A 570,995-nucleotide genomic window follows, 5' to 3' on the forward strand; every position below is an offset into this window, starting at 1 on the left:
TGGGTCCTCACAGGACACTTGGCACGGACAGCTTTGGGAATCACACACGTCCTCTCCTGGACCAGCTTGGACCCTGGGGAAGTCACCCCGTCTTTGTGAGACCCTGTGAGGAAGCCCCAGTGAGCTTTTTTTTAAGGTTTGTTTGTTATATTTATTTGAAAGGCAGAGTTAGAGAGGAGACACAGAGAGAGAGAGAGAGATCTTCCATCCACTAATTCACTCTCCAAAGGGCTGAGCCAGACTGAAGCCAGGAGCCAGGAGCTTCATATGGGTCTCCCACGTGGGTACAGGGGCCCAAGGACTTGGGCCGTCCTCTGTTGCCTTCCCAGGTGCATTAGCAGGGAGCTAGATCGGAAGTGGAACAGCCGGGACTTGAACCAGTGTCCAGATGGGATGCCGGCATTGCAGGTGGCAACTTTACGTGTTACACCACAACGCGGCCCCTGAGTTTATCTTTAAAAAGGGACAGTAACTGTCTCAAGATTCAGTGAGAGCCCAGCACCCATGGCTTCTTGGCTGCACCAGTCCCCTGAGCCTGCACCACCTGTGACACCCCCAGAAGGACTTGTCACCCCTAGTTCACCGGGGACCAGGCTGGGGTGTGCAAACTTGCATGCACGCCCATCTCAGGGCTGGGGGCTGGGAGGGAAGGGCTAGGAAGGTTATTTTTGTCCAGGGTGAGGTTGTGCTCTATGGGGGAGGGGGACAGGGCCTCACCCTCCCTCCCACTCCCAGGGAGCTTTGTCTTCCACAAACACAAAACCTGGAAATGGTTGAGGAAGATGGAGCCTCGGGACAGTCATTGTTTGGGGCGGGAGTGGGTGTCCCGGAAGCATACTGCAGGGGTGGCGGGGGACTTGCAGCTGCAGCCCGCCCGCTGGGCATCTGTTTGGCCGTGGGAGGGAGCAGCCGCTCATAGGTGGGAGGCAGGGAAGCTTGCTTGTGTGCATTCGTTCTGCAGGTCCTGTCTGAGCTCCTACTATGTGCTGGGCTCTGGGCTGGGCATGGGCTCCAAGGAGATGAAGTTCCAGTCCAGAGAATGGGGCCAGCACAAGTGGGAGATGAGCAAGCCTGGACCCTTGGAGGCATTCGGGTGTCTGGCTAACTTCTGCTTTAGCCCTGGTCTGCACGAGGGTTATGTCCTGTTATCTTGACCCTTCCTCCAGCATCCCAAGGTGATAAGGGTTATCACTGTATATATGAGGAAGCCAGCGCATAGTGCCTTGGCCACGGTTGCACACTGGCTGGCGTCACCCTACATCAAGTTTGGGACCCACCCCGCTAGGAAGTGGGCTTCACAGTAGCAGCACATGTGGAGACTGGCAGGGGTCCGGCTGCCCCTTCCCTCCACCTCCTGCCAGTGCCCAGAGGTGAACACCTGTTCCGGAAACTGCAGCCATTGTTCACGCCATCCTTCCTCTCCTCGGGCTCTTCCTGTTTGTATCCCGCGCCTGTAGCCCCCAGCCCCACCCATGCCAGATGTTTCCCTCGGGGAGCCGTGACCGTTAGTGGGAAGGAGAGTGGGCAAAGTCCCTGGTCCACTGAGTTCCCTCCCCACCGCACACAGAAGGCGGGGAGCCTGGCGGTGGGACAGTGAGCAGGTCGGGGCCGGACAGAGCTGGAGTCTGGCCTCCTTTGCTGTCTGCTGGGAGGAAGGACCCATCTGCCCCTGCAGGGCCTCCCTGCTTTGCCTCCGTATTACTTGCTGGCCCTCAGCTGGCCCCCTGGGTCCTCCACTGGAGCACTACTCCCTTTTCCTTGGATTCATAGTTAGATGGGCAGGTGGCTTGGGGGGTGGCGCCTCACCCCCTTCTCTTACCAGTCCGGCATTCCTGTCCTGGGATTCCCTCTAGGACCCACTTCTGCCTTGCCAGGACCTGGGCCTGGGCCAGGTGGGGTCGCTGACACAGACGGAAAATCTCCTGGGTTCAGGGCATCTGGGGAGTTGGGCAGTGCATGCCCACCTGTGCCTATGACGGAGCCTCTTGATTTCCAGAAGCGGCTGCGTGTGCCCTGTTGAAATTTGATGGCCACAGCCCCAGGCCCTGCTGGCATTGCCATGGGCAGCGTGGGCAGCCTGCTGGAGCGGCAGGACTTCTCCCCCGAGGAGCTACGGGCCGCGCTGGCGGGGTCGCGGGGCTCCCGCCAGCCCGATGGACTCCTGCGGAAAGGCTTGGGGCAGCGTGAGCTCTTCAGCTACCTGCACCTGCCCAAGAAGGATGGCAAGACCAGCAAGCGAGCCCCTCGGAATGAGCCTGCCGACTACGCCACCCTGTACTACCGGGAACACCCTCGGGCCAGTGACTTCAGCAAGACCTCACTGCCGGAGCGGGGACGCTTTGACAAGGTGTGCCTCTGCCCACACCCCCTTATGTGGCCTGAGGTCAGGCCTTGGAGACCCTCATGCTGGGGTGGGGTGGGGACGGGGCAGCTGAGATGCGGGAGTCCTGCTCCGGGCTGTCCTGAGGCCAGGTCTCTGCTGGTGGCGTGCACCCCATGATCTCAAAGAGCATCCCCCAGAGGCTGCAGGAGCATCGGGAAGGTGGGCAGAGTGGTCTGTGGGGCTCACACCCACTCTCTCTTCCCGGCAGTGCCGCATTCGTCCATCGGTGTTCAAGCCTGTGTCGGGCACCGGAAAAGGCTTCCTGTCCATGCAGAGCCTGGCGGCCCACAAGGGCCAGAAGCTGTGGCGCAGCAACGGCAGCCTACACACATTGGCCTGCCACCCGCCCCTGAGCCCGGGGCCCCGGGCCAGCCAGGCCAGAGCGCAGCTGCTGCACGCCCTGAGCCTGGATGAGGCCGGCCCCGAGCCTGAGCCCAGTCTGTCCGACTCCTCCAGCGGCGGCAGTTTTGGCCGCAGTCCTGGCACTGGCCCCAGCCCCTTCAGCTCCTCACTGGGCCACATCAACCACCTTGGGGGATCCCTGGACCGGGCCTCGAGGAGCCCCAAGGAGGCCGGGCCACTCTCTGTGCTGAGCTGCCTACCTGACCCGCCGCCCCCCTATGAGTTCTCCTGCTCCAGCGCTGATGAGGTGGTGGCTGTGCTGCCAGACAGCTGTGAGCAGCTGAAGCGGGACCTCGGTGAGCAGGATGGCTCCAGCCCCTTCACTCAGGTGAGGGAACCCCTGTCCTTGGGTCCTATTCTGTCCTTTGGCAACTGGGGTATGAACCAGACACAGGATCCCCGGCTGCCAGCTCACCCACATGGCTCTGGGGACAAGGCAGTAAGAAAGGGACAAACGTCTGGCTTCTGTCCCCATGTGGCAGGGACATCAGGTCACTGCATAGGAATTGGGTGGAAAGGATGGGGAGAGGCTCCCAGGAGAGCCGTGTGCTGGGGACGTCTCACCTCTGGAAGGCATCTCTGATGCAGGTGTATTGGTGGGCAGAGCCCTGGACCCCAGGGCATAGGAGGATGTCAGGGCAGGCTGGAATGTTGGGGTGGGGAGCAGTGGGAGCACAGACTTACAGGACACAAGTGCTTATGTCTGGGGGTGGAGGGTGGCAATCTGTTCATGGCTTTGCCAGCCCTGTCAGATGCTTGTCTCCTGGCAGGTGCTAGAGGAGCGACAGCGGCTGTGGCTGGCTGAGCTGAAGCGCCTGTATGTGGAACGGCTGCACGAGGTAGCCCAGAAGGCTGAGCGCAGCGAGCGCAACCTCCAGCTGCAGCTGTTCATGGCCCAGCAGGAACAGCGGCGTCTGCGCAAGGAGCTCCGGGCTCAGCAGGGCCTGGGCCCTGAGCCTCGGCCCCCCGGCACACACACAGAGGCCGACCTCAGCGCCCGGCCGGAGGAGGAAGCCCGATGGGAGGTGAGTGACAACCTGGGGCTCAGACACTCTCGCCACTGTTGCTGTGGCCCCAATCTCTGCCTGTCCCCCTCAGTGGCGCCCCACCCTCTGTTCTGCTGGGCTTCTGTTCACCCAGATCCCACCTCCCGCCCAGGTATGCCAGAAGACGGCAGAGATAAGCCTCTTGAAACAGCAGCTACGGGAAGCCCAGGCCGAGCTGGCGCAGAAACTGGCAGAGATCTTCAATCTGAAGACACAACTTCGGGGCAGTCGGGCACAAGCCCAGGCTCAGGACGCAGAGCTGGCCCGGCTGCGGGAGGCCGTGCGCAGCCTCCAGGAGCAGGCCCCCCGGGAGGAGGCCCCGGGCAGCTGTGAGACCGACGACTGCAAGAGCAGGGGGCTTCTGGGGGAGGCGGGAGGCAGTGAGGCTGGAGATGGTGCCGAGCAGCTGCGGGCGGAGCTGCTGCAGGAGCGGCTGCGGGGCCAGGAGCAGGCGCTGCGCTTTGAGCAGGAGCGGCAGACTTGGCAGGAGGAGAAGGAGCGGGTGCTGCGCTATCAGAGGGAGATCCAGGGCGGCTACATGGACATGTACCGTCGCAACCAGGCTCTGGAGCAGGAGCTGCGGGCGCTGCGGGAGCCCCCCGCGCCCTGGAGTCCTCGGCTGGAGTCCTCCAAGATCTGAGGCCGGCAATGGGCCGCCAGCAGGGGGCTGCTGTCAGAAGACGCCGCCGGAGAGGGCCGGCTCCTCCCTTACGCAGGTCTGGAGCAGAAGCTGCAGGGGCCGGCCCAGGGCTGGGGAGGCCCGCTGAGAGGAGGGGGACCCAGGGCGGCTGTGGGCTGATGCTAGGGTGCTAGCAGCAGGAGCCAGGACAAGGCCCTCCTGGCAGAGGAGCACCGGGGCAGGGCCTAGCCCTGCTCCCTGGAGTGGGGGTGCCCCAGGGGAGGAGGCTGGGGAACCGGAGCCCTGTGGTGCCCAAAGGCAGGCGAGAGGGAGGCTGGAGACCCAGGCTGAGGTCTTTCCGGAGGGGAGGAAACTGGAATGGGAACATTGGCCTCCCACAGAATAAAACCACATTTTCTACAAGGAGGTGCCGGGTGATACCTAAGGCCTGGCCCTGGCCCCACTGCAGAGGGTTCTGGACCCGGGGCTTGAGGCCAGGTGTGCCCCCATGCCCGTCTGCACAGAGGCAGAATCTTTCTTAGCTGCTGTGTGGGCTGAAATGCCTTTTTGTTTCAGCACCAGTGCATTTTTCAGAAGGAACAGTACTGGGGAACTCTGGGAAGACAGAGCGAGGCCACCAGGGCATCCCAGAACATGAAACGCTGTCTTGGTTTGAAGTCTGGGACCCGGGTGTCCATGCCCTGCTGGGCTTGGGGCCAGCCCAAGACAGCTGCTGCTGGGGCACACGATGCTGCAGCGGGGTCCTCCCGTGCTGCGTCTGGCTGAAGTGCATCCTCCTCTCCACAGCAGTGGGCCCTGGGAAGGGCAGGGCGAGAGCTTTTGGGTCACTTGGTGAAGGGTCTGGAGCCAGCAAGAATAGACATGCTTCCCTGGGAGCAAGGCACAGCCAGTCATGTTCTGGACAGCTCTCGCCCTGAAGGAAGCAGTCCCCAACCCACACCCTCGTCCCTTGCTGGACATCGGGCCTGCCAGTCTTCCTGGACCCCGGCTCTCAGCCAAGACTGGCCCCTGGTCCTCTAAAACACATAGCCACCCCAGCCTTGGAGCCTTTGCTCCTCTCCTGAGTGGAAGTGGGTGGAGCACAGCCCCAGCCTGGCTGTGCAGGTGGCGTCTTCCCACGCCCCTGGGGACGCGCAACTTCCTTGTGGGTTCATGGAACGCTTAACTTCTGCCTGGTGGTGTGTCGGGTCCTTGTGGGTATCAGGGCATGGAGGGATTTAGCTGTGCCCCCCCTCCCGAAGGGAGGCAGCACACAGACACCTGCCTTCTAGTGCCTGCCCTGATGGGGCAGCTCTGGAGGGCCCCAGGTTGCCCCCTTTGCCTGTCCTCCAGGCTTCCCAGGCGCCTGGGGCCATGCAGGTGGGTCCTGGTGGCAGAGTGGAGCCAGTGGGTGGGGACGTGGGGGTGTGAGCTGTGGAGAGCTACCCAGCCTTTTTAGGGTGGAGAGGGGTGTGTGAGCTGTCTGCGTGGGGATGCTGTGTTTACAGCCCTATGAGTGATAGGTGTGTGCAGAGATGTGCTTGTGGGTGGTGGGTGTGACCAGGGAGGTGTGTTTGGGGCACCCGGCCTCCAGAAGCCGGCTTCTGGGTTGCATGCAGGCCTGGAGGCCGCTTCCTGTTTCTCCTTCTGCCCTTTGCTTCCCACCAGCCGCAGCCCATTGTAGTGCTAGCCAGGCTTGGGTAGAGCCTGTGTCCTGGACAGACCTGTGGGCCTAGATGAGACCCATCTGGACTCATACTTGAGCTGGAGTCCTATGCCTGCGGAGGGAAAGGGAGAGTCCTCAGGACCTTGATTCCCATTCCACAGCCCCTGGAAGCCCAGGTCTCTGAACAAGTGGTTCCTCCAGGTGCTGGCTTGGTGCCCGAATCACTTCCTCCCGGCCAGAAGCTGGCCAGGCTAGGTGCCCACCTCTCAGGGCCCCAGCTCTGCAGAGCAGCTCCCCACCCAGTTATTAGGGAGCTGGGCTGGCCAGTGCAGCCAGTGGGGAGTGGGTGGGCGGTACCAAAACTTGGCAGCTGTGCCAGAAACTAAGGCCAGGCCCAGGGGGAGGGTGCAGAGAGCTGAAGCTGGGTGTCTCGGAGGGAACCAGATCCTTGTTAGCTCATCCGTGCCAGGCAAACCTGTTCCCAGTCCCCAAGCCGGCTGGGTGGCTCTGAGACCAGCTGATCACAGGTGTCCCTGTTGCAGCTGCTGCCTCAGGGCAGCCTCCCCTCCCCCGGGGGCCCCTCGACTCCCCAGCTGTCCTGGGCACAGCATACTAAGCCCAGGCAGCCAGCTGGGTCTGGAAATGTGGCCAGCTTTCCCTATAGGGCTCCCTGCCTCTGGGCCTCCTGTGCTGCCTCCAGAGTCACACCCTCCAGCAGCTCTCTTGGGCCCTTCTACCTGGCGCCTGCGGTCTCTGGCAGTCCTCCAGGGTCACTGCTAGTAGTGCCCAGTGCCCTTTCAAACCTCAGCAGCCCCCTGCAGTCCTGCAGGCAGAGCCCCCTCTCCAGAGCTCAGATCCTGCCTCAGAGAGGCCTGTCCTGGTTCTGCCTGCCCTGGACAGTCCCTGTGCCCACAGCCCCAGTGCACCACTGCAGCCATCTTTTCTGGGCTGTGGTCATTTGGTCATTGTTGGTTTGTCTCTGTTTCCACTGAGCTGTGAGCTTTTATTTATTTATTTTTTTAATTTTTATTTTTTGAGAAACAAGGGAGAGGTCTTCCATTTGCTGGTCCACTTCCCAAATGGCCACAACAGCCAGGGCTGGGCCAGGCTGAAGCCAGGAGCTTCATCTAGGTCTCCCACATGGGTGTAGAGGCTCAAGCACTTGGGCCATCTTCCACACTGCCTTCCCAGGTGCATTGGCAGGAAGCTGGATCAGAAACAGAGGAGCCTGAACTCAATCAGTGCTGTGACACAGAATGCCTGCATACAACCGATGGGCCACACTGGCCTGATGCCTTCTGTTTTTTACCCCAAACCCACTTCAGTTCCAGCCAGCCCATGAGGCACTAGGGAGATAGGGGGGTCAAGAGTGTCCCTCTCCTGATTAGAGTGGATTCTGGCTGGGTATGGCTGGGGAAGGCTCCAACCCGAAAGTTCATTGACCACTCCTGGGCCACTCACCATTCATCCCACACGGGTGTTCTGAGGGCCTCCCATGGGGCCAGCTGTGGTTCTCAGGAGAGGAGGACAAGGTGGCCAAAGCCCCTGCCTGCTGGGGAAGGCCATTCCTGATAGTGATTGGGGCTGGGTGGGAGGAGACAAGGACGAGAATCCAGAAGAGCTCAGAGCACCGACACAGGAACAACAGAGGGGCCTTTGGTGGACGGTGAGTCCCGCAGAGCTGGGGGAGGCAGAGGAGGGGCCGTTTGGGAGGTGAGACTGTTTCTGAGACGGAGCGGATGGTGTGGGTATTAGGGCGACTTTCTTCAAAGACAGTACAGCCTTCACTGTGGATATTCCAACCAAAAACCCGCTGCGCTCGTGGGTGGGGCTTGAGCCCTCCATATTGGATTCAGAAGCGAGGACAGATGCGGGGAGGAGGGTTAAGGTCACAGGAGGTGGAGCTGCAGGGCTATGGAAGCTGGTGCCTCAGTCCGGGCTGGGGGAGGGAGTGCAGGTAAGCACCCTACAGAGGGGAAAGCTAGCTGCTGGCTTGCTCGAGGCAGCCCCGGATGCGGGCATTCTGAGTGGGACACAGGAAAGCGAGGAGCAGGTCTCTGGGATGGGTGCTGTCTGTAAGTGGGGCTGAGGCAGAGCTTGGACAGCCCGGTAAGCGGCACGGGAGTCCTCGGTGCAGCCACGAGAAAGACTGGAACCAACCGGGATCAGCTTTGTGTGTGCACATGTGCAACCACCAGGGCCCTGCACTCAGAAAGACCCCCTGCTCCGGGTAATGCTCTGCTGTCGCCATCTTTAACTTCTCAAGGCTGTTTGAACAGCAGCTGCACGTTTTCATTGTGCTCTGCAAATTATGGAGGTGGAACCGGACGGAACTGAAGACTTACAGGGAGTGACAGGAAGAACAGACCAGGGACCTGGAGGGTGGAAGGGGAAGTTACGGCCTGAGCAAATGCTGGGTCTGGCCAGCAGGCAGGGCAGGCAGCTCTGGTTGCCCTGGGTCCGCCCCTGGCGCTCTCAGCCCCCAGCTCCTCCAGCTCTCAGAAACGGCTCAGCTTCCAGGACTTGCTCTGAGGGGCAAGGAAGGACAGCACCTGACCCTGGGGTCTTGTCCTTTGTTGAAGAATTTTTTTTTACTAAGATTTGTATAATGTGCTTTATGTGCCTGTTCCCCACCATTTGAACCATCGGGCTCCCCTCCCTCTGCCATTTTAAGGTGTAACTTACAGGAACATTCACCCTTTTAAAGTACATCTATTTTTTTTTTTTTTGAAGTTATTTATTTGGAAGGCAGAGTGACAAAGATAATCTTCCACCCACTGGTTCACTTTCCAAAAGTCTGCCACAGACAGGGCCAAGCCAAAGCCAGGAGTGGAACTCCATCCTGATCTCCCACATGGGTGGCAGGCACCTAAGTGCTTGGGCCATCATCTGCTGCCTTCCCAGGTGCACTGGCAGGAAGCTGGATCAGAAGTGGCATAGCCTGGACAAGCACTTGGATATGGAATGCAGACGTCCCAGGTAGCAGTTCAACCTGCTGTACCACAACGCCCTCCCAGGTGGTTTTTAGTATTTTGACAAATGCACATTGAACAATTTCAGCAGGGGGTGGGCATTTGGCATTTCTGCTCCACCTCCGTGCTAATGCAAACCCTGGGCGGGAGATAATGGCTCAAGTACTTGGGTCCCTACCACCCATGGAGGAGATTCAGAATGAGTTCCTAGCTCCTGGCTTCTGCCTGGCCCAGTCCCAGCTGTTGGCAGACATTTGGGGAGTGACCACTGGATGGATGATTCTGTCTCTTTCAGATCAATACATTGAAAAAAAAGTACATCAACCCCCAAATTCCCCAGTACTCTTCTATAGCCAACCCCTCTTCCCTACCCCTAGCCCCTAGCAACCATTAATCTGCCTCCTCAATAACCTTTCTAGCTTTTCTCCCCCTTTTTGTGAGAGGTGTTTAATCCCACCTCTATAATGTGTTATATTAGAATGTATTACAAAGTAGCAAGGAAAACAGTATCATGCTGGCATAAAAATTAATCTATACCTCTGAGGCCAGAAATAGATTCCATATGGTAGAAAAATAGCACACCAGAGATGGACATTGTGTTGCAGCCTGCTAAGCCACCCCCTGGGACGCCCGCACCCCCTATCTGAGTGCCTGTGATCAGTCCCACCTGAGCTCCCCACCGGCTTCCTGCTAATAACAGGAAGAAGGTAACAGTCCCGCCCAAGTGCTTGGGTCACCGCCACCTACATGGGAGACCTGAATGGAGTTCTTGGTTCCCCCTAGTCCAGTCCTAGGAAGAGCTCTCTTTTCCTCTCTGCCCTTCAAATAAAGTCTTTAAAGAAAACCACGATAGGGGGTCGGCACTGTGGCATAGCAGGTTAAGCCACCACCTGCAGCGCCAGCATCCCATTTGGGCACGGGTTCCAGTCCTGACTGCTCCACTTTTTATTTTTTTAATATTGATTAGATTGATTGATTTGAAAGTTAGTTACAGAGAGGAGAGGCCTTCCATCCAATGGCTCACTCTGCAGTGGCCCAGGCCATAACAGAGCTGGATTGGAAGTGGAGCAGCCGGGTCTCGAACCAGTGCCCATATGGGATGCCGGCGCTTTAGGCCAGGTCATTAATCCGCTGCATCACAGCGTGGGCCCCTGCTCCACTTCTTATCATCTCCCTGCTAATGGCCTGGGAAAGCAGCAGAGTGCTTGGGCCCCTGTACCCACGTGGGAGACCCAGAGGAAGCTCCCGGCTCCTGGCTTTGGCCTGGCTCAACCCTGGCTGTTGTGGCCACTGGGGAGTGAACTAGCAGATGTAAGATTTCTCTCTCTCTTTCTCTCTCTCTCTCTGCCTCCCCTCTCTGTAACTCTTTAAAATAAATTTTTTAAATCTTAAAAAAAAAGATAAAGGGCTTCAAAGGACTTCAAAGGAGAGGGTAAGGAAGGATTGTTCAACAGGAGGTGCTGGGATAACCACACAGAAGTACCCACCTCCTCCAAAATAAAATATAGACATTATTTACTGAGTGAAATTTTTAAAATCAAACTAGGAAACTGGCAAAAAAAATTTTTTTTCAACAGACACTGATTTTCGTGAACAACAGCTCCAAGAACCGACCCCATCCCAACAAAAACCACAGGACTGCCACACGCTGGGAACGTCTCGTGAGCAGCACTGGCAAAGTTCTCCAAGCAGCCAGGCCTGGAGCGGAAGTGGGGGCGCCCGGGGCGTGCGTGAAAGCCTGTGCGGTCCTGTCCAGCTGGGCAGGGCTCCGGGGCCCCTTAGCCCCGGGCCAGGCTCACTCCTCTCCGCCCTCGCGCTTCCGCGTGGGACAGGACCACCCAGGCTCGCGGCGCGCGCACCTTCCCTGCAATACAGCCTAAGGTTTCCTCTGTATAACCTACGACCTCCGCGTCTCCCCGTGGAGCATCCACTCTGCCCCAAGCACTTGGTGTGGGGGAAGCCATCCTCCCCGGCCCCCAAAAGTGGTGGAGGCAGGGCTAAGCGCCAGAAGTCAGGAACAACAAATAAACACACGAGATCATATCAAATGCTGTACAGAAAACAAAGGTGGCTTGTGCAAGTGCGAAGAAAATGAGATTGTGCAAGGGGAGGCGGACCTGGAATGAGGCTGGCCTAAAAAGGCAGCCGGAAGTCGGGAGAGTCCGGCTCCTCGAGGGCGGGGGGGGGGGGGGGGGTGCGCGCAGAGCCAATGGGCCTGGGTGGAGCTTAGACTAGGCCCAGGCCTGGGTTCGGTTCCCCCCTCCTCTGTCAGCCTTCCTTCCCCGGGGGCTGGTGTGTTCCCACCCAGGGCAGCCGCGGAATCTGATTCTGCAGATTAAGTTCAGGTTGAGGGGATCCGCAAGGCTGGGGCACCAAAAAAGGACTTTGCTTTTTTCTCCCCCTAAAAATTTATGTATTTATTTATCTGAAAGGCAGAGTTACAGAGAGACAGAGAGATCTTCCATCTGCTAGGTCACGCCGCAAAGGCCAGGACCAGGCCAGGCCGAAGCCAGGAGCCAGGAGCTTCTTCCAGGTCTCTTGAGGGTAGGAGCCCAAGGACTTGGGCCATCTTCCACCGCTTTCCCAGGCCATTAGCAAGGAGCTGGGTCGGAAGTGCAGCAGCCGGGACTCGAACCCGCGCCCATATGGGACGCGGCGTTGGGGGGATGGGAAGGATGTTTAACCCGCTACACCACAGCCGGACTCCAGGGCTTCTGTCTTCCATGACATTTCCCAAGGGCACAGACTAACCGGTGGGCCTCTAGGATGCACAGCACTGTTCGCAGCGAGCGGAGGAGGCACAGGAGCTGGGGTCTTCCGTGCGGGGCACCAGGCAGGGCGAGTCCCCGCGCCTCTGCCTGGCCCCCGGCCGGCCAGCGAATGGCTCTGTCCTACGCTGGGCCGCGAAGGGCTGGGCCGCGAAGGGCTGGGTGCGAGCGCCTGACCGCGGTCCCCCAGCTCCTGTGGGCGACCTCACTGCTGGTGCGCGGGGGGGGCGGCTTGCGGGACGGCCACCCCTCTGCGTATCCGCGAGTGGGAGCGCCCGGGGCCGCCCGGCCACCGCCGCCACTTCCGGTTCCGAAGACGGCGGCGCCGGAAGCCGGGGCCGTAGGCGGAGGTGAGCGCGGGCGGGCCTCTGGGCCAGGCGTTGCGGCCTGAGGGCGGGGCTCGCCGGCCGGCGGTGCGGAGGGCCGCGGCGCGCGGTAGCTCGGCTGGCTGCCTGGCCCAGGCTCAGCCTCCGGAAGCCCCCGCCCCAGTCTGCCGTTGGGTTTGTCCTCTTAGCAGTCGTCGGCCCGGACGGGGAGCGGGAGTCCCGCAGACCGGCCCCGGGCCGCGGACTCGGGCGTCCCTGCCTCGTGCGACCCGGCTGGGTGGCAGGTAACCAGGTGCGGGCCGGGGCCCGGCCGGGCTCGTGAGCAGGGTCTCTGGAAGGATGAGTTCGTTGGTTAATACAGGTGAAATCCCGGCGAGGCTACTGTCCGGGGGACCCGGTGGCCTCTTCCTTCCTTCCTTCCTTCCGGTTTTGGTTAAGGATAAAATAAAAATGTGCATCGTCGAAGGGGGGTGTGCAATGAAGGAAAGCACGGGGCCGTGGGATAGGGATCGGGTGACTGGAGCAGGGGTCAGCGGCAGAGACTGGTCGAGCAGAGCTGGGACCGAAGAGGGAGTGTGTTGCAGGCGGAGCGGGAGCCAGTCTTGGTTTTAGTGAGAACCATATGTCGGGCCGGGAGGGGTTAGAGGTGGGGGCTACGAAATTGCCAGAATCAGTTCCCTCGGGATTCACAGATTCTCTTACCCATTCCAGGAACCCTCCTTGTTCAGGCTGCTGAAGTGTGGGTGCGGGGTCCCCCCATACGTGCCTTGGTGGGAATTTTATTTCAGTCCTGTCTCTGCTCACCTTCCACAGATGTGAGCGCAGGCCCTCTAAGCCAAAGGTTGGGAAGTCCTGTGCCATTTAATTAGCAAACGCGTTCTGAGTACCGTGGACCAGCCCTGGTTTAGGCGCCAAAGGTAGGGACTCCAGCCCTTGGGTAGCTCATAGTCCGACAGCAGAGACCAGCATGGGGACAGTCAGTACATGGGCTCCCGGGATACGTTTATGAAGCAAAAACAGGAGACACAGATTTCATTGACTTCATGAAAAACTGGTGATTAAACTCCTGCTTAAGTTCTCCATGTGAAGAAGTGCAGAAGGCACTCTAGAAATAGGCACACGCGCAAAGGAAGTGCATGGGTATTTGCAAAGGACTTATCTGAAACCATGGCACTGTTGAGCCAAGGGGTGACAAGATCTGGTGTGTGTTTTGGAGCAGTCGTCCTGTTGGGTGATCTCTATATGTGTAAGGCCTTGGGGAGAAAGGCTTAGGGTGAATGGACATGAAATGACAATCGCCAGCACTTACCTTTATCACGAAGGTTGTCAAAGACAAGCACACAGTTCCTCATCCTTGTGCCTGGTGAAGATGGCCGACTGTGACGGGCAGAGCGGCTCGCTCTGGACACACTGAGTTAACCTGGGCTCTGGAAAACCCACAAGCAGTTTTTTTTTCTTTTTAAAGATTTATGTATTCAAAAGAGGGAGAGAGATTTTCCATCCACGAGTTCACTCCCCAAATGGCTGCAATGGCTGAGGCTAGGTCCAGCTTGAAGCCAGGAGCCCAGAACTCTATCTGGGTCTCCCACATGGGTGGCAGGGGCCTGAGCACTTGGGCCATCTTCTGCTGCCTTCCCAGACACCATAGCAGGGAGTTGGATTGGAAGTTCCGCAGCTGGGACTCGAACCAGTGCCCATGTGGGATGTTGGTGTTGCAGACAGCAGCTTAACCACAATGCCGCCCCCCTCAGGTAGTTGTTTGCCCAGCTCATTTATCTTAAAATTTTAATTACATTAATCATAATTAGTTCTTAATCATTTAATTGGTCCATGCAGGGCCTTTTCTCTTTTATATTTAATTACATATTCCTTTATTATTCCCACTTCTCCCTTCCCTCCCCACCATAAGAAAGTACTCTGCTGTGTCTGGGCTATAGGCAGGCTTCTATATCCTGGGGTTCTACATCCATGGATTCAACCAACTGTGGGTCAGAGATATTTGAGGAAAAATGTCTGTATTGGGCATGTATAGATTTTAAAAAGTCATTCCCTAAACAATATAATATAACAGCTATTGACATAGCGTTTGCATTGTATTTGAAATTGTAAGTGATCTAGAGATGATTCACCTCTCCTACCCCATCTGCCTCTCTTCAGTCTTGGCTGCCACAGTCAGACAAAGTGCAAAGACACCTTTTTCGTGCATCTGTAGTGAAAACCTTAGCAGCAGACGGTAACTGCTCCAAGCCTATCAAATAGATACATAGGAGTTGACTTAAAATGTAAGGGAGGATGTGTGTGGGTTAAATGCAGTGCTACACCATTTTATATAAGGGACTTGAACATTCACACATTTTGGTATCCCATGAAAGTCCTGGAACCAATCCCCCACGGTTATCAAGGGACAACTGTATATCCTTTTATTTGGTGTGTATCTTTTATTTGCCTTAGTCGTATGTATTTATTGATGTTATTTCAGAGGCAAAGAGATCTCCCGCCTGCTAGTTCACGCCCCAAATGCAGCCCAATGGTTAGGGACCAGGATACAATTCAGGTCTTCCATATGGGTGGCTGGAACCCAGTTACTTGAGCCATCACCATTGTCTCCCAGCATCTGCATTAACAGAAAGCTGGAATCAGAAGCCAGAGCTGAGTATCAAAGCCAATCATTCCAATAATGGGACATGGGTGTCCTAACTAGTCTTAACCATTGGCTAAACACTTGCCCCCCTGGTTATTTTTAATTACCATAAATGTATTCTGCCTGGACTTCATTTTATTTCTTTCCTTTCTCTTCAGTACTGTATTGTGGGATCCTACAGATGTTGCTGTGAGTGTATCTGAGACATGGCTTCTAAGTGCTGCATCGGTTTCCATAGATGTGTCCCCATCTTTTGCCTCCTTGGCTTACTGACCAGTGTGCGGCCTCTGGACTGTCTCCTGCCCCTCACCACAACAGTGCTAGGAAGAAACGCCTGTCCCTAGCCCCTTCCTCAGCTTTTCAGCACAGCCTCCAGATGCTGCTGGAGTTTCCTTTGGTAGTCCTGGTTATCAGAGAGTATCTGAAAGGCCCAGACTATTTCACCTTGGTGAGGCCCTGACCTTTCTCAGGCCGTGTTTATCTTTGGTAAATTGTGACTCTGGTTCCCAGACACTCTTGGCAAACATTGTTTTGTTCTGCATTTTCCCCTGCTGATCGTTCTCACAGGCTCCGTGCTTACTTTCCTGTTCTTGCCATCATTAGTGGTTGGTGCGCACTCATTCCAACCACAGGTATTTCCTAGTGCAATAGTGGCCCGTGAAGCTGCTCCCAAGATTACCTGTAATGCCAGGTACTCCAGGGAAGGGCCTGGCTTCAGTTCCCACTCCTCCGCTTCCCAGCTGCATGACCTTGGGCAACTGAATCTTTCTGTGTCTCATGTTCTCATCTACAAAGTGATTTTAATAATCATCCCTACCTCATAGTGTTTTCCTGAGAATTAGGTAAGTGAGTTAATGTGAAGTTGTTAGAAGAGTGCCGGGCACATAATAAGCCCTCGTGAGATGTTAGCTGTTAATAAGAGCAATAACTGTAATGAGTGCACACCATTTCAGTCAGGAATCCCTGTTAGATTTTGCCCCGTAATGTCTCCCATCCAGTTCCAGAGCATTTGTTTAGGGGGCACTGGGTGGCCACTCTGATGAGAAATTCTAGTGTCGTAGGATCAGCTGTCAGGACAGAGGGTGTGAACACATCCATGGCCCAGTGCTAGGCTGAGACAGAGGGTGCTGGTGGGAACGGGCAAGCGTGGTGTTGATCGGAGGACCCTGGTGGTAGTGCGGTGGTGCTGCGGACCATTGGAGAGAATGAACACCTGGCTGTCTTTCAGAGGACATATGCCAGCCTTCTCATTTCAGGCTGTAGATGGATGGGGAGGGACTTGACTCCATCACCAACACTTGGAGGCTCGTCCATGTATTCAGTGTCAAAGGCTTCTCTGAAACAGGGGAGCAGTGCCCAGGGTGGAAAGGGCTTGGGCAGGAGGCTTCAGTGGTGGGGGTAGGAGGATAAGAGAAGTCAGCTTTCTCTCAATGGTACAGTGAGGGGCAAGGGCCGTTACAGGAGGTTCTCGTCTGGTAGGACCAGAAGGGCCTCAGAGAGATCAGTACCCAGTGCTCAAAACAAGGGTGCAGACGGAGAGTTGAGGGTGCTGGATGGGGACAGTCCGGGGATAGCTGCCAGAGGAGATGACATGTGAGCTGACTCCCAGCTTCTTGAAGAGTTGCAAGGGTGAGGGGGGGTGGAGAGCGGAGCAGAGAGAGGAAGTCACGTTGCCCTGGGCACAGAGCCGTGAGCGAGCCAGGTGCCCATCCCTGCAGAAGCAGCGGGGGAGGCTGAGTTCGGAGTGGTGGGCGAGGCCTGTCAGGCCAACAGTTGGCAGCTGCTCCCTAAGCTGCCTTTCCAAATGCTGAGCCCTTCAAGGCCTACCTTCAGGGCCTGTGCCCCCACTAACTGCAAGAGAGCGTGACCACGATGAATATATGAAAGGGCAGTTGGCGGAGTGTGGTTTTCTGGTTAGATTGTGTTGCCTGCTGAGGATCCTGTGAGGGCTGCCCTCTCCTGGTTGAAAAGGAGATGAACAGATGACAGGAGAGTGGGAGATGAGTAATATTCTCACCCCTGATTCAGAAAACTTGTCTTCATACCAGCCTGCATTCTCTGCTGGGAACCCTAGCCAGGGGAGATGGGGCATGGTAGGTGGGTTTGTTAAGCAGGGCATGGCCAAGCTTTGTATCTGATAAGGGAGTGGATATGGAAGATGGTGTGGGAGCCTCCCAGAACTGTGCCATCTGGCCCAGATGGAGCCTGACCCACTTGATCTTCCCCAGACAGAGGCCACCATGGAGCAGTGTGCATGTGTGGAGCGGGAGCTGGACAAGGTCCTGCAGAAGTTCCTGACCTATGGACAGCACTGTGAACAGAGCCTGGAGGAGCTGCTGCACCACGTGGGCCAGCTGCGGGCCGAGCTGTCCAGTGCAGGTGGGTGTCTGCTCCCGCATTCCTGGGAGACCCGAGGCTACCTGGAGACAAGGTTCAAGGAGGATGATGGGTAGTGTGCGTGTCGCTAGGCCACCAGGAAGAGCATGGTGATGACACTGACTATGCCCTGTCGAAAAGCCTGGGGGAGGTCATCCCTTTACTGCAGATTACTCCCTTTTACATCATTTCTTTTCAAGATTTATTTATTTATTTATTTGAAAGGCAGAGTTAGAGAGGCAAAGGCAGAAAAAGAGAGAGAGAGGTCTTCCATCTGCTGGTTTACGTCCCAGATGGTCACAATGGCCAGATCTGTGCCGATCCAAAGCCAGCAGCCAGGAGCTTCTTTTGGGTCTCCCACGCGGATGCAGGGGCAAAGCACTTGCACCATCTTCTACTGCTCTCCCAGGCCATAGCAGAGAGCTGGATCAGAAGAGGAGCAGCTGGGATACAAACCAGCACCCATGGGGCATGCAACGCCACAGGCAGAGGCTTGGCCCACTACACCACTGCACCAGCCCCGTGTTACTGCTTTTTAAGCATTTGAGAGTGAGTTGCAGATACTGCACCCCTTATAGCTAAAGCTGCAGTGTGTGTCTCCTAGGATGCAGGGCATTCTCTTGCATAGGTACAGAATGTTACAGCCAGGAAGTAGAACACTGGTGTGATGGCACCTCACGACTACAGTGTATACTGCAGTTTAGCCATTGCCCCAGAAACTTTCACGCAATATTTTCTATTTTCCAGTCCAGGATCTAGCTCAGGGTCATGCACTGCATTGAGTTCCTCACGTCTCATGTTGAATTTTTTAAAAATCCGGCTGGCGCCGTGGCTCAATAGGCTAATCCTCCACCTTGCGGCGCCGGCACACGGGGTCCTAGTCCCGGTCGGGGCGCCGGATTCTGTCCCGGTTGCCCCTCTTCCAGGCCAGCTCTCTGCTATGGCCAGGGAGTGCAGTGGAGGATGGCCCAGGTGCTTGGGCCCTGCACCCCATGGGAGACCAGGAAAAGCACCTGGATCCTGGCTCCTGCCATCGGATCAGCGCGGTGCGCCGGCTGCAGCGGCGGCCATTGGAGGGTGAACCAACGGCAAAGGAAGACCTTTCTCTCTCACTGTCCACTCTGCCTGTCAAAAAAAAAAAAAAAAAAAAAAAAAATCCACCTTCCTTCATCTTTCATGACATTGGTATTTTTATAGAATTAAGACCAGTTGTCTTGTAGCACATCTTGGTTCGGATTTTTCTGATGTTTTGTCAGCATTCACATATTGCATTTATGCCAGGAGTGCCTGCCAAGTGATGTGCCTATCAGTGTGTCGCACCAGGAGGCACAAGATGTTGGTGCACTGCATTATTGCTGATGTTTACTTTGATCTTGTGCATAAGATGAGTCGGCCAGGTTTTTCCATTGGCGATAATAAGCAGTTCATGGGGAGCTGCTCTGGGACTAATAGATGTCCTGCTCTTTATCACATCTCAGCCCTGAGCGTCAGCACCCAGCCATTGGTGCCTGCCTCAGTTATTACTGAGCTGGTTGCAACATGGGTGATTTTTCCTGCTCTCTTACGCTCCAGGCATTTATAAGTCGGCCTTCCATTGTAAGGAAGCTGCTTTCCTTCTTTATTTACTGTCAGTTCACTCTTCAAAGATTCTTATTTTAGTCAGTGGTTCATAATCCATTGTTGCAACTTGTCTTAATGTTTACATTGTCTTAGGTTTGAATCAGGAACCTCTGGTTCCTTTGTCTCTCTCTCTCTCTTTTTTTTTTTTTTTTTTTGAGCTGTAACATTAACTTCCCCCTTTTAAAGTACAACTGGTTTGTAGCATATGCACAGAGCTGTAGTCAATACTACTGTCTCATCTCAACACATTTCATCATCATCCTTCCAGACACCCAACCCATGGACAGCTGCTGCCTTCCTGCCTCTCCCCAGCGCCTGGCAGCCACTTTCTGTCTCCAGCTCAGCCCTTCTGGACATTCCAAACAAACAGGGTCACACAGCGCACAGTGGCCTTCTGTGTCTGGCTCCTTTCATTAGCATGTCTTAAGGTTCGTCCCTGTCCCAGGACCTGTCAAAACTTTATTTCTCTTTTATGACTCAATAGTATTCCAGTGTGTGGATATACCCCATTTTGTTTAACTATGAGTTGATTGACATTTGGGTTCTTTCTACCTTCTGCTATTACAAATAATTCTGTGGGCCGACTCTGTGGCATAGTGGGTAAAGCTGCTGCCTGCAGTGCCGGCATCCCACATGGGCACCAGTTTGAGTCCTGTCTGCTCCACTTCTGACCCAGCTCTCTGCTATGGCCCAGGAAAGCAGCAGACTATAGCCCAACTCCTTGGACCCCTGCACCTGCGTGGGAGACCTAGAAGAAGCTCCTGGCTCCTGGCTCCTGGCTTCAGATTGGCCCAGCTCCTGCCATTGCAGCCAGTTGGGGGGTGAAGCAGATGGAAGACCTCTCTCTCTCTCCCTCTGCCTCTCTCTAACTCTGCCTTTCAAATAAATAAATCTGTAAAAAAATAAGAATAATTCTGTTGTGAATACTCGCAAGTTGGGCTGTTGCTGTGGCACAGTGGGTTAAAGCCCTGGCCTGCAGTGCCAGCATCCCATATGGGCGCCAGTTTGAGTCCCAGCTGCTCCACTTCTGACCCAGCTCTCTGCTATGGCCTGGGAAAGCAGAAGATGGCTCAAGTGCTTGGGCCTCACACCTGTGTGGGAGACCCAAAAGAAGTTCCTGGCCATTTAGGGAGTGAAACAGCAGATGGAAGACCTCCTTTCTCTGTCTCTACCACTCTGTGTAACTCTGTCTTTCAAATAAATCTTAAAAAAAAAAAAAACACTCAAAATTTCTGGGTACACTTAAGTTTTTATTTCTCTTGGATATGTACCTAGGATTGTAATTGCTGAGTCATTCTGTAACTGTATTAACTTGACTGTCAAATTTGAAAGAGAAAGAGAGAGATCTGCTGATTCACTCATCAAATGGACACAATGGCTGGGTTCAGGCCAGGAGCTTAATCCAGGGCTCCCACATGGGTGGCAGGGATTCAAGCACGTGGGCCATTTTCTAGTACTTTCTCAGGCACATTAGCAGGGAGCTGGATTGGAAAAAGAGCAGCTTAACACCCTGTGCCATAATGCTGGCACAGCATTTTTTTTAAAGAGTTTTATTTTATTTATTTGAAAGACAATTACAGGGAAAAGTAGAGACAGAGAAAGGTCTTCCATCTACTGGTTCACTCCCCAGATGGCTGCAATGGCCAGAACTGAGCTGATCTGAAGCCAAGAGCTAGGAGCAGCTTCTGGGTCTCCCATGTGGGTGCAGGGGCCCAAGGAGTTGGGCCATCTTCCACTGTTTTCCCAGGCCACATAGAGAGCTGGACAGGAAGTGGAGCAGCCAAGACTCGAACCAGCACCCATATGGGATGCCGGCGCTGCAGGCCAGGGCTTCAACCCACTGCACCACAGCACTAGCCCCTCTTTATTTAAAATCAGGAAACGAGGCCGGCTCCATGGCTCACTAGGCTAATCCTCTGCCTGCGGCGCCTGCACCCTGGGTTCTAGTCCCAATTGGGGCGACGGTTCTGTCCCAGTTGCTCCTCTTCCAGTCCAGCTCTCTGCTGTGGCCTGGGAAGGCAGTGGAGGATGGCTTAAGTGCTTGGCCATTTGGGGGGTGAACCAATGGAAGGAAGACCTTTCTCTCTCACTGTCTGTAACTCTACCTGTCAAATAAATAAATAAAAAATCTTAAAAAAAAAAAATAAGGAAACGAAGACTGAGATGAGTTGACTTGTCTCACTTGACCAGTTCTAAATCATATAGTTCAAAAATGGGCCGGGAGGGCCTGTGTTATGTTGCAGTAGGTTAGGTTAGGTTATGCCGCTGTCTGCAATGCCAGCATCCCATATGGGTACCAGTCCGTGTCCTGGCTGCTATACTTCTGATCCAGCTTCCTGCTAATGCACCTAGGAAAGCAGCGAAGGATGGCCCAGATGCTTGGGCCCCTGCACCCATGTGGGAGACATGGATGATGCACCTGGCTCCCGGCATTGATCTGACCCAGCCCAGGCCCTTTGCCGTTGGTTCACCCTCCAATGGCCGCTGCACCGCAGCTCAATAGGCTAATCCTACGCCTTGCGGTGCTGGCACACCAGGTTCTAGTCCCAGTCAGGGCACCGGATTCTGTCCCGGTTGCCCCTCTTCCAGGCCAGCTCCCGGCTTTGGCCCGGGAGTGCAGTGGAGGATGGCCCAAGTCCTTGGGCCCTGCACCTGCATGGGAGACCAGAAGCACCTGGCTCCTGGCTTCGGATCAGTGCGGTGCACCGGCCACAGCGGCCATTGGAGGGTGAACTCACGGCAAAGGAAGACCTTTCTCTCTGTCTCTCTCTCTTGCACTGTCCACTCTGCCTGTCAAAAAATAAAAAATAAATAATTTGAGGAATCAAACAGCAGGTAGAAGATCTCCCTGTCTCTCTCCCTCTGTCACTCTGCCTTTCAAGTAAATAACTTATTTTTTAAAGATTTATTTACTTATTTGAAAGTAAGAGAAAGAGGGAGAGACCAAGATATCTTCCATTTATTGGTTCACTCCCCAGTTGGCCACAATGGCCAGGGCTGAGCCAGGTTGAAGCCAGGAGCCAGGAACTTTGTCCAGTCTCCACATGGGTGGCAGGGACCCAAGCATGTGGGCCATCTGCTGCTGCTTTTGCTAGGTCAATAGCAGGGAGATGGATCGGAAGTGCAGCAGCTAGAACTCAAACTGGCACTCGTATGGAATACCAATATTGCGGGTGGCGGCTTTACCCACTATTCACAATGCTGGCCCAAATAAATCTTGGAAAAAAAAAGAAAGTGGGGCAGGGCTGCCTCCTGGGGCACCAGGCTGACATTTAGAACAGAAAGCAGAAACAAGGGCTGCTGCTGAAACAGGTGCTCAGGGCTGTATCCTGACTCGTTCCATCCACTGTTTTCCCTGTAGCCCTTCAAGGCACACCCCTCTCAGCCACCCTCTCCCTGGTGATGTCCCAGTGCTGCCGGAAGATCAAAGACACTGTACAGAAACTGGCCTCCGACCACAAGGACATTCATAGCAGTGTATCCCGAGTGGGCAAAGCCATCGACAGGGTGAGCGCCGGGTGGCCCCATGCCTGGGGTGGGAATATTCCAGAGCTAGTGTGGTGTGCACAGGGCTCAGCAGGGGAGTGCATGTGCATGCCCCAGTCACAGGGCCCTCTCTCCTTGTCAGAACTTTGACTCTGAGATCTGTGGTGTCGTCTCTGACGCGGTGTGGGACTCGCGGGAGCAGCAGCAGCAGATCCTGCAGATGGCCATCGTGGAGCACCTGTACCAGCAGGGCATGCTCAGTGTTGCCGAGGAGCTGTGCCAGGTGATGGTGGCGCCAGGTGCTGGCCCCCCGTGGGGAGGGCCAGTGCTGAAGGAGCCTCCCTGTTCTGCCCTTCACCTGCTAGTGTTCTTGACATTAAATCCCTGCCTCTCTTTGAACATGTTTTAGAAAGGAAACCAGCCCCCCCCACCATAAATTGAAAATTGCTTTAAAAATATATAAAATGAGGGGCCAGCACTGTGGCGCAGCAGGTTAAACTGTTGCTTGCAGCACTGGCGTCCCAAATGGGCACTGGTTTGGGTCCTAGCTGCTCCATTTCCAATCCAGCTCCCTGCTAATGCATCTGGGGAAGCAGTGGAAGATGGCCCAAGTCCTTGCGCCCCTGCACCCGTGTGGGAGACCTGGATGAAGCTTCTGGCTTTAACCTGGCCCAGCCCTGGCCGATGCAGCCATTTGGGGAGTAAACCAGTGGATGGAAGACTTCTCTTTGTCTCTCCCTCTCTCTCTCTCTTTAATGAAATAACTAAGCTTTTGTTAGGTGTTAAAGACACACTGGGGAACAGGTGTTGTAGTGCAGCAGGTTAAGCTGCAACCCATACCAGAGTGCTAGTTGAAGCCCTGGCTCCTCTGCTTCCAATAATGCACTCAGGCAGGCAGTGGAAGATGGCCCAAGTACTTGGGCTCCTGCACCCATGTGGGAGACCTGAGTTCTAGGCTCCTGGCTTTGGCCTGGTCCACCTGGGTAAAGAACCAGTGGATAGAAGATCAATCTCTTTCATACTGCCTTTGAAATAAATACATAAATATCTTAGAAAAGAAAACAGTGGCAGGAAAAATGGAGACTTTCTCTATATAATTAGGATTAAAAAGGAGTAATTTTCTCACATGCTGTCACCACGGGGTCTCCAGTTCTCTTAGTGTGCAGTCTGCTCTCAAGGTCAGCAGGTCACACTGATCTACCCAGAAGTGAAACAGCAACAAGAGAGGCCCAGGCAGCTGGCAAGAGACTATGTCTCCTGTGCCAACTCCGGCTCCCTCCAGCCTGTCTCTGACAAATGAAGTTTTATTATGTGCAGACTAGAATTTAGCAAACACTGTCTTCCAATGGGGGACTCTCTCTCCCCCGACCAGGAATCAACACTGAATGTGGACTTGGATTTCAAGCAGCCTTTCCTGGAGCTGAATCGAATCCTGGAAGCTCTGCATGAACAAGACCTGGGGCCTGCGTTGGAGTAAGGAGCCCCACGGTGGGCCAGCAGCCACTCTGCCCCCACCTGTCAGGGCACCAGGCTTGTCACCCACACGTCCCAGGGGCATCCCGCAGCCCTCCTCGCAGGTCCTGGCTTTGCCAAGGCCCCTTTCCTAGCCTCTACCAGCTCCACACTAAAACGGCCCCTTTCTTCCCAGATGGGCCGTCTCCCACAGGCAGCGCCTGCTGGAGCTCAACAGCTCCCTGGAGTTCAAGCTGCACCGACTGCACTTCATCCGCCTCCTGGCAGGCGGCCCCGAGAAGCAGCTGGAGGCCCTCAGCTACGCCCGGCACTTCCAGCCTTTTGCTCGGCTGCACCAGAGGGGTGAGTGCCCAGGGTGCTGGTGGGCCACAGCGGATGGTGTCAGTCATCCCCGCACCCATGTGGGGCTGTGTGGCACCCAGCTGCCTCTCTCCTGCTTAGCTTCTTGGAGCCCTTGTTGTCTCCAAGGTGAACTCCAGACTCAAGGCTCTCCTGTCCTCTGCATACCTTTCTAGCTTCATCTCAGACCACCTCGGGTCTCCAGTGTCTCCCTGCAGGAAGAGCCCAGCTCCCCTGAAACTCATCGGAGTGCTTTCCCTGGGGCTCCCTTCCTTCCCCCTGGATCATGAACCTGCCACTTGAGTCTCACCTGTGAGGTGCTCCCCATCAGTCACCCACACTGTACTCATTTCCTGAGCTCCACTCATATTTATTACTCTGAGCTTTATTTAAAAATAAATGTGAAAGCCAGGTAGTGTTTTTAAATTTTACCTGGATGCTGCTGCCTCCTGAAAGGCTTGAACCTGGAATCTGCTCTGTTAGAGGATATTAGCTACAGTTGGTAAATAGACACTAGTGCCAGCCTGAGACCAGCTCAGTGATACCATCAAAAGCATGGAAAGAGCTGACAGGGAACTCCCTGCCAATCTGATTCCCTGGTGGCATGCCCGTCCATAACCCACAGCAGCAGTCTGGTGACCCACCTCCGCTGGTTTTTAGAGAAAATCCGTTTTGCCCGAGGGTATTTCAATCGCTGCCCATCTGCTCTGCTCCTTAACTTAAGAGGCTGGGCCCAGAGCCTCTGCACCCGCTGAGCTGCACTGTGGTTGCCTTGCAGAGATCCAGGTGATGATGGGCAGTCTCGTGTACCTGCGGCTGGGCTTGGAGAAGTCGCCCTACTGCCACCTCCTGGACAACAGCCACTGGGCCGAGATCTGTGAGACCTTTACCCGGGACGCGTGCTCCCTGCTGGGGCTTTCTGTGGAGTCCCCACTCAGCGTCAGGTACACCTGGCCCTGGGAGGGCAGAGGGAAAGACAGCTTCGCCAGGGCCCAGCCACGTGCCAGGAACACTGCTTGGTGCTCTCAGACCTAAACTGACTGAGATAGGAACTGCCTGTTTTTACTGTTAGACAGAGATTATTGAGACTTATGGCCTGAATTTCCCACAAAGTCCATGGCAGGATCAGGGTTCCCAGCTAGTAAGATCTCTTGAATGAGGTCCCTGCCTCTCCTGCACCTCATTCCCTGTATTACAGCAAAACCTCCTCACATCCCTGCAGCCCACCTTCCTCATGGTCTCCTCTCAGACCCCACCCCCCTCAGGGAGCCTAGTCCCTGAGCACCGACTGAGAGGTCCCCTTCACTGTAACACGCCTCTCACAGCTCCCGCAGCCCAAGGAGCTAGAAGTACCTTCCTCACCTCATAGAGGACAGCAGGAGGGTCAACAGGCAGACTCACCTGCCTTGAACCTGCCACCTGAACTGACCCCAGTGCACAGTGGCCACAGGGCATTTTACTTCAACTGCTTGTGGGGCCTTACACTCCACCCCATACGGGAGACTGACATCTTTCTCATGGACTCTGGCCAGACGTCCAGCTTTAGAACGGATTGCCCAGCAAGAACACTGCCCCTTCCCTGGACAGGATCATTGCGTGACACAGGACTGCCCTGTGCGCTGTATGGTACTTAGCACCTGAGGTTCCAGCCTGTAGGTCCCTACCCCTGTACAACTGCTGCGAGAAATGAATCCCACCCCCAGTCATTATTATTAAAGATTTATTTGAAAGGCAGAGTGACGGGGGAAGACAGAGATCTTCCATGCACTGGTTCACTCTCTAAATAGTCACAATAGCCAGGAACTCCAGTTGGGTCTCCCACATAGGTAGCAGGGGCCCAAGCACTTGGGCCACCTTCTGATGCTCTCTCAGGCGTATTAGCAGGAACCTGGATCTGTAAAATAGAGCAGATAGGACTTCAACCTCTGCTCTCATAGGGATGCTTAACCTGTGTGCCAGCCCCCACCCAGTTCTTAATGTACTCTGACTTTTAGGTCCAGTCAGGCTAGAGCCAGGATCCCAGAACACCCATGTGGTTTGCAGGGACCCAAGTACTTGAGCCATCTCCTGCTGCCTCTCAGGGTGTGCATTCGCAGGAAGCTGGGGTCAGCAGCAGAGCCAGCACTTGACCCCAAGCATGGAGACAGGATGCATGCATCCTAACTGGCGTCTTAACTGCTGCACCCACTCACCTCCCCGCATTTAAGTATCCTAGTTGATTTTTCTAAAAAGATTTTATTTGCAGAATAATGCAGATATGACAGAGAATGACAGAGAAGGAGAGTGATCTTCTGTCTACTGGTTCACTCCCCAAACTCCTCCAGTAGCCAAGGGTACAACAGTCCTAAGCCACGAGCCAGGAACTCCATCTGCCAAATGAGTAGCAGAAACCCAAGTACTTGGGTTATTGTCTGCTGTCTCCAAGCACATTAGCAGGAAGCTGGACTGGAAGTGTGGAGTAGATCTGACTTGAACAAGCAGTCCAGTATGGATACGGATGTCCTAAGCAGTGCCTGACCTGCTGTGCCAAGACACTTGCCCCAGTAGCCACTGTTAGAGGTGCTTTCCAACAGTAGGACAGTGTAGTCCCACACGTGGGCTGTAACATGGTTTGGCTGAGCAGGTATCTCACTGCAGCTTCATTTTGTCTTTCCCGTATGTTCTCAAATCTTGGGGTACATCAGAGACACTCTCATGTTGGACACAGCTGGGTACACTTATGGTACTGTATGAGCAATCTGAGGACTGCTGTATCCTCAGCTGTGAGCCAGAGGGGTGTGTGCTGCTTTCTGCCTGTCCACTGTGTCCCACGGTCCAACTCACTGCGTCCCCTGCTCTTTGCAGTTTTGCCTCTGGCTGTGTGGCACTGCCAGTGCTGATGAACATCAAGGCTGTGATTGAGCAGAGACAGTGCACCGGGGTCTGGAGTCACAAGGATGAGTTGCCGGTGAGGCCTGGCGGGGGCGGTGAGGGCAGCCAGGACAGGGAGTGGGACTCACCTCTCTGCTGGCCTCCCTAGATCGAGATTGAATTGGGCATGAAGTGCTGGTACCACTCGGTATTTGCCTGCCCCATCCTCCGCCAGCAGACTTCGGATTCCAACCCGCCCATCAAGCTCATCTGTGGCCACGTCATCTCCCGAGATGCCCTCAACAAGCTCATTAATGGAGGAAAGTAAGTCCCCTGTGCCGCCCCCTGCTTGGCCTGGCTGTCCTGCTGGCCAGCCTTAAGATGTTTCTGGTTCTACCCCCTCTGCAGGCTGAAGTGTCCCTACTGTCCCATGGAGCAAAACCCAGCAGACGGGAAACGCATCATATTCTGACTCCTGCCTGGAAGAACTTTGCTGGAAGCAGCTTTTCACCCGGGAGCCTTGGGCTCTGGGTTGGGCGAGCTGGCTTTCAGTGGGCTGTGGTTCACGTCACCTGGTTGAGGAGCACTAGCAGGGTAGCTGAAGGAGGAACCCACCCACATGGAGCAAGGAAAGCAAGATGCTGGGCTCTACTCCTGCTGTTCGGATGCCTTTGACTTAGCAGCTGCTGACAGAGAAGCAAAGGACGGGGCGCTGCTGCAGACATCTTTCCACCCCTGCCCTCAGCCGTGACAAGCCAAGCCTGTGCCACTCCAGCTCCTCAGCCTAGGGGTGTCCAGCTGTGGCCAACTTCCTGCTGTCCAGCCTCAACTGTATGTATCCATTTCCCACTGTACATACTCAAGTTAGAACTTAATGTAATTGTTTTATAACTTTGACCAAATATACTCACAGCCCTCCTTCCTTCTGCCAGCCTTTAGCTTTGCCAACAAGGAATTGCTGGGTCTACTACAAACAGCTAGTGGGCGTGGTGTGGGGCGCAGCCAGAGCCCAGGCAGAAAGCACTCGACCTGCATCTTCACTGAAGGGGACTTGGATGCTCTCAGCCCCTCGGCAAGGGGCCTTTACAGACACATGTGTACCAAGTCCAGTGGAGCCTTTGACATAGAGAAGGAACTTAAGTCTAAAGTGCTAGAAGGGATTGGTTCATCAGAGCCAACATGTTCAGCAGGAGGATGGCCTCTCGCTTCTTTCTATTTTTTAGTGTGTGGGTGGGTAAATTGCTTCCATAGCTTCAGAGTGGCACTAAGAAGAGGAATGGGGGTGACCGACAGAGGCCGCAGGCTCCTGTGAGGCGGGTTCTGGGCTCTGCTACCTCAGTACACAGCCCCCATTTCCCAGGAAGTCAGTGGTGAAAGCCCTGGGTGCTGGGCGGCTCAGCGTTAGCGCTGCAGACTCTGGTGAGAAGTCCGCTTCCTCTTTTTCTTGCCCGCCAACTGCCTGGCCCCACCAGCAGCTGCTGCTTAAAACAACACCCACAGACTCACCACATTGTAGCCTTAGCATTTACTTGCTCAGCCCACACTCTTGGAACTGTCTTCATTTAAGCTCAACAGGAAACAGCTCTGATGGAGAAGGCGCCGGCTCTACTTTCATGATAAACAGCTGGTGGAGCTGCCTGGGAAGACTATGTTCCTCGGGGAACCAGGGCAGACACTGTGAACATGGGCAGAGGAGGGTAGGCTGGGCAGCTACCAGCCAGGCAGGTACCCAGGTTGCTGCCTAAGTCCTTCAGTGGGGTGAGGGCAGGGCCTGCACCTCCTCCAGGCACTCATCGTAGGCCTCCTGGTATTCCTCGTGAGGCTTAACCATAATCACACAGGTGGGGCGCTTGGAGCCCGCAGCTGCACCCAGATCCTAGAGGAGGAAAGAAAGGCTGTCTGGGGGAGAGGCCACAGAAGCTATGTGCAGGGAGTCACACGTGATGACGCAGCAGCTTGATCTGGCCCACAGTCTGTTCCACTGGGTCTGTCTATGTCACACTTAAAAGTTATTTTGAATTGGTTGCCATCATTTAAACTCCAGTAAGTATTCAAGCTGTGGTCCAGCCACACTGGGCCTACATCCCCACAAGGCCACCATGAAAGGGCTGCAGCCCAGCAGGGGCTGTTCCTGGGAGCATCCCCCTGAAACAGCCCCTCTGAGCAGGAACCCACATAACAGGACTCACACAGGTCCATGTACATCCGCATTCTTTCTCACAGTCCACAGGAGGGGCTCCTCATTTTATAAGACAGAAACTGAGTCGCCGTCTGCAGTGCCACAGCTTGGCAGCAGTGGTACCAAGAATCCGCAGTCCTGCTTCCCACTGTGTCCTGCTTGGCTCACCCCCAGCACCTCTCCCGAAGGGCTGTGCTTCTTACCGTCTTCGAGGGGATGTAGACGTAGGGCAGATTCCGGTCCTCACACATAACTGGGAGGTGGCAGTATACTTCAATGGGCAGTGTGTCTCCTGCCAGAACCATGATCCTGAAATGAGAAAATCTGCTGTGGTTTCCAGCTGTCCCTACCCCGTCAAGTTACAGGCCAAATTCTGGGCTGGGCTCTGGGGGTGCACAGAGTAAGATGTCCATCCCCCCACCTCCCCTGCTCAAGGGGTTACTATGTGAGTCTGCCAGCCTCTGGAAGGGTGCAAACTTGTATTTGGCAAATAGTATTTGTCCAGGGAGGTGATCTCCACTTCTTAACAAAATGTAAATGCCACCAAGTGTGATAAGGGGTACAGTACTGAGACAAATGAGGTTTGAGGGGCACCAAAGAATAAGCTCAGCTTTTCTCAGAGTCAGTAAAAGCTTGGGTGGACATTTGGCACAGTGTTAAGATGCTGTCTGGGGAAGCTGGTGCTATGGCGTAGTGGGCTAAGCCTCCGCCTGCAGTGCTGGCATCTCATATGGGCACCAGTTTGAGTCCCACCTGCTCCACTTCTGATCCAGCTCCCTGCTGATGGCCTGGAAAAGCAGTAGAATATGGCCCAAGTGCTTGGGCCACTGCACCCACAGTTGGAGACCTGGAAGAAGCTCTCGGCTCCTGACTTCAGATCGGCACAGCTCCAGCCTTTGCAGACATTTGGGGAGTGAACCAGCAGATGGAAGATCTCTCTCTGTCTCTCCCTCTCTCTGTAACTCTCAAATAAGTGACACACCCAAGGGCCTTGCTAAGAAACAAGCTGTGTCCCAAAAAGAACACCAGAGTCCTCAGCTAGGGTCCCCAGCTAGCAAGCTCACGGGGCTCTGGGCAAGGGCAGCTGGGAGTGCTGCTTCTCCTCTCCTGGGGCCTGTCAGCAGCCTTTAAGCTGGTGTCCCTCAGCCTGGGCCTTGGCTGCCCTCTCCCTACATCCTTCCAGATGCACCCGCAGCCACGATGACACGTGCCGCCAGTGTGCTACAGCTCCCAGACCCGTTCTCCCCAACCTGTCCCCCTCTCTTCCAAGCCCCAAACCCATATAGACATCTGCCCGACTGACAGTTCAGGAGGTCACACTTCTTCAAAGTAATCTCCCCACACAGACGTCTCAGAAAACAAGCCCTGCACCCTGGGCAGGGCATGCCAGAATCTAGAAACCATTTATACTTCTTGGTCCTTCTGAAAGTCCACTTGGATCCATCTACTTTCATATATATGTATATATGTGTATATATACATGATTGATTTCTTTGAAAGGCAGAGAGGGAGAGACAGAGATCTTGTATCTGCTGGTTCACTCCCCAGATGGCCACAATGGGGCTGGAGCCAGGCTGAAGTCAGGAGCCAGGAACTCCATCTGGGTCTCCCACATGGGTGGCAGCGGCCCAAGCTCTTGGGCCATCCTCTGCTGCTTTCCCAGGCACACTGGCAGGGAGCTAGAGCAGAAGAGAAGTAGCCAGGACTCAAACTGGCACTCCTATATGGGTTGTCCACACCGCAAGCCGTGGCTTAACCTGTTCCGAACAACGCCAGTCCCATCATCCACTTTAACTGCAATTTCACCATGACCTGTCCTAGATTATAGCCACCTCCTGCCTGCACTTCCTCAGATTGACTCTTGCCTCTCTGATCCTTTCAATTGCAAGAAAAATCTTTTACAGTTGTTTGAGACAGCTCTCATCTGGTTTACTCCCCCAGATGCCTGTAAGGCTTGGGGCAGAATGCAATCCAGGCTCCCAACCACCAGGGCTGCAGCCCACCCCCTAGCACCTCTCCCGAAGGGCCTGGCAGGAAGCTGGGGCTGGGGATCCCACCCAGGTGGGCTACGGGACGTGGATGTCAACTCTAGGCTAACACTAGGCTACACGCCTGCTCCCACATGTTAAGGTGCAACCATAACCGTGTCACTTCCTGTCTTTACCCTTCAGTGGGCTCCCAAGCTCTGAGCACAAACACTAAGCTATGGCTTACAAGGTAGCTCCCAACGTTTATCTCCAGCACCTACACAGAGCCAGGCACCTCTGGAGGTAAAGCTGTGCGGGCCGTGTTCTCGTGGCGCTGACTCCGGCGGGACTGGGAGACTTACCGCCCGTCCCCGCCCCAAGCAGCGGGGCAGTGGGGTCACTCTCCTCCACAGCTGCGGTTACCCGCGAGTGTGGTGACCCATGGAGAACACAGTGCCTGGAGAAGCGGATTCTCCTGACAGGCGTCCGGATGACCGAGGCCGGGGTCCGCCCGCCCCGAGCGCGTCTGCACCGACGGGAGCCCGACCCAGCCAGCCTCTCACGGGGCGCCCCAGGCAGCACGGCTCCCTGCAAAGTCCGGCGCAAGCGGGATTCTTACCCTTTCTCGCCCTTGTTGACAAACTTCTGAACCTCCTTCACCCCGCGCCGGATCTGCTTCTGCTTCACGGCTGCAACACCAGAAGTCAGCGGCAGCGGTGCACCCGCCCCTCCATGCCCACGCCCGCCCGGCCCCGGCCCCACCTTTCTTGATGCACTTGTAGAGCTTCCGCGTGAGGCGGCGCGAAGCCAGGGGCTGCGCGATGGGGTTCAGGTTGACCAGCAGCTCGTGATAGGTGCGCTCCCCGCCGCACGCCTCTCCCTGGGCCTCGGGCCCGTCGGGGTCAGACTTTATTTTGGTCATGGCGGCAGCAGCCGCAGCGGAGTCCCCGGGAAGCTTGTCCGCGTGGTCGGCCGCTTCCGGAACCGTTGCCGAGTCACCCCGCCCCACAGGAAGCCGCCGTACAGCGCGTCCAATTAGGACACGATGTCTCCGACCCTCGAGCCAATCGCTGACGCTCAGCGTATTACAGCCGCGCCTGAGCGGCCGGGGGCGGGGCCCCGGGAGCGAGCGGCGGGCTGAGCGCGGCAGGGGAGGCTTGCCTCCGGGTCCTGGGCCGAGAGGCGGGGCCCGGAGAGAGGGGGCGGGGCCCGGAGAGAGGGGGCGGGCCGGCCGCTGCTGCTGCTGTGGGGGCTGGGCGCCGCTGACACCCAGGCCTGGGGAACGGCGGGAGGTGGTGCCTGTGCGGGCGTGTTGGTGTCTGGGGGCGGGGTCCTGGCCTACTGGCCGGTGCGGTGCTCAGCGTGATAGAAAAGCTGGGCCTGGCTGGGCCTGGGCGGCGTGCCCAGCTGCTGCTGGAGGCGGAGGTCCAGCCCCGCGAGCTGAAGCGGCCTTGCCCTTGCCTCGCCTCCCGAGCTTTGCTTTCTCTTCCCCGGACCCCGCCTTAACAGTTCGCGAGGGGCCCCTTTCCTCCAGGCTTGCCCCCGCCCGGGGCCTGCCCGCTGCACCTGCTGACTTCATCTAAAGCTGCAGCCCCTCCCACTCCCGCCGTAGTCCCCCAACCCTCTGTCGTCCCAGTTAACCCCGCTAGCGTCGCCGTAGGGAGCCCGGCCAGGCTAGGCGTGGCTTGGGCAGAGATGGCCAGGTGGGGTGGCTAACCGGATCGGACGGGCGGCCTGGGGCCTAACAGTCCCAGATTCCGGGGCCTCTCAGCGTCTCCGACTGGGCTCCTCCGCCGTTTGGGACGGCTGCGTGGTTATTAATTTGATAATTTCTGCGAATCAATGCCTCTCGTTATGCGGTGGCAGGCCTGCCTTTTGTGGTAGAACCAGCGAATATTGGCCGTGGCTCACTTGGCTAATCCTCCGCCTGCGGCGCCGGCACCCTGGGTTCTAGTCTTGGTTGGGGCGCCAGATTCTGTCTCGGTTGCTCCTCTTCCAGTCCAGCTCTCTGCTGTGACCGGGGAAGGCAGTGGAGGATGGCCCAGGTCCTTGGGTCCTGCACCCGCATGGGAGACCAGGAGGAGGCACCTGGCTCCTGGCTTCAGATCGTCTCTGGCCATAGGGGTCATTTGGGGGGTGACCTTTCTCTCTCTCACTAACTCTGCCCGTCCAAAAAAAAAGATTTCTTTATTGATTTGAAAGGCAGAGTTTGAAAGGCAGAGTTACAGAGAGAGGGGGAAAGAGGGAATTTCTTCCATCCACTGGTTCACTTCCCGAATGGCCTAAAAGAGCTTGGAACTCCATCCAGGTCTCCATCTGGGTGGCAGCGGCCCAGGTACTTGGGCCACCATCTGCTGTCTCCCCAGGGAGCATTAGCAGAGAGCTGGATGGGAAATGGAGCAGCCAGGACTCAAACCAGTGTCCATATGGGTTGATTGCATTGCCGGCGGCAGCTTAACCCATTGTGCCACAGTGCTGGTCCCCAAGTTGATTTTTTATTTTTAAGAAAATGTGTATTTTCATTTACTTGGAAGGCAGAGTGACAGAGAAAGAGAGAGATCTTCAGTCTGCTGCTTCACTCCTCAGATGACTGCAACAGCCAGGGCCGAGCCCGGAATTCTGTTGGGTCTCCCACGTGGGCCATCACCCGCTGCATTCCCGTGTGCATGGCAGGAAGCTGGATGGGCAGTGCAGAGGAGCAGTGGCGCAAACCTCCTCCCCAGGGATCTAATTCTTTTTTAAGAATGGAGGTTTTTTTTTTTAAGACTTATTTATTTATTTGAAAGAGAGAGAGGAGAGAGAGAGAGGGAGAGAGAGAGAGGTCTTCCATCCACTGGTTCACTCCCCAGATAGCCACAATGGCTGAGCTGTGCCAACCTGAAGCCAGGAGCTTCTTCTGGATTTCCCATGCAGGTGCAGGGGCCCAAGGACTTGGGCCATCTTCTACTGCTTTCCCAGGCCATAGCAGAGAGCTGGATGGGAAGTGGAGCAGCCAGGACTTGAACAGGCACCCATTTGGGATGCAGGCGCTTCAGGCCAGGGCTTTAACCCACTGCTCCACAGTGCTGGCCCCTAAATAAATCTTAAAATAAAAATAAAGATAAATAACAACAGAAACTGTGGTCTCACAGTTAGAAGGCCAGAGGTCTGCGCCGGGGCCTTGGCAGGGCTGTGCTCTCTCTGAAGGCACCAGGTCCTTCTTGGCCTCCCGTGTTGCTGGCAGGTGATCCTGGTTCACGGGGTCTCTCCAGTGACTGTTCCTGTGGGATTTTTTCCTCTTATAAGGAGACCGGATGTACTGGATTAGGGTCCACCCTCATGACCTTGTGTTAACTGGATTACATCTGCCTGGGCCAATTTCCAGATAACACCGCATTCACCACCATCAGGGGCTAGACACTGGGGCCCAGGAGTGATGGGGCTGGGGGCTGGGCCTAGGGGGGCTGTGTCGCCAGGCAGTTCTGACCTGAGACTTCAGGACCTTGGGCTTCCTAGCCAGTGACCCAGGGCTCAGATTTCTGGAATTCAAGGGAAGGACTGGACTTTTCAAAGCAGAAGGGACACTCGGGACCCCTGAATGTAGACCTTGTGGAGATGGGAGTCTGAGGCAGTTCTGAGAGGCTTCCTCCTTGTGGAGGTGGCCTTGCGAGGTGGTCTGCTATGGCCTGGGAAAGCAGTGAGGATGCCCCAGGTCCTTGGTCCCCTGCATGCACATGGGAGAGCGGAAGAAGCTCCTGGCTCACCCCTGACTGTTGCAGCCATTTGGGGAGTGACCCAGCGGATAGAAGACCTCTCTCTCGCTGTATCTCCTTCTCTCTCTCTGTAACTCTGCCATTCAAATAAATAAATCTTTTATAATTTTTTTTATTTTTAAAATTTATCTGAAAGACAAAGAGAGAACTTCTACTCTCTGGTTTGCTCCCAAAATGCTTGGAAGAGCTGGGCTGAGCCAGGCTGAAGCCAGGAGCCAGGAACTCCATGGGGTCTCCCATGTGGGGCCCAAGTACTTGAAGCAACACCTGCTGCCTCCCAGGTTCATCAACACAAAGCTGGCATTGTAAGCAGAGCAGAGCCAGGACTTGAACCTAGGGACTCTGAAATGGGATATGATGTCCTTTTTTTTTTTTTTTTTAAGATTTGTTTTATTTGTTGGAAAGGCAAAGTTACAGAGAGAGAGAGTGAAGGATTTTCCATCTGCTGGTTCACCCCGCCACCCCCAAATGGCCACAATGGCTGCAGCACATACCAAAGCCAACAGCCTGGAACTCCATCCAGGTCTCCCCATTTTCTGTTGCTTTCCCAGGCGGCTGCATTGGCAGGGAGCTGAGTGGGAAGTGGAGCAGCTGGGACGTGAACCAGCTGGTATCTCAGGGAGCAGCTGTTGTGCCACAATGCCGGCCGGCCCCCTTGGTGACGTCTTAGCAGCTGCTCCAAACCCCAACCCTGTGTCTGTCCTGACTCTCATGCACCCCTTCCTGGTTCGGGGTGTGTGTGGGTGGAGCTGCCTCCTCTGCGGCTCTCCCCACCCTTTCATCTGTCACCCTCTTCCATCGGCTTCCCATGATCTCAAAACTCAGGGCTTTGTGTCCTCTATTGTCGACTCTCCCTCCCACTTTCCTTGCGGTTTTGGTGAATGTTGGGATGGTCTTGGTGTGTGTGTGTAGAACCCGTCCCCTCCCCCACGCCCTCACCCACACCTCTCCCCCAGACCCCACTGCCTCCCACTGCTTAAAAGCATTCCTGAGCCAGCTCTCCATGGTTTTCTCTTCTTGGGATCAGAAACTGTCCTGGTTTTTCCCAGACTCGGCAGGCACCCTGAGCTCACTCTGTCCCTTCAATAGCTGGTCCCCAGGACCCCAGCTGCCACGGCCAGGGTCAAGGGGGCCGGTGTCAGGGTTGGGTGTCAGGATTGGCCAACTGTCCATTGCTGAGGTTGGGGTCTGCACCGTCCCAGATTGGACTTCCCTGTCATTCTAAGAAATTTCCTGAGCCCCTGTCGGCTGCCTGCTGTGGTCTGACTGTGTCCCTGAAGTTTGTGTGCTGGTGACTTCACCTCTAGTGGACAACCGGGAGGCTGGCCTGATGAGAGACCCTTAGGTCAAGAAGGTTCTGCCATGGGGGTTAGCACTGTTATTGCAAGAGTGGGTTAGTTAATGCTGGAGTGGGTTAGTCAATGTGAGAGTGGGTTGGTTAACACCGCAGTGAGTCGGTTAATGCGGGGGTGGGTTGGTTAATGAAGGACTGGATCGGTTAATGTAGGAATGGGTTGGTTAACGTGGCAGCGGGTTGGTTAATGTGGGAGCGGGTTAGTCAATGCAGGATGGGTTGTTATAAAAGGGAGTGCGATCCCCTCTTGCTTCCTTGCTCGGCCCCCTTACCCTCGCGCCTTCCACCATGAGATGGTGCAGCACAGAGCCTGCACCAGATCCTGGCTGCGCTCTTGGACTTAGGCTCCAAAGCTGTGAGCCAACTGTGTCTCTGTTTGTTATAATTACCGTATCTCAGGGCGATGGTGACCAGCAGTTCCCCTCGGAGGCCGTGTTCCATGGTGGGGAAGCATCAGCGCTCTTAGAATGCAGAATGGGAGCCTGGGAAGGAAGCTGGGAAAAGCTGCTTCCCACCAAGGTGTGTATCAGACAAGGAGGGGCAGAGGAGGTGGGTGCTGGGCAGAGCTGGAGGTGAGAAGGATCAAGGGTAGGAAGGGCGAGGGCAGGCGGCCGATGGCCCAGCAGGATCAGCAGGGCTGGCTGCCTCCGTGCTTGCCAGAGCCATCCCCAGTGTAGGTACCTTCATCCCACAGCACTGAAAGCTCCCGGAGGGTGACAGTGCCCCACGGGATCTCCGTCAGAGCTCAGAAGATACTTGAACAAATGGAATTGTTGGAGATTTGTTTCTTTGCTGAGGCTGCTGGGGAGCCAGCTGCAGGATTTTAAGTGGGGCAGTGCCATACCTGGCTTGCATTTTGTAAGCTCATCTGGGGAGACAGGGGGTGCAGTGTGCCGGGGGAGGGGACAGTGATGAGGACAGTGAGAGTGGCCCTGCCCCGGTGGCGGCCATCAGGTCCAGAGCTCAGCATGAATGACATGTGGGGACGTGCCAGGACTTTGAGACATGGGATGTAGCAGTGGGAGCTAGAGGGCGGGTGGTGTAGACAGCGTTTCCCAGGGCCTGGAGTGTGGAGCGAAGCCACTCCTGGGAGCGCGTGTGGCGCAGCTGGGACACCGTGCCGGCTCCCCGGGGTAGCCTGGTGACATTGCGGGAGCCTTCGCCAGCCGAGAGCTTTTTCCACTGGTGGCAGGAACCTGACAGGCTCGGAGCACCAAAAGGATTGGACCGTGGCTGCTGGCCGCAAAGATGGAAGGAGCCAAGTTCCAGGACTGAAGGGCGGCCCCAGGAACCGAGTGGCCCCAGGGAACCGAATCCCGCCCGTGACCAGCAGGAGCTTGGAGGAGGCGCCGGACAGCAGGTCCTGACTTTCGCTTGAGCCATGCAGGGTCCTCCAGCGAAGCCAGGTACAGGACTTCTGACCTCCACGCCTGTGAGCTAATGCGCAGGCGTCCTTTTCCACCGCAGCCACCACACCAGACTGCCCGATTCACCTGCTGGACTTAGAGCAAAGGTAGGGGCAGTCAGGACCCCTCTGGCAGAGCCGAGTGGCCCAGCTGGACCTGCAATGGGTGTTTATAGTGGCCGGAGCACGGAGTGCATGTTTAGTAAGTGTTGACTGCTGTGGCTGCAACTGGAACTGAGGGGGAAAGGGAGGTTGGAGCTGCAGACAGAGACCTGGGAGTCGCTGCAGGAGGGCTTCTGTCTCCCGAGGGTGCCCCTACCTTGGAGTTGGATTCCGGGAGGGGTGATGGGGCCAAGAGAGCAGAGGGCAACTCTGATGCTCCCAGGGCTGGGTCTGTCCAGTGGGCCCAGGCAAGCCCGCCGTCGCCTCTCCCTCGCTTGTAGCCCCACCCTGTGGAGCAGTGTGGAATTGCCAGCAGTTCCTGGCGGCTGGCTGGCTTTGGCTTATATCAATGGTTCTGCTTGTATACAGCAGGGGCCTCTTAACCAGGGTTTCACTTCTGCACTGTTCAGAGTGGGCCAAAAATATTAAGTGGAAAATTCCAAAAATAAACAATTTGTAAATACCTTTTAAAATATTTATTTATTTGAAAGGCAGAATCACAGAGAGCAAGAGAGACAGAGAGTGAGCTTCCATCCGCTGGTTCACTCCTCAAATGGCCACAACGGCCAGAGCTGGGTCAGGCCGAAGCAGGAGTCAGGAGGAGCTTCTTCTGGGTCCCCCACACTGGTTCAGGGGTCCAACAAGTACTTGGACCATCTTTCACTGCTTTCCCAGGCACACTAGGGGGGGAGCTGGATTGGAAGTGGAGCAGCCGGGACTTGAATCGGTACCCATATGGGATGCCGGCACTGCAAACAGTGGCTTTACCTGCTGTGCCATAGCGCTGATCCCCTCCTTAAGTAACTTTTATTACCACATACGTTCTATCTTATTATTTCTGTTAGCCTCTTACTGGTGCCAACTGTGTAAATTAAACTTCATCTTAGATGCTGTTGTATAGGAGAAGGCAGAGTCTCTGTAGGATCCGTCCAGACCATGGTCTCGGATCTGTGATCTTAGGACAGATGCCCCAGGCATGGGGGGTCACCTGCACTCTTGTGTGCAGATGGGCTCTACTGGCAGCTGGGCCCCTGCCTCAGTTTTGGGAATGTGGGAACCGGCGCGTCCTTGGGGCCCATCCGCTGCCCTCCCGTGTCACAGAGGGCAGTGAGGAGGCTTGCTGGGGCAGGGTTTGCCCCAGAGGGCTCGGCGAATCAGGGCAGAGCTGAGAGCAGAGCCCCGGCCCCTGCCCTCCCTCTTTAATTCCTTAGCACAGCAGTGTTCACTGCCCTGGCTCCCAGCTGGAGGTGAGGGAGGAGGGACATGCAGGGAGGCATCCTCCTCCCCCTCCCCGCCCTGTGTCCTCCACAGACCCGAATCCTGCCTAGGAGGAGCAAGCTGGCGCTGCGTGGCCCCTGGCCTTCCTCCCTGCACGTGAGGGGCAGCGGGTACCTTGGTCCTCCAGAGAGAACAGGATGAAGTCCGCCTGGCCCAGATGGAGGTTTGGGACAAGGGGACTTCGTTGAGGGTGTTTGGGGCTTGATAGGGAAAAGCCTTGGGTATCGAGTTCATTTGATTTCATTAAAAAGATTTATTTGCATTTTATTTAAAAGGCAAAGAGACAGGGACCAGTGTTGTGGTATAGCCGGTAAAGCTGCCGCCTGCAGTGCTGGCATCCCATGTGGGTGCTGGTTCAAGTCCTGGCTGTTCCACTTCCGATCCAGCTCTCTGCTACAGCCTGGGAGAGCAGTGGAAGATGGCCCAAGTCCTTGGACCCCTGTGCCTGCGTGGGAGATTTGAAAGAAGCTCCTGGCTCCTGGCTTTGGATTGGCCCAGCTCCAGCAATTGCGGCCATTCGGGGAGTGAATCAGTGAACAGAAGATCTTTGTCTCTATCTGTCTCCCCTCTCTTCCTCTCTCTGTAACTCTGACTTTCAAATAAATAAATAAGTCTTAAAAAAAAAAAAAAAGACAAAGAGACAGAGACATTGGCAGAGAAACAGAGAATGATCTTCCATCTGGTGTTTCACTCCCCAAACACCTGCAAAACTTGGGGCTATACCAGGCTGAAGCCAGGAGCCAGAAACTCCCTTCTGGGTCTCACGTGGGTGGCAGGAGCCCAAGTACTTGAAGTATCCTCTGCAGCTTTCCCAGGGCGTGAATCGGAAGTGGAGCCGGGATGTTAACCAGGCGCTCCAGGACGGGATGTGGGCATCCCGAGAAGTGCCCTCACTGCTGTACCAGAGGTCCCCTGCCACCATGTTCCACTCCACCACCACCACCACCCCCCGGTCTGATTTACAGTGGGAGTCAGCAGAGGTATGTTTTCTGTTAAGGACCAGACAGTAAATATTTCAGGCTCTGTGGACCGCATAGCCTCTGTTCCAGTTCCTTAACTCTGCTGTTAAAGTAAGAACGCACGTCAACAAGTGGGGTGGCTGTGCACCAATAAGACGCTGTTTATAAAGACAGGCAGCTGGGTTTGGCCTGTGGGCCAGAGTTCCGGAGTTCACTGACCTCTGATCTGGATGGTGGTGGTGGTGGTGCCCTCAGCCCCACCTCCCCGTTGTCATCTTCACAGCTTTTTGGAGCCAAATTGTGGAAGGTCTTGGGTTTCCAAAGCCCCTCCCAGCGATACAGAGCCCCAGAGAGAAGGGGTCAAATGCTGGAAACATTTATTTGGCTTATGCCTTGTTATGCTCATGTACCTTTTATGAAAGGCAGAATTACAAGAGAGAGCGAGCGAGAGAGAGAGAGGTCTTCCATCCTCTGGTTCACTCCGGATATGGCCGCAATTGCTGGAGCTGGGCCAATCCGAAGCCAGGATCCAGGAGCTTCTGCTGGGTCTCCCATGTGGGTGCAGGGACCCATGGACTTGGCCCTCTTCCACTGCTTTTCCTAGGCCATCAGCTGGATCAGAAGTAGAGCAGCTGGACACAGACCGGCGCCCATATGGGATGCTGGCATTGCAGGTGGTAGTGTTACCTGCTATGCCACAATGCCGGCCTGTTCATGTACCTTTTAAGTGAGGGGAAACAGTATCTTTAAAGTTAGTGTCTACCAAGAGTTTAGTCAGTGAAGAAGTAAACTGCAGTGTTGGTCAGTGCTTTGTGTAAATGTATCTGGACGTTTGGTTTGAGAGGGGCCTTAAGGACAGTCCAAGTGCTGGTGTCGTAGCACGGCAGGTGAAGTCACCGCCGGCAATGCCGGCATCCCATGTGGGTTCCAATTCGAGTCCTGGCTGCTCCGCTTCCGATCCAGCATTCCCTGGGAAAGCAGTGGAAGATGGCCCAAGTGTTTGGGCCCCTGCCACTCACATGGGAGACCAGGATAGAGTTCCTGGTTCCTGGCTTTGACCTGGTCCAGTCAGTCCTGGATGTTGTAGCTTCTGTCTCTGTCTCTGTCTCTCTGTAACTCTGCCTATCAAATAAGATAAATAAATCTTCAGCAACAACAAAAAGACCCAAATGTTGTGTCTGGAGGTGGGGACTTTGTGGAGTTACTGGCCTGGCTTAGGGCTCTCGGCTGCTTTCTAAGGGGAGAGCGTAGAGAAGGTGGGCCTGCTCCCTGTGTCTCTGCTTCCTGGCTTGCCCTGGGATCTATCCTCTGCACCTGCTCCCCAGCTGCCAACCTCCCCTGGGTGCCAGCCTGCTGGCACCGCCCAATCTTGAACTGTGAACCTCCAGAATAAGCCGTCTCTTTCCCAGGAAGCTCCTCTCTGGTGTTTTAATTAAAGCAACGTAAGGCTAACTAAAGGGGTCAGCGTCGTGGGCAGAGAGGGTAAAGCTGCTGCTCTTGTGTTGCAGGTGTTTGGGGAATGAACTAGCGGAATGGAAGATATTTCTCTCTCTGTGTGTCTCTCTGCCTTTACAAAGAAAATGAAAAAAAAAAAGTAAAAAGAGTAACCTTCCTATTCCTAAAGTGTTAGACTCCTTCTTCCTTCCTGTCTTCTGATTCTGATTGGGGTGTGCAAAAGCCACCTTGCTGACTCCTCCTGTGATTAGAACAGTGTTTTGGTTTTACATTTCCTGTGTGTGCGATCATGTTGCCTGCAAAGGGCAGTTTCACCTACTCTTTTCCTGTTTTATGCCTCTAATTGCTGTCTCTTTTCCTATTGCATCGGTTGTAACTCCAGAAGAGATTACATAACAGTAATGAAAGAAAACAAGTCTGAATTATTTCTTCCTGTAGTAAAAGTACTTCTGGGTGATGATGTTTGTGTTGTGTTTATAAATGTTTACCTTATTCATTTTCATCAAGAATGTTTACTGGGGCAGGTGTTTGGCATAGAAGTTAAAATACAACTTGGAATGCCTGCATCCCGTATCAGAGTGCCAGGATTTGAGTCTAAAGCTCTACCCCTATTCCAGCTTCCTGCTAATGTAGATTCTGGGAGGCAGCAGGTGATGGCTCAAGTACTTGGGTCCCTACCATCCATGTGAGAAACGCAGATTGGGTTCAGGGCTCCCAGCTATCCTACTAGATATAAATCAGGGCTCCCAGGCCGGCGCCACGGCTCACTAGGCTAATCCTCCGCCTTGTGGTGCCGGCACACCGGGTTCTAGTCCCGGTCGGGGCGCCGGATTCTATCCCGGTTGCCCTTCTTCCAGGCCAGCTCTCTGCTGTGGCCAGGGAGTGCAGTGGAGGATGGCCCAAGTGCTTGGGCCCTGCACCCCATGGGAGACCAGGAGAAGTACCTGGCTCCTGCCATCGGATCAGCGTGGTACGCCGGCCGCGGCGGTCATTGGAGGGTGAACCCACGGCAAAAGGAAGACCTTTCTCACTGTCTCTCCCTCTCACTGTCCACTCTGCCTGTCAAAAAATAAATAAATAAATAAATAAATAAATAAATAAATCAGGGCTCCCACAAACCCCTCCCAGGGTTTGATCAGCACTTAGTGCAGTGGTTAAGTCATGGCTTGGGGTACATGCATCTCATCACAGGTCTCTGCTTTAGGTCTCTGCTTCCAGGTGATGGCCCAAGTACTTGATTCCTGCTATCCATGTGGAAGACCAGGATGGAGTTCTGGCTACCAGGCATTTAGGGAAGTGAACCAGTAGATGGGAGCACTCTCTGTCTCTGCCTCTTAAATAATAGTAATAATAATGGCCTACATGGTGGTGCAACAGGTGAAACTCATGTGATGCCAGCATCTCATATACGAGCACTGGTTCAAGTCCCAGCTGCTCCCTTTCTGATCCAGCATCCTGCTAATTTGCTTGGTGAGGCAGCAGAAGATGGTAATCAGGGCCTGCTACCATAAGGCCAGGATGGAAAAAAGAAATCTGAGGCTGGCGCCGCGGCTCACTAGGCTAATCCTCCGCCTTGCAGCACCGGCACACCGGGTTCTAGTCCCGGTCGGGGCGCCAGATTCTGTCCCGGTTGCTCCTCTACCAGGCCAGCTCTCTGCTGTGGCCTGGGAGTGCAGTGGAGGATGGCCTAAGTCCTTGGGCCCTGCACCTGCATGGGAGACCAGAAGAAGCACCTGGCTCCTGGCTTTGGGTCAGCGCAATACGGCGGCCATTGGAGGGTGAACCAACGGCAAAAGGAAGATCTTTCTCTCTCTTACTGTCCACTCTGCCTGTAAAAAAAAAAAAAAAGTGTTTGGGGAGTGAGCCAGTGAGTGGGAGATCCATCTCGGCAATTCTTCCTTTTGAGGTTGCCCACGCTCACGTCTCGAGTGTGTGCTATTATCCTGCTTTTCTGCTGACCTTAAAAAAAAAAAACCTATTACTCTTTCAAATAAATAAATAAAAAGGATATTACAGTTGTGTCTTTTTATACTTATTTAACATATTTAGCATATCTGTAGCATATTAATCACTGAGTTCAGCCTGTGGTGTGGGGTGGTCAAGCCTACAATGCCAGAGATAGCCTCCAGGTGGGGGTATGGAGGGGACCTAACTGTGTGTACTTGGCAGAGGGTAAGGGCCAGACTGGGGGAGAGATTTGGGGTGCTTGTACATAGGTGGTATTTCAGATCTGGCTACTGGGGCTGCCTGTGATGCCAGTTCAAGTCCTGGCCGCTCCACTTCCAATCCAGCTCTCTGCTAATTGCCTGGGAGAAACAGCAGATGGCCCAAATATTTGGGGCTCAGAAAAACCTCTTGGCTCCTGGCTTTGGCCTGGCCCTGTGCTGGCTGTTGTGGCCATCTGAGGAGTAGAAGAAAAAAAAATCAAGTATAACTCCAAGAGGAGACATTGGAGAAGAACCAATACCTTCTTCGCTGCTACATGAGTGCTCACCCATTCCCAGAAGAAAATTAGGTTGGGGGCTGGCACTTTGATGCAGCAAGTTCATTGCAATGCTGGCATTCCATATAGGAGTGCTGGTTCAAGTTCCGGCTGCTCTCTTCCAATCCAGTTCCTTGCTATGTGCCTGAGAAACCATAATGAAGATGGCCCAAGTATTTGGGCCCCTGCTACTCACATAAGAGACCTGGATAGACTTCCTGGCTTCTGGCTTCAGCCTGGTGCAGCCCTAGCTGTTCCTGGCATCTGGGGAGTGAACCAGGGAATGGAAGATCTCTCTCTCTCTCTCTCTCTCTTTCTCTCTTTCTCTCTGTCACTCTGTCACTCTGCCTTTCAAATAAATAAGTAAATAAATATTTTGTTTAAAAAAATGGTTTGCTTTTCATATTTAAACCTAACAGCTCTGGGTTCAGGGCACAGCTCCGGCCGTTGAGGCTATTTGGGGAGTGAATCAGCAGATGGAAGATCTCTCCCGCTCTTTCTCTGTTTGTAACTCTGCCTTAAAGAAATAAGTATTTTTTTTTTTTAAATGTTAAAAAGAGGGGGAGGGGCCGGTGTTTTGGTGCAGCTGGTTAAACCTCTGCCTGCAGCACTGGCATCCCATATGGGCGCCAGTTCAAGTCTCAGCTGTTCTGCTGCCAATCTAGCTTTCCCCTGGTGTGACTGGGAAAGCAGCAGATAATGGCTTGTGCCCCTGCACCCCATGTGGGAAACCCAGATGGAGTTCCAGGCTCCTGGTTTGACTAGGCCCAGCCCTTCCCATTGTGGCCATACAGGGAATGAACCAGCAGATCAAAGATTTCTCTCTCTCTCTCTCTCTCTCTCTTCCTGTAACTCAGGCTTTCAAATAAACCAATAAATCTTAAAAAAGTCATACAATATCCAGCTGTAACCCATAGTTTGCCCAGCTCTGGGCAATATCTGCCCTGTTCAGTAGCCGCAGGCCACGTGTGACAATGGAGGGGTTCACAGGAGGTAAGCCTGGGTCGAGATGTGGCATTAAGTATCAGATACACACTGAATTGCAAAGACAGTGCAAGGAACAAGTAAAATATCCTGCTTGTTTGTGTGTGTGTGTGTGTGTGTGTGTTTGATTATGTGTCACACTGAAAAGATTTTGGGTAGCTTGGATCAAGTGAAATACATTAGTGCGATGCATTTCACCATTTCTTTTTAACCTTCATGCTCACTGTCTAGCTGTTTTTCACTGTGGCCATTGGGAAGTGCTCCATCGTCTGTGTGTTGGCACCGGGGCTCCTGAAAAACCCCTCTCTGATGCTGCTCTGCAGGTGAGAATGGAGGGCGGGGAACCAGAGACCCGGCTGGTGCTGGCAGAGGTGGGAGGAGGCGCCAGCCAGGTGCGGGGGAGCAGGGAGCAGGCCACCTGCTGACGGTAGATGTCATTACGGCGCAGGGAGGCTTTGGGGATGCAGAGATGGTGCTGTTTTGGGGGTGGCTGGGCGAGACAGTGGATCCAGGGGGTGACTGGGAGCAAGAGGCTGCCAGGCCCCTGGGGCAGGTGAGTGAGGGTGAATGAGAGAGGACCCCCCTCTTGTTGGCCTGGGGCAGGAGACAGGTCAGCGTGTGTGTGTGTGTGTGTGCGCCCTGTGAGCCTCACCCTGCACCCTCATGGTGGCAGTGGAAGCACAGGGCTAAGACATAGTCTTCAGGCTCGGGACCCAGGAACCTTTCTTTTCCCGGCAGAGGGCTGCTTGCTGTCCCCTGTGGGGCCCGTAGGCTGCCTCTCTGCCCTCAAAAGCCCCCTTCTTGCCTCCTCCGTCCTGCCTGGGTGCCCTGCGGGGTCTGGCCCTGTGCTGGGGACAGCAGGACTCAGGGCGGGTGCTCCAGTGATCCGCTCACACCCTTCCCCTTGGCAGAGTGGGGCCCGGGTGGCGAGGGGGAGGGGCCTGCAGGGACCGTCCTGTGGCTTCCTGTCTCTGAGGCTGGGAGGGGAAAGGCTGTGTCTCAGTGGCCCGTCCTCCCCAGCTGTCACGTGGGCGGATGAAAGCCCCCGAGGGCCTCCGGTCTCTTTCTGATCGGACAGAAAGGCTGCTGCTGCCTGGAAGGAGCCGCAGAGGCCGTGCCCAGGGAGGCCTGGCCAGGGCTGCTCCTCACGATTCCCCTCCACCCACCTTTAGTTTCTTTGTTAGGGAGGGGCTTGGGCTTGATCTTGGAAATGGATCTTCTCTTGTGCTCTCCAGAGCCACTCAGGACTAACTAAGGGATTTGAAGAAATAGAGGAAGAGACCTTGTGACCAGAGGCAGGTGTAGCCTGCAGGGAGGGGATGTGACCTGGGGAGGAGTGGTCTCTCCTTGAGACACACGGTGTTTTCCCATGGCTGACCTTGCATTCCCAGCCACCACTGGTGATTCCTGGCCAGCATTCCAGCCTCATTGCCGGCCTGGCCCCTGCATGCAGTCCGGGTCATAACCACGCACACACACGGTTCTGCCTCCCCTCCTCTTCCTCCCTAATGGCTCTCGTCCATCCCTCCCCTGGGCTGTAGCCATGGCAGTCTTCACTGACTTCTGGTTTCCTCTGGGATCCACCAGGTAGGTCCCTTTGTCTTAGCACCTAGAACCCCTGCCTACTCTTTTAAGATTTGTTTTATTTTTTGAAAGGCAGAGTGATGAGAGGGAGAGAGGTCTTCCATCCACTGGTTCACTCCCCAAATGGCTGCAATGGCCGGGGCTGGGCCAGGCCAAAGCCAGGAGCCAGGAGCTTCTTCCAGGTCTCCCACGTGGGTGCAGGGGCCCAAGGACTTGTGCCGTCTTCTACTGCTTTCCCAGGCCATAGCAGAGAGCTGGATCAGAGGTAGAGCAGCTGGGACTTGAACCCAGCACCCACTGGATACTGACATTGCAGGCAACGGTTTAACGTGCTACACCATGATACTCACCCCGCCATCCACTCTCGGTGTGGAGCAGCTTCCAGTTTTCCAAACAGGCTGTGCCTTCTCCAGCTCAGGGCCCGTGCTCTGTGCGTCCCCTCTGCCTGCACCCCTCGCCTGCCCTCTGCTGCAGAACCCCAGCCTCTCCTGCCCCAGAGGGCCTTGCCCTGGGCCACCTGTGTCCCTGGCATGGTTCTGTGGCCCTCTCAAGCATTCCTGTTGTCCAGGACTTCCTTGGTACAGCAGTGGTCCTGCCACACGGCATGTGGGCTGAGCTCCTGGGGCAGAGATGGCCTCTGGGGACGTTGCACAGGTCATGCGCTCGTGGAGTTCCTGAGGGCTGGCCGCCTAGGGAGAGCTTTCCTGTGGGATCTCCCTTCCTTGTCATGAGCACTGACTGAAAGCTCGCTGTGGCGGGGCCGTGCTCCCAGTCTGTCGCTGCCCATCTGTCTTCCAGCAGCTGGGCTCATGCTCCGTGCCCCTGGCAGCCAGGCTGATGGCCTGTGAGCAGACGTGATGTGTGCTGCTTCCAGGCCTGCACCAGCAAACCGCCCACACCTGCTCCTCCGGGGCCCTCTCCCTTCTGCCAGCTGCCTGTAGAAGACAAGCCCTGAGGGAGGAGTGGAGCCACAGGACCCAACAGGCCTGGGTCCTTAAGAGGCCACGTAGAGGGAGGCCCAGAAGAAGTTCCTGGCTCCTGGCTTCGGATTGGTGCAGCTGTGGCTGTTGCGGCCATCTGGGGAGTGAACCAGCAGATGGAAGAGCCCTCTTTCTCGCTCTCTTTCTTTCTCTCTCTTTCCTCTCTCTTGCTCTGCCTCTGCCTCTCTGTAACTCTGCCTTTCATATAAATAAATGAAGCTTTAAAATCAACAACAACAGGAGACCACACGGAGGAGCTGCTTCCTGGCTGGAACGCCCACTCAGGACAGATAATCTGAAAGAAACACGCTCCTCCCTGTGCTGAGTGGTTCTGGGTGTCCTCCTGTGTTGTGCTGCGGTGTAGCCTGCCCTGGTTACATTCCTGTAGTGTGCACACCTGAGGGCAGGAGACAAATAAAGGCACCTTCAGGCCTAGTTAGCAGACACCTATGTGGGAGGTGAGGGAGAGAGGCGTGTGGAGACTGGTCCACCCACAGTCCTAGCTTGCACAGGTGGCCAAGAACCACGCCCCCTGGCCCGAGGGTCTGGATTCAGGAGGGCCTCACAGGTTCAGTTTGGGACATGCCAAGCTTGAGGGACCCTGGTGATAACTGGCAGAGACGCCGAGGGCGAGGTGTGCATGGGGCTCAGAGAACAGCTGTCCTAGGGCATGGGCATGTATGTTGGTGGCAGTTGAAGCCCTCACAATTCAAATGAGTGAATAAATGAATCATCGCATGGTTAGAGCTTGAGGCTGGAAGACAGAGTCTCCCAGGTCTGCTCTGCCAGTGCTGGTGCCAAGGCAGCAGCACAGAAGAGCCTCGGAGCCCATCTTGTCAGCGCACGCTGCCACCTCCAGGGGGAGACGGGCATCTCCCAGTTTTCCAGGCTTTGCCCCACCCACTCTGCAATAGTGAGTTCTGTGATCTGTCCCTGCCCAGCGCCTGGAGCCTCGAATGCTTTATAAACGTGAGACCCCGCCCCAGGGTTCTGGGAGTCCGAGGTTTTAAAAGCTATGCAGGGGGTTATGATAGGAAGCCAGGCAGGGAGCTGTGAGCTAGGCCTGCCATAAGCAGCCTTGTGGGCTCCCAAGGACACTGCACGGAATGGGATCTGGAACCCGAATCACAAATTCCCTTGAGGTCTCGCCTGAAGGGCGTTGCAGCATTGCTGACCGACTGCCAGTGGGCAGAGGCCGCCTCTGAGATGCAAGCAGGCTGCAGGGGGCGCTGTGGCAAGAATGTCACCTCCGGGAGGCTCCAGGCTGCCAGATTCTCTCTCCCATCTTCCACGGTGGTTTCAAGGAATCTATCTGAGAAGTGCAGCAGCCACAGGAATCTTGCCTTAGGTGCTTCTAGTGTCACCCTTGCTGTTGGTAGCAGTAGCAGCTCTCGTTAAACCTGTCCCACACGGGGCACGGTGCTAAACCCTCTGATCCCGGCAGGACTGCTGGGAAATTGGAGGTTATCTCTGTTTCCAAAGATGAGCTTCGTGGGGGTCTGGATAGGGACTGGCATCTCAGATGCTTGCTGTTGATGAAAGCGAGTTCGGGGGCCCAGGAGGAAGACATTAGGGCGTAGTGGGGGCTGAGGATAGGTGGGCAGCGTCTGCCTCACCCATGGGGAGGGCAAGCAAGCGTGCCCGAGTCAGATTCTCCCCTCAGGCCTGGTCCGTGGTCTCAGGTGGACATCTATTTATTATTCATTCTGTAAGTATTGCAGTGTCAGCACGAAGACAGACCTGGTGCAGGAGCTCACTGAGTTCACAGTGCATTTCAGTGTTGTGCAGTCCACGCTCTGCGAGGGGCCAGCAGCGGTCCATCTTTGGGATACTGTAATAAACTGCCCAAGGCAGGCTACTTAAGAAAAGAAGTCGATTTAGCTCACAGCTTTGGAAGCTGAAAGCCCAAGGCAAGGACCTGTTGACTCTCTGCTGAGGGCCTAGCAGTGGATGGCATCATGGTGGGCGTGTGGTGAGCCAGGCGATCCCATCACAGAACAGGAAGCCTGAGTGAGGGGAAGGGCCCAGGCTTGCTCCTTTCATTACGGCCCCCTCCAGAGAAGTAATCCAGGGGTCCCAGAACAACAGAGAGTGAAAGGGCCCAGAGGCAGGAGGAGTTTTCATGAATTAAAAGAAATTTGTGAAAATTTCTGTGGTGTAGCGGGCAAAGCTACTGGCTGCAGTGCCAGCATCCCATATGGGTGCCGGTTCAAGTCCCAGCTGCTTCACTTCCCATCCAGCTCTCTGCTATGGCCTAGGAAAGCCGTGGAAGATGGTCCAGGTGTTTGGGTTCCTGCACCTGCGTGGGAGACCCAGAAGAAGCTCCAGGCTCCTGGCTTCAGATCAGTGCAGCTGTAGCTGTGACAGCCATTTGGGGAGTGAACCAGTGGATGGAAGGCCTTTCTCTGTCTTTCCCTCTCTGTTTGTAACTCTGGCTTTCAAATAAATGAATAAATAAATAAATTTTAAAAAGATGTATGTGCATAGGAAACCAGTTAACAACCTCAAAAGATACTTACACCAACAAGTTATTAGGTAAAATTAAAAAAAAAAAAAAAAGCCGCTGCCTGCAGTGCTGGCATCCTATATGGGCGCAGGTTTGAGTCCCGGCTGCTCTACTTCCGATCCAGCTCTCTGCTATGGCCTGGGAAAGCAGTGGAAGATGGCCCAAGTCTTTGGGCCCCTGCACCACATGGAAGACCTAGAATATGCTCCTGGCTTGTGGCTTCAGATCAGCGCAGCTCTGGCTATTGAGGCCAACTGGGGAGTGAATCAGCGGATGGAAGACCTCTCTGTCTCTCTGTCTCTCTCTGACTCTCCTTCTCTGTGTAACTATGACATTCAAATAAATAAATAAATCTTAAAAAAGAAAGAAAGAAGTTGAGGGGCTGGCATTGTAGCACAGTAAGCCACTGCCTGCAATGCTGGCATCCCATATTGGACTGCCAGTTTGAGTCCCAGCTACTCTGGTTCTGATCTAACTTCCTGTCCAGCTCCCTGCTAATGCACCTGGGAAGGCAGCATAAGATGGCTCAGGTACTTGGGCCCCTATGACCCATGTGAGACCCAGAAGTTCCAGGATCTTGGCTTTGACCTGGACCTCAGGTCAGGCGACACCAGGCTACACCGAGGAAGAAAAACAAACAAACCAGCTCAGTGCTCATCCAAGATGGGGATGACCAGCCCCTCTCCCTAAGGTGCTTCTGCACGCAGAGCACACATGTCCGGGGGAAGAGTGATCCGCAGGCCCCGTTATTGCTGAGCCACGCTTTGATACGGCCCTTCTAATTCCACATCACACAGAAGGGAGGCAGGCAAGGGGACCTCATGCTTCCAGAACCCCCAACTGCCTCTTTCACCCATCCCCACCCAAAGTCAGGGTGAGGACTCCATCCTCAAGACTGGGCGCCCAGCCAGGGCTTTCACAAAGCAGTGACAAGACCCAACTCGTGTTTTAGAATATCATGACTTCCACCGTTCAGGAGAATGTGAGAAAAAGTCACTCATTGAATTTTTTAAAATCTACCAAAATGTATTTTGTATATGTGCTCTTCTAGACTGGAGACTGAGCACTTTTATTTTTTTAAGAGTTTATGTATTTGAAAGGCACAGTTACAGAGAGAGAGAGAGAGAGAGAGAGAGAGAGGTCTTCCATCCGTTGGTTCACTCCCCAAATGGCTGCAATGGCCAGAGCTGAGCTGATCCGAAGCTGGGAGCCAGGAGCCTCTTCTGGGTCTCTCACGCAGGTGCAGGGGCCCAAGAACTTGGGTCACCTTCCACTGCTTTCCTAGGCCATAGCAGAGAGCTGGATCGGAAGTGCAGCAGCTGGGACTCAAACTGGGGCCCATATGAGATGCTGGCACTGCAGGCAGCAGCTTTACCCACCAGGTCACAGTGCTGGCCTCTGAACATATATTTTTTTTTTGGACAGGAAGAGTGGACAGTAGAGAGAGAGACAGAGAGAAAGGCCTTCCTTTTCCGTTGGTTCACCCCCAAATGGCTGCTGCAGCCGACGCGCTGCGCTGATCTGAACATATTTTTTTAAAATAATTTTATTTATATATTTATTTATTAAATATGTATTTAATTATTTGAAAGGCCGAGTTACAGAGAAAGAGAGAGGGAGAGACAGTGAGGTGATCCCATCCACTAGTCTACTCCCCAAATGGCTGCAATGGCTAGAGCTGGGCCAAGCCAAAGCCAGGAGCCAGAAGCTTCTTCTGGGTCTCCCATATGGGTGCAGGGACCCAAGAAGTTGGGCCATCATCTGCTGCTTTCTCAGGCACATTAGTAGGGAGTTGGATTGGAAGTTGAACATCCAGGATTCAAACTGGTGCCTTACTAACACCATAACACCCACTAACACCATAGCACCAGCCCCTTAAATATTTATTTTATTTATTTGAGAGAGAGAGAGAGAGAGAGAGAGAGAGAGAGAGAGAGAGAGGTTTTCCATCTGCTGATTTACTCCCCAAATGGCTGCAACTGCCGGAGCTGAACTGATCTGGAGCCAGGAACCAGGAGCTTCTTCTGGGTCCTCCATGTGGGCACAAGTCCTCAGGCCATTGTCTGCTGCTTTCCCAAGGCACATTAGCAGAGTGGAGCAGCTAGGACTCTAGCAAGCACCCATACAGGTTGGCAGCACTGCAGGCCGGGGCTTTAACCCATTGTGCCATAGCACTGGCTCTACATTTCTTAAAAATATTTATTTATTGGGGCTGGCACTGTGGCATAGTAGGCTAAGCTTCCATCTGTGGCACCGGCATCCCATATGGATGCTGGTTTGTGTCCTGACTGCTCCTCTTCTGATCTAGCTCTCTGCTTACAGCCTGGGAAAGCAGCAGAGGACGGTTCAAGTGCTTGGGCACCTGCACCCACGTGGGAAACCTGGAGAAGCACCTGGATCCTGGCTTCGGATTGGTGCAGCTGTGGCTGTTGCGGCCATCTGGGGAGTGAACCAGCTAATGGAAGACCTCTCTCTGTCTCTCCCTCTCTCTGTCTGTAACTCTGGCTGTCAAAAAAAATCTTAAAAAAAATTATTTATTTGAAAGTCACAGTTACAGAAAGAGGGAGGGGAGAAAGAGAGAGAGAGAGAGAGAGAGAGAGGGGGGGGGGGAGAGAGAGAGAGAGAGAGAGAGAGAGAGAGAGAGAGAGGAAATTATCTCCTATCTGCCCATTCACTCTCCAGATGGCTGCAATCGCCAGGACTGAGCCAGGCCAAAGCCAGGAGCTGGGAGCTTCACCCGAGTCTCCTTTTTGGGTAGCAGGGGCCCAAGCACTTGGATTTCACTGCTTTTTCCAGGCCATGAGCAGGGAGTGGAGCAGCCAGGACTTGAATTAGCACCCTTATGGGTTGCTGGCATTGCAGGTGGCAGCTTTACCCACTTTACAATGTTGAACCCAGAGCACATTTTAAAAAAATTTACTTATTTGAAAGGCAGAATTATGGGAGTGGGGTCAGGGGAGGGGATATCTTCCACTGACTGGTTCACCCCCAGATGTCTGCAACAGCCAGGGCTTGGTCAGGCTAAAGCCAGGAGCCTTGAAGTCCATTTGGGTCTCTCAAGTGGGTAGTAAGGGCACAAGCACTAGGGCCATCTTCTGCTGCTTTCCCAAGTGAATTGGTAGGGAGCTGGATCAGAGTGGAGCAGCTGAGGACTTGAACCAGTGCTCATGTGGGAAGCCAGCACTGTAGGTGGTGGCTTAACCTGCTGTGCCCTAGGGTTCTTTTTTCTTTTCATTCTTTTTTTTTTTTTTTTTTTTTTTTTTTTTTTTTTTTAAGATTTATTTGAAAGTCAGAGTGACAGAAAGGGAACAAGAGGAGAGAGGGACAGACAGAGCGATCGTCTGCTTATTCATTCTCCAAATGATGCAACAGCCAAGGCAGGGCCAGGCTGAAGCTGGGAGCCTGGAACTCCCTCAGGGTCTCCCACGTGGGTGGCAAGGCGTCGTATATCACGTTCTCCTCCTTTGCGGGTGCTTCAGCAGGAAGCTGGGTCAGCAGCAGAGTAGCTGGGACACCGAGTTGCACTCTGCTGTGCTGTATGGGTGTTGCAGGCAGCAGCGTAAGCATGGCCCCTGTAGTTTTTTTTTTTAATTAAAAAATTTTTTTAAGATTTATTTATTTGAAAGACAGAGATACAGAAAGGCAGCTGAGCTGATCTGAAGCCAGCAGCCAGGAGCTTCTTCCTGGTGTCCCATGTGGGTACAGGGGCCCAAGGACTTTCCCAGGCCACAACAGAGAGCTGGATCGGAAGTGGAGCAGCCGGGACTCGAACCGGTTCCCATATGGGATGCCGGCACTGCAGGCAGTGGCTTTACCTGCTCTGCCACAGTGTCGGCCCCTGTAGTTCTTAGTTTATAAAATATTTCCTAAACCATTGCTTCACTTGCACCTCAGGATAACTGAATCCAATATAAGATCTAATTTAGACCAAGAACTCAGAAACTCACAGGTAGCTTGTCCCACAGGTCCCACTGGGACCCTCAGTGTGGAGTTGCAAGTGCTGCCTTTGTGGCCACAGTTTTAGCCCCATATTTTCACATGCTCATGTATGGAATATGGGTAACTGCACAGAGCTATTTGCAAGCTCTCATAAAGCAATGTTGGTAGAGCATGTTGCAAACTGAAGTACTATTGCCCTAACATTGCTACCCTCAAACTTTGCACGCGTTCAGTGTCTCTCCGAGTTGTGCTACAGGAATCCATGTGGAAAATTAAGGGAATTTATGCCCTCAGTAGTTACGGCCCAGGATTGCTCTTACCCTGCTAGTCTTTGAACTTAATTTCCTGAATTATCTTCACTCCCCAGGTTGCAGGGAGCGTGTGGCCAGCCACATCCCTGGTCCTCATTTCTATGGGCAGTCGGAGGCAGTTTGTTGACCTCCCTGAAACGCGACGGCGGGATTTCAGCAGCGCTGCCTAAGTCTCTGTGGCGCTATGTGAATTCCAGTCGTGGAATCCAACCTCCGGAGTGAAGAGGCTAATCTGGGCCTTGGGGTGGAATACAGGGTGGGCTGTACAGTGTGGCTAACTCTGCAGATCTTTCCAGAAAAGCCTCAAGTCAATATTCATAGTCTTTTCAAAATGTGGAATTGTGACATGTTTTCATCCTCGGGACAACCCCATTGGCTGGAGGAGATTCGGGAGTCCACCCACTGCAATCTCAGGCCACTGGCCTAGGCCTCGTGCCGGTGACCCTACCACCCTCCCTAGGGTTGTTGGAGCCCAGGAGGGGACACGAGGCCCAGCCCCCGGGCCCGGCCCCGGAATCCGGCGGGAAATGCAGCCTCGGTCCGCGTTCCCAGAGGCCGGCTGGGGGCCACCCCTGGATTAAAAGGAACCCCGAGACTACTCCGGCCTTTCAAGCTCCGTGCTCAAGAAGCTGCAAACGCGATCACTTTGTGTATTACGAAGAGAACTAGCCCCCGCCCGATCTCATGGGAGTGATTATTTTTCGTCGAAACGAGTACCAGCGAAGAGAGTCTAAGGGGGCACTTTTTTTTTTTTTTTTTTTAGTAAACAAAAGTGTAAACGCGGCGTTAACCAAGGCGGTGGCAGGTGACCGGGACCGAAGAAAGGCACGGCCCCTTCGTCCTCGCCCGGGGCACACAGGGCGGGAGCGCGGCGCTGAGGGCACCACGGTCGGGGCCGGCGGGCTCGGCCCAATCTCGCCAGAGCCGCGCTGAGGCGGCTTGGACGACTCGAGGCGCCCAATCGCGGAAGCCCGGATTCCGCAGCTTACACCCGAGCGACCTTGGGCTGCGAGACTTCCTCAGGCCCCATTTCCTCTTTTGGGAAACGGGGAGGCAAATGGCTGCCAGGGCTGGGGAGAGGGGCGCGAGGAAGAGGAATGCGGCCTCGCCGAGCTCAGGGTCTGGCTCGGGCCTGCCCGCCGCCCCGCTGCCGAGAACCCTCCGCAAGGCCCCGGCTCGCGCGGGTTCTAAAATGAGGACAAAGACCCGCCCGGATCTAGAGCGCGCGCGCGGCAGCGACCAATGAGCGAGTGCCGAGGGGCTGAGTGATGGGCGAGTGCACCCAATGAGCGTGCGCTTTGTTGCGAGGTGGCTCCGGCTCCGGCATTATAAAGAGCGCCACGAGTCGGCATTGTCAGGCGGCGGCACCTCGCGGGCCTGGTCCGTGGTGTGGGTCGGTGGGCTCTTTGCGGCGGCGTCCGAGGGAACGCGGTTCTTGCTGCTCCGTCGCGGACGGAGGGGAGGCCCCGGCAGCGCGAACTTGAGCGCGGCCGAGCCCGCGGCGCCTTTCCCGGCGGGTGGGGGACGAGTGGGCCTCGCGGCGTCATCGGCGGCGAGGTGAGCGGCTGGGCCGCGCGGGGCGGCGGGCGGGAGCGCGGGCAGGAGGCCGGCCGGCCTGACTCGCGGCCGCCGCCGCTCGTTGCAGGAGCCGCCGCGACCCGGTCTAACATGTCGGAAGCGGGTGAGGAGCAGCCCATGGAGACCACGGGCGCCACCGAGAACGGACACGAGGCCGCCCCCGAAGGCGAGTCGCCGGCCGGGACCGGGGCCGGCAGTGGCGGCGGCGGGGCCGCGGCGGGGGCCGGAGGCGGGACCGCGGCGCCCTCGAGTGGGAATCAGAACGGCGCGGAGGGGGACCAGATCAACGCCAGCAAGAACGAGGAGGACGCGGGGTAGGTGTGCGGGCCGCGGCGGCGGCGGCCGGGGGGCGCCGCCTTTGTTCCGGGGCCGCCTTTTGTTGGCGCCACGCGGCGGGGGGAGGGGCGGGCGGCCCCGCGGCCCGGCCCCGGCCCCACGGGCGCTCGCCCGCCGCCCCGGACTTGGCCGGAGTTTGTCCGGTCGGCTTTGGCGCCGCCCCTGGGCGGCTGGCGCGTGCGGCGCGGCCGGAAGCGGGGCGCTCGGACCCGGGCGACGCGGGGCGCAGGGCCGCGGCGCGGCTGCGTGGGCGGAGTTGGCGCGCGCCGGGCCTGCCTCCCTCCGCCTCCTGCCGGGGGCGGAGCCGCGGGCTGAACCCAGGAAGCCGCGAGTGGCGGGGCGGAGGCGGGGAGGGACGGGGGCCTTTGCTGTGCGCGCCTAGGACACCTTGGTGGCTCGTCCGGCGAGATCGAGGCCGCGTCCCGTTCGGCTTTGTGCGGGGCCGGGTTGGGTTGGGCTGGTCATGGAGCCTCGGCGCCCTTTAAAGGCGGGCAGACGCACTAGGGAGGCTCTGGTGTAGAGTGGGCACGAGCGATGGCTTTCTAAGTCCTGTGCATGAACGCTTAGCCAGGACCGGCCGTTCCTAAAATCACAGCTTTCTTATGAGATTTGCTGCTATGTGTCTCACTCTACAATTTCAGGAAAATGTTCGTTGGTGGTCTGAGCTGGGATACCAGCAAAAAAGATTTAAAGGACTATTTTACTAAGTTTGGAGAGGTCGTTGACTGCACAATAAAAATGGATCCCAACACTGGACGGTCAAGAGGATTTGGGTTTATCCTCTTCAAAGACGCAACCAGTGTGGAGAAGGTAAGCTGAGTGCTGTGGTAGCAGTCTGTGATTTGAATTCTTAAGGGCACGTGGTCGGTGCTTTGTGTGAGTGCTGTGGAAAAATCAGAGGTGAGTTAGGAACTTGATGTTTTTGAAGGGACAGAAACAGAATAAGGGGGGCATAGTGGAGGGTGTGTGCTGGAGTGGCTTGGAAAAAAGATAATGCTAGCTATTTTTTGGGTACCTATACTCGCAGTAGTGAGGAATACAAAACAGCTGACAATAGCTGTGAGGTGGGCACTTAGCTCTGTTTTGCAAGGAAAAAACGTAGGTCTTAAAAGTTTGAGCAGAAGAGATCACATAGCTAATAAGGGGTAGAGCTCTGGTTCTGATGCTAGCAACTCTTTCCGTTCCCTTAATGCTATTTTATTTCTGCAGAAGATGGGCTTTAAACTGGGACCCCAAAGGTGGGGGGCACACACAATATGGGCAGAGGTTCACAGGAGTCAGGACTGTTGAGGTCAACCAGATGCAATTGAGGCAAAAACAATGTTGGGCAATCAGCCTGGGGTCACTTTGTAGGCATGTGCTGGAGCCTTGGGGTTCAGAAAGGGCCCTGCCCAGGGTCATGCTGCTGAGTTAGAACCTGACCCTTTTCTGTTGGAACAGGTCCTAGATCAGAAGGAGCACAGGCTGGATGGCCGTGTCATTGACCCTAAAAAGGCCATGGCTATGAAGAAGGACCCAGTGAAGAAGATCTTTGTGGGGGGTCTGAATCCTGAAGCTACTGAGGAAAAGATCAGGGAGTACTTTGGCGAGTTTGGGGAGGTGAGTTGTAGACTTCAGAATGGCATTGTTTTGGAGTCCTCCACAGGGATTTCTTCACCTCTGGCAGTCACTGGGTCTTTTCTCCTAAGAATTCTCCACATGCCTTGGGGCATGGGAGGTGATGATGGTGGTCAGCCTTGCCTGTTTTCACAGATTGAGGCCATTGAGCTTCCAATGGATCCAAAGTCGAACAAAAGACGGGGTTTTGTTTTTATCACCTTTAAAGAAGAAGACCCCGTGAAGAAGGTTCTGGAGAAAAAGTTCCATACCATCAGTGGAAGCAAGGTAAATGCCCCCAGCTTGGTGAGCTGGCCTTTGCAGGTGTGAGTTAGGGGTTGGGCTTCTGCCAAGAGCTGCCAAGAGCTTAGTCAGGCCTTAACCACAGTGAACAGAGCTGTCCTGATTGGGGCAGGTAGTTGGGTCATTCAGAGTTGACAGCAGCAGGAGAGAAGGGGTGGCTCTACAGCACGCTGAGCAGCCTCTGGGTGTCTGGTTTAAAGCCGGAGGTGATAGTGTATGGTGTCTCTGCAGTTGAAATCTTCTAGGACTGACTGATTTTTCTCAAGTTTTTCCTGCTCCAGAGCTTTTCTTCCTCTTTGTGACCAAATCTTTGCTTGCCTCCTCTGTTCTGTTGGGGTGTACTGCTTTAGTTAACCTTTGCCCCAGGCAAAGATCCTTGCCAGAGCTTCCAAGGTCCTGGCCTGCTTAATTCAGGGCCAGTTTTGTTTTCCAATAAGCGGGATCCTGCAACAAGAGGTAAGTGATTCCTCCTGCACTCTGGGAGAGCAGTTGAGGCTTCAGGTGGCAGTTGGGAGTTGAGGGTGTGGCTCTGGCAGGGTGTGACAGGCTCTGTAAGCAGGAGTGGCAGCCAGATAAGGTAGAATAGGTAGGGTGGGGCTCTGGGAGTTTGGGAAGATTGGATTAGGGATTGGATGGGGCGGTAGTCACTGCTACAGTGGCTTCTGACAGAATCCTTTCTCTAATGTGAAATGGGTGGGAATATGGACAAGGGCTCTATTTTAGTGACGCTGCTGCTAGTGGGTCTTAGAAATCAGTGTGTTTAGTTGGCTTTACTCAGTAGGTTCATTTTTCACTTTGCCAAAATCTTGTTAAAATTTTTGATTAGTACATAAGCCTCACAGGTTTTTACAGAGCACCACACGCTATTTCAGTAAACGTGCTTGGTAAGCTGATCAAGTCATTCAGCCTTTCTATTTCTTTGCCAACCCTTATATTCAGTATTTTTAATTCAGTAAAACAGAATTTGATAACATTTGGTAGGGATAATTTGCCCATTAGAAGAGTATGTTGGTGTGGGGGGCACAGTGTGTAAAGTGGTTTTCTGCTGTTTTGGCTGAGGGTGTGTGTCAGGGGACTTGCCTTAAAAACTTGTGATTTACTTAAGGAGCACCTAAGCCGCCATCCTGGTAGGCAAGTTTCAGGAACACAGATCTGGTCTGTCCCAACAGAAGAGGGCGGAGGAAGGGGAGTGTCTAACTGTAGGCTCCAGCGAGCCCCACCCCCAGTCCTAGAAGCTCACTTCATCAGTGTGTTGGAGGTCGGGCTCACCATGTCTGCTCAGCAGAGTATTTGAGTGGGAGGGGTTTATTCTGCAGAGGAAAAACAAAGGAAAATGCCCTTAGTGTTTAGGCAGTCATCTAGGAGTTTGTCTGCCGGGTTGCTGAGGCAACCCCCCCACTGTCTTCTCCCGGACACCTGATGGTGGCAGCTTGCTTTCCTGTATCTGGCCAGTTGGGAAAGGTTCTCCTTGGTTTTAAGTGGTTCTGCAAGCTTCTAGGCCAGATGCAGTCTCCTGCCTCAGCCTTCTGTTTACACGGTGAACTTGATGAGCAATTGAGCATTTTGTCACAGTGAAGGCCTGTCCCCTTGATGCCTGTGCTCATGTCACTGTCCTGACCCACTGCCCTCTTGGCTCTCTAGTGTGAAATCAAGGTGGCCCAGCCCAAGGAGGTCTATCAGCAGCAGCAGTACGGCTCTGGGGGCCGCGGGAACCGCAGCCGGGGGAGCCGAGGCAGTGGTGGCGGCGGTGGAGGTGGAGGTGAGTGGAACATGGATGAAGATACGTCCCTTTCCCTGCCTGCATGGAGCGGTCTGCCCTTCTTGGGGCTCTCTGGCCTTGGGTGCGCTGTGCAGCACGGGTGGCTGTAAGAGGAATGGCTCTCTGGGACCAGGCTGTGCTTGAGGCTGTGCTGCTACCACGCCCTTGGGACAGAAGAGCCCTGTTGCACACACCGGCTTGGGCCCCAGGGCAGAGGGACCATTCGCACTGCACTATGGAGGGGGCTGGGGACATGATTGGGTGTGCTTGGCTCTGGGTGTCCTGAGTCTTGGGACACCCATGGGCAGGTGGGCAGAAGGGTAGGGCAGAGCTGTGCCAGGCGCTTCCTTTCATCCCAGGCCCCTCTGACTCCAAAGCCTGAACTGCATCTATTTAATGGCCAAACTGCCAGGGAGGGTGGGGGCAAATCAGGGTGATTTGAGTGAGTGAGCGCAGCTAGACCCCCTAATGAACTCCGCATCCAACGGCTTGGAGTTCTCAGGTACAGGGTCAGGCCCAGAGCGCCCTCTACAGAAGAGCAGCACCTTGGCTTCTGCTGAGTTGCCATAGTAACCCCGCCACCCAAAGGGCAGGATCTCCTCCATCCTAGCTCCTACGTGTGCTAAACGGTCCATGGGCCCCTGTGCCCTGCTCCCCCCACAGGTCAGAGTCAGAGTTGGAATCAGGGCTACGGCAACTACTGGAACCAGGGCTACGGCTACCAGCAGGGCTACGGGCCCGGCTTTGGCGGCTACGACTACTCGCCCTATGGCTATTACGGCTACGGCCCCGGCTACGACTACAGTAAGTAGGAGAGAGGGAGACCTATCCACTCATACCCACAGGGGAGGCAGGACAGACAGTGCAGGGGCCGCTGGCAGCAGGAACTTTGGAGTCAGACAGGCCTGGCTCGGCCGCTGGAACTCCTCTTTAATAGAGTTGGAGCTCATTGGCCTTGGAGAGGTGGGGAAGGTGATCCCTACAGTATAGGGGCAGGCGCCTGGCACAGGGTCAATGTTCAGTATGCAGTAGCTGCTACTGTTGTTCTCGTCCCTATAGGTCAGGGTAGTGCAAATTACGGGAAGAGCCAGCGACGTGGTGGCCACCAGAATAACTACAAGCCGTACTGAGGCGCGGCAGGAGCGGCCGACGCCTGCACACGCTGGGTTTGGATACGGAGTGAACGCAATTATGTACCAAATTTAACTTGGCAAACTTTCTATGGCCTGTCCCATGTGCATCTTATTTAAAATTTCCCCCTGGAAATCACTCTCCCGTTTACTATTTCCAGAGCGCTAGTTTTAGGCAGCGTGTGGTGTCTCAGGCCAGGGCGGCGTTACGGGCTGATTTTATCACCAGGTTACCCAAAACCAGATTGGAGGGTCTGCTTCCCGCTGCCGCTCTGCAGCCTGGACCTGTGGACCCTGGTTGTAAAGAGTAAACTGTATCTTAGGAAACCAGTGTCACCTTTTTTTTCACCTTTTAATTTTATATTATTTGTGTCATACATTTCCTGTAACGGAAGTGTTAATTTTACTGTACTTTTTGGTACCTTTTGGGAATCTAATGTATTGTAAGGTATTTTACACGTGTCCTGATTTTGCCACGACCTGGATATTGAAGCTATCCAAGCTTTTGAAATAAAAATTGAAAAACCCCCAAGCCTGGGTGAGTGTGGGATATGCTGTGTGCCCAGAGTTGGGGGGGGCCAGGTGCTGTGGGACTGGGGTCTCCTCCCACAGCAAGCCCCTTCAGCTGTCAAGCCCGATTTTGGGGTGCAGCTTGGAAGGGCCTGGCCACTCACTGACCTTTTTGAATTTGTTCCGAGTTGCTATCCTGATCTAATGGCATCATGTCAGGCACAACTACATACTCCACATCCTTGGCTGGTTTCCTTTGATGACTGTGCCCTGCCTCGGGCACAAGTCCCCTTTCAAGAAAGGAAATGGCTTCTAAAAGGAAGCTCTTGGAGGGGTGAAGAGTAAACGAAAATGAGAAAGACTTCGTCTCTGCGTCAGGGGCCAGCTGAAGCTGGACATGATCTGTTGTGCTCCATCTCCCCCAAATGCCCACTTGGGTGGGGGCTATTTGTGGGGAGATTGGAGTACCCCAAATCTGCCTGGCAGCTGAGATTGAAGATGAGCTGGTTGTGAGAGGCAAGTTTCATTTGCTCTCCTAGGAGTCACAGAGGGAGCAGATGGCTGTTCTGCCCTCTTGTGCTAGCCATCAGATGCATACTAAGTGCTCTGGAGATTTCCTGGTGGGAGTGGGAGGATGATGCCCAGGGTAGCTAAAACCTCCCAGCGTTGAAATCATTCTGGGACGGGGACATGACTTTAATGAAAATGCTCCTTAAAATGGTTATGCTTGCTGATGCTCTCTGCAGTGGTGAGGGAATGAATGCCTCTGGGTCTTGAGCGAGAAGCAAGGCCTACTTACCTGGAGCGCGGCTGGCTCAGAGCTAGAGCCTCAGTGACTCACAGCTTCTCACCATCTCTTCCATGTCTGGAAAAATAACAAAAGCCATCTGACCTGGTCACCTTTCTCTGCCTCTGGTATCCAGGTTGCTCACATGGTAATTTGGAGATTAGGCCCACCAGCCCAGCTGTGCCATTTCCTACCCTTTACCCACACAGGTGCAACAGCAGCTTCTTGAAAGCACAAAGCCTTCCCTCAGTTCCATCCAGGACCTCCAGACCAGGCCCGTCAGGCCCGTGGCATTAGTCTAAACTCCCTGTCGAATCCCCCATTGCTTAAATGGATCTGAGGAGGCCCTGGGCTGACCACCTACCCTAGGTGATTAGGAATCTGTTGTGCAAATTTTATTGTAGCTGTTCAGCAGCTGAGGGTAACCTTAATTTCCAGTGTGGAGTGCAGCTTCAGCCACCTCAGTCCTTGACGGTTGCTCCCCTGATGTCACACAGTTGTCTGAAACTTGATCAAGTATGCTGGGTGATGGCTTGGCTCCTGTCTACCCAGGGATCAGGAAGGAAAATGAGAGGCACAGGCCAGGAAGGCCTGTCTTTAAGTCCCTACTGCTCCTCGTCCAGCAGGGTGATACCTCTTGAAGTGGATGTTGGGAAACTAGCCACAAGCCACAGGTGGGTTCTAGAGATATGGTCAGCTGCCACTCAGGCTCCAAGCTCACCGGTCAGGATGGCATCCAGCTTTGCCACCAGGTATTGTGCGTTGTCTAGGCTGAAGCACATCGGGGGCTTAAACTTCAAGACATTCCTCCCAGGGCCATCCGTGCTCAGCAAAATGTGGTTCTCCTTCAGTCTGTAAGGATAGAACAGTCCTTATTGTGGCCTGGGCCTCCTGACCAGGGTCCTGCCATGCTGCTGTGAGATCCCTCCTGGTAACTTGTAAAGTTCAATGAGTGGCCCAGCACCAGTAGGCCTGATGTGAGGTGTGCTGCACCTGGCCCTGAGCCTGCTGCCCTCCGGAAGGGGCCTCCCCACAGCCAGGAAACATCATTAAGCCAAACCTTAGTCTATGGCACCACATTGCTGCAGGGTTTCTGTGATTCAGTGGCTGCTTTATGCTTTTCCATAACAGGCAGAAGAGTGTGGTGCATGGGCCCTGTGTATTCCCAACCTAGTCCTTGAGCCACCTGCTCCTGCCCCCAGGCTGTTTCTAGTAAGATGATTCTACTTGAGTCATTCCCACGTTCCATGCTCACTGTTGGTCACTGGGGGGAGTCGGACATCACACTGTTCTGGCTACCAACAAGAGCAGTGCCAGAAAGAACGGGGTTTGGACTTGGGAGTCAGGCCTGGGTCAAGTCTGCTACCTAGCAGCTGTAGGTCACTTTGATCTTGGCATTTCCTCACCTGGAGCAACAACCTCACAGGAAAGGTCAGAATTCAACAGTTTGGGTGCCTTCTATGCCACCTGACAGCTGAAGAGCCCCCCCCCCCCCAAGGGGGAAGTGAGCTGGTGGATGTGACTGAGAAGCCTAGTAGGCCACCAAGGACAAACAGCAGGAACATGGGTCCATGCACACTGCAGTCTGAATAAGGGCTTTCTGGGTGGGCAGGGAGGGGTGGGAGATGGAGACAAAAGGGGCTGCAGATGGCTTCAGATTCCTGCTTCCTGCTGCTGTGTGCCCTGGGAGGCAGCAGGTGGTGGCTGCTTCCCACATGAAAGACCTGGCCTTACCTGGCCCTAAGCCTGCTGCTGTGGACATCTGGGGAGTGAATTAGTAGATGGAAGATGTGTATCTGCCTTTGAAATACATTTCTAAAAAATGAGACTTTAAACTATGCAAGTCAGGGCTGGGAGATGGGCTGGCTGAGCTGCTGACTCATCTGGCACCCCCACCATGCTGGAAGCCTTTTCTGCCCTGAAGGGTGGCTGTCGATACTGCCCTGCTGGGAAAGCCAGTGTTGGGGCTGACTGGATCGGAGCCCTCAGCCACACTCCTGGCCTGGGAAAGGCCTGTGTCATCAGAAGCCTTGACTGCTGGGCCTTGGGACCCCAGCTAGGACGTGCTGGTCAGCTGCCCCTTGCCTCTCAGAGGCCCCGGTACTACACACTGCACCTCTAGTCATGTCCAGGGGCCCATGGGGCCTGGAACAGGGTGGGTGGGGGTGGTTCTTCAGTTGGCGGGGCCCTAGGTGTTGGAGACAAAACATGCTGGTTCATGGCCCAGAAGGGAACCTTGTTTGGAAAGTACCTGGATACCAAGTAGTCTGCTTCTTCAGTTGCCGGCGTCCGTGTGGCCTTATCTTTGATCAGGTCCACGCCAATGAAGAGTCCAGCGCCCCTAGAGAAGGTGACACCTGAGAAGGCCATACTGTCCTGCTAACTCACTGCATGCCTGGCTGCCTACTGGGCAGGCTGAGAGCTGGGGGTGCCCTCAGGATGGTGAAAAAGGTTCCAGGGAGGGGGTGCCCAAGGTGTGGCATAGGAAAGATGCACACTGTCAGAGCCTCCCCTTCCCTGTTATTCTGTGCCACTTCTGCAGAGTGGAAGGTACCAGGCCAGACTCCTGGTGGGTGCCTGGTTACTGGGTGGTGACTGCTGCCCCCCCCCAAGGCCTCACCTGATGTCCCCAATGATGGCATGTTTGGCTTTTTGCTGCCTGAGAAGTTCCATCAAGAAGCGGCCCACACAGGTGGCGTGGGCCTGGAGCTGCTCCTTTTCCAAGACATCCAGAACAGCCAGCCCCACAGCACAGGACACCGGACTGCCCCCAAACTGAGTTGGACAAAGGACAAGTCAGTGCTGCGGGCAGCAGAACCGCCACACATTCCCCCTGCACAGGGCCACAAACCTGGAGTAGGTGGGGTTCTCTCGGGTCTCTTGTAGGCAAACCTGCCTTCCCAGACCCAGGTCTGGGCCCAGGTCTGCATCCCCTGGGATGAGGGACTGAAGGGAGAGGGTGTGCTGGGCCCTGTCCCAGAGCCAGTGTTTACCCAGAGAAGGTTCTAGCTCACACTGGTCCCATGACCTCTCAAGGAGACTGACATGTACAAAAGCCGGTGGCCTTGGAGCCACATCAGTCTGCAGGCGGTTTAGCTTCTGTGGCACTACTACTACTAGGTGCTCTGCACACGTTTGTTTTGCTTTATGCACAGCGTGGGCAGCCTGGGTGCCCTTCTTCTACCTCTCCCACCTGGTCTTACAGGGATCTAGAATGTGGACCTGGCATTGGAGAGCTCAGGAGTAAGGGGTTCTGCAGACCTGGTTTGCCCTTCACATCTTATTGTGGTTATAATTTGCATACAATAAACTGCATATGTTTTAAGTGTAAAGTTCAATGGGATGTGTCCTTGGGGAGCTGCCCTTACATTCCACCACTCCCCACACACACTTCCCATTGCCGGCCCCCAGCACCAAGCTGGCCTGTTTTCTGTCACTGCAGTTTTGCCTTTTCCAGATCATACAAGTGGCATCACAGAACTATGTACTCTCAGGTGCCTGTTGCCTTTGGCCCCACCTCCTTTTTTGAAGTTTGCTGACACTATTGTGGGTGTCAGTAGCTCACTGCATGCCCTTGCAGTGTTCTGTTGTACAGATGCAGCACAGTTTATCTAATCTGCTGATGGACCCTTGAGTCGTTTGGATTGTGGGCCTATGAACACATAAGCCTTTTGTAAACCTACATTCATCCTTCTCTGAATACCCAGGGGTGAACTGATGGACTGTATGACAAGCGTGTGTTTACCTTTATAATAAAAGAACCTCCAAAGTCATCCATACCACATTCCCACCAGTAATCTGTACGACTCCAGTTGTCCCATGTCCCCAACAATATTTGGAATCACTTGTCTATATCGTGAACTGCTGGTTGAGGATTCCTTTTCTGAAACGCTCCAAACTCTGAAGTTTGAGTGTCACGTCAGTGTTCAAAATGTTCTCCATTTGGGACAAACGGTGTGGCACAGGGGTTAAGCCACTGCTCAGGTACCCACAGAACAGGTACAGCTGAGTGAGTGTGAACTTAAAGATCATGGTAAGAAAAAAACTCCCAGAAGACGTGACAAACATAAAAAACTAAAGCCTATGGCAAACAAGTGGAAGCGCTAACATCTGGGTAATAGTTTTCCAAAAAGAGAAAAATAGAGTGAAAAGACAACAGCAGACAGACCTGCCAGAGGTGGAAGATGATGGGAAGTCCGCAGGGAGTCAGGGGAGAGAAGAAACCACACCTGGCAAGCTAGAAATAACAATGTAGCAAAAACAAAAAATATATATATTATATATTTATATTTTATCATATATATTATATATATATATATTTTGGACAGGCAGAGTTAGGGACAGAAAGGTCTTCCTTTTCATCCCCCAAATGGCTGCTATGGCCGGCACGCTGCGCCGATCCAAAGCCAGGAGCCAGATGCTTCCTCCTGGTCTCCTATGTGGTTGCAGGGCCCAAGCGCTTGGACCATCCTCCACTGCCTTCTCGGGCAACAGCAGAGAGCTGGACTGGAAGAGTGGCAACCGGGACAGAATCCGGCGCCCCGACCGGGACTAGAACCCGGTGTGCCAGCGCTGCAGGCAGAGGATTAGCCATGTGAGCCGCAGCGCCGGCCAAGAATATTCTTAAAGCTTAGAAAAAGCAAATCTCAAGGAGACGGGAACGAGAAGGGTGGGTGGTGTGGCACAGTGGGTTTAGGCTGGTGTTTGGGGCACCGCATCCCACATGGGAGCATCAGTTTGAGCCCTGCGTCTGCTCCTGACCCGAGTTCCTTCTAATGCATCTTTTGAGCAGATGATGGCCCAAAGTGCTTGAGACCAAGATGAAGTTCCAGGCTCCTGGCCTCCTGGCTTCGGCCAGGCCCAGCCCTGCCTGTTGCAGCCATTTAGGAGTGAACCAACAGATACAGGCCATCTCTCTGTCTTGCAAGGAGATGAAATGGAATCATATTAAAAATATAAATAGGAACAAGACTGGGTGAGGCCAATGAAAGTGGCAGAAAAAGGCCTCTGCCCACCATGAAAATCTCCATGAAAGCAGAAACCCTGGCAGAAACAGTCATCAACTGTTTGCGAACTCACAGAATGAAAGGCTGGTAAGAGGCTAAGGTGGAGTTACCTGCTCACTGGCTGAGTGACATCGGGGCTAGGTATTTAAGGCTATCTCTGTATGATCACTAAGTTAAATGGGCAGACACTACACTGGCCACACAGGACAGTACCCACAACATCTTAGAATTAGGTCGGGGGCAGGTGTTTGGTGCAGTGGTTAGGATGCCACCTGGACTCCCTCATCCCTCATCAGAGTGCCTGGCTTGAGCCCTGACTCCTCCATGTCGGATCCAGCTTCCTGTGAACGCAGCACCTGCTGGGAGGCAGCAGATGATGGTTCAGCTACTCTGGTCCTGCCATCCACATGGGAGACATGGATGGAGTTCCAGACTCCTGGCTTTGGCCTGGCCCAGTCCCAGCTGTTGTGGGCATTTGGGGAGTGAATCAGCAGATGGAATAACTCTGTCTAAGCCTTTCGAATAAAAATGAAAAATATAAGAATTAGTTCAGAAAAGGCACTAAACCACCAACAACTGACACTCAGCGGGGAGAGGGGGATATGATTTCCCAGTTTGCTACATGATCCGATTTAAAATGTCCAGTTTTCAATGAACAGCTATGAAGCATGCAAAGAAAGAAGAAAGCCTGGTGCACACACAGGGTATAAAGAGCCCTTCATCCAGACTGTCCCTGAGGAAGCCTAGACATTGACCTTGTTAGGCCAAAATAGAGACTACCCGTAAAGAGACAGGAATTATAAAAAGATCCCAACAGAAAATCGGGTTGAAAAGCACAGTAGTGGAAATGAAAAACAACGAGGGAGGGGTTCAGCAGCAGATCTGGGCGAGCACAGGAAAGAATGAGCCTACCTGAAGATGTGTCAACTGAGACTGTTCGGTCAGAAGACCAGAAAGAAACGAGGAGAAACGGGGGCTGATGCTGTGGTGTAGGAGGTTAGGCCTCCACCTGCAGTGCCAGCTTCCCATACGGGCACTGGTTCAAGTCCCAGCTGCTCCACTTCCCATCCAGCTCCCTGCTAATGTGCCTGGGAAAGCAGTGGAAGATGGCCCACGTCCTTGGGTCACTGCACCCACGTGGGAGACCGGGAAGAAGCTCCTGGCTTCTGGCTTTAGCCTGGCCCACCTCTGACTTGAGGTCATCTGGGGAGTAAACCAGTGGATGGAAAATCTCTTATTCTCTCTGTCTCTGCCTCTCTGTAATTCTGCCTTTCAAAGAAATGATTAAAAAAAAAAATGATTTATTTATTTGAAAGGCAGAGTTACACAGAGAGAGGAGAGACAGATCTTCCATCCACTGATTCACTCCCCGAATGGCCACAATGGCCAACGTCAAGCCAAAGCCAGAAGGTTGGAACTCCATCTGGGTCTCCTCTGTGGGTGGTGGGGCCCAAGTATGTAAGGCATCTTTAAAAAAAAAGATTTATTATTTTATTTATTTGAAAGAGTTACAGAGAAAGGTGGAGACAGAGAGAGAGGTCTTCTATCCGCTGGTTTACTCCCCAGATGGCCGCAATGGCTGGAGCTGTGCTGATCTGAAGCCAGGAGCCAGGAGCTTCTTGCAGGTCTCCCCTGTGGGTGCAGGGGCCCAAGGACTTGGGCCATCTTCTACTGCTTTCCCAGGCCATAGCAGAGAGCTGGATTAGAAGAGAAGCAGGCGGGACTAGAACCGGCACCCATATGGGATGCTGGCGCTTCAGGCCAGGGTGTTAACCTACTGGCCACAGCACTGGGCCCACGTTAGGCATCTCTTGCTGCTTCCCCAGGTGAATTAGCAGGGAACTGGATTGAAATTGGAGCAGCAGGGACTGGAATCAGTGATCATATGGGATGCCAGCGTCGCAGGAGGCAGCTTAACCCACTGGGCCGCAACACCTGCTCCCACACAGCTCCATTGCCTTTCTCCCCATTGTGTGGGTACAGCAGAAAGTTGCCTGACTGCAACCTGAAGAGGACTCAAGTCACGCTGATGCCCTGAGCTCAGACCCAGCCTTCAGAACCGTGAGAACACCCCTGGGATAAGGGTGCTGCCTGCGCCATCTGAAGCATGGCTTAAAAAGGGCCTGAAGTAGCAATTTAGAATTTTTCCACCAAGAAAACGCAAGGCCCAGATGGCTCTACAGGTGAGTTTTCACCAGAGAGTCCAAGAAGAGCTCATCTGAATTTTATGGAAAAGGAAAAGAAATACTTCTCAGTTCATTCTACAAGGCAGGTAGAACCCAGATACCAAAACCCAAGATAAAATAATAAAAAAAAATCTCAGGCCGGCGCCGCGGCTCACTAGGCTAATCCTCCACCTAGCGGCGCCGGCACACCGGGTTCTTGTCCCGGTCGGGGCGCCGGATTCTGTCCCGGTTGCCCCTCTTCCAGGCCAGCCCTCTGCTGTGGCCAGGGAGTGCAGTGGAGGATGGCCCAGGTGCTTGGGCCCTGCACCCCATGGGAGACCAGGAAAAGCACCTGGCTCCTGGCTCCTGCCATCGGATCAGCGCGGTGCGCCGGCCGCAGCGCACCGGCCGCGGCGGCCATTGGAGGGTGAACCAACGGCAAAGGAAGACCTTTCTCTCTGTCTCTCTCTCTCACTGTCCACTCTGCCTGTCAAAAAATAAAAATAAAAAAAAAATAAAAAAAAAAATTAAAAAAAAAAAAAATCTCAGTCCCATTTTATCTCTGAAAATAGATGACAAATTCATAAAAGACAAGCAAATGTATGTAATAGTGTATAAGAATTATAATACTTCATTCCAAGTTGCATTTGTACCAGGTACATGAAAATGGCCTAATGAGAAAATCTGTAAATACAATTCACCATATTAACAGATGAAAAGAGAAAAAAATATTACTTCAACAGACACATTACAAGAGCAGGACAGGGGCTGGTGCTGGTTGCAAGCAGCCATATCAGAGCGCTGGTTCCAGCCCCAGCTGCTCCACTTCTGATCCAGCTCCCTGTCATGTGCCTGAGAGAGCAGCAGAAGACAGCCCAAGTACCTGGGCCCTTGCACCCACATGGGAAGCCAGATGGGGTTCCTGGCTCCTGGTTTTGGCCTGACTCAGCATTGGCTGCTGTGCTCTTTTAGGGGAATGAATCAGCGGACAGAAGCTCTCTCTTTCTCATTCTCTCTGTCACTGTGCCTATTACGTAAGAAAAATAAATTTTTTTTTATTTTTCGGGGAAGGGGCTGGTGGGGAAGAGGGGGAGGAAGACAGGTGAGCTGGCAAGGGAGGAAGAAAGGAAGCCGTCTCAAGGGAAATAAATCTTAAAGAGAACAGGATAGAGACTAGTGCTGTGGGGTAGAAGGTTAACCCACCACATGCAGTGCCAGCATCCTATATGGGCACCTGTTTGAGTCCCAGCTGCTGTGGTCCAGCTTTTCAAATAAATAAATAAATTTTTAAAAGAAGATATATTTGTTAATTTCAAAGAGTTACAGAGAGGCAGAGGCAGAGGGAGAAAGAGAAAGAGAGAGGTCTTCCATCAATGTTTCCCTCCCAAAATGGCTGCAATGGCCTGGGCTGGGCCAGGCTGAAGCCAGGAGTCAGAAGCTTCATCTGGGTGTCCCATGTGGGTGCAGGGGCCCAAGCACTTGAGCCATCCTCCACTGCTTTCCCAGGAACATCAGCAGGGAGCTTGATCAGAAGTACAACAGCTGGGACATGAACCAGTGCCCATATGGGAGGCTGGCACTGTAGGTGGTTACTTTACCTGCTAGGCCACACCACTGTCCCCATAAATAAATCTTAAAAAAGTGGGGGGGAGGCAGTGCTGTGACACAGGTAAAGCCACCGCCTGCAGCACCAGCATCCCATATGGATGCTGGTTTGAGTTCCAGCTGCTCCACTTCCAGTCCAGCTCTCTGCTATGGCCTGGGAAAGCAGTAGAAGATGGCCCAAGTCCTTGGGCTCCTGCACCTTGTGGGAAACCCAGAAGAAGCTCCTGGCTCTTGACTTGGATTGGCTCAGCCCCGGCCATTGCGGCCATTTGGGCAGTGAACCAGCAGACAGCAGAATTCTCTCTCTCTGTCTCTGTCTCTGTAACTCTGCCTTTCAAATAAATAAATAAATAAATCTTAAAAAAAAATAAAAAGACAATTCCTGTTCATAATAAAATCTCTTCATAAATTAGTAATAGGAAATTTTCTTAACCCGATAAAGACTATGGTCTAAACCTACAATAAACATCATCCTCAATGGATAACCATTATCAGCAGTTACACAAGCTAACAAGTCTATCCACTATACCAACCAATTAAATTCAAATATGTTTTGGAAGTCAGTCTCTCTCAGTGTAATAAGACAGCTGCCATTATTTGCAGACAAGATCATTTATGTAGAAAAATATAAACACAAGCATTCTATCAGAGATGATGGAAGAGGGCCAGCACTGTGTGCAGCGTTACGCCACGGCTTGTTGGCTTGTGATGCTGGCATCCCTTCCTGGAGTGCTCGTTTGAGTCCTGGCTGCTGTGCTTCCACTCCAGCTCCCTGCTAACGTGCCTGGGAAAGCAGCAGATCACAGAGCTTGAGCCCCTGCCACCCACCTGGGAGACCCGGATGGAGTTCTGGGCTTCTGGTTTCGGCCTGGATCAGCCCTGGCCATTGTGGCCATTTGAGGAATCAACCAATAGATGGTAGATCTTTCTCTGTCTCTGTCATTCTGCCTTTCAGGTAAGATAAATTTTTTTTTTAAAGATTTATTTTATTTATTTGAAAGAGTTACAGAGAGAGAGACAGAGAGAGAGGTCTTCCATCTGCTGGTTTACTCCCCAGATGGCTGCAAATGCTGAAGCTGCGCTGATCTGAAGCCAGAAGCTTCCTCCGGGTCTCCCATGTGGGTGCAGGGGCCTAAGGACTTGGGCCATCTTCTACTGCTACCCCAGGCTGTAGCAGAGAGCTGGATTGGAAGAGGAGCAGCTGGGACTAGAACCGGTGCCCATATGGGATGCTGGCGCTTCAGAGCAGGGCATTAACCCACTAAGCCACAGCGCCAGCCCCAAGATAAAGAAATCTTTTAAAAAAAGAAGTGATAGAGGAGTTTAGCAAGCAGCTGCATGTGAGACTAAAATATAAAAGGCCATATCTTTTTTTTTTTTTTTTTTTTTGGACAGGCAGAGTGGACAGTGAGAGAGAGAGAGACAGAGAGAAAGGTCTTCTTTTACCGTTGGTTCACCCTCCAATGGCTGCTGCGGCCGGTGCACCGGCACACCGCGCTGATCTGAAGCCAGGAGCCAGGAGCCAGGTGCTTCTCCTGGTCTCCCATGGGGTGCAGGACCCAAGGACTTGGGCTATCCTCCACTGCACTCCCTGGCCACAGCCGAGAGCTGGCCTGGAAGAGGAGCAACCGGGACAGAATCTGGCGCCCTGACCGGGACTAGAACCCGGTGTGCTGGTGCCGCAGGCGGAGGATTAGCCTATTGAGCCACGGCACAGGCCAAAAGGCTATATCTTAAACCCCAGCATCAGACAGTAAACACAGGAAGGAAGTCACTGCTTATGACAGAACAGCGATTGTCTGGGACTAAATCTCACGATGGGTAAGATCTCTGTATCAAAAACTGCACAACAGGAAGTGTTCTAGGGTCGCTGATGGGATGACAGTATTATCAACAAATCAGTTCTCACATTGATCTGCAGGTATCTGGGGACTGAACATACAGATGGGAGCTCACTCTCTCTGCCTCTCAAGTAAATAAATCTACAAATCAACCAATTATCCTATCAACATCACAAAAGGGATTTAAAAAAAATAAAATGTTTAAACAGAATTCTAAAATTTAAATGAAAGACAAAGGGCTAGATATATAACTCTTCTGAACAAGAAAAACAGGTGAAAGGGCGCTTGTCTTTCCTAGCAAATATCAGAACCTGCTATGACGTTGTAGTAATCACATATTGTTACAGGGACACACAGAAAAATGGACCAAAAGAGTGGAAGTAGACCTGAAGCAGACCCATTCATGTGAGTTCTGGTCACATAGCACATAGCACATAGTGGGGAAGAAAGGGAGCGGGTAAAAACATTACTCATATGCAGAGAGACTGGGTTTCTGATTCGCAGTCCATGAAAAAAATCGACTTCTGGAGTGTGTGCTTGGTGCCGTGGTTAAGGCATTGCCTTGGATGCCTGCATCCCGTTTTGGAGTGTCTGCATGGGAGACCTTGGCTCCCATTCCAATTCCAGCGTCCTGCTAATGTGCATCCTGGGAGGCAGATGATGGCTAAAGAACTTGGATCCCTACTGCTCACATGGGAAACCTGGATGGAATCCCAGGCTCCTGGCTTCTGCCCGGCCTAGCCCTGGCTGTTGTGGGCATTTAGGGAGTAAATTAGTGGATGGAAGGTCTCTGTTTCTGTCTCTGTCTCTCTCCCCCTCTGCTTTCCCAATAAAATGAAAATAAATTAATTTTTAAAAATTAATTTCAGATGGATTAAGGACCCATGTGTTCAAACAAAACATTAAAACACTGGAGGAAAAACACAGGGTAGTGTTATCTCAGACCTTGCAGTGTGAAGTTTCTTAAATAAACTGCAAAAAAACCACTGCTATGTTGGGGCTGGTGCTGTGGGGTAATGGGTAGAGCCACTGCCTGTGGTGCCAGCATCCCATATGGGCACTGGTTCAAGTCCTGGATACTCCACTTCTCATCCAGCTCTCTGATATACCCTGGGAAAGCAGAGGAGGATGGCCCAAGACCTTGGGCCCCTGCACTCACGTGGGAGACCCAGAAGAGGCTCCTGGCTCCTGGCATTGGATTGGCTCAGCTCTGGTCATTGTGGCCATTAGGGGAATCAACCAGTAGACTGAAGACCTCTCTCTCTGCTTCTAACTCTGCCTTTCAAATGAAAACAATAAATCTTAAAAAAAAAAACAAAAACAAAAACAAAACACTGGTATAAATGAAAAAGATTGACAGAGATGATGTTAAAATTTAGAACTCTGGGCCAGCGCTGCGGCTCACTTGGCTAATCCTCCACCTGCGGTGCCAGCACCCCAGATTCTAGTCCTGGTTGGGGCGCCAGATTTTGTCCTGGTTGGGGCGCCAGATTTTGTCCTGGTTGCTCCTCTTCCAGTCCAGCTCTCTGCTGTGGCCTGGAGTGCAGTGGAGGATGGCCCAAGTGCTTGGGCCCTGCACCCGCATGAGAGACCAGGAGGACGCACCTGGCTCTTGGCTTCGGATTGGCACAGCGCGCTGACTATGGCGGCCATTTGGGGGGTGAACCAAACGGAGGGAAGACCTTTCTCTCTGTCTCTCTCTCTAACTCTGCCTGTCAAAAAAAAAAAAAAAAATTTAGAACTCTGGTTGATCATAAATATGAAGGAGTGGAAAGATATAAACGAGATGACTATTCTGTATTAATGCACACAATCAACAAAGGGTCACTATCAAGAAAAATATACATGTGCATGTGTAGGTATGTGTGCAAGTACGCAAACACGCACGCGCACACACACACACATGCACATGGACACACCAACATCCCACAGTCAAGAAAAGCACCAGCAATACAGTTAACAAATGGGCAAAAGACACAACAGGCATTTCAAGGGAGAGGAGCCACATGGCTAAGGAACATGAGCTGCTTCTGATCATTTAAAATCAAGACAGGGCACAGCGAGACCACAGGAACTGCCACTTTATACCCCAGTGGACTGGCAAGGGGCAAAAGGTATTAGTTTGTGCATGACTTTGGAATACAGACGTCACTCTCCATTAACTTGAAGGTACACACACGCTCAACACTCAGTGACCCAGCCTTTGCACTCCCAGGTACTTCCCAGAGGAACATTCCTGCCCATGCAGTGGACATGAACACTGTTCACAGGATTATTCATTGTGGCCATGAACAGGGAACAGCCTCATTAATGTGGATGTGAATACGTGTTGTGCTTTCTTTTTTTTTTTTTTTTTTTTTTTTAAGATTTATTGTTTTTGAAAGAGTTACAGAGAGAGAGAGAGAGAGAGAGAGAGATCTTTCATCTGCTGGTTCACTCCCCCCAGATAGCTGCAATGGCCAGCGCTGGGCCAGGCTGAAACCAGGAGTCAGGAGCTTCATCTGGGTCTCCCATGAGGGTGGCAGGGACCCAAGCACTTGGGCCATCTCCTGTTGCTTTTCCCAGGCCACTAGCAGGGAGCTGGATTGGAAGTGGAGCACCTGGGACTTGAACCAGCATCCACATGGGATACCCACTGTGCCCCAATGCTGGCCCCATAAATCTTTATCCAATGCAGTACTAGGAAGCCATCAAATGACAACCTCAGTGACATGCAATACGGATGATCCCCAGTGATATGAGGTTGGGTAAAAAGTTCTCGAGGAGTATATGCGATGAGTCTTCCAAAAGTTCATGGAAATGTGGATTGTGAAAAAAACATGCAGGGAGTTCAAAATTCTTTTGTACCAACTCAACTTTTTTTTTTTTTTTTTTTTTTTTTTACAGAGTGGACAGTGAGAGAGAGAGACAGAGAAAGGTCTTCCTTTGCCGTTGGTTCACCCTCTAATGGCCGCTGCGCTGCGGTCGGCGAACCGCGCTGATCCGATGGCAGGAGCCAGGTACTTATCCTGGTCTCCCATGGGGTGCAGGACCCAAGCACTTGGGCCATCCTCCACTGCACTCCCTGGCCAGAGCAGAGAGCTGGCCTGGAAGAGGGGCAACCGGGACAGAATCCGGCGCCTCGACCGGGACTAGAACCCGGTGTGCCGGCACCACAGGGTGGAGGATAAGCCTAGTGAGCCGCGGCGCCGGCCCTCAACTTTTAAATTCATTTTCCCACCAAACTTTTTGAACCCTTGTCCAGCATGAGACTTCACACAAGGTAAAAACAGCAACTGTCATAAACAATGGACAAGGGATTTCCAAGGGGAGGGGGCTAGGAGACAGGGCTAGGGGTGAGCATGCGGGGAGACAGCTTCCCAGGTGCTCATAATCTTAGTAAAAGTCAATGCGTGGGGGCCAGCACTGTGGCATAGTGGGTAAAGCCGCTGCCTGCATATGGGCGCCGGTTCAAGTCCCGGCTTCTCCACTTCTAATCCAGCTCTATGCCACGGCCCTGGAAAGCAGTAGAAGATGGCTCAAGTCCCTGGGCCCTTGCACCCGTGTGGGGGACCCAGAAGAAGCTCCTGGCTCCTGGCCTGGGATTGGCCCAGCTCTGGCCATTGTGGCCAACTAGGGAGTGACCTCTCTCTCTGCCTCTCTGTAACTCTGCCTTTCAAATAAGTAAATAAATCTTTAAAAAATAAAGTCAGTGGGTGAGTGGTGAGACAGGAGGGGCCCTGCAGACAGGAGATGAGAGTCTCAGCATTTGAGGAGTGAACAGGCAGATGGAGGATCTCTCTCCCTGTCATTCAGCCTTTCAGATAACCAACCAAGAGCTGGCACTGTGGCTCAGCTCCCTGGGCACAACGCCAGCATCCCACATGGGCTCCTCCGGTTCAAGCTGTGGCTGCTGCATTTCCGACCCAGCTCCCTGCTACTGTGCCTGGGAAAGCAGTGACAGATGGTCCCAGTGCTTGGGCCCCTGCCACCCATGTGGGAAACCTGGATGGGTTTTTGGGCTCCTGGCTTTGGACTGGCCCAATCCCAGCCATTGTGGCCATTTGGTGAGTGAACCAGTAGATGAAAGATCTCTCTCCCTATCTCTCTGTAACTTTGCCTTTCAAACAAATACACATATCTTAAAAAAAAAAAAAAATAGCTGAGTGAGTGGTGCGACAGGAGACGGCTCTGTGGAGACAGATGAGGCAAGGATTGAATGGGTGATGGTGCACCCGAGGTTCAAGTCAGGATCAGGCTCCAGGACACCCTGTTCACATGCGGATCCCTGTGCATCCTTCCCGACTCAGGAAGCCTCCACCCCCGCCCCCCCCCAGGACCCTGCGGCCTCCGTTACCTGCCCAAGCCCCTACAAGCCCGACCCTTTCTGCAGCTCCCCTGGGCGGAGTAGCGGCTTGCTGAAGGCAGCAGGCCACCATCCCTCCCTCACTCCCAACGGCCACCTCTGCCTTTGTCCATCTTGCCAAATCCTGGCGAGTCACGCTTTACAGGGAAGACCCCGCGAGGTCTGGGTCCCTTCCTATTCCAGAGCTAGACCTGGGCCTCGGGCTCTCTCGCCTGGGCTGGTCTCTGCACTGGCCGCCGCGGATGCTCCCGAAGCAAGCTGCAGAGCTGGGCTCCTGGTGACTGTGGCCCCTGTGCCGTTTCTCACTGGCCCCCGAGCCGTCCAGACTCCTCAGGTCTCCACGAAGAGGTGCCTGCCACCTCCGTGCACCCTCGCCCACCCTGTGACTGCTGTCTCGGGGCTGCAGGGGACGTGCCTTCCTCCGAGCTGCGGGGCGATGGGAGCTGTGCGACTGCCGCCCACACAGACGAGCCCCCCGCTCCTCAGTCACAGGGCTGGGCACGCAGAGCCGGCACCATGGGAAGGGGAGGGGTCTCTGTCCTTTCTGTGCGCTCCCTGGGGACAGCACACGACATGCTAAGGCGGTAAGCTGCTGTGTGTGCTTCTCTGACCTGGCCTAGCCTTCCCTGAGGAGACAGGAGCCTGGGCAGCGTCCGCCCTGGAACCCGCCGCACTCACCGTGTTGAAGTACTCGACGCCCGTGGCTTCAAAAGCCTTCGCCACAGCTTGGGTTGTGGCCACACAGGCAATCGGGTGGCCATTGCCAATAGACTTGCCCATGGTGACGATGTCGGGCACAAAGTCCTGCCCTTGCAGCTGGAAGGCCCAGAAGTGTGTGCCCACCCGGCCGAAGCCAACCTGGATCTCGTCTGCGACGAAGAGCCCGCCGGCCCTGCGGATATGCCTGCGGCACGGGACGGAGCAGGCTCTGAATCCCGGCCCTGCCCGTGCAAAGCCTGGGGCCTCGGGCAAATGGTCGGCCTTTCCTCCGCCATTAGCTCTTTAAGGGCTTTTTCTCAAGAGCCAAGCCGAGGTTGGGAAGCCCAGTTACAGCCCTGCCCTCCCTGGGTGGACCAGCTCACCCACTCACCCTGCCACTTGGGAGAAGTAGCCAGCAGGGGGCACAATCTGGCCTCCCACGCTCGGCAGAGACTCCGCGAAGAAGGCTGCGATCTGTGGACGAGAAGCAGGTCGGGAACGCAGCACAGACACTGAGAGGCGAGTGTGGCCTGCCCTGCTGCAGCCAGCCGGCTCGGGGCTGGCCTCGTGGGGGACAGGTCCCCATCACCACCGCGCCCCAGGTGGGGCTCTGTGACTCAGTTTTCTTTCAGGCCTCAAACCAGCTCTTACTACCTGGATGGTCCCTGGCTTGCCGCAAACTGAATTCAGATTTCTGCAACATAAGCCTGTCCCTTCCCTGTCCCTGTGCCGGCAGACAACTGCCACTCCCTTCCTTCCTGCCCAGGGCAGAAGTGTTGGTGCGCATGCCCACAGCTCTCACCTCTGCCAAGTCTCTGAGCCCTCCCTCCATCTGCACAGCAGACCCCAGGGGCCGGGGCCAGCCTCGGCCTCCCACAGATGCCATCTGACTGGGCTCCCCTTCTGGCCACCTCCCACGTGGCCACCAGGTGACGCCTCAACTCCCCCCAAGCTCAGCTCCTCTCTGTCCACAGCCAGGACATCCCCACAGTGTTCTGCCTCAGAGCCGCTCAGAGGCCGCTGCAGGGGCAGGCAGGGGCCGACGAGCCGGGGCACTTTCTCCTCGGGCTTTGTAGCCATCAACCCCTGCATCCATCCTGTGCTGGGAAGACCCAGCGAGGGGAGGCCTTGCTGAGGGCCTTACTCCGGCTGCTCAGAGCCTCCTCTCTCCGGGGTGTGCACCGCGTCTCCTGTCTCTGCTCCACTGCCTGGGGATGGCCTGCCCCAGCTTCTTCCCAGTGCTTGCCCCCGGGCCGTGCCATCCAAGCCCACCGCCATAAAACCCTGCTGCAGGCCCACTGGCCTCCCTCGGAGGGGCCTCCCCTGCTCCCTGAGGCTTTAAGGGTCCAGGCTCCGGGTGCTCAGTGCAGCACTGGGGCTCCAGTGATGGGCCTGCCTCTCTAAGCTCCACTTCCCGCCTGTCCTGCAGGGTCCCATGCTTGGGGGTCCCTCCCCTCCTGGGCAGCCCCCTGTTCAGCGGCCTCTCTCTCCCTCCTGTCACGCCTGCAGCTGGGCAATGCTTCCTGCAAGGGGCCCCTCTTGCTCACCCCAGACAGCCTGGGCCATGTCCTCAGCAGTGAACTAGCCCCCGTGCCACCCACCACCCCGACTCCTCAAGGGCAGGCTCGCTCTTGCTTAGGAGGCGGCAATTACCTTCCTGCCCCTCTCTTGTGCGCTGCGGACCACACGCTCCACCTCACTGGCATAGGCTGCGGCTGGGCTGGGGTGGTCCTCCCGGTAGAGGCCCCGGTAGGTGTCTGGGAGGGGTGCCTGTAGGGAGACAGCACCGTGTCACTGCCGTGTCACTGGGGCTGGGGACTGGGTTCTGACATGGTGCCGACTTGGGCGGTACCTACCACGTGCACCCACTCCTTCTGGCCATCCAGGTCCCGGAACTTGTAGGGACTGATGTCAATCAAGGAGCTCAGGTGACCGTGGTATGCACTGTGGAGAAGAGGGGCGGGTGAGGGCCCAGGAGACGCAGACTCCCCAGCCCAGCCCTGATCACTGCCCGCCACCTCCAAAAACAAATGGGGAAGGCCCCCCACTCTGCCTCAGCCCTCCAGTCTCCTTGGCCTGGGAACAAGCCCGGGTCTCAGGGCCAGCAAGACTTCCTGCAAGGCTGCTATCATATAACTTCTGCAGGCTCGGTTTTCCCCTCTGTAAAGTGGGGTCACACTGAATCTTCAGTATTATAATCAACCTTGGATGTGCTAATGCTGTGAGCTTGGGCCTGGGTCTTGTGTACATCAGATGTTTGACACGTGGGAACCATGCCGGGGTGGAATGGACACCTGCTTTTACCCCTCACAACACTGCTCCCTGGAATCTTCCCCTCCAGTCAGTGGCTAGGGGGACAGCCCCGCCTGGTAGGTATCTCTGGGGCCTGGTCTCTGCCCGCCACGCTTCCCTCCTGGGGCCAGGCCCTCCTCCTCCCTCTCGAAGCACCCAAGGTCAAAGCCTCATTGGCTGTTGGAAAGGAAGCGCGGGCCTGGCTTCCGGAAACAGCAGAGCGGGCAGCCGCACTTACTGGTCCAGCACCACCACGTCCTGGTGTCCCGTGTACTGGCGGGCCAGCCTCAGGGCCAGGTCGTTGGCCTCTGACCTGCAGCAGAGAAGGTGGGCTCGGTTCGGACAGGTGTCCGAGGACTTGTGAAAGGGGAATGCTCACGGCCGAGGGGACCCTTCCAGCAGCTGGAAGATTCTCTGGAGTTCATTCAGCCGGGCTTTTGCTCAGCCACGTGGTAAACGTCCACTGCCTCCCAGGCGCTGGGCCCTCCTGGAGCTCATGTTCCGGGTGTGTCTCGACAGCCCCGAGAGTGAACGAGCAAGTACACGGCACTTCGGTAAGCGCTACAAGCGATCCAGGGTCCTAAAGCGGCCCGGCTTTAGAGAAGGGGTGCTAGAGGCTGCGTTTTGCCCCTTCCCCGTTTGACACGTGGAAGCCTTCGCCCCTGTGTGTGGCTGTAACTGCAGATAAGGCCTTCAGCAAGAAGATGGGGTAGAAAGGAGGCTGTGAGGGCGTGGTCCGCTCCCTTCGCACTGGCGTCCTTATCAGAGGAGGAAACCTGGATGCACACAGAGACCCCTGGGCGTCTGCGTGGAGGAGAACGCCCCGTAAGCACACGGTGGGAAGCCAAGGCACCGAGGCTTTGATCTTGGACTTCCTGCCTCCAGGACCAGGGGAAAGGAAACCGCTGTGAGGGGCTGTCCGTGGTACTGTCACGGCGCCCTTACCGGTTGGGGGAAGCCCTGGATGGAGGTGACGCCGGCAAGGCGAGCCACAGCCACAATTGTAGGTCCCATGGTAGGGAACAGGGTGCAGCGTGCTCAGGGGGCCAGGGTCCAAGGGGGAGCCTGGCAGGGGCCATGGTCACAGGGCTAGGAAGGAGCCTGGACTCTGAGTGCCCACGCAAAGCCGCAGAGGGACAGTACTCAGGGAAGGGGCACAGCCCCCAGCTCCCGTGTCAGGAGGCAGCCTCTGTGTGTGTCTGGTGGAGTAGACGCGAATCAAAGTGGGAGCGAGGGGACCTCTGGGGAGGCTGCCCAGGTGACAGTGAGGGCTGGCCCAGGGGTGGCGAGGAGCGGAGGGGTTTGGGAGGCAGGCAGGGGCGGACGGGCCAGGACCGACACATGCTGGGGTTTCGGCCTTGAGCAGAGCTGTAAGTTGTGATGCCTGAGCCGGGGTGAGGGTGGCAATGAGCGGAGATGGTCTTACTGAGAAGGCCTGGGGCAGGGGACTGGGCTCCTGCTGTGGGCCCAGACCACGTGTTGTGGAAGGTAACTTGATTACCTTTTGGACATGAGAAGTTGGAGATGCGTGTCAAATAAAGCAGGCAGTGAGAACCTTGTGTCTGGAACACCTGGGAAGCCTCTGGGCTCGTAATGTAAATTTGGGAAGCTCCAACACATGGGTGAAGGGACGGGATGAGATCACACAGGAAGGGGGTCGGTGGGCAAAAGCAGCTGAGGAAGAGCCCAGAGGGGTAGAGGACTTGGCCAGAGATGCTGGCGGCAAAGCAGCAGGCACAGTGTCCTAGAAGCACTTCCAGGGAGGTAGCTAACTCTGTTGAGCAGTTCTGAGAGCAGGTGAGGCCCGGGCAGCAACCAGAGCACGGCATGTGCACCGTGGGAGCCACTGGGACCCTCATAGATCACCGCACGTGCAGCGTGGGAGCCACTGGGACCCTCACAGATCACCGCACGTGCAGCGTGGGAGCCACTGGGACCCACAATCACCGCACGTGCAGCGTGGGAGCCACTGGGACCCTCACAGATCACCGCACGTGCAGCGTGGGAGCCACTGGGACCCACACAGATCACCGCACCTGCAGCGTGGGAGCCACTGGGACCCACACAGATCACCGCACGTGCAGCGTGGGAGCCACTGGAACCCACACAGATCACCGCACGGGCAACATGGCAGCCACTGGGACCCTCACAGATCACCGCACGTGCAGCGTGGGAGCCACTGGGACCCACACAGATCACCGCATGTGCAGCGTGGGAGCCACTGGGACCCTCACAGATCACCGCACGTGCAGCGTGAGAGCCACTGGGACCCTCACAGATCACCGCACGGGCAACATGGCAGCCACTGGGACCCTCACAGATCACCGCACGGGCAACATGGCAGCCACTGGGACCCACACAGATCACCGCACGGGCAACACGGAAGCCACTGGGACCCACAATCAGATGTGGCAACATGGGAGCCACTGGGATCCAAAGAATGTTCCTCTGCCACTGCTGAAGCAGCGCCGACTCCTGGCCCAGCTCCCCGCTCTGCCCCAACAGGGTCCAGTTCTGACTCTGCTGTCTCCCAGGTGGATGACCGTGGGCAAGCTAGTTTCTTTCCTTGAATTGCTGTTTCCTCATCTGTGAGGGGTGGATGCTAAATTCCACCTCCCTGAAGTTATCTGGTGGTGGGGAAAGGGGGCAGCTGACAAGTGTGAGGACTGCAAAACATTCATGGAAAAAGCGCAGTACAGAAACCCTTGCATGAATTTTGAAAAATTCTCTGTACTTTTAAGTTAAATGTATCTTTTCATTCCACTTTCCACGGACCTTTCAGAGTACCTTGTACTATGCAAGCAGCAATGATAATCACACAAATGCCACTGCCTGTGACTCCTGCAGGTATGCTGTGACCACCTGCCTGCTTCTGCGCTGCCTGCCATTCCAGTGTGTGCTACCATCACCATTCACCTGGCACCCCAACTGGCACCTAACCGTGCCTGTTCTTGTCTGCCGTCTGCCCTGACATCACTTCCCTATGGCTTTCCGGTGCTCCTGGGGGAAGAAGCGCTTCCTCGCCTGGTTGACTAGGCCCTGGCTCCCTCCCGGTGTTAGCTCACGCCCTCTCCTCCTTGACCTTCCCTGGGTTCCAAGGTGCCATGCCCCTTCCTGCCACTGGGCCTTTGCACAAGATGGTCCGTGCAAGACACCAACCTTGACAAAAGTACTTCTGATGGAGCAGGTGGCACGCTTCCTTCCTCCTCTCTAGTTACCACCTCGCGAGCCCTAAGCTTAACGTGGCTTCTTTTAGGAAAGTCTACCTAACCCCCCAGACAGGTGGGGCCCTCCCAAAGCTTAGAGGCCTCACTGTACTCTGTATGCCTCCTCCCGACAATAGCCCCCTCTGTCTTTTTGTTTCTTTGAAGAATCACTCCTTACGCCAAGTCTCAGAGCAGCACACTGGACGCTACCTCACCAGGCCCCAACAGGGACCCTGCACGAGAGCCTGGGCATCCTTTTCTAGGAAACCAGGAGCTGGGTCCCACCAGGGCAAGCCAAGTCCACAGCTGGGCAGCGTGGGAGCCGGAGCAGCAGGGCAGCCTCTCCCGGAGTCACATGCAGGCGGCAACACCAGGCTGTGCACCCGGAGCAACGCTGCTCTCTGCCGTCTCACCCTCCGGCTGGGGGCTGGCCACAGTCCACTTACCCAGAATTCAGGAAATAAAACACACAGAGCTCCTCCGGCAGGGTCTCTGACAGCCGCTGCGCATAATCCACGATGTTGTCGTGCAGGTATCGGCTGTTGGTGTTGAGCACCTGGTTCTGTTCGTGTGCAGCTTGGACCACGAGAGGGTGGCAGTGCCCCACTGCAAGAGGGCCATGTCCATCACACAGCCGACTCCACTCAGCCCATTCCACTGGGCCTCCCCCAGCCCGTCACACTCGTCAATCACAGAGGGAGAGGCAGGGAGAGGGGAGGAGTCACAGAGGGAGAGGCAGGGAGAGGGGAGGAGTCACAGAGGGAGAGGCAGGAAGAGGGGAGGAGTCACATGGAGAGGCAGGGAGGGGGAGGAGTCACAGGAAGGGGAAGAGACACAGAGTGAGAGGCAGGAAGCAGGGAGGTGTCACAAGGGGAGGGGAGGTAGAGGGGGAGTCACAGAGGGAGGGGCAGGAAGAGGGGGAGGAGTCACAGAGGGAGAGGGAGAGGCAGAGAGAGGGGAGGAGTCACATGGAGAGGCAGGGAGGGGGAGGAGTCACAGGTGGGGCAGGAAGGGGAGGAGTCACAGGAGGGGAGGGGTCAGAGGGAGGGGCAGGCAGAGGGGGAGGAGAGCCCCCAGTTCTGGGATCCCCGAGATCCTGGCAGAAGCTCTCTGAAAAAACCTTGTCTTTAAGGGGCTCTCTGGTGCCTTCTGCTTGAGACAGGCAGCGGGTAGGGCTGGCTGTCAGTGTTTGGCTTCACTCGTCCTGGGGCTGGAGGTGATCCGGCTCGCCGAGGCTAATAACAGGAACAAGTACTGGGAGCTCACCAGCGCCAGGCCCGTTCAGACAAGTTAGCAAAGCAACACTCAGTCCTCGTGAACACCTTGAAGCGGCTCCCTAGTAGTGTCGCGAATCCAGCAGAGGGCAAAGCAAGGCACAGAGAATGGGTTACCTCGCCCAAGCCCACCAAGTGGAGGACCAGACGTCCCACTTTTAATCTCTACTCTATTAACCTCCAAGTTGTCTGCTAAGTTTCCTGGGTCAGCCGCCTTGCCCAGCATCTGAGATGGCCCCCAGGGGCCAACACTGAGCCATGGCCAAGGCCATCTGCAGCGCTGGACCACCTGCCTCAGTTCCACGTGGAACTGGCACCACACACCTGCATCTCTGACACCTCTGGCTGGATGCCTCCTACAGCTGCACCACAAACCGGGCCTCTTCCGCGTGCGGGCGGCCCCTCAGCTTCACACCGGGGTCTCCACACCTCTCTGCAACCTTGGGGTCACCCTGGGGCCAGGTGCACAGTCTCTGCCTCCTCTCCTGCCCCACCGGCCCCAGGGACAATACTGACCGTGAGCCACATTGTTGATGCAATCCAGGTACTTTGCCCCCTGTTCATCATACAGGTACTGCCCTTGGCCTCGGACAATCTTAACAGGAGCCTCAGGATAAAAGAGTCTGCAGGCAGCGCTGTGGGAGGCAGGCGAGGGGACAGGTCCGCCACCCCTGCCTGAGCGACACCCTGTCCAGTCCCCGCCCCAAAGTAAAGCAGGAAGCAGCGGCAAGAAGTTATCAAAACTTTAAATTATTTCTTAAGTCATTTTAACCCTCTGTGGCGGCGCTCCCTCGTCTGCATGGGCGGGAGGCCCCTGAGGCTGTGCTGTGGGTGGGGGTGGGGTGGACAACCACAGCAGGTCCTGGCTTCCGGCCCTGGACGCACCAAGGGGCCCCTGCTGTCCCCTCTGCGGGCCAGTCCGGGGCTCCTGCGCGCACTCAGGGCAAGAGCGGTCTGAGGCCCCTTCCCGGGTGGTTCTGCAGCCAGGCCGTCGCCAGCGGCGAGCCCGCCCAGGGGCCAGGGCACAGGGCTCCTCCAGGGGCAAAGGCTGCCTGTCGGGCGAGACGGCGGCCTCCCCACGGCGCCGCCACCCAGGGCTCGGCGCGACCAGGGACAGGCCCCGCGGGGCCCACGCCGGAGCCCGCGTGCGTCGTGCGCCTGCGTCGCGCGGGCGCGTCCCCCCCACCCCGCGCCGGCCCGCCGCGGTACCTGAGGAGCCGCCGGCGCAGGGCCAGCGTGTCCGCCTTGGCGCGCCGCTCCGCGGCCATGACGTTGGCGTGGGCCGGCGCCGAGGCGCAGCGCGGGCTCGCTCTGTAGGCCCCGCCCCGGGCCGGCCCGGCCGGGCCCGCCTCGCTCTGCGGGGCCCGCCCCGAGCGGCCCGGCGCGCTTTGGCTCAGGGTGTCTGCCGGCACACCCGCGTGGGTGCCCCCCTCCCGCCGCAAGACCGAGGCCCTCTGGCCCCGGGAAGGAGCAGCAGGGGAGCCCGGGGCCTTCAGGGCGCCAGGATTCCCGCTGGGATCCAGGCGGGGTGAGCTTGAGGTACCTCGGAGCCAGGAGACCTGAGCCGTTTGGGCAGGAAGTTTCCTGAGCCCTGTGGTACCTCTGCAGGGAGAAGGCCCACAGGGCGAACGGCCTTTGGTCCCAGATGAAGAGCGAGCCTATTGGGGTGACGGACCCCACCTGGACCCGGAGAGTGAGGAGAACAGGCCTCCAAGAGGCTGGGAGCTGGACGAGCAGAGGCAGCCCCTCCTGGGGTGGGGCGCTGGTGGCTCTCCTTTATTTTATTTTTATTTATTTATTTTTTGACAGGCAGAGTTAGAGAGACAGAGAGAGAAGTTTTATTTTTTAAAAGATTTCTTTATTTGAAAATCAGAGTTAGAGAGAGAGAGAGAGAGAGAGAGAGAGAGAGAAAGAGGGAAAGGTCTTCCATTCGCGGATTCACTCCCGCAATGGCTGCCATGGCCAGGACTGGGCTAGGCTGAAGCCTGGAGCCAGGAGCTTCTTCCGGGTCTCCCACGTGGGTGCAGGGCCCCAAGCACTTGGGCCATCTTCCACTGCTTTCCCAGGCACATTAGCAAGGAGCCCATGTGAGATCCAGACTGATGACCCCTTGAAAGAGGGTGGGAGGGGAGGTTCCTGCTTGCCCCTCCTCTGCTCACCTCTGCAGGATTCCCAGCCTTCATTTGTAAAATGCTTAGGGCATTTACTTTAAAAATTAAAAAAAAAAAAAACAAAAACCCACAACATTTATTTATGTGAAAGGCAGAGTGACAAAAACAAAGGTCTTCCATTTGCTGGTTCACTCCCCGGATGCCTGCAACAGCCAAGGCTGAGCCAAGCTGAAGGTGGGAGCTGGGAACTCAATCCTGGTCTTCCTGGGGGTGGCAGGGACCCAGTTCTTGGGCCATCGCTGGCTGCCTGCCAGGGTGTGTGTTAGCAGGAAGCTGGAGGGGAAGGGGAGTAGCCCTGACTCTGGCCTCTCAGACGGGCCTGATGTGGGAGGCAGGCGCCCAAAGTTGGTGGCTTAATTCAGTGTGCCACAAAGCCCACCCCTGCTTAGGGCATTTATTAAAGAGCAGTTGGAGTTTCTTATTTGTTTTTATTATGGTGAAATATACAACACAGTTCATTTTACTATTTAACTGTTTTTAAGGGTACAATTCTGTGGCAGTAAATACATTCACATTTGTGTGTGACCATTACTACCATCCATCCAGCTTAAACACTTTTATTCATTTGAGAGGCAGACACAAGCTGAAACAGAGGCAGAGAGCGAGCAAGATCTCCTGTCTGTTGGTTCACTCCTCAAACGCCAGCAAAAGCCACGATTTTTGAAAAAAAAAATTTTTTTTTCCCCTAATTAACCAAGAGGTCCAGGCCCAGAGCTGGGTCTGGGTCTGGGTCTGGGTCTGGCTGTCAGGGACCTGACTGCTTCAGCCACCACCTCCCTAGGGTGTGCATTAGCAGGAAGCCAGAATGGAAGCAGAGCCAGGGCTTGAACCCAGGCCCTTGGATATAGAATGCAGCCGTCCCTGTGAGCATCTTTAAAGCACTAGGCCAAACACCCATCCTACCCACTTTCCCAAACTGAAGTTGCTTATTTTTCATTTTAAACGGAATTGAACCTTTTACACGATTCTTGGAAAAAACAGAAAATTCTAACCCAATTAACCAAGAGGCCTATCCTCGCCCATGTACGTGTAGCTTTGGGCTCTGGTTTTCTCAGGGTACCGGCTTTGCCTCTGGTGGAGGCCCCTGGGGCCTGTGTGTCTGAGAGTCCTCTTTGGGGCCGCTCTTCCTCCCCTCCCAGCCCCAGCAGCAGCCGCTCAGGGAAGCCTGCTCCATGCAGGGACTTTTCCTGCCTAGGAGAGGCAGAAGAGAAGCTGAGCTGGGCCCGGCTTGCATGGCCCATGCTCCCAGGATGTCCAGCCTCAGGAGGTGACACTGTTGCAGGTCGTAGCAGGCTTTTCCAGGAAGATCTAAGCAGGGGGTGCGACACTACCAGGAAGCCTCCCCTTCTTCCTGCCTCTGGCCTTGTGCTAAAGCAATCCTTTGTCCATCGTCTTCCGCCTGGGTTTCCAGGCAACACCAAAGGCCGAGAGGTCAGGGCATGGGAGGAAGTGACTCAGCCAAGGTTTAAGCCCAGGCATGGTGTTTCTGCACTGGGGTGGTATCAAGGGTGGTGTGGAGGGTGGCCCAGGGCGTTTGGTGGTGTCCCCTCTGCAGCTCTGCCCATAGATGCAAATCACCTGCCTGGGAAAACCTCAGGGACCGTGGAAAACTCACCCTAACTTAGGAAATACTAGATGCTTCTTGGCTGAGTCTGAGAGGCCTCTGGCTGTCCAGCCTGCTGCTCCCTTGCAAGCATGTGGCACCTGTCAGCCCCACGGCACTGCCGCTGCGGGTGTACCACTCCGATCCAGTCTGTGTTGCAGCAGGGGTCAGCCCCTACCTGACCTGCTTGCCTGTGGCTTCCCTGTGGTGCGTTTGGTAAATCCAGCTCTGCTGTCTCTGTGCTCTGGTGAATTCTCCTACTTCCTGCGACAGGCTTCAGGTGTGGCCATCATTGTGACAGCCCAAAGCACCCCATGTGTTTCCAGGGGTGTCCCTGGGATGAGGAGGGGGAGGTATGGGGAGACCTGTGTGTTGCAAGCCCTCACTCTTCACCTGTGACAGGGGCTGGGGGACCTTGTGGTGAGTTCAGCGGTGAGTTCCAGAGGGGGCTCATTGAGGCAGAGTTGCCCCCAGTCCTGTCCTTGAGACTCCGCGGGGGTGGGCGCGGGCGCTCCCACTCTCACTCTTGCACGGCCACACTGTCCTCACTGTCCTACCCCAGGCTCTGCAGTTTGAAGTTTGCAAGTCTAAGGATACAGCCTTGACACCATACCAAGGCAGCAATGGGCCGAGAAGCAGGAGAGGGACCCCCTGGGTGTTTCCCCCACCCCCCACCGAGTTCCATTTGCCAGTCATTTAGCATCCTGGGGCTGCCAGCAGCTTACAGAGGAGGGGACAGCAAGAGGCCTGATCCGAGCCACCTGCCCTGACTGAGCATCCCCGGGCAGGCGCTGAACCTCTCTGGGCCTCAATTTTGCCATCTGTACATTGGACACAGTGACACCTAGCACAGAGGTTCTGTCCTTCTCAGGGTCAGTGAGGGGGTCAAGAGAGGTTCCTGGCTGGAGGGAGGCGTGACCCACAAACAGGGGAGCACATTTTGGGGGTGATGCTGGAACCCTAAAGGAAGCCTGGACACCCAGGGGTGACTCTGCCATCAGTCCCCACCGTTTCTCTTCTACTTCTGGTTTTCTGATGTCTAAGGCAATTTGCCAAGCAGTGTGGCCAGCCACTTGTCCCTTGGCCCTGAGGGAGACAGAGGAAGGGACTTGACATATGGTGGCACTTCAAAAAATGTGTAGAAAATGGAATTAATAACATAGGTATGGCATAGGCATTTAGCCTGGCAATTAAGATACCCGTGTCCCATGCCGGAGCACTTGGATTCAGTTCCCAGCTCTGGCTCTTGACTCCAAGTTCCCTGTCATACTGATGCAGACCCTGGCTCAAGGAATTGGGTCCTGGGCTCCCAGCTTTAGCTTAGGCCAGCTCTGGTCATTGTGGACATTTGGGGAGTGGATCAGAGGACGGGAGTTGTATTCATCCATCTCTGACTGTTTCTCTGTCTCCCAAATAAATGAATAACAAAATTTTAAAAGGTGTAAGTTTATTCTGTTGCAAAAAAGATTTTGAAATGCAGGCACGATATGCATTTCCAGATATGATTTAAAAAGCTTTGTATCAAAATATCCTTATAATTCCATTTTCTGTGAATTTTTGGACGCACCCTCATTTCTTCCCTCCTTAGCCAGTGTGTGGCCAGGGCCTCTTCTTCTTTTAAAGACTTATTTTATTTATTTGAAAGAGTTACAGAGAGAGGTTTTCCATCTGCTGTTCACTCCCCAAATGGCTGCAATGGCTGGAGCTGAGCCAATCTGAAGCCAGGAGCCAGGAGCCAGGAGCTTCTTCTGGGTCTCCCACGTGGGTGCAAGGGCCCAAGCACTTGGGTCATTCTCTGCTGATTTCCCAGGTGCATTAGCAAGGAGCCGGATCAGAAGTGCAGCAGCCTGGACTTGAACCGGTGCCCTTATGGGATGCTGGTGTTGCAGGCTTGTGCTTTAACCCGCTGTGCCACAGCACCAACCCCAGCCTCTTCTGCTTAACAAGGATGTCCCATGTCAGGGTCTGGGGGAGGGCTGCCCTCCCATTTTATGGATGAGGTGGCACGTGGCATTTCTGAAATAATCGCAAGACCTGTGACCCCACATCTCCCCTTAAGGGAGGGTGTCGACGTTTTCCCAGTGGGAGGCGAGGTCTAGCTATAGCCCCTTGAGTCGGGAGGAGCCTCCAACCCTGGCAGAATGCGACCCTGTATGATGTCAGAGGCTTGGCCTGCTCGCACCGGGAAGGAAGCTAGGCCAACAGCAGGGGCCCCAGGCAGGTGTTCCAGCCATGTGAGGTCCCAAATGACAGCCAGCATTGATCACCAGATGGAGAGAACTTGAACGAGCAGCATCCCGCTGAGCCCATGAACCCCAGGGCCGTGAGCAAGAACCAGGCATGGTGATAGTTGTGTGGCAGTGGGTTTTGGGGTGACTTGTGAAGTAGCAGTCCCTGGTCACCACAATGGAGGGCCACGTGGGGGGCTTGGTGACAGAAATGACCCAGTGCCAGAGGACTTGGCTGGCCTGGTCATGTCTGTGCCTTCTGAACTTCACACTGCAACCCTTCTCTGGTTTCTGCGGCCTGTCCCCACCTCGTAATGGCCAGGCTGGTATCTCAGCCCGAGGCGCCCAGGGCAGGCTGCAAGGACAGGCACACCCAAGCACACAGTGGTAGTTTATTACACGCAGTGCTATCCGACAGCACAGACAGGGAGGAGCTGGCTGCTGGGAGCTGGGACACCTGCCAGGGGTGGTTGCAGGCCCCTGCTCGGGCCAGCTGGGAGCCGGCCCTGAGGCTCATTTGTCTGCGTAACTCATCACGATGATGGTGTCTGGCCGGGAGGCCACAGGGCTGGGCGGGACACTCGGAACCAGTGAGGCCACAGCTCTGACTGAAGGTCTGTCTCCTTGGGCCCTGCAAAAGCCCCATCTGTCCCTGCTCCGGGTGATGTGACAGGAAGTGGCAGCCAGGCCCACCCTGGGACCCTCTGTCTGCCACGCTCGAGGATCAAGGGGCTCCAGCAGCTGGTTCTGCATCAGAGTGTGGCTTCTAGGTGTGGCCAGAGGACGCGTGTCCCTGATGCAGGCCGGCTTCCTGAGCCCACCAAGCAAGGCGGCAGTGAGCCATACAGGCAACTTTCCACTCCCTCCTCCTTGGGGCCGGGGCAGCTGCTGGAGGCCACGTCCAGGAGCAGTGGCAGCTGCTGTCGAGTCCTGGGCCTTCTTGGGCAGCGTGACTTGTGGACTCCAGGGCTCCCAGCGGCCGCCCCCCGTGGCCGTGGGACAGCAATGAGCCTCCTCGCTGCTCAGGTGGCTGAAGGCCCAGGGGAGCCAGGCACAGCCACCTTCGTCTCTTCGCCAGGAAAGCCAAGTCCTGGAGGAGGGGCCCCCAAGCACACAGCTATCCTGTGCTTGCTTGTCCCCTCTCTCGCCAGCCTCCGGTGCTGACGGCTCTGGGCTGGGTCGGACACTTCTGAATGTTACAAGGCCACAGGTGGTGCATTGCATAAAAGAGCAATATATTACTGTTTTGTTTTACAAAAATTCAAAATGTCCACACGGGTCTGTACAGGTTGTGAGCTGGATCTGGGGTCACTGGAAGAGGAGGGAAAGACAGAAGGTGACTGGGGGCCCCAGTCTTGTCTGGGCCACATCCCCCGTCCAGGCCATGCCCTCTGGAACAGGTACGGCCTCTTCCTCTCCTCCCAGGCTCCCCTCAGTGGGACAGTTTGGGCAAAGTCCAAGGAACTTCTGATGGCTGTGCTGAGCACCGACCAAGGCCCAGGAGACCAAACGGAGCAGCTGCAGTCACCCCAGGCCCCAGCCCCAGCCGCAGCCTCAGCCCTGTGATAGGAGTGACAAGCCAGGCTCATGACAGGGCAGTGTGGTCCAGTCACTGTGCAGGGGGCTACAGACTCCCGGCCCACCCCTCCATGCCTCCAAGCCCACCCCAGAGGACCCTGCATTGCCAGGTACCTTATGCCAGCAGCCGGGCACGGGCAGCCCATCGGGACCCTGGAAAGGAAGAAGGTTGCAGTGACTCGGACGGGTGTGTGGTCAGTGCTCTAGGCCCTCCCATCCCTCCCCGGCCTGTGGGGATGGCAGCCCAGGTGCCTCTGCCGTCCATCTGGGTAGCAGGTTCAAGGGCACCCGATGGCTTTTCACCGCACTAGTCCTGAGTGTGCTCCCAGTGCGATCTGTGGGGACACCTGTGTAGTGGTCAGAAACAAGGGGCCCCCGGCCGGCGCCACGGCTCACTAGGCTAATCCTCCGCCTTGCGGCACCGGCACACCGGGTTCTAGTCCCAGTCGGGGCACCGGATTCTGTCCCGGTTGCCCCTCTTCCAGGCCAGCTCTCTGCTGTGGCCAGGGAGTGCAGTGGAGGATGGCCCAAGTACTTGGACCCTGCACCCCATGGGAGACCAGGATAAGTACCTGGCTCCTGGCTTCGGATCAGTGCGGTGCGCGGGCCACAGCGTGCCAGCCATGGCGGCCACTGGAGGGTGAACCAATGGCAAAAGGAAGACCTTTCTCTCTGTCTCTCTCTCTCATTGTCCACTCTGCCTGTCCAAAAAAAAAAAAAAAAAAAAAAAAAAAAAGAAAGAAAGAAAGAAAGAAAAGAAACAAGGAAGAAGCAAGGGCCCCAGTGGAGTAATGGAAGGACTGTGCGGCTTCCTGCCTGGCAGCTGTGACAGAGCCCCTGCCCCTCACCTCAGGAGCCCAGGGGCTCTCAACCTTTGGGCAGGGGTGCCTCCAAGAGTGCTTTATGGACAACCCAGAGATGGTACCCCCACCCCCTCCGGCCATTCTGGGCCCAGGGACTGGATCTGAGCCAAGGCAGGGCAGGCTCAGGTTGTCAGGATGTCCACTGAGCCATCAGAGGCAAGCAGGGTGCCCAGAGAGTGGCGGGCTGGCGGGGACAAAACACACAGCCTCCAGGGCACACAGGAGCAGCCAACACTCCACCCTGTTCCCGGGCACTGGTCCTGCACGGGCCTCAGACACACAGAGCAGCTCCTGGAACTCTCCCATGCACATGCAGGGACACAGCCCAGGGACCAAAGGAGAGGTGGGGGAAGGGCAAAATGGACAGGAAGGCACACGCGAGGGGCAGGGCACACTCGGCACACAGCAGGCCAGGCTGCCTACCACAGGGCAAGGCCCACTGCCCCTGGCCAGGGCCCTGGAGCCCGGCGCCCCATGCTTGCCTCCGCAGCGAGGATGCTCCTGTTTCGAAGACAAAGGTAAACTGCTTGCAGGGACATCTTGGTCCAGGGATTGAGCTGCCCGAGGGCACCCATGGCCCCTGGCTGCTCAAGGCCCTGTGTGTGTGTGTGTGTGTGTGTGTGTGTACACGCCATTTTGTTCACACCTTTTTCTCAGGGACTGCCCAACACCTTCTGGAGGGAGAGGTCATCACGCCCACTGCAGGGATGGGCAAACTGAGGCTGCCGTGACCCATGGCAGGCTGCGGGACTGGGCGGCCCTCGCTCGGGGCCAGGCACGGACATCTGGACTTTCAGGATGGAAATGCTGGTGATGTGTTTCTCTTTTTGGGGCTCTCCTGGAGGAGCCTGACACGGAAACCCTCACTGCTGTCGGGAAAAAGAGGCTGGGTTTTGGTTGTTTTGGGGAGTGGGGTGGCCTGTAAGGCAGTCAGGGGAGGAGCAGGAAAAGAGACAAGTGGGGAGGAGGGAAGGATGGCCCAGGGGGCTCAGGGGCACACACTGGGGCCGTGGAGAAGGTGGACACCCCAGGCCAGATGCCTCTGGGAAAGAGAGGATGGAAGGGCAGGCAGAGACACCCAGAGAGCATAGGGAGCTCCCACCCACCGCCGGCTGCCCTGTATGGTCTCCAGCGAGCCCAGAGGGGACAAACCCTGCCTGGGGCCCAGCACAGGGCCCACGGGGGCTGGGCACTTGCTGACCCTGATCCTGGCTGCAGAGCAGCTTGCCTGTGGCCTCCCGCCCCTCCCCCCACAGGGCCCAGCCCCTTCCAGGGTGCCCCGATGTCACTCACTGGTCTGGTTCCTGTCCATCCCTAGCTCAGGGTGGCCCAAGGTGGGTCCCCACTCAAGCTGGGTTGCCCTGGGGCTCAGTAAATAGGCCAAGACCTTGGCAAATGGACTCTGCCCCATGGCTGGGCCTCTACCTCCACAGAGAGCCACGTCCTGGAGGAGGGGGCAGGGCCTGAGCCACAGGGGGCTGTGATGGTGGCAACAGCAGCAGTGGTATGGGCACCCTGGTAAGGGGCTGCCATGGCCTCTTGGGCTTGCCCCTGAACTCTGAGGATAAGGAAGCTGGAGGCTGAAGAGCCGGGCGTGGGTGTGGGCGTGGGGGTGGTCCCGCGCTGCTCTGACACGTACCACAGGACACGGCTGGTCCAGGCCTGGCGGTCCGGGTTCGCCTTTCTGGCCCTTCACTCCCTTCCGGCCGGGGATCCCACGCTCCCCCTGCACAGAAGGGAGATGGTAGGATGGCGGCGTTGGCCAGGTCCGTGGCCATGATGCCCACAGCTTCGATCTTAGTGGACCCCTGCCCCTCCCCAACCCTTGCCTGCCGCCCCCTGCTTCCCCCCACTGCCCTCACCTTCTCTCCACGCTCGCTCCGGTCACCTTTTTCTCCTCGGGGTCCAGGGAAGCCCTGACAAGGGATTCAAATTCAACGTGAGCCTGAGACTCGGGGGCAGCCTGCCGCTGTGGATCCGTCTCTGCCCCTCCTCCCTCTGCTCCTGGCACAGACTGGCCAGGCCCCAGCTGCTGGGAACCGGGCACCAGGGCACCAGCCCTGCTTCCTCCAGAGCAGTCAGTGTCTCTGGGTGCAAGTCCTCAGGCGCAGCTGTCAGCAAGCGACTTTTTCTCCTGCCACCAACATGTGCAGGTGGCAGTGGCCCAGGCTTGGCTGGGGGCAGAGACCTAGGAAGCCTTGGGTGTTTATGACTGAGAAATGGTGACTTCCGTTCTCTACTCTCAGATCAATTTATTGTTTATTTGAGTGGCAGACAGACAGACAGACAGTAGGTCCTATTTGTTGATTTACTTCCCAAATGCCCGCAGTGGACAGGGTTGTGCCAGGGCTGGAGCAGGAGCTGGGACGACACTCCAGGTCTCCCGGGAGGGAGGCAGGGACTCTACACCACTGCCTCCCAGGGTCTGCATGAGCAGGATGCTGGAGCCAGGAATGGAACCCCAGTACTCTGATACAGGACACAGGTATCTTAACTGCTAGGTCAAATGCCCACTTCTCAGCTCAATTTCTTATACACCCACCTGTCCATCTGTCCGTCTGTGCAACCACTGAACCAATGCAACTCAGCATCTACTAGGAACAGGGCTGTGGGCCGGATGCCAGGGATGGAGGAATGGACTTGAGGTGCCCCCTCCCTCACGTGGAGTGGGACGGGCAGTGGAGTGCTCCGTGATGGGCAGGCGCTTCCTGGGGAAAGGGCTCTTCTATCAAGGGGGGCGGTGCAATCAAAGGAAGCCGTTGGCAGGGTCCCTGCTTCAGTTAGGCCTGGCGGAGTGGAGGGAGACCTGGGGTGTGCCAGGTGGATCAGGTGGGTGTGGCTTTGAGAAGCCACTGGGAGCCAGGTGTCTGACCGAGAAGGCAGCGGGAGTCTTCAGCTCCACCCCCAGCTGCCTCCCTGGGTCCAGGGCCTGAGCTGGGTGCAGCACTGTCTCTGCTGTTCCTTTTCACCAATAGCCCCTGAAGCCAGAAACCCTGGCTGGGTTCCTCCTCATCGCCGGTCGCTCTCCAAGGCAAACTCTCTCCCTAACGTCTAGTGGGAACAACCTGCCTCTGGCCACTGTGCCCCTCTCAGCAGCTGCCCGATCTCCCCCAGAACCACCCTCACTTCTCGCGATCCACTGACTCCAACCACAGCCCTAGGGCCAAGCACGTGATCAGCCCTGGCCAATCAGAGCACTGCATTTCTATGGCCAAGCTTCTGTGCAGGTTCAGGCTCAACTGAGGCCAATGAGACGTGCTCTGGAACAGCAGAGGGAGGCAAATACTTATCCTTCTTGATTTGTGCCTGGGCTGCTAGCTCTGCCCCAGCTCCACGTGGAGCTTAGGCATGAATCCCACACAGGGAAGCAGAGTCAGGAGAGGTCAAAGGCTGCGTTGTATTGACACAGGTGTGCCCTGGAGCTACGTGCTGAACCTGCAGACTTTTCAGGTAGAAGTAATTTTAAGCCACTTTAAACTGGCTTAAATGTTTTCTACCTAAGCTACCAAAAAAGACTTGACACAGCCAACACTGGGCTAATCATTCTGTTTCTCTCCTTCCCACAATACTGTCCTGGCGGAAGCATCATCAGCTCTTACTAGGGTATTGCAAGTGGTTCCTTGCTGCATTCCCCACCTCCCTACTACAATGATCATCCACCCATCCATCCATTGATTGCCATCCATCCATCCATCCATCCACCCATCCATCCATTCATCATCTATCCACTGCTGTCTGTCCACTGCCCGTCCGTCCATTGCCTGCCACAATGCATCATCCATCCATCCTCCATCCATAAAGCACCTGCTCTGGGCTCTGCACTCACAGGGGACTAGCCAGTTGTCGCCCCAGCCCTGGGAAAGGGGCCACCCTTGAGGCAGCCAGGCCAGGCTGCTGTTTGAGCAACACGGAGGCAGATGGTACACATGGGAGGGAGCCAGTCACTCACAGTGAATGATGAGACACTTACATCCAGTCCTGGCTCCCCGGGTCTGCCCTGAGGAGAGACACAGAGTGGGTGAGAAGGACTGGGGAAGAGGGGCTGGGAGCACAGCTGTGAGTTGGCTACAGACTTGGAGACTGGGAGACCCACCGCACAGGTCTGGTCAGAATGGTATCCATGCAGCCTGTACCCTGGCCCTGAGCGCAGGGACCCAGTGGGACATGGGGCAGGCCCCCAGGGCTGAGTGGCACCATGGGCAGGTGGTCACAATGGGTGGGGGTGTATGTATGTATCCACATAAGGTGTTACCTTCTCTCCTTTGGTTCCCGGCAGCCCAATCAGGCCTGGTGGGCCAACAGGTCCCTGGGTGGAAAAGGCATGGTCAAGATGCATGACAGTGACAGGAACCAGCACCTCTAGGGACACACAGGGCTCGTGACACTCACAGGCAGCCCGCTGGGGCCTCTCTCGCCAGATGCGCCCTTCTCTCCCTTTGCTCCATCTAATCCCTGGAAGCAGAGAGGGGAAGGGTCAGAGAGACGGCAGGGCACACTGAGCTTGGCAGAGGGGCAGTGCTTAGGCTGAGGCAGGCCTGGCCTCAGTTCACTCCACAGCAGGTAGAATAGGAGGAGCTGGGGATGTGCACTGTTACCCAGCCCTGCCCTCCAGTCATTGTGGGAGGGGGTTATGGTCACGCCCATTGCACAGACAGGCCAAGAGCCCAGCACCACAGCTGGGAAGGAGCAGGGCCGGTCTCTGAGCCCCAGCCTCGGACCCTGGACAGCAGCTGCCTCTCCCTAAACCTGCTCAGGGAGAGCCTTGGACAAAACAGAACCAGAGGCAGCACATGTGGTGGGACCACCTGATCTGCCCCACTCAGATCCAGGATTCCACCACTGCCTCCCCTGTCTGCCCCCAGAGCTGGGGAGGCAGAGCTGCGCTCTCCTCCCAGGGTAAACGGGCTGTGGGGCGTGAAAGGAGGCGGGCCAAGGGGCCCTCCCCACGGCTGCTTTAAGTTAAAGCCCAGAACACGGACATTGTGTAACGCACAACCACCTATCAGAGCCTTGGTGCTTCAGGCTGTGGGCAGTGGAGAGACGGATGCGCACAGGGAGAAGGGGGTGTACAGGGCAGGGAGGCGCAGGGCTGGGCGGAGGGGCCGGAGAAGAAGGGAAGAAGGACTGTGATCTTGGCAGAGGGACGAAGTTAAGAACAGGGCCTAGTGTGGAGGTGGGGCGCTGCCTCCCAGGATGTCAGGGGGGCCAGGCACCAGTGGATGTTCACTCTGGGAGACCGAGGGCTGGGGCCAGACCAAGCATGGGGCCCTGCCTTGTGCCCCGGCAAGGCTTTCTGAAACTGCCCAGCTGTGTCTTCAGCTAGCAAGGCAGCTTCCACCCTCTTACCTTGGGACCTTGGACTCCTTGGAGGCCCTGCAGGGGGAGAAGGCAAATCAGAAACGTGTCCCGCTGGGTGCAGGGCAGGGCCATGCCCTGGGCTCAGCCGCCCTTCCCTGCTTGCCCCACCAAGACCCCTTATCCTCCTCCCACCACCCTCTGGTTCAAGCCACACATCCTTACCATGGGACCCGGAGGGCCGGGGGGGCCGGGAGGCCCTGGCTCCACTATGATCTGGGCCTAGGAGGTCCCGAGACAGGTCAGTGACTCACTGTGCCACCATCCCTCCCGGCCTGCATGGAGTGCTCCTGGGGAGGCTACTACCTGTCCCAGGAAGGCACAGCACGGGAGGGGCCCAGCCTTTTGGTTCTCAGATGAGCTGAGTTGGCTGACACACTCCCTGGGCTCTCTCCCTCCCCCTCCCACGGCCCTGCATTGCATCAGGCCAGTGGCCTGTGTGTCGCAATCCTCGGGGCCCTCACTTGGCCTGGGCTGGTGTTGGGGGCCCTTACCAGGCTCTCCTGGAGACTGTCGGAAGCTGACTCTCCCTTCTCCCCCTTGAGGCCATCAGCGCCCTGCAGGAGAGGGGGGCCTGTGAGTCCTTCCCCCATCACCAAAACCACCACCCCGGGGCTGGGCCACTGCCCCCACGAGCTGGCCAGGTAAGCTGGCCTTTGCAACCTAGAAAGTGTCCCCTAAGTCAGCGGCAGGCCCCGCGTGGCAGGTGGACTGTTTAGGGAGCCCACTACCGGAACACAGATTGTTTTCCTGCAGTACAAAGTCCAGGGTTCAAACCCCAGTGCCCCTTCCAGCCAAGGGGTCCTCAGGGGTGAACGTGGCTGTGAGGTGAGGGGTGTCAGTGACTGCTTTTTTTTCTTTAAGATTTATTTATTTGAAAGACAGAGTTACAGAGAGAGACAGAGAGACAAAGATCTTCCATCTGCTGGTTCACTCCCTTAATGGTTTCAAGGGCCAGGGCTGGGCTGGGTGCAGGGATTGCAAGGCCGGCTGGGGCGTACCCGGCTGCTTCCCTGCTCTCCTCACAGCCCCCAGAAGCCACCCTGTGATGGGCACACCTTCACCTTGGGACCCTCAGAATAGCAGGTAAGCAGGGTGGGGTCCTGCCCAGGCACATACCGGGAGGCCAGACAAACCCATCTCTCCTGCCTCTCCCTTGGGTCCAGCTGGCCCGGGCTCTCCTGGGTCTCCTTTCGATCCTTTCGGACCCTGAAAGCCACAGAAACAAGAGGTCAGTAGGACCCAGCAGGCCTTCCCCCTTCTCCCACCCTGGAGGATCCCCAACACTTCATCCAGGCAGGGCCAGACCCCTGCTTTCTCCTTGTGGGTCTTGCCTCCAGGCCAAGGAGCTGGGCGTTTTGGCTGAATGCAGTGGGGGTGCTGGAGAGAGACAGGGAGGGAGCATCCCATCCATGCCTCACTGCACACTGGGGTGCAGGTGGCTCGGGGTGGGGGGCAGAGGAGACAGGGACAGCCCCTCAGGGCATCCATAGTGGCGACTCTTTGCCACATCTCAACCCCCAAATACCCTTCCAACCGCTGCCTTCTCTCTCTCAGCCAAGGATGCATACCCCAGTTGCCACCCTGGGGACCAGCAGTGAAAATACACCCAGAGATGCCAAGGGTGATGGTCACATAGGGGCACACATGCACACAGACACACACATGTGATGTGCACACACACGCAGTCTGACACCAGGCCCCGAGTTGCCAAGGAGCTGAAAAGCCCAGAGACCTTCTCTCCATCGATTCCAGGAGCACCGGGCAGGCCAAGCTCGCCCTGGAAGGGAACAGAGGGTGAGAGCGGTTGTGCCTCCCTGGGCCCCGCAGGGGTTCAAGACCCAAGGGGCGGCTTCCACTGGGTCTCCCTGGCTGGCAACACCCACAGCTCTGCGGCTGGGCTTCTCTGGGGGCCCAGGGCCATGACAGGCACCCACAGCCTCCTCTCCTTCATTGCCCTTCCTGGGTGGCGGGGGTGATGTGGCCCATGGCTGTCGTCCATAGCTGGAAGTTGAGGCTCAGGAAGCTCAATGATTTGCTCCAGGCCCCAGAGCTCAGGAACAACAGAGCCAGGCCCAGCTCTTTTCTGACTTCCAAGTCTGGGGCTGCTTCCCCTGGGAAAAATGGGTGCCTGAAAACAAAAGGCGCAAGCCACAGGCATAGCTCCGGGCATCTGGGTGGGGGGCACTGTGATATCACAGCTTTTAAATGTGTGAGAGAGACTTTCCAGGGATTTAGCTTGGTTAGAAAAGGGAGATCCCTTTCTCTGAATCCCCAGCAGCCAGGCCAGGACCACCATGGCAGAAGCAGAAGGTCCCATGGCGGAGAGGGGAGGGGAGGTGGGCCCTGGAGAAAGGGGTGTGGGGGACCATGCAGATGCGTCTGCACTAACCTTGGCTCCGGGCATCCCTGGTGGCCCCGGGGGCCCCTGTGGCCCGGGAGGACCCTGTGTGCGGAAGTGAGGCTGGTCAGTGGCCAGGCAGGGCCTCCTCCCCTCACTGCCACCCAGCCCCTCGCCCAGGGGCCCAGTCCCTGGAAAGCTGGGCTGCAGCAGGGTTCAGGGTCCCCAGAGCTACTTCCCACACAGTTGGGGTGGGCCTCACTACTCTTGAGGGAGTCCAGGGAGGGGCACCTGGTTTTGTCCACGGCCTGGAGGCCCAGAGTCCCTGTGCCCTCAGAACCAGCCTCCCTCAAACACAGATTCCCTCAGAACACCCTCCTGCTCAACACCCTGCCACGGCTCCCTGCTGCCTGCTGGAGCTTAGATCCCTGCTGGCACCCAAGGCCAGTCAAGAGCAGCCTTGCCAACCGTGGCTGGCACTGCCCTCCCTGTCTGTCCTGCGAGCTTTCTGCTCTTTTGGCTCCGTTGCCTGCTGCCTGCCAGTACTGGGCAGGTCCTGGCCCTCACAGGTGGGGCTGGGGTCTGCTCCCAAACTCAGGCCCCTCCCACAGGCATACCCAGCCCGGCCCCCACCCTGCTGCCCTCCTGTTGGCTTTATTTCTTTCATGCTGCCCACCCTCCTCTAGGATGGGGCCCAGCGCCCCCCTCCCTGGTGGGCTCCCGCCCCCTGGCCTCTACTGCATCCTCTGCCTTCACCTTCTACACTGTTCCTCAGTGGCTTTTGAACGTCGTCCCCTTGCTCAGGAACTGACTGCGGCTGCCCACTGCCCATCTCATCGAGTCATCATCCTTGGCTGGCATCCAAGAGCCAAGCCCCGCCTCCCTGCATGCCCTGTGGCTCTCTGCCAGCCTGCATGTGTACGCGGTCAGGGTCATCCCCGCCATGCGGCCCGGGCGTGCTGTAGTCACCAGCAGCTTGTGCGCCCCTGAGGCCCGTGCCTCAAGAGCTTCAGTGCCAAGGCCAGTCTGGAAACTGATGCGCCTCCCCGGACCCCTGAGCAGCTGGCACCTCCTTTGCTGGTGGGTCCCAAGTGCGCCGGTCACTGGGCAGGCTTAGAAGCTGCACACACTCAGGAAGAGGCCTTGCTGCTTCCTCACCCTCCCACAGCCCCCTGCTGGGGCTCCCGAGGGAGACGCTTGGCCTCCTGCCCCTGCAGGGGGAGCTCAGGGTCACATGAGCCGATTCACAGCAGCTCTCTCAGCATCACGTGGGTCTGAGCACGGACGTCCCCATCAGGTGTGTAATGCACCTGTGGTCTTTGTGTGAATCCCCTCCCGGCCCCTCATGTAGGGAAGTGCAGGTTTAGCACAGGAAGTTGTGGGGACCCCCTGCCCCCTGGGTTACACTACCTTGAGGGAATCCAGGATCCTGCCGTCATAGTCGATCACCACAGTGTCCCCCTGCTCGCCCTTGAGGCCTGGTGGACCCTGGGCAGCAGAAGGGTGAGCCTCAGGGTGGGGCTGCGAGGGAGTGGGGGCTGGCCATCCCTGCCTCCCGCCACAGGGAGAGCGCAGGCGGAGGAATGTGCTACCCGCCCCCTCCCGGGGCGGCTGTGGTTTCCCTTCACGTGGTCCCTCAATGTGGCCATTCGAGCCCACAGCCTGATCCCCGCTGTTGCAAGGGAAGACGCCAAGTCCTTCAGATTTCTAAATGTTGCCAAAGACATAACACAAACAAGCAAAACTCCCCAGACTCTTCCCAACTCTGTGAAAGACTCGGTCTCCCTGTCTCCTGACTGTGGGCGGGGCGGCACATCCCACATGCTCTCTCCCCCCACCTGCTGTGTCTGCGGTTGCAGGCAAGCACATGGCTGCTGTCTAGGCCCTCCCTTCTGAGCCTCCCTTCCTCACCAGGCTGCTCTGGCTGGGAGAACCGTACAGGTCACGCACACTTTGGCTCAGGCCCGGACCAGCCTCAGTGCAGAGGGCAGAGACCCAGGCCTGGGCCTTGGCTGCCCCCACAGTGGTGGCACACACACAACTGTCCAGGGTACACACAACTGCCGTAGCCAGGACACAGTCTGACCCCCCGCCACCTGTACGGCCAGGCAGGGGGGCTCAGGTGCATTTTTTTTGGAGGAAGAAGCCAGCTTCTGGGGGTATGGGGAGATGTGACTGCTTCAGGTGACAGAGCTGAGGACAGGACCTTGGATGTCCCTAAAGGTATACGGACAGGGGCTGGTCACACAAAACCTGGGCCTGGCTGGGGTAGCTGGCTTCCCAGTGACAGCAGAAACCAGGATGTGGGGCTGTGGCCCGCCCACCATGGGTGGAGTCATGCCACATGACCCATGGAGGATCTGTGTTTGCGTATACAAAGAAAAGTCTAGAAGGGCATCACATCTCTAGGGACAGAGAGAACGCTGGGGACTCTGTAGGGACAGGGGTTTCTGCAGCTACCAGGCCACTGGGGTCTCCTAGCAGTGGCCTGAGAGGCTGCTTACCCGGGGCCCCGTGGCTCCGTCTGCACCTCCATGGCCAGGCTCCCCCTGTGGAGACACAAGGCTGCAGATTCACCGGCAATCCCACAGTTGGAGCCCTCCTGATCTGAGGATGACTGTTGAGGACCAGCTGGCCAGGGGGAGGACCTGGGAGATCACTGACCTCCCCTTCCCCATGGAGGCCCAGCAGAGGTGGCCAGAGAGCACAGGCCCCATCATCCACCCAGGCTCACCGCCACCCATCCTCACCAGCCTCCCACTGTGAGTCCAGGAAGATCCCGGCCCAGGCAGTCCCCACCCAAAAGTGCAAATTCAAAGGGAAATGACGGCTCCCCCGCCGCCTGGGGGAGGGGCTGACTGGGCCAGGCACCCTGATGTCACCTTTGGTCCCGGGGCACCGTCCACGCCGCTTTCTCCTCGGGGCCCCATGCTCCCTGGCTCACCCTGAAATGGAAACACTCGCCGTGAGAGGCAGCGCCGGGCAGGCTGGGGCCTCCTGCTGCACGCACTTGAGCCCACCGAAGGAGGGGGGCGGGGGCGTCTGGACTCTCCCCGGCCCTGGGGCCTGAGGGCCAGGGCTCCACCTTCCGGTCTGGGTCTTGCAGTTGGGCAGATCCAGAGCTCCATGGACATCTGGGAGCAATGCTGTCCGGATCTTGTGGCTGTCACCAGGGGTGGGGGATGGGGCCAGGTGTGAGGATGACATCATGCAGTTCCTCGTTAGGGGACAGGGTGGAGAGTGGGGCCACCTGGGATTGGACTTGAGGCCTGTGGAGCCCATGCCCTCCTGCTGCTTCCCGCTGCCTGCCCCAGGCGTCAGTCCATACTTGCCCCACTACCTCCCCATGAGGGAGAAGGGCTTGAGAGGGGCTACACTGGGCAGGCAGTGAGAGTAGGGGCAGAGGGCTCTCTGGCAGAGGTGCATGTACCTACCTTGGGCCCTGGGGGTCCAGGGAGCCCAGGTTGGCTCGGTGTCCCATCATCCCCCTAAAAACAGAACAGGTGAGCTGCAGCCCTCACAGCTGGACACAGCAGGAGACCCACAGGTGGACGTGGCCCCTCCTGCCTCAGCACTCCCCAGCACACCAGGCCCCTGGCTCCACGCAGCACTGGGCACCGTGGGTCGGAGCCACCTCTGTCCCCTGCTCCCACCAGCTCAGCATCAGCCCTGAGAGCAGGCCTCAGCAGGTGTGTGCAGACAGAATGGTTGGACAGACAAAGGAGAGTTCATTCATTCAGAAGACATTGTGAGCAGCTGCTGGGGGCCAGACAGGCGAGGTTCCCTGCTCAATGGAGTCAGAGGCGGCTAAGGGACAAGAGATATTCAAATAAGCAAGGGGCAGCACGTCTCAGAAGGCAATTCGAGAGGACACGTGATGGAGAGGGACGGGCAGGGGACTTGCTGCAGCAGCTGGCCCGAGAGGGGCGGCGGGGGATGGGCAGTGTTGCTGGGTACTGCATGGGGAGCTGCCTGGCCAGGGGAGTGGTGGGGAGCCATCCATCACCAGCTTAGTGGCTGGTTCCCAAGCTTGAACACTTGCCAGTGCCCCCAGGGGCTCCTTCAGCTGGCCCCCAGGCTCCGCGTCCAGAGTCTCCGAGTCCATGGGCCCCAGGTGGGCCCTGGAACCCACATTTCTCACAAGCCCCACTGTGATGCTGTTGTCCCCAGGTCCATGCTTTGAGAGCTGTAGCCCCCGGCCCCGCAGTGGGGCCCTGTCCCCACCCTAGCCTTTTTCTCTGGTCACTTCCTGACCCTGGCTAAGAAGTAATTCCATAGGCCTCTCATTTTCCTCCTTGGGCTCACCCTGGGCGGGGGGACAGCGGGGGTGCAAGGAGAAGCCAGAGCCATTGGAACACAGACATCAGGCCCTTTGCTCCTCTGATGGAAGTGGCTTCTGTGACCCAGAGACCCCTGAACCCCTCAGAAGGTGCCCACAGTTGTGGGGAGGGTATCTGGCTGGAAATCCCTTCCTGGCAAGTCACTGGTCTTGCAAGCAGGGAGCTGAGAGGTGAAGGGTGTGAGAATGCCCTGGAAACCCCTCGCTCCCAGCAAGCCCACCAGTGCAGCTCTCTTCCCAGGAGCTCCCCTTCTCCTCCTCCTCCTGGAACCGGGGGCTCCAGCTCCTGCAGGGAGGGCCTGGTGCTGCCCAAGAGGGAGGTGAATCCGGAGCCAGGCCCGGAGAGATGCTGTAATTTGCCCACGGCATTGGTCCCCGACTCTGCTGCCCAGGTTTTACTGGCAGGGAGTACCTAGCACCCCAGGCCTGGGGGAGGGGGCAAGGAGTGGGAGGCACTCACCTTGGGCCCTGGGGGTCCTTTGGGGCCCTGGAATGAGAGAAGAGAAGGTGTCCAACTTCACACTGGAGGCTGCTGCTGGGCCTGTCTTCCTTATCAGCCTGGTTTTATAAAGGGTGATGCCCCAGAGAGGAGCAGCCGGCTGTTGCTAGAACCCGGCTGGGCTGCTGAGCTCTAGGCATAGGACAGCGGCCGCATGAGGGCTCAAGCGGTGATCAGTGGGCTGCAGGCTCCCACTCAAGGCTGTGTGGCCGTTAGCATTCAGCCCAGTGGGGGCCTTGGCCACCCATTCCCCACCGGCGGCCAGCACAGGAACACATGTGTACACACATGCATAGCACCATGTGTGGGCACGCACACACACACACACATGTGCACACATCATCCCGGGGTTGGGGTGTGTGGGGGAAGCCTGGGAGGTGCCCTGGGTACTGACCGTGTCGCCGTCCTGGCCGGGCTCTCCTTTGGGACCCTGAGGAGGCAGAGAGGACGGCCATGAGGATGCGAGGTATCACATGCTCCGAGTGCAGGAGCTTCTGCATCCCCACCAGACCCTGAGAAGTGGCTCCTGCTGTTCCTGCTGCCCAGGTGGGAGAGCTGAGGATCGAAGTTACTCATCCAGGGTGACCAGGAGTGCAGGAGCCCTCTGAGTGGCTGCCCTCAGCGGGGCCCTGGGGGGAGTGTGCTGCCTCGACAAGTTGGAGGGCCTGGATCAGGGACAGGGGCAAGGGAAGGGGGCCTGGCCTCCAGGTTTGGGTTAGGAATTTGGGGGGATGACTGAGGCTAAGTAGTTAGTGTGGGGGAAGGAGAGGAAAGCGCATGGAGAGGATCAGGGCTTGGTCAAGAGCTAAAGAGAGAGCCTGCGTGCGTGTCAGGGTCAGGATTGGGACTGAGACTGCAACGCAGGACAGGGTTGGCGTCTGAAGGTCTACTTGGGGTTAAAGTTGGGTTTTGAGTCAGGGTCACGGTTAGAGTCTGGATAAGCCTGAATTCGCAGTGTGAACTTGGAAGTCAAGGTTTTGATTTGGCTTAGGGACCTAGTTGATGTTAGATTTCAGGTTTGGTGGGGGCCAAGGTCTGTCCGTCTGGGGTTAGGGTTAGGGTTGGGTTTGGGTCTAGTGTCAGGGACAGGATCTGAATTGGGGTTGGGGCTGGGAGTTTAGGTTGGGCCCAGGTTCAGTGTCTGGGTTGGGTTAAAGTTGGTGTTGGGTCTCTAGTGGGGGACAGGGCTGGGCTTGGGGACTGGTTCTGGGATCAGAGTTTGGGGTTTGGGTCAGCACAGGAGTAGGTCTTGGGAGTCCAACTGCATGCCTTCTCTTACCGCTGGACCTTGAGCCCCCCTGGGGCCATCTTTCCCAGTGTCGCCAGGCGGGCCCCTGGCTCCAGGGGGCCCTGGGGGTCCTGGAGGCCCAGCAGCTCCGTCTTGCCCTTGGTCTCCCTGAAAGACATGAGGCTTGGCATGACCCTGAGGGTGAGGGGCAGGCATCCCAGCCTCCAGAGACACACTCCCCTAGGCCTTCTCCCTCCCCAGCCCTTGGGGCAGGCCCGGAGGGAAGGGCTTTGTGGCTGAGCCCCTGACCTCTTTTTGGTGGTCCCTACAACTTGGCAGAAGAGGCCCACCCTCCAAGGAACGCGCCTACTCTCAGTGTCTGAAGCCGACACGGTGTTTAGGTGAGAGATGGCGCAGGCCAGCCCCCTTTTTTCTGGAAAGGAGACTGGGCATCTCCTGAGAGACCTCCCCACCTGGTCAGCTCCACACTCCAGGCCCTTATCTCAGAGAAACGAAAACTTCAGTTCACACAAAAACCTGCGCTTGAACATTTACAGCTGCTTCATCCGTAACAGCCCCAGACTGGAAACCACCTGAAAGCCCTCCCAGTGGTGACTGTTAGCCAGGGACGGGGCACTCCTGGCTCGGACCACTCCCCAGCAAGAAACAGAGGAGGGAAAAGCACGGATGCACGCAGCGGCTTGCAGACGCCCCAAGGGATCACACCGGGTGAAAAAAACCCAGGCTCACAGGGTACATGCTGGAGTCACAGCACACAACCCTGAGTGGCAGAAACCAGAGAGACAGAGAACAGTGTGGCTGGGGTCAGGCACGGGAAGCGGGGAGGCGACCCCAGCTGAAATGAGAGGTCTTTGCGAGGTGCTCACACCAATGTACACACATGACACTACTGCACAGAACATACAGCATACCCTGTGTGGAAACTGGGATAATCTGAGGTTGTATCACTGTGGATTTCCTGGTTGTGAGAGTGTGTTACGGCGATGCAAGATGTCACCGTTGTGGGGCACTGGATAAAGGGCCCATGGGGTGTTGTTTATTAAAACTGCATTTCAGAAGGAGATACTTTTCTCTGAAGGGAGGCGAGAACTTCCCACTTTGCTTATGGTCTAAATACTGACGGAGGCTGTGGATTCAAACGGCTTCCATAGCCTAGGCAGCTCATGTCAAGAGCCTCGGGTGGTCACTAACATCATACATAAAGGTGTTAATTGTTAAATTAACAACAGGAGTCACTGTACAGTAACTCCCAATGCAGGACCTCTGTCTTCAAAGAGTTGTGTTATGAGAGTTAACTGTAAAACTTGTTCTCAAAGATTTATTTCATTTTAGTGTATTTAGTGGAGGATATTCTTACGTCTCATAAGTTTTAGTTATGCCTAAGTGTCCAACTCCACTGCTTGTTTTCTTAGGTGCTTCCTTAATTAATGATAAAACTTATTCTCAAGGACTTATTTTCTTTTAATGTATTAAGTGGAGGCTATTCTAAATTTCCAAAGTACAGTTTATGGAATACAATGGCTTCGCCCCCCCCCTATAATTTCCCTCCCACTCGTACCCCTCCCATCTCCCGCTCCCTCTCCCATTCCATTCACATCAAGATTCATTTTCAATTATCTTTATATACAGAAGATTGATTTAGTATATATTAAGTAAAGATTTCATCAGTTTGCACCCACACAGAACATAAAGTGTAAAATACTGTTTCAGTACTAGTTATAGCATTACTTCACATTGGACAACACATTAAGGACAGATCCCACATGAAAAGTAAGTACACAGTGACTCCTGTTGTTGATTTAACAATTTGACACTCTTGTTTATGGTGTCAGTAATCTCCCTAGGCTCTAGTCATGAGTTGCCAAGGCTATGGAAGCCTGTTGAATTCGCTGACTTCGATCTTATTCCGACAGGGTAAGTGGAGGATATTCTTATGCCTCATAAGTTATAGTTATGTCTAAGTGCTTTCAAAAGATTATCATTTTTGGGTGCTTCCTTAAAGTTAAGTAAATTTCTCAAAAAAAAAAAAAAGAAGTGAAATTAACTTTGAGATGCAATGACTTTGAACAACCCTTGTCGCAACTGTTGAGGAACAGGTTTTTTTTAATGCAAATTGTTGACTCTTTACTTAGTATAGAGTTGGTCTTCTGGGTATAAAGTTAATTGAAAATGGATCTTAGTGGAGAATGGGACTGGGAATGGGAGAGGGAAGAGGAGGAGGGTTGGGAATGTGGGTGAGAGGGTGGGTATGGTGGGAAGACTCACTATATTCCTAAAGTTGTACTTATGAAATGCATGAAGCTTGTATTCCTTAAATAAAAGGTTTCTTTGGGGGAAAAAAGCTGCACTTGAGTCTACAATGACCTCAAAACAATTATAGAAAAGCCAGGCAGGGTCACACATGCTCTCTCGTGCAACACCCAAGACTTGGACCCTGGTGTTAGTGCCAGGTTAGACCTCAGGCTGCCAGAGCCCTCACCTTGGGGCCCCACCTGCAGGGAGGGAAGGGCACCTCCCAGCTGCCCTAGCATGGGCATGTGGCGGGTTATAATGCCAGTTGCTGCCTATTTTGTAACCAAGAAAGGAGGAAGCCTTTTGTGGACCCAGCATAGAGTACGTGAGGACCCCCTAGGGATGATCTTACTCAGACCTCTGGCCAGCTGGCCGGGGCTCTGCTACTGCCCATTTTCCAGATGAAGAGGTCGGGGGCTCGGGAGTCAGAGAGGGTTATTATTCACCCAGGTTCAGGGCCAGGAAAAGCTGAGCCTCCTCCGACTGCCATGGACCCCCCTCCCGATATGAAAGAGCTCGTCTCTGACAAACTGCACTGAACACAGCAGCCAAATAAAAAAGTTAACGGAGGCTCTCAGTGCCCACCACTCGGATCTCCCCACTGGTCTGGTGTGGCCGGGGTCCTGGCTGCCAGGTTGTAGCTCCAGGCAGAAGGAAAGGCCATGGGTGGCATGGTGGGGTCTCTGGGCTGTGGGTGGTGAGCAGTCCCCACTTCACTTTGTGCTGAATCAGGAGGAATCTGAAGACCCCTCCTGGCCCTCACTGCTCCTTTCACGGCTCAGGGGCTCCGGCTCGGGAACCACGGGCCTGGACTCCACCCCGGCGCAGGGCCTGGGAGAGGTGCTTAGGCTCTTCCTGGCCTGCCTGTCCCTCCTCTCTCAGGGCCTGGCTGACTGAGGTGTGACCCTGGCGACATGGGGTGAATCAGTGGGGAACACAGCAAACCAGCAGGCCCAGACCGTCCGCCTGTCCAGTCTACCTTGAGGACACGGAGATTGTATGCATGGTGGTCTCTGTTTATAAAGCCTGGACTGAGCCATGGGAAAACCATCTGGTCAGCAAACAGGTGAAGCGGTCAGTAAGGCAGGTGGGTGATTAAAAAAACCCCAGGGCTGTTTCTGGAGGCAAAGTCACTAAACCTAGCCCCCATATAGGTGACAGGCCACTGGTTGTGCAGGCCACCTTCTCCAGGGATGGCCTCATGCTAGCTCCCCTGACCTCGCTGCCCCACCCCCAAGAGCTGGGGGCTGCTCTGCTCCTGCTCTGGCTGCAGGCTGGCCTGTGATTGATAGAGCAAAAGCATGCACAGTGATGCTGTCTCTGCATGTGCCCAGCAGCTCCACTTCCTGCCCCTTGCACTGCTGCTTTGAAAATGCCTTGAGGAACCCACCAGCCCTGCTGGGAGAAGCCCAGGCACTTGGGGAGCTGCCTGTGGGCGACCGGGGCCATGCATGAGGACCCTGTCGCCTGAGTCTCTGGGTCTGGAGCCTTGGCTTGCAACCATGCCAGAGACCCTAGCAAGCCAGGGACCATGAGCCATTATCACAAATCCCAGGACAGCCATGAAGAAGGTGAAGGGTTCTTTCACGCCCCCTGGCCTGGGGGATTCCAGTCTTTCGAGGAGCAAGCATCTGATTGGAAGAGCAGCTTCCACAGACCCCCACCGCCCCCTCCCCAAAAGCAAGCAGACCTGGAAGGACCTTTTTCAGCCCCACAGAAGTCTTACCAGTTCTGTGTGGCCCTGCCCTGCCCTCCTATCCTACGCCTAGCACGAAAGGGCTCTGTCCTTGGGGACTCAGCCTGGCCTGCTCCCAGCTCCTGCTCAGAACCACTGTGAGATGTGCGCTCCGTGAAGCTGCACAGCTGGCCCAACCCTGCCTGGGCACAAAGCCCCTTCCCAGGACCCCTGTAAGGGGAGCTGGGATGCAGAGGACCTGCGAGATACATTTCTCAGAACTGCCCAGAACACACACGGCAGGCAGGGGAGGGAGAAACACTCCATCCTTACCCGGGGGCCGAAGTCTCCTGGTACTCCCTAGGAACGAAAAACACGGAGGAGATCATTACCACGCTGTCCACCTCTCTTACACCTGCTATAGAGCACTGCTCTGTTCAGTGCTCACATACATGGCCCGACTTCATTCCAACAAAAACGACAGGAGCCTCGATTTTACCTTCATTTCCAGGAAACAGAGAGGCAAAGAGGCCAAGTGACCTGCCCAAGGCCATACTGCCCACAGATCCAGGCTTGAGACGGAGGGCCCCTTGTCCCTCGCCAGCAGGCAGCCGCGTGTGAGGCAGACAGCTGCTCCCCTTGGGTCTTGCAGCAGTGCGGAGTGACAATAACTTGTTCTAGGCCACGCCTGAAGCCACAGGCTTTGCATTTTGCAATAGATCAGGACACTAGCTTGTCCTGTCTCAAAGCCCTGGCTTGAATGGATTCTGTGACAGCCAGGATGGCAGGAAGGTAATCGGGAGAGCTTTCCTGCTGCGACCTCGTGTACTCTGCCCCCGCTCTGTGAGGTTGCTTTTAACTTACAGATGGGGAAATTGAGGCCCACAGAGCCACACCGACTTGCCCGGAACCACGTGGTGGAGCCCGAAGGCAAAGATGAGGCTCTGAGCACAAAACCCTGCACCTTCCCATCACAGCGGGGTCCCCCTCTGCAGTTCTCGTATCCCCATTTCCAAATTCCAGGTTGGGAGGAGGTGAGGGGGTGGCCCAGCCACACCCCGGAGGCCGCAGCTGGCCCTGCCATTCCGAGGTCAGCTCTGGGCCCCTGTCCCCTGACTCCACTGGGGGACACACAGGTCTCTCTGCGCCCTTGCAAAGTCCTCCAGGGGGCTGCCCACGACTTCCGGTGCCAGACGCCAGGGAAGCCTTTCTCACGAGGGGCGTCGGCCCCCAGCAGTCATCGTTCCAGTCCCCATGCTCCCTGGCACCTGCTTTCTATGACTCAGCATTTGGGAAGCAGTCATTCCCAGTACCCTGTGCCTTGGAGTCTTCTTATGCTTTGGTGCCTGGAGAACTCATTCAGACACAAGCGTGTCAGACACAAGCCTGGCCACTGGCTTAGGAAGTAGGCACTACTGAGCCTGCTTTACAGATGGGGCAACTGAGGCCCCACTCCAGGACGGGGGCTAGTGGCAGGGTTCCCCCATCAGCATCACTTACCTTTTCCCCTTTGGGGCCTGGAAGTCCCTGAAAAGGAAAGTGGAGAAAGAATAGACGTGAGCGAGGAGGGCAAAGTTGGCTTGGATGGCAGGAGCGGCGGGCGGCTGAGTGCAGAGTGACACCCAAGCCCCTCAGCCTTGACTGAGTGCTGCCCTTGCTCCTCAGTAGGAGGGGATGGGGACTTGGGACAAGTGCCCACTGGCATCCCCTCGGAGGGAAGTCACTCCTCCCACAGAGCACAGCCCCTCGCTGCTTATCTTCTCCCTGTGCCCAAGCCGGTCATCTGCAGGCAGTGCACAGAGACCCTGTCCCCAGAATTCTCTCCTTCAAGGGGAGTCTAGGTTCCACTCACACATCCTTGGATGGACGCCATCCATCCACACCAACATCCACCCATCTATGCAACTCTTTCCCTCCCTCCCTCTCTCCCTCCCTTCCACCACCCACTCACACCCATCTATTCGTCCATCCATCCACATCCAGCTATTTATTTAATTGGGTTGATGCCTCCCTGGGCATCTCGTTCATCCGTTGAGGATGCCCGTGGACCATAAGCTCCTGACTCAGGTGTTGAAAACTCCTCGGTCTGACATCTGCCACAGAAATGGAGACTGCATGGGAAAGGCTCACATGATCTGAGGGCTGACCAGACACCAGAGACTGAGCCACCCACAGCTCTCCGTGGACCCCCACCCCTGTGGTGGGGGATGTGTGTGCATTCGAGGGTCCTCCCCATGGCCACATGGTCGGCTGGTGCTGCCGCTGGATTTGAATTCAAGTTTGATAACCCACCGGCTTCTCCCTGTACCAAATCGAGTTCCCAGCGGCCTCTTCCCATGGCTCCCCAAGACCCACCCCCACCCAGGCCCACCTAGAACTGCTCTTCATCACTTACAGGCTTGCCATCCAGCCCCAGGGGTCCCTGGAATGAGAGAGAGAGAGAGAGAGAGAGAGAGAGAGAGAGAGAGAGGCAGGCAAAGGTTACATATGGAATAGCATTTCCTCTGGGGCCGGCAGAAAAACAGTCTGTCCTGGGCCCAGGAGTCTGGGTATTCTGTCTGCCTGGGGGAGGGGCTGGGGCAGTGGAGGGCACCTGTGTGTGGTCTGCTGCCCAGGATGCCTCCTCTGACGGCAGCACTCTGGTTCTTCTCTAACGATCACCCCACCTCACCCAAGGGGCCTGGGCGAGCAGCTGCGGTGGGGTCTTTTGTGCTGGGCTGAGCCTGGAGCTCCCTGGGCTGCTGCATGGTTTGGGAGAGTCGACGGAGAGGAAAGCAGAGGCAGGGCTCAGGGCCTCGCTTCGTTCGTGAGCTCATCTGTTTTCTTCCCCCCCACGCCAGCTTCACGTGCGTTACTGTCACTTGGAACTGGAAGAGTTCAGACTCTCTGCACTTCTGTGTGGCTGTGGCTGAGGAAAGCCAGGTAACTCGGGGCGGTGCTGGAATCGGGGCTTCTCAGGCCCCGAGGCCTCTGGGGTCTGTGGGGGGCCAGCGACCCCTGGGCACCCTTTGCCTGTCTGCTGGACAAAGCCTCACCAAGCTGCCCCTCTGCGTGGGCACATAGAGGAAACCCGGCCAGCCCTGCAGATCGGCTCACCCTTGCCCCAGCAACACTGCCGAGACTGCACACACTGTTCCCCTGCCTGGCAGGGAATATATACCTTTGTATATACCTTTAGCTCAGTCACTTCCTCCAGGAAGCCCTCCAGGCTTCTCTCCTTCCCATCTGTCCTGTTCGCAGTACATACACTCTGTCACACGTGGCACAGCATGTTGTTAACATGTGGCCTGCACAAATCTTCCCTAGGGCAGTCATGAAAGGGTCCCCTGGGTCCCTCGTGCTTGGATGAGCCCTGGCATGGAACATGTGCCTGAGAAGTGCTGAGTCATGCTAAGGAAACAGCAAGAAAGAAAGATGATACAGTGCAAATATTGCATGGGCTGGGTATACCTTACCCGCAATGCTTGGGACAACATGTATTTAGAATTTCAGATTGTATCTGTTTATTTGCTTGCTTATTTTATTTATTTGACACAGAAATAGAGAGAGAGAGCACCCCAATCTGCTGATTCACTCCCTAAATGCCCACAACGACTAGGGCTGGCCTAGGCCGAAGCCGGGAGCTAGGAACCCCACCTGGGGGACCCTCCTGAGAGGCAAGGACCCGAGGCTTTGGGCCGCCATCTCTGCTTCCCAGGGTGTGGGCTAGCCGGGAGCCAGGGCCAGGACCTGAACGTGGGCTTTCTGGTGTGGGGTGGGAACCTTTTTGCTGTTAGGCTGAACCCTCCCCAGATTTTGGATTTTTTTTTGAGAATTTCTAACCCGGAAGTCTGAAATCAGAAATGTTCCATTATCTGAAATTAAAAAAAAAATTTAGTTATTTATTTGAAAGATGAGTTACAGAGAGAGAGATGGAGAGACAGAGAGACCCTCTATCCATTGGTTCACTCCCCAGATGGCTGCAACAGCCAGGACTGGGCCAGGCCAAAGCCAGGTGCCAGGAGCTTCCTGGCCCGTCTCCCTGCCTCCAGCCCAGCCTTGTGTACCTCTGTTTCCATCGTCCCTGCTCCCATGACCCCCTGGATGTCAGCTGGCCTCTGGCCTCTGGCTCCCCAGCTCCGTGTGGGTGGCTCTGTGTGTGCGGCTGTGGCTCCCCCTGAACCGAGCTCAAACACAGGGCAAACTCCGCACGGATTACAAAGACCCTAATGAAAGCCCAAACTAAGAGATTAAGGTGTACCTTGGAACTAAATAAGGGTCTTTCTGCTTAATGTGCAGGAGCCAGGACCCAGCACACCCTGCAGCCATACCACCCAGCCCTCAGCCGGCCCTTCCCCGGTCTTGGTCTCCCGCGCACTGCCCTGGAGAGCGTCCTGGTCCTGGAATGTGGCTCTGACCGCACCGCTCTCCTGCCTGCGGCCTTGTGTGCAGCCTCCCTCCCGGAGGCTGACGCGCCAAAGCCCCCCAGCCCAGGCCTGGACACCCGCTGTGCCCCATGTCTCTCCACTGAACGTGGATCTTGGCTCAGCCCCCTCCCCAGGGCTGAGACCACCTCTGGTCCCTTGCTGTGGCCCCAGCGCTGCTTCCAGGGAGCACAAGGAAGCATGGTTGTCCTGCTTTTCCAGAAGTGTCCTTAGAAGGGACCCCAGGATGTCCCACAGGGGGCGCCCAGATGTCCCTGGGAGTGTCCTTGGTCTGCCCCTTCCTTGGCGGGACCGCAGGCCTCCTGTCTCTGGTGGGTCAATGATAGCACAACCTTGGCCCCCCAAGGCCTGTTTCTGATGCATGTGGGGCCCCTGAGTGCCTGTCTTTGGGACTGCAGAGCTCCTGGCTTCTACAATGTGGAGCTGAAACGTGTAGCTTCAGCATAAAGGCGGAGGGTGTGGTGTGAGCAGTGCGCTTGGGAACACGGCTGAAGGAAAGTGAAGTCTCCTGAGCAGGCACCACGACCCACAGAGCAGGGGTGCAGGGCCTGCGCCTCAGCTGCACTTGATGCTGCCGGGGCCGTGGTCTGTGCAGTGGCCCTGGGCTCCCACTGATCCACCTGGGCAGGAGAGCTGTCCACAGACCCCCGAATCCACCGTCTGTGTCAATGCTGACCTTCAGAGAGGTGGCTGGGAAAAAGGGAGTCACTGAGGAGGGGGTCTCTGAGGCAGGCAGAGAATGGAACAGCCCAGCTTGGGGCCATGATTCTGCCGTCTCCTCCCGTGCTGGGGAAGGCTAGGGGTCGCGGGCTGGGAACCTACGGAGGTTGGAGCCCACACATATTCACCCTACATCCTGCCTCTCCCAAACTGGTGCCCCACGCACACCGTCCTGTGGGTGTCCTAGGGATTCCGTGGTCAGGAAGCTTCAGAAACACTCTGGACACGTGTCTTCCCTGTAAGCCCCGTGTGAGCCACCATCCTGCTCTGTGGGTCTCCAGGAGGGCAGTGTCCCCCATCTCCATGGACCCCGCTCCTTCTTGGCACCTGGCTGAGGCAGGTGGGGTATGTGGCCGTGTGGACCACTGGTGGGCTGGAGGAAGGGCTGAGCCTGGCTCTGGGCACTAGGGAGAGGGCCTAGGGCAGGGCTGAAGAGAACCAAGAACAGACATGGGTGGGGCATGGTCAGGCTGGACCCAGGGTATGTCTGATCTGAGTGGAACAGAGGTGTTTGAGAAGCCCAGCTCTGGGGGTGGGGGCACAGGCCCTGGCAGGTGTGCAGGCATTGTACCTATCAAGGCAGCCCTGTCCAGTCCCAGACAATCGGGTGTTGACCACCAGGCCTGGCCTCTCTTGCAACTGGAGCAGGAAGCCAATGGCCTACAGCAGATGCTGGGCTGCAGTCCTGTGTCTGAGCCTCAGCATCTCTTCTCTGGGCCCCAGACCTGCAGTGCTCAATGCTGGCTAGTCCCTGCCCTGCCTGATCGAAGCCCTGGAAGTCCCCCGTCCCGGTCCTACCCCCAACAGATGTTCAGCACCTCTGCCCCGCCCCGGCTGCCTCAAGCCATCCTTTCCCAGCAGAGATCAGCAGGACGTTCGCAGGGGCGCGAGGAGCAGGCTGAGTGGCCAGCTGCCCTAGGACACCAGGCAGGCAGGGCTGCGTCTCCCCACTGTGCTGGCTCAGTCAAAGATGGGGGTGTCGCAGAGCCTCAGTTTCCTCCTACATAAAGTGGAGGCCACACTGGTCCCCTCTCAGACAAGTTCAAGTTGCGTCTCAGGTCAGTCTACTCTGCCTCCTCTTTTTCCAGACCGACCCAAAACATGAGACCCCACAGGCAGGCTGGCCCAGAAGTGGGGGGGTCTGCATTGGCTCAGGGGGCTGCGCTGGGACTCTCACGAGGCCTTCCACGTGGCTGGCAGTGGGATGTGGGCTGTGCCACCTGCCGGCATCCTGGGGGTCTCTGCCCTCCCGCCCTCCTGCCGGAGCTCTCTTTTGAGAAATGCTAACAAGTGTGGCAGAAGAGGAGAGGTTTCCTGGCTCCAGCCCTGGAGCTTCCCAGTGGCCATCAGCCACGATAGCCCGTGCTGACCCCCTGCCCCACACCGGGGACAAATGCTGGGACAAGGCCTGCTCCTTCCTCAGTGTGCCTGACCCGCCCCCATACAAACTCGAGGTCTGCTGAACCGAGTGGCTGTGTTTGGGTGCTCAAACTGGAACTGAACCCCCATCGCGGAAAAGCAGGGAGCCAGCCCAAGTTGTGTTTGCCTGCGCTTATCAAAAGGGATTCACTGACTTGAGGGAGTGATCCGGCTGGTCCTACAAGGTTCAAGGAGTCATTCATTTCTCCAGCAGATAAGAACCTTGATGGCTGCCATTGTCTTGGGGGCAATTTGTCTAGGGGAACTCCAGGTCTGGGCAGAATGCAAGCTGTCACCTGCACATAACCCCCAGACCAACTGGAGCCCACCTGGCCGCCATAAATTCCCTAAAGAGCACAGCACCACTGACCAATCAGAAGCTTGGACATGAGCTGATCACGTACCTCTCAGCCCCAGTTTCAGTCTATAAGAACCTTCACCCCTGACTCCTCCGGGAACCCGGGAATTAAGCAACAGCTGCCTGGCTCCTTGCTCTGGATTTTGCAATAAACACACGCTTTCTTCCACCATCCTGATGTCATAGATTGGCTTTCTGAGCATCAGGAGAGAGGATCCAGTTTGGGGGTTCTATAGTGATGCCTCCAATCAGTTTGGGGTGTTGTTCCATAACAAAGCTGGTCGGTGTGCTGCCCATCTTGCTCTGTGGCTGTAATGATGGCTGCTGGCTCCTGGGGTGGGGGTGGAGCCCTCAGAAGGCACCAGGATGGGGCCCTGGATGAGGTGGGCTTACCAGGATTATCAGTCTGGGGCCTAGTAATTACGCCCCAGATGTCAACAATTGGTCAAATTACAGCCCGTGAGGCCGCATTCCTGTGTGAAGGCTCCCAGCCCTCATTAGGCTGGCCAGTGGCTTCGGGTGGGCGGGAAGCCCCTCGGGGCAGGTCAGCACCATGTGGTTTTGGTTTCTCAGGCCAGGCTGGTTGCACACACGTGGGCCCCGGCAGGAGCTTAGGAAATTCCCCAAGAAAGGACTTGGCTTGAGCCGGCTGCAGCCCCATGCAGTGAGGCTGCAGACACTTTCCAGCCAGGCTCCTCCTGCCCCCAGCGCTGGCTCTCACCATCTGGGGTGCGCTGCGGAACACCCAGCTCTGTGGCCCAGCTCCCAGCGCGCTGTGAGGGCTTCGGCTGGGTGGGATCATGGGAGCCCTCGTGGAGGCTGGGGGCTGCCTCCCACTTGTTCTAGGCCTTGCCCAACTGCCTCCCACAGCACCAGTCATCTGTGAAGTGAGAGACCAGGCTTGGACGGCGTCTCTCTTGGAGCCAGTGTAGTTAAAAACATAAACAAAATCTCCCGAATTAGTTGCAACATTTAGAGACTCCCAGCCATTAGTCCACTGCCTGGGATGCTGGCATCCCAAATCGGATTGCCTGTTTGAGTCCTGGCTGCTCTGCTTCTGATCTGGCTCCCGGTTAATGCACCTGGGAGGTAGCAGAAGGTAGTCCAAGTGCTTGGGTGCCTGCACCCACTCTGGAGGGAGTTTCTGGTTCTTGGTCTCAGCCTGGTCCAACCCTTGCTGTTGTGGTCACCTGGAGAATGAACCACTGGATGGAAGCTCGCTCTCTCTCTCTCTCTCTCTGCCTTTCAAATAAATACATCTTAAAAACAAAAACTAATGTTTCATATAAACACCTGGAACTTAGACTTTGCTTGAAAGTTGGGAGATCTCACAGCTCCAGGCTCACATTCCTGGATGGCAAAACTGCCTCTCCCTGGGGCCACACCCCAGCCTGGCACCATGACGAGGAGCCAGCTCTGTAGGGGCATCTGTGTTTATAGGAAATCTCCCAGGTCCCTTCCAGCCCTCTGATTCTGTGAGGCTATGGAGCCGGCTGGCTTCTATCCTGGACAGAGGGCAAGCTAGGCGAATGCCTTGCATGTTCTGGAAGCAATTACGTCTATGCCCGTGGCTACAGGAAGTGGTGTCTACAGTGCCATGCCTTGAACCGATCTGCAAACACCTGCCTCAATTACATGTCTGCTACCTCGAGTATCAGGTATCAGGTATCAGGAAAAACTGCTCCTAGCTGGGAGTGAGGATAATAAAAGGTCTGTCTCCCAGTGGGTGGGGAGGGTGAGACCAGAGTGGGGCTGTGTCTCTCTGAGCTGCCTCTGGCCGGATGTCCCCATTTCAGGCATGTGGCCTGGTGGAAGGCACTGGAAATAGAAGGAGGCGCCCACCATCATCTCAATTTGCTGCCAGCCGAGGATGGAGGTGTTGGTCACAGTGCAGTCTGAACTCTGGGATGCAGACAGCATCCACAGGGGTGGAGGGATGGAGATGTTGCCTGCTGGGGCTGAGGGTGGCCTGTGTGCCTGGCACAGCTCAGCTCGGAAGGGGGCTGAGACTGGGAGACCTTGCAGCAGACTAGGCTGTGGGCATCCACTGGCAGGGTCCCTGTGACCCTGACCACGCCCTGCTCTGCCTTTGATCTCATGTGGCCACTCTGCCCACTCAGGTTTGAGTCTGCAACCTCCCAGACAGCCAGCTCTGGGCTTCAGGGCGGCCCTCCCTGGCTTCCCCAGGTGCCTGTCACTGCTGCGGTATGACATCACACAGCGGGATAAGAGGTGGAAACAATCTGATGGTGGTGCTTGGGCCTGGTGGGAGGGCCTCAGGTCCCTGGGGGTGTGGCCTCAAAAGGAAGTGCTCCTGAGGGGGTCGGTTATAAAGGCTGAGCTGGGCCCCGCCTTTCTGGTTGCTTCCTGCTCACCATGCAATCCTTCCTCTGCAAATGTTCCTCCTCCCCATCCTCCAGGCTGCCAGGTGGCAGGGACCACGGAGCCTGCCTGGCCGTGGGCTGTGACCTCCAATCCACGGGCCCAAGCAAACCTCTGCCCTTCCTAAGTAGCTTGTTTTATCTACTTAACTACTACCATCACCCACAGGTAGAGGATTGGCTGGGACCCTTATGAATCCAAAGAGTTTGTGTAGAATTTGGATTTCCAGATTCCACTGAAATGTCAGAAGATGCAATAATGACCAAGAAAATGGAAAGATATTCCTTGCTCCCAGATTGGAAGAATTATATCACCAAAGTGTCTATACAACCTAAAGCAATCTAAAGATTACATGCAATTTCTATCAAAACACTGATGACATTCTTTACAGAATTTGAGAAAACAATCCTAAAATTCATATGGAGTCACATAAGACCCAGAATAGCCAAAGTGACCCTGAACAAGAAAAATCGAGCTGGAGGCATCATAATACATGGCTTCAACGCATCCTACAAAGCTACAGTAATTAAAACAGGATGGTATTGGCATAAAAACCAACACACAGATCAGTGGTGCAGAATAGAGAACCCAGAATTTAATCCATCTACACACAGCCCACTGATTTTTGACAAAAATGCCAAGAACATATATTGGAGAAAGAATAGTCTTCACAATAAATGGTGCTGGCAAAACTGGCTGTATAGAAGTGGAAGAACGCTATTAGAAACCTATCTCTCTCTTTTTTTTTTTTTTTTTTGACAGGCAGAGTGGACAGTGAGAGAGAGAGACAGAGAGAAAGGTCTTCCTTTGCCATTGGTTCACCCTCCAATGGCCGCCGCGGCCAGCGCACTGCGGCCGGCGCACTGCGCTGATCCGATGGCAGGAGCCAGGAGCCAGGTGCTTTTCCTGGTCTCCCATGGGGTGCAGGGCCCAAGCACCTGGGCCATCCTCCACTGCACTCCCTGGCCACAGCAGAGAGCTGGCCTGGAAGAAGGGCAACCGGGACAGAATCCGGTGCCCCAACCGGGACTAGAACCCGGTATGCCGGCGCCGCTAGGCGGAGGATTAGCCTAGTGAGCCACGGCGCCGGCCTCTTTTTTTTTTTTTTCAAAAGAATTCAAGTCAGTTTATCTGTATTGGATATTCTAATTATGAAATACATTACAAAGACATCCTTGCAAAGGAAAAAAAAGCACAACAGTTTCTGGTTCATCTTTATAGAACATTTCCCCCACCCCTAAAAGTCGCATCTTAAAAACCTCTAACTTATCTCTTACCATATACAAAAACCGACTTGAGAGGGATCAAAGACGCAAATTTAAGACCTGAAACTGAAATTGCTAGAAGAAAATGTGGGGAAACATTTCAAAGCATTCGTGCAGGGAACAACTTCTTGGATAAGACACCCAAAGTGCAGGCAACAAAAGCAAAACTAGAGAAATGGGACTTTATCCAACTCAGAGCCTTCTGCACAGCACAGGCGACAATCAACAGAGTGAAGAGACATCTAACAGAATGGGAAAAAAAATCCCATTCTCCAGCTACTTATTCAAGGAAGGATTAATATCCAGAATATAGCAGCAATTCAAGAAACCAACAATAAAAAACAAACAACAAACAAAACCAACCACTCCAGTTAACAAACCCAGGATCTGAATGGATCTCAAAAGAAGAAATATAACTGGCCAATAAATATAAACACTCAGTATCACTAACCATCAGGGAAATGCAAATCAAAACCACCATGAGGCATCACCTCTCCCGGGTCAGCATGGTTATCACCCAAAGACAGACAGTACCTAATGCTGGCAAGGATGTGGGAAAAGGAGAACTCTTTTTTTTTTTTTTTTTTTTTTGACAGGCAGAGTTAGACAGTGAGAGAGAGAGAGACAGAGAGAAAGGTCTTCCTTTTCCGTTAGTTCACCCCCCAAATGGCCTCTATGGCCGGCGTGCTGTGCCGATCCGAAGCCAGGAGCCAGGTGCTTCCTCCTGGTCTCCCATGCGGGTGCAGGGCCCAAGCACTTGGGCCATCCTCCACTGCCTTCCTGGGCCACAGCAGAGAGCTGGCCTGGAAGAGGGGCAACCGGGACAGAATCCAGCGCCCCAACCGGGGCTAGAACCCGGTGTGCCGGCGCTGCAGGCAGAAGATTAGCCTAGTGAGCCGTGGCATCAGCCAGAATTCTTATATACCGTTGGTGGGGATGTAAATCAGTACAGCTATTGTGGAAAACAGTGTGGAGACGCCTTAAAAAACTAGGAATAGATTTGCCTCATGATCCAGCAATCCCACTACTGAGTAGATTCCCAAAAGACTTGAATACAACGTATCAAAGAAACAGCTGCATCACCATATTCATAGCACTGTTCACAACAGCCAAAATTTGCCACCAACCAAGGTGTTTCTCGTCAGATGATCGGATAAAGAAAATGTCATATACATCCACATGGTGGAGGATCGTTCCGTGACAAAAAGGAATGAAATCCTATCATTTGCAGCAAAATGGCTGTCACTGGAGGACATCATGTTGAGTGAAGTTAGCCAGACATAGAAAGACAAATGCTGCATGTTCTCCCCATATGTGGAAGTTAAAAAATAAAGGTCTGTATCAGTTTTGCTGCAAATACAGTGTTTTGTCAAACTTCACTCTACATCTTTGTCAAACAAATGGATACGAAGTATCTGCTACTATAGGATTGAGGATTTTATGGCTATTTTACAATTTATTTTATGTGAGTTTGAGTATCTTTTTTTTGGTGAAAATTTTATTTCTTTATTTGAGAGGTAGAGTTATAAACAGAGGGAGGGAGAGACAGAGAGAAAGGTCTTCTAACCGCTGGTTCACTCCCCAAATGGCCTCAACAGCCAGAGCTGAGCTGATCTGAAGCCAAGAGCCAGGAGCTTCTTCCAGGTCTCCCACGTGGGTGCAGGGCCCCAAGTGCTTGAGCCATCTTCCACTGCTTTCCCAGGCCATAGCAGAGAGCTGGATCGGAAGTGGAGCAGCCGGGACTTGAACCAGCACCCATATGGGATGCCGGCACTGCAGGTGGAGGTTTAGCCTACTGCGCCACTGTTTTATGGTCTTTTCCTTTGTGGAACTGTTTATTAGGTAGAGCTATTTAATAACATATAAAGTTGAAAACAAAGGTGTCACGTTGTAGCTCTGAGAATAGCTTCCTTCTATAACTGTTTGTCACATAGACAAGTCAATAAAATCTTCCTAAGCCGAACAATAATGCAACAATGGTCCCTCTGCCTGGGCTGGACTCCAGCCACCCCCTCCCATCCCCTGCTCCGGGTTTGCCCCCAGCCCCAGCGGCGGAGTCTCCCCCTCTGGCCAGCCCTGGTAAGGCACCCAAGCGCTGGGGAGCCTAGAATTCTGGCTGTGAGCCGGCTCTCCTGTTCTCCTTCCCGCCAGGACCAGCCTCCACCGCTCCCTTCCCCGCCCCGCCCCTTTCTGCACGATGGAGGAGACAGAGCAGCCTGGCGTGCAGTGTGTGCCGCAGGTAGGGTGTCCACGTGTGATGCACCCTTGTCCTCTTAGCTGGCCACCAGCGACCCTGACCGTGGCAGGCAGGCGCCATTGTCATTGTTCTAAAAACAGAGGGAGCTGAAGCTTGGACCCCCAGCCAGGGCCCTGAGCCCAAGTCTCCTGCTGGGGCCCCTGTGCTGCTCGCTTCAGCCTGATTCAAGGATGTGACCTGCCTGTGTGTGTGTGTGTGTGTGTGTGTTTGACAGGCAGAGTGGACAGTGAGAGAGAGAGAGACAGAGAGAAAGGTCTTCCTTTGCCGTTGGTTCACCCTCCAATGGCCGCCGCTGCTGGCACGCTGTGGCCGGCGCACCGCGCTGATCCGATGGCAGGAGCCAGGTACTTCTCCTGGTCTCCCATGGGGTGCAGGGCCCAAGCACTCGGGCCATCCTTCACTGCACTCCCTGGCCAGAGCAGAGAGCTGGCCTGGAAGAGGGGCAGCTGGGACAGAATCCGGCGCCCCGACCGAGACTAGAACCCGGCGTGCCGGCGCCGCAAGGCGGAGGATTAGCCTAGTGAGCCGCGGCGGCGGCTTGTTTTTTGTTTTTGTTTTTAGCTTCCACATCTAGGGAGAACACGTGGCAGCGCTGCCCCGAGGAAGGGGGCGCGGGCTGGGTCAGGAGGACAAGTAGCCGCCCCCACCACCTGGCTGCTCCTCCTGCGGCTCCCACTGTCGGCACCTACTTGACCTCCTGACCTCGGTCCACACCTGCCTCCTCCCTCCCCAGGCCAGGCACAGGCGCCCTGACCACAGCGCCCAGCGAGGCCGGGACTCACGCTCTTTTGATTCTCTCCCTTTCTCAATCACGGGCTCCGTGAGATGGGGACCCCTGGACGGACCTCTCATCACTGCCGCCAGGAGGCCCAAATGCGCCCTGGGCGCAGTTGGAACGCAGGACGCGCTCCGGGGCCGGGCACTAGAGGGCGCCCTGGACCTGCGGGAGGCCGGCCCGGGCTGACTCCTGTGCCGGGGCCGCAGCCGGGGGAGCTCCACCGGGATCCCGGGCAGGGCGTTGAGGCTGCAGGCTAAGAAGGGGCTCCCCTGCTGACGTCATCGACCATGGCGACAGCACGGGCTGTCGCTCACTGCACCCAGCCCGTTGAAATCTGCCCTGGGGCTTCCCAGAGGTTGAAGAGGTCCAGGCTTAGAGGGATCAGGGTTGCACTGGAGGTGACAGTGCTGCCTCTCCTAGTGCCGGACCGGGGAAGCTGGGTGGAGAGGCTCCTACCCTCATAGAGGCTTTCTCCCAAGCCTGTTTCCTTTGAAGCCCTGGGCTTGGTGCAACAGCCTTGCTCAGCTCTGTGACAATGGAGTGAGGCTGCTTTGCTGCCCTGGGCACGTGGGGCTCGGTGCCAGCCTGCAGCCCAGGCAAACCAGCAAAGAGCAGGCTTGGCCTCCTTTGCTGGGTCCCTGACGGCTGCTGCCCTTGCTAAGTGACAGCCCAGGACGAGGTGCACAGGAGGCACCGGGGCCAATGCCAGGTCTATATGAGTCATCTGGGGCCCAAAGACAGGAGCAGCAGCTGAGCCTCCCCAAGCTGGGGTGCCCCACAAGGGACACTCATGGGGAAACTGGGCATGCAGTACCCGGCCAAGACAAGGGGCAGCTGCCCAATGTGGGCCTGGGGGCTGTGGGAGAGGCCAGCATGGTGGCCCTCTCCAGCGGGCCAGGCTGTGTCTCCTTGCGGTTCCAATCTGGGGGCCATGACTGGGGACTTGGGACATCTGCTTTCATCCCGTCCCCTGCTCAGCCCGGAATCCAGGGGGCTGGGGGGCAGTCCCGCAGGGGTCAGATGAAAATGAGATGGAGGATGTTGGAATCTAAAAAAACAGATGGGTTTAGGACATTACAGATGAATCATTTAACTAATTACACTTTTACAATCAAAGCTGTTTTTGAACTACGAGAGTGCAAGAAAGCACATGTATGTGTGGTGCTCGGAGCCCCTTTCGCTCCCTTGATTAATTCCAAACAGCCGGACTGAGTCATTCATGTCAAAATTGGTCCCAGGCTGGGGCCCTGCCTCAGGGACCACGCTGCGGCCGGGAGCCTGTAAATCCCGGAGCAAGTGTGTGCCCCATCCCTCTGGTGGGGGTGGGGGGTATTTGGGCAGATGGGTCCCCTGCACTATGCTTGGGGCCCAGGAGGTGGCGCTAGTGCAACCCTCAGCAGCTGCCACCTTGCAATTCTGGATTATGGTCTCACTAGGGAAGGCACTACAGAAACCCCCTCCCACCAGGCTCCCTTCCTCGTCTTTGCCCTGCAGCCTGGGAGGCCCCTTCCTGAAATGCCTGGGGCCACATGGGTTTCAGGTTTCGCATTGTGGAAAGTCTGCCTGCAACACAAGATATTTTGGGGCAGGACCAGACTCAACCCCACATTCATTTGTCTCATAGGCCTGAGGAACAGCTTATGTGCTGGTGCATCTGTGTTTGCGCTGCGATCCATCCCGTGAGGTCAGATGTGGAATTGTCTGCTGTGGCCTCGGATTTGTGCTCAGGAGGTTTGAGTTTTGGAGCTTTCTGCCTTGGCCTCCCATGAATAAGTGTGTATCCAGTAAGCACTCAGTACTTGCCCCCGCTTCCCTGGCACAGTTGGAGGGCTGAGGGGCTGAGAGGTGACAGTCCTGTCTCATGGGTTCCCTAAAGGACTCAGTGCCCCTGGCAGCTGTCTCTGGGGAGGGTGGCTTCTAGAACCAGGGCCAAGTTCAGCCATCACCTCCCCCCAGCGGACCTTCAAAACCATGGCCTTCAAGGTTTTACCTGATGCGGCCCAGACACCCCTTGGCATTTGCCTTCTACCATCTCCCTGTCCCTCGCTCACTCATTCCTTCCACTGTGGCCTTCAGTGCTGCTGGAGACACAAAGCTCACTCCAAATTCATGACCTGGGCACCTGCTTTTTCCTCTGCTGGGAAAATTTCTCCCTCAAGATCATTGCTTTTTTTCATCATTTAACTCTCAATTCATCCACTTAAGATGATTAATTGGGCCAGCGCCACGGCTCACTAGGCTAATCCTCCACCTTGTGGCGCCGGCACACTGGGTTCTAGTCCCGGTCGGGGCGCCAGATCCTGTCCCGGTTGCCCCTCTTCCAGGCCAGCCCTCTGCTATGGCCCGGGAGTGCAGTGGAGGATGGCCCAAGTCCTTGGGCCCTGCACCCCATGGGAGACCAGGAGAAGCACTTGACTCCTGGCTTCGGATCAGCGCGAAGCGCCAGCCGCGTGGCCATTGGAGGGTGAACCAACGGCAAAAGGAAGACCTTTCTCTCTGTCTCTCTCTCTCTCACTGTCCACTCTGCCTGTCAAAAAAAGAAAAAAAAAAGATTAATTAATTCATTCATTTGAGTGGCAGAGAAAGAGCTGATGTACTCCCCAAATGCCTGCAATGGCCAAGAGTTCAGAACTGGGAGCTGGGCTGGCATGGGTGCACTTGGCTTGCAACGTTCTGAGCTCAGAATTCCCCCTGCACTGCTGATTCCTTGAGCCTTGTGGTCCCTGGACCAACCTGTATGTGAAGGCTCTCCAATGCTGCGGTCACCTTTTTAAGCTCTATGCCTGCAATTCCAATATTGACCACCAGACAGCACCAAGGACCACACAAATCTCAAATGCACTATTGAAGGTGAACCCTACATTAAAATAAGATCTGTACATACATGCATATATTTTTAAACTTACCATACTGACATACATTTAAAAGTGTGTCCAGGGCTTGGGGAAACAGCCCGTATTCATCTGCTGTTGGTGGGAATGGGAATTAGGACAGCCTCCTGCAGGGCTATTTGGCAATACACATCAAAGCCTCAAACATGTGCAAACCCTTTGGTGCAGTGACTCAACTACAGACATTAATGCTGAGGAGATAATCACAGAAATAAGCCTACACCGATTCCTAGGAAAGATCTCACCACACAGAGCCATCTGCAGTCAGCCCTGGTTGGGGGCCCTCCACAGGCCAAGGCATGGGAATTTCAGCTCAAAACTCATGGGCCCCAGGAGCCTGCAGAAGTCTGTCCCCTCTGCTCCCGCTGCGGAACTGCTCTCCCTCCTCCAGGGGAGCCCAGCAGGGTGTCCACCCCTCACAGTCCCCTCTCAGCTGTGGGTCTCATGGAAGGGTCAGCTCAGGCAGCAGTGCCAGAGCGCTGATGCTTGGAGGCAACACCCATGCCCTGGGCCCTGCAGGTGCCCACCTCTGTGCAGAAACTTGGGTCTGGTGCAGGCTGGGCCAGGCACCCTCAGGGAAAGGGCACACATGGGCTGTGGTGACAGCTTCCCGGGTCCCCTCATCCCTGGCCTGCTTGTCTGCTCAGGGCGTCTCAGCGCTATGAGGAGCGAGCTGCAGAGCTGCCTGCAGACAGGAAGTGGGGGGCCCCCACTGGGCTCTGCCCTGCTTCCTCCCCAGGAACCCCAGTTTCACCCTGGGGGCCACACACATCCCTCCATTCCCCACCCCGGCATTACAGAGCCAGGCTGGAGCCCCTCTCGCATGCACTACAACTTGTGTGGATCCCGACAGTCCTGTGGGCGCCCAGTGGCCACGCCCTCAGTTGGCCGTGAGCACCACGTCCCGCGTAGGCAGTGTGTGGGCTCTGAACCCCACCTTCGTTTTCTTCTCTTCAGGGCAGGGGGTAGAGCTCAGGGCCACTACAGGGACTGCCCAAGGTTTTCCCTGCTCTCTCATGGGAGGCAGAGGCTGGGTTCCGACCCGGGTTCTGGGCTCCACAGCTCTTGCCTGAGGCCGATGGTGCTGGTGGCCATCCCATACCCCACTGGGTCCTGGAGGAAGGCAGGAGGGTGGCCCAGGGAGAAGAGACCTCTGTGGAAGGCAGACCCCTGGCAGCTGGTCGGGAGAACCCAGGAGAAATGACCCCCATCATCAGCCGGTGGCCTCTCTGATGCTTACAGTGGGGAAAGGGGGTGCCTGGGTCCCTGAGAGCTCAGGGGGAGAAGCCGTGGGGAAGTGAGGAGTAGCTCCCCTGCACCACCCACTCCACTCTGGACCTAGGAGGGCGTCACTTGGGATTTCCCACTCCCGATGGCGTGGAAGCAACACGCACTCCGTGCACCGCATGCCTGGGGTGTGGACGCTGACTTGTCTTGGGCTAGCGCTGGTGGTCCCATCCCCCCCACCCCCACCCTGTGATGCTGGGCGGTGGCAGCAAGCGCGCTCCCAGTCAGCCCCATGGTCACAAGGGGACTGACCCAGGCTCTCCAGGGCGCGGGGCTGCTGGGCCAGGGCAGGTGGCGGGTCAGGGGCCTTCAGTACATTTTCCACCTATGACTCCTCCCACTTATGACTGATTTTTGGAGCCTTAACCCAGCGTAAGTCGAGGGGCATCTGCAAAGTAGATAGACACACCAGGTGGGTAAAAGCGATGTGGGTCACCCAGCAGTGGCTCTGTTAGAACCACTCGTTTCAGTCGTCCTGAACTGCTTAAGGCATTGCTTGAGGGTCCAGCAAGAGCCTCCAGCTGCTCAGTGCATCTCCTTGCTGACCAGGAAGAGGGCCCTGGCCCTTGTGCTCCGTGGGGTGAAGGTGGGTCATAGCCATTTCGAGCCTTCCATTCTTACGTCCTGCAGAGCCCAGTTAGAGGCCAGGCTGCCTGCTGCAGGGGAGCCATACTGCCTGTCTGGGCACAAGGTAAATGCTCCCTACTTTCCACCAAGTCCTGAAGGGCTGAGTTTGTGACACAGTTTGTGCTGCGTGTAGCGCTGTCACCTCTATAGTCTCACTTGATCCCGGGTTGGATGCTGTGAGGGGGACCCTCAGCACCCCATTCACAGAGTGGGAGGCTCAGAGAGAGTGAGCACTTTTCCAGCCAGCAGTCAGCACAGATCCATCCTGATGCCCGGGACGGATCTTTTCTCTCCAGCCTCCAGGAGGGGGCTTTCCTGCAGGAATGGGGACCACCCTCTCCATGGCTGGCCCTTCCTGACTCTGGACAGATCGGTCTCCACCACCAACACTTCTCTCCTTGCCTCTTCCTAATCTGCAGGTGCAGAGCAGGTCTTCCCCTGTGGGTCACACCCGCACTTCTACTGCCCCCTCCATGGTCCTTAACCTCCTTGCAGGTCCCCAGGGCAGCTGGGCCACCCCTCACTCGGCAGGGCTGGGGGACATCAATTCCTGGGCTAGCTCATGTTTGTCTGCTTTGAAATAGATCTGAGAAGTGATAGCACCACAAAGGCCAAGCTCTTGAGTGTGGAGTTGGCATGGTGGGCTGGGGAGAGAGCAGCAGCCAAGTGTGTCTGGGAGGGGATGCCACCGCAGCGCCGGGTGGATCTGGGGAGACACCCTGGCCCCTTCCGGAAGCCTCTCCACTTTGCCTGCAGGCACTACCTGTGTTTCCACGAGCCTCGAGAGCTTGACCCTGAGAGCAGAGGGGGAGGGGCACAGACAGTCAGCTAAGGCTCAGGGGGACAGTGGTGGCTTAAGAGAACAGAGCAGAGAGAGCAAAAAAAATAAATGACAAATTACCGGGTAGCCATCTCGTCCCGACTGGCCCTGTGGTGATTAATACGTCGTTAATAATCAGACTTTCGGCAGAACACCATTCAGAGCTCACTGGGGCCTGCACCATCCACGTCCCGCATGGCTTGCACAGAGGCTGCTGGGCGCCGACATAGGGTTCCAATGGGTCTGGGGGATGCAGTGCCCTTTTCCTGCCTCATCGGGCCAGGCTGGGGGACTGCAGGCCATGGGCTTCTTCAGGCCCACCAGGGCACACACTCATGAGGGTCACCCTCCACCCCCATGTTAGCTGGGGCAAATGGCACAGACCCCATGGGGACATGGGGAGGGCAGTGTTACAGCCACTGTGACCAGACCTGGAACTGAAAATGTTCCTGAAATGGGGCTGGCAGAAAGGCCTGGGGGGTACTCAGTCCCTGCCTGAGGCTCTGGAATGGGAGAGTGCGGGGAGTAGGGGAACATTTATCATTGCCGATGCCTGGCAGTCTCCCAGTGTAGCAGGCAGTGCGCACCCTAGCCTGGTCCCCTTCCTGGGCTTCTATCTCTCCTTTAGGCCCCTTGCAGGTTGCACGTTGGTAGTCTCTGCGTTTAATACATCGACTATTTAAATAATCAAGTTAAAAAAATAAAACACCCTCCACAGTGCTCTGTGTTCTGCGTGGGACAGCGGGGAGACCTTGCTGTGATGTGCTGCTCCTGGTCAGGGCATCCACGCCTCTTCTGTTGGCTCAGGGTGGGGCTCACGTGCCTGAAGCCCGGATCCCCAAGGATGTGATCAGGAAATGTATCACAGCAAAGGGCTCATGGGAAAGGAGATGGCTAACGTTGGCTCATGCCCTCAGGCATGTGCTTCCTGAGTGGATTCACAGGCGTTTATCAGGCTCTGAGAAGCTGCCAAGAGGAAGCCAATGCAGATGACTCCTATGCCCTGGAGAGTGAAGGGGGCTTCTGGGGCCATTGGCAGCCCCTCCCTCGCATCCAGGGCTGCCTCTGGCACCAAGGGGAGGCTGTGGGGAATCCATTGCTTCCCCTCACACCCCTTGTGAATGCAGTGGTTTTTCTGCCTGCTGTACCGCAGCCCTCTTACCTGCCAGGGAGCAAAATGTATTCTGGCCAAGAAGGAAAATGAACCCTGGGATCTAGGGATCATTCCTGCAATCCTAGCCTGATGTTAGAGCCCTTTCTGCCAAAGCCTGCGAGACAGAGCCAGTGGCTGCACAGCCCTGAAAAAGTATGGGCATGCACTTGCAATGCACCAGGCTGAGCCACGGAGTTGGTGAGGCGTGCCGGGCTTGTGCTGGTGCTTGAGGAAGGACCACAGTTTCAGGAGGCAGTCAGACCCCAGAATTCTGCACTTGTCTCCACCTGCCAATCAAAAACCAATGGGTCTCTTGTTTGGGGTGGGTTTTTTCTGTTTTTCAAGGGCCCACCTCTCTCACCAAAACTGGTTTGCAAGGACATGCTACAGGGAGAGAACCAAATGTCTTATCTTTCAGGAGCAGGGTGCACAGTCCCGGACACTTACTGGAGGACCTGCAAGACACAAGCAGAGAAGCCACAGTCAGTGTCAGAGGCAGAGGGTCCCCTCGCGCACTCCCAGCACAGCCTCCCAGGACTGTGACAACACCATGGCCAACAAACATGGCTGTGCACCACACAGGCCTCAGCCCCGAAGCCACAAGGCGGGGCCGAGAGAGCACCTCTGTCCTTGGAGGGCCTTGTGGTCCTGTGGTGGGAATGACAGTGCTCACAGGTTCACGAGTGCAGGAAGCTGGGTTCCTGCTGGAGGATCAGGGTTGGGGCTTACCAGGGGCTGGGTCACGTCTATGGGGGAGGTGAGATTCAGGGGAGAAGACAATGTGGGTGGGGGAAGATCACAGGTTAGGGGTGCCCACGGCCCCGTCAGAGTCTAGAAGCTGCTCAGTGCCCAGCTGAGGCCTGCCCCACAGCAGAGGAGGGCTTGGGGAGGATGCTGGAAAGAAATCCACAGGGGCCTTGCATCCCAGTTTGTGAGTCACTGCACGGTGAGAGGAACCATGGTCATCTCCGTGACAACATAATGCCCAGAGAGCAGCGATTTGCCCAAGGCCATACACTTGGCCCTCTGTATCTGTGGGTTCCACATCCACAGATTCAACCAACCACAAACTGAAAATACTCCAAAATATCGTGTCTTCACTATGTACATAGCACTGATGTTGCATTAGGTGTGAAAAGTTTTCTAGAGATAGGCTATATGCAAACGCTATGCTTTTCGTATAAGGAACTTCAGTATCTGTGGATTTTGGTACTCTAACGGGTCCTGAAACCAATCCCCCAAGGAAACCAAGGCTGACTGTAATTGGTGAGGGGGGGCAGTGCATCCTGGAAGGAGGTCCCCCAACTCTGCAACCCTACATGCTTTGCACACCAAACCAGTAACTGCTTTGCTTTTATCAGACCCAAACCTCCCGCTGGAGGCTGAGGCTGGCCCAGGGAGGCAGCCCCTCAGGCAGTGGCCAGCCAGGGGCCAGAAGCTGTGGGGGACGGTGACCCAGCAAGGAGAACAGGAGGCAGGGTCACTGACTCCTAGACTGTGCACTGAACAGACGGACACCGAAGGAGACAGCCATGGGGAAGCAGAGGCAGCACCAAGAACTCAGCCAGGGGCTTGACTCAGGTGTGGGGGTCTGGGCTGAGGACAGAGAGGGACAGATGAGTGACCTGGGTGGACAAGGGGAGAGGGGGGGCATTGCAGAGAAAACTTGGAACACAGCAGGATCCTGGGGCTTTTGAGGGTGCAGACAGGAGGTACAGACAGATGCAGGTTTTGACCCACGGTATAGGCTGGGGGCTGGATTTTAAGGGCTGTGGGAGGTCATGGGAGGTTCTGGCTGCAGGAGTGACAGGAGGGGTGGGGCAGGGTGAGCACAGTGAACTGGGAGACCTGCTACAGCTGCCCCCCTTGGAGGTGCTGGCAAGTGTAAGGAAACCCTTGTCAGGAAGGACAGACTGCCACCGTGGTTGATTTACTGGTGGGGGGAGGGTGCACTGGGGAGGGAGAGAGAGGACAAAGGTTTTTGGCTTGAAACACTGATGTATGAGACCCAAGAGGTAACTCAGGAGGCTGTGGCTTCCTGAAGTCTAGACTAGGAGCAGAGCTGGCACCAGGAACTCGGATGTATGTGGAGCCCACTCTTCACTTTCAGCCACCGCCCTTGCTTCTTGTCTCACAAAGAGCACAAAAGTCACTGAACTTGCCATGGCCTTTTGGAGACCAGGTGTGTCTACCTGCACCTGTTCTTGAACTTGTACTTTGCATCTATCTGGGTCTGTGCTTGTGCCTGTGCCCCAGCTTTCACTGGACACATGACCGCACCTGCAGATGCAGCTTCACCTGTCTCCCTGCCTCTTGGGTTTACTCGGAAACATCAACCCATGCATGGGCAGTGAAGGCCAGCCTTCCCATCCCCCTCCTCATGGTGTACATATTCCATAATTATCCAGGTTTCAGTTGACAGGCATTTGGGTTGCTTGGTGAGGACAGGAGGCATAGAGACTGGGAGAGACCCAGGGGTTCAAGTTGGAGGGGCTGAGGGGCGAAGTGGTGGGGTCAGGGAACAAAGAGGGGCAGCTGCAGCATGTGGGTTGAGCTTTCCTGGGTGCTGCATTTCTGGGTGACAATGAGGGCCCACCAAGACCGTGGGAGGGGGAGGCCATGGTCAGGAGCAGGCGGAGCTCACTGGAGGAGAGGAGGCCACAGCATGCAGAGGGTGGGGTGTGAGAGCTCCTCCGGGGATATGCAGGCTCAGGCAGTTCCTCAGAGGATTGCCGCAGGGCTCTGTAGTGTGCCCCTCCATAATAGTCTGTTCTGTATTCTGAGTAGCCAGAAGGAGGGATTTTGAACGTTCCCAACACACAGAATTGCTTAGTAAGATATAGATGCACTAATCACCCTGGTTGGATTACGACACATTGTAACTGTGCATCAAAGTATCACACTGAGTTCAAAAAGATGTACAGTCACCACATGTCAATTAAACAAGAGAATATGCTGAAACCCAAAAGGAAAAGAAAGGATTCCCAGGGAATTCCTGGAGAAGTGGTGTTGCAGGGCGGGCTGGGGACATAGGCTGCCACTGGTTCCCCAGCGCTGAGGTGGGTGCCCTGGGATCACAGTGGGCGGCACACAGGCTGGCCCACGACATGCCAGCCAGAGTGATGCTTTCCCCGCACAGATCTGGTCCTTGACGTCTCATTGCTCTCAGGACAAAGGTCCAAACCAGTCATGTCATCCATGTGGTGACTGCGCCGTCTAACAGTGGGGGCCGCTCACCATCCCTGGAAGCTGGCTGGTGAGCCAGCTGTTATCAGAACAAGTGAAATTGGGCCCAAACCTCAGTGTAAACCAGGATAAATGCCAAAAGGATTGGAGATTTTCACATTTGAAAGAAACATAAAACTCCTTGAGGAAAATGTGGGAAATTTCTTTCTATCCTCTGGGAGTAGCAGGCTTTTGTACCTCCAGGTAGAAATCCAGAAGCCATAAAAGACCAGTCTGACTCAACCACAGAAACCCAACCGGCTTCTGCAAGGCAGAGGTCCCGTGCACAAAAGTCACCTTGGGTCCCAAAAACACACCAACAAATCAGCTCTCAGGTCTTGACAATGTGCCAGGAAAATGGAGAGGTCACAGAACAGAAAATACCAATGGTGAATGAGGGTGAGTGTTTGTAGTAGTCAAAGAAATGACTGGAATCACAACAGTATCAGAATAGAACAAATAGGGAAAATCCTGACGGCCTACTGGGTGAAGGCAGTGGGGACACTAACCTCACATGCTGGTGAGAGAGAATGCACAGACAGTAATTTGACACTGCTTAGGATAAGAATTAGGAGTTCAAGTGCATGTGCCAAATGCCACAGCAACTGCCCCCTAGCAATTTTTTTCTGTAGATATGTTAACGTGTTTGCAAAAAGACAAGTGTATAAGACTTCTCATTGCAGAAACGATTGAGATGCCAAAAACATTAGAAGCAGCACAAATGGCATTGATTAAATGAAGCATGGTAATCAATGGAAGGAGTACTATGCAGCAGTGAAAAAGATGGAGTTCTGATAGGGAACAGTCTGCAAGGTGTATTGTCACATCTTTAAAAAGGCATAGAATGTGCAGCCATTTGTGCTAAAAAATCCGAGCTTCTGTCTATAAATCTGGAACACGTCAAGTGTCGGCACATTCCAAGGCCCAGGGGCCTGGGAGCAGAGTCCAGGGCATGGTGTGAGGAGATGAAGGAGGATCTGAGAGTAGTTGCAGCCCTCTCACCCAGCACCTGCTGTGTGCTAGGAACTGCTCTCTGCTTCCCTGGGACTATGTCACAGAACCCATGCTGCAGCCCCACTGTGTGCACTACAAAGATGTGGTGCTGAGGCTCGGAAGGGTAACCGTACCCAGACTCATGCCTTCCTCTGACCTAGGTGGGACCCAGAAAGTCTGACCCCAAGTCTGATGCGGAGGGACAGAGAGAAACTGTGTTGGCAGAAAGCCCTCTGACATGTTCTGAGCTCCCTCTGAGGTCCCTAGGAGCTGCATGGCATGTTCGAGGTCACTGGGCCAGGGAGGGGGCAGGGCAACCCAGAAGCAACTCCGTGGGACCCGGAACCACGCACCACCACGCATGATCTCTGGAGGGGGTGCCGAGTGGGGATGGCAGCGTTCCAGAGCCTGACACCATGGCTGATGGGACAGGCCCCATGTAGCCCATCTGTAAAGCTCCCACCACCCTCCTGGCACCAGACTCCCAGGAGACCATGGCTTCACCCCCCCAACACTGCTCCAGCCTCCTAACTGGGCTCTTTCTCCTGGGCACCCATCCCCACCAGCCAGAGGGGCCCTCCCAGGGCCTCCTGTGGCACAAGAAATAAGATTCAACCTTGGCACAGCTCTCCTGTGGCCCAGACCTCATCCATCCCAGCTGTCTTCACCACTGCTCTCTGGTGTCCACATCTCTCTTGTTTTCCCAAGATGCCGGCTCTTGGGGCCTTAGGACATTCACATCTGCCCTCTTCTTTTTTTTTTTTTTTTTTTTTTTTGACAGGCAGAGTGGACAGTGAGAGAGAGAGACAGAGAGAAAGGTCTTCCTTTGCTGTTGGTTCACCCTCCAATGGCCGCTGCGGCCGGCACGCTGTGGCCGGCGCACCACGCTGATCCGATGGCAGGAGCCAGGTACTTCTCCTCGTCTCCCATGGGGTGCAGGGCCCAAGCACTCGGGCCATCCTCCACTGCACTCCCTGGCCAGAGCAGAGAGCTGGCCTGGAAGAGGGGCAACCGGGACAGAATCCGGCGCCCCGACCGGGACTAGAACCCGGCGTGCCGGTGCCACAGGGCGGAGGATTAGCCTAGTGAGCCACGGCACCGGTCTCACATCTGCCCTCTTCCACTGCTTCATCATCGCCGTTCAGGACTAGTCTTCCACAGCTGTGACATCTGAAGATGTCCCCTCTCCCTTTGCTCACTGGTTTCTGTCATTCCTCACTGGTTATTTCCTGCTAAGCACTTGTCATAATCTACAGTGAGTACATCTGCCAGAGTGTTGGGGGCTGGCACTGTGGTGCAGCAGGTTAAGTCGCCACCTGCAATGCCAGCATCCCATGTCAGAATGCTGCTTCCTCCCCTCCCCTGAAAAAAACCTTTTATTTAAGGAGTACAACTTTAGGAATATAGTGATTCTTGCCACTATACCCGTGCTCTCACCCACACTCCTACCCCCCTCTTGCTCCCTCTTCCATTCCCAGTCCCATTCTCCATTAAGATTCATTTTCGATTAACTTTATACACAGAAGACCAACTCTATACTAAGATTTCAACAGTTTGTACACACAAACACACACACACACACAAACAGTCTGAGAACAAGTTTACTATTAACTCTCATAATACAACTCATTGAGGACAGAGGTCCTGCATGGGGAGTTAATGCACAGTGACTCCTGCTGTTAATTTAATAATTAACACTCTTATGTATGATATCAGTGACCATCTGAGGCTCCTGACATGAGCTGCCTAGGCTATGGAAGCCTTTTGAATCCATAATCTCCATCAGTATTTAGACAATGCCATAAGCAAAGTGGAAGTTCTCTCTTCCCTTCAGGGAAAATTACACCCTTCTTTGATTGCCACTTCTTTCCACTGGGGTCTCACCACAGAGGTCCTTCATGTAGAATACTGTTTGCCACAGTGTCTTGGCTTTCCCTGCCTGAAAGGCTCTCATGGGCTTTTCAGCCAGACCGGGGTGCCTTAAGGGCTAATTCTGAGGCCAGAGTGCTACTTAAATTGATTGTCATACTATGAATCTGCTGTGTGGACTGCTTCCCATGTTGGAACATTCTTTCCTTTTTACTTCTATCTATTATTATTAACAGACACTTGATCCTATTTATATGATCACTTCAACACTTAATCCTATCTGTATGTTCACTTTAACACTTAACATTATCAATTTAAAAGATGGCATTTTTACCACTCAGCTTAATGGGATCTGGGGTCCCATGGCAGGTTTTTAAACTGTACCCTTAGAAGTAAGTCCATATGAATGTATGCAGAACTATACAGCTTGATGGTTATAAACTCCCCCCCCCCTTATTCTATTTTCAATTGACTGAATACACATATGATTAACTCTATGTTAAGTAACGAGTTTAATAAATGGTATGAAGGAAAAAAACCTATTCCTTGACAGTCAGGACAAGGGCTGTTCAAGTCATTGCTTCTTAAAGTGCCAATTTCACTTCTACAGATTTCCTTTTATGCTCTATTAGTTCTCACAGATCAGGGAGAATATATGGTATTGTCCCTTTGGGACTGGCTTATTTCACTAAGTATGATGCTTTCCAGATTCATCCATTTTGTTGCAAATGACTAGATTTCATTTTTTTTTTACTGCTGTGTAGCATTCCATTGTGCACATATCCCATAATTTCTTTATCTAGTCTTTGTTTGACAGATATTTACGTTCCCATATCTTAGCTGTTGTGAATTGAACTGCAATAAACACGGGGATGCAGATAACCCTTTCATTTACTGATTTCATTTCCTTTGGGTAAATTCCCAGGAGTGGGATGGTTGGGTCACATGGTAGGTCCATATTCAAATTTTTTGAAGTATCTCCACACTGTCTTACACAGTGGCTTTACTAGTTCACATTCTCACCAACAGTGGATTAGGGTACCTTTTCCTCACATCATTGTCAGATTTTGTTGTTTGTTGATTTCTGCATCAAAGCCATTCTAACTGGGGTGAGGTGAAACCTCATTATGGTTTTGATTTCCCTGATGGCTAGTGATCTTGAACATTTTTCATGTGTCTGTTGGCCATTTGGATTTCCTTTTTTGAAAAATGTCCATTTAAGTCCTTTGCCCACTTCTTAACTGGGTTGGTTGTTTTGTTGTTGTAGAGTTTTTTGATCTTTATATATTCTGGTTATTAATCCTTTATCAGTTGCATAGTTTGGAAATAATTTCTTCCATTCTGTCAGTTGCCTCTTCATTTTCCTGAATGTTTCCTTTGCAGTACAGAGACTTCTCATTTTGATGTAATCCCATTTGTTAATTTTGGCTTTGATTGCCCGTGCCTCTGGGGTCTTTTCCAAGAACTCTTTCCTGGTACCAATGTCTTGCAGGGTTTCCCCAATTTCTCTAATAATTTGATAGTGTCAGGTTGCAGATTCAGGTCTTTAATCCATTTTGAGTGGATTTTTGTGTGAGGTTTAAGGTAGAGGTCCTGCTTCATACTTCTGCATGTAGAAATCCAGTTTTCTCAGCACCATTTGTTGAAGAGACTGTCCTTGCTCCAAGGATTGGTTTTAGTTCCTTGGTCGAATACAAGTTGGTTGTAGATGCTTGGATTGATTTCTGACATTTCTATTCCATTCCATTGGTCTATCAATCTGTTTTTGTACCAATAGCAGGCTATTTTGATAATAATTGCCCTGAAGTATGTCTTGAAATATGATATTGTGAAGCCTTCAGCTTTGTTTATGTTGTATAAAATTGCATTAGCTATTCAAGGTCTTCTGTGTTTCCATATGAATTTCAGCATTTTTTTCTATATCTGAGAAAAATGTCTTTGGTATTTTGATTGGTATTGCATTGAATCTTTAAACTGCTTTTGGAAGAATGGACATTTTGATGATACTGATTTTTCCAATCCATGAACATAGATGATTTTTCCATTTTTTTGTATCTTCTTCTCTTTCTTTTTTTTTTTTAATGTTTTATAATTCTCATCATAGATCTTTGACTTTCTTGGTGTAATTTATTCCAAGGTATTTGATTTTTTGGTAGCTATTGTGAATGGAATTGATCTTAGAAGTTCTTATTCAACCATGGCGTTGTCTATGTATACAAAGGCTATTGATTTTTATATCCTGCTACTTTACCAAACTCTTCTATCAGTTTCAATAGTCTCTTAGTGGAGTATTTTGGATTTCCTATATATAGAATCATGTTATCTGCAATTTGTATCCTTTTGATTTCTTTTTCTTGCCTAATTGCTCTGGCTAAAACTTTCAGGACTATGATGAATAGCAAAGGTGTACCGGATTTCAGTGGGAATGCTTCCAACTTTTCCCCACTCAATAGAATGCTGGCTGTGGGTCTGTCATAAATTGCCTTGATTGTGTTGAGGAATGTTACTTCTACACCCAATTTGCTTAGAGTTTTCATCATGAAAGGATGCTGTATTTTATCAAATGCTTTCTCTGCATCTATTGAGATAATCATATGGTTTTTGTTCTTCCATTTGTTAATGTGATGTATCACATTGATTGATTTGTGAATGTTGAACTGTCCCTGCATACCAGGGATAAAGTCCACTTAGTCTAGGTGAATGATCTTTCTGATGTGTTGTTGGATTTGACTGGCTAGAATTTTATTGAGGATTTTTACATCCACGTTCATCAGGGAAATTGGCATGTAGTTCTCTTTCTCTGCTGCATCTTTTTCAGGTTTAGGAGTTAAGGTGATGTTGGCTTCACAGAAAGAATTTGGGAGGATTCCCTCTCTTTCAATTGTTTTGAATAGCTTGAGAAGAATTGGAGTTAGTTCTTTTTTAAATGTCTGGTAGAATTCAGCAGTAAAGCTATCTGGTCCTGGGCTTTTTTTTTTTTTTTTTTGGGGGGGGGGTCTTTATTACTGACTGAATTCCGATCTTGGTTATGGGTCTGTTTAGGTTTTCTGTGTCTTCATTGCTCAATTTAGGTAGGTTGTATGTGTCCAGGAATCTATCCATTTCTTCTAGGTTTCTCAGTTTGTTGGCATACAGCTCTTTGTAGTAATTTCTTATGATTCTTCTCATTTCTGTGGTGTCTGCTGTTACATTTCCTTTTTCATCTCTAATATTATTGATTTGGGTCTTCTCCTTTTTTTGGTTAGTTGGGCCAATGGAGTGTCAATTTTGTTTATTTTTTTTTCAAAAAATCAGCTCTTTGTCTTGCTGATATTTTGTATTTTTTGTTTCAATTTTGTTGATTTCTTTTGTAATTTTAATTATTTCTTTTCTCTTGCTAGTTTAGGCTTGGTTTTCTGTTGTTTTCTAGATCCTTAAGATGCACTGATAGCTAATTTGTTTGGTGCCTTTTCAATTTCTTGATGTAGGCACCAATTGCTATAAACTTTCCTCGTAATACTGCTTTTGTTGTATTCCATAAGTTTTGATATGTTGTAGTTGTCATTTGTTTCTAGAAATTTTTTGATTGCTTATTTGATTTCCTCTTCGACACACTGTTCATTCAGGAGCATGTCGTTCAGTCTCCACGTTTTTGCATATGCTCTAGAGTTTCCTCAGTTGCTGATTTCCAGCTTCATTCCATTGTGGTCTGAGAAGATGCATGGTATGATTTTGATTCTTTTGAATTTGATGAGGTTTGCTTTATGATTTAGCATGTGGTCAATCCTAGTGAAAGTTCCATGTACCTGTGAGAAGAATGTGTATTCTGCAATTGTAGGATGGAAAGTTCTATAGATATCTGTTAGGTCTATTTGGTCTATTATGTCAATTAACTCTGCTGTTTCCTTGCTAATTTTCTGTCTGGTTGATCTGTCCATTGCTGAAAGTGGGGTATTGAAGTCCTTCATTATTGTTGTATTTGAATCTATGCCTCCCTTTAGATCCTTTAACATTTCTTTTAAATAGCCAGGTGCCCTGTAATTAGGTGCACTTATGTTTTTTTTATCTTTTATTTAATGAATATAAATTTACAAAGTACGACTCATGGGTTACAACGGCTTCCCCCCCCATACCGTCCCTCCCACCCACAACCCTCCCCTTTCCCACTCCCTCTCCCCTTCCATTCACATCAAGATTCATTTTCGATTATCTTAATATACAGAAGATCAGCTTAGTATACCTTAAGTAAGGATTTCAACAGTTTGCTCCCACACGGAAACATAAAGTGAAAAATAATAGATGATTTTTTTTATATGATGATGAAATCAGATCAGACCTATTGTCATGTTTAATCCCAGTGAGAGTCAAGTTGGGAATTGATAATTTCTTTTCTTTTCTTTTTTTTTTTTTTACAGAAGATCAGTTTAGTGTACATTAAGTAAAGATTTCAATCGTTTGCACCCCCATAGAAACACAAAGTGAAATATACTGTTTGAGTACTCGTTATAGCATTAAGCCTCAATGTACAGCACATTAAGGACAGAGATCCTACATGAGGAGTAAGTGCACAGTGACTCCTGTTGTTGACTTTACCAATTGACACTCCTGTTTATGGCATCAGTAATCTCCCTATGCACCAGTCATGAGTTTCCAAGGCTATGGAAGCCCCTTGAGTTCTCCGACTCTTATCTTGTTTAGACACGGTCATAGTCAAAGTGGAGGTTCTCTCCTCCCTTCAGAGAAAGGCACCTCCCTCTTTGAAGACCTGTTCTTTCCACTGGGATCTCACTCACAGAGATCTTTTTGCCAGAGTGTCTTGGCTTTCCATGCCTGAAATACTCTCATGGGCTTTTCAGCCAGATCCGAGTGCCTTTAGGGCTGATTCTGAGGCCAGAGTGCTATTTAGGACATCCGCCATTCTATGAGTCTGCTGAGTATCTCACTTCCCATGTTGGATCACTCTCCCCTTTATTTATTCTATCGGTTAGTGTTAGCAGATACTAGACTTGTTTATGTGCTCCCTTTGACTCTTAGTCCTTTCATTATGATCAATTGTGAACTGAAATTGGTCACTTGGAATAGTGAGATGGCATTGGCACATGCCACCTTTATGGGATTGAATTGGAATCCCCTGGTATGTTTCCAACTCTACCAATTGGGGCAAGTCAGCCCGAGCATGCCCCAAATTATACATCTCTTCCCTCTCTTATTCCCACTCTTATGTTTAACAGGGATCACATTTCAGTTAATTTTCAACACTTAAGAATAACTGTGTATTAATTACAGAATTAAACCAGTCATATTAAGTAGAACAGACAAAAAAAAATACTATGAGGGATAATGTATTAAGTTGTCCATTAGCAGTCAGGGCTATGCTGATCAAGTCACCATTTCTCATAGTGTCCATTTCACTTCAGGAGGTTTCCTTTTTGGTGTTCAGTCAGTTGTCACCGATCAGGGAGAACATATGGTATTTGTCCCTTTGGGACTGGCTTACTTCACTCAGCATGATGTGTTCCAGATTCCTCCATTTTGTTGCAAATGACTGGATTTCGTTGTTTCTTACTGCAGTATAGTATTCTAAAGAATACATATCCCATAATTTCTTTATCCAGTCTACCATTGATGGGCATTTAGGTTGGTTCCAGGTCTTGGCTATTGTGAATTGTGCTGCAATAAACATTAGGGTGCAGACCGCTTTTTTGTTTATCAATTTAAACTCCTTTGGGTAAATTCCAAGGAGTGGGATGGCTGGGTCGAATGGTAGGGTTATATTCAGGTTTCTGAGGAATCTCCAGACTGACTTCCATAGTGGCTTGACCAGTTTGCATTCCCACCAACAGTGGGTTAGTGTCCCTTTTTCCCCACATCCTCGCCAGCATCTGTTGTTGGTAGATTTCTGTATGTGAGCCATTCTAACCGGGGTGAGGTGAAACCTCATTGTGCTTTTGATTTGCATTTCCCCGATTGCTAGTGACCTTGAACATTTTTTCATGTGCCTGTTGGCCATTTGGATTTCCTCTTTTGAAAAATGTCTATTGAAGTCCTTGGCCCATCTCTTAAGTGGGTTGTTGGTTTTGTTTTTGTGGAGTTTCTTGATCTCTTTGTAGATTCTGGTTATTAACCCTTTATCTGTTGCATAGTTTGCAAATATTTTTTCCCATTCTGTCGGTTGTCTCTTCACTCTCCTGACTGTTTCTTTTGCAGTACAGAAACTTCTCAATTTGATGCAATCCCAATAGTTGATTTTGGCTTTGACTGTCTGTGCCTCCCGGGTCTTTTCCAGAAAGTCTTTGCCTGTGCCAATATCTTGAAGGGTTTCTCCAATGTTCTCTAATAACTTAATGGTGTCAGGACGTAGATTTAGGTCTTTAATCCACGTTGAGTGGATTTTTGTGTAAGGTGTAAGGTAGGGGTCTTGCTTCATGCTTCTGCACGTGGAAATCCAGTTTTCTCAGCACCATTTATTGAATAGACTGTCCTTGCTCCAGGAATTAGTTTTAGATCCTTGATCAAATATAAGTTGGCTGTAGATGTTTGGATTGATTTCTGGTGTTTCAATTCTGTTCCATTGGTCTATCCATCTGTTTCTGTACCAGTACCATGCTGTTTTGATTACAACTGCCCTGTAGTATGTCCTGAAGTCTGGTATTGTGATGCCTCCGGCTTTGTTTTTGTTGTACAAGATTGCTTTAGCTATTCGAGGTCTCTTGTGCCTCCATATGAATTTCAGCATCATTTTTTCTAGATTTGCGAAGAATGTCTTTGGTATCTTGATTGGGATTGCATTGAATCTATAAATTGCTTTTGGGAGAATGGACATTTTGATGATGTTGATTCTTCCAATCCATGAGCATGGAAGATTTTTCCATTTTTTGGTATCCTCTTCTATTTCTTTCTTTAAGGTTTTGTAATTTTCATCGTAGAGATCTTTAACGTCCTTGGTTAAGTTTATTCCAAGGTATTTGATTGTTTTTGTAGCTATTGTGAATGGGATTGATCTTAGCAGTTCTTTCTCAGTCATGGCATTGCTTGTGTATACAAAGGCTGTTGATTTTTGTGCATTGATTTTGTATCCTGCCACTTTGCCAAACTCCTCTATGAGTTCCAATAGTCTCTTAGTAGAGTTCTTTGGATCCTCTAAGTACAGAATCATATCGTCTGCAAAGAGGGATAGTTTGACTTCTTCCTTCTTGATTTGTATTCCTTTGATTTCTTTTTCTTGTCTGATGGCTCTGGCTAAAACTTCCAGAACTATGTTAAATAGCAGTGGTGAGAGTGGGCATCCCTGCCTGGTGCCAGATTTCAGTGGAAATGCTTCCAACTTTTCCCCATTCAATAGGATGCTGGCTGTGGGTTTTTTATAAATTGCTTTGATTATATTGAGGAATGTTCCTTCTATACCCAATTTGCTTAGAATTTTCATCATGAAAGGGTGTTGAATTTTATCAAATGCTTTCTCTGCATCAATTGAGATAACCATATGGTTTTTCTTCTGCAGTCTGTTAATGTGGTGAATCACATTGATTGATTTGCGAATGTTGAACCATCCCTGCATACCAGGGATGAATCCCACTTGGTCTGGGTGGATGATTTTCCTGATGTGTTGTTGTATTCTATTGGCCAGAATTTTATTGAGGATTTTTGCATCTATGTTCATCAGGGATATTGGTCTGTAATTTTCTTTCAGTGCTGCATCTTTCTCTGGCTTAGGGATTAAGGTGATGCTGGCTTCATAGAAAGAATTTGGGAGGATTCCCTCTTTTTCGATTGTTCTGAATAGTTTGAGAAGAAATGGGATTAGTTCTTCTTTAAATGTCTGGTAGAATTCAGCAGTGAATCCATCTGGTCCTGGGCTTTTCTTTGTTGGGAGGGCCTTTATTACTGTTTCAATTTCTGTTTCAGTTATGGGTCTATTTAGGTTTTCGATGTCTTCATGGTTCAATTTTGGTAGATTGCATGTGTCCAGGAATCTATCCATTTCTGATAGGTTTTCCTGTTTGCTGGCATACAGGTCCTTGTAGTAATTTCTGATGATTCTTTTTATTTCTGTGGTGTCTGTTGTTACGTTTCCTTTTTCATCTCTGATTTTATTGATTTGGGTCTTTTCTCATCTTTTTTTAGTTAGTTGGGCCAATGGGGTGTCAATTTTGTTTATTTTTTCAAAAAACCAGCTTCTCGCTTGGCTGATTTTTTGTAATGTTTTTTTGGATTCAATCCTGTTAATTTCTTCTCTGGTTTTAATTATTTCTCTTCTCCTACTAGATTTGGGTTTGGTTTGCTGCAGTTTTTCTAGGTCCTTGAGGTGCGCTGAAAGCTCATTTATTTGGTACCTTTCTAATTTCTTGATATAGGCACCTATTGCTATAAATTTGCCTCTCAATACTGCTTTTGCTGTATCCCATAAGTTTTGATATGTTGTGTTGTTGTCTTCATTTACTTCCAGAAAGTTTTTGATTTCTCTTTTGATTTCTTGAATGACCCAGTGTTCATTCAGGAGCATGTTGTTCAGTCTCCATGTGTTTGCATACTTTCTGGGGTTTCCTGAGTTGCTAATTTCCAGCTTCATCCCGCTGTGGTCTGAGAAGCTGCATGGTATGATTCTAATTCTTTTAAATTTGCTGAGACTTGCTTTATGGCCTAGTATGTGATCAATCCTAGAGAAGGTTCCATGCGCTGCTGAGAAGAATGTGAAGTCTGTAGATGTAGGGTTGAAAGTTCTGTAGATATCTGTTAGATCCATTTGGGCAATAGTGTCAATTAAATCTGCTGTTTCCTTGTTGATCTTCTGTCCGGATGATCTGTCTATTTCTGAGAGTGGAGTATTGAAGTCCCCCAGTACTATTGTATTGGAATCTAAATCTCCCTTTAAGTCCCTTAACATATCTTTTAAATAGACCAGTGCCCTGTAATTAGGTGCATATACATTTATAATAGTTACATCTTCCTGTTGAATTGAACCCTTAATCATTATATAGTGTCCCTCTTTGTCTCTCTTAACAGTTTTTGTATTAAAGTTTATTTTGTCTGATATTAATATGGCTACACCTGCTTTTTTTTGGTTTCTGTTGGCATGGAATATCTTTTTCCAACCTTTCACTTTCAGTCTGCATGCCTCTTTGTTAGAGAGATGTGTTTCTTGTAGGCAACAAATAGTTGGGTTGTGTTCTGTGAGCCAGTCAGCCAAACGGTGTCTTTTAACTGAAGAATTCAGACCATTAATGTTCAATGTGACTATTGATACGTAGTGACTTTGCCCTGCCATTTTCCCGGAAATATTTTCTAGTATATGCTTTGAGCTTCCCATGCTCTTTTACTGGTAGGTGTTCTTCCTTTCCCTTCTTTCATATTGATGGCCGTGTTTCTGTGTTTCTGAGTGTAGCACATCTTTAAGTATCTTTTGCAGGGCCGGACGAGTGGCCACAAAGTCTTTCAATTTCTGTTTGCTATGAAAGGTCTTTATTTCACCTTCATTCACAAATGAGAGCTTGGCAGGATATAATATTCTGGGCTGGCAATTTTTCTCTCTTAGCACCTGTGCTATGTCTCGCCATTCCCTCCTAGCTTGTAGGGTTTCTGATGAGAAGTCAGCTGTGAGTCTGATTGGAGATCCTCTGAGAGTAATCTGACGTTTCTCTCTTGCACATTTTAGGCTCTTTTCTTTATGTTTCACTGTGGTAAGTTTAATTACCACGTGTCGTGGTGAGGATCTCTTTTGGTCATGTTTATTGGGGGTTCTATGAGCTTCCTGTACTAGGATATCTCTGTCCTTCTCCAAACCTGGAAAGTTCTCTGCTAGTATCTCACTAAAAAGGCCTTCCAATCCTTTCTCTCTCTCCATGCCTTCAGGAACTCCTAGAACTCGAATGTTGGTTTTTTTAATAGTATCCTGTAGATTCCCAACAATATTTTTTAGATTTCTAATTTCCTCTTCTTTTCTTTGGTTTGACTGTATGTTTTCCTGTGCTCTATCTTCTAAGTCCGATATTCTCTCTTCTGCTTCACCCATTCTGTTTTTAAGGCTTTCTAATGTGTTTGTCATTTGATCTATTGAGCTCTTCATTTCATTTTGATTTCTCTTCACTATTACACTTTCCTGTTCTACTAGTTTCTGAGTTTCATTTTGACTCTTCCTTAAAATTTCATTTTCACGAGAGAGATTTTCAATCTTGTCCATTAAGGATTTCTGTAGTTCAAGGATTTGCTTTTGAAAACTTCTAAATGTTTTTATCATAAATTTTTTGAAATCCGTATCTTGCATTTCTTCTATCTCATCATCTTCATACTCTTGGCTTGGGGTGTTTTGCTTATTTGGAGGCATCATAGTGTCATCGTTGATCTTGCTCCCTCTATTTCTGTGTTTGTTACTCGGCATAGTTAATTCTTCTTGCGTCACTGTGCGTTTTTTTTTTTTTTTATACTGTGTCCGTGTTAAGTGGACTGCCTGCTGTTGGAGGAGCCTTGGAGGCTTGAGATGGGTGCGGCCTGAGAGCTCTGCCTGGTTCTTCCTGGTTAAGGGTGTGCAAAGGTGACACCCTCAGGTTATGCGTGGTAAATCTCTCTCTTTTTATTTATTTATTTATTTTATTTATTCAGGGGGTAAGTAACACTGCAGGGCAGGGCTGCGCAGAATTGATGGTATTTAGCTTCCAGTCTTTGGCTCCTCTGGACTCCCACTGGGTTGCCTAGGCTACTGAATTGTATGACTCAGTTCCTTAGCTCTCCCCCATTGATATGTAAATCCAGAGAGCAGGCCTGCTCTTTGTCTCTTGGGAATTCTTCTAGCCTCGCAGCCTTGTAACCTTTGCAAGGTTAGGGGGAAGAGAAACCCCGAAGCTTTTTTTTTTTCCTTCTTTCCGGTAGTGAGTTTGCTGCACTTTCCGGCCCCCCTCTAGATTCTGACCCCCGTTTCCCCACCAATGTCTCGGGTTATTGAGCTCACCTCCCCTTCCAGCGCCGATGTGTGGACTCGGAGCCCTGAGCGTCCCAAGTCTCCCCGCTGTTGTCTATGTGGCATGCACTCCCCTTGGAGCACTGGCGCGCAGACCCTGGGGCTTCTGCGGCTCGGTCCCGCGACTTGGCTTCCGCGCAGTGGGCGACCTTGTTCTCCCAGTAGGTCCTCCGATTCATGGCTGCTCCATCCAGAAGGGTTTCCCCTGCAATTTTTTTTTTTGGTTCTTTTTTCTGCGGCTACCGTAACTCCCCTTTTATTAAACTAAATTTTCCCGGACTATCGGTGCGTGCCCTCACTATTCCGCCATCTTGGCTCCGCCCCAGGTGCATTTATGTTTATAAGTTACATCTTCCTGTTGAATTGATTCCTTAATCATTACATAGTGCCATTCTTTGTCTCTGTTAACAGTTTTTGTGTTAAAGTCTATTTTGTTTGATATTAGGATGGCTACACCAGCTCTTTTTTGGTTTCTGTTGGCGTGGATTATCTTCTTCCATTCTTTCATTTTCAGTCTGTGTGCATCTTTGTTTGTGAGATGTCTTTCTTGTAGGCAGCAAATTTTGTTTTTTAATTAATTCAGCCAGTCTATTTCTTTTAACTGGAGAGTTGAGGCCATTTACATTCAAGATGACTATTGATAAGTCACGACTTTGCCCTGCCATTTTCCCCCAAAATTCCTATTTTTTACTTTGAATTTCCCTTGAACTTCTAATGGGAGATTTTCTTCCTTTACCTTCTTTCATAGTGATGACCATGTTTCTGTGTTTCTGTGTGCAGCACATATTTAAGCATCTTATGTAGGTCTGGATGGATGGTGACAAATTCTTACAATTTCTGTTTGTTATGGATGGTTTTTACTTCACCTTCATTTATAAATGAGAGCTTTGTAGGGTACAGTATTCTGGGTTGACAGTTCTTTTCTCTTAAGACTTAGAATGTATCTCACCATTCTCTTCTAGCCTGTAGGGTTTCTGATACGTCCACTGTGAGCCTAACTGGAGATCCTCTGAAAGTAATCTGGCATTTACCTCACGCACATTTTAGAATCTTTATATTTTACTGTGGTGAATTTGATTACAGTGTGTCACAGGGAAGATCCTTCTGGTCATGTCTATTAGGAGTTCTATGTGCTTCCTGAACTTGGATGTCCCTTTCTTTCTCCAAATTAGGGAAGTTTTCTGTTATTATTTCATTTAAAAGGTCTTCTGATCCTTTCTTTCCATGCCTTCAGGAATTCCTAAATCCCATATGTTGGGTTGTTTGATAGTATTCTATAGACTACCAACAGTGTGTTTTAGTTTTCTAATTTCTTCTTATTATTTTTGGTCTGATTGTATAATTTCCTGTGCTTTGTCTTCTAAGTCAGATATTCTTTCTTCTGCTCCACAGATTCTGTTGTTAAGGCTTTCCACTGCATTTTTTTTGTTTGTTCTATTGAATTATTAATTTCCAAGATTTCATTCTGATTTCTTTTAAGGTTGCAATTTCGTTGGAGAAATTTTCTTTCATGTCATATATGGATTTCATTGGTTTGTGCATTTGCTTCTGATTCCTCCTATGTAATTTTATGATCAATTTTTTGGATTTCATTTCTGGCATTTCTTCAATCTCAACATCTTCAGAGTCTAGTATTTAAGTACTGTGTTTCTTTGGGAGCATCATGTTGTCTTCTTTATTCTTGTTTCTTGAAATGGTGCATTTGTTATTCAGCATTTGTGGAGACACTCATTGGTTCCTTCCTTCCTTCCTTCCTTCCTTCCTTCCTTCCTTCCTTCCTTCTTCCTATTTATTTATTTATTTGAAAGTCAGAGTTACACACAGAGAGATGGTAAGCCAGAGAGAGAATTTCACTCCCCAACTGGCAGCAACGGCTGGAGCTGTGCTGATCTGAAGCCAGGAACTAGGAGCTTCTTCCAGGTCTCCCACGTGGGTGCAGGGCCCAAGGACTTGGGCCATCTTCTACTGCTTTCCAAGGCCATAGCAGAGAATTGGATTGGAAGTGGAGCAGCTGAGACATGAACCGGTGCTCATATGGGATGCCGGCACTTCAGGTGGCGGCTTTACCTGCTATACCACAGTGCTGGCCCCTCGTTGGTTTTTTCTTTTTTTCGCTGTTGTTGCTTTTGTATTTGTACTATGCCTCTGTAGATAAGTGGATTTCAGTGAGTTACTAGAAGCAAGTAATGGGTGTGGACAGTGAGCTCTGTACATTTCTCCAGGGTGAAGGGTGTGTCTAAGGTGAAACACCCAGGTAAATCCCACCCCCCCTTTTTTTATCAGAGGGGTGGTTTATTCTGCTCAGCTGAACTCCTCTCCTCAAAGAAAGAGCAGCGCCTGAGCGCTAGCCCTGTGGGTATAATATTCATCTGCTCTGCCACAAGGACCACACAAAGGATCTCTGCAATTCTCAGTGAAAGCTCAGACTCCCCAGCAATGTCCCTCACCAGGTAACCAGGGAGCCCTGATGATGTGGAGCCTTCCAGTGACTGCCCAAAGTCCTAGCTACCCTGTGAGTCCTCCCACACAGCCTCAGTGTTTTCACAGTTCTGGCACACAAGCCTCCCACAGTCACAAGCACCCAGTCCCCTGTCTGTTCTCCCCACCAGACTCAGGAGTCTCCACTTGACTACTTGCTTGGCCCAGACACAAGCTGGCAGAGCTGTTACATACGTTCAAAATGGTGCCCACTCTCTAACGGCTTGTTACAGGATGCCATTGCAAGGTGATCGAGGGGAGAGGAATGTGTCCCCCCCTTTTATGTTTTTTCTCCTCTAGTTTGGCAGGTACACTCTCCCCCAGGGCTCCAAGCTGGATTCCCTCTAGGCCTCCCTGCAGCTTTATTGCCAGTGGCTTGGGCTGCAGTTTGGTCTCACCTCACTCTCTAACACTGGTGTGTAGGCTCTCAGCTGCTGGGGTCCTGAGTTGTGCATGTCCTCGCCCTCCACATAGCTCCACTGTGTCCCTCTAATTTGTGTAGTTCCCTCTGCCATGTTCTCCCTAACGCTTCCCTGAGACTGCACTCTGTCCACTTTTTAAAACTCTCTTCTCCTAGACGAGAGCAGTGAGCTCCCTCCCTCTCCTGCCATCCTAACTCCCCCTATTCAGAGTGTCGCTTTAAATCCTGGCTGCTCTGCCTCGAGCCACCTCCCTGCTAATGCACCTGGGAAGGCGGCAGAACATGGTCTTTGGGTCCCTGCCAGCCACGAGGGAGACCTGATAGTGTTCCTGGCTTTACAGCCATTTGAGGAGTGAACGAGTAGATGGAAGATCTTTTTCTCTTTTTCTCTACCTTTCAAATAAATAAAATAATTGTTTTTTAATCTACTTGAGCATTGTCTGTCAGCCCCAGCAGCAGGGCAGCACCCTGAGCACGGGGACTATCTGCTGCCTCCTTGCTGCTTTTCAGGGCCTGGCAGGCCCAACACTTGGTGCACACCCATCGAACAGACAAGGGACAGAACAGCAGGGGCCTCCCAGCGGGCCAGGCCCTCCCGAGCCCTCTGCACTTGCCTTGCATTCCCAGGTCTGTGTTGCACTGACACATCCTTAGGGGTGCACTCCATGACCTGCAGGCAGCTGGGCACCCAGGGGTGAAAGGTGCAGCTACAGGTTGGGCTCAGGCTGTCTTGGGGTTCCTGCTCAGGAAGTTGAGGCCAGCTATGGGACCTCCAGCTGACCGCAGGCTGAGTGCCCCCATGGGCTGGCCCCACGTGTGGGTTTTGGGCCCCAGCCCTTCTGCACTCAGCTTTTAGACACATGTGTTCCCCCAGCGGCATGTGGGAGCAATTAAGGAGCCAGACGACTTGGGAAACAAACAAAATGGATTTGAGGAAGTGGAGGGCATTCTTGGCCTCCTCAACTGATGTGTATGGCCCGACAGTGTTCCCTGGGCTAGGAGCCTTGCCCATTGACACCTGGAGGCTGGGCAGAGAGCATCTGGGTGGACGAGCTATGTGTTGGGTGCTGACAGGCAAGCAGAGGTGTGGGGTGGGTCTGGAAGACCACCTGGGGCTCTGAGCCCCTCTGGGCGTGTTTGCATGTTCTGGAAAAGCAAAGGAGGAAGAAGGTTTCATGGCTGGGCAGAGGGAAGGCCGGCCTTGGTTGCTGTGCCTGCTCACAGGCCCTCACCTGCCCCTCTCTGTTGCCCCTGGGCTCCTCGCTCCTCTGTGCCTGCTGCTTGCTCTCCTGCTGCTCACTGGACCCTCTCAGCCCTCTCCTGTTCAGCCAGCTCCAGGGAGACGCCGCACCCTGGCCCCCCACTCATCCCTGCCGCAAAGACAGCCACCTGCGTAAGGCTCTGCTTCCCAGAGCCTTTTCCCCAAGGGAGCAGAGTGTGCCAAGGGCTTTTTTTTTCTTTTTAAATTATTGATTTGAGAGACAAAGAGAGCATTCCCATGCTCTGATTCACTTCCCCAATCTTCCCAAATGCCCGCTTAAGCAATAGAATTCAATCCAGATCTCCCATGGAGGGAGGAGGCAGGAACACAATCACTTGAGCCATCGCTGCTGCCTCCCCCGAGGTCTGCATTAGCAGGGAGCTGGAGTCAGAGCCAGGCATTGGACACGGGCACTCTGACACAGGACACTGTCTTCACTGGAATCTTAGCCACTAAGTGAAAACGTCTGGCCCAGCCAAAAGGCTTTTAGAATATTTTAAAACGCCATCTTTTTGAAAAGCAGAGAGACAGAGAGTACTCTTTTACTTGCTGGTTCATTCTCCAAATGCCCACAACAGTTGGAGCTGGGCCAGGTTGAAACCAGGATTCTGGAACTCAATCTGGGTCTCCCACATGGGTGGCAGGGACTCGAGTACTTGAGGGTTTAACAGGATTTTTTTTTTTTGACAGGCAGAGTGGACAGTGTGAGAGAGAGACAGAGAGAAAGGTCTTCCTTTTCCGTTGGTTCACCCTCCAATGGCCGCTGTGGCCGGCGTGCTGCGGCCTGCGCACCGCGCTGATCTGATGGCAGGAGCCAGGTACTTCTCCTGGTCTCCCATGGGGTGCAGGGCCCAAGCACTCGGGTCATCCTCCACTGCCTTCCCGGGCCACAGCAGAGAGCTGGCCTGGAAGAGGGGCAACTGGGACAGAATCTGGCGCCCTGACCGGGACTAGAACCCGGTGTGCCGGCACCGCAAGGCGGAGGATTAGCCCAGTGAGTCGCAGCGCCGGCCGGGTTTAACAGGGTTTTAAACCATGCTTTCAGGCAGAGGAAATGAGGCTCAGAGGTTGGCAAGCCCAGCGGGTGAGCAGGAAGCTGAGTCAGAAGGTGGCTTCTGTCACAGGTGGAGAACAAGCACCCCTGCCTCTCTGGATTGAGTGAAGTACTGGGTGAATTTAAAGCACCAGCACAGCACAGGTACAGAATGGGACTCAAAAACCACACGCTGGCTGGAGTCACAGCAGCTGTCTCCCTGAACACACACACACATGCACATGCACACGCACACACACATGCACACACACTCAACACGGTCGCAGGCACCCAAGTGGCATCTTAACCACTAGGCCAGATGACTTCCCTCTTTGTTTCATTTCTGAGAGGTGGTTTTGCTGAATATAAGATTCTTAGTGGACAGTTTTTCAGCCTTTGAGTATCTCACATCATCTGCCTGCTTTCTGGGCCACGTTACCTCTGATGGACAGTTAGCTGTTAATCTTACTGAGATTCCCCTGTTTGTGTGTTTTAGATTGCTTTATTTATTTGAATTACAGAGAATTAGAGAGAGAGAGAGAGAACCTTCCATCTGCTAATTCTTGCCCGAGATGGCTGCCAGGAACCAGGAGCTTCATCTGAGTCTCCCACGTGGATGGTGGGGGCCTAAACACTTGGACCACCTCTTGTTGCTTTCCCAGGCCATCAGCTGGGATCTGGATTGGAAGTGGAGCAGCCGGGATTCAAACCACAGCCCATTTGGGATGCCGGTGTTGCAGGAGGTGGCTTTACCTACTGCACCACACTTTTTTTTTCTCCAACTCTGCTTCCTCCCCATTCTTCAGATCGCACAATCTGTCATTCTCCAGTCTCTGTGTGTCCTGACAGCCCACATCTGTTTGTGAACTTTTGCAAGGAATTTCTCACCTCACAAAGGCCAACTTTTCAATGTTATCTCTTGTCAGTTGTGCTTTTGGTGTCATACCCGAGAAATCACTGCCTGACTCAAGGTCATGGAGCTTTATTCCCACGTCTTACTGTAAGGATTTTATGGTTTTTGCCTCTTCTTACATTTAGGTCCACAAAAATTGTTTTTGTGTACATGAAGGAAGCAGCCCAACTTCATTCTTTTTATGTAGTTGTCTTAGCACCACTGAATTATCCTGGCAGTCTTGTAAAAAAGAAAATTGATAAATATAAGTGATGTGGAAAGATTAGAAAGATGATTTTAAGTTCATGAGCTGGAAGCTGCACCTCCTTTGCTCTCTGTTGTCATGCTCATCTATCTGTCCATCAGGGGACCCCTCCCCAGGAAGTACCTCCTCTTACCCAGGATTTGGTGGTGGAACCACATAAACAGTTTTATTTTTCTAAGCTCATAAAAAAGCTAGGAGGTGTGGAAGCTCTCTCTTCCTCATGGACTCAGGGTGAGCAGAGCAGGGTATGATAATTCCCTTTGGCCCTTCTCTAAGTAAAAGGCCAGTGTCTGGAAAATTAATTTAGGCCCTATCCAGCTCATAACATAAGGATTCCTTTGGGGATCTCAATTCTATGCCTTCATCTAGGTGTCTGTCCATGTGCCAGCACCATATTTTCTTGATTCTTGTAGTTTTGTATTAACTTTCAAAACTGGGGAGTGTGAGTCCTTGATTGTTTTCTGCTTGGTTACTCTGCATCTCATTTATCTCCATATGCATTTTAGGATTAATTTATCAATTTCTGGAAAAAAATCCAGCTGGGATTTTGATAGTATTTCATTGAATCTGTAGCTCAGTTTATCAAGTACCACCACCTCAGTATTAAGTATTAAGTCTTCTAATATATGAACAGAGGGTCAAAACCATTATTTAGGTCTTCTTTTCTTTCAATAAGGTTTTTTGTAGTTTTCAGAGCATGGGTCTTGTACTTTTTTTGTTAGTTTAATTTCTAAGTATTTTATTCTTCATGTTTTTATAACTGTAATCATTTTCTTCATTTATTAAAAAATATTTGTTTGAAAGGCAGAGTGACAGAGAGACAGATCTTTCATCTACTGGTTCACTCCCCAAATGCTGGCAGCAGCCGGGGCTGGCCTAGGCTGAAGTCAGCCGCCCACAATTCCAACCTGGTCTCCCACGTGGGTGGCAGGGACCCAAGTACTTGGGCCATCATCTTCTGCTTCATGCTGCAGCTGGAAGGTGAATTGCAAGCAGAGGAACAGGAACTTGAACCGGCACTCTGACATAGGATGTGCACATCTCAAATGGCAGCTTAACCTGCACCACAGCACAATCAAATCTGCCAATCTCTCTCTTTGATTGGAGTGGTTTAATCCAGTTGCACTTAACATAATTCCTCATAATGCAGGATATGCTTGCCAATTTGCCTTTAATTTTTATATGTAGTATGTCTTTTTTTGCTATTCTGTTATTCCATTAATACTTCTTTTTTTTGTTAAATAGATTTTTCTAGTGTACCATTTTAATTTTCTTGCTCCTTTTACTATTTTTTAAAAGTTATTCTCTTAGCAGTTTTCCTGGGGATTATAATTAACATCTTCATTTAACATAATCAATTTGGATCAATAGCAACTTACTTTTATTTATTTTTTAAACTTTTTAAAAAAGATTTATTTATTTATTTGAAAGGCAGAGTTACAGAGATGGAGGGGAGAGAGGGAGAGAGAGAGAGAGAAAGAGAGAGAGAGAGAGAAGTCCTCTATCTGCTGGTTCACTCCCCAAATGGCCTCAATGACTGGGGCTGGGCAGATTTCAAGCCAGGAGCCAGGAGCTTCTTCCAGGTCTCCCACATGGGTGCAGGGGCCCAAAGACTTGGGCCATCTTCTACAGCAGAAAGCTGGATTGGTAGAGGAGCAGCTGAGACTAGAACCAGCGCCCATATGGGATGCTGGCACTGCTACACCACAGTGCTGGCCACGAAAGTTATTTTTATTTTAAAAGCCGTATTTATCTATCTACTTTGAAAGTTAGAGTTACAGAGAAAGAATGAGAGAGAGAGAGAGAGAGAGAGAGAGAGAGAGAGATATTTTTCATCCTTTTGTTCATTATCCAGATGGCTTTAACAGCCAGCCCTGGGCCAGGCTGAAGCCAGGAGCCAGGAACTGCATCCGGGTGTCCCATGTGGGTGCAGGAGCCCAAACACTTGGGCCATCCTCAGCTGATTTTCTCAGGCATTAGCAGGGAGCTAGATCGGACGTGCAGCAGCTGGTATGGCAGGTGGCAGCTTTGCTCACTATGCCACCACACCAGCCTGTGCAACTTACTTGTAATTGCCTAAAAATATTTTGTTCCAATATAGCTCTGATGTCTATCCCTGGTCTTTTGTACTATTGTTGCCATGAAATTACTACTTTAAACACTATACGTTCTTAAGCTCAATTTGATCGATTATTGTTTTGTGCATTTGTCATTTAAACCAGAATAGAGCAGAGTTATACATAAAAGCACATTTTTGCTGTTTTTCATATTCACCTTCACTGGGGCTTTTTCTTGGTGTGGATTGATGTTATTCTCTGGCGACCTCCTAGCTCACACTGAAGGGCCCCTTTAGTGTTTCTTGCAGGGTGGGACTGCTAATGATAGCTTTTTTCCAATTGTGTTTACTGAGATTATCTTAGTTCCTCCTTTGTCCTTTGAGGATAACTTTGCCAGGTGCAGGTCTCTTTGTGACAAGCACTGACCTCTTTCATGTTGAGGATGGCCTCCCAGTGCCTCTCGACTTCCATGGTTCCAATGGGAAATTGGCTGTCAACCTTGTTGAGTACCCTTCTGTGATAACTCATTTTCTCTTGGAGCCTTCAAGATTCTCTTCTTTTCTTTTCTTTTTTTTTGCTTCTGGCAATGTGACTTATGTGCTTAGGTGAGTGCCTCTTTATCTTAATTGAGCTTCATGGATGTGCAATGTTTTTCTTTAAACTTGGGAAAGTTTGGCCATTATTTCTTCAAAATTCTTCCTGCTTCTTTCTGCCTCCCACAGGTCTCTGAGGCTCTGTTCATGATTCATTATTTTTCTTCCTGTTCCTCAGAATGGATAGCAACGGATGACATCATCACAGCCCAGGTCTAATACTGAAGCCCTCTAAGTGGGTCTCTCATTTTAGTTACTGTATGTCACAGCTCCAGGATTTCTATTTGCTTCTTTTTAAAATGCATTCTTTTTATTGATATTCTCCATTTGGTGAGACAGAATTCTCCTCCTTTCCTTTAATTCTTTATTTATTTGAAAGGCAGAGTTACAGAGAGGCAGAGGCAGAGGCAGAGAGAAAGGTCTTCTATCCACTGGTTCAGTCCCCAAATGGCTGTAATGGCTGGAACTGAGCTGATCTGAAGCCTCCTTTCTTTTCTTTTCTTTTCTTTTCTTTTCTTTTCTTTTCTTTTCTTTTCTTTTCTTTTCTTTTCTTTTCCTTTCCTTTCTTTTCTTTTCTTTTCTTTTCTTCTTTTTCTTCTTTTCCCTCCCTCCCTCCCTTCCAGTTGAGAGGTAGAGTTACAGAAAGAAAGAGGGAGGGAGAGAGAGAGAGAGAGAGAGAGGTCTTCCTTCGGTTGGTTCACTCCCTAAATGGCCAGAGCTGAGCTGATCTGAAGCCAGGAGCCAGGAGCTTCTTCCGGGTCTCCCACGTGGGCACAGGGGCTCAAGTACTCGGGCCATCCTCCATTGCTTTCCCAGGCCATAGTAGAAAGCTGGATGAGAAGAGGAGCAGTCGGGTCTCGGACCGGCACCCATATGGGATGCCGGCACTGCAGGTGGCAGCTTTACCTGCTACACCACAGCTCCAGCCCCCACCTTTAATTCTTTAGTTTTGGTTTCTTTAGCTCTTCAAATACATAACAGCCAATGTCATTGGATACCATACAGCATCTTTGTCCAGTAAGTCCATCTGGACCTCCTCAGCAAGTCTCTACTGACTGTGTTTCCCCCTTTTTATTGTCACACTTCCAAGTATCTTTGCATTTCTTGCCCTATATTTTGTTAAAAACTGGACATTTAAAATAATCTATTGTGACTAATCTGGAAATTAGGCTCCTCTTCTCCTTTCTGGCATATAACATATGTTATTGTTGTTGCTCTTTGTGTGTTTAGGAGCTTTCCAAGAATAATTATTTTATTTTATTAAAAAATCTAAATATTTTCACTTTTATTTGCAAGAGAGAGAGGGAGAGAGAGAGAGATCTTATCCTCATGGGTTCACTCTCTAAATGCACACAATACCCAGGGCAGCCTAGGCTGAAGCAAATCCAGATTGCAATCTGGGTTTCCTACTTGGGTGGCAGAGAGTCAGGTACTTCAGCCATCACCTGCCCCCTCCCAGGGTGCAGATTCGTAGGAAGGTGGCTTCAGAAGCAGAGCTGAGGCACCCTCATCCAGGACATGGGCATCTTAACAGCTGTGCTAGGGCTGTGGGCTTTCTGTAAACTGTGCATTCTTTGTCCTATGCAGCTGCTGAATTCTCTGCTGGTTTAGCTTAGTGCTGAGCTTAGAGATTTCCTTTAATGCCTTTATTCCCTATGTTGAGGGCCTGCGTGTGTGGGACCTGACTTCAATTCTCCACCAGGTTACAATTCTGCCTTTCCCTTCACTACCTCTTTCAGAAGAGGAGAGAGACTGGTGTTCTCTCAGGTCTTTCCTGGGGCACGTACAGAGAACTGCACATGTATGTACATTCTAGGTTCTCCAGAATGTGCTGGAGCTTTTTCACAGCCCCTTTGGCTGTCTCATCCCCTAGACTTTCATTGTAAGTTTTTTTTTTTTTTTTTAGATTTATTTATTTATTTGACAGGTAGAGTTACAGACAGTGAGAGAGAGAGGCAGAGAGAAAGGTCTTTCTTCTGTTGGTTCACTTCCCAAATGGCTGCAATGGCCGTAGCTATGCCAATTCAAAGCCAGGAGCCAGGTGCCTCCTCCTGGTCTCCCATGTGGGTGCAGGAGCCCAAGCACTTGGGCAATCCTCCACTGCCTTCCCGGGCCACAGCAGAGAGCTGGACTGGAAGAGGAGCAACTGGGACTAGAACCTAGCACCCATATGGGATGCTGGCGCTGCAGGTGGAGGATTAACCTAGTGCGCCACGGTGCCGGCCCCTCATTGTAAGTTTTTGAGTCACCCACTTGCTTGCTCTAATTGCTATCACCACTTTGGGCAGGTGCAGTGTTGAGCAGTCACTGCTGATTGTTTCTGGCAAGCAGTCTGAGTTAGGGCTTTTCCTACCAAAAGGTCACACAGTGACAATTCTCTAGAAATGAACATTTAGGGAGATTCAAACCTGTTCTGCCTTCTCTGGTGGCTGCTAGTTGTCACAGGTACTGTGGCTGGCCATGATTCTGCTTGCTTTTAAGGCTCCTGTGGAACCGGGGAAATGATAAATTAAAATGCTACAAAACGAGGCCGGTGCCTCGTAGAAGGTTAAGCTTCCACCTGCAGTGCCAGTGTCCCATATCGGCGCCAGTTCCAGTTGTGGATACTGCACTTCTGCTCCAGCTCCCTGTTAATGCACATAGGAGAGCAGTGGAAGACGGCCCAAGTGCTTGGGTCCCAGCACCCATGTGGGAGACCCCAAGGGAGACCCTGGATCCTGGCTTCAGCCTGGCCCAGTCCCAGCAGCTGCGGCCATTTGGGGAGTGAATCAGCAGATGAAAAAAATCTCTCTCCTTCTCTCTGTATCTCTGCCTTTCAAATGACTAAAATGACTAAATGGCTCTTTAAAAAAAATTGTCCAAACCCATTGATCTTAGTGAGATGCGAAGTCTTTTTTTTTTTTTGGTCGTTGCAAGCCTTTTTTTTTGACAGGCAGAGTGGACAGTGAGAGAGAGAGACAGAGAGAAAGGTCTTCCTTTTCCGTTGGTTCACCCTCCAATGGCCGCCACGGCCGGCGCGCTGCGGCCAGCGCACCACGCTGATCCGATGGCAGGAGCCAGGTACTTCTCCTGGTCTCCCATGGGGTGCAGGGCCCAAGTACTTGGGCCATCCTCCACTGCCTTCCCGGGCCACAGCAGAGAGCTGGCCTGGAAGAGGGGCAACCGGGACAGAATCCGGTGCCCCAACCGGGACTAGAACCCGGTGTGCCGGCACTGCAAGGCGGAGGATTAGCCTAGTGAGCCGCAGCGCCGGCCGTTGCAAGCCTTTTGTTAATTGTCAGAGTTCTAAAAAGGTCAACTTCCCTCACGGTTCTTTTAAAATTTATTTATTGGAGAGAGAGGAGAGAAACTCCCATTCACTGGTTCACTCCAATGCCAGCCGTGACTGGGGATTCAGCCCAGGTCTCCCATGTGGGTGGCAAGGATCCAACTGCTTAAGCTACATTACCAAGAAGCTGGAATCAGGAGCAGAGCTGGGATTCAGACCCAGGTACTCTGATGTGGGATGTGCGCATCCCAAGTAGCATCTTAGTAGCTGTGCCGGTGCCTTCCTTGCCTCTGCAGGTCTAGTGCAGGCATCCGCCCAGTAGCATCTGATTGCTTCTTCCTCATCTCCTCTCCTGAACCCCTTGTTCTTCATTTGACCACTGGTCCCTTTCTCTCTCCTTCCTCCTGTCTCTCTCCTGCCAATCAGCATTCACTGAGCATGTTCTGAGTGGCTGGGCCGGGGTGGGGGAGTTGTCCATCCTAGCCCCTGCCCTGAGGAGTCCAGGCCTTGGTTGGCAAGGAAGATTCTAGAGAAGTGAAGAACGGGCCACGTTTGGGCAGGGACAGAGACGCCAGGAGAACCGTGGTGGTGTGCTGAGAGGCCTGCGGCAGAGACCGTGGGCTGGCAGTCAGGATCCACTGCGCAGAGAGCGAAGATGTGGAGAAGAGGGGGTGCTGGCCACGTGACCTCGGGGGTTCGGCAAAGGGCGTGGCTGAGGGTGGCTACAGTGGGCAGCACCTGGCAGACTTCCAAGTCTAGGCTGAGCAGTTGAGAAAACTAGGGACTTACCAGGGTCACCTCGTCTTCCAGGCTTGCCACGCCGTCCTGGGGGCCCTGGGTAGGAAAACAAGGATGGACAGGTTGAGAAGGGAGGCGAGAGGGCTCGGGCGCAGCCCGTTGGCTGCCTGCTCCTTACTACCAGAGTTGGGGGTGGGAAGTAGGGGGTGGGCTCTCCCGGCCCTCTGAGCCCCCGCCCTGGCTCTTCCCGCCCGGCCCCCTCCTGTTGGCCGCGCCCCGCACCCTCCCGCACACGTCCCATCGTTCATTCTGTTCCCTTGTCCATTCAGGAGCCCTGCCCCACCGCGCACTGACTCCCAGGGAGACTCCTGAGGCAGAGGACTTAGCCTCGGAGTGGGAGCTGTTCAGGGAAGCCCCGACAAACGCGGGTTACCAGTCCCTAAGACAAAGCCAACGCGGCAGAGCCACGACCAGACATTTCAGTTGCTCGCGTGCGTGCATGTGCGCGGCAGCTGCAGGCACCTGCCACCCATGCCCGGCCTCCAGCCGCTCGCATTCCCTCCCCGAGGCCCGGGAGCTGCGTGGGCGTTCGTTGTTTTCGTGGCTTTCTCGCGAGGCCTGTGCACACGTTGCAAGCCTTTCTGAAGCTCGGATCCAGATGGCCCGCCTCTGCCGGGTCAGTCCCCGAGACCCGCGTGTCTGCGGTGCTAAAGGCAGAGCGTTCGGGGTAAGGGGCCCACCCCGCCTTCAGGCTGCGGGCCGTGGCTGGGGCGCTCCCACCCGGCCTCTCCCGAGCTCACCCCGAACGCCCCTGGTGCCCTTTGCCCCTCTAAGCCTCTTTCCACTCCTCTTACTCTGACACTCGGTTCTCTCAGAGGGAAAGGCATGAGGAAGTGAAGGCTCCAGATTGCATTACGAGGTCCCACCTCCTAGAGGACCCCCACCTCTCACATCATCATGCTCCCAGCATATGAACCCCGGCGTGGGGGGTACACACCACTTGCACAGCACAGCAGCTGTGGTCTCCATCAGGTCTGCGTGGGACTGAGGTGACTGTCCAGTCTGGGTCAGACCCAGACTGCCTGGGGGAACCACACCCCGTGTGCTCACTGAGACTTCCTTTTTCAGAGACTGACGGGACAGGCCCCGCGTCTGGAGGGGCTGGGCCTGTGGGGGCCCAACCTCACCCGCACAGAGGGCCTAGGGTGTGGACACGCTGACCGCCACACTGGCTGCAAGAACAATCGGTGCGTTTACTGTGTGATTTTTTTAAAAGATTTATGTTATTTCTTTGAAAGAGTTACAGAGAGGTAGAGCCAGATAGAGAGGTTTTCCATCTGCTGGTTCACTCTCGATATGGCTGCAATGGCCAGAGCTGGGTTGATCTGAAGCCAGGAGCCAGGAGCTTCTTCCTGGGTCTCCCATGGTGGGGGGCGGCGGGGGCCCAAGGACTTGGGTCATCTTCTACTGCTTTCCCAGGCCATAGCAGAGAGCTGGGTTGGAAGTGGAGTAGCCGGGACTCGAACCAGCGCCCATATCAGATGCTGGCACTGCAGGTGGCGGCTTTACCTGCTACACCACAGCGCTGGCCCCATGGATGCTTAATTTATACTCAGAGCTACACTTTTACTCACATGGTTGTCCCTTGGAATCCACAGGGGGACTGGTCCTGGGACCCCTGGATACCCAAGTCTGCAGCCATTCAGATTCCTCATATAAAATGGTGCAGTATTTGCATACATACAGCCTCCTGCATACTCTATATCCTCTCTAGATAACTTACAATACCTAATGCCATATCAAGGCAGAGCACAGAGTTGTTACATTGTACTATTTAGGAATAAAGTCAAGAAGAAAAGTCTGAGGGTGGGCACTGAGGCACAGCAGGGGAAGCTGCCACATGCAATGCCTGCATCCGATTTCAGAGCACTGGTTTGAGTCCTGGATGCTTCGCTTCTGATCCAACCTGTTGCTAACGCATCCTGGGAGGCGGTGCTTGGGCACCTGCCCCCGACATGGGAGACCCAGATGGAGCTCCTGGCTCCTGGTGTGCTCCCTCGCTTTGCTCCGTTACTCTGTTCAAGCAGATGAAAAGTAAATAAATAATTGTTAAAGAAATAAATACTAAAAAAGTCTGCACCTGCTCAGTGCAACATTTTCTGTCTGCAGTGGTTTGAATGTGCAGGCGTGGAATCTGTGGCTAAGGAGGGCTGACTATTCTTCATATCACATGGCTGGGGAAGGCTGTTATTTTGTTTCCATAATCCAGATGGAGACACTGAGGTCCAGAGAGATGAGTGGGCCCTCTGATGCTGTCTAGATGGAACTTGGCCATCGCACTGGTGAGCCCATGCTTGTAAACCCTGCCTGGCCGAAGAAAGCACTAGCTTGTCCACGGTTTGTACAGCCACTTCCTGACATTTGTTGTTTGTTTATTTATTTATTTATTTTTAATAGGCCAGGAACCACACAAACTGGCATCTGCCAGGGATGGCTCTCAGACATCCATGGATTAAGTCCATAAGTCCAGTGCTGCCAGCAGCTTTGTGGTCTCCTGGGGTCTGCATCGGATGCCATCCAAAATGCCTGCTGTTTCTAGCCTGGTTCTCCACCTCCCGTCTGGAGCCAGTTTCATCAAGCATTACCCAAGATGCAAAAATAGTGGCACACCAGCTACACAGGACTCAAGAGCTGTGGCCCAAAGGGCCTTAGGGGGAGGACAGGGGCGCTGCCGGTAGCCTGGACAAGAGAGCCTGTGTAAGCCCAGGGCTCGGTGCTTTGCCATTTTGGCAATCCTTGTTGTAATTGCTCTGCAGAGACAATGGACCCCAGGGACAGAGAAGCAAACAGGGACCCAAAGGCCGAATGACCTGTCCAAGCGCCTGCACCAGCCACCGCTGCCGGCCAAGCTCCCTCTTGCCAGAGAAATGGTGGATTAGGTCCCAGAGCTAAGCCTCATCTAGAAGGTGCAGCAGGGAGGACCTGGGCAGGGGCCGGGGGTGGCTGCTGTGCACACGGGAGTGTTGGGCCTCACACACGCTTCCAGGCTGTGGGTGTGGGAGCACAGGGAGGCAGAGTAGGAACGCCAGGTGTTGAGTGGAAGCACTGCTTTTGGCCGAGACTTACAGGGAGAGGACCACTTGAGGGTGCCCCACATTGGCCGGAGACGAGTGCTATGGTTTGACTGTATCTTTCCATGCTCCATGGACTGGAAACTCATCTCCAGGGTGACAGTGTGGAGGGGGGGAGATGTGGTCATTCCGTAAGAGCGTTCAGCCCCTACCCTTGCCCTCACCCTTCCACCTTCTGCCACAGGTTGGTGCAGCAAGCAGGCCCTCGCCAGATGTGAGCCCCTCCCCTGTGGAGCTTCCAGTCCCTCGTACTGTAAGAAATAAATCTTTTTTCTTTATAAATCATCAGTCCCAGGTAGTCTGTTACAGCAGCACAAAGCAGAACAAGACACGGAGTAACAGCCCATTCCTCAGGCGTGGCAGTACCCCTCCCCACCCTGCCCAGGCTGCAGGGACCGTGCGAGCAGTGTCACAGGCAGATGAGAAGCCTCAGCCCCACTCCCAGAGGCCACTCCCCTTCCCTCCCATGGGACTCCAGGCCACGAGAACGTCTCTGAAGGGCTGAAGGCACCAGCTGGAGGCCTGAACAGGAAGGGGGGATGTGTGAGGGGGAGGGCTTCAGAGAGGGGGAAGGGCATTCTCAGCGTCTTAAAAGGCGAAGGCGGAATCAGGTTAACCTGAACAGCATCAAGAGCCCCTACCCAGGGGAAGGAAGGTATTGGCTATAAAGGAGTTGTGCCAGAGGCTGACAGCTGGCACCTGCTGTGCAGGTGGGTGGAGCTCAGGGCGAGGGCGCCCCAAGGCAGGGTCTGTGGCTTTGGGGCTTGCTCAGCTCCAGATCTTCCCAGCCCCATCATCTCCTATTGGGAAACAGGCTCCGGAGAGGCCCATGTAAACCAGCACACCCCAAACACGCCAAATTCCTCAACTCTCCATTCACCCCGAGCCCTAATCACTGACACATGGGCTGGGTATGCCTCCCGACTTAATGAAGGCCAGGATTTATGACTTTCAGAGAATGGAAAGCTTTTGCTTTTTGTTTTTTTTAAGAACCTAAGAGGCCATTGAGGCGAGCACTGCCTTTCGGGGGTGGGGGGATTCCTCACAACCTGCATGTGCGGAGCAGAGGCCCCTGTGGTGGTGGGCGTGGGCCCGGGGCACTACACGTGGGGGAAAGCTGCCTGTGGCCCCACCTTCACCAGCTCTGGGCTTGGGACAGAAGAGCTCCTTGAGGGGAGGTCTGCCAGCCCTTGGCAGGGCCGACAGCCCCTTACCACATCACATACCCCAGGGACCATGGAGGGCTTGAGAGGGCACTAGGGTAGCAGCTGCCCCAATTTGCATTCCTGGGACCCAGGAAATCAGGGAAAAGCCAGGACAGCGTTGGGCAGGCTGGGAAGGGGCTCTTGACACCACCCCCTCTCCCACCTGCAGCCTCTCCCTCCCCACTCCCCCGTCTCATGCCCCGCCTCCTGCTCCTCCAGCCTGCCAGGCTATTCCCAACTCAGGGCCTTTGCCCAAGCTGTTTCCTCTGCCTGGGACTCTCTTCTTGTGCACCTTTGTATGGCCGACTCCTCCTTGCCCTCAGATATTCCTGTTTTATTTTCTCTCAGCCATCTATCTAGTATCAAAATGACCTAGGTTATTTATTTACTTTTTTTCCTTCAACATTAAAAAGTTAAGTTGATACGTAATAATCATACATGTTTATGGAGTGCAGTATGACATTTCAACACATGCATGCAAAGTGCAATGGTCAGAGCAGGGTAACTGGCATATCTCATCTCAGATGTTGATCATTTCCAGTGTTGGGAACATGTGAAATCCCCTCTGATGGTTATGAGCACTTGGGCCATCTCCTGCTGCTTTCCCAGGTGTTATAGCAGAGAGCTGCATTGGAAGCAGAGGAGCTGGACCTGAACTGTCATTCTGATATGAGTTGCAGGTGTTGCAAGTGGTGGCTGTACCCCAAGGCACTAAACACCACCTCTATTTTTTTTTTAATTTTCATTTCCCTCCATTTATTTATATTTATTTGAAAGGCAGAGAGACAGACAAATAGAGCTTCCATCTGGTGGTTGACTCCCTAAATGCTTGCAACTGCTGGGGCTGGTCCAGGCTGAAGCCAGCAGCCAGGAGCTCAATCTGGATCTCCCACATAAGTGACAGGGGACTAAGTACTTGAGGCATCATCTGATGCTCCTAGTTTCATTAGCAAGAAACTAGAATCAGAAGCGGAGCCAAGTCTCAAACCCAGGGTCTCTAATACAGGATGTGGGACTCTTAACTTCTGCTGCAAACATCTGTCCCTACTAGCTCTTTTTTTTTTTAAAGACTTATTTACTTGAAAGAGTTACACAGAGAGAGAAGGAGAGGCAGAGAGAGAGAGAGAGAGAGAGAGAGAGAGAGAGGTCTTCCATCCGCTGATTCATTCCCCAGGTGGCCGCATCAGCCGGAGCCATGCCGATCTGAAGCCAGGAGCCAGGAGATTCTTCCGGGTCTCCCACATGGGTGCAGGGACCCAAGGGCTTGAGCCATCTTCCACTGCTTTCCCAGGCCATAGCAGAGAGCTGGATTGGAAGTGGAGCAGCTGGGTCTCGAACCAGCGCCCATATGGGATGCCAGCACAGCAGGTGGTGATTTTACCTGCTATGCCACAGCACTGCCCCCCCACCCCACTAGCTCTTTTGAAATGGACCACTGCCTAGGGTCCATTGGATGTTTTCCTCCCATTCAGCTGCACCGTCTCCATCACTGCCTCTCCCCATTATCTGCGGTTTGGTGCTCATGGTTTCTCTCCCCTTACTGGAATGTCAGGGCCACAGGTCCTTGAGGAATGCTCATTAATGTCAGTGAATGAGCTCTCTTATGGGTGCTGGGCTCTAGCCGACGACGGTCAACCTCACCAGTGCGGCAGCTGAGGCATCCCCAGTCACTCAGGCAAATCTCAGCACAGGTCCCTGAAGGGTGGCCACCAGCGTCCTCTGTTAGGGATCTGTGGCTGGAGGCGGAGTGTGGAGAAGGAGCTGTCCAGGGTCCAGTGTGGACCAGGGCTGGGAGCTTGCAGGGTCCACAGTGGCTCTGAGAGCTGAGGAAGCTGCTGCAGCTATGCAGACCATGGGCCCAGAGGGAAGGTGCTGGGGGCCCCTGCACTAGTGACTCCCACCCCCAAGGGGCCCTGAGTGGTTGACGACTTGTTTTGGTTGGCCCTGGGGCCAGGGCTGGAGCCCATGCTTCTGTTGGGTTGTCTCAGCTGTCAGGAGTAGTCTGTCCCTCTGCCCTGGCTGGGCTCTGCAGCTGCCCCGTCCTTCATCCCTGGGGGGCCCTAGCAGGAGCCTGTGAGTCACATGTGCGGGCCCATGTGGTTCAGCCTCCACACTTCTTTATCTGGCCCTGAGGTTATTCCTGTGTGTCCAGCTGTGTGCAGCAGCCTTAGTCCTTTAAAAATGTGTATATTTTTAATTTTTTAGATAACCTATTTCTTAATTTTTTTTAGTTTTTAAAGAATTAATTTTTATTTATTCGAAAGGCAGAGTTAGACAGAGAGAGAGGTCTTCCGTTCTGCTGGTTCACTCCCCAAATGACCACAATGGCCAGAGCTGGGCTGATCTGAAGCCAGAAGCTAAGGAGCTTCTTCCGGGTCTCCCACATGGGTGTAGGTGCCCAAGCACTTCGGCCATCTTCTGCTGCCTTCTCAGGTCCATTAGCAAGGAGTTGGATTGGAAGTTGAGCAGCTGGGACTTGAACTGGCTCCTATAAAGGATGCTGGCACTTCAGGCTGGGGCTTTAACCCAGTGTGCCACAGCGCTGGCCCCGAGTTAACCTATTTTTAATATATGTTATAGCCTAAGGCTTAATGGCTTTACTAAATAAAGAGTTCAATCAATAAAAAAGTAAACAGATCTTTGTTGGGGTGCAAATAGGCAAGGACTAAAAATAATACTCAAATGTAAAGGTGCTCAACCTTACACATATAAAGTAAATTTTAAAAGTCACAAAATTGGGGCAGGTGCTGCAGCATAGTGGGTAAAGCTGCCGCCTGTGGTGCCGGCATCCCATATGGGCATTGGTTTGAGTCCTGACTGCTCCACTTCTGATCCAGCTCTCTGCTATGGCCTGGGAAAGCAGTAGAAGATGGCCCAAGTGCTTGGGCCCCTGCACCTGTGTGGAAGACCCAGAAGAAGCTCCTGACTCCTGGCTTCGCATGAACGTAGCTCTGGTCATTGTAGTCAATTGGAGAGTGAACCAGTGGATGGAAGACTGACTCTCTCTCTCCCTCTCCCTCTCCTTCTCTCTCTGTGTAACTCTTTCAAATAAATAAATAAATTGTTTAAAAAAGTCACAAAATCATTACTATTACAGTAATACAGAATTCCTATCAACATGTTTGACAAGGATTTATACTGAAGTTTGCCAAAGCACTGTGTTTGGAGCAAAACTGATACACAGGGCGTTTCTTTCTTTTTTAAATTTTAACCTCCCCATATATGGGAGGGGACAGTGTTATTTTTTAAACACTGACTCCCCATTCCCTGGCAAACACCAGTCTACATGTCTCTGAATCTGCCCACTTTAGACACCTCATGGAGTATCTGCTCTGACCGGCCTGTTTCACTTAGCATATTGTCCTTAACATTCATCCACGTGGCAAGCTCCCATCTTTTTTTTAAGGCTGAAAAATGTTCCATTGTATGTACTGGGATACTTCAAAAATTCACAGAGAAATGAAACTAACATACATTTATTTGGGAACAACAAATACTTTTTGAAACACAAACATGGATTTTTTCCCCCCATGATACTCTTCATGAACTTTTGGGAGACTTCTCTTATGCAGAGATTCAAATTTTTTTTTGCATCAAAATAAACTTATTTGTATCTTTTAATTCCACTTCCCATGAACTTTTGGTGGCACCATTATACTTAATACATCCTGTTACTATGTTATTTCCTAAAACAGTGGTAAATACACACACATACAGGCACATATGCATATGTGGTATGAAATATGCCACTTTAACCATTTTCCATCACCCCCCAAAGAATCTGTTATTAATGTATTCACCAAGCAATAACTCCCCAACCCCACTTCACCCCTAGTGCCGCCTAATGCTGTATCTCCTTTCTGTCTGTGGATTTACCTATTGTGGATATCTTGGTATTTCCCATAAGTGGAATCATACGTCTTTGTTCTCTCTGATGGTCTTATTTCACTGAGCACAACATCTTAAGTGTCCACCCATGGCATAGCGTGTATCAGAATTTCATTCATTTCTCATGGCTGAATAGTATTCCACTGCATGGACATACCACATTTTGTTTATGCAATCACCTGGCGGTGGTCCCTTGGTCTGTTCCCACCTTTTGCTAATGCTGCAATGAGCACTGGTGTGCACGTCTTTGTTGCTTTCCAGTCTTTGCGGGGATATATGTGGGACTGGCATTCCTCGTTTCTCTCCCTCTCAGTGTTGCTGGGATCTCAGCTGTTCCCTCGGAGTGGCTGTGGCACAGCAAAGAGCTCCAGAGACCTTTAATCCTTTCCCTTTGTGAACCGGACAGACAGCACTCGGGCCTCTACATGAGAATCTGAATGCCCAACCCCAGGGCCTGCCAGTGAAGCAGTCATTTCAGAAACGTCCACTGGAGGGTGGACTACAGGCATTCGGGACCTCGTGATAAGTCAGTCCTGCCCTGGGGCTCCGCGGCCTGCGACACCACCATGGAGGCACTGATTGCGACTCCCTGTTGGAGGGAGGGGACAGACTGTCAGCTGGAGGCCATGCCACCAGGGGGACAAGGCCAGTCCTGAAAGCTCAGCTGTGTGCAGGACCCTGCTGTGCACTCGGTCAGCAAGGCCCTTTCTTCCTAGGGCACGGGAACTGGCCACTTCTCGGGGAAGGCTGTGCAGGGCGCGGGCTTCCTGGCTGACACGAAGGATGCTGGGTGGTCCTGTGGCACTGTGGAAGCACCAACAGGAGAGCTTCTGGCTCTGGGCAGCTAGAAGGGGTGCAGGGCCAGGGGTGTGGGCCAGCCAGCGCCAGTGGTCATCAGCACCCCTGTGTCCTGGAGGGCAGGCCCCTGGCTGGTGTGTGTCTGGAGCCTGGCAAACAGCAGGTGCTAGGGAAATGTCTGTGGTCCTGAGCTCTTCCTGTCAGTACATCTTTTTACTTATGCCCAAGGACCCTGTGCAGTGGATTCCCAGCTTCCAGGGCCTCTGCTCTGGGGCTGCTTCCCTTCTCTTCAGATGCTACAGTCTGGTTAGAGGGCCCCAGGTGGCTGCAGACCCCTCCCTTTCCTCAGGTCCTGTGCTGCCCTGGGTGTGGCAGGGGCCGTGGGGCGCTGGTGCTGAGAGTCCTCCCCAAGTGTGGCTCTCTGCAACCCTTCCTCCCTGGAGTAGGGTGCCGGAATGCCAGGCAGGTGGCTCCCACTTGTGCACCTGCCCTGGTCATGCCCCGAGGGCTGTCCCTGCACTCTGCTGGGCACCCTGGCGGGGAGGGGCAGCAGCCTGCTCTGCTCTGCCCAGGAGGCAAAGAGGCTCACAGTGGGTGGTGGGGGGACCTGTCTCCAGGCACATGGCTGGCATGTGGCAGAGCTGGGACTCAAACCCAGCTGTGTTCACTTGCAAGGCACTGGCCTCTCCATCCTGTGCTGGGGAGGCCCCATGGGGGCTGCGTTTGCTCTGGAAACTTCTGGGTGCTCGCCCCACCCCTTGCCTTGGGTGTATTTTGAGCAGCCAGGAGAGGCTCTTGCTGTTGCCCTGGGAAACACACTTGGTTCCCTTTTCTCCTCTGTTTTTAAAGACCGTTTCCTCTCTGACAGACTATTTCAGGCCTCGTGTACTTTTTGCTGTGCCACGCTGCCTTTTGTGTGCTCAGGGAGCTGGAGTCAGCCTGTGCTGACACAGCCCAGGGTCCCTGGCTCTGGGTTCATAAACCACAGGCGATGATTTCTGTGCTACTGCTACTGCTGCTGCCGCTGCGCTGGCCTCCTCCTGTACCCTCACCTGTGCCCAGTGGGACTTGCCTGCTTAATTTTCACAGCCACTCTCCCAGACAGAAGCCATCACCATCTCATTCTACCAGTGCGGAAAATGGGCCCAGAGACGTCACTGTGGCAAGGCTGGGATTTGGCCCGAGGTGGCCTGGTGCCAGAGTTCCTGCTCTGAGCCCCTGTTCAGCCTCAGGATGAGACGAGGTGGGACGGAGCCCCCGTGGTGCTGGTAGAGACTGGCTGACTGGTCCAAACCCCGGTTCTGTCCATGTCCCCTAGCCCCTCGAGTGGGTTCCCAGAACCTGTGATGGCCGCACCATGCACCCAGCAGCCCAGCGGGGTTTGTGGTGGAGCCGTTGTGTCCACAGCTCCTGGGTACCCCCTTCCAATCCACATGGTGGCAAAGCCGCGGATTCTACATTGCTGACCTTGAGGTGGCCCTGAGGCAGCATTTTGCATGCACTGAAGGATGTGTGATTGCCCGCTGTCCTTGGAACACAGCTCTCTGGCCACAGTCCCTCCTGGCTGACCCATGCTTCCCTCCCTGAGTCTCTCCTGGCTCCCTGAGCCGTGCCGCTCATGCCTCCAACATCCTTTTTCCCTTTCTGGCCAGGAAAACTCCTAACTATTCTTCAGAAGGCAGCTGGGACGTGGGCTTTGTCCTTGCCTGCTTGGCTGCTCCCCCCGGCCCAGGGCTGCTTCCTTGCTGCAGGGTGCAGTGCACACATCTCCTTGCTAGACCGTGATGAGTCCCATAGAGCTCTTCTCTGGGCCTGACCCAGGCCTAGGCAGAGTCTGACTGAGCGCAACCAAGGTGATGGTCCCAGCGGCCATGCACAGAGGCCCCAGACTCCAGGGTGTCCACTGGCAGCTGGTTCTGGGCCTGATTCTTTGCTGAGCATCAGAAAAGCAGAACACGTGATCTTTTCTCATTTTTATTGCTTAGCACCTGTGCCTGCCCCCCTGCCAGCTTATGAACCAAGGGCAAGCTGCCAGGGTTTTCTATCCGCGGCTATTGGAAACCACTTGAGTGGATCAAGCCCCAGTAAACTGCTCTTAACCACTCCCCAGGGAGAGCCCCAAGCCCCTAGATAATTAGCCGCATGTGTGTGGGAGACAGGCCTGTTTTTTTTCCTGAGGATTTATGAGCCAGGGGAATATCCTCATTGACCTCCATTTCAGGGAGGCCTCTTTCTGGAACACTTGCCGAATATTCCATCAACGACACAGCACATGTGCTCGCAGTGGGCCGGCCTGACAGCGTCATCCTGGGCACATGTTTCTCGTCTCACGCGCATTTTGGCGCTGGCTCTGGGGAATGCATGCATTTCTGACCGTCCCTAAACACAGCTCCGAATGGAGCACCATAATTTACCCTTCATGAACGCCGTCACTGCTCTCTCCAAACATACTTGGAAGTGCATTCAAAGTTTATTTAGAAAGAATCTATATATTTTAAATAGACTGAAAGAGTACTTGTGGATTCACCCTCACAGTCTTGGCTCGCTGGGACCTGGGCAACAGCCCCTTCAGCTCACAGAAATGACGCCCTTGGAAGAGACCATGAATGCATGCACATTGGGTCATCTGTCCACACAGGCATTCCTCCAACTCCCGCTGTATGCATTTATTCCTCTGTTAGGCTACCTGCTCCTCCCTCCCTCCAAGTGTGTATTTCTTCTCCCATTCACGCTCCCTCACTTCATTATCTGTCATTACTCATCTGTTCATTTATCCCACTGTAGGAAAACACTTAACACAGCTCTGTGTGAGTAAGGATGTTTCAGTCAAGTGCAGACTGCATATATGAGGGTGATTCCCACACGAGTACAGTTTGTATATGGCACTCTAGGACATTTGCACCTAATGATGCAATTCTCAGAATGTGTTCCCTATGGTTAAGTGACTCATGGCTGTGCTTATTTTTGGGTAGATGAATGAATGTTCATCCAAACAAATACCCATCTGCATATTGGTCTGTTCATCCATTCAACGATCCATCCATCCATTCATCCATCCTTCCATCCAACCACTCATCATCCATCCGTCATCCACCCATCCATCCACCCATCATCCATCCTTCCACCTATCCACCCATTATTCATCCATCCATCATCCATCTGTCCATCCATCCATCCACCCATCCATCCATCCACCCATCATCTGTCCATCCATCCTTCCATCCATCATCTGTCCATCCATCATCCATCCATTCTTCTATCCTTCCATCCATCATCCATCCATCCATCCATCCATCCAAGATGCACTAGTAACCCCCTCTGCCAGATACTGTGCCAGGCACTAGTACTTAATTGAGTTCATCCCAGCTCTTGCCTTTGAGTAGCTAACAGGGAGTGGGGACACTACATGCAAGCAGCCTGTTACAACACAGTGAGGGAACCCATGTTAGAAATGTGCCAGCACCGTGGGGCCCAGGGAGGCAGCACTACTTCTGCCTGGGGAGGAGTCTGGGTACAGAGGGGAAATGGAGCTGTTCACCAGTGGAAAACCTGCCCACCTACTCATTCCTCCCAGAGCCAATGGAACAGCAACTTGGGGTGGCACAGACTGAACGCCCACTTGGAAGTCATTTTGGACATTTTTTGTCACACACAACCCCTGGACTGCACTGGGCTGCTTGGCCTTGTCACTCTTGGTGATTCCTACGGCAATTCCCATGAAGCCTGCGTTGTTGTTTCCACATGCAGAGGCCTGGAGGTTGGTCACCCAGCTGCTGGCTAGTCCTTGTAGCCCTCTGCAGCCTTTGTCCACTGGAGGCCCCTGGGACAGCACCAGCCACTGGCCTTTTTGCTCCCCCTCTGAAGGTTCCATTCTGGGTGCTCAGGTCTGACTGGGCATCAGGGTTCTTCTTGTGCCCCACATATCTCAGAGATCCCCGGAAGACCAGCTGCCTTCCCTCTGTGGGAAGCCTAGTGCTCCAAGACCCCAAGATGCCCTGTGTGTTTCAGTGCCTCCCTGCTCCTGGCCCAGGGCAGCAGGGCTGAGAGCGAGGCCCCTGCCTACTGAGCAGGGACTGTGCGTGGCAAATCTAGGCTCCAGATCATGCAGAGACAGGTGATGGTGCAACCAGGAACCTGGCCCCTCCACTGGGTCGGCAGCCCATCTGCCCCCACTGGCCAAGCGGGTCCTCCTGTCTCAGGGAATGTTTGGGTCATCCTTCTTGCCTCCTTCTCTCACACATCCCCTCAAGTCTGTTCCCCATCTCCTTAGTTCCTGATCTCCGCTCCTGATGGGCCTCCCTTCCTCAGGCTCTGCTCATCTGACCTCTGCCCTGATCCCCATCCAAGGGACTCTTCTAGGTCTGGCCAGACCGCTCACTCCAAGACCAATGCCAAAGCCTATGCCACCTCCTCAGCACAGAAAGCAGGATGGTGAAGCCTGGCTCTCTTAAACACTATCCACGCAAACTCAGGTAAATCCTTGGTGTCTTTTTTTTGCCTCAGTTTCCCTATCTGAAAATGGGTATATTAATATCTTTCTCATGGAGCAGTTTGTTGATGTTAGCATGACGGTTGAATGCAAAATAAGACTTTCAATGCAGGTGGCTAGCTTAGCAGTTATGACAGTAGTAAAACACCTGTGTTTCAGTGCTTGCCTCTGGCTCCTGACTCAGTTTTATGCAAATGCAGACCCTGGGAGGCAGCAGGGGATGGCTCAAGTAGTTGAGTCCCTGCCACCAATGGGGGAGACCTTGACTGGGTTTCTGGCTCCCGGCTTTAGAGGACACCTTTACCATAAGACACAGGGGACAAACAAAAGGGAAAAAGTAACTGGGAGGGGACAGAGGCTTTTCAAAAAGAAAACATTTTAAAACACCTGCAGTTAATATGCTCAGGGATGGGGCTGGCGCTGTGGCGCAGTGGTTAAGCTGTTGTCTGCAGTGCCAGCATCCTATATGGGTGCGGGTTCAAGTCTTGACTGGTCCACTTCCAAACAACTGCCTGCCTGCTAATGCACCAGGGAAAGCAGCAGAAGATGGCCCAAGTATTTGGGTCCCTGTATACATCCGGGAGACTTGGAAGATGTTCCTTATTCCTGGCTTCAGATCGGCCCAGCTCTGGCCACTGGGGCCGTTGGGGAATGAACCAGCAGATGAAAGACCTCTCTCTCTGTCTCTCCATCTCTGCAACTCTGCCTTTCAAATAAGTAAATACTCAAACAAACAAACAAAAAAGGCAGAAAGAGAGAACAGAAACATTTGAGACATTTAGAGGGGAAATCACTAAAGAAATAGTTCAGGAGATTTGGTCTTCACGGAGTCCAGCTCAGTATAGGAACACAGACCCTTGGGGCCGATGCTGTGGCATAGTGGGTAAAGCCACCGCCTGCAGTGCCAGCATCCCATATGGGTGCCGGTTTGAGTCCTGGCTGCTCCACTTCTAATCCAACTCTCTGCTATGGCCTGGGAAAGCAGTGGAAGATGACCTGAGTCCTTGGGCCCCTACACTCATGTGGGAAACCCAGAAGAAGCTCCTGGCTCTGGATTGGCTCATTTCTGGCCATTGCAGCCATTTGAGGAGTGAGCCAGAGCCTCTCTCTCTCTCTCTCTCTCTCTACCTCTGCCTCTCTGTAACCCTGCCTTTCAAATAAACAAATCTTAAAGGAAAAAAAAAAAGAGCCAACAGAAGACCAGAAACACTCCACAGCCACATCTGCCCCTGGAGACCCTCCCGGGCCGTCTCAGTCCGCCCACTTTGGGCTGGGAGCAAAGGCTGAAATGAGAGGTTACTGAGAACTTGCACATGGGGCCTGTGAGGAGGGAAATGGCTGGGGGGCGCCCCCGAGAGCTGGAGCTTGGTCCCCAGGATGGTGCTACTTGGAGTAGGAGGTCTGGTGAGAGGTCCTTCAGTCAGTGCCCTAGGAGCACTCCAGTGCTCACTGGCTTGTATTTTTTTTTTTTTAATCTATTTTGTTTATTTGAAAGGCAGAGACAGAGAGAGGGAGAGATCTTCTGTCCTCTGGTTTACTCCCAAACAGCCGCAGTAGTAGAGGCTAGGCCAGGCCGAAGCCAGGAGCCGGGAGCTTCTTCTGGGTCTCCCACGCAGGTGCAGTAGCCCAAGCCCTTCAGCCATGTTCCATTGCTTTCCCAGGCCATAAGCAGAGAGCTGGAGCGGAAATGGAGCAGCCAGGACTTGAACTGGTGTCATTTGGGATGCCGGAGCTGTAGGTTTGGGCAGCTTGGGGGTGGCTCTGTGTCTCAAGAACCTTCCAGAAGGCAGACAAACTGCTTCTGGGTTTATTTGGCAGAGATGGCTGGGAGCCTGCAAACCACACAGGAAGAGGCTTTGAAGCCCTGGGCACGTCACCGAATCTCCCGGGGCTCCATGTCCCTCTCTGTAAACTGGCTACAAGATGGCACTTTCTCAGGTGCTTGGAGGCTTATGGGAGGCCTGCATGTGAACCAGAGTTCGGGGCTGCATTAGGAACCTCACCATCAAAATGAAGGTAAGCTCACGTCTGGCTTGAGCCACCTGCCCTTGGAGTTCTTTAAGTGGTCCCAGGGGCTGAGAGGCCCTCAGGGCAGGATGGATGCCCCGGTTGTGCATGGCTCTTAGCAGGTTGAGCTCAGAGGACAGAGACAGTCAGAGTCGGAGGGAGAGTGGGGCGGGCACAAATGCCGCAGGCTGCAAGGTTGAGACATAGACACTTGGCTTCTCGGTGTCAGGCCGAGCTGGGACATTTGTGTGCTTTTTCATCTTTTAATCCCAGCTGTTATCAGTGCTGGGCCCAGTCTCCAAGCTGGCAGGGGCTTCCTCTAAATTCCATGAAGAGAACAAAGAGTTCTGAAATAGTGTCACAGCTGCTCGAGCGGCAGCCTGGGCAGTCAGCCCGCAGGGCCAGGCCAGGAGGAAGGCACGCAAAAGCCACACGAAGCCACTTGGCCAGTGCGGGTGGGGGTAGCACAGCTGCCAGAAGGCTGCCCAGCTGGCCTGCCAGGGACCACCCTGGGCTGTGGGGCTGTTGCAGGCCTGGGGTCATCCTCTCTTTGGCCAGTGCCTTTCCCTGGTGAGGGGCTTGGTGCAGTCTCTGCTGGTGACCTTGCAGACATCAAAACCACTGCCTTCCCCAGAGCTTGGAGTGGTCAGTGGTCACCGTGATGGCTCTCCCCTTATCTAGACACTTTCACTGGGATAAACTCGCACTGCAAATTCCCCCTGCTTTCCTGCTGCTGGGATATAGGTGTTACTGCCATTGCACCAGCCGGGAGCATCTGAACGTATTCCGATTTGTGGCTGAGCTCGTGGGGACAGCGCTGGGGCTCAGAGCACCCCCTGTTGCTGGTGGAGGCAGTGTGATTTTGAGCGGCTTCCTGACTTGGCAGCAGAGCTGTTGGCAGGGGTCTGGAGGCATGGCCAGGGAGCAATTCACACCTGCAAGCTCTGGCCTGGAGGGCTGCGGATTCCCTCATACCCCTATCTGGCATTTTTTACTTAAATGAGCTGGAGTGGGTTCCGTTGTCTGCCATTGTGAATCCAGACCCCCTGGCCAAGCTTCAAACTCTGCTGCAGGTTCCAGGGACAAAAACAGACTCACTGAGCGAAAATCACAGAGGTGTGGTCCAGAGCAGCCTTTCTTTGCTAGGAGAAAGCAGCATGCAAGCCCATAGTAAACGGTGACTGACACTGTCTCAGGGCTGGAGAGACAGGATCCCCGGAGGGAGCCGCTTCTACCTAGATATAGCCAACTGTTTCCAGATATTTTCATTTTTTTCAGAGAAGCTAGATTTTTTTTTAAAGAATTAACCCTTATTTGAAATTGTTGACTCATGGTTTAAAACCAAGAAAACCCTGGCAAGTGTGGGTTTGGCTTGTGGCTGCCCCCTTGTGGCCAAAGCCCAAAGCAGCAAGTGCAGCTCTTCACTGTGACATGGAAAGCCCGGAGCCCACCCCTCCTCTGCCCACTGCAGCCCTGCAGTCCTTGTCCTGTCTGTGGTCCAGCTGCTTCTCTGGCTGGTCATGCCCTTTATCTCCTCCTCCTTCTGCATCCTCTGACCCTGTCCCAGAGCTTGGGCAATTGGTGGAATGTGCTGTGCCACCCCCCACCCCTGCACATACTGCCTTCTTGGTGCTTCTGCCCCTGGGCAGTAGCTGTTGGGGCTGCTGTGTCACACCCAACCCAGGTCTGGGAGCTCGTCCATCATTAGAGACACTCTGGCCCATGGGCTGGCCCTGGAGCATCCATCCAAGGGAGAAAAACACAGATGCTGTCTGCTCCGCTTATCCCATGACTGCTATACCTGGGCACACACTGCCCGAAGCCCTGGTGCATGGAAGAGACCCGGTGCATGGAAGCTATCTGAAGACCCTCACGCTAGAGCTTGGCAAGCCTTCCAGCCACACAGATGGCAGTCTTAGTGTCACTCTTTAGAGATGAAGACAGAGTTTCAGCAGAACCTGTTGTCAACACAGACGGACAACTTAAGGCAAAGGGTCTGTAACAAGTCCAGGGGACTGTGATCATTTGCAGTTATTGCACAGTGCCAGCTTCTTGCTGTGTTTGAGTGAGAACTTATCTACCACGTCTTGACAAAGAATTCCAAACGAAACACAGCATGCCAATCACCCTGCACTGTCACCAGTGTGGCTGTGTTGGGTCAGCCTGAGAGTCCTCTTGTCCAACACAACAACAAAGCAGACAAGTGGGGGGAAAGAAGGCTGCAGGGACACGCACACCAAGGGCCCAGAACGGGCAGAGTTTTGGGGCTGTGAGGGGATGAGGTGGTACAGGCTAGCACTTGCAGAGGTGTTCAATAACTTCTAACCACAGAGTTACCTTAGGATGCAGAAATTCCACTCTGACACACATGAGGGGTTTCAAAAAGTTCACAGAAAATGGAATTTTTAAGTTTATTTGGTGCAAAAAATGTTGAAATACATGTATAACAGGGGTCTTTAAAATTCATGGAAAATGAGCCGGCGCCGTGGCTCAATAGGCTAATCCTCCACCTTGCGGCGCCGGCACACCGGGTTCTAGTCCCGGTCGGGGCGCCGGATTCTGTCCCGGTTGCCCCTCTTCCAGGCCAGCTCTCTGCTATGGCCAGGGAGTGCAGTGGAGGATGGCCCAGGTGCTTGGGCCCTGCACCCCATGGGAGACCAGGAAAAGCACCTGGCTCCTGGCTCCTGCCATCGGATCAGCGCGGTGCGCCGGCTGCAGCGGCGGCCATTGGAGGGTGAACCAACGGCAAAGGAAGACCTTTCTCTCTCTGTCTCTCTCTCTCACTGTCCACTCTGCCTGTCAAAAAAAAAAAAAAAAAAAAATTCATGGAAAATGTGTACTATGAAAAAATCTGTATGTGACTCTCATCTTTTTTTAGCATCCAAAATAAACATTTTAATTCCATTTCTGAAATTTTTAAAAAGGAAAGAATACAGCATTTTGATTTCACTTTTAATTTTAGTGTTAGAGAAAGAGTTGCCATCTACAGGCTCAATCCCCAAATGCCCACAACGGCCAGGGCTGGGCCAGGCTGAAATCAGGAGCCAGGAACTTGATCTAGGTCTCTCCTACGTGGATGGTAGGAACCCAAGTACTTGAGTCATTTCTGCTGCCTCCCAGGGTCTGAATTAACAGGAACCTGGAGCTGGGAGCCAGGCTCGAACCCAGGCTCTCCAGTATGGGATGTGGGCAAATTAACTAGCATCTTAACTTTGAGGCCCAATGGCCGCCCCTCACTGAATTCTCTGAAGCACTGTTCTTCGGTTCAGCTTACTGGAAACAAGCATTCAAGCAAGCATAGGCACTCGGATGCTCACAGCACACTGCGCAAAGTAGCCCAAAGTGGAAACACTTCACAAGTCCATCAGTGAGCCAGCGGCTCAGAGTGGGGCCATGCACACAGCGCAGAGGGAATGCTGACAGATGCTACAACATGGGTGCACTCAGAACCTCGAAATGAGCCACATACTGCATGACTTCATGTCAACGACACCTGCAGGACAGACAGAGCCACGGAGACTGCTGGGGGAAGGCAGGATGAGGGGCCACTGCTGCTCTTTCTGTCTGAGGTGCTGAAAATGTCTTGGAACTACACAGGGGTGAGGGTTGCATGATCCTGTGAATGTCCACAATCCCCCGACTCGTCAGATTAAGCATATTTTATGTTATGTGAATTTCATTTCAACCACTAGGAAAGAAAGCATCTAGCTAACAGTTCATCTTGCTCTTGGCAGAGCAGTCTGTTTCATCTCTGGCTTCACGGTGCTTTACAAAATAAACAAAAGTTAAAATGGAGGGAAGCTGGAAATTCTAAGAGTAGAGGGAAAAGCAGAGCAGAATCAGGTTTCCAAGGGCTCTGGCTGACTGGGGAGTGATTTGCTCTTGTAAAGAATAAAACTGCGTCTGCTGGCTGAGCATCTATGCGGTTGTATCCATGCGGATCTATACAGATTTATACGGCAGAGATAAAACAAAAACAAGGTCAAGCTGTGACAAAACAAGGCAAAGCAAACAAACAAAAAAACCCCTCATGTCTGCAGCACAGGCAGAACAGCAGTGACAGCTCCCGCCCTCTGTCCTTGCGGTGTCTGGGATTCCGGCTCTGACTTCCCTGGGAGTGAGGCCTGGGGCTGGGGTGGGGTGGTCCGGGGAGGGAGCGCAGCACGGTGTTGGTGCGGCGCATGCGTTGGCTGGACCCCCGCCCCTTGGCCCGCGCCCAGCACGTCCCTGAAAGGAGAGGCGGGCTTGCAGCCTTCTGTACAACAGCACACCAGGGCGCTGGCAAACTACGCAGTTACCTTCCATAAACTGCGGTGCGTTCAAACAGACGATCTCTCCGCAAATTGGGCTGCAGGCCAGACGGACCGGGGTGGGGGGTGGGGGAGGAGTCGGGGAGTTGCGGGGTCGGGAGCACTCAGATCCATAAGTCCCAGCTTTGGGAGTGTGGGGGCTCTTCCCCGAGACTGGGGGAGGGGGCCGAGGCTGCCTCTTTGCCTGGACACTGGGTTTCTCTGCATTCTCCCTATCTTCATCATTCATTGTCCACAGTAATAATTTAGATAATTAATTATGTTTTATGAGCCTGTTATAAAGTATGTCTACATATGTATATATTAATACGGGTTATATATATATATATATATATAGTTACTAGTATTATTATTACAGGGGCGATTCCTGACATTTATGGAGTTTGCATGGACCACAACCCCCAGGTTTCTGACAACTGCATGAAGGGGGAACCACTGAGAGCCCCACACCATCTCTGGGAAGCTGAGGCTTGGCCAGGTAAAGTCTGATCCTCGCTTTGAGTTACTACACCAAGAACTCAGGTGCTGAAGACCAACTGCACACGGACAGTGTCCATCTCTGCACCTGATTCTGGGAGGTCTGGAGGGCACCAAACAGGGTGGCAGCCGGCAGCCCCTCCCCCTGCCCCTGGACTCACATCGAGGATCCCCTTCCCCCAACAGCACGGTGCAGCTGAGAACATCCTAGAAAGGTCCTCTGAGAAGCCCCTTAAGGCCAGGAGCACCACAGGCTGCTCCCCCAGAGCTGTGGTGACTCCTGGATCTCTGGGGACACTAGCCTTAGCCATCAGCTGGTGTTTGATGGAAACCACGTGCACCCTCGGCGTCCCTGTAGATTGCTTCCAAGACCCCCTCACTGCCACCAAAACCTGCAGCCCCTCAAGTCCCTAGTAACTTGCATAGAACTTAGGTACATGGGGGTTTCGTATGTAGCAGAGCAGCTTCCTCGCTGTGATCTACTAAAAGTCAGCCCTCCACACAAGGATTTATAAAAAAGCATTAAAAAAGAAAAGAACCTAGGTACTTTCTCCCATATATGTTCTGTCATCTCCATCATCGCTACTTAGAAACGCCTGTTAGTCTATGCAACATCCCCAGTGCATGTAAAAGCTATATCCAACAGTTGTTACACTGTATTGTTTGGGGAATGATGACAAGAAACAACGTCTCTGTGTGTTCAGTACAGACATATCCCCCTGCTCCCGCCCAGGATTATGTGAGGTCAGTTGAGTCCTCTCATGTGGAGCCACGGATACCAGAGGGCTGAGTGCACTGCAGAACCAGGTGCTTCTGTTTGGGGGCTCAGCAGATCTAGGGCACCTGCAACTGAGGGTGGCCAAGTGCTTGCACTTTGGCGGGGTCCAAGTGTGAATCTGCCTGGGTTCCAGGTGCACCTGACGTGACCGGAAGACAGGACTGTGAGGCAGCCCAGGTCTGGTTGCAGCCTGGCTCCACCAGCAACAAGCCCTGGAACCTGGAAACAGAACCTTAGGGCTGAGTGAGTCACAGCTCCTGCTTTAGGCAGCAATTCCTTTCCCACCTCCGGGACACAGCTCAGCCGACCTCTACTTGAATGCCTTCTCTGATGAGGAGCTCACTACCTCAGAGAGATGGACTCCACCTTTGGACAGCTCTGCCTGTTAGAAAAACTCTAGCTGAGCCAAAGCCCACTCCCTAAGGTGCCAGTGCTGCTGGGCTGGCCCCCATCCAGAACAAACCCAGCCCTCGCAAAGTCTCCAAAGCTCCGACACGCAGAGCCACAGGCCCTGTTCCCAGAGACCTCTCTGTGGGCTGTGTGTGCATCCTGGAAACCCTCTCTAGCCCTGCCCCATCACCTGGGTTCCTGCCCTCTGCAGCCAACAGAGGCACCCCACCCCCACGCCCACCTCTGGACCTTTGCACTGGCTAGATGAACTCCTTTTCTTTATAAAGCAGCCTGCCTCTGGCACTTCATTGGAGTAACAGAAAATGGACAAATACAAGCAATGAAGTGAGTATCCACTGTCACCCAAGTGGGAGGGCAGGACCAAAACACTCTCAAATGCAGAAGGCTGCAAGAATCTGCCGTGGAAAACCCTGAGGAACTCCAGTGAGAGAAGAGAAGTCCAGAACACACTCCAAGACACGCGCAGATCAAAGGCAACTGCATTCTGGAGCAAAGATGGTTTTCTCCTGCCCCGACTCCAAAGTAAAGAGAAAATAAACAAACAGAGGAACCAAGCCTGGAATCGCACATGGGGACATCCAGGGACATGGAGGCGCGGGGAATCCTTGTCTTGGCTAAGTGACATATGGACAGCGATCTTTACAGTAAGAAGGGGCTAACCAGAAACACAGGAAAGCAAGGGACAAGCTGGAACCATAAACATGTCAGCAAAAAAGGCAGACTGTTGATTGGACAGATCCCAAAATGCAGCTATAGGCATTTTACAAGAAAGACAACTTGGTCGTAAATCAAAGTAATGATGGGGGTGGAGCAAGGCTGAGATCTGGGAGGCTGGTGTGGGCTCCATCTGTGGGAGTTCATGATACTTTTGCAAAAGTCTGAATGCATTTTACAAAGCATGCTTTTTGACCAAGATCTCTCTCTCTCCTCCAGAAGTCAAAGATACCTGTATTTTGCTCATGTTTACACTGAGCGTATTGCTTGAACCTTAAAGAAGAAACTGGCTAAACAGAAATGAGTTTCAGACGCTGGTTTTATGAGTGGTGATGTAAGCACACCCATTGGCTCTGGAAACCTCAAAATTTCTCCTTGGAATGATCCTTGTATGCTGTCAGGGGCTAAAGGGAAGCTGTATGTTTAAATTGTTTTTTAAAAATTAAACACAAAAATACACAAACACTTAAATGCCATACACACACATACACACACACACCCTCTGTGTGTGCTCTCACACACTCCCCAAAGGCCATCCACAGAATGCTAATAATAGTCGCCCCTAGACCTGGATCACACAAGGGCCCTTTTTATTATTTTGCCCCCTCCTGAAAAGATCCTGTGTCCCAGGCTGCATTTCTGCAGGAACAGCGAGCTTGTTTTCCCATCATTATTAATCAGAGTCATATGCGGGGCCACTCGGAGTGCCTGATGGCTGCAGATAGGCAGCTGCCCTGCGCCGGGCGCACAGAACTTAGCGGAAGGGGGTCAACCCAGTGCTGGGCTGGCGGGCGGCTGGTCCCTCGGCAAGGCTGATTTCCATCAGAGTCTCTGAAACAGCAAAACCCACTGGGGGATCCCTGGGGACCTGAGAAGGCGTCCACTCCCACCTGGTGGGCAGGGCAGGGCCCAGAAGCCCTGGCCTCCTCCTCCTGCGCTCCATCCTCACTCAAAACACTGCCAACAGAACTTTCTGCGATGACAGGAGCAGTTCCCAGGCGGCCCACGTGGAAGCCGCAAGCCACACGTGGTGTTGGAGCACCTGGAATGTGATGAGTGCGACCCAAGGGCTGAGTTCTCAACTCTATTTAACTTCAATTTCAGTGTAAATAGCCAAGGGGGACCGCTGGAAGTCTGGCATGAAGTGAAGGAAGCCAGACAGAAAGGCAGCAGGCTGTGTGATTCCACTCCAGGAGACATCCAGGAGGGGCAGGCCCACGGAGACCGGAAGTCCAGGGTGGCCAGAAGTCACTGCTAGGGCTTCCTTCTTTAACAGATTTATTTATTCTATTAGTCTGAGAGGGAGGGAGTGAGGGAGAGAGCGAGCGAGCTCCCAGTGCAGGCTAAATCGAGGAGCCAGGAACTCAGTCACAGGTCTCCCACATGGGTGGCAGGGAGCCAAGCACTCAAGCCATCACCTGCTGCCTCCCAGGGTGTGCATTAGCAGGGAGCTGGAAGGGCAGAACTAGGATTTGAACCGAGGTGCTCCAATGCGAGACTCAGGTATTCCAAGCAGTGTTTTAACTGCTAGCAAAATACCTGCCCCAACCAGGGCTTCTGTCAGTCCATTTTCTGCTGCTGTTACAGAACATCACAGGGTAATTTATAAATAACAGAAGTTTATTTGGCTTATGGTGTTGGAGGGCTCTGCTGAGGGCCTCCAAGTTCCCAATGAGACGGTGGGAGGGGTGGAGTGTGAGCTGAGTAGAGCCCACCCCTGGGATAAGACCCCCCTACCCTCCCACAGTCAACCCACATTTGCAAGGTAGAGCGTTTATGCCATCATCATCTCTTAAAGGTCCCGCCTCTCAGCCCTGCTACAATCAAATTTCAACATGATGGTGGTGGAGGGTGGAGAGGAAGACATTCAAACCACTACTGCTTGCTTTTGGGGTGATGGAAATGTTCTGGAAATAGGCAGTGCTGATGGTTGTACTGCACTGGGTCTATACTAAAGACTACCGAATTGTACAATTTAAAATGATGGAGAATTTATGTTATGTGTGTCCTGTCTGATTAAAAACAAAGCAAAAATACCAACTCCACAAAATAGCCACATGGGCCAGTGGCTTCCATGTACTACAGCACAGGCCTGGAGCTTCGGAGGAGGGTCCAGGCCTTTGGTCTCCTGCACTGCCCCACTTCCATGATCTTCAGCTTCAGCGGCATCTGCCAGGGGCCTTCTTTGGCCTCTGCTGCCTCTGTGCCCCAGGCCCTGGCCCCTGTTCCCACCTGGCTGCGGCTGCACAGACACTTCCCTCCCCCATCGCACCTCTGGGCTTCTCACCTGCTGCCCTGGGCTGGGAGGCCTCTCCCACCATCTCAGTGCCATCTTCAAGGCCTACTACAGGGCATCTCTGTTCCTGCTGCAGCTCATATGCTTCTCGGGTATTGTCACCTGCTTTCCCTCCCGGTCCTCAGACCTGATGGCTGTCTTCCCCCTAGGCTTCCTGAGCTGAGGAGACCTCAGGCAGGAAGAAGCCATCCACTACTGGCCCTGGCTGGGCCAAGGCCTTTGTCCCCTGGTGGTGCTGCGTGGTGGTCGTGGGTCTTCTGCCTCCCTTGAACCGGTCAGTGCTGGCGGCATGGCCTCAACCATTCACACCAGGCTGGATTAGGTGGGCATTGGCACTCACATGCTGAGCAGACATGATGTCATCTCACAGCTGTTAAAGGATTTACGAAGCACTGTCACGTCCTTTCAACACTCAGCATGTGAGGCTGAGCCCCCTACCTGGGTGCAGGGCACTGTCTCGTGCGGGTCAGAGGACCCTGTAGAATCCTGATGCTGCCTGTCTTCCTAAGTCTGAGTTAGGGAAGGGCTTCCAGGAGGCCCTGAGGTCTGCTTGCTGCCACCTGCTACAAAGCCACCACTTTCCCAACGCTTCCCCTCTGAGACCCCAGGCCTGCACTGCTCCTGGCCCCGGGATGGGGGTGGGTGCGGGAGGAACACGGGGCAGAGGGTCAGCCTCTGAGCCTGCACAGGCCAGGCCGGCCCCCACATCCCACCTGCATCCACGGAGCAGTGGGGTAAGCACAGGGAGAAGGCGCTTTGCTGAACACACAGAAGGCACCATTGTTTGCCCGTGCCTCGCCCAGCGGGGTCTGGAAGGGGCTCACCAGGTTCTCAGCACAGCAAGCACTCTGGTGATTGATGCCGAGAAAAACATTTTCGCCAGCCCCTCATCTGGTTTGTATTAAGAGGTTTCCAGGCTTGGATTTTTTTTTTTTCTCCTAAGGTTAAAAAACGTGGCAATGAGTTGGGACTGGAGACATAAAAGGGGGCACAGGCAGCAGCTGGGTGGGGTGGGGGGCCCTGGAGGGGAAGAAGAGGCCAAGGTGGGGGAAGAGGCCCCTTGCCCTGTAGGCCAGCGGAAGCTGCCCAGGATGTGCACACGAGGGTGACAAGGGCAGCGACGCTGGGACGGCTTCCTTTCTGAAAGTCACCACGGGTCTGGCAGTGGAGAATGGTGCCTGCCAGCCTCCTGCTTCCGCCCCTCCTGCCTTGGCATTCTCCAGGGCCTGCCCACGGTTGTGGTGTGCCTTGTCTTCCTGCTGTGGAATCCAGCCCCCGCGCGAGTGCCCCCTGCCCAGCCCCACTCCTGTCTTCTCTGGCCGCACCAGCCCCAGGTTCCTCCCCACCAAGGTGGGGGTCTGTGTGGTGCAGGAGAGGCAGCCCCTGCAGAGGACCCTGATGGGAGGAACCCTGGCTACTCCCATGTTCTTTCTCCCTCCCAGACCTGGAGGGGGAGCAGGGGTTGGGAGAAGCTCCCTCTGCCCCTACCACCCCAAACAGCCAGGCAGCAAAATTCCTGTGAAAGCCATAGTCTTCGGTGTTTGCAGGGCAGCCTGGGCTGAATGGCCTGTGAGCCCCAAGCTATGCAGCCTTTCCCTTCCTCTGCACTGTCCTTGTCCTGCAGAGAAGCAAGTGGGTTTCCAAGGTCCTGGGATTTGATCAAACTTGCAGAACTAGTGGCAGAGTTGTCAAAATACCTTAAGGCTGTGAGTTTTTTCTCTGTTAACGGAAGAAAGAAATAAAATGACCACCTTTCGCTAAATTAGCAAGGTGGAAATGCTATAAACCAAGGAAACACAAAGATAGACTGCAGGGCTGGGCATTTGGCACAGCAGTTATGACTCCACCTGGGATGCCTGGTTTGAGTTCCGGCACCCCTACTTCAGATCCAGCTTCCTGCCAGTCCAGTCGGTGGAGGGGGGCAGCCCAGGAGTGAACGAGAGAGGAAGGGAGAGATGAGACCAAGTGGCCTCAGTGCTATGAGTGATTGACCTTATCAGTTTGATAAGGAGTGTTCTTTTAACCATCCATCCTCCCTACCCGAATACTTTCAGGAAGAGAGGGTGGGCATGTGCTATGGGAGCGGGTGTGGCTCTGCTCAGAGTTGCTGGGCAACACGGCATCCCTCTCTATCCACAGCACATGCTCCAGCTCTTTGATCCGGCAATTCCATGCTCAGGAATTCCTCCTCAGATACGCATCCACATGTGCACAGAAGTACCATGCACGCAGGGATTTGCGGCGGCATCATGTTTAGTGGGAAAACACTGGAAACGACCCAAGTGTCCAATAATGGGAGACTGGAGAAGTAATTATGACGTCCTCGTGCACTGAAACTCTATGCTGCCTTCAAAAAGAATGGAGCAAAATGAAGCCGTAAAAGTACTAGAAGGGCCATAAATTTCTTTTATACTCTCTGATTTGGGAAGGCTCTTTCACATCTCAGAAGCCATAAAATTGAAAGACTGATGAATGTGCCTACATGAAAATATTTTTCGCATGACTCCTCCCCAAACCCCAAAATAATAAACCCCAAAGCAGCCAAAAGACAAGTACAAAACTGTGTGGGAAAATCCTTCCAACTTATATGAAAATGTCCTTAAACTACTCCCAACACCAGTGAGGAAAAGCTGAACGAACACTTGACCGATGCATGAGCGAGGATGTCACTGGGCCAGTCCTTCCAGGGGCAGCAGGTTCCTCCTCAGTCAGGAGAGAACCCATACATGACAATGCCGGGGGATACTGTTTCTCATGCAGTCTGTCAGGTGGCTGCATCTGTGATGGGGGTCCCGGGATTGAGCAGGGGGCTGAGACACTCGTGTACTCCAAGGTTAGATATGCACAGACCCACACACACTGTTGCCTGACAGCTGCCTACAGCACAGTGACACGCTGTACTGACAGCCTAAGTGTGCAACAGGCCAGACCACCCCGGTGTGTGTAGGTGCACTCAATGGTGTCTGCACAATGACGAAAGTGCCCCATGATGCCTTTCTTGGAACTCTTCCCCTCTTTTTAAAAAAATTAATTAATTAATTAATTAATTTTACAGGTAGAGTTATAGACAGTGAGAGAGAGAGAGAGAAAGGTCTTCCTTCCGTTGGTTCACTCCCCAAATGGCTGCTACGGCTGGTGTTGCGCCGATCCAAAGCCAGGAGCCAGGTGCTTTCTCCTGGTCTCCCATGCGGGTGCAGGAGCCCAAGCACTTGGGCCATCCTCCACTGCCCTCCTGGGCCACAGCAGAGAGCTGGACTGGAAGAAGAGCAACAGGGACTAGAATGCGGCGCCCATATCGGATGCCCCTTTTTAAAGCAGTGCATGACTGTGCTTGTAAGGAAATAAGTCACAGGGGTTCACAGAGCCTGGAGAAGGTGTTTTTGCCTGCACCACCGAGAGAAGGGACGGGGCCCACCCATCTCTGTGCAGGGAAATCAGTGCATTTTCTCACAAATGCTGTGTCCCTCAAGGCTACTTCTAGGAATTACTTTCTCAGGTCGACTCATTCCAAACATCATTAAATGTAGTCCTTGAAAATAACAAGGAAATTTCACCTGAGGGAAAAAACCTCAGCCTATGATGTAGAAACAAGAGACAGTATGTGTGTGCTGTTACTGCTAAGTTAAAGAGAGGGAAAGACTTTTTATACATAAACTTGGGGCCGGTGTTGTGGCGTAGGGAGTAAAGCTACTGTCTGGGATGCTGGCATCTCATGTGGGCACTGGTTTGAGTCCCAGCTGCTCCATTTCCGGCCCACCTCCCTGCTGATGTGTCGGGGAAAGCAGCAGAGGATGGCCCAAGTGCCCGGGCCCCTGCATTACATGGGAGATCTGGGAGAAGCTCCTGGCTCCTGGCTTTGGCCCAGCTTAGCTATCTGGGGTGTGAACCAGCGGATGGAAGATCTCTCTCTCTTTCTCTGTAATTCTTTCAAAATAAAAATAAATAAAATATGAATAAATAAATTTTTTAAAAAATAGATGATCTCATTTGTATGGTTGGAAAATACCCTCTCTGGGGTGCAGGGGTCACTGGCAACATTAGTTACCCCTGGCAGGGCAACTTGGTTGCTAAAGGAGAGGGAGGAAGGAACTCTTTTCATCGTTCCCCTCTTTGTGCCAATTAAATCTTGAATTATGACTATCTTACCTATTAAAATTAATAGAGTAAGATAAAAAGAACAAGGCAGATTTATATGTCCTGATATGGGATGACATCCAAGACAACTTGACACATAAAAAGCAATGTGAAAGCACGCAACAGCAGGATGAAAGACCTAAGCCGGGGGACACCCCAGACACACACTGTCCAGGAGGGGGCGCAGAAGAGTGAAGCTGATGGGCGTGGGGCCATGGTTGTGCTCTGTGTAGGCTGTGGGTAGCTGCACCTCTCCGGGAGTATGAAGGTGCTCCTTAGTATCCGCCAGCAGCTGGTTACCAAAATCCCCAGACAGTCTACCCTCTTCTGTGAAACAGGGGAGCATTTGCATAGAACCAGCACCAGGCCTCCCCCACACTTTAAATCATCTCTCCATTGCTAGCACTTTATATCATGTAAAATCCATGTAAACAGGTATGAAACTACATTTTTTAGGACTAATAAGAAAAATCTATTTCAGTACAGAGGGATTTTTTTTTCCTGAATATTTCCCACCTGAAGGTTGTGGACTCAGAGGATGCAGAATCTGTGGATTCGGAGGCCAACTGTGTCAAAAACACTGAAGTGTGTCCTTTTGCATGTGTATGGACTATTATTGCTTTTAAATTTTTATTATTTATTTTTATTTTATGAGAGAGAGAGATCCATTTTTCCATCAGCTTGTTTATTTCCCAGATGTTCACAACCGGGGCTGCACCAGGCCAAAGCCAGGAGACTGGAACTTAATCCTGGTCTCCCACAAGGGTGGCAGGGACCCAAGCACTTGAATCATCACTCCCAGGGTGCTCATTAGCAGGGACTTGGATTGGAAGCAAAGCCAGGACTTGGACCCAGGCTCGATGGTACGCAATGCAAGTGTCTCAAGTGCTGTGCCAAGTGCCTGCCCTAGTGTGTGAAGTGTATTTCAATGAAACTGGTATTAAAAATGCAAGGTTGGGCTGGTGTTGTGGCACCATAGCAGGTAAAGCTGCTGCCTGCAACACCAGCATCCCATATGGGAGCTGGTTCGAGTCCTGGCTGCTCTATTTTCAACCCAGCTTCTTGCTAATATGCCTGGGAAAGCAGTGGAAGATGGTCCAAGTGCTTGGACCCCTGCCATCCATGTGGGAGACGTGTAAGAAACTCCTGGCTCCTGGCTGCAGCCTGGCTCAGCCCTGGCTGTTGCAGCCATCTGGGGAGTGAACCAGCAGATGGAAGATCTCTCTGTCTCTCCCTCTTTCTCTTTGTAACTCTTCCAAATAAAATAAATAAATAAATAAATAAAAACAAAATAAAAATCAAGGTGAAGAAGCATGTGTGAAGTGTCCCAGAGGGGGAGTTTGCTGAAGATCTGGGAAGGTACAGAGGGCACGGGATGACTGCCGAGGGCAGAGGACCTGGTGTCGGTGCGATGCAGACACGGGCCGTGTGCGTGCGTTCCCTCTTCACAGAAAGAGGAAGGGAGGGGACAAGAGTGAGGGAGAGAAGGGAGGGGGCAGAAACAAGAGCAAAGGAAGCAGAGGGAGCCCCTTTCAAGGCTCCACGAGCATTTCCACAAAAAGGGGCTGTTGCTGCTGCCCATGCAGAGCTGGCTGGGTCTGCCCACCAGGGCAGTGAGGGCTGAGTGAGGGCACAGGGATGCCAGGGGAAGGGGCCATCCCTCCCCCTCCCCCTCTATCAGCTTTACTGAGGAATAATTGACAAAACCTGCATACATTCTAGGTGTGCAGCATAATTTTCAAAAAAATTACGTATGTATGTATGTATGTATGTATGAGAAAGAGACAGAGAGAGAGAGGGAGAGAGGAACTAGCATACACTCCCATCTGCTGGTTCACTCCCCAAATGCTCACAATGGCTAGGGCTGAAGCCGGAAGCTGGGAACTCAATCCAGGTCTCCCAATTACTTGAGCCATTCACCTGCTGCTTCCCAGGGTGTGCATCAGCAGAAACCTGGAGTCAGGAGCTGAGCCAGATACTCTGATGCAGAACATGCCCTTATGTTTTGATATACATCGTGAAGTGATTCCTACAACCCAACTAATCGGCACACCCTTCACCGCATGGATACTCGTGTGTGTGCGTGCGTGTGCGTGTAACACTTAGGGTCTAGTCTTAGCAAGCCTCAAGTGGACAATACGGAACCACTCACTACAGTCACCATGCTGCCCCTCCGGTCCCCAGAAGTTACCCACCTTACAACCACATGTTTGCACCCCTTGACTAACATCTCCCATTTCTCCCCACACCCCCACCCCTAGTAATGACCCACTGACCCTCTACTATGACTGGGATGTTTTAGGTGAGACCATGCAGCGTTTGTCTTCCTGTGTCTGGCTTATTCCACTTGGCTTGATGTCCTCCGAGTTCATCTATGTTGCTGAAAGAGGCAGAAAGCCCTTCTTTTTCAGACTGAGTGGTGTCTGCAGCACACACACACTCACCTGCTGACAGATACTCAGGTCGTCTCCCTGTTTGGGCTTTATGAATGGTGCTGCAGGGAATAGAGCAGTGCAGGAATGTGCTTGAGACTCTGATTTTATTTCCTTTGGATATATGCCCAGCAGGGAGACTGCTCACTCACATGGCAGATCAGCTTTTAATTTCTGGAGGAGCCTGCACCCTGTTTTCATAATGGCTGTACCGATTTACATCCTCAGCTACAGTGTGTGGGGGTTTCTTTTTCTCTGCATCCTGATCAACATTTATCTTCTGGCTGTCTGATAACCGCCATCCTTAGAGGGTGGGGGATATCTCACTGCAATTATCATTGGCATTTTCCTGATATTTAGTGACACTGAGACCTTTCCATGCACCTGTCAGCCATTTGTATATCTTCTTCATGAAAATATTTATTCAAATATCTTGCCCATTTTTTGGTGGGGGGAAGCGCCAAAAATAAACATTGGGGAAAGGATAGTCTTTTTAATAAATGGCATTGGGAAAACTGGATGTACACATGGAAAAGAATGAAATAGAATCCTTGCCTTACATCAAAAACAAAAATAAACTCAAAATGTTTTGTAAGAACTGGTTTAATAAAATTCCTATAAGAAAACAAGAATAATCCTATACATTGTTCTGGGCAATGACCTTTTGGATATGGCAGCAAAAGTTAATACGTGGAACTCCATAAAGCTAAGGAATTTCTGCACAGCCGAGGAAACAGTCAACACCATGAAGAAGCAATCCACGGAATGGGAGAAAACGTTTGCTAATCACGTACACGACACGGGCCTCATGTTCAAAATGTGCAAGGAACTGGTGCAGCAAGTGCCCTGCCCCTTTCCCCACCAGGTTTCCCCCTTGGGGTGGGTGAGGGCTGCCAGCCCCACTGGGAGTGCAGCAGCCTGGGGGCTGCTGGGGAGCAGCAGGCAGAGTCCTTACGCCCAGAGCCAGAGCTGCCTGGTCTCCAGTCTGTCTTGCTGGCGCCTCCTGGCACGACCCTTGGCAAGCTCCCAGCCCCTTCCCTGCCCTGTGATGTGACTCAGACCCTAGGGGCTGATGGGGCTTCCTCTCCTGGTGCATGGTCTGGGGCCAAGGGTTGGCTCCATGTCCTCTTGACTCATCCACATGCCTCAGGGCCTAGAACCATGCACATTCTCAATGTGTGCAGGGGACTGCAGGCCTAGATTGCTGGGGGAGGAAGCCACGGCAGATGGAGACTTCAGACAGGATGATAGTGTCTTCTGGGGGATAACCCCCCACCCCAGCCCACACAGCCTGCTAGCACTGACTAGCACTCAGGGACTGGTGGATCTCCTTTCCTGATCCCTAAATCTAAACATGAGCGAATGATGCCCGAGTTCCTGCATCCACATGGGAGACCTGGATGAAGTTCCTGGCTCCTGGCTTTGTCCCCTGTGGTGCTGGCATCTGGGGAGTGAACCAGCTTCCCTCCCCATCAGCACCATTATCCATTTTGCTGCCTCCTCCTCCTGTTTCGACAGCAACAGCAGCCAACAGTTCCCAGCTCCTTACGAAGTGCCGGGCACTTGGCATCCACTTCCTCCTTTAGTCTTCAAGCCTTTACAACAGGCACTGGGAACACCCCCCACAGAACTCAACAGTTCCAATCAAAGCTCCACGGACTTTGACATGTGAGAAGCTGTATGAGTCAGGACTTCTGGGATAGCAGCAAGGAAGTCAGGGATGACCTTCGTAGTCACTTAGCACAACCTCAACCCAGGCCTGGAGGTATGTTCATCCTCTTATCCATCTGTCTGCTCATGCACTCCCCCATCCAGCCCCACCAATCCATCCATCCATCCATCCATCCATCCATCCATCATCTTCTGTGTGTTTATCCACCTACCCACTCATTCACACACTCACCCATCCACTTATCCACTCACCCACCTCCCCACCCATTCGTCCATCCATCCAGGCAACATTTCCTCAGCATCTCCCATGTTGTCAGATGGCGGACCCTGTGTTAGCAGTGCAGCTTCAGACCTGGAACTGCTCATGAGACACTCGCATTCTAGTGGACTCCAATTCAGCATTTTTTTTCTTTTCCATAATGATCTTCCAATTAATTTCTGCTTTCTCCTCATGCTGGGGAATGCACCATCTGCCAAGGAATCTCATTCTCTCTCATGAACACTTGCACCATGAACCCTCTTCATTTTCTAGTAGAGGCCCATAGTGGCAGAGGGAGACTCCCATTTCAGGGCTGCTTCCTCCAGCACAGGGAACTCTGGGCTGCAGCATGCTACCTGCAGGTACTGTCAAGAGACTAAAGAATGAAGAATTCATGAGAAGTTTACACTTCTCATGCACGGTGTACTGATGGTGGACCATGTAAGTAGAAAGGTAAAACCAGCCTCTTCTTTTTGTTTGCTTCTACTCCCCACCACCACCAGGTTGCTTCTTTTCCCTTGGGGAATAGAACTGTAACAGACCATGAACTTAACATATCAGGTGCACCTGGAGGTCCCAGCCTCCAGCATGGGCCTGGTGTGGGGATTGGCTATGGAGCAGGAGAAGGAGCCTGGGCTTCAGGCCTCAGACACAAGGGTGCTGGTCCCGCTGCAGCCCGGCGGATCTGTCCTGTTAGTCTCTTTGACGCCTCGCCAGATAATTCAAGATACTGTGTGTAACAACTGTGCAAGGCGCTGACATTTTTGCATAGCAATGCAGGCATCCCATGTGGGCACTGGCTCAAGTCCTGGCTGCTCAGCTTCTGATCCAGCTCCCTACTAATGTGCCTGGAAAAGCAGCAGCAGATGGCCCAAGTCCTTGGGACCCTGCACCCACATGTGAGACCTGGATGAAGTTTCAGGTTCCTGACTTTGGCCTGGCTGAGCCCTAGCTATTGTGGCCATTTGGAGGAGTGAACCAGCAGATGGAAGATTCTCTCTCTCTCTCTCTGTCTCTTCCTCTCGCTCTTTGTAACTCTGCCTTTGCAATAAATGCAAAAGAAAAAAACCACAAACCCTAAAAACTGTGTAACAGAGCCTGACACTAATAAGTGCTCAACAAGTTAGTTTGGATTTTTCAAAAAGTTCTTAGAATCAGATGAAAATAGTGTTTGAATTCTGCAGGAGAATGGAACAATGGACAGAGCTAAAGCTTTTTAGTTCCCCTACATGATGCAGACTGTTTTCCTGTTTCCCTCTGCTTTCAGTCCTTAATTGCATTAAGCATGAGTTCCCTCCCTGGAGGGCCCAGGCTGCCCAGCAGGAAGTGCCCTTGAGGCCTGCCTGCCCAGTGACCTGCTCTCTGAAGTCTCAACGATGATCCCCTCTGATGGTGACCTCCCCCTCTGGAGAATGTTCTGTCCGAGCGTTTGGGGTGGGCAGGACCTGGCCAGCTTGGCTGCGGGACTGGGCTGGGCGGTCTCAGTCCTCAGGGCCTTTATGGAGAAATGAGGTTAGGCAGGGTCTTGCTGGGAGCTTGTGAGGATTGTGAGCCTCTGAGGGTTTTAACAATCTGCAGGGGAAGCGATTTAGTGAGTTCCTTAAAGGAAAACATATTTTGGAATTTGATCTGAGCGACACCACAAGGGCAGGGGATCTGCAAGAGGAGGGCCTCTGTCAGTTAAAGTTCTGCCTCATAATGAAATATCTACCTCAATTTCAAAATGCTTGCCCCTATTAAATACAAAGGAATTTACCTGTCAGCTCAATTGTCCAGTTTTCCTTTTTGCTTAATGTCACACCAATTTTAAAATAGATACATATGCACGTGTATGTGTACATAGGATGCACTAGGATGCACCCAGGTCTCATTTCATAGATGTGTGTATAAACTCACACAAACATAAAATATTTATATAGTCGTCACTGAAATATCAAATGCATATCAGCTTTTTTATAAAAGTTTCAGTAAAAATATTTTGCTTTGAAGATTTATTTGAAAGAGTTACAGAAAGAAAGAGACAGAGAGGTCCTCTATTTGCTGGTTCAACTACTCAAGTGGTTGCAACAGCCAGAGCTGGGCCAGGCTGAAGCCAGGAGCCAGGAGCTACATCCAGGTCTCCCACTTGGATGGCAGGGGTCCAAACACTTGGGCCATCTTCTGCCACTTTCCCAGGCCATGAGCAGGCAGCAGGACTAAAACTGGAGCAGCTGGGACACAAACCGGGCATACCAGTGTCACAGGTAGTGGCTTAACTTGCTGCCCCACAATGCCAGCCCCAGTAAAAATGTTTTTAAATAAACAGAAAATGATCTATGGTTCTGTTACCTTGACTATATTAAGAGAAAAAAAACAAAACAAAACAAAACAAAACAAAAACCAAACTCATGCCTTTTGTTCCAGGTCAGATGTCCCTTCCTCGTGTATCATAAACGACCTCTGACTGGGCTTGAAAGGGGGCAGTAAGAAATGTAGAGAGGAGCACAGAGGCTGCAGGGGGCAGCGTGTGCAGAGTGGCAAGTGCTTGGGTCTTACAGGAGGGCGGACTTGGCTTTGACTGCAGGGCTGCAACAGTCTTTGTGTGATCTCAGGCAGTGACCTTGGGCAAGTCATCTAACCTCCCCAGGCGCCCCCCCCCCCCCGTTGCTGCCTAGATGAAACCAGATCACGAAGTCTGGCTCCTGTCAGAGTGTGGGGCCCTAGGGAACGCTCGTTTTCCTTGTTTGGTTTTAATAAAAAGGCTTCTGGAAGATGAGAAGGAGAGGTTAAGGGGGTTGGCGGGTGACAGCCTGTCTACATTTCCCTCTGGCTGCACACTGGCTCTGCAGGGACAGTAAATCTTCATTTACCCAAGCAGGTGAGGAGCCCAGAGCCCAAGCCGCAAGGGCAGCCCCGAGGGATGGCTCTGTCTGACGCTCAGGGACCCAGCTGCTTTCTAGGGGGCAGACAGGGCAGGGTTGTGATGGTTCCCAGAAGCCAAGCTTCCTCCTCAAGGGACAGAGGGAGGGGGAGGGAGAACAAGGGAGCCAGAGGGAGGGGAGGCTGTGCATGGGGAGAGGTGTGGGGCGGGGTTGAAGATGAATGCTTCCTGAGGTCAGGGCAGGGGTTAAGGGTGAGCACTCCCTGAGGTCACGCAGCCAGCCCCAGCCACCTCCAGGTTTCCGGGGACAGTTCTCTTCTGGGGTCCCCATAAACGGCCCAAATGCCCTGGGACTCCAGACCTCTGCCGTGCAAACCCCGTCTCACAAACTCAGCCCTTCCAGGCCAGGACGGTACTGCCTTCTTTGTCAGACCTAGCATGGGGGTTTCTGCTTGGGAAACTGTAGTCCCTGAACATCATGGAAGGTAGAGGAAGAGTAGATCTTTTCAAGGGAAGTAATTTTCTTTATCAGATTGCAAAATCTCTACCCAGTGGGGCCTGGTTAGGTTAAAGTGGCAGCAGCTACTGAGGGAGTAACACAGATATCTAAGGGAAGCTGCACCCTGCCCCCCACCCTGTACCCCACCTGCTCCTGGTGGGGAGGCTTGGGGGGGGCAGGATCGCAGGGGCACCTGCACAGGAGTTGCCACCGGCTGCACACAGCTCTGCGTTCAAATCCCTCCACAGCTACGGGACTGGTGGCAGGCACTTGTAGGAGCCTCAGTGCCCCACCTTGAAAACAAGCACGGGTTCTGAGAGCTGCACGTGAGTGCATTGCCCTGTGGGAACATCCAGTGAGCACTCACGCTGGACAGCGCCGGCCAGTGGCTGGACTGAGGCCTCTTGACAGTGCGGGAAGATGAGGAAGGCATGTGATGGATGGAGTTGCCGTCATCACACAGCCCACTGGGGACAGCAAACCCATCATTTATGTTTTGCAGTTTATTAATGTTTTTAAAAGCCCAAGTGAGAAAGAGAGGGAGAGAGTCAAAGAAGCAGAGGAAGCGAGAGATCCCTTTTATCTACTGGTTTACTCACTCCCCGAATGATTAGGACAGCCCGGGCTGGGCCACGCTGTAATCAGAGGAGCTCCACCGGTGTTGCCCTTGTGGACGGCAAGAATTCAGGTACTTGAGCCATTCTCCACTGCCCCCCCCCCCCCCCCCCCCGGGCATAAGCAGGGAGCTGGATCGGAAGTGGAGAAGTTGGGGCATCCCAAACAACAGCTTAATCTGCGGTGCCACAAAACCTCCCATTTTTTTAATAAGTAGAAGGAGTGCACTCTAAAGTAATACTAAAATAGTAAATACACACACCAGTGGCAGAGTGGTTTGTTCCCGTTACCCAGAGACATATTTCTACTTTGATGCAGCCGACAGTGTCGTCGGTGTGATTCCAGCTGTTGTGGGCATTTGGGGAGTGAAGCAGCAGATGGACGATCTCTCTCTCTCTCTCTCTCTCTCTCTCTCTCTCTAACCCTGCCTTTCAAATAAACAAATAAATAAAACTTTTGTGGATGGAGTGAGACTAGAGCTTTGAAGATGCCACTTCCCACAAATGAAACCAGCACGAAACAAAGCAGACCCTGGCACTGGGAGAAAGAGGCCCCATGGCCCCCAGACCCATCCTGCAGAAGCCAAATTGCTCCACACCGCACCCGGATCTTTCACTTTTTCTGTCTCAACCAGTTTAAGTTGGTCTTCCTCGTGACATAAAGCATCCTAAATCCTAACAGTGCAATGAGCATTTCAGGGGGATCCAATGACACACCTGCCTCCTCTCAGTCTCGCCCTATCCGCAGTGATCATTGAATTTAAATCTGCTCTCTGATAGTCAGGACTCCCTCTTGTCTATTTGACCATGGCACACACTTTATGTCTTCAAGATGGCTTGAGTACAGAGCCTACAGCCAGGACATGAGCTTCCAGCTGACAGCGGCCCACTCACTCACTCACTCACTCACTCACTCAGCGTTTACTGAGTCACTGTTCTGATCAGACCAACCAGCTACATCCCAGGTAGACTGCAGTCCAAATGTCTCCTCCTCGGACAAAAAAATGGAAGGTTGTTTTTGTCAGCACCTGTCTGAAGCCGGAATGCACGGGGATAAAATACTTCCAGGACCAGCCGTCAGGCAGGAGACAGATCAGCGACGGCTTGTGCCTCAGGGCCTTGGTGCTCACCGTGGCCCGGTTCCTGAACTTCCAACACTTTGCTCCCCACTCACCCCTGCCGACCCCTGGCAGCCCATCCCCCAGCCGACAGAAGTCCTCTCCCTTCAAACATCCCGACATCTGTTCTCCTAATCCCAGGATATGAACCTGTCGGCAGTGCACGGGACAGCAGCTCCAGGCTCTCAGGAGGTTGAGCTGAGAGTGAGCAGGCCCAAGGGTGGGGCCCAGCTGTGGAGAGGCCTCAGCCTTGGTCCCCTGAAATTCAGGGCCTTGTTTACCCGGTGGATCTGGGGGCCGGGGTGGGGGCAGTCATGTCAGTCTCTCACAGGTCCCTCTCTCCCTGATCCCGCCCCTCCCGTCTCCAACGTCAATGAGCAGAATCACCAGAGCAAGTTGTAGCTGACTCCAACCAGAGTTAGGAGGTTTGGGGGTGATTTCAGACACTTTGAGCTGCAAAAAGTGCCCCCACCCCCTATAACTGCTGATGTCTCTACTATGGGCCACTCCTTACAGGGACACTGGCACTGTGCAGGGTTCCTGCCTAGGATCTGCCAGTGATGCCTGGGCCCCGGGCTGTGTATTTTCATAGCCCCACTAAATACAGCCTGGGCTCATTAAACAAGAGGGCCCTCTTGTCATCCGGGCCAATAAATGGATGCACAAGCAGATACATCAATGGGGACGCCAACGGTCACAGCACTAACGCTCTCCACACAATTGCTCTTTGGGGGTGGGCTTGACAATGCTGCTTTGTGTGTGTGTTTTTAAATAAGCACAGTTGTTTTCTTGGGACTTCATCCAAGAACATTAGATAAATAACTGTGCTGCAGCCCCAGCTGCTCACAGGAGGGCGTGGGGGAGGGGCTGGCTCTGATGCACAGGGTGTGGGCACCGAGGCCTCTGGGAATGTCTCAGCTCTGCCATCCCTGAATACAGCCGGGGGCCGGGCAGGGTGCGGCTTCTGGCCTCGTCATCCACGGGGGTGTGCAATGCCCCCTTTTTCCTCTCTGATGCTGTGGGCCCTGTTTGCAATTTGTGCTTCTCTGCCTGGAAAGCCGAGCCTCACTCTTGAAGCCCAGCTCCAAGTAATTGACCCCCACCCAGGAGCTCCTCCTAACGTTGGTGGGATCCACTTCCCTTCTCTTGGTGCCATGTCCTGGTGGCGATGGTCTCCCTCCCATGTGGGTGAGGGGGGGAGGGAAGGGGTAGAGGTCAAGGGCACCCAAGGCTTTCTTTGGAGACGCACTTGGGGCCTGAACCCTGCTGCAACCCTGCACAGCTGAGCTACCATGTATGGTCTGGGAGTGCCCCCCCACGAAGTCCTGTCCTCCATCTCCTCTAGGAGACAGTGAGTCCCCGAGGGCGGGGCTGAGTCTGATCCTTCTCTTCCTCCCCGGAGCCCAGGGTGAGTCCAGGGAACTCACTGTGGGCTGCAAAGGTTGCCCCCTGCCCTGCTTGGCTGTGTGGTGTGGAGGGAAGGCCCCACCAGCACCCAGTTTCCCTTGCATGCCTCCTTCAGGGCTTTGAATCTCCTCTCGCTCAGCTTTGTGTAGTTGTACCTTCCCAACCCTCCCCCACCCGCCCCTGCCCCCCACCGCTCCCATTTGGGCCCATCAGTCCCTCCATCTGGCCTGCCCCCTGGACAGTGCTTTCAGATCACCCCTTCCTCAAAAACCCCACTCCTGCTACTGGAACAAGTCCCCATGTCCCCACCTGTACAGCCCTGAGCCACTTCCCAGCTTCCTTTAGCACCAAAATGCATCATCTCCTGATCCCGTAAGTGCGTCTCACTGGTGACCCAAGCACTGCTGGAGTCACATGCTCCCCTCCTCGCCTGTTCTCGTGCTTGTCACCGTCTCATCTGTCATTTGGGTCTCCCTCAAAAGTCCTTTCACCCAGAGAGCGGGGCCTCCTGCACAACCCCCATGCCTCCGTGGCTGGCTAGGCTTCCTGCACCTCTGCCCTGCAGGTGTCGGGGACGGCCTGGAATGTGGTGGGCATTCAGTGAGTGTTTGTTGAAACTGAGTGTTGCATGGCCTGTGTGAGAGACCCTTCTCTGAAGGGGCTGGGGTCTGATGCAGTTCTGCTGTGGTCGGGTCAGGCGGTTCCCAGTGGCCGAGGAGGCTATTGCTGGAGTGTAAACCAGCAGCCAGAGTGATGGCGTCTGTTCCCGGGTGTCTGGTGATGTCCAGATGTGGACGCCCGCGCCAGCGTGCATTCCCCATAACCGAGCTGCCAGTCTGATGGGGCTGATTGGCCTTGGGTGGGTCAGCCCTCTCTGCCAGCCCCTCTTCCTCCTCTGGAGCAGGGAAGGAGCACCGCAGGCCTGTGCTCAAGTTCAGGCAGAATGAGCCCCAGGCTCCTGACACAGAGGATCCCCAGACACCAGGTATTTGGCACACTCAAGCCCAGTGTGGACTGGGAGTGTCCTCTTGAGGGCTGCAGCAACTGGCCTCGCCAAGCGTTCAAGAAGACCTCCAGGGGGTCTCTGGGTCCTGCTGCATGAGCCAGGTGTTTGGGTGGCTGGGGACCGATCCAAAGCCGAGCAGGCTGCCGTCCCCTAACTTCAGGCTCTCTTCTTGGAGCTCAGCGTCGACAGGGTACAGCTACCACTGTAGTATCTACTATCAGTAGTAGTTCCACCGCCCTCAAAATCCCTGAGCTCTAGAGCTCCACCTGCTCATCCTTCCCTCCTCATTCCACCTCATCCTTGTTTGAAGCAACTCTGAACGCAAGCTGCACAACCAGCTAGCCACGTCCCTCCAGGAAGACTTGGTGTATCTGGTGCCACTCCAAGCCAGGCATGGCTGTTTAGTTGGACGTTGAGCACTTTGGATTGTTCCTGGGTTGTAAGGGCACAAACATGCTTTTCCTCTGACGTGGCTGTGCCTGATACCTGACTGTCACTGGCTCTGTGGCAGACACACGCACCCCCAGCATCCTTGGGGGCTACCCCTCACAGCAGCGGAACTGGCCAGTGCAATCTGAGAGAGGAGGGGTAAAAACACTGGGAGCTGAGGAGGAGTGGCAGAGATGAATTCTGCTCACTGCCTGTGCCTCTTTGGGGTTTAAAAAGCTCCCTCCAGGTTTCCCTTCTTGTCCATGTGGGGTGGGGACTGCAGGCTGCATCCACGGAACTCCTTCTGCCCCTGGGGGCTGGCGGGGTGTGGGATAGCATCTCACATCAGTCACGTGAATGCAAGCAGGCAGGGCCTGGAGCAACTGGCAGGTGAGTCTCTTGTCCTCTCCAGGGGATGGAAGCAGGCCTGGGGGCCCTCAACACCTCGATCCCTGGGGAGATGCAGTTCTCCTCACACACCACCCTCCTGCCCTGTGTAGACCCCTGCTCCGCAATCCCAGCTCCCAGGAAACTTGTCTGCAGGACAGGAAGTGCCCTGGGTGAGAGGCGTTCACACTCTGTGGCAGATCTGAAGAGAAGCTTCACCCTAATTTTTTTTTTCTGGCCAAAAAGAATTCCAGACAAACCACAAAATCACATTGAGTTCAACAGGGCAGAATGAAAATCTGGAAGAAAAAAAGGGGCCAAAACGCAAGGGACCATGACAGAGGCAAGATGCATGCCAGATGCAAGCTTCCATGCCGTGTGTACGTGGGCCCACGGGACTGAGTCAGGCCAGCCTGGGACGCTCACCAGCAAAACCACTGGCACACACAGGCTGCAAGCCAGTCAGTGCCTCGGCTCGCCCAGATCCCGGACCTGAGCCGAAATTCTGCCAAGTGTGCCCACGGAAGTGTCTCTCATCTGTGTCCCTACCAAGGCTTTTGTGCAAAGTAAAGCACTGACTTAGGGAGGGTGGACAGGGACGTCCACGAAGGAGAGCAGGCAGGCGGGGGAGTGGAGCCAGGCCGCAGCCCTGTGGGCCTGTGCATGGCTTCCTACCCTGTGCTTAAAGAGTGACAGAAATGCAGTGCGCACTTGGCCCCTTACACCCATGGCTTTTGCACCCTTGGATTCCAGCAACCTTAGATAGAAAATATTTGGAAAAAAATTGTCTATACTGAATGTGCATGTGTCATTGTCCTTAAACAACACAGCATAACAACTATGTACACAGTATTTGCACCACTTTGGGTATTAAGTTGCCCAGAGGGCCCGGTGCTGTGCTGTAGTGGGTAAAGCTGCCTCCTGCAGTGCTGGAATCCCAGTTCCGGTCCCTTAATCCTGATGGGTCAGCAGGCGGCACACCAGGACCAAAACAGGTGCCTGCATCCCGCTGACAGCCAGCAGGAGTGAAACAGTGAGCTCATGAACAGCCTCTGATCCACTGCTCTCTAAAATCTTTACAGTCAGGGGTGTCAGACCAGGGTCTCTCGGAGGCCTCCATTCCAGCTGAGACCCCACCAACCCCGCCACAACCCCCACTCCCCTTGGCTGGGTGAGCTGACCTTGGGCTCAACCCTGGATGCTTGGAGCTTGGGACTGGAAGTTCCCTCTGAGTACTGTCCCCGACCCCCTGGGAGGGGAGCCTGCACCTACAGTCCCACCCCGGGGGGTGGGCTTCCTTCCAGCTTAGAGGTACCTCTCTTCTCAACTCTGAGCCCAGCACCCCCAGCCTCCCGGCTGAGCCTCCACTGTCCCGTCCACAGGATGCCAGCCCCACTGCCCCAGGGGGTTCCATGAAGTCCGACTGAATCTGAAAACGTTCCCAAGCATTAACCTCACAGCTGTGAGCATTACTACTGGGGTTAAACTTTCACCGCTTAACTTGGACTCCACACTACAGCTCTAAAGTTCTAATATGTGGGTGAAGGTTCTTAGGAAAAAAAGAAAAAAAATCAAATCGGCCACAGTCGTCGATGGGAAATCCAGGGTGGCTTTTCAGACTGGAAGTTGTGCAAGACCAGCAGTGGGCCAGCGCTGCCCACGGGTCTTGTCCGGCCCAAAGAGCGTTTAGTGTTCAGTGCGAAGGCGTTGCCCTGGCAAAAAACCAGGCGATTTCACTCACGGCTCTGCCCTCCTGTGTCCTTTTGAAGAAGTGAGGTGATTGGGCAGCTGGGCTCGCCCTCTGGAAATGGGAATGACCCAGGGAACCTGAGATTTGGGGCGAGCGTGGCCCTGGGTGGAGGTACGGGGCCGCATGCGCAGAACCACGCCCGGCGGGGAGCAACGGCGGCTCCCACTCTTGGAGCTTCTGCCTCCAGGTTCTCTGTTTCTCATTAAAACTTTTAGGCAGAGGCTCAGTGGCCAATTCTGGTGCTGGAGTTGGCCCTGGCCGTAGTAAACAGAAATCTGCAGCCAAGAGGAAGACAAGACGGAAGGGCAAATGATGCCAAAAAGGGACTGAAAAACCACAAGAGGAAATCCGGGGGTGGGGGTGGGGGCAGCGGGGGCTGCAGGGGTGGGGAGAGAGGAGGGCGAAGCGGCTTCAAGCTCTTGGGGGAGGCTGAAGCTGCTGACCCCCAGCATCCACCGACTCCACCAACTGCAGATTAAAAATGCCTTTTTAACAAGTTGCATCTGGGGCCGGCACTGTGGTGTAGTGGATAATGCCGCTGCCTGCAATGCTGGCATCCCCTATGGGTGCCGGTTTGTATCCCGGCTGGTCAACTTCCAACCCAGCTCTCTGCTAACGGCCTGGGAAATCAGTGGAAGATGGCCCAAGTGCTTGGGTCCCTGCACCCACATGGGAGACCCAGATGAAGCTCCTGGTTCCTGGTTTCAGCCATCTGGGGAGTGACCCAGTGGATGGAAGGTCTCCCTCTGTCCCTCTCTCTAACTCTTTCAAAATAAATAAATATATCTTTAAAAATGTGCATCTGTCTTGAATACATACAGATGTTTTCCTGGTAACGATCCAGTAACAACTACTTTCACAGCTTGTACACTGTATTGGATATTTTAAGGTACCTAGGGATGATGTGAACTCTAAGGGAGCACATGTTGGGAGTAGGAGATCAGCCTCCTTTTCCAAAAAACAAAGGCATGAAAAGACACCAAAGCCTCTGACGTGGGAGTGAGTGCTGGGGCAGCCATCGCCAAGCTGGCTCTGTGCCTTTGGGTGGCCAGAGACGTTGGCACCCTCATAGTCATGATTTTCTCAGCTATAAAATGGGCACAGCAATAAGATGGGGATGAGATGAATGCATGATGTAGCAATATCACCAGCCCCTGCTGGGGGTGGGACCCTCACTCCCAGATACACAGAATTGAACCTGCTCCACCCACTGCCACCCTCCAGGCATCCCCCAAGGGGCTTAATCCTGAGACCGTTCACCTGCCCGCTCCTCCTGCAAACACCTCTCACCCTGTTCCTTCTCATCCTTGTCCTGGTGGGCGTCCCCCTGCCCAAGGAGGGGCAGGTGCTGACATTACCATGTGGCACATGTGACAAAGTAGGCATTCGGGGTTACCTTTCAACACACCTGTTCGGAACCCTCACCTGAGCAGGACCCTCCATCAAAAGAGTGCTGTGGGGCAGGTGGAATGCTAGTACCAGGTAACGGCATATTTTCTGTCACTTGCAGGTTCGTGGGTCCTCAAAGGACACACACATGCGGGATTTCTGTGGTTCTCTTCCATCCATCTCCCTCCACCTGACAAACTCCTACCCAACCTTCTAGGCCCAGGGTTGCTTGCTGCCAGGGCCTGCTCCTGTGTGCTGAGTGGGTGGGTGCCCCAGTCAGGGCCAGGTTACCACAGCGACACTGAGTGCTTTTCTGCATCACCTGTAATCCTCAACCAGCCTTTCACTTCCATTTAGCACCAAGGAAACAGGAACAACTCAGTAAAGGTTGGAGGATCCCGGTGTGTGTGGGGGCACACAGCTAGGCAGAGCCTAGGGCTTATCTGAATAAAGGGGTTGCAACCTGGATCCTGCCCCCAGCCCCCAGTGCTGGAGTCACATCCTGTTTACTTCCAGGAGACAAGGAGGAAGCTACACAGAGTCCCAGCAGGATGGAGAATGGAGGGGGCTCCAAGCCAGTCTCTCCTAACATCATCAAAGCAAAGTCCAGCCACTGTAGTCTCCCCTGAAAAGGCCACTGCATGAGGAGGCCCTCTCTGGGCGGCGGCGGGGGTGGGGTGGGGGCCCTCAGGAAGTGCCTGTATCTTAACCATCTGATCTTCCCCGGAGGACTACCTAAGGACAAATGCGTTTGTGGGGGTGGGGGGAGCAGGGTCGTCTGGCGGGAAGCTGGTGGCACAAGATTGAGGTAATACAGGGGCTGGGCTCAGGGGATTGCCTGAGTCAGCCTCAGGAGGTGGTAATGACCCCTATCAGCTGAGGAGAGCTATTGTTAACATAATTAGAACAAACAGTATCCCCTAGTGGGTTGATGTTTCACATCTGCCAGACACAGAACCGCTTCCCCAGCCCACACTGCCTGGACCACCAGAGGGAGCACAGTGCTCCACCTCTGTGGTGGTGGTGGGGGGTGCTGCATGGAGCTTTCTTTAAACATTCTTTTTTTTTTTTTTTTGACAGGCAGAGTGGACAGTGAGAGAGAGAGACAGAGAGAAAGGTCTTCCTTTGCCGTTGGTTCACCCTCCAATGGCCGCTGTGGCTGGTGCCCCACGCTGATCCAAAGGCAGGAGCCAGGTGCTTCTCCTGGTCTCCCATGGGGTGCAGGGCCCAAGTACTTGGGCCATCCTCCACTGCACTCCCGGGCCACAGCAGAGAGCTGGCCTGGAAGAGGGGCAACCGGGACAGAATCCGGCGCCCCGAGCGGGACTAGAACCCAGTGTGCCGGCGCCGCAAGGTGGAGGATTAGCCTAGTGAGCCACGGCGCCGGCCTTTAAACATTCTTATTCATTTATTTTTCATCTTATTTGAAAGGCAGAGAGACACAGAGAGACAGAGAGAAAGAGATTTTCCATTTGTTGATTCACTCCCCAAATGTCTGCAAGAGCCAGGCTGGACTAGGTTGAAGCCTGGAGCCCAACATTCAATCTGGTCTCCCATGAGGGTGGCAGGGACCCAACTACTTGAGATATCACATGCTGCTTCCTCGAATCAGAGGCAGGACTGGAGGCAGGCAGTCTGATATGGAATAAGAGCATCTACAGTGCCATCTTAATCACTACTCCCAACTTCCACCCCTGTGCAATGTTTGAGAAGTGAAATTCTGGCCCTCACCTCCGGGGCGCTGAGTTACTCCACAGACTGGAGACGGAGCCCCCACGTTTTCAGCAGTCAGTTCTGACACTGGTTTATCCAAAGGTGCCTGCAGAGTTGCAACAAAGGGGCAAGTGTTTGGCCTAGCAGCTAAGACTCCCCTAGGGACATTTGCATCCCATATTCAAGTGTCTGGATTTAAGTCCTGGTTCTACTTCCAGTTCCAGCTTCCTGCTTGTGTGCACTGTGGGAGGCAGCAGGTGATGGTGTGTCCCTGACACCCACATGGAGACTGGAATTGAGTCTGGACTCCTGGTTTCAGCCTGCCCAGCCCTGGCTAGTGTGGGCATTTGGGGCGTGAACTGGTGGATGGAAGTGCTGTCTCTCTCTCTGAGTTTGGGGACCATGACATGGGACAGACACAGTGCTGAGGGACGAGCAGAGGTAAGACAGGGAAGGGCTTCATAAGAGCCACAATGTTACCCTCCAAGGGATTAACAAACTCCTAGAGGCCCTCAGAAAGCACCCATGGTCTCCAACACCTATTCTGCCCCAATTTCAGGGCACCCACCCAGCCTGAGCCCCACTGGCCTCCTGAGGCAGGAACACACCAGTCATCTGAAATGCTTGGGACTGAGTCTCTCAGATTTCAGATTTTTATTTATTTTTATTTTTTCCGATTTCACCAGGGGAGCATTCCTAATCCAAAAATCCGAAACCTGCAATCTCCAGAATCTGACACCTTGATGCTCAGCCAATGCCACACAAGGACCTGGACTTCCGAAGGGTGGGAGGGGCTGGGAAACATAAGTGGTGGTAACGCAAGGGTTTCAGGCAAATCCAGTGAGAGGGTGAGAGCTTGGGGTGGTAACATCACCCAGAGGGGACAGGCAGTGAGGAGACGAGGCCTGTGTGTCCCGGGGAAGGCTCCCCATCTGCAAGGAGATGTCTTCCGGGCCGATCTCAGGAGAGCAGAGACCCTGGGCCGGTGGCAGTGGTGGGGAGACCCAGATCTGGCCAGGTCTGCCCAGAGGTCTGAGTGCTTCATACATGGGTCCATGCCCTCGTCCTATGCCAATCCAAAAGCCACAAGCACCAGCGTGTGTGTCAAACTGAGCAGTTCTCGGCAGAAAGCAAAGCAGTCCTGACCGGGCTGCTCCCATTCCGGGGCCTCCTTACACATTTCACTGCAGAAATAGGCGCCTGTCTGTTTACAGGGGCTGCCTCCCAACAGCTTCCTGCTCTGCACATATCAAGCTCAACGGGAAACAGACCGTGAATCTGCACTGGAGAAGTTTGATTAAATTACTGTTTATCTGAGGGACCGTTAAAAAGAGAAAGAGCTCCAAGACACAGTGTTCAAAGTGTTCAGCTAAAAAATGCTTACTCAAAAATGTGCAAAGTTGCTGAGTCAGGCACCATTCCAGGCAGGGGGATTAAAAATGTGAAACAAATGTAGAAATACTAAACACGGCGCTGTGCACACAGCACCTCCATGAGAAAGTAAACACAAAGGAAAAAAGCCTGCAGCAGCACAGGAACCTGGGAACAGTGGGGCCCTCCGGGGGGTAGGGACCCCGGGAGGATGGTGGAGTTTGGTGTTTTATTCCTTACACTGTGTTGTTTTCCTTAAAATACGTAAGAATTTATATGTGCATACCACTCCTGTAATTGGTAGGGAAAAGGCAAAAACAATGAAAGATGAAACAAGGAAGTAGAAACCACATATCCAATTCAACAGGTTTGCGTCATACATGAGGACATGGAAGGCCAGGGGATGCCCTACACACGTGTGCCATGCTCGGTGACACAGAATTCTACATTTGTCATTTTAAAAAAGTTTTGAGAGGCAGTGAAGGGGAGAGGGGAAGCGAGAGAGAGAGAGAGAAGAGAGAGAGAGAGAGAGATCTTCCGTCTGATGGTTCACTCCCCAAATGCCCGCAATGGCTGGGGCTGGGTCAGGAGCCTGGAACTCCATCCAGGTCTCCCAGGTGGGTGGCAGGGACCCAACCACTTGAGCCATTGCTGCAGCCTCCCTGGGTCTGCACTAGCAGGAAGATCTAAGGTTCTGTGATGTAGGATGTGGGCATCTCAACTGCTGTCTTAGCTGCTAGGGTGAATGCCCACCCCTACATTTGTCTTTTTTTGTTTTTGGCCAAGATCTTTTTACCACTGAGGAATCATCTGTTTGCTGTGTAGAAGTCGCAGGAAAAGGCTTCTGACAGCAGGGTGCAGATGGTCAGCAAAAGTTGGAACAAGGTCAGGACTGTAACCTGCTGGCAGGCTTGTAACCTGGGTTGCAGGGACCTGCAGCAGGGATGTGGAGACTTGAGTGCAGCTATACAGGACCTCACATACTTGGGTTTCCAGGATGCGTGCTGTGTTGGTTCCTTCTGTCTGTTTCTGTATTTCTCTTGTATTTTTTTTCTTTTCTTGACTAACGAGGAAAAATCACTGCCACCTACAGCACCTGAGCCTACATGCCATGGTGTGTCTCTGCACCTGCAGATGTCCTTATCATTAACGTCACATCATATTAACTTCCACATGGGAATATTTCACGATAATTTGAAAATCAGATCAAATGAACGCTAAATGAGCTTTGAGCCAGCCTTGGAGGAAGTACTGGGATGGAGGTGGTGGACGGCTGGTCAGAGGCCAGGGGACCAGCCACGGTGGGACGGTGGCCACATGAGTGCAGGGCCTGAGGCATGGACTCCACTGGAATGTCCTGCTGAACAACATCCCAGTGGGGTGTTCTGTCTAAAGTAGACTAGGTGGGGCAGAGGGTGGGAAGACCAGGAGAGGCAGTGGGCAGTGGGCGGGGAGACCAGGAGAGGCAGTGGGCAGAGGGCGGGGAAACCAGGTGAGGCAGAGGGTGGGGAGACCAGGAGAGGCAGTGGGCGGGGACACCAGGAGGGGCAGTGGGCAGTGGGCAGGGAAACCAGGTGAGGCAGAGGGTGGGGAGATCAGGAGAGGCAGTGGGCAGAGGGCGGGGAGACCAGGAGAGGCAGAGGGTGGGGACACCAGGAGAGGCAGTGGGCAGTGGGAGGGGAGACCAGGAGAGGCAGTGGGCAGGGACACCAGGAGGGGCAGTGGGCAGTGGGCAGGGAAACCAGGTGAGGCAGAGGGTGGGGAGATCAGGAGAGGCAGTGGGCAGAGGGCGGGGAGACCAGGAGAGGCAGAGGGTGGGGACACCAGGAGAGGCAGTGGGCAGTGGGAGGGGAGACCAGGAGAGGCAGTGGGCAGGGACACCAGGAGGGGCAGTGGGCAGTGGGCAGGGAAAGCAGGTGAGGCAGAGGGTGGGGAGATCAGGAGGGGGAGTGGGCAGTGGGCAGGGAGACCAGGTGAGGCAGTGGGCAGTGGGTGGGGAGACCAGGTGAGGCAGTGGGCAGCGGGCAGTGGGTGGGGAGACCAGGTGAAACAGAGGCTGGGTCGCAGTGAGGGCAGAGTAGAGGCAGAGGTGAATGAAGGAGCCAGGGGCTCAGATGCCCACATGTGCCAGTGGGAGGAGGCGGCTGCATGACAGGGGCAGATGCTTCAGACACAGCCCAGCTGTCATGAAAGTCCTCCATGGGATTCCTGTCTGTCAGCGGGGGCCACAAGGTCAGCAAGGCCGAGAGCCTAGGATTTCACACCTGGCCATCACCTGGTCCTTGGGAACAGTCTCTTTCCACAAGTCCTGCAAGAGCCCAGCGGCCTGGCCCCAGCTGGCGGTGACTGTGGTGTCCTGAGGGCTCTCTGTGTGGCCTCCTCTCAGCCCAATCTTCCTTCGCCTCTCTTCAGGGCAGGAGACAGATGGGATTCAGACTCAGGCTCTGAACTCCATACCCAGACCCCTGCCTGAGGCTGGCAGCAGCGGCCACCCTTTCCTGCCTGCTGGGGTCCTGGAGGAAGGCCAGGGATGGGAGCCCACTCCCCTCTGGACAAATGACAACAGTATACGACTGTCCCCAACCCCAAGGGCATCATTTGGGATTTCCCATTCACTACGGCACAGAAGCAGCATGCTGGGCGGCGGCAGCAAGCTCACTCTCACTCAACCCTGCAGTCACAAGGGACCAACCCAGGCTCTCCAGGGTGTGGTGCTGCCGGGCCAGGAGTGCCCGGTGCATTTCTCACCTGTGTGACCTAACGCCATGGTTGTATATTGGAGCAACAGGCTCTGATCCATGAAGCCACATCTTTGCACTAGCCAAAAGGTGTTCTGTCTGGATTTGTGGGATCCCAATCAGATCGGCACATTTCCTTGTCCATGTAGGAACCCAGAGACTTGCTGAGGGTGGCAGTCTTGACCTTGAGTCTCTCTGTGACCTGCCCTGACCCGACAGCAGGACGCTAGAGCCCTCCCAGGGCACGTGCATCCTGGCACTGTCCCTGGGGGTATGGCTTTCTCATTGAGAGGACACAGCCTAGAGAGGATGGGCCATGTGCCTGGGGTCACACATCTGCCTGAGAGCTGTGGGCACAGCCACAGGTGCCACTGGTTGTAGACAGCAAACACTTAGATCCTGACCAGAGATACCCACACTGCCAGGAGGGATAGTCAGGTTGTTGAGGGTAAGGAAGAAAAAACCAACAGAGGGCAACTTCCAGGATTTCTATTTTTGCTTGTTTCTCAACTAGTTCTTTGCTGTCATCAAAAGGCTACCTGGTACTTGTCTCTAGTAGCAGAAAGAAAGCAAATACAGTTGGGGGCCCTGCCTCTTCCCTCCTCATGTGCAGACTACTAGAACATAGGGAGCAGCACTGAGGACCATGGATATGAGACCGCCTTGGTGGCTGGAGTTGGGGACCCAGCCCAGCCCCGAAGCCCAGCTGGGAGGTCATTCCCTGGGGCCATCCCCCAGGGAAGTGGGAAACTGGGGCCTGACCCCTGGAGGGCTGTTACCTGGACCCGGGTGGGGCTGGCACAGCACAGCCCAGCCCCCTACCACAGGGCGAACTGCTCTGCCCTCCCCACAGGCTTCCCTGAGGACGCAATGAGGTAATCTGTGTAAATCCATGTAGTGCTCAATAAACGCAATAAATCCTTTTATTGTAAAAATAAGCCAAGAGGAAAAGCTCGCACGTAATGAGCACATTCACAACAGCCAAAAGTCAGAAACCCAGACATGCACGTGGCAATGCAAGGATAAACAGCACGCGATCTGGCCACAGTGGGGAAGAGCATTCAGCCATAAAAAGCCGAGAGATGCAGTCACACTCCGACCCTGGTGCTCAGAGGCTGCGGCTGAGTCCCTGTGTGAGAAACGCCCAGTTTCTACTTCACTGTAGCAACGCAGAATTGACGAACACCCAAACAGGCAAACCCAGAGTCAGATGCATTAGAGGGGTGAGTGGGGGACAGGGAGTGCCTGCCTGCTCCTGGGTGGGGGTGTGTGTGTGTGATGGAAACGTTCTGGAACCAGATAGAGGTATAGGTTGTGGGCACTGTGAGTGTCCCAGATGTCATGGCTGGGTACACTTGAAAGTGGCTAATTTTATGATACGCGTGTTTTACCACAGCAAAATACCCGCAGGTTTCCATATAAACAATTGCTATCCTGAGGGGCCTCCTGGGCTGAGGGTGGGTGGGGGTGTGTGTGAGGTGTCCTTAAACAGCCTCGGAGAGCCCCTGGGAAAGACAAGGGCTGGCTTCCAGCACCACACACTCCTGCCTGAGGTCACCTCCCCCAGGACTTCACATAGAACCAAGAGAAAAAAAAGAGCAAAGGCAGAAAGAACATCAGAGAAAGACAGCATGAGTGGACAGAGGTTAAGAAAGCTAAAGACCTGTCACCCGTCCCGTTAGCAGAGGCCACGCGTGAGCCACAGCAGCCAGGCTGTCATCACACGGCTTCTGCGTGTGCTGTGGGCGTGGCTGGAACACCTCACTTCTCCACAGAGACCCCTGCTCGCTAACCAGGGCTGGGGGTAAGCCGAGGTAGTGGGGCTGCCCGGTAGTGCAATGGGTTAAGCTGCTGCTTGCAACACGATCCTATATCGCAGCACGGGTTCAAGTCCCGGCTGTTCCGCTTCTGATCCAGCTCCCTGCTAATGCACCTGGAAAGGCAGTGGATGATGTCTCAAGTACTGGGGCCCCTGCTACCCACATGGGAGTCCCAGATGAGGTTCCTGGCTCCCACTTGGCCTAGTCCCAAGCTGTTATGGCCATTTGGGGAGAGAACCAGTGGATGGAAGATCTCTATCTATGTCTCTTCTTCTCCCTCCATCACTCTGTCTTTCAAATAAATAAAATGAAATAAAAAGATGAGGCTGACCAGTGGGAGACCCAGAGGTGGGCAGGGAAAGACAGCAGTTGCTACTGATGACAACAACATTGTCCACTGGGACACAAGCACCCTGAGCCGGCAGCCACACACGGACAGAGAGCCTTCCTCAATACCAGATCCCACCACAGGAACCCAGGCTCCACCCGCACCAGCTGTTTTCTCATAAACTCATTTCATGAGGTGTCGGCTGTGCAGTCTTGACAGGAGATGAAGCCCCAGGAAATCCAGGCGATGTTCATCCGGATCGTAAACGAGGCCACAGCTTTCCAAAGGCAGATTCTCCTGCCTGCTCCCAAGCCCTCAGGGTTATGGAGATCATGTGGATGAGTCTGAGTGAAGTCCTCCCCAGGGCCTGAGTGGCCCTTCCGCTGGGCAACACGCAGGGCTAGCAGCCTGCACCTCCCTCTGCTCTCCAGAGCAGGTTCTGCACCTGCCTCTGAGGTCAGGGTTTGCAAGCTTTGCAGATGGGAGACCAAGGCTCAGAGGAAGCAGAGCCAGGAGCATCTTAGGGGTGTGACCCATGGAGTCCCAAGGGGATACTCGGAGGGGTGCACACGGAAGCCCACTCTGTGTCCTCTGGACAGCCACTCAGACCCAGGCAGCGCTGTAGGAGTGTCCCAGACAGACTGTGGCTTGGAGTTCTCCTGTAGAGGAGCACCTGTGCCTTGTCTTACAGCATTAAAAGATCGCTCAGAGAAAACCCCGTAAAAATCTAGTAGGAGGAAGAGACTGGCTAGATGGTTATGGCGCGTAAGTGAGTTTTTGCATTATTTTAATGAAATGCCTGAGGCCAGCCAGTTTATAAAGAAAAGAAGTTATTTTTGGCTCCTACTTCTGGATGGCATGGCACTGGCTCTGTCCAGGGCGGCGCTGCCTGCCTAGGGGTGGATGGTATCATGGCAGGGAGAGGGAGAGGCCGGGGGTGAGATGGGAAGCCAGAGAGAGCTACAGGAATCCCTTCCAAGGACAAACGCCCAGAGGCTGAATCACCCCCCTTCAGCTCTTAACATCTTAACATCTTAACATCCCCACACTGGGGACCAAGCCTCCTACCCATGACCCTTAGGAGGACAAGCTCACACCACACCCAAGCCACCACAGGTGGGCACAGAGGCTTCTGTTCCTCTGTGGTGTCTAATCCAGATAGGCTGGGCTGCTGACCCCACCCCCCACCAGGGGTTCTGGCAGTGGGAGAGCTCCATCACAGTGCAGTGACAAGGACTATGGGAGCATCCCGGGGTGATGTCGCACCAGGGGGTCCTGTTTTACCCCAGCTGGGAGGCATGGAGACTCTTGGGGCTGTCCCTAACCCTGGAGCCCATAGTGTCCTGATAGATTCTTCTCCTGACTCAGCAGGGTAGGAGGTGGGGGACCCCTGTGTGCTGCTGTGCCCGGGTTTCCATGAGCCATGTCTGTGGAGAGCTTAGGGAGGGAGACAGACATCCGGTTAACACACTGCCCCTTCTATGCAGGCCAAGTGTCATCATGCCACCAGAGTGGAAGCAAATGTCCCAAACTAGATACATTTGTGCTAGGTCCTGCCTCAGTTTCCCTGCCTCTAACTCTTCCCAGGACATTAATGCAGCCTTGCCCACCTCCTCTCTGCCACCCTGGTAATGGACACATTAGGAGATTTTTTTTGTGCCCTTTCCACAGATGGAGGATTTGCCATCTGTGGATGCCAACCAACTAATCAACCTCAGCATCTTGGTTTGATGTTGACTCACAGCTGGAGACACTAAGCCCAGCAGGGCCAGCTCCCTGGAACCAGAGCTGGGCTCACTCAGGCCCACCTTCAAAAGCATCAACCGGGACCCCTGGAATAAGAACGCTCCTGACCCGGCTGCCAGGATTTTCCAGAGACAGATTCAACCCACGTGAGAGTGGATGTGTCCACTCACAGCAAACCTGACATTTCTTGGGAAATGAAAGTCCCTGTTTTCCTGACCCTCTAATATCCAAGCAGAAGGGAGCAAGGTGCACGGAACTTGCGAGTTCATAGCTGTGCTCATTGGCAGCTGGAAAAAGGGAAGCTCGCGTTGCAGGCTGACAGCCGCTTGTACTCAGCGGGGGCTCTGTGTGTGCGCCTGGGTGTGCTTTTTTTCAGTGTTATTATTAAAGAGGCAATTTACTCTTCCAGGAAACTTCAGGGATCAGACCCACCCACAGTCCCACCGGCCTAGCACACACATTTCCATTTTTGGACATTTGCTGCCAGCCTGGTGACCTGACAACGCATGGGCCTGTGCCTGGATATCGGGGGTGTCTATCTCCCTCCCTAAGCTTCCCAGAAGCAAAGAGGAGTCCCCTACCAGGCACTCCACGGAGACAGGACACCGTGGCTCCAGGGAAGAAAGGACCGCAGGCAGTCCACTTGCAAAGCCCTTTCCTGAGCTACAGCGGGAGAAGCACAGACAGGAATCACCACAATCATGCGGAGACAATGGTGAGGGGGAGGAGCATGCGCAGCCGCTCCTGCCTCCTCGGCCATCCACCCTCACCAATACCTTTGCTCTGCTCACTGCCACCAAACTCTCATCTTCATGGTTTAATTCTCTGCTAGGCTTGCCTGCAGAGTCCTTGCATTTTGGTCTCAAAGGCTAGGAGTAGGGTTAGGGTTATTATTGAAGAGGCAATTTAGGGTTAGGGTTAGGGATAGTGCTATCCCTAGGGTTATGACTATGGCTAGGGTTAGGGTTATGCCTAGGTCTAGGGCAAAGCTAGGGCTAGAGTTAATTTAGCCCTAGCTTATCATACACAGCATACATGCACTGAATTATCACACAGTCCTTGATGAATAGTTGTATGATGCAATCATTATGTGCAAATTAAACATTTAAAAATGGCTGAGATAGCAAATTTTATTATTTTTTTCCTACACTTAAAAAAAATCAGGCTTCCAAGGACACCCCTCCCCCACAAAGACATACAAATGTTTCCCATGCTAGTTCTGATAATGTGATAAGGGAGGCCAGTTCTCCCTCTGCTTAGGGAGTGGGGGTGGGCGTTTGGCACAGCAAGCTGCTGCTTGGGATACTGAATCCCAGATTGAAGGCCTGGGTTTAAGTCATGATTCCACTTTAAAAAATAAACATATTTATTTATTTGGAAGGCAGAGTGACAGAGACAAGGGGACAGAGAAAGAGAGATCTTCCATCCACTGATTCACTCCCTAGACAGCTGCAACACCAGGGCCATGCCAGGTCGCAACCAGGAGCCAGGAGCTTCATCCAAGTCTCCCACATGGTTGGCAGGGGCCCAAGCACTTGAACCATCTTCTTCTGTCTTTCCAGGTGCTGGATCAGAAGTGGAGGAGCTGGGACTCAAACCAGAGCCTGAACACTTGGGCCCTCTTCCTCTGTTTTTCCCAGGCCATTAGCTGGATCTAAAGTGGAGCAGCTGGGACACAAATCAGAGCCCATATGGGATGCCGGCATCACCGGTGACAGATTTACCTGCTAAGCCACAATGTTGACCTCATAAAATAAATCCCCCCCCCCTTTTTTTAAAGAAAGTAAAAAGATAAGCTATAGAATGGAAGAAAGTATTTGCAAGTAATAGGCATGATAAGAGACATGTATCTAAAATATTTGAAGAACTCTTTTTTTTTTTTAAAGATTTATTTATTTATTTGAAAGTCAGAGTTACACAGAGAGAGGAGAGGCAGAGAGAGAGAGGACTTCCATCTGTTGGTTCACTCCCCAACTAGCCTCAATGGCCGGAACTATGCCCATTCAAAGCCAGGAACCAGGAGGTTCTTCTGGATCTCCCACGTGGGTGCAGGGGCCCAAGATTTGGGCCATCTTCTACTGCTTTCCCAGGTTATAGCAGAGAGGTGGATCAGAAGAGGAGCAGCCGGGACTCAAACCGATGCCCATATGGGATGCCGGCACTGCAGGCAGTGGCTTTACCTGCTATACCACAGCGCCGGCCCCTTGATGAACTCTTACAACTCAAGAATGAAACCACAAATAACTCCATTTAAAAACAAGCAGAAGTTTTGAATAGACATTTCTCCAAAGCAAATAAACAAATCACCAATAAGCACATGAGAAGATATTTAACATCGTTACATATGGGAGAAATGGAAACCAAAGCCATAAAAATTACCACTTCACATCTACGAGGACAGCTAGAATCAAAAAGACAGGTCATGGGGTAGGTGTGTGGCGCAGCAGTTAAGACGGCGCTTGGAGCACCTGCACCCCATGTTGGAGAGCCTAGGTTTCAGTTGCAGTTCTGCTCCCTTCTCTAGCCTCCTACTAACGTGGGCCCTGGGTGGTAGTGAAGATGGCTCAAGTCGCTGGGTCCCTGCTACCCATGCAGGAGACTCACATTGAATTCCCGGATCCTGGCTTTGGCCTGGTCCTGCACTGACTGTTGTGGACATTTGGAGAGCAAGCCAGCAAACTGCAGGATTCTGTCTGTCTGTCTGTCTCTGCCTTTGGAATCAATCAATCAATCAATCAGTAATTTAAAAAAGCTAATAACAAGTGCTAGAGAGGTGGGGAGAAACTGGTGTGAATGTGGTGATGCAGCAGCTTTAGAAGCTGACCTGGCAGTTCCTGAAATGGTTGAACAGACTCACTACAGGGTCTGGCCATTCCACTCCTGGGTATTTACTCAAGAGAAATGAAACACATGTTCACACAAAATCATTCATACAAACATTATTCATAACAGCCAAAAAGTGGAAATAGCCCCCAAACCCATCATCAGTTGATAAAGGGATAAATAAAACATGATCCATCCATACAGTGGAATATAGTTTGCCACTAAAAAGGCATGAAGTACTGATTTGTATAAGCCTTAGAAACATTATGTTAAGTGAAAGCAGCCAGACATGCAAGGGCACAAATTGCAGATCCCATTTCTGTGAACTGTAGGGAAGAGCGAGGTCTACAGGGACAGAAAGTTGCCTTAGTTCCCCCTCAGACTCAAATGAGGGTGACTCCTGTTAGGTGTGGGGCTTTTTTGGGGGTTTAGGAATTATTCTGGCATTGGCTGGGATGTCTATACCCCCTCGCGCTGCACCCTTTGAGGGAATTCTATCTACCTTAGCAAGGCTGCCACACTCAGCAGCAATGTCAACAGCACACCTGTCCCCTGTCCCCACAGCCACACGCTCACTGCACTTGTTTCCTCCAAACATTACAGAGACCGCATGCACGGGATGTATTGTCAAAAAAGAAAGTCCACAGCAAGTAGGACAGCGAACGAGCCCAGACCACCAGTGAGTGTCAGGATGTGTGCAAATGGACAGATGCTGCCACTCTGGCTTCTCACTGTGCTACATGACGACAGGATGTCAGCACACAAGCCAGAGAGCTCAGCTGAGGCTGGCAGGGAGGGCAGCTCAGGCTTCCGGAAACATGTGAGGAGCAGCAAGTCTCGGGACCGCTGTGCTGATCCCCAAGCACCTGCTGGGCCCATCACCTCACTCCTGCACCTGTCCTTGGAACCAGATCACTCGTGCAGTCAGAGGACACTGGCAGGACGTGGTGCTGGGCGGGACTCTGGAGCCAGTGTCTCCAGGAAGGGTAGGGGTGAGTCTGCAGGATCTGCCTGTCCTCATGCCCATGGGCGCTGGGTCCCAGGCTTGCTTGTTTGGCTTCTCATTTCTCCAGGAAGGCCAGCCTGACCCTTAACCATTTTTAGAAAGTTTCTTGCCGCATACAAGTTAAGCTTTGAGTAAATGTGTAGGAGAGTTTCCATCTTAAAGAACTAACGCAGTACAGATTGAATCTCCCTGATGACAGAAAACTGAAATCCAAATTGCTTCAAAATTGGACACTTTTTGGGTGCCGCCATGATGTCTCAGGTAGAAAATTCTCTACCTAATCTCGTTATCAATCAGATGCACAGTGTTAGCATGCCCATACTCCACGCTGGAGTGCTGGGTTCAGTGCCTGCTTTTGGTTTCCAATTCCAACTTCCTGCCAACGTAGGCCCTGAGAGGCAGCAGTGATAGCTCGTGTCATTGGGTTTCTACTTGGCTCCTAGCTTCAGCCTTGGCCTGGGGCTGTTGTGGGCATATGGGGAGTGAATGGGAGCTCTTTCTCTGTCTCTCAAATAAAACACAAGCAAAAATAAAAACTCAGATGCACTAAAATATTGCAGAAAATTACCTTCAGACTACGTATATAAAGTGTTTATGAAAAAATGAATTTTTTTTCGGACCTGGATGCCATCTCTAAGATATCTCATATACCAAAATGTGAAAAAGTCCCAAAACCAAACAGGTGGAGACCCTGAAGGCCAGGATCCAGGCTCTGACATTATCTGCTCCTGTGTGGCTGTGCTGACACCGGGGTCTTGCGAGGGCAGGCTCTGTGCAGGGGTCATCCCGTACCTCCAGACACAGCCCTGGAGCTGTCATGGGATGGTGCCTGTCACAAGCTTGGTGAATGCACCCAGAGCCCTCAGCTTGGAGCCACTCACACCTGGAGGAAACTTCCCAAGCCCAGGCCGCTCCCTGTCCCCCACGTTCATCCTGACATGGAGAGGGGATTGGTGGCGGTCTCACCCCCTGCTGCCGTAAATGGGGAGACCGAGGCCTGGCAAGAGGAAGGGACTCCCCAGGGTTGCATGCTGCGCGTGGAAGGGCTGGAGTGAGATCCTGCTTCTCGGGCGAGGGCTCAGGGAATCAGCTGAGCTGAAGTCACATGGACTGCACTTGGCTGTCAGCTCCAATCCTCCTGGCTGGACTGCACTCCCGAGACTTCCTGCCCTTGCCAGCCAGCACCCTGCGTTCCAGCCCAGGACTGTTTGGCGTGGGCTTCAAAGGAGAACAGCTGAGCATCCGGGACTTCCCTGGTGTCCACTGGGTGGACATCGAGCCACCTGTCCCACGGGTGGAGGCTTGCTGGGCCCTGGCAGGCCCTGGAGCTCCTTGTCAGCTGTGCTGCCCTGCCTCATGCCAGACTGGGAACATGTCTCCAGGAATTAGTGCACAGAGCTTCAGGCTGGCAGGAATGTCAGGGGTCCAGCCCTGAGTTCAAGACCTGGCTTGGCTGCTTTTTTTTTTTTTATTAAAGATTTTTATTTATTTATTTGACAGGTAGAGTTGCAGACAGTGAGAGGGAGAGACAGAGAAAAAGGTCTTCCTTCCATTGGTTCACTCCCCAAATGGCTGCCACGGCCGGAGCTATGCCGATCTGAAGCCAGGAGCCAGGAGCTTCCTTCCTGGTCTCCCACGTGGGTGCAGGTGCCCAAGCACCTGGGCCATCCTCCACTGCCTTCCCAGGCCACAGCAGAGAGCTGGACTGGAAGAGGAGCAAGCGGGACTAGAATCCGGTGCCCATATGGTATGCTGGCGCTGCAGGCAGAGGATTAATTGAGTGAATCACTGCACCGGCCCTGCCTTTTTTTTTTTTTTTATAAAGATTTTATTTATTTATTTGAAAGGCAGAGTTACGAAGAGGGAGAGGCAGAAGCAGAGAGAAATCTTCCATCCCTGGTTCACTCCCCAAATGGCTGCAACGGCCAGAGCTGGGCCAGACCGAAGCCAGGAGCTTCCTTTGGGTCTTCCATGGGAGTGCTGGTGCCCAAGCTCTTGGGCCATCTTCTGCTGCTTTCTCAGGTGCATCATCAGGGAGCTGGACCAGAAGTAGAGAAGCCTGGACTTGAACTGGTGCGCATATGGGGTGCTGGCACTGCAGGCGGCAGCTTTACCCACTACACCATGGCCCTGGCCTCGTGGCTTCTTCTAAGACAGGGACATTGGGCAGGGTAGTGACAAACAGTCAAAACATCATATATGATGATGCAAAATTTTTCTGATACATGCGGTAACAGGGAACCAAAAGCTGCAGGTCCACATCCTTCGTGACAAATAAACAGCCAAAGGTGAGCCCAACATCTCACAGTGAATCCCCCTCAGCATCTTGTATTTTGCTTTACATTTATTCACATAGGCTGCAGTGTTTTGGGTTCTGCACCCCAAGAAGTGGCACAAAATGGAAGCTGGTGCTGTCTGAGCAGGCAAGGAGGGGTGAATGTTAACCACAGGCAGCCTGCGAATTGCAGTGATGGGCAGAACCAGGCTGAACTGCATTGCAAGAGGCTGCTTGGGGCCAGCTCTATGGCTCAATAGGCTAATCCTCTGCCTGCGGTGCCAGCACACGGGGTTCTAGTCCTGGTCGGGGCGCCAGATTCTGTTTCTGTCCCAGTTGTTCCTCTTCCAGTCCAGCTCTCTGCTGTGGCCCAAGTGCTTGGGCTCTGCACCCGCATGAGAGACCAGGAGAAGCACCTGGCTCCTGGCTTCGGATCAGCGCGGTGCGCCGGCCGCAGCGGCTATTGTGGGGTGAACCAACGGAAAAGGAAGACCTTTCTCTCTCTCTCACTGTCCATTTTGCCTGTCAAAAAAAAAAAAAAAAAAAAAAAAAAAAAAAGAGGCTGCTTGGGCCCCTGCTACCTCCGTGAAGTACTGATGATTACAGGCTGCAATGTACTTGATCTAAATGTCTATTCATGGGGAGAGGGGAAATGAAGTTTTGAAAGTGAAACCACTAAAAAAATGCATTTGGAGGCTGTGCATGTTGCCCAGTGGTTTAGACGCCAGCGTTCCACATGGGAATACACAGATTCAGTGCTGGGCTCTGGCTCCTGACTCCAGCTTTCTGTTAATGCAGAACTTGGGAGTAGTGGTGGTGGCTCAAGCGACTGGCTTTCTGCCACCCACGTGGGGGACCTGGAATGAGCTCCTCTCTCGGTTTTTTGACCTTGGCTGAGCCCTAGATGTCACAGGCATTTTGGAGAGTGAACCAGCAGATGGGAGTTTTCTCTGTCTCAATGAATGAATGAAAATGAACAGATAGGTAAATGAATAAGAAGTGAATGATGGGGCCGGCGCTGTGGCACAGCTGGTTAATGTCCTGGCTTGAAGCGCCAGCATCCCATATGGGCGCCAGTTTGAGACCTGGCTGCTCCACTTTCCATCCAGCTCTCTCCTATGGCCTGGGAAAGCAGTAGAAGATGGCCCAAGTCCTTGGGCCCCTGCACCCATGTGGGAGACCTGGAAGAAGCTCCTGGCTCCTGGCTTTGGATTGGCGCAGTTCCAGCTGTTGTGGCCAATTGGGAGTCAACCAGCAGATGGAAGATCTCTCTCTCTCTCTCTGCCTCTCCTCTCTCTGTGTAACTCTGACTTTCAAATAAATAAATCTTAAAAAAAAAAAAAAAAGGAAGTGAATGAGTGCATACATAAGTTTTTGACCTAAAGAGGCTGATTGACAGGGACAAACTGTTCAACTGCAGGGCGACCCCTGGTGGAGGGAGGGAGTCTGGAAGGAGCAGGTGACTGTCAGGAAGTAGAGGGTGAAGGGTGTTTTGGGAGGAGGGAAGGAATGGTCAAAGCTGTGGATGTGAACTAGCAGGGACCATGTGGGGATCACAGATTAGACACAGAGCTGGCCACAGCCTCAGCTCCTGGAGGCCTCAAGGGGCACGAGAGGAGCCTGGCCTTCATCTGGGGGCCATCACCGAGGGAGTCACAAAGGGTTGAGGTTGGGCAGAGGTTTAAGGCGGTAGTGATTGAGTATCTGAGACTCCACAGAGCAGCTCATCAGAGTACAGAAACAGAGAGCACTAAACCCATCCTTTACAAAACCAGTCCTCCATTTCATACGTGTGTCTCCCCCATTCATCACCCACATTGTCGTAAATGCACCTGCTGTCTGGGAAGGTTATTTGTGACCACAAGTAATCCAGTGCAAGCCCACTGCACATGGCCTTGCAAACAGATGTGGATTTCATGGAAATGATGTTGGAGTGATGCTTGGGTCAGATGCCCAAACACCCACAAATGGGGCTAGGGCTGGCAGGGTTAGCCCAGTGAAGAATGAAGAAGAGGAGGAAGGGAAGGGCAAGCACACGATGGCTGCTGGGAGAGGTAAGGGCTTGAGTAAGAAAACCAAGAAATCCGAAGGGAAAGTGGATGGAGCCCGTGTGTTCTGGGAATGGCTCCCTGCACTGACACGCTGCACGATCACACATGAATGAGCTTACAGTGCTCTCCCTGCTTGCTGACAATCCCATCAAAATAAAAACTGTTCTTTTTTCATTTAAAAAATTCTCCCGGGGCCGGTGCTGTGGTACAGCGGGTTAATGCTCTGGTCTGAAGCGCCTGTATCCCATATGGGCGCCAGTTCCAGTCCTGGCTGCTCCACTTCCGATCCAGCTCTCTGCTATGGCCTGGGAAAGCAGTAGAAGATGGCCCAAGTTCTTGGGCCCCTGCACCTGCGTGGGAGACCTGGAAGAAGCTCCTGGCTCCTGGTTTCAGATTGGCTCAGCTCCGGCTGTTGTGGCCAACTGGGGAGTGAACCAGCAGATGGAAGACCTCTCTCTCTCTGTTTTTCTCTCTCTCTCCTTCTCCTTCTCTCTGTATAATTCTGACTTTCAAATAAATAAATAAATAAATAAATCTTAAAAAATTCTCCCAGATCTGTCATATAACATTTATATAACATAATTTTTGTTTTTTATTTTCAAGATTTAGTCACAGTGAAATATTTTTATTCATTATTATTATTTTAAGTATTTTTTTCATCTACTTGAAGGCAGAGCGGCAGAGAGAGATTCTTCTATCTGCAGTTAATTGCCTAAATGCCTATAATGGTCTGAGCTGGACCAGGCCTAAGCTAGAAGCCCAGAATTCCATCTGGGTCTCCCTTGTGGGTAGCAGGGGCCCAAGCACTTGAGTCATCATTGTCTGCCTCTTGGGCTGCATTAGCAGGAAGCTGGATCTGAAGCAGCACAGCTGAGACTCAAACCACTGTGGTGATGTAAGATGCAGGTGTCCCTATTAGGAGATTAACCTGCTGGGCCACAAGGCCTGCTCCATTTTATTGTTATCAAAGATTTATTTATTTATTTGAAAGGCAGAGAGAGAGAGAGAGAGAGAGAGAGAGAGAGAGAGTTCCATCCCTGATTCACTCCCTAAATGGCCACAACAGCTGCAGCTGGTTCGAGCTGAAGCCAGGAGCCAGGAGATTCCTCTGGGTCTCCCATGTGGGTGCAGAGTCTCAGTCATTTGGGCCACCCTCCACTGCTTTCCCAGGCACATTTGTAGGGAGCTGGACCTTAAGTGGAGCAGCGGAATTAGCACCTATATGGGATGCCAGCATCACAGGCTGCAGCTTAACCCGCTATGCCACGATGCTGTGCCCCCATTATTATTATTTTTAAGCTTTATTCATGTGTTTATTTATATTTACTCGAAAAGCAGAGGGACAGAGACAGGAGAGCTTTTTCATCTGCTGGTTTACTCCTCAAATCCCTGCAACAGTTGCCGCTGGGTCAGGCAGAAGCCAGAGACTGGGAACTCAACCCGGGTTTCCCCTGAACTTGAGCCATCAGCTGCTGCCTCCCAGGGTGCACTTTATCAGAAAGCTAGAGCTGGAAGCAGAGCCAGGACCAGAACCCAAGCACTCTGATAGGAGAGGTGGCATCTTAACCAGTGTGCCAACTGCCTGCCCCTCCCCCCAGAAACCTCTGTTTCTATATTACTATGAAATTAAAATTAGGATTCTATTGGTTTGATGTAAAACAGACTTCCAAGCACATCTTCTGTGAATCTGTCTCTCTTTAGAACCAGGGCTGGGGAACCTTTTTCCTGCCGAGGGCCATGCAAAATTACCAACTTAAACATTAGCCTGTTACAGATTTATGGAGTTTCCAGTTCCACCTGCGGTTGCTTCGTCAGGAAGAAGCCAAATAATTTCACGGGCCTGATATGGCCGTGGGCCTGACGTTCCCCACCCTTGCATGGGGGGCTCTCAGAGGGAGGAGCTACTGTTCTCATGTCTGTGTCCCTAGCACCCAGGCAGGCAGCCTGGCGTCGTGGACCCTCTCCTGGTGTCTGTCACACAGATGAAGGCAGAAAGACTCGCATTCCGAGGCACTCACTGGGATACTTGCTTGGCTTAGTCACGGTCAGAGGCAGTGGACTGAGGATTCCTACACAGAGGCGGGGGCTGGCTGGGCTTGTGGACTTCGGCGCTGCTGGAGCTGAAAGGGGCCTGGTCCTAAGTCATGTGTGTGGATGCTGGCATCTGTTCAGTAAAAGCTGTCCGCTTGCTTCTCACAAGGAAAATAATGAAAAGAAAGTGGCTGATGTGGAGTGCTGTTTTTAAGCAAGAGGTCAGCTTTGCTGGGTCTTGTCTCTGCTGCCCCATGCTTCACTCACTCACATCCTGAGGAGCTCTGGCTGTGAGCAGCCAGCCCGGGGGAAAGAAGGGCAGGATTCCAAGGCATAGCCAGGACCCTGGGAGGGAGAGGAGAAACAAGCTAGAGGCAGAGGAGACTGCCGACGCGAATTCGCCACAGGATCCCGCCATGCCCAAGACCGAGTGTTTTGCTGAAGCCAGTGTCTCTCACTTGTAAAACTAAAGATTTTTTCTTTTTTTTTAATATTTATTTATTCATTTGAGAGAGAGAGAGAGAGAGAGAGAGAGAGAGAAGAGAGATTGAGAGATTCCATCCACTGGTTCAGTCCCCAAATGATTGCAACAGCCAGGGCTGAGTGAGGCTGAAGCCTCAAGCCAAGAGCTTCATCCGGATCTCCTATGTGGGTGCAGAGGCCCAAGCGCTTAGGCCAGCCTCTGCTGCTTTCTCAGATGTATTAGCAGGGAGCTGGATGGCAAGTGGAGTACCAGCGCCTGCCCACGTGAGATACCGGCACTGCAGGCGGCAGCTTAACCTGTTCCGCCACAGCGCCAGCCTCTCCAGATGGTTTTTAAGAGAGGTGCATCCCAGGGAGGCAGCTGGAGGAGGCAGGGGCGGAGGCTGCTGCAGAGCTGTCACGGGCGCATCCTTGGGAAGGGACCGCAGCCCCCAGAGCCACCACATGGCAGAGCTGGTCTCCAAGGGAAGGCTCATTGACATGGTTTTTATCTCAGTTATAGCCATGCCACACGGTTCTCATTTCCTCCCAGGCAGCTGTGCTGGGATCCACCCCACGTCCACCCTGAGGGGTGCTGGGACTGGGGTTCCTGGCGCTGTGCCTGGTGCACAGGTGGAATTAATGAATAGTTGAGGTGGCTAAATGAAGGAACCATCGAGACCAGCCAGAGCCCAGCTGGAGTGCCTCTGTCCTCTTACAGACTTATTTTAATACCTGCATGGAGTAAAGTTTATTCTTTGAGGTGTACAGTTCTCTGTGTTTTGACGATTACTCGTCTGATCACTGTGACGACCAAGGTATAGGAGAGCCTCATGACCCCCAAAAATGCCCTCACCCTATCCTACTCCTCTCATACTTAATCCCTTGGCAATCACCAGTCTCTGTCTGGACCTATAATTTTGAAAAAAAAAAATCATAGCAAAATACACACAATAGAACAGTTACCATTTTATCTGCATTTCAGTGTGCAATTCAATGGCATCAGGCACACGGCCAGCACTGCACAACCATCATGGCTCTCCGCGTCCCACACACCAAGTCTGTACCCATTAAACAAGTGCCCATCCTTCCTACCCCCTCCCTGGCAGCCTTGCTCCTACTTTGTGCTTCCATGAATTTGCCTGTTCTACGTAGCTCACATAAGTGGAACCATCCACTAGCTGACCTTCTGTGTCTGGTTTATTTCACCTGGCAGATGGTTTTCCAAGTTCATCCGTGCTGTAAGCACGTGTCAGAGTCTCATTCCTTTTTAAGGCTGAGTAACAGCCCAGGGGATGCACACGCCACCCTGGGTTTACCCACCCCTCTGTGCATGGACATTGGAGTTGCCTGCACCTCTGGCTGCTGTGGACAACGCTGCTATGACCTTGGGTGTGTGTACCTGGAGTTCCTGCTCTCAGCGGCTGTCCTGGTTGTTTTGCCTTTCACAGAATGCAGCAGAAATGGAAGCTTTCAGGGTTTCTCAGTCTGACTTTCTTATCTGTTCACAGCGCCCCTGAGACGCCCTCATGCTGTGTAGACCAGCGGTCTGTCGTTTTTCACAGCTGAATGGGCCTCCACTGCACGCATGTAGCATGCTTTGTTTGTCCAGGCTCCATGGGAGGCATATTTGAGCTATTTCCAAGTTTTGGCAATTATGAATAAAGCTGCTGCAGACATTTGCACAGAGGTTTTTGTGTGAATGCAAGCTTTCAGTTCTCCCTAAGAGTGGGACCTCCACACACACTGTTCTGCATCTGCAGAGTCAACCAACCATGGATCAAAACATTTGAAAAAACTTGGCTCCTTTTCTGACCATCTTTTAAAACAATGTTTGCTTATTTATTTATTTGAAAGGAGAGTGACAGAGAGAAGGTGAGAGATAGATCTTCCATCTGTTGGTTCATTCCCCAAACACCCACGACAGCCAGGGCTGAGCTATACCAAAGCCAGTAGCCCAGAATTTCATCCTGGTCTCCCACATGGGTAGCATGGACCCAAGTTCTTGGGTCATCATCAACTGACTCCCAGGAAGCTGGATCTGAAGTGGAGTAGTGGGGACTCAAAGCAGCATTCTGTTATGGGATATGGGATATGGGTATCTCAAGCAGTGGCTTAGCCTGCTGTTCCTCAATGTCCACCTCTCTTTCTTCTAGTCATTTCTCCCTGAACAACATAGTGTAACAACCATTTACATTGTGTGAGAGTACTTCAAAGAGTCTGTGGAGGGGCTGGCACTATGGCGCATTGGGTTAAAGCCCTGGCCTGCTGCATCAGCATCTCATATGGCTGCAGGTTTGAGTCCTGGCTGCTCCACTTCTGATCCAGCTCTCTGCTAATGTGCCTGGGAAAGCAGTAGAAGATGGCTCAAGTCCTTGGGCCCTTGCACCCATGTGGAAGACCTGGAAGAAGCACCAGGTTCCTGGCTTCAGGCTGGAACAGTTCTAGCCATTGCAGCTATCTGGGAGTGAACCAGTGGATGGAAAACATCTCTCTCTCTCTGTAACTGCCTTTTAAATAAAATAAATAAATCTTAAAAAAAAAAAAAAGATAAGTTGGGGTGAGTGTTTACCCTGGTGGTTAAGATGTCAGTTGACACCTGCATTCTACATTGGAGTACCTGGATTCATTTCCTGGTCTGACTGCTGACTCTAATAATTGGGTTCCTCTTCCCTACCCAAGCTGAGTTTCTAGCTCCTGGCTTTGCCAGGCCCAGCTTCAGCTGTTGCAGGTGTTTGGATAGTGAACCAGAAGATGGAAGATCCCTCTGGGTTTGCTGTTGGTGTTGTTGAAAAAAAAAAAAAAAAAAAAAGAGTGTATGAACTTATTGAAGTCCTCTTCTTAGGTAGTATTTATCTAGAGATGACTTTAAAAAATACAAGAGTGGGGGCCATTGTTGTGGCATAGTGAGTAAAGCCACTGCCTGTGATTCCAGGATCCCATATGGGTTCCATTTCAAGTCCTGGCTACTCCACTTCTGATCCAGCTCTCTGCTATGATCTGGGAAAGCAGTGGAAGATGACCCAAGTGCCCCTACCGTTCGACCCAGCCATCCCACTCCTTGGAATTTACCCAAAGGAATTTAAATTAGCAAACAAAAAAGCAGTCTGCACCCTAATGTTTATTGCAGCACAATTCACAATAGCCAAGACCTGGAACCAACCTAAATGCCCATCAACGGTAGACTGGATAAAGAAATTATGGGATATGTACTCTTTAGAATACTATACCGCAGTAAGAAACAATGAAATCCAGTCATTTGCAACAAAATGGAGGAATCTGGAACACATCATGCTGAGTGAAATAAGCCAGTCCCAAAGGGACAAATACCATATGTTCTCCCTGATCAGTGACAACTGACTGAACACCAAAAAGGAAACCTGTTGAAGTGAAATGGACACTATGAGAAACGGTGACTTGATCAGCATAGCCCTGTTAATGAACAACTTAATACATTATCCATCTTAGTAGTTTTTTTTGTGTGTTCTACTTAATATGACTGGTTTAATTCTGTAATTAATACACAGTTATTCTTAAGTGTTGAAAATTAACTGAAATGTGATCCCTGTTAAACATAAGAGTGGGAATAAGAGAGGGAAGAGATGTACAATTTGGGACATACTCAGGCTGACTTGCCCCAAATGGTAGAGTTAGAAACATACCAGGGGACTCCAATTCAATCCCATCAAGGTGGCATGTACCAATGCCATCTCACTAGTCCAAGTGATCAATTTCAGCTCACAATTGATCATAATGAAAGGACTAAGAGTCAAAGGGATCACATAAACAAGACTAGTGTCTGCTAATACTAACCGATAGAATAAATAAAGGGGAGAGTGATCCAACATGGGAAGTGAGATACTCAGCAGACTCACAGAATGGCAGATGTCCTAAACAGCACTCTGGCTTCAGAATCAGCCCTAAAGGCATTCGGATCTGGCTGAAAAGCCCATGAGAGTATTTCAGGCATGGAAAGCCAAGACACTCTGGCAAAACAAAACAAAACAAAACAAAAACAAAAACAAAAACACAAAAAACAAACACCTAAATGAAAGATCTCTGTGAGTGAGATCCCAGTGGAAAGAACAGGTCGTCAAAGAAGGAGGTACCTTTCTCTGAAAGGAGGAGAGAACTTCCACTTTGACTACGACCTTGTCTAAACAAGATAAGAGTCGGAGAACTCAAAAAGCTTCCATAGCCATGGAAACTCATGACTGGAGCATAGGGAGATTACTGATGCCATAAACAGGAGTGTCAATTTGTAAAGTCAACAACAGGAGTCACTGTGCACTTACTCCTCATGTAGGATCTCTGTCCTTAATGTGCTGTACATTGAGATTTAATGCTATAATGAGTACTCAAACAGTATATTTCACTTTGTGTTTCTATGGGGGTGCAAACTGTTGAAATCTTTACTTAATGTATACTAAACTGATCTTCTGTAAAAAAAAAAAAAAGAAATTATCAATTCCCAACTTGACTCTCACTGGGATTAAACATGACAATAGGTCTGATCTGATTTCATCATCATTTAAAAAATCATCTATTATTTTTCACTTTATGTTTCTGTGTGGGAGCAAACTGTTGAAATCTTTACTTAATGTATGCTAAACTGATCTTCTGTATATAAAGAGAATCAAAAATGAATCTTGATGTGAATGGAAGGGGAGAGGGAGTGGGAAAGGGGAGGGTTGCGGGTGGGAGGGACGTTATGGGGGGAAGCCATTGTAATCCATAAGCCGTACTTTGGAAATTTATATTCATTATATAAAAGTTAAAAAAAAAAAGATGGCCCAAGTGCTTGAGCCCCTGTACCCACATTGGGAGACCTGGAAGAAGCTCCTGGCTCCTGGCTTCAGATCAGCTCAGCTCCAATTGTTGTGGCCATTTGGAGAATTAACCAGTGCATGGAAGATCTCTATCTGTTCCCTCCGCCCCAACTCCCCATAACTCTGCCTTTCAAATAAATAAATTAACCTTTAAAAAACATACAGGAGGATGTATACACAGATAGCATGCAATTTTATATAAGGGATTTGAGCATTGGGGGCTTTCAGAGTCTGTGGGGGTCCTGGAAGCAATTCCTGTGGATTCCCAAGGAGACTCAATGCTGCCTTTCCCTCCCCATTGGAGGATTTCAATGCATTATCTCAACAGCTACATCACCTGCCTAGAGCTGGGGTTATTTCTTCCTTTCACAGGTGATGCTCGATGGGGTGCAGAAGTTACCTGCTCCCCGGCACCCAGGCCTCCACACACTCCAGGGGTCACCATGCAGGGCTATGGCTTTCCCACAAAAGACCTTAGCCCTGCATCTGTTCTTGGCAACAGAGGCCCAGGCCTTCGGGTGCCTGGAGGCTCCGAGCCCCAGGAGGTCATTTCAGTTGCTAGCCAGGACGCCTCCCAGTGGGCAGCCATGGTTTGAAGCTGCTTCCCCGTGCACTGCTGGAGCCCAACATCTGCGATGCCTTCCAGGAAAGACCATGGGAGGCCAAGGGAGAGAAAAGAACAAATGCTTGTGTGGAGAAAGCCGTAGATCCGCAGGCGCCTTTGGGCCTTCTGGGGCCGCCCCGAAGCGGGCAGACGTGGGAGGTACCAGCCAGGCTTCGAAACCACAGGCCTTTCCATGAAAAGCTTCCAAACAACAGGGGATTTTTCCAACGGAAGTTCAAAGCCTCCTCCCTCGCCTTTGGTGAGGTTTCTGGGGCAGACGGAGACAGAGGCTCTACCTGGGGTGCCCTGCACCCGGCGTCTCAGGAGTGGAGCCAGGACATCAACTGAGGCACTCCAATATGTTATCTGGGTGTCTCAATAGATGTCTTAACCATTAAGCCAAATGCCCACCATGATTTTTGTGTGTTTAAACGCTTTTATTTATTTATTTATTTACTTACTTACTTATTTGACAGGTAGAGTTATAGACAGTGAGAGAGAGAGACAGAGAGAAAGGTCTTCCTTCCGTTGGTTCACTCCCCAAATGGCCACCACAGCCGGCACTGTGCCAATCCGAAGCCAGGAGCCAGGTGCTTCTTCCTGGTCTCCCACGCGGGTGCAGGGGCCCAAGGACCTGGGCCATCCTCCACTGCCCTCCTGGGCCACAGCAGAGAGCTGGACTGGAAGAAGAGCAACTGGGACTAGAACTCGGCACCCATATGGGATGCTGGCGCTGCAGGCAGAGGATTAACCAAGTGAGCCATGGCGCCGGCCCCTAAACACTTTTATTTTTAATACCTCTCCCCACTTGGAGTGAACAGTCAGACCCCGGGAGCACAGAGGCAATTCCCGGAGAGCACGCTGCGTTCAGGTGGGGTCTGCCTCCTATCCCGGGGCTCCCTCCTCGGGTCCCCCACCGGGTACCAAGCCCTTCAGCAGTAGTGGTCTACTGCTGGCCATTAGCATCTTAGCAGTGCACTCAGTCACAGTAATCACCCCTGCCATCCATTCATCCAGCAGTGAAGGAGCACAGTCCAGTAGGGGACCCAGAGGGGCATGTGGTGTGGCCAGCAGGTAGAGGCAGGCGCCAGGCTTGTGGTGACACCGGGAGAAGCAGCCAGCTGTATTGGGGCAGGTCTGCTCCATGGAAGAGACTCCTGAGCAATGTCCTCAAAGTTTTCCAGGAAAAGAAGGGCAGTCCAGGCAGAAAGAATAACACACGCAAAAGCACTTGGGCTGGCGCTGTTGGGTAATAGGCTAAGCCTCCAACTGCAGCACCGGAATCCCACATGGGTGCTGGTTTGAGTCCCGCTGCTCCTCTTCCGACCCAGCTCTCTCCTATGGCCTGGGAAAGCAGTAGAGGATGCCCCAAGTCCTTGGGCCCTTGCACCCACATGAGAAACCGGGAAGAAGCTCCTGACTCCTGGCTTTGGATTGGTTCAGCTCTGGCCGTTGCAGCCATCAAGGGAGTGAACCAATGGATGGAAGACCTCTCTCTCTGTCTCTCCCTCTGTCTGTAATTCTACCTCTCAAATAAATAAATAAAATCTTAAAAAACAAAACAAAACAAACAAACCAAAACCTCTGGGGAAATTCATATAATTCCTTGTAGTGAAAGTACTCCAGGGTGAGGGGACAGGTGTGAGACTGGCCCCTCCATTGCTTCCTGGGACCCTGGTGCCCCACTGCACACATTAGACACTCAATAATACACTGCTGGGTGGAAGCCAGTAGTTCTGCAAGGGAGACCAAGACCCTCAGCAACACAACACTTGTGTGATGCTGAGGATGAGGAGGCCCTGGGGGGTGACATGGAGACCTGGGTCCACCTCTCAGCACCGGGGTGGGGGTGGTGGGGGTGGGGGCTCTTGCTGTGTCTCTCCCTTCCCTTGGAAAGCCCACCAGGACACCAGTGTGGAAACAAGGTCACTATGATGTTAATCTTGATTTTGCTTTGCCTTAGAAAAGGAGGCCATCCACAACCCATGATCCTTTTGTTATTACTGAAAGCACGTTCCCAAGGATGGCCCTTGTACCAGGTGCTCCAGATGCAGGGTCCCTCCCTGAGCTCAGCCAGGCGGCCACTGAGTATCTCCAAGAACCTGATATAACAGTTGTTTAGGACAGTGGTTTGTAAATCTTCAAATGGCAAGGGTGTGTGTGTGTGTTTGTGTGTGTGTGTGTGTGTGTGTGTGGTGTGTGTGTGTGTGTGTGTGAGAGAGAGAGAGAGAGAGAGAGAGAGAGAGAGTTTTCCATCCACTGGTTCACTTCCTGAATGCCTGCAATGGCTGGGGCTGGGCCAGGTTGGAGCTGGGATCTGAGAGCTCCATCCAGGTCTCCTATGTGGGTGGCAGGGACCCAACTACTTGAGCCATCACCTGCATTAGCAGAAAGCTGGAATCAGGACACCAACCGAGGCACTAGGCCAAATGCCCACCATGATTTTTGTATGTTTAAACATTTTTGTTTTGAATACCTCATTCACTACACTGTGATAAGAGGAAGAACAGAAAACGGTGAGCCTTTGCCCCTGCATTATTAAGTGTCACAAGCTGAAATCTGATATGTGATCATACCTGCTGGTGAATCACTGGAATCACCCCTATGAAAGTCGGGACGGGAGGAAGAAGTACCGTCTGTCACTTACTATCTAACAGTTCTCTACAGGGCCACGAAGTAGGGAGGGAAGGAGGATAAAAAACATTTATTTACATATCTGATACCCCAGATCTATGCAAGCTAAAAGCCACTAGAAGTAGTGAAAGAACACAGTAAAAAGAACTCATGAAAATTTAACATGCAAATACTAATGCCATTCCCATATACAAATAAAAATTAGAAAATACAATGAAAAAGTGTCCCCTTTAAAACAGCTACAAGAACAGGATGGCAAAAGAGCACATTGAATAAAAAACATCAAAGAATTTATGCAAAGAAAACTTAAAACAGTTATACTGAGGCCTATTGCAAAAGCAAACACTGTGGGAAAGATCCTGGTTCTTGGGGAGGTGGGGAGCTAGGTGCTCAGCATTGAAAAGATGCCTGCTTTCCTTTAATTAATCCACAAAGTTGATGAGATACCAATAATCTTACCTAGATTCTCTATTCTGAAATCCAAAATAGTGTTGGAGTTTACCCAGAGAAAACACATAACATAGCTTTGATCATTCTGAGAAAGAAGTCTAAGGATATAATAATTACAACAACTTGGTGGGAGATGGAGTTTATTCTACTCCTCCTGCTAAGTACAACTAAAACCCTGAGTTATGTGTATACACACACACACACACACACACTCACAGGATGATGCCTAAAGGCAGAGAGAAGACAGACTAGCTAGGAACCCTGGGACTTGTCTTTCTTTTTTCTCATAGATCCCAAATCAGGTGGAGGAGCTGGTGATATCAGTGGAAGCCACACTGTAATGTGGTGAGGGTGGGGGCTGCAGCTCTCCATGCCCTCCTAGTAGTAACAAGGAGCTCCTTCTCATCTGGGATGTCACAGCAGGCTGAGTCGAACACCTGCACGTCCAGTCTCTACCTGGAAGTGATGAATTAATATCCCCTTCCCCTCAATGGTCAGTGTGGTGTCCGAGGAAGCCAGTGGAAACACAAGATTTAAACAAGATCCAGAATGTGGTACTGGATACACAGAATTGAGAGTTAAAAATAAGCTCAACTATCAACTTCTAGAAGAAGTTGCCAAGACAGTTCCACAAGCAGAGAAACGTCCCTTGTATCGCATATTCAGCTACACTGCTACTGCTACATTCTTTCCTGCTTATTTATTGTCACACAAGGGCTGGAGCTGCACTCCACTTGTACAGGCACCAAGGATTCAGGACTAAGTGAGACAGCATCTCTGCTCTCACTGAGTTTTAATCTAAGGGGAAAGACAGCAACAGAGCAAGGAGATCTAATGAAGAGTGACAGCGGTTACAAAAGGGACGTTCTAGAAGAGGCAGACCACAGGCAGGGGGACTTCTGTGAGCCAGGAAGGTCTCAGCCTGTGCCGGCTGGTGTGGGCAAGGGCATAAGGTTAGCACAGCGCTAGGCAGAGGAAACGGTACTTATGCTGAATTAACTCTGTTACTCATTCGTGGAGGTGGGCCCAGGAGGTGTTACTTTCCTTGCTACTGTTTCCATTTGCAGGTAGAGTGGGGGAGTTCCTTGGATCCCATCACAACCCACTGGCATTTCCAACAGCTTCACTGTGTTTGCCTGGAGTGTGAAGTTCAAGCTGATGAACCCAGCCTCAAGCTGGGGCTGAAACAGCAGGAGGATAACCTGGGCCTGGGTCCTGTAGTGGAAAGACCCTGGTATACAGAGGGAGCTGCCTGAGAGGGAGCCCTGAGCCTCCTGCAGGGGTCATACCTGCTGTCCTGCTGCTCTTCCTCTGCTGACCTCGGGTGGGGAATCACCCTGGCCCTGTGCTGGGTGGGCAGCAGGTGACTTCCTCATTCCCACAGCAGCAGCTGACCTAGCAAAGGGGCATCTGCTGTGTGCTGGTACCTGCTTCCCCACTGGAAGGGTAAGCTCTCTGAGGGCAGGCACTGCATGTGCCCTGTGTCACCACCACCACCTAGTGGCCTGGACTCTTGCATTAACTCTGAAAGAAAACAACTTGTTTTCTCTCCCACTTCTCACCTCCCCCAAAGGCAGGTAAACATGTGTATAGAGGAGAACCAAGAGAGCAAGCACTTCCTGTCTGCTTCGCAGAAAGCCCCACCCAGCTAAGGCACTCCTCTTCCCTGTCTCTTCTGGTCATGCACATACAACAGACGTGAAGGCACACGTGTCACACGTGAACATCCAACCATGTATATACACATGCACCTGTAAAACACAAGAATGCAGGCGTACATACACACATGCACCCACAGAGCCACACACAAACTGAACCCCGGAGGCTGGATCCTGCTGGTTGCTGCCTTCAGACTCCAGCCAGAGAACCCTCTGCCCTCCTTGCCATATGTAACTTACCAGGGTTTTCACAGGTGAAGAATCTGAGCTCTTTCCAGTAGCACAACTGAGCTTCTAATCTTTGCCAACAGGCAGGCAGCATCCTGGATCTCCATGTGGGAGGAAACCACTGCTGTCCCATTCCCCCAGCAAGATATCATCGTCCATCCTCGGACTAGGGGGCTGTAGCTGAGGGAGAGCCATGTAGGTGGTGAACGTGAGTTTGGACAGGGAGCTATGTCCTGTGCCCTTCTGCCCTCTCCTGCAGGCCAATGAGACGGGTTCCAGTACAGAACAGATGTGGCCTGTCTCTGCTGTTACGATAAGGACCGCAGAGCGCCCACAGAGGCGAGGACGTCCTGAACCTGGGCTGCAGCAACAACATCTGATTCAGCCTCAAACAAAATAGCATTTTCCCCCTCAAGTTAAATGAACAAACATTCATTCAGGGACTCTTATTTATCCAGCTTCATGTGTCAGTCCTAGGCATCTTGGTCAAGGGTGTCCCCAATCCCAGCAGGGGCCCTGAGGAAGCAGCCTTAGGCTACTAGGCGAGGCTGCAGGGAGTGAAGTCCCTGTGAATGACCCAGCATGTGGAGGTCCTCGCACCCATGTCTCATGGGCGTACAAATCCAAGCTCTGGCTCTTAGGAGCTGTGTGACTCCGGTTCAAGTCCTGGCTGCTCCACTTCCAATCCAGCTCCCTCCTAATGTGCCTGGGAAAGCAGCAGAAGATGGCCCAAGTCCTTGGGTCCCTGCACCCACGTGGGAGACCTGGATGATGTTCTTGGCTTTGGCCTGGCCCAGCCCTGGTCACTGCAGACATTTGGGGAGTGAACCAGCAGATGGAAGATCTGTGTGTGTGTGTGTGTCTCTCCCTCTTTCTCTGTCACTCTGCTTTTCAAATAAATAAACAAACAAATAAATCTTTTAAAAATCACTCAATCTCTCTTGTGTCTTGATTTCATAATTAGTAAAATGTGTACAATTCAATTCAGGGTAGTGATGACTGAATGAGATAATACACACAAAGAATGAGACTTTGATGTATTCCTAAGGCTTGGTTATTATTATTACTAACATCATGATAATTACTATCAGGTTAGCTCAGTTCTCCCGCCTGGGCTGCAGCCTCAGCTTGCTCTGCTAGGGTTAGACCTAAAATTTATGCAGGCCTCATCCCGCCTGCTCCGTGCCCACTTCCGTCCAGACCTCCACAATCATTTTCAAGGCTTGGGACATAACTCTTATGTTCATCCAGCTTGGCTGTGGCCATACCAATGGTCAGTGGTTCAGGACAGGGTGAGAGCAGCAAAGCCAGGACAGGGCTGAAGTCACTGATGTGACCCTAGACACAGGGTGAGAATCTTCTGTGCCGGGCACTGGGGTGTGCACGAGCCTGAATGGTCTCCCTGAATCTACACAGCACCTCTCATGGGGTGGTTTCAGTTCCCCACGGCCAGCCTTGGTCTGACAATATTCATGTCTGTCTTGACTCAGAACGCCTCATTTATAAATTAAACTTTACCATATACATGTATGTATTATAGGAAAAAACTGCATATATGGGGTTCAGAGCTATCCAAGGTTTTGGGGACCCAGTGGGGGCCTTGGATAAGGGGGCAGCTGTGTTACTCTCCTCACCCATTAGGCAGATGACGGAGATGGAAGTGTGAGGAGTCAGGTGCACGAATAAGCAGTTAGGTTGGTCCTGGTCAGAATGAGGAAAGGGGACATCTCTTTCAGAGGGTGCAAAATGCTCAGTTCTCCCCAAAAGCTGCCTTTAGCGAGATGAAAGTATTGAAGCCCACTCCGGAGTTTCCAGTTTTATCACAAGCATCGCAGGGAAGTAGCTCTCTGATGGCTTTTTATTTCATCGTGAGCCAGCCATACAGGACAGACAGCATTGCAAGTCTGGCCTTTGGATGGTTTTGTCCCCACCCTCTGACTGTTAGCTGCCATTCTGGTCCTCCCCCACCAAATTGTGCTTAAAAGACTCCACTTGCACTGGTTTCTCGGGTCTGCCTCTCGCCAGCCTCCCTCCTGGCAGTGGTGTCAGGGGATTTCTGACTTAAATAAATCTTGCTTTGCTCACTGCCCGGTCCGCTTGGAAATTCTTTCACGTGAGACAAGCACCATGGTTGCCTCTCCTTGAGGTGGTTTTTCTGTAACAGAAGAGCCCTCTCCCTGCCCCTGGGCCCTGTGCCTCCCGGTGCGCTGGGTCCCTCCAGAGGGTTGGGGGCCCAGGGTTTCAGCTTTTTCTCCCCATCCTGTTTTCAGTCTCAGGGAGAAGCTGAAGCAGGCACTCTGTGGTAAGCAGGTGGGGAAGGCACGGCCTTGATTTCCTTCTCTGTTGAGTGGGGCTGAGAAAGGCCTCCCGTGGGCAGCCGCCCGGCTGGGGACAGAGGCACTGCTCCGAGGGGCTCACACAGGTGTCCCACTAAGGCCTCCTTTCTCTCCTCTCCAGTCCTCTCCTTGGGGCTGGTGCAAGGGGAATTAGGGCCTGTAAGGTCAGGAATCTTTGGAACAAAGGGTGGCTTCAGGGTGGCCGCCAGCACCCTGGGTGGGGGGAGGCTGACTTTAAGGGGGCCTTTGTTGTTTTCATTTTATTTGTAGAACCCCAAACAGAGCTCAGTTCCCAAAGAAAAACCCTCTTGAAAGCAGAAATAAACAGTCCTTCCCCCTCCTGGGCAGGGGGTCACAACCTCCCCTCCCACGCCCTTTAGGGAGCCACAGCCCCACCCCCCGACCAGGGGAAGAAGCAGGAAGCTGCAAGCACTCTCTGCTCCTTTGCTTTCTTTTTCTCCCAATAAAGCAGATTAGGTTGGGAAAAGAAGGTTCTGGAACTGTTAGAAGTTCCCACTGTGTAACCCAAGCTGTTTTTGAAGTGCATTGTCAATAAACAGTCATGAGCTCATTTTTTTCTGGGGATATAAGTTGACCTAAGGAGTGTGTTCCATAAGACAAATATTTTTCTGTAAGAGAAGAATCAGCATTGAGTCAAGTCAGGGCACTGGACTCAGAGCAGGGAGGCCCGGCCTGGAGTTCCCACCTGCCCCTGCCTTTGCTAGCAGCTAATCCTACTCAAATCACTCTTTGAGCTGCACTTTCCTCCATAACACCTATGTGGAGCTGCATTTGGTCTCAGCACAGACTGGCCTCTACCACCCGGCTGCTGTGTCCTCTCATGTCAAAGACACTTCAAGGGCCTGGCAGTGCAGTGCAGCGGGCATCCCACATCAGAGTGCCAGTTCAAGTCCCGGCTGCTCTACTTCTGATTCAGCTCCCTGCTCCCTGCTAATGCACCTAGGAAAGCAGTAGGAGATGGCCTGAGTGCCTGGGCCCCGGCCACCCATGTGGGAGACCCGGACAGAGTTCCTGGGTCCTAGGTTTGGCCTGGCCCAGGCCCAGCTGTTGTAGCCATTTGAGGAGTGAACCAGAAGATGGAAGAGCTCTTCCTCCCTTTATCTGTCTGTCTCTCTCACTCTTTCAAATCAATAAATATATATATTTTTAAAATTCAGCCTATGAGGGGGCTAACAAAGCATTTGTGAAAAATGCGTGGGCAAAACCAAGCATGAATCTCAATTGTTTTGCAACAAAATAAACGCATCTTTTAATTCCATTTTTCCTGATGTTCTTGATGTGCCCTCATATTTTTCCCAAGGCCCCGTCTTGCTGTCACCCTTGAGCAGAAGAGAAGGCAGCAAGTCTAAGGCAGGAAGCCAGCCCAGAGAGGAAACATGGATGAGGCCCAGGGCTGCCGGGGGCTCACTGCAGCCCCCACCTCTGGAAAAAGGGGGCTTTATTTCAGAGCTCTCCAAGCTGTGCTCCCCAGTCCTCAGATGACATAAAAGGTTAGCTAAACCTGGGGCCCAGCTCTCCAGGCACAGCTCTGAAGACAAGCGGTGTCTCAGTAACACGTGAGCCCCCTGCGCCCTGTGAGGGAACTCTCTGGGCCTTCCAGATGCGAAGCTTCCCTGGGACCATCTTCTTGGGACCCTGACACCTGCTGTAGGCAGCTGCATTTCCCCAAAAGCCACACCAGCAGGGTCACACAAGAGGTCGCCCTCAACAGAGCAGAATTCCTGAGCAACCAGTACAAAACCTAAGTCACAAGAGGCATCTGGCTCTGGCACAGACGGACAGAAAGGCAGGCAGGTAACAGCCACGGGGGCAGCTCATAAAAACAGCTGGTGGGCCCAGCCAGTGGAGGTGGGAGGTATAGCATTCACTGCTGTCAGCACCTCCCTGACTCACAGCTCCCACGCTGGGGGCTGGGTAGAGGGGCACCTGTTAGTCTCCCACCCACTCATCTGTCTCCATCCATCACCGTCCCTGTGTTTATGAGGCTGCTGGGAACACAAACACTGTGCGTTTCTATGTCATGCTGGGGGCCGTTAACCACAGAGGTGGGAAAATTTCAAGAGAAGGACTTCCCATTTGGGACTGCATCATCGTCACTGGAGTATTCCTAATTACACCATGATGGTACAGAGACACACACGAAGCCCCTTGTAGTCCTTCTCCTTGCTGGATCCCACCGCTGGGCCGTCCCCAGGTGTGTTTATCTCCTCCTGTGTCTCAGTCCATTTTGTGCCACTACAACAGAACGTCTGAGCCTGGGTGATTGACAAGGACAGAGATTTACTTCTTACAGGTTGAAGGGCTGGTAGCATCTGGCATGCGCCTTCACCCCAGGGAGGAAGGCAGAAGGGCAAGTGAGCGTGAGAGAGCAAGAGGGGCCACACTCAGCTTTATCATAGGCCATGCTCACGACAAGGGGCCCATCCCACACCGCGGACATGGATGCGGCCTGGAGTTACGTTGCCAACATGGGAGCTCTGGGAGACACATTCAAACCACAGCATTGTGATGAGGACACTGAGGCCTGGGGAAGGCTGTGGATCGGGGACCCAGAGCTGGCGTGGGCCACACGATAGCATTCCTCTCCAACACCCATGCAGAGACGTCCGTGAGCCCAGGGGTAGCTGGGAACAAAGTCCAGGAACTCTGAGGCTCAAGAAGTTGAAAAAGCCCATTTCACAGATGAGAAAACTGCTGCTTGGCAGGACTGACTTTCTTGTCATCACAGGACAGCTAAGTATCAGGACCCAGGACCCTCTTGCTTTCTTTGATGCTTGGGTTTAGAGGAAGTCCAGGCTTGCTCCCTGCCCCAAGGCTGTGGGCAGAGCCCTACCACGCAGCTTCCCTTGCAGGCCAGCACGCACCCATTCACGCATCAGGCATTCATTTGTTCACATGGCCTTCCCCTGTGGCCAGCGCCAAAGCAGATCGACAGCCCTGTGCCAGGCAAGGGTTACCGGCGAGAAAGCGCTTGTTACAACAGCTCTGCTGCATGGAGCACGGAATGTCGTGGGAATGTGAAAGCCGACCCCGCCAGCCCGGGGTTCTGGGGCAAGGGCTGTGCTCCACGGGATGCAGACACGGGAGGGCCAGGCTCCAGGGAAAACCCTTTGATCTGGGTCCCAGTCCTGTCCTCTGCTCTGCTGCTGCCTTGTGAGAGGCTGTAAAATGTGCACATCAATCGGAGGCAGAACATTTAATGCTCCTCTCTGGAGCTGAGCAGAGCGGGAAGTGGCGCTTGGGCCAGGACATCTCATGTTCTGCAGGTCAGGACTAATGGTCCCTGACTTCCTCCCTTGACATGAAAAGGCCCTGTTGGACCTGAGCCCCCACAGTTGTGTCAGGTGCTGGCACTGCTGGGTACTTGTCTCCTGAGCTTCAGACGCACACTCCAGGAGGCAGACAACAGTCTCTCCCCAGCTCTCCCCAGCATCCTCTCGGGGATCCTGTGACGTCGTGAGGGTAAAGTTACCACACAGCACAGGCTTGGGAGGTGACCGAGATGCTCCTCTTGTGCCAGGAAACCTAACAGTGGTCCCGGTCCTTGCCTCCTTTACTGGAGACAGAAGAAAAAGCCAAGACGGGGAAACAGTTCTGGAGGTCTGAGTTTATCCCCTTACTATTCCCATGAGAAATCCAAGAAGTTCACAGAAAATGATAAGGCATTGATTGCGGTGCAAAATAATTTGAAATCCATGCATACATGGGATCGTCAAAAAAATTCATGGAAAATGAATATTGTGAAGAAATGTATGCATGGACTTCAGAATTTCTGCACCAAAATAAGTATTTTACTTCAATTTTCCAGTAACCTTAAAGGCAGAGTGACACAGAGAGAGACAGAGAGAGAGAGGGAAAGAGAGATCTTCCATCTGCTGGTTCATGCCCCAAATGGCTACAACAGCCAGAGCCGGACCAGGCTGAAGCCAGGAGCCAGGAACTCCATCCCAGTCTCTCATGTGGAAGGCAGGGACCCAAGCCTGCCTTCCACAGGGAAGGCCTTTCCTGCCTTCCCAGGAGCATTAGCTGGGAACTGGATCAGAAGTGGAGCAGCAGGGACTTGAGCCAGCACTCTGACCTGGGACACCGATCGCAAGCAGCGGCTTAACCCTCTGCCAGCCCCAGTTTTTCACAACTTCCTAAAGAGGCTCACGTGAGCCTTAGGGCATACTGAAGTCCTCCTCTGTACAATGGTACTGATGAAGACCTCGTGAGACTACTGAGAAAACGAGAGAAAGCTGATGATGCCTGTGAAGTCGGCAGCAGAACATTGCCGCTGCCGGCTCCCAGCTCTGTCTCCATTTCCTCCCTTGCAGGCAGACTTCAGGCCTGATCTGAGATGGATGGGAATCAAATGAGATGTCAGTGCTGGAAGCTAGCACATATCTGGCATGCAGTGGGTGCTCAACTAATGCAGAGTTTGGGCCGGGGAGGGGCTGAGATGAAACAGGCTATATGAGAGGGGCCATCTGCAGTTTCAAAGGAGACTGCAGAGCGGGGGCCATCACATCTGTCTCCAATTACAGTCCCCTTAGTTATCTGGTCTCAGCTTTTATTTGGAAAACTGCTCCAGTATAAGCCAGCCTGGGAGGTGGGGGGCGGTGGGAACACACATTCCGTCCTAAGAGCAGCGGCAGGGGCGTCTTCTGCCACAGCCTGCCTGCAGGTACAGGGGTGGAAAGCCAGCCATGGTGTGCTTCCTGCTCCTCTGACCTCTGACCACACAACCAGGAAGACGTCTGCACAGGGGCCCCAGGTCCAGCCCAGAGGCCAGAGCAGCCAGTTCTCCCACAGCCGTGGGTATACCAAAGGGGCTTATCTTCCCAGCCCTGCCTGCGGGCTTTGTGTCATCAGGAGGGGCAGCAGAGACTTGGCACCCCAGTTTGGTTTTTCAAAAAATGTAAATAGTTGTCCTTATATACAAAGATGCACAAGGAGAAAAAGCCTGTCCCTGAACCCATCAGCCCAGAGGCCCCTGGGTATTTCAGCGAATTTCTATCTGGTCCGTGGCCTCCTGGAAGCTCACTCTGAGCTCCTGCTTTGCATTCCCCACCTCCTCATTTGGTGGCTCCTGTTCTTCCCCACCGCCCCCTCATCATCACATGGACTAGTTCCCTTTTTTCTTTTCTTTCTTTTTTTTTTTTTCTGACAGGCAGAGTGGACAGTGAGAGAGAGACAGAGAGAAAGGTCTTCCTTTTCCATTGGTTCACCCCACAATGGCCGCTATGGCCAGCGCGCTGCGGCTGGCGCACTTCGCTGATCCGAAGCCAGGAGCCAGGTGCTTCCTCCTGGTCTCCCATGCCGGTGCAGGGCCCAAGGACTTAGGCCATCCTCCACTGCACTCCTGGGGCCACAGCAGAGAGCTGGACTGGAAGAGGAGCAACCGGGACAGAACAGAATCTGGCTCCCTGACCAGGACTAGAACCCGGGGTGCCGGCGCCACAGGTGGAGGATTAGCCTATTGAGCCGCTGCACTGGCCTTTTTTTTTTTTTTTTTTTTAGACAGACAGAGAGTTATAGACAGTGAGAGAGAGACAGAGAGAAAGGTCCTCCCTCTGTTGGTTCACTCCCCTAATGGCCGCTACGGCCGGCACTGCGCCAATCTGAATCCAGGAGCCAGGTGCTTCCTCCTGGTCTCCCATGCGGGTGCAGGGACCTAAGCACTTGGGCCATCCTCCACTGCCCTCCCAGGCCACAGCAGAAAGCTGGAGTGGAAGAGGAGCAACTGGGACTTGTACCTGGGGTGCTGGCTCTGCAGGCAGAGGATTAACCAAGTGAGCCACGGCGCCGGCCCTCTCTTCTGGTATTTATCTATTTAACTTACTTGAAAGGCAGAGACATAGACAGATGGATATACAAGGAGAGATCTCTGCTGATTCACTCCCCAAATGCCCACAACAACCAGGGGTGGGCCAGGCTGCAGCCGAGAACTGGGAACTCAATCCAGGTCTGTCCTATGGGTGGTAGGACTCAAGTAGTTCAGCCATCACCCTCCCAAAGTGTGCATTAGTAGGAAGCCAGAACTGGAAGCAGCACTAAGACTCGAACCCAGGTACTACAATGGGATGCAGGCATCTCAAGCAACACTTAACCATTACACTACACCAAACACCTGCCCTCAAATACAGTATTTCTAATGACTGCTCCATTAGGAACCCCTGGGCTACCACGTCCTCACGCACTCCTCCCATGCATTCCCCTTCTGCTGGACACAGACCTTGTTTCCATCTGCTCCAAACTAAGTGCTGAAAATCAGTGTATAGGTTCTGTTCTTGCTGAGATTCAACCCTTTTGGGTAAACTATCAGAAGTGGTCAATACCACACACACCTCCCATCAACACACACACTTCAACCACAGCAGCTTGTGACTCTACCAGGTTCTCTACGGTGGCACAATCTGAACAACCAGGCATTTAAAAATCAGCTTTCCAACAAGCTACAGAGTAGCTAAACTATTTGCAAGAGACATAAACATTTTTTGATCAAGGACTCATCCAAAATATACAAAGAGCTCTTAAAATTCAATAATAAGACAAATGGCTGGATTAAAACACAAGCCAAAGAACCCAACAGTTTCCACCAGATATGGAAAAGATAAGCCACAGCATCTGTCCTAACGGAAGTGGGAAGGAAAACATCAAGGAGATGCCGCTACATACCTACTAGAAGGCCCGAGTCCAGATCATTGACCACACTGAATGTAGAGCGACAGAACTTGCTTTCACTGCTGGTGGGAATGCATCAGACGGGGTGTGGAAGTTCCTCACAAAAGCAAACACACTCTGACCATCTAACCCAGTAATCTTGCTCCTTGGTATAGACTCAAAGGAATTTAAGACTCAAGCCACACGTGAAAACTTGCACACGAATGTTGACAGCAGCTTGATTCCTGATGGCTAACACCTGGAGGCAAACCAGATGTGCTTCAGCAGGTGAGTGGACAAATGGAGAGGGCGCATCCAGACAGTGGACTCACACTCAGCACAGAAAGCAGATTGGCTGCATCAAGCTGAGAAAAGATGTGGAGGAAGTTTCTGTGTGTGTAAGAGAAAGCAGCCAGAATGAAAAGGTGACACACTGCAAGATTCCAACTAGACGACGTTCCGGAAAAGGCAAAAGGATGCCAACAGCAAAAATATCAGTGGGTGCTGAGGACTCGGGAGAGAGGAACGAATAGACGGAGCACAGAGAATGTTCAGGGGTCCTGACACTGACGTCCATGATATTATAATGGTAGACAGGACATCACACTTTTGCCCAAACCCGCAGACATTCAGCACCAAGAGTGGACCCTAAGTGGGGACCCTAAGTGTAGTGGACTACAGGCTCTGGGCATGATGCCATGTCAGTGTAGGCTTATGGATGTTAATGGATGTGCCTCTGTGGTGAGGGGTGGAGGGTACATGGGGTATCTTTGCACCTTCCACTCAGTCGTGCTGTGCACCTAAAACTGTCCTACAAAGTAGGAGCTCTGACCCTCAGAACTACTCTTCCCTATGAAGACACCAGCCATGGAGAGCTCCTCCGTCCTCCCACCCTGCACTGGCCTCCAGGGAGGAGCCTTTGCGCCCCCAAGGGCAGGGGACCTGTGCTCACCTGCTCCTGTGGTGGAGGGACTCACGCTTGATGTCTCTGCGGAAATTGGGATGGATGGGTCACAAGGGCCCAAATATGGCTCCCACAAGGGAAAGCAGCCCAGGCCCCACAGATGCACAGCACTCATGTGGCCCTCACACTGCCCCGCAGCGAAGGCTGTCCTTCCTGGAATGCCCAACGGGCACTGAATCTTCTAACTTAGCATCCAGGGGCTGGCTCTGTGGCATGGCAGATAAAGCCGCTGCCTGCAGTGCTGGCATCCCATATGGGCACTGGTTCAAGTCTCGGCTTCTCCACTTCCATTCCAGCTCCCTGCTGATGGCCTGGGAGAGCAGTAGAAGATGGTCCAACTGCTTGGCCCCTGCACCCATATGTGAGATCCAGATGAAGTTCCTGGTTCCTGGCTTTGGATTGGCTCAGCTCTGGCTGTTGCACCCATTTATGGAGTAAATCAGAGGATGGAAGATTCTCTCTCTCTCTCTCTTCCTCTCTCTCTCTTTGCTTTTCAAATAAAATAAGTTAATTTTTATAAAAATAACAACTACCATCCAAGGAGGTATTGTTATACTCATTTTATAGTTGAGGAAAGTAAAATTCAGAGGGGGTTCAGTAGACCTGAGACTTATTCAGGTCAGCCAAATGCCAAGGCATTACTGTGTGCAGGAGGCTTGGTAGCATGTTGCCTCTCCTCCTCCTTCCCTTGGGAGCTAGCACATGATGTGTTCTACACACACGGGTCCTGGAAATAGCAGGTGCTTCGCCCTGCCACGTCCCTGTGCTGCTGTCTCCAGTCACAGTTATCCACAAGTGGCTGAGTCTGCTCACTGCGACAGAGCACCCAAAATGACACAGAAAGAACAGAGGGTTGAAAGGCTCACAGATCTGGAAGCTGAAGTACAAGATCGGGCCACACTTGGTGAGGTCTGTGTGGGAAGCAGGGAAGCAGATGGGCGGGTGGGCAAGTGCAAAAGAGGCACAATGGGAGGGCAACCACTCTTGTGGCACTCACTCACTCCCAGGGACCGGCAAGAATCGATTCACCAGGGCTCCACCCCATGACCCAGACAGCCCCCACCACTGATGCGTGGAGGAACAAACCTGCACTCTGAGCATTGCTGGGGACGGCCCACAACTCAAACCACAGCAACGGGTATCCTGAGCACCAACCACGTGCCTGACCGGCAGGCAAACCCTTCTCCCCATGCCCATTTATCCACCGAGGCCCTGATTTTGTGCCTGAACCAGGCCCAGCATTGGGATTTTAACCCTTCTTCTGCCCACACGGATGATCCAGCCCAAGCCAGAGATGTTCCAGGGAGGGGAAGGCTGCAGTGCACACAGCCAGCTCCCTTCCCCAACCCGGGGTCCTGAGAGCCGGCACGCAGGTAGGCCCTCTGAGCTTCCTGGGATCCCTCCCGTGCCTCGGTGCTACTGAAGCCTGGCATCTTTTCTTCCTACTCTTGTCTGGTACAGGCACAGCCTCAGGTGCAGGAAGCGGCATGCGGACACCGGGGTGCATTAGGCCCCTTGCTGGACAAGCACATTTCAAAAGCTGTCACTCTCCTGGCAGTCTTAGGCAAGGCTGTCATCCCCATTCCACGGAGGAGCAGCTGCAGCCTCAGGAGGGGCAACATCACATCCAAGGCAACACACCGCAGAGCCGGGGCCCAACTAGGCCTGCCTACCTCTCAAGCCCAGTGCACCTGACCACACAACTCTCCCCCACAAAAGGCCTTTCTGCTGCTCTCTTCCTTGTTTGGAGCCCCATGGCAACTCAGGACCATGGGGCTCTGTGCTGGGGACTTGAGTTCCTGTCCAGCTCTTGCATTTCCCGGTGAGGCCATGTGGCCACTGCAAAGCCCTGGCCACTGTCTCCTCCAGCTCATTTCCCACACCGATAGCTAGGGTGTGAGTATGCTTTGCCACCCAAACTCATGCTGATGTTTAAACCCAAAGCAATAAGTGAACAGGGCAAAGAATGTAGAAACTTAAGGCAGTTACAGGGTCTGCAGGTGGGTCTAGTGGGCAGTCCTTAGGTCAACAGGGGCATGGACCTTGGCAGGTAGTTCTGGTGGGAGGGTTGGCTATGAAAGCCTGAGCTGGGCCGGGTGGCTCTCTGCTCCCTGGCTTGCCACGTGAGGATCCCTGCACACAAGCTCCACACTCTGCCATTATCGCCTTCATTGGAGGCTGCCTGATCTTGGACTTGAACCTCCAGAACCTTGAGTACAAATAAACCCTTTCCTTCACAAGCCACAGGTTTCTGTGGTTGTAACGAAACACTGATTAACATCCTGATGCCAGAAGGACCTTCTGAGTGTGTGGCCCTGACCATGCCTCTCCCTCCCTATGCCACCCTCTATGGCTCCCCATGGCCTACTGGGGACTGTAAAAGAGCCTCAGCCTCCTCTTAGAGGGTCTTGCTTTTTCCGCTCTGTGGTCTGGCTTTAACCTCCACCCCCTTCCTCATTCCCCAGGCATGGCTAGAACTCTGGTGCAGAGCTGTCCCCACTGAGTATGCCAGGCCATCCCCTCTGCCAGGGCTGCCTTCCATGGTCCTAGTCCAGGCAGGCTCTAGAGTCACTCCCTGCCCCTGTAAGAACGTGCAGCCAGGGAGGTCAGCCAGGTGCTCCCCGCCCCTCAGGTGTACCTGGAGAGATGCTTTAAATGCTTGCGGGTGGAGCTGTCATGTTGAGACCTTAAGCCTCCAGGTGGGCACTGAATCCAGAATGTGCCACATTATCTTGATGGTACATTCATTTCCTGTCCCCTGAAAGCTGGCATCTCGAAGTTCCTCCTGCAGGGAGTTAAGTGGTCACCTGCCATGAGGAATTTCTTCTATGCAAGCAATTAACAAAAATGCCCAAGTGACTTCACCAGGGCCCCAGGTTCCTGGGCCTCTGCCCTCACAGTTTTGCCACTTGTTGCCAAGAATTTTAGAAATGGGTTCCAATTTCCCAAGGATTTTGCACAATTCCATTCTGGGGCTCCCAGTCCGCTGACAAGGACGACATAAGCTGTGCCTGTTTCCATGGGTTGTCGACATACTGCCTGCTCCACCTCTGGGGGTTAGGTCTCTGTGTGTGCATGCATGTGTAATAAGCACATAAGAGTGTGAGTATGGGGGCCAGCGCTGTGGCGTAACGGATAAAGCTGCCACCTGCAGTGCTGGCATCCCATGTGGGTGCTGGTTCGAGTCCCAGCTTCTCTACTTCCGATCCAGCTCTCTGCTATGGCCTGGGAAAGCAGTGGAAGATGGCCCAAGTCCTTGGGCCCCTGCACTTGTGTGGGAGACCAGAGGGAGCTTCTGGCTCCTGCCTTCAGATCAGCCCAGCTCCAGCCATTGCAGCCATCTGGGGAGTGAACCAGAGGATAGAAGACCTCTCTCTCTCTCTCTTTCTCTTCTTCTCTCTCTGCCTCTCCTCTCTCTGTGTAACTCTGACTTTCAAATAAATAATCTTAAAAAAAAAAAAAGAGTGCGAGTGTGCAGGGAATACTGGGATTCATTCCTGATCTCCAGGGAGGAGGTGGAGAAGAAAAGCAGCAAAGTGGGATCCTTCCTTTCAGTGGCAACTTGGGAAATAAGATCTGTGAAATGAGAAGAAAATAAGCTGGGCTGATTCAATACCATCCAAATTCCTGAGCGTGTGCTGTGCTCGCCAGGTATGGTGGGTTCAGAGGTGAGTGAACGTGTCTCTACCTGAGAAGTACGACACGATGCCTGGGCATGCTAATACAAACGTGGGCTATGGGAGTGCAGAGCAGGAGGTGTCACTGGACGAGACACTGGAGTTGGAATTAGGGAATGAGCACAGTTCTCTAGGCTGTAGGTGTGGCTTGAGGAGGGCAGGACAGGATGGAGGAGAATGGCCAGTGGGCTGGCTGGGTGCAGGGCTGAACTCAGCCCTGCAAAGCTCGGAACAACTCACGCATATGTGCGGGGTGTGACCTAGTGGCAGCTGGTTTGGGGATGGTTATGTATTTACAGAGAAAGTTCTGGAATACATCTTCCAGGATGAAAGACTTTGGTTGCCTGAACAGTGGTCCCCGGAGATAGCCATGTCCTACATTCCAGGATCTTCCATGAAAAAGACTCTGCAGATAGGGTTACATTAGGGATCTTGCTATGGGATTATTCCAGATTTACCTGGGAGAAGCAAGCAAAGAGCTCCCAGAAGGAGGCGGTCCTGCCAACACCTGGGTTGTAGCCACATGCGACTTATTTCCTTAGACTTCTGGCCTGAGAACTTTAACAGATGCCGCATTTGTGATAATTTGTTGCAGTGGCCGGAAACTACTGTGCATACCCTCTGCCACAGCCACACAGTGTTCGCCGAGGAACATCCCATCGTGAGAAGGACTGCCTCAGAGCTGGCTGTGAAGACTAACATGGGAGCCAGGAAACAGTGTTTACCAAGACCCATGATAGGTGAAGAATAGAATCAACCAGAAACCTACAAGAAATTATTCACTGGTTCTGATGAGAAATGAAAGACGTTAAAATATCTGATGAGTGGAGGATGGCTCGGACCCCTGCCACCCACGTGGGAGATTCAGATGAAGCTCCTGGATCCTGGCTTTGATGTGACCCAGCCCTGGACATTGTGGCCATCTGGGGAGTGAACCAGTATTTGATGATCTCTCTGTCTCTCCCTTTCTCACTATAACTCTTTCAAATAAATAGATAAACCATTTTAAAAAATCAAAAAAAAAAAATATCTGCTGAAAAACAAAGGGGCTTTTGCAACACGTGGTTCAGGTCTTGGAACAAAGAACTGGCATTCCCCTGAGAGCTTCAGACTCTGGGTGCAATTATCACTGCTGTGTTCTTCAAAGCCACTTCTACAACACGTTCCTTTCATTTCAAAGGCTTCAGAAAAAAAAAAAAAAACAACTCTACATTTATTCATATAGACAAGGTCGAGCTAAGAAGAAAAGGGAAACCACCACAAGTATTTACAGCAGAGAGGAATTGAATGCAGGGGGTTCGTCACACAGGTGTTGAAGAACGCAGAAGCCAGACAACAGGGAGTGGGCGATGTTGTACAGCGGTTAAACCACCACTGAGGACATATCAGAGTGCTTGGGACTGAGTCTCTCTTCTGCTTCTGATCCACTGTCCTGCTAATGTATATCCTGGGAAACAGCAGGTACTTAATTGCCTGCCATCCACGTGGGAGACCTGGATGGAATTCCCAACTCCTGGCTTTATCCTGGCCCAACCCTGGCTGTTGCAGGCATTTGGGGAGTGAACCAATGTATGGCAGAGCTCTCTTTCTGTCTCTCTCTCGTCCTTTATGCTTTCAAAATAAATAAATTTTTAGAAATAGCCTGAAGGTTAGCAATAGCAGTAAGCTACTGCCTTTCTGGACTGGACTGACGATTGGCAGGAGCAGGGCCTGGCTGAGCACTGGGGCTGGTCCCACAGCTGGCACTGTGAGAGAAGTAGCCTGGTTTTCGTCTTCTACTCCCTCTGATCTTCCTGCACTCCCAAAGGCTGAGCCCAGCGGACGCTGTAGCCCCAAGAGTCTGGGGAACACAAGGAGCCTCAGGAGTTGGTCTGTCACCCTGAGCTACGGGGCAGAACAAGGCAAGTAGGCACAACCACTGACACTGCTTTCCAACACCCAGAGCTGGGCTGCAGGTCTGTGCCAGTGACGCCTATAGTCACGCTCCCACGGGAGAGATTTGTGCAGAGAACACAGGCCAGGGAAGAGCTTCTGATGAGTCAAGACCCTGGGGTCAGCGAGGGCCCATTCCGCGGCCCCACCCAGTCCTGAGCGCCTCTGCTGGTTGTCTCCTGCTCTGCCAACGCTGTCCTGGGCACAGACTCCACCTCAGCCGCTCCCCCAGAGCTCCCGTCACCCACGACCAACTCTGTGGACTTCAGTCCTCGGCACCATCACGCTTGGGGTCTGGGCTGCTGAGACCACTACAGCTCAGCTTCCCCTCAACCCAGAAGCTCTTGAAATCCCAGTGCTGGCCAGCGCCGTGGCTCAATAGGCTAATCCTCCGCCTGCGGCGCCAGCACACCGGGTTCTAGTCCCGGACCGGGCGCCAGTTCTGTCCTGGTTGCTCCTAGTTCTTGGGCCCTGCACCCACATGGGAGACCAGGAGAAGCACCTGGCTCCTGGCTTTGGATCAACGCGGTGCGCCGGTCACAGCGTGCCAACTGCGGCGGCCATTGGAGGGTGAACCAACGGAAAAGGAAGACCTTTCTCTCTGTCTCTCTTTCTCACTGTCCACTCTGCCTGTCCAAAAAAAAAAAAAAAAAAAAAAAAAGAGAGAGAGAGAGAGAAATTTCAGTGCTGATGTAATCATTGCCTGGTGATGAAGATGATCTGCAGCGGCGGGGGGTGTTACGGGTGGGGCATACAGTTCCTTCCCTCTAATCCTGCCTTGGTCCCTATAGTGCCCAGCCCCATCCTGGTTATCAGGGGTGCTTGGCCACAGACATCTCATTAGCAACAAAGACACTTTTATCACCCTGGAGAGGCCAAGGATTTTAGAAGCTGGTGCCAGCAACCTAGGACTCAGATCAAATATTTATTTTTCCTTATACCTTCACGGCCTTGATTGATTTAACTTTCTGCAATGGGGTGAATGGCATCCCATCTCTCAGATTCCTATGTTGAACCCCAAAGCCCCCAGATCTCAGGAGGTGAGTGTCTTTGCAGATAGGATCTTTGCAGAGATAATTCAGTTCAAACCAGGCCATGGTTGGGGGGCCCTAATCCCACGTGCCTGGTGTTCTTCTAACAGGAGGAGAGTGGACAGACAGGCACAGAGGGAAAGCCAGGTGAACACACATGCTGTGGCCCCATAGGGCCCCTCGGTCCACCTCCCCATGGCACAGTGGAGCAAGGTGGAAAGACTGAGCTGGACTCAAACCTTGGGTTCTGCCCCTTGCTGGCTGTGTGTGAGCCTCAGTCCTCACCTGTACTGGCTGGGGTTGGGGCATGATCACAGGAGAGGAGGCACAGACACCGCTGGAAGGGAACTCAGAGCCCGGGGCCTTCCCTACTCTCACTGGGACCTCAGCCGGAGACCTTGTCTTGTCTCGGGTGGGCCACATGGGGTGGGCGGAGATGCTCTGGCACTAACCCTCCCGAGGAGCCTCCCCTGCATCTCTACGTTCTAGCCAAGGACACCGAGGCCCATGATAGCGGTGGCAGGGACTATCATCTTCTCAGGGCCTCAGGGTTGTAACTTACAGAGGTGGGATTCAAACCCAGGTCTGACTTCAAAGCATGTGGCCCTTCCAGGAAGGCTGTGAGCTGCTCCCAGATGGTCTGTCCTAGCATCCACAGTGCAGCTCCCATAGGGCACTCTGTACTGACCCTGGCTGCTGGCCCACCCTACCTCTCCCAGAAGCCTGGGCCTTGGGAGGACGAGCTGGGCAGCAATCCAGAACCCTCGCTAGACTCCCACCAGCACCGGATATGCAAGCCATTTGCTGGCGGGGCAGGCAATAATCTTTTCGTCTATTCCTGGCTCCTGGAGATTTGCTTTTCTCTGGGGAAATTACTTTGGGGTCACAGTGAAATTTCTGTGACAGCTAATAAAGAAAGCCTTCTGTTTCTGGAACCAGACCCTGGAGCCTGGCAGCCCTGGGAAGGGAGTGTATTTTGTTTTCTGCCTTCCTCTCTTTCAGTCACCAGATGAGGTACAAAGAGGTTAACAGGGGCGTGGGTCCACCCCGGGCTGAAAGGCTCCCTTGGACATGTGCGCTCTGACCTGGGTTTGTAGACATGGAGCCCCAGGGGACTTTGTCTACCATGCTGTGAAAGGATCTTCAGCATGTGGGGTGATCCAGGAGTTCTGACTTCAACCCTCCACTTGGCAAAGTGAAGCCTGGTACAGAGTCCAAAGCAGCAGGGCCCTGGGACTCAGAGGGTGGGCTGCCGCGGCATCTGTCATGTGACTCTGGACCAGTTACTTCAGCTAAGACTCCGGTCCCTCGCCTGTGACCTATGTCTGGAAGCTCCAGAGAAGCTGATCAGGGGTGGAGGTGGTACGGGTGATCTGCTTTCAGGGCAAAGAGGTGGGGAACCTGTTTTTGAAACCACACTTGCACAGTACGGCTTGGTAGAGGTGAGGTGCATAGCAGGCTTTGGAGATGACCCCATGGAAGGTGTCCCATCCCCTGTAACTTCCTGTACTGCCACCGAGGAATGAATCAGACCATGCTGAGCTTCAGCTGGCGCCACCCTTGCTGCATGGTGAGCGCGGAGTGTGCTGGCCTTATTTTTGTGATTGACAGCACGTGACTTGTCCTGGACAGAGAAGGCAGTCCTGTTGTGGGCCACTATGCACAGCTCCATAACTGCCCAGCCCTACAGGGGGCACAGAAAGCCTGGGCAGACTTTGCTGAGCCCGGGACATTTTAACTGTAGCATAGGGTTGCACCTGGACCTGCGAGGCCAAGCAGGTTGGGGAGGAGAGGTTGGCACAAGTGACAGGGAGAAGGGAGAGTGAGCAAGGTATGTCCAGTACAGGTACAGGTACCAGAGGGCAGGGACAGAGGTGGGTGAACTGGGTGCAGTGAGGTGGCTGAGAGCCCCAAATGCCATCCTAGGAGGGGCATTCCAGGTCTCAAACTCAGACACCTGGCGTTCAGCTTGTGTGGGCAGCGTGGAGAGACAGGCAGGGAGACCAGGTAGGAGGCTGCTCCATCCTGGGAGGAGGTCGTGGCCGAGAGCCTGAGAGGGCAGAGGGTGCAGGGAGAGGATGGGCCCCCAGGATTCCCATGGGGCACATGGGATCAAGGTCCCTGAAGGACACTGGCACAGGTGACTGAGGCGTGGACATAGGAGGGCCAGGGCTGGGGGTGGAGGGAGAGAAAGCTCTGAACATCCACCATGGCGCAAACCAACTGCAAACTCTGCTTCTTCCCAGGACTCACTGGGGCCGGCTTAGGACAAAAGCACCGAGAGGCCAGTGAGCTGCTGCCACTCTCCCAGTGTCATCGTGCAGCCTGGGAGACTAGCCCAGCCCTCCTTGTTGAGCAAAGACGGAGAGGGAGGAACCCAAAGAATGACCCTGCTCATTCTCCACCCATCTGTCCAGGCCACAGCACTGCCTAACAGCTAACCCTATGGGACTCTCACCATGCCCTGTTCCTGGGAGTGGCTTCACCTTAGATCAATGCACTGCAGAGACAGGGGTCGGAACCCCGATCACTCTGGCCTGCAGAGTTGAAAGAGCACTTTCAGGGCCTCACCTCCCCAGGACTTCCTTAGGTCCTGGCTGCCTCCCTCCCTAAGGTCACAAATCTGAATCCTGTCTCCAAGCCCAGGATCCCCAGCACCACGTTGTCCACCTCAGTGCAGTGTAACACTGGTGGGGGGGGGGTGGCGGCGCCTGACTGTGCAGTCACCCCTCAGTTTCTGCAAGGAATTGGTTCCAGGACCCCTGTAGACACCAAAACCCGGTGTCGAGTGCCTCCTTTACACGGTGTGGTATTCACACATAACCTACACCATGCTTCCATACACTAGAAATCATCTCTAGATTCCTTGTAGTACTTCATGTGATGCTAATGTTATATCAGTTAGTTGTGACACTATATTGTTTAGGGAATAATGACAAGGGAAAAGTCTGGACACGTTCAGGACAGATGTGGAATCTGCAGATTTGAAGGTCGATTGTAACCACCTGTGGCTCCACCCAAGGTGATTTGAGCAGGTGATGTGTCTTACCCCCCTGCAGGTGATGAATGCATCCCAGAGCCCAGGGAGCAGAAGGCCACCAGCACCTGGGCCACGTCCCCGGGATCCTGGGTCCAGCAGGAGCCTTGCTCTTGATGTTCTTGGTGCATGCGTGCATGTGTGCTGGCCCCTGTCTTGATGTCCCTGATGGAACTGTGTGTAGCTGGCCTGTGCAGGGCTCAGTCCAGCTTGTGACCGCATGGCCCTGGGCTGGTGAGGAGACCCTGATCCCACAGAGTCCTGTGATTGCCCCACCTGGACCCCACACTCCCCATTCCTCATCCAGGCCCTCGACGGCTATCCCTGTCTCCCTCAGCCCTGGCACCAGCTTCCTCCTAATTTCCATCAGCTGAGAAGTGGAAGGCAAGAAGTTGGCCCAGTCCTGGAGGTGCCTGTACTTTGGATCCAGGGTCTGGCTTCAATGTGCTGAGCTGCCTGTGCGGGGGCGGCTGAGGTGGGGGGGAGCTGGCCTCAGGGCAAACCTTGGGTTCCGAGGTCCCTGACTGCCACAGTGAGTCACCTGCAGGTATAAGCAGGACTGCTGGTTAAGGCCTTGGAAAATCTCCAATGTGTCTTACCCCCCTTAAAGACCAGGGGCCAAAAATTTGCAGGGCAAGGCTTCTCTGTGGCACCTGTCCCCACCTGAGACCCTCTGCTGTGGTCCCAACCAAATTAAGGGATTACTTGCCAAGAATGCAGAGAGTGTCTGGAGAATGTAGGACACCAGGCGCCTGGTCAAACAGTCCAACTTCATTTTAAAAATGAATCAAAAAGCACAGCACTGGTCTCCTCAAGTTACTGATTTGAGAGTTAAAAGATACTTAGGTTTCATGGGCAGGAATGCACAAATGCCGAACACCTGGTGGGGGAAAGGTACAGCCATAATTTTGTTTATTTAATTTACTATCTGAAAATATTTGGGCAAGAAAAGCATGCATAAATGCACTTACAGTCCATGGTTCATCACATGTATCTGGTCCATGTTTATGTACACATATGCTGTGTGGACCACAGAGGAGGCAACATACAACTAACACGCTGGTTCCTTACCCACAAATATCTTTAAATTCCTTCTGTTTCCGAATTTGTAAATATCTTATGTAAACCAGATGAGTTTATACGACATGTGCAGTGGAATCTGGTTTTATTTTTTTTAACAACATGTACTATAAAATGCTTTGGAAAAATGATCCATGCGTTTTAGAAGGGAAAAGGATTTCTGGGTCTACTTCTGAAACGGCGAGAGAATCAAGAATGCTCTCTTAGGAAACGCTGTCTCAGAAGTGTCTGCTCAGAACTGACTCCTGGTGCACACACGGTGCTGAGGGCAGCGGCTCCCAACCCCTCTGTGTTCTGATCAACTGGGGTGATTTCACAGCCTCCCCTCCACCACCACACCAGAAGCTCTGGGTGAGCCTCAGGCACTGTGGTTGCTGGGCCAGTTCCCCAGGTGTTCCCGGTGTGTGCCCAAGTTTGGGAACTTGCAGAGAGAGAGGTGCTGGTGCTCTGCTCAGGTGCACATCAGCATCACTCCTCTCCACACCCACGTGTACCCCAGACCAGTGACAGCAGGACCCAGCTGGCAGGAGAGCATGGGGCTGTCTGGGGAATTCAAATGTGCGGCAAGATCCTCTGGAAGGATCTAGGAGCCTGGTCTCAAATCTCAAAGACAGAGATGGGGTCTTGATGGATAGGACACAGAAAGTCCCACCTCACTCCTCACATTTAGAGAAACAGATTCAAAACTGCTTTTGGAAGAAACACAGCAGCCACAGGACCTGCTCGTGATGACACTGGGCTGGCAGACTGGGCTCCTCCTCCGGCCCTGTCTGTCCGTCTTCAGTTCAGCATCCTGCACCCTCTACCCAGACTGTGGGTGGCACTCACTAACCCCAGCCTGAGGTCAGTGACCAAGGAAACACATTGAACGTGGACAGGGCCCTCAACCATCGGTAACAGAAGGTCTGAGCCTTCAGGGGAGAAACTTTGTGCTTCATAGCCGAGCAGCCTGGGCACAGGCTCCTCTGGCTCAGGCCTCAGTTTCCCTGCCCTGAATTCCCATCTGTTTGGACAGGGTCCTTGACCTGCAAGCTGAGACCCCTGGCACTCTAGGATACCCAATTTGATAACAACAGGCCGAGGTCTGAGGCCTGATCATTCCCCCAAGTGCGGCCCCTGCTTTCTCCTCTGTCCCTTGGCTGGAATCCCCACAAAGAATGAGAGAAGAGACTGAACTCTGTCTGTCTTCTGAAAGCTGGGGTGGGAAGGGTGTCAGGAAAGGGAGGGAGGCGCAAACATACGGCAAGGCTGTTTGCCAGTGGTTCCATAAAGAAAATTGCCTTTGACTTGTTTGTACAAACAGGTTTGCAAGTGGAGATGGGGACATTTTTAAAAGCTCGCCCTCCTTTCCACACGACTTAGAATGTCGTCATTTAATGATCTGGAGCTTCTTTTGTGAGATGTTTTGCTCCTAAGCACGTCAAGAGCAATTTCCCAGAGGGAAGCCTTCTGGACTCTAAAGCGGGAGGCCTGAGCGGCAACCTCTCTCACACAGAGCTGGGGTCAGGGTTTGTGGCTGGAGGAGCATCGGCTTGCTTTTGCTGACTCAGGACTCCCAAGGGAGCTTCCAGATCGCCTGGTCCCAGGGTGATTCAAGTGTGTCTTAAGGCAGCAGAAGCCACTCTTTAAGTAGAAGGCATCAGGATGGGCACTGTGGTGCAGTGGCTAAGTGGCCACTTGGGATGCTGGCATCCCATATCAGAGTGCAGGTTCCAGTCCTGGTTGCTCCACTTCCAATCCAGCCTCCTTCTAATGTGCCTGGGAAGCAGCAGGTGAGGGCTCAAGTACATGGGTTTCCACCACCTGCATGGGAGACCTGGGTGGAGATCCTGGCTCCTGGCTTTAGCCTTGTGCAACCTGGGTTGTTGTGGGCATCTTGGGGAGTGAACCAGCAGACAGAAGAAGATCTTTCTTTCTTCTCTCTCTCTCTTTCTGCCTTTCAAATGAATACACTTTTTTCTTTTTTTTCTGTTATATAGAAGCCCAGCCCATCAAAGGATCAGAGTGGCAAACGGTCCTGCCTGTAAGCATGGGGCAATGAAGGTCCCTTGTCACCCCTCCCCATCACCCTCTGGTGGGGACAGCCTCAGTCACCCTGGGAAGCCGGCCAGCCATAGCGCCTGGGGTCCATGGCCTGCTCCTCCCCACAGTGTGTCACCAGCAGAGGACAATGGCCACCCTGCATAGTGACCTCCCACAGTCATTGAACCTTCCCCTGGCTGCCTCTGCTTCCTTTTAGTCGCCAGGAATCGAGGGCCCTGTGAGATTTGAAGCAGCTTGCGCCTCTGTGTGGTCCCACAGGAGCCTTGCTGTTCACCGGGCCTGTGTGGCCTGGATCCTCAGTGGGAGGATACGCATGTGCATGTCCTCACCCCAACCCACCTACAGCGATTCCCTGAAACCCATTACGGGCAAGAAGCGGTGCCCATGTGAAAACAGTTACCACGTGCCGTTTGGGTTCAAGACAGCAAATGAGCCCCACACTCAGTGCAAGCTGAAACTTGAGAGCCGTGAGTACCCCCGGAGCAGATCCAAGCTCCCCTGCATTGAAGGTCATTCGAGACCAGACACTCAGACCAAGTGGCCCTGTGGGCCATGCCCCCCTAATTCTGGTACGAAGCTTTAAAACTGAAATACAATAACATTTTTCATCCTCTCTTTCTTTTTGGCTGCATAGTTCTATGGGCTTTAAAACATGCATCGGTTCTTGTAACTGCCACCACTCACAAAACAAAGGACAGTTCCAGCCTTCCACCCCCCACCCAATCCTTTGTGCAGTCCCTTTGCAGTCAGACCATCTTCATATCCCTAATTCCCACTGCCTGTTCCCCAATGTTTTCCTTGGGTTGTTTTATTACTGTTGTTATTTTGAGAGTTCTTTATACTTTCTGGATACAAGTCCTTTGTTGGATGGATGTGTGATTTGCAAATGTTTTCTCCTGGTATGCAGCTGCTCCCTTGTTCTACTTAGAACCAATCTGGTTTAAATCTAACTTATGAACAAGCTTTGAATGAACTGTCGTTTTACCTAAGACTTCTCTGCCTGACCTAAGATCATAGAGTTTCTCCTATGAGTTCTTCTAAGAGATTTTTAGTTTCACAGTTTACATTTGCATCTCTGATCCATTTTGAGTACATAGTTCTTTCTCATCAACATGGCTGTTTTATTACTGAGTCATGGAACATACATGCTTGAATGTAGTGTGCAGTTTCTCAAGTTGCGGTTTTCTGTTTTTGCACATGGGTGTCTAATGGTTCCAGCACCATTTGTTGAAATCATTGTGTTCTCTGCACTCAGTATCTTTGCGTCTTATTTTTAAGAAGTCATCTGTGCTATTGCAAGCATGTATCTGGGCTCTCTACTGTGTTCCTCTGACCTTTGAGACTATGCTTTCACAAATAATATGCTGTTTTGGGTAATGTGTATAGTGTGAGTACTCCCAACTTTGTTCTTTACAAAAAAATTGTTTTTGCCATTCTCATTCCTTTGCTTGCCCATATAAATTTCAAAAGCTAGTTTGAGGCCGGCGCCATGGCTCACATGGCTAATCCTCTGCCTGCGTTGCTGGCACCCTGGGTTCTAGTCCTGGTTGGGGCGCCGGATTCTGTCCTGGTTGTTCCTCTTCCAGGCCAGCTCTCTGCTGTGGCCCAGGAGTGCAGTGGAGGATGGCCCAGGTGCTTGGGCCCTGCACCTGCATGGGAGACCAGGAGGAAGCACCTGGCTCCTGGCTTTGGATTGGCACAGCGCACCGGCTGCAGCGACCATTTGGGGGGTGAACCAACAGAAGGAAGACCTTTCTCTTTGTCTTTCTCTCTCTCACTGTCTAACTCTGCCTGTCCAAAAATAAATAAATAAATAAATAAAGCTAGTTTGAGAGGCAGAAGAGGAAAAAGAGAGAGAGAAGGAACACCCATTCACTGGCTTATTCCCCAAATGCCCACAATGGCTGGGGATGCCAAAGCTGGGAGCCAAGAACTCAAGCTAGGTCCCCAGGGTAGGAGCCCAACCACCTGAGCCATCATCCGCTGCCTCTCAGAGTGTGCATTAGCAATAAGCTGGAATCAGGAGCAGAGCTCAAGCCCAGGAACTCTGACATGGGGTGAGGGCATCTCAGTAGCCAGGCCAAACACCTGCCCCTCCCCTATATAAATTTTAGAGTAGATTTACTGAGATCTATGAAGAATCTTGCTTGGGTTTTGAGTGGAATTGTCTTAATTCTATAAATCAATCTGGGGGAGACCTGAAATATTAAACCATTTTGAATCGTCCATTCTATGAACCAGATGGGTCCCTCCATTTATTTCAAAGTTTCTGTCACAAGCATTTTACAGTTTTCGGCATACAGATCCTGCACAAGGTCTGCTTTATTTAAATCCAAATATTTCATTTAGGGGACAAAATTGTAAGTGAGATGTTTATTAAACACTATCTGTTGCTGCTGTATAAAAATATGACTGATTCTTTTTTGTTGATCTTATATTCTATGACTTTGATTAACTCACTTGTTCTAAGAGTTTTTCCTTTATAGAAGAACAGATTATTTTGGATTTCCTAGTAGATAACCATGCCATCTATAAATAAAGGCAGTTCCACATCTTCTAACTTGGATGTCTGTACTTTCCTTTTCTTGTTTTACCGCACCTGCTGGGCTCTCCACTGCAGTGTTCAGTAGAATGCTTTCCCTGGGTACAGGTGGAATGACATATGGGCAAAGTACATGATGAACGTGTGATTGCATTAGTCAGCTTTTTGTTACTACCACAAAAACACCTAAGGCAACTAACTTTACAAGGAAAGAAGTTTATTTAGGCTCACGGTCTTGGAGTTTTAAGACCAATATCAAATGTGGTAGGGGCTTTTCAAGAACGTGTGGTGAGGGAGCCCTCCCAGGAACAAAGAAAGAGAAAGGGCCATTCCTGGCAAAGGAGACCCAGCAGTTTCAACTTCCTTCTGTGACAGTTTCAACATCTGCTTGTCCGTTCACGATGCTGTAGTGTTGGCTAATCCACGCACAGCGAAACACATGTGAAGAGGAGATATGGGGAGTTGCCAGGGAAACCAAGAGCGACTAGGACTAGTTCACCCCCCAATGGCCGCCGCGGCCAGCGCACCTTGCTGATCCGAAGCCAGGAGCCAGGTGCTTCTCCTGGTCTCCCATGTGGGTGCAGGGCCCAAGCACTTGGGCCATCCTCCACTGCACTCCCGCCACAGCAGAGAGCTGGCCTGGAAGAGGAGCAACCGGGACAGAATTCAGCGCCCTGACTGGGACTAGAACCTGGTGTGCCGGCGCCGCAGGCAGAGGATTAGCCTATTGAGCTGCGGCGCCAGCCAGAGATCATATTTTTCTTTAAAAGTTTTTTGAGGGGCTGGTATTCTGGCATCGTAGGTAAAGCCACTGCTTGCGAAGCTGGCATCCTGTGTGGGAGCCAGTTTGTGTCCTGGCTGCTCCACTTTTAAATTTTTTATTTTTTTTTTATTTTTTTTTGACAGGCAGAGTGGACAGTGAGAGAGAGAGACAGAGAGAAAGGTCTTCCTTTTGCCGTTGGTTCACCCTCCAATGGCCGCCGCGGCCGGCGCGCTGCGGCCGGCGCACCGCGCTGATCCGATGGCAGGAGCCAGGAGCCAGGTGCTTTTCCTGGTCTCCCATGGGGTGCAGGGCCCAAGCACCTGGGCCATCCTCCACTGCACTCCCTGGCCACAGCAGAGGGCTGGCCTGGAAGAGGGGCAACCGGGACAGAATCCGGCGCCCCGACCGGGACTAGAACCCGGTGTGCCGGCGCCGCTAGGCGGAGGATTAGCCTAGTGAGCCGCGGCGCCGGCCTCTGGCTGCTCCACTTTTGATCCCTGCTAATGGCCTGGGAAAAGCAGTAGAAGATGGTTTATGTGTTTGGGCCTCTGCACCCACGTGGGAGACCTGGATGAAGCTTCTGGCTTTGGCTTGGCCCAGCACTGGCCATTCAGCCATAAAGAGAGTGAAAAGTGGATGGAACATCTGTCTCTCTCTCCCTCTGTTAACCCTGACTTTCAAAGTAAATAAAAAGTCTTAAAAAGTTTTCTGAGCTATATATAATATTCTCTCTTTTTAAAAATTTTTTTTATTTATTTGGAAGGCGGAGTTACCAAGAGGCAGAGGCAGAGAGAGAGAAAGAGAGAGAGAGAGAGAGAGAGAGAGAGAGAGAGAGAGAGATATTTTCATCTGCTTGTTCACTCCCCAAATGGTTGCAATGGCCAGAGCTGGACCGACCCGAAGCCAGGAACCAGGAGCTTTTTCTGGGTCTCCTACATGGGTGCAGGGGCCCAAGGACCTGGGCCATCCTCCACTGCTTCCCAGGCAATAGCAGAGAGCTGGATCGAAAGTGGAGAAGCGGGGTCTTGAACTGGCGCCCACATGGGATGCCGGCACTGCAGGTGGTGGCTTTACCTGTGCTGGCCTCCATAATATTCTCTTTAAATGTTGCCCAGTCTTCCTTGCCTCTAATCCCTGCTGCTATTATGGTGCTTTGCTCTATGCATTCCTGTTAGGCTTGTCAAAATGTATGCACATTATATCCCTGAAATTACAACTTTTATTTTCTTTTGTATCCAACAGGGTTTTTTGGTGAAAAATTCCTAAGCTTCTTCTGTTATTTATTTCTGTTTGTATAGCCTAATGGTTAGATAATGAGACTTGTGAAATTTCTGATTTTTGGAATGATGCTGTAACCTAACATATGGCCACTTATAAAGATACATTGCATTAAGATATAAATAAAATGTCAAGACATTCCCCAAAAGCATCTAGGTAGATCTCTTTATGAATCTCATTTGTATTAGCTTGCAGTAAGGCATTCTAATCTTAAAGTTCAAGAAATTGTGTTGCTTATTTGTTTCACAGTGGCTTGCCCTTATTCTCTGTTCTCATATTCAAAGTTTATACTTTGTATATTTAAATATGTGTGGCTGTGTATTACGTTTTTCCTCTTTGTCTCTTATTTTCAAATTGAGAGGCAAATGATAGGACATGGTGAGACAGAACAGTTTTGTGGCAAAACACAGTGCAAGTTCTTCAAGCCTCACTTTCCCCATCTGTAAAATGGAAATATGTAAATGTAATAGGTTACCCATTTCATGTGAGCCAGTGTGTACACAGCACAGTGCAAAGTCCCTGGCACATAAAATGTGTTCCAAAAATGCCCCTTGCCATTTGTTTTTGAGAAGGAACACTGTTTAGCTGGTAACTGACATTCTGAAGACATCAGCAAATCTGATTTAAACATACACTAAAAAAAAAAAAACATGATATTCTAGAACTGTGAGGATAGCTTGATATTACAAACCTGTTAATATAACTCAGAATATTAGTCAAAATTACTATCATGGTATTCTGCATTATTTTTTGTTAACATTTGAGTCTGTTTCAGAAATTTCTATTGTTTTATTGATCTATTTGGTTCTGTGATGATAACATGCTGTTTTCATTTTAGCTTTATATTTTAAAAAATTTTTAAAAAGATTTATTTATTTATTTGAGAGGCAGAGTTACAGACAGAGAAAGGGAGAGACAGAGAGTGAGAGACTGGACCATCCTCTGGTCCAGTCCCCAAATGGCCACAATGGCTGGAGCTGGGCCAATCTGAAGCCAGGAATCAGGAGCTTCTTCTGGGTCTCCCATGTGGGTGCAGGGGTCCAAGAATGTGGGCCATCTTCCACTGCTTTCCCAGAGAGATGGAGGGGAGGGGGGAGAGAGAGAGAGAACCCTGGATCAGAAGTGGAGCATCTGGGACTTGAACTGGCAGCCATATGGGATACTGGTGCTGCAGGCGGAGGCTTAACCGACTATGCCACAGTGCCGGCCCAATATAGCTTTATATTTTAATCATTGATAACCTAAGTCCTGCCCCTTTTACCCTTCCTGCCTAAATTTTTCTTGGCTGTTTTTTAGATATTTATTCTCCTAGGTGAAATTTAGAATCATCTGGCCAAATTTCCAAAATATCCCACAAGATTATCATAGAAATTATATTAAATTTATATATTTGAAAGGAGTTAATATCTAAAATAGTTAACCAGACATCTCTATGACATCTTGAATGTCTGTGAAATTTTGAACTGCTACTACTTTGAGAAGAAAATAGATAAGAATTTACATTAACCATGTGAAAAGAAGAAGTGCAAAGAGTTTAAGTTAGTGTAGAAAGCTGAATCTTAGAAGCACTAGAACGAAATAGTTATAGTGTAGGAGTCCAAAAACCCTTTCTGAGATGTAACACTACAAATAGGTGCCAAGAAGGAGAAGATTTATATATTTTTAAAAGACTAAGTAAAACTGAAATACAGCTGACAAATTGGAAAGCATTTTGCAGTATTATGAAAGGCAAAATATTAATATCTTTTCTGTGTAAATTATTTTTCTTAAGAGTTGAAAAGGAAAAGTCACAATAGACAATTAGCAAAGAAGAAGTGGGATTAGCACTGTGGTGTAGTGGGTAAAGCTGCAACTTGCAGTGCCAGCATCCCATATAGGAGCCAGTTCGAGTCCTGGCTGCTCCTCTTCCGATCCAGCTATCTACTGGAGCTGGACTGATCCAAAGCCAGGGGCCTGGAGCTTCCTCTGGATCTCCCACATGGATGCAGGGGCCCAATCTTCCACTGCATTCTCAGGCCATAGCAGAAAGCTGGAGTGAAAGAGGAGCAGCCAGGACTTGAACCAGCGCCCATTTGGGATGCCGGCACTGCATGTGGCGGCTTCACCTGCTACGCCACAGTGCTGGCCTCAGCTTTTCTAAATTTTTACAGGCATATGTTACTTCTTCCAATAAGGAGCAAAAAATTTTTCCATGTTATCATTTTTGACTTTTCAAAACAGGAAAAAATTTAGAAAAGTTAGGATACCCACTGCCATCATAGGCACTAAGTAGCCAGCAGTGCTGACAGTGCTACAAATTGGCATAATGAGTAATAACCACAAAGTAACAAGCTTTTCAATATCAGAGTCCCTAAAACTTGATTCTCCTTGATTTTATTAATCTATTCAAAAGAAATAGTTCAACATACTGTGCATAAAAATACTCGCTACAACACTGTAAAGGCGAAAGACTAGAAGTCAGCCACAGTATAACAAAAGCGTGGTTAAGTAATGTTTAATGCATCTACTGAATGGCCAGAGAGAATTTTTAGGAAAAGACTTATTAAGCTGCTGAGAGAAAACCAAGATAAAATGACTGTCTATAAATTATAATTACGAGAATAATTATGGTCATGATTAAAATATTAGAAGGAAATGTATAAAAACTAATTATGGCTGTTAGGATGTAGGGTTATACATGGTTATTTCTTCTTTATTTCTGTTTTCCAAATGCAGGTCTATTACTTTTTTTTAAAAAAAGATTTATTTATTTATTTGAAAGTCAGAGTTACACAGAGAGAAGGAGAGGCAGAGAGAGAGAGAGAGAGAGAGAGATCTCCCATCTGCTGGTTCACTCCCTTATTGGCTGGAGCCGCGCCAATCTGAAGCCAGGAGCCTGGAGCTTCTTCTAGGTCTCCCACGCAGGTGCAGGGGCCCAAGGACTTGGGCCATCTTCTACTGCTATCCCAGGCCATAGCAGAGAGCTGGATGGGAAGTGGAGCAGTCGCGTCTTGAACTGGCACCTGTATGGGATGCTGGCACTGCAGGCAGCTGCTTTACCTGCTACGCCACAGTTCTGGTCCTTAGTTCTATTACTTTTATTCTTTAAAAAAATTATACATGGAAGAGAAACAGAAGAACAGATAAGTAGGTGGCTAGATGGAAAACACTGTGGAAGGCAGGGAATACGAAGACTGCAGTGCGGCAGAAAGAGAATCGGCTGGAGCTGCAGGTGGCACCGTAGAGTGGAGCAGGGACTCGGCTTGCTTGGCATCTGCTCTGGTCTGAGTGTAGGTGTCTCCCCAGAAGCCACACAATGGGACTTACCCCCAACATAACAGCATTAAGGAAGGAGCCTTTAGTAGGCAATGAGCCAACGGGACCGGGTCCGTAGTGGGATGAGTGCCTCAGTCTGTCCTGTGCTGCTGTAACAGAAAGCTTGAGCCTGGGTATCTGTGGTCAGCAGAAGTCCATCTGGCTCATGGTTCTGGAGGCCGGGAGATCTAAACCCAAGGGCCAGGGCCTGGGGAGAGCTTCTGGTGCACCAGCACCCAGTGGATGGCACCATGGACCAGGGACAGGCCATACTCATCTGTGTCATGACACTGCCCCGTGATGACACCAGCCACGTAGGCAGGCACAGCCTCCACGGCCTCCCACCACCTGCACACTGGGATCAAATCAACACGCCAACTCTGGGGCACAGTGTGCGAATAAGGCTGTGGCTCTGCCGAGCCCTGTTGCCCTCCCACCAGAGGGTGCCACTCAGGAGAGCAGCCTGGCATCTGGACCACATACTTCCCAGCCTCCAGCACTGTGATGAACCAATTCCCCTGGTTTATAAATGACCCAGACTAAGGCATTAGAGGCCTGAGAGGCCTGAGACACTATATGAGTAGACTGGCCTGCCCTGCACCCACCACCGTGTTCCCCCGTGTCTGTTGCTGGGAGATGGGGAGCAGGCCAGCCTGAAGCCCATGGTCCCCGGAATAGCAACTGGCCCTTAGCATTCCGGCCAGGACTCCAAGAGGTTTCTGGCTCTGATTTGATACAGACCCAATAGCAGTGACTGTCTTTTCAAGCTTCGTGAATAAAGCTGTTTTATATGGTTGGACACAGAAAGCACTTTTTTCCCCCCTCCCTGCAAAGAAGGCATTAAAAATAATGCTCATTAAAGTCAACTCAGACAGGATAATGAAAGGCAGAGCTGTCCGGGCCTAAACACAGCTCTAGTGCTCAAAGGATGCCGCAGCTCCACTGCTGCCGCCTCTTAGCTGACTATTTTTCCTAATTAGAGAAGTGGCCCCAGAGACAGGGGAGCTTTTGTTGTCTGTTTTCCCCAGTTCCTAAGATTATGCTTAAAGAGCCCTCTTCCCCAGCTCCAGATAGATGGGTCAGCACTCAGGCCTCACAGCGCAGCTGACTGCGTCCAGAGCGCCTCCTCACCCATGTCAGCCCAGCAGTCATCAAACCACACTCACGGGTGCCTGTCGTATGCTAGCCCAGATGTCACGGTCTCACCTCCATCAGCAGCACAGCCCACTCCCCACGAGCTGGGAGCTCCCAAGGGCAGCCCCAGACAGTGCATTGGGCTGACCTGGATATGGTAAAACTACCCACAGTCACGGCCCTGCAGGGAAACATGCAAGCCCTCCTCACTGCAGTCAGCTCATGGTCTGCCATAATAGGTCACAAGCAGGCCTAGGTCTGCAGCCACTGGTGGGCGGTGTCATTGTTACAGAGTCGTGCATCCCATGCGGTACAACACACAGAAGTTCTGAGAAGTGCCCCACTGAGATGATTCTGTTCCCGTGTGACCTTGCAGAGTGCACTTACAGCTACACGGTGCAGTCTACGACCTATCTAGGCTCTATGGTACATACAGGCGGGACGATAGCTTAGGCTCCTGGGGCCACAATGAATAAAGCAACAGGAGATTACGGCATGCACAAGAGGAAATCATAATTCATGGCCATCAGGAGACGGAGCAGGGCTGTCACCATGTACTTTTGAAATATAAGTAAGAGGATACTCTAAACTGACAATAAATAAATGCATAAGCCAGTAACATAGTCATGTACTGTCAGGACCAAGTACATTCTCAAACAATAGGCAGCACGGTGCGCATGTCTTCACCAGCGTCTCCACACAGGCAACGTGCTGTGCAGTGACACGAGGAGCTGCGCTGTCACTCGGTGAGAGGAACTCTCTGCAATCATCCTGTGAGACCACTGTTGGCATGTGCGGTCGGCTGTTAACCAGAACATGGTTGTGCAGCACATGGCTTGCACTGTGATCTGCCTCCACTGTGCATTCTCCCTGAGCAAGAAAATGTTCGAAGAGCAGAAGCCCTACATTTTTCAGATTCCCCTGTGGTTAGGTATGGCCATGGGACTGGGCTGCAGCCAGTAGAAGTGATGGGTGCAGCTTCTCAGGTGCATGCTACCCTGCGCCCTTCCCTCTCTTGCCTCCTAGAGGCCAAGTGATGACACGACAGTAGGAGCTGTAGAAGTCCTCTGAGACCATCAGGTGACATCACAGGTTGAGACTCATAGAGCCACAGAGCATCACACACTTGGTGTCCAAAACCTCGAGTCGCTACACCAGGGTTTGTACTGCCACCTGTGAAAAAGCATCTTTCTCTCTTGTTTCACTTTTGGTGGTCTCTGTTACAACACACAGCTGTATTAATAACAATGACCACCATTTGTTAACAGTGAACAATGGACAGCCCACGTGTGGGTGCTCTCCTTAGCTAGGGTCTCACCTGATTCCTCACAACCACCTGTCATCCTGTTTCACAGCTGAGGAAACTGAGGCCCCAGAGGCGGCCACCCTCACAGTGAAGTGGGGATGGAGCCAGGTCGCAAACACTCTCCATCACAGTTCCCTCCTTTTCCCTAGGGCTCAGTCAATTTTTCTTTTTCTTTAAAGATTTATTTATTTGAAAGTCAGAGTTACATAGAGAGAAGAGAGGCAGAGAGAGAGAGAGAGAGAGAGAGAGAGAGAGAGAGAGAGAATCTTCCATCTGATGGTTCACTCTCCAATTGGTCACAATGGCCGGAGCTGTGCTTATCTGAAGCCAGGAACCAGGAGCTTATTCCAGGTCTTCCACGTGGGTGCAGGGGCCCAAGGACTTGGGCATCTTCTACTGCTTTCCCAGGCGATAGCAGAGAGCTGGATCGGAAGTGGAGCAGCTGGGACTTGAACCAGTGCCCATATGGGATGCCAGCACTGCAGGCAGTGGGTTTACCCGCTATGCCACAGTGCTGGTCCTGCTCAGTTAATTTTTCTTTTCACCTGCACAGTATGTTTGAGCACATGCTACTACTTTTTTTTTTTCTAAGATTTATTTATTTGAAAGAGTTACACAGCGAGAGAAGGAAAGACAGAGAGAGAAAGGTCTTCCATCCGCTGGTTCACTCCCTGATTGGCCTCAATGTTTGGAACTGCAGTGATCTGAAGCCAGGAGCCAGGAGCTTCTTCTGGGTCTCCCACACAGGTGCAAAGGCCCAAGGACTTGGGCCATCTTTTCTTGCTTTCCCAGGCCATAGAAGAGAGCTGGATCAGAAGTGGAGTAGCCGGGACTCAAATGGGTGCCCATATGGGGTGCTGGCACTGCAGGCGGAGGATTAGCCTACTGTGCCACAGCTCCAGTCCTTTCCAATGCATTGTATGACTGCTTTTCTTTCTTAGGTATATAGGAAAGCTGTTGATGTATAAGCTAACTTTTTATGTGACCATATTACTGAATTCCTCCATTCCTACCAAGTCTCTTGAAATTTCCAGGTAAACAAATGCCTTCAAGAGTGGTTTGAGGTAAAATTCATATAGTGAAGGACTATATGTAATGATTTAACTGGTTACCAAGAAAATTGGGAATTAAGTGAATTTTGATCCAGCTCCCTTGCTAATGTTCCCGGGAAAGCAGAAGAAGATGGCACACCTTCTTGGGCTCCTGTACCCATGTAGGAGACCTGGAAGAAACTCCTGGCTCCTGGCTTTACTTTGGCTCAGCCCTGACCATTGTGGCCATTGGGGAGTGAACCAGCAGATGGACAATCTCTCTCTCTCCTACTTCTGTCTCTCTATTTCTGCCTTTCAAATAAATAAATAAATCTTAAAAAAAAGGATGTACTGGAAGAAAACATCCTAGTTTTTTCCATTCTAATTTTATCTATTTTAAAATGCAAGTGGAAATAACTTATGAATAAATTTAGTTACTAAATACACATTAATAAGAAGTATCTACATGAAGAAAAAGTTGAAATCGTCCAAGAGATGCAGAGGAAGAGTTGGACCACTGGAGAGGTATACCATGGAATTGGATAGGCAAACTCTACATCGTGGAGATGACAATTCTAACTACAAAAAATACCAACAAGATGTTTCTTTGAAATAGGCAAACTTATTCTACACTTCATATAGAAAGCTAAGAAAGCAAGCCTAGCCAGGAAAATTTTAAAAAAGAATAACAAGGCAGCATCAACCCCACTAGATTTTCCCAAGTATTATAAAGTCTGCATAATTAAAAATATGGCATTGACACATGAATATACAGATAAGTGGGACCAAATAAAAATTCTCTCAAAATACAAAGCTATGTCTAAGAATTTAACTTTAAAAAATGCTGATGGCGGCCGCCACTATGGCTTACTTATCTGGTTAAGCCGCCTCCTGTGATGCAGTTCTAGTCCTGGCTGCTCCATTTCTGATCCAGCTCCCTGCAAAGCACCTGGGAAAGCAGTGAAGGATGGCCCAGGTGCCTGGGCCCCTGCACACATGTGGGAGACCCAGGTGAAGCTCCTGGCTCCTGGCTTTGGCCTGACCCAGCCCCTGCCATTGCAGCCATCTGGGGAATGAACCATTGGATGGATCTCTTTCTCTCTCCCCCTCTCTCTTTTTCTGTAACTCTTTTAAAATAAATAAATAAAAAATAAAAGAACGGTGACATCTCAAAGTAATGGGGAAAAGATGAAACGCTCAACAAACAACTTACCCAATAGGAGAGTCACTTGGGGACAGGAAGCAGAAACCACACCTCATACTATGCACAAGACAAGTTCCAAAGAGATAGAAGCCTTAAAGGTAAACATGAGACCACAAAGTAGGCTAAGAGACATCAAGGGAAAGTCCTCTTGGAAAGTCAGCGTGTTAAGAACCTAACTCAGTAGCCAGAAGAAGAAATGAATTAAACATAAAAATTAAGAACATCTGTATCTCTAAAAACCACCATGTGTGAAATCAAAGGCGTAATGAGACATTGGGAAGAAATATATTCAAGTCCATTCATTCACATCCGAGCTTACTTATTCCCACAACATACATAAAGCTCCTACAAGCTGTTAGGAAAAAACCCACCAACATCACAGGCTCAGAGGCTATGATCAAACAATTCACAGAAAAGGAAAAAAAGGCTCAACTACACTCACATAAAGACCCCACAGACTAACACCGCCAGAGGCACTATTTACCCACAGGAAGGGCCCAGGTCTAGCACCTGTAGACACACTGAGGTGAGGGTACTGTGACCAGGTGCATAAAGCAGGAGGGGCAGTCTTTTTTTTTTTTTTTTTTTTTTTTTAATTTATTTGACTGGTAGAGTTAGAGACCGTGAGAGAGAGACAGAGAGAAAGGTCTTCCTTCTGTTGGTTCACTCCCGTAATGGCAGCTACGGCTGGCGCTGTGCTGATCTGAAGCCAGGAGCCAGGTGCTTCTCCTGGTCTCCCATGCGGGTGCAGGGCCCAAGCACTTGGGCCACCCTCCACTGCCCTCCCGGGCCACAGCAGAGAGTTGGACTGGAAGAAGAGCAAGCAGGACTAGAACCCGGAGCCCATATGGGATGCCAGCGTTGCAGGCGGAGGATTAACCAAGTGAGCCACGATGCCGGCCAGGAGGGGCAGTCTTGGCAACAAGCACCTTGTCTGAATCAATCACTTGGCAGTGTTGGGGCGTGTATTTGGCCTAATGATTAAGGTGCCACTTGGGACAACTGCAAGCCACATCAGAGTGCCTGGGTTCCGGTCTTGGTTCTGCTCTTGATTCCAGTTTCCTGCTAAAGTGCATCTTGGGATGCAGCAGCTCGAGTGTTGGGTCCCTGCCATTCACGTGGGAGACAAGGTTGAGTTCCTGACTCCTGGCTTCAGCCCAGCCCAGCCCTGACGGTCGTGGGTATTTGAAGGGTGAACGAATGCATGGGAGATCTCTCTCTCTCTCAAATAAAATAAGTCAATACATAAAAGCTTAAAAACCTTAGCAATGCTAACTGACCCTCTATTTGCAGAACCTGACCCCAGACGGAGGTTCTTATATGTATGGGAATGATAGGTGTATGAATTTATTCTATGGTGTTATTGATAATGGGAAAACAGAGGACACAATCAAAATGTCTACGAGTGGGTTAAAGACACCAGGGTGTATGCATGTGAAGGAATGCCATCATGCTAAGACAATGAAGGCAGCATCCGGCCTGGCTGTTAACCCTGCCTGCATCCCACATCATGGGAGCAGGATTCAATTCCCTGTTCCAGCTCCCAACTCCGGCTTTCTGCAAGTGCAGACCCTGGGAGGCAGTGGTTCAAGCACTTGAGTTCCTGCTACCCATGGGGGAGACTGGGATTGAGCTCCTGGCTCCCAGGCCATTGTAGGCCTTTGGAGGGTGAATCAGTGGATGGAGAAGCTCTCTCTCTCTCTCTCTCTCTCTCTCTCTCTCTCTCTCTCTCTCTCCTGTTGTCTCTTTCTCTTCCAAATAAGAGATTGAATGAGGAAGCCCTCATTTTCTCTAATAGTGAAAAGATCTCCAAGATGCACTGTGAAGGCACAGGGCAGTGTGTGCTGTGCTGATGTAAAAGAGTGGGAAACAGACAGGCATGCACTTACACGCTCAGGCTCGCACACGTACAAGTGTCTTTGGAGCAATACTGAACAAAGCTGAAGTGCTGCTGTTCTATGGGGAAGAGAACCCAACACACACAGCATACGCTACAACTTCAACATCTTCCAGTGATGCGAAAGGATTATCGATCAGATTTTTCTCAGCCATTGGAAAAATAGAAACCTTGGCTGGAGCGACTTTTCTTCTTGTCTCACTGAGGCACTCACTGCCTGGGTAATTCTCGCAGACACGGTGCTGTTACAAACACAGTGGGGATCCCAACTGTGGCATGCACTTGGATTTCTGTCCCATTCTGTTAATTGCAATATTCATCCTGAAACACTCAAGTGTCCTTTGACCATGGAATCTGCCCCTTCATTAAAAATGCCCAACTTTTATAGAATTCCCAGAGCACAGAGCAAATAGGGCTCTTTTTTAAAAAGATTTTTTTTTTTTTTTAATTTAAGAGGCAGAGAGAAAGAGAGCTCACATTTGCTTGTTTACTCCACGAATGTCTGCAGCAGCCAGGGCTGGAAACAGTCTAGGTCTCCCAAGTGAGTGGCAGGAACCCACCCACCTGAGCCATCACCTGCTGCCTCCAGGGTCTCCAGGAGCAGGAAGCAGGAAGCTGGACTTGGAAGACAGAGTTGGGACTCAAATCCAGGTACTCATTGATATGGGACTCAGGCATCTTAACTGCCACACCAAATGCCAGCCAGGATTCTGGAGACTGACCCTTACATGTAGCTGGGTCATTTTTTCTTCAGTCAGCCAACTCGCTATGATGTTTGAGAAGGCCAGGATGATGATGATGATGACTTGGATGGATGTTGGACCCATTTTACAGATGATGAACCTGAGGCACAGCAAGGTGAACCAACTTGCCCAAGGTCCCGCAGACAGTCTGTCGCATTCCTCACTGCTATCTCCTGCTATCCTGCAAAACCTCCTCTATGCCAGGCCTGTGCTGGACTAGAGAAATCAAAATAGAAAAAAAAAGTCTCTGATTTTTCAGGAGCTTCCGTCTAGGAGCAGAGGCACAGATTTTGTGCCCAGGTAATTACAGCACATGATCGGGTCATTTCATAAAAAGAGATCAAACATCACACTCTCAAAATAAAGAAGTGTTTGTGTTTGTAGGCCCTTTTTCTTTTTCATACCTCATAGCACAATAACAATTGCACCTGAGGGCTCTTTGAAAAGTCCGTAGCAATGCATATCATGAAAAAATAGCATGTATTTTAAAAACTTCTTCTGCACCAAAATAAAGTTTTGATTTAATTCTACTTTGCATGAACATTTTGAAGTCCCCTTGCATAAACACATTTGGGCAGTGAAGTAACAGCCCCCAAAAGTCATCAATGATGAGGCCAAAAGGAGTTTTTCTTGGAAACATGTGGCCACTTCCCACCATCCCAACCCTACCTCAAGGATCAGGATAGAAAACTGAAAGCTTGGGGATTGTTGAAATGAAACACAAAAGCTCATTACCCAACTTCATTCAAGCCAGTTCTTAAACTGGAAAACCTATAAAACTGAACAGATGGCCATTTTCCCTACGGTTATTAAATGTGCGAATACCTTGGGCCCACAGGGTGTCCACTGTCAGCTGGAAACTCGTGTCCCTGGCCCAGCGGGCTCCAGCTCGGCCATGGCTAGCTCAGCGTGAGTTGGCCAGGGTAGGAGAAGCCTGCATTCTTGGGGGCGAGACATGGTTAAGTTTTATGGGCCTCAGTTTCCTTGCCTGTGATGTGGGGTTGATGATAGCCCCTGGTGGAACTTTGAGGCTCCGATGAGGATCCGGGCTGGGGCTGGCTCTCTGCAGAGGGTCAGCATCTCTTTCCCAAGTCACTGGAGAACCGCAGGCCCCCACTGAAGAGGAAGGGCCTCCGAGATGTGAGGGAGATGGCTGTGTTTCACCGTTCTATGGGATTGCTTGTTCTTTACTGAGCCTGGGAGCTTCCTGCAGGGGCCGTCACAAGGTACCACAGACAGGGCGGCTTCAAAAGACAGCAGTTCATTCTGTCCCAGTTCTGGAGGCTGAGTCCAAACTGTGGGGTCAGCAGGGCCCTGCACCCTCTGAGCTCTGGCCAGAATCCGTCAGTGGCTGTCTAGCCTGCAGTGGAGGCAGTGATCCTTGGCCTTTCTCGGCTTGCACCTGCACCGCTCCAGCCCTGCCGCCATCTGCACAGAGTGCCTCTCCGCCTGGCTACACGGACACTGTTGTATGGCATGAAAGCCCTGCTTTACATCAGTCTGACCTCATCTCAATGAGTTATACCCGCAGCGGCCCTGTTTCCAAATAAGGGCACATCCCGAGGTACTGGGGTTAGGACTGGGGCTTAAACAAATCTTTTTCGGGGAACACAATTTAACCTGTAACATGGAGCACTCGTTTGCTGAGTCTCCCAATGTCAGGATGATGAGGGAGGGGGAACCGAGGCTCCTCTAGGCCCCTCCTGACCCTCATTCAGGAGCAGAGCCCCTGGTGGTGGGCGGGGCCAAGTCACGGGCATGGAGTGTACAGGGAGCTCCATCACAGTGGGGTGGGAATACCAGGGCGGCCCTGAGCCAAGCCCAACATGTCAGTCAACAACATGAGCCTCAGTCCTTCCGAAATAGAGAGAACAACACAAAGTGGGCTCTGCAGCCACAGGCTCATGGAGCCTTAGAGCCGTCAGTCCTATCTCGGGGTGAATACCATATCCTCCCAGCTGCTGAACAGGACACCAAGAATCACCCTGAATCGCCTTCTGCTTCAGCCTCTGCAGCCAGCATGACCCCTCCCCTCCTCGCCGTCTCTCATGGGTGTCCTCCTAGCTGTGCTGGCCAGACCCCAGCATCTCCCTCCCAGTGGGCATCTCCCAGCCAGACCTCAGGGGGCTCAGTCCTCAGCACTTGGCTGCCTGTCTGAGACCAGCCTGCACCCAGGCCACCGGCCAGGAGGAAGCCCACCCTCCACGTGGAGCCGTCCCCAGCAACAGATCACCAAGATGGTGTAACCTGACAAAATCATTTTCCTGTGTATCGAGAAGAATAAACAGAAAAGAACACCTAAGACATTTTTGCAAAGAAAAAATGACAAGCGAGCAAATTGAGTTGTTAAGAAGTCTATAACCACACGCGTTGCAACAAACGAGTCCTGTGTGCCAAATAAGTTTGCAGACAACACGGAGAAAACCAGATTGCTCAGCAAACAGTGCCAGGAGACCCTCCAGCCAGAGGCTCTCCCAACCCTCACACCATCATAAGTGACAGATGGACAAAAGAAGTTAAATGTGAAAACAAACGAAGCCTTCTATAGGTCTCCTAAGGTTTTATAACTCTGCAGCAAACATGTATTACTTTCGTAATTTTGTGAGGGAATAAACAATAAAAGTGGAAAAAATAATAAAAGTAGAAAAAAGAATCAGTGCAGCCTTATATAAACTAGAAGGAAATAGAGGTAAACATTTAACTGATATCAGATGGGACTGGATTTTCTAAGCATAAAAGCAATGAAAGACCAACAAACTTGATTAAATTTTCCAAAGGCAAATAATGAAATGAGAAAAGTATTTGCAACAGACCTAACAAAAGATTGCTGTCTTTAGGAAATTAAAAATATCTTGCAAATCAATAGAACACTAAAACTCTCAGACTTCCTATTCCAAAGACAATCCAGAATAGACCTATAACTGCCCAATAACACAGGGCTGATAATTTGAAGAAACACTTTGCTGAGTATGTTTGGTAAACTAAGCTGTTAATGACTACTGGGGATAACAAAACACGCTGATCAGGGTGCAGACACAGGTCCTCTGTTCTGGAGAAAGCCCTGGGCACTGCACACGTGAGGCTCACAATATCCTCTGCCTTGAACAGCCATTCCTGAAAGCCTGGCCTCCCCAGGGAATCGATCAGCCGTACGAGTCAAGGGCAAGGACGTTTATCATAGCATTCTTGATCTGGGCAGACACAGCACGCAGGCTCCAGGCTCCAGTTACTTCCTCCTCAGAAGCCCAGCCTTGCACGTGTCCTGTTAAAGTTCCTACGTAGGAAGCCTAATCCTCAAAGTCATACATGGTGGTGTTTGGTGTTGGGGGACATTGTAAATCATTAGGATGGGATGAGGTTGTGATGGTGGGGGGCCCTGCAGGGAGTAGGAGAGACCTGAACTAGCAGCTGGCACTGTGATGCTGTCTGCCCTGTTAGGATGCAGCACGAGGCTCTTGCCGCACGCGGGCACCATGCTCTCGGCTGCCCAGCCTCCAGAACTACGAGCTAAATCAGTGTCTACTCTTTGTAAATTACCTGGGCTCTGGTGTTCTGTAATTGCAGAGAAATTGGACCAAGGCAAGCCTGGACCATCTTGTCACAGAGGAGGCCAAGAGACTATATGGGGGCCACGAGGGACAGATGTCAACAGCACTCGTGAGCTGACTGGGGCTCCCACTGGGATGCCCGAAGCATCAATTCAAACAACTGCAGTGGCTGAAATACACCAGGGAGGCATGAGGTCTGCAGACTCCCAAGCCTCTCCCTCATTTTGTGACATTCAAGTTTTGGGGACCTGTGGATGGGATGTCTTGGTTCATGCCAGATCTTTTCTTAAGGAAATATAGGAGAAATTCCAAGTCCGGCAGCATTGCCATGGAGTGCTGCTGTCTGGTGCAGGCTTTGGCAGCAAGACTGGGCCTTCTTGTGCAATGGTGCTAAAAACAGAACTCAGGGGGCCCCTCCTTGGGGGGAAGCTTATGAACAAACTCATTATTTTGAAAGCTGGTAAATAAGGAGGGAAAAAAAAAAAGAGCTATTCTGCTCCTCCTAGGTGAGGGCTATTACAGGGCGACCAAATAGTGGATGAGGGGATGGCCGGCGCCGTGGCTCAATAGGCTAATCCTCCACCTAGCGGCGCTGGCACACTGGGTTCTAGTCCCGGTCGGGGCACCGGATTCTGTCCCGGTTGGGGCACCGGATTCTGTCCCGGTTGCCCCTCTTCCAGGCCAGCTCTCTGCTATGGCCCGGGAGTGCAGTGGAGGATGGCCCAAGTGCTTGGGCCCTGCACCCCATGGGAGACCAGGAGAAGCACCTGGCTCCTGTCTTCGGATCAGCGTGATGCGCAGGCCGCGGCAGCCATTGGAGGGTGAACCAACGGCAAAAGGAAGACCTTTTTCTCTGTCTCTCTCTCTCACTGTCCACTCTGCCTGTTAAAAAAAAAATAGTGGATGAGGGGATGTTCCTCTTTACAGAAGTGTTCCAGCTGGTGTTGGCACTGTGGTGTAGCAGGGAAAGCCACCGCCTGTGATACCAGCATCCCATATGGGCACCGGTTCGAGTCCTGGCTGCTCCACTTCAGATCCAGCTCCCTGCTCATGGCTTGGGAAAAGCAGTGGAGGATGGCTCAAGTGCTTGGGCCTCTGCCACCCCATGTGAGAGACCTGGATGGAGTTCTAGGCTCCCGGCTTCATCTTGGCCCAGCTCCGGCCACTGTGGCCATCTGGAGAGTGAACCAGTGGATGGAAGAGCTCTCTCTGTTTCTCCTTCTCTCTCTGAAACTCTACCTTTTAAAAGAACAGGATAAATATTTTTGAAAAAAAAAAAAAATAGAAATTCATCAAAACAAAACAAAACAAAACAAAAAAAAGAAGTGTTCCAGCTAATTGGCAGAGTGATGAGATTTGAATATCACTAACTTACACAGCCCTAATAACATAACAGATCTTGGGGAATCACCATCTTGTGATTCCGCATCCACCCTGTGCCTTCTGGAAGAACAGCTGTCCTCTTACTAATATCCTTACCTCTAGATCTACCCACCAAGGTACAGGGAGGGGAGCAGCAGGGGAACACATTAAATAACACCACAGGAATGCAGACGGAGGGAAACTGTAGGCTTCTTCCACAAAGAAATTGCAAGGAAAAATGGATGCGAGGGAGGCAGATGCCTGCAGGCTAAAAGCCTGCCCAGGGCCTAGTGTTGTGGTTCAGAGGGTTAGGCCATAGCATCCCATACTGGAGTGCTGGTTCAAGCCCTGCCTGCTTTGGTGAGAAGGCAGTTGAGGAGGACCCAAGTGCTTGGGCCCCTGCAGCAAGGACTTGGGCCATCTTCCACTGTTTTCCCAGGCCATAGCAGAGAGCTGGATTGGAAGTAGAGCAGCTGGGTCTCGAACCAGCGCCCATATGGGACCTGTGTGTGTGTGTATGTGTGTGTGTTTCACTCTACCTGTCAAATAAATAAATAAATCTTAAAAAACAAAACAAAGCAAAAGAGCCTGTACAGATAGATCAACCAGTCACAGTGTATGAATCTTACCTGGGTCCTGATTCAAACTGTTAAAACATCAGCACACAACTGGGGATGCTTGAACAGCAACTGGATCATCAATGGATATGGAATATTTAAACTTTTAAATTTTTTAGATGTAACAAGTGGCATTTTTGTAATTTATAAAAATAAGTCCCTGCCTTTTAAATATTTATACTGAACTACTTACTGGGAAAAGGAAACTGATATCATGTCTTCAACTGGTTACCCAACAACCCAGGGAAGGGAGACTTTATAGCCCACACAGGATTGGTTCGATTTGATAATTGTTGAAACCAGGTGATCGGCCCGGGGTCTTGTGCTTTACTTTTGTACAAGTTTCCTCCAACAGAAAGAGTTAAAAAGATATTTCAACTGAGATGTTTCCTCAACAATGCAGTGACGTGGGGTGGAGAGACGCTGGTGGTGTGGCAAGGAGAGAAAAGCTGCAGGATTCACGGAGAGAGCGGCTGGGTCCTCATGCGCCAGGACTCACGGAGAGAGTGGCCCAGGTTCCCTAAGTGCCCAGGAGTCATGGAGATGGAGGGCTCAGTCCTCACCCACCTGGGACTCCCGGAGAGAGTGGGCTCGGTCCTCATGCACACGGACTCATGGAGACAACGGCTCAGACTCCCCAAGCACCCCAGCGGCACTGGAGCCACACAAGAACCACTGCTCGCTCTGGGTGGCGGTGTGACCGGCAGTTTTTACCTCTATCTTTGTATTTTCTGTTTCCTAGTATGAGTTGGCCTTACTTTATCATTACAGAAATACAGGTTTAAAAGCGTTTAACTTGGAATTTGTCAGAGAGGGCTCAGTGGTTATGTTCACAGAGTGTTTATTTCTGCCTTGGCCTAATCACTTCCAACAGTCTCCTGAACGGCCATGAACCCACAGCTTTCACCGTGCAGAGAATCCCCAGATTTAATAAAATAAACAACCTATGGTAGACCTAATACAGAAGCACCTTTCTGAGGCCAAGTCAGACTTACAGAGCCTCCAGTGGTTTACCCCAAAGGGAAAATAACTGAGCCAAAACCAAAAAATAATAATCCTTTGCACAGACGAGCATGGCAGGGGAGAACCAAACCCAGTGTGCCGGATGGGACAGAGCCGCGGTGGACCCTTGAGCATCGGCCGGGATATGCTTGAGGTCTGCACCAAAATGCAGGAGCCGCACTGTGAGGCTCTGTCAAGTGGGAAGAGGTTCATCCATACTAGGACACAGGAGTTGGGCTCTGTGAGCAGGCTGAACAGGGAAAACGTCTGCTGGGTGTGGCCATGCTCCTCCCTGAGAGACAGGGCAGCCGAGAAGCCTCAGTTTCAGAAACTCTTCCACCTAGTCTGACAAAGTTGAGCCCCCATGGAGCTGCCTTTTGTCTCCTGTGAAAACAGACTCACCCTGGGAACCCATCTCCCTTCTTCTTGCTGGTACCTGACCCCAGGAAATGCATGAGCATCTTTTCGTGCTATGTATTTTTTTAAAAAGATTTATTTATTTATTTGAAAGTCAGAGTTACACAGAGGGAGGAGAGGCAGAGAGAGAGGGAGAGAGAGAGAGAGGTCCTCCATCTGATGGTTCACTCCCCAGATGGCCGCAACGGCCGGAGCTGTGCCCATCCGAAGCCAGGAGCCAGGAGCCTCTTTCAGGTCTCCCACGTGGGTGCAGGGGTCCAAGGACTTGGGCCATCTACTACTGCTTTCCCAGGCCATAGCAGAGAGCTGGATTGGAAGCGGAGCAGCTGGGTCTCGAACCAGCGCCCATATGGGATGCCAGTGCTTCAGGCCAGGGCATTAACCCGCTGAGCCACAGCACCGCCCCCTGTGCTATGTATTTTATGAAAGGTGTGGCCACCTTACCAACCGCCTATCACCAGGAGATAAAGATAAAAAAGTAATCCCAGTCCTTGCTCATCTGCACAAGGTCTGCAGAATCCCAAGCCCCTCCCTCATTTTGTGACAGTCAAGTTTTGGGGACCTGTGGATGGGATGTCTTGGTTCATGCCAGATCTTCTCTTAAGGAAATATAGGAGAAATTCCACGGCAAAGCCCAGCAGCATCGCCATGGAGTGCTGCTGTCTGGTGCAGGCTTTGGCAGCAAGAGCAGGCCTTCTCGTGCGATGGTGCCCAGAAGGGACTGGCTGCGGCCCGGGAGCTGGATTCCTCGGGCTGCCTCGCCGCTCGGCAGTAGGTCACAGCCCCTGAGCCTAGTCAGAAAGCACTCTCCTGAAGGGCTGCCACGCGTGGGCCCAGGCTGGTCCCTGTGGAGAGCTCAGGTGTGGCATCTCCCGCCCGCCTCTCCTGACGGTAATACCTGTTTTCACCACAAGGGGCAGCAGCCAACGGCTAAGTAGTGGGCTGGGGGAGCAGGGCCGGGTGTGCCTCCTGCTCTCCAAAACCAGGTCCTGAGCGGGCAGTGGGGTCTGGCGATCACAGGAAAGGGCTAAGTGGTGTCCTGGGAGACAGCGGGATGCTCCCTGAAGATACCAAGTCCATTGTAAACTTTAAGCAACTTCCCTGCTTATCTGACCTGGTCACGAGGTGCCCCATGTGCACGTTCCTTCTAGTGTGCAACACTGGACGATCTGCTTGCTCCCTGGCTTCAGTTTCCTTGTCTGTAACAGGAGGGGGTGCAGCATGCTGACCCCCAGGGAGTCCACGGGAGGTGCAGCTGAGGAAATGGCACGGAACAGCCCTGGCAAGCACGCTGTGGATCACTCAGGCTGTGGGTGTGTGTGTTTTTTTTTTTTTTTTTTCCCAATAAGGGTGTAAATTAGAGACGGTACACAGTGAATTCTAAACAAGTTCAAGAAAGATCTGAAGGGGCGGGTGTTGGCGCGGTGGTTAAGTCACAGCTGGGGAGGAGGAGGCCCGAGGTCCTTATCAGGGTGCTTGGGTTCAAGTCCTGGCTCTGGTCCAAGTTCCAGCTTCCCGCCAATGCACATCCCAGAAGGCAGTGGGGGATGGCTTATGTCTGGGTCTCTCCAGCCTTGGCTACCGCAAGCATCTGGGGAAGGAACTGGCAGAGGGGAGCTCTCTTTCCCCAAATGTCTCTCTGCCTCTCAAATAAATAGGACTGAAGGCAAACATTAGGGCTGAAGATACAGACACGCTGCTGGACACAGAGGGAGCTGCTCCTAAAATGCCCCAAAGCAAGCAGAGTGAATGGAGCTGCAAATGCAGTTTTGAATCAGTGAGTGTGCTCGGCACTGCCTCCCTGGCTCTCACACAGCTCTGCGCACACAGTAGGAGCATATTAAAACCTCTGGCAGGAAGGGAGGAGAGAGTGATGAGAAAAGCAGCCGTCTACTCAACACTTGCTCTGTGCATGCATGGTAAACATCTCCACATAATTTGACTCATTTTATTACCAGCATTTCACAGATGACATTGAGTCTCCAAGAGGTTAAGTCAGAGGTTTTGGCCCCCCCGCACCCCCGCCAGCAATCAGGCCCAATCCCCAACACAGCTTTTAAACAAAAGCAGCTGAGGCATTTACTCTGGTCAGTAATGAAAATTCAACATTCTTCTGTCATTGATATAACTTATAGGGCACTTTTCATATTGATTCCTTTTATCTTTGCATTGGAGGCTAAGATAAACCTGTATGCATTTAACTTATTTCAGTCATTGAAAGGAATAAAGAACAAAAGAGAAGAATCTGTATTAAATCAGGCACAATAAGAGGAAACGTTTTTAACAAAATATTATGTTAAGAGCTTCAGGTTTCTATAAATCACCCCTACTGAGCTCTGAAATCCCTAAATTACTATTGTTGTGCTATTCAATAGTCCCCATCCATTACAGCTGATGAAAATACAAAACCAGCCCAAATGCAAAGTTGGAAAAATTTTTAACTCAATTTGGCCTCTGCATTACTGAGACAACAAAAACAAAACAATCAAAACCTTCCAGGATTTAACAAATTTAACTACAAACTACAAGCCAGATCCTTTCAACAATTAGATGCCTGTATAAAAAGAACATTTCCCAAATCACATTTCCCAGATTTTTCATTAACAAATGTCCCCCTTGGTTCTCTCGTCAGAACTAGAGCCAACATGGAAATTGGTGTGAAAATTAGTGAACATTTACGCAGAGCAGAGGACTGCAGGAGGAGGAGGAGAGAAGACAGGAAGGCAGCATTTGCTATTTATTTGGAATAATTAGCAAAGCAGAACCAGCTGAAGGCTGGCACTGCGTACCTTGCACAAATGCTGGGGAGGGCTCTCTGTTCAAAGGCCGAGTAAGTGGATGGTTAGGTGCAATTTCACGCCTCACTGCACAGCTAAATAGAGGGAATTTTTTTAAGTGTAGCTGAACTGTAGCAGCACCGGCAAGCTTTTATATATTTTTTTCTCTGGAGATTCCAGTTATTTTGAGGCCTGCACACCCTTAGGCTGCAGCACAGGTTTTGCATCAGGTGAGATCATGAGTGAGATAAAGGTCTCTCTTCTGTTGTCACCTGAGGATGCACAGCACATTTGTGCATCCTGTGGAAACGCTGCCATGTGTGGTTAGGCGTGTGTTTACTCAGGAGGCCCAGGATGTCCGTGAATTGGTTTTCTTTCTCAAGCTGGTCGAGTAAAGCCAGAATGGGGTCTGGGAAGGAGCTCAGAGAGCAAGACAGGGGAGAAGCATGCAGAGGAGGCAGGGCTGGCAGTGCTGATCAAGACCCCTGCACCGTCTCTGCAGCTGTGCACAGGGCCCAGCGCTCCGCTCACCAAGACACGCCCTCCAAGGTGCGTACAACATGGCTAAAAACGTTGGTGGGCAAACGGATTTAAAAGGAGTTTTTGGTGCAAAAAAAAAAAAAAAAAAAGAAAAAAGAAAAAAAGAAAAGAAAAAAAGAAATGCATGCATAGTTTTTTTTTTTAGATTACACATTTTCCATGAACTTTTAAAAATATTTATTTTTGTCTACCTGACAGACAGACACACACAGAGAGAGAGAGAGAGAGAGAGAGAATCTTCCTTCCACTGGTTCACTTCATCAGCCGGGGCTGGGCTAGGCCGAACTCAAGAGCCAGAAATTCCATCCGGGTCTCCCATCTGGGTGGTGAGGACCCAAGCACTTGAGTCATTATCTGCTGCCTCCCATTGTTAGCAGGAAGCTGGATTGGAAGTGGAGGAGGCATGGCTCGAACCAGCACTCTCACGCAGGATGAAGGTGTCTCAAGAGGAGGCTGAACGCACTGCACCACACTGCCCCTCCCCCAGCCCCACACACCTCCACAGACTTCTCAAAGTAGCCTCTGCTGTATCTCTGTTTTACAGATGAGGAGACTGAGGTAGGGGAAGTTAATGAACTCACTGAAGGTCATGCAGCTAAGAGGCGAGCAGCTCCCTGGGGATGTCTTCCAAATGCGCACTGGCTGCCCCAGGCCCTGCCATCAGGTAAACACAGGGGGTCTGGACCGGAACAGACGTTTGGTTTATAAACAAGGAAGAGCTCAAACATCTGCTCCTTCCCTTGCAGCTGTGGACACTGTGCAGGTACAGGCCCTCTGGCCTGCTCCATCCACATGGTGTAAATACCAGGAGGCCTCCTCTTCTGCAGAAACCAGCCGGGCTTGCGGAGGCCTCAGGCTGAAGAATGAGTCGCTGCTGTGGGCTTCCTGAGACTGCTGTGAGCGGGGGCACAGCATGAGGGAGAAATCTGCTGTGCACTCCCAAGTCTGCAGGCATCGCCGAGCAAATCACGTTCATCTACCTCTCCCCGCTGTTTTTTTTTTTTTTTTAATTGCAGTGACATATGCAAGGTCTTCAAGGGGTTCACAGAACATGTGTATTATGAAAACCGCTTGGAGGTCATAATGTTTTTGCACCAAAACAAACTTATCTTTTAATTCCATTTTCCCATGAACTTCCTAAAGTCCCCAGTACATAACAAAGTTTACCATATAAAAAAATTTTTTTTAAAGGCAGAGAGAGAATGTTTGTGTGTGTGTGTATGTGTGTGTGTTATTTGCTGGCTTATCCTCAAATGCCTGCAACAACCAGGCTGAAGCATAACTTGAGCCATCACCGCTGCCTCCCAGGGTCTGCATTAGCAGGAAGCTGAAGTCAAGAGCTGCAGGTGAGGATTGAACCCAGGCCCTCTGATGTGGCATGTGGGACATGCCTGGCTTAGCTCCTGAGCCAAATGCCTGCCTTGTTGAATATTTTTTAAGGGTACAGCTCTCCGGCATTAGGCACACTCGCGTTGGTGAGCAACCATCACACCATCCATCTCCAGAAGGTTTTCCTCTTTGGAAACTGACACTCCGTCTCCAATAAACACTAACTCCCCAATCTCCACTCCTCCCTGCTCCTGCCTACCGCCTATCTACTCTGTGTCCTGTGTACTGGACTCAGAGCGGTGAAATCATGCAGTGGCTTACGGCACTTCACACAGTGCCCCTAAGGTTCATGTGTCTTGTAACGTGTCTGAATGTCCTCTTTACTGGGGCTCAGTGATATTCCACTCTAGGGACCCACCATACTCCATTCACCCATTCACCTGGTGGTGGTCCCTGGGGTGGCTTCCTTGTTGCCGTGCCTTATTTAGATGCAGTAAATACCTTCTCCCTGGTATAACATGTCTACAAGCCCATTGCTATTTATAAAGCATTGCTCCCCAGGTCACATGTGAAGGCTGTGGCTGCCACTCCACCCTGACTGTGGAAATGCAAGAATGCCAGCTCTGTGTGGCTACTGCTTCCCACTTGAACGCGAAAGAACCCGGACAGCTGGAATTTTAGCAGACAACTTGTGTATTTTTAAACTGTTGATAACTCAAATGCTTTCAAACACCGTGCAAACCGAACAAAAAAAGCCTGAAGCTGGGTTTGGGCCCCTGGATCCTCAGTGAAACCTCAGCTTTATAACAAGTCCATGCAGCAGGGAATAGTAGCCAAAGCAAAACTGAGAGGTTCCGTGACTGGCCCCAGGTCACACAGCTGTGCCTGCACTTGAATGGGAGTCTTTAGCTCTAAACTCATTTCCTTCCCAAAGGCCACTGCTGCTTCTGTGGAAGTGCTTCGTAAAGAGCAAGGTGGGCTGTGCATTTACTGCAGAACTGTTAACAGGATGAAGGGGTGGCTTTGAGCAGAACCCTAAAAAGAGTCCCTTCGACATGAAAAGCATATGTGAAGCCCAGCATGGGGGTGGGGGGACATGGGTCTTGTTAAGTGCTGCTGGCCTCCCAGTGGCAAAAGAAAACAGCCCTTCCACCTCCACAGCCCGGCACAACGCGCCAACTGAACCCATCAAAACCAAGGGCCAGCCTTCCAGCTGTTAATCAGGGCCCTGACAGGTGACAGCTTCCAAGGAGGCCCTTCAGAGACCCTGCCAAGAGCTCTGGTCCTGGCAACACTGGCTGTCATTAACCCTTAGGGCACAAAGGCTGGCCACTCTCCAGCTTGACCGGCTCCCTAAGGCCCAAGGCGCTGGGCTCCTCCAGAGGCAAGAAGGGGTTAAATGGTGCATCTGTTTCCTCTCTCAGTAGGTCAGGAACCCAGGCACAGGTTTAAAAGCATTCTTCACACAGCAGCAGATAACCTCTCTGACTCTGACTTGGCCCTCCACAAGCCTGCTGTGTGCAGCATCCCTGGGCCCCTCAGAGGGGCAACCCCTGGCACCCAGGGTGAGGCTGGGCCACTTTCAGAGCAGTAAAAAGAAGAGGCTGCTCTCTGGCCTTGGTGTGCTTTGTGGTCCCTCCTAGAATACTCCAGAATGTTCTGAGTCCTTTGGTAATCCCTAACCTGTGCTGCTCACATCCAAGCAGAATATGGGAGTAGAAGATGATGTGATAGCTCCACATACAAAGAATAAGTAGATGTCCAGCATGTTAGAAGGCGGTGGGTACCACGAGGAGGGAGACTCGTGACCGTAATTACTGACCAGGGACAGCCAGGGGCTCTGGTGACGCCAGCCGTCTGCTGTCCTGCTTGCTGTTGGCAGAGATCTTCAGGGAAGTGGCTCCACCCCAATGTCATTGTATCCATGTTCCCCCCTTCCCAGGGTCCCCTGCTCCACCTCTTGACTCCCTCCACCTTGGGAGATTGGCGGCCTTTCCACACAAAGTCACCTACCATGGTCTACAGTCCCAAGGGCCTTCTGAATGCCTCTCTAGGGGCCGGCATTGTGGCATGATGGGTAAGGCAGGCATACTACATGAACCCTGGTTCAGCGCTGCTCTGCTTCTGATCCAGCTCTCCACTAATGCACCTGAGAAAGCTGTGAGGGACAGCCCAAGTACCTGGACTCCTGCCACCCAGGTGGGAGACCTGGATGGAGTTCCAGGCTCCGAGCTTCATTCTGGCTCTGGCTCAGCCTCAGCCTTGTGGCCATCTGGGGAGTGAGCCAGCAGATGGAAGATCTCTATCCTGCTGTCTCTCTTTCCCTCTCTCTGTAACTCTGCTTTTTTTTTTTTTTTTAAAAAAAATGCCTCTCCAACCTTCTCCCTCTGACTGGCATCATCTATTAATGAAAACATTAATAGGGGCATCACTATCAGTCTGTTTTCCATTACTGTAATACAATACTGGAGGCTGGGTTCTCTATAAAGAGGTTCAGCTCCCAGGTCTGGAGGTTCAAGGGCCTGCTGCTGGCACCTGCAGGGCTCTGGAGAGGGCTCTGTGGCAGACGGTGTCGGTGTCGCAGTGGGAGGCAGTGTATGTGAGAAGAGGTGATCTCACGGGCAGGCAGGAGGCCAGAGGGCAGGCAGGGGCTTTTAGATAACCACTTGCTCTCTCAAGAACTAACACAAGGTCCCCCAGGAACCATCCCACCCAGTTCCTCCCCTGGGCAGTGCCCCCAGGGACCTAACCACCTCCCAAATCACCACAGAGGGGTCTGAGCTCTCAACAGGTGAACCCCTGGGGGACACACACCACCAACCCCCAAAGCAGAGGACAGCATGGAGATTAGACGAGCTGGGCCAATGTGCCAGAGCAGCCCCTGTCGCTGCTGTTGTCATGGACACAATTAGCTTGTCCTCTTACAAGCTGTAGTTTGTTTTGTTTTGAAATGTTTATTTATCTGTTTGTTTGAAAACCAGAGAGAGAGAGAGACTCTTCCAAGCACTGATTCACTCTCCAAATCGTTGCAGCAGGCCAAAGCCAGGAGCTCACTGCTATCATGGAATACCCGAGCTGTTTCCTCCGTCCTTGCTGCCAGGGGGTTGCGTGACAGCACTGCACTCTGCTGCGGCCATAGCTGCTCTGGAGAACATCAAAGCTGTGGTTCTGATGGCCAGGGGAAGGACGACCATGTCTGGTTCACGAAAGGCCGCATTGGTGGCAGGATGGATACAGGAATCAGGGGACTGATGGTTTGTGTCCCTATTCTAGCTGTGTGACTGCAGGACAAGCTATAGTCTCAGTTTCCCCTGCTGTAAAATGGGTCTAATTGTCCCAACATTGGGGATTTATTTTGAAGAAAAAAATAACAGATATGAATAAATAGAAAATGGGAAATCATTGCACTATCCCCTGCTGTTGTTGCTTAAGACAGAGAAACTCAGCCAAAACCAGTCCTGAACTGGAGTCTATGTTTTTTACCAGCTCGCTTTCACAGGGGCCGGCTCATTGCTGCTGTCCAGAACCCACGTCTTAGAAGCAGCTTTTGCTCTGGGACTGAGGAGGTGTCTGGCAGAGAGAGCCGGGAAGTCTAGGAACAGAGTGTTCTCCTTGTTGGAAACACATGGGGCTTGCTGTGCCCTGGCCCACCCCTCTTGATCAGGGACCACTAAATGACAAACACTCCCCGAGGCCTGCCTGGGGCTGCCACTACCCAGAGGCTGGGGATCCAGTGTGGCCTGCCACGATCCCCACCTTAGAAAGTACATTCTTTGGACCCCCAAAGAAGCCACGTCCATAAGCAAGGACACGTGCTCCCAAACGGCCTGCTGTTTGGGCTGTACTGTGTGGGCAAGGGTGTTAGGGAAGACTACAAAGGACATGGTGGGTGCTGGGGCTTGAAGGCTGTTGGAAGGGATTTTCAGGGTCTCCTAGGCTTCCATCCGTGTGTTGCCAAATCCACACCCCACTGCACACCGGCTCTGAGGTCCATGCCAGGGCCACTTGCCACCTCTCCTAAAACTGATTTCATATTATTCTGCACATGGGTTCGTGTTTTCTTAAAGTTATTTTAGAAAGTCAATGTTATACGCCATGGTAAACTGAAAACCAGTTTCTCTTGCCAAAAATAGAAAGAAACTCTAAAAATAAATACAAAGAAGGGAAGTTATTAAATTATAACCAGATACTGCAATGTGCTGGGGCTTGCAGTCTGAAGCCTGCTGTCTCTTTCTCCGCTTGTTAAAAAAATTAAAAAAAAAAAACTAAAAAAACAAAACAAAACAAAACAAAACAAAAAACCCAGGGAAATCAGAAAGTGTCAGAGAGATGTGAAGATGAGGGAGGCACTAGCACACACAGGGGACTTCCTCCTGGTGTCTCCTGGAAGGGGTAGCACCTTCCCTGGGGAGGCTGCTATTACTCAGTCCCACATCCGAGCATTGCACCACAGCCTCTCCTGAGGCCACAGAACTCGTACTTGCAAAGAGGTGCCATAGCTAGAAGAGATGGGATCCCCGATGGCAGGAAGGGAGCAAGGGATTCAAGGTGTGGCTGTGTTTGCTGTGGTTTGAACACCAGATGTTGTGCAAAGGCTCTTGTTTTGAAGGCGTGGTTCTCAGTGTGGCACAGTTTTAAGGTGGTGGAACCTTTAGGAGATGGAGCCTCCTCCCCTGCACAGGGGCCAAAGACAGCACCCATCCTGCTAACATGGCTTTGTTTACATTTTTCTTGGACATCTCCTTTTGATGGCCTTTTTTATGGCAACCTTCTGACTCTAGTTCATTCATTGTAAACATGCTCTCCCCATCTGTCTAAGAGCACCAGTGGTCACTCCAGCCACCTAAGGCAGACCTGTAAAATGTCACCTTGCAAACTCCTAGTATGCTGTCCACTTCATGTCTAGAGCAGCTGTTGGGCCAGGTTCAGAAATCAGTGGAGGGGCCTGGTTGATTGACATCCAGCTCAGCCCCTCCTTGGACTGCAGCTTGCTTTGAGTTGGCCATCAAGGCTTGCACCCTCCCGGCTACATGAGCACTTGGCTCTGTCAAGTCTTCCCCTCCCTAGCCCCGTGCCCTTCCTTAGCTAGAAGCCAGTGTCTAGATGAGCACAGTGCCCGCTGGCTGAGCAGGCCTGGGCTCCTGCCACTACAGAGCCCTGCGAACCCAGCCTGCCAATTACAGTGGCCTTCCTTGCTCTGAAGATAGTCTGGGGGAACTGTCCAAAACCCTATGATGCAGACAGCACCCCCAGGCCTTGAAGACTGCCATCCCCCCAAACTGGAAGTCATGGGGGCCACCACTGTCAAGCACAAGGTCATGGTGGGAAGACGGAGAAGGTCTACGTGGAAGTCACTAACGGGCTGGAGGGGCCACAGTGGTGCAAGACAGAAGGTGTATGGAAACCAGAACACATTCTGCGAGACGCCCACTTGGTTGGAAATCCAGAAATTTCCCTGGTGTTCCTGGATACCCGCTGCCCGGAAGTGTCTGGATTTTCACAGGATACAGTGGACAGGGTGCTTCCAGGACCGCAGCGAGCAGCTGTCACACCGTGAACACTGCCCTGAGATGAGCCTGGGCATCAACATCTGTGCTTCTGTCCCAGCTGTGACCATTCCCACATCTACCTTCTGTGCAGTCCCTGCAATGATCCCATCAGAGCACACAAACAGTCAGCTCCACACAGTGCACATGGTGGTGCCAAACACCACCTGCTCCAGCGACCAGATGCACCTGCAAGGTCGGGTCCCCGGCAGGAAACAGAGGGTGCTCCTAAGGGTAAGCCGAGGAGTGCTTAAGACAGAGTTACTTACAAAGCTGTGGGCCAGAGTCATACATGTCCCAGGAGCTGCAACCGGGGGCACAACTACTGCCCCTATACTGATGGTGTTTTTATATTTTAGGATGTGCTCACCTCTTGAGGCCTTGCTGGCTAGGGAGAAGTGACCTTGCCATGGCTGGCACTAGGAATTATCCTAGGGAGGGCAAATGACTTGCCCTCAAATGTGCCTTTCATACACAGACACCCCAGTCCAAAACCCATGCTCCCAGCATCTCCTTTATCAGATTCTCACACCAACACTTCCCCTGCCCTTATCACCCCAGGACCAGGCACTGACAGCTAAGGGACCACCCCTACAGCCCAGAGCCCCCTGAAGGTATTCAGACTATGCAATCCTAACTCTGCTCAACTGCCTTCCCGTGAAACCATAACAAATGCCCTGGCCCAGGCTTCCCCTGCTCCTCTGCCTCCTGGCCGGGTGGTGCTTCCTCTTGCGGCCCTGTAGGCTGCCGTGTTGCTCCTCCTCCGGAGGACTGTGGCTGACGCTCTTCCTGCAAGGCATGGTCTCCCTGTCTTACCTGATTAAAACAGTCTCAGGTACAAGCCCCAGGACAAAAGGTGCTGCTGAAGGCAGCAGGTGCCTGGACCTGCAGAGAGAGAAGGCATGGACGAGGAGTTGGAGGGACATGCCTTTTCCCAAGGGACGCAGCTGGTCTGCAGGGACCCTTGGGCAGCCAACCGAGCCCCAGCAGAGCCACATCCTTCCAGTCAGTCTTCTGGGGCCCAGAGTGGGTGCACCAGATATAGGGTGGGGCTGGAGTGTCAAACAGCAGCTGCCTGGCACACTCGGGCCCTACTCCAAGGAAGCTGGATTCGGTAGTTTTGGAGTGGGCCTGGGACGGATCCTTCAAGGTTTCTCAGATACTTCAGGCAACACAGGCAGATTTGGGGTGTACATTATGAAGTGTCAGGGGCTGTCAGTGTGAATCCCATGAGCAACAGCTGCAGCCACAATTGGTAGCCTGCAGGGAGCACTTCTGTGCCAGGTGCTCAGAATGCGCGATTTCCACAACACTCTTTAATGTGCTTTGAACCTGACCCCCAAAGTTCACGTATGGGTGACTTCACCCCCAGCGCAACAGTGTTGGGAGGCAGGGCCTTGGGAGTGTCCTCACGACAGATGGGTGGTGTCACCATGGGGGGGTCCTGGTAAGAAGGATGAATTTGGCTTGACCCTCCTCTCTGTCTCGCAGGTGCATGCTTGCCCTCCGCCGCGTTAACATACAGCAAGAACCCCCGCTCCAGATGACTGTCACACTCTAGGACTTCCAGCCTCCAGAACCATGAGCCAAATAAACTTGTTTCTACTTTACCCGGTCTATGGTATTCTATAAAGACACTCCTTACAGGTCCATTATACAAAAGGAGAAACTGAGGCTTGGGTTGGTTACGTAACAATTCACACAGCTTGTTAGTGGCAGAGCTGGGGACTTTTGAGTCTGACCCAAAGGCCAGTTTCTCTTGTTCCTTTTGACATTCACCTCTGGTCGGTCAAGGCCACAGGGGTTGACTCACGGTACCCCATGCAGGCTTCCCATGACTCACAGGCAGCATCCACTGTGTGGAGCTGTACGGTTGCTTTGAAAACATGCTCCATGAGAGCTTTGAAGGAAAGACACAGAACAAGCACAGTGGGTTACTAATGTTGAGTTCACTTCCCTTAACAAGAGCCACCACTTCATGTCCCTGCAAGCTGAGTGGTGCTCAGCTTTTGTATGCACATTGCCCTCACTGACACCAGACCAAAGGAGAGCAGAACTGAGCAAGAGAACCGAGGCCAGTCCCCAGGAGGAGCCTGGTCTGGCTTTGAAAAACTCTTTAGAATTTCCTGGGTAGCAGGAAATTCTCAAATCCCTGAGATGACACCAGAGAGTTTGCTGAATGGGTGCTGCTCTGCGAGACTTCAGCTTTCCCCAGACTCTCAAAGGAGCCCCACAATCAGGGATTTTGTCTCAGTTTCTTTCATTATTAGCATTAAGGCCTACCTCGCCTAGGTTTTTTTCTTTTTTTCAATGAAATGTTTGGGGCCATCATTGTGGCACAACAGGTTAGGCCACCACTTGCAATGCCGGCTTCCCATTTGGGTGTAGGTTCGAGTCCCAGCTATTCCACTTCCAATCCAGCTCCCTGATAACATGCCTGGTAAAGCAGCAGAAGATGGCCCAAGCACTTGGGCCCCTGACACCCACCCATGTGGAAGACCCAGATGGAGTCTCTGGCTCCTGGCTTTGGCCTGGCCCAGCCTTGGCTAATGCAGCCATTTGAGGAGTGAACCCAAGAGTGGAAGATCCCCCCTGTCCCACCTCTCTGTCTCTCTGTCTGTGTATCTCCCTTTCTCTCTGTCATTCTGCCTCTCAAAGAAATAGATGAATCGTTAAAAAAAATAAAGAATGACCTGTTCAAAAAGCAGTCAATTATATTTAGTTCACAGATATTTTATTACAATATAGCAATAGGCTACATAAAATGCATTTTAAATGGTTCTATTCCTTTATCTTATTCATAATGAAATAACTGTTTTACAGGATTTCATATCTGAGGTTTTTATTGAAAAAAGTTTTTCCCTTAAAACTCTGACTTGTAACTGTAAGATGTAAACATAAAGAATTCATTTTGAAACAGGTAAATGAATTTGTCATATTTATTTCTAAGCCTTTCTGATTATAGAGGAATGTGTCATACAAGGGATTTGTGGACTTTTGCTCTGAATATTCATCAATTTGCTCAACGTTTTTTTTTTAAAAATAAACTTACCTTTCAGTTTTACTTTTCCATGAACTTTTGTTGTTGTTATTGTTTATTCGAGAGGTACAGAGACAGAGAGAGCTCCCACCCGCTGGTTTGCTCAAAAAAAATGCCTGTAATGGCCAAGGCTGGGTTGGGCTGAAGCCAGGGACCAGAAACTCAACGCAGGTTGCCCTTGTGGATGGCAAGAACCCAACCACTTGAGCCATCTCTACTGCCTCCCAGAGTCTGCATTAGAAGGAGTTTGGGCCGGCGCCGTGGCTCAATAGGCTAATCCTCCACCTTGCGGCGCCGGCACACGGGGTTCTAGTCCCGGTCAGGGAGCCAGATTCTGTCCCGGTTGCCCCTCTTCCAGGCCAGCTCTCTGCTATGGCCAGGGAGTGCAGTGGAGGATGGCCCAGGTGCTTGGGCCCTGCACCCCATGGGAGACCAGGAAAAGCACCTGGATCCTGGCTCCTGCCATCGGATCAGCGCGGTGCGCCGGCTGCAGCGGCGGCCATTGGAGGGTGAACCAACGGCAAAGGAAGACCTTTCTCTCTCTGTCTCTCTCTCTCATTGTCCACTCTGCTTGTCAAAAAAAAAAAAAAAAAAAGAAGGAGTTTGGAATTGGGTGCCAAGATGGAACTCAAACCCAGGCACCCCAACATAGGACATGGGCGTCTTAACCACTAGATTAAGCGCCTGTCCCAAACTTAGCACATTTTGATTGAGTTCTGTTCCAAGCACTGAGTTAGGGACAAGGAATTGCACTGCAAACAAAAGAAAATCAATAGCTCTCAAGAAACTTGCATCCCAGTGGAGGAACCTGGCCTGTAAACCCTAACCCAGAGAGAGAGAGAGAGAGAGAGAGAGAGAGGAGATGGAGGAGATGGGAATAAGCACTGCTTCGGGTTCCTGTGGTCACTGTAACAAACACAATGCACCTGGGGCTTGATGGAATAAATCTCCTGCATCACAGTGGTCCACCTTGATTTGGGGCAGGGCTAAGCTCTCTCTGAAAGGCACCTGAGGGGGCCTCTTCCTTGCCTCTTGTAGCTTCTGATGGTTGTGGGCAACCCTTGGCATTCCTGGGCTTGTAGGAGACTGCTGCAACCCCTACCCCACCCCCAGTCTTTATCATCACATGGCCTCTCATTGAGTCTGCCTCTGGGTTTAAACTCTCTTGTCTGATGTGCACACCAGTCATTGCATTGGGATTCATCCTAATTCAGCACCACCTCACCTTAACTAATTACGTCTGCAAGACCCTGTTCCAAATGAGGTCCCAGTCAACCTATCTTTGGAGGGCCCACGATGCAACCTCATGACAAGCTAAGAAAAACGTCAAATGGCCTGGAAGGTCTCAGAGGAGGTGCCACTGGAGCACAAACCCAAGAGGAGGGAAGGAAGGAGCCAGGAACCAGGAACCAGAGAGGCAGCCAGGTGAGCCGCACCTGCATTCCTGACACTCAGAAACGGAGAGGTGACAAATGCCTGCTCCCCGAGTCATCAGGCTTTGCGGAATATTTTTGCGATGACAGGGAATGCACACAGTCACCTTCTTGGGCCCTTGCCTGTTGTGTTCATTTTCTGTTGCTGCATAACAAACCACCACAAAGGTAGCAGCTGCCAGTGCCACTCACAGTTGCTGCAGGTCACAAGGCTGCGCCCTCCCCTGGGGGCTCGGGAGGCCTCTCAGGCGCCCATGGCTGTTGGTGCAATTCAGTTCCTTGCAGCTGCAGGAAAGAGGGCTCCCTTCTCTTGCTGGTTGTCAGCTGGGGACCACTCCAGCTTCCCACAGGCAGCCCCTAGTGCTTGGCCACAGGATCTGCAAAGGCTTCTGGTGCTGCAAGCCCTCTGACCTTTTCTGTCTCTGATTCCCAGACCCGGCATGAAAGGGCTCCTGTGATCAGATCAGGGCCACCCAGACAACCTGCCTTTGGGTGAACTCAAAGTCAGCTGGTGAGTAACCTCAATGACCTCGGCAAAATCCCCTTTCTGTACCATGTAACATAACCTCGGGAGGAACACATCCGTGTAACATAACTGCGGGAGGAACACATCCAGCACAGTCGTAGGAGGCACTGCTGCACAAGCCCAGGGAACACCCAGCTTGCAACCAGTGAGCACGAGTCTTGGGGGCTCTCTTAGCATCCTGCCTACCCATTGCTCTTCACTGACACCACTGTAACCATCAGCGTTCTGTGCACTATGCCATGCGCTGCCTGTGCACCACGTGTGCTGTCCATCTGCAGTGGGGTTGCTTTACCAGGAACACAGTCAGTGGCCAGTGGCCAGTGGCTAGTGGCTAGTGTGCCACCCCCATCTCACAGCACAGCTGCCTCGAAGCTGTCCTCACTCAGTGCATGCATTACCAATGTCTTGCTTTTACAGATAAGAAAACTAGGGCTCAAAGAGACTTGACTGGCTTCTCTAAGGTCCTACAGAAGAAGGAGTAGAGGTGAGATTTGAACCTAGGTTTCAATTCCAAAAATGGAATGAGAAGCTGTGTTTATTTTGAAATCTGCATAGTTTTGTCATGATACACATTTACCATGAGCTTTCTCAAGACCCTCATATGTGTATGATTTCACATATTCTTAGCACCAAAATAAACGTATCTTTTCATACCATTTTTTTCACAAGCTCTGTGCAGTGCTTGTGCAGGGCTCTCTGCCTGTGTCACTCAACCCCTGTGGCCTTGCTCTGCTCGTCCACAGGGCGGGGTTGGTAGAATGTCCATGCTTCTTCCCTCCCAGGACTACAGTTGGGGTTCTAGAAGCAACAGTGGCCCCAACTGCATCTTCTAACCAGCAAAGGGCCATAAAAGGCTGAGAGGCCCCAGCTGTTGACGTTACTTTTAAGCACTTTTATTTCTATTTACTACTGGAAGAAGTTGTTTTCCAGACAACCCAAGGACTTGGAGAACAAGCAGGCCCTGAGGTGAACTTGAGGACTGGGCAACAGCATCAGTCGGTGCTGCAGTGACATAAAGGGTGACCGGGCAGGCACAGATATTCCCAGAACCAGAGCCACACGTGAGCAGAAGCTTCTGGTGCACCCATATTCATGCAGGGATCCAAGGCACTGATGCGACCCAGCAGTTGGTCTTGCCTGACAACAAGTGGCTTTGTTTAAATGAAAAACAGACAGTGTAAGTGGAACTGTCCCCAGAGGAGGAACTTTCATCTCTCCTTATTAGGCGCCGCTAGGTCTTCAAGACAGAGTGGCCAAAGCAGAAGGGGCTAATCCCTGTGCCGGTTGCCTAATTGGGAACACAGACCTTGAAGGATGCTAGAAAGTTCATCTTCAAAGTGCACACAGCTTGAGCCTTCTTCAAGTGAAAATGCACATGTTCACCGTGGTCAACACAGGCCCCTTGCCTGTCCACCCTCTCCCCCAAGAAAGACACAGAGTAGGAAGAGCACTTTCTGAACTCAGCACCAGGCCACAGTATTTTTGGATGTTGATTCTGATGGGTGCAATTTGCCTGTCTGATGCTCATTGAAGTCCTGTGTGGTAGGAATGAGGGTCCCCATTCCGCAGATGAGAACACTGAGGCCTAGAAAGAGGACTAAACCCATGAAAACTGGGTTATCTGAGGAGCAGCCGGGGGAGGTCTCAGGGCTGGGACATGTTGGGTAGGGTGGGGTGGGGAAAGCAGGAGACTGCAGCCATGGCGAGAGAGCAAGCATGGAAGGGGCTGAGCTGGGGTTCTGCCAAGGAGCAACTGTGACTGCTGGGCCAGACGGCGCCTGTGGGCACCCTGGTAGTCCCCCTGAGGCCCATGGGGGCACCCAAGATGAAAGCTCTCTGTGAACCCTGTTCGGGAGATTGACGTGTGAGATGGTGTGATATCAGGGTTTGGACAGAAGACTCAATGGGTTGCCAAGATGCCTAGGGGGTCGGAAGAGCTGAGTAAGGGTTGGGGACAGAGTGGAAACAAACCAGGATTATCCTGGCCTAAGTGGAGCAATTGTTCCCCTGGGCTAGGAGGCGTCTGACTGCAGCAGAAGGAACAGGCCTCTGGATGCAGAACAATAGTGTCGTTTCTTGTACAACCTGCATGTCATTTATTTATGACCCAACTGGATTTTCCTAGCTCTGGTCTCTTGTACTTGGAAATTGCTGCTCCCTTCCAGCATCTTCCATGCCCACATCGAAGCCCACAGCCCCAGGAACATCTGGGTGGGTGCCCCTAAAATGGGTCCCATCTGGGCATTTCCTGTGCCAACCAAACCCTCCCTTCCTGTGTCCACAGAGGAGTGTCTAGAGCAATCCAATTATGTTTTTTTTTTTAATTTTATTTTTTGACAGGCAGAGTAGACAGTGAGAGAGAGAGACAGAGAGAAAGGTCTTCCTTTGCCGTTGGTTCACCCTCCAATGGCTGCTGTGGCCGGCGCACCGCGCTGATCCAAAGGCAGGAGCCAGGTACTTATCCTGGTCTCCCATGGGGTGCAGGGCCCAAGTACTTGGGCCATCCTCCACTGCCTTCCCTGGCCACAGCAGAGAGCTGGCCTGGAAGAGGGGCAACCAGGACAGAATCCGGCGCCCCAACCGGGACTAGAACCCGGTGTGCTGGCGCTGCAAGGCGGAGGATTAGCCTAGTGAGCCGCGGCGCTGGCCCAATTGTGGTTTTGATGACGGTTTGGGAAGAATCTCTGAGGCCAGCTGTTTTATCTTTGAGGCCAGATCTACTCAGGTTTAGCGAAGGAACCGGGGGCGATGCTGCTGGAGTCCTCCCAAGGGACCAGCACTCCTGTTGGCCTCCTCTGATTCACAGAAGACATCAGAAAACAAGGACTCTGAGCAGGAACTCCAGGATATGGGCATCATTCCTGGCATCAAAGCACCACCTGGATTCCAAAAGGGATCACTGGTCCATACACCATGCATCCTACTGACCCTGGCCCACCAGGTTGGCGGCATGAGGTCCTAGGACAGCAGTGGTCACCCCAGCAGTGATGATGATGATGGCAGCCACATTCATGATGACAGTCAACATTTGTCAGGTTCTTCAGGTGCAGGATTTAGTATGAAGCAGATACCCTCATAGATTCCCATTTTACGGATGGAGAAATAGAGGCTCAGAGAGGTATAGCTGCACACAGCTGTTGGGGCTGGGATCCAGGACCTGAATGCAGACCGCCTTGCTCCCCCAGCCACAGTGATGCCCAAGCTCCACCCACTGCCCCATTCTCTTGGTTCTTCCACTGGGCAGCTTCACTTGTCACCTGCTGCTGGGGAAGCCACTCTCCCCTCAGGTGTTTGTAGCTCTTTGTCACATTCCAGAAAGCCTCCTGATGCCTCAGATCAGAACACAGGGGACCGGGTCCCAGAAAATGGAATGACAAAATAAGTTTATGTTGGCGAAAAATTTTAAAACCATGCATAATTCATGGAAAATGTATATTTTAAAAAAGTTTGCACTGGTTTTTAATTTGTCTTTGCACCAAAGTAAACTTAGCTTTTAATCCCATTTTCCCTAACTCTTTGAAGCACTCTCTTAGTGTGTTGAGATGATAAATGTTGAGGGCAAATGGATAAATATGAATGTGGCCTGGAGTATGTGACATGCAGGATTCAGATTAGTCTTGGGCATGATAATGACACCGTAGTTACGTGGAGGGGGAAAGCTTGCGTTTCTTCATCTTGAGAGATGCACGCTGCAGTGCTTGCAAGTAAGACATAAGGAGGCCAGGATTTGCTTGAAAACACTCCATTGGGGGTCAGCGCTGTGGCACAGTGGGTTAACACTCTGGCCTGAAGTGCCAGCATCCCACATGAGTGCCGGTTCAAAACCTGGCTGCTCCACTTCCAATCCAGCTCTCTGCTATGGCCTGGGAAAGCAGTAGAAGATGGCCCAAGTCCTTGGGCCCCTGCACCCACATGGGAGACCCGGAAGAAGCTCCAGGCTCCTGGCTTCGGATCGGCACAGCTCCGACTGCTGCAGCCAATTGCGGAGTGAACCATCACATGGAAGACTTTCTCTCTCTCTCTCTCTGTGTAACTCTGACTTTCAAATAAATAAATAAATCTTTTTTTTAAAAAAAAAAAAAAAGGAAAAAAACACTCCATGGTGAAAAAAAAAGGTAGAAGAGTTAGAAACTGGTGAGAGTTGTTGAAGCTGAGGGAATCACGGGATCACACTCCTAACCAAGCTCAGCTCAGCTGGGCCTCTGCTGTGCTGTGGGGATTGGTGTGAATGCTGAGTGCTCCCAGAGGCCCGTGTGTGATAGGCTTGTTCCCAGGGCGGTGCTGTCGGGAGGTGGTGGAGCCTTTGAAGGGGTGCCTATGGGAGGTTCTTAGGCCACTGGAGACTGTTCTTGGAAGGTGATTCTCACAAGAGGTTGTTATAAAAGCTGGAGGGTAGGGGGCTGGCGCTGTGGCACAGTGGGTTAACCTACCACTTGCAAAGCTAAATCCAGGCTGGCGCCACGGCTGAATAGGCTAATCCTCCACCTGCGGCGCCAGCACCCCGGGTTCTAGTCCCAGTTGGGGCACCGGATTCGGTCCCAGTTGTTCTTCTTCCAGTCCAGCTCTCTGCTGTGGCCCGGGAGTGCAGTGGAGGATGGCCCAAGTGCTTGGGCCCTGCACCCGCATGGGGGATCAGGAGAAATACCTGGCTCCTGGCTACCTATCAGCGTGGTGCTCCGGCCGCAGTGGCCATTGTGGGGGGTGAACCAATGGAAAAAGGAAGACCTTTCTCTCTGTCTGTCTCTCTCTCACTGTCCACTCTGCTTGTCAAAAAAAAAAAAAAAAAGAAACAAATGAACTATCTAAACATGGGCTCCAGAAATTCCAACAATATGATACCGGTCAGTCCATGCACCTATTTCCCGCGTCATTCCAACGGTATGAAATTGGTGTGCTTTGTTCATAAAGAAATGCCAGGCCAAGTAAGCTACCTACAGATGCACAAGCTGACAGTAAGAAAGAGCCTGCCAACAGCCTCAGGTGATAGGTACAAAGTCAGCTTCCGAGTGTGCATTGTATTGGGTACAATGACGGTGATGGGGGATGTGGGGTGCGTGTTGCAGGACAAAGACACCAGTAGCAAGGAACAGAACTACAGAGCCTCGACGTGGAAAGATGGCAAAAGCTTCTTCCCTCAAATCGCGATGCTCTTTGTTAAAATTCCCTGGTTAGGTAGCTATAATAGTTTGAAATGAATTGGTCACTTTCTGTATGCCAACAGAACAGGTCAGCTAATAACTGTGTGTGTGCAAAACTCACGTAAATCTGGCCATAAAGGGGTACCAACTAGATAATTTTTGGGTGTCTGTTGAAAGTGTATCTACTATTATTGTGAACTAGTTTTTTGTATGCCTGAATTTTTCTCTTTAGATAAACTTACCAGCCTCAGCGTTAGGATTTTGTGTTTGCCCTCCCAGTTCCACACCTCCCATGCCCTTTTCTTGTCTAGCTGTGTCAGCTAGAATTCCTTCTACAGTCATAGTGGTAGATACAGCTCTCTTGTCTTGTTTCCACTTTGTACTTTGGTGGGAAAGCTACTAGAATTTTACCACGAAGTATCATGTTTCTCACAGAGTTCTGTATATTAGTGTAAAAACTTTCTCTCTTATGATTAAATTAAGTCTTTCATCATGAAAATGTGAATGATGAAAAAACTATGCATGGACTTTACAACTTTTTTGCACCATTTTCCACAAACTGTTTGAAGTACCTTCCTGTTAGGAATTGTGCTTTTTATCCTGGATTCTCATTGTTGGCAACCAGTAAGATGACCTCCAATATCACAGCCTGCTGGTGCAGAGAGCATTCCTGGTACTGACAGATTTCTGGAATGCCCTCCCAAAAGTGTGGGCTGGACTTGGTGGCTCACTTCTATTTATTTTTTAAAAAACGAATAGACACATATTTATGGTGCCCAGTGTGATTTTCCATACATGTTTACAATGTGTAATAACCAGGTCAGAGCAACTGGCATACCCAACACCTTAGTCATTAATCACTTTCCTGTGTGACCATGTAATTCCGAAAACATTCTAGAAGAGGTGCATATCCTGGGGCCAGTGCTGTGGCACAGTGTGTTAAAGCCTTGGCCTGAAGCAGGGGCAACTCATATGGGCACCAGTTCTAGTACCGGCTGCTCCACTTCTGATCCAGCTCTCTGCTATGGCCTGGGAAAGCAGTAGAAGATGGCCCAAGTCTTTGGGCCCCTGCACCCGTGTGGGGGACCTGGAAGAAGCTCCTGGCTCCTGACTTTGGATTGGCTCAGGTCTGGCCGTTGTGGGCATCTAGGGAGTCAACTAGCGGATGGAGGACCTTTCTGTCTCTACCTCTCTCTGTAACTCTGTCTTTCAAATAAATAAAATAACATAAATCTTAAAACAAATGTGCATAACCTTGGACATTCTGAAGCTGTGGGAAGGTTCAACAGACCCAGGAAGTAGCAAAAGAGGGTGTTTAGAATCTGGAGATGCAAACACGTAGTCCCCATGACAGGATGGAGAGTTTGGGAGGGGTCTGCTTCTTTGGGTGGGGTGGGAGATGGGGCTTCCCACATCACAAACAAGATGCAGTGCAGGAAATGAACCATGATGTAACATCAGAGAAGTCCACGGTATAACTGCCGAGTCTGGACAACAAAATGTTGACAAAACATGGCCATGAGTTAGGGAAACCCACATGAATGGTTAAGATGGGCATTGGGCACAGTGGTTAAGATGCTGCTGGGGACACCTGCATCTCTCACTGGAGTGTCTGGGTTCAAGTCTCAGCTCCAGTCTCAATCTAGCTTCCTACTAATGCACTCTGGGAGGCAGCATGTGGGAGACTTGGATGCGGACTCCTGGCTCCTGACTTTGGCCTGGCCTGGCTGCTGAGGGCATTTGGAGGGTGAATCAGTTGTCTGTCTATATGCCTTTAAAATAAATTAAATAAACAGGCAGATTTTTAGAAAGATGCTAAACAAGAAAAGGAAATGTAGAAGCTTACAAAATGAATAATTGGTAAATTCAAAGAGGTTCTTTCCAGAAAAGACAGGTGGTAAATCCAGAGAGATGAGGGAGTAAGGAAAGCTGGAAGCTAAACAGCCAACGAAAAGCCACGGAGCAGGTCAGCTCTGCAGGCAGAGGCCTCTGACTTATGACAATAGCGTTACAGTGTAACAGTGCTCTTGTGTTTACAATGACACATTTTATATTTCATGTAAGCTGGGAGGCTACAAACATCAAGTGATGAAAAGGAAATGGAAATCTGGTGATCAGAACATGCTGTGTACATGTGCTGAAATGTCACACTGTATTCCATAAATATGCACAATTACACATGTTAATCAAAAATAAAAACACAAAATTTTGAAAGGGGGACAGAGGAGTAGGAAGAGGCAGAAGGGACACTTGGGAGTGGAATCGGGTTCACAGAAACCTGGCGTGCCTGCCTTGGACTTTGAGAAGCTGCCTCTGAGGCAGTGATTCACACCCTGAGGAGAGCACCGAGGAGACGTGGGCCCTCTCCCCACTGTCAGCCACACCAGAGGCACAGTTCTTAGAATGGGACACTCTGCACAGGTTTGCAATCTGAATCCAGTCTGCACCAATGAGCGGGGGACTTACAAGTCCTAGAATCCACCTATCCAGTGTGTTCCTCCCCAGTGCTCCCTATCACAGGGGTTCTGCACCTGACACTTGGAACCCAGATGCTCCAGGCCAGAGCCAGGTCTGATTTCCAATCTAGAGCCATCTGTTGAATCCATCTCTGAAAGCAGCCATGGTGCCAGGCTCTGTCTCATTCTCTGGAGGCTTTCAAGGAACACACGGTGCAGTGTGGATCTTCCCCAGGGTAGCCAGCATCTACAGGAGCCAGAAAGTTCCCAGTGTGATGCAAGTCTGGGGACCCACCTGCCACAAAGGCTTTCCTCCAACCTACCATGGTAACTCCTGACCCAGCTCCAGCCAGACTTGGAAAAAGGTGCCAGCTCCCCCTGAAAATGCTGGAACAGTGGCAGACACATTTTAAAACCACCTCTGGGGCAGGTGTTTAGCTTAGCAGTTAAGATACTGGTTAAGATGCCCAGGCCCCATTTCATAGTGCCTGGGTTCAATACTGGGCTCTGGCTCCTGATTCTGAATGATCCTGGCAGGCAGTGGTGATGGCTCAAGTAACTGGGTTCCTTCCATCTACATGGGAGACCTGAATTGTGATCCTGACCCCTGACTTTGGCCCAGGTCAACCCCCAGCCACTGTGGCCATTGAGGTAGTGAATCTGTAGTGGATGGGAGCTGCCCTGTCTGCCTCTCTAATTAATTAAAAAGTTAAATAGATAATTTTGATAGGATCCCACAATGCCATGCCTAAGTGTGCACCCAATGGATGTGAAAGAGGGAACTGGAACAGATACTGTACAAACAGGGTTCACCATAGTAGCCAAAAGGTAGAGACACCCAACACTCCCCACCTCAGCAGATGGAAAGATAAATAAACTGGGCTATGCATACAATGGAATATTACTCAGCTGTAAAAAAGAAGGAAACTGACACCTGCTACACCATGGACAAACCAGAGAACACAAGGCCAAGTGAAACAAGCCACACAATGCCCAGTGGCCAGTGGCAGGGTCACCCAGGGCAAACATGAGCTCCCCACAGAGAAGGAGGCCTTGTGCATGGGGAGTCACCTGCAGCCTGCAGACCAGAGCTGAAGCCTGAGAACCATGATGAAGGATCTCAAAGCCTGAACCAAATGCTCCTGTTTCAGCCCAGGTGGAAATGCCAATGTGGGCGGGGAAAGCCACGTGTAGCCTGGGCCCAGAAGGCCACAGAGGGGACCACAGAGAGGGGCAAAGCGGGGCATTCTGATTAAAGCACACATTCTAATTTTCTGACATAAAAATTATTTTTTTCTTATTTAATTCAAACACTTTTGGATATTGAAAAAGTATTCAATATTATGTTTGAATAATAATAATTGAATCATCAAAAACAAACATTAAAACTAAGTATCATTTTGCCATGCTATAAGATCTATATGTCCTCCCCCAAATTCAAATGTGTTGTAAAGATTTATTTATTTATTTATTTGAGAGGCAGAGTGACAGAGAGAAAGGCGAGGAACCTGCTGGTTCACTCCTCAAATGGTTGCAACGGCTAGGGCTGGGCCAGGTGGAAGCCAGGAGTTGGAAACTCCATGCGGGTCTCCCACGTGGGTGCAGGGACCCAAGCACCTGGGTCATCCTCTGCTGCTTTCTCAGGTGCATTGGCAGGGAGCTGATTGGAAGCAGAGCAATTGGGACTGAAATCCACACTCCAACATGGGATGGTAGCACTTAACCCTCTGGCCCCCAAAATTTGTATGTTGACATCCCAACCCCAAGACCTCAGCATGTGAGTCTTTAAAGCAGTCACTGAAGTATGAGGAGGCCATCTGGGTAGACCCTACATCAACAGGACAGGGGTCCTTTCAGAAGAGGAGCTCAGAGCACAGACAGCATGGCCATTGCAAGCAAGCAGAGCTCAGGCAACGCAATCAGCCTTGGCCTCAGACTCTGAGCCTCCTGGACTGTGAGGCAGAAACTGTGAGGTTTCTGTTGTTTAAGCTGCCCGGTCCATGGCATTTGTTATGGCAGCCATGGAAGATGAAGGCCATAAGAAGGAATGAAGCAGGGGTGAAGCTGGACAGCTCTGCACTGAGTGAAGTTCACTGGACACAACAGAGCACACATCATCCCACTCCATGGACAAGCAAAGTCCAGGCTAGGCCTGTGTCTGCCACCCACGCCCTTGGAGCCTCCATGTCACTCCAGGGGTTCCTGACAGGCACTTTGTGTGGGCACAGACTTCAGACTGCCTGCAATGGAACACCCACTCCAACATATGCTGTCCTGTGGCCTTGGTTAAGTCACTAAACTCTGTGTCTCAGTTTCATCATCTATAAAATGGGCATAGTGACAGCTCATGGTGTATGGGAAATGATAGCTCATAGATAATTTAATTCATATAAAGTGCTCTTTAGTAAGATGCTCCTAAGTTATGTATTGGGTAGACTTTTAACTGTTGGCTCATGTGTGGGTCACAAGTTCCTTGAGAGCAGGGACTCTATCTAATGGGTGAACCCTGTTCTCCAGAACTGCATGAGCAATGAATGAATGAAGCTCTGATCCTCATTGTGACAGAAAAGATTTCCCAGGGGCCCTTAGTTCATTTCTTCAGCAGAAGGGAGCTCAAGAGATGTAGAAATGCCCCTCTGGGGCCATAAGCCATTCTCTCTCTCTCTTTTTAAAGATTTATTTATTTATTTGAAAGAGTTACACAGAGAGAGGAGAGGCAGAGAGAGAGAAAGGTCTTCCATCCACTGGTTCACTACCCAATTTGCTATAATGACTGGAGCTGTGCTGATCTGAAGCCAGGAGCCAGGAGCTTCCTCCAGGTCTCCCACAGGTGCAGGGCCCAAGGACTTGGGTCATCTTCTATTGCTTTCGCAGGCCATAGCAGAGAGCTGGATCAGAAGTGGAGCAGCCGGGACTAGAACTGGTGCCTATATGGGATACCTGCTATGGTACACTGCTGGCCTCCATGAACCATTCTTGACCATTCTATAGATGCTCAACAAGGTGGGGGTTCTCCAGGAGTTCAGCTTTCCTTTTAGTTCTATTCCAATTGAGGAAACTAATCATATCAAAGCACCCATTGGCAAGTAGGGAACTGCCACCCTATGCTGCTACCTGGGCATCCAGCCTGACTCATAGAGCTCTCACAGTGAGCCATCTGCCCCACCCTGTGGGCGACCCTCACACCAGCATCACTGTGCCTCTGGGTAACTTCTAGAGACCAACCCTCGAGCCCTTCCGGCAGCCTCCACATGCCAAGGGTCTTGGAGAAGAGAGCTTAAGGGGTGCAGCGTGGTGGCCAGCATTCGTTGCACAGGTTAAGACATCACTTGGGACGTCCAGATCAGAGAACTGGACTGGAGTCCTAGCTCTACTTTCGATTCCAGCTTCCTGCTAATGTGCACTCTGGGAGGTAGCAGACATTAAACAGCTCAAGTCATTGAGTCCCATGAGTCCTCATGGGAGATCTGGATTGAGTTCTAGGCTTCTTGCTTTGGCCTCATATTTGGGGAGTGAACCAGCAGGTGGAAGATCTGTCTGTCTCTTTGCCTTTCTTTTTTTTTTTTTTTTTTGACAGGCAGAGTGGACAGTGAGAGAGAGACAGAGAGAGAAAGGTCTTCCTTTGCCGCTGGTTCACCCTCCAATGGCCGCCGCTGCAGCCGGCGCACCGCGCTGATCCTGGCAGGAGCCAGGAGCCAGGTGCTTTTCCTGGTCTCCCATGGGGTGCAGGGCCCAAGCACCTGGGCCATCCTCCACTGCACTCCCTGGCCATAGCAGAGAGCTGGCCTGGAAGAGGGGCAACCGGGACAGAATCCGGCGCCCCAACCGGGACTAGAACCCGGTGTGCCGGCGCCGCAAGGTGGTGTCTCTTTGCCTTTCAAATAAAAAAATACATTTTTAAAATGGCTAGCTCAAGGAAAGAACTTCCTCCATTGGCCCATCCACCCCCAGTCCTGCATGGACCTGAGGTGGCCAGCACATGTGACAACTGGAGTCACAGCAGCCTTTCCCAAGCAGAGCTGCCCGACTCCAGCAGGATCACCTTCCTGGCTTGAGGACTGAGCAGTACCGGCTCTGACAAGGCTTTCTTCTGGGGAAACCAAATCCCACCAGCATAGGCCAGTGCCAGCAATCACGCCAGGCCACATGTCACTGCATCTGAAACCTCTATCTGTCACAAATCCCAGAACAGACCTTCATAAAGTCTGAGCCGCTGCTGGTGTGAACGTAGCTGGTACTACTTAAGAGACCCTGTTTCCTGTGTGTGCAAACATGAGGGCTTGCTTTGCAATGGGGTCTGTTTCCAATGCTGTTAGAGAACACAGAGGGGCAGGGTGCAAGGTATATAGGAGTGCGGGTCAGTTCCAGTCTTGTAATACCCCAGGGTATCTCAGTTTTATTCAGAAAGTGTGTTCCTCCATAAAGTAAGCAAAAAGGACACACTGTTCCTGTTGTTGTTGAGTAGATATCAGGGAGGTTGGCAGGCAGACTCCGCATAGTCCTCTGTAGGAGAGGCAAGGAGGAGCCATGGTTTGGGCACAGTGTGAGTGTGTCCCCAAAAGGTTCCTGTGTTGTTGGTCTTCAGTGTGGCAGTGTTAAGAGGTGGTGGGGCTTACGGGTGGGCATGTGCAACAGGTGGTAAGTTACTTCTGGGGTTACCCTCATCCTATACTGCAGTGCCTGGAGTTCCTGTCATCCACACGGGAGACCTGGATGGAGTTTTGGGCTCCTGGCTTCTGTCTGACCCAGCCTCACCTGTTGCAGGTATTTGGGGAGTGAACCTGCAGATGGGCGATCTGTGTGTGTGTGTGTGTGCCTTTTAAATATAATGAAAATACGTAAAAAAATTAAACAAGAAGAAGAGCCTTGTGGAAGCTCACGGAGAGTAGGGCCTCACAGGAGTTAATGTAGTTCTCATGAGATCCTGGTTGGTTCAGTTGTTATCAAAGAGCGAACCCAGGGACCGGCGCTGTGGCGTAGTGGGTAAAGCTGCTGTTGGCTATGTCGGTACTGCTTTGAGTCTTGGCTGCTCCACCTCACATCCAGCTCCCTGGTAATGTGCCCGGGAAAGCAGTGGAGGGTGGCCCAAGTGCCTGTAGGAGACCCAGAAGAAGTTTCTGGCTCTTGGCTTTGGCCTGGCCCAGCCCTGGCCATTGCAGCCATTTGGGGAGTGAACCAGCAGATAATGAAAGAGTTCTCTCTTTGTTTCTTCCTCTCTCTCTGTAACTCTGCCCTTCAAGCAAAATAAATAAATCTTAAAACAAAAGCAAAAACACAAAAAAGCAAACCTGACCTTCCCTGCTGCTCTCTGGCTTCCTGCCACCTCCTGATACAGGCTGGGTCCTCCCCTGAGCCACAGCCATGCTGGTTGGGCTGTCAGCCTCCACATCTGTGAGCTAAATAAACCTCCTTCCCTCAGTCTCCCAGCCTCAGGTATCCTGTTACAGCAGCAGGTCCCCTGCCACGAAAGACAGGCCCTTAGGGCACGGACAGGCAATTCTTCAGAGGTACCTGGTTTTAAAGTTTAGGCCTCTCTCTGCTTCCTGGCTCACCACGTGGGCCTCTCGAAGCTGTCACCGTCTGCCACTGGTACCTGGGCCTGCCTAGTCCTGGGCTGTGGCCCTTCGACACTGTGAGTGGGACAAACCTTTTCTGTTTGCACACTTAGTTGTCCTGGTTACCTCGTGGCGGTCACGAAAAGCTGCCTAACACAATGGATGAATGGATGACTGGGAGGAAGATGTACACTCAGCAGCCCGAATCCTCCGGAGCAGTGCAGCATGCACTTGGGTGGGGAAGCAGAGCAGGGAGCTGACGGTGAGCCGAACACAGGGAGGCCAGGCTGGACAGGAACGTGGATGCTCCAGGTTATGGGGGAGACTGGCACGGTAGGGGTGGACGTCACTGGCCAAGGAGAAGGGTAAAAAAGAGGGAAGGAGGCAGCCGTGAGGGTTGCAGGTTACAAGAAGAAAGCAACGAGGTCTGAGCTGGCTCACAGGACAAGCTGAGTGAAAGATAAGAAAGAGTCCCTGGAATGTCACAGTTAGGGGGCTCCAGGGACCCATCTCTGTTCAAAGTGTTCCTTAACAACAAAAGTAATGCTTTCAGATGTATTCAATGACTTATTTGAAAGGCAGAGAGACAGTGAGAGATCTTCCATCAGATGGTTGGTTCATTTCCCACAACAGTGGGGACTGGACCAAGATAGGGCAGGGGCCAGGAACTCTGTCTGGGTCTCCATGGGATGGCAGGATCCCAAGTCCTAGAGGCATCATCCACTGCCTTCCCAGGTACATAGGAGGAAGCTGGATCAGAAGTGGAGGAGCCAGGACACAAACCAGCAGGTATCCCGAGCGGTGGCTTCAAACACACCACAACACCGACTCAGTAACAATAACTTTTTAAAATATTAGTAAAAAATAATTGTATGAGTGCTTCCTACACATTCTAAGCACTTAGCCCGTATTCATCTTTTAGTCCTCATAACCATTCGTGTTTCTTGTTTTACAGATGAAGAAACTGAGGCACAAAGAGGGTAAGTACCTGTGCTGAGGGTCACAGCTTAAGGAAGTGCTCACCTGGGGGAGTGGCTGTGGAGTGGCACATGCTCAGCTCTCTGGAGAAATGCCTCAGTGTATGCAGGGTTTCGTTCTTAATCTGAAGCCGAGTGCGGTCCCCGGACAGCTCTCTCTGCCCCTGGTCCACAAGGAAGGCATAAGGCGGTGGTTCAGAACTCTGTGCACAGCTGCCCACAAGAGAGAGGCAGAGACAGACAAGCCTTCCTGTCCTACGGGAACTTGCACTCACTGCTCAGGCCTTGGGTATGGCACTACAGAGATTGCAGCCAGATGAATCTGCATAAATACTCAGATCACCCCTTCACTCCAGGTACTGGAAGAGCACAAGGGAAGGAAATCTAAATGTGAAATACAAACTTTCACTTAATTTACTTATAACTTCACTCTTTGCATAAAAGGGCTACAAAGGTAAATATGCTGTAAATCTATTAGCACATACATACAAAGTAGAAACCAAGACTGTGACCCGTCCCCTCCCCCCCAGGAGGAAGCCAAGCCTAAGGACAAAGCGACTGATAAGATTTGGAACCTGTTTTGATCAATGCTGCTTAGCATGGGGCGGGGGGGGGGGCACAAATGGAAATGAGACATATTGCAAAGCTCTTGCCATAAGGCAGAGAAGCAAGTCAACCCCTCTGCCAACACAGTTTCTGAGAGAAATTCCTCACGCAGAACCCAACATGGAGAACCCAACGACTAACCGTTTTCTGAGACACTGGAGCCTGACTTGCACGGCCGTGGGCTGCCCCAGGAGATTCTCCCTTCTACTTGCCTAAACTCTGAGGATGGCATTTGGCTTCCTGGATGAGCAGTCATGAACCTCAGCACTCTGCTTCTGCACTGTGGCTGTTTGGACAGGACTAGTCCCTGAGGCAGCACTTTGGGCCACAGGTGAGCTGCCACCTATGACAACGGCCTCCCACGTGAGCCTAGATTTGAGTCCTGGCTGCTCCACTTCTGATCCAGTTCCCTGCTAATGTGCCTGGGAAAGTAGCAGCAGATAGCCCAAATGCTTGGGCCCCTGCACCCATGTGGGAGCCCCAGAAAGACTGACAGGCTTCACCCTGACCCAGCCTTGTCCATTGTGGCCATTTGAGGAGTGAATGAGCAGGTGGAAGATCTCTCTCTGTGTATCTCTCTCTCTGTAAGTCTGCCTTTTGAGTAGATAAAAAAGTCCTTTAATAAAAAAGATTGATATGTTCAATTACACTAAAATCAGAAATATCTGTTAAAAAAGATGTCAAAAATGCTGGGAGTGAATTTTTTTTTCAAGATCCGCAAATGGTAATGACATTTTCAGTAGGAGTTGACGCCACTGCTTGACCAAGGATCAGTATACTGAATACATAAAGCGCTCCTACCAGCCAACAAAGGCTCTGCTTCTAGGCACACGAGGGTGATGGATGTCCTCCTCTCAGCAAGTGCAACTAAAAGCCATGGGCACTATATAGTAAAATAATTATGTATAAAATTAAGACTCTAATTGTGCAGAGAAGAAAGCAGACCAACTGGGGACCTTGGGATCCAAGGAATGACACAGTGGTAAGGTCCCTGGGTTTTCTTTTTGCCTCATATATCCCAGATTGGAGCTGAAGTATCTGTAACCAGGCAACACCAAGGGGCATAGACCAAACAAGCCCCAACAGAAGCCTGCTCTCTTTCCAACACCCTGGTACCACCATGACTTTCAGACAGTAGTGGCTCTAACTCCAGCGAAACATCACAGAAAAATGACGACCCCACTCTCACCTCTGCCACCAAAGGCTGAGAGGAGAGGCTAGACTGACCCCATCAGAAGGACCCTCAGAGAAGGTCAAGGAGGCAGCCAGGAGTTTCATCCAAACAGGCCAGTAAGGAAGCTCCATGTGGGGAGCTGGAATTCCCACCCAGCCCTGTGCCCCATCTTGGCTGTCAGTGGAGGACACATGAGGAAGCTGGATTCCAACTCCACCTGACTGTGAGACGGCACCCAGCCCTTCCCCTGCCAGGGCAATGTTCCAGCACCAGCTAAACAGAAGTTGTCAATGAGTCAGAAAGGAAAAAACAGCCGGTCTTTCCGGAAATGGGAGAAATGCATGAATAAGAGAGCCTAAGAGCAGTATTACTTCCTAAAACTGCTGTTGTGATTAAATGATGTGTCACTTAAAACAGTTTCTCAGTACAGTAAGAAGTGACCAAGAGGTGGTATTACTATTATTAATTATCATTATTACTATTAGCAGTATTTCCCAGCAAAGGATACACATACTTGTATGCTCTGAATACATGAAAAGATGCTCAATGTCATCAGTAATCAGAGAAATGCTAATTAACACCACAATAAGACAGTAATTCACAAACTATTTGATAGTCAAGAAGTAAGTAGTTCATCAATGCCAAGTGCCAAGAGGAAGTGGAGCAACAGGAAGTCTCACTTATGGCTAGTGGGAGTCAAAGCACACTCACGTCAGAAAGTATTTTGTAATTATCTTGAAAAGCTGAACACTTGGAGTTGATGACTCAGCAATATCACTTCTGGGAATAAACCATACAAGATGCTCTCACACATGGACCAATGGAAATGTTCCCCCACAAGTACTGCTCAACCACCCAAATATCCGTCAACACTACTAGAGACTGAATGCGTTCCCCAGAGAGCACGTGTTGGAAACTGAATCCCCACGTTCACAGTTCGATAGTATTGGAAGGGGCCTTCTGGAGTTCACTAGGGTTAGATGAGGTCATGATGGCATTGCTAGCTTTTTAGGAAGAGGGAGAGAGAGCTGAGCTAGCACACTAGCTCTGTGTCATCCTGGGATGCCCTCATGAGAATCGGCCCCTCAGTCTTGGGCTTCCCAACTTCCAGAACTGTGAGAAATAAATTTCTTTTCTTTATAAAGTACTAGGTCCATGATATTCTGTGATAGGAACACAAAAGGGACTATGACAATGTGCTAAGGTGCAAGCAACTTGCAGTATGTGTGCCCAGGGGCCAGTGTCCTGCACTGGCAGTGAATGAGTTGCAGTGATGTGAGTAGCATGGAAGAGCATTCCATTTATAGCCTGGCACCTCCAGAAATATTGGGCAAAATCAAAAGGGGCTTGGTAGGCTTTTTTAAGGGGAGAAAGGGAGGAACAGCTGGATTCTACAAAAATGTCAAAGTTGTAAAAGACCAAGTCTGTGGATATATTTCAGATGATATGACACTGGAGAGAAAATGCTGTCAGTGGTGCTGCAAGGTCAGTTTACTGAAGTGAATGCTATAATGTGATTGTGCAATATTCCAAAGGTACCACTGAAAGGGGATGACATTAGGGGACTGCCTCAACTGGTTCTGACATAATTATGTGTGCATATACATGTGGGGTATGTGCATGTGTGCCTCTGTGTGTGTGTGCACGTGCATGTGCAGGGGGAAAGGCTGAGAGTATGAGACCTGATGATAAAGAAAAAAACTGGTAAAACAGGTGAGTCAGGGTGACGAGTACAAGGGTGTCCATTGTACTTTTTTAAATTTTGTAACTTTGCTGTGAATTTGAAATTATATCCAAATAGAAATTTCACAAGAAGAGGGGGAAGAGGGATGACAAAATTCCAGATGAGGAGTCCCTGGGGTGGCGCAGGCAGAGCAGGAGGAGCCTGGAGGGGAGAGATGCCAGCTCTCACTGTGTCTGTGGAGTTCAGGACAGTACTATGCTTTGTCACTCAGACACTGTCTCTTGCATGTTCTCATGTGTTACACAACTTTTTTAAAAGAGAAGAATAATATTTCATCTCAGGACACACCAGGCTGGACCCAACTGGAGCTCCAAATTCAGACAGTGCAACGCCTGTCGTTTTCTCCTCTGAACTGTAAAAGGACTCACGGGTCTTTATTTTCCACTCCCTGCAATTTCCTGTATTACCCATCCCCTTGCTCCTGATAGTCTAGGGGTAGAGTCAGGGGAGTTGAGTGTGAGAGAAGCTGCTTCTGTGGTCTGAATGTGTCCCCCAGAGTTCATGCACCGGAAACTTCATCCCCAAAGCAACAGTGCTGTGAGAAGGAGACTAATGAGAGATCAGGTCAGGGGCAAGGGACTAATGTCCACTTATCGTTGAGTGTAGTGGGTTGGTTATCACGACACTGGCTGCTATAAAATTGAGTGCAGGAGGTGAGCACTTAGCCTAGTGGATAAGATGTCAGAATACCTGGGTTTGACTCCCAGCTTGGGCTCCTGACTCCAGCTTCCTGCTAATGACCTCGGCTCGGGAGGCAGTGGTGATAGGGTCACTGCCACCCATGTGGGAGCTGGGGATGGAGTTCCAGCTCTTGGTTTTAGCCCTGGCCCCAGCCCAGCTCATTGTGGGCATCTGGGGGAGCAAACCAGCAGATGGGGCTCTCCTATGCTCTCTGTGTCTTTCTCCCTGTCTCTGTCTTAGCCTCCAGAAGTGTGAGCCAAGTCTCTATTCTTTATAAATCCCCCAGCCTTGGGTGTTCTGTTACTGCAGCAGGAAACTGCTAAGTCAATTCACTTCTCTGAGTTTTAAAATGATGGGATTTTGGGCCGGCGCCACGGCTAAATAGGCGCACCGGCCGCGGCGGCCATTGGGGGTGAAACAACGGCAAAAAGGAAGACCTTTCTCTGTCTGTCTCTCTCTCTCTCACTATCCACTCTGCCTGTCCAAAAAAAAAAAAAAAAAAAAAAAAAAAAAAAAAAAAAGATGAGTTTTTGAAAGCCCACCCTCCTTTGGTGAAAGGGTGAACTACTGAATCTGGGGCACAGAAGGCACTGGGATGAGTCAGAGGGGCTAGCCTGGATGCCCACAGATGGCTCATCAGGGGGCAGGAGCAGGAACAGGAGGACAGTGGGAGCCAGGGAGAATGGGGACGCAGCAGGCTGGCGTCTTGGAGATGATGGTGGCAGCTGATGTCTGGATGGAGGACTCACTTCAAGCCGTATCTCTGAGATGACTGGCAGACCCTGGGGGACCATGACGGGGACAAGGCAGGGGTTCAGAGTGGAGCCCAGACTCATGGACAGGTGTCAAACCACTGGCAAGGACACAGTCGAAATACTTGTGTCAGACACTGCCTGTCCATGGGGCTAGAAGTTCCCAAGACAGCAGACCCACAGAGAGAAGGGCACAGGGCAGCAGGCCCAGCAGGCTGTGGCCCCCACGATGCAGTTCACAAATGCATGGCTGTTGGGGCCTGCAGAACCCGCACGAGGCTTCTGCACTCACAGCCCAAGAATCCTAGGAGGCCAGGGCTGCTTATTTTGAACAAATAAACAGAGAAAAACAAATCCCAGGGAAGCCACTTTTTTTTTTTTGGACAGGCAAAGTGGACAGTGAGAGAGAGAGACAGAGAGAAAGGTTTTCCTTTGCCGTTGGTTCACCCTCCAATGGCCGCCATGACTGGCGCGCTGCAGCCGGCGCACCGCGCTGATCCGATGGCAGGAGCCAGGTGCTTCTCCTGGTCTCCCATGGGGTGCAGGACCCAAGCACCTGGGCCATCCTCCACTGCACTCCCTGGCCACAGCAGAGAGCTGGCCTGGAAGAGGAGCAACCGGGACAGAATCCGGCGCCTCGACCAGGACTAGAACCCGGTGTGCCGGCGCCGCAAGGCGGATGATTAGCCTAGTGAGCCGTGGCGCCAGCCGGAAGCCCACTTCTTGACCAGGACTAAACTATCCTGACATGCCCCAGGACAGCAGCCTCTCCTGCAGCCAGAGCTCAGCCTGCAGGGTATTTTCCAGGCCTGGGCAAGGAGGGTTCCCAGCCTGATCTGATGACTGGCAGTTCTTCAAGGACTCAGGCTTCCTGGGTGCCCCACCCCTCTGGACTTGTGAGCAGCAGCAGCCTCAATCAGGAGGAATACAGGACCCCAGGTACACCCTCCAGACAGACTTGGGAAGCTGCAGAAGCATCTCCCAACTGCACCGCCCCACCCCCCATGATGAATGCCTGGACCAGCAGAGAACTGGGTGGGAGGTGGGAAGGAGGCTCTGACCCCAGGCAGGAGAGCAGCGTGGGGGCTGCGGTTGCTTCTAATGACATTAGCACAATTACTTATGGAATAAAGCAAGGACTTTATCCTGCTGTTTCCAATTCTCATTAACGATGACAGATTTTACTTAATTTCCGAGATTTTGTATTTGCACCTCCTCCCTTACCATGAAAACCGTGGTTCCCGGAGACATGCAGATGATTACTGACGGTTAAATACATATATTCATACATATAATAGTTTCAAAAGAACAATGCTGTTTTTATTGCCAACAATAAGACTACTGAATGCAGTTGAGGTTTTTATTTGAAGTTCTTTTTGTCTCTTTGCCTCACTTGGAATGCACAAATGAATGTGTTTCAAAGTCACTTTTCTGGGAGGTTAAGCCATCAATTTTGTATACGGGATCATTTGTTTCTGTTTGTTTCCAATGTTAAGAGGTGGTTTTTATTCTTTTGGGTTTAATTTTTGTTTTTAGTTCTGTAAAATGTTTATAGGGCTCCAAAGCTGGCTTATAAAACAAGGTACATTGTTTGGTTTGTAACCCTGCAGTTTATTCTTCCATTGTTTCTTTTTCGAAATAAAAACAAATATGTACATGAGAGTACTTTTAAAAAGTATGTGGAAAAAAGGAATTAAAAAACAAGTTTATCTTAGTAATTTTTAAAAATTTATGCTTATTTTCATTTTTACTTAAGAGGGAAAAAATGGAAAGTGTGTGTGTGTGTGTGTGTGAGAGAGAGAGAGAGAGAGAGAGAGAGAGAGTGAGTGAGGGAGGGAGGGTAGAGAGATCTTCCATCCACTGTTTCACTCCCCAAATGCCTGCAACAGCCAGGGCTGGGCCAGGCCAAAGCCAGGAGCTAGGAACTCCATCCCAGTCTTCCAACTGGGTTACAGGAACCCAAGTACTGGAGCATCCCAGGAAGCTGGATCAGAAGCAGAGTGGCTGGGACTTCAGCCCTCTCCCTCACCACGGGCCACAGTTGGGGGTGCTACTCAGGTTCCTCCTTTCCCCACCTTGGGTAAACCTCTGGCCCACTCTACGGGTTTTCCTCCATGTGGGACAGCCCACACGCGCACATTCACTTTCTCACCTCGCAAATAGACTTTGTTCTCACTTTGTGCACCTTAGCACAAATCTCTGTGTAGAATTCTCATCTCTATGTATGACAAGGACCTGGAATAGAGTTTAGGATATCCAGGCCCACAACTGATGGGTCTGGGGAGATTTCTGATCTCTCATTTTAGAAATTGTGCCAGAAAACCCAGCCTTGCTCATGTATGATTCTATGCTTTTGAGGAGACTCCAGTTTGAATCTTCACTCTTTCAGGGAGAAAGCCTTGCCTGGCTGTTTAACCATGCAGTTCCTCAGTGAGGCTCCCCATCGGTAGCACAGGGGTAACAGCATCTGGCTCACGGTTTACAGCCCAGGCTTTGGTACACAACAGATAGTATACATGTGCTGTTGCTCTTTTCCATTATTTTTTATTGTTCATAGCCTAGGACTTTTTTTTAAAAAAGATTTATTTATTTATTTATTTGTAAGTCAGAGTTACACACAGAGAGAAAGAGAAGGAAAGGCATAGAAAGAGAGGTCTTCTATCCACTGGTTCACTCCCCAATTGGCCGCAATGACCAGAGCTGCGCCTATCTGAAGCCAGGAACCAGGAGCTTCCTCCAGGTCTCCCACGCGGGTGCAGGGGCCCAAGGACTTGGGTCATCTTCTACTGCTTTCCCAGGCTACAGCAGAGAGCTGGCTCAGAAGTGGAGCAGCCGGGACATGAACCAGCGTCCATATGGGATGCTGGCACTGCAAGCAGTGGCCTTACCTGCTACACCACAGCACCAGCCCCAGCCTAGTTCTTTAAAAGTTTATTATCTGAGATGAGAACGAGAGATGCACACCTTCAGGTGCCTGATGCCACAGCAAGTGCTCCTGTGGCTGGAGGAACAAATGCCGTTGGAGTGCACCAAGCCAGCCTGGGGATGGGGAGGCTGGGGGGCAGGTCTCTGGATTTTACCTACTCAGTGAATCCCTCTCCTTTTGGAAACCACTGCCCAATTTCCCATTCTCAACACATGGAACTGTGCACAGTAGGCACAGGACCCAGGCTTGGTCTCCTAGAGTCCCAGAGATTGGCTCAGAGCAGGCACATGGCCCAGTGTAACGCATGAAAGTCAGCCCTGAAGTTCACATTAGGAAGATTAAAAATGAAGCTCTCTCATTTTCCAGCCAGGGCCATCAAGTAACCACCACAAGGCATGGAAGAGCATGAAGAAGTCTGGAGGAACAGACAGAAAAGGGCAGATTCTCAGCACTGTCATTTGGACCCCAGGCATTGCAGTTAGGTGAGCAGAAAAAGAATTCCCTTCTTACCACGCCAGCAATGAATAGGGTTCTCATTTGCATCCAGAGCAGTGGAAGGCAGCTGGAGGGAGGGAGGAGGCCTGAACTTAGTTTCTAGGGGGTAAAGAAAGGGAAAGACATTCCAGGGGGAGAAAGGCTTGTGGGTAGGTCCTCAGGAAATGTGGCAGTCAGCCTCTCTGGCAGCTTTAATTAAAGCAAGACCCGCTGCTCGAGCCGAAACCCAGCGGATCTGCTGAAGGTTAAGCTCCAGGTTCTGGGGACAGGTGGGGCGTCCTCACCTGGACAGTCATCAGCCAGGTGGCAACATGGAAAGAACTGGTGGTAGTGTCCAGACACAGCCTCCCCAGGGTGCCTCCTCCATCATCAAGTCCACAGCAACAGTTAACACAGCGCAAGCCCCTTGCAGTGTGCAAGACACCTTCACGTGTGTTCTCTGCTGCACACCTGGGCAGTGCTCACCAGCATCCGCATGTCACACCATGACTCTGCTTCCCTCCCCCTTCCTGGCTGCCACAGCGTCCCTCGGTCTCCAATGTGCCTGTGTTTTTGCTAAGTGCCTCTTTTCCATGCTGAATTAGCAACAAAGCTTCACTGGGTGCCGAGTTGAAATACACCTTAGACTAGCTTATGTCACGCAGTGCAGAAGGCACCAGGCAGGGCTGGTGCTGTGGCATATTTGGTTAAGCAGCCGCCTACAACACCAGCACCCCATATGGGTCCCGGTTTAAGTCCTGGCTGCTCCACTTCCTATTGAGCTCCCTGCTAATATACCTGGGAAAGCAGTGGAAGATGGCCCAACTCCTTGGGTCCCTGACCCACATGGGAGACTCAGAAGAAGACCCTGGCTCCTGGCTTCAGTCTGGCCCAGGCCTGGCTGTTGCAGCCATTTGGGGAGTGAACCATCGGACGGATGATCTTTCTCTCTCTCTTTTCCCCCGCCACACATCTCTGTGTAACTCTGTCTTTCAAATAAATAAAACAAATATTTTTTGAAGATAAAACAATTTATTTTTTTTAACTTTTATTTAATGAATATAAATTTCCAAAGTACAGCTTATGGATTAAAATGGCTCCCCCCCACAACTTCCCTCCCACCCGTAACCCTCCCCTTTCCCGCTCCCTCTCACCTTCCATTCACATCAAGATTCATTTTCAATTCTCTTTATATACAGAAGATCAGTTTAGCATATATTAAGTAAAGATTTCAACAGTTTGCACCCACATAGAAACACAAAGTGAACAATACTATTTGAGTACTAGTTATAGCATTAAATCACAATGTGCAGCACATTAATGACAGAGATCCTACATGAGGAGTAAGTGCACAGTGACTCCTGTTGTTGACTTAACAAATTGACACTCTTGTCTATGGCATCAGTAATCACCCTAGGCTCTTGTCATGAGTTGCCAAGGCTATGGAAGCCTTTTGAGTTCACCGACTCTGATCATATTTAGACAAGGTCATAGTCAAAGTGGAAGTTCTCTCCTCCCTTCAGAGAAAGGTACCTCCTTCTTTGATGACCTGTTCTTTCCACTGGGATCTCACTCGTGGAGATCTTTTATTTATTTGTTTATTTATTTATTTTTTTTTTTGCCAGAGTGTCTTGGTTTTCCATGCCTGAAATACTCTCATGGGCTTTTCAGCTGGATCTGCATGCCTTAAGGGCTGATTCTTAGGCCAGAGTGCTGTTTAGGACATCTGCCATTCTATGAGTCTGCTGTGTATCTCGCTTCCCATGTTGGATCGTTCTCTCCCTTTTTTATTCTATCAGCTACTATTTGCAGACACTGTTCTTGTTTATGTGATCCCTTTGGCTCTTAGTCCTATCTTTATGATCAATTGTGAACAGAAATTGATCACTGGGACTAGTGAGATGGCATTGGTACATGCCACCTTGATGGGATTGAATTGGAATCCCCTGGTATGTTTCTAACTCTACCGTTTGGGGCAAGTCAGCTTGAGCATGTCCCGAATTGCACATCTCTTCCCTCTCTTATTCCCACTCTTATATTTAACAGTGATCACTTTTCAGTTAAGTTTCAACACCTAAGAATAACTGTGTATTGATTACAGTATTCAACCAAAAGTATTAAGTAGAACAAACAAAAAATACTAAGAGGGATAACGTATGAAGTTGTTCATCAACAGTCAGGGCAAGGGCTGATCAAGTCACCGTTTCTCATAGTGTTCATTGCACTTTAACAGGTTTCCTTTTTGGTGCTCGGTTAGTTGTCACCGATCAGGGAGAACATATGGTATTTGTCCCTTTGGGACTGGCTTACTTCACTCAGCATAGTGTTTTCCAAATTCTTAACAGGGATCACTTTTCAGTTAAAATTTAAACCCCTAAGAATAATTGTGTGTTAATTACAGAGTTCAACCAATAGTACTAGAACATAAAAAAATACTAAAATGGATAAAGTATTACATTGTACATCAACAGTCAGGACAAGAGCTGATCAAGTCACTATTTCTTAGAGTGTCCATTTCACTTCAACAAGTTTCCCCTTTGGTGCTCAGTTAGTTGTCGCCGATCAGGGAGAACATATGATATTTGTCCCTTTGGGACTGGCTTAGTTCACTCAGCATGATGTTTTTAAAAAATTAATTAATTTATTTGAAAGTCAGAGTTACACAGAGAGAGGAGAGTCAGGGAGAGAGAGAGAGATTGTTCATCCACTGGTTCACTCTCCAATTGGCCACAATGGCCGGAGCTGTGCCGATCTGAAGCCAGGAGCCAGGAGCTTCCTTTAGGTCTCCCATCAGGTACAGGGACCCAAGGACTTGGACCATCTTCTACTGCTTTCCCAGGCCACAGCAGAGAGCCGGATCAGAAGTGGAGCAGCTGGGTCTCGAACCAGCTCCCATATGGGATGCTGGCGCTTCAAGCCAGGGTGTTAACCCGCTGAGCCACAGCACCGGCCCCAATAAAACAAATCTTAAAGACACAGAAAGAGAAGGAGGGAGAAGGCATCAGGCATGCACCCCTGGCTTACAGCTGGTGGCAGGGTTGAGATTGACAGACTGGGATTTGCTACCATTTTTTATTTGTTCTTCACAGAGGTAGAGTCAGAGAGAGAGAGAGAGAGAGAGAGAGAGAGAGAGAGCACCACTGGTTCACTCTCCAGATGGCTGCAGGGTTAGGCCAGGCCCTGGGCTGAAGCCAGGAGCCAGAAGCTTCTTCCAGGCCTCCCACATGGGTGGCAAAGGCCAAAACATCTTTGGGCCATCTTCGGCTGCTTTTCCCAGGTCATTAGCAGGGAGCTGGTTAGGGAGCAGAGCAGCTGGGACAGGAACCAGTGCCCATATGGAATGGCAGCATTGCAGGCCGTGGCTTTACCAGCTATGCCACAATGCCAGCCCCTGGGATCTGCTATTTGGAAGTGTTAGTTTCTTTTTTAATTTAAAATAATTATAGATTCACTTGTAGTTAGGGTTAGCACAGAGAGGACTCTTGTTCCCTTCACTCAGTTTCTCCCATGGTGACATCTTACCTAGCTACAGCAGGAAGTCACAACCAGGAAGTTGGCACTGGTGCACTATGAATGCACATTTCTGTGTGATTTCATCCCACGTGAAGATCTGGGCAGAACTGCTTCATCACCACCAAGGTCTTCCTCATGTTACCTGTTTCGCAGCTTTATTGTTTGGAACATACACATTAAGGATTGGTATCTCTTCTTGGTGAAGAATTCTTTTATCCTTATATAATGTCCTCTGTCCCTGGTCATTTCCTTTGCTATCAGCTCTACTTTATCTGATATTAACAGAGCCACACTTGCTCTCTTTTGATCAGTGCTGGCATGATAGATCTTCTTCCATTCATTCATACCTACCTGTATTCTTATGCATATCTGAAGGAAGATTTTTGTAGACAGTTTCTAGTTGGGTGACTTTTTAGATTTATTTATTTATTTATTTGAATGGCAGAGTGACAGAGAGAGAGGCAGACATAGATACACACACACACACACACACACACACACACAGAAGGGGTGGGAGAGAGAGCTTCCATCTTCTGGTTCACTCCCCCAAATAGCCACAACATCTGGGGCTGGGCCAGACTGAGACCAGAATCCTGGACTCCATTTTAGTCTCCCACAGTGGTGGCAGGGGCCCAAGCACTTGGACCATCATTTGTTGCCTTCCCAGGCACTTAGCAGGAAGCTGGATTGGAAGCAGAGAAGTCAGGACTCAAACTGTCACTCCAATATGGGATTCAGGTACTGAAGCATCAGCTTAACCCGCTGTAACACAATACACAATACCTGTCCCTGGTTGGGTCATTTAAAAAAAAATTTACTTACTACATTACGTATCTACCCAATGTAGTCTTTTAACTACCATTTGTTTTATTTTTTATTTCTAGATTTTATTTTTCCTGACTTCCTATAAGTTATATAAACATGTTTTTAAGAATTCCATTTTGATAAACTTCAGAGGTTTATTTTTCAGTGGCTGCTTTAGGCATTACCTTATAGGTATTAAACTATTATACAGTATAATGCTATCTAGTATTGTAGGTAATACTTTGTAGGTGTTAGCAACAAACAACTTATCAGTCTACTGGTAGTGCCATTTTACCAATTTGAATGAAATGTAGAAACCTCTGCTCCTCCTTTTACAAAGTTCTTCTACCCTCCTCCATTTGTTATGCAATATCTTAATTATTTCCTCTAATAGTTTTAGAATCATATCAGTGTTATAATTTTTGCTTAAATCATTAAACGTACAAAATTTACAAGGAAGACAAGTATTTTTTTTTACTTGCTTTATTGTTTTTTCTTCTTCCTAAATGGTTCAAGATCCCTTCTCTTATTGTTTCTTTTGAGAATTTACTTCAGCAATCGTTTTAGGGTACGTCTGTTGGTGACAAATTCTCTTAGTTTTCCATCATCTTAAAACACCTTGATTTCTGGCTTATCCCTGAAGGGTATTTTCAGTATGGGATTCTGGGCTGGCAGATCTTTGCTCCCAGGGATCTTTGCTCCCACTTCCTTCCTTCTGGCTGCTGTGGTTTCAGGTGAGAAAGCCTCCATCACTCACAGGGTCCCCTGGAAGTGGTGTCGCTCCTCCCTGACTGCTTCCAGGGGTGCTTCTTCGTCACAAGGCTTCTGAGCCGTGCTTTCTGTCTTGCTGTTGATTTCTTTGTGTTTGTCCTGTCTGGAGTTTGCTCAACTACTTGGAAACTGCAGATTTACGTCTTCTGCCAAATTTGGAAGGTTTTCGGCCATTGTTTCGAGCACTCTCCCCTGTCCTCCCAGGTTTCTGGTGATGTAACTGCTATATCCCTGAGGCTCCAGTCACCGGAGGGGCGACAGAGGGTCTATTTTCTGTTATTCAGGAATTTCTATAATTCTATCTTCCATTTCATCGGTCCTTCTCTGTCGTTCCGTCCTGCTGTTATGTGTAATGAGTTTCCAATTTTAATCTTTGTATTTTTCAGTTCTAAAGTCCGCATTTTTCCTTCTTTATCTCTTCTGTTTCTTTAAGACTCTTATTTTGTTTATTTTAAAAAAAATGCTTGTTACTGCTCACTGAAGCTCTTTTAGGACAGCTGCTTTAGAATTCCTTCCAGCTCATTCTAACACCTCTGCTGTCTCAGTGTTGGTGCATACTGATGGTCATTTCCATCCAAGGTAAAATTTTCCTGGTTTTTGTTATAATGAGTGTTGTTAGGTGAAGCATGGATATTTTCAGTATTGCATGAGTATATTTCAAAAGATTTGTGGAAAATGGAATTAAAAAGTTAAGTTTATTTTGCTGCAAAATAATTTTGACATCCATGTATTATGAGAGGTCTTGAAAAATTCCATGAAAAATTTGTGTGATGAAAAACAAAATGTCATGGATTTCAAACTTATTTGCACCAAAATAAGTTTATCATGTTTTAAAAAAGTCTTTTTAAATTTATTTGAAAGGCACAGTTACAGAGAAAGAGAGGGAGGGAGAGACAGAGGGCAATATCTTCCATCTGCTGGTTCACTCCCCAAATGGCCTCAATGGCTGGGGCTGGGCCAGACAGAAGCCAGGAGCCAGGAGCCTCTTCTAGGTCTCCCATGTGGGTGCAGGGGCCAAGGACTTGGGCCATTTCCACTGCCTTCCCAGACATATTAGCAGGGAGCTGGATTGGAAGTGGACCAACCAGGACTCAAACTGGTACCCATACAGTATGCCAGCAGTACAGGCAGAAGCTTTACCCACCATGCCACAATGCCAGCCCCAGTAAATTTATCTTTCAAAACCAGCTTAAAAAAAACTCATTCAAGTGGCTGGTGCCGTGGCTCACTTGGTTAATCCTCCCTCTGTGGCGCCGGCATTCCATATGGGCTCCGGGTTCTAGTCCTGGTTGCTCCTCTTCCAGTCCATCTCTCTGCTGTGGCCTGGGAAGGCAGTGGATGATGGCCCAGGTCCTTGGGCCCTGCACCCGCATGGGAGACTGGAGGGAGGCACCTGGCTTCTGGCTCCTGGCTTTGGATCGGTGTAGCTCCGGCCGTAGCGGCCATTTGGGGAGTGAAGCAACGAAAGGAAGACCTATCTGTATGTCTCTCTCTTTCATTGTCTGTAACTCAACCTGTCAAATAAATAAATAAATATCTTTAAAAAAAAACTCAATTGAAAGGCAGAGAGACAGAGAGAGATAACATCCATTGGTTCATTCCACCAAGGTGTGCATTAGAGCAGGAAGCTGAAATCGACAGCAGAGTCACAACTTGAAACCAGGCACTCCAATATGGAATGCAGGTGTCCCAGAGGCACCTTAACCATTACGGCAAACACCTGCACCAAATGTATCATTTAATTGCATTTTCCACAAATCCTGTCAAGTACCCTCATATTACGAGACTTTGGATCTTACTCAAATCTTCTATTTTGGCTGGGTCTCCTGGCACCACTCTGGCAGGAGTAGGTTAGGTTTGCCAGCTTCCTGCTGCCAGTTGCGGGTAGACATCCAGGTCCGCCCCCTCAGCCTCTGGTGACACCCAGTAGGTTGAGGTCTCCTTGGTGCTGCTGGGTGGGGTGGGAAGCTCATCTCTCCATAACAGGTGCCATCCTGGCTGGGAGGGGCTCCTCCCTGGCAGCCTCCGCCGGTGGGGTGCCAGTGATGGGGAGATACTGGTCTGGTTAAGGCAGAGCAGTTATTACCCAAACATTTCCCGAGTCACTGGCTGCACCTTTCCTGGTCCTTCAGCTTGATGGCCCAGGCTTTTGTTGGCCCCAGGTGGCTGCCTTCCTCTCTGCACCCTACAAGCTTTATTTCTGTTTGACATGTAACATCCAGGGCTGCGCTCAGCAGGAGGAACAGGCAAAAGTATTTCCCCTCCACCTTTCCCGAAGTGAATGTTACTTGGAGCCTTTTAAATACAGCTCAGCTGGCAAAGTGTGGTGAAGACAACAGAGACAGATCCCCTGGGGGAAATAGAGTTGCTCCTCAGTGTTCGTGAAGGGCTGGTTCCAGGACCCCTGTGGACACCACCTCCACAGACGCTCAAGCCCCTTCCATAAAGCAGCACAGTACTTGTATAGAATTTATACACATCTCCTGCAGACTTCACATCCTCTCCAGATTACCTGAAATACTTAATACAATGTAACTGCTAATGTAAATACTTGTAGCACTGCATTATTTAGGGAATAATGACAAGAAAAAAGGCATGGAGCCTGCACTGCAGCAGAGCAGGCTAAGTCACTGCTTGGGGCACTGGCGTCCCATACTGGAGCGTTGGTTCAAGTCCCAGCTACCTGCATGTTGACTCAGCTCCCTGTTAGTGTGCCTGGGAAACAGCAGGTGATGACCTAGTTACTTGGGCTCCTGCCACCCCTGTGGGAGACCTGGAAGGAGTTCTGGGCTCCTGGCTTCGCCATTGTGGCCATCTGGGGAGTAAACCAGTGGATGGAAGTTATACATCTCTCTCTCTGTCACTCTACCTTTCAAATAAATAAATAAATCTTTTTAAAAATTATTTATTTATTTGAAAGTCAGAGTTACACACAGAGAGAAGGAGAGGCAGAGAGAGAGAGAGAGAGAGAGAGAGAGAGAGTCTTCCATCTGCTGGTTCACTCCCCAGATGGCCACGATGGCCACAATGGCCGGAGCTGTGCCGATCTGAAGCTAGGAGCCAGGCGCTTCTTCCAGGTATCCCATGTGGGTGCAGGGGCCCAAGGACTTGAGCCATCTTTTACTGCTTTCCCAGGCCACAGCTGAGAGCTGGATCAGAAGTGGAGCAGCCTGGACTCAATCCAGCATCCATATGGGATGCCAGTACTGCAGGTGGTTGCTTCACTCACTATGCCACAACACCGCTTCAAATAATTTCTTTTAAAAGTCTATACATGTTCAGTACAGACACAATTTTTCTTCTGAGCATTTCTGATCCACAGTTGGCTGAATGCACAGGTGTGTAACCTGTAGGCATGGAGGACTAGGGTGGTACTGAAGGCAGATTCTCCTGGGGGGAGGCAGCACAGGAGTGCTGGGATGACCTCCACAGGACACTACTGGACCTCAGGCAAGCTGCTTGGACCATCACAGGCTGATGTTCCTCTGAGAATGAAACCAAATAGCTTATCAGGTGGGGACATCATTAGGACTAAGTGAGATCAAACTTGTACAGTGCCTGGCACACAAGTAACTTTTCTCAAACAGCTCCTGTCTGCTAGCCTAATGCTTCCCACATAAATCCAGAGTCATAGCTCAGACAGTTGAAAATCCTGTTGTAGCTGCTGCCAAGCTTCCTGGCCCCAGGAACCCCTTGAGAGGGCTGGGTAGACCCCATCTTCTCTGAGGCTGGTTTACAACAGCCCTGGGCAGGAGGCGGGGTTGTAAGTGCAGGCTCTCAGGCACCACCCTGGACCTCAGCACTATCACCTGCATTCTCTCAAGCCCCCAGCTGACTCTGCACAATGAAGTTTGAGAAGCAAGGCCCTGGGCAGCCACAAAGGCTGCTTGCAGCTCTCACCTCACTCATCTAGGTTCTCCTACCTCCGCCGCCCAAACGCTTTGCCCTCTCCCCAACCTACCGGGTCATGGAGTGCTAACACAACCTGATCCCTAGTACAACCTCACTGCCCTCTGCCCCAAGCATGAAGCTTTCCCTGACCGTGCTACCTTCTGTACTCCTTCCAAACAGCATTCTCTGGACCACGGCTTAGATGATTAACCACGTGCTGTGCAGTGGCAGCTTGTATGCTCTCTCTCAGCCCACGATTTATACCATGTACAGTCCTGAGTTGCGGAACAACAGGGATGCATTCTCAGAACCATGTCGTTAGGCAATTGCATCATCGGACAAACATCATAGTGCTGCTTGCACAAACTAAGATTCCTTGGAAGTCACGACCCATGCACTCTGATGGGACTACCTGTCCATGTCATCCATCACCAGGAAGCCCTGGTTCCCTTCCTTCCTGGGTTAAGCCCTGGAGAAGGCTAAACTCTGGAAGTAGGGCCTGGACTTGAGGTCCCCTGTGGTGGTGGACAGCTGCCAGCCCTCCCAGCTAGCCTCACGTGACCCCCAAGCAGCTCCTGAGCCTCCTCTCTGGGACGGTCACTCATCTATAGAATGTAAGAAAGTAAATGAGGTGACAATTTCCAACACTCCTGGAGCACTGCAATGATTAATCAGGGTTAGCATCTCGAAGATCACCTATTGATTTTGCAAAAACATTTTTTAATTGATATCACTTATTGCTGGTTGAAGATGAACCGTCTAGTGTATTCCTGGGGGGAGTATACAATGATAATGACCCTTTCAGGAGGCAGTTTGGAAATACTGTGTGTTTTGAAAGCTTTAGAAACTTTCTTACTATTTGACTTGACAATTCCATTTCTAGGAATTTGTTCTAAGGAAATGTATATGCCTAGAGCCATTCATTGTAGTAATTATTTATAAGCAAAAAACTGTTGCATGTCCAACAGTAGAAGACTGGTTAAATAAATTTTGGTGCAATACTCACAGTGGAATTTTACTATGTATTATTTTACTAATGCCAGCATTAATGACATAGTAGAAATGCAATTAATCCTACAGAAATACAGCCATGGCATTCTGCTTCATGAGAAAAGAATCTATCTGTGCATCTAGATGGAGATGTCAGTGCACCACATTTATAACCTCCAGTTTGAGAAAATCATTGGTTGACTTTTCTGAACCAGCTGTTCCCTGGGTGCTTCTATACCAGGGCAGGTGTGGATGGCCAATTAACACAGTCACTGGCTGGGGGAAAGACACCTGTGTGCAGGGAGAAATGAAACAGCAGAAAGACCCCCATGGGTGCTGCTGTGTTCCAGGGACGGGTAGCCCTGCCCAAGGTTTAAAGCAAACTGGGGGTGGCGGTAGGGTTTGTGTGTGGGGGGGGAATAGGGAAGCCTCCGCACTCTCAGCTTAGAGAGGACACAGAGCTTTGCTGTAGATGGGGGTGGGGAGCACAGGGGCCAATGTGTGGTTCTGCTGTGACCTGCAAAGCCCCAAGCACAGAGTGAGATGCCTTCACCCCAGCCCATAGGCAACAGCTCCGACCAGGCTTCAGAGCCCTCAACTGAGTATCTGTGACTCCAGATGATGTGGCCAACATGAACTCCCTGCCTGCTCCATTCTAGTCAAAGCCACAGGTGACTTTCCGGTTCATGGGCACCACAAGTGCCCAGGGACATGCAGCTGGTGAGAGGCAGAGCTGGGAGTGGAACCTGGGGGTCAGTATCCACTTCATTGCATTGACTTTACCCATGCCCAGGAAAAGGGGTATGGAGAAAGAGAAGACTGTGTCTCAGGAGCATGAGCTGCTAGGAACAAGCATTCTCAAGAAGGGCAGACAGGGAGGTGAAGACAGGATGTCGCTGAGTACTGGCTACCTCCTTCCCAAGAGCAGGGGACCCTGGGACAGGCGTTGGGCATTTACTGTGATGCTAGGCTCTGTACTAACACAGCACCTTGTCAACTCACCTACAGCTGCACCAGGACTCGTGTGAGGGGCATGCTCCAGATTCCCAAGTGTGCACAAGCATGGAGCTGAGCAGGTGTGTCTGGAGGAGGAGCCCTGCAGACTGGCAGTGAGGGCCAGGATGTACCAAGTGGTGACATTTAGATCTCATGACCATGGAACTAGGGAGTTACTGCAGGTTGTAGGAGGAGGGAGGTGTGATATCTGGGCTTCATTTGGAAGACTGTTCTGGTGACAGCACAAGGCTTGGACTCAAGGATTGACAACTGCAAGACACAGACCCAGGAGCCCAGAGTTTCTTCACCCAACAGTGAACCCACTGCGTTCAAATTCATCAGGACACTCAGTGCCACATCCTGGGGGGAGGGGGGCTTATGGGGCTGAGGCCACACAAGTGAATGGACCTGGGGCTCTTGGCCTAGTAGGGAAGCTGACACTGCAGCTGCTGCCCCAACAGCATTCTAAAGGGACGCTGTGGGATTCCAGAGCTGTGGACTAGCATGGAAAAGTCTGTATTTGCATCCAGCATGCACAGGAGGGAAAATACCACATTTTCCCAGCCTCAGAACCCCAAGTCCTCATAGAGCATGGGTTACTCTTGCCCACAAATGCAAACCCCTGGTCAGAAGTTCTAATATGACACGGCATTTTCAGAACTTGGCTTAAAATTTCAGGACAGAGGGCAGGCATTCAGCTTAGTGGTTAAGATGCCCACGTCCCTAACCCTAACCCTAACCCTAACCCTAACTCCAGCTTCCTGCTAGCGCAGACCCCGGGAAGCAGCAGGTGATGCTCAGGTAATTGGGTTCCTGTCACCCACATGGGAGACCTGGATTGAATGCCCAGCTCCCAGCTTTGGCTCTGATCCAGTCCTGGCCATTGTCAGCATTTGAGCAATGAGCCAGCGGATGGGAATCTCTCTCTCTCCCTCTCTCTCTCTCTCTCTCTCTCTCTCTCTCTCTCTCTCTCCCTCCCTCTCTAAAAAACATTCTTTTTTCAGAACAAAGCTGAGTAAAGAGGGACCAAGTCTCATTTGCGTTTTCTGCCAAAGTTCCAAAGTTCTAGCTTTTATTTGGAACTCTTCCCCTTCTCCCACCCCCACTCCCACCCCTAAGTCCAAAGAGAAGAAAATCACTCTTTGAAGCCAAACTTTTCCAGGCCGAAGAAAGTTGCTGCCTGTTCTAAGGGACACCCACCCAGGAGCCATGTGCTGTACACACGTGGAGGCAGCTGGGCTGCAGATGCGCAGGCGGGCACAGTGCCAGGCTCAGATCCACCCCCCTGCAGGCCTCCAGGGGACATCTGCTCACCGCAGTGTCCCTCCCACCCTGCCCCCACCCCAGTTCCTTCTGCTGTCCGCCCAGTGCTGCTGGAAGACCAGAAGTGGGTGAGCACTCGGTGTGAGCCTGTCCCTGGTGGCTGGGGAGGGAAGGACGTGCTCCGTCCATGACTCTCCCTGGCCCTCGGGTGCCTGGGGTCCTTCATGCTCTTTTGCCCACCCAGCTCTGGCGTCCTCAAACCTCTCATTCCTGGGCCCCTCGCCCTTCACCCAGGAAGCCGACGTCTTCAAGACAACGCTCCCAGTCTCCCCCAGTGCCCTCGGGCTCCCTGCACCCCACTTGATGCACCTTTCCCAGCATGTGCTGCTGTCACTGTCCTGCCTTCCTCCTCTCCTCCCTCCCACACCTCGCATCCAATGCCCCAAGTCCTCACAGCATCTCTTGCCTGGTGCACTGGGCGAGCCTTGCTTTCCCTACCTGCACGTATCTGCAGGCTCCCTTTGCTTACTGGGGACATCTTGTCTTAGTGAATTTGTCAGGCCCATGGCCTTGTCCTCTCCTTCTCTGGCCTGCTCCAGTGACTGCCCTCCCCAAGTCTTCGACACCAGCAGTAGCTGGGGTATCCCCCTTGACACTGCCCTGACCTGTCTTCCATCACCCTGTGCCTCGTGGCAGCCTGAATCAGCCCTGGGTGTACCCCCTGGCATCTTCTTCTCTCTCTCCCCTATCAGTTGGATCCCAATCCCAAGCAGTTCTTTTTTTAAAAAAAAAAATTTTTTTTAACAGGCAGAGTGGACAGTGAGAGAGAGAGAGACAGAGAGAAAGGTCTTCTTTTTGCCATTGGTTCACCCTCCAATGGCCGCTGTGGCCGGTGCATCGCGCTGATCCGAAGCTGGGAGCCAGGTGCTTCTCCTGGTCTCCCATGGGGTGCAGGACCCAAACACTTGGGCCATCCTCCACTGCACTCCCAGGCCACAGCAGAGAGCTGGCCTGGAAGAGGGGCAACCGGGACAGAATCCGGTGCCCCAACTGGGACTAGAACCCGGGGTGCCGGTGCTGCATGGGGGAGGATTAGCCTATTGAGCTGCGGCACCAGCCTCCCAAGCAGTTCTATTCCTCAACACCTGTAGAAGCACCTGCCACGGCCTGCCCTCTGAGAGGCACTGAAGCTGGGCATCCTCAAAACTCCCCACCACTGACTGCAGTGCAAGCTCCAACCCACTCCCCCAAGATGTGCTCTGTGGATCCTCCTGGCTCAGGGCAGTTTCAGAACTCCTAAGCAGAGTGCACAAGGCCTGAACGAGCTCCATGCCATCTGGTTCCCTGCCTGCCTCTCCCCACTGCTACACAAACCCTACTTTCTCACTGCCTGGATGACTCCAGGCCCTCCCTCTTCACAGAGTGCTTCTCTGATGAGAGAGGCTTCTGTCCATCCTGTTCCCAGTGCTCTGCCTGGATGGGTTGGCCTTCCTAGTCTGCCCCAGGCTCCCCAAATGTTCCACGAGGGACTGTGGTCACCCTGCCTATCACAGTACTCAGGCACCTCACACCTTTCCTGATGCAAAGGACTTTACAGTTGCAGATGTGGCCTGTGCCGTGTGCTCTCTGAAGGGACTGGAGTGGGTCTTTCTGTGCACAAGGCCCAGGCATCTGGGGCTGTGTGCATGCAAAGTGTCTACTGCTGTGCTGGGAGAGGCTTCCTTGTCGATGCTCTGGGACCAGATCCCAGCTGGGGACAGAGATTCAGGACAGGGACCAGCTGCAGCCACCACAACCACCTGTCAACAACCAAGAAGCAGCCACGAGTGCCCATCAAGGCACGGTGAGATCTCCATCACAGACGTGAGCCCCTTGACACCTGTCACTCTGATTCTACTGCAGCCAGGACCCCCAGGGCTGCATGAGCCCAGGGTCAGTATCTTACCTAAGCACTCACCACACACTGCAATTGGTGGTTGGAGGTGTGACAGCTGATATCACAGATTTCTTTTCCCTCCTTCATAATTTCATGGATAGAAGACTCTCACTGTAGAGTTTAGCAACCCCAGCCTATGATTACTTTTCTTTCTGTACTAGAACGCTCACTTAAGGGAAGCTTTAGGGCTTCTCTTTGGCATATCTGAGGCACTCTTGTGTTTTGTGGCCATTATTAAAGTAAGAGTTGCTTGAATACAGCACTGAGACAGCAGGAGACTCATTCTGACGTGGGAACAGCTACTTGGTGACTACTAGACAGGCAGTAAATACAGCCTGGATGCCCTGCACCAAGCCTAATTCACACTCCAGGTGGGATGCAGTGGGGGTGGTGTGGGTTTCATGACACTTCTCAAATCATTTCTTTCTGGAACATCCCATTTAATGTGTTTATGCTGTAATTCACTGTAGGAGGCAGCAGGAAGTGAAAGTGTAGGTAAGCAGGGGGCTGCTGAGCTGTATCCCCAGTGTCCCCAACATTACCTGGCCAACAGGTGTTCAACAAAGGGCTATATGGATGACCGCCTGAGCAAACCTCTGCCCCAACCAGCAGAGGAGGAGTCACAAATGGAACAGCCCAGGCACAAGGAGAGGGGTCAGAATGCTCCCTGAATTGTGGGGTGGTGAGATCTATGTGGATCGTTCCTGTGAGAGACGATATGACGTGGCGTGGTGCCATCTCAGAGCCTGGTTTATAGTGAACAGTCAAGTCAACATGTGTTCATTCTGTTTCATTCCATTCATTCATCCAAATGGTATCACGAAGAGAAGACTTCATGGGAATAACATTGAACTTACTACCAAAGACCATTCAAAAGCAACTGAAGCCAAGCAATGTACACAACACAAGTGGTACACGCCTACAATGGGATATTATTCAGCCATGGAAAGGGATGGCATACTGATGGACGCTACAACTTGGATGAACCTTGGAAACACTGCTAAGTGAAATAAGCCAGACACAAGAGTTCACAAATCATATTACTCCATTCACATGAAATGTCTACACTAGGAGAATCACAGACAGACAGTAGCTTAGAGGTCATGGGGCAGGGGGAGGGGTACATGGGGAGCTACTGGTTAAGGGCTGCAGAGTTTCTGTTGGGGGTGATGAAAAAATTTAGGAATGGTGGTGATGGCAGCACAAAACATTGTGCACGTCATCAGTGTCACTGCACTGTACATTTAAAATGATTCAAAAGGCAATTTTTATGCTGTATATTCTTTGCCACAACAAAACAATTTCAAAAAATGAAAAGAGAAGGGAGGTCTTAGCCAAGGAACAAGTTTTCCAGTTTGTCTGAAAAAGGAAAGAGCTGCAGGACTACACGCTGTGCAAACATGAGAAACGTTTGGAGTTAACTAGGCGAAGGTGCCTTCAGCCCTTTGAGACTTTAAATGTGTTTTCAGTTTATGAAATTACATTTGGAAACATGACCTGGATGTTTTGTTTTCTGTAATTTGGGGGCAGGAGAGAGGAAAAAGGAGGAAAACTAACCAGGCAAGTTATTGTCTTTGGAAAACAATCAACCAGGGAGCAGAGTTCCCCTCCCAGGGAAGACACATTTTGTCCACATGAACTCAGGTCGGGACATATCCCACAGGAACAACTGTTGAGCTTGGTTGTCTACCAGGCCCTTGGGCAGGGGCAGGCTTCAGCACCCGGTATGAGCAGCATGGCTTCCTTCAAAAGCTGAAGAAACCCTGACCCAGTCGTACAACCAGGAACGTGAGGCCCACCCCGCCCCAGGATGCCAGAGGCCCAAGTGGAGGCCAGCCAGGGGTCAATGGACATGAGGACACCAAGGTATCTTTTGAGGAGGAAGGTACTCGGGGTGGGCTGTGAGCTCATACTCAAAGGCAGCAGGGCAGTATGTGTGCGTGTTGTGTGTGCACTGTAATCCACACACAACCCAACAATATGGCCAACACCCAACACTGTAACCCTGGCAGGCACCAAGCACCCACAGGGGCAGTCTGGGGACCAAAGGTAGCTTATAGGACAAACAATTCTGCTGAAGACACCCTTCCTCTTTTTTTTACTTTTATTTTTGAGAGTTACATAGATAGAGTGAGCTCCCATCTACTGATTCACTCCCCCAAACGCCTGCAATGATCAGGGCTGGGTCAGGGACACACCTAGGAGCCGGGAACTGAGTCCAGGTCTCCCACACGTGAGGCCAGGATTCAGTCACTTGAGCTATCACTGCTGCTTCCCAGGGTCTGCATGGGCAGGAAGCTGGAATCAGGAACTGGAGCCAGGTCTCAAACCCAGGTACTCTGATATTGGATGTGGGTCTTAACTGGCATCTTAACTGTTGGGCCAAATAGCACCCCTCCCCCAATCCTTCCTCTTAAAGTCTCCCTCTACCCCCAATCTTGCATACAGTTTGGGCGTCCCTTCCAAAATGCTATCTGCACATTCATAATGAGATATCTTGGGGATGGGACTCAAGCCTAAACATGAAATTCATTTATACACAGAGCTTGAAGGTAATTCTATAAAATATTTTTAGTGCATTTGCATTTTGACTGTGACCTGTCATGCGAGGTCAGATGTGGAATTTTCTACTTGTTGCATCATGGATTTTTGGAAGGCTGGCATGTAGTACACTGAGTTAAGCTTCAACACCGGCATCCCTTATAGGAGTTCAGGTTCAAGTCCTGGCTGCTCCACTTCTGATCCAGCTCCCTGCTAATGTGTCTGGGAAGACAGTGGAAGATGGCCCAAATACTTGGACCCCTGCCACCCATGAAAGAGACTCAGATGGAGTTCCTGGCTCCTGGCTTGGGGCTGGCCCAGCCCTGACCATCTGGGCAGTGAACTAGCAGATGGAAGATCAATCTCTCAATCTCTCTCTCAATCTTTCTCTCCCTCACTCTGTCCCTACCTCCCTCTCTGTCTTTCAAATAAATAAAATAAATATCTAAAGTAAATACTTTTTGGATTTGGAATGCTCAGTCTGAACTTCTGGACATCCCAGGTGGCTTTATGGTCCCACTTTGACACAGAGACAGTGCCAAGAATGCACCCCTGCCCTGCATCCATGTCTCAAGCACAGCCTCTCATGTGTGCCCAGACAGGATCTGAAAAGACTCCATGATATGGAGAAGTTCTAAGAAATCCTCAAGGCCCAGAGCTGCTGGGAACCAGCCAGGGAAGAGAAGCCCTGGAGTCTGTTCCCGTTTAGCTGTGGACGAAGATCTTCATTGTGTGTCCATGGAAGCACTCAGATGGGTGCTTTTATATCATTTGCTTTCATTTGCTGCCACACTTTATCAGTGCATGTAATTATTTCCATTACCAAACCAACAGAGTGTGTAAAATAGGAACTGACATGCCCAGAAAAAATTCATGAAGACGTTGAATGATGAACAACTGGAAGACTGCTCAATGTGTTCCACACACATCCAGATTTGAAGGTCCATGGTATCCCATGAATCCCTGCTAGGACAGAGCCACTGCACAGCACAGGATTGTTATGGAAGGGCAGACAAATTCTGGACTGTGGGCTTCCACTCACTGCAATGGCTGCTTCCTGAGAATCTCTCCTGTGGATGGCCATTTACTTTCCTGACCCCCAAAAAGGACATGGAAAACGCAAATGTGCATGGGAATGAGCGCCAGCAGGGACACAGCCCCAGGGTCACACGATTGCACCTCTGGGGAGCAGCCACTTTCAGCAGACCAGCCTATCAGGCCTGATTTTCATCTTTAAAGGTCAGCACCAGGGTCAAATTAGTGTAAAACAAAGAGAATGTACTGCCTCTCAACCAAAAAAAAATCCATGGAGATTCAGGTGCTCCAATGACATCATCAGGCTTCTCTCCCAGCCCTCAGCTCTGTTTTCTCTGTGTTGGGGGAGCCCTCTTCATACTGGGGGACACATATTGTATCAATTCTACAGCCCTAGTGCAAAGAAACACTATTTTAATGGTTGCAGAAAAAGCCTGGAATGTGCTTATCACTGGAGCCAAGCAGTGAGGCCAGCCTATCCCAAGTCACGCAGCCTGGGCATGGAGAAGAGCGTTTAACCAAGGAAAATCAGGGTGCTCTTGCCAGGAAAATGGGTGACAGATGCAGTCCAGGAAAAGCACCCCATGGCCGGCACAGGCAAGGTGCTGCTGCTGGTTGTGCCTCGACCTGCCCAGCCCTGCTCCCTGCCTCCTCCTCGTGGGACTACCCAACCAAACCTGCTACAGCTTCTGCAAAGCTCCCCCAGCTTCTGACCAGCTGGAGCTGAGGCAGGTGTGAGACGGGGCTGCCTCTTGCCCTGTGTTAGAGGCCCCTGTGTAGAGGAGCCCATGTGGCTCAACAACTTCATTCATTCAGTCACTCATCCATCCATTTCTTCATGCACTCATTCACTTAACGGCTCGTCTGTCTGTTAAGTCCTCTCTTCAAGGTGAGTGCCCGTCTTCCCATGTTCAAGGGCGATGAAGCAATGGCAGGAGGTGAAACGGCTTGGCTAAGCTCGCACGTCGGGGCAGGCTCCAGCAGTGGTGCCAATCCCACGACCCTATGGCTCGGACCTGATACGATCAGGACAAGATGCGAAAAGAGAAAGCAGCCCAGGCTCACAGGAAAAGCCTCTTCAGCATGGGAAAATGAAACCCTGTGAGACACATCCATGGGCACAGCACAGCCGAGGGGCAGGAGAACTGGAGAGAAGTCCACGGCAGCAACTTCAGTGACATACATGTCTTGAGTGTTGCCCTCATGGTAGGGTGGGCGGGGGACTCAAGTGCTCAAAAACAGAGATGGTGACAGCTGGAGGTAACAAGCACACATGGACCTGGCGTGAAAGGAAGATGAATCTCCTAGGCATTCTGGGAATAAAGAAGGCACAAAGTGCTGGAGCAATCACAGATGGCTTCCTGGAGGAGGTGAGGCTTGGAAGGACCTCAATGAGAGTGGGCACATGGCAGACTCTGGACAGGGGAGTAAGAAGAAACACCTGGGAGGGAGTGGGGGCTACGGGCAACATCCATGGGTTGTGCATCCCCCTGTGCTTCTCTCCATTCTTCTATTTATCACCCCAAGTTCCTTTGGGGATCCAACTCCTTTGACAGGCTCAGCCTATGTGGGCTTGGGGGGGCTGCCCAATCCTCTGAGCTGAGGGTGGGTGTATGACCCAGGCCCGGCCAAAATCCCCTCCCAGTGACAGCAACAGGTTCGGGGGATGAGAGCACCCTCTATGGGATTGTGCCGGGTGCCCAGCTAGTGGGATGTGGGCCTGGAGCTGCCTCCCAGGGGGAGAGCTTGCCCGAGAAGGAAGCAGAGCACCCAGAGCCTAAGGCAGGCAAGCCCACCACGGGGACGTCAGCAGCTTCTGAAACCAGCCAACTCCAGAGCTCCATAAACGTCCTTTGATGCTGAAGCCAGTTCCAGTTACGTTTTGTTATCTGCAATAAAAGGAGTCTCTGCGCAGGAATCTGCATTAGTAGGGCAGAGAGGGACCGGCTGGTGTGCAATGGAGCATTTCCACTCCAGAGTTCAGGGGCCAGGGCCAGGGCCAGGGTTGGGGTCAGGCAGGCTGCAATGAACTTGAACCCCTGAATGCGAATTCAAGCTCAGGGCTAGCTTCCAGTGTTCCCTCGTGCTCACCCCATGGCTGTTGATAAAGAATGATGGCAGTATCCTGCTGCTCGGACTTCTTTACATAGAATGCCCTGGGAAACTCTCCCTGCATTTACTCCCTATCAAATTCCGCCCCTTGAAAGGCGGCCTCCTTTGTCCCGGGGCCAGGAGTGGTGGATGGTCAGAGGCCACGCAGACCACGGGCAGTCCACGGGCAGTTGGGGTGGGGAGGTGGTTGAGAGTACCCTGCAGGGCATCTGGTATGGGAGGGAAAAGATAGGGGTGGGCTCTCAGAGATGCAGCCCAAATTGGTGGTGATGATCAGAGCCTGGAGAGAGCCACGGGCAGAAGGTCAGAGAGCAGAGGCCCCAGGAAGGTGAGTCAGGGCGGTCCCGAGGGCATTGGGCAGTGCAACAGCCAGAAGACTTGGGGCAGGTGTGGGCCAGATATCACTTGCCCTGTGCTGTGGTTTGTGCCCAGTTTCATGTGCTGGAGGCTTTGTCCCCAATGTGGCAGTGCTGGGAGGTGGTGGGCCCTTTAGGAGGTGGGGCCTGGTGGGAGGGACCCCAGCAGTTGCCCTGGGGCTCCGATTGTGCTCTCTTGAGAATCAGCCTTATGACAGTGAGCTGACCCCAGAACCCCTCTGTGGGTCCTGTCTTGCAGGTACCTGCCCCATTCTGCATGCACTCCTGCCGACTGTTGTGACCCGCTCATCCCCATGAGGCCCTCACCGGAGCAGAGCCAGTGCTTGTTGGGGCCATGCCCTTAAACAACAGAACTGTGAGCTTACTAAGCCCACTTCCTTTGAAAAGTTCTGCGGCCTCAGGTTCTTTGTGAAGCTCATGACAAATGGCCCAGCATCCGCTGCAGAGTACTTCCTTCTGTGCCAGAACAGCTGTCCAAACGTTTCCCCAGCACAAGCCCAGCAGCCTCCTGACTTCCAAAACCAAGAGCTGGCCCTTTCTGTCTTCTGCCCTAAGATGATCAGCCAGCCCTCACCTCCCTTCCCTGGGCCTCTACCAGCTCTGGTGGCCTCTGGATCACAGCTCAGCCTTCCAAGGGAACATCTCCCAGATGGCTTGCCTGGGTGGCTGGGGAGTGACAAGCTTGCATGGAGCACTTTGCCGTGTTAACTGTCCAAGGGGCTGAGTGAGCACTGGGGGAGTAGAGGGTATGTGGGGAATGGCACCTGGCTTCTTCAAAGAGCTGGCGACAACTGTGTGACCCCAGGGGAGAACACCCATGGTGTCCACTTATGGCATCCCTTGTCTGCTCCCTGGGGACCTGGCTGACTTCCAACTGCAGCTGCCCTGCTCAGATGCCGCTGCTCGGCTCCCTGGGCAGCCAGGACCCTGCAAAAGCCCAGTGCAACCTCTCATTCTTCAGATCAGCAGCCTAAAAGGGAAGATGCCAAAATGAGGATTTCAGGATTTCCTTGTAGTGAAACAGCTCCCTGCACTCACACACACACACACACACACACACGCCCCAATAACTTAGCGAATCAGAAACGCCTGGAAACTTTCTGAAAGGACAACTGAATTTTAAATTCAAGGGGACGGAACTAAAACATGCCTGGAGTTTTGCCCAACACAGCGGCTTTCAGCTATGACATGCGTCTCCCAAATGCCGTACCAAATCCCAGTCTTCACCTGGCTGTCAATCACCCAGAGTGTACACGTTCCTGCCTCTGGGTCTTCTACTTGCAGCTTGCTTGCCTAGTCCCATACTTGTGCCAAGTCCTGGATTAAATATTAGCCCTTTATAAATTCCTTCTCATCTAAGCCCACTCAGGACCACTCACTCAACACACTTCCTGTGACTAACTCTCCACCACTGCCTCCTCTGTTGCTCCCTTCCCCACCCTACACCAGCTCACGTGTTGGCTGGGACTGCCCCATCATCACAACAGCAGGTGCATAGCTCCAGCCTGGTCTTAACCCTGACAACCATGCTGGACTCCAGGATGCACAAGTGACTGGCGTTGGCTAAATGAACCTCAATCCTAAACCTGCCCTGGTCCAACAGAAAAGAAGTGCTTCATGTGCACTGGGATTTCTGAGCCTGGTGTTGGCAGCCATCTTGCTCAGAGAGGGTGTATTCGTCACCTACTGCCACATAGCAACAAGACCAAACAGCCACCTACCATTTCTCACGACCACATGGAGTCACCACGCTGAGCCATTTTGAGCCTCATGCCCATGGCTGCCTAGCGTCTCTGTCCCCGTGGGCCTCTCAGCACTTACTAGCCTAGGCCCCAGATGGGTGGTTCTACCGCAGGACAAGGCCCAGGGCTGGTGTTGCAGCACAGCAGGTAAGCTGCTTTCCACCCACCTCTAGAGTTATCATCATGCAAGGAAAATAAATCTTTACGTGCTTAAGTTAGGGATTCTGTTACCTGCTGCTAAACACATACCTAACAAATACACTGGCTTTCAGATTGCACTAATTTCTAATGCAGTCTTTACTTCTGCCACAAATCATGTACCTGAGTGTAACTCTAGAGGCCAAGTTGGGAGAGTTTCTCAGAGCCCTGCCTGCTGGCAGAACTCCCTATCTACTAACTGCTAGTGTCAGCTCACTCAGCCTGTCTTCCCATTGCCCTGGAGCCTGCACCAGCATCTTGTGTGTCCCCTCTGCCAGTGAAGGACATGAGGTGCCCCATGTCTGTCAGCCCTGCAGTGACTGAGCCCACACCACGCTCAACTCAGAATGGTGAGAGGAGACAGAGTGCACGGTCCCGGCTGAGAACCAGAACGGGAGAGACTGCTGGCAGATGGCACGGCCACATTCCACGCACACACACAAGTGTGCATGCAGGCCGGCTGGGGTGTGTCATCTTCTGACACGGGTGGGTGGGTCCCCTGTGGACTCCCCTTTTGGGTGCTGTCCCAGCCAAGCCTGAGTGACCTCCCTGTAGAAGGCCAAGCTGAGGCCTCTGCCTGAACATTTATACCAGACTCCCACAACCCCCCCTTTTTTTTTTTGCTGAGTTTGTTTATCTAGTCATGATTTAGTTATTATCCCTTTAAAAATAATCAGGTCATTGGAGGAATCCAATGTCTTGGGTGAGGCCCCAGGCGATGGTTTGCTCTGTGGCTGCCTGAATCTAAAAAACACAGCAACAGCTGGAAAAGGCAGCCTTGCAGAGGCGAGTGACATAGTGTCCTCCGCCCGATGCTATGGGCCTTCGGCTAAAGGGTCCAAGGTGCCCTGGAAACACTAACTGGGCACTGACTGAGGTGACTGCAGGTGACTGCTCCTGCAGTCCCTCTACCAGGGTTGCACAGAAGCCCCTAGAACTCAGGGGAGGCCATTCCTGTGCCCATCTTACAGAGGGGAAACTGAGCCTTCAGGCATTCACGTGACCTGGCAAGGCCGTGCGTCAGGGAGTGGGCCCTGCGACTGGGTGTCTGCATCCCCCTTGATCTGTGAGTACCCAGTGGGATCTGAAGAGGGGGCCTATGTGGTGGTGAGGGAGGGGCCCACAATGGGAGGACCTATCAGAGGGCAGCGGTCTGCAGAACAGGAAGAGCTCTCACCAGAACCTGACGGCAGAGCCCCGGCTTCCAGAACCCAGAGAAACAGACGTGTGTCGTTCAGGCCACCTGGACTCTGGAGCTGTGCTGGAGCGGCTGTGCAGACTAAAACCAGGGGCACCTGTCTGGAGGCCCCGTGTCACTGCAGCAAGCCACCCACCCTGCTGGGACTAACGCCAGGTATAAGCTGGGGTAGTGCCCAGGATATTGAGGATGGTAGGGCAAAATGAGACTACCAGGGAGAGCTGAGTCTACCTAAATACAACATGACAACGTAAAATGTACTCTTTCAGCCATTTTGCTGTGCACCATTCAACAGCAGTAAGGTATATCCACAATCTGTGTGGCCATTGCCACCAAGCACTTCTAGAACCTTCCATCACCTCCCAGTGAATTGGATTAAGATGGCGGAGTAGGGAGGGAGCTTGCTGCTCTAGTCTAGGAGAAGATAGTATAAAGTGGGGGGCCGGTGCTGTGGTACAGTGGGTTAAAGCCCTGGCCTGAAGTGCCAGCATCCGTTATGGGAGCTGGTTCTAGTCCCGGCTGCTCCTCTTCTGATCCAGCTCTCTGCAATGGCCTTGGATAGCAGTAGAAGATGGCCCAAGTCCTTGGGCGCCTGCATCCACGTGGGAGACCTGGAAGAAGCTCCTGGCTCCTGGCTTCAGATTGGTGCAGCTCCGGCCGTTGTGGCCGTCTGGGGAATGAACCATCGGACAGAAGACCTCTCTCTCTGTCTCTACCTCTCTGTAACTCTGTTCTTCAAAATAAATAAAATAAATCTTAAAAAAAGAAGTGGAAAGAGTGCAGTCTCAGGGAAGAGTTAGGGAGAAAACAGCAGAGAAAACTACGCAAATTGGAGAGACACAGTAGACCCATGTGGAGGGCAAGGATGCCCACAACTCAGGACCGCAGTAGTCGAGAGCCTCTGTACCAGCGCTGGAAAATCAGGTGAGACCAGACTGCAGCCCAAGCCACTGGCAAAATAGCTGCAGGAAAAACCTAGAGGGAATCTGGCTTAGAGCCCTGTTGGGCTCAAACTAGAGGAGAAAAAACTAAGGGGGGCATCCTTTCTCTCTCCCCAATCACCCTTCAATGCATCCTGTAACAAGCTGACAGAGAGCAGGCGCCATCTTGGACATACATAACAGCTGGGCCAGCTCATGTCTGTACCTAGCAACCAGCTAGGTGGAGACTCCTGAGTATGGTGGGGAGAACAGACAGACAGCTGGATGCTCATGACTGTGGGAGGCTTGTGTACCAGGACTGTGAAAACACAGAGGCTGTGTGGGAGAACTCAGTGTGGCTGGGATTTTGGGCAGTAACTGTGGAAGGCTCCACACCATCAGGGCTCCCTGGTTACCTGGTGGATGGACATTGCTGGAGAATCTGAGCTTATATGGAGGATGCCACAGATCCTTTGTGTGGTCCTTGTGGCAGAGCAAACAAACAATATACACAGTGGGGCTAGCGCCCAGGCACTGGTCTCCTTTGAGGAGAGGAGTCTATGCCAACAGACAAAAGCAATCCTCCCCATGATAAAAAAAAAAAAAAGAAGATTTACCATGCCACCACTGAGTGTGTTACCTCAGACATGCCTTTCAACCTGGAGCACTGAACAGAGCTCCTTGGCCACACCCCCCCACACCTCCCACCATGTATTCCCTGAAAGCAGGCACTCCACTAATCCACTCAGACATAGTCCAAAGATAAAAGCTACCACAGACAAAAACAAAAACAAAAAAACAAAGAAACCAAGGAGTATCTCCACAAATGTTGAATAGCAATTGCACCAATTCAAGAAACAATAAGGAAGACAACATGATGTCCCCAAAAGACCACAACACTTCAATACTAGATTGTGAAGATGATGAGATTGAAGAAAAGTCAGAAACGGAATTCAAAATGTTGATCATAGAATTACTTAGAAGTAATCAGAAGCAAATGCACGAACTAATGAAATCCATACATGACAAGATAGAAAATTTCTCCCGTGAAATTGGAATCTTAAAGGGAAATCAAAATTAAATATTGGAAATGAAAAATTCAATAGAACAAATTAAAAAATGCAGTGGAAAACCTTAACAACAGAATCAGTGAAGCAGAAGAAAGAATATCTGACTTAGAAGACAAAGCACAGGAAATTATACAGTCAAACCAAAAACAAGAAGAAGGAATTAAAAAACTAAAAAAACAATGTTGGGAATCTACAGGATACTATCAAATGACCCAAAACATAGGTTCTAAGAGTTGCTGAAGGTGTGGAAAGAAAGAAAGGATTAGAAAGCCTTTTTAGTGAAATAATAATAGAAAATTTCCCTAATTAGGATAAGGCAAGGGGCATCCAAGTACAGGAAGCACATTGAACTTCTAATAGACATGACCAGAAAAGATCTTCACCATGAAACATTGTAATCAAACTCTCCACAGTAAAACATAAGTAAAAGATTCTAAAATGTGCACGAGAGAAATGCCAGATTACTTTCAGAGAATTTCCAATTAGACTCACAGCAGACTTCTCATCAGAAACCCTACAAGCTAGGAGAGAAGGGTGAGATACAGTTCAAGTCTAAAAAGAACTGTCAACCCAGAATACTGTACCTTGCAAAGCTCTCATTTATGAATGAAGATGAAATAAAGACCTTCCACGACAAACAGAAATTGAAAGAATTTGTCACCACCCATCCAGTCCTGCAAAGATGCTTAAGGATGTGCTGCACACAGAAACACAGAAACATGGTCATCACTATGAAAGAAGGTAAAGGAAGAAAATCTCCCAGTAAAAGTACAAAGGAAATCCAAAGTAAAAAAAAAAAAAAAAAAAGGAATATTTTTGGAAAAATGGCAGGGCAAAGTCGTGACTTATCAGTAGTCACCTTGAATGTAAACAGCCTCAACTCTCCAGTTAAAAGGCACAAATTGGATGAATGGATTAAAAAACAAAACCCATCTATTTGCTGCCTACAAGAAACACATCTACCAACAAAGAAGCACACAGACTGAAAGTGAAAGGATGGAAAAAGATACCCCATGATAACAGAAACAAAAAAAGATCTGGTGTAGCCATCCTAATATCAAACAAAATAGACTTTAACACAAAAACTGTGAAAAGAGACAAAGAAGGGCACTATGTAATGATTAAGGGATCAATTCAACAAGAAGATGCAACTATTATAAATATATGCAGTAATTACAGGGCACTTGGATATTTAAAAGAAATGTTAAGGGATCTTAAGGGAGACTTAGACTCAAATACAATAGTAATGGGGAATTTCAATACCCCACTTTCAGCAATGGACAGATCAACCAGACAGAAAATCAGCAAGGTAGACAGCAGAGTTAATCAACACTATAGACCAAATGGACCTAACAGATATCTACAGAACTTTCCATCCTACAGTCACAGAACACACATTCCTCTCACTACTGCATGGAGCTTTCTCTAGGATTGACCACATGCTAGGCCATAATGCAAGTCTCAGCAAATTCAAAAAATCAAAATCATACCATGCATCTTCTCGGACCACAATGGAATGAAGCTGGAAATCAGCAACTCAAGAATCTCTAGAACACATACAAACACATGGAGACTGAACAACATGCTCCTGAATGAACAGTGGGTCATAGAAGTCAAAGGAGAAATCAAAAAAAAATTCTGGAAACAAATGAAGATGACAATGCAACATATCAAAACTTATAGGATACAGCAAAAGCAGTGTTAAGAGGAAAGCTTATAGCAATTGGGGCCCACATCAAGAAATTGGAAAGGCATCAAATAAATGAGCTTTCAGTGCATCTCAAGGATCTAGAAAAACAACAGAAAACCTCCCACTGAAACTCTCAGTCCATACTAAGTGCCCCCCCCCTTCACAGCTGCCATCCACTCTGTCTCTGGGACTCTGACAATTCCAAACCCTACACACAAGAGGCGTGGCACAGCAGGTGTCTCTCTGTGATTGGCATTTGTCACTAGGCATAATGTCCTCAGAGCACATCCATGATCCATTGTCTGGATGGGACACACTTTGGGTATCCACTGATCTGGATAAGGGCAGAGAAATGCAAGGTGAGGTGCCCCTAACCCCTTCTCGTGAACCTGCCCCAAAGTCTTGCTTCCTGCTCAGAGTGGGGCCTTGGCAGCCACTTCTGCTTCTTAGCGGGGACAGCCAAACACGGAGGCATGGGGGACATGGTGCTTCTTCTACCTACCCCTGCTGGGCGGCCCCTTATTTTTTCCTTTCTTCTAACTTTCCACTTGTCAGGGACCCATACTTTTGTAAGACACGCTAAAATGATGCAGAAGAACAATGAAATTTTAAAAAGCCAAAAACCATTAAAATCTTGACTCATTTTTTTTTCGAAAATTAGACATAAAAGGACTGGTTCAATTGCTGTAAAAGTTTCCCAAGTTTGCCAGTTTTTATTCCAATCTGGTTACAGAGCCAGATGGTTCAAGGGCCAGCAACCACTCATAGACCATGGCTTGAAGAGCAATGCCTGGGGCACTGGTCAGCAGCAAAAGTTAAAACAAATGACCATGGGTACAATAGTTGTTAAATATACTTGGGGCTATGCATATATGGTTCAGCAGTAAAAAATAATGAGGCATGAGTCAACAATTCCACTCATAGGTAGCTACCCCAAAGAAAAGAAAACTTATGCTCCCACCAACACTTCCACAAGAGCGTTCCCAGCAGCATTAATCACAACACAGTGGAAATCCACATGCCCACCAACCAAGTCACGATAAACAAAGTGTGGCACAGCTACATAGTGGAGTATTAGTCAGCCACACAAAGGAATGAATCACTGATCTATGCTGCAACATGGATGAATCTTTACAGTATTATGCTAAGCAGAATAAGCCAGACACAAAAGGTCACATATGGAATGACTCTATTTATATGAAATGTCCAGGATACGCAAATCTGTAGGGACAGTGGTTGGGGTGGGAGTGATAGGGGGATTGGAAGACGACGAGTGGGGGAGGGGGGAAGCAGGATTTCTGTATGGGATAATTAAAAATGTTCTAAAAATGATGTTGGGGACTTCAGTTACTCTGAATTTATTGATACTTATGCAATGTTTACATGCATTGAAATTCATTGTAGCCTACAAATATATACAATTATTACATGTCAATTAAAAATAAAATTAAAGTTTGAAATTTAATAGGGGTGGAGGTTTGGTACAGTGGTTAAAATGTTTCTTATGATGCCTGCACCCCTTACTGGACGGCCTGGTTTGGATTCTGGCTCTTCTGCTTCCAATCCAGCTTTCTGCTAATGAGCACCCTGGGAGGCAGCTTACGATGGCTCAGGTACTCGGGTCCCTGCCACCCACCTGGGAATCCATATTGAGTTCTGAGCTCCTGGCTTCGAACCTGGGCCAGTCCTGGCTGTTGTAGGCATTTGGGGGAGAGAACTAATGGATGGAAGATTTTGCTCCATCTATCTTTCAAATAAAATGAAAATGATTTTTTAAAAAGTCAATAAAATAAAAAAATGATTTTGGTGATGGTTGTAAAGCTGTATATACAAAAATCATTGTATACACTTTAAATAGATGAATTGTATGGCATGTGAATTATATCTTAATAAAACTGCCTTAAAAACCATGAAGCAAAGTCTTATAGCTGTTAAAACAATTGCATTAATTATGGAAACCTAAAGAAAATCCCTAGGCCTGGGTATTTTCACCAGTGAATTCTAAATATTTAAGAGAAAAGCAGCACTAAATCTCACACAAATTCTTCCAGAGAAGAGAAATAGATAATATTTCCCAACTCGTTTTATGAGACCAACATCACCAAGACACCAAAGCCAGACAATAGAAGAATATCAGACCATCTCTCATGGCGACAGAGGCAAGATCCTTGCACAAAACATTAGCAAATTGAATCCAGCAACATCTTAAAATAATATATCCCCTCTAACTGGGGCTTATTCCAGGAACGCAAGAGTGGTTACCATTCTAACATCAATCAATGTAATTCACCATTTTGACAGGAAAAAAAATGAAAAAAGATCATACAACCACCTCATAAATGCAGAAACATCATTTGAAAAAATTTTAATATCCAACCATAATTTCTTTCTTTTTTTTTTTTTTTTCGACAGGCAGAGTGGACAGTGAGAGAGAGAGACAGAGAGAAAGGTCTTCCTTTGCCATTGGTTCACCCTCCAATGTCCTCTGCGGCCGGTGCGCTGCAGACGGCGCACGCGCTGATCTGATGGCAGGAGCCAGGTACTTATCCTGGTCTCCCATGGGGTGCAGGGCCCAAGTACTTGGGCCATCCTCCACTGCACTCCCTGGCCACAGCAGAGAGCTGGCCTGGAAGAGGGGCAACCAGGACAGAATCCGGCGCCCCGACCAGGACTAGAACCCCGTGTGTCAGCACTGCAAGGCAGAGGATTAGCCTAGTGAGCCGCGGCCGGCCCCAATCATAATTTCTTAAGTGTCTCCTAACATTTCCTCTGAGTTCTGACAGGAAACCAGCATGGCTGGCCGTTCCCAGTTCTATGCACACTGTCCAAGGCCCCTGCCAAAACAGAGTCCAGCAAGAGAAACAAATGGCTTTCAAGGACTGGAAAAGAACAAATAAAACTCTATTTATAGATTGTGTGATAGAAAATACTCAGAAAATCTAAATAAGACTACTCAACTATTGGAAGTAATAATATGGGAAGGTGTTTGGCCCAGCAATTGGGATGGCCACATCCCACGTCAGAGTGCCTGGGTCTGAGTCCTGGCTCTGCTCCCAGTTCCAGCCTCCTGCTAATGCACACCCTGGTAGGCAGCAGGGGATGGCTCAGGCGGTTCAGTCCTTACCACCCACAAGGGAGACCTGGAATGAGTTCCTAGCTCCTGGATTTGGCCAGCTCCAGCCATTGTGGGTGTTTGGGAAAGAGAACTATCACTCTGTCTGTCTCTCAATTTTTTAAAAAATTTCTTTTCAATCATCAAAAACAATCAGAAGGGAAAATTCTTAAATGCGAAAAAATTCCTAGGAATCAGTCTAATAAAAATTATGCAAAATGTCTACATTCAAAACTATAAAGCACTTCAAATAATGAAGACGCAAATACATGAAGCAATAAACAATGTTCATGAATTGAATGCCTCAAGATTGTGTAGATGTCACCTCTCTCCAATTCATATTTAATGAATATTATTCAAAATCTCAGCAGGGTTTTGCTTTCATTTTTAGCAACTGGCAAAATGATTTAAAACTTAGATGGAAATGCAAATATCAAAGAATAGTCTGAGCAATCCGGAGAACATAACTTGTTCATCACTTACTATGGTGCTGTGATGATTAAAATAAGGTGGCTGGCACATAGACAGACAGATAGAACAAAGGAACAGAAAAACCAGCCAGACAAAGACCTGCAAGCCACCAGAATGACAAAAGGGAACCAGACAGAAAATATTGTGTATTGGTGAGGGTGCATGGCAACCGGAATTCCTGTGTGTGCTTGGTGGGCCTATCGCTCTCTTTGGAAAAACGATTTGGTGCTATCAACTCCAGTTAGGCACATGCACGCCTTATGGCCAGCAGTTCTAATGTAGGTATAAAAACAACAGCAATGTGTACATTTGTTCCTCAAATGACATATATGAGGTTGTTCATTACTGAAGCTCTTCTCATAACAATCCAAAGTCAGACACCACTCAAACGCCCAACAGTGGCACAGCAAACAAGTGAATGGGCAGCCCCCAACTCCCTGCAGCACCATGGATGACCCTCACAGCCTCAACGCCATGCCACATAAAGTTCAAAACACAGGCAATAAGCTACTGTGTGAGAAATCAGGCTGCTGGGTACCCTCTAGGTGCCTGGGGAGTCTCTGGGGGCGGGTCATGGGCTGTCTGTTGACCTGGACACAGGTGTGCTCTGCTGGTGGAAATTCAATGGCCTGGAAGCTTACAACATGTGTGTTCCTGTGTGCAGTGAGTTACAGATTGGTAAAAAGGCAAACACAACAAGGAGACAGTGGTGAGAGGCACTGGACACCTGTGAGCATCCATTGCCATCCCCTGCTGTCCAAGGAGGGGCCTGGCCTTGCCAGCTACTCACCCTGGCCTCCTGTTAGGCTGGCTGGGGCTTAGCACAGAGACCAGAGTAAGGGGGATCAGGGAGACAAAGCAGGAGACTGAGAACTACTGGTTGGGCCAGAAGGCAGGGAAGGGAGAGAGGAGGAGGGAGGGAGTGCTGGCAGCTCTGAGGAGACTGCATATTTTGGCTAAGCCCCAGCCATTGCAGCCACTTGGGGAGTGAACCAGAGATGGAAGATCTCTTTCTCTCTCCTCTCTCAGTAACTCTGACTTTCAAATAAATAATAATAAAAAAAAATTTAAGTGTGTATGTGTTTACATGTCTGACAGAAAGCAAACAAAAACGAAAAAATACATTCTAGAGCATGGGATTAGATGGGGGGGGTGGGTTTTTATAATTTATTTAAGAGGCAGAGACACAGGGAACACAACTTTTCCTCTATCCATCCTGTGCTCTCTCCTTGAAAAGCCACCGTGACCGTGACCCAAACATAAACAGACTACACCCTAGCAAGCCAGTAACTACCTACAGGTGCCGCTTTAGATGTCACCAAGGGAGCAAGCTGCCACCCTAGCCTATCAACCATGAACCCACTGAGATGTGGGGTTTGGATGTCTGCTTGAGTGTGGGCAGCCAATTCCTGTCCCACCCCGAACTCCAGGTAATGGACGTAAGCCGTTTAGACCTCTCTGCCTGCAGCCCCACCGGAGTGCCTGGATGTCCACTTTAGGGAGGACACAGGCATTGGGCAGGAGGAAGGGGGTGGGGAACAGTCATCCCTGGGCAGCTGCCCCCAGTCTCCCTCAGGAGGTGGCCCCCTGCCCTCACCAGGTTGCCCCAGACAGAGGAAATGCTGCAAGCACTTCGAGGCCCACAGTCACAGCCGGGAATGTGCTGCCCGGGGTACAGTGGATGTTGCAGCCCACATGTGGCACAAGGCAGGTCACTCTATCACCATCCATGGCACCAGCAGTGAGGCGGGAGGGTGGTCACTCCCAGAGGTGTTCATCATCCATTTCCATCAGTGGCAAAGCTTGGAGGTGTTCCCTGGTCAGCCACTGAGACACCTGCTGCCCCTGCTCCCCAGGGGCACCCGAGGTGTTGTCAGTACATTCAAAATTGAGAGGACAGGTCCTGGGCTCCCTGGACAGCTCCTTCCTCATGAGCCCACCCCTCTCGTAGCCTCAGCCTCCTCCACCTTGAACTTCTTCCCCTGCTAGCATTTTTGCGGCTCTGGGGTCCACACAGGTCTATCCGCACAGACATGAGCAGAGCACAGGCAGCCTCAAGCCCATCAGTGTTGTGAAAATCACGACCTAGGGGGGCAGGCGACTCTACTGGCATTCTGCTGTTTGAAGGCAGGGCGGAGGAAAACACAAAGGAACAGAGAGGCAGAGGGGGCCTTTGGTGGACCATGAAAGGGCTGTGAAACTGCCTGCAGATAATGCACAGAGCAGCAGAGGGAATCTCAAGTCCAAGGGCTCCCCAGGGAGCCAGGAGTTGTTCTTCCTGTCTTTTAACAGAAGGTTCTCTTGCCGAGGGCTCCTGGCACTGGATGAACCCAGAGATGAAGAAGCCACACTTGTTCATGCAGAGGAGGGAACAGAAGGAAGGTGCCCGCTGCTTCTGTGCTCACTCCTAGTATCACCCCCGCTGGAATAACGAGCTGTATCCTGGCTGCCTGCCCACCTGGGTTGGGGGCCACAGTCCACTTCCCTTAGGGATAAGCGAGGAGCCCACTGTGTGCCCAAGCACTTCCACTCCGTTTGTACACTCGGGAAGTGTAGTATCCCATGTTGTGCAGAGGGGGATGCAGAGTGTGAAGGACCTGCCCGAGCTCACAGAGCCCACGGGTGCATGGCTGGCATTCACCACTGGGTCCACCTGCATCCAAACCCAGACTTCCTTCCCCCACCTTAGGCAGCATCCTGGCACCCCTGAGGGTCAGGGCTGGGAAGGGCTTCAGTGGAGGGGATCTCTCTGCCTGTCAGCTTTGCCATGGAAGCCCCAGGCTAAGAGGTAAAGGGAACAGGATCCAGGCCTGGCCAGCAGGCTCTGTCCTTAAATCTCAAGTAGAGTGAGCCACTCATCTGACCAGGTTCCTGCTGACCAGATTTCAGGAAATGCCCTGATCCTACCGCTGGCCTGTACCCCAAAGCCTCCTTTTACCTGCACTTCGCTTCTGGGAGCCCCTGTATTTCTTCAGATGCTTCCTTTTTGGGCTGAATCTGCCAGAGCTGACTTCTTTTGCTAGCACCATGGAACACTAACTTGCTCACCATCCATGTGACTCCTCAGGGCAGCATCCCAGCCCCTCCCTGGATCCCCTCCCTCCTCTCTGCTCCTTGCATGACAGCCCAGAGCCTGCAAGGCCAGGCCTCTGCCCTCACAGCTGCTGCTTCCCCCTGGTTCCTGTGAGATGCCGCTAAGCACTTCGGGATGATGAAGTGAAATAACGCAGGGTTTGTGTGGGCAATGCGGGCCTGGGGCGGAGGGAGCCAAATTAAGAGATGAAGGAAAAGGGGAACATTTCCATATGTTTCTGCCACAGCCATGACTGCTAGCACAGTCAAGCAGGAGCACCCAACAGCCTGTCCCATCAATCCTACGAGGATGCAAACGGAGAACACCCTACGCTAGAGGGCTTGGCTGGCTCACGGTGGGGACAAGCTGGCACCACCTCTGCGAGGCCATGGGCGTCCACGGCTAGGGCAGAGGGGCACACAGAGCCTGGGTGGAGGGAGGAGCACCTGTGCAGAGGTGGCAGTTGGCTCTGCCTGGGTCTCGAAGCTCCCCAGCTCTACTAGATTTAAGTGGCGCGGGGCTAGAACGTCAAGTACAGGAAATGTGAGCTGCAGAGGGATTAGGCAGGGCTCTCAGGAAGGAGCTTTCTGAGCTGCTTGCCGGCAGGGAGTACATTTCCACAGCGCAGATGGCAAGGGCCCCTGCAGGATCTGAATCACGGCAAGGGCCCTGGCCAGGGAGCGCCACACCAGACGCAAATGACTTTAACCATCAGCCCCTGGGGAAAGCTCAGGCCTCAGCAGAGCTAGCCTTGGCCCCAGCGATGTCTGAGTCCAGCCATGTGGTGCAAACATGGGGCTGGAGGCAGGGAGAGCAGGGTGCAGTCTCAGCACAGAAGGGCAGGAGAAGCCCCCCCCCCCCGCCCCCGCCGGCAGGCCCCTCTGTGCCTGGACAGCCTGGAAATGCAGGAGTGGCAGTGTCCACCGCAGCTCTATTCCTAGACTTGATTATCCCTCCTCTGGAACGGCCTCCAGCAGACCTGTCGTCGGCCCGTCACAAGTCACACAAGAGTGTTTATAAAAAGAGCTGAGTGCGCCTGCTCCTTTATTATGGAGGGGCGGGGCGTGGCCTTCCAGGGTGACAGTGTGGCTGTCAAGTAGGACAGCTTAGATAGATGATTTTAAGTTCATGAGTTGGAAGCCGCACCTCCTTCACTTGGTGCTGTCCTTTTCATCTACCTGTCAATCAGGGGACCTCTCCCCAGAAAGTACCTCTTTTTACCTGGGACATGTGGGTGGTACCATGTAAGCACTTCTGTTTTTCCAAGTGCATAAAAAGCTAGGAAGAGCGGAAGCTCTCTCTCCTCTACGTGGACTCAGGATGATTGGAGCAAGGTAGGATAATTCCCTTTCTTTGGACCCATTCTCCCTTAATAAAGCCTTAATGAGCCTGTGTATTTTCCTTGCTTTATAAATAAAGTTGATCACACTGCATGCCGTGTTTGGGCCTGTAATTAGAATTCTTCTCTAAGTAAAAGGCAAGAACCTGGAAAATGAATTTAAGCCCTCAGCCAGCTCAGAACAGCTGCAAGTGCAGTGACAGCAGCTACAATGTGGAGTGACAGCTGCTGCAGCTGAGCAGCACCCACAATATGGTGAGATCCTGCAAGGAACAATTAATTCTGCCTGGAGAATGGGAAAACTTCCCCGGAAGAGGTGAGCCTGAAGCTGAAGCCCTGAAGAATGAACAAGCATACTTGGGGCAAAAAGTAAGGAGAAGGGTGTTCAGGACCTCTGCGTCCCACATGAGTGCTTGAGTTCGAGTCCCAGTTCCGCTCCCTGTTTGGTTTCCCGCTAAAGCACACTGTGGGAGGCGGTGGTGATAGCTCAAGTATTCGGTCTCTGCCACCCACATGGGAGACCTGGATTGGGTTTCTAGATCCTAGCTTCATCCTGGCTCAGCTCTGGCCATTGTGGAAATCTGGGTGGTGGTCTAACGAAGTGCCTTTTCTCTCTTTCTCTCTATGTTCCTCAGGAAATTAACAAGCAAAATAAGGATGTCTTTTAAAAATTAAGGAAGGGATATATTTTTTATTTTGCTTCCAATGAATAATTATACCCATTTATGGGGTACTGTGTGATGTTTCAATCCATGCACACAACGTACATGTGGACTGAGGGAGCAAACCCAGGTATTTAGCTTAGTGTCACCTCCTACATCACTTTATTGTGGTGAGATATTCAAAACTCTCTCCTCCAGCTATTTTGAACTATTCACTATAACACTGCTAACTGTCATCACCCTGCCGTGCTATGGAACGCCAGGACTCACTCCTGTCTACCTGTATCTCTGTGCTGGTGACCAGCCTCTCCTGTCCTCAGCGCCCTCTGGGAACCGTCATTCTACTGTTTACGGCTGTGAGTTCCACTTCAGATTCCACACAGGATTGAGATCTTTCTATGCTCCTGTCTTTCTATGCCTGGGTGCCTTTATTTAACAGTGTCCTCCAGGTTTATCCTCCTTGTTGCAAATGACAGGATTTCATCCCTTTTCATGGCTGAAGAGTACTCCCCTGTGTATATATAATATACCACATTGCCTTCATTCCCTTGTTCATGGACACTCACTCGGTTTCATATCGTGGCTGCAGCGAATAGTGCTGTAATATAAACACAAAGAATGACAGGGGTTCTGAGCAATTCCACAGAACACAGGAAGAGATGGACCCAGAGAGGGAGGCAGGAATTAGATTGACAGGGGCTAGTGTAGTGCTGCAGGTAAAGCCGCTGCCTGCAACACTGGCATCCTATATAACTGCTGATTTAAGTCTCAGCTGCTCCACATCTGATCCAGCTCCCTGCTAATTTGTCTGGGAAAGCAGTGGAAGATGGCCCAAGTTCTGGGCCCCCTGCCACCCATGTAGGAGATCCGGGTAGAGTTTTAGGCTCCTGGCTTTGGCCATTGTCGTCATCTGGGGAGTGACCTGTCTGTCCATCTCTCTCCTTTTCTTGCTGTAACTCTGCCTTTCAAATAAAATACATACATACATACATACATAAATCTTCTTTAAAATTAGATTGACAAATAGGGGGAGAACCACGAAGGCTTTGAAACCGAGAACATTTTGTCCCACCGCTGAGGGCAGGGGCCAAGGACAACACAGGCCTGTATGGGGCTGTGGGAAAGCAGGATGAAAGAGCTGACTGCTGGGGAAGAGGGGCGAGGAAGCAGGAGGAGTCAAGTCAGGAAGCAGGAGCAAGGGAAGCCAACGCTGAGCGTCACCTGGGCTGGGCCATGGTTCCCACAAAGGTGGTCCAACATTATTCTGGAGGTTTCTTTGCAGGTGTCAGTGGATGAGATTAACAGGTGGATTTTGAGTAAAGCAGATTTATCTCCATAAAGTGGATGGTCCTTTAGCTGAGGGCCTGAACACAGCAAAAACACAGGACTCAAACTGGGCCTCAGAACTGGAGCTGCAGCACCAGCTCTTCCTGGGTTTCTAGTCTCAACAGCCCGTCCTGCAGACTGGGGGGGACTTGCTGGCTTTCAAAATCCTGTGAATCAGTTTCTGACAGTAAACCTCTGTATGCACACATCCAAACAGACCTGGGCTTACAGCTTTTTTTTTGTTGTTGTTAAGATTTATTTATTTATTTGAAAGAGTTATGCAGAGAGAGAGAGAGAGAGAGAGAGATCCTCTATCCATTGGTTCACTCCCTAATTGGTCGCAATAGCCAGAGCTGCACCGATCAGGAGCCAGGAGCTTCTTCCGGGTCTCCCATGCAGGTGCAGGGGCCCAAGGACTTGGGCCACCTTCTACTGCTTTCCCAGGCCATAGCAGAGAGCTGGATCGGAAGTGGAGCAGCCAGGTCTTGAACCACAGCGCCCATATGGGATGCCGGCACTGCAGGCCAGGCTGTTAACCTGCTGCACCACAGCGCCAGCCCCAAGCTTACAGCTTTTCAACTGACTATGACAAAGAAGCAGCACACACTTGGTGCACTGCATACCTGGGGTGTGGATGCCGACCTTTCCTGGGCTAGCGCCTGTGGTCCCATCACCCCTGGAAATGCTGAGCAGCGGCAGCGAGCGCACCCCTAGTCACCTCGCGGTCATGAGAGGACCGACCCAGGCTCTCCAGGGCTCGGGGCTGCCGGCGGGGTAGGGGCCTTCACTGCATTTTCCACCTGTGACATCTCCCGCTTGTGATGGGTTTAGGGGATGTGACCCTGCCATGAGTTCAGATGCAGCTGCATTACTCAGGTGGTTCCACTTCTCTGGAGGTCCTCTCGGTCCCAGGCCGAGCACAGGAACACGGCAACCGTTGCCATATTCACCACAACATGCCCTGTGTGTGTTCAGAGCACACAGCACACGGCGCCACAGATACCAGTGCATAGCCAGGTCCTGTGCTACTGCCTCCACTTTAGTGAGCCACTTCACCCAAGGGCTGCCTGCACTATCTCCTCCCAGTCTCCAGGAGTCCTTGCCAAAATGAATAGATCTGAACAAACGCTTAATCCTCCTCCTCTACTAGCCACGATTCATCCAGGGCAAAAACCTCAGAGTTATCCAACACCTGGGAGCCACCCAGTCTTCTCTCTCCCACATTGCGCCTTATTCAGCTCCCCTCCAAGTCCTGCCCATGTGATCCTTAAAATACACACCCGCCCTGTCCATGTGGCCCCGCTGCCTGGCCGTGGTGCCCTCGGCCCAAGCCCTATTACTCTCTGTAGACTCCGACTCTGAGTGGCTCCTTCCCTTCCCCAGCCAACCTCAGGTTGCTCTCAGGTTCTCCCAGGAGGCCAGAGGCCAGGCAGTGTCACTCTCCATGTACCACAGCTCCTTGGATGACATTCTCTCCTCCATGTTCCCACTTCGTGCTCTGTCCCCAGGTCCTACCCTGCTTGCTTCAGACACCCTGACTCCTCTGGCTCCTGGAAGATCCCCCAACCTCCAGGCTGGTGAGGAATGTGCTGTTCCTGGGGCCTTGGGGGACATCTTGGGGTGCCTGGCTTCTTTTCATCATGCAGATGGCGTCCTCACTGCCCCCTCCTCAGAGAAGCAAGCCTGACCTTCCCTCTCAAGTGCAGACCTTGGCCCCTCACACTCTCCGAGGCATCCTGTTGGTGCCTCCCTAGCTCTTATCACAATTCATGTGAACTCATTCATTTGCTGGTCTACCCATTTCACTTTGTCTTCCCCATGCCGCCCCTGACAGCCCAGCTTGTAAATTCCAGGAGGGCCTGGACTTTGTCTTAGTCACCCAACAGGACGTGGCAAATGTTACTGAACAAAGAACAAGTGAAATATCAAATCACCACCTTGTAGGTCGAGATTACCCCATGGAAGAGGAGTTAACTGAAGCTCAGAGATGCCAAGTGACGTGCCCAAGGTCACACAGCTCAAACCGGCATATCCACATGCAAGCCCAGCTGTTTTACTCCAGAATACATATTTCTTTTTAAATTTTTAATTTATTATAAATTTTATATTTATTATAAACTTTAAAAATTATAAATTTTATATTTATTATAAATTTTAAATTTATTATAAGCAGGGTAGTCAGGACTTGAACCAACACTGTGATATGGAATGTGGGTACCCCAACAGCAGCTTAACCCATGGTGCCACAACCCCTGTCCCCACTCCTACTTTTCAAACAGTGTGGCTGGCTATCTTTGATCTGTAAATGGCTTGGGTTATTTTTTTTTTTTAAAGATTTGTTCTATTTATTTGAAAGAGTTATAGAGAGAGGTAGAGACACACAGAGAGAGGTTTTCCATCCACTGTTTCACTCCCCAAATGGCCACAAATAGCCGGAGATGAGCTGATTTGAAGCCAGGAGCTTCTAGTTTCCCATGTAGGTGCAGGGGCCCAAGGATCCAGGCCATCCTCCCCTACTTTTCCAGGCACATCATCCAGGAGCTGGATCAGAAGTGGAGCAGCCAGGACTCGAACCAGTGGCCATATGGGATGCCAGTGCTGCAGGCTGGGGCTCTAACTCGCTGTGCCACAGTGCTGGCCTGGTTATTATTTCTAGTACTGCTATTATACATGGTGTTCTGATGAACCTCACTTTGTAGTCACCTTTGCACAGCTGTCAATATGAGGGTGCTTCAGAAAGTTTATGGAGATGGAATTACAAGTAAGTTTGATGGTGGGAGTTTAGTGCAGTGAATAAGACACCATAGCACTTGGCTCAAAGAAAACAAAACATAAAACAAGATATCACTGGGCACTTGGGGTGCCTGCATCCCGCATGTATTGCTGGGGTTGAGTCCTGTCTCTGCTTCCAATTCTAGTTTCCTGCTAATGCACAGCCTGGGATGGAGCAGTGATGGCTCCAGGTGGGTCCCTGTTAAACAGTGGAGAGGTGGATTGAGTTCCCAGCTCCAGACTTCTGCATGGCCCAGCGGTGGCTGTTGGACACTTAGGGAGGGAACTAGAAAAAGGGAGCTCTCTGCCTGCCTCTCAAATAAATGAATTAAAAAAATTTAAGTTTGCTTTGGTGAAGAAGAAAATTGAAATGCAAGCCAGTTTTTTTTCATAATATGTGTTTTCAGTGCATTCTTTGAGGACCCCTTGTACACTGAACCTAGGAGTGAAAACGCTGGGAGAAGGACTGAACTTCTGCTTTCTAGCGAAACTGCCTTCTGCAGAGACTGCAATAGCCTGAGCACCAATGTCATCTGTGCTGCCCCCCCCCCCAACCCCAGTCACTCACCCCCTCAAGTGCACAGGCCAGGGACGCCCTGTGTGCAGCCTTCGCCCGGTCTCGCTGGACGACCTGGTGTTTCCTTGTTCTTCCGCGGGAACACTTTGCATCTCCAGTGTTTTACAGCACACCACCACGTGTCTGTTATAGATGAGTATCTTTAAACTTTGTTAAGGTGGGATTTTCTTTCTGTACAGAAAATTCAGGTGTTTAGGCTTTTCAAGAAAGCGGCTCACTTGGTGGCAGGGGTTTTGCACCTCAGTGCTGCTGCTGTTCTGGGTGGAAGAGCTCCCCCACACACCAGATGCCAGTAGCAGCCCCTCTCAAGTCGTGACAAACTGAGAATATGTCCAGGCATTGCCGGGTGCCTTATGGAGAAGCACTTGCTTTGTGGTTTCCAGCCGTAAGGTATCACGCTCAGATCTCGTCTTCATAATTTAAAAAAGCGATCTTCTGGGGCCTGCCTTGTGACACTACCGCTTGTAACGCCGGCAGCCCATATCAGAGCACTGGCTCGAGTCCCAGCTGCTCCGCTTCTGATCCAGCTTCCTGCTAATGCACCTGGTGGCTCTAGTACTTGGGCCCCTGCCACCCACATGGGAGCCACAGACGGAGTTCCAGGCTCCTGGCTTCAGTATGACCCAGCCACTTGGGGTGTGAATCTCAATCCCTCTCTCTCCCTCTCTGTCACTCTGCTTTTCAAATAAAATAAACAAATCTTTTTTAAAAAGCAACTGTATTTTTGTCTAGCTGTCTGTGGTTTCACTGTTTACATTTAAATCCTGAACCCATGCACAATATACGTGGGCAAAGATACAAGTGAAGGGCCGGCACCGCGGCTCAATAGGCTAATCCTCCACCTGCGGCGCTGGCACACCGGGTTCTAGTCCCGGTGGGGGCACCAGATTCTGTCCTGGTTGCCCCTCTTCCAGGCCAACTCTCTGCTGTGGCCTGGAAGTGCAGTGGAGGATGGCCCAAGTACTTGGGCCCTGCACCCGCATGGGAGACCAGGAGAAGCACCTGGCTCCTGGCTTCGGATCAATGCGGTGTGCCAGCTGCAGCGTGCTGGCCGCAGCGGCCATTGGAGGGTGAAGCAACAGTAAAGGAAGACCTTTCTCTCTCTCTCTCTCTCTCACTGTCCATTCTGCCTGTCAAAAAAAAAAAAAAAAAAAAAAAAAAAAAAAAAAAAAAAGATACAAGGGAAGAAGCCAGATTTGATGGCACTGCCTTAGCTCTTGGAAAAGGCCATTCTACCATGAGTAAGCTCTTGACAGGAGGATGCTCATTCCTGGGCAGGGTTACACGGCACCTCACAGACTGCAGAGTTGTACCTGACACCCAGTGGTTGGCAGAGCGAGCCGGAGCCAAGACGTTTCTGGTCTTCTCTTCCCAGAGTTACATAGAGTCCCTGGTAACAGCTAAGCCAGGCAGTGCTCAACACACGCTGCATGAATGGGGTGATATGTTCTTAGAAGTGTTTTCTAACGGATATTTTACCCTTCACACAGTCCTCATAACCTCTTGAAACTAGCGGCAAACCACTTGATTCTGGAACAATCTGGAAAATTCCTACGGAGTCTTTCATTTTAGTGGTTACCTGTGTGTGTCCCTGTCTGTGGTTTAAACTTTTGTGTGATTTCCAGTAATTTTATACATTTATAAATATATATTTATAGATTATACATAAATTGCCATTTTAAAAAAATTCTTGCTAGATGTCTATACAGTTTAATAAATATGCTGGGCTCCCTCTGGTGGTCACAAGAAAATCTCCAAAGCCCAGTGGTCAGAACATAGTTAAATGTCAAGATCTTTATTTATAGCACATGGTACATATATAATTAATAGATTCAGACTGGCTAGACAATTCTTGAAGACTTCTAATTATTTTTTTCCATTCATCAGTGGGTCTACAAATTGGTTCATGAGGCCCCTGCACAAAACCACGCTTAACATCTTCCCTTCCAAATTGGTTCCTCTGTGGGGATTTCCTGCTTCCGGTGGGGGCAGGCGTCTCCCCCAGGCTTGGAAATCCATCTCTGCGCTCTACCCCGCCTTGCCCATTCATCCTGTCTGTGGGTTTTGTCCGCCACATGGCCCGGTGTCTCTCGCAGCTGTTCCCTGCTATCAGTTCTCATGGCTCTCGTTCAAGTTCTCACGACTCCTTCTACAGACAGTTGCTCAGCAGATACTCATCAGACCTCCTCCACGTGCCTGGCACCATTTTAGGCTCATGGGACACAGCTGTGAACAAGACAAGCCCATCCCTGTCCTGAGCAGACCTCTCAGCGGCCTCTCTGTTGGAAGCATATCTGTGATCCAGGCTACCCTCCCTGCTGGTTCTAGCGTCCTCCTCTTGAGACAGCTTCAGCTGGGTCCCCTGGAACAAAGCCCCAGTCCCTGCCCACCCTGGTCCCACCCTCACCTCCCACTGCCACTTCCAACCAAAAGAGTCTTTGTCACTCCTGCTTGTCTCTGCTCTGGATGCTGGGTCCCATGGAATGTGTCCCACCCAGCTGTCCCTCACCCCATGCCAACCCCTCTCACAAATCCTACCCCACCATCATCTTCCCCAGGAAGGGCCCTCTGACCTGGAGCGATCCCTCTCTCCTGTGAATTTCTGTAGGATATTTGCTCTTAGAACTCATCCTATTCTCAAAGGAATACAGTTCTTGCATGGGAACCACCTTCCTGGAACACCTGGGTGTGCAGTTCCTCCAACAATCCCACTAATCACCCCCACAAAGCAGTACAAAGTAGGGTTAGGGAAGCACAGGTTTTTGGCCCAGTGGTTAAGATGCTGCCTGAGATGATCACATCCCCTGATCGAGGAACTGGTTTGAATCTCAGCTCCTCTGATTTCAAACCAGATTCCTGCTAATGTGTACTCGACAGTCTAAGAGGCAGCAGGTGATGGCTCAAGTACTTGGGTTCTTAGCATCCACGTGGGAGGCTTGGATTGAGTCCTGAGATCCTGCTTTTGACCTGGCCCAGCCCTGGCTATTTCAGATATTTGGGGAGTGAACCAGTGGATGGGAGGTCTCTCTCTGTCTACCTTTCAAATAAAATGAAAATAAATAAATAAAAATAAAAATAGGGTTGGAGCAGATGAATGAATGAACACATATCTGGGCCCAGTGGAGTCGGGGAATTGCAGTCAGCTTCTGGAGAATCCTGGTGCCATTTAAAAAATGAGCCACAGGGGCTGGCGCTGTGGCAGAGCAGGTAAAACTGCCGCCTGCAGTGCTGGCATCCCATATGGGCACCAGTTCGAGTCCTGGCTGCTCCACTTCCCATCCAGCTTTCTGCTCTGGCCTGGGAAAGCAGTGGAAGATGTCCCAAGTGCTTGGGCCCCTGCACCCACGTGGGAGACCCGGAAGAAGCTCCTGGCTCCTGGCTTTGGATTGGCCCAGCTCCAGCCTTTGTGGCCAACTGGGGAGTGAACCAGTGGATGGAAGACTTCTTTCTCTGTCTCTACCTCTCTCTGTAACTCTGTCTTTTAATTAAATAAATAAATCTTTTAAAAATACATAAAAAAATGAGCCTCAAGTGGTCTTCTGCAGCGCTGGTACATAGTTAGATAACTGCCTTACAGGCCACTCAAGCCAAATGGGATTGAATAGTTGTTCTTTTTTTTCACAGTAACATTTTAAAAATTCTGCAAATAATTCAGAAGAGGATAACAATTTCCTGTTGCCGTGTTCTCCTTCGCCGAGCTCACTCCTCCTGCAGCAAACCCAGCAGCAGTCACCCTCACCACTTCTGAGCTGCTCAGCAACACCTTCCTTCAACTGTTCCACGTTGTCCCAGAGTCAACCTCACTCCTCCACGCATACCTCCAGGCATTTCCACAGAGCAGGCTTCCCGCTCTGATCAGTCTGTTCACCACTGACTCCTGCAGAATCAACCTCGTCCCCTGCAAACCACGCACAGTGCCTCTGTGATGTGACACAGGGCACAAGAAGGACTACAATCACTTCTCTGGAATGTTCCCAATTACAAAGACCAGGGCAGGTCGAGCCCCGTTAGAAGCAGGCGTAGGTGGGAAGGTGCGCTGGCTCTGGCTGTGGCTGCGCACGAGGCCTCCTGGATACCCGCGACAGCTGACCGGGTCCAGTGGCTGTTTCTCTCACGTGCATCTCCAGCGTTTTCTCACCCACATGCCAGTGGGTCTGCCTTGCCTTTGTTCTTTCCCTCCAGAAGATTGCCGGCCATCCTCCGCTTGTCCTCCCCTCACCCCCTTGCTTCCTCCCTGGCAGCCCCCAACAGGCAGAGTGGATCTGAGTTAATGGTAACCACAGCTCGCTAGCTCACTTGCTCGGGAGGCAGCGCCGGGCCCTGTCCTGAGCTGTCTATACGAGTTAACTCATTCAATCTTCACAGTGGTCCTCAGAGGCAGGCACTATTAGAAACCCCACTGTACGGATGGAAAATGAGGCAGTCGTGCAGCTGTAAGTGACAGCACTTGAGCCAGGCAGTGTGAACACAGAGTCCCTGTGCTTTGCCTGTAGGCCACACTGCCTCTCAGACAAATTCAACGGAGTGAAATGACAGCACTCAACTGCTTGAAGTGGAGGAGACTCTTTGGTACCCAGAATCTGCTTATGGTTCCCAGCCACGGGTCATTCAATGTAACTGGTCCGCTGGCCCTGCAGCAAGACTGAAGTGGTCAATACTGTTTGTGTCTGCCTCACTATATCTGTTTTCTCTACTTCTGGATACAGCACCCCAATTTTCACTGGGGCAGCCCCCTTTCTCTGCACCACAGGACTCTCCCCTCTACCACTACATCTGCCTCCCCTCCTATTTCAAGAACCATCCCTATCGCCCCTGGCTGGGGCGATTTTTCGGGAATAGGCACCTCCCCACACCAGGCAAATCAGGGTCAGTTCTACCACTGAACCAAAAAAAATCATCGCAAACATAAAACTGGCCATTGTTAACCATCCAAAAAGTGCAGCTCTGTGGCACCTGGCACATTTACTGGGCTGTGCAGCAGTCACTGCTATCTATTTCCAGGACTTTCGCACATTTCCAAACAGAAGCTCAGTACCCAATAAACGGTCACTCTCTGCATTTGTTTGCTGGGACTACCACACAGAAGTCCCACAGACCGGGCAGCTCAAACCACAGCCACTGGTTCTGCAAGTCCAGGTTCCAGGTGACTGCAGGTTGACTGGCCACCTTTTCCCTGTGCCTCTCTTGTGTGTGTCTCTGTGTCTTAATCTCTTGTTACAAGGGATACCCAGTGGCCTCACTGCACCTTAATTATCTGTCCATACAGTCACATGCAGGAGCCCAGGGAAGCATTTGTGCTAGTTAATATTCCAAGGCATGTAACTCAGAGAGGTCTGAATGCCAGGGCTGTTTATACCACCGTGGGCCCCGTCTCCAGGACATGCATTGTGAGGCCCTGCAGTGGCTGATGAAGTGGCAGAGTCAAAATGCAAGCCAGGCCTTTCGGGCTGGCCCTGGAGGAAAGCTCTTGGCAGCAGCACACGCTCAGGCTGCCTGAGGTCACCCCCTCCCCTCCTCCCTCCTGGACGTGGATCCCTGGCCAGGAGGCCCTGCCGCGGGGCCTGGCTCAGGACAGGCTCCAGTGCCAAGTGCCCAGAAGTCAGAGAACAGCATGGGGGCCTCCTTCCTTCCAGCGTGGGACGGACTCAGGATGGCCTGTAACCCAGGGTGGGTTAACCCAGGTCCCCTGCACCTGTGGATGTCCTCACTGGGCCACCTCAAAGCCACACCTGCTCTCCCAGACACAGGCTGGTACAGGCCATCACACAGAGAAACCACAGCCCGGAAACGGGAGTGGGCACGACCGACTGACACGGGAAGGTTCTGACTTAGGACGGCTCCACTCACTGCCCATCAGCTTGACAGTGGTGCAGATGCATACCCAGCCATTCAGTGCAGTAGCTAGTAAGCTTTCTTATAAACAGGCTCCATGTGGATGCTTATGCCCAACCCCCGCCTGCTGTAGGTTCTGAACACATGACATAGGGTGGACTAGGCTGTGTGATGATGGTCAGTAGGCTAGGTGTGGTGAACCCATGCCTGACCTACTCATTTTGTGGCCATCATAAGAGGAGGAGCATCTGGGCACATAAACCACCTCTGGATGGGGCTGTGCAATCCCACAGCTTGCAGCCACACAAGGAGATTTAAATCAAATTAAGTTAAAATGAAGGAATATGTGAAAATCCAGGTACTCAACCACAGCAGCCACGTGTCAAGGGCGCACCAGGCACCTGTGGCTGAAGGCAGCTGTGGTGTTGGACAGCACAGCTACAGAATGTCCCCACCAGCACAGAATGCACTCCCGGGCAGCACAGGCCTTGGAGAACAGAGTGCGAACCAGCAATGGGCCTCTGGAGGCCAGCAGGAAAATCGGGAGAGGCAGGTAGTGAGAATCACCTTGCATGCATCATCTTTTGTGGTGCCTAAATTTTAAAATCATATCATGTGTTATTCCCTGCTCCAAAATACACATCTAAAAAATAAAAACTCACGTTTAAACACTGGAATACGTAGGTAAGGTAAGAAAGAAGGTCTTGAAATGTAGGCGACCCCAGATGCAGTTTCTGGTTCCTGCCTTCAGCCTGGCCCAGCCCTAGCTGTTACAGCCATTTGAGGAGTGAACCAGCAGAAGGAAGAGCTCTTTTTTTTTTTTTTTAAAGATTTTATTTATTTATTTGAGAGGTAGAGTTACAGACACGGAGAGGGAGAGACAGAGAAAGAGAGGTCTTCTATCTGCTGGTTCACTTCCCAAACGGCCACAACGGCTAGAGCTGGGCCAATTCGAAACCAGGAGCCAGGAGCTTCTTTCAGGTCTCCCACGTGGGTGCAGGGGTCCAAGTGCTTGGGCCATCTTCTACTGCTTTCCCAGGCCATAGCAGAGAGCTGGATCAGAAGAGGAGCAGCCGGGACTAGAACTGGCACCCACTGCAGGTGGAAGATTAAACTACTGAGCCACAGCTCTGGCCCCAGGATGAGCTCTCTCTCTCTCTCTCTCTCTCTCTCTCTCTCTCTCTCTCTCTCCTCCTCCTCTCTCTGCAGTTTCTCTGTCTCTGTCACTCTACCTTTCAAATAAATAAAACAAAGTTTAGAAAAAAGAAGAGGGTTGGGGCTGGCGTTATGGTGTAGCACCCCAAAGGGGCACTGATTTGAGACCCGGCTTCTCCACTTCTGATCCAGCTCCCTGCTAGTGTGCCTGGAAAAGAAGCAGAAGATGGCTTGGGCCCGTGCACACATGTGGGAGGTCTGGAAGAAACTCTGAGCTTCTGGCTTCAGCTGGCACAGTCCCCGTAGTTGCAGCCATTTGGAGAGTGAACCAGAGGATAAAAGGTCTCTCTCTGTCTCTCCTTTGCTCTGTAACTCTGCCTTTCAAATAAATAAAAATTAAAAATTTAAAAGGAAGAAGTCTTGAGACATGTGGGGGACACAGGTAAATTTTAGGTGTCCACGTGCTGAGGAAGAGCAGGAGACGGGGCCTTTGGGGGCAGGCAGGTAAGAAAGAGAGGGCAGCCGGGCTCCCTCTGTCTCTCCCAGACGGCTCCCAGGTGTTGTCTGAGCATCTGATTCACACAGGGCAGTGCCTGGTGCTCCTGGACCACCCTAGACCCCTCCTCCAGGTGCCTAGTGTTCCCGCTGGCTGTCACTTGCCAGAGCTGCCCAGCAAGGCATCACCACAGAGGCATCTGGAGCCGCCTTTCTGTAGCCCTGAGGCCTGAGCCTCTGGCTAGCTTCTGCTGACACAAGCCTTGCTGATGCGCCACATCGATCTCGGCTCTGCTGTCACTTGACCTGCTCTGTGTTGCAAATCTCTGCCCCCATCACTGGATCCCGGGCCCACCCTAAGCCCCAGATGCTCTCAATCGAGGTCTTTAATTCCAGTAGTCTCCCCTTTTCAGAGGTTTTGTTTCTGCAGTTTCAGTTACCTGCTGTCAACTGTAGCCCAAAAAATGTTACAGGGAACATTCCAGAAACAACTGAAAAGTTTTAAAATGCACACTGATCTGAGTAGTGTGATGGACTCTCCCATGGTCTGCTCCTTCCCGCTGGGGCAGGAACCACCCTCTGGGCAGTGGATCCACAGGGCACACACTGCCCGCCTCCTAGTCCCTGGGTGGCTGTCCCAGGTGTCAGATGAGCAATGCTGTGTTCAATCACCCTGATCTTATTTATAGCAGCCCAAGCACAAGAGCAGTGATGCTGCATTCGGCTGTAAGGTGGTTCCCTCAAGTGAAAAGGGAGAAAGCGCAGAAGGTATTGAGAGAGATTGTTTACATAACTCGTGATCTAGTATATCCTTATGACTGTTCTATTTTGTTATTAGTTTCTTTTCTTTAAAAAAAAAAGATTTATTTTATTTATGTGAAAGGCAGAGTTACAGAAAGAGGTAAAGACAGAGAGAGAGGTCTTCCATCCACTGATTCACTCCCCAGACAGCCACAATGGCTGGAGCTGCGCTGATCCAAAGCCAGGAGCCAGGAGCTTCTTCCATGTCTCCCACATGGGTGCAAGGGCCCAAGGACTCAGGCCATCTTCTACTGCTTTCCCATCCCATAGCAGTGAGCTGGATTGGAAAAGGAGCAGCTGGGACTGGAACTGGCACCCAGATGGGATGCCAGCGCTTTAGGCCAGGACTTTAACCCGCTGCGCCAAAGCGCTGGCCCCTTATCATTACTTTGTATTGTTAAATCTCTCACTGGGCCTAACAGCAATTAAATTTTACCATAGGCATGTATAGGAAAAAACACAGTACACACGGGGTCTGTTACAATCTGAGGCTTCAGGCTTCCATTGGGGGCCCTGGAATGCACCCTCCTGGATAAGAGGGCTCTGCCATTAATCTGCAACCACCCCATTTCCAAATAAGGTCTTATCCACAGGTACTGCGGGTTAGGACTTGCACACAGCTGAATTGAATTGTGGGGACACAATTCAATCCACGGCACCATTTTATAGATGAGGATACAGAGTGGGAGGGCCTCTTACTAGTCACAGAGCTGGTTCAGGGCTCAGCCAGTCCAGGGAGAGAGTCATGCCCTCCTCCACTGTGGCAGCCTCAGAGTGGGCCCCGCTCAGCCGGCTGCTGCCTGCTCGGGTCTGTGACAGCTACACGGCCTCCCAGCGGGACTCTCCAGTGGAATGGCAGAGGGTCTGAGTCTATACACTTCAAATGTGCAGAAGAAATCCTCTGTGGGCCGGCACTGTGGCTTGGTGGTGGGGACTGCCATCTGTGGCACCGGTTCCAGTCTCGGCTCCTCCACTTCCGGTCCAGCTCCCTGCTATGCCCTGGGAAAGCAGTGGAAGATGGTCCAAGTGCTTGGGCCCCTGTACCCATGTAGGAGACCTAGAAGAAGCTCATGGCTCCTGACTTCAGATCAGCCCAGCTCCAACCATTGTGGCCACTGAAGGAGTGAACCAGCGGATGGAAGAACTCTCTCTCTCTATCTCTGCCTCTCTGTAACTCTGCCTTTTGAATAAATAAACAAATCTTTAAACAAAAAGAAGAAAAGACATCCTCTGTTCCCATGTGGTGTGAGGATCCTGAGCCTCCCACTGGGAAGGGCTCTGGTCTCATAGGCACTAGTGAATGCTTAGACTGGAAGTGGCAGGAGTGGACACGGATGGGCAGAGCTGACCCCACCCACTGGACAGCTGATCACAGACTATAGTAGCACAGAACTGAGCCAGGCCAGCCCCTTGCCCACTGCAGGAAAGCCAGGAGTGCCTGGTGCCCCCCTCTCTACTAGGCCAGGGGCTTTACCTAGGTGCCTGTTAGCACCCACTCCAATGTGGTGACCCTCTGCTGATAAAGACCCTGACAGCTGCTGGTGGCAGAGCCAAGACTTGGCCCCAGTGCCGACTCATTCAGAAGCACTATCTGTGTCACCTCAGGGCACTCCATTGGTCACCCCCGTTGGGGACTTTTAAACTTTTTCATCAGCAACCCACAGTAGCCAGCATCCCGTTCACACTGCCATCCTACAAATATAAATAGTTGAACCCAATATTCCCCTCGGTATTTTTTATTTCAGTCCAGGTGGTTCACAATTTAAAAGTGCTGCTTGCAACCCATCAAGTGTCATTCTATCTCATGAACGGGCTGTGACTCCTCCCCTTGACTCACATGAGTACACAGTGGTCCCTCAGTATCCACCAGGGGTTCCTTCTGGGACCCCCTTGGATACCAAAATCCACAGATGCTCACGTCCCTTCTATAAAACAGGATGGTATTTGCACAGAACCCGCACATGCCCTCATGTATACTTTAAATCATCTCTAGAGGACTTATGATACTAATACAACACCAACACCTCATAAACAGCTGTTAGGCGGAATTGTTTAGTGAATAATAACCAGAAGGAAAAGTCTGTACATGTTCAGTGCAGATGCGATTTCTTTTCTGATTATTTTTGATCCATGGTTGGTTAAATCCACAGATGTGGAACCCACGGATGGGGAGGACGGGCTGCACACCCACACGGCACTGAGACAGGAAGAGGGATGGTCCCCAACTCACACATTTCGCGGCTCATCTAAAACGTCAGGAATTTGTGTCCCTAACCAATGGCCTCTCCCAATTCTGACCTGCTAATGGTGGCATTACTTGTCATGTCCTTTTCCTTTTAGTAAAACCTCAGAGGTCCTATAAGATCTTGAGCTTGACCATCAGCTCCCCTCCCTGAAAGTCTCGGAGGCTGGACTCTTACCCTGTGGGTCCCTCCTTTGCAGAAGGGTCCTGCACCCCTGAGGTGTCAGCAGTGAGCCTGGTTTCTGGACCAGCTGCAGTGGACCTGGGAAATGCCAGACAACTTGGCAAACGTAAAGAGTGAGAGCAAGGACAAGGTGCACTGTCCAGCTCCTGTGTTCTCTGAACTGAAGCCAGAAGTCGCCCTTCCCTGTGTGCTGGGAGTCTGAGGTCCACGACGATTCCCCAGGCACTCGCTGGTGCTATACACAATCCTGGGCAATGATCACTCTGACCCTGAAAATGCCACGGTCAGAGGCCACGCCATCTCCATCACAGCTCACACCACGCTCCCCGAGAACAAGGAGAGGACCTGATATGGAATCTGGATGTGAACCACACGGATCAAAAATCAACAATCAATACAAACCCTGTTTTTATTCACAGCCATCCTGGTCTACACAAGCAACAACCAACAGAGACAGGATCATTGGAATAATTCAAACTGCATTTCCTTTTCCTTTTCTCTGCTACCCACAAATAAACGAAAACACGAAGCCCACATTCATCAGGCTATTGAACTCCCCACCCCTACATCCGACACTGATCCTGTGCGAGTGGTGTCTTCCGTCAGTTCCTGTTTTTCCAGTAAAATGGAACAGCAGCTATACTGCTGTCATCTCTGCCAGCCCCTTATTTCCTCCAACAATATCACCCATAAACCACATTGGGTTCATCCTGCTGGGATCTTCAACCAGCAAGCCAGAGGAGCCAGGAGAAAGGACGCCCCCAGGGCCCTCCACAGGGGAACACATTTGAAATCAGACACAATCTCTTGACCAGAGCACTCAGCCATCCTGAGCAAAGAGAGAGAAGAACCAGGCTTTGGAAGTCAGGGGCCCGCCAGGAGCTGACCTGCACTTACCAGGGGGGCACACGCACTCGGATGGGGCTTCTCGAACAGTTCGGAGCTTGGCCAGTCCGTCCAACTTCTGAACCGAGAAGAAAAGGGGGAAAAAAAAACACATGAGGATGAGTTTCAGAGCAGAGAGGGTTAAAAAATAGGAAAACTGACAAGAGCAAATGCATATGAATGATCTATGGTGGTAGTAGTGCTTTCAAGAACTTTTCTAACAATATCATTAAATCTTACAGACAATTTCATTTTTGAATTAATATTCTTTATTTGGGAGAGAGAGAAAGAGTTGGAGGGAGACAGGGAAGGCAGGAGAGAGAGAGAGAAAGATACCTTCCACTCCCTGGTTCCATCCCCAAATGCCAGCAACAGCCAGAGCTGGGCCAGGAGCTGGGAACCCAATCCAGGTCTCTGTGGCAGGGCCATCCATCACGGGCTGTCTCCCACAGTGTGCTTTAGCAGGAAGCTGGACTTGGCAGCAGAGCCAGGACTTGAGTCCAGACACCTGCTGTGGACATCCCAAGTGGAATCTTAACCTCTAGGAGAAATGCCTGCCCCAACAGGCAATTTTAGAGTGAACCTTATTTTTTAGAAAAACAAAAGTAAACACTGAATACTGTTGAGTGCATGAAAAGAAGGTAGCAGGTTTCTGCTTTGTTACAACACATTTCAATCAAGAGTTTAAGAAAATCTGACACAGCATCCTGCAGATCAGGAAAAGTCAAAGGGGTCATCAGTAACACGAGGGAGGAAGAGTGACCCTCATCCTCACCCAGGAAACCCTGTGGGCCCTCACAGCTGCAGCTCCCAGGCCTTGGATGGGATGCTCCAGGTAAATCCTCCCTGACAACAACATTCTCCCCTCTTCTTTTCACTGGGGATCCTTGGCCCAGATAAATTTGGTTCAGTACAATCTGACAAGAATTTCTGCATGTGCACAGCACCCTGATCCTCCCACGGTGAATTGACCCTCGATGCAACCTTTGAGACCTGAATGAATGGTCCCTGCCTTACACATCAGGCTATGCAAGCCTGGAAAAAAGAACTTTGCCCAGGAGCCAGCACTGTGGAGTAGCGAGAAAAGCTGCCACCTGTAGTGCCGGCATACCATATGGGCGCCTGTTTGAGTCCCGGCTGCTCCACTTCCGATCCGGCTCTCTGCTATGGCCTGGGAAAGCAGTAGAAGATGGCCCAAGTCCTTGGCTCCCTGTACCCGCGTGGGAGATTCAGAGGAGGCTCTTGGCTCCTAGCTTCAGATCGGCACAGCTCTGGCAGTTGTGGCCAACTGGGGAGTGAACCAGCGGATAGAAGACCTTTCTCTGTCTCTCCTTTGTGTAACTCTGACTTTCAAGTAAATAAATAAATCTTTAAAAAAAAAAAAAAAAAAAAGAACTTTGCCCAAATGCCACATCTAGCTTTGCAGGAGAGAAGTGACCAGCCCATCTCCTCAAAGTAGCCAGAACCTGAGTCCTGGTGAGGATACCCCACGCATTAACCTTTCTGTGGGGGAAAAGCATATCCCCCTAAAAGCAAAGCAAAGCAGAGCAGCAAGGTGTTTGCTTGTGTGAGTGCAGCAACCTTTCAGGCTGAACAGAAGAAAACCTAAGCCTGTGGCAGAGGAGGTGAGAGGGGTGCATCCTGACCTTGGGCCCTTCACTGCTCACAACACTCTGCTTGAACCATCTCATAGGCCCGTCCATGCACCGCTCTATGAAAGCCTAGTGTAGCAAGAACTCTGCCCCAGTGTCCAATCACTAAGGATGACTGGCCAGGTTCCCCACCCTCCAGATGAGGTCTGGTGGCCCTGGCCTGTCTTCGGCAAGAACCCCATGGGGCCAGCTTAGCAAGCACCCTCCCTGGTGACCAGTTCCCACTTGCCTAGGCTGTATTCAGAGCTGAGCCCAAACTCTCTCCCAGTGCAAAATCCCATTACCTACTGCAACGGTACTGAATAAAATCTCCCTTACCTGAATTTGTTTAAAACTAATTAAAAATTAATATTTAAGAAAAGCCAAAAAAAAAAAAAAAAAACGCAAAACCAAAACCCCTCTGTCTTACCGAGCTTTGACAAGGGCACTGAATTTAACACCGTTCAGCCTGAAATGTTCAAAGGACAGGACGTCAGCCAAGCCCTGACTGCTGCTGGCTGGAACAGCCCAGGACCAGGAGTCTGGAGCTACAAACTTCTCCGAGGTGCCTTCAAGACAGTGTCTCTGGCTGGCTGCAAGATACTCCCAGGTCCTCAAGCTTTCCCATCATCCCACAGGTACTGGAAATGGGTAAAGTATTAAGAGAGCATGGGGATGGATGACAGAGTTATTAACACCACGCAGCCAGAGGCGGCTGGAGGCTGATGTCTTCAGGTATACCTATGTTGTAGGCAGGCAGATAGGATAAAATTGATCAGGTTTGTGAGCTGGAAGACCATGCCTCCACCATGCCCCCTGTGTGACTGCATGCCCCTACATGGCCACACCTGTGCGCTCACCTGCCAATCAGGCTAATTAACTACTCCCCTTTGGAAGTGGGTTGAAGGCCTGAAACATAGTGGGCCTCCTTTCTTTTTTGCCTCTTTTGCCATTGCTGCCCTGCGCCTCTGGTGCGCCTGGCCTTCAGGCCACCTGCCCCATGCTTCCTGGCCTGTGTGCTCCTCTGTGTTGCTGGCTCCGGGTACTTGCTATGAATCCAGATTTCTCTCACTGAATAAAAAGCTTAAAACTTATCATGCTGCCTTGTTTATTTGTGCCAGTATTCAGAATTCTTCTCTGAACTCGTGAAAAGAACCCACAGGCTTATTAATATTGTGAATTTATTAATAAGCACCTGGTAACACCTCCCTGGCCCCTGCAGGGCCCTCAGCTCACCCCAGGAACCTGGTTACATCTCTGGACACCAGGCCCTCAGCTCCCAGCTGGACTTCCACTTGTCATTCACTCCTGCTCAGGCCTGAAGTCACCCAGCTGGCCCAGAGTGCCCCTGTTGCAAGGTGTCTGGTGTGTAACAAATCTTCCCAGGCAGACAAATCAATTAATTCACAAGCTTTTATTGGGATTCCACTCCTGGGCGAGGTTTCCAGGTCCCAATAAGGGCGGGGGGTGGGGGTAGGGGAGTCCTGCATCAGAGGTTGGGATGGCTCCTTTTATAGATACAGGGTATGGGGGTTAAAGGTTGAGGTAGGCCTGATCCTCATTGGTTGACCTTTAGGCACCCACGGGGACCTTGACAAGGACTTTTCTTCCCCCGAAGTACAGGTAGGGACTCTCCATTCCTGGAAGTATAGGCCTTCTCTTCTTGCGGGTTCCAAAGCTACCACCTGTGAACAGCCTGGGCTGTCCCCTAGCCTCTAGAGACCCCCAACAGCAGCCAAGGGCTCCTACCAGGTGGCAACATCCCCATTACAGGCAGCAGTAGGCAACACTCCCCCTCCCCTTCCCCCCCCAACAGGGCTGAGGCTTCTGGCCTGGGACCTGAGAGTTAGATGTTCCTCTAGCCTGGATGCAGGGCCAGTGCAGAAGCTGCAGGCTTGAGTGGCACCTCCGTGCTCACTCCCCCTTTTTCCATTGCATTTGTGTCTGCAGATACTCATACTAACAGGTTGCAAAATGCATTTAGGAAAAATCCCAGCCTTCTATCTTAAGCCAGCCCATTTATGTGAGAAGCTTTCATTGGTTATCAGTGCTAGACAGAATGAAAGGGACTGTCACACTCTTTTTTTTTTTTCCAAACAAAAGCATTTTTTTTAAAGTCTTATTTATTTGAAAGCAGAGTGACAGAAGGGGAGAGACAACGAGAGAAAGAGATATTTCATCCATTGGTTCACTCTCCCAAGAGCTTGCAACAGCCAGAGCTGAGTCAGGCAGAAGCTAGAAGCCAGGAACTCAGTGGGAGTCTCCTCATGCATGGGTGGCAGTACAAGGGTCAGAGTCAGAAACAGAGTAGACAGGACTAGAACCAATGCACCACAAGGCCTGCCCCTAACAAAAGCATTTAATGCTAAAAACAATTAGCTTTTAACAGCTGCTATTCACATTTGGGCCTCTCTCAAAGCAGAGGGGAGGTCTTATCAAATATTGATAGGGATCACAATGACTTCCAAGTTCTTCTTATCTTAAAGTAAAAAGCTAGATAGGAAAGGTTGATAAGAGAAAAAAAGTAGGTGGGGTGATGGATCCTTGGGGCTGAGTCTCTCTCTGGTCTTGTTAACTCCTAAGTATTTGCTTTCCTGGAGTGAATGTGCAGAGTTGTATCTCCTGGTCTCTCCCACCTCTAGACCCTCAACTTTCCTAGCCTTTGAATCATCACTACGGTGAACACAAAGGGAAATGTTCGAAACTAGAAACCCAATCTCACAGCCTTTACTTCATGCTTTTTTTTTTTAATTCTAAGAAAATATTCTTTTGTGTCCATGTTTGTAAAAATGATTTAAAAGCCTCAGTGTTTTACATTCAATGATCTGGCAGCACCCCTAGCATCTGCAAACAATATGGTCCTGGTTTTACATATGCAAACAAGCCCTGAGTCTCAAAGTAAATAAAGGCTGAGTTTCTAAGGAAAAAAAAAAAAAAAAAGCGAGGACAGTGTGGGGGTGGGGTGGGGGGGCGCTCCTTTCCAGAGAACTTGAAGCGTGGGGGAGGGAGGCAAGAGCTCAGGGGAAACTAATCAGGGAGTCGGCGGTTTTCAAAACAGCATTCCGTGGCCAGACGATCAATTTATTAATGATCTGTTGGAGCGCTCAACTTGAACACTCACCACATGTTTGATCACATCCTCAAGTGATTTTGAGTCGATGACATACAGATTGACATCCAAAAAAGGATGTGATGACTGATTTCTGTAAAATGCTGCAAAAAGGATATTCCCATCCTTTGAAAATTCCTGCTCCAGGGAATAGAGCCCCAGGAAATAAATCATCAGAGGTAAACATTCACAAAGGAGCTGCACTGCCAGACAGCAGACCAGCCTCTTCCCCTGGGTGACACTGTCACACATCATGAAATATCTGTAAGAAGATGGCGGGGACAACAAGGAGGAGTGCTGTGGCACAGGAAATGTAAGGTCTGGGTGGGCATGTGGCACGGTGGATAGGATGTCCCATGGCACGTGACATGGTGGGTAAGATGTCCCACGTCAGGGTGCTGGGTCCAAGCCCAGGCTCCGCTTCCAGATCCAGCTTCCTGCTAATGCACACTCCGGCTCAAATACTTTGGTCCCTCTTGCCCACATGGGAGACCTGAGCTCCTGGCTTCTGGCTTTGGCCAGGCCCAGCCCTGGCTGTTGTGGGCATTTAGGGAGTGAATCAATACATGGAAGTTCTGCTTATCAAATAAGATAGATAAACAAAAAACCTTTAAATAATAATAAAATGTCTACATCTATGAAAATTCAGGTATGGGAGACCAACAACTACTAAAACAGGTGGCAGGGCTGTGGGGTACACTTCTTTTTTTAAACAACAAATTTATTGATTTTATTTGAAAGCCAGAGTTATTAAGAGAGAGCTCTTCCATCCACTGGTTACACCCTACATGGCTGCAACACCTGGTGCTGGATCAGACTGAAGTCAGGAGCCAGGAGCTTCCTCCGGGTCTCCCACTTGGGTGCAGGGGCCCAAGCACTTGGGCCATCTTCTACTGCTTTCCCAGGCCACAGCAGAGAGCTTAACCGGAAGTGGAGCAGCCAGGACTTGACCCGGTGTCCATATGGGAAGCTGGCATTCCAAGCAGCAGCTTAGCCCACTGTGCCACAACACTGGCCCCTGCACTTCTTTAAGATGTATTTCTTTATTTGAAAGAAGAGTGACAAAGAGAGAGGGAGAGACAGAAAGAGAGAGAGATCTTCCATCCACTGGTTCACTCCACAAATGGCAGCAACAGCTAGGGCTGGGTCAGGTCTAAGCCAGGAACCAGGAACTCCATCTTGATCTTCTGCGTGGGTGGTGGGGACCTAATTACTTAGGTCATCATTTGCTGTCTCCTAGGTGCATCAGCAGGGAGCTGGATCAGAACTGGAGCAGCCAGGACTCAAACTGGCACTCTGATATGGGATGCTGGCGTCAGAGGTGGTGACTTAACCCACTGTGCCACAATGCTGGCCTTGGGATACATTTCTACAAAAGTTTGTTGTGTCATTGTAATAACAGCTTCTCAGTTAAAAATTTTAAAACCTTGGAAGTAGAAGAGCCAAGATGAAACCTTGAAATCTCCCTTCCAGGGGCACTTTTTGTTGTCTCTGTGTGTGTGTGTGTGTGTGTGTATGTGTGACCGTTTGCTTTTTAAAAAGATTTATTTATTCAGAAAGGAGAGTTTCAAAGAGGGAGAGACACAGAGAGAAAGAGAGAGGTCTTCCATCCACTGGTTCACACCCCAGGTGGCCACAACAACTAGGGCTGGCGCAGGCTGAAGTCAGGAGCCAGAAGCTTCATCCGGGCCTCCCATGTGGGTGCAGGGGCCCAAGCACATGGGCCATCTTCTACTGCTTTCCCAGGCACATTAGCAGGGAGTTGTACTTGAAGTGCAGCAGCAGGGTCTTGAACCAGCACCCATGTGGGATGCTGGCATCACAGTGAGAGTTTTACCGGCTATACCACAACACCAGCAGGGGCACTTCTTGAATGAGGGGCAGATGATTCTGTCTCTCCAGGGGACCCAAGTCCCAGGATCCACCCTGGGACACACAGACCACAAACACCAGAGGGAAGGCTGGCAGAACTGAACCCGCAGCTGCAGCCCAGTGCCTGTGGCCTCCTCCCATCCCAAGGAAGGGCCGCACATCCAGAGAGGGCGGTGCTTCTGGGCCTCTTTAAATCTTTTTCTACACCCACAATGATGATGATGATGGTAGTGGTGATGACAACAAACAGAACTCCATGGGGTGTTCCTCCCCAACACTTTTGTGACCCTGTATCATTGTGGAAGACAGTAGCCCATGCTGCATGAGGGACATTCCCAAAGATGCCTGCCCCACACATCTCAAGACTATGGCTGTCATGGAAAGCCAGGACAGACCAAGACGCTGTCACAAACTGGAGGAGATGAAGGGGACTTGATGACGAAATGCAACGTGGAATCCTGGATAGGATCCTGGCGCAGGAAAAGGATGTCAGAAGGAAACACTGGTGAAATCTGCAGTTCCTTTCAAAAAACAAAAATAAACGTAGTAGAATCACGAAGTCACCACCAATGATGATACCACTTTATCTGCTAGCACAGAGCTACTCTTTGAAATTGATATAATAGGCTGGCGCCACAGCTCAATAGGCTAATCCTCCGCCTGCGGCACCGGCACACTGGGTTCTAGTTCCAGTTCGGGCCCTGGATTCTGTCCCTGTTGCCCCTCTTCCAGGCCAGCCCTCTGCTATGGCCCAGGAGTGCAGTGGAGGATGGCCCAAGTGCTTGGGCCCTGCACTCACATGGGAGACCAGGAAAAAGCACCTGGCTCCTGGCTTTGGATCAGCGTGATGCGCCGGCCGCTGCAGCCATTGGAGAGTGAACCAACGGCAAAAGAAAGACCTTTCTTTCTGTCTCTCTCTCTCTCTCACTGTCCACTCCGCCTGTCAAAAAAAAAAAAAAAAAAAAAAAAAAGTAAAAAAAAAATGTGAAATTGACATAATATAAAATCATATAAATTGACAATTCAGTGGCATCAAGTGGGTGCACAATGCAATGACTCCTCTTTCTAGGGCTGTCCAGCCAATTCAAAGACATTTTCATAACCCTAGAATGAAGCCCTGAACCATTCTTCTCTCCCCACCCCAACCCCTGGCAACCACCAGTCTGCCTTCTGTCTCTTTGATTTACTTATTCTGTGTATTTCACATGAACAGAATCACACAATGGTTTTTTTGTCTGGCTTCTTTCACTTAGCATCAGACTTTTTAATTCCTCCATCCTGTATCAAGTAGCAGTGCTTCATTCCATTTGATGGCTCAACAATACTACACTGCACATTTACACCACTATGTGTGGGTCCATTCACCCACTGATGAGCACAGGAGCTCTTTGACCTTGTTGCTGCCGTGAACATTCACTGGCATCCCTTTCATATCTGTTTTCAATTCTTTGGGGCATATACCCACTAGTAAATTGCTGTGTATTATGGTAGTTTCTTATAGAATCTTTTGAGGATTCACCAAAATGTTTTCTTTCTTTTTTTTTTAAGGTTTATTTATTTATTTGAAAGTCAGAATTACAGAGAAAGAGGGAGACACAGAGATCTTCCACTGGTTCCCTTCCCAAATCACTACAATGGCCAGGGCTAGGCAAGGTCAAAGCCAGGAGGCAGGAGCTTCATTTGGGTCTCCCATGTTGGTGCAGGGGCCCAAGCACTTGGGCCATCTTTTGCTACTTTCCCAGGTGCATGAGGAGGGACCTGAATCAGAAGTGGAGCAACTGGGACTTGAACCGGCATCCATATGGGGTGCCAGCATTGCAGATGGTGGCTTTCCTGGCTACACCACAACACTGACCCTACCATCAAACTGTTTTCTACAGTGACTGAGCCACTTTTTACATTCTTACCAGCGACATTATGAAAACTCCCATTTCTCTACATCCTTGCCAACAGATCCTGGTGGATGTGCAATGCATCTCAGTGATGTTTTGATTTGCATTCCCTCAGTGATGAATGATGATGAGTATTTTTCACGTACTTATTGGCCATCTGCATATCTTGTTTGAACACAGGTCTGGGCAAATCCTCTAAAACTAGGCTGGGTGTCATTTTGTTGCATTGTCAGAGCTCTGGAAACCAGATCCACATCCCATACATGATTTGAAATTATGTTCTCCCATCACAGATCTATTCTTTTTATCTTTAATTTTTTTAAAAAATTCTAGTTATTTGACATGAAGAAAGAGAGAGAGAGAGAGAGAGAGAGAGAGAGAGAGGTCATTCCTTAACTCCCAGGCCAGGAGTGGAAGCTGGGAGCCAGGAACACAATCCAGGTCTTCCACATGTGTGGGTGGAACCCAATCTTTTGAGCCATTACTGTGGACTCCCAGGGTCTACATTAGCAAGAAGCTAGAGTTGGGGGGAGAGGGATGGGATGGGGAAAGGGCAGAGTCAGGCATCAAACCCCGGCATTCCTATATGGGATGTAGGATGTGGGCATCTTAATGGGTGTCTTCACTCAGGCCAAATGCCTGCTCCATAGATCTAACCAGAATTCTAACCCTCTGCAGCCAAGCTACAATATAGATGTGTGAACATCATCTTCAAAGTTGGCAGAAGAGTCACATGCCTCCATGCTGCTTTTTGCTGAGATCTGCTGGATTAATGGTAGAATATTGCCAATAACGAATGATCTGATCTTAGTTAACAGTAATTACGTGTTTTCTACTGCTGTCTAATGAATTGCCACAAAACTAGTCTCTTGGAACAGCACCCGTTCACAGTCTTCCAGCTTCCATGTTCAGAAATCTGCATAGGCAGCTAAGCTCAGTCTCACAAGGGGTCTCTGGGACTGACATCTGTGTGTCGGCTGAGGGCTTCTCTCCAGGGCTCTGAGTCCTCTTTCAAGTTCTTGTGGTTCCTGTGATTGTGGAATGGAGGCCCCCATCCCATGGCTGGCTGCTGGTGTCCAGAGGTGGCTTACAGTTCCTGCCCATGGGCCCTCACCACACTCCCTCTCCACTGCAACCTCTCTCTCCAGAGAGAGCCCAGTGCTTATTAAGTGCTCATCTGATACAGCCAGGGCCACTGGGTCATCTCATTTCAATGAACTCCAAGTCAACAGATGAGTAACTCAACTAAACAAGTGGATTACCCACCACATTCACAGCTTCTGCTTGTACTCAAATGTACCAGAGCTATGTCTGTTATGCACAGTGTATGTTTCTAACAATCTAAAATAATCCCAAAGTTTTTCAAAGGCCACATCACGAATTTCCACTTCCAGATAAAACAGAGTGATAAAACTAGATCTTCCCTCCTGCCTAGAACAACATCAAGGATCTCAAACAACAAAACAACAAGAAAATCCACTAGTAAAATATGTGAAACAATAGCTCTGGAGACACTGCTACCACTGCACAGTGACAGCAAGTGCTCCAGCCTCCTTCCTGTGGGCACAAGGAAGCAACTCCAGGTGTTGCCTGGAAGCCTCCCAGAGTTGGACAGGCAGAGCTGGGGAGTCCAGGAACACAACCCAAGGCAGTTAGGGTTCGCACAGCAGAGGACTGGAGAGATGAGAGGTGCACACAGAACCACAGAGATCTGCCAAGGGCCCCCTTGGGTGTTAAGCTGATGACTGGTCAGCTTAAGTGGGGGAGGAAACTACCCGAGGTCAGGAAGTCACGCAAATGGGCTGGAGGGAACAGCAGACATGCACTCAACATGGCGTAGGGAGAGTGTCTGTCCCCACCAGCCAGGCCAGTAAACCTCACACTACACTCTCTCAAAACACTAACAGAGTGCCAAGGAGGGTCTCAGCTAACAGATCTTGGAAACAAGACCCCAAAGGGTCAAGCTACAGTCGTGTGCAGAGCTTCAGTCTACAATGGGCTGCACAGACAACAGGGATCCAGTAAGGTTACCATGGAGCACTAATTCCCACTGCTTGGGGATACTGTAGCCACCAGAAGACACTGGAGGACACCACATTCCCCACGAGTCTGTGGTGACACTGATGTATACACCACTGCACAACAGCACTCTCACTCATAAAAGCACAGCACACACAATTATGTGCATGATACTTGATAATAAATGACTCTTACCGGCTTATGCATTTTTTGTACCATACATTTTATCATTAACTTAGAATACACTCCTTCTACATACAAAATCCAAAGTTTACTGTAAAACAGAGTGCTATGTCACACCAGCAGCCCTATCCACCTTGTTTGATTTTACAGAGGGACTCTGTTGAGTGACAGCACCTAGGTGTGTGTAAGTCTCTCTAGAATGTTCTCACAATAATGAAAGCACCTAACACATCTCTCCACACATATTCCCATCATTAAGCAATATATGACTACATTTCCAAATAACTATAACAATGTTGAAGAATATTTGTAGAAATAAAAATATATCCATGCCCAGTGAGGGAAAATTCATGATGTCTGGCATACAATAAGAAATCACAAGCAGGAAAACAGGCCTCATAATGATTAGAAAACTGAATAAACTGAAACTGATCCACAAGTCCCACAAATATTAGTATTAGCACACAAAGATCTTAAAACAATTTTTTTTAAAGATTTATTTTATTTATTTGAAATGCAGAGCTATAGAGAGAGGGAGAGACAGGAGGGAGGTCTTCCATCCTCTGGTTTACTCCTGAAATGGCCACGATAGTTGTGGCTGGGTCTAGTTGAAGCCAGGAGCCAGAAGCTTCATCTAGGTCTCCCACATGGGAGCAAGGGCCCAAGGACTTGGGCCATCTTGTACTGTTTTTCCAAGTGCATTAGCAGGGAGGTGGATAGGAAATGGAGCAGCCAGGTCTCCAACTGGTGCCCAGATAGGATGTTGGCACTGCAGACAGAGGCTTAACCATCTATGCCACAATGCTAGTCCCTTTAAAGCAAGTATTATAAATAAATTGCATATATCCAAAAATCTAGGTAGAGACATAAAAGATATTTACAATATCTAAACTGAAATTCTAGAGATGAAAAATACCATGTCTGAGATGAAAAATATGGTGGAGGGGCATAATGGAAGGTTAGACACTGCAGAAGAAAAGATTAGTGAACCTGAAGACAGCAGAGAAAACTATTCCGAATGAGCACAGAGAAAGAATTTTTTAAAAGGAAAAGAAATGCAGAAAACAATCAGTGAACTGTTGGACTTCAAGTGACCTGACTACATGCAATTGGAGGAGTCACCAAAGGAGGTAGAGAGGGCAAGATAGAAAAAAATATTGAACAAGGCTGGCACTGGGTACAGCAGGTTAGCCACCACTTGGAACACATGCATCTCCTATCAGAGTGCCAGTTCAAGTCCCAGATCTTCTGATACCAATCCAGTTTCCTGCTAATGTGTCTGGGAAGGCAGCAGATCATGGTCCCAGTACTTGGTCCCTGCCACCCACATGTAAGTTCTTAGCTCATGGCTTTGGACTGGCCCAGCCCTGGTTGTTGCAGCCCCATGGGGAGTGAACCAGTGATGGAAAATCTCTCAAAACCTCCCTGCCCCCATTACTCCACCTTTCAAATAAGTCAGTAAAGCTTTTAAAAAATATATTTGAAGATGTAATAGTAAACAGTGTTTGGCACAGCAGGTAAGATTCCACTTGGGACACCTATATCCCATGTTGGATGCCTGGTCCAGCTCTGCTTTCAAGTCCCAGTTCTGCTTTCAATTCCAGCTTCCTGCTGATGTGCACTCTGGGAGGCAGCAGATGATGGCTCAAATACATGAGTCCCTATCATCCATGCGGGAGATGTGGATTAAACCCTAGGCTCCTGGCTTCAGCCTGGCCAAGTTCCAGCTGTTGCAAGCATTTGGGGAGAGAACCAGTCGACAGAAGATCTTTCTTTGTCTCTGTTTCCCTGCCTTTCAAATCAAAAGGAAAATTAAAAACAATAATTTAATAATATTAATTAAAATTGTTTTTCAAATGTGATGAAAACTATATAGCCACAGATCCAAGAATCTCAATGATACCCAAGCACAATAAACATTAATAAAACTACACAAAGACATGTCAAAATCAGATTGCTTAAAGCCAGTGATAGGGACCAGCACTGTGGTGTAATGGGTTGAGCCAGTGCCTACAGCGCCAGCATCCCACATGGGTGCTGGTTTGAGTACTGGCTGCTCCACTTCTGATCCAGCTCCTCACTAGCATTCTGGGAGAGCAGCAGAAGATGGCCCAAATCCTTGGGCCTTCGCACCTACATGGGAGATCTGGAAGAAGCTCTTGGCTCCTGGCTTTGGCCTGTCTCAGAATTGGTTGTTGAAGCCATTCGAGGAATGAACCAGCAAATGAAAGATCTCTTTCTCTCTCTCAGTAACTCTGCATTTCAAATAAATAAAATAAAGCTTAAAGAAAAATAGCCAGTGATAAAGAGAAAATTCTAAAAGCAACCAGAACAACAACAATAAAAAGACACATCATATGGACAACCGGAACTCTCATACACTGCTGGTGAGAATCTAAAGTAATGCAATGACTTTAAATAACACTTTGGCAGCTCTTAAAAAGTTAATCATATTCCTATCATATAATCAACCATTCCCCGTGAAGGCATTTATATGGAAGAGAAATGGAAGCATCTGTTCATATAAACACTGGCACACGAATGTTATAGCTGCCTTGTTTGTGGGATAAAAACTGTCAGTAACTTAAATGTCCATCAATGGATAAACAACTTGTTGTATATCCATACAATGAAATACAACTAACGGAAAAGCCAGGTAATGGCAATACTACTACACAAAAGTATCAAAGGACTTCTCACTAATTATGCTGAGTGAAAGAAACTAGACCTTCCCACTCCGAGTGTGTGAGTCCACTCATATAAAAATCCTGAGAAGTGCAAATTAGCCCACAGTGACAGAAGTCAGTAGCTAGCACTGAGGCAACAGGCAGGGAGGGACGGGAGACTCCAGGGGACAGGAGAAAACCGTGGAGGCTGACACATTTGTTAATTATTTGATTGTAGAGAGGGTTTCCCAGTGGTAGAGATAATCAACTTACACATTTTCTTTTTTTTTTTTTTCTTTTTGATAGGCAGAGTGGACAGTGAGAGAGAGAGAGAGACAGAGAGAAAGGTCTTCCTTTTGCCATTGGTTCACCCTCCAATGGCCACCGCAGGCGGCACGCTGCTGCCGACGCATCTCGCTGATCGGAAGCCAGGAGCCAGGTGCTTTTTCCTGGTCTCCCATGCAGGTGTAGGGCCCAAGGACTTGGGCCATCCTCCACTGCACTCCCGGGCCACAGCAGAGAGCTGGCCTGGAAGAGGGGCAACCGGGACAGAATCCAGCGCCTCGACCGGGACTAGAACCCAGTGTGCCGGCGCCGCAAGGCGGAGGATTAGCCTATTGAGCCACGGCGCCGGCAAACTTACATATTTTAAATGTGTGCAGTTCACTGTGTCAATTATACCTAAAACAACAAAAAAATACCCCCCGGCACGGCTTTCACAGGCTGGCTGGGAGTGGTGGAGCAGGTGTCCTGGGGGCAAGGCATCACTCAGTGCCAGGTAAAACCTCCCCAGCAGAAACTCAGCAAAGACAATCGTGAGAGCAGCCAGCACAACCTAGGCACTTGGCAGCAGCCTTGTAACTTTTCTTGAGGGAATGTGGGTTTAATCAGTGACTCCAATTGGCACGAAGTTTGATTTTCTTCCAAACCACATCAGCAAACACATTTCCTTACGGGTCTCTGCCCAGTCCAGAAATACATGAGTGTGTTTGGAAAGGGCTGGTCTACAAACAGAATACAGTTCTTTTTTAATCCCTAATTCGTGTTCCCATCTATTATTTTTCAAAGACACACATCACTTCCCATCAGAACCCACCTTCTGAGGCTCACTGCACAGGACTGACAGAAAGAAATCCCACCAATAGCCCTCGTGGGGGAAACAGACGGTTTCCATCCAGAGTCGGATCTGTTCAGGAAGGCCTGCCATAGGCTGTTCTGAGATATAGTCACTAGGCCCTCCAGGCACAGCCTGGGAGAAGCGCTGTGTCAGGCCTGCAGGAACCCCCGCCCTGAGCTCCCCCACTCTTTCAGTCCTGTCCACAGTGAATGTCGGGTTTCCTGCCTGAACTGTTACAGCTGAGTGGTCCTAAGTCCCATGTGGAAGTCCGTTAGTACCCCCGGACATGACTAGGGAGAGAGGGTCTTCATGAGGTGATTAAGTAGAATGAGAACCTGTGGCTGGGCCCTAACCCGACATGGCTGGTGTACAAACAGCAGGCGATGGGGGCACATGGAGGGAAGAACATGTGTAGATACGGTGAAGGCAGCCACCTGCAAGCCAGGGAGAATGGAACTGTGTCAACACCTTGATGTCAGACTTCCAGCCGCCAGAGCAGGGAGGAAACACGCTTCTGTTGTTTCGGCCACCCAGGCTGTGGGGCTTTGTTATGACAGCCCCAGCAAAGGAGCACAGATGGCATCCCGCACACGCCCATTTCCCGGCCTCCATGGCTCCACTCCTGTGACCACCACTCCCAGACCCTATAGGGACCCACGTGAAGCAGGGCAGTGAGGAGGCTGCAGGGGCCCAAGGTGCTGGGCTCAGTGGGGAGTCTTCACCTCCTGGGCCCACAGGTAATGGAGATGAGGAACAAGACACACTGAGAAATATTTAGGATGATGAATGAGGCAGCAGTGGTCCAACCTGCCTGGGGCATGGAGTGGCAGGACTCAGAGAGACAACTGAGGAAGGACACTTGCCTCCACTGCGTCCACCAGCTCCTCATCCATGGATTCAACCCATCCTGGATGGAAAATATAAAAACATGTACAGACATCATTACTCCCTAAACAATATAGCATGACAACTGCTTACGTAGCACTGACATTGTATCAGGGATTACAGCCCATCCCAAGATGACCTGAAGGGAGGATGTGCAAATACTATGTACAAGATTGAGCACCCATGGATTTTGGTATCTTCAAGGGGTCTTGAATCAATTTCCTGAGGATGCAAAGAAGGGCCATGAAAAATGGGGCTAAATTAAGGGGGACAGAGGAAAGTCCATTAAACAACCATGGACAGGATGACCAGGGCTGAGTGAAGAGGCACCTGCTTCTTCCTGCTCCGTCACTAGAAGGAATTAGAGGAGATGTCGCCCACCCCACCCCTAGCTGACTGCAGACTCCACCATCAGCAAGGGAGTAGATAGGAGGGGAATTGCTGGCCCCGCAGGTGGCTTGTCACAGTAGTCCTGGGGAGGATGCATGACTCCCCTGGCCCACTGTATCCCTCCAGTGCCCCAGAAAGGGAGCGGGGCAGGTACTGCCACTCTTCTTCCAGAGGAGGACAGTGAGACTTGGAATAGCCAATTGCTTGACTCCAGAATCCTGCTTGGTTTATGGCAACTGCAGTCACACCCAGGTCTCCCGCTAAGGCCCACAGCACCAGCCCTACAGAGTCCAGTGAAGGGGGCTTACAGGGACACTGGGTCTCCCACATATGTGCATGTACACATACACGCATACATATATGCACGTACACTACATATATGCACTTGCACACATACATCTGCATGTGTGCACACATCCTCACATAACATTTACACATATGATCATGTACACACATGCTCACCCACATGTACATATATACATGCACACTCGCATGCATGCACATGAGTCATATGAACAGTCTGGCCCCACCCATGTGACTGTACCAAAATACAGGTCTGAAAACTAGATGCAAGAGCTAGCAGGCCAAACACCCCACAAAAAGGCCTAGTTAAATAAATCAATAGAGCCTGCTTTTTTGGTGTGATGTTTCTCCCTGGAGGCCTAAAGTTGAGTAGATTTTAAATTATATTCTGGAAAACACCAGAATGAGGGGCCCGCGCTGTGGCACAGCGGCTTAACACCCTGGCCTGAAGCGCTGGCATCCCATATGGGCGCCAGTTCTAGTCCCAGCTGCTCCTCTTCCGATCCAGCTCTCTGCTATGGCCTGGGAAAGCAGTAGAAGATGGCCCAAGTGCTTGGGCCCCTGCACCCATGTGGGAGACCCGGAAGAAGCTCCTGGCTTCGGATCAGCGCAGCTCTGGCCATTGGGGCCATCTGGGTAGTGAACCATTGGATGGAAGACCTCTCTCTCTGTGTAACTCTGACTTTCAAATAAACAAATAAATCTTTAAAAAAAAAAAAAACCACCAGAATGCATTCTGATTGCTTTATGATTTGTTTCACAATTCAAAGTTGGAAGTGAATTCCATTTTAGAAATTGACATTTCCCATTTGAAAGCAACCTCCCCACTCATGGCTGGATCAGGAAACACAGATCTCATCTGCCAGTGTGAACTGAAAAAAAGCCTTGAATTCACTGGGTAATCACAAGAGTCTAGAGGTGTCTGCGCCATATTGCATAATTACACAACTAACTGTTCAATTAATCAAAGCAAACTGAGTAGGTTTGACCTGAGTAGTATGATCTTTCACAATGACAAACTCACATCATTACTCTCATGAGTAATTTGATTTTTATTTTGGTCATAAATATGAAATTCTTTAATTAAATGAGAAAACTCAGTCTGCTCACAGTAGAGACCAAAACCAGGGTTATGAAGCTCAGGGCAGGCTTTTGCCAGTCTTTTATCACCAAGTCTTATGCTCTGTTTGCTGACTCAGAGATTGGATGTGTGTGTTAACTGACACCTTTTTGCTATTGTAAGTCTAACAGAATGGCAGATTCTCAATGTTAAAGGCTCTTAGATGGGGGCTGGCACTGTGGCACAGTGGGTTAAGCTGTAGGCATCCCATGTGTGCTGGTTCAAGTCTCCAGCTGCTCCACTTCCAATCGAGCTCCCTGATAATGCACCTGGGAAAGCAGCAGAAGATGGCCCAAGTGCTTGGGCACCTGCACCCATATGGGAGACCCAGAAGAAGCTCCTGGCTCTTGGCTTCAGTCTGGCCCAGCTTCAGGCGTTGTGGCTATTTGAGGAGTGAACCAGTGGATGGAGGATCTCTTCTCTCTCTCTGCCTCTACTTCTCTCTCTGTAACTCTGCCTTTCAAATAAATAAATAAATCTTTAAAAAGAAAGATTTCAAGGTCAGCTACAAAACCATGGGAACTCTCCAGTTAGCCAACAGACATCAACATTTCTTTTAGACTCAGGCAAAGAAGGCATTCTAATGAGAACAGCCATTGTTAGCATGGGCACGGTGGGCTAAGCACTTTGCACACCATGTTCTTTCATTTCTACAGAAAATGTGTGAGTGAGGACTACCATTGCTGTGAAACGACTGGACTAACTGAGCTCTGGAATGGCAGTCAGGGAGCTGAAGTCACGCAGCTGGCAAACGGCAGAGCTGGGATGTGGATCCAAATCTGCTCAGTGCTAGTGTCTCGCTCACATCATGTACATCACATCTGCAAGGACGGCCACTTGCAGGAGAAGCTGCTGGTGTTGCTGCTCAAAGTCTGCGGGGTGGGGCTCATGTTGTGGTGTAGCGGGTAAAACCATTGCCCGCAGCACCGGCATCCCATATGGGTGCCAGTTCAAGTCCCAGCTGCTCCACTTCCCATCCAGCTCTCTGCTATGGCCTGGTAAAGCAGAAGATGGCCCAAGCCCTTAGGTCCCTGCACCCATGTTGGAGACCCGGAAGAAGTTCCCGGCTTCAGATTGGCGCAGCTCTGGTTGTCGCGGTCAATTGGGGAGTGAACCAGCAGATGGAAGACCTCTCTCTCTCTCTCTGCCTTTTCTTCTCTCTGTTTAACTTTGACATTCAAATAATAATAAATAAATCTTTTTTAAAAAAAAAGTCTGTGGGGCTCCAGAAAGGTCTCAGGACTAGCAGCCAGGTCACCCAGGATATCTGGGTTCAGATGGAGCCCGCTGTCACCTCAAGCCTGCAGCCGCCCCTTCTGGGAGGGGGAACCCCATGTCAGTTGGGTGAGGTGACTATTAGGAAGCTGGAGGACACAGCGGTGAGCAGTTATGCCCTGGGTGGGCACGGGAGAGGCACCCAACTGTGCTCCTGTGGCCTCTCCGAAGAGAACAGTGCCGTGACTTTCTTAAAAACTACATCTGCAGACTAATTTTTTTTCTTCCAGTGGTTCGTGCCTAGTCCCAAAATATGTTTCCGGACATGATGAAGAAATGTTTTCTGAGTGCTTGTGTCAACAATTAAAGATTAATCCCGATTCTGCACATGGAGAAAATTGAATGGGAAAAGAGACGCGGGTGGTGCGAGGCCTCAGGGAACTCTCCCAAACCAGAGCCGCTGGCTCACGGAATAAGTCACAGTGGGAACCAGGTACTGTGCCTGGCTTGCCCAGTGCTGCTCCAGGAAAGTTTCTCATCAGATCAACACAGGGACTAAAAGCTTCGGACTTATTTTTTAAGGCTTTTTGCTTGCAATAACAGATCAAATTAAAATTAAAACTTTATATATTGAATCCCTCTTGCCCAAGCTAAAACCTGTAGTATGATGCTATGGTTTGGATATTAATCGGGGCCTCCCTTAGAGACCCACATGCTACTGGCTTGGTGGCCAGGGGGCTATTACCTTAGGGGGCGGGGCCTACTAGGAGGTTATAGGGCACTCACTTGTTCCCTTTGACTTCTTGAGTTGCCTGCTTCCTGCCTGGCCGCGTGATCCTTTTCCTGTTTGTGTGTCACAGAGATCAAAGCAATGGGCTGCCCATTCCTGGACTGAACCCTCCAGAACCATGAACTAAGTCAAGCTTTTCCTTTCTGAATCAGTGCCTCAGGTACTTTGTTACCCGAAAAGCCAACTAATGCACAGGACTTCACAGCGAAGCAACAGTTTCAGTCTAGCACAGGAGCAGAGTGCATCTGTCACAGACAAGTCTGGCTGTCCTAAAATGGAGACGAAAAACAAAACCCTAAAGACATTCTTGTTTATCAGTCACCTCACGTTCCAAAGAATAGCAGAGTGAAGGACATTCCCCAGGGAACCACCGGCTGCACAAAAATACAGAGGAGGGGGTCCGGCATTGTGGAGTAGTGGGTAAGAAAACGCCGCCTACAAATGCCAGCATCCCCTATGGGCACTGGTTCCAGTCCTGGCTGCACCACTTCCGATCCAGCTCCTTGCTAATGGCCTGGGAAAAGCAGCAGAAGATGGCCCAAGTGCCTGAGCCCCTGCCACCCACATAGGTCTGGATGAACTCCTGGCTCCTGGCTTTAGCCTGGTTCAATTCTGGCTATTGTGGCCATTTGGGGAGTGAACCAGCAGACGTGAGATATCTCTCTCTGTCTCTCCCTCTCTAGCCATAACTCTGCCTTTCAGATAAATAAATAAATCTTTTATTAAAAAAGTTAAATAGCTCTGGTTTTAGGGTGGTGGTGTTATCAGTAACATTAATCAGGTTAAACTGAGGTATTTTGTTTATTTAAAAAAGAAGAAGGAGGAAGGAGAAAAATCACCAAGCTGGTGTGCTGTTTCCCAATATATCCCTCTATACTCATGGGTCCTGCACTCATGGTTCAACCAACTGTGGCCCAAAAATATTCGGAAAAAAAAATTGCATTGGTACTGAGCGTGCAAGGACTTTTTTTCTTCTCATTATTTCCTAGACCATACAATGTAACAACTGTTTACACAGCATTCACATTGCATAAGGAATCTAGAGATGATTCAAAGTGAGTAAGAGGATGTGCACAGTGTCGCTCCCCGTCTTCGTGGGGGAACGACACAGGACCCTGCGCTGTTCTTTCGTCTGCTCGGCCCTCCCCGGGTTTGCTGCTGGTTCTTCCCAGGTTGGCTACTATCCCTTCCACCTCCGTGGAAGGGCAGTTCCCCCTGGCCACATTCCCCACTTCCGCAGGGGAGCGGCACACCGCCGGCCGGCTTTCTTGGGGGCTGCACAGGTGTTCCTTCAGCTAGATGTTCCCCTTAGATGTTCCCCATAGATGTTCCTGGTGCATGCCGTCTCTCTCCTCCTTTATAGTCCTCCTCCGCCAATCCTAACTCGGCTGCCCACACGCCGAGTACGCCGCTCTCCTCCAATCAGGAGCAAGCCCTACAGTTTATTAGTTGAACTGGAGGCAGCTGTGCGGAAGCTGTTTACTTCTCTCCCAGCGCCATATTGTGGGAGAGCAGATGCATAGAATAAGTCTTAATTCCAGTAACTCAGTCTAGTCCGGTTTGCTCCCCACACACAGATTCTATGCAAATACTGCAGAGAGATTTTGGAATCTGTAGGGTTCTGGAACCACTCTCCCATGGATACCAAGGGACAACGGTAATGAGTCTAAAATTGTAGTTTATGGCCGGCGCTGTAGCACAGCGGGTTAAAGCCCTGGCCTGAAGCACTGGCAGCCCATGTGGGCACTGGTTCTAGTCTCAGCTGCCCCTCTTCCGATCTAGCTCTCTTCTATGGCCTGGCAGAGCAGTAGAAGATGGCCCAAGTCCTTGGGCCCCTGCACCCACGTGGGAGACCTGGAAGAAGCTCCTGTCTCCTGGCTTTGGATTGGCTCAGCTCTGGCCATTGTGGTCATCTGGGGAGTGAACCAGCAGATGGAGGACCTCTCTCTCTCTCTCTCTCTCTTCCTCTCTCTGTAACTCTGTCTTTCAAATAAATAAAATAAATCTTTAAAAAAAAATCGTAGCTAAAGGAGGTGCTGTTTCCCAGCAGGAGCAGGAGCTGGAGAGCTGACAAGAAGTCCAAGGGCAAAGAGGAAGGAGCATGGGGCTGGCACCATGGCTCACTTGGTTAATCCTCTGCCTGCAGTGCTGGCATCCCATACGGGCACCGGGTTCTAGTCCCAGTTGCTCCTCTTCCAGTCCAGTTCTCTGCTGTGGCCCGGGAAGGCAGTAGAGGATGGCCCAAGTGTTTGGGCCCCTGCACCCGCATGGGAGACCAGGAAGAATCACCTGGCTTCTGGCTTTGGATTGGCCCAGCGCCGGCTGTAGTGGCCATTTGGGGAGTGAACCAACGGAAAGAAGACCTTTCTCTCTGTCTCTCTCTCTCACTGTCTATAATTCTACCTGTCAAATAAATTAAAAAAAAAAAAAAAAAAGGAAGGAATGGCCCTGGGAGAAGCAGGTTAGAACCCCATCTCCCACCTGTACTCTCGGTGGGAGGATGAACAGGGAGTGACAGGAGCAGTCTGCAGTGAAGGAGAGGGCTTCTCTGAAGGCGTGGGACTGCACCAAGGCCCAGGGAGGCCCTGGAAGCAAAGTTGAGTGGGACCCAGGGCTCAGAGCTGCTGAAGATTCTCTGCTTAACCAAACCATGGTCAGGTTCCTAAACCTTCTCTCATGCCCATCTGCACCTATTTGGAAAATCCAGTTTTAGCAAATAACCCTGCTAAATTACTCTAGCAAGAACCCACCATCCAGGATATCTGATTACATTTGATGTCTTGTCGGGTTCCTCACCTCTACCACCCAGAGGTGAGGACACAGCACCCTGGCCTGTCTGTAGCAGAAGTCCTGTTAGGGCGACTTAGCCAGAATCCCCCTTATCCCGGATGTTCCTGTTAGTAATTTTCCATTCACCAACCCCACCATGCTCCTAGGCTATCAGTTGACCCCTACTTGCCTGTGATGGATCTGGAGTTGAGCCCAATCTCTCTCCCAGACTGCAGAACCCTGTATGGAGGTCCCTGTCCCTACCACAGCAGTCCCTGTGGCTATGCGATGGTCCTGAATAAAGCTGGCCCTAGCAAGCTTTGACAAGAGTCACCGAGTCACTGCTGGGCAACACATTCATCCTCTGCCACAGGCTGTTCCACCACCCAGCCCTTCCTTCTCAGCCCAGGGTTGCGGCTCCTCCAGCAGCCCTGGGCACCAGCATCACCCCCATCTAGAGATCAGTAGCAGCTACCTGAGCAGCGGGGGCCGCATGGCCAGCAGACGGTGCTGGCTTCGGACTCCTCATCTGGAATCTCTCCCATCCGCCGCAGCTCCTTCCTCTGGCAAATTCAAGGCCTCCAAAGCCACTATGCAGGTGCCATCAGGACAGGCTGTGGCACGCTGCTGTTCCCATGCACTTCACTGCTCTGGGAGCCTGGGACTCGGGCACCCCCACAGATGCTTACTAGGGCCAGGGAGGAGTGTGGATGACTCCCGAGAGAACTCCCCAATGAGTTGATGAAAACGCACAGGGAAGCAGGTGGCCCTGAACAGGGCACACCCATGCTGCCCTGGGCTGTACACTAAGCTTCCACACAAGGTGGGCGAACACAGGTGCTCACTCTTTCAACTCCTCTCCTCCAGAGGTCCTGGAAACCCCAAGGGAGCCCCAGCCTGGCCCTGAGTGCCCAAGGCACGCCATCTCTCTCCATCCCTGTGACATCTCTCTCACTGGGAAACGATGACAATAACCTCTGTCTTGTCCACCTCACGAGATTGTGGTGGGGAATTTCTAAGATTCTGAGTTATCCTGTAGCTTGTAAAACTCACGTTTTATAAACACATTACATCCAGAGAGTAGAAAGGTCTCCCAACCCTTACATCATACTCCTTTGGCCAGGTTTCCACCCATTAAGGTAGAATTTCTCCAGTCCATGGCTTCAGCCTGCTGCCCGAGCCCCTGTCTCACTGTTCCTGGGATGGCCATGCACTAGTTTCACAGCCATTGCTTCTAACAACTGCACTGTAAACTGTGCCTTGGTGACCATTCCCCACTTCTTGGGCCTTGCAGCTCCTGGCCACATGTACCCAAGCCTGGCCGATTGGAGAGGGGCCTGGCTGGCATCAGTGACTGGCACAGGTCATCCATGTTGATGGATGTAGGCAGCCCATACTGGCCCATCGGAGTGAACGAGGGAACTTGTGCAGGGACTATGGGGAGACAGAAACTCTAACACTCAACATGAATCCAGAGCTTCTAGAAGCTTCCCTGGCACCTCACAGGAGACAGAAGGCATCCTTGAGAAATATGCAGCCAATATGAAGAAACACAGAATCAATGCACCCACCTCTAGCTGGACTTCTTGGTTAAGTCGAGACAATACATGTCCTTTTGGGGCCAGCAATGTGGTGCAGTGGGTTAAGCCACTGCTCACAATGTTGGCATCCCCTATCACAGCTCTGCTTCCTATCCAGCTGCCTAGAAGAATGTGCCTGGGAAGGCAGCAGAAGACAGTCCAGGTGCTTGGGCTGCTGCCACCCCCATGGGGGACCTAGATGGAGTTCCAGGCTCCTGGCTTCAGCTTGGCTCAGATCTTGCAGCCATTGTGCACAGTGAACCAGCATTTTGCCTTTGAAATAATTTTTTTAAAATCCCTTTAAAAAAAAAGATTTATTTAGGGGCCAGCGCTGTGGCATAGCAGGTTAAGTCCTCCCCTGTGGTGGCACCCCATATGGGCACCTGTATGAATCCTGGTTCGAGTCTACTTCCAATCCAGCTCCCTGTTAATGCACCTGGGAAAAGCAGTAAAAGATGGCCCAAGTGTTTGGGCCCCGGTCACCCATGTGGGATACCTGGAAGAAGCTCTGGGCTCCTAGCTTCGGCCTGGCCTGCCATTGTGGACATTTAGGGAGTGAATCAGCACATGGAAGATCTGTCTTTGTCTCTCCTCCTCTCTCTGGAATGCTGCCTTTCAAATAAATAATAAATAAAATTCTTTAAAAAACATTTTAATAAAAATGATTTAATTATTTGAAATAGAGTTACAGAGAGAGAGTGGGAAAGACAGAGAGAGAGAGATCTTCCATCCACTGGTTCACTCCCTAGATAGCTACAACAGCCAGGGCTGAGCCAGGAACTTCATTGTGGCCTCCCACATGAGGGGCAGGATTCCAAACACTTGGGCCATCTTCCACTGCTTTACCCAGGCCATTAGCAGGGAGTTGGATCAGAAGATGAGCAGCTGGGACATGAACCAGCACCCATATGGGATGCCAGAGTCACAGGCGGTGGCTTTACCTGCTATGCCACATGCTGGCCCCTTAAAAATTGTTTAAAAAATAAATTCCCTTTTAAATCTAAACTGCTCTGAGTCAAGGTCCTGTCTCATTGCTATTTAAAGGGACAAGAATCCAAAGACATATAGAAGGTGGGATCTACTGAGATGGTGCTGGGTGAAAGTAAAAGGGGCACCATGCCTAGAGGGATCATGATGCTAACTGCACCTGATCTGGGAGGAGACCCTGGAGGCTATGGTGAGCTATGGCTGCAGGGAAAGTAGGGGACCTAAGGTGTGGGCAGGTGGGGCACAGCAGAGCTGCCTGGGCACTAAATGGGCACAGGTGCCCTTCCTTGATTTCTAGGGAGACTGACCTCCAGGTACCTCCACCTGAGCAGCCTCTTCTGCTTCTCACAGTGATGTGACATGCTGCTGACCTGTGTATGTTGTGAGAGGTAAAAGTTGGCAAATGTCACTCTCATTGCAAATGGTGCTCTAGGGCTAAAGGCCACAGACTGGGGCTGGCATTGTGGTATAGTGGGTTAAGTTGCCACCTGCAACGCTGGTTCATGTCCCAGCTGCTCCACTTCCGATCCAGCTCTCTGCTATGCCCTGGGAAAGCAGTGGAAGATGGCCCAAGTCCTTGGGCCTCTGCACCATGTGGGGCTCCTGGCTTCAGCCTGGCCCAGCCCCAACCATTGTGACCATTTGGCTTTGGCTTGGCCCAGATCTGGCTGTTGCAGTCATTTGGGGAGTGAACCAGAGGATAGAAGATATCTCTCTCTCTGTCTCTCTCTGTCTCTCTGTCACTCAACCTCTCAAATAAATAAATAAATCTTAAAACAAACAAATAAAAACCTTAGACCACAAAGAATGGGATTGTGCCAGGTGGAATACTAAACCCATCAATCTACCCTTCCGCTAGGGCTGGAGGCAGAGCTAAGAGCAGGATCCCCAGAAAGACAGAAATTCTGCAGTGGAAGAATTCTTGGCAACACCAAAATAGGATGGCATGGTTAGGAAAATCGTGGCAGATGGCAAGAGACCGCCCTCCCTGGGTGACAGGAGTAACTTCCTGCATCCTCCTGTTGCTGTAGGTTGGTTTGCTCCCCTACAGCCACCCCCAGTCTCCCTTCCCAACGAAGCCTCAATCTGTCCTGGGGCAATGTGCCCAGCCTTGGTGGATGAATCAAAATTGACCAAAGCCTGCTTGTGGCAACCCCATCACCATTGCCAGTGAAAGGACAAGCTGTGGCTCAAAGGCAGGTCTGCTGAAAGGTGCTGGGAGAGTTTTCTCCCAAGTTTAAATAAAAGAGAAAGCTCAATGAGCTTCCTTCTGTTCTACCTTGACTCTTCTTGGATGAAGACATGCCTGGAGCGGCAGCAGTCATCGTAGAACCACGAGGAAAGGAGAAGAGAACGGCAGGCATGGCTGGCACCCAGTCATCACCAAGTCCCTGAAGGTGGAGGCCTGGCTTCCAGGCTTCTCTCGTTATGTAAGACAATTTGGTAACATGTTTATGCAATCACACTCAGGCATTCTGGTCCTTGCCATCAGAAGCCGGGGTTAAAGGGTGTGGGGTGCAGAGGAGGGGTTTCCAACGCTCCTCTGCTGGTGAGGAAACCCACACACCTGGCCTGCCCTGCTCTGCCTCCTGGATCCCCCAGCACCAGAAGCCGAGGTAGAAAAGTCCAATTCAACAATCCCAAAACACATCTGTGGCAGGAGTGCCCCAAACAGGTGGCTTGTTCTAAACATGCCGTGATATTATACAGCTCTCCCAAACTACAGCAGTAAAACAAGTTTTACAGAGAAGAGCGGAGACAGAAAGTGAGCACGCCAGGAAGTAATCGGAAAGAAACTTTGTTTGTTTATGAGCCAGGAAATGTCAAAGAAACAAATATATCTATGATTTATACTCCATCTCCTGTTGTACCACAGGATTAAAAATAAGGCATTTGTATCTAAACAGACACTCTGGAGCAGCACAAGCCGACAGAGGCCAAAAGAGCTACAGTAGGTTTAACTTGGCCAATGGAACAGGCTCAACAGTAGGAGAGGAAAACACTTGAATTTTCCCTGAGTCTCTGTACTCTTCTTGTTTTCGAATTGATTGGTCTGGACAGTGGAAGGCCTACAGCCAACAATAAATCCACTGTAAGCTGGAAATGGTCTCCTCTGAATACAACTAAATATTTCCTTAATTCTTGCATTAAATTTTTCTACAGAAGTGAGAAAGCTGTGTGCTCTAGAATTGAAGCTTCTGTAACACTTGTAACTGTAGGTGCGACTATAGAGGGGCTGGGTTACTTAGGCAACCTTTTTAAAGCACTTTAAAAGCAAAATAGTAGATGTTTGCTTTGCATGAATATTTTCAGATCTTACGGAAGATACTATCGTTGGTTAATGGCTCCTGCTCAGAAATCTTGTTTTTATATGCCGAAAACTATTTTTCTCCTTTTCGGTCATGGGAAGCATCTTTAATAGTCACGAGTTAGCATGAATATTCCTTTTTTTGTAGCTTCTATGCCTATTTTATCAAGGAAATCAGCCAGTCCCTGAAAAAGCTATTTCACATTTCTGTTCCCAAGGGAACACAGAATGGGTCCCATTTTAACAGTGGCTTTTGTTGGTTGATTTTTTTTTTTTTATTGAAGTTGTGTGCGCTTGTCAGGGATTCCTTTTCTTCAATTTGGACGTGATTGCTGCCATTGATGCTCTAAGCAGATCTGTTGGTAAGAGGATGAGCATCGAGAACCGTCACATACACACAACTCCTTCAGCACTGGCTTCAGAGAGGTGTCGCTGAGAGCACACCAGAGCTGGAGCGTACATGTTCAAATACAAATGTTCTTCCCTCAAGAGACTTGTTTGGGTCAATATGTATCTGTCTTTCATATCTAAAGGCTTAAAAAAGTACCTACGTATCTACTGAAAGTCAGCTGCTGGCTCCCCAGCCTGGGCCTCCCACACAGCCTACCTCATCCTAGCCAGGGAACTCACTGTCACTAAGCTGTGCACATTTCCCATCCAGTGACATTGACAGAGCAGCCAGTGGCCTGGAGACAGATGCCCTCTCACAGGGGACACCCCAACAGCCAGAAGCTCAATCCCAATGTATTTATGCTGTGGCACCTGTGACTCTCCAGTGGCCGGGCAAACTTGCCAGCTTCCACTCCAGGCACAACAGGTGCCACACACCCCAAACTCTGCATAGCTACTGGCTCAGTGGGTTGCATGGGACAGCAAATTCTCAAGTGGGAATTCCAGGGATCCAAATTATCCCTTTGTCTTTCTAATCAAGAGCAGAGATGGGGGTTTGGAGAAAGAGGGAAGGAGAGAGAGAAAGAGGGAGAGACAGAGGGAGGGAGGGAGGGAGAGAGAGAGAGAGAGAGAGAGAGAGAGAAAATCTGTTCACAAGCTCACTCATGCACTACAGTTCTCCCAGGTCAAATTCAGTGCTGCAGGAGCAAGCTCCTTGAAGTGACCGCGAAGTCTCTCCTTGCTGAAGCTCAGAACTTGAAAACCATCACATCTCCACAAAGGCTGAGTTCTCAAGACCCCAACTCTGGTAGTGTGGGTACAATCTGTCAGCTCCTTGTGTAAACGTTTTGCCAGGATTTCTGGTTTTATTTTTACTACGTGGGAGGGGCCTCCCATTAGCAAGAACAGCTACTGCTATAGCACTGACAGGTACTGCTGGCCCTCCATAAATCCATTCAACACCCTGGTCTCCAGGGATTTGCCAAAAGATAACCGGCAGCAATTACCAAACCACCACCAGGAGTTGCCAGCGGGGCTCAGGCGAGATTACTGAAACCTCAAGGTAGAAAATAAGAAACCACCTGATGAAGCCACAGTTTTGCCCAGAACCAAGCTAGGAAAGATACAATACTGGTTTAAGAAGAGGTAGGTGTAGCGCAAATGAACGCCACCACGAGGCCGCACTCACAGCCCAACAGAGACCACAGCTGGGTACAGGGTGGGGAATAGATGGTGACAGGCCTGCCCTCCACAGGGAAACATGGCCTCCTTCCACACCTACCCCTCCCTCCCCTCCAGCCCCGGGCCTGTCCGGGGCTTCCTCCAGGAAGCGCAACTGCTGCTCAAAGGTCCGAGTCTGGGCAGTGCTGGGTGAGGGCTTTGAGGCGCCTGCTTGGAAGACACTCAGCAGCGCAAACTGTAGCCGCTCACAGAGCCTCCCTGGAGGCTATCACCAAGTGTGTCACATGCCCACCTCTTCGTCCAGGACGGGGCATGCCCGCCAAAGAACGGAACCCAGGGCTTCTGGTACCAGCTCAACTCCTCCAGTCCTCCTCCGCAGCTGCCCAGGGTTCCCCTCAGGCCGGGTCGCGCGCTCTGCGCTCAGCTACCGCAGCCTGGGGACACAGCATCCTCAGGATGAATCTGCTTCCAAAGGAGCTTCCCCAGGCGCCTAGGCTGTACAGGGCGGTCTGGGCTGAGCTGGGGGCCCTGCAGGGCCCCGGCTCTCGGCCTGGCCGAGGTTTTCCTGTGCCGCGACCGCCAGCCGCTACGGATACATCCGCTTTGGGAACAGTAGCTGCTACCGGCGGAGGCACCGGCCGCCGCTCGCATGAGCTCCGGCAGCGAAGAGCGGGCGCGCACACACCCGAGAGATTCAGCCCCACGTCTCCTGCGCCCAAGTGCGTCGCGTTTCCTTTTCCTCCGTATGTTCACCCCTTCAAGAGCTCTTCGAGCTCCCTCTTCCCGCCCGCCGCGCGTCCTGGCACGGGACTCTGAGGCAGGAGTGGGGACCGCACAGTGCCCTGGGGGCCAACACCCCCTGGTCTCCGGTCCCCGCTGAGGCATCCAGCGACCCCTCCTCAGGATGGCCGACACTCCCCCAGCTCGAGACATCGCTGGCGGCGGGACGGCCCCCGCCCTGCCCGGTGCCTCACCTCGCGCAGCAGGCGCTCCAGGTGCGGCTCGGCCCAGGCGGCCAGGGCGCCAGGCGGCCCCGCGCGCCGCAGGAGCTCCCGCTCCTCCTCGAGCGCCGCCACTCGGCCCTGGAGCGCGGCCGCCTGGGCGCCCAGCAGCAGGCAGGCAGCCGCTGAACCCACGGAGAGCAGCAGGCACAGCGCGCTCGCCGCCCGGGTCCCGGCTGTCTTCGCGGGTCTTCCCCCACCGCCGCCACCGCCGTCCGTAGGGCTGCCCTTCCGCACGTCGCCGCCGCCCCCGGCGCGCTCGCCTCGGCTCATGGCGCGCTGGTTGCGCGTGGGCTCTGGCGGGGCGCGGTGCAGCACCCAGGCCGCACGCTGAGGGTGCAGAGAGCCGGCGAGAGCGCGCGAGGCACGAGGTCTGCGGGGCTGGAGACCTGGCCTCCGGGCAGCAGCGGATCGCAGCGCACGCCCCCTTCGCTGCTGCCGCCCGCTCCTCCACAGCGGCCACTTTGGGCAGTTTCTATGCAAATAGACTCTGCCAGAAAAGGAGCCGGGACCCACCCAGGGGAGGAGCGGCCTGGTCGGTCCCGCGCACCGAGGGGCGGGGGCGAACAGGGAGCTGGCTCCTTGGGGCCACCCGTGCGCGCGGGACCGACCCGCACGCAGCGCAAACCTCTGTCCGTGAGGCCCCGGGCGCCGGACTTCACCCACTCCCCCAACGCTCGCCTGGGCGGATCCGCAGCCCCCAGAGGCCTGAGGTGCGTCGGGGGACTCTGCACGTCATCTGCCGCCCATCCTGGGCTGGAATACCGATCATGCCTAGGGAGCATCCTCCAAAACTCGTGAATTAACCTGGTGCTTCTTAGAAGTTCAGAACTTCAAGTCCTGTGGAAAACTTGGTGGGTCTGCCCTCGCTGGTGGCTTAGCGCCGCTTCGTGGTCAAAAAGCGACCTTGCACACTCAGATTAAGAGACACAGTCGGAGACGACACTCATTGAGCCAAGCAGAAAGCTGCCTCTTAGAATCCTGATTCTCTAAGTGCCCGACAGGGGTGCGTGGAACAGAAATAAGTCTGTTCCTGACCCAGAGAGGGCTTTTAGTTGAGAACACAGAGATTCTAACAAATGACAAAGGTGTGAAATTACAACTTTTGTTGATGAATAGTGGAAACAAATTGCTAAAAATGATGTATTTGTTATAATGCGACGACACTTCAAATTTACATCACAGGTTAATGCAGGAAAGTTTTGGTGTGCAGCCAGGGTCCAAAGAGAGGGCGGCTCATCTGCTGGAGTGGCTTTGAGAGTCTTGGCAGGAAGGGAAAGGCCAGAAGTCAAGTAGGTTCCTGTTGGGTGGCAGATTCCTAGCACACATATTTATATGCTAAAATAGGCTCCAAGTCACTCTTCCACCAACTTCTGAACACCCAAGTAAAAATAAACCACAAGCTTAAATCTTGGTAATTTGGGCAGCTCACAAATTTTTTTTTAGAAAAACGCCTGTTACCTGCTATGGTACTTGAGGAGGTTTGTGCTGGGACAATTAGGACCCAGTCTGGGACACTTGCATCCCATCTCGGGAGTGCCTGGGTTCAAATTCCAGCTTCCACTAATGGGCATGCTAGTGGACTGAGTTCCCAGCTCTCAGCTTTGGCCACCAGTCATTTGGGGATTCTGGGAAGTTAACCAGTGGATGGTGGTCTCCAGCTTTCCATTTTTTAAAGCTAGTGGAAAATGAGTATCTTGAAAATATGTAGATATTTCAAATTTGCTTTACACCATAAAAAACTTGATTCCCTTTTCCCACAGACTTTGCACCTTTGTATCTTTCCCTCATTGGATGCCTTCTTCTGGCTAAAGTTTACTTCATTTCTGTGGACAGGTTACTTAACTTTTAAAACTGCTAAGGACTCCAGCTAATGTGTCTATCCTTACTCCCTTAATTCAAAGGAAAAAATTACCCTGAGATTGACAGAACAGATGGAATTAGAGCTCACCTCTGAAGCTTTGTAGCTGTGGCTGTAGGTAAACTGGGGTTACTGTTAGGGAGTTAGTTCTGCCCGGTGCTAGAAGCTAGCATATAACTGAATAATCTGCAAAGGCCTTGCTACACAATCTTGGCAGTATACTCTGAAAAGGCTGACATCATATTCCAAGTTAGTACTCACTCTTACTATACACCTGCCATGATGTAACTGTCCCAGAACCTTCTGTATACTGAAATTCACTGGTCCCTCAGGCCTCTGCCCTTGCCTACCGCCCTCACTATCTGGAATATCCTCCTGTATCTCAGAGCAGCAAGTTCCTCCTCACCCTTTAGGTCAGGTCCTGAAGTCATTAACCTTACTGCCTCTAAAAAGCCCTCCCAGCCTGCCCACTGTAAAGAGGCTGCCTCCCCTCACCTCATCCCCTCAGGGTCAATCAGGGGTTCATGGCATTTTTCGGTTTGAAGTTACCCTTTAACTACATCTCCTTGTCCTGCTCATTACAATCTTTTCGAAGAACAGAAGTGTATCTGGCACAGTTGGTACATTTATCATTGAACTGGTCTCATTCACCACTGTTTTCTCACAGAATGGTTATGATACTTCACAAAACTCATGCAAAATGCAATTAAAGGCTAAGTTTATTTTGGTGCCAAAAATTCTGAAATCCATGCACATGAGGCCAAGAGGGTCTTCAAACAGTTCACTTTTGAATCAAAACAAACATTTTCTAATTCCACTTTGCACTAACTTTTTGAAGTACCCTTGTATCTGGTATATAGTGCTTAAGACATATTAAGTGAATTGAGATGAAAATGTTTGTTTACTGTCTACAATTCAGTGAAAAGGCAGAAAACACTCTTGTGTAGGCTGGGGTTCTGGAAGATAAAGGAAAAGTGCTCTGCGGGTATCCACATGGGACGCATTACCAATCTTTAATTGAAGAGGTGAGGTGAGAAGACCCTTTGCAACCTATGGAACTTGTAGCCTTTAGTTAAGGGACACAGCTTCTGCAAAGCCATGGCTTGGAAGGGAGAGAGTTGGGGGAATACTCAGTCTCTCCCCTCCTTCTGGGGCCTCCCACCAGCCATACCTGCAGACACGGGAGCCCAGGTGATACAGTGCAGAGGTCGGCCCCTTAAAGGACAGAGACAGCAGGCAGAAGGGGGGCCAGATCTGGGGAAGGTGGAGGGTAAAAGAATATCCACCTAATCTAGCATGCATGTACAGCAACACCTGACAAGTAGATAACACTCACCGAGGTCAGTCTAGCTACTTCTGCCCCAGAACCGCTAACCTGCCAGCAATAAACACTAAGTCCCAACAAGGCACTCCACAGAACTGGCCACCTAGCAGTAAACCAACTGATTTGGACTCCAGCCTGGAAGCACGGTGGTATGTGTTCCACAAAGATAAGTACAGGATTTCACTTTACAGCAAAGGAGGCAGGGTGAGCCCATGACCATGGAATCCTGCACTGGCAAAAACCAGCCAGCCTTACAGGACAGAAAAGCCTCATGCAGGCACACAAGACTGACATCAGAGGCAACCCTCTGGAAGTGCATACGCATAGCTCTTTCAGAAGTTCGTGTATGTATTAAAATCAGGGGCTGCTTCCAGTAATACATGGGTCCGGGAACCAGAGGGTAGAAGTAAGAGTGGCCCCACTAATCATCACTTTCTAGGACCTCCTTGGGGGTTTGTCCTCCTAACTCTGGGCATAGCAAATTGGAAATCCTAGTTCTCAAACGGGTTACTCTTGCCAAGGGATGAAGCAACATTATCAACATTATTTGTTATGGCCTTTTACAACAGTTTGCAACCCTATCTGACCCAAATAATCTAATACATTTTGTAAGGCTCTTTTTATTCTAAACAGTGTGACCCTGCTTAACTACAAGCTAAAGCTGCCACTCAGGGCAGCTGAACTCTGTACAGGGATCTGTAAAGGGAAGTACCATTTGGGCAGGAGTAACTGACCCTGATCAGCAGGATTAATGTGAGGCTCCTTTATACAATGGGGGCAGGGAAGAATACAGCAGGCACCCATGACACTCCTTTGCCCCACCCCACTGCTTTTGAGTAGAAACGGGCAGCAATCAGCCTAATGATTGGCATGTTTCACACTCCTCAGGATTAAAAGTACATTACAACATGTTTTATAAAACAGGGATTACTTGGGTCAGAGAGGGTTGATACACACTGCAAAGGCCCAGAACCATTTATGTTGACAATGAACAGGTTCTAATATATTTAAAATGTCATTCAAGGCAGAGGTATGCAAGCCATTCTACTGAAATTCCCAGCAAAATTTCAAGGTTTAAATTAACCCATGAGGTATAATATAGATAAATTTCATTATCTTGGAACATAGAAAAGGCAGTGTTATGATACAGTAAAAACAGCACACGTTGTCAATGCCTAGATTCCAGTCTAGGCTCCCCTAATAGCTCACGGTATAAACTGAAGCCACTTACCCTTCAGATTTCATTTTCACTTTTTGAAATGAAAAGTGAGACAGGGACTAGACTTATTCTCCTGCCTGTAACAACTTAGAAACCAAACAAACTGTATTAAATAGTTTTCAAGACAGTGGACATCAGCCATCAAAAATGACTGTGATCTTTGGGAGATGGGAAACAGAAACCAAGACTGCCCCAGCTTACTATTTACTAGAGATTTTCCAGGCCACAGTGTTGGAAATGGGCACGAAGCAGAGCTGGCATAAGGTGAAGAGAGAAGAGCTGCCAGTCTAGGGAGGCCAAGTGGTTAGAACTACAGAGACTGGAGAGAGTTGCACAGAACTACAGGAACCTTAAGGGTTCCCCTGAAGTCTTCCCTTGAGGACTGATGAGTATATGTACATGAGGAAACTACCTAAGGCCAGGTGCAAACAAACCCCATAGCTTACACAAGGCCAGGGACGGTTCTTCCTACCAGCCAGTGTAGGAAATGGGATTCAGAAGACACTGAGTAGAGAATTCAAAAGTTTTTTGCTTCAATACTGTGCAAAAATCCCAAATGCTGTACTGATCTGCCTAACACAACCTGAAAAAGACCAAATTGAGTCAAATAACTTTACAATGTCCATAAACAAAGATCAAGAAATAAGGAATACAAAAATATCCAGCACAAAGTGGAACAAAAGTAAAAAATATCATGTAGACAATAGCAAAGGGATGGCTCATGACAGAGAAAAGGTAACCCATTAAAACTGACCCAGAAATGAAAGTAGAGAATTAGAAGATAAGGATACTACAGTTTTAACTATTCCATACCTTTACCAAACTAAAAGAATGACAGAACAGGTTAAGCCGACACACCATTGACTTTCCAAAAAAATCTGAAACTTTAATCTCTAAAAATGACAATGTTTGAATGAGAAATATACTAGATGGATTTAAAGGGAAAGCACTACTTTGGGAACCTGATGCATCTGCTGGGGGAAAGGACAGAGGTGTAGGCACGACAGTGGCACTGGAAGAATGGAATTAGGCAGCACAAAAGATGGCAAACATCTTACTCTGCAGTGTCATACTGCTAGGCTCAGCTGAAACTTTTCTCTTTACATCAAATCCTTCTTTTAAAATTATCATCACATACAATATAGTCCAACTATTTGGAAGAGCACATTCACTATATGTGACTGCATCAGAGGCCCAAACAGAATTTATGCAGTGGCTCTGTGGTAAAATTCATTTTAGTTTTCCTAAATACTTGGTGAACTCTACAAACACAGCTTTACTCTACTGATAATGCTGCTCCCAGTTAATACAGGGAATTCAGTCATATAGGAGAGTTCTGGAGCTAGCTGCAGTGCTAGCATCCCATATGGGCAATGGTTCAAGTCCTGGCCACTCCACTTCTGATTCAATCCTTGCTAGCGTGCCTGGGGAAGCAGCAGTACTTAGACACTTGAACCTACCTGGGAGACCCAGAAGCAGCTCCTGGCTCCAGCCTGGCCCAGCCCTGACTGTTGCAGCCGTCTAGGGAATGAACCAGCAGATGGAAGATATCTCTCTTCTCTGCCTCTCAAATAAATACATAAATCTTAAAAAAAAAATTTCTATGTATTTTCTGCTTAAAGTACAGACATACATAAAACTCAAATGTTTGTGTAACTTATAAGGACAGGGAAATTTCTGGTTAAAAATAACTTGTATCTGAATAATCAATTATGAATTCTATGATGAAAAATATTTCTATTTGACTGAATAGTATAACTTTTCTTTCACTAAATTAACATTTACCATGTACTTAAGTGACAACTAGTAATACTTATAAGCAAAAAGTTTCTAGCATTCAACCAATTAAGTTCTAGACATTTCTGTAGAGCCTTCCTAAAACGTCTTCTAATCAAATCCTTCTTTTTTTCCCCCAGTAAGACTTCACACAAATATAATTTTCTCTAATAGTCTCAATTTTCATAGGCTGAGGTTAAGTATTTCTATTTGATAAAAGAACAGACATTGGACAATTTTAAGACTCCTCAAGACTTGGCATTAAAAACTAAAATATCAGTCATCAAAATTCCTATTTTTATGTCTGTCACTCACTAAACAACCCTTGGAAAATGATTTCCAAAGTGATTTTCCAGTCAGACTTGTGTGAAGTGTGTTTGTTGTGGTTTTTATTAATAGCCTGTCATAATGTACAACACCTGGATTCCTTTCCATGAATGTGTTTATGTATGCCCACTGACATCACCCACTTGAAACAGAACCCAGTACTTACAACTCATTAAGACTAAACATTTTCTATGGGCTTTGGTTTCCAGTATCTGCCTCTCTAGAGTTACTAATACTTACTACCCTCAATTACAGAAAAAACTCAGTTAACAAAAGTTCTGAGGTATATAAAGAACATTCATTTAAGAATATAAAGTAGTTAACATTTCCTTTTACTCAAAAAAAAAAAATCACTTCAGAGTTGAGGTCCATTTACAAAAGACATGATCAATCACATTTATCACTAGACACAAAGGATATACCAAAGGTCTTTAAAAATGGTAATTAATCTCAGAAAGGAAAATTAATTTTAACTTTCATATTTCATTATCAAGACCATACTTGCTTAACAAGATAATTATGTTATTGATACAAAACATACAGTATTTACACTTAACTGTACAAAATAATTTAATGTTTACAAAAATATTAGAATGTTTAGCTGACTGACACAGTCTTAAGTAATCTCTTCTAGAGAAGCATATAGTAAGACCACTGATTTTCATTTCATTTCTTTTTTAATAAGTCAAAGAAAGGATGCTGCAATGCTTCATCCAAGGTAATTCTTTTGGCTGGATCATATTCTAACATTCTTCGAACCAGGTCAAATAGTTTCTCATGTTCTTCATCATGACAAAGCATAAATTCCTGGAGGGGAAACATTTTTGTTTAAAATGCATTAGTAACAGTTAACACATGTTTTTATTCTTAACTTTTAATTTTTTTATTTTACCTTTAATGGTTTGCAGCGTCTCCTAACATATCTACCAGCAGAACTGTGTTCATCCCAATCTAGCTGGTTATGGTGAAAATACTTGCGTTTTCTACAGGAAAAGGAAGTCTGAATCAATAAAATAACAAAAGATCCACATCTTTACCATGCACCCAACAGAGTATGGAAACAAACATCACCTTCCAAATGGGCAGACATATACATGTACATACAATCTTCTAGTCTCAGCAACAATCAGGTATGATGCTTTACACTTTATCTTCTACCCAGTGAGGTTTTAATATCTCAACTAAGCTGTTCCCAAATACCATATGTGGAAAATGCCAGCTTTAAAAGTAGAGGCTCCTGGATCCATTTCTGTAAATTCTGACTTCACTAGATCTCAAATGGGCTAGGAAATCTTTAAATAACCACTGGGAAACTTCTGTGGTGGAATCTACTGCAGTAACTTGACCAAAGGCACACAGCTAGTTAGTAACAGCATGGAATTCACAGATTGACAGGACTACAAAATACATATGTATTATTTTTAGCTCAACATAAGAAAACATTCATGCAAAGGTTAACTGTAGAGTTAAAAACATGACTTTTAGGGGCTAGCATTGTGGTGTAGCAGTTAAAGCTGCTACCTGTGACACTGGCATCCTATATGGATGCCAGTTTGTGTCCGGCTGTTCCACTTCCAATCCAGCTCCCCGCTAATATGCCTGGGAAAGTGGCAGAAGATAGCCTACGCTCTTGGGCCCCTGCCACCCACATGGGGGACCTGGAAGAAGCTCCTGGCTTCGTCTAGTCCAGCCTAGCCTTTTGTAGCCATTTGGGGAGTGAATTAGCAGATGGAAGATCTTTGTCTCTCCCTTTCTCTGTGTGTAACTCTGCCTTCCAAATAATTTTTTTAAAACGACATAAAAGGGGTGGGGGAGGAAGGTGCAGTTGGAAGTTCTCACAAGTACAGGGGAAAAAAAAAATTCAAAATCTGAAGTCCTTAGGCCATATAACAAAGTTAGATTTTCTGTAGTTTGAATATAACCACTGCACGTATCCAATGAAGGACTTTAACTTTAAAACTTACCTTGTTTTCTGAATCATGTGTGTTGGTATGGGTCCTAATATTCGTTCCATCATTGCCAGGTGCTCTTTACTATCATGAGTCTAAAAATCACAAGAAAAAGAAATTTAGTACACTCTCCATTTCTCCTCACACACATGAAAAGAGAATATAAGAGAATAGTGCTGAGGTCAGCACGGTGGCACAGCAGGTTTAAGCCACCACCTGCAGAGCTGGTATCCTGTATGGACAACAGTTTGAGTCCTGGCTGTTCCACTTCTGATGCTAATATGCCTGGGAAAGCTTTGGAAGATAGCCCAAGTGCTTGGGGCCCTGCACCCATAATGGGAGACCTGGATAAAGCTCCTGGCTTCAGCCTGGCCCAACCCTGGCCGTTGCAACCATTTGGGGAGTAAACCAGCAGATGGAAGATCTCTCTCTGTAATTCCACCTTTCAAATAAATAAATAAATAAATCTTTTAAAACAGACAATCTACATTATACAATACTGCAAAGATGCAACAATACTGAATAAGCTGCATCATCTGGTGCAAAAACAGTAAAATTAATGTCTCTGAGACGGACCAGAAAGGTTCTGCATAGTGATTGACAAGTACCTTGTTTAATGTAAAACTGAACAGTTTCCTTCTTTATTTGTATTTTCTGCACTGTTTAACTGAAGAATGACTGAGGAAGATTACCAGAAAAATACATCCTCTTCATTTAATCAGCTACTTAAACAAAATTAACTTCTATTAGCCACCAAACTGCCCACCTACTAACATTTACTAATTCCAGGCAATAAAAATACAGTCCCAATAATTCTCCTAACAATTCTAAGTTTGGTAGGTGCGAATATGGGTTTCAAAGAGATTAAGATACCAGAGCTCCAACATATAGCTCATAAATGTAGAAAGCTGAGCTATAAACCCAAGACAAAGCTCAAATTCTTAAACTATACACAGACAGAGGTTTGGCTAAAGCCGAGAGAGAAGACTATTACATTTACAGCCAAAATGATATGCCTCCAGAGCACAGGCTGGCAAACTCTCTGTGAAGAGCCAGAGAGCAAGCATTTTAGGCTTGGCTGGTCCCAAATGGTCTCTGTCTCACTTTTTATTTCCCCCCCAAACAGGCATTAGGCAAGATTCACCATGGGCCAGTTTGCCAATCGCTGTTCTGGAGAACAGAAGCTGTGCTTAATGCTTTTAAAATCCATCACACACTGTGCAGAGTACATTGCCTTCTTTAAAATGCTACGAATTCATCACAAGAATAAATTAATACTATCTCCACATTTTTAAAATGTTTCTTAGTTTAATGATATTTTCAAGTTAGAAATAAAATATAAACATCTCAAATTAATGTTACCAATTGCCATTTGAGATCTGAAAGTGATCTGTGAGTGCAGTCATTTGAAGCACCTGTTTTATGTACATCAGAAGGAAGCAAACAGGAACTTTTAATTTTTTGTTGACCCTGCATCTCACACCACAAAACTAGATACCATCTCCCAAAATGGATAACTGTGGTTCTAGACATTAAACGTGTCTATCAACTTTTGAGTACTTTTCAATGGGATCTTTACATTAGCCAGAAACGGATGTCTGATGAGGTGTCCCGCAAGCACTCACGCTCTAATCATCACTGTTTGTGTTCCCTTGCACTGCCAGAAGTTCAAACCAATCAGTACAGTACTGAGTGAGCACCTAAAAACCCTTCTCCTCAAAACAAAGCAAGACAGGTCAATACAACACCCTGCCCATTCCACATACCTACTAAACATTCTTCAATGTTACATTCTTTCAGGCGAAAGTAAAACTATAGGGAATAAACTGGAAACCAAACTAGGTTTCTGCAATTATTTTGAAAGAACAATCACCACCAATCATTACTAGCATTTCAGAAAAACACACATTCTAATGTGAAAAAAGCAGGAGCATGTTCTTTAAATAAAAGTTAGAATGGCAATTCTACAAAGTCATTTTCACTTTGGATCAGTCTGCATCTGGAAACACTGACTTCTAGGATAAAGCTATACCAGAGCATACAGGTCATTTACAAATTAGTCCCACTGTAATCATTTTCCCATTTGCTTAAGACACTCTGATAACAATACTATGTTCCTTTACTCCTCTGTGGACCTTCCCCTTACATGCCCATCACATTCCAGTTTCAAATGACTATATTTCCTTTTAGCATTGGCTTAAATTCTCTTGAACTCCTGCACTTTATACAAAATCGTTCCATATAGTAAAAACCACACCATATTCTAATAATTTCTCCTTTTTTTTTTTTTTTTTTTTTTTGACAGGCAGAGTGGACAGTGAGAGAGAGAAAGAGAGAAAGGTCTTCCTTTTCCGTTGGTTCACCCCACAATGGCCGCTGCGGCTAGCGCGCTGCGTCTGGCGCGCTGTGGCCGGTGCACCGCGCTGATCCGAAGCCAGGAGCCAGGTGCCTCTCCTGGTCTCCCGTGCGGGTGCAGGGCCCAAGGACTTGGGCCATCCTCCACTGCACTCTGGGGGCCACAGCAGACAGCTGGACAGGAAGAGCAACCGGGACAGAGTCTGGTGCCCCGACCGGGACTAGACCCCAGTGTGCTGGCGCTGCAGGTGGAGGATTAGTCTATTCAGCCGTGGTGCCTGCCTCTCCATGTCTTTTATGACTTCCTTGAGGACAGATGCGTTATCTTCCCATCTTTACACATGTAGTACTTAGAAATGCCTAAGACATCATAAATACGTAATACTTAAACTTTTTTTAAAAAAATTTATTTTATTTGAAAGTCAGAGCCATACAGAGAGGTCTTCCATCCACTGGTTCACTTTCCAACTGACTGCAATAGCTGGAGCTGTGCGGATCTGGGTCTGCCACACCGGTGCAGGGGCCAAGGCCTTGGCCCATCCTGTACTGCTTTCCCAGGCCACAGCAGAGAGCTGGATCGGAAGTGGAGCAGCCAGGACTAGAACCGGTGCCCACATGGGATGCTGGTACTGTAGGCAGTGTCCTCACCCACTATGCCACAATGCTGGCTCCTCTTAAATTCTTTTATAAAAAGGAGTGACTTGCTCATGGTCATACTGTCAGTGCACATAATCTTAAGTGAATTAAACCCAGGGCAGTAGACATTCAGCATAGCATTAGAATACCCATATCCCACCCACATCAGAATGTCTGGCTCCCATTGCCAACTCCAAAGCTTTTCTCCAATGCAAACCCTGGGAAGCAGTGATGGTTCAAGAAACTGTTCCTGCCACCCACATGGAAGTCCTGCATTGTATTCTCTGCTCCCAGCTTCAGCCCCAGCTCAGCTTTCAGCTATTGCAGGCATCTTAGGAGTGAATCAGCAAATGGGAGCTCTCTGTTTGCCTCTCAAATAAAAGATATTTTTAAAAAATTCCAATGGCCGTACTGACACTAGTGCAAATTCATGATAGAGCTCTATAATGAAAAAAATGGAAACATGAGATAACACAAACCATAAATGATCTAATCACCAATCAGATACAAAACTGACCTATGACCATTCAGTATTAGTATTTAATTCCTGTGGCTTAATGCAAGGATAATTACTTTCACACATAAATTTTAACCTCAAGAATAATGGTCTATGTCAACTTTCCAATATGGAAGCACACTGTAACATGCCATTAACATTTAAAATTAATTATGATTATTAAAAAATTTACTACATACATACCTGAAAGACTGTGAACCCAAGGTAATATTCAATAAGAATGCAACCTATGCTCCACACATCGCAAGGCTGAGACCAACCTAAAGCTATTTAAAAACAAATACAAACATTTTTACTATGCAACAATTTCTAATTATCAAAGCATCCTAAATTCTTCTCCATATGATGCTCTTACCTAGTCCATTTGGGAGAGAAGGACAGAAAATTCATGGTTTACATTTTTAGTTTTATAGCAAATGTTATTCAGTATGTTCTCAGAGTCCATATGCTGGTATGAAAATTGTTATTTTAACCAATATGGGGGAATTTTATATAAAATAAGGGAGTGGCTAGCAAACATTTGTCAACTTTACCAATTTGTGCAAATATTCCACAGTCTCTGAACTGCTAATCAACAGGGGGCATTGCCACTGAAACACGGCTGAGCCAGGAATTTTTATATTTTGTCATACAATCACGGACTATAGTTATCCTCAGAATGTAATTATCTAGCCCTTAGCAATTATCACCAGCTTCATGCGTTGAGGTTCTTTCTTCTATTAAAAGAAACACTATTATTTTACATAAATTATGTAAAAACTTGGGGATTATAAATAAAACAATTTTACCTATGAGCAGAGATTTAGAGATACTGAAGTTCAAATAGCATCTCTATCTGTGTTTCCCCCATCTACCCACGATCATATAAACTTGCTCCTTCAGAACTGTCAATGGCAATGCTACTCAGGAAATAAAACATCAAACCTTTTTAAGCCTATACTTAATTGGAAAGAAGACAGGACAAACCAGACAGATGTTTGGCAAATATTCAGCAAAACTGTAATACTCATATATATGAAAAAGCTAGTTTAAGAGACATGTAAGTTACTTCCAGTAACGCTGCTAAGGTTAAGGATATAGGAAGAGCCGGCGCCGTGGCTCAATAGGCTAATCCTCCACCTTGCGGCGCCGGCACACCGGGTTCTAGTCCCGGTCGGGGCGCCGGATTCTGTCCCGGTTGCCCCTCTTCCAGGCCAGCTCTCTGCTATGGCCAGGGAGTGCAGTGGAGGATGGCCCAGGTGCTTGGGCCCTGCACCCCATGGGAGACCAGGAAAAGCACCTGGCTCCTGGCTCCTGCCATCGGATCAGCGCGGTGCGCCGGCCGCGGCGGCCATTGGAGGGTGAACCAACGGCAAAAGGAAGACCTTTCTCTCTGTCTCTCTCTCTCACTGTCCACTCTGCCTGTCAAAAAAAAAAAAAAAAAAAAAAAAAAAAAAAAAAAAAAAGGATATAGGAAGAGACCGTACCTTCAAAGGCCTCGACTATGATTCAGTCATTTAACCCCCACAGTGCCTATCATTTGAACAAATGGGTAATAGTGGAACAGGGTTTCTATTTACAGTAACACATATAAAGACTACAGAGCTTGGACCTCACTCAGGTAAAGATTTCTTCTTCATTCCAATTTCCCAGTCTAGCTTTTCCTCCAAGTGACTAACTTGCTGCAGCACACCATTCCACATCATCCTATTCTTGGATGAGCCAGTGCTTCTGCCTTTGGAATTCTACATCATTCATTTTTTTTTTAACGCAAAAGGCTACAATATTTTACTATTTCAACATGAAATTTATCCAGAGCTCTAATAATACGTACATAATTCTGGCATAGGCTTAAGTTATTAATAATTCATACATTTGAAAACAAATATATACAACATGTCAAAATAAACCCTTCAAGACCATATGTAAGCAATCCAAGGACATGGGACTTTAGGTACTAATTTTGACAACCCTTTCCCAACCTTACCTGTTTGGTTCAACATCTAAGACTTAATATTAAGACCAACCATACTCCTCAACGCAGCACCTGACTACATCTTCCTTCCTAACCTAACTCTGCAAGGATCTTGCTAATCTTCCAATTACCTCAAGGTAATGTCTCCAGTTTCATACTTCTATCAACTATATGTTGCCTGGCCACTTCTGGAACTCTCAATGTCTTCTCCCATTGTCACCAGGCCTCCAACCACATCTCTGAATCCTCTGCCCTATTAACATGATCTGATCTCTAGCTTTTAAATTTTCACATGTAAAGGCAATACACTGCCTTACTGAGTCTGCTGTTATTTCAAACTTCTGAACCTTAACTCCTTTTCTTTTCCAACCTTTCTCACATCAAGAGGCTCTCCTTTTACTCTAAGTTCTCTTTCTTCTCCTCTTAATCTCTACTCATCTACTATCTAGATGTTTATGATAATTTAAGATGAATTCATTAAAAATGACCACCTGGAAGATTGCTCACCAATGATATTGCATTTGTTTCACTTAAGAAAAATAATTTATAGCATTTTTATGAAAACAGAAAATGTTCTCTGTACACTGCTAAGACTGTTCTATCCATGACCCATCCCACCCTCCAAGAACAGAAGCAGTGAAGAATAAAGAACAAAAATCCCTTCAGATACAGTATCAGAAATCTGGTGTCTACTGACCCAAAATGACCTCTGGAGCTCTGTAGTGCCGTGTGGATACCAAAGTACTGTGATGCTCATCATCATATGTTGCACTACCAAAGTCAACAACTTTGATATCTGTGTTTTTCAGTGTGCGTTCATCGCGTTTCTAGAGAGATATACAGTTGATTATCATGAAACCTGATTACAGTGTCACTACCCAAAAGGCTTGTATATTAACTTCCCGATGGCTAACATAGCCTTTGAGAAAGGCAAGGGCGTTCATGGTTAAACATGAAGATATAATAAAGCTTAAAAACAAAACAAAAACATGAGAACATAATGAGGCTCAGAAATGAAATGATTCACCCATGGATCACTAACTTGTTTTTTGTTTTTAAACTTTTATTTACCTATAAAAAGGTAGAGAGACAGACATCTCTTATGTGTTTGTTCACTATACCCCACAAGCCAGCAAGAGCTGGGGCTAGGTGAGGCAGTAGTGAGGAGCCAGAACTCAATCCAGGTCTCCTGCATGGATGCCAAGGACATGGATGCAACTACCTGAGTCATCACCTTCCTGTGTGCATTAGCAGGAGGCTGGAACTGGGAGCAGAGCTAGGACTCAGACCCAGGTACTCTGACGTGGGATGACAGCATCCCAAGTAGCATCTTAATCACTATGCCAAGGGTGGGGAAACTTGTCTGGATATTTATAACATAATTTGTGGACCATACAAAATTATTAACTTAAAAATTAGCCTCTGGGGCTGGCACAGTGGTGTATTGGGTAAAGCCGCTGCCTGTAGTGCTGGAATCCCATGTGGGCCCTGGTTTGAGTCCTGGCTGCCACTTCCGATCCAGCTCTCTGCTATGGCTGGAAAGCAGTAGAAGATGGCCCAAGTTCTTGGGTCTCTTTCTCTCTCTCTCTGCCTTTCTGTAATTCTGCCTTTCAAATAAATAAACTTTTAAAAGAAAAATTAGCCTGCTATATAAACTTAATAAATTTTGAGTATCACATGCAAGGTTGCTTTGGCAGATTCCACAGGTCTTATACGGCCCCCAGTCAGCTGTTCCCCATGCCTTAACTACAACAAATGTCTGCACAAAACTGTTATTTTTGGCAACCAAAATGAAAACAAGTCTTTAGCTTACCATTTTAGAATTATATTTGACTACATAGTCAGACTTCACAAATAAGATATTTTCAGGCTTCAAATCTGTATGAGTTAATTTATTATGATGCAAAACTAAAAAAAAAAAAACCCAAAAAGACAGTATTAGCTTTACTTGCAAATTTGTACTGAGGGAGGACTGGCAGTGAACACAGGGTTAGCAAGTTTCATCTTTATCTCTAATACGTGTTTGTGCAGTGACAATGTTTTGATACTTTTTTTTTGGTAATGTATACTTCAAAATTTTCTGGTGTTTAAAGACTTATCAAGTATACTTACAGTTGATTGACTGGCAGATCTGATAGGCCATCTGCCTGATGTGGTCAATTTGAAATGGCAGAAAGCTATTTTCTTTAATGAAATCATAGGTACTGAGGCCAAGCAGTTCAAACACGATACAAACATGACCATGATGATCAAACCATTCTAGCATCTGGACACATCGGCTAAAAAGATCAAAATAATACTTCAGTTCACAGCATTCTGATTATTTCGTGTAATATGATGGCTCATAGTTCAAATTTATACTTACAAGACGCTATTGGGATCAGTACTATTTAAATGCTCCAGTACTTGGATTTCTGAACGAGCTGCTTCACGGTAACGACCTACATTTTTTACAATTTTCACTGCTACATGTATGCCATCCCTTAAAAACAAAATTAAGATGAATATGGTATATGTATAGGAGTAGATTCAAGCCATGCATCCTCTGAATTATAATTACAGTTACCAGTTTCTCTCCATGCTAATATTTCTACAATGATCTTCAGAGCATATTGTACCAAATGTCACATAACTTCTTTTCAAAACGTTTTGACAAAATATATTTTATAGGGAACAATGAATTCATTAATACTTATGAAATTTAATGTTTGTCCCCAGATTTTTAAATGTATCTGGATTTTATGCAAAAGTTAAAAAAAATATAAGCCTGGGGGCCAGCACTGTGGTGCAGCAGTAAAGTTCCATTCTGAAGTGCCGGCATGTTCTAGTCCTGGCCGTTCTACTTCCAATCCAGCTCTCTGCTGTCGCCTCCGTCCTTGGGCCCCTGCGTCTATGTAGGAGACCTGGAAGAAGCTCCTGGCTCCTGACTTTGGATTGGCTCAGCTCCGGCTATTGTGGCCATTTGGGGAGTGAACCAGCAGATGGAAGATCTCTATCTCTACCTCTCTCTGTAACTCTGTATTTCAAATAAATAAAAATTAAAAAAAAAAAAAAAGCTCCTACTGAAAGCATTCATTCATCCATAAGGATAGACCTACTCTGTGACAGTGCCTACATGTTAGTGATGGAAAGAGAGAGCTTGTCCCTAAATACCTGAGTCTAATGGAAAAGACATATACATGAACAACTTAAGACTGTTTCACAAAAGGGAGGACACAGAACTGAGTCTTTGAAGACAGCTACTGAGATTGTCAGATTGGGAGGCAAATGGAACATCCAAGCAAAGATGACACCATCTATAAATCATGAACTCAGGAAAATGCTTAGCATATTCCTAGATGCACGTGTGCAGAAACCACTAACAACGTAGGGCAGTGGGCTTTGCATTGGGACATCTGTGGGCATACTTCCTAAAAATATAAAGCCACCAACAATTTTGAGGAAATCAATTTTAAATCAACTTCCTTTTGTCCTCATTTCTAAACCTGAACTGTCAGCATTCAAGCCTTTTCACTATTGCCATTCCACTGTACAAAAGAGAAAACTTGACCCACTAAATACTTGTTATTAGTATTAGCAAGATGTATTCGGGGTTGGTGCTGTGGCATAGCGGGTAAAGCCACCACCTGCAGTGCTGGCATCCCTTATGGGCGCCAATTCAAGTCCCGGCTGCTCTACTTCTGATCCAGCTCTGCTATGGCCTGGGAAAGCAGTAGAAGATGGCCTAAGTCCTTGGGCCCCTGCACCCACGTGTGAAGACCTGGATGAAGCTCCTGGCCCTGGATCGGCACAGCTCCGGCCATTGCAGCCAATTGGGGACATTAATGAGACAAGTGGTGAAATCTGAGTAAGAGCTACAGATCAGCTAGCAAAATCTAAAAACATGACATGAATACAGAAAACACAAATACTGTGAAATGTTAACATTTGGGAAATATAAGTAAAGGGCCCAGGAGTATTCTTTCAACTATTTTAGCAACTTTTCTGTGAGTGTAAAAATATTTTAAAATTCAATTTACAGCCACATTTTTGTTGCAGAAAGCAAGAGCAAAATTGAGAATTTAGGGTAGCATTCTTTATGGAAAGTGAAATGAAAATAAGTTCAAGAATAAAAAAACACTGCTAAGTATATCTTCAGGAAGTTTGTTCATGCATGACGACAGGTATGACGCTGCCACGATGTTTAAGAGTCCCTTAAATAAACTTAGAGAGAAATTTTGTGCTTTTAAAATATTACTTCTTACAATAAGCTGGAAATCATATATTTTCCAACCATTTTATGTTGAAAAAGCTCAGATGTCATTTTAGAAATAGGCAGTTTCATTCAATTAAGAGGTTCACTTACAAAAAAAGTTTGCAAGCCACAGAATTTAAGTCCTGGAGCAGAATTTTGGGCCCAGTGTTGTGGTGTAGTAGGCTAAGCCTCTGCCTGCAGTGCCGGCATCCCATAGGGTGCTGGTTCGGGTCCCAGTTGCTCCTCTTCTGATCCAAAGCTCTGCTGATGGCCTGGGAAAGCAGCAGAAGATGGCCCAAGTGCTCTGGCCCTGAACCCACGTGGGAGACCCAGAAGAAGCTCCTGGCTCCGGATTGGCCCAGCTCCAGCTGTTGCGGCCATTTGCAGAGTAAAACAGCAGATGGAACACCTTTCTCTGTCTCTCCCTCTCTGTAACTCTACCTCTCAAATACATAAGTAAAATCTTTTTAAAAAAATTAAATTTTATTCTGTACGCCTTAATTAATATAACTTCTTTATAATTTGGGGAGCTAAACTCTAACATACAAGACCAGATTTGCATTATCTCTGCAATCCAAAAGCAACTGAAATTTCTTGTAGAGGCCGAGGCTCCAGTTCTGGGAAATTCCTTCAATGAACATCCACTTTAATTTCAATGAATTCCATCTGACAGAAGTCTATCAACACCCCTTATCAAGATCCACTCTCATAGCAAATAAAGCATACAGAGGTCAAGAAATATTATTTTTATCTTCCAGGAAAACACCCAAGTACCATTTAAAATGTATCTCATCTAAATTACGAGCCCTTCTCCAGCAAAAATTTCAGGATAAAAAACTAAAAACAAAAATAGACTTACATGCCATGATCAATGCACTCTACAACTTTGCCAAAGGCCCCTTCACCCAAAGTGTCCACGATTTCATCTGAAGTGAGAAGGGGGAAAAGAGGTGTAAGTGTCCGAATGTAAATTATCAGTTAGTCAAACAATGAATGCTTAAGTGTGGAATATTTTCAAATGATCTCTAGCAAAGCATAATTAAAGTTTCAGCACTCAAATTATTTTCAGCTGCTACAAAAACAATTAGAGCTAAATTTCTTGCTCTAATCTCAAATTCCATTGATTATTTTGGAACTTTAGGTAGAAATATTTAAATTCTACAGAAAAGAAGAAATACAAAAAAACAAACAAACCCACAAAAAACAAAACAAAAAAAGCAATGAAGAGTTCTTTAGCCCCCCGCTGACAAACTATTCTTTAAAAGATTATTCTGTCTGCAAAGTTTAAAAAGTGTTGAAAAATATTCTATACATCTTGCTCTTAGAACGTCTCCACTTTGACAGATCAGGTGACCCTCCTCATCATCCTCTATACTCCTGGATCTTTTCCTTCGGTGGCTCTTCTGGAACGGCAAGTGGGCAGCACCAAGATCGTCCAGCCAATCAATATATCAGAGTGAATTCAGGGCAGAATACGCAATTCATTCAGCGGGGAGATATTCAGGCATTCAGATAAGCACCAGGCCACGAACAGTTGGCAGGAGCAATTTCAAATTCAGTCCCCAGAAATTCACAGGGCACAGTTTATGTTACAGAAGAAAAACATGGCAAGGAACAGATTTTCAGATAAGATACTTAAAGTGGCAATAGAAAAAAACAACACAATTGTCTCTTTAAAATACTGATTTAATTGAAGTCCAAAATTTAAAGAATGCAATGTCATGATTTACTAATCTCTTGTTATAAATAGCATATGCTGTGAATCGAGATGTCTAGTTTGTCAGAAAAATGTTTTAAAATGTCAAAATTAGTTGAAATTCTTATTTAGCAATATTTTAAAATATACATGGTTAAAATAAAAGGGGAAAACAAAGGCTAGTTAATTTCAATTCATGTTCAATTTAATAAAAATTCTACTAAAGAAAACTTTGGGAGAAAAACAACTCAGAGTTCATGGATCACACAAGTGAAGATGTCTGAGTGTAAACAAAGGCAGGCTTTTTGTATATAATACATTTACTTATTCAGCACCCATTTCAACAGAATTAGCTGCAGACAAGGATGCACTGTGCTAGGGAACCACACTGTACAGTTCGCAACATTTAAGTATCCAACAGTGCAACTTTCCATATTTGTTCCCAAGTATCAGGAATGGGGTTTCTTTCAAAGTAAGAAAAAAAATGTTTAAGATGACAGATGGGTGCTTCGTTTTTCATCAGAATAAATTACAAATGCTAAAATAAAATATTTCATAATTAAAATCAACAAACTCATGATCTGGTCTGCAGAGTTTGAGTAAATACAGGCAAATGAAGACTAGCTAATAAATACACAGATCAGCTATGAGCATTTGGTAGTTTCTTCCTTTAAGGATTCAAGTAATATAAATTTATATATATATATATATATACACACACACATCCAAATAGTATTATAGGAAGAAATTTTAGAAACCTATTGGCTCATTAAGAGCTCTTACACATATATAAGAATCCACTCAAAATAAAAACAAACTGAATCATACCGAACGTGACTGATGACTTGAACAGTGTCTATTATGCTTCCTTTTAGGACTGCTTCTCCTGCTTCGGACTGAAGATTTGCTGCAGTGGATGTGATAACCGCTTTCAATGTCTCTGTGATAATGTCTAGGAACATATCCTTCACAGTAGTCATTTCTGTATTCATCTATGTACCTCCGGTCCCGATAATCTCTCTCATTCAAGGACCTTGCTTCTAAATAATGACTGCAAATACATTAAAGGATTTCAAATTACTCTCCTCATTCTAGAAAAATATGGTCCAAAAAAACATTCTCTCAGGAATTTTTTTTTAAAATAATTCAAAGTGATGAGTTAGAATTTATACTTATCTTACAGAGTTTAAAAAATAATGTACTTTTAGCCAATAAGCAAATAAGCCTTATTTCCCCATTATATAGACTGTTGTCAAGCACTTCACACCAAGGAACAAAGCCTAATTCAAATCATTAATTTATTATATTTAGTAAGTACTCCTAATACACTCCAGACAAAGCCAAAACCAAAAATTCACAACTGCTCTTTTAGAACTCACAATATATCTGTAACCAAGCTGGCTTTCCTGTACAATCAGGGGCAAGAAAAACAGGACGCCTTTCTCTTTTAGTACAAGTGCATTTTAGATATCCCTGGCATGCAGTGAACTCTTTCATGAAAGGTGTATCAGAGTCTTAGTGTATTCCAGCCCTTTCATTTCACCAATGACAACATTAAGATCCCTAAATGATCTGCCATGGTTGCAGAGCACATAAGCTACAAAAACTGAGGTATTTCCTAACTTTCATGATACACGTCAATTTTACTATATATATCACCTATCCTGTCTGGTCTTCTCTCTACATTCCTAGCCCTCTGCTATTCCCATTTGAGGAACAGGCAACATAGCACTTATCAGGACTGCTGAAACAGATCTCCTTCAGATGAGAAAGGGATCCTGTAATTGCCTGCCTAAATTACAAAACACCTACTACCCTACTTCTCTATGTATTTCTAACCTCTTGTCATTCCTGCCAGAGAAATACATTATAACTGAGTAATCTGATAAAAACTATAGAAACAAAAATTGCATAAACAAAACTTTGCAAGGAATTTCAGAAGTCACAGACCTTAGGAACTCAATGGTCACAGTTTAATTGCCTTAATCTGATGGAAAGAAAGGACACAAATTCAATTGGCCCAGTTTCCCAGCCCCCTCTCTACCTGGGATGAATGTCCTCTTCAACAGAGTGCGAAGCTTCAAGAGGGATGCACATGGAGCACTGAGGGAGAGAGGGGACACCTGCCCAGTCAGAGAAATTGGCTAGAATAATCCTGACAAGCAACGGAGTGACAGATGTTGACTACATTGCCCTCATCAACCCTCTTTCTTTTCCCAGAATGAGCTGTCATTCTTTTTCCCAAGGGGCTGGCTTAGGCAGAAATAAAGGAAAGAAACATCCCTCAAACTACTAATCAACAGGACTGGCATTAAATCCAGGCTAGAGAGAGGCAGTAACTTCCCTTTTCTTTTCCTAGCATCAGATATAAGTTCTGTCTGTTGGAGAAACAAATCAGGATAGTGGGTCTTGATCAGGGATCTGATCAGCTGGCTTCGAACTGTCAGAGAGAAAAGTCACAATACTTTTCTAACAGGCTAAAAATTACAATACTCCTAGTGGCATCCTGTCTAATTCTCTAAGGCAATTTTCCCATAAAAGTCCAAAATCTTTCTATCAGAAAAAACACCAATAATTTTAGCTAGAATAGTATGTGAAATTAAAGCTGCTGATAATCCAAAACAATTTAGAGAATAACAAAACATGCAGTGATATAATACAACATAGATTAAACTAAGAGGATGAAGACCTCGCTTCAATCTATAATAACCAAGGACCACACCTTAGAAATTACAGTCCATAGAATTATGTAGGCAGTGGGCGGGGCAGAAGGGGTAAACACTAATTTAATTTTTAAAAATAGTCACTGAATGCCCAGTGAATATTTCACCATGACCTTTCAAAATAGCCAAGAATGATGAGTGTATGGGCATTTATTTTTATTTCCACACAGGTCCTGTGGGAGTAAAAAAAAAAAAAATTATATAAGGCAAAGTCCTTGCCAACAAATGAACAATTTGAGATTACTACTACAAAAATAGAATTCAGTAACAAAGGAAATGTTGAAAAGTTGCATATGAGTGTTTAGAAGGGCAAGAACTCAATTTGCTTAAAAGTCAAAGTAGAATTGATAAAAAAAATATGGCAACAGATTTGTATCTTACAGGGAACCCAGGATTTGGACCAACTGGAAAATGCCAGAAATTCCAGGGGAGAAGATTGGAATATTACCATCTTACATTCTTATAGCACTTTTACCAACAATGGTTTAGAGATGGATTTGTCTATGTATTATTCAGGAAGCAGTAAACAGACAATTCAAGCAAGAATGATGTTCACCCAGGGGAATACAGACAAATACACAGTGTATGGGCAAGGCTAAGGAATGTTTCTCAAAGGAGGTCTCTTTATCAACATCAACTACGGAGTTCTTATTAAAAATCAGAGCCCTGGGCCCCAGGTCGCACTCACTAGTCTAAATCATTAATCTATATTTGGTAAATCTGGTAGGCATGATTCTTATCCACAGTAAAGTTTGAGTATCTTTTTTTAAATGTAGTGTTTACAGCAACATAACTCTTCCAACTATATGAAAAATGGGTTAATTAGGAAGAGAGACCAATTCACAGGCTACTACAAAAAGATAAATCAGAAAAACTTTGCAATATATATGGCGAAATAATTAACATGCAATAACAAAATCTTCTAAATTGGTAAGAAATTTTAAAAGAAAAACAGATTAAGAAAAAAAGTTTGAGTGGTCTATTAATACATGAGCGGACAAACTCACAAGAAATTTAAAAGTTCCCATTAAAACAAAAGACTATCCTTGGCCTGCTGAGAGCATGAAGAAGCATTAGAAGTTGCAGAAGTATAATTTGATACAAGCTTCCTAGAAAAAGAAAAGTAAACATGTTGCAAGAACCCTCTAACCTTTCATACCCTTTAACCTGAAAATACCTCTTCTTAAAATTTATTTTCAGGAAATAAAGCAAAAACTTGTATACAAAGAAATTTCAAGATTAGAAATAATTTATATTAAAATAGCAGGGCACTAGCATCCTAGTCAAGTTACCTTCTTTATACTTCTCTGCAGTTTTCATTTTCCTGTAATTTTATAAAAAGCTCTGTAAAGTTTTTAACTTAAAATTATTAGGATAGACTGGATTACGGTGAGCAATACTACGAAAGATGTTTCGTATCAATGTTAAAGAAAAAGTATTGGCATGATGGTTAACTGGACTCAGTATTGTTTTTATGTAGCCAGCTATGAACATCAATCAACAGTTCACTCAAGTCACTTCCTTTCTACATATAAGATAAATAACCCATGAGTAATAGTGCTATGTTGTTAAACCTTGAAGAATTTTAAGATTCCTTAAATTCTATATAAATGTATTGCCTTCAAATTTTACCACAGAGTACTATAAAGCAGGACACATTTGTACTGATTAGTAATGAGATACAGTTTTTTTTACAGTATACTGTATGCTACTCTCTTGTCATTGAAGTGTTGCCATAAACCCTCCCTCTTCCTCTTATGTAACAATGTCTGAGGAAGCACAATCAGTCTGTACTGCCCATAAACAAGCTCCCTGTTCAGGAGAAAAAAATCTCTTTAGCATGGAGAAGGAAAAAAATTACATACTGTTTTTTTAAAGTAACCCCAGCTGGCTAATTTAGAAAGCAATCTGGTAAACAGTCCCAACGGAATATCTGTACAAACAAGGAGAAAACATAGAACCAAGAAAACAAATGAGAACAGGAGATTAATGGAAGACAGTGAAAGAAACGCAAGTGACCTAGCCTTTAATTACGTAGAACTTCAAGATTCTTTTCTATATAAATTGTATATATTACCACCAAACTTTATACCATAATACCATAAAATAGGACACATGCTACTAGAAATTTTTATTGAGGCCCTTTCCTAAATTATTAGCTACTGCCTATACAAACGTTTTTAAAATAAAGAACATGTCTAAATATCCCAAAGAAACATACCCATTAGTCTTATTCTATAAATGTAATTATTCAACATAATACAAGTAACCAATCCCAATGTATTTTGACATTCCTGAATAACACGTATGCTGCTTTATTCATCTGGATCAACTCCTCTCCCTGATATTCTCCTCTGTGAAATGCTTAACAGGCAACCAAACAAATACATCTCCCTCCTACATACAAGGATGGGCAGTCACTGGGCATTCTATTACCATTATTACTTAACTTCTCTGTGTGCCTCATGTCCTCAACTACTTAACTGCCAGCTGGGACTCAATGTTACTTAATCTCTCTTACATTCACTTACTGATCAATTGTCTCCCAACACTCCTAAAGATACATGAGCACAGGAACTCTGTTTAATTCATACCTGTAGCCTCAACTATACAGTTCAGCCTACAACAGGAACTCAAATTAGTATTTTCTTAGGGGTTAGTATTACAGTACAGAAGTTTAAACTGCCACCAGGTACTCCAGATTCCATCTTGGCAAGCCTGGTTTGAGTCTTGGCTATTCCATACTTCTGACTCAGTTTCCTGCTAATGCATCTAGGAAGCAGCAGATGGTCCAAGTGCTTGGGTGGGGTTCCTGTCAACCACACAGGACAGCAGGATGGAGTTTTTGGCCAACCCCTGGCTGTCTGTAGGCATTTGGAGAATGAACCAGTAGATGAAAGCTGTCTCTCCCCTTTCAAATAAATACATAAATCTTTTTAAAAAATAAATACTTTCTGGGTGAATAAATATTTATTTACCAAATTATAAGACAATTTGACAAATGAAAAGCTACATGAGCAAATGACAAATCATTAAAACTATTAGTACTAAAACACTACTAGTTCAAGAGCAATTTACCAATCAGATTCTTTAAACTGGTGATGTGGTTTACAATGCCTGTTCTCTTGTGTGCTGCTGTGAGACCTCCTCTTCCGTTTGTGACTTCCACTGTAGCTTTCATGTCCCCAGCTTTCTCTGCCATCCCAATCAGGGCAGTGAGTTCGTTTGGAATGCCGCATCTGTTAAAAGAAATGAAAAGCAAGTTGTAAAGGCTATAGATGGGTATGTTTAGCAAATATTATACATTATTTCAATGTAAACACAAGTTCTAAAATCTTTTTAGGTTATGTTTCCCAAGACACAGGGCACTATACCATCTTTGTATCTGATGACTGTTGAGTACCACAGGTCTAATAGTAAATAATATATGACAGTGTGAGACCTTAATACATTTTCCTTCTGCTCTTCTGTTTATATGCAGGACAAATTCTTAGCTTAGCGCTTGTGAACTGATGTTTTAAAAATTAAAAAAAGGAAGGGGATGGGCACCTCTTTTGACCTCTGCATCCTGTATCAGAGTGCTGGGATTCAGTTCTGCCTCTCCTTCCAATCCAGCTTCCTGCTAATAGGCACCCTGGGAGGTCCAATTACTTGGGCCCCTGCCACCCACCCAGATGAAGTTCTTGGCTCCTGGCTTCAGACTGGCCCAGCCCTGGTTGTCTCAAGCATTTGGCATGTGAAAACAACAGAACAAAAATGTCTGTCTGTGGTTCTGCTTTTCAATTAAAAAAAAAAAAAAAGTATTGTTCACAGCAAAACTTTCCAAAATAAAGGGACAAATAAAAATGTTCACAGGGGCTGGCATTGTGGCACAGCAGAAAATATTGCCGCTTGTGATGCCAGCCTCCCATATGGGTTGCTTCCAATGCAGCTCTTTGCTAATAGCCTGGGAAAAGGATGGCCCAAGCATGGAGACCTGGATGAAATTCCTGACTTCAGCCTGACCCAGTATTGGCCGTTGCAGTCACATGGGGAGTGAACCAGCAAATGGAATTTCTCTGACTTTCCAAGAAAATAAATCGAGAGATATCTTTAAAATATAGTTCAGATTTAGAGCCTTTGTTTTAATTTTTTTGACAGGCAGAGTGGACAGTGAGAGAGAGAGACAGAGAGAAAGGTCTTCCTTTGCCGTTGGTTCACCCCACAATGGCCGCTGCGGCTGGCGCGCTGCGGCCAGCGCACCACGCTGATCCGATGGCAGGAGCCAGGTACTTATCCTGGTCTCCCATGGGGTGCAGGGCCCAAGTACTTGGGCCATCCTCCACTGCACTCCCTGGCCACAGCAGAGAGCTGGCCTGGAAGAGGGGCAACCGGGACAGAATCCGGCGCCCCAACCGGGACTAGAACCTGGTGTGCCGGCGCCGCAAGGCGGAGGATTAGCCTAGTGAGCCATGGCACCGGCACAGATTTAGAGTCTTTAGCAGACAACACTATCTGGTTAGAAATGAATAACCTCTGGATTTTATTTTTATTGTTATTTTCCTATTTATCACTGATTTTCTATTTAAACTGATGTGATTTCCCACTCTTCAGAATTCCTCACTGTTAAATCTCAGAATGATTCTAATTTAAGAAGCTGTCCTATATTGCTTAGAATGACTCTATATTGCTTAGAATGACTCTAAGCAATATAGGACAATATATTGACTCCAAAGCAATATAGGAGGTATATAGAATACAGTATCCAACAGAGAAACGAAAAGGCAATAAAAAGGTGCCTTTATGAACTCATTTTCTGTATCCAAGTTTATTTTAAATCATCCTGCAGTTTTTCTTAAAATTAAAACCTAGTGGGGCGGGGTTGGCAGCATTGGGGCACAACATGTTAAGCTGTCACCTGGGAGGCCAGCAAACCATATGCATGCTGGAGTCTCATCTGATAAAGCATCAGGAAAGGCAGGAGATGGCCCTAGTGCCAGAACCAGCAGATGAAAGATCTGTCTGCCTCTCTAACTCTGCCTTTCATATAAATACTCTTAAAAAAATCTATTTGTTACAGATATGGAAACCAACTCAGGAAGATACAAAAGATGCCTGGTAACAGTGAAACCAAATGATAATACTGACAGGTCCCTGACTTCATCTACAACCTCCAATGCATAGCCTAAGTTCCTTATAGGCTCACTATCTGTGCTCAAACAATTTAACTCCTATCTGCCTCACACCATCATAATTGTTTCAAAGCAGCTTAAAAAATTATGTATTTTATTCAAAAAGCATGGTTCTCTACCCAAATGCCTGAACGGCCTGGGCTGGGCTGGGCTAAGCTGAAGACTGGAGCTAAAATTCAGTCTGGGTCTTTACATAAGTGGCAGGGACCCAACTACTTGAGCCATCACCTGCTGCCTTCCAGGGTGTGCCTTAACATGAACACTGGAACTGGGAGCCGAGCAAGGAGTGAAATCAGGCACTGAGAGACAGGGTGAACATGTCCTGATTGGGTGGCCTAATAGCTGTGCATCTGCCCTAAAGCAATAACATTTTTAACAGTGAGATTCCAACTCTGCTAAATAGAGTTAAAGTGGGAAAAAGATGATTGTTTTCACCATTCAGCCAAGACCTGAAAAAAGTAAAATGGAGCAAAACTAATTTAGTTAACCTCAATTAGTAGATTTCAATTCTACTGGGAGGTATTTCCTAAGAAAAGTGGATACCATCAAGAGCCTGCAGTTACAAAAGCTCAGATCTAGTAACTCACTTCTCTTGCAGAGTATAATCTTATGCCCATCAGGCATCCTTCTCTTAATGTGGCTTCTCTTTTTGCTTACATGAAAAAGGAACAGAAGACATTGCTTAAGTTGAATAAAATCCTAAGATCTGGGATCGGCATTGTGGTGTAGCCAGCATTCCGTATGAGTGCCAGTTTGCGTCCTAGTTGCTCCAGTTCCATCCAGTTCCCTGCTAATGGGCTAAGAAAAGCAGCAGAAGATAGTCCAAGTATTTGGGCCCCTGCCACCCATGTGGGAGGCCCAGAAGAAGCTCCTGGCTCCAGTGTCCTCCTGGCCCAGTCCTAGCCTTTGCAGCCAACGGGGGGAGTGGATCAATGGATGGAAGCTGTCTTTCCCTCTTTCAAAATAAATAAATCTTAAAAAAAAAAATCAAAAGACCTAAAACTCTTTTTAAACTTCTCACTGGAAGGTAGTGATTGAGCATTCAGGTTTGATAATAAATAGTCATTTCAACATGAGAAAGTGAAATAAGTAACACTATAAACATACTTGAAGCAGAAGGCCAAAAATCGAAGTTTCTTCCAAAAAGCCATTTTAAAAAACTATTTCTAATGGGATTCTTCTGACCAGTTTCGTCAATTACTAAAACTGTATTTAACTGCATGAGAAACTCAGCTTGGTTAAACATTCTTAAAAGACAACAAGCAAAATTACAACTTACATGATTAAGAGCTATCATTAGTGACCATGCATTATGATGCAATTTTCACAAGGCATACTACGGTATTTCAAAAAGTTTGTGGAAGCAGTAAACTAAAAGATTGTTTATTTTGGTACAAAAGGTGCTTTTTGAAATCTACGCAGCTCTTTTCATAATATGCAACTTCCACAAACTTTTTGAAGTACCCAATGTGCCTGCTTTAGCAGTGTCAACACAACAGTTTAGCTATCAGCCTGCCACAACCAACTCACATCTAACAAGACAGCATTCTCCAATTATCTAATACGCAGACATTAAAATGATGAGCTCCTTGTGAGAACTCAAGCTCTCCCTCTAATCACGTTCACTGCTTAGAATTTAATTCAGCTGTTAAAAATTCCGTTTCCCAACATCCGGCTCCCCTATATTGAGATGATTTCTCAGCTGCTAAGGCAAAGAGAGTAGTCTCGGGCTCACCTTCCTTCCACAGGCAAAGTTCCTTCGCGTACCAGAGAAAAAAAACTACCTGGAATTATCACACTGCCTCTAATTAACGACGAGCCCACCTGCTGGAATGACTGGTATCTTTCAACACACACAGTGGATCCCAGTGTATATACCCCTGTTAGAAACCTGATTCTCCCACTGTTGCTTTAAGGCCTTGTAATACCTGCCAACTCCACGCTCTATACTTAGCTTAAAAACACCCAAGCAGGTTAGAAGCTAGGGTTGCGGGGCTCTAAGACGACCCTGTCAAGCGGAAACAGGAACTGGGCAGGTTCGGGGAGCCCTCACAGGGGCAGCCCTGTGGCTGGCCCACTGCCTGCAGGGCGGTTTTCTAAACGCCTCTGTGGGCCCCTTAAGCAACCAGGGACCGCACAGAGAAAGCACCTGCCCGCGCTGCCACCTCTCCGCAGCACCTGCTGGCTCCCACCACCTGGACTTGCAGCGGCTCCGACGCCCTCTCCGCGCCCCCGGGCATCTGGCCAGGGTGTCTGGCACACTCCCAGGCAGTGGCTTGCCTCTAGAAACCCCTCAAACGCTACAGACGCCCGAGGCCACGCTCCGGGACGGCTCACAAGCCGGGGACTGCCCTCCAAGGGGCTCCGGTGGGTCCTCGCGCTCGCTTGTCGTCCGGGCCCGGCAGGGTTAAAACCATCAAGGGTGGGCCAGGGCGCTGGGATGAGCGCCCAAGGCCCCCAGGGCAGAGTCGTAGGCAGAACTGCATCGCCCGGGCAACTTTAGGTGCCAAGGCGAGCAGCGGAGCAGCAACCCGCAGGAGCCCCCAAGTCCGTGCCCCGTCGCCGCGGCCCCAAACCAGGTCGTTTCTTCGACACCTGTCTCTGAGACCTCAGGGATTAAAGAGACAACCAGCCCAGCAAACCCTTTCCGGAAGCTTACCTTCGCAAAACCAAAAGGCCCTGCGGTCGAGAAATGTCGCCAAAACGCCGTCTTTCCGCTCCAGCTGCTGCGACAAACACCCCGCAAAATGGCGGCAGCGCTGTCGCCCTACCATCCCCCGGCGGCCTCTCGCACCACCTACGCCATGCGAACGCGCCTGCGTGACAGAGCCGCGCGCTCCCGCCGCTCAGCGTACGGGGCGGGGCATCGGGGGCGGGGCCTGGCCCTGCACACTGCGCCTGCGCTTGCGTCTGCCTGCGGGTTGTTCCCAAAGGAGCGGGTTGGAGCCACCTGGGGGGAACCGTTCAGCTGGTGTCACGGGTCGGCTGCCGACAGGGGGATTATCCCGAGTGCGGGGAGCCTAGGCAGAGCCTGTCAGGACCCATTTCCTGCTCCGCGTTTCATGGGGGCCGCCCCGCACCCCGGAGACCTCAACTCCAGGCTGAACCAACGCTCCACGGATGAGCCCCAACCTCCTCCTGTGCCAGCCAGCTAGGGCTGCCAGTCCAAAACGGATTCCTATAATCACGGAATGTCTGGGAACACACGCTCAAGAGGGCTTGGCTCTTTGGAGGCCTGTGCTGCCAGTCAGAAGGCTAAAACAAAAAATAGGGAGGTCCCAATTAAGGCCCCTGCCAAGGCTCTTCCTGTTAAGATCCCTGCCTCCTTCCCCAGTTTCCCTGGGGAGAGTGCCCGCTTCTTCATCTTGTGGGTTTTCCATCAGGCAGAGGCGCGTCTGCGAGCTAGCAGGTGTATTAAGGGACATACGGATTCTGTGGTTCCGAAAATCCCACAGAGGGTTCTCCAGTGTGAGCGTGTAGCGGGAGAAGACTGAACCCCGGGGGACACTTCTAAGGGTTGGGGGGAAATGAGTGGGACAGAATGATCAGCAGAGGGGGAGAACAGAGAGTGAGGTGTCAGCAAGGGAGTGAGAGGCTGGTGGTGCCCAGTGCTGGGGAGGTCTGAGGTCTGGTGACTTCCAGGGACCCTCGAGGGGCTTCTATGTTCAGACTAAAACTTCGGAATTGGGAGTGCGGGATTGAACTGCTGTGGGTGTTAGCCTGCAGCACGCAGGGGCATTATGAGACCTTTAGCTATCTAGCGTGTAGAAAATCGTGCCGCCCATTTTGACTGTGTAAGGTAAATTGGGATAAACCCCACGAAAGCAAGGTTGGAAAGATGAAGGCTCCTGGAGACTGATTCCGTTTTAAGAAGTGAAGAAACGGGAGCAGCACTGTGGTGTGGTAGGCCAAGCTTCCACCATATGGGCACCGGTGTGTCCCAGCTTCTCCTTTTCCGATCCAGCTCTCTGCTATGGCCTGAGAAGGCTGTGGAAGATGGCCCAAGTGCTTGAGCCCCGGCATCCATGTGGGAGACCCGGAAGAAGCTCCTGGCTTCTGGTCTGCCCTGATCCAGCCGCTGTAGCCATTGGTGAATTAACCAGCAGATGGAAGACCATTCTCTCTGTCTGTAACTCTACTTCTCAAATAAAGAAAAATCTTAAAAAAAAAATGAAGAAGGGAAGTTGAAAAAACATCGGAAAATAGGAAGCCAAACTTACCACTACTTAGATTCCACCTTGAAGGATCGCAAGATGCCAACCAGCACGATTATCAGTTACCATCCTTTTTCCTAACCTTAACTACTCCACTTAGAGGTGAGGTTCTTGAGTCGTTGGCACGCTGGTGGGCCTGGAGCCTCCCGGGGGTGCCAACCCGTTCTGCCCAGAGTGAAATGTACTGGTTCTACAGTTGATCAGGTGTAATGTTGAGCTGCAGACGGGGCATTCTTGCAAGAAAAAGTGAGGGTCAAATTACAGCAGACCACATACATTCAAGCTGGTGCCTAAGACCTTCCCCTGATCTTTGGGAGAGTAGTCAGGATAGCACACAGTTCTGCTTAACCAGCAATACAGGGTTAAAAAGCAGCCATGTGGAACAGCCACCTGCAGAGAAACAGTTACCCAAACAGTGGACTTTGCTTTATCATCCCTGCTATCTTGTTCTAGAGTAATTAGAAGTATTTTAAGTTGTGCCACCAAAAAGTCGAGTGTTTGGAAGTGTGTACTAGTGAGACAGAACTTCCTAGCAGCTCCATGAAAGAGTGCCTGATTGCTCACTGCCTGGCTGTATGCCTCGTTGGGAGGCAGGCAGAAGATCCTAATGCCCAGACCTCATCGGCTGTTTGGCTGTTTCACTGTTGGTTTAAGTTCCAAAGTGGTTGAGTGAAAGGTAGACATTTAGGTTCAGGATCCTCCTGTCAGTTAGCTTGATACTTCCATGGCAGCCCCACCCCTTTCTGTTATTGGCAAGTGAACTCCTTTGGTCTGGAGACTTCATGGAAAGGTCTATCCAAATTTCAGAGATCCTCTATACACACTACAAACATGACCTCATACAGTAGCCTCCTCTATAAACAAGAACAGGTATGTTCAAGAAAACCTAAAGTCTTTACAAAGAAAATCATAGCTTTGATGAACACCCAGGGGAATAGTCCCACTGTGTTGTACGTGTTTAAGTTCAGCCATAGAAAACTCTGATCTATAAAAGCAGAGTTCCCAGAAAAGGTCTTAATGGCATAAATTAAGTTTAACAAAAGCTTATCTACAGAGTAACCTGTACCACAGTGTGACAAACCTTCATGAAGTTATAACCTCTATAATAAAATACTACATACTAATATTTCCAACATATATTTCATTAGATCTTTTGGTTATTTCTAGCTATAAATTAACTATTCATTATATGTTAACCACTTTATATACATGATCTCATTTAGGAACTCAAACAACCTAAAAGGCAATCATTATGAGAAAAAACAAACAAAAGAATAGAAGGCAATGGTTGGTTATTTGCCCTTGATGAGTTAGCAAAGTACCAGAAATAGAATTCAAACCCAGGCCTTGCTTGTTCCAAAGCTCTTGTGTTTAAGCTGTTGTGCTGTGTGCTTCAATTCCTACAACAAGGTACAAAGCAACTCACTTTACTTGATCATTTGAGGAAAACTTGCTGAGTCCATCTTTCAGCAAGATTGAGTTTGTCTTTAAAGACCACTTTGAAAGGTGATGTATCATTGAAGGCTCCCATGATGAAACAATGGGTCCCACATCAAGGTCATTGAAAGTGGCAGTGCCTTGCTCACTGGTCAACAACGGGTCACAGAGGGTCTCTCAGGCATCCCTTATTGCCTCAGATGGATGACATCCCAGGTTTCTCTAGTGTTTGCTGACTCTGGCTGTGAGGAAATTCACAGCAACTCAGTTGCAGCAAATGATTCCGGAAGCAAACCCTATCATTCACCATACACTTTGCAGTGTGTGTATGGGGTGGGCAGGCAGAAAGGTGCAGGAGTGATTTAATTCTGAGGTTCCATAAGCAATACAATAGGCTGGGTTTTTCAATCTCCTTTCCTGGTCAATTTCTGCTACTACCAGTAGAAAGGTCTCAGAGCCAGGGATGCAGTGGAATACACCTGCCACAGGAGCTGTGATAACTAGCAGGACTTCTCGGGATGTGGGTTCTGGAAACTGTAGCAGATAAGCAATTTACCAAAAATCCTATTTTATGCCCACAAGTCTATGAGAAAGGAAGTAAACTGATAAAACAGACTTGGTAATGGAGTCCTGTGATGAATTAGCCATATCATTCATTCCCATTTATGTGGAAAATCAGGAATTGAAAACATCTTTTTTGGACATCTTCTTATCAACTTCAGTTGTTGATTCAGTCTTTGGATTTTGGAGTGATCATTAAAAATGTGTTGTTGATTTCCTGAGTCTGTCATGTATTGCTCTACAAGTCACTGTGCTCCCACACTGATTTGATTAAAATTACATTTAAAAATTGTCCTGGGGCCAGCATTGTGGCACAGTGGGTTAAGCTGTTGCCTGCAGCTCTAGCATCCCATAATGGGTACTGGTTCAAGTTCCAGCTGCTCCACTTCCAACCCAGCTCCTTGCTAATGAGCTTGGGAAAGCAGTGGAAGATGGCCCAAGTGCCTAGGCCCCTGCACCCACGTGGTAGACTCGGCTGAAATTCCAGGTTCCTGGCTTCAGCCTGGCCTAGCCCCAGCCAATGCAAACTAATGTTTGAAGTGAACCAGTGGATGGAAGACCTCTGTCTGTTTCTCCCTCTTTCTCTGTAACTCTACCTTTCAAATAAGTAAATCTTTTTTTTTTTTTTTTTTTTGACAGCCAGAGTGGACAGTGAGAGAGAGAGAGACAGAGAGAAAGGTCTTCCTTTGCCGTTGGTTCACCCTCCAATGGCCGCTGCGGCTGGCGTGCTGCGGCTGGCGCACCGCGCTGATCCGATGGCAGGAGCCAGGAGCCAGGTGCTTTTCCTGGTCTCCCATGGGGTGCAGGGCCCAAGCACCTGGGCCATCTTCCACTGCACTCCCTGGCCACAGCAGAGAGCTGGCCTGGAAGAGGGGCAACCGGGACAGAGTCCGGCGCCCGGACCGGGACTAGAACCCGGTGTGCCGGCGCCACTAGGCAGAGGATTAGCCTAGTGAGCCGCGGCGCTGGCCTCAAATAAGTAAATCTTTAAAATTTTTCCTAGATGATACATTTTCTCTAATGAATCTACTTAGTGAACTTTTCTCAGTGTTTAAAAAATTATTATAAAAATATCCTGATAGACTATGTGAACATTGTAGATCAGACATCAGACTAAAAAAAAGACTACAATTTTCTTGAACAAACTATAGGACTGTCTTGGAAGAGCTTTTATTTACAAAGACATTCACTAATGAATGTCTCCTATCCTGAGAGCTAATGAACCAATTTATCTCCAGGTTAGCCAATTAAGGTTTCTCAAACTTCAATGCCAATATTCTCAACTATCAACCATCTGATGAACTCATTAAAGGGAAAATATTTTTACCTAGATCCCAAGTTTCTTGTGAACATTCTAGAAGCCTACATAAAAGTATGAAAACATGTAACATATATTTGTAAATATTCTAGGGTTACACTTTATTTTAACACATTAAATACCAAGTTCCTATTTCATATCATTATGGGAAGTCCCACATCTTTGCACGTATTCTCAGGATTTCTGGTAGTTTCTCGTCGTGTGTCACTCCAGATTCCTATTACAAGCTCTTCCCTTCAGTTCTTTCAGGGGTGGGGAACGTCCAGCCTGTGGGCTGGATAAGGCCCTCAAAATCATCTGCTCTGGCCCTGCCATGGCAACCAAAGATGGGACTAAAAATTCAATATATCAATAGCAGGCTGATTTTTTAAGTTGATAATTTTGTATGGCCTGCAAATCAAGTGATAATGATCCAAATGGCCTTGGCAGATAAAAGGTTCCTCATCACATGATGTCCCCTGCAGTTGCTGTTCTTACTTCATAGCATTGTTATCAGCTGTGGACACAGACTTGTTCTTTAAGTCTACTGACTCATAGCTGCTAAGAATAGGGTAAAATGTTTAAGGATACTGGTGGGTACAAAACAGAAGTTAAAAATGATATAAGTATCTGAATTCCCAGTTCCTAAGCTTTCAGATTATTCCCCAGTATAGGTGATTTCTTACTGACCTTTCTCTTCTTGGCCTCAACAAGCCCAGGTCCTTGGGATCATCATCAAATTTTATTTCCAGAACTTTCTTTTTCTATTTATCACTTTGGATATCAATTCGGATGTTCCCCCAAAGGCTCATGTATTAAAGGTTTGGGTTCCCAAAGAAGCTTTTCTTAAAATATTTATTTATTTATTTATTTGAAAGGCAGAGAGAGAGAGAGAGAGAGAGAGAGAGAGAGAGAGAGATCTCCTGTGTTCTTCTGGCTCACTTCTGACACGTCCATGATAGCCAGAGTTGAGTCCCTGGAAGCCAGGAGCCTGGAACTCAATCCGGGTCTCCCAAATGGGTGGCAATATCTTCTGCAGAATCATTTATGTGTTCTCAACTCTGGATAAATAGTGTCTGTGCATTTATACAAATATTCACCAATATTTGTATTTCTATTTTCTTCATCATAAGCATTGAAAGTTTTTTTTCTCATTAACTCTCAGTGAAAGAGTTAATGAAAGTTTTCTGCAAAAAGTTGCTCTTGTTTCTGAAGTTTCATTGGTCATGGATACTTTTTAAGGAAGATTTTTCATAAGAAAATACATTTACAAACAGAAAACCTTATATTGTGATTATGCTCATCCATGGCTGTGCTGTAAGGAGGTGAAGCATTTAGATCTTTGATAATCTTCTCAACACTAAATAGAGCTGTCTGTTACTTTTCTAATTATTGTAGTACATGTATTATTAGCATGTGGAAATGTGTTTGCAACTTTATTTTATTATTTTTAATGATTTATTTGAAAGGCAGAGTGACAAAGAGAGGGGGAAAGACAAAGGGAGAATGAGAGGGATTCCATCTGCTGGTTCATTCTCCAAATGCCTATAAGCAGCTAGGAGCCCAGAACACCATCCAGGTCTTTCCAGAGGGAAGCCAAGCACTTGGGCCATCATCCATTGCCTTCCCAGGCATATTAGCAGGAACCTGATTGCAAACAGAGGAGCCAGGACTCAAACTAGCACTCCACTATGGTGGCTTAACCCACTGTGCCACATCACCTGCCCCTGCTTGCAATTTTAGAATCAGGAAACACTTCTGGTAGTAGTTTAACCAGTCATTTGAGCTGTAAGTCTGATGATAATACACCTTATAAAATAAATCTACATGTTTATTGAAAAAAAAAAAGACACCATGGTTTTGCTGTGATTATTCTATCTTCATCTGAATTTTCCCTAACCCTAGAATAAATTGTCTTAGCATATTCTTTCATACTACTTGAGAGACTCGTGCTTAGTTTTTACCAGCATATTACCTGACTTTGTACCATTTTCAACATTATAAGAAGAAATACTTATGGCACAAAGAGCTTCAGAAGATTGTAACCTTGTTTAATAAATGTTAGTATTTTAGAAAATTCAGTACAAAATCACATTTGAGTTTTGGGGTTCACATATATGCACATATAAAATGTTTTATCCACTTTCTATTGTTGTAACTGGATGTCACATATGGGATTATATACAAAGAATAAATATTCTCTCAGTTCATGGTTCTGAAGTCCAAGTGAGATCCTGATATTCACTCACTGACCAGCCACTAGAGGTCTTCTGGGGCCGACCCACAGGAGGCCTCCTAAATCTCTGGCGAGGACTGAGATGCAGGTTGTAAGCCAGCGGCTGGAGCAGTGAATGCTGTGGTCCTACAGTGTCCGCTGCAGCCCACAGTCCTCCTCCAGGACTCTGGTTGGCCCCTTTTCCAGAGGGAAGGAGGTAGTAGGTGAGTGAGATGCAGCTTAGTACCTTCTGTTATCAGAAGTTTGCAGGCCACAAGATATCTGCTTCCCTGTTCTACCCCCCCAGTTTACATTATTGGCACCTTTGGCTGACAAGTTTTTTATTCTTGGTGACTCATCCAGTGAAATCTCCCAAACTAGCCCCAGTCACCGTGTCCTGAGGCCATTGTTCACTGTTTATAAGCAGAGCAGCAGGAGCAGCCGAGTGGGTCACTTCAGTGTGCTGCAGGCTCTTCCTGAGCCTGTTGTTAGAGCAGTTCTGCCTCCCCCCTGCCCAGGTGAATCACCTCGGCAGGAGGCTCACTCTTTTTCTTGCCTTCTAATCTCTTAGGTGGCAACTAGAGCTCCACACCTCCTGGGACTGTTTCTGTGCCTTTCAACATCATCCCGCTGAGAACTCAGACTGTGGAGTCAGGGGCAAGCAAAGCACAGAGTCCTTGCTTGGTGTTTCCTCCCCTCCCACATGTCTCTGACAGCACCGGGTTTTCCAGGTCGTGGAGTGCTAGGGATAGAGCTGCAAAGACTGAAGCCCAGTGAGACTTGCCCCCGAGCCTTTTCCTGCTGGGGACTTGATTTCAGGAGCTTTGCCCACGGGGCCACAGCCTCCACTGAGCTGCTCAAGATGCACTGCACCTCTCCACCACACTGTCCTCACCACTCTGGTAAAAGAGAGCATCCTCTAGACCCTCCCACAAGACAAAGTCAGCCGAGTGAATATTGGCACCCTACAGGGTGTGTTTCCTCCGGCACATCCACTTCCAGGCTTCTGATCCCCTCATCTGCCATCCTTCACAGATTTTCCATCATTTGCACTTTGCACAGGCGCATGGGCACTTTGTCCAAGCTTCTGTTTCTAGCAGTGGTTAGCTTTGTCTATCAGGGTCCTCGTCAGGCTGTTAAGTCCTGTGTCACCAGAGGTGTCCCTATATGGGTGAATGCTGGCTCTTGCAGGTGTATGCTTCGATCCCTTTGATCTAGCACCTTTAGGATTAAATCCCAAGTATACTATTTTGGCTTCTGCCAGTGTTGTGGAGCAAGCTCATGTGTGGCCTCTACACCCCCACGTCCCGATGGATCAGTGAATCCAAGAGGGTGCCTGTCACGGGAGGGTCAATCTGACTCCACCTTTGCCAATGGCACTGGTTACCAGGAGACTGGTGATGGTCACCATAGAGATGGAACGCTGTACCTGGGCTCCTGAGCCTCCCTGGTGGATGCTCTACCTCTGCACATCATACCCAGGTGGTTCAGCTTGCAAAGTGGTTTCAAGTGCCCCATTTGCTCCAAGTCTGTGGCTTCCCATGAGACGGAAATGCACTTTATAATGTGAGCAAACTTTGCCTCTCCCACAACGAGGATGTGCCGACTAAAGATGCCAGTGAGTGTGTGATCGGCCTGGCGGAGCTGCTTTGGGGGACATGGGAGCCCGGCTGCTGTGCTTGTACTTCTGTCACAAAAGCTGAAGGACTTGTGGTTTGAAGTGAATAGATCTTGTCAGGAATGACTGAGGATGGTCCCTGCAGGGCTGGTTTGCCAACTCCTCTCAAAGGGACAGGTGGCCCCATAACCTGAGAGGAGGCTAACAAGACACAGGGGCAGAGCTGACTTGGGACACTAGTGGGAACAGGGCAGCCCTTCTGCAAGATTTCCAGAAAATGCTTCCTGCTTCCTTCCTGAGGACAGTAGATTGGCTGAGAGCATGTTTGAGAGACAAGTGAACGCACCACTATCCTTCCTTTACAGAAACCACCTTTGTAACAACTTAATTGTAGTAAATTTAGCCAGACCTGTCAACACCCAACTGTGGGAGAGTTTCTCCACTCTGGCTCCCAGGAACACACATTATTCCCTGCACCAATGTGTATGTATATGTTTGCATATGGTATATGAAGGCACTTACAAAGCTTCTGGGAATATGGAATTAAAATAGAAGGTTTGGGTTTTTATTGCAAAATGATTTTGGAAACCTATGCATAGTTTTTTTATACTATGCATTTCCCATGAACTTTTTGAAGACCACTCATACTATATAGACTATGTAAAAATAGATATAATCTAGGAGCCAGCCTTGTGGCATAGCCCACATGGGCACCGGTTGGAATTCCGGTGCTCCACTTCCGATCCCGCTTCCTCTAATGGACCTGGCAAAGCAGCAGAAGATAGTCCAAGTGCTTAGGCCACTGCCACCCACCTGAGAGATGTGGATGAAGCTCCTGGCTCTAGCCTGGCCCAGCCCTGGCCATGGAAGCTATTTGGGGAGTGAACCAGCAGATGCAAGATTTCTCTCTCTGTGTCTCTCCATCAGTCTCTCTCTCTAACTATGACTTTCATAAAATAACAGAACTCTCTCTCTCTCTATATATATGATATATACATTCTCCACATAAATGTATACTGTACGTGCACACCATATGCAGAAAAATGATACATAATATATTCAAGGGTACTCCTCTGAGGAGGGTCGGCACTGTGGTGCAGCAGCTTAGGCCACCACCTGCAGTGACATCATCCCATGTAGGCATCAGTTTGAATCCTGGCTGCTCCACTGCCAATCCAGTTCCCTGCTAATGTGCTTGGGAAAGCAGCAGTGTTGGTCCTTGCCACACCAAGGAGACTCTGGATGGACTTTCAGGTTCCTGCTTTCAGCCGAGCCCAGTCCCAGCTGTTGCAGCCATCTGGGGAGTGAACCCACGCATAGAGATCACTAATCAATCTCTCTCTCTCTGTCTCTTTCTCTGTCTTTCTCTCTCTCTCTCTCTCTCTGTCTCTCTGTAACTCTGCCTTTCAAATGAATACATCCTTGAACTTGTTGAAGATCTGTCCTAGTGCCTTCCCTTTCAGAGACCACCTTTTAAAAACTTGCTTTGCCTATGGGCCACTAAATACCCCACACTCTCACTCCATAGTGGCTCAGGATTACTAACTCAGAGTTTTTTCTTTTTTGCTTTCTTTTTTTTATTTAATGAATATAAATTTCCAAAGTACAGCTTATGGATTACAATGGCTCCCCCCCCCCAATGACTTACCTCTCACCCGCAACCCTCCCCTTTCCCGCTCTCTCTCCCCATCCATTCATATCAAGATTCATTTTCAATTCTCTATATACAGAAGATCAGTTTAGTATACATTAAGTAAAGATTTCAACAGTTTGCACCCACATAGAAACACAAAGTGAAAAATACTGTTTGGGTACTCATTATAGCATTAAATCACAATGTACAGCACATTAAGGACAGAGATCCTACATGAGGAGTAAGTGCACAGTGACTCCTGTTGTTGACTTCAAATTGACACTCTTGTTTATGGCGTCAGTAATCTCCCTATGCTCCAGTCATGAGTTTCCAAGGCTATGGAAGCCTTTTGAGTTCACCGACTCTTACCTTATTTTGACGAGGTCGTAGTCAAAGTGGAAGTTCTCTCCTCCCTTCAGAGAAAGGCACCTCCTTCTTTGAAGACCTGTGCTTTCCACTGAGATCTCACTCACAGAGATCTTTCATTTAGGTTATTTATTTATTTATTTTTGCCAGAGTGACTTGGCTTTCCATGCCTGAAATACTCTCATGGGCTTTTCAGCCGGATCCGAATGCCTTTAGGGCTGATTCTGAGGCCAGAGTGCTGTTTAGGACATCTGCCATTCAATGAGTCTGCTGTGTATCTCGCTTCCCATGATGGATCGTTCTCTCCCCTTTTTTATTCTATCGGTTAGTATTAGCAGACACTAGTCTTGTTTATGTGATCCCTTTGACTCTTAGTCCTTTCATTATGATCAATTGTGAACTGAAATTGATCACTGGGACTAGTGAGATGGCATTGGTACATGCCACCTTGATGGGATTGAATTGGAATCCCCTGGTATGTTTCTAACTCTACCACTTGGGGCAAGTCAGCTTGAGCATTGTCGCTCCCCCTCTTCATGGAGGAACGACACTAAACCCTGCCTAGGCTTCCTATCCGAGTCACGGCACCATTATGTCGCTCCCCCTCTTCGTGGAGGAACGACACAGGACCCTGCGCTGTTCTTTTGTCTGCTCGGCCTTCCCCGGGTTGGCTACCGTCCCTTCCACCTCCGTGGAAGGGCGGTTCCCCCTAGCCACTTTTCCCCACTTCCGCGGGGGAGCGGCACACCGCCGGCCGGCTCTCTCGGGGGCTGCTCAGATGTTCCTCAGGTGTTCCCTTTAGATGTTCCTGGTGCATGCCGTCTCTCTCCTCCTTTATAGTCCTCCTCCGCCAATCCTAACTCGGCTGCCCACACGCCGAGTACGCTGCTCTCCTCCAATCAGGAGCAGCTCCTGCAGCTTGTCAAGTTGGTGAGAGGCAGCTGGGTAGAAGCTGTTGCCTCCTCTCCCAGCACCATATTGTGGGAGAGCAGATGCATAGAATAAGTCTTAATTCCAGTAACTTAGTCTAGTCCGAGTTGCTCCCCACAGAGCATGTCCCAAATTGTACATCTCTTCCCTCTCTTATTCCCACTCTTATATTTAACAGGGATCACTTTTCAGTTAAATTTCAACACTTAAGAATAACTGTGTATTAATTACAGAATTAAACCAATAGTATTAAGTAGAACAAAGAAAAACTACTAAGAGGGATAACGTATTAAGTTGTTCATCAACAGTCAGGGCTATGGCTGATCAAGTCACCGTTTCTCATAGTGTCCATTTCACTTCAACAGGTTTCCCCTTTGGTGCTCAGTCAGTTGTCACCGATCAGGGAGAACATATGATATTTGTCCCTTTGGGACTGGCTCATTTCACTCAGCATGATGTGTTCCAGATTTCTCCATTTTGTTGCAAATGACCGGATTTCATTTTTTTTAACTGCTGTATAGTATTCTAAAGAGTACATATCCCATAATTTCTTTATCCAGTCTACTGTTGATGGGCATTGAGGTTGGTTCCAGGTCTTGGCTATTGTGAATTGTGCTGCCATAAACATTAAGGTGCAGACCGCTTTTTTGTTTGCCAATTTAATTTCCTTTGGGTAAATTCCAAGGAGTGGGATGGCTGGGTTGAATGGTAGGGTTATATTCAGGTTTCTGAGGAATCTCCAAACTGACTTCCATAGTGGCTTCCACAGTCTGCATTCCCACCAACAGTGGGTTAGTGTCCCTTTTTCCCCACATCCTCGCCAGCATCTGTTGTTGGTAGATTTCTGTATGTGAGCCATTCTAACCGGGGTGAGGTGAAACCTCATTGTGGTTTTGATTTGCATTTCCCTGATTGCTCGTGATCTTGAACATTTTTTCATGTGCCTGTTGGCCACTTGGATTTCCTCTTTTGAAAAATGTCTATTGAGGTCCTTGGCCCATCTCTTAAGTGGGTTGTTTGTTTTGTTGCTGTGGAGTTTCTTGATCTCTTTGTAGATTCTGGTTATTAACCCTTTATCTGTTGTGTAGTTTGCAAATATTTTTTCCCATTCTGTCGGATGTCTCTTCACTCTCCTGACTACTAACTCAGTGTTAAATCGCGTGGCTGAGACACACTGGTGTGGGCAGTCAACCCAAGGACCGGTCGGTCCCTGACTCAGAAAACTCTTGCCAGGAGTTCAGGACCACCCCCCGCTTAGAGTCCCTCCCCCCAGCATAATCGCAGGGCAATCTCACAAAAGAAAGTCTTGGGGCCAGCGCTGTGGCTTAGCAGGTAAAGCCACTGCCTTCAGTGCCAGGATACCACATGCATGCCGGTTCAAGTCCTGGCTGCTCCATTTCGAATCCAGCTATGATCTGGGAAAGCTGTAGAAGATGGCCCAAGTGCTAGGGCCCCTGCACCCATGTGGAAGGCCCAGAAGAAGCTCCTGGCTCCTGGCTTCAGATTGGTCCAGCTCCAGCTGATGCAGCCATTTAGGGAGTGATCCAAAGGATGGAAAACTTCTCTCTGTCTGTGCCTCTGCCTCTCTGTAACTCCGACTTTCAAATAAAAATGAATAAATTTTTTCAAAAAGTCTTGTGAAATTGGATCTACACAAAAGATCAAATCATTTTTAAAAACTTGGGCCCCGCACCCCATGGGAGTCCAGGAGAAGCACCTGGCTCCTGCCTTCGGATCAGCGCGGTGCGCCGGCCGCAGAGCGCCGGCTACGGCGGCCATTAGAGGGTGAACCAACGGCAAAGGAAGACCTTTCTCTCTGTCTCTCTCTCTCACTATCCACTCTGCCTGTCAAAACAAACAAACAAACAAACAAAACCAAAAAACTTGACCCAGTGTGTGTAGAGGAGCAGGCCTAAGAAATACTATGTGGATACATATAGTTTACGTGGTATGCTGTGTATTCCTATTACTATCTGAATTAAAAAGCATCAGCCACAGCAGAGGATGCGGTTATCCATGGCAAAGAACTTTAAAGGGGACAGCGTTGTGGCACGGTGGATTAAGCCACCACTGCTTGCTATGCAAATATCCCCTATCCGAGTGCTAGTTCAAGTCCCGGCTCCTCTGCTTCTAATCCAGCTCCTCACTAATGTGCCTAGGAAAGCAGAGGAAGATGATCCAAGTGCTTGGGCTGCTGCCATTCACCTGGGAGACCAGGGTTTCCAGTAGTACTATTATGAAGAAACAACTGGTGGTGACCTATTCTTTAACTGTGGACCAGGTGTTGGAAATGCACTGGCCAACAATAGAAAAGGGTGACCAAACTTCAACTTGAACCCTGCTATTGTTAATTACCCAAATGCTAGTTTGTAGGTGTTGTAGTAACATCATAAAATTGCTTCTCCAGGTGCTATCAATCATATGCCCTAATTGGCGGGACATGTTAGCAAGTGAAGAATGTTGGTCATAAGGAAAAGGCAGCACACAAACGGCGACAGATTGAACCAAACAGGGGGCACCCATGACCGATGCTAACAGATTCCTTTGCTCCTGGAGAACATCTACTCTTTGGTTTACCAGTAAAATCCCTGTTTTGAGACTCTCGTCTAATTGCTCCTGTTGTTGCAAAGCAACTGCCATTTGTGCCGAAATATTGCTGATTTGTTGAATTGAACCAACTTGGGTAACCGTCAAGGTGACTGCGGCTGCGCTCGCCACCGCGGCTGCTGTGATGGCAGCCACCAAAGCCGCAGTGATACCAAAGTCTCTACGACTTCGCAGGATCACTGCGAAGTCTTTAGGTCCCGCCCTAATTGGGACCGGAATCCAGGTGGGGACGCACATAATTACTTCCACTGAGTTACTGTCCCAACATTGAGTAAGGTTCCCGGCAGTGCAGGTATTATTCACTTTGTCACAAACATACCAAAGGAAAGGTGGCTTGACGCATGCCCAAGCCAAATAAGTCTCAGATCTATAAGTATGGTTGAGAGTGACAGTGTCATCATCTTCAGCCCACGAGCCATTGGACCAGAACCAACCAAAAGCACAAGTAGCAATCTTTTCATAACTTTCACTTGCTCTCTGCTATAATTGGGCCTTGGGCCTCATCTGCTGTTTCTTCTGGGGGTTGTTGATCGACACAATTTCCCATCAGAAGTCGGACTCTTCTTTCCGGCGTCCAAATGGGTTGTGCAGCTCCCTGTGGAAAGAAACAAACAGCTCCTCATACCCTTCTTAATAAAGGGAACGGGCCTTTCCACTTATTATCCTGCAAATCTTTCCACATAACCCATTGTACTGATTCTTTATCCATTACTTGAGTGTGTATTTCCGCTGGAGTTTTGCCATTTTTCTTCTTATTTAAAAAGTTTATAGTATATAATGCTAAAGCCAAGGCATCTTTATTGGATACCACATACTCCCCTATTCCCCCTTTTTGTTTATTAATTAAGTTTTTTAAATACAAATGAGTACGTTCCACAATGGCCTGGCCTTGAGGATTGTATGGTATGACTGTCAAATGAATAATGCCAAATTCCTTTAAAAAGGTAGCAAAGCGAGCTGACGTATAAGCCGGTCCATTATCAGTTTTGATAACCTGAGGAATCCCCCAGGCTGCAAAGGACTGCAGACAATGTTGAATAGCTTGTTGCGTGCCTTCTTTATTCAGGGCTGTGGCCATAACCATGCCTGAATACGTGTCCACTGTCACATGAACACAACTCTGCCATCCAAAAGAAGGAGTATGAGTAACATCCATCTGCCAAATGTGACACAGCTTAAGGCCGCGGGGGTTGGCGCCTGTTGGAATTCTGGGAACCACAGAAACTACACACTTTTCACAAGATTTTATAATATCCTCAGCTCGCCTATGGGGAATGTTATACTTCATACTTAAGGTGGTACTATTTACATGCCATTTAGAATGGTACTCTTTGGCTTGATCAATAACAGTGCAGGCAAGCAAAAAGCGCGAGTAATGATCAGCTAGCATATTGCCCTGGCTAAGTGGTCCGGGTAAATTCGAATGTGCTCTTATATGTCCTATAAATATAGGATGATGCCTGTGTATTAACAATTTTTGAATTTCCATTAAATAGGCATATATCGTGGACAATCTGGAGATACTGCATGCTTCGTCCAACAATCTTACTACATTAACCACATAAGCACTATACGACAACACATTTAAGGGACCTTTTTCTTTTCGTAATACAGTTGCAATGATGGCTATCTCTGCATGCTGGGGAGAGGGGGACACAGTCAACACAAAATATCACTGATCACCAATAATCATGGCTCCAGTTCCCCCCTTCGCCCCATCAGTAAATACTCTGGGGGCGCCTTCTATTGGATGCTTGAGCACCTTCTGTACCCACATGATTGGAATGTGTATGCAAAATGTAACAAAAGGATGATTTGGGTAATGATTATCGATCTCTACTTGTAATACTAGAATTACATATGCCCATGCCCAATTTTCTCTTGTCCATGCTTCCACGGCCTCTTTGCAAAAAGGTATGACACATCGTACAGGATTTTTCCCTGAAATCTCCATTGTCTTTTTTATTGCGGTTAGTACCAAATCTGCAATGGCTGAACCCTGAGTGTACAGCACTCGAGGTAAATGTGAATGCGGGTAAACAAACAGTAAAGGGCCTCCTTGCCAAATTACTGCAAAGGGGTACAACTGTTCTACAAACACTAAAATTTCTAAAGACTTCGACAAATCACATCTTTGCATTTGGGTAGCCTTAAGACGTGTCTCAACTTTTTGTAAAACTGCAGCGGCCTCTGGAGACAACTCTCATGGTGAAGTAAGCTGTGAATCACCTCTAAAATTTTGAACAGTGGAAGCATTTCCTCAGTGGTCAATTTACAATAAGGTCATATCCAATTTAAATTTCCACATAATTTTTGAAAATCATTTAAGGTTTTTAGTCCTGTTGTTGCAATGGTAAATTCCAAAGGGGCCACATTTGTTGGCGTTAGCTTAAGTCCTAAATACTGAACTACTGTGTCCTTTTGAACCTTTTCTGGCGCTATTTGTAATCCTGCCTCCTGCAGGCATGAGCTTAATGTCATAAATGCTGCTTCCAATTGATCCTTCCTAGCAGATGTTAACAATAGATCATCCATATAATGGAAGATTTTCACTTCTACATGTTGTTGATGAGCAGGCTCTATGGCTTGTGACACATATAATTGGCATAAGGTGGGACTATTGGCCATGGCTTGAGGGAGAACTCTCCACTCATACCTTTTATTTGGACTTTGATGATTTATGGCAGGCACAGTAAATTCAAATCTTCGGGTATCCTTTTCATGTAATGGTATACTAAAAAAACAATCCTTAAGATCGATTACAATCAAAGGCCAATCCTTGGGGATCATGGTTGGTACTCGCAGGCCTGGCTGCAATGCCCCCATGGGTTGCATTTGTTGATTTATGGCCCTTAAATCATGTAGTAAGTGATACTTTCCTGATTTCTTTTTTATAACAAAAATAGGAGTATTCCCAGGGGATGTGGATGACTGAAGGTGACCTGCCTCCAGCTGTTGTTGAACTATTTCATGTATGGCAGCCAATTTTTCCTCAATAAGGGGCCACTGTGGTATCCACACAGGCTTATCATCCAGCCAAGTTAGTGGCAGTGGCTGCCTTACAGTGACCCCTATGAAAAACCCAGACCTTGTCTTCCTTCATTTGCCCTAGGAGTGATGGGATCCATTATGCCCTGTTCATTTATCCCTAGACCCCCACCAGAGTAACCCATTTGCTTCATCATTTTCCACCCTGGGGAGTGAACAGCTGTAGGCTCATTTGTTAGTTGTACTTGTAATTGTTCTAATATGTCCCTCCCCCATAATGTGATGGGAACAGCGCAGACATACAGCTGCACCTTGCTTTTATTGCCTTCCTGGTCCTGCCAGTCCAGCACTTGGGCACTCCTGGATGGGGAGACTGCAGCGCCCAATCCCACTAAAGTATTGGCTCCCTCTTGCAAGGGCCACGACTTTGGCCAATCATTCTCAGAGACAATGCTAACATCTGCACCTGTGTCTAGCAGCCCATGAATTGCTTTTCCTTTAATGGTGATGGTCCATATAGGATGGTTCCCAAGTGACATGGGCAGGGCCACAAAATTTTTGCCTTGAATGCCCCTATTATCAGTAGTAGGCGTCATAATTATCAGCTGAGCAACTGGCTGTGATGGCAACAGCTGTACAATTCCTTTAGTAGAATGCAACAACACTTTAAGTTTTTTACAGGGTAATTGGACAATTCCCGTCACCACCAATAGGCCCATTAGGGAGTTTGTAGCTTTTCCTATGGTAATTCCTATGCCTTCCAAATCGCTTAGAGGATCGTGTGGGTGTATACATCTACCGCTTGGACTCCCATTTGTGGTGTTAATACTGTATAGTCGGCGGCTCACAGCTCTGTGCAATAAATGCCTGACTTCCCCTTGGCTGCTGCCCTGTTCCCTGAGTTACTTGACCTTGCGATGCCGGCACCCACTGAGATTTCGGGCCCCCAGGTGCTGGGGCCCTCTGTCCTTTTTTTGGGGCGTTGTTCCCATTGTCGTTTTGCCCACTGCCCTATGGGCTCCAAGAGTGGATTACCTGCTTTATCCTGTTTTGAATAGCATTCATTAGCCCAATGATTGCCCTTACCACATTGGGGGCAAAGTCCTGGCTCCTGACCAGTGTCTCTATGCACCCAAGCCTTGGATTGGCACTCCTTTTTTAAATGACCCTCCCTTCCACACTTAAAGCATTTGCATCCTCCCACATCTCGGTGAAGCATTTTGGCCATAGCTACAGCCGCATGTGAACCCCGATGCTACATCATCCATAACATCTCTGCAAATTTTTAGGAATGTGGGAATGTCCTTATGTTGCCATGGTCTCAGAGCTTCGTGGCAAGTTTTGTTCACCTGCTCGTAAGCCAGTCTCCAGACCAATGGCATAGCCTCCTCCACGGTCTCAAAAATGTCCCCTGCAGCCTCCATAAGTCTGTTGACAAAGTCTGCATAAGGCTCCGTGGGGCCCTGCACAATCTTTGTTAGACCGTGCCTAATCTCACCCTTTCTTGGAATAACTTTCCATGCTCTTCTCGCCAATTCTCTAACTTGCATCAGTACCACTATGGGAGCTCTTGCTTGGGCATTGGTATCGTTAAAGGCTCCTTCCCCATTCAGCATGTCCTCATTCCAAGCTGCATTTCTGGCCCTGTGGTTTTGCTTGGCTTGTTCCTGAGCTAGCTCCCTGTACGCAGCAGACCACAAAAGGAAGTCTCCACCGTCCAACACTGCTTTCACTAAATTTCTCCAATCATCCGGAATTAGGCCCTGAGTTCCTATAGTTTCTAAAACTGCTTGTGTGAAATTAACATGGGGGCCATACAGCTGTACTGCCTGTTGTAATTCTTTAAGCAATTTATGATCCATAGGGCTCCACCCCCGGTTGCCTTGGGCATCCAGAACTACTGGAAACACATGGCCGGGTTCCTGATATTGCTCCCAGTCCGGGGCATGGTAACGTCTACTGTCTGAGGACTCCCTGGGCTTGGAAGGAATCGTGCCCTCTCCTATCATCTCTTCCTCAGAGTCTGCCCGTGGTGAAGCAGAGCAGCCTCTCCTGACAGGGACTGACTTGGGCAACGTAAGCGGCCGATACCGCGGTGGTGGGTCGTCCTCGAGGGACAGGTTTGTGAATGCAGTCAGATCAGGATATAAGCGAGGTGTGCAGGATGGTTCTCCCAGATGTGGGGGCGCAGTCAGCTGAGGGCGGTCCTTCTCAGCGCCTTCCCCCGACCCCTCCCCCATTTTGTTCCTCTGGGTGTTCTCGCCTACTGACTCCCTGTTGCCTTGACTGCCACAGTCGCTAGAGTGACTGCCCTGGCAAGACTCCTCCTGCACTTTTTCTAAAAGCTCGCTCCCTTCATCTAGCAGGAGTCCTATTCTCTCAGTGGGGTCTTGAAGGGCCTGGTCAACGAGCTGCCACAATCTGAGCATCTCTGCTGGCTCTCTGGCTGCCTTCAATTGTCTACCCACCCTTTTCCACTGTAGCTCATCTAAATCGCCCCTCTCCACAAACCATGGTGACACCCTAGCAACGGCCCTAGTAAAAGCGCAGACCGCAGCCGCTTTAACGGGTGTCCTGGTAGCCTTTAATAAACGACTCAACAGCAGTCGTAGTCTGGCAGTGGATGGAGTGTTCCCCATGTTTTACAAAGACAGCTGCCGCGGTAAAGCGGCATTTACCTCCCACCCTTTGCTGCTTGGCGTTAATACTTTGCTCTGAAATTCCCGCCTCCCCCCCCCCCCCGCCCCCACCGCGTTCCTTCCCGCCTTTTTTTCTGGCGTTCTTAATTACAATTCACCTTTAGTCCTTTCTTTTCAATGTGGTGCTATTATCTCACCCATTTACTCCAGCCGCCTTTTTTAGCATTTCTCAGCACAACACACTATCCGCCCCTACGCTATGGTGGCGTTTGTTCTCTTCCGCCTATTATCAGGTTCCTAGATCCCATTTTGGTGCTTATCCCCGTCTCCTAGGACGGTACCACGGTTTCTGCCTTTCCTTACGAATTACCCAAACTCCCATGTGAACACACGTTTACCTTTGTTACTAACCTCTTCCTGCGAGTCGCGAAGCGATCTGAGTCATGAAGCGATCCGAGTCACGGAACCACTTGTCGCTCCCTTGTCCGCAAAGGAACGACGCTACTCACAGCTAATTGGTCTTCTGTGGACTTTTATTATGAGAGAGAAAATAACAGTGACAGAGGTAGAGAGAAAGGAAGGAGGAAGAAGAAAAAAAAGGGGCTTCCTTCCTCCGCGTATGGCTTATATACAAAATCCAACCAATCACAAGCGGGCTAAAGTCCATGCACGGAGTCCTCCAATCCAATACTTGTTCACGCAGTGTACACCCGTCCTTGGGCCAATCAAATGAGGTGTCATGCAGCAGGCGCCATCTTGTTGTTTACAGCACTCTTAGCTCCTCCAGAAAAGCCCCGCCCATTGGAAAGCACCTGGTAACTAAAACTAAAAAACATCCGCCAACACAGCAACAGCTGCCAGGCCAAACCTTGACATGGGGGCCCCATGGCTGGCCATCCCATGGGGCCCCACAAAGCTGGGCATCCGGGTTCCTCCTGCTGTCTGGATCTCTCCTTATGAATTTTCTAGCACTCCTATTCAATACTTGCCTCCTTAATATGCTAACCTGATTTGTCTGTGCTTGCCTAGAGGCCATAAAGTTCCAAATGCTCCTCTGAAGCTACCAGCCAATTTACAAGAAATAATGGAAGATTGTGTCCTTTAGAATAGTTAAGAGGGCACCAAAGTGAGAAATGAAGAGGAAGTTAGGCTGTGACTAGAGACAAAAGAGAGACAAGACCTGTGAGAAGGGCAGGTGTCCTAATCTCTGTTTACTGTAACTCCTGTTCCAGTTCTCCATAGGTATTGGCAAGTCTGGGTAGTCATCCAAATCTCTATTCCCCATACTTGTAGACACATATGGGTAGGTCTCCTGATCTCGGTTCTCTGCAATGACTCTCCCACCCCACCAAGTTCCCCATGAGCCTTGTCTCAAGTTCCTCCTCGTGTGTGGTCTTGAGCCCTGCAGGCTGCAACCAGGCCCACCAATGCTGCACCTGTTAATGCACAATGCAAATAAATACTCTAAGGAACCTGGATGGGATGCCCAGTCTTGGGAAGTGATTCCACTGGGCCCGTCATTAATAACTGCTTCTGCTGATCCTTCACCCAGCCCCTGGTGCCTGTTTGAACTAAGGGAATTTCTCAAATCTGGTTTTCTGTAATGCCTGAGAGAAATGAAACCATGCATTTGCTGAAGCATGTTACCTGAGAGAAACCACGCTTTTGATGAGGTAAAAATCCCACGTGTTTACTAAGCAAATCACAGAGAGCCAGCCAGGAGAAAAATTCATTTTCAAATGTGGCAATGTGATTTGCTTAGTAAACATGGAAGTGTTTATATGGTACCACACCCATGTCCAGAGTAAAAATAAGTACTTCTAGGGGAGGGGGTCCCTGAGTGACAGATATGTGAACACAGCAGCACAGAGCAAAGCAGGTGTGGCTTCCAGCTCATGAAATTAAAATTATCTATCTAAGCCTTCCCACATTAGGGTCAGAGTGAGTTCTTGGGGTCAGAACTGAGGGACTGAGGTCAAGTTGAAGGCTTGAGGAGGGGTCAAGCAAGGGGATTGGGGTCAGAGTGAGGGCGTGGGGTCAGGCCAGGTGTTCTGAGGTCAAAGTTGATGGCTTTAGAGGCCAAGCAGGAGGAATGGGGTCAGAGTGAGTTCTTGGGGTCAGGACTGGGGGACTGAGGTAAAAGTTGACAGCATGAGAGGTCAAGCAGAAGGAGTAGGGTTAGAGTGAAGGGTTTGGGTAAGGACAGGGGAACTGGGGTCAAAGTGAGGGCTTGGATCAGAGCATGTGTGCTGAGGTCACAGCAAGGGCTTGGGGCCCTCATAAGCAGATTGTGGTCAGGGTGAGGACTTGGGGTCAGGGCAGAAGGACTCAGGTCATAATGAGGGCTTGGAGTCAGGGCATGTGAGCTGGGGTCAGAGTGATGGTGTGGGGCCTACATAGGGGGACTGGGGTTCAAGGTAGGGCTTGGGGTCAAGGCAGAGACTGGGGTGAGACCAGGGCTTAGCATCAGGACAGGGGGACTGGGTCAGAATAAGGGCTTCGGCGTCAAGGAAAGGGGACTGGGCTCAGAGGGATGGCTTGGGGTCAAGACAGGAGGCCTAGGGTCCAAGTGAGGACTTGGGGCTAGGGCAGGGTACTGGTGTCAGAGGGAGAGTTTGAGGTGAGGGCAGGGGCACTGGGTCAGAAGCAGGGGCTTTTGGGACAAGGCTGGGGGATTAGGGTCAGATGGAGATCTTGGGCTTAGGGGAGGGAGACTGGGGTGAGTGCGAGGGCTGTGGTCAGGGCAGGAGTTTGGAGTAAGGGTGACATCTTGGGGTCAGGAATGAGGTACTCAAGTTAAAGGGAGGGCTAGGGGTCAGGGCAGGGGGACTGGGGTCAACGTGAGGGCTTGATATCAGGACAAGAGGACCCAGGTCAGAGCATGGGCTTGGGAGTCAGGGCAGGGGAGCTGGTTTCAGAGGGAGAGCTTGGGGTCAGGACTGGGACACTGAGGTCAAATTTGAGGGCTTGAGGGATCAAGCAGGGGGATTGAAATCAGAGAGGGGTCTTGGGTCAGGACAGGGAGACTGGGGCCACAGTGAGGGTTTTGGGTCAGGGCATGGAAACTGGGGTCAGAGCGAGGGCTTGGGGTCAGGCAGGCATGGGGATGGGATTAAAAGGAGGGCCTGAGGCTTTCGCAGGGGGACTGGGGTCAGAGCGAGGCCTTGGAGGTCAAGGCATGGAGACTGGGGTCACAGTGAGGGCTCGGGGTCAGGGCAGAAAGAACTGCTGCAACTACCAGGACTGGACCAGGCTGAAGCCAGGAGCAAGGAATTCCATTTTGGTCTCTCACATGAGTGGTGGAGGCCCAGGTATTTGAGTCAACCTCTGCTGCCTTCCTAAGTGCATTACCAGGGAACTGGATTGGAAGCAGAGTAGCCTGGGAGTGAACTGTCCTGCAGTGTGGGAGGCAGGTGTGCCCCAGTTATAGCTTAAAACACTGCTCCATTATCCCCAACTTTCTAAAACACATGTTATCTTTGCACATTCCCTGTAGTGTTTTTCCTCACAATCCAGGTGCTAGGTTTCAGAACAATTTCTGAATCTCCAGTGTGTCACAATTCTTTTGACCCCTCCTGGTTGTAAATGTATTACATGAGTCTGGAAGTGCTTCCTGGGTAGCAGCGGTGCTATTGCCAAGAGGGTCCAGCTGGTGTTCTCTGGTTGCCACCCCACCCCCGACCCCCGCCGACAGAGTGGTTCTCATGCACATGCAGCAGGTAGAAATGTGGTCATTTCTGTCATTGCATTTTGCTGGAATGTGCATGTGTAGATACAAAATTCTCTTAAGCATTCAAATTGTGGTGCAGATCAAGTCCTACAAAAGCGTAATTACAATCCCAATCCCCTTATGGAGTGTGTGATACCAAGGAACGACCTGGATCCAGACAGCTAAATTAAGTTCTAGTATTAAAGTATCCACATTGTCCTTAGAAGGTGTCATAGCCAGAGCAAAAGCAGTCTTGAGAAACCATCGCTAATATAAAAACTTGGTAAAGAAATCATTCCACTCTTAGTTTATTTACACTTACCACATTGCCTTTGGTCCCTCTGCCTTCTCCAGATACCTGTACTCTTGTTTTCAATTTAAAATCATCACAGTTTTCCAAACAAAACTGCTTTGCTCACCATAGACTCAAAATCCCCTTTTGAGTTAAGTTAAGCATATTTTTCTTCCTCTTCTTTTGTTTGGAATGTAGAGGACAACTACTTTTAAATTTAAAACATGTTTATAAATTTCATCTCAGGAATTATCAAGGATTTTTTAATATGATTGTGGCATATTTTAAACAAATTGTGGTTCATGTTCTTAACAATCACTTGCAAATCAGATGCATTTGATTTAAAAGGAAATCATTCAAAGTTACAAGACTAAGTCAATTACTGATTCATTCCTGACATGAAGAATTGCCCCTTGGAGCCAGGGACAGGTGTGTGTGAGGAGACAAGACAAGGTGCAAGGCTGATAATGTTAGGATAAATTTTTATTTTATTTTATTTAGTTTTCTGCCTAAAATTGTAGACATGAATAACTCTGCATCTAAAATCAAAATCTAAAATCAAAGTTTCATGTAACTTCCTGAGCTTTGTCCAAAGTCTTCACTCTAGTTTTCAAAACCCCTCGAGAATTCAGACAAGAAGGGATCAGGGCTTTTTAAGAAATCATGATTGCTGCCAGTAGACCCTAGTGAGAAAAGTGAATACATTTGCTCAGTGACTCCAGGAACCAGAACAGGTGGTAAAATTGAGCTCTTCTGGTGGAGTCATTAGCTCTGCTGTGCCTCCCATCTCACGCAAAGAGGGGCCTGGTAAGTTTCCTGCACAGGCAGGTGAGGGACTGAGGGATGCGTGAAGGCTCTATGCCAAGAGCTGAGTCCGGGGCTGGTGTTTTGCACAGGAGTGCTCAGAGAGTCATAGCCACTCTGCTTGGACAGCACTTGGCAGCCCTGCATGGACAGGAATCAAACAGCATCAGCTCTGTGGCTTTCTCCAAGAACTCTCAGGCATCCAGATTTCCTAGGAAATCCTCAATGATGAAAGTATCAGCTTCTACACAATGTACCTGCAGCCTAGGTCTGCCCCAATCCTCACAGTCACAGGCCCCAGATCCTCCTCACAGGCACAGCCCACGAAATTCCTGTGGACTGGTGACCGTGGACTCGCCCACATTGGCACCGACTTGAAACCAGTGCCTCTCCAACCCACTCACTTAGAAAGGCCTGTGTTTCATGGTACTGTGACAATCTGATTTCTTTTTTTTTAAACTTTTATTTAATGAATATAGATTTCCAAAGTACAGCTTACGGACTACATTGGCTTCCCCCCCATCCCATGACTTACCTCCCACCCGCAACCCTCCCCTTTCCCGCTCTCTCTCCCCTTCCATTCATATCAAGATTCATTTTCAATTTTCTATATATACAGAAGATCAGTTTAGTAAACATTAAGTAAAGATTTCAACAGTTTGCACCCACATAGAAACACAAAGTGAAAAATACTGTTTGGGTACTCATTATAGCATTAAATCACAATGTACAGCACATTAAGGACAGAGATCCTACATGAGGAGTAAGTGCACAGTGACTCCTGTTGTTGACTTCAAATTGACACTCTTGTTTATGGCATCAGTAATCTCCCTATGCTCCAGTCATGAGTTTCCAAGGCTATGGAAGCCTTTTGAGTTCACCGACTCTTACCTTATTTTGACGAGGTCGTAGTCAAAGTGGAAGTTCTCTCCTCCCTTCAGAGAAAGGCACCTCCTTCTTTGAAGACCTGTGCTTTCCACTGAGATCTCACTCACAGAGATCTTTCATTTAGGTCTTTCTTTTTCTGCCAGAGTGTCTTGGCTTTCCATGCCTGAAATACTCTCATGGGCTTTTCAGCCAGATCGGAATCCCTTTAGGGCTGATTCTGAGGCCAGAGTGCTGTTTAGGATATCAGCCATTCAATGAGTCTGCTGTGTATCTCGCTTCCCATGTTGGATCGCTCTCCACTTTATTTTCTATAGGTTAGTATTAGCAGACACTAGTCTTGTTTATGTGATCCCTTTGACTCTTAGTCCTTTCATTATGATCAATTGTGAACTGAAATTGATCACTTGGAATAGTGAGATGGCATTGGTACATGCCACCGTGATGGGATTGAATTGGAATCCCCTGGTATGTTTCTAAATCTACCATTTGGGGCAAGTCAGCTAGAGCATGTCCCAAATTGTACATCTCTTCCCTCTCTTATTCCCACTTTTATATTTAGCAGGGATCACTTTTCAGTTAAATTTCAACACTTAAGAATAACTGTGTATTAATTACAGAATTAGACCAATAGTATTAAGTAGAACAGACAAAAAAATACTAAGCGGGATAATGTATTAAGTTGTTCATCAACAGTCAGGGCTATGGCTGATCAAGTCACCGTTTCTCATAGTGTCCATTTCACTTCAACAGGTTTCCTTTTTGGTGTTCAGTCAGTTGTCACCGATCAGGGAGAACATATGATATTTGTCCCTTTGGGACTGGCTCATTTCACTCAGCATGATGTGTTCCAGATTTCTCCATTTTGTTGCAAAGGACTGGATTTCATTGTTTTTTACTGCGGTATAGTATTCTAAAGAGTACATATCCCATAATTTCTTTATCCAGTCTACTGTTGATGGGCATTGAGGTTGGTTCCAGGTCTTGGCTATTGTGAATTGTGCTGCCATAAACATTAGGGTGCAGACCGCTTTTTTGTTTGCCAATTTAATTTCCTTTGGGTAAATTCCACGGAGTGGGATGGCTGGGTCGAACAGTAGGGTTATCTTCAGGTTTCTGAGGAATCTCCAAACTGACTTCCATAGTGGCTTCCACAGTCTGCATTCTCACCAACAGTGGGTTAGTGTCCCTTTTCCCCCACATCCTCGCCAGCATCTGTTGTTGGTAGATTTCTGTATGTGAGCCATTCTAACCGGGGTGAGGTGAAACCTCATTGTGGTTTTGATTTGCATTTCCCTGATTGCTCGTGATCTTGAACATTTTTTCATGTGCCTGTTGGCCACTTGGATTTCCTCTTTTGAAAAATGTCTATTGAGGTCCTTGGCCCATCTCTTAAGTGGGTTGTTTTGTTGCTGTGGAGTTTCTTGATCTCTTTGTAGATTCTGGTTATTAACCCTTTATCTGTTGCGTAGTTTGCAAATATTTTTTCCCATTCTGTCAGTTGTCTCTTCACTCTCCTGACTGTTTCTTTTGCAGTACAGAAACTTCTCAATTCGATGCAATCCCAATAATTGATTTTGGCTTTGACTGCCTGTGCCTCCCGGGTCTTTTCCAGAAACTCTTTGCCTGTGCCAATATCTTGAAGGGTTTCTCCAATGTTCTCTAATAACTTGATGGTGTTAGGTCGTAGATTTAGGTCTTTAATCCATGTTGAGTGGATTTTTGTGTAAGGTGTAAGGTAGGGGTCTTGCTTCATGAATCTGCACATGGAAATCCAGTTTTCCCATCACCATTTATTGAATAGACTCTTCTTACTCCAGGGATTGGTTTTAGATCCTTGACCAAATATAAGTTGGCTGTAGATGTTTGGGTTGTTTTCTGGTGTTTCAATTCTGTTCCATTGGTCTATCCATCTGTTTCTGTACCAGTACCATGCTGTTTTGATTACAACTGCCCTGTAGTATGTCCTGAAATCTGGTATTGTGATGCCTCCAGCTTTGTTTTTGTTGTACAAGATTTCTTTAGCTATTCGAGGTCTCTTGTGCCTCCATATGAATTTCAGCATCATTTTTTCTAGATCTGAGAAGAATGTCTTTGGTATCTTGATTGGGATTGCAGTGAATCTATAAATTGCTTTTGGGAGAATGGACATTTTGATGATGTTGATTTTTCCATTTTTTGTATCCTCTTCTATTTCTTTCTTTAAGATTTTGCAAATCTCATCGTAGAGATCTTTAACCTCCTTGGTTAAGTTTATTCCAAGGTATTTGATTGTTTTTGTAGCTATTGTGAATGGGATTGATCTTAGCAGTTCTTTCTCAGCTGTGGCATTGCTTGTGTATACAAAGGCTGTTGATTTTTGTGCATTGATTTTATATCCTGCCACTTTGCCAAACTCCTCTATGAGTTCCAATAGTCTCTTAGTAGAGTTCTTTGGATCCTCTAAGTAAAGAATCATATCGTCTGCAAAGAGGGATAGTTTGACTTCCTCCTTCTCAATTTGTATTCTTTAATTTCTTTTTCTTGTCTGATGGCTCTGGCTAACACTTCCAGAACTATGTTAAATAGCAGTGGTGAGAGTGGGCATCCTGGTCTGGTGCCAGATCTCAGTGGAAATGCTTACAACTTTTCCCCATTCAATAGGATGTTGGCCATGGGTTTTTCCTAAATTGCTTTGATTATATTGAGGAATGTTCCTTCTATACCCAATTTGCTGAGTTTTCATCATGAAAGGGTTTTGAATTTGATCGAATGCCTTCTCTGCATCTATTGAGATAATCATATGGTTTTTCTTTTGCAGTATATTAATGTGGTGAATCACATTGATTGATTTGCGAATGTTGAACCATCCCTGCATACCAGGGATAAATCCCACTTGGTCTGGGTGGATAATTTTTCTGATGTGTTGTTGTATTCTATTGGCGAGAATTTTATTGAGGATTTTTGCATCTATGTTCATCAGGGATATTGGTCTTTAATTTTCTTTCAGTGCTGAATGTTTCTCTGGCTTAGGGATTAAGGTGATGCTGGCTTCATAGAAAGAATTTGGGAGGATTCCATCTTTTTTGATTGTTCTGAATAGTTTGAGAAGAAATGGGATTAGTTCTTCTTTAAATGTCTGGTAGAATTCAGCAGTGAATCCATCTGGTCCTGGGCTTTTCTTTGTCGGGAAGGCCTTTATTACTGTTTCAATTTCTGTTTCAGTTATGGGTCTGTTTAGGTTTTCTATGTCTTCATGGTTCAATTTTGGTAGATTGCATGTGTCCAGGAATCTATCCATTTCTGATAGATTTTCCTGTTTGCTGGCATACAAGTCCTTGTAGGAATTTCTGATGATTCTTTTTATTTCTGTGGTGTCTGTTGTTACGTTTCCTTTTTCATCTCTGATTTTATTGATTTGGGTCTTTTCTCTTCTTTTTTTAGTTAGTTGGGCCAATGGGGTGTCAATTTTGTTTATTTTTTCAAAAAACCATCTCTTTGCTTGGTTGATTTTTTGTAATTTTTTTTTTTGGATTCAATCCTGTTGATTTCTTCTCTGATTTTAATTATTTCTCTTCTCCTACTAGATTTGGGTCTGGTTTGCTGCAGTTTTTCTCGGTCATTGAGATGCACTGAAAGCTCATTTATTTGGTACCTTTCCAATTTCTTGATATAGGCGCCTATTGCTATAAACTTGCCTCTCAATACTGCTTTTGCCGTATCCCATAAGTTTTGATATGTTGTGTTGTTATCCTCATTTACTTCTAGAAAGTTTTTGATTTTTCTTTTGATTTCTTGAATGACCCAGTGTTCTTTCAGGAGCATGTTGTTCAGTCTCCATGTGTTTGTATACTTTCTGGGGTTTCCTGAGTTGCTAATTTCCAGCTTCATTCTGCTGTGGTCTGAGAAGCTGCATGGTATGATTCTAATTCTTTTAAATTTGCTGAGACTTGCTTTATGGCCCAGTATGTGGTCAATCCTAGAGAAGGTTCCATTCACTGCTGAGAAGAATGTAAAGTCTTTAGATGTAGGATTGAAAGTTCTGTAGATATCTGTTAGATCCATTTGGGCAATAGTGTTGATTAAATCTGCTGTTTCCTTGTTGATCTTCTGTCCGGATGATCTGTCTATTTCTGAGAGTGGAGTATTGAAGTCCCCCAGTACTATTGTATTGGAATCTAAGTCTCCCTTTAAGTCCCTTAACATATCTTTTAAATAGACCAGTGCCCTGTAATTAGGTGCATATACATTTATAATAGTTACATCTTCCTGTTGAATTGAACCCTTAATCATTATATAGTGCCCCTCTTTGTCTCTCTTAACAGTTTTTGTATTAAAGTTTATTTTGTCTGATATTAATATGGCTACACCTGCTTTTTTTTGGTTTCTGTTGGCATGGAATATCTTTTTCCAACCTTTCACTTTCAGTCTGCATGCATCTTTGTTAGAGAGATGTGTTTCTTGTAGGCAGCAAATAGTTGGGTTGTGTTCTTTGAGCCAATAATCAATTGGTGTCTTTTAACTGAAGAGTTAAGTGCATTAACGGTTAATGTGACTATTGATACATAGTGAATTTGCCCTGCAAATTCCTGGAGATATTTTCTAGTATATGCTTTGAGCTTCCCATGCTCTTTTACTGGTAGGTTTTCTTCCTTTACCTTCTTTCATATTGATGGCCGTGTTTCTGTGTTTCTGAGTGTAGCACATCTTTAAGTATCTTTTGCAGGGCCGGACGTGTGGCGGCAAACTCTTTCAATTTCTGTTTGCTATGAAAGGTCTTTATTTCACCTTCATTCACAAATGTGAGCTTAGCAGGATATAATATTCTGGGCTGGCAATTTTTCTCTCTTAGCACCTGTGCTCTGTCTCGCCATTCCCTCCTAGCCTGTAGTGTTTCTGATGAGAAGTCTGCTGTGAGTCTAATTGGAGATCCTCTGAGAGTAATCTGACGTTTCTCTCTTGCACATTTTAGGATCTTTTCTTTATGTTTCACTGTGGTGAGTTTAATTACAACGTGTCATGTTGAGGATCTCTTTTGGTCATGTTTACTGGGGGTTCTATGAGCTTCCTGTACTAGGATGTCTCTGTCCTTCTCCAAACCTGGAAAGTTCTCTGCTAGTATCTCACTAAAAAGGCCTTCTAATCCTTTCTCTCTCTCCATGCCTTCAGGAACTCCTAGAACCCGAATGTTGGTTTTTTCAATAGTATCCTGTAGATTCCCAACAATATTTTTTAGATTTCTAATTTCCTCTTCTTTTCTTTGGTTTGACTGTATGTTTTCTTGTGCTCTATCTTCTAAGTCTGATATTCTCTCTTCTGTTTCACTGACTCTGTTTTTTAGACTTTATAATGTGTTTGTCATTTGATCTATTGAGCTCATCATTTCATTTTGATTTCTCTTCACTATCACACTTTCCTGTTCTACTAGTTTCTGCGTTTCATTTTGATTCTTCCTTAAAATTTCATTTTCACGAGAGAGATTTTCAATCCTGTCCAATAAGGATTTCTGTAGTTCAAGGATTTGCTTTTGAAAACTTCTAAATGTTCTTATCATAAACTTTTTGAAATCCATATCTTGCATTTCTTCCATCTCATTATCTTCATAATCTTGGCTTGGGGTTTTGTTTATTTGAAGGTGTCATAGTGTCATTGTTGATCTTGTTCCCTCGATTTTTGTGTTTGTTGGTTGGCATTGTTAATTCTTCTTCCCTCACTGTGAGTTTTTTTTTTATACTGTGTCTGTGTTAAGTGGACTGCCTGCTGCTGGAGGAGCCTTGGAGGCTTGAGATGGGTGTGGCCTGAGAGCTTTGCTTGGTTCTTCCGGGTTATGGGTGTGCAAAGGTGACACCCTCAGGTTATGCGTGGTAAATCTCTCTCTATTTATTTATTTATTTATTTATTTTTTATTCAGGAGGTAAGTAATACCGCACGGCTGAGCAGAATTGATGGTATTTAGCTTGCGATCTCTGGCTTCTACCCAAAGTTTCTGTGCCAGTTCAGTTTCTCCTGTGGACTCCAACTGGGTTGCCTAGGCTACTGAATTGTAGCCTTAGCTCTCCCCTTTTGTTGTGTATATCCCGAGTGGGGCCTGCTCTTTGTCTCTTTTTTTTTTTTCCCAAAACTGTATTTATGTTTTATTTATTTTTTTTGAATGGCATTTTTTTTATCTTTTATTTAATGAATATAAATTTCCAAAGTACGACTCATGTGTTACAATGGCTTCCCCCCCCATACCGTCCCTCCCACCCACAACCCCCCCTTCCCACTCCCTCTCCCCCTCCATTCACGTCAAGATTCATTTTCGATTATCTTAATATACAGAAGATCAGCCTAGCATACCTTAAGTAAGTATTTCAACAGTTTGCTCCCACACAGAAACATAAAGTGAAAAATAATAGATGATTTTTTAAATGATGATGAAATCAGATCAGACCTATTGTCATGTTTAATCCCAGTGAGAGTCAAGTTGGGAATTGATAATTTTTTTTTTTTTTACAGAAGATCAGTTTAGTGTACATTAAGTAAAGATTTCAATCGTTTGCACCCCCATAGAAACACAAAGTGAAATATACTGTTTGAGTACTCGTTATAGCATTAAGCCTCAGTGTACAGCACGTTAAGGACAGAGATCCTACATGAGGAGTAAGTGCACAGTGACTCCTGTTGTTGACTTTACCAATTGACACTCCTGTTTATGGCATCAGTAATCTCCCCATGCTCCAGTCATGAGTTTCCAAGGCTATGGAAGCCCCCTGAGTTCTCCGACTCTTATCTTGTTTAGACACGGTCATAGTCAAAGTGGAGGTTCTCTCCTCCCTTCAGAGAAAGGCACCTCCCTCTTTGAAGACCTGTTCTTTCCACTGGGATCTCACTCACAGAGATCTTTTTGCCAGAGTGTCTTGGCTTTCCATGCCTGAAATACTCTCATGGGCTTTTCAGCCAGATCCGAATGCCTTCAGGGCTGATTCTGAGGCCAGAGTGCTATTTAGGACATCCGCCATTCTATGAGTCTGCTGAGCATCTCACTTCCCATGCTGGACCACTCTCCCCTTTATCCATTCTATCAGTTGGTGTCAGCAGATACTAGACTTGCCCATGTGCTCCCCTTGACTCTCAGTCCTTTCATTATGATCAATTGTGAACTGAAATTGATCACCTGGAATAGCGAGATGGCATTGGCACATGCCACCTTGATGGGATTGAATTGGAATCCCCTGGTATGTTTTCAACTCTACCAATTGGGGCAAGTCAGCCCGAGCATGCCCCAAATTACACATCTCTTCCCTCTCTTATTCCCACTCTTACGTTCAACAGGGATCACATTTCAGTTAATTTTCAACACTCAAGAATAACTGTGTGATAATTACAGAATTAAACCAGTCATATCAAGTAGAACAGACAAAAAAAATACTATGAGGGATAATGTATTAAGTTGTCCATCAGCAGTCAGGGCTATGCTGATCAAGTCACCATTTCTCATAGTGTCCACCTCACTTCAGGAGGTTTCCCCTTTGGTGTTCAGTCAGTTGTCACCGATCAGGGAGAACATATGGTATTTGTCCCTTTGGGACTGGCTTACTTCACTCAGCATGATGTGTTCCAGATTCCTCCATTTTGTTGCAAATGACTGGATTTCGTTGTTTCTTACTGCGGTATAGTACTCTAAAGAATACATATCCCATAATTTCTTTATCCAGTCTACCGTTGATGGGCATTTAGGTTGGTTCCAGGTCTTGGCTATTGTGAATTGTGCTGCAATAAACATTAGGGTGCAGACCGCTTTTTTGTTTATCAATTTAAACTCCTTTGGGTAAATTCCAAGGAGTGGGATGGCTGGGTCGAACGGTAGGGTTATATTCAGGTTTCTGAGGAATCTCCAGACTGATTTCCATAGTGGCTTGACCAGTTTGCATTCCCACCAACAGTGGGTTAGTGTCCCTTTTTCCCCACATCCTCGCCAGCATCTGTTGTTGGTAGATTTCTGAATGTGAGCCATTCTAACCTTTGCAAGGTTGGCGGAGAGAGAGAAACTTGTTTGTACCAGTACCCCCCCACCCTTTTTTTTTTCCTTCTCTCCTGTAGTCAGTCTGGTGAACTTTCCCATCTCAAAGCCCACTTCCCTCTAGATTCTGTCTGCCATTTCCCCGCCAATGTCTCAGGTTACTGAGCTCACCTCCCCTTCCAGCGCCGATGTGTGGACTCGGAGCCCTGGGCATCCCTGCTCTCCCCGTTGGTGTCTGTGTGACATCCACTCCCCTTCCCGCACTGGCGTGCAGACCCTGTGGCTCCCGTGGCTTGGCTTCCGCGTGGTGGGCTACCTTGCTCTCCCAGTAGGTCCTCCGAGTCATAGCCACTAGATCTGGAAGAGTTTCCTCTGCAATTTTTTCCTGATCCTTTTTCTGAGGCTACCGTAACTCCACTTTTATTAAACTAAATTTTCCTGGACTATCGGTGTGCGCCCTCACTATTCTGCCATCTTGGCTCCGCCACAATCTGATTTCTTACATGCATTCCTTAATCACAGCAAAACATTTCTCATCCAACACGGTGTCTGCATTCTGTACTGGTAGACTTCGAGAGGCACTATTTTGTAAATGTCTGTTCTTGATTTGACTTATTTCTTGAGCACTTACCTTGTGTCAGACACTGTCCCAGGCACTGGAGACACAGCAGAGAATGAGACTGCTGCCTCTCTGTTCTCAGGAGGGCACACCCTCCTAAGGAAAGCAGGCCACAAACAAGTCAATGAGAGAGATAAACATACACATGGATGCATGATATAATCTGCATAAAGCAGAATAAGAAAACTGGTGGTTAGCTCAGCATTCAGGACACCTACGTCCCACATAGAGTGTCTGACTCTGGCCTCTGACTCCAGCTTCCTGCCAATGCAGATGGCTCAAGTAATTGGGTTCCTGCCACCCATATGGGAGACCTGAATGATGTCCTGGGATCCTAAACCTTGCCTTGGTCTAGCCCAGCTATTGAGGATATTAGAGGAGCAAATCAGTGGATGGGAGTTTGCTATCTGTCTCTGACTCACTGTTGCTCAGATGAACTTTAAAAAAAATCTTCTTAAAGATTTATTTATTTGAAAGTAAGAGTTACACATAGAGAGAAGGAGAGGTAGAGAGAGAGGTCTTCCATCTGCTGGGTCACTCCCCAGCTGGCCGTAGTGGCCAGAGCTGCGCTGATCCGAAGCCAGGAGCCAGGAGCTTCTTCTGTTTCTCCCACGTGGGTGCAGGGGCCCAGGGATCTGGGCAATCTTCCACTGCTTTCCTAGGCCACAGCAGAGAGCTTTATTGGAAGTGGAGCAGCCGGGAGTCGAACCGGTGCCCATATGGGATGCTGGCACTGCAGGAAGCAGCTTTTACCCACTATACTACAGTGTCAGCCCCTCAGATAAACTTTTCAGATTCATTCATCTATTTCAAAGGCAGAGTCACAGAGAGAGAGGAAGAGACGGAGACACAAAGAGATCTTCCATTCACTGGTACATCAGTGGGTAGCTGGATCAGAAGTGGAGCAGCCTGGACTTGAACAAGCACCCATATGGGATGCCAGTATTGCAGGCAGTGGCTTAATCCACTGCACCAAAATGCCCGCCTCTCAAAGAAATCTGTAGGAGAGTGCCAGGCTGAGAATACATTCAATGCAAAAGCCCTGATGAAGGAAGGGCTTGTAGTTCCATGTGCCCAGCAGGAGATATGGTTGGAGAAGTAAACGGAAGCCAGGTTAGAAGGCCGGGCTTTAGTCTGAGTTGGGGAGTTTTGAGCAAGAGGGAATCCTAATTCCTTTGTGCTTTTAAAAGATGATGGCTGGCTGCTGAGGGAGAAACATCCAAGTAAGAGTGGAATTACTTCTGCAGGGTTCCAGCCAACACATGCTGGCTGCTGGACCAGGGTGGGCAGAGGTAGCTCTGAACCCTCTTGAAGCCCTGCTAAGCAAGACCAGAGCACAGAGGAGCAGTGACCCCCATGGCCCAACAGTGAGGAGGCTGAGACTGAGATCAGCATCTCCTTACAGTTTTGAGTGGCAGTCTTGTTGACTTTGTTTTTAAAGATTTGTTTATTTATTTGAAAAAGTTACAGAGAGGGAGAAGCAGAGGTTGGGGGGGATCTTCCATCTGCTGGTTCACTCACCAAATGGTTGCAATGGACTGGACCAAGCTGAAGCCAGGAGTCTCCCATTTGGGTGCAGGGGACCAAGGAAGTGGAGCAGCCAGAATCAAACTGGCACACTACATGTGATGCTGGCATTGCAGGCATCAACTTTATCCACTGTGCCACAACACTGGTTCCAAAATGTCCTAATTTTTAAGGTGGAGATTGAAAGAGATTATGTAGGCAAAGTCAGTAACAGTAAGCACTCCATAACAAGTGGCAATCACAATATAGAGTTCTGCTCTTCCACCTCCTTAAAAATGAGCTTTGACCTGACCCAAGTCCAGGCTCTGCTTGACTTTAATCTTGTCCTGTCCCCTTCTCTTACCATGCTGCGATGCCCAGGGTGAGGGAGAATATGATGGGGGTCAGCAGGTTCCTCCTACTCTGCCTCACCGCTGACTCCAGGCAGCAGCAAGCCATATTCTGGCCCTTTCTGGTGCAATCCTGTTCACTGTGGCATAGAACACCCTAATCCTCCAGCCATCATGTCCCAGCAATCGGCAGCAGTGCGCAATACCCAAGAATACCCTGCCACACTAAGATGTGAAGTCACATTGTTCCATTAGGAAAATAAAGCCTGTCTTGGACTTCGATTGCTTCTGGAAAGATTTTGTGTTAGGAGACAAACTTTATGGGTTCCTACTCCCTAGTCTTCAAAATCAAAAGGCAAGCCCCACGGTCCTCGTGAACATCAGAGCGAGCTTCCTCTGGCTGGAGCTGGGCAGGATGAGGAGACATGAACAGGGAGATCTGGGTGCAGAAGACTTTTGTGAGACTTTGCTTTAAAGAGAAGCAGATTTCATTTTTGCTTATTTTTCTCTATGAGACCTTAATGTGGGGGAGAGCTCTTATTGTTGAAGGTATGCACATCATGATATCAATATGCAGTGATGTTTATTTTTATTTATTTATTTATTTTTGACAGGAAGAGTGGACAGTGAGAGAGAGAGAGACAGAGAGAAAGGTCTTCCTTTAGCCGTTGGTTCACCCTCCAATGGCCGCCGTGGCTGGCGTGCTGCAGCCGGTGCACCATGCTGATCCAATGGCAGGAGCCAGGTACTTATCCTGGTCTCCCGTGGGGTGCAGGGCCCAAGTACTTGGGCCATCCTCCACTGCACTCCCTGACCACAGCAGAGAGCTGGCCTGGAAGAGGTCCTTGAGATGCATTGATAGCTCAATGAGCTATAAATTTGGTGCATTTTTAATTTCTTGATGTAGGCACAAATTGCTATAAACTTCCCTTTTAGCACTGCTTTTTCTGTATCCCATAAGTTTTGATATGTTGTATTGTAACCTTCAATCAATTCCTGAAATTTCTGAAATATCTCTTGATTTCTTCAATGACCCACTGTTCATCTAGGAGCGTGTTGTTTGGTCTCCATGTGTTTGCATATGTTCTAGATATTCATGTGTTATTGATTTCCAACTTCATTCCCTTGTGATCAGAGAAGATTCTTAGTATGATTTTGAGTTTTTGGAGCTTGCTGAGACTTCCTTTATGGCCTAATATATGGCCTACCCTAGAGAAAGTTCCATGCACTGGTGAGATGAATGTGTATTCTACAGCTGTAGAATAAAAAGTTCTGTAGCTATCCATTAGGTACATTTGCTCAATAGCGTTAATTAGCTCTGTTGTTTCTTTGCTGATTTTCTGTCTGGTTGATCTGTCCATTGCTTAAAGTGGGATATTGAAGTCTCCCATTGCTATTTTATTGGAGTCTATGTCTCCCTTTAGATCTATTAACATTTCTTTTAAATAGCCAGGTGCCCTGCAATTAGGTGCGTATACAGTAATTATTGTGACATCTTCCTTTGAATTGAACCTTTAATCACTACGTAGTGGCCTTCTCTTTCTCTCTCTCTCTCTCTCTCTCCCCACCCCCCCTCTAATATTTATTTATTTATTTGAAAGGCAGAGTTACAGAGGGGCAGAGGCAGAGATAAAGGTCTTCCATCCACTGATTCACGCCCCAGATGGCCACAATGGTTGGAGCTGGGCTGATCTAAAGGCAGGAGCCACGAGTTTCTTCTGGTCTCCCACATAGGTGCAAGGGTCCAAGGACTTGGGACATCTTCCCCTCTTCCAGGTCAGCTATGCAGAAATGGTTCAACATTCACAAATCAATAAATGTGGTATATCACATTAGCAAACTGAAAAACAAAACCGTATGATTATCTCAATAGATGCAGAGAAAGCATTTGATGAAATACAACAACATTTCATGATGAAAACTCTAAGCAATTTGTGTTTTGACGAAACATTCCTCAACACAACCAAGGCTATTTATGACAAACACAAGGCCAGTGTTGCATTGACTGGGGAAAAGTTAGGGCATTCCCACTGAGATCCAGAACCAGTCAAGGATGCCCTCTCTCACCATTGCTATTCAATATAGTCCTGGAAGTTTTAGCCAGAGTTTTTAGGCAAGAGGAAGAAATCAAAGGGATGGCAGGAGGAAGTCAAACTATCCTGATTTGCAGATGACATGATTCTATTTATAGGCGATCCAAAAGACTCCACTAAGAGACTATTGGAACTCATAGAAGAGTTTGGTAAAGTAGCAGGATATAAAGTCAACACACAAAAATAAACAATGTTATGGCAGAGAATGAACTAACTTCAATCCCATTCATGATAGCTACAAAAAATCAAATACCTTGGAATAAATTTTTAAAGATTTACTAATATTTGAAAGTCAGAGTTTCACAGAGAGAGAGGAGAGGCAGAGAGAGAGAGAGAGAGAGAGAGGTCTTCCATCTGATGGTTCACTCCCCAGTTGGCTGCAATGGCCAGAGCTGTACCCATCCGAAGCCAGGAGCCAGGAATATCTTCCAGGTCTCCCATGTGGGTGCAGGGGCCCAAGGACTTGGGCCATCTTCTACTGCTTTCCCAGGCCACAGCAGAAAGCTGGATTATAAGTGGAGCAGCTGGGTCTCGAACTGGTGCCCATATGGGATGCCAGCACTGCAGGCCAGGGCACTAACCCACTGCACCACAGCACCGGCCCCCCCTTGGAATAAATTTAACCAATGGTGTCTATTATGAGAATTCAAAGACGTTAAAGAAAGAAACAGAAGAAGATACAAAAAATGTTAAAATCTTCTGTGTTCATGGATTACAAGAATCAATATCATCAAAATGTCCGTAACATCAAAAGCAATTTACAGATTCAATGCATTACCAATCAAAATACCAAGGGCATTATTCTGATATAGAAAAAATGATGCTGAAATTCATATGGAAACACAGGAGACCCCTAATAGCTAAGGTAATCTTATACAACAAAAACAAAGCTGGAGGCATCACAATACCATATTTTAAGACATACTACAAGGCAATTATAATCGAAACAGCTTGGGAATGGTACAAAACAGTTGGATAGATCAGTGGAGAATAGAAATGCCATAAATTAATCCAAACATCCACAGCGAACTTCTATTTGAAAGAAAGAGCGAAAACCAATTCCTGGAGCAAGGACAGTCTCTTTAACAAATGGTGCTGGGAAAACTGGATTGCTATATGTAGAATTATGAAGCAAGCCCATTATCTTACACCTTTCACAAAAATCCACTCAACATGGATTAAAGACCTAAATCTATGACCTCATGCCATCAAATTATTAGAGAACATTGGGGAAACCCTGAAAGACATTGGCATAGGCAGAGACTTCTTGGAAAAGACCCCAGAGAGTCAAAGGCAATCAAAGCCAAAATTAACAAATAAGATTACATGAAATTGAGAAACTTCTACACTGCAGAAGAAACACTCATGGAAGTGAAGAGGCAACTGAGAGAATGGGAAAACTATTTGCAAACTGTAAAACTGATAAAAGATTAATAACCAGAGGCTGGTGCTGCGGCTCGATAGGCTAATCCTCCACCTGTGGTGCCAGTACACCGGGTTCCAGTCCTGGTCGGGGCACCAGATTATGTCCCGGTTGCTCCTCTTCCAGTCCAGCTCTCTGCTGTGGCCCGGGAGTGCAGTGGAGGATGGCCCAAGTGGGGAGACCAGGAAAAGCACCTGGCTCCTGGCTTTGGATCAGTGTGGTGCACTGGCCATGGTGGGTGAACCAACGGAAAAGGAAGACCTTTCTCTCTCTCTCTCTCTCTCTCTCGCTCTCTATCCACTCTGCCTGTCAAAAAAGGGAAAAGATTACTAACCAGAATAACAAGAGATCAAGAAACTCCACAACAAAAAAATAAACAATACAGCTAAAGAATAGGCAAATGATTTAAACTGGCATTTTTCAAAAGAGGAAATCCAACAGACACTTGAAAAAATGCTCAGGATCACTAGCCATCAGTGATCATGAATGAATGATCACAATAAAACCACAATGAGGTTTCACCTCACCCCAGTTAAAATGGCTCTCATACAGAAATCAACAAACAACTAATGCTGGAGAGGATGTGCAGAAAAAGGTACCCTAATCCACTGTTGGTGGGAATGTAAACTGGTACATCCACTGTGAAGACCATATGGAAATACCTCAGAAATCTGAATATAGACTTACCATATGACCCAGCCATCCCACTCCTGGGAATTTACCCAAGATAAATGAAATCAGCATATGATAGAGGTATCTGTACTCCCATGCTTATTGCAGCTGAATTCACAATAGTTAAGATATGGAATCAATCCAAATGCCTGTCAATTTAAGACTGGATAAAGAAATTATGGGATATGTACACCATAGAATACTACACAGTAGTAAAAAACAAAATGAAATCTAGTCATTTGCAACAAAATGGAAGAACCTGGAAAACATCATGCTGAGTGAAATAAGCCAGTCCCAAAGGGACAAATATCACATGTTCTCCCTGATTTGTGTAACTAATTGAGCAATTAAAAGGCAATTTGTAGAAGTGAAATTGACACTTTGAGATATAAAGACTTTGAACAGCCCTTGTCTTGACTGTTGAGGAACAGGTTTTTCTTTCATATTATTTGTTGAATTCTTTACTTAATATAGAGTTAATCATATGTGTATGAAGTTAATAAAAACAGATCTTAGTAAAAAATAAGAGTGAGAATAAGAGACAAAGGAAGAAGGGAGTGGGAGTGTGTTTGGGGGGTGGTCATGGTGGGTAGAATCACCATGCTCCTAAAGTTGAATTGTGAAAATTTGTAACTGCAAAACCATATAGTTCTGCCTACATTCCTATGGAATTACTTTTAAGGATACAGTTTAAAAACTTGCCATGGGACTCAAAATCCCCTTAAGGTTGGTGGTAAAAATAGCATTTGAAAGGTTAAGGTGATCATATAGATCAGATTAAGTGTTAAAGTGATAGTATAAATAAGATTAAGTATTTGGCAATAGTAATAGAATTAAAAAGGAGTGAATGCTCCAACATGGGAAGCAGTCCACACAGCAGACTCAGAATGACAAATGCTTTAAGTAGCACTCTGATTTCAGAGTTGGCTCTTAAAGCATTTTGGTCTGGATGAAATGCCCATGTGAGCATTTCAGGCATGGAAAGCCCTGATATTGTGGCAAAAGTATGTTCTACATAAAGGACCTCTGTGAGTGAGACCCCAGTGGATAGAAGTGGTCATGAAAGAAGGATGCACTTTTTTCTGAAGGGAGGAGAGAACTTCCACTCTGTTTATGGGCTTGTTAAATACTGATGGAGTCTGTGGATTCAAAAGTCTTCCATATCCTAGGTAGTTCCTGTCAATAGTTTCAGGTGATCACTGACGTCATACGTAAGTGTTAATTGTTAAATTAACAACAGAATTCACTGTGCACTAACTTCCCAAGCAGGATATCTGTCCTCAAAAGTTGTATTATGAGAGTTAATAGTAAAATTTGTTCTCAAAGATTTACTCATTTTAGTGTATTAAATAGAGGATATTCTTATGTCTCATAAATTATAGTTATGTCTAAATGTTTGCAAAAGATGTATTATTTTTGGGTCCTTTAAAGTTAAGTTTCTCAAGAAATGCTTAAAGTAAATAAATAAATAAAGAAGGGATGAGGGTCTTGTTCCTTTTGCTTCTCCCCAGTTATGTTTTTTTAATTGTAAAAAATTTAAATAAAATATGTGAAATACTATTGCACTGGAACAAATCCCTAAACCCATCATCTCACATAGTTACTCATTTTCTCCTCTGAGGCAAGAGCCACTATCATATACTCAGAAAAATTCTGAACACAATGTTCTATTATTTATGGTATGCATTAGCTCTCTAGTGCTGCTTGTTCTCCATGTCTGGTATTTAGTTTTCTTTGATCTACATCCCCCTGTTCTCTCCCCCCATCTCCACTGGCATTACGCACTGTTTTTTTCTGTCTATGTATCTGAGCTCTTGACTGGGCTATGCTTGTTTCTTACTGTGCCTTGTCATATTTTGCTGGGATTTGTGCATTTGAAGAAACATCCACTCATTTTAGTCTTTTTTTTTTTTTTGACAGAGTTAGACAGTGAGAGAGAGAGAGACAGAGAGAAAGGTCTTCCTTTTTCCATTGGTTTACCCACCAAGTGGTTGCCATGGCTGGTGCATTGTGCCAGGGTGCTGCGCTGATCCGAAACCAGGATCCAGGTGCTTCCTCCTGGTCGCCCTTGCAGGTGCAGGGCCCAAGGACCTGGGCCATCCTCCACTGCACTCCCGGGCCACAGCAGAGAGCTGGACTGGAAGAGGAGTAACCAGGACAGAATCCAGCGCCCTAACTGGGACTAGAACCTGGGGTGCCAGTGCCGCAGGTGGAGGATTAGCCTAGTGAGCCATGGCACTGGCCACTCATTCTAGTCTTTAAGAACTGGCTTCATACAGGGAGAAGACTGCCATCAATCAGCCTGGTTAGAGAACCTCTTTCTTGGGGTTGCATCCACTGCAGCCATGCATGGATAAATTCACAATTACTGAAGCTGACTATTGTATTTTTCAGACTCTCATGATCTCTTGCTCTCTGGTGTCTGTGGTACCACAGTTCCCCAACTGCTGCAACAAGCCACAGGGGTTCTGTTCTTGTTCGGTGGACCCCAGTCCTTCCAAGTCCTGCCTCCCGTATTCACTCAGGTTTGAGTCAGCCAGAACAACAACCAGTCTCTGAGGCAGCCCCCTGAAAGCCTGAATGCTGGATATATGTTCCACTCTTCTCTTCCTTCCAAAAGTACAAGAACAATTTGGTATATTCTCCCAAGCACACCAGCAGTGCTGGCCTGGAGAAGGGCTACATCTGCTGAAATGCAATAGTGTTTTCTTACCCATTCTGATGTGGCTATCCTTGGCTTTGTGCTTCCCTCATAGAGTTTTAAAGACTTATTTATTTGAATGGTGGAGAGAGGAAAGAAAGAGAGAAAGGAGAGAGAGAGAGAGAGAGAGAGAGAGAGAATGAATCTTCTACCTGCTGGTTCACCCAACCCCCAAATGCCTGCAACAGCCAGGTCTAGGATAAGGCTGGAAATCTATCTGGGTCTCCCAGGTGGGTGGCATGCCTGAGCACTTGAGCCATCATCCTGCTGTCTTCCCAAGCCCATACAAGTACCAATTCTGGTCCCCATTTTAGGTCCACCTCCCTGCTGATCTGCCTGGGAAAGCAACAGAAAATGGCCTGAGTAGTGACTGGGTCACAGCCACCCACATGGGAGACCTGGATGGCATTCCAGACTCCTGGCTTCAGTCAGGCCCAGCCCTGGGTGTTAGTGAACCATCGGGTAGAAAATCTCTCTGCCTTTCCCTCTTTCTGTAACTCTGTCTTTCAAATAAACAAATACATTTTTTTTAAATTTTATATATTTATTACTGAACTAACCTACTAGTGAAGAGCATAGAAACAAGAAAAATCATATTCCCAATGAAACATGACCAGCTGCTCAGTCAGTGATGTCAGGTGACATTTCAGTTTCATATAGTTAACATGACAGCGAAGAGCATAGAAACAAGAAAAATCATATTCACAATGAAAATGACCAGCTGCTCAGTCAGTGATGTCAGGTGACATTTCAGTTTCATATAGTTAACATGACAGCGACCTTGATATGATGATGTTCAAGACATTGATAAAGCATGCATGCTTTTTTAAAATTTATTTGACAGATAGAATTAGACAGTGAGAGAGAGAGACAGAGAGAAAGGTCTTCCTTCTGTTGGTTCACCCCGCAAGTGGCTGCTACAGCCCTGCTGTGCCGATCTGAAGCCAGGAGCCAAGTGCTTCTCCCTGGTTTCCATGTGGGTGCAGGGCCCAAGCACTTGGGCCATCCTCCACTGCACTCCTGGGCCATAGCATAAAGCTGGACTGGAAGAGGAGCAACCAGGACAGAATCCGGTGCCCCGACAAGGACTAGAACCCGATGCACTGGTGCCACAGGTGGAGGATTAGCTTATTGAGCTGCAGCGCCAGCCCCTGAAGGCCCTTTCTAATATTAGAGTTTAAATGCATAAGTCTCCCTGTAAGCACTGCTTGGCTTCATCTCACAAGATTTGACGGAAGCATACTTCAAACTGTAGGGGAAAGGAATTAAAAGATTATGTATGGAGCAGGCATTTGGCCTGGAGACTAAGATGCTGGCTAAGACACCCTTGTCCTGGGGCCAGAACCATGTCTTAGTGGGTAAAGCTACCACCTGTGACACCACCATCCCATATGGACACGGGTTCAAGTTCCTGTTGTTGCACTTTTGATCCAGCTCCCTGTTAATGGCCTTATAAAGCAGCAGAAGATGACCCAAGTCCTTGTATCCCTGCACACATGTGGGAGACATGGAAGAAGCTCCTGGCTTCTGGCTTCGGATCAGTCTGGCTATTGTGACCATTTAGGGTGTGAACCAACAGATAGAAGATTTCTCTTTTTCTCTTTCTCTGTAGCTCTGCCTTTCAAATAAATGTTACTCTTTTTTGACTTGGCCTTTTATTTTATTTTTTAAAATTTATTTAAGTTATACAAGTTTCATGTATTTCATATATATAGATTTAGGAACATAGTGACACTTACCCCCCCTTCTGCCCATATACCTGTCCTTCCTCCTCCTCCCTCTTACATTCCCACTATTAATTTTTACAAAGATCTATTTTCAGTTTATTAATGATCATATAGTAAGCCCTACACTAAGTAAAAGGGTTCAAGAAATAGTATGAGGTGAAAAAAAACTTCCTCTCCATCAGAGACAAGGGCTGTAAACAATCATTGAATCTTCAAATGTTTATTTCAAATAAATAAATAAATCTCAAGACAAAAAAGACCCACGTCCTATGTCAGAATATGTGAGTTCAACTCCCAATTCTACCTTGTAAGCCCTGCTTCCTGCTAACAGAGACCGTGGGAGGCAATCATGATGGCATAAGTGGTTGGGTCCTTGCCCACTATGTGAGAGAACTAAATTGAGCTTCTGGCCCCTAGCTTCAGCTGCAGCTGTCATGGGCATTTGAAGAGTTAACCAGCAGATGGCAGCTCTTGCTCTTCTCTCTCTCCCTCTCAAGTAATAAAAAAATTTTTTTTTAAGATGCATGCATTTTCCATAAACTTTTTGGAGTGGCATTATACATTGTGTCTTCAGTCATGTAGGTAAAATATTTTATTTCCCATATGCATTATTCTTTGGTAACTTAGAGATGTATTGTTTAATTCTGAAGTGTTTGTGGGTTCTTTGGATTTCTTTTCTTATTGATCCCACATTTACTTTCTTGTCTTTCACATATCTGGGGATTTTTTTATTAAAGATTTTATTTATTTATTTGAGAGATGGAGTTACAGACAGTGAAAGGGAGAGACAGAGAGAAAGGTCTTCCGTTCATTGGTTCATTCCCCAAATGGCCACAATGGTCGGAGCTTTGCTGATCTGAAGGCAGGAGCCAGGTGCTTCTTCCCGGTCTCCCATGTGGGTACAGGGGCCCAAGGACTTTGGACCATCTTCTACTGCTTTTCCAGGCCATAGCAGAGAGCTGGATTGGAAGAGGAGCAGCCAGGACTAGAACTGGTGCCCATATGGGATGCTGGCACTGTAGGCAGAGGATTAACCTACTGCACCACAGCGCAGGCCCTGGGATTTTTTTATTAGATATTAGATAATTTATTTATTAGATATTATTTATTTATTTCATTGTTTAGTTTATTATCTATTTTATTGTTATTTTAGTATTTATTAGATATTATTTATTTATTAGATATTAGATTGACAATATATAGCTTACTTTGTTGAGTGCTGAATATTTTTGTATTCCTACAATATATGTGAGCTTCCTTCTGGAATGCATTCACATCTTAACCACTGCAACACTGAGGACCAAGTTTCCAACATATGAACCTTCTGCTTTTTAAGATTTATTTATTTGAAAAACAGAGTTACACAGAGAGAGGAAGAGAGAGAGAGGAAAAGAGAGAGTGAGCGAGCTGCTGGCTCACTCCACAAATGGCTTCAACAGCCTGAACTGGGCCAGGTGAAAGCCATGAGCCAGGAACTCCTTCTGGGTCTCCCATGAGAGAGAGGGTAGAAGGGGCCCAAGCACTGCTGCTTTCCAGGTGTGCTGACAGGGAGCTAGAAGGGAAGTGGAGTAGCTGATATTCAAACCAGGGCTCATATGGGATGCTGGCACTGCAAGTAGCAGCTTAATCTGCTGCACCAGATGGCAGCCCCAACACATGAACCTTTAGTAGATGCATTCAAACCACATCAAAACCTCAGCAAGATGGGACCACAAGGTCAGCTTAGGCTTGTCCCTACTTGAAAGCAAATGAAAGCTGCATCTGGGGACTTACACTTTGTCTCATCACCCTACCTTGGAAGCCCAGAGCACCAGGCATGGGTACAAGAGGAAGGAAGTGGGTAGGCCTGTGAGCACATAGTGTGACCCTGCATATGAAACTACTGGATTCCCTCTAGGCCTCAATGCCTGACAGACGCACCAAGATCACCCCATCACCTGGTGGGAGTGCACAGTGCTAGGTGGGCTTCAAAGTGGCCAGGGCAGGAATAAAATATTGACAGCTGTGCATCATGACCCTGCCTTCCAGGTGGAAGCTGGGCAATGGTGCTTGAGCTCATGTGCAGGGGGATAACATAAACAGCCTGCAAAGAATGCAAAGTTGGCTGGAGGCTGCACAAACTCATTGCTAACTGAATCTTGTACTGGCATCTGACTCATGACCTGTGCTTCCACCTGAGGGAGAATGTTGGTGATGCAGACTTGGGGAAAACAAGTTTTCCTGATAATTAATAGAATAAAACAGACTATTTGGAGGTGATAAAAATATTGGCTGAGTATTTTAACAGCTCAACCCCAGATATGTGCATAGCCATGCTCTTTTGTGTTCGAGATACGGTCATGCCTGCAGATCTGAACAAGTCCTAACTTACCAGTAGATCAGGGTGAGATATAAGACAGAAAAGAGAGATCAAAGAGAATCTGAATTTCTAACCTGTGCATTGGAGTTTGTGAACTCAAGAGGCTTCCATAGCCTTGGCAGCTCATGACAAGAGCCTCGGGTGATTACTGATGTCATAAATAAGAGTGTCAATTGTTATATCAACAACAGGAGTCACTGTGCATTTGCTCCCCATGTAGGACCTCTGCACTAATGTGTTGTACAATGCGAATTAACGGTAAAACTACTACTAAAACAGTAATTTATACTTTGTGTTTCTGTGTGGGTGCAAACTGTCAAAATCTACTCAGTATAGAGTTGATCTTCTGCATATAAAGATAATTAAAAATGAATCTTAAAGAAGAATGTAATGGGAGAGGGAGTAGGAGATGGAATAGTTTGTGGGTGGGAGGGTGGTTATGGGGGAAAGAATCACTATGATCCAGAAGTTGTACTTTTGACATTTATTTTTATTAAATACAAGTTTTCTATTAAAAATTTCTAATGTGCAGTTAAAAAGTTTGTCATTAACTGAGTTTTTATTTTCCTGTTTTTTTTTTTCTAACATAGGACATCAAGAATGGAACCTTGGGGCAGGCATTGTGGTGCAATGGGCTAAGCTGCTGCCTGAGTCCAGCATTCTAGAACAGTGCTTGTTTGCATCCCAGCTGATCCACTTCCAATTCAGCTCCCTGTTAATGCACCCAGGAAAGCAGCAGAGGATGGACCAAGTGCTGGGCCCCTGCACCTATATGGGAGACCCGGATGAAGTTCCAGCCTCCTGGCTTCGATCTGGCTCAGGCTTGGCCATTGTGGCCCTTTTGGGAGTCTCTCTCTTTTACTCTACCTTTAAAATAAATAATTTTTTTAAAAAAAGAAATAGAGAGCGAGGCAGAGAGAGAGAGAGAGAGAAAGAATGGACTCCAGTGAGTGGTGCTGGCCATCAATGCAGGCCTCTTGTGAGAAAATGCCACTCCTGTGCAGCATGTTACTGAGGAAGGCTGTGTGGGTGTGGGGGCAGCAAGACATGGGACTGTCTGGAATCTCCACTCACTTTTTCTGTGAACTAAAACTTCCTTAAAAATAAAATCTACTTTTTCTTTAATGTAGATAAAACTGATTTGGAAGGAAAGATAAAATATCCAATTTAGACACGGTAAGTTTGAGGTGTCTAAAAGAGACACTAAGTATGAATATGGGTGATTCTGTACTCCAGTTTGAAATGCTAATTCTGCCCATAACACTACATCTTGTGTGTTAACTACTGCCACACTGTTAGTAGAAAGTTACCCATAAAATATTGTAAATACTGTAAAATTATTTTGGCTAAAACATTTCCCCAATTCTTTAAGGAACAAATAGAACATTAGTGGCCCATTTCACAATACAAATCTTGGTGACTATGAGTATACTAGCCTGTCTTCTTTCCTATATTAAAAACAATAACCAGGTGTTGTTCTACTGTTGTTTCAGCGATGTTGTCATTGGGGTATGGTGAGTATGCATGGTATCTCTCTGTCTGTTGCTTACAACTACATGTTGATAAACAGTTATCTCAAAAATCAAAGTTTAATTTTAGAAAACAAATTAACCAAAAGTCAGAGGAATAGATAATAAGTCCTGAAGTAATTAGATCATTTCTCCTTCTGTGTAAAAATATTTGACTTCAAATTAGTTTGCCAGCTCCATTCCACTGGTAACCAAACAAGAAAGTACGTCAACTGTGTTCCTAAGCAACCCTATTTATGGATTAATTGCCATGGTAACCTGTCATAAAATGCCATCCACTGCATTATCAGGCAACACTGCTGAAAATAAAATGAAACCCAAATGCTAATTTGTGTCTGGAGTGCGCAGGTTCCTTGCAGGAACATTGGCAATTGAACTATGCCCACAGATTATTAGAAGAGAAATTGGTTGTGGTATGATCCTGGCTGGATAAGCCACGAGTCTTCCTTGTACCTGAGCTTTCACCTCAAGTACCAGCATCAAACATCTGCTGATCAGTCCTATGTGCTTCATACCAAACTATTCTCACAAAAGGGAAACACCTGGCATGGACGATCTAGCATGTGATGCTCAGCACATGAGTGAGACAAGATAATGGTGTGAAGCCAGGTGAATGAGAGCTGCTGGGTCAGAAGATACTTCTCAACACCGGGTTAGCAGGATGGTGGCCCAAAAGTTCTGCTTAGTTACCTGAGAGGTAAGATCTGATCCATCCTCTGAATTCTTTCTGTTAAGATGCATGAATATGGGGTTGACTGAAAGATAGGGAGGGAGCACACTGATAGTCTGGGAAAAGACAGCTTAATAAAAGTGGAGATACTGTAGGTTCAGGGAAGAGTTAGGGAAAAAACAGCAGTGGAAACTCTTCCGGAACTAGTTGGACACAGTGGACCTATGTGGAGGGCACGAGCGCCCAAGGCTCGGGACCCCAGCCACTGAATCTACACACCAGCGCTGGAAAGGGAGGTGAGGTAAAACCTCAATAGCCCAAGGCACTGGTGGAAAAGCAGAAGGAAGAGCCTAGAGGGGATGAGGCTTGAAACTCCATGGGGGAAAGTTCACCAGGCTAACTAGAGGAGAGAAAAAAAAATGTATAAAACAAATAAAAGGGACCAGTACGGACACGATCCTTTCTCTCCACTCACCTTACAAAGGTGAGCAAGACAAAGAGCAGGCGCCATTTTGGACATATGTAAAAGCTGTGCCCACCATCAGTCAAGCAGAAAAACCTGACTCTGGTGGGGAGAAATAACAGTGAATGTGTTGAGCTACTGAATTGAGACTGTAAAAACAACAACAACAACAACAACAACAACAACAAAACAACAAAAAACAAAAACAAAAACAAAAAAACCCCGAGGATATGTGAGAGGACTCACGGAATACTGGAGACATGAGTACTCTTGGGAAACACCACAAACTCAGTAACCTTGGCAACCCAGTGGGAGATTGCAGGGGAATTTGAGCTTACACTGAGGACTGAACAGATCTTTTGTGTGGTCTTTGGGACAGAGCAGACGAATATTATACCCATAGGGGCCAGAGCTCAGACACTGACTGCCTTCAACTCCGCTCAGCTGTGCGGAATTACTTCCCTTCTGAATAAAGAGAGAGAGAGAGAGAAGATTTACCACACCTAACCTGGGGGTGTGCCACCTTTGGCACACCCTTAACCCTGAAGAACCGAACAAAGCTCTCTGGCCACACACATCACAAGCCTCTAAGGATCCATCAAAAGCAAACAGTCCATTTAATCTACAGTCATAGTATAATGAGAAAAACCACCACAGCAAGGAAAAAAAAAAAAGAAGAAACCAAAGAATATCTCCACATGCCAAGCAACAAACACAGAAACCAAGGAAACAAGAACAAGTGACATTATGATGCCACCAAATGAACAAGACACCCCAATTCAAGATTATGAAGATATTGAGATAGAAGAAATGCAAGATACGGATTTCAAAAAATTTATGATAAGAATATCTAGAAGTTCTCAAAAACAAATTCTTGAACTACAGAAATCCTTACTGGACAGAATAGAAAATCTCTCTCATGAAAATGAAATCTTAAGGGGAATCAAAATGAAATGAAGAAACTAGTAGAACATGAAATTGTGATAGTGAAGAAAATCAAAATGAAATGAAGAATTCAATAGATCAAATGACAAACATATTAGAGAGCTTAAATACAGAGTCAGTGAAGCAGAAAAGAGAATATTGGACTTAGAAGACAGAGCACAGGAAAATATGCAGTCAAACCAAAGAAAAGAAGAGGAAATTAGAAATCCAAAAAATATTGTTGGGAATCTGCAGGATACTATTAAAAAAGCCAATATTCGGGTTCTAGGAGTTCCTGAAGGCATGGAGAGAGAGAAAGGATTAGAAGGCCTTTTTTAGTGAGATACTAGCATGACAAGTCAAGTCTTTGTTCGGGAGGAGGAGAAGAAGGAGAGGGGAAGGGAAGGCAAGACTCATCCCCTTAAAAATCCCAGCCTAAATGTGTGCTGGGCACTCTCTCTCAGGTCCTGTCTGGAGAGGTGCCCATCCATTCTTATGATGTCCCTACCCTAATAAAACTTGCTACGTTGCTTTCCCCTGCTCTCTGTCTCACGCCTGAATTCTTTCTTGCATGAAGACAAGGACCCTTTGCTTCTCCGGTAATATAACTATACAAGGTAGAAATAGGAGTACTATGATTATGAGGATAAAAAGGTATATAAGGGGGCTGGCACTGTGGCGTAGTGTGTAAAGCCACCACCTGCAGTGGCGGCATCCCATATGGGTGCCGGTTCGAGTCTCTGCTGCTCCACTTCCAATCCAGCTCTCTGCTATGGCCTGGGAAAGCAGTAGAAGATGACCGAAATGCTTGGGCCCCTGCACCCATGTGGGGGACCCAGAACAAGCTTCTGGCTCCTGGCTTTGGATCAGCACAGTCCAGCTGTTGTAGCCATCTGGGTAGTGAACCAGTGGATGGAAACCCTATTTCTCTCTCTCTCTCTGCCTCTTCTTCTCTGTTTAATTCTGACTTTTGAGTAAATAAATAAATCTTCAAAAAAGGATATATATGAGACATTGCCCATGGCCAAAAGATGGTCAAAATGAGGCAGCGTTATCTTGGGAATGCATCTCGTTAGCATGTTTTTTTCATGCATTTGATCCCATCTCTTATAACACCAGATTTATTGGTGTAAAAGCAACATTATTCACCCAAAAAGAGGCAGAGTCCTCCTCTCTGGGCTGTGAGGAGGTGGTTCTGGAGAACTATGCTGCCAATGAATTCACCTGATCCTGGAGACGAGACAGTTGCTGTGCTAGGTCATTTATGTTTTCTTTGAGACTGAGAGCTAAATCTTAGATGAAATGTTGATGAGAGGTATGTAAGAATTCTGGAAGGAAATGTTGGTGAGAGGTATGTGAGGGGGTTGGAACCACAAAAGGGGACCAGGTTGGAACAGGAGACAGCAGAAAAGCATCCTATCTAGAGGGATAAAAGAGTGCTAAGAGAAGTTTTTCAGCACAGGGCAACTGCTGTCAAACCTATTGCTAATGTTAGGGCTAGAACTATGGCTGAAGACAGTAACAGGGTGACAGTGCATCACAATGTGAAGCATAAACAGGTGATAAAAGAGGATTTCTGTGTAGGTGTGAAGTCACAAGGATCTCCCTGAAGCCAGCAATCTGAGTCAGGTTGGGGAGGCAGATTGGTGGAAGTGAATACCAGTGGCTTTCCTGCATAATTATTTGGAGAAACCTGTGGAATTCAGAATTTGTCAGGGATATGAGATGGTTTTTCTGGTATTGCAGGGAGCTGTGTCAACCTGAGAGGTGGATCCTGTGGGAGTAGACTTATATAAGAGAGATGTTACTAGTTTTAATGAAGTAAAATGTACCAGGTTGTGGGGAGGATGTCCCTTGAGTTTGGCAGCACTGGAGTCAATATCACCTGGTAGGGCCTATTCCATTTTGGCTTTAAAGTAGCCAACCCAATCACCAGGTTGAAAGGTAGGAGTACAGACAGGAGGGATTGTGATTTGTGTAGATGTGTATCTGCATAGGTCCATAAGTGAGAGTACATTTTGCTGAGAAGGGGGAAAGTGAGAGGAGGAGGAATAGCTTCAGAATTTTGAGTGGAGGGAAGTTAGGTGAAAGAGGCCTTCCACAGAGAATTTTGAACAAGCTAAACAATAATGGCTTCCAGGGAAGAGCTCTAACTCTTAACAGAGCTAAAGAAAGGAGTTTTACCCAATCTAAGTGGACCTGGGTGGAGAGTTTAGTTAGAGACTGTTTTTTTTTTTTTTTACAGATTTTATTTATTTATTTTAGAGATATATTTACAGTCAGTGAGAGGGAGAGACAGAGAGTAGGGTCTTCTATCCACTGGTTCACTCCCCAGATGGAGTGAGCTGCACCGATCTGAAGCCAGGAGTCAGGAGCTTCTTCCAGGTCTCCTACGTGGATGCAGAGGCCCAAGAACTTGGGCCATCTACTATTTTCCCAGGCCATAGCAGAGAGCTGGATTGGAAGAGGAGCAGCCAGGACTAGAATTGGCACCCATATGTGATGCTGGTGCTCAGGCGGAGGATTAACCCACTGTGCCACAGTGCCAGCCCTTAGAGCCTGTTTTAACATTCCATTCATCCATTCCACTTTTCCTGAAGAGGGGTTATGATATGGAATTGGAAAATGCCATGAGATATGAAGAGAGGCAGATATTATTTGAGAAAATTGAGAGATAAATTTCAGTCCATAATCCAAATCTTAGGATAATATTTAATAGTATAGTGGAAACAGTGGAAGCTGTTAGTAGTAGGGGAAGCTTCCACCCACCCCAAGAAGGTGTCCACCATCACCAGAAAGTAACATGTTGGCTTAACTGGTGGCATATGGGTGACGTCAATCTGCCAATCTTCCCCTAGGAGTGATCCACAGGCCTGGTGGGTGAGGAATGGGAGTGGCTGATATTAGAGTTGGAGTTAGCAGTTTGGCAGACACTACGTGTCTGAGATATGTTATGCAGATTTTATTGTATGGCAGGAGTCAGGTGTATTTGTGATCTCAGGAAGTGGAGAGTTTGGGTTTGAGTGATAGAGAGTGGGGGTTTTGTAGAAAGATAACTTGGAGAAAAGCAGAAAGTATTAGTTTTTCTTCTAGAAGCCACCATGAACCCTTCTAGATGCCCCTTATTGGTGGAACTGAGAGATTTCTAAGTCTGAATATACAGGAACTAAGTTACAGAGAAAAGATGGGATCATTTCCCCAAGAGCTGCTGCTTTAAATGTCAGATCAGCCTTGTTGTTAGCTTCAGATAGGTATTTTTTTGTTGTTGTTGACAGTTGGGCAGCATCAAGAAGAGCTTTTTTTAAATTTTTTTTCAACTTTTATTTAATAAATATAAATTTCCAAAGTACAACTTCTGGATTATAGCGGCTTTTCCTCCCTTAACCTCCCTCTCACCCACAACCATCCCATCTCCTACTGCCTCTCCCATCCCATTCTTCATCAAGATTCATTTTCCATTATCTTTATACATAGAAGATCAACTTAGTATATACTAAGATTTCAACACTTTGCACCCACACAGACACACAAAGTATAGATTACTGTTTTAGTAGTAGTTTTACAGTTAATTCGCATAGTACAACACATTAAGGACAGAGATCCTACATGGGGAGTAAGTGCACAGTGACTCCCGTTGTTGATTTAACAATTGACACTCTTATTTATGACGCCAGTGATCACTAGAGGCTCTTGTCTAACTGTGCTCATGGCTTCCTCCCCCTTCCCACTTCTTCTTCTGTTCACGAATGTGTTCCAAAGCACTTGCCACAGTGCTGGGCACAGGGCAGGTGCTCAAATACCATTTTGCTGAAAAACTGAGACATGGGTCTATTCTTGACAGTTGTGCAGTGCCCTCACTATCATTTGCACAACTGCAGAGCTGCAAGATACTGCCCTGGGCGAATGTACCCAAACCCAGGGCCCTACAGCTCACCAAGGCAGTGGTGAAGCCAGGATCACTCCAAGAGTCCTCAGGTCCGATCTTGACACTTGAGACACTCTCCCCGGCCTTTCCGCAAGAAAACAGTGAAGAACTACATTTCCCAGAATCCTCTGATTCACACGGACTGCATTTCCCATCGGCACTAGCGGGCCGCTCCACCCCGCCCCTCTGGACTCGCCGGCGGGTGAGCGGCTCCCAGGCCTGAGGTCGCTGGGGCGGGGACGCCTGTGGAGAGTGCTGCCCCGTGGGGCAGTTCCGGAGCCTCCCGCTTGCGGGGCGCGGCCAGGGAAGCGCGGCTCCTGGAACCTAGCGCTTAGGGAGGTGAGCGGCGGGAGGAGCGGGGAGGGACGGGGCCTCGGAGGATGCGGGCCCGGGAGACGTTTGGAAGGCCTGGGTGCGAGGGCGGCGCCCCGGGCCTATGGCCCGCCGCCACCTGCCGTCCAGGTGCGCCCTGGACCGCGCCAGGTCGGGCACCTGGTTTCCCTTCGCCGCAGGTCCGGGGGCTGGAGGGGGAGGCGCCCGTGTTCCCGACTGCCGACCCACAGTCGGACCCAGGTCCTGGGTTCTGGATCCGCTCCCTCCTCGGCCCAGAAGATCCCGCGTTTTCCCTTCTCAGAAGGTTTTTCCTCCGCGGGTCTGCAAGTGGGTTCCGTGGCGGGAGGGAGGCGGGGGCGGGATCGCGGGGTCGCGCTCACTGGGTGTACCTCGGGCCTGTGGCCCCGCGCTGCCCTGTCTCCTGAGCTGTGGGATGGAGCTGCCCCAGTGCCAAGTGGCCCTGCGGGACGACATAGTGTGAGGCGGTGCTGGCCCTGCTCCTGGGAAACTGGGCCAAGATGGGCCTGGTCCCTTTTGACTTTCCCTCTCAGCTCATCTTCTGGCCCTGTAAGGAGCTCAGAGCCGCTGCCTCTGAGCGGTGGGAGGCAAAAGAGGCTTCCTCCTGCTTCCCTGTCTGTTCTCTCAGCCTCACCTGCCCTCCGGAAAGAGCCAGGGAGGAGGACATGGCCGCGGAGCAGAGGAAGGTGAGACCCCAGGCGAGCTCATTGCCGTCTCAGCCCTTGGTGAGTGGGGTGTTTTGTTGTTGTTGTCCTTACCCAGCAGTCTTCCTTGGATTTTGGAACGAAAGTCATTTCACTGTGGAGGACTTGGTCTGCCTCTGTGAGTGGTGCATTGTGCCCTCGTGTCTAGTGGGGTTTCTTTTAGTAGACACACTTTTCTTCACAAATCTGAAGCTGCTGTGTAATTCTGTTTGACAGGTTCGATGCCACCTGACTGTATCACTGGGGCAGAGCAAGCATTCACACTGGGGGAAATTCCTCACCGCCCTGCCTCCTTTGCTCCTCTGTGTCTGCCTCCCTGTCCTGGCAGGAAGGTCTTCTTTCTGGCTCAGCCTTCCCCAGCCCATGGTTTTTATTTTATTTCCCTCTTAACTTCAAGGGTCGTCTGCTTTCCTTGTGCCGCTGTCCTTTTTTTAAATTTCTTTTTAAATTTTTTTGACAGGCAAAGTGGACAGTGAGAGAGAGAGACAGAGAGAAAGGTCTTCCTTTGCCGTTGGTTCAGCCTCCAATGGCCACCGCGGCCGGCGCGCTGCGGCCGGTGCACCGCGCTGATCCAATGGCAGGAGCCAGGTGCTTCTCCTGGTCTCCCATGGGGTGCAGGGCCCAAGCACTTGGGCCATCCTCCACTGCACCCCCTGGCCACAGCAGAGAGCTGGCCTGGAAGAGGGGCAACCGGGACAGAATCCGGCGCCCGATGGGGATCAGAACCCTGTGTGCCAGCCCCACAAGGTGGAGGATTAGCCTAGTGAGCTGCGGCTCCAGCCCCTTTTTTAAAATTTTTTTAATGCTTTCATTTCATAGGTAAAAGTTCCAAAAGGATGAGCATACCTCTCTCCCTCCTTTTATCCTTTCCTTTTGTTCCTGCAAAGACATAATTCCAATCCACTCTACAACTCAGGCTTAATTCACCACTAACCATAATATTCACATAAAGAAGGAAGACCTGAGTCCAGGAGTATAAACAAGGGTTCAGAACAAGAGCTACATCACAAGATACCCACTTCATTCCTATACCTTTTTTTAGTTTATATAAACTGCCATGTAGCAGAGCAAACACACAATGTTTGTCTTTTGGGGACTGGCTTATGTCACTAAGCATGATGGTTTCCATTTCCATTTTCATCCGCTTTGTTGCAAAAGACAGGGTTTTGTTCTTTTTTCATGTGCCACTGTCTCAGAAACTGATCCTGACCTGCTGTTTTCATCCTTATGTGGAAGGAGTGAGGGGACACTCTTCCAGGTGAGGTGAAGGTGAATGGTGGGTAGAGGCATCGCAGAGGACTCAGCTTTAGAAGTGCCCTGACAGCAAAGAGAAGATTTCTCAGGAAGCCAGGGGGAGGGATCCGTGGGATGTATGTAGTGAAGAGTCGTGTACACCTAGGTTAGGAAGTGGGGCTCTCAAGCCAGATGGCCGGCTTTTAACCTGTCTCCTCTGTTGCTGTTTGTGGGCCTTGAGCAAATAGCTTCACCTCTCTGTGCCTCAGTTTCTTTACCTGTAGAATAGGACTGACGACCATGCCTACCTTCTATGATGAGGTAATTGCATAGTTGATAGTGTTTAGGTCAGGGCCAGGCACATAGTTACTGCTCAGTGTGTGGTTGCTGTGGTTAGATAAGTGATAGCATTATGTTAATAATAACAGTGTCCACAGAAATTGACATACAATATTTCCTGGTCCTAAAAAATAACTCATTCCTTTGTTTTTACCATTTTCATCTAATAGCTGATGTTTATTGAGTGTTCATTGCGGTGGGGCATGTGGTGAGGGTTTTCCCTTTGTTATTTCTCAGTCTCACAGTAGCACAGCAACTATTATTCCTGTTTCACACACATGATGAAACTGAGGCTCGAAAGAAGGTAAGTCAGCTGAAATCAGTCTCAGGTGCATTTCACTGTCAGTCCATGCTCGGGCCATCCAGTCACCCCTCTGTTATGGCTTTCTGAGCAAGGGCAGATCAGCCATATGTTTCTGGAACTCTTCTGCTCTTCTTCCTTTAAGGCTTCCCTATTCCACTCCAACAGAGCCACATGCTCTTCTGCCCAAAATCTTCTGCTGGGTATGTGAGTGATTCTTTAAGGCATCCTCCCTAACTGCACCTGCTGCCCATGTATTAGCAACTGGGTGTCCAACCCAGTGATGGGAAGTTTAAGCCTAGAGAGAACAAGTGCTGGGCTCCCAGAAAATGGGAGTATGGTCCTGCTGCTGCCACCAGTAAAGTGTGAGACTGGAGCCTTGGCTGTCCTGGGCTTCCTGTTCATGTCTCTGAAGTTGAACTGGGAGATAGCATATTGTCCTTTCTACTACACAGTTTTCTCTCTTTTAAATTATTCATGCTTCCACATTGTCTGCCAATTGGATTGTTAATTTTCTGAGGCAAAGATCGTTTCTTACATTTCCTCATATGCCACTAAATTATTTTTCTTATCATATGCATATAACATGCTCCTGATAAAATTTTCAGAGATGAAAAACACATATTGGAAATGTTAAGGCCTGTGAGTAGAAAAGAAAACTCAGTTTCTTGCACTATACTCACAACACCTGTCTAATATCAAGTGTCCCCCGCCCCACCAAGCAAGCAGTGCTGCAGGCATAGAGAAATAAGTTGGGAGTCGTGTCATTCAGTTCAGTACTGACTCAGGGCATCAGACTTCATAAGTTGAGGGCTCGGTCCCACAGAATTGTCCACACTTCAAATGCCAGTTGCAAATCCAAGCTTCTGGAGTTTCCCTGACCCCCTCCTTGGTTTTGATTGTGAGACTGGTTCACAGAATGCAGGGGAACACTTAGATTTGTCAGCTTATTATAAAAGATACCATACAGGACACAGATGAAGAGATGCCTAGAGCAAGGTAGGGCAGGGAACCTGGAGCTTCCATGTCCTCTAGATGTGCCATCCTCCAGGAGTCTCCCTGGGCTAAGCTATCAGGAAGCTACCTGAAACCAGTTATTTAAGTTTTTATGGACACTTCCTTGCTTTGGAACATGGGCCAGCTCCACCTTCAGCATCTATCTCAAGGCTAAACAGGAGCCCCTAGCTATCAGATGAGGCATTGACATACAAAAAGTCATATAGGAGTCCAGTGCCAAGAAATGAGATAAAGACTAAATACCTACTTCACAACATATATAAAAAAGAAGGTGAAATCACTCATAGTTCAACATCTAGGGACGATCATTGTCAGCATCCCTCAGAACCTTTGAATTACCAGTATGCATCCCTCAGAATAATCTCTGTACTTTTATTTACTTATGTGCGTATGCATTTTACCATTTTAATATTTTTTATTGTGGAAAAACATTCATACCATGCAATTTTAACCCTTTTTGAATGTATAATTCAGTGGTATTTTAAGTACACACATTCACATTGTTAGTTATCCTCACTATTCCTCTCCATTGTATAGATTATCTCATTTATTTCTTAACCATCTGTGGTAGGCTTTGAGAGGCTCTGCAGAGGGGTTAAGAATGGAGTCTAGCCTGATGAAATGATGCCAGATTGATCGTCTCAGTGTAGTTACATAAATCTTTTTCTGGGGTTACTTATTATCAGTTCTGTACTAAGAAGGAATTGTTATTACCTCTAAAAGGTGCAGGCTTCACGACTTGACTCTAAATGTCTTCCCTGTCATTGTATTCTGTGTCTGGGTTGCCGTATGGAGCCTTTTTAAAAAAAAAGAGATCCAAGAATCAAACCCACTGACAGTCTTTCAGAAAGATTTGCTGTTTACTTGACAGGAGGCAACCTGTCAATCATTTGGAGGCCTTTTGTTTAAAAAAAAAAAAAAACAAAACTAGTACTTAGGAAGAAAATCAAAGTATATCTTGAGGGTCACTTATTGACAACTTATCCATCCTTATATTATTTATATTATTTATTTTGTTAAAGGGCTATCTGCATATAGAATTCAATAAGCTGTCACTATTTATTAAACAGTAAATATGAGGACCAAGTATCTTGCAATTATAGAATTAAAATAAAATTTAGAATTAAAATAAAAAATGGCTTGTGGGAAGAAAAAAAGACTGGTGTGTGGGACATCTACTTGGATTGCAGTCCCCTTCTACCACTGACCACCTCTGTGACTAGGGACAAATTTCTTCCTATCTGAGACTTCATTTTTTCTTTTGTAAAATCAGAACAATAATAGTACCTTCTTTGCATGATTGCTACAAAGCTTAAATTATAAATGCCAGACAGTGTCCTAAAACTCTTAAGAGCCGTACTTGGTTTCTAGAAAGTATTCAATAGGTGACAGCTGTTTTAATTTTCATAATCACTGTCCTCATGCTTCAGTAAGTGCACAGATGTGCCTTAAGTTATTTAACCTAGCCTCCATGGGTAAATAGGTGATTGTTGCTCCCCGTCTTCGTGGAGGAACGACACAGGACCCTGCGCTGTTCTTTTGTCTGCTCGGCCCTCCCTGGGTTTGCTGCTGGTTCTTCCCGGGTTGGCTACCTTCCCTTCCACCTCCGTGGAAGGGCGGTTCCCCCTGCCACTTTCCCCACTTCCACGGGGGAGCAGCATACCGCTGGCCGGCTCTCTCGGGGGCTGCTCAGATGTCCCTCAGGTGTTCCTCTTAGATGTTCCTGGTGCATGTTGTCTCTCTCCTCCTTTATAGTCCTCTCCCACCAATCCCAACTCTGCTACCTACATGCCGAGTATGCTGCTCTCCTCCAATCAGGAGCAGCTCCTACAGCTTGTCAAGTTGGTGAAAGGCAGCTGTGTAGAAGCTGTTTTCTTCTCTCCCAGCGCCATATTGTGGGAGAGCAGATGCATAGAATAAGTCTTAATTCGAGTAACTTAGTCTAGTCTGAGTTGCTCCTCACAGGTGATTTCTGTTTTTTGTTTCTGCAAGCACCGTACATAGTCTCTTGTTTTTCTATGGTTTGAACACAATCTGTCTTCCCAACTCATATAGACTTTTAAGTCCCAAAGTCATGGATTGATTGGTCCAATTGTGGTATCTGAAGATGGGGCCCTTGGGAAGTGATTGGATTGGGTTGAATTGGATTGTGTTGGAGTGCAGCCCATGGTTGAGTCATGATGGCATTGTAAGGAGAGACTGAGGGATGCCTTCTGCATCCATTACCCAAATCAGAGGCCAAACCAGTGGGATTGCCCAATTTTGGACTTAACCATGAGCTGAAGTCAGTCATGCTTCCTTCATAACTGGCTCCTCTCAGGTATTTGTTACAGTGATAAAAAGCCAAGACATGCCTGTACGTGGCAATACAAATAGTCATTGATGAAGAATATATTTCCAAGCTTTTCAATATGTCACCAAATCATCAGAAAGATTATTCCAGTTAATATCCTACCAATGTCCTTGATCCCTCTACATAGCCCTTATAGTGGTTAACACAAGGCTCATTTTTACTTTTTGCTGCTCTTTGTATGTTCGTCACCAGTCATTGTTCATAAACAGCAGAACCTTCAGAACCTTGCATAGCATCAGAAGCATTTCCTGAGTGACTTGTCTCCCTCCCCACTGCTGCATCCTTCTCTGTGCAGAGTGGTCCTGGGTAAGCTAAGTGGCTTGTCCTTCCAGGTGTCAGTGACATTTGAAGATGTGGCTGTGCTCTTCACGAGGGATGAGTGGAGGAAGCTGGATCCTCCCCAGAGAATCTTATACCGGGACGTGATGCTAGAGAACTACAGCAACCTGCTCTCATTGGGTGAGGAAGTTTCCCTGAGAACGCAGAGATCAGAAATTGGAATCTCAGCACCTCCTTCCCTGAGTAAAAGCTGTGGGTCCTCAGCAGACTTTTGCTGGGATGAGAGTAGCAGCTAAGACACCCCTTGGGACTTGTGCTGGCCATATCAAAGTGCCTGGGTTTGAGTCCCATCTGTGTTTCCAGTCCCGCTTCTTGCTAATGCACATCCTGGGAGGCAACAGGTGACAGCTCAAGTACTTGGGTCCCTGCCACCCACATGGGAAACTCAGACTGAGTTCCCAGCTCCTGGCTTCAGTCCAGCTCTCTCCATATCTCTCTACCTTTCAAATAAATAAGTTTTTTTAAAAAAATCATTTAAAACAAAAACTAGCTGATTTTTGCCTTGGGATTATACAAATCCAATCTCCGTAAATAAATATTAAGAACATTTTCCTACTCTTTTAGGCATCTGATTGCTCCACAGCCATCCCCTTCCTGCTCTATGATCACATGTTACAGGTTTCTTCATGGTTCAGACATCACTTCACCAAGATTGCCCATGGATTACTTGCTTCCCTTTCAACAGAGGACGTTGTTTGTCCTCTGGACCTAATGCTTGCCTTTCCTGCTTATCTCTTCCAGGAGTCAACAAATTTTTTCTGTAAAGGGCCAGGTAGTAAGTATTTTAGGTTTTGTAGGCCACATATGGTCTCTGTGACATATTTCTCTACTTTTCTCCCAATCATTCTTTGCACGAGGGCTGTACACACTTAGGCAGTGATCTGGATTTGGCCCACAGTTCACACTTCGCTGACCACTGCCCTTTTTGAGAGGGGGTCAAGTAGTGTTTTCTCATTTCATAAAAGCTTCTTGGAACACACCCTTTCCACAGATGCTTGGTTACACATCTAACATTCCATCTCTATAGAAAACTAATGGTACCCCATCAGTTACTAAAGTGTCATATTTATCATATTGTCCTGCCATACAGTAAATTATACCAGTTACCTGCCTTTTCCCAAACATATCTCCCTACGTTATGAGCGCACAGCTTAGGTGGCGCTCTGAGTTTTCCATTTGTGTCGAAACGAAACCAAGTGTGTGTATGTTTCGTTTTGTCTATGAGCAGGACTCCCATGTACCAAGCCAAAGGTGATCTCCCTGTTGCAGCAAGGAGAGGATCCGTGGAAGATAGAGAAAGACAGTCCTGGAGGCTCCTCTGTAGGTGAGTAGGTGGCCAAGGTGCCTAGCATTCACTGCTAGCCATGGTCTAGGTGATAGAACGAGGTGCAGCTTGGAGTGTTGGCTGGGAAATGGCCTTGAGGGTTCTTGGTCCCCACAGAAGGGAACACCCTGACTCCTGGACATAAGCTTCCTCTGTTTGGTAGTCACTCTTAGCTGAATCTCAGGATCTTGTTTTTGTTTTGTTGTTTCATAGGAGAGCTAAATTTTCATGTGTGCTTTCAACAGACATAGTTTTAAGGAATTGATATAATTAATTCACTCATATAATTAATTTACTCTGGCTGAAGCTCAGGGTAAAGGAGGGGATGAGGACAGAAATGAGATTGGAAAGCTAGGTAACACCATGTGGTAAGTCTTTAGCACAACTCTAAGAGATTTGAACTGTCCAGTGGATTACTGGAAATAATTGAAGAAATAAGCAGAGAATTATTTAATACTTGATGTTTTGGAAAAATGGTCTGAATCAAACCATTTAAATGCCCTTCAGTATGCTTTTTAAAGTGTTTTCACCTAAAAGCAATTCATAACAGAGGGAAAAAGAAAATAAATAAAAACTTGTATCATTCCCTTGGTTTGTATATTTTATTTGTTTATTTTTTGTTTACTCAAATTTGAGAGACCGAGAGAGATCTTCCATTTGCTGGTTCTCTTTCCAAATGGCTGCAAAGGCCAGTACTGGGCCAGGATGAAGTCAGGAGTCTGGAACTCAATCCAGGTCTCCCATATTGTGTGGCAGGGACTTGATCACTAGAACCTTCACCTGCTGCCTCCCAGGGTGCACCTGAGCGGGAGGCTGGAGCTGAGTGTTGAACTCAGACATTTGGATGTGGGACATGGGCATCTTTACCAGCATCATGACTGCTGGGCCAAATGCTCTTTCAGGTTTGTACATTTTAAATTGAGAGATAGGTGGAAATGACTCAAAAGAGGGCATATCTCTCATGTAGGTCTCTTGCTTAAGGAGTAATCCCAAAGTGTAATCACTGAGCTTGTGCCCACTCTGTGAGGTCTGCAGGGGTTGCATCTACATACAGGTAGAGCATCTTTTCCTGATTTTCCGGAGTTACCGGGGCCCCAGTAAAGTTTCTGAGTGACTGTTCTTGCATGATTAAAGTGTAGCCGAGATACCCAGTATCCCTGTTTTGTTTGTGTGAGTTGATCTTGTTCCTATTCACCTGTCCTTCCCCACAAGGACTCCTACGTGGGCCCTGCACCTCCCCTCCTACTACCACCATTTCTTTTCATTGAAGTGCTAAAATTTAAAAGGTATATCTGGTTGGGTTGCTCCTATATTCAATTTGAACATGGCTTCCATTCCATAGAGCACAATCCTGAGTCCACTGGTGGGTTCCAGAGACCTGCATAGTCTGGCTCTGGCCACCTCTTCCCCTTGTCTCCTTCCCTACTGCCCTTCCTTTGAGGACCCTATAACCCTGGTTGCCCCACAATCCTTCATGTGGGCTAAGGAGCCCTCCACCTTAGGCCACTGCACCTGTTTTGTTTTCCTATTCTGAAGCATTTTCTTGATAGCCACATGCCCATGTGACTTTCTTCTTCATGTTACAATTAGGTGCAGCTCTTCCGAAACATTGCCCTTGGCCCTCTACATTCTTCACCCTTCAGCACACTTAATTCCTTCTCTGTGCTTATCATTGTGTAATAATGCATATATGTTTATTATATCTCTTTATCTGCATCATAAATTGCTTTACACTGGGTTGCCTGTTTCATTTGTTCCCATTTTCCCAGTACCTACAACCGTGCCTGGCCAGAGTATATTTCCAGTGCTGAGAAGGAATGCATGAAATGACCTGGCCTAGGTTAATGGTAATGGAAACAGAAAGAAATGAGCCAATTCCAGAGGTAATCTGGGAGATAAAAGCAAGGACTTGGACTTGGAGATGGATTCGATATGAAAGATAGAGGGAAGTTTTCATGGATGCCTTCCTGGTTTGTGGCTTGTTCTGGGATGGACAGTGATTACTGAAGTAGTAACGCTGGAAGGAGATCAGATTTGGGGAATGGCATAAACTTGGTTCTGATGAGTTAAATTGTCTTTGGATAAACCCAAGGGAGGTGTCAAGTAGCCTGCTGGATTTGGAGTACTGAACCTCAAAATGCACTTCGAGCATGAAGTGTAAATTTGTGAAACTGTGGCTCACATAGTCATTGAAACAGTGGCTAAGGTTGAATCTTGCTGCTCATCATGGGGCAGCAGGTCCGATGGAGCTCCTCAGGGCCAACCTGGGGAGCTCAGGGGCTGAGTGGGATGATGAGTGTCAGTGGCAAAGGAACCACACCAGAGCCAGGAGATCAGTCAATGCCCAGAGCGCAGCCGGGTTCTCGACTTTATTGGGAGGGGAAGAGCTTTTATAGACACAGAAAGGGGGCTGTCCGGGGCACAAGGGAACTGAGCCAACCAGCTGAAAGGTAAAGGCAGGACATGAGCCGGACACGCCCTCAAGGACCTATCACAGCCAAGAACACATACTGTCCATGAATACAGAAGTCTCCTGTCAGGCTAGGTAACTCCCCCAGGGGCCATCTTAGATTGTTGGAAACGCTGAGTCACTGAGATGCGGAAGTGTGGCAAACTTGAGCAAAGGCTTAGAGGCCTTGTTGAGCGAAGGCTTAGCATCTTTGTTTCCTTTTCAGTTGGAGCTCCCCACAGAATCTACCCCGGGAGAAGGTTCAGATTACAATAAGAGGAAGAAAGTGCCTAGGACTGAATCTCAAGGGACACTAGCATTTTGGCCAGGTAGAGAAAATGAACCCATAGGGAAGATAGGTAGAGGTGTGCTACAGGAAAAATGCAGATCTGTTGCCACTTGAAGGTAAGTCTCCTGCTAGGATGGTAGAGGTAGAGAGAAGCAGATGAAATTTGAGATGTATTTAGATGATGGAATAAACAGGTTTGGGGGATTGATTAGATGAGGGACTGCAGGAGAGAGGTATTAAAGATGCCTCCTAAGGTTCTGACTGACAGCTGATGCAAGGGACAGAGACAAGGGATTTAATAAGCTGGAGTGAATAATGAATTTGGTTTTAGTCTTGTTGACTTTCAGTTGCTATTTTGAATAGGTGGTCTGTAAGTGGATGAGAGTAGAGAATTGTTGTCTGCAGTGTAAGTCTATAATTGAAGCTGGTTTGTGGGAAGAGGCAGAGGAAGAGGGATTGAGAACTTACTACTAAACCCTATAAATCTGGGCCGGTGTCACGGCTCACTAGGCTAATCCTCCGCCTTGTGGCGCCGGCACACCGGGTTCTAGTCCCGGTCGGGGCGTCGGATTCTGTCCAGGTTGCCCCTCTTCCAAGCCAGCTCTCTGCTGTGGCCAGGGAGTGCAGTGGAGGATGGCCCAAGTGCTTGGGCCTTGCACCCCATGGGAGACCAGGAGGAGCACCTGGCTCCTGCCATCGGATCAGCGCGGTGCACCGGCCACAGCGCGCCAGCCACGGCGGCCATTGGAGGGTGAACCAACGGCAAAGGAAGATCTTTCTCTCTCTGTCTCTCTCACTGTCCACTCTGCCTGTCAAAAAAAAAAAAAAAAAAAAAACCTATAAATCTGAGGATTCAAAGATTGGGTAGAGGAAAATGAGCATGTAAAGGAATTGAGAGACCCATAGAGGAGACTATGGCTCATGGAAAATGATAACATGGAAGAAAATAATAAGGTCACTGTAGCTTAGGAGGAGAGCATCTTGAGGGATATGAGGAGTCACTGTCAGATGCTGTTGAGAGGTCAGATGAGTGGAACTGAGGAGAGTGTCTTGTCTCAGCCACACGGAGGTCGCAGTGGCCTCAGTGCAGCTAGTGGTAGGGTCAGAAGCCACAATGGAGTGGATGAAGCTTACATGAGGTGGAGGAAGTGAACAGATGCAAAATATACTACATATAGACATATTTTGAGACAGAAGATCTCAGATGCAAGGAGGAGAAAGCAGTAGTAGTTAGAAAAGCTCTTTTGTGCATATATAAAAATATTTCTATATGTATTTCTTTCCTTAGTTCCCTGCTCTAATGATAGTATCCAACACACCTTATTCTGCCCTTTCACTTATTTTAGAAGCTCTTTCCGCATCATTATGTAGAGCACATCCCCATCAAAGGCACCTCTCTGAGGACACAGTTCATACTGCTCCACAAACAGTGGAATGTCATGCATCTATAAAAAGAATGAGGAAGACCTCTGTAAACTCCACTGTGAAGTGGTCTCCAGAATGTGTTAGTAATGGAGGAAAGTATATAACAGAATGGTAACTATGCTACTGTTACCTAAGAAAGGAGGGGCAAAGTACCAAAGAAGTGTGTACACATATTTGCTTATATTAAAAAATGGTGCTGGTGAGGTGCCATGGCATAGTGGGGTATACCAGTTGCAGCACCAGAATCCCATATGTGTGCCACTTTGAGTCCTGGCTGCTCTATTTCCAGTCCAGCACCCTGCTGATGTGCCTGGGAAGGCAGTGGAAGATGGCCCAAGTGCTTGGGCCCTTACAGCCATGTGGGAGACCTTAAAGAAACTCCTGGCTTTGAATTGGCCCAGCTCTGGCTGTTGTGGTCATCTGGGGAGTGAACCAGTGGATGGAAGTTCCCTCTCTGTCTCTCTCCCTCTATAACTTTGCCTTTCAAATAAATAAATAAATAAATAAATCTTAAAAAAGGCACAAATAAAAAAAATTTAAAGCAGATCAATAAAAATGGTTCCCTGTGTGGTAAGGAGACAAACAGAATGAAGAGGGATAGAATCTAGAATTTTTTGAAGCTATCTTATTTTATAAGTTTGACTTTAGGACTGAAAGTGTTTTATAGGGGCCAGTGTTGTGGCATAGCAGGGTAAGTCACGACCTGCAATGCCAGCAACCCCTGTCAGAGTACCAGTTCATATCTGCTGTGTTTCCAATCCACCTCCATGCTAATGTGCCTGGAAAGGCTGTGGAAGATGGCCCAAGTACTTGGGCCCCTGCCGCCAACATGGGAAACCCAGATTGAATTCTGAGCTCCTGTCTTTGGCCTGGCCGCAGCCTGAGGCCATTTGGGGAGTGAACCAGCAGATGGAAGATATCTCTCTTTCTCTCTGTCACTCTGCTTTTCAAATTTTTTTTAAAGATTTATTTATTTGAAAGTCAGAGTTACATAGAGAGAGGAGAGGAAGAGGGAGAGAGAGAGGTTCTTCCATCTAATGGTTCACTCCCCAGATGGCCGCAATGGCTGGAGCTGTGCTGATCTGAAGCCAGGAGCCAGGAGCTGCTTCTGGTTTTCCCACGTGGGTGCAGGGGCCCAAGCACTTGGGCCATCTTCTACTGCTTTCCCAGGCCACAGCAGAGAGCTGGATTGGAAGTGGAGCAGCTGGGACTAGAACCAGTGCCCATATGGGATGCCGGCACTCCAGGCCAGGGCATTAACCCCCTGTGCCACAGCACCAGCCCCTCAAATTTTTTAAAGCTTTATAAAACTATAAAACAAAATTACATAAAACCCAAAAGGTTTCCTCTACATATTGAAAGTAAAATGATGCTGCCTGTTGATGGCTTCACCACATTGAGAAGAATTATGTGAAAGGCCTTTACATTCTGTGGCTTGCAGCTGCACCTCTACCTTCCCATAATTTTCTCCCTGGATGTCTTCAGATCACCTCTCTTCTGTGCATGCCTCTATCCAAACTTCCCCATATTACAAGAACACTCTAATGACATCATCTTAATTTGATTAAATCTACAATGACCCTATTTCCAAAAATAGGTTACATTCCTAGGTATTGAAGGTTAGGACCCCAAAAAGTATCACAAGAGTCTAGATGGAAAAGTGTTGATTATAAGTAGAATGGTGATTGTTTAAACTGGCAGGGGATATATTATACAATTCAGTCTATTTGGTATGTGCTGAAAATTTTTCATAAGTAAAAGCTTTAAAAATTAGAGTTACCAACAACAAAATTTTTAGGGCAGTATTTCTGTTCAGTACCACAGCAAATGTTATGGGAGCACCCTTACAGATATGCAGTGTTGCTCCCTGTCAGGTATAATTCCCAGCATGTAGCTCCTTCAATTTTCTGACTCTGGAACCCCTTGTTAGAGTGCAAATGCAAATGACATTTTCCCAGGAGTATAACCTTGAATCTGAATGGCTGTAGAATGTTGGGAGGGGTACTTTGGAAAATAAGTTTGAAAAGCTGGCTTAGATTCAAAGACTATTTCCACCCCTCCTTACATAGGCTTTCCTGTGTGATCCATGAACAAACTGCCTTCCTAGCTTACAACTCTGGACATTTAAGCCAACATGTGGTTACCACTATAGGGTTAATTCAGTAATGCCTTCCTATGTGAACTGGCCTGAAACATCCCTAAGTCACTCATACTCAGCCCTGGAAGGCAACTTCTACAAGGATTTGAAGTGTGTATGTATGTTTTTGATATGTATCTGCATATCCAATCCATATATGTGCATATATAAACATGTAAGAATACTTGACATTGTTAAAATTAGGAATATGTAAGTAAGTAATTTAATAAACAAATCTGTATAATTGTGGAACTGCCAGGCAGTTCTAAAAGGAAACAGTGCATTCTTATCCATTCATGAAGGAAAGTGAGGGGTGAGTGTTGTGGTGCAGCAAGTTAAGCTGCTGCTTTTGGAAGCCTGCATCCTATATCAGAGTGCTGGATTGAATTCCAGCTACTCTGCTTATAATTAGCTTTCTGCTTATGTGGTCCCTGGGAGATAGCAGATGATAACTTAAGTGACAGAATCCCTGCCACCCATGTGGGAAACTTGGATGGAGTTTTAGTTCCTTGGCTTTGGCCTGCCCCAGCCCTAGCTGTTGTAGACATTTGGGGAGTGAACCAGCCAACTGAAAGATTAAAGATATCTTTTTCTCTTTCTCTGCCTTTCAATTAAAAATAGATAAAATTTTATTTAGAACACAAAAGTGAGATGTAGATAGACAAACACAGAAAGATATATAAATAAAGACTATATGAGGAGTCATCAAAATTTATGAAAAATGTGTTATGAAACAACATGGATTTCCAAAATGTTTGCACTGAAGTAAACTTACCTTTTTTCTGTGACTGTTTTGAAGTACCCTCATATAGGTATGTCTAGATTATAAAAGGATATTGAATATATTTAACATTTGGTAAGTATATGGTAAAAGGAATGGACTATGGAAGCTCAAAGACAAGAAAGGACCCAGAGTTAGCTTTTGAACTGAATCCAAGAGCTACAAAGGGATTTGGCATGAAAGAAAAGGGGGAAGACTTTCCAGATTGTGAGTGATTATACAAAGAAGAGGGTGTTTGGAAGCTAATTTAAAAATCTGTAATGGGCTTCAGAGTCTGGTCCCAGACTGCGTTTTCTATCACATGCTCCTCCTTTTAATCTCTTCTCCATTCTTCCTCAGCTAGTTCTGATGGTCATCTCCCCCCTCCCCTTTAAATGGATGTGCTTTATTACTTTCTTCACTGTATTACTTCAGTTCCCTTGATTATCTTTCTACGCTGCTTAACTCCTATTTTTTTGCTGTTATTTTTAAATTTATTATTGAATAATGGGTTATTAAATTCGATTATAACATTAAAGTAATAAATTATTGCATTTAATAATAAAATTAATAAATAAAAAATAGTATTAAATAATAAATTTACTTAGATATCAAAATTTATTTGTTCTGCACATTTAGTTATAGTAGCCAGATACTGTGATATCACATGAAACATCTTCAGTTTCTTTGTTTTTCCCTCTAGATTGGAAGAGTGGTCCTAAAACCACAACATCAACTCAAACCCAAGACTCTTCATTTCAGGGACTGATAATGAAAAGATCCAGAAGGAATAGACCCTGGGATTTGAAATCAGAAAAACCTTACATACATAAAGACATATTAGAGAAAACACAAGATAAAAACGAAAGTTTTCACATAGTTTCAGTCACCAACAAAAAAATTCTTACTGTAGAGAAAAGCCATAAAAATATTGAAGTTAGCCATAACTCTAACCCAAAGTCAGTTTACATTAAGCAACAGATAGTTTCCAGAGAAAAAACACTGCTAAAATATGAAATACAAGGAAACACTTTAAAACAGAATGCAGATTTATCTAATCAACCAAAACTCACAGCAGAGAAGCGCTATAAATGCAGTATGTGTGAAAAGACTTTCATTAACACTTCATCCCTTCGTAAACATGAGAAGAACCACAGTGGAGAGAAATTGTTTAAATGTAAAGAGTGCTCCAAAGCCTTTAGCCAAAGTTCAGCTCTTATTCAACATCAAATAACTCATACAGGAGAGAAACCCTATGTATGTAAAGAATGTGGGAAAGCCTTCACTCTCAGTACTTCACTTTATAAACATCTAAGAACACATACTGTAGAGAAATCCTATAGATGCAAAGAATGTGGGAAAGCCTTCAGTAGAAGGTCAGGCCTTTTCATACATCAAAAAATCCATGCTGGAGAAAACCCTTATAAATACAATCCGGGTAGAAAGTCATCTAATTGTAGCACAACCTTTCCTGGATGTCAGAAAATTCATTACAGAAAGAAGTTGTATTCGTGTAATGAATGCGGCAACAGCTTTAAATCTAGTTCGTCCCTTCGTTATCATCAGAGAATTCACACTGGAGAGAAACCTTTTAAATGTAGTGAGTGTGGGCGAGCCTTCAGTCAGAGTGCATCTCTTATTCAGCATGAAAGAATCCACACTGGAGAAAAACCCTATAGGTGCAATGAATGTGGAAAAGGCTTCACTTCTATTTCACGACTCAATAGACACCGAATAATTCATACCGGTGAGAAGTTTTATAATTGCAGCGAGTGTGGCAAAGCCTTAAGTTCCCATTCAACACTTATTATTCATGAAAGAATTCATACTGGAGAAAAACCATGTAAATGTAAAGTGTGCGGGAAAGCCTTCAGACAGAGTTCAGCTCTCATTCAGCATCAGCGAATGCACACTGGAGAAAGACCTTATAAATGTAATGAGTGTGGGAAAACATTCAGATGTAACTCATCCCTTAGTAATCATCAGAGGATTCATACTGGAGAAAAACCATATCGATGTGAGGAATGTGGGATATCTTTTGGCCAAAGTTCAGCCCTTATTCAACATCGAAGGATTCATACAGGAGAGAAGCCCTTCAAATGTAACACATGTGGGAAAACTTTTAGACAAAGTTCATCACGCATTGCACATCAGAGAATTCATACTGGAGAGAAACCCTATGAATGTAACACATGTGGGAAACTCTTCAACCACAGATCATCCCTTACTAATCATTATAAAATTCATATTGAAGAGGATCCCTAGAAAGTAGGTTTGCATGGGTGGGCACCTTAAACCAAAGCATATCAGAGAATACATGCTTGACACTGAAGTAGTAAATGTACCAGTTATGAAAAAAAATAGTCATTTAGTCTTCATCAGATATTAAATTAGATGGATGAACTTCGTGTAATAGGAGAAAATGATCATGCCTGTGGATCACTTCAAAGTAAACTGATGAGGAATTTCCAAGTGGAGACATGGACTTTGGACATTTGTAAAATAAAAGTCACCTCTTTCTACAGCAGTGTACGCTATATGTTGTTTGTGACCATTAACTTCTAAGTGGGTGAGGAGGTATGTGCTGGATTTCTCACTAGAAAAATACCAAACAGTATACACCAGTAATAATTTTGTAACATTTTAATAGCATATGAAAGAACTGATCCGTTTATACATTATACATTTTTAGAGAAAAGGACCAAAATAAAAGGCAAAATGAACTGTAAAAACTACCTCTTCATCCTCTGGGATGTGTCCTTTTCTAGACCTGATGTCAGACTGTGCATGGATTTCATTAAAAAAGAGAAAGAAATAAAAGTATGGTCTCTTATTCTAGTAAGCACTATGAGTTGGAAATTTTTTTGCCCAATCCCTAACTTTATTCTCAAATTTTTTTTTTTATTGCTCATAAGTCATGCTTACTATAAAAGTGTTCCTGATGTGTCCTGTGAACTGGAATCTGTTACATTAAATAGAAAACTACACAGTTGTTTCCAATCTAAAGTTATGGAATATTTTTGAATTCACAGAATTGAAAGAGACATTGCTGTGGTGTTAATGTGTATCCTCAGAATTCATATGTTGAAATCCTAACCCCCAAGGCACCTATATTAGGAAGTGGGGTCTTTGGGGAGGTGACCTTCCCGAGTTAGTGGCCTTCTAGGACAAACCCAGGACAGAGGAAGAAGATGTCTTTTTGGAGTCAGAAGATGGCCCTCACTCACTACACGCTGAATCTGCTACACCATCATCTGGAACTTCCCAGCCTGCAGAGCTGTGAGAACTTTCCATTGTTTAGAATTTACCCAGTCAGGTATTTTACCATAGCAGTCCAATCTGACAGACATCAGTTATTTTATAAGCAGTAAATTTTTTCATCCGCTGAGGAAGGCATTGTACTGCACACTGCAAGTTTTAAGAAAGAAGACACCAGCCTTCCTTTAAAAAGCCATGAATTAGGGGCTGGCACTGTGGTGTAGTAGGTAAAGCTGCTGCCTGCTGTGCTGGAATCCCATATGGGTGCCAGTTTTGAGTCCTGGCTGCACCACTTCCAATCCAGCTCTCTGTTATGGCCTGGGAAGGCAGTGGAGGATGGCCCAAGTCTTTGGGCCCCTGCACCCACATGACAGACCTGGAGAAAGCGCCTGTGTCCTGGCTTTGGATTGGTGCAGCTCCTGCTGTTGTAGCCAGTTGGGGAGTGAACCAGCAGATGGAAGACCCCCCTCCCCCATCTCTTCTCTCTGTGTAACTCTGACTTTCAAATAAATACATACATCTTAAGAAAAAAAAGCCATGAATTATAGGGGAAAGGATAGAGTTAAGGGACTGGTAAACGAACAAGCAAATTATGTGACAGTCTGTAAATGTTTTAACGGGGAAGTGGTTAAGTTAGGAAAGTATGTTGCAGTATGAGAGTGTTGCAAACATTTGCACGGGATGACAAAAGAGGTCTAATCGGGACTCTGCAGACAGAAGAGACAGCTTTTCAGAGACTGTGATGCCTAAGCCAAGTTTCAGGCTATCTGGAGCTCTCCAAGGGCAAGATCAGCATTCCAGGTAAGAAGCTGCAAGTGCAGAAGCACAGGGGGATGCCACTTTGGGAAGCCAAGTGTAGAACTAGCAATCAGGAAAATTAACAGGTGTTAAAGCCTGAGAAGGCAGAGGCCAAGTAACAAAAGGTCCAGTTTGCTATGATAAGAAGTTTGGATTCTATATTGCAATTGTTGGTGTCAAAGGTGGTAAACCAGGGAGATGGTGCTGGCAACAATATTGAAGAAGGCTGGAGAATACTGGTGCCTAGAGATATATTGTGATTCAAGTGATAGATGAATGAGGTCCCCAAAACAACCAAGTACAATATGGGTGGCAGGAAGGAGACAGGTATTAGGGTAAATAGTAGTGTTCACAGGAAAAGAAATGAGGGTGGTGAATGACAAGAAAGCTTAATAGGCCCACGCGTAGGATTGCCATACAGACTGACCTTCCCAGCAATTCATGCATTTGTCACACATCTTGTGTCGACTTTGTTAGGATGCCCTAAATGTATTCATAAAGGTCCTCCCCCCCCCATAAATGAAAAACCAACAATTTGAGCTACTTTTTTGTTACCATAATTGGTGTTTAAATCACTAAGTTGAAAATCAGATTTGCATGGAGATCTGAGCAATCCCTTGTGGTTTACTGTTTAGCTGAGGAAAATCAGAAAGGGAGACAAGTTTCAGCACTTAAGAAGAATTGTGTATTGATTACAGTATTCAACCAAAAGTATTAAGTAGAACAAACAAAAAAAATACTAAGAGGGATAACATATCAAGTTGCTCATCAACAGTCAGTGTGAGGGCTGATCAAGTCACCGTTTCTCATAGTGTTCATTTCACTTTAACAGGTTTCCTTTTTGGTGCTTAGTTAGTTGTCACCTATCAAGGAGAACAAGTGGTATTTGTCCCTTTGGGATTGGCTTATTTCACTCAGCATAATGATTTCATGCTATAACTAGTACTCAAACAGTATTTTTCACTTTATGTTTCTGTGTGGGAGCAAACTGTTGAAATCTTTACTTAATGTATGCTAAACCGATCTTCTGTATATAAAGAGAAACGAAAATGAATCTTGATGTGAATGGAAGGGGAGAGGGAGTGGGAAAGGGGAGGGTTGCTGGTGGAAGGGACGTTATGGGGGGGGGGAAGCCATTGTAATCCATAAGCTGTACTTTGGAAATTTATATTCATTAAATAAAAGTTTAAAAAGATAAAAAAAAGGGAGACAAGATTGAGAGACATAGATTTACATATTAAAGAAAGGATAAAGGCTGGTGCTGTGGCTCACTAGGCTAATCCTCCACCTGCAGTGCCGGCACCCTGGGTTCTAGTCCCAATTGGGGTGCCAGATTCTGTCCCAGTTGCTCCTCTTCCAGTCCAGCTCTTTGCTGTGGCCTGGGAAGGCAGTAGAGGATGGCCCAAGTGCTTGGGCTCTGCACCCGCATGGGAGACCAGGAGGAAGCACCTGGCTCCAGAGTTTGGATTGGATAGTGCGCCAGTCATAGTGGTCATTTGGGGGTGAACCAGTGGAAGGAAGACCTTTCTGTCTCTGTCTCTCTCTTTCACTAACTCTGCCTGTGGGAAAAAAAAAGGATAAGACAGTTCTTCTGGCCTAAGTCCAAAATAACCACTGATAATTACAGAAATTTTAAGATTAGTATACATAACTCTGAAATTCTGTCAGCGAAAGCCAGTGGCTGTGTATCTGGAAGATAGCAAATGAGTGAAAGCCTCATGCTTCTAAACAACCATCAGAAATGCTTCACATTAGTGACCTTGCCTCTAGAAGGTTGGCCACAGCCTCACTGTAGTGATCTCATTAACACAGTTGCAAGTCTACCAATCCATAAACACTCTTCCTCTGAAAATCCACCAATGTGAACATGGAGCTTCCCTAAACCATGGAAAGATCTTAAGGAGGCTGTTCCTTGCAAATAAACTTCCCTTTTGCAGGCAGATGTGAAGTTTACCTTTTCTGCATCACATGGTTAAATTCAATTTATTCAATCTCATGGTAATTCCAATAATAAGTTTTTAATTTATATTAGGTAAAAATACCTAACATGTAGAATGGCTCACATTCAGAAATCTACCAACAACAGATGCTGGCGAGGATGTGGGGAAAAAGGGACACTAACCCACTGTTGGTGGGAATGCAAACTGGTCAAGCCACTATGGAAGTCAGTCTGGAGATCCCTCAGAAACCTGAAGATAACCCTACCGTTTGACCCAGCCATCCCACTCCTTGGAATTTACCCAAAGGAATTTAAATTGGCAAACAAAAAAACGGTCTGCAACCTAATGTTTATGGCAGCTCAATTCACAATAGCTAAGACCTGGAACCAACCTAAATGCCCATCAACGGTAGACTGGATAAAGAAATTATGGGATATGTACTCTTTAGAATACTATACCGCAGTAAGAAACAACAAAATCCAGTCATTTGCAACAAAATGGAGAAATCTGGCACACATCATGCTGAGTGAAATAAGCCAGTCCCAAAGGGACAAATACCATATGTTCTCCCTGATCGGTGACAACTGACTGAACACCAAAAAGGAAACCTGTTGAAGTGGAATGGACACTATGGGAAACAGTGACTTGATCAGCATAGCCCTGACTGTTAATGAACAACTTAATACATTATCCCTCTTAGTAGTTTTTTTGTCTGTTCTACTTAATATGACTGGTTTAATTCTGTAATTAATACACAGTTATTCTTAAGTGTTGAAATTTAACTGAAATGTGATCCCTGTTAAGAGTAGGAATAAGAGAGGGAAGAGATATATAATTTGGGACATGCTCAAGCTGACTTGCCCCAAATGGTAGAGTTAGAAACATACCAGGGGACTCCAATTTAATCCCATCAAGGTGGCATGTGCCAATGCCATCTCACTATTCCAAGTGATCAATTTCAGTTCACAATTGATCATAATGAAAGGACTAAGAGTCAAAGGGAGCACATAAACAAGTCTAGTACCTGCTAACACTAACTGATAGAATAAATAAAGGGGAGAGTGATCCAACATGGGAAGTGAGATACTCAGCAGACTCATAGAATGGCAGATGTCCTAAATAGCACTCTGGCCTCAGAATCAGCCCTAAAGGCATTCGGATCTAGCTGAAAAGCCCATGAGAGTATTTCAGGCATGGAAAGCCAAGACACTCTGGCAAAAGATCTCTGTGAGTGAGATCTCAGTGGAAAGAACAGGTCTTCAAAGAAGGAGGTACCTTTCTCTGAAGGGAGGAGAGAACCTCCACTTTGACTATGACCTTGTCTAAACAAGATAAGAATCGGAGAACTCAGAGGGCTTCCATAGCCTTGGAAACTCATGACTGGAGCATAGGGAGATTACTGATGCCATAGACAGGAGTGTCAATTGGTAAAGTCAACAACAGGAGTCACTGTGCACTTACTCCTCATGTAGGATCTCTGTCCTTAATGTGCTGTGCATTGAGATTTAATGCTATAACGAGTACTCAAACAGTATATTTCACTTTGTGTTTCTATGGTGGTGCAAACTGTTGAAATCTTTACTTAATGCATACTAAACTGATCCTCTGTAAAAAAAAAATTATCAACTCCCAACTTGACTCTCACTGGGATTAAACATGACAATAGGTCTGATCTGATTTCATCATCATTTAAAAAAATCATCTATTTTTTTTCACTTTATGTTTCTGTGTGGGAGCAAACGGTTGAAATCCTTACTTAATGTATACTAAGCTGATCTTCTGTATATTAAGATAATCGAAAATGAATCTTGATGTGAATGGAAGGGGAGAGGGAGTGGGAAAGGGGAGGGCTGTGGGTGGGAGGGACGGTATGGGGGGGAAGCCATTGTAATCCATAAATCGTACTTTGGAAATTTATATTCATTAAATAAAAGTTAAAAAAAATAGTGAGAAAAAAAATACCTAACATGAGCTCAATTCTCAATTTTTGTACATATTTAAATCCTAAATGCAAATGTGGATTTTTTGATTAATTTTCTAAACATTCAGTATCCATACAACGAAGAAATAACCCATTTGAAACTTTCTGCAGCATGCAATTGTTAATTCAGTATCAAAAACAATAGAAAGTCAAATAAAACTAGTATATACTAATAACTTTGTCTAAGAAATTTCAGTACATAATTTCCTCAACTAGTGCTAAAAGTAACACATTTTCTTATGAAATTCAGATGAAAATGATGACAAAAGAAGTTGTAATGACTCTCCATGTGGTGTATCATTATCATTTATCTTTTTAGCTCAATTTTCCTGCTTTTAAAATTGCAAACAAGTTTCAAGTGCCAGGATAAATCTGTACTAATAGAACTATAGTAGGCCCATTTACTAGTACAGAGATTTAATAATAAGATCTGGATTGCCTCATATTTTTATGGTGTGAAAATAATCATTGTAAAATTATTTCCTTTGCTTGTATAATGTATTTTTTAGAAAATTTTTATTTAATAAATATAAGTTCCAAAAGCACAACTTTCGGATTATAGTGGTTTTCCCCCCATAACCACCCTTCCACCCACAAACCATCCCATCTCCTACTCCCTCTCCTATCCCATTCTTCATTAAGATTCATTTTTAATTATCTTTATATATAGGAGATCAACTTAGTATATACTAAGTAAAGATGTCAACAGTTTGCATCCACACAGACACACAAAGTATAGATTACTGTTTGAGTAGTAGTTTTACTGTTTATTCTCATAGTACAACACATTAAGGACAGATATTCTACATGGGGTGTAAGTGCACAGTGACTCCTGTTGTTGATTTAACAATTGACACTCTTATTTATGATGTCAGTAATCACCGAAAGGCTCTTGTCATGAGCTGCCAAGGCTATGGAAGCCTCTTGAGTTCACAAACTCTGACCTTATTTAGACAAGGCCATAATCAATGTGGAAGTTCTCTCCTCCCTTCAGAGAAAGGTACCTCCTTCTTTGATGGCCCGTTCTTTCCACTGGTATCTCACTCACAGAGATCTTTCATTTAGGTCATTTTTTTGCCACAGTGTCTTGGCTTTCCATGCCTAAGAAACTCTCATGAACTTTTTAGCCAGATGTGAATGGCTTAAGGGCTGATTCTGAGGCCAGAGTGCTGTTTAGGGCATTTGCCATTCTATGAGTCTGCTGTGTATCCTGCTTTCCATGTTGGATCATTCTCTCCTTTTTAATTCTGTTAATTATTATTAGCAAATACTGGTCTTGTTTATGTGATACTTTTGACACTTAGTCCTATCTTTATGATCAATTATGAACTTAAACTGATCTCTTTAATTAGTAAGATGGCATTGGTACATGCCAACTTAATGGGATTTGGAGTCCCATGGCATTTCTCTAGCTCTACATTAGGGGTACATCCTATGAGTGAGCATGTGCTGAACTGTACATCTCCTCACTCTCTTATTCCCACTCTTCTTTGTTAACATAGATCACTTTTCAGTTAACTTTAAACACCTAAGAATAATTTTGTGTTAATTAAAAGAGTTCAACCAATGGTATTAAATGGAAAATAAAATACTAAAAAGAATAAAATAGTAAGCTATTCCTTGATAGGATCATGGTCATTGTTTCTCATAGTGTCAGTTTCACTTCCACAGGTTTCCTTTTAGCTGCTTATTTAGTTGTCACAGATCAGGGAGAACATATGATATTTGTCCCTTTGGGACTGGCTTATTTCACTCAGCATGATGTTTTCCAGATTCCTCCATTTTGTTGCAAATAACCAGATTTCATTTTTTACCACTGTATAGTATTCTGTAGAGTACATATCCCATCATTTATTTATCCTGTCTTCTGTTGATGGGCATTTAGGTTGACTCCATGTCTTAGCTAATGTGAACTGAGCTGAAATAAACATTGAGGTGCAGACAGCTCTTTTATTTGCCATTTAATTTCCTCTGGGTAAATTCTGAGGAGTGGGATGGCTGGGTCATGTGGTAGGGCTATATTCAAGTTTCTGAGGAATCTCCAAACTGACTTCCATAGAGGCTTTACCAGTTTGCATTCCCACCAATTGTGGATTAGTAAAACTTCCATTCTTCTTTTTTTTTGACCGGCAGAGTGGACAGAGAGAGAGAGAAACAGAGAGAAAGGTCTTCCTTTGCCGTTGGTTCACCCTCCAATGGCTGGCGCAGCCGGCGCGCTGCGGCCGGCGCACCGCGCTGATCCGATGGCAGGAGCCAAGAGCCAGGTGCTTTTTCCTGGTCTCCCATGGGGTGCAGGGCCCAAGCACTTGGGCCATCCTCCACTGTACTCCCTGGCCACAGCAGAGAGCTGGCCTGGAAGAGGGGCAACTGGGACAGAATCTGGCGCCCCAACCGGGACTAGAACCCGGTGTGCTGGCGCCGCTAGGCGGAGGATTAGCCTAGTGAGCCGCGGCGCCGGCCCAAAACTTCCATTATTCTAAGCTCATAAGAAGCTGGAAGAGCAAAAGCTCTCTCTCTCCTTCTTGTGGACTCAAGATTAACAGAATATTGGTTGATAATTCCCTTTCTTTGGCTCACTCTTCAAAACAACGTCCTCATAAGCCTGTGTATTTTTCTCACTTCGAAAATAAAGTTTATAAGTCTGCATGCCATGTTTGGTGTGTACTTAGAATTCTTCTCTAAGTAAAGTTAAGAACTGGAAAATTAATTAAGGCCTTCACCCAGCCCCTAACATTTGGAGATCAATTCGGGAGACAAGTTCATTTTCAAAGATGGCAGTGTGATTTTCTATGGCAATGCACAGGGCTTTTACCTCAGCAAATGCTCAGATTCATTTTTCTCAGCTCAAGTGTTTTTGGTCTCAGTTTCAGAAGTGGTGGAGCACTGGAGGCCCCTGCCTTGGAAATGGGTGGTTTCTAAGGCTAAAATGCAAATTTTAATTTCTTTTTTGCTCCTAATCTTGGTAGTTGGAGGTGAGCCAAAGCTAACACAAAATGCTAGGGTGAATGGAATTAGGGAGAAAAGGCAAGAGGAAAAGGGACCTGTTTATGATTGTTTGGTGATATATAACTTGTTCCAAGTTGTTTGTGAAATGTTTTTAGGAATAATATATATATTTGGGAAAATTAAAATTTAAGCCTTTATGTTGTACAAAAGAATTTCATGGTTATTGCAAATGGGTTTGCCATAGGTTTTGGTTTTTAAAAAATCAGGTTAGGGTTAGGGTTTGGTTTAGGATTAGGGTTAGGGCTATTCTACTATTAAGGTTAATGTTAAAATAGTGCTTAGTGCAAGGGTTAGGTCTAAAGAAACTTTAAACATTAGGGCTAAGTCGAGGGCTAGTGTGAGGTTGAGAGCCAGGGTTAAGATTAGGGTTAAACTTAGGGTTAAGTCTAAGACTAAGCTACAGATAGTGTTAGGTTTTATGTTAGTTGTTAGTGTGAGGGTTAGTACTACATTTAGGTTTATTGCTTGGGCAATGGTGAAGGCTACTGTTTGTGTTAGGCTGAGGCCTAGGGTTAAAGTTGGTTTTAGAGTTATGAATACTGCTATTGCTAAGTGACTGTTAGGGATATTGTTAGAATTCTTCATTGGTGTTAGTGATATGGCTTAGTTTGCTTTAGCACTAAGGCTAACACCAGGCGTACTGTGCATCTTAGACCCAGGGCCAGGACTAGGGTAAAGTTTAGGTTAGGGTAAGGGTTAGGGTTAGGTTTATTGTTAGGATTGGCTCTACTGCTTGGTGACAGTTAATTATTTTTAGGATTAGTGATTAGGGTAAGGTTTAGTAGCAGAATTAGATTTAGGCTTTGGGTTATGGTTTGGGCTACTTTTAGGGTTAGGTTGAGTTTTTCGGTAGGGTAAGGGTTAGAGCTATGCTACTGTTAGTGTTATTGTTAGAATATTGATTTGTGCAAGGGTTAGGGCTAGAGTAACATTTAGCAGTAGGGCTAAATTGAGGGCTAGTGTGAGACTGAGAACCAATCTAGCATTAGGTTTAGGGTTATAGTTAGGCTTAAGTTTAGGATTAGGGCTAGAGCCATACTACTTTTAGTGTTATTGTTAGGAATAGTGGTTAGGGTGATGATTAGGAGTAGAGTTAGGTGAGTACTTGTGCTATGGCTAGGACTAATATTAGTGTAGGCTGAGCCTAGGATTATTGTTAAGATTATGGTTAGCTTTAGGGTTAGGTTTAGGGCTATGCAATGGTTAGGGTTATTGTTAAAATTACTTGTTAGTGTTATTGCTAGGGCTAGTGTTTTGTTTAACAGTGAGGCTAAGGCATGGGCAAGTGTGAGGCTTAGAGCCAGGGTTAGGGTTAGTTTTAGGGTTAGGGTTGGGATAAGGTTAGAATTAAGGCTAGGGCTATGCTACAGTTAGTTTTAGGTTTATTTTTGTTAGAGTGAGGGTTAGGGCTAGCAGTAATGTTCTAATCCTAATAGGGTTAGATCTGGCCCTAAGAAAGGTATTTCTTCTGTGCACATTGTTGTTACCCACAAAGTACAGCTAGGCTTTCCCCAGTAAAATTTGTCATCTCTGCTCAGGCTATATGTCTCATATTCTAAGCATTTAATTAAAGCAAATGGGTGTCTGACACACAGTCTATTTAATCCTGCTTTAAATATTGTTTGTTTCCACTCATCACGCACTTCATAAATAGTTCATTCCATTGAGCATCCTCTCATTGTGCAAGTTAAGGGGGTATTTTTCTTAAGCTCTGTGATGTCTATACATTCAATAGATCCTGCATCAGTCAAAAAGGATATACTTTGTTTTGTTATTAGATTTAAGGGCCCTGTCAATTTTGGTACTATACCACTACATATCCAATTTGTATAATTGTTGTGTGCATGGCAAGTATAATTACCACATTCTATTTTAGACCTTTTACAATTGCTAGAGAAAAACCATTCAATTAAATCTCTCCAAGGTCCCACCAATTCCTTAGTACGAGTTAACCAAGGAATAGTATAATTTTTTACTTTTGTCTTAATGAGGGATAGAGTCCCTGTGGGCTCACATCCTGACCTTGGTATATTTGATTCACAGGTAAAGGGCACATTATTAATATCAGGATATGTATAGGCTGGTGGGTTTTCTACTAAGCCTAACACTTGTTCTTCTGTTTTTACACTTGACAATATAAGTAGGATGATAATTGTCATTATCAGTTCATAATCTTTGAGCATAGGTAGTTCAAATCTTTCCCACAATCTCATTAAGTTACCTAATACTTTAAATCATTTAAGCATTTGCTTGCCTTCCATTAGCTTACCTTTATCTAGGTCCCATCTCTTTAATTCTTCTTTTACCTGTTGTAGATGTTCTTGTAGTTGGACTGATAATTCATCTTGTTGGTCCTCAAAAGGATTTACAAGTGGTGGATCTTCTTCCTCACTTAATTGCTTTAGTGTATACTGTTCATAGAGGTCTTTTGCTTCTCTTCCTTTAATGTACATTTCTCTGTTTGCTGCTGCTGTTGCCATTTCTGGAGTTCTTTAGTCCTAGCTCTGGAATATGAAATCCGTAATTCTTTCTGTAAAAAGCACAACTGACAGTGGTATCTACATTTCTTACAAACACATGAATTCTTTTGACAGGATAATTGTAATTAATATTCCATTAGTGCCTAATTGGAAATTCCCAAGCCTTGAGATCCAATCTCTAATTTATGTCTTTTGGAGCTGGAACCATCCTAATAGGTCTTTGGGGCAGGCTAATAATTCCCTTTTCAGGTGTGTTGATCACTACTGCTCCTTCTCCTCTCCAAAGGATGGTAGTGGGCCCTTTCTAGTCTTTACTGTTTGGCAATATATACAAGCAAAATAGTTTTTTGTCTTTAAATTTCTGGAGTTGGAGCATTTGATCTAGTTCTTGCCATCTCTGATGGATATATCTTTTAGTAGGAGTATAGCCCCCTATTCCTCCCCTTTTCTTTTGATTAAGGGTGATAAGAGCCAATTGTAGCCATGCTTCAGTGATTTGAACCACATCGGCAAATTTATCCATTTCTTGTTTTAAGGATTGATTAGTTCTCTCAACCATTCCCTGCGACTATGGATTATAGGGTGTGCCTGTGGTATGATCAATATTTAAATATTGGCATAGTCCCATGACTCTTCCTGCTGTGAAGTTAGGGCCATTATCTGTATGGAGTGCTTGGATATGAAATAGGTTCTGTAGTTCTAATATTCCCCATACTGTTTCCTGAGCAGTTTCCTTAGGAATTAGCTTAGCTCATAGAAGGCCAGTAGATGTCTCAATGGCTACCAGAATTAGCTGGGCCTCATAGTGGGTCACATCCATTTGCCACAGTCCTGACCCTGATCTGCTAATATGAGGAGTAGTTCCTCTTTTATGTACACACTTGGGGAAATTCTTTATTATTCATTCTGCTACAATTTTTGGTAAGCTGAATTGTTGTCTCAAGTATGCCATTTAGCATGATCGTTCGTGGCTGTCACAATATGTTCTAGAAAAAAGATATTTGGTGCCTTATTTATATATATATATTTTTGACAGGCAGAGTGGACAGTGAGAGAGACAGAGAGAAAGATCTTCCTTTTGCCATTGGTTCACCCTCCAATGGCCGCTGCAGCCAGCGTGCTGTGGCCGGCACATCGTGCTGATCTGAAGCCAGGAGCCAGGTGCTTTTCCTGGCCTCCCATGCGGGTGCAGGGCCCAAGGACTTGGGCCATCCTCCACTGCACTCCCGGGCCATAGCAGAGAGCTGGCCTGGTAGAGGGGCAACCGGGACAGAATCTGGTGCCCCGATCAGGACTAGAACCTGGTGTGCTGGTGCCGCAAGGTGGAGGATTAGCCTATTGAGCCACAGCACTGGCCCTTATTTATATTTTATATGTTATTTTTTTCATGGAGGATAGGCATTAAAATTAACTGAGTTATTAGTTGTCCTGTTTTTACATATACTATTTTTTGGGATAGATTAACCAATCTTATTTAAAGGATTTTGATCTCCTTTAAAAAAGCTGATGAAACCTCCAACTACCCTTACTTTGGCCTCAGTCATCTCTGGTGTTCCTGTTATCCACCCCCACTGTCCTGGGATTATGGTAATTCGTGTTTGTAGGTTAAGGGTCTCTATTACCTTTGGCATAAGTACCAGATCTTTTGGGGGTGCTTATAGAGTATCCAATCTGTTCTGGTTCCTTTTCCTTGATGTGACCACCTTGTACTACCAGGTTTATTTGAGTTGTATTTATTTGTGAAACTAATTTGTCAATATTTTAATTGCCTGGGATTCCCTTATGTCCAGGCACCCATTGGATGTAAATTTCTTCTTTACTTTCTAAAGCTTCTAGTATGGTTCTAAGCAAGGGTTCTTCAATATTTACAGGTAGGGGTCTGGCGTCATATTGGGAATCTGTAACTATATTCATTATCGGGGGTCCTTCTTGAAGGGCTAGTAGCATGGCTCTTTTTTTAATTCTTGATTACTTCCCTCACTCTCCTTAACTAGTTTAACTCCATCTGATCTCCAAAAGCCACATTTTCCTTGCCCTTGTTTGCTTCCTCCATCAACGCAGTAAGTAGGTCCTGGCACGGGATGACCTTGAAGACTGCTTAGCACTCTTCTAAGCATTAAAGGATACTATTCAATCTGAAGTACCCAATGCAAGTAGGGGTATTCCTGAATCATAACATCTAAATCCTCTCTTTTTTTATAGGTAACCTATATATAGGTTCTTGCCCTATTAATATAATACATTCTTGTCTGATTTTATGTAGATGTTTTAGGGCTCTAGTTAGAGGAGATGCTGCCAATACCTTTGGAAATTCCTGTCTACCTACCCAAAGGATATCAGATCCTTGGTGCACTTTATAATCTATAGTGTTACCTCCCATCATAACAGTATAGTAAACTTCCTTGCTGGGGTCCCAGTAGCTTAAAAGTTTATGTTCTTTTAATAGCCTCCTTATAATCTGTAATTCCTGTCTTGCTTCAGGGGTCCATTTCCTGATACTATCTAACTCTTGGTTTCCCTTCATCATGAGAGTAAAAGGTTTTGTCTTAATTCCAGGGATAGCTTGGGTCATCCAATTAAGGAGTCCTACTAACTTTTGTAGTTTGTTTAGGGTGGGTTCCTCTGGAAGTTCTGGCAACTTTAGTTTTTGCAATGTCCATTTATTTGGGTGTAGCAAGTACCCCATCCATGAGTAGGGATATTGCTCTTGCAATTTCTCATTCGGGGTCTTGAATCCCTTTTCTAAAAGCATTTTTTCTGAGTTTTTCTACGATCAGTTTGTATTGTTTTGGAGAATGATCGGACCCAATATATATCATCCATATATTGATAAAGATCTACCTCTGGATGTTGTTGTCTCCAGGGCTCTAGTATGTCCCTTAGTGTACTTTGGTAAACCACGGGACTTAATACAAAACCTTGTGGGAGGCAATTCCAAACATACCTATGGCCTGGACCTTGATTATTAACCTCTGGATGGTAAAGGCAGTGTACTGCCTGAAGTCCTCATCCAGAGTGATGGTGAAATAAGCATCCCCTATATCCAAGACAGTAACCTGCTTTCTTCTTTGTAATCCTCCAGGATGTGGAATACCTAATTGAACTTCTATTCCCTTATCTACTAATTTATTAAGTTCTCTAAAGTCTATTAACATTTGCCATCTGCTTGATTTTTTTCCTTATCACAAATATTGGGGTATTCCAGGGCCTGCAGGAGATATCTTCCCTTCTTCTAGTAGTCTTTTTGCTATTTCCTTAATTCCTTCTAATTTTTCTTTGGTTAAAGGACATTGGGGAATCAAGGGACCTTTATTAGGATCTTTCATTTTTATTTGGGTAATTTGGGTAGAGAGTTGCGCCATAATTAGGGCTACCCCTAACTTTGTTAAGATATTCCTTCCGAATATATTGATGGGAATATCTGGGGATATTAGAACAGTTGTCTTTGTCTTCCTTCCTTTTTTTGTCTTTCAGTGTAACCTGTGATATTTTTTGTAATTTAGAGCACCCTCCCACACTCTCTATATTTTGCCATCCTTCTGTTATCCCTTCTTTTATTCCTTGAGCCTCTTTTTACCTTATTATAGTTAAGCCGGCCCCTGTGTCTAACAGCCCTATTATATCTTTTCCCCCTAGGTTTACCTTTAAGGTAGGTCTTTGTTTTAATTATATTTTGGTAGTTTCGGGTAGATCCCTGTCGCAGGGGCTTCTATCTTTGTTTCCCCCAGGGGTGGGTCAGGTGGTGGGATACATGACTGGATATTCTGGGCAGACACCATCATGGTCCAAGGGGCATTACCCCCCACTTTCCCGTTTTTTGGCTGTCTACATACATTTGCCATATGTCCTGTTCTCCCACAATTATAGCATTTTAGCTGAGTTTTTTCTCCACTCCTACAATTTCTTGCCATATACCCCTTTTTTCCACACCTGTGACAATTTCCCTGAAAACTTCTTGACCCTTTCTGTCTATCTCCAGCCTTTAAGGCCTCTGCCAGCATGGTCATCTTATATGAGGTGGATCCAAATTCTCTACAGGCATACATTTTTTCCTCTAAAGAATCTTCTGGCCTTAAATTTCTAAGCAACTTTTTACATTCTTCATTAGCATTCTGGATGCTCATGGTGTCCTTTAAATATGTTCTCAAATCCTCTCTAGATGTTTCCATATCAATCTGAGTAAATAATTGATTAATAAACTCAGGGAAGGGTTCTTTGGGTCCTTGCTGGATCCTGACTGCTTTAGGGGCCCCACTGATAGTTCTCTGGCAATCTTGAAGCACATCAAGAACCTGTGTTCTATAGAGGGTTCTGGCATTAGTGAATCTAGGGCTAGCTACTTCTTCTAGTGATATTCCAATTCCCCTAATCTGATCTTCTGTTAGTGGCACTGGTCCAGCTGCACCAGCTGGGGGAATGGGATGCATCTCATCCCACGCTATTGCCATCTCTTTTATTTTGCCTATGACTAGCTGTTTCTCTGCTGCAAAGCCAGGAGTTACATTCAGTAGCATGTTGATGTCTACTGATGTAAAGTTTACTGAAATTACCCCAAAGTAAGTGATGGTAGCTGAGTGCACTTGTTGAAGTCAAGCAGCTATTAGTCCAGCTCCCACAGGCTCATATTCTTGTCTACCACCTCTTAATATTATCAGGTAGGCTGACTGTTCTTTTGCCTTTTCTTCCTTGTTTAACTCCCTGGGAACAGCCTGCAGTTTTTGCCTACACTCTATTATGGTGTCATAGTGTTTACAGGCGTCTTCTGTATTTTTTTGGATTTACTCCCTTGCCACAACATATTAACACCTTAAGGTTGTCTACCACACATTTATAATTTTTTTCCTGTTGTGGCATCTTCTCCCCTCTGCAGAAATTCCTCCAAGAGGCTTTCTACATCTTCTAAGGTCCGTAGATCTTAGAGGTCCCATCCTGTACAAACTGCTGCCAACTTACAAGCCCATGTTATATTTCATGGTGAGTAGCACTTCGCTTTCTTACCTCTTGGTGCCTGGCCTGGAAGGACCTTCACCTTTTCTGCCTGTCTATATTATTTTGATTGGGACGTCCCACCCATCATGGTCTCTTTCAACCACCGCTACTCACCCTTTTGATGATTCCTCAAGGGCTCGTCTCCTCACCTCCAGACTTCATGTCCCTGTTCAGGCACCAGCTGTCAGGATCTCCCCTCCGGGAACTGGCCAAGTTGCCATGAAGGAAGAGTGAAGGAAACTGAGGAAAGTCAAGCTAAACACACTTTATTGATATTCAAGGTGATTAGGAGGAGAGATCGTGCAAGCCAATTCCTGTGGGCCAAAGGCTCTATGGACCAGGAGCTTTCCCTGTGGGCACAAGGTGCTACAGACCAGGGAGAGAGGCTGAGAAAACTCTGCTTTACAGCATCTGAGGGTCTACTTATATACAGTTTTTTTTTAAATTTTTACTTAGTAAATATAAATTTCCAAAGTACAGTTTATGGATTACAAAGAATTCCCCCCCCCATAACTTCCCTCCCACCCACACCCCTCACATCTCCCGCTCCCTCTCCCATTCCATTCACATCAAGATTCATTTTCAATTATCTTTATATACAGAAGATATATTCAATATATATTAAGTAAAGATTTCATCAGTTTGCACCCACAAAGAAACACAAAGTGTAAAATACTGTTTCAGTACTAGTTATAGCATTACTTCACATTGGACAACACACTAAGGACAGATCCCACATGAGAAGTAAGTACACAGTGACTCCTGTTGTTGACTTAACAATTTGACACTCTTGTTTATGGCGTCAGTAATCTCCCTAGGCTCTAGTCATGAGTTGCCAAGGCTATGGAAGCCTTTTGAGTTTGCCCACTTCGATCTTATTCTGACAGGGTCATAGCCAAGGTGGAAGTTCTCTCCTCCCTTCAGAGAAAGGTACCTCCTTCTTTGATGGCCCATTCTTTCCACTGGGATCTCACTTGCAGAGATCTTCCATTTAGGTTTGTTTTTTTTTTTTTTTTTTTTTTTTTTTGCCAAAGTGTCTTGGCTTTCCATGCCTAAAATACTCTAATGGGCTCTTCAGCAATATCCAAATGCCTTTAGGGCTGATTCTGAGGCCAGAGTGCTATTTAGGATATCTGCCATTCTATGAGTTTACTGTGTATCCTGCTTCCTATGATGGATTGTTCTCTTCCTTTTTCATTCTATCAGCTAGTATTAGCAGACACTAGACTTGTTTGTGTGATCCCTTTGACTCTTAGACCTATCAGTGTGATCAATTGTGAACTGAAATTGATCACTTGGCCTAGTGAGATGGCATTGGTTCATGCCCCCTTGATGGCATTGTATTGGGATCCCCTGGCATGTTTCTAACTCTACCATTTGGGGCAAATCCGATTGAGCATGTCCCAAATTGTACATCTCTTCCCTCTCTTATTCCCAATCATATTTAACAGGGATCACTTTTCAGTTAAATTTCAACACTTAGAATAACTGTGTATTAATTACAGAATTAATCCAGTAGTATTATGTAGAACAGACAAAAAAATACTAAGAGGGATAACATATTAAGTTGTTCATCAACAGTCAGGGCTATGCTGATCCAGTCACCGTTTCTCATAGTGTCCATTTCACTTCAACAGGTTTCCTTTTTGGTGTTCAGTCAGTTGTCACCGATCAGGGCGAACATAAGGTATTTGTCCCTTTGGGACTGGCTTATTTCACTCAGCATGATGTGTTCCAGATTCCTCCATTTTGTTGCAAAGGACTGGATTTCATTGTTTTTTACTGCGGTATAGTATTCTTTTTTTTTTTTCACGTTTCTCCATAATACTTTAATATTTTTCCACTTTTAAATAGTGGTTTTAATTTTGTGATTGTAACATGGAAGATCCCACTGTATTATTTTAAAAAATCATCAGAATGTTTAACAGGGATCACAATTCAGTTAAATTTCAACACTTAAGAATAACTGTGTATTAATTACAGAATTAAATCAGTCATATTAAGTAGAACAGACAAAAAAAACTACTAAGAGGGATAATGTATTAAGTTGTTCATTAACAGTCAGGGCTATGCTGATCAAGTCACCGTTTCTCATAGTGTCCATTTCACTTCAACAGGTTTCCTTTTTGGTGTTCAGTCAGTTGTCACCGATCAGGGCGAACATAAGGTATTTGTCCCTTTGGGACTGGCTTATTTCACTCAGCATGATGTGTTCCAGATTCCTCCATTTTGTTGCAAAGGACTGGATTTCATTGTTTTTTACTGCGGTATAGTATTCTTTTTTTTTTTTCACGTTTCTCCATAATACTTTAATATTTTTCCACTTTTAAATACTGGTTTTAATTTTGTGATTGTAACATGGAAGATCCCACTGTATTATTTTAAAAAATCATCAGAATGGTAAAGCTATTTAGAAGTTACACTCCACACTCCCAAGGTACTGTAGCGATTAGGCTTTGAGTCTGCAGATGAACAACGATGACCCCAATACAGTCTGTACACCCTGGCTGACAGCGGTGAAGACGCTAGACTGGACAAGCAACCGAGAAGCCCGCGGGACCCACAGAGCCAGCGGAGCCGCCCACGCCGTTCAGCTGCCTACTCAGCGGGGAAGCCCGGCTCCTCCCTCCCTCCCAGACCTTGGCCCGCGCCAAGCGTCCTGGATTCCGAGCGCTCGCTGTGCTCTCCTGACCTGTCCAGCAGGCACACAGGGACAAAACCGCTCCGTGATCAACGAGTTTCAAGTTTCCAACAGCACAGAAGAGTAGAAAAGAGAATAAAAGGACAGCATTTTTCCTTTCTTCCTGGGGATGAAAGAACGTCGTGAGCACTGCGCAGCAATGAGCCGCCAGGCTGAGTGCCGTCTGCAGGGCCAGGCCCTCCCAGCCCCGGCCTTGGCCTTGGGGGCCTCTTCGTGTCCCTGAATCACCTCCAAATCTGACTGGGGGGGGTAACGCCGTGAGAACCGGTACAGCTCTCTCGGGCTAGAACGCGTCTTTCCTTTCCTTTCCTTTTTAATGCAAATGTTTTTAGTATAATCATTTCATTTACAGAATAAACTGCAAAGTATATCATCATATTTAACGCAAAGACAACTAACGATAATGGGTTCTGGACACTGTTTTGTAAATTTACACACTTCTAGAAAATACTTCTAGAAAGCTGATTCCGGCAAGAGTTCCTGTGTGTGCACACGAGCTACCAGAAACGGCATGGAGACATTCACAGTGAGCAAAGTGCTTCTGGGACTCCGACAGCGGCTCTGCAAACTCTCCCCACCCCACCCCCATCCTCCCATCCCACCCACAGCTGATTGTAAAATAAAATACACATTTGAGGTATAAATTTTTTCTAAAACATCACAATATAAAATGCTGCCTGGGGATGTAGCAACTGATAGATCACTTGTCTTGCCTGCCCAACTGGCATTCCCATGCGGTATAGTATTCTAAAGAGTACATATCCCATAATTTCTTTATCCAGTCTACTGTTGATGGGCATTGAGGTTGGTTCCAGGTCTTGGCTATTGTGAATTGAGCTGCCATAAACATTAGAGTGCAGACCGCTTTTTTGTTTGCCAATTTAAATTCCTTTGGGTAAATTCCAAGGAGTGGGATGGCTGGATTGAATGGTAGGGTTATCTTCAGGTTTCTGAGGAATCTCCAGACTGACTTCCATAGTGGCTTGACCAGTTTGCATTCCCACCAACAGTGGGTTAGTGTCCCTTTTTCCCCACATCCTCACCAGCATCTGTTGTTGGTAGATTTCTGTATGTGAGCCATTCTAACCGGGGTGAGGTGAAACCTCATTGTGGTTTTGACTTGCATTTACCTGATTGCTCATGATCTTGAACATTTTTTCATGTGCCTGTTGGCCATTTGGATTTCCTCTTTTGAAAAATGTCTATTGAGGTCCTTGGCCCATCTCTTAAGTGGGTTGTTTGCTTTGTTGTTGTGGAGTTTCTTGATCTCTTTGTAGATTCTGGTTATCAACCCTTTATCTGTTGCATAGTTTGCAAATATTTTTTCCCATTCTGTCGGTTGTCTCTTCACTCTCCTGACTGTTTCTTTTGCAGTACAGAAACTTCTCAATTTGATGCAATCCCAATAGTTGATTTTGGCTTTGACTGCCTGTGCCTCCCGGGTCTTTTCCAGAAACTCTTTGCCTGTGCCAATATCTTGAAGGGTTTCTCCAATGTTCTCTGATAACTTGATGGTGTCAGGTTATAGATTTAGGTCTTTAATCCACGTTGAGTGGATTTTTGTGTAAGGTGTAAGGTAGGGGTCTTGCTTCATGCTTCTGCACGTGGAAATCCAGTTTTCCCAGCACCATTTATTGAATAGACTGTCCTTGCTCCAGGAATTGGTTTTAGATCCTTGACCAAATATAAGTTGGCTGTAGATGTTTGGGTTGATTTCTGGTGTTTCAATTCTGTTCCATTGGTCTATCCATCTGTTTCTGTACCAGTACCATGCTGTTTTGATTACAACTGTCCTGTAGTATGTCCTGAAATCTGGTATTGTGATGCCTCTGGCTTTGTTTTTGTTGTACAAGATTGCTTTAGCTATTCGAGGTCTCTTGTGCCTCCATATGAATTTCAGCACCATTTTTTCCAGATCTGAGAAGAATGTCTTTGGTATCTTGATTGGTATTGCATTGAATCTATAAATTGCTTTTGGGAGAATGGACATTTTGATGATGTTGATTCTTCCAATCCATGAGCATGGAAGATTTTTCCATTCCTTGGTATCCTCTTCTATTTCTTTCTTTAAGATTTTGTAATTCTCATCGTAGAGATCTTGAACGTCCTTGGTTAAGTTTATTCCAAGGTATTTGATTGTTTTTGTAGCTATTGTGAATGGGATTGATCTTAGCAGTTCTTTCTCAGCTGTGGCATTGTCTGTGTATACAAAGGCTGTTGATTTTTGTGCATTGATTTTATATCCTGCTACTTTGCCAAACTCTTCTATGCGTTCCAATAGTCTCTTAGTAGAGTTCTTTGGATCCTCTAAGTAAAGAATCATATCGTCTGCAAAGAGGGATAGTTTGACTTCTTTCTTCTCAATTTGTATTCCTTTAATTCCTTTTTCTTGTCTGATGGCTCTGGCTAACACTTCCAGAACTATGTTAAATAGCAGTGGTGAGAGTGCCATCCTGGTCTGGTGCCAGATCTCAGTGGAAATGCTTCCAACTTTTCCCCATTCAATAGGATGTTGGCCATGGGTTTTTCCTAAATTGCTTTGATTATATTGAGGAATGTTCCTTCTATACCCAATTTGCTCAGTTTTCATCATGAAGGGGTGTTGAATTTTATTGAATGCTTTCTCTGCATCTATTGAGATAATCATATGGTTTTTCTTTTGTAGTCTGTTAATGTGGTGAATCACATTGATTGATTTGCGAATGTTGAACCATCCCTGCATACCAGGGATAAATCCCACTTGGTCTGGGTGGATGATTTTTCTGATGTGTTGTTGTATTCTATTGGCGAGAATTTTATTGAGGGTTTTTGTGTCTATGTTCATCAGGGATATTGGTCTATAATTTTCTTTCAGTGCTGCATCTTTCTCTGGCTTAGGGATTAAGGTGATGCTGGCTTCATAGAAAGAATTTGGGAGGATTATATCTTTTTTGATTGTTCTGAATAGTTTGAGAAGAAATGGGATTAGTTCTTCTTTAAATGTCTGGTAGAATTCAGCAGTGAATCCATCTGGTCCTGGGCTTTTCTTTGTTGGGAGGGCCTTTATTACTGTTTCAATTTCTGTTTCAGTTATGGGTCTGTTTATGTTTTCTATGTCTTCATGGTTCAATTTAGGTAGATTGCATATGTCCAGGAATCTATCCATTTCTGATAGATTTTCCTGTTTGCTGGCATACAAGTCCTTGTAGGAATTTCTGATGATTCTTTTTATTTCTGTGGTGTCTGTTGTTACGTTTCCTTTTTCATCTCTGATTTTATTGATTTGGGTCTTTTCTCTTCTTTTTTTAGTTAGTTGGGCCAATGGGGTGTCAATTTTGTTTATTTTTTCAAAAAACCATCTCTTCGCTTGGCTGATTTTCTGTAATTTTTTTTTGGATTCAATCCTGTTGATTTCTTCTCTGATTTTAATTATTTCTCTTCTCCTACTAGATTTGGGTCTGGTTTGCTGCAGTTTTTCTCGGTCCTTGAAATGCACTGAAAGCTCCTTTATTTGGTACCTTTCCAATTTCTTTTTGTAGGCACCTATTGATATAAACTTGCCTTTCAATACTGCTTTTGCCATATCCCATAAGTTTTGATATGTTGTGTTATTATCCTCATTTACTTCCAGAAAGTTTTTGATTTCTCTTGATTTCTTCTATGACCCATTGTTCATTCAGGAGCATGTTGTTCAGTCTCCATGTGTTTGCATACTTTCTGGGGTTTCCTGAGTTGCTAATTTCCAGCTTCATTCTGCTGTGGTCTGAGAAGCTGCATGGTATGATTCTAATTCTTTTAAATTTGCTGAGACTTGCTTTATGGCCTAGTATGTGATCAATCCTAGAGAAGGTTCCATGCACTGCTGAGAAGAATGTAAAGTCTTTAGATGTAGGATTGAAAGTTCTGTAGATATCTGTTAGATCCATTTGGGCAATAGTGTTGATTAAATCTGCTGTTTCCTTGTTGATCTTCTGTCTGGATGATCTGTCTATTTCTGAGAGGGGAGTATTGAAGTCCCCCAGTACTACTGTATTGGAATCTAAGTCTCCGTTTAAGTCCCTTAACGTATCTTTTAAATAGACCAGTGCCCTGTAATTAGGTGCATATACATTTATAATAGTTACATCTTCCTGTTGAAATGAACCCTTAATCATTATATAGTGCCCCTCTTTGTCTCTCTTAACAGTTTTTGTATTAAAGTTTATTTTGTCTGATATTAATATGGCTACACCTGCTTTTTTTGTTTTCTGTTGGCATGGAATATCTTTTTCCAACCTTTCACTTTCAGTCTGCATGCATCTTTGTTAGAGAGATGTGTTTCTTGTAAGCAGCAAATAGATGGGTTTTGTTCGTTAAGCCAATCAGCCAATCGGTGTCTTTTAACTGAATAATTAAGTCCATTAACATTTGATGTTCTGCTTCACCCATTCTGTTTTTAAGGGTCTCTAATGTGTTTGTCATTTGATCTATTGATTTCTTCATTTCATTATGATTTCTCATCTCTATAACAGTTTCATGTTCTACTAGTTGTTTCATTTCATTTTGATTCTTCCTTAATATTTCATTTTCATGAGAAATATTTTCTATCTTGTCCATTAAGGATTTCTGTAGTTCAAGAATTTGTTTTTGAGAACTTCTTAATGTTCTTATCAATTTTTTGAAATCCACTTCTTGCATTTCTTCTATCTCATCATCTTCATAATCTTGAATTGGGGTGTCTTTTTCATCTGGGGGCATCATAGTGTCTTCCTTGTTCTTATTACCTTGGATTTTGCATTTGTTGTTTGGCATATTGGAGATATTTGTTTTCTTCACTGTGGTGTTTTTTCTTGTTATAATATGACTCTAGATTAAGTGGACTGTCTGTTTTAATGGAGCCTTAGAGGCATTAGATGGGTGTGGCCTGAGAGCTCTGTTTGTTTCCTCAGGGTTAAGAGTGTGGCAAAGGTGACACTCCCAGGTTAGGTGTGGTAAATCTCTCTCTCTCTCTCTTTCTCTCTCTCTCTCCTTCTTTCTTTCTTTCTTTCTTTCTTTCTTTCTTTCTTTCTTTCTTTCTTTCTTTCTTTCTTTCTTTCTTATTCAAAAGGGAAGTAATTCTGCACAGCTGAACAGAATTGGAGGTAGTTAGCAGGCAAATGATATACCCACAGGAGCCAGAGATTGGAAGCTCTTTCCCAAGGACCACACAGGGAATCTGTCCTGCCCTCAATGTGGGCTCAAATTCTCCTGCAATCTCCCACTCGGTTGCCAAGGTTACTGAATTGTAGCATCTCTGGAGAGTACTCCCGTGAATTCTGTGAGTTCTCTCCCCCACCGTCTCTTTTTTCACAGTTTCAGTTCAGTAGCACCACACATTCACTAGGTCCTAATCTCCTGTTAATTCCCCCCCCCCCCCAAGTTAGGTATTTCTGCTAGGCTCAGGGCCGGTGCAGACCTGAGGTCGCCCTGCTTATGACGTATATCCAAGATGGCGCCTGCTCTTTGTCTTGCTCACCTATGAGAGGTGAGCAGAGAGAGAGAAACTCGTGTCCGTATTGGTCACTTTTTTTTTTCTCTCTCTCTCTCTTCTAGTTAGCCTGGTGAACTTTTACCCACGGGGTCGTCCCCTCTACTCTTCTCTTTCTGCTTGCCTGCAGGTGTCTCGGGCTATTGAGGTTCGGCTCACCTTGCATTCCAGTGCTGGTGTGTTGAGTCTGCCGCTGGTGTCCCAAACTGTGGGCTCCTACGCTCTCCACGCAGGTCCACCAAAGTCTTAACTCCAGAGATTGATGTTTGCTCAAGTTTTACTGAGGCAGTTTGAGCTTCTTCAATTTTCCTCCTCCCCTTCCAGTGCTGGTGCGCAGACTCTGCAGCTCCCGCGGCTCTGGTGGCTCTGGTGGCTCCTGCGGCTGGGCTTCCACGCAATGGGTGACCTTGCTCTCCCCGTAGGTCCTCCGAGTCACAGCCACTAGATCTGGAAGAGTTTCCTCTGCAATTTTTTCCTGATCCTTTTCCTGAGGCTACCGTAGCTCCACTTTTATTAAACTATCTTTTCCCGGACTATCGGTGCACACCCTCACTATTCCACCATCTTGGCTCTGCCCGCCCCCTATATACAGTTTTTAAAGGTCAACCCCACCCATGTGCCGACCTCCCAAGTCCCGTAGTCATAGTAGCACAGTTACATAGTTATAACAATGGCTTGCAGTGCAAGCTATAGCGCAGTCTCTTTCTCCAATGATGAGTTTTGTTCCTTCGAAAATGGATCCCTAACAGGAATAGAGTTAGGGCTTCATGACTCTTAAAGTTATTGTTAAAATTTGTGGTTAGTGTTAGGAATAAGGCTCATGTTAGTTTTAGCACAAATATAAGGCCAGGGCTAGTACCAGGTTTAGGACCAGTGCTTTGGACTAGGGTTAGCTGTAGGGTTAGGGTTAGGTTTTCTGTTAGGATTAGGCTAAGGCACATTTACGTTATTATTCTTGTTAGGATAAGGCTAGGATAAGGTTTAGTAGTATAATTATGTTTAGGGCTTGGGATATGGCTAAGAGTACTTTTAGGGTTAGGCCGAGTCCTAGGGTTAGGTTCGGGTTAATGTTAGGTTTAGGATTAGGGTTAGGGCTATGCTATGGTCAGGATTATTGTTAGAATTAGTTGTTAGTGTTATGGCTACAGTTAGTTTTAGCAGTAACCTAAGGAAAGGGCTAGTGTGAGGCTTAGAACCAAGGCTAGGGTTGGGTTTAGGTTTAGGGTTAGGGCTAAGATTAGGTGTAAGGTTAGGATTAGAGCTAGGACTATGTTATGGTTAGTGTTAGGTTTATTTTTATTGCTTAGAGTTACAGTTAGGGGTAGCATTCACTTTAATGCTTGGACTAAGGTTAGTGCTACTGTTTTTGTATGACTTTTTTTGCTAGGGTTAGGGTTAGGGTTTGTGTAAGGAATAGGGTTAGGGTTACATGAGAGTTAGGGTTATTGTTATAATTCATGGTTGGTGTTAGGGATAGGGCCAGAGTTAGTTTTATCACAAAGGTAAAGGCCAGGGCTAGTGAAAACCTTAGGACCAGGGCTAGGGCTAGGGCCTGGGTTAGGTTAGAGTTTGGGTTTGGTTTACAGCTAGGATTATAGCTAGGGCTATGTTATGGATATTATTAGGTTTAGTGTTAGTGGTTAGGGTGTGATTAGGGCTATAGCTTGGTTTAGAGCTTGGGGTACTATTTGTGTTAGGCTCAGATCTAGGGTTATGGTTAGAGTTAGGGTTAAGAATAGGATTAAGTCCATGTGATGGTTATGATTATTCTTAAAATTTATTGTTGGTATTAGGGATAGGGTTAGATTTAGGTTTAGCATTAAGCCTAAGCCTAGGCTAGTGTTAACCTTAGGAACAGGGCTAGGGCTTAGTTTAAGGTTAGGGTTAGGGTTAGATTTAGGGTTAGGATTAGGGCTAGGATTCTGCTATGGATAGTGTTATTTTTAGGATTATTGGTTAGGGTGAGGTACAGTAGTAGAATTAGGTTTAGGGATTGGGCTGTGGCTAATGTTACTGTTAGTATTAAGTCAAAGCCTATGGTTAGGTTTATGTTTAGGATTAGGGTTAAGTCTATGCTATGATTACTGTTATTGTTAGAATAGTGTTTAGTGCTAGAGTTAGTTTTAGCCATAGGGCTAAGGCCAGGGCTAGCTGAGGCTGAGCGCAAACTCTAGGGTTAGGGTGTGTTAGGGTTAAAGTTAGGATTAGATTTAATGTCAGGGTATGATTAGGATTAGTGCTAGAGTTATGCTATGGTTAGAGTTAGTTTCCATTTTAGCTGTTAGTGTGAGGGTTAGGGCTAGCATTAGGTTTATCACTTGGGCTAAGTGAGGGGTACTATTTGTTTTTGTCTAAGGCCTCTGTTAGGGTTAGAGTTAGTTTGGGTTAGTGATAGGGTTAAGAATAGAATTAGGGCTGATCAAGTCACTGTTTCTCATAGTATCCATTTCACTTCAACAGCTTTCCCCTTTTGTGCTCAGTTAGTTGTCACCGATCAGGGAGAACATATGTACAATGTAATACTTTATCCATTTTAATATTGTTTTTGTTCTACTTAATACATTGGTTGAACTCTGTAATTAACACACAATTATTCTTAGGTGTTTAAATTTAACTGAAAAGTGATCCCTGTTAAATATAACAGTGGGAATAAGAGAGGGAAGAGATATACAATTTGGGACATGCTCAATCGGATTTGCCCCAAATGGTGGAGTTAGAAACGTGCCAGGGGAATCCAATACAATCCCATCAAGGTGGCATGTACCAATGCCATCTCACTAGGCCAAGTGATCAATTTCAGTTCACAATTGATCACACTGATAGGTCTAAGAGTCAAAGGGATCACACAAACAAGACTAGTGTCTGCTAATACTAACTGATAGAATAAAAAAGGGAGAGAATGATTCAACATGGGAAGCGGGATACACAGCAGACTCATAGAATGGCAGATGTACTAAATAGCACTCTGGTCTCAGAATCAGCCCTTAAGGCATTTGGATCTGGCTGAAGAGCCCATGAGAGTATTTTAGGCATGGAAAGCCAAGACACTTTGGCAAAAACAACAACAACAACAACAACAAAAAAACATGAACAAACAAACAAAACCTAAATGGAAGATCTCTGCAAGTGAGATCCCAGTGCAAAGAATGGGCCATCAAAGAAGGAGATACCTTTCTCTGAAGGGAGGAGAGAACTTCCACTTTGACTATGACCCTGTCGGAATAAGATTGAAGTGGGCAAACTCAAAAGGCTTCCATAGCCTTGGCAACTCATGACTAGAGCCTAGGGAGATTACTGACGCCATAAACAAGAGTGTCAAATTGTTAAGTCAACAACAGGAGTCACTGTGTACTTACTTCTCATGTGGGATCTGTCCTTAGTGTGTTGTCCAATGTGAAGTAATGCTATAACTAGTACTGAAACAGTATTTTACACTTTGTGTTTCTTTGTGGGTGCAAACTGATGAAATCTTTACTTAATATATATTGAATATATCTTCTGTATATAAAGATAATTGAAAATGAATCTTGATGTGAATGGAATGGGAGAGGGAGCGGGAGATGTGAGGGGTGTGAGTTGGAGGGAAATTATGGGGGTGGGAAGCTATAGTAATCCATAAACTGTACTTTGGAAATTTATATTTACTAAATAAAAAATTAAATTAAATTAAAAAAAGAATAGAATTAGGGATATGTGACTGTTAGAGTTATTGATAAAATTTAGCTGATGTTAGGGAGAGGGCTCTAGTTAGGTTTAGTACTAAGGCTAAGGCCGGGGCTAGTGTTAGGCTTAGGGACAGGGCTAGGGCTAGTGCTTCAGTTAGTATTGGGGTTAGTTTTAGCTTTTAACTTAGAGCTGTTGTTAATTTTATTGCATGGGCTAAAATGAGGGTTAGTGTTTGTGTTGAACCAAGGCCAAGGGGTTGAGTTAGGATTACGGTTAGACTTAGGGTAGTGTTAGGGATAAGGCTAGTGTTACTTTTAGTACAAATCTAACGCCAGGGCTGGCATGAGACTAAGGACCAGTGCTAGGGTTATTGTTAAGGTGATAGTTAGGGTTAGGATTAGGGATAGTGCTATGCTGCTGCTAGCATTAGGTTTAGTTAGGGTGAAGTTAGGGCTAGAGTTTGATTTAGAGCTTGGGGTAAGATGAAGGCTATTGTTTGTGTTAGGCTTAGTCATAGGGTTAAGGTGAGAGTTACAGATAGGTTAGGGCCATATGACAGGTATAGTTATTCTTAGAGCTCAGGATTGATGTTAGAGATAGTGTTAGATTTTTTTTTTTTGCACAAAGCTTAAGTCAGGGCTAATGTGAGGATTATGGCCAAGGTTAGTACTTTTTTTTGTTTTTGTTTTTTGACGAGAGGAATTTGTAAATTTATTTCTTTTTTTTTTTACAGTTTTTAACTTTTATTTAATGAATATAAATTTCCAAAGTACGGCTTATGGATTACAATGGCTTCACCCCCATAATGTCCCTCCCACCCGCAACCCTCCCCTTTCCCATTCCCTCTCCCGTTCCATTCACATGAGGATTCATTTTCAATTCTCTTTATATACAGAAGATCAGTTTAGCATACATTAAGTAAAGATTTCAACAGTTTGCTCCCACACAGAAACATAAAGTGAAAAAAAATAGATGATTTTTTAAATGATGATGAAATCAGATCAGACCTATTGTCATGTTTAATCCCAGTGAGAGTCAAGTTGGGAATTGCTAATTTCTTCTCTCTCTTTTTTTTAACAGAAGATCAGTTTAGTATACATTAAGTAAAGCTTTCAACAGTTTGCACCCCCATAGAAACACAAAGTGAAATATACTGTTTGAGTACTCGTTATAGCATTAAATCTCAATGTACAGCACATTAAGGACAGAGATCCTACATGAGGAGTAAGTGCACAGTGACTCCTGTTGTTGACTTTACCAATTGACACTCCTGTTTATGGCATCAGTAATCTCCCCATGCTCCAGTCATGAGTTTCCAAGGCTATGGAAGCCACTTGAATTCTCCGATTCTTATCTTGTTTAGACAAGGTCATAGTCAAAGTGGAGGTTCTCTCCTCCCTTCAGAGAAAGGTACCTCCTTCTTTGAAGACCTGTTCTTTCCACTGGGATCTCACTCACAGAGATCTTTCATTTAGGTTTTTTTTTTTTTTTTTTGCCAGAGTGTCTTGGCTTTCCATGCCTGAAATACTCTCATGGGCTTTTCAGCCAGATCGGAATCCCTTTAGGGCTGATTCTGAGGCCAGAGTGCTGTTTAGGACATCCGCCATTCTATGAGTCTGCTGAGTATCTCGCTTCCCATGTTGGATCACTCTCCCCTTTATTTATTCTATCGGTTAGTATTAGCAGGTACTAGACTTGTTTATGTGCTCCCTTTGACTCTTAGTCCTTTCATTATGATCAATTGTGAACTGAAATTGATCACTTGGAATAGTGAGATGGCATTGGTACATGCCACCTTGATGGGATTAAATTGGAGTCCCCTGGTATGTTTCTAACTCTACCATTTGGGGCAAGTCAGCTTGAGCATGTCCCAAATTGTACATCTCTTCCCTCTCTTATTCCCGCTCTTATGTTTAACAGGGATCACATTTCAGTTAAATTTCAACACTTAAAAATAACTGTGTATTAATTACAGAATTAAACCAGTCATATTAAGTAGAACAGACAAAAAAACTACTAAGAGGGATAATGTATTAAGTTGTTCATTAACAGTCAGGGCTATGCTGATCCAGTCACCGTTTCTCATAGTGTCCATTTCACTTCAACAGGTTTCCTTTTTGGTGTTCAGTCAGTTGTCACCGATCAGGGAGAACATATGGTATTTGTCCCTTTGGGACTGGCTTATTTCACTCAGCATGATGTGTTCCAGATTCCTCCATTTTGTTACAAATGACTGGATTTCATTTTTTTTAACTGCTGTATAGTATTCTAAAGAGTACATATCCCATAATTTCTTTATCCAGTCTACCGTTGATGGGCATTTAGGTTGGTTCCAGGTCTTGGCTATTGTGAATTGAGCTGCCATGAACATTAAGGTGCAGACCGCTTTTTTGTTTGCCAATTTAATTTCCTTTGGGTAAATTCCAAGGAGTGGGATGGCTGGGTTGAATGGTAGGGTTATCTTCAGGTTTCTGAGGAATCTCCAGACTGACTTCCATAGTGGCTTGACCAGTTTGCATTCCCACCAACAGTGGGTTAGTGTCGTTTTTCCCCCACATCCTCGCCAGCATCTGTTGTTGGTAGATTTCTGTATGTGAGCCATTCTAACCGGGGTGAGGTGAAACCTCATTGTGGTTTTGATTTGCATTTCCCTGATTGCTTGTGATCTTGAACATTTTTTCATGTGCCTGTTGGCCATTTGGATTTCCTCTTTTGAAAAATGTCTATTGAGGTCCTTGGCCCATCTCTTAAGTGGGTTGTTGGTTTTGTTTTTGTGGAGTTTCTTGATCTCTTTGTAGATTCTGGTTATTAACCCTTTATCTGTTGCATAGTTTGCAAATATTTTTTCCCATTCTGTCGGTTGCCTCTTCACTCTCCTGACTGTTTCTTTTGCAGTACAGAAACTTCTCAATTTGATGCAATCCCAATAATTGATTTTGGCTTTGACTGCCTGTGCCTCCCGGGTCTTTTCCAGAAACTCTTTGCCTGTGCCAATATCTTGAAGGGTTTCTCCAATGTTCTCTAATAACTTGATGGTGTCAGGTCTTAGATATAGGTCTTTAATCCATGTTGAGTGGATTTTTGTGTAAGGTGTAAGGTAGGGGTCCTGCTTCATGCTTCTGCACGTGGAAATCCAGTTTTCCCAGCACCATTTATTGAATAGACTGTCCTTGCTCCAGGAATTTGTCGCTCCCCCTCTTCATGGAGGAACGACACTAAACCCTGCCTAGGCTTCATATCCGACTCACGGCACCATTATGTCGCTCCCCCTCTTCATGGAGGAACGACACAGGACCCTGCGCTGTTCTTTCGTCTGCTCAGGACCCTGCGCTGTTCTTTCATCTGCTCGGCCCTCCCCGGGTTTGCTGCTGGTTCTTCCCGGATTGGCTACCGACCTTCCACCTCCGTGGAGGGGCGGTTCCCCCTGCCACATTCCCCACTTCCGCGGGGGAGTGGCACACCGCCAGCCGGCTCTCTCGGGGGCTGCACAGGTGTTCCTCGTGCATGTTGTCTCTCTCCTCCTTTATAGTCCTCCTCCGCCAATCCCAACTCGGCTGCCCACACGCCGAGTACGCTGCTCTCCTCCAATCAGGAGCAAGTCCTACAGTTTATTGGCTGAACTGGAGGCAGCTGTGTAGAAGCTGTTTTCTTCTCTCCCAGCGCCATATTGTGGGAGAGCAGATGCATAGAATAAGTCTTAATTCGAGTAACTTAGCCTAGTCCGAGTTGCTCCCCACAGAATTGGTTTTAGATCCTTGACCAAATATAAGTTGGCTGTAGATGTTTGGGTTGATTTCTGGTGTTTCAATTCTGTTCCATTGGTCTATCCATCTGTTTCTGTACCAGTACCATGCTGTTTTGATTACAACTGTCCTGTAGTATGTCTTGAAATCTGGTATTGTGATGCCTCTGGCTTTGTTTTTGTTGTACAAGATTGCTTTAGCTATTCGAGGTCTCTTGTGCCTCCATATGAATTTCAGCACCATTTTTTCCAGATCTGAGAAGAATGTCTTTGGTATCTTGATTGGTATTGCATTGAATCTATAAATTGCTTTTGGGAGAATGGACATTTTGATGATATTGATTCTTCCAATCCATGAGCATGGAAGATTTTTCCATTTCTTGGTATCCTCTTCTATTTCTTTCTTTAAGGTTTTGTAATTTTCATCGTAGAGATCTTTAACGTCCTTGGTTAAGTTTATTCCAAGGTATTTGATTGTTTTTGTAGCTATTGTGAATGGGATTGATCTTAGCAGTTCTTCCTCAGCCATGGCATTGTCTGTGTATACAAAGGCTGTTGATTTTTGTGCATTGATTTTATACCCTGCTACTTTGCCAAACTCTTCTATGAGTTCCAATAGTCTCTTGGTAGAGTTCTTTGGGTCCCCTAAATAAAGAATCATGTCATCTGCAAAGAGGGATAGTTTGAGTTCTTCCTTCCCAATTTGTATCCCTTTAATTTCTTTTTCTTGCCTAATAGCTCTGGCTAGAACCTCCAGAACTATATTGAATAGCAGTGGTGAGAGTGGACATCCCTGTCTGGTACCAGATCTCAGTGGAAATGCTTACAACTTTTCCCCATTCAATAGGATGTTGGCTGTGGGTTTTTCATAGATTGCTTTGATTGTATTGAGGAATGTTCCTTCCAAACCCAGTTTGCTTAGAGTTTTCATCATGAACAGGTGTTGTATTTTATCAAATGCTTTCTCGGCATCTATTGAGAGAATCACATGGTTTTTCTTCTGCAGTCTGTTAATGTGGTGTATCACATTGATTGTCTTGCGCACATTAAACCATCCCTGCATACCAGGGATAAATCCCACTTGGTCTGGGTGGATGATCTTTCTGATGTGTTGTTGCATTCTATTGGCGAGAATTTTATTGAGGATTTTTGCATCTATGTTCATCAGGGATATTGGTCTGTAATTCTCTTTCAGTGCTGCATCTTTTTCTGGCTTAGGAATTAAGGTGATGCTGGCTTCATAGAAAGAATTTGGGAGGATTCCCTCTTCTTCGATTGTTCTGAATAGTTTGAGAAGAATTGGAGTTAGTTCTTCTTTAAATGTCTGGTAGAATTCAGCAGTGAATCCATCTGGTCCTGGGCTTTTCTTTGTTGGGAGGGCCTTTATTACTGTTTCAATTTCTGTCTCAGTTATGGGTCTGTTTAGGTTTTCTATGTCTTCCTGGTTCAATTTAGGTAGGTTGCATGTGTCCAGGAATCTATCCATTTCTGATAGGTTTCCCTGTTTGCTGGCATACAAGTCCTTGTAGTAATTTCTGATGATTCTTTTTATTTCTGTGGTGTCTGTTGTTACATTTCCTTTTTCATCTCTGATTTTATTGATTTGGGTCTTTTCTCTTCTTTTTTTAGTTAGTTGGGCCAATGGGGTGTCGATTTTGTTTATTTTTTCAAAAAACCAGCTCCTCGTTTGGCTGATTTTTTGTAATGTTTTTCTTGATTCAATCCTGTTGATTTCTTATCTGATTTTAATTATTTCTCTTCTCCTACTAGATTTGGGTCTGGTTTGCTGTAGGTTTTCTAGATCCTTGAGGTGAATAGAAAGCTCATCTATTTGGTGCCTTTCCAATTTCTTGATGTAGGCACCTATTGATATAAACTTTCCTCTTAACACTGCTTTTGCTGCGTCCCATAAGTTTTGGTATGTTGTGCTGTTATCCTCATTTACTTCCAGAAAGTTTTTGATTTCTCTTTTGATTTCTTCTATGACCCATTGTTCATTCAGGAGCATGTTGTTCAATCTCCATGTGTTTGCGTATGCTCTAGGGATTCCTGAGTTGCTAATTTCCAACTTCATTCCTTTATGGTCTGAGAAGCTGCATGGTATGATTCTAATTCTTTTGAATTTGCTGAGACTTGCTTTATGGCCTAGTATGTGGTCAATCCTAGAGAAGGTTCCATGTACTGCTGAGAAGAATGTATAATCTTTAGCTGTAGGATTGAAAGTTCTGTATATATCTGTTAGATCCATTTGGGCTATAGTGTCGTTTAAATCTACTGTATCCTTGTTGATCTTCTGTCCTATTGATCTGTCTATTTCTGAGAGTGGAGTATTGAAGTCCCCCAGTACTATTGTATTGGTGTCTAAGTCTACCTTTAAGTCCGTTAACAAATCTTTTAGATAAACCGGTGCCCTGTAGTTAGGTGCATATACATTGATAATTGTTATATCTTCCTGTTGAATTGATCCCTTAATCATTATGTAGTGTCCCTCTTTGTCTCTCTTAACGTTTTTTGTGGTAAAGTTTATGGTGTCTGATATTAAGATGGCTACGCCTGCTCTTTTTTCATTTCTGTTGGCATGGTATATCTTTTTCCAGCCTTTCACTTTCAGTCTGTATGGATCTTTGTTGGAAAGATGTGTTTCTTGTAAGCAGCAAATAGATGGGTTTTGTTCCTTAACCCAATCAGCCAAACAGTGTCTTTTAACTGGACAGTTCAGGCCATTCACGTTCAATGTGACTAATGATAAGTGGTAACTTTGCCCTGCCATTTGCCAAAGATAAGTTCTAATATATGCTTTGAATTCCCTGTGATCTTTTGCTGTGAGCTTTCCTTCCTTGGTTTCCTTCCTTTACCTTCTTTCATATTGATGACCGTGTTTCTTTGTTTCTGTGTGTAACACATCTTTAAGCATCTTTTGCAGGGCTGGACGAGTGGCAACAAATTCTTTCAATTTCTGTTTGCTATGAAAAGTCTTTATTTCACCTTCATTCACAAATGATAGCTTTGCAGGATATAATATTCTGGGCTGGCAGTTTTTCTCTCTTAGTACCTGGACTATATCTCACCATTCCCTCCTAGCTTGTAGAGTTTCTGTTGAGAAGTCAGCTGTGAGTCTCATTGGAGATCCTCTGAGAGTAATTTGACGTTTCTCTCTTGCACATTTTAGGATCTTTTCTTTATGTTTCACTGTGGAGAGTTTAATTACAACGTGTCGTGGTGAGGATCTCTTTTGGTTGTGTTTATTAGGGATTCTGTGAGCTTCCTGTACTAGGATGTCTCTGTCCTTCTCCAAACCTGGGAAATTTTCTGCTAATATCTCACTAAAAAGGCCTTCTAATACTTTCTCTCTCTCCATGCCTTCAGGTACTCCTAGAACCCGAATGTTGGTTTTTTTAATAGTATCCTGAAGATTCCCGACAATATGTTTTAGATTTCTAATTTCCTCTTCTTTTCTTTGGTCTGACTGTATCCTTTCCTGTTCTCTGTCTTCTAAGTCCGATATTCTCTCTTCTGCTTCACTCACTCTGTTTGTAAGGCTCTGTATTGTGTTTTTCATTTGATCTATTGAATTCTTCACTTCATTATGATTACTTGTCACTATCACAGTTTCCTGTTGTACTAGTTGTTTTGTTTCATTTTGATTCCTCCTTAATATTTCATTTTCACGAGAGAGATTTTCTATCTTGTCCATTAAGGATTTCTGTAGTTCAAGAATTTGTTTTTGAGAACTTCTTAATGTTCTTATCAATTTTTTGAGATCTGCTTCTTGCATTTCTTCTATCTCATCATCTTCATAATCTTGAATTGGGGTGTCTTTTTCATTTGGGGACGTCATGGTGACTTCCTTGTTTTTATTACCTCGGTTTTTGCGTTTGTTATTTGGCATATTGGAGATATTTGGTTTCTTCACTGTGGTGCTTTTTCTTGTTATACTATGACTCTAGATTAAGTGGACTGTCTCTTTTTGATGGAGCTTTAGAGGCTTGAGATGGGTGTGGCCTGAGAGCTCTGTTTGGTGTGCCAAATGTGACACTCCCAAGTTAGGCATGATAGATCTCTCTCTCTCTCTTTCTTTTTTTGATTCAAAAGGGAAGTAATTCCGCACAGCTGAATAAAGTTGGAGGTAGTTAGCAGGCAAATGATATACCCACAGGAGCCAGAGATCGGAAGCTCTTTCCCAAGGACCACACAGGAATCTGGTCTGCCCTCAGAGTGCGCTCAAATTCTCCTTCAGTCTCCCACTGGGTTGCCAAAGTTACGGAATTTTAGTGTCTCTGGAGAGTACTCACGTGAATTCTGTGAATTCTCCCCCCCATTGTCTCTTTTTTCACAGTTTGAGTTCAGTAGCACCACAAATTTACTAGGTCCTAATCTCCTGTTAATTCACCCTCCCCCCAGAGTCAGGTTTTTCTGCTAGGCTCAGGGCTGGTGCAGACCTGAGGTTGCTCTGCTTATGACGTACGTCCAAGATGGCGCCTGCTCTTTGTCTTGCTCGCCCTTGAGAGGTGAGCGGAGAGAGAGAAACCCGTGTCCGTACCAGTCACCTTTTTTTTCTCTCTCTCTCTCTCTCCCTTCCAGTTAGCCTGGTGAACTCCCCCCCGGGGGTCGTTCCCTCTAGTCTCCTCTCTCCGCTTGCCTGCCGGTGTCTTGGGCTATTGAGGTTCGGCTCACCTCGCGTTCCAGCGCTGGTGTGTTGAGTCTGCCGCTGGTGTCCTGAACTGTGGGCTCCCACGCTCTCCACGCAGGTCCACTGTGAATCACGCGTTCTGGAAGAGTTTCTTCTGCTGTTTCCTCCCCTACTCTTCCTTGAACCTGCAGTATCTCCACTTTTATTAAACTGTCTCTCCTCGGACTATCAGTGTGCGCCCTTCCTATTCCGCCATCTTGCCCCTCCCTAGTACTTGGTTTTGACTTTGGGCTTGGTTAGGGTTCAAGTTAGGGTTAGGGTTGGGATTAGGATTAGGACAAGCGGGCTAAGATATGGTTAGTGTTATTAGGATTGATGTTTAGGGTGAGGCTTAGTAGTAGAATTAGTTTATGGCTTCAGCTGTGGCTACTGTTACTCTAGGGTTAGGCTGAGTCCTAGGGTTATGTTTAGGTTTAGGGTTAGGTTTCAGATTAGGATTACAGCAATGCTACAATTAGGGTTATTCTTAGAATAGTGATTAGAGCTAAGGTTAGGGCTAGAGTTAGGTTTAGTAACAGAGTTAAGGTGGGAGCTAGTGTGATGCTGAGAGCCAGAGCTAGGGTTAGTTTAGGAATAATGTTAAGGTTAGGATTAGGTTTAGTGATAGGGGTAAGGTAGGATTAAGGCTAGAGCTATGCTGTGGTTAATGTTAGGTTTAATTTTATCTTTTAGGGTGAAGTTTAGGGCTATTAGTTTTATTGCTTGGGCTAAAGTGAGGGCCACTGTCAGCGTTGAACTGAGGCCTAGGGTGTGGGTTTGGATAGGGTTAGGGTTACGGTAAGGATAGGGTTAGGGCTATGTGATAGTTAGGGTATTGTTAGAATTTTCCTGTTAGGGATAGGGCTAATGTTACTTTTAGCACAAAATTAATCCAGGACTATTGTGATGCTTAGGGCAGTCCTAGGGCTATGGCTAGGGTTAGCTTCAGGTTAGAGCAATTCTACTGTTAGAATTAGGTGTAGTTTAGCTGATAAGGTGATGGTTAGCTTTATTGCTTAGGCTATTATGAGGGCCACTGTTTTTATTGAACCAAGGCCTTGGGTTAGGGTTAAGTTTATGGTTAGGATTAGGGCTTTGCTAAAGTTATTATTAGGTTTAGTTTTTTCTTTTATGGTGAAGTTTAGGGGTATGGTTAGTTCTATTCCTTGGACTAAAGTGAGGGCCACTGTTAGTGTTGAACCTGAGGTCTAGGGTTTGGGATTGGATAGTTATAGTTAGTATTAGGGTTAGGGTTTGGGATTGGGTAGAGTTACAGTTAGCATTAGGGTTAGGCTTAGTTTTTGAGTGAGGTTAAGGCTAAAGTTTGGTTTAGAATTTGGGCTAAGAAGAGGACTACTATGTGTTAGGCTTATGCCTAGGGTTAGGGTTAGGTTTAAAGTTAGGTCATACGACAGTTATGGTAATTGTTAGAATTCATGGTAGGTGTTATGGAGAGTGTTATAGTTAGTTTTAGCACTAAGAATAAGCCTGAGTTAGTGTGAGTTTTAGGGCTAGTGTTAGGGCTAAGTTTATGGTTAAGTTTATGTTTGGTTTTAGGATTAGGGCTAGGGCTATGCTAAGGTTAGTGTTAGTGTTTGGATTAGTGATTAGGGTGAGTTTTAGTAGTAGAATTAGGCCTGGGGGTGGGTAGGGGCACTCTAGGGTTAGGCCTACTCCTAGGGCTAGGGTAAGGGTTAGGATTAGGCTAAGGGTGAAATTTAGGGGTTAGGATTAGATTTTAGGGTGACGTTTAGGGGTATGGTTAGTTCTATCCCTTGGACTAAAGTGATGGCCACTATTAGTGTTGAACCTGAGGTCCAGGGTTTGGGATTGGGTAGAGTTATAGTTAGCATTAGGGTTAGGGTTAGTTTTCAAGTGAGGTTAAAGCTAGAGTTTGGTTTAGGTTTAGGGTTAATTATAGGGTAAACTCTAGGATTAGGGTTAGTGTTAAGGGTAAGGTTAGGATTAGGGCTAGGGGTATGCTACAGTTAGTATTAGGTTTAGTTTTTGTGGTGATGGTAAGGGTTAGGGCTAGTGTTAGGTTTATTATTTGGTTTTAGTGAGGGGTACTGCTTGTTTTAGTCCAAGGCTTAGGGTTAGGTTTAGGTTTAGGGTTAGTGATAGAGTTAGGTCTATGTGACAGTTAGGATTATTGTTAGAATTCCTGGTTGGTTTTAGGGATAGGGTTAGTGTTTTATCACTAAGGTTAAGGTCAAGGTAGTGTGAGGCTTAGAGTTAGGGCTAGGGTAGGATTAGGGTTACAGTTAGGGTTGGGTTAGGGTTAGGGTTAGGATTAGTGTTAGGGATAATGTTACGGTTAGGCTAGGGTTAGTGTTAGTTTTCAGTTTAGTGATTGGGGTGAAGGTTTAGGCTAGATAGGTTTATTACTTGGGCTAAGTGAGGCATACTGTTTATTTTAGTCCAAGGCCTAGGGTTAGGGTTAGAGTTAGAGTAATGAATAGGATAAGGGCTATGTGACTGTTATGTTATTCTTCGAATTCTTGATTGTGTTAGGTATAGGGCTAGAGTTTGGTTTTGCACTAAGGCTAAGGCCATGTCTAGTGTGAGGCTTAGGGCCAGGACAGGGGCTAGGATTAATATTAGTGTTAAGGTAATGGTTATGGTTAGGGTAATGGATAGGGAGATAGCTATGTGACAGTTATGGATATTGTTAGAATTCGTGGTTCATGTTTGGGGTTGGGTTAGTGTTAGTTTTAGCATAAAAGTAAGGCCAGGACTAGTGTGAGGCTTAGGGCAAGGACTAGGTATATATCTAGGGTTTCATTTAGTATTAGGGTTAGGATTAGGGCTAAGGCTATCCTACAGTTAATGTCAAGTTTAGCTTTAGCAGTTAGGGTGAGGTTAGGGCTAAAGTTTGATTTAGAGCTTGGACTAAATGAAGGATACTGTTTGTTCATCTTAGGCCTAGTGTTAGGATTAAGGTTAGGTTTAAGAATAGGGTTAGGGGTTGGTGCTGTGGCTTAGTGGGTAAAGCCACTGTCTGCAGTGCCAGCATCCCATATGGGCACCAGTTCAATTCCTGGCTGCTCTACTGCCAATATAGCTCTCTGCTATGGCCTAGGAAAGCAGTGGGAGATGACTCATACCCTTGGGCCCCTGTGCCTACGTGGGAGACCTGGAAGAAGCTCCTGACTCCTCACTTCACATCAGCCCAGCTCCAGCCATTATGGCCATTTGGGGAGATAACCAGTGAATGGAAGACCTTTCTCTCTGTCTGCTTCTGTCTCTCAGTAACTCTGTCTTTCGAATAATAGCATTTTTTTTTAAAGAATAGGGTTAGGGCCATATGACAGTTGTGTTTATTCTTAAAATTCATGTTTTGTGTTGTAGATAAGTTTATAGTTAGGTTTAGCACTAAACCTAAGCCAGGGCTAGCTTGAGGCTTAGGGTCAGGGCTAGAGCTAGTTATAGGTTTAGGGTTAATGTTAGGTTAGGATTAGGGCTAGGTCTATGCTATGGTTAATGTTATTGTTAGGATTAGTGTTTAGAGTGAGGTTTAGTAGCAGAATTAGGTTTAGAGATTGGGCTATGGCTAGGGCTACTATTAGGTTAGGCTGACCCCTGGGTTAGGGTTACATTTAGGATAGTGATTAGGACTATGATATGATTAGGTTTATTATTAGAATAGTAGTTAGTGCTAGGTTTAGGGCTTGAGTTAGTTTTAGCTATAGGACTAAGGCCTGGGCTAATGTAAGTCTGAGAGCCAGGGTTAGGGTTAGGGTGAGGGTAAGGATTAGAGTAAAGGTTAGGATTAGAGTTAGTATTAGTCATAAGTTTAGGATTAGGGCTAGGATGCAATAGTTAGGGTTAGGTTTAGTTTCAGTAGTTAGAATGAGGGTTAGAATTAGGATTAGGTTTAGGATTATGAATAAAATTAGGGTTATATGACTGTTAAGTTTATTGTTAGCATTCCTGGTTTGTGTTAGAGATAGGGTTAGAATTTGGATTAAACACTAAGTCTGTGCTCATGGCAAGCATGAGGCATAGGGCCAGGGCTAGGGTAGAATTAGGGTTACAGTTACAGTAAGGGTTGGGGTTAGGTTTAGGGTTAGGGGTAAGCTTAGGGTTAGTTCTAGGGCTATGCTAAAGTTAGTGTTAGGTTTGATGTTATATTATGGTCTGAGAGTTAGGACTAGCTTTAGGTTTAGTGCTTTGGCTATGGTGAGGGCTAGTGTTTGTTCTAGCCAAGGTTATGGTTAAGGTTAGTGTGAGGATTCAGGTTGTAGTTCAGGTTAATAATAGGTTTAGGACTATGTAACAGGGTTATTTTTAGAAATCATGCTTGGTGTTAGTGATAGTGCTAGAGTTTGATTTAACATTAGACCTAAGGCCGGGGATGTTGTGAGGCTTACAGCCATGGCTAGGGCTAGTGTTACAGTTAGTGTTAGGTTTAGATTTAGGGTTAGGGGTAGGGGTGTTAGTGTTATCATTAGGAGTAGTGTTTAAGGTGATGCTTAGGAGTAGAGATGTTTATTGCTTTTGCTATGGCTAGGGGTAGTATTAGTGTTAGGCCTAACCATAGGCCTAGCTTTATTGTTAGCATTAGGGTTAGGTTTAGGGGTGTGGTACAGTTAGAGTTATTGTTAAAATTGCTTTTTTAAAAAGATTTATTTTATTTATTTGAAAGACAGAGTTATAGAGAGAGGTAGAGACAGAGAGAGAAGTCTTCCATCCACTGGTTCACTCCCCTGATGGCTGCAATGGTGCGGATCCAAAGCTAGGAGCCAAGAGCTTCTTCTGGGTCTCCCACACAGGTGCAGGGGCCCAAGGGCTTGGGCCATCTTTTACTGCTTTCCCAGGCCATAGGAGAGAGCTGGATCAGAAGAGGAGCAGCTAAGACTAGAGCTGGCACCCATATGGGATGCTGGCACTTCAGGCCAAGGCTTTAACCCACTGCACCACAGTGCCAGACCCAAAATTGATTATTAGTGTTAGCGTTAAGGCTAGAGTTAGGTTTAGCCTATATGGGAAGCTTATTAGTGTTAGTGTTAAGGGTAGAGTTAGGTTTAGCCCATATGGGATGCCAGCACATCAGGCCATGGCTTTAACCCACTGTGCCACAGCACAGGATCCAAAATTGCTTATTAGTGTTAGTGTTAAGGCTAAAGTTAGGTTTAGCCATAGGGCTAAAGTGAGGGCAAGTGTGAGGCTTAGAGCCAGGACTAGTGTAAGGTTTAGGGTTAGGGCTAGAATAAGGGTTAGGGTTAGGATTAGGGTTGAGGTAAGGTTAGGTTTAGGGTCAGGGCTGTGCTATGGTTAATGTTATGTTTATTTTTATTAGTTAAGGAGTGGGAGAGGGCTAGCATTAAAGTTTTTACTAGGGCTAAGGTTAGGACTACTGTTTTTGTTCAACGGAGCATTAGGGTTAGGGTTAGGGTTAGGAATAGGGTTAGTGCTATGTGACAATTAGGGTTATTGTTAGAATTCATGGTTGGAATTAGGGATAGGGCTAGTGTTAGTTTTAGCACTAAAGGTAAGTCTAGAGATAGTGTGAGGCCTAGGACCAGGGATAGGGCTAGAATTGGCATGAGAGTTAGGGTTAGGGTTAGTGTTACGTTTAGTGTAAGGAAATAGATATATAGGGCTTCTAAAGTTAGGGTTATTGTTAGAGTTCATGGTTCCTGTTAGAGGTAGGGGTAGTGTTAGTTTTAGCACAAAGGTAAGGCCAGGACTCATGTGAGGCTTAGGGCCAAGGTGAGGGCTAGATCTAGTGTTATTGTTAGGATTATGGTAATGAGTAGCATAAGGAAAAGGTATAGGGCTATGTGAGCGTTAGGGCTTTTGTTAGAATTCATGGTTCTTGTTACAGACAAGGCTAGTTTTAGTTTTAGTTTTATCACAAAGATTGTATGGGCCAGCCACACTAGTTGAATGGAACCTGAAGGAGGGAGCAGGAATGAAAAGAGGGATAAGGGTGTAGAGAATGGAGCCAAGACAACAAGGCTGATCAAGGCTCATTTATTCTAAAGTCTCAGAGGTATTTATAACTATCCAGCTGCAGAAAAAAGAAGCACAAAGAAGCACAAAAGATAACAACATATGTAAGCAACTTATCAGGGCCTCTGGTAGCACAAATTTTAACAGAGCATTCTTGATTATCATTCTCCTTCAGGATAGGAGTATGTGACTTTCTTATCCTAGGAATTCCACAAGCCAAGGTTGGCCTTGATTTGTCCAAAGGCTGCGTACATCTCCCCCCTTTTTATTTTATTGAGAATGGCCCCTGTCTTAGGTTGCCCTCAGTCATTTTTGTCCTTACCCATCATTGGTAACTCTGGCAGCTTGGCCTAGATCCCCATCTTAGGTTGGTACAGGATATTGAGTGTCTTACCTGTCTCTGAGTACCATTCCAGCTCGGCATCAAGTAAAAATCTTGGACAGAGGAAATGTATGATCAAATAATAATTATCTTGATTACAAGGGAGGTTTGATGTGGAGTTTCAAATGATGAATCTCAATCCAGACTGTAGTGAAGTTAGCATAAGTTGCAGAACACACGGAAAGCATCCCATACAAAGTAGGAAAAGCAGCAGTGGTCCAGCCAACATTAATAACCAAGGAATCCATTGAAACCTTTGAAATAATAGGGGGTTAGTAATGAACATATGTTGCATTTCACTCTTAAGTTTATCAATAACAGGCTCTATATATGGTACATTGTTAGTAATGTTAAAACAACATCCCCCAGGCACAGATTTACAGTTTATATGATCTTTCAACAGTAAATAATTGATAGTTGCACGGTTTAAGAGTACTCCTGAGTGAACTTGATCCAATTCTTCAGCTATATTGGATAGCGCAGTAGCAGTAAGATGGATTGTTTTGGTCACCAAACATGCAAGCCTTCGCAGTCCACGATTATTTCCATAAGCCAATCCAGGAACTCCTACTACCAATATAGCCATGGTAAAGGCAGTATCTTCTCTGATTAGGATGACATTGTCATCACAGTTCTCAGGTAATGAATGCCGCTGTCGTGTCTTTGGAAATACAGATATCAGCATCGGGGCCACAGGGCCCAATTAGCAGTTGCAGAAATTATCAGGGGCTAATGATGTAAAAGCATATTGGCTACATAAAAAACCCATCCCTTAGGAGTCTGCATTCCATACCAATACCGGATCAGGTCCATTCCATTGATTGGTGATAGGATCCCTCCATTTCACCACTGCTCTTTTCGCAGTTGTTTGTGAATGCATGTCGATCAGCTGCACAAGACCATCTTTATCCAATGCGAGAAAATTTAAAATGAATAAAGCATGTGAGAGCCACTTGTTAGAATAATGAGCAGAAACCCCAAACTCCCCCTTTTTTATTTAATATAAACATTGTGGCCGGCGCCGCGGCTCACTAGGCTAATCCTCCGCCTTGCGGCACTGGCACACCAGGTTCTAGTCCCGGTTGGGGTGCCGGATTCTGTCCTGGTTGCCCCTCTTCCAGGCCATCTCTCTGCTGTGGCCAGGGAGTGCAGTGGAGGATGGCCCAAGTGCTTGGGCCCTGCACCCCATGGGAGACCAGGATAAGTACCTGGCTCCTGCCATCGGATCAGTGTGGTGCGCCGGCCGCAGCGCGCCAACCGCGGCGGCCATTGGAGGGTGAACCAATGGCAAAGGAAGACCTTTCTCTCTGTCTCTCTCTCTCACTGTCCACTCTGCCTGTCAAAAAAAAATATAAACATTGTTTGAAGTATTATGTGCACAATAAACAATGCCTTGACCCTGAGGATTATAGGGAATGTCAGTAACATGAGATATAGAAAAAGTTACACAAAAAGTTTTAATAGAAGTAGAAGTATAAGCAGGTTCATTATCCATCTTGATTTGTTTTGGGGTTCCTAAGGAAGCAAAAAACTTGTAAGCAATGGGCAATAACATGTTTTGTAGCTTCACCTGTATGTAAGGAGGTGAAAACAAATCCAAAACAGGTATCAATAGACACATGTATATATTTTTGTTTACCGAATTTCATGAAGTGGGTGATATCCATTTGCCATAGTTGATTGGGGAATAAACTGCAAGGATTAATTCCATAATGAGGTATTGGTAACTGGATGGAGCAAGTAGAACAGGATTTTACAATATGTCGAGCTTGTTCTCGAGTAATTTTTATACTTTAAATGTAACGTATGAGCATTTAAATGATGTAAAGTGTGATCTTTTGTTGTTGTTTCAATAGAATATATATGCAGAGCAGAATCTGCCAAATTATTGCCCTCTACCAAAGGTCCAAGAAGATTGGAATGTGCTCGGGTATGACCTATAAAGAAAGGGCAAGTACACTGTCAATTGACAGTGCAAATGTGATAAAACATAGGAGAAGCAGCAGAGGATTCAGGAAATAATGAACAAGTTTCCAATTGAGACACTGATAGTAATGCATATTTACTATCAGTGTATATATATTAACTGCTACATCCAAAGTAGACTGCAATGCAAGTGCAACAGCAGCTAATTCAACTAGCTGTGGAGATGAAAAAGGGGTGTTAATAACTACAGTGACCATCACGAATTACAGAAGCTTGACCAGTGTTGGAATCATCTGTAAATATCAAGGCAACATTCTTTAAGGGTTGAAAGCTTGTATTTCATGGGAATACATAGGGATGTTGTAAAAATTGTATCACTTTATCTGCTGGATAGTTATTATGAACTTGTCCTGAAAAAGAAGCTAATGCAAGAGGCCAGTCTTCAGTGAAAGACAGGAGCCATATTAGCTGTTTGTTAGTATATGGTTGACATATACATGTCAGCTTTATTTCAAATATCTTTTTACATTTTAATTTCCCTTTAGCTATAATCTCAGCTATTGCATTATAATATGGTATGACATTCTTTTTAGGGGTAGCCTGTAAATATATCCAAAGTTAAGGAGCCTCCTGCCACAACAGAGTGGTGGGTAAATAATCTGTAATCAAAATAAAAGAATTAAAGGCTGGTTATAATCAATATAAGAAACAAATCTCTGAGATAAGGCCTGTTGTACCTTTTCTAAGGCCCGCCATGCTGCGGGAGTAAGCACTTCTTGGGAGGTAGGGGAACTATCTTCCTTTAGGATATTGAATAAAGGTTTAAATTGTACTGTTGTAAGGTGGAGATACAGATGAAGCCAATTAATATCCCCTAGAAGTTTTTGAAAATCATTTAAAGTTCATAAAGAATCCAATCGTAAAGTAACTTTTTGTGGAAGTATTTTTTGTGGGTATAATTGGAAGCCTAGATATTGATAAGGATATTGAAGTTGCATTCTTTCAGTGGCTATGATAAGACCAAAGGCAGATAACTGTTCTCTCATTTTCATGAAACTTTGCATCACCAAATATTCCTTGGGCCCAGCTATCAAAATATCATCCATATAGTGTATAATATATAAATTGCTATATATTTTGTGAATTTTCTGAAGAGCAGCATCAATGAATTGTTGGCACAAAGTAGGGCAATTAGCCATTCCTTGAGGTAAGACCCTCCATTGGTATCTTTTCATAGGTTTTTAAACTTTACTGATAGAACACTAAAAGGGGACAATCTTCTGGATGTAAAGGTATTGTATAAAAACAATCTTTTAAATCTATTATTGTGATGTAAGAGTCTTTTGGAATTGCAGTAGGCAATGGTAGACCTGGTTGCAAAGCCCCCATAATTTCCATAGTAGCATTAACTACACTAAGGTCCTGAAGCAACTGCCATTTCCAAGATTTCTTTTTGATAACAAAAATAGAGTTCTGGCAATATGGCAGAATAGGAAGGGAGCACACTGATAGTCCAGGAAGAGAGTTTAATAAAAGTGGAGATACTGCAGGTTCAAGGAACAGTTGGGGAAAAAACAGTAGAGGAAACTCTTCCAGAACTAGTGATTCATGGTGGACCTGCATGGAGGGAGTGGGAGCCCCTGGCTTGGGACAACAGCAGTGGAATCTATGCACCAGCACTGGAATGTGAGGTGAGCCAAACCTCAATAGCCCAAGACACCAGCAGGAAAGCAGAAGGAGGAGCCTAGAGGGAATGAGGCATGAAGCCCTGTGGGGGAAAGTTCACCAGGCTAACTAGAGGAGAGAGAGAGAGAGAAAAGGGACCAGTACAAACATGAGTTTCTCTCTCTCCGCTCACCTCTCAAAGGTAAGCAAGACAAAGAGCAGGCACCATTTTGATCATACATAAAAGCTAGGTGACCTCAGGGCTGCACCCACCCACAGCCAAGCAGAAAAGCCTGACTCTGGAGGGGTGTGTGTGAAATAACAGGAGATTAGGACCTAGTGAATGTGTGGAGCTAATGAACTGAGACTGTGAAAAAAGAGACGGTGCATGAGAAAACTCACAGAGTTCACGTGAGTCCTCTCCAGAGATGCTACAATTCGCTAACCTTGGCAACCCAGCGAGAGACTGCAGGAGAATTTGAGCCCACACTGAGGGCAGAACAGATTCCCTGTGTGGTCCTTAGAAAAGAGCAGACAAATGTTATACCCACAGGAGCCAGAGATCGGAAGCTAATTACCTTCAATTCAGCTCAGCTGTGCGGAATTATTTCCCTTCTGAATAATAAAAAAAAGAAAGACAAAAGAGATTTACCACACCTAACCTGGGAATGTCACCTTTGGCAAACCCTTAACCCTGAGGAACCAAACAGCTCTCTGGCCACACCCATCTCAAGCCTCTAAGGCTCCATCAAGAGCAGACAGTCCACTTAATACAGTCATAGTATAAAGAGAAAAAAAACACCACAGCGAGGGAAGAAAAATCCAAAAAATATCTCTGCAATGCCAAGCAACAAATGCAGAAACTGAGGAAACAAGAACAAGGAAGACATTATGATGCCCCCGAATGAACAAGACACCCCAAGCAAAGATTATGAAGATGATGAGATGGAAGAAATGCAAGATACGGATTTCAAAAAATTTATAAGAACATTTAGAAGTTTTCAAAAACAAATGCTTGAGCTACATAAATCCTTATTGGACAGGATAGAAAATCTCTCTCATGAAAATGAAATCTTAAGGAGGAATAAAAATGAAATGCAGAAACTAGTAGAATAGGAAAGTGTGATAGTGAAGAGAAATCAAAATGAAATGAAGAACTCAATAGATCAAATGACAAACACATTAGAGAGCCTTAAAAACAGGGTCAGCGAAGCAGAAGAGAGAATATCGGACTTAGAAGACAGAGCACAGGAAAGTATGCAGTCAAACCAAAGAAAAGAAGAGGAAATTAGAAATCCAAAAAATATTCTTGGGAATCTACAAGATACTATTAAAAAACCCAACATTCAGGTTCTAGGAGTTCCTGAAGGCATGGAGAGAGAGAGAAAGGATTAGAAGGCCTTTTTAGTGAGATACTAGCAAAGAACTTCTCAGGTTTGGAGAAGGACAGAGACATCCTAGTACAGGAAGCTCATAGAACCCCTAATAAACATGACCAAAAGAGATCCTCACCATGACACTTTGCAATCAAACTCACCGCAGTGAAACATAAAGAAAAGATTCTAAAATGTGCAAGAGAGAAATGTCAGATTACTCTCAGAGGATCTCCAATTAGACTCACAGCAGACTTCTCATCAGAAACCCTACAGGTTAGAAGGGAATGGCGGGACATAGCCCAGGTACTAAGAGAGAACAACTGCCAGCCCAGAATATTATATCCTGCAAAGCTATCATGTGTGAATGAAGGTGAAATAAAGACCTTTCCTAGCAAACAGAAATTGAAAGAATTTGTGGCCACTCATCCAGCCCTGCAAAAGATGCTGAAAGAGGTGCTACACACAGAAACACAGAAACACAGCCATCAATATGAAAGAAGGTAAAGGAAATAAACCTCACAGCAAAAGATCACAGGGAATTCAAAGCCTATATTACAACATATCTTTGGGAAAATGGCAGGGCAAAGTTATTACTTATCAATAGTCACATTGAACGTTAATGGCCTGAACGGTCCAGTTAAAAAACTCAGACTGGCTGAATGGATTAAGGAACGATATCCAACTATTTGCTGCTTACAAGAAACACATCTTTCCAACAAAGATCCATACAGACTGAAAGTGAAAGGCTGGAAAAAGATATACCATGCCAACAGAAATGAAAAAAGAGCAGGCGTAGCCATCTTAATATCGGACAACATAAACTTTACCACAAAAACTGTTAAGAGAGACAAAGAGGGACACTATATAATGATTAAGGGATCAATTCAACAGAATTATAATGATTATCAATGTATATGCACCTAATTACAGGGCACCGGTTTATTTAAAAGATATGTTAAGGGATTTAAAGGGAGACTTAGACTCCAATACAATAGTACTGGGGGACTTCAATACTCCACTCTCAGAAATAGACAGATCAACAGGACAAAAGATCAACAGGGATACAGTAGATTTAAATGACACTATAGCCCAAATGGATCTAACAGATATATACAGAACTTTTCATCCTACACATAAAGAATTTACATTCGTCTCAGCAGTACATGGAACCTTCTCTAGGACTGACCACATACTATGCCATAAAGCAAGTCTCAGCAAATTCAAAAGAATTAGAATCATACCATGCAGCTTCTCAGACCATAAAGGAATGAAGTTGGAAATTAGCAACTCAGGAATCCCTAGAGCATATACAAACATATGGAGATTGAACAACATGCTCCTGAATGACCACTGTTTCATAGAAGAAATCAAAAGAGAAATCAAAAACTTTCTGGAAGTAAATGAGGATAACAACACAACATATCACAACTTATGTGATACAGCAAAATCAGTTCTAAGAGGAAAATTTATAGCAATAGGTGCCTACATTAAGAAATTGGAAAGGCACCAAGTAAATGAACTTTCAATGCATCTCAAGGATCTAGAAAACCTACAGCAAAGCAGACCCAAATCTAGTAGGAGAAGAGAAATAATTAAAATCAGAGAAGAAATCAACAGGATCAAATCCAAAAAATAAAACATTACAAAAAATCAGCCAAACGAGGAGCTGGTTTTTTGAAAAAATAAACAAAATTGACAACCCATTGGCCCAACTAACTAAAAAAGAAAAGACCCAAATCAATAAAATCAGAGATGAATAAAATCAGAGATGAAGATAACACAGAAATAAAAAGAATCATCAGAAATTACTACAAGGACTTGTATGCCAGCAAACAGGGAAATCTATCAGAAATGGATAGATTCCTGGACACATGTAACCTACCCAAATTGAACCAGGAAGACATAGAAAACCTAAACAGACCCATAACTGAGACAGAAATTGAAGCAGTAATAAAGGCCCTCCCAACAAAGACAAGCTCAGGACCAGATGGATTCACTGCTGAATTCTACCAGACATTTAAAGAAAAACAAATTCCAATTCTTCTCAAATTATTCAGAACAGGTGAAAAAGATGGAATCCTCCCAAATTCATACTATGAAGCCACAACCACCTTAAGCCCTATGCCAGAGAAAGATGAAGCATTGAAAGAAAATTACAGACAAATATCCCTGATGAACATAGATGCAAAAATCCTCAATAAAATTCTGGCCAATAGAATGCACCAACACATAAGAAAGATCATCCACCCAGACCAAGTGGGATTTATCCCTGGTATGCAGGGATGGTTCAATGTTCACAAATCAATGTTATACACCATATTAACGGATTGCAGAAGAAAAACCATGTGATTATCTCAATAGATGCTGATAAAGCATTTGATAAAATTCTACACCCTTTCATGATGAAAAATTGGGTAAAGAAGGAACATTCCTCAATACAATCAAAGCAATTTATGAAAAACCCATGGCCAACATCCTGTTGAATGGGGAAAAGTTGGAAGCATTTCCACTGAGATCTTGTACCAGACAGGGATGCCCACTCTCACTGCTATTTAATATAGTTCTGGAAGTCTTAGTCACAGCCATGAGACAGGAAAAAGAAATTAAAGGAATGCAAATTGGGAAGGAAGATGTCATACTATCCCTCTTTGCAGATGATATGATTCTTTATTTAGGGGATCCAAAGAACTCTACTAAGAGACTATTGGAACTCATAGAAGAGTTTGGCAAAGTAGCAGGGTATAAAATCAATGCACAAAAATCAGCAACCTTTGTATACACAGGCAATGCCATGGCTGAGGAAGAACTTCTAAGATCAACCCCATTCACAATAGCTACAAAAACAATCAAATACCTTGGAATAACTTAAACAAGAACATTAAAGATCTCTACTATGAGAATTACAAAACCTTAAAGACAGAAATAGCAGAGGATACCAAAAAATGGAAAAATCTTCCATGCTCATGGATTGGAAGAATCAATATCATCAAAATGTCCATTCTCCCAAAAGCAATTTATAAGTTCAATGCGATATCAAACAAGATACCAAAGACATTCTTCTCAGATCTAGAAAAAATGATGCTGAAATTCATATGGAGACACAAGAGACCTCAAATAGCTAAAGTAATCTTGTATAACAAAACAAAGCCAAAGGCATCACAATACCAGATTTCAGGACATACTACAGGACAGTTGTAATCGAAACAGCATGGTACTGGTACAGAAACGGATGGGTAGACCAATGGAACAGAATTGAAACACCAGAAATCAATCCAAACATCTACAGCCAACTCATATTTGATCAAGGATACAAAACCAATCCCTGCAGAAAGGACAGTCTATTCAATAAGTGGTGCTGGGAAAACTGGATTTCTATGTGCAGAAGCATGAAGCAAGACCCCTACCTTACACCTTACACAAAAATCCACAGAACATGGGTTTAGACCTAAATCTATGACCTGACACCATCAAATATTTAAAGAAAATTTGAGAAACTTTGCAAGATATCGGTACCGGCAAAGACTTCTTGGAAAAGACCCTGGAGGCACAAGCAGTCAAAAGCAAAATTAACTATTGGGATTGCATCAAATTGAGAAGTTTCTGTACTGCAAAGAAAACAGTCAGCAGAGTGAAGAGGCAACCAACAGAATGGGAAAAAATATTTGCAAACTATGCTACAGACAAAAGGTTAATAACCAGAACTACAATGAGATCAAGATATCCCATAACATCAGAACAAACAACCCACTTAAGAGATGGGCCAAGGAACTCAGTAGACATTTTTAAAATGAGGAAATCCAAATGGCCAACAGGCACATGAAAAAATGCTGAAGATCACTAGCAGTCAGGGAAATGCAAATCAAAACTACAATGAGGTTTCACCCCACCCCTGTCAGAATGGCTCACATACAGAAATCTACCAACAACAGATGCTGGCGAGGATGTGGGGAAAAAGGGACACTAATCCAATGTTGGTGGGAATGAAAACTGGTTAAGCTTCTATGGAAGTCAGTTTGGAGATTCCTCAGAAACCTGAAGATAACCCTACCATTCAACCCAGCCATCCCAGTCCTTGGAATTTACCCAAAGGAAATTAAATTGGCAAATAAAAGAGCTGTCTGCACCTCAATGTTTGTTGCAGCTCATTTCATAATAGCTAATACATGGAATCAACCTAAATGTCATCAACAGAAGACTCGATAAAGAAATTATGTGATATGCATGCTACAGAATACTATACAGTGGTAAGCAGAAGAAAAAATCTGGTCATTTGCAACTAGATGGAGGAATCTGGAAAACATCATGCTGAATGAATTAAGCCAGTCCCAAAGGGACAAGTATCATATGTTCTCCCTGATCGGTGACAACTAACCAACCACAAAAAAGGAAACCTGTTGAAGTGAAAGGGACACTATGAGAAACAGTGACTTGATCAGCCCTTGTCCTTACTTTTGATCTACAAGTTAATACTTTATCCCTTTCAGTATTTTTTTGTTCTACTTAGTACATTGGTTGAACTCTGAAATTAACACACAATTATTCTTAGGTGTTTAAATTTAACTGAAAAGTGATCCCTGTTAAATATAACAGTGGGAATAAGAGAGGGAGGAGATGTACAATTTGGTACATGCTCAATCGGACTTGCCCCAAATGGTGGAGTTAGAAACATGCCAGGGGATTCCAATACAATCCCATCAAGGGGGCATGTACCAATGCCATCTCACTAGGCCAAGTGATCAATTTCAGTTCACAATTGATCACACTGATAGGTCTAAGAGCCAAAGAGATCACACAAAGAAGACTAGTTTCTGCTAATACTAACTGATAGAATAAAAAAGGGAGAGAATGATCCAACATGGGAAGTGGGATACACAGCAGACTCATAGAATGCAGATGTCCTAAAGAGCACTCTGGCCTCAGAATCAGCCCTAAAGTCATTCAGATCCCACTGAAAAGCCCATGAGAGTATTTCAGGCATGGAAAGTCAAGACACTCTGGCAAAAAAAATGACCTAAATGAAAGATCTCTGCAAGTGAGATCCCAGTGGAAAGAATAGGCCATCAAAGAAGGAGGTACCTTTCTCTGAAGGGAGGAGAGAACTTCCACTTTGACTATGACCTTGTGTAAAAAGATAAGAGTTGGAGAACTCAAAAGGCTTCCATAGCCTTGGAAACTCATGACTAGAGTCTAGGGAGATTTCTGATGCCATAAACAAGAGTGTCAAATTGTTACGTCAACAACAGGAGTCACTGTGCACTTACTCCTCATGTGGGATCTCTGTCCTTAATGTGCTGTCCAATGCGAATTAATGCTATAACTAGTACTCAAACTGTATTTTACACTTTATGTTCTGTGTGGGTGCAAACTGATGACATCTCTACTTAAGATATACTAAATCAATCTGTATATAAAGATAATTGAAAATGAATCTTGATGTGAATGGAATGGGAGAGGGAGTGGGAGAAGGGAGGGGTGCGGGTGGGAGGGAAATTGAGGGGGGAAAAGCCATTGTAATTCATAAGCTGTACTTTGGAAATTTTTATTTCCTAAATAAAATTTATAAGCAAAGAAAAATAGGACTATTTTTGAGAATTAGAAGGAACTATATGTCCTGCTGTTAATTGTTCTTCCACTAATATCTGTGCAGCTTGTATCTTTTCCTGTGGTAATGGCCACTGATGCACCCACATGGGATCATCTGATTTGCATTTTATTTTTTCCACATGGGGCACAGGTTAATCAGCAGCCATCCTGGGAAACCTAAGCCCTTCTGGTCATGATTAACAGTTAAAGTAATTGGAGATGTCATGCCTTGTTGTTGTTTGCCTAAACCCTTACCCAGCAAGTGACCCTATTGAAGCATATTAGTGGTTACAATTTCATTTGGACTATACATTAAATCCCCCATTTGTGTTAAAACGTCTTGCCCCCAAAGGTTAAAGGGAAGTCCTAAAATATATGAATGAAATGTGTCTGTATTGCCTGTTTCATCTTCCCATTGTAACAACTCTGAACTTTGTTCTAGTTCCTGTTTCTGACCAATACCTCAAAAATGAGTTATAGCTAATTCTTTTTTCCATCCTTTAGGCCAATTTTTTGCAGAAATGACAGAAACATCAGCTCCCGTATCTAGTAACCCTATGAACAATTTTTCATCTAATTTTAATTGAAATTCCAATTTGTCCTTTGTTATAGGCTAGACCCAATAAGCATCTGAAGACCCAAAACTTCCTTCCCCATGGGAATTTGCCAATGTGGCTCCAAATAAGGCAAGAGAGAGAAGGACCAGCTGAGCAATGCACTGTCCTGGAGAAAGTGTGACAATAGTACCATTAGCTTGTGCCATAATTTTAATTTTTTCCCATGGAATCTTCATCTATAACCCCAGGGAAAACTTGCAGTCCAGCAATAGTAGTGCTACTTCTTCCTAACAAAAGCCCAAAAATCCCTTAGGTAGCAGTCCACTGATCCCTGTAGGGAGGGCCTGAGGTCCCATTTCGAGGGTCAGGATTGTGTAGGCAGGGGTACTGAGTCCAGTCCTGCACTCCCCCTAGTGGCTTGCTGTAAGGTACTGACTGATTTAAGGTGTTTTGTTGAGCAACAAATGTTAGGGTCCCAAAGATTTGTTGGTTTTGTTGGGATGAGGCCTGGGACTGGCCCTGCTTCTAGTTTTTCAAATTTTGTTCTTTAATGAATTATCTTTTTTATCAGTTTTGGAGTGACATTTATTGGCCCAATGCTTTCCCCTTTTGCTCTGGGGGCAAATCCCAGGAGGAGCCTTATTTTGATTTTTAACTTTTAGACAATTTTTTTGCACATGTCCCTGCTGCCCACATTTATAGCATCCTCATTTATCAGGCATAGCCCTCCTTGCTGATTTTTGTAATGACATACCATGCAGAGCGGCAGGTCCTGAATGTCCTGTTTTTAAGTGAATCCATTTTGCTAATCCCTCATCAAAGGGACTGTCACAGAACACATCAGCCACAGTAGCCAATCGATCCATGTTCATGTTGTACTTGTGTTTTGTAGAATTTACAGTACTGTGGACATCACTAAGCAATCTTTACACAGCACCAGAAAATGATCCATACTGAGAATCAAACATCATCAGTAATCATCACTGGCACATTTAACATTCAGCTTGACTGCGTGATCCCCAGAGATGAAACAGCAACAGCAGAGGCTTGCTCTGGCTCCCTCTTAAAGCCCCCAAGGACAAGAGTGGCTCATTGCAAAGATTTTAGGCAAGCAGTGCATCCCATCTTGGATCTTGGCCAGAGAGCCAAGACATGAGTCATGCCCACCTGTTTATCAGAAACATTCCTTTATCTTCCTCCCAGGGAACTGGCCAGGCTCCCAAGGAACAAGAGAAGGTCATCTGGCAGACAAGTTACTTGTTTATCAGAGCCAAACCTAGATACAAGCCTCTCCATTCCAAAAATCTGTCCTTACATTTTGTCCTGGGGTTGCATCGAGGTGTAGGCATAATTAACATGGGCTCGTTGCATCATAGAATACAATACAAATTTTTTATACAAGGATACATCCAGTAATCAAACACATTAATTGTGGGGAGCAACTCGGACTAGACTAAGTTACTGGAATTAAGACTTATTCTATGCATCTGCTCTCCCACAATATGGTGCTGGGAGAGGAGTAAACAGCTTCTACACAGCTGCCTTTCACCAACTTGACAAGCTGCAGGAGCTGCTCCTGATTGGAGGAGAGCAGCGTACTTGGCGTGTGGGTAGCAGAGTTGGGATTGGTGGGAGAGGACTATAAAGGAGGAGAGAGACAACATGCACCAGGAACACCTGAGGAACATCTGAGCAGCCCCCAAGAGAGCCAGCCGGTGGTGTGCCGCTCCCCTGCAGAAGTGGGGAAAGTGGCAGGGGGGCCCGCCCCTCCACAGAGGTGGAGGGACAGCAGCCAACCTGGGAAGAACCAGCAGCAAACCCGGGAAGGGCTGAGCAGACAAAAGAACAGCACAGGGTCCTGTGTCGTTCCTCCGCGAAGAGGGAGAGTGACATAATGGTGCTGTGACTTGGATAGGAAGCCTAGGAGCGACATAATGGTGCCGTGACTCGGATAGGAAACCTAGGAGGGAAGAAGCGGGAAGAAGTGGGAAAATACCGGAGAGAGAGACTAGCAAAGAGCCTAGGGAAAAGCCAGACGGAAAAAGTGCCGGAAGAAGTTAGGATTGAAAGTGAAAGCTGGAGGATACATAGACTCAGATGTGGACTATGGAGGGGAAGCTAGGAGATTAAAAGCGAAAGTGAAAGCTAGAACAAACAGACTTGGATACGGACTGTGGGGAGAAGCCAGGAGAAATGAGAGGGGAATATTGTTGGAAGAAAAGTTAGGAAACATACCAGGTAGAGAAAAATATGTTAGGGAAAATGAAGCCGCAGGGGCAGGCCGAAGTGGAGACGTAAGCTAGGTTGGGATTCGTCAAGTCTGCCTGGGGAACAAAAGGCGAAAATCTAAAACCAGAGGCGGAGACGTAAGCTAGGTTGGGTTTTGTCAGGTTAGCCCGGGGAACTTGGACTGAAAGCTGGTGGCGGAAACGTGAGCTAGGCTGTGTGATTCGTGGAAGCTGCCGCGCGCAGAGAGAGTGTGCGGGGCACGAGCGGGGAGAGCGCACGGGGTGCGAGTAGATAGGAAGTGCAGGGCTGGTGTGGGGCCATGGTGCGGGCGCAAGGGGCGCAGAGACCACGGAGCATGCGCAAAGCCAGGAAGCCGCACAGATGAGAAGCGTGGGCTGAAGCCGTGCAGAGCCGGGAAGCCGCTGCGGGGCGAGGCGCCGAGAAGCTGCCTTGGGGCAGGCGCCGGGAAGCCGCGGGGATAAGAGAAACAGAAGTATAGAAGTAAAATGAGAGAAATAGGAATGCTGGCAGATAGAAGTAAAATAGGAGAAATAGGAATGCCTGGAGATAGAGAAATAGAGAAAAATAAGGCCTCCCCACAACATGGCAATGAGAGATCTTGGATTCGGTCTGCCTGGTTAGGCGATAAGCACCAGCAGGCAGCTCAACCAGAGTATGAGCTGCAGGTCACCGAAGATAGGCACGAATCAACATCAATAAGTCTCCCCACAATACGGCAATGAGAAGGCTCGGATTTGGTTTGCCTGATTGGTAGGGCTTGTAAGCACCTGCAGGCAGTTCTAGCAGAGCAGAGCATGCGCTGCAGGGCACTGAACACAGGCACATATCAGCGCCTAAAAACCTCCTCACAACATGGCGAAGAGAGAACCCGGATTCGGTTTGCCTGATTGGTAGGGCTTGTAAGCACCTGTGGGCAACTCTAGCAAGCAGAGCAGAGTGTGTGCCACGGGGCACCGAAGACAGGTGCATATCAATGCCAAAAAATAAAAAGAAAGGGGGAACTGTGGGGAGCAACTCGGACTAGACTAAGTTACTGGAATTAAGACTTATTCTATGCATCTGCTCTCCCACAATATGGTGCTGGGAGAGGAGTAAACAGCTTCTACACAGCTGCCTTTCACCAACTTGACAAGCTGCAGGAGCTGCTCCTGATTGGAGGAGAGCAGTGTACTCGGCATGTGGGTAGCAGAGTTGGGATTGGTGGAAGAGGACTATAAAGGAGGAGAGAGACAACATGCACCAGGAACACCTGAGGAACATCTGAGCAGCCCCCAAGAGAGCCGGCCGGTGGTGTGCCACTCCCCCGCAGAAGTGGGGAAAGTGGCAGGGGGGCCCGCCCCTCCACAGAGGTGGAGGGACAGCAGCCAACCCGGGAAGAACCAGCAGCAAACCCGGGAAGGGCTGAGCAGACAAAAGAACAGCACAGGGTCCTGTGTCGTTCCTCCGTGAAGAGGGGGAGTGACAATTAATATTCAGTGTGTGTGTGTTTTTTTTAGACAGGCAGAGTGGACAGTGAGAGAGAGAGAGAGAGACAGAGAGAGAGAGAGAGGTCTTCCTTTGCCGTTGGTTCACCCTCCAATGGCCACCGTGGCTGGCATGCTGTTGCCGGTGCACCACGCTGATCTGAAGGCAGGAGCCAGATGCTTATACTGGTCTCCCATGGGGTGCAGGGCCCAAGCACTTGGTCCATCCTCCACTGCACTCCCTGACCACAGCAGAGAGCTGGCCTGGAAGAGGGGCAACCGGGACAGAATCCGGTGCCCTGACCGGGACTAGAACTTGGTGTGCCAGCACTGCTAGGCAGAGGATTAGCCTATTGAGCTGTGGTGCCAGCCTTCAGTGTGTTTTAAGGATAAACTTAAACATATCTGAGGGCGAATTAGCCTCTTGGGCACCCATGTCAGAGACATAAATAACATCACTGTTCCAATACAACACTCAAGCTGCTGCAGACAGCCTGAGAATGGGCTAGACAATCCCATGGCATGGAGATCTGAGGCATTATTACTTGTTAAACAGACATGTTGAGGTACACAAGGCCCCATTATGAGGAGGGGACAGGTATGAATTCCTCCAAATTGAGTGTGACTGCGATTTCAGGTGAATTCACTCAGAATTCCACAGCCAGTCAGCTGGGATGGGTGGACGAAGCCAGAAGCAGCCAGTTTCCTTGTGACTAAATCAAGCCCAATATCACTACGGACTCTTGGAATTCTTTGGATTTTTTCACATTAATCTTATTTTTCATGGTTTGTAATGAATTTGCTGATGTGAGCTTTGGTTTTAAGGCTGGAATATGGAGTTCAGGGCATGGGAGCAATGGTGTTTTTCAATCAGGGCACAGGTTTTGTCTTGCTCCGATTCTGGCTTTCTTTCATTGTTTTGGGTGCATCAGCCAATTTTGGGTTTCTTGAGCGGCAATTTCCTAAATTGTTTCTGGGTCTGAGTTTGTTTTGCCTTCTTTCTTCCCAAATTTTGTATTCTGATGCAATACAAACAAGAGTTTAGACAGAGTATCCATTATAAAAGAAAAAACACAACAAATTGGCGTTTCATCTTAGAAATCTACAGGCAACACGACCAAGATGAGTTTTTGTGTTTTAGGAAATTGCCAATCAAGAAACCACAATCAGCTGAGGCACCCAAAACAATGAAAGAAAGCCAGAATTGGAGCAAGCCAAAACCTGTGCCCTGATTGAAAAAGATCATTCCTCCCATGCCCTGAACTCCATATTCCAGCCTCAAAACCAAAGCTCACATCAGAAAATTCATTACCAACCATGATCAATAAGAAAAATGTTGAAAAAAACAAAGAAATCCAAGAGTGCTTAGTGATATTGGGCTTGATTTAGTCACAAGGAAACTGGCTGTTTCCAGATTCTTCCACCCCTCCCAGCTGACTGACTGTGGAATTCTGAGTGAACTCACCTGAATCGCAGATACATTTGATTTGGAGGGAATTAATATCTTTCCCCTCAGCAAAAGGCAATACCACGGCTTTGAAAGAACTTTGGAGATCAATCCAATTCACAATAGCTACAAAAACAATCAAATACATTGGAATAAACTTAACCAAGGACGTTAAAGATCTCTACAATGAAAATTATAAAATCTTAAAGAAAGAAATAGAAGAGGATACCAAAAAATGGAAAAATCTTCCCTGCTCATGGATTGGAAGAATCAACATCATCAAAATGTCCATTCTCCCAAAAGCAATTTACAGATTCAATGTGATACCAATCAAGATACCAAGGACATTCTTCTCAGATCTAGAAAAAATGATGCTGAAATTCATATGGAGACACAGGAGACCTCAAATAGCTAAAGTAATCTTGTACAACAAAACAAAGCCAAAGGCATCACAATACCAGATTTCAGGACATACTACAGGACAGTTGTAATCAAAACAGCATGGTACTGGTACAGAAACGGATGGGTAGACCAATGGAACAGAATTGAAACACCAGAAATCAACCCAAACATCTACAGCCAACTCATATTTGATCAAGGATCCAAAACCAATCCCTGGAGAAAGGACAGTCTATTCAATAAGTGGTGCTGGGAAAACTGGATTTCCATGTGCAGAAGCATGAAGCAAGACCCCTACCTTACACCTTACACAAAAATCCACAGAACATGGGTTAAAGACCTAAATCTATGACCTGACACCGTCAAATTACTAGAGAGCATTGGAAAAACCCTGCAAGATATATGTACGGGCCAAGACTTCTTGGAAAATACCAAAGAAGCACAGGCAGGTAAAACCCAAATTAACATTTGGGATTGCAACACATCGAGAAGTTTCTGTACTGCAAAAAACAGCCAGGAGAGTGAAGAGACAATCGACAGAATGGGAACAAATATTTGCAAACTATGCAACAGATAAAGGGTTGATAACCAGAATCTACAAAGAGATCAAGAAACTCCACAACATCAAAACAAACAACCCACTTAAGAGATGGGCCAAGGACCTCAATAGACATTTTTCAAAAGAAGAAATCCAAATGGCTCACAGACACATGAAAAAATGTTCAAGGTCACTAGCAATCAGGGAAATGCAAATCAAAACCACAATGAGGTTTCACCTCACCCCGGTTAGAACGGCTCACATACAGAAATCTACCAATAACAGATGCTGGTGAGGATGTGGGGAAAAAGGGACACTAACCCACTATTGGTGGGAATGCAAACTTGTTAAGCCACTATGGAAGTCAGTCTGGAGATTCCTCAGAAATCTGAATATAAGCCTACCATTCAACCCAGCCATCCCACTCCTTGGAATTTACAAAAAGGAAATTAAATCAGCAAAAAAAAAAGAAGTCTACACCTTAATGTTTATTGCAGCTCAATTCACAATAGCTACGACATGGAACCCACCCAAATGCCCATCAACAGTAGACTGGATAAAGAAATTGTGGGCCATGTACTCTATAGAATACTATACAGTAGTCAAAAACAATGAAATCCGGTCATTTGCAATAAGATGGAGGAATTTGGAAAACATCATGCTGAGTGAATTAAGCCAGTCCCAAAGGGACAAATATCATATGTTCTCCCTGATTGGCGACAACTAACTGAGCACCAAAGGGGAAACTTGTTGAAGTGAAATGGACACTATGAGAAACAGTGACCTGATCAGCTCTTGTCCTGACTGTTGATGTAGAATGTAATACATTTTCCCGCTTAGTATTTTTTTGTTTTGTTCTAGTACTATTGGTTAAACTCTGTAATTAACACACAATTACTCTTAGGTGTTTAAATTTTAACTGAAAAGTGATCCCTGTTAGGAATCTGGAAAGCATTATGCTGAGTAAAATAAGCCAGTCCCAAAGGCACAAATACCATATGTTCTCCCTGATCAGTGACAACTAACTGAGCACCAAAAAGGAAACCTGTTAAAGTGAAATGAACACTATGAGAAATGTGACTTGATCAGCCCTTGCCCTGACTGTTGATGAACAACTTCATACGTTATCCCTCTTAGTATTTTTTTTGTTTGTTCTACTTAATACTTTTGGTTGAATACTGTAATCAATACACAATTCTTCTTAAGTGCTGAAACTTAACTGAAAAGTGATCCCTGTTAAATATAAGAGTGGGAATAAGAGAGGGAAGAGAATTGCAATTTGGGACATGCTCAAGCTGATTTACCTCAAACGGTAGAGTTAGAAACATACCAGGGGATTCCAATTCAATCCCATCAAGGTGGCATGTACCAATGCCATCTCACTAGTCCCAGTGATCAATTTCTGTTCACAATTGATCATAATGATATGACTAAGAGCCAAAGGGATCACATAAACAAGACTAGTGTCTGCAAATACTATCTGATAGAATAACAAAGGGAGAGAATGATCCAACATGGGAAGCAAGATACACAGCAGACTCATAGAATGGCAGATGTCCCAAACAGCACTCTGGCCTGAGAATCAGCCCTTAAGGGATTCCGATCTGGCTGAAAAGCCCATGAGAGTATTTCAGGCATGGGAAGGCAAAACACTCTGGCCAAAAAAAAAAAAATCCCTACATGAAAGATCTCCGTGAGTGAGATCCCAGTGAAAAGAACAGATCTTCAAAGAAGGAGGTGCCTTTCTCTGAAGGGAGGAGAGAACTTCCACTTTGACAATGACCTTTTCTAAATATGATAAGAGTTGGTGAACTCAAAAGGCTTCCATAGCCTTGGCAACTCATGACAAGAGCCTAGGGTGATTACTGATGCCATAGACAAGAGTGTCAATTTGTAAAGTCAACAACAGGAGTCACTGTGCACTTACTCCTCATGTAGGATCTCCATCCTTAATGTGCTGTACATTATGATTTAATGTTATAACTTGTACTCAAACAGTATTTTTTAATTTGTGTTTCTATGTGGGTGCAAACTGTTGAAATCTTTACTTAATATATGTGAAACTGATCTTCTGTATATAAAGAGAATTAAAAATGAATATTGATGAAAATAGAAGGGGGGAGGGAAAGGGAAAGAGAAGGGTTGTGGGTGGGAGGCAAGTTATGTGTGGGGAAGCCATTGTAATCCATGAGCTGTACTTTGGAAATTTATATTCATTAAATTAAAGTTAAAAATAAAGAGTACAAAATTTGGGAAGGAAGAAGGCAAAGCAAACTCAGATGCAGAAAAAATTTAGGAAATTGCTGATCCAGAAACCACAATGGGCTGAGGAACCCAAAACAATGAAAGAAAGCCAGAATTGAAGCAAGCTTAAACCTGTGCCCTGATTGAAAAAGACCATTCGTCCCATGCCGTGAACTCCATATTCCAGCCTGAAGACCAAAGCCCACATCAGAAAATTTATTACAAACCATGCTAAATAAAAAAATGTGAAATAAAAACTAAGAAATCCAAGAGTCCTTAGTGTTATTGGGCTTGATTTAGTCACAATAAAACGACTGTTTTCGGGCTCATCCACACCTCCCAGCTGACAAGCTGTAGAATTTTGATTGCATTAACCTGTATCACAGTCACACTCGATTGGAGGGAATTAACATCTTTCCCCTCAGCAAAAGGGTTCCATTTCATTTTGCAAAATGCATAAACTCATCTTCGTTGTGTTGCCCGTAGATTTCTAAGCATGACACACTTATTTGTTGTGTTTTTAATTTCCTAGTGGATACTCTGTCTAAACTCTTGTTTGTGTTGTGTCAGAATACAAAATTTGGGAAGGAAGAAGGCAAAACAAACTCAGATGCAGAAAAAATTTTGCAAATTGCTGCTCAAGAAAACACAATTGACTGAGGCACCCAAAAAATGAAAGAAAACCTGAATTGGAGGAAGCCTAAACCTGTGCCCTGACTGAAAAATACCATTCCTCCCTTGCCCTGAACTCCATATTCCAGCCTCAAAACCAAAGCTCACATCAGAAAATTTATTACAAATCATAATCAATAAGAAAAATGGGGAAAAATCCCAAAGAAATCCAAGAGTGCTTAGTGATAGTGGGCTTGATTTAGTCACAAGTAATCCGACTGCTTCTGGAGTCATCCACCCTTCCCAGCTGACTGGCTGTGGATATTGAGTGAATTCACCTGAAATCACAGTTACACTGAACTTGGGGGGAATTAATATATGTCCCCTCAGCAAAAGGGTTCCATTTCATTTTGCATATCACAAAAACTCATCTTGGTCGTGTTGCCTGTAGATTTCTAAGCATGAAACCAAAATTTGTTGTGTTTTTTAATTAATAATGGATACTCTGTCTAAACTCTTGTTTGTATTGCGTCAGAATACAAAATTTGGGAAGGAAGAAGGCAAAACAGACTCAGACTAAGAAAAAATTTAGGAAATTGCCGATCAAGAAACCCAAAATCGGCTGAGGCACCCAAAACCATGACAGAAAGCCAGAATTGGATGAAGCCAACAGTTGTGCCCTGATTGAAAAAGACCATTCCTTTGTGCCCTGAACTCCATATTCCAGCCTCAAAACCAAAGCTCACGTCAGAAAATTCATTACAAACCAAGAGAAATAAGAAAAATGTGAAAAAAACCCCAAAGATATCCAAGATTCCTTAGTAATATTGGGCTTGATTTAGTCACAAGGAAACCAGCTGTTTCCGGATATATCCACCCCTCCCAGCTGACTGGCTGTGGAATTCTGATTGAATTCACCTGAATCGCAGTCACACTTGATTTGGAGGGAATTCATAAGTGTCCCCTCTGCAAAAGGGTTCCATTTCATATTCCAAAACACAAAAACTCATCTTGGTCATGTTGTCTGTAGATTTCTATGCATGAAGTGCCAATTTGTTGTGCTTTTGATTTCATTATGGATACTCTGTCTAAACTCTTGTTGTTATTGCGTCGGAATAGAAAATTTGGGAAGGAGGAAGGCAAAAGCAACTCAGATCCAGAAAAAATTTGAAATTGCCGCTCAAGCAACCACAATCCACTGAGGCACCCAAAACAATGAAAGAAAGCCAGAATTGGAGCAGGCCTAAACCTGTGCCCTGATTGAAAAACACCATTCCTACCGTGCCCTGAACTCAATATTCCAGCCTCAAAACCAAAGGTCAAATCAGAAAATTTATTGCAAACCATGATCAATAAGAAAAATGCGAAAAAAAAGAAATCCAAGAGTCCTTAGTGATATTGGGCTTGATTTAGTCACAAGTAATCTGACTGCTTCTGGATTCATCCACCCCTCCCAGCTGACTGACTGTGGAATTCTGAGTGAATTCACCTGAAATCACAGTCACACTCAATTTAGGGGGAATTAATATTTGTCCCATCAGCAAAAGAGTTCCATTTCATTTTGCATATCACAAAAACTCATCTTGGTCATATTGCCTGTATTTCTAAGCAGGAAACCAAAATTTGTTGTGTTTTTTAATTAATAATGGATACTCTGTCTAAACTCTTGTTTGTATTGCGTCAGAATACAAAATTTGGGAAGGAAGAAGGCAAAACAAACTCAGACCCAGAAAAATTAGGAAATTGCAGATCATGAAAGGAAAATCGGCTGAGGCACCTAAAACCATGACAGAGAGCCAGAATTGGAGCAAGGTAAATCCTGTGCCCTGATTGAAAAAGACCATTCCTCCCATGCCCTGAATTCCATATTCCAGCCTCAAAACCAAAGGTTACATAGAAAATTCATTACAAGTATGATCAATAAGAAAAATGTGGAAAAAAAAGAAATCCAAGAGTCCTTAGTGATATTGGGCTTGATTTAGTCACAAGTAATCTGACTGCTTCTGGATTCATCCACTCCTCCCAGCTGACTGGCTGTGGAATTCTGAATGAATTAACTTCAATCGCAATCACACTCGATTTGGAGGGAATTAATAAGTGCCCCTCTGGAAAATGGGTTCCATTTCATATTCCAAAACACAAAACCTCATCTTTGTCATGTTGCCAGTAGATTTCTAAGCATGAAATGCAAATATTTGTGTTTTTAAATTCATAATGGATACTCTGTCTAAACTCTTCTTTGTATTGCATCAGAATACAAAATTTGGGAAGGAAGAAGGCAAAACAAACTCAGACCCAGAAAAAATTTAGGAAATTGCCGATCCAGAAACCACAATCGGCTGAGGCACCCAAAACAAGGAGAGAAGGCAGAATTGGAGCAAGCCAAAACCTGTGCCCTATTTGAAAAATAGCATTCCTCCCATGCCCTGAACTCCAGATTCCAGCCTCAAATCCAAAGCTCACATCAGAAAATCATTACAAACCATGAGAAATAAGAAAAATGTGAAAAAAGACAAAGAAATCCAAGAGACCTTAGTGATATTGGGCTTGATTTAGTCACAAGGAAACCGGATGCTTCCAGATTCATCCACCTGTTCCTGCTGACTGGCTGTGGAATTCTGATTGAATTAACCTGAAAACCGCACTCACATTCGATTTGGAGGGAATTAATATCTGCCTCCTCAGCAAAAGGGTTCCAATTCATTTTCCAAAACAAGAAACTCCTCATTGTCATGTTGCCTGTAGATTGTGAAGCATGAAATGCCAATTTGTTGTGTTATTTTTATTTCATAATGGCAACTCTGTCTACACTCTTGTGTGTATTGCATCAGAATACAAAATTTGGGAAGGAAGAAGGCAAAACAAACTCAGACTCAGAAAACATTTAGCAAATTGCCGATCAAGAAACCAGAAACTGGCTGAGGCACCCAAAACCATGACAGAAAGCCAGAATTGGAGCAAGCCAACAGCTGTGCCCTGATGAAAAAAGACCATTCCTCCTGTGCCCTAAACTCCATATTCCAGCCTGAAATCCAAAGCTCACATCAGAAAATTCAATATAAACCATGAGAAATAAGAAAAATGTGAAAAAAATTACACAAAGAAATCCTAGAGTCTGTAGTGATATTGGGCTTGATTTATTCACAAGGAAACTGGCTGTTCCCAGATCATCCACCCCTCCCAGCTGACTGACTATGGAATTCTGATTGAATTAACCTGAAAACTGCACTCACATTTGACTTGGAGGGAATTAATATCTGTCCCCTTAACAAAAGTGTTCCATTCCTTTATTCAAAACACGAATAAACCTCTTGGTGATGTTGCCTATAGATTTCTAAGCATGAAGTGCTAGATTGGCATTTTTTTATTTCCTAAAGTATACTCTGTCTAAACTCTTGTTTGTATTGTGTAAGAATACAAAATTTGGGAAGGAAGAAGGCAAAACAAACTCAGACCCAGAAAACAATTTAGGAAATTGCCTCCCAAGGAACCAAAAATTGGCTGAGGCACCCAAAACCATGACAGAAAGCCAGAATTGGAGGAAGCCAACAGCTGTGCCCTGATGGAAAAAACCATTCCTCCTGTGCTCTGAACTCCCTATTCCAGCATGAAATCCAAAGCACATATCAGAAAATTCATTGCTAACCATGATAAATGAGAAAAATGTGAAAAAAAGAAATCTACAAGTCATTAGTGATATTGGGCTTGATTTAGTCACAAGGAAACCAGCTGTTTCTGGATTCATCCATACCTCCCAGCTGACTGGCTGTGGAATTATGATTGAATTAATCTGAAATTCGTTCTCACACTTGATTTGGAAGGAATCTGCCCCCTCAGCAAATGGGTTTCATTTTATTTTATCAACACAAACACTCCTCTTGGTCATGTTGCCTGTAGATTTATAAGCATGAAGTGCCAGATTGTTGTGTTTTTTATTTCCTAATGGCTACTCTGTCTAAACTCTTGTTTGTATTGCTTCAGAATACAAAATTTGGGAAGGAAGAAGGCAAAACAACACAGACCTTGAAACAGTTTAGGAAATTGCCAGCCAAGAAACAAAAAATCGGCTGAGGCACCCAAAACAAAGACAGAAAGCCAGAATTGGAGCAAGCCAACAGATGTGCCCTGATTGAAAAAGACCATTCCTCCCATGCCCTGAACCCCATATTCCAAACTCAAATCCAAAGCACATATCAGAAAATTCATTACAAACCATGAGAATTAAGAAAAATTTGAAAAAAGCCAAAGAAATCCAAGAGTCTTTAGTGATATTTGGCTTGATTTAGTCACAAGTAAACCGGCTGTTTCTGGATTCATCCACCCCTCCCAGCTGACTGGCTGTGGAATTCTGATTGAATTCACCTGAAAATCGCACTCACACTCGATTTGGAGGGAATTAATATCTGTCCCGTCGGCAAAAGGGTTCCATTTCATTTTTTAAAACACAAAAACTCATCTTGGTCGTGTTGCCTGTAGATTTTTAAGCATGAAATGCAAATCTGTTGTGTTTTTTATTTTATAAAGGGTACTCTGTCTAAACTCTTGTTTGTATTGTGTCCGAATACAAAATTTGTGAAGGAAGAAGGCAAAACAAACTCCCACCCAGAAACAATTCAGGAAATTGCAGCTCAAGAATCCCGAAATAGGCAGAGGCCCCCCCAAAAATGACAGAGAGCCAGAATTGGAGCAAGCCAACAGCTGTGCCCTGATGGAAAAAGACCATTCCTCCCATGCACTGAACTCCATATTCCAGCCTCAAATCCAAAGCTCACATCAGAAAATTCATTACAAACCCTGAGAAATAAGAAAAATGTGAAAAAAAGCCAAAGAAATCCAAGATTCCTTAATGATATTAGGTGTGGGGACCCATGAGCTGGCCATGGGCCCACATGCTAAGGCTTAGCTTGCTGACCATTTGCAATAGTTACTGCTGTGTGGATGTTTATGGTTTCTGTTGAGCTGTGATATCGGGACCGTTTCATAACCCCAGGCTAGAGTCAAAGCAACTATGGCCTTGGGGCTTCCTGTACTTCTTTTCCCACTGACCGAGGCTGAGAAAACACCAGGTGGAAGCTTGTTGTTAGCACCCGAGTCGCCTGCTATGTGACCAGGAGCTTGATTGGATGAAGGTGCGTGATCACCTTTATGATTGGACAAGGAGTGCATGGACTGTGCGTGATCAGGCACCTGATTGGAGCGCCGCCGCATAGACTGTAGTATGGACTAAGCTTGCTTACATGCTTCAACAATGATATACTATATAAGCCGTTCGTGAAATAGTAATGGGAGCTTCCCCTTTCTTTCAGAGCTCTGCTTGGTCAAGGGTTTCTTTTTCTATCCTGTTTAAATAAAGTCTACTGAAGACTGATCAGCTGGGAGCAGTGTTGTTCCTTTGTGGGCAAGGGAGCAACAGGTGGTTCCGTGACTTGGATCACTGAAAGAGATAGGTACTCTGGAGATAAACAAGCATGCTTGACTCGCCGAGAGACTGCCTAGACCAG

At 48.9% G+C, this 570,995-nt stretch overlaps 8 protein-coding genes and 6 long non-coding RNA genes across 63 annotated transcripts in view; 7 read left to right on the forward strand and 7 right to left on the reverse strand.

Annotated features, from left to right (window-relative positions):
* Nucleotides 1-4,873, forward strand: part of N4BP3 (NEDD4 binding protein 3) — a 7,940-nt gene extending 3,067 nt beyond the window's left edge. For all 3 annotated transcript variants that reach the window (XM_008255479.5, XM_008255481.5, XM_008255480.5), the window contains 4 exons: nt 1,997-2,347; nt 2,592-3,113; nt 3,556-3,810; nt 3,944-4,873. In XM_008255479.5, coding sequence (XP_008253701.1) covers nt 2,027-2,347; nt 2,592-3,113; nt 3,556-3,810; nt 3,944-4,471 — 1,626 coding nt within the window. In that variant the 5' untranslated portion in view covers nt 1,997-2,026 and the 3' untranslated portion in view covers nt 4,472-4,873. The remainder of the gene's footprint in view (nt 1-1,996; nt 2,348-2,591; nt 3,114-3,555; nt 3,811-3,943) is intronic.
* A 2,244-nt stretch (nt 4,874-7,117) lies between these two features.
* On the reverse strand, nt 7,118-11,978 carry LOC138850220 (uncharacterized). The gene is made up of 2 exons (XR_011389914.2): nt 11,840-11,978; nt 7,118-7,323 (listed from the first exon to the last, which is right to left on the reverse strand). It is a non-coding gene; the product is annotated as an uncharacterized LOC138850220 (long non-coding RNA).
* Nucleotides 11,855-27,893, forward strand: RMND5B (required for meiotic nuclear division 5 homolog B). 22 transcript variants are annotated; one of them, XM_089335168.1, is made up of 11 exons: nt 12,126-12,206; nt 12,996-13,099; nt 17,052-17,202; nt 22,181-22,326; nt 22,448-22,588; nt 23,678-23,778; nt 23,954-24,120; nt 24,896-25,061; nt 26,962-27,064; nt 27,137-27,291; nt 27,376-27,893. In XM_089335168.1, the coding sequence occupies exons 3-11, from the start codon at nt 17,064-17,066 to the stop codon at nt 27,437-27,439; spliced, it is 1,182 nt and encodes a 393-aa protein (XP_089191294.1). In that variant the 5' UTR covers nt 12,126-12,206; nt 12,996-13,099; nt 17,052-17,063; the 3' UTR covers nt 27,440-27,893. The 22 variants fall into 22 exon arrangements, with proteins under 22 accessions (XP_051699644.3, XP_089191305.1, XP_089191291.1 ...); XM_089335175.1 differs by lacking the exon at nt 12,996-13,099 and adding an exon at nt 19,088-19,247 and having other exon boundaries at nt 12,169-12,206; XM_089335176.1 differs by lacking the exon at nt 12,996-13,099 and adding an exon at nt 19,088-19,247 and having other exon boundaries at nt 12,169-12,206; nt 17,056-17,202.
* Nucleotides 27,894-28,477: 584 nt separating this feature from the next.
* NHP2 (NHP2 ribonucleoprotein) lies at nt 28,478-32,083 on the reverse strand. Of its 2 annotated transcripts, XM_002710435.6 has the most exons (4): nt 31,876-32,083; nt 31,733-31,802; nt 29,350-29,455; nt 28,478-28,843 (listed from the first exon to the last, which is right to left on the reverse strand). In XM_002710435.6, exons 1-4 carry the CDS (start codon nt 32,033-32,035, stop codon nt 28,718-28,720), a joined length of 462 nt encoding a protein of 153 aa, XP_002710481.1. In that variant the 5' UTR covers nt 32,036-32,083; the 3' UTR covers nt 28,478-28,717. The 2 variants fall into 2 exon arrangements, with proteins under 2 accessions (XP_002710481.1, XP_089191310.1); XM_089335184.1 differs by lacking the exon at nt 31,733-31,802.
* A 4,535-nt stretch (nt 32,084-36,618) lies between these two features.
* LOC149126171 (uncharacterized) lies at nt 36,619-38,247 on the forward strand. Its single transcript, XR_016235587.1, has 2 exons — nt 36,619-36,738; nt 37,412-38,247. It is a non-coding gene; the product is annotated as an uncharacterized LOC149126171 (long non-coding RNA).
* Nucleotides 38,248-55,586: 17,339 nt separating this feature from the next.
* Nucleotides 55,587-61,498, forward strand: HNRNPAB (heterogeneous nuclear ribonucleoprotein A/B). 2 transcript variants are annotated; one of them, XM_051843706.3, is made up of 8 exons: nt 55,587-55,821; nt 55,910-56,156; nt 56,820-56,988; nt 57,619-57,777; nt 57,931-58,062; nt 59,719-59,836; nt 60,500-60,640; nt 60,896-61,498. In XM_051843706.3, exons 2-8 carry the CDS (start codon nt 55,933-55,935, stop codon nt 60,964-60,966), a joined length of 1,014 nt encoding a protein of 337 aa, XP_051699666.3. In that variant the 5' UTR covers nt 55,587-55,821; nt 55,910-55,932; the 3' UTR covers nt 60,967-61,498. The 2 variants fall into 2 exon arrangements, with proteins under 2 accessions (XP_051699666.3, XP_051699667.3); XM_051843707.3 differs by lacking the exon at nt 60,500-60,640.
* Nucleotides 58,992-86,057, reverse strand: PHYKPL (5-phosphohydroxy-L-lysine phospho-lyase). 6 transcript variants are annotated; one of them, XM_051843700.3, is made up of 14 exons: nt 85,906-86,057; nt 85,213-85,331; nt 83,869-84,028; nt 80,455-80,529; nt 79,781-79,868; nt 79,578-79,694; nt 78,316-78,398; nt 77,904-78,129; nt 66,432-66,500; nt 64,884-65,038; nt 64,515-64,604; nt 62,985-63,115; nt 62,276-62,341; nt 58,992-59,387 (listed from the first exon to the last, which is right to left on the reverse strand). In XM_051843700.3, exons 1-13 carry the CDS (start codon nt 85,962-85,964, stop codon nt 62,298-62,300), a joined length of 1,416 nt encoding a protein of 471 aa, XP_051699660.1. In that variant the 5' UTR covers nt 85,965-86,057; the 3' UTR covers nt 58,992-59,387; nt 62,276-62,297. The 6 variants fall into 6 exon arrangements, with proteins under 6 accessions (XP_051699660.1, XP_051699662.1, XP_051699661.1 ...); XM_051843702.3 differs by lacking the exon at nt 66,432-66,500; XM_051843701.3 differs by lacking the exons at nt 58,992-59,387; nt 62,276-62,341 and adding an exon at nt 62,644-62,807.
* On the forward strand, nt 73,228-75,835 carry LOC149126172 (uncharacterized). The gene is made up of 2 exons (XR_016235592.1): nt 73,228-73,285; nt 75,767-75,835. It is a non-coding gene; the product is annotated as an uncharacterized LOC149126172 (long non-coding RNA).
* Nucleotides 86,058-91,912: 5,855 nt separating the features above from the next.
* Nucleotides 91,913-400,894, reverse strand: COL23A1 (collagen type XXIII alpha 1 chain). Its single transcript, XM_008255487.5, has 28 exons — nt 400,453-400,894; nt 371,083-371,149; nt 161,345-161,389; nt 131,718-131,725; nt 130,199-130,225; nt 113,285-113,311; nt 112,390-112,416; nt 111,223-111,249; nt 106,953-107,069; nt 106,068-106,103; nt 105,635-105,661; nt 104,270-104,323; nt 103,718-103,780; nt 103,340-103,384; nt 102,246-102,323; nt 100,887-100,940; nt 100,230-100,274; nt 99,614-99,703; nt 98,989-99,051; nt 98,660-98,716; nt 98,486-98,512; nt 97,529-97,591; nt 97,392-97,445; nt 97,110-97,136; nt 95,002-95,055; nt 94,779-94,865; nt 92,391-92,429; nt 91,913-92,009 (listed from the first exon to the last, which is right to left on the reverse strand). Exons 1-28 carry the CDS (start codon nt 400,750-400,752, stop codon nt 92,007-92,009), a joined length of 1,611 nt encoding a protein of 536 aa, XP_008253709.1. The 5' UTR covers nt 400,753-400,894; the 3' UTR covers nt 91,913-92,006.
* On the forward strand, nt 180,993-183,965 carry LOC127490564 (uncharacterized). Its single transcript, XR_011389443.2, has 3 exons — nt 180,993-181,124; nt 181,480-181,599; nt 182,510-183,965. It is a non-coding gene; the product is annotated as an uncharacterized LOC127490564 (long non-coding RNA).
* A 6,371-nt stretch (nt 400,895-407,265) lies between the features above and the next one.
* Nucleotides 407,266-431,086, reverse strand: CLK4 (CDC like kinase 4). Of its 13 annotated transcripts, none has more exons than XM_008255489.5 (15): nt 430,881-431,080; nt 426,129-426,289; nt 424,916-424,983; nt 422,372-422,430; nt 421,156-421,378; nt 419,944-420,034; nt 419,491-419,557; nt 416,763-416,879; nt 416,510-416,676; nt 416,211-416,305; nt 415,095-415,224; nt 412,627-412,709; nt 408,951-409,030; nt 407,879-407,969; nt 407,266-407,793 (listed from the first exon to the last, which is right to left on the reverse strand). In XM_008255489.5, exons 2-15 carry the CDS (start codon nt 426,250-426,252, stop codon nt 407,653-407,655), a joined length of 1,536 nt encoding a protein of 511 aa, XP_008253711.3. In that variant the 5' UTR covers nt 426,253-426,289; nt 430,881-431,080; the 3' UTR covers nt 407,266-407,652. The 13 variants fall into 13 exon arrangements, 10 of the variants coding, with proteins under 10 accessions (XP_008253711.3, XP_089191311.1, XP_069932585.2 ...); XM_089335185.1 differs by lacking the exon at nt 419,944-420,034 and adding an exon at nt 418,743-418,903 and having other exon boundaries at nt 430,881-431,022; XM_070076484.2 differs by lacking the exon at nt 424,916-424,983 and adding an exon at nt 418,743-418,903 and having other exon boundaries at nt 430,881-431,000.
* Nucleotides 431,087-443,309: 12,223 nt separating this feature from the next.
* Nucleotides 443,310-451,359, reverse strand: LOC149126173 (uncharacterized). Of its 2 annotated transcripts, XR_016235594.1 has the most exons (3): nt 451,138-451,359; nt 445,419-445,694; nt 443,310-444,090 (listed from the first exon to the last, which is right to left on the reverse strand). It is a non-coding gene; the product is annotated as an uncharacterized LOC149126173 (long non-coding RNA). The 2 variants fall into 2 exon arrangements; XR_016235593.1 differs by having other exon boundaries at nt 443,310-445,694.
* A 16,095-nt stretch (nt 451,360-467,454) lies between these two features.
* LOC149126174 (uncharacterized) lies at nt 467,455-485,458 on the reverse strand. Its single transcript, XR_016235595.1, has 2 exons — nt 485,368-485,458; nt 467,455-468,712 (listed from the first exon to the last, which is right to left on the reverse strand). It is a non-coding gene; the product is annotated as an uncharacterized LOC149126174 (long non-coding RNA).
* Nucleotides 485,459-485,523: 65 nt separating this feature from the next.
* On the forward strand, nt 485,524-503,221 carry LOC100353759 (uncharacterized). 7 transcript variants are annotated; one of them, XM_051843695.3, is made up of 5 exons: nt 485,524-485,697; nt 486,338-486,434; nt 491,989-492,115; nt 493,224-493,319; nt 501,083-503,221. In XM_051843695.3, the coding sequence occupies exons 2-5, from the start codon at nt 486,375-486,377 to the stop codon at nt 502,642-502,644; spliced, it is 1,845 nt and encodes a 614-aa protein (XP_051699655.3). In that variant the 5' UTR covers nt 485,524-485,697; nt 486,338-486,374; the 3' UTR covers nt 502,645-503,221. The 7 variants fall into 7 exon arrangements, with proteins under 7 accessions (XP_051699655.3, XP_069932591.2, XP_051699656.3 ...); XM_070076490.2 differs by having other exon boundaries at nt 485,547-485,697; nt 486,243-486,395; XM_051843696.3 differs by having other exon boundaries at nt 485,547-485,697; nt 486,338-486,395.
* Nucleotides 503,222-570,995: the final 67,774 nt, after the last annotated feature.

This window comes from Oryctolagus cuniculus, chromosome 6 (genome assembly GCF_051225735.1).
Source record: "Oryctolagus cuniculus isolate XC-2025 breed Fujian yellow rabbit chromosome 6, ASM5122573v1, whole genome shotgun sequence".
Taxonomy (NCBI): domain Eukaryota; kingdom Metazoa; phylum Chordata; class Mammalia; order Lagomorpha; family Leporidae; genus Oryctolagus; species Oryctolagus cuniculus.

Coding starts and splice junctions, on each gene's coding strand:
- RMND5B (XM_051843684.3), top strand. CDS start 11,855: ATGCACAGCACTGTTCGCAGCGAGCGGAGGAGGCACAGGAGCTGGGGT. Junction 22,589..23,677: donor TTGCCGAGGAGCTGTGCCAG/GTGATGGTGGCG, acceptor TCCCCCGACCAG/GAATCAACACTGAATGTGGA. Junction 24,121..24,895: donor TGCTCGGCTGCACCAGAGGG/GTGAGTGCCCAG, acceptor GTTGCCTTGCAG/AGATCCAGGTGATGATGGGC.
- NHP2 (XM_002710435.6), bottom strand. CDS start 32,035: ATGACCAAAATAAAGTCTGACCCCGACGGGCCCGAGGCCCAGGGAGAG. Junction 31,803..31,875: donor CTACAAGTGCATCAAGAAAG/GTGGGGCCGGGG, acceptor CTGGTGTTGCAG/CCGTGAAGCAGAAGCAGATC. Junction 28,844..29,349: donor TCTACATCCCCTCGAAGACG/GTAAGAAGCACA, acceptor TTCCTCCTCTAG/GATCTGGGTGCAGCTGCGGG.
- HNRNPAB (XM_051843706.3), top strand. CDS start 55,933: ATGTCGGAAGCGGGTGAGGAGCAGCCCATGGAGACCACGGGCGCCACC. Junction 58,063..59,718: donor ATACCATCAGTGGAAGCAAG/GTAAATGCCCCC, acceptor TTGGCTCTCTAG/TGTGAAATCAAGGTGGCCCA. Junction 59,837..60,499: donor TGGCGGCGGTGGAGGTGGAG/GTGAGTGGAACA, acceptor CTCCCCCCACAG/GTCAGAGTCAGAGTTGGAAT.
- PHYKPL (XM_051843700.3), bottom strand. CDS start 85,964: ATGGCCGCGGAGCGGCGCGCCAAGGCGGACACGCTGGCCCTGCGCCGG. Junction 80,530..83,868: donor TTTTATTTCCTGAATTCTGG/GTAAGTGGACTG, acceptor TCTCTGCTGCAG/GTCAGAGGCCAACGACCTGG. Junction 79,695..79,780: donor AGAAGGAGTGGGTGCACGTG/GTAGGTACCGCC, acceptor GTCTCCCTACAG/GCACCCCTCCCAGACACCTA.
- COL23A1 (XM_008255487.5), bottom strand. CDS start 400,752: ATGAGCCGAGGCGAGCGCGCCGGGGGCGGCGGCGACGTGCGGAAGGGC. Junction 105,662..106,067: donor CCGGCCAGGACGGCGACACG/GTCAGTACCCAG, acceptor CTCTCATTCCAG/GGCCCCAAAGGACCCCCAGG. Junction 95,056..97,109: donor CCGGGGAGCCAGGACTGGAT/GTAAGTGTCTCA, acceptor ATCCCTTGTCAG/GGCTTCCCTGGACCCCGAGG.
- CLK4 (XM_008255489.5), bottom strand. CDS start 426,252: ATGGCAGAGAAAGCTGGGGACATGAAAGCTACAGTGGAAGTCACAAAC. Junction 407,970..408,950: donor CACATGATTCAGAAAACAAG/GTAAGTTTTAAA, acceptor CTTTTCCTGTAG/AAAACGCAAGTATTTTCACC. Junction 407,794..407,878: donor GACGCTGCAAACCATTAAAG/GTAAAATAAAAA, acceptor TTTCCCCTCCAG/GAATTTATGCTTTGTCATGA.
- LOC100353759 (XM_089335188.1), top strand. CDS start 485,795: ATGGCCCGCCGCCACCTGCCGTCCAGGTGCGCCCTGGACCGCGCCAGG. Junction 486,019..486,337: donor TTTCCTCCGCGGGTCTGCAA/GTGGGTTCCGTG, acceptor CTGTTCTCTCAG/CCTCACCTGCCCTCCGGAAA. Junction 486,435..491,988: donor CATTGCCGTCTCAGCCCTTG/GTGAGTGGGGTG, acceptor TTGTCCTTCCAG/GTGTCAGTGACATTTGAAGA.